Source organism: Lagenorhynchus albirostris, chromosome 18 (genome assembly GCF_949774975.1).
Source record: "Lagenorhynchus albirostris chromosome 18, mLagAlb1.1, whole genome shotgun sequence".
NCBI classification, from domain to species: domain Eukaryota; kingdom Metazoa; phylum Chordata; class Mammalia; order Artiodactyla; family Delphinidae; genus Lagenorhynchus; species Lagenorhynchus albirostris.
In genome coordinates, this window is record NC_083112.1 from 69,037,840 (window position 1) to 69,475,937 (window position 438,098).

The window sequence follows — 438,098 nt, forward strand, 5'->3', positions numbered from 1 at the left end:
AGAAAGAAAGTGAAAAGTAAAGAGTGAAAGTATTTTTCCATGCATCAGTAAGCTCCATTACAGAGCAAATAATATCATTCCGTATGTGGTGTCCTACAGATTTCATGTTATCTTCTTTAAACACTTTATCTTAACATTTAAAGACCTCAAACATTAATCTGTCCCATGGCCAATGTAAAATATCACTTCAGCGATCATTTCCTCTTTTAATTTTCATACTCTTTAAGTTTGTAATATTTGTGTACAAGTGTAGTAATGGAAATTTCAAGCATTTAGCTATGTTTGAAATCTCAAGTAAAGTTTTATATACGTATATATGTCTACTCCAAATTTCAAGCATAAGACTTTTGATAGGGCTTCCCTGGTGGCGCAGCGGTTGAGAGTCTGCCTGCCGATGCAGGGGACACGGGTTCGTGCCCCGGTCTGGGAGGAGCCCACATGCCGCGGAGCGGCTGGGCCCGTGAGCCATGGCCGCTGAGCCTTCGTGTCTGGAGCCTGTGCTCCGCAACAGGAGAGGCCACAGCGGTGAGAGGCCCGTGTACCGCAAAAAAAAAAAAAAGACTTTTGATAGTATTTCTTATTAGTAAGCATTAAATGTGAGAGAAAATTTATTTATTTTTTAATTAGAAAAAGAAGTTTTTAATTATCTGGCCCTATGTTCATCACAGCATTACTTACAATAGCCAAGATATGGAAACAACCTAAGTGCCCATCAAGGGGTAAATGGATAAATAAGATGTGGTATATATATATTTAATGGAATACTACTCAGCCATAAAAAAGATGAAATCTTGCCTTTTTTTTTTTTTTTTTTTGCGGTGTGTGGGCCTCTCACTGTTGTGGCCTCTCCTGTTGCGGGGCAGGCTCAGCAGCCACGGCTCACGGGCCCAGCCGCTCTGAGGCATGTGGGATCTTCCCGGACCGGGGCACGAACCTGTGTCCCCTGCATCAGCAGGCGGACTCTCAACCACTATGCCACCAGGGAAGCCCGAAATCTTGCCATTTGTGACAACATGGATGGACCTTTAGGGTATTATGCTAGGTGACATGAATCAGTTGGAGAAAGAGAAAATTTAAACTTATTATTTACCCCCTGCAGATCTAAGAACAAGCAAAGAAAGAAAACAGGAATGTGTGAGAACCTTAGAAAAATCACACAGGGTTATTTTCCGAATACTGGGAACTGGGTGTACTATATAATAAAGACATTGATTCAACCAAATTCTTTGGGCACTGACTCAGTGATGGCTAATAGGGCTGTAATATAAAGGGAAGATATGGTAGTAACTTGGTTTATGGGCTCTCTGGGTAAAATGCAAGACAATGTGTAATTAGAACTCAGTCAATGTCAAGGGACATCTATCTTGTTGCTCATTTTAACCTGTGCTCTGGCACATAAACCTCAACTAGGCACTTTGATGTGAAGCTCAGGAACAATAAATGAGTCCCGCCTCCCTGGAGTCAACATCCATTTGGTACATGGAAAAGATGAAATACCTGGTGATCACAGTGGAGGATAATGTGCAAGGGAAAGGAAGCAGTGTGAAAGGCTGAAAGGTAGGAACGCAGGGAGGAGGGTCAAGTGACAGTTATAAAGTAAACATATACAGACCATACATTGATGGGAATACTGCAGATTTCCATTTTCCCCCATAGTCATCCTTTGCCAAGACTGCACCATATTGACTTAAACTATATTGGAAGAAGAAACCTCTGAGGTCGTATGAAATGCAACCCATTTGGGAGAGGCTAAGCAACCTGATTATGTCCAGCGAAGAGAGATGGGAAAAGTTGGAGGAGGCATTTAGCAGCCTATATATGCTTAATGAGCTGTTTTAAAGGGTACAGGTGACAATTAACCTGGTACTTATCTTGTGCCAGAAGGAAGGCGCTTCAGCTAACACCACAGTTGGTTTGTGCAGACTGCTATAAATAACACCTTCCTTTGGCTGGAAATGACTCAGCAATGTTCTTCCCCAACCCCACTGTGTCATTAAGAGGTTGTGAAGGAAACTTATTCCACGCTCCCTGGGGACAAGGTGAGCAGGTAATGAGGGAAGAGAATGCCTTTCCTTGGGAGCAGGAGGGGCCCATGAGCAAGGTGGGGGCTGGCAATGTGAAGACAGCCGTGTCCCATGTTTCTGCCTTGGGTGGCTCTGTGTGTTTTCAGGAAAAAACCAGAGATCCTTGTTGGAAGGCCTAGGCCCTGGTCATGTGACCTTGAGGAAGCTATGCAACCTCTTTATGGATCAGTTTCCTCTCATTTCTCTGCCCCACACACTTCACATTCAATAAGAGAAACGATAATAAAGAATGCTTCAGGAGTGTAATTTATAAAAATACTGAATCGCTATGTTGTATACCTGAAACTAACATAATATTGTCAATTGGCTATATTACAATAAAAAAATTAAAAAAGGAATGCTTTGAAAAAAGTAAAAACAACCACCACCACGACAAAAACAACAACAAACCTATACATAGTTAAGAAATAACTATTACCCTAGAAGAGTGAAGTCCAAAGGTGAAGGTCAGATTGATAAGGCCTCAGGGGAAGGGGGGAAGGAGGTGGCACCTAGGACATTCATTTCACATCTGATTTAGATCCTTACTCTGGGAATCACTTTGGGATTAGTATCTGTTCCATGGATCCAGCTGTTGTATTGACCCACACACTGGTAGAGTGTTTAGAAAGTTCTTTGGGAAAAGTCTGGGCTAACTTGAAAAAGTATCATCTTCTTCTTCGTGTATCAGTGTGAAAGTGTGACGTATTTGGCTCTTAGTGATATTCTTTGTTTTTGAAACTATGAAGGGCAAGCTTGGGTTGATAGTTGTGGAAATAAATCAAGACCAAGCCAATGAGAATAGCAAAGGCTATTCAGAGCTTGTTACAGCAAGAGAGTCAGCCACCATCACTTGTGTTTGGCAGAGATTCAAAGGCAGGCAGGGGAGTAGGAGAGCTTCACAGAAGAGAAAAGGGAAGGCTCCAGGTGCGCCCTGATTGGAGGCTGTTGGCCTGGGAAGCAGGAGGTGGGCTAAGGATTGGTTAGGTTGCATATTTGGCTTTCTCTGGTTGGCACTAAGTTGGAAGTGAGGTCGACAATCAGGAAAGCTGTAAATTATTAAGTCCTGGCCATTTGGGGCAGATTGTTGCAGAAGTTATTGTTGAGCTTCCTGGATTGTCACTAGGGATGGCAACCTGGCTCCTGCGAGTCTGACTGACAGCAGGCTGGCTTCCTGGGCTGTTTATTGTAGGTAGGGGGTTGGCTTCCTCACAGGCTGCTGCAGGTTGTGGGTCAGAGTTCATCTGTATAAACGGTCTGCTCATTGTCCATTTTATATTCAGTCTCTCATAGTTGAGACCAAACACTGACATATTTCTTTAAGCTCTTGTTTCGCTACAACTCGTGTGACCTTGAGCAAGTCACTCAATTTCTCAGGTATAAGTAGGATCGTATTACCTGCTCTGTCATAGCTCACAGGGTTGCCAGGGGTCAGATGAGATAAACACAGTATGGTGTTTTGCCAAAAGATTTATGTTCTACTGAAAGACTTTTGGTTACAGGTTCAGAGGATTCACTGGCAAAATAACCACTCCACACTTTAATAAGCAAGAAATAAGGAAATTTATTATCTTAGTAGTAGGTTACAGTATGACAAGCAATAGATATATATGTACATATGTCATCAGTTTGGGAGCATTTACATTGCCAAGTATGTTACTAGTTTGAGAGAACATTTATCACCAAATTGAGAGAACGAGGAACATCATTAACCAGGGAGAATTTGCATCACCAAGTTGGGAGAACGAGCACTATGTATAGAGATAGAAGCGCCTACTTCAGCAATTTGGGAGAACTTCATCCAGATTCAAGCAATGTTGGGAGATCCCTGGAACAGCAGTCTGGAGTCCCAACTGGGAAGGTTCCGGGCAGTGCGTCTACCCAACGGGTGAGACTTCAAAGTGTCTTCCCAAGGAATCCTGCTTTTATCGCCAAGCCGCAAGCTGATAATCACCAGCTTACGTGCAAATGTGCAGCTCTGGCGATTATGTTAAATGTTTGTATTTATAATCGTAAGTCTCAGAATGTTTGCTGATCCCCGGGAACTGGCCAGATTCCCAGGGCCCCGGAAGCTTTGAGACTTATTCCCTTTGCTGGTTCTCAAGACTTGCTGGACTTACTCCCTTCCTTATCTGTTGGTTCTCAAGACCTAATTTTGTGGCTTCTGCTGGTCAGCACTTTGGCATGTAACTCTTTTCAGGGTCTCTGTTCAGTCAAAGACCTATTATTGCCTCTGCAGCCTGAAGAAGACTACTTTTATTAACTTCCCTAACATATGGTAGCCTGTTCTCTAGGATGTTGAATAAATTCTAATGATGACAATGATAGAGACCAGTATGAAGTAATAGCTATCTTCACTTTTCCCTTCCCTGCTCTAAGATATATGAAACCATATTGTTATTGGTTGTAAAAGGTTAATTAACATTAAATTAGCACCTCTGGCACTCATTATATTTTGAACCACTTTCTTCATGAAGTCTCCCCATTACTAAGTAAACAAGAGAAAATGCACTGTCTCTTATTATTCAACACTTTGGATAACAGACCCGTTTGGGGAATTTGATGAAAGTTACGTATGGATCCTCTTCCAGAAAAGTACACATATGCACATATACCCAATTTTACACAAAATTTCAGGGGGTTCATGCATGAGGAGTCCATTTATGTAGACTTTCTGAGGCAGAGGTTCTCAACCTGGGTTGCATGTTAAAAATGTCTGGGTAGTTTTTAAAAATCATGTGAATTTTTAAGCAGGTTGACTCCAAGCCCATTAAATCAGAATCACTGGGGGTGAGACCCAGACCTCAGTCTTTTGAAAGCTCCTCAGATTTAAACTGTTGCTCTAAGGCAGTAGTTCTCAAGCTCTAATGAACAGTGTAATAACCTGGAGAGCTTGTTAAACCCGGATTGCCTGGCCCCATCCCCAGAGTTTCTGATGTGGTGGGTCGGGTGGGAAGTGGACATTTGCAGATTGAAAAATTCCTCAGGTGATTATGATGCTAATCTCTAAGATTCACAGACCTGGAGGAGGGAAACCAGGGTCCAACCTGAGACCTGGTATTTGAGTGGAGGTCAAACAAATGCAGCAACACACCATTCTTATCATCTTGGGTACAGGGAAGCATGTGGCTGCAGACTCTTTGAGTAAGTAATCACCAAATGTTTGTGTTTCTCACCAGCCCAGAGGAGAAATCAGAAGATAGAAAACATCTCCAGAGCTCAGTCCTAACAATGGATTTGCTAGTCCTATACCCTCCCTGGAATCCTTCCATCTTACATGGCCTGTTGTCTTTCAGGCTGCAGAGAGGGTGCCGAGAACTGAACTCTATTGGGGAAATAGAATTAAGAACAGAATCTTCCTCCAGCCCAGAAATTGTCTCCACAAAGGTAGTAGAGAAAGAAACCCGTTTTATTATTGAATAAGCATTAAACCAGCAAGTGATGCACATCACAGGCAACCCGCTTAGAGATTGCAAAGCAGAAAATAATCTCACCTTTTATATAGCCAAGCAGATACAACTCATTAAAGACACGTTCTCAAAATAAACAATAACTAGTTCTCAGGTAAGAGGACTTGACAGCACCATTTGTCACTAACTTTATCCAGTAATTGGGGTGACTATCTGTGTTAGATAATTGGCTTTATATAGAGGGAAAACAAACTTCTCATCTCTTTAGGAGATCCCTCCTACAGCTTGGAACCAGGTGCTCACAGGAAATGGGAGGTCTGGGTGCTATCTGTCTTGACATTTACATTTTAAAGAGATGGGTCGCAGTCTTTGATAAAGGCATTTCTGGGTTGTAAAGCTGACAAAAGACCTACCTAGTTCTCAAAAGGATTTATCTACGTTTCAAAGAGAGAAGAAATTGCAGCTTTAGGGGTTCTAAAGTAAATGAAAATAGAAGGGAGGGGAATCTTTCCCCATACTTTCTACAGGGAGAATTATACCTCTTATTTTAAATAAAATCCTTATGCTCTGTCTTAGGCTGCTTGGGCTACCTTAACAAAATTCCATAGACTGAATGGCTTAAACAGCAAACATTTATTTCTCACAGTCTTGGAAACTAGGAAATCGAAGATCAAGGTGCTGGCAGATTTGGTGTCTGGTGAGGGTTCACTTTCCGGTTTGCAGATGGCCTTCTTCTCTCTGTGTCTTCACATGGCAGGGAGAGGGAGGGAAAGAGCATGAGCTCCTGGTGTTTCTTATAAGGACACTAATCCTATCGATCAGGACCCCACCCTTATGACCTCATTGTACATTAATTACCTGCTTGTAAACCCTATCTCAGTACAGTCACACTGGGGGATAGGGCTTCAACATATGAACTTTGGGGGACACAGTTCAGGCCATAGAACTCACAGTCTGAGAGCTGTGTTCAACACAACTCCCTGTACCACCCCACTGCTAGAAGCTTTTCAACTTAGTCTCTCTGTGGCATCAGCACCACTGTGGGGCTGCCAGGCAAGCAGCTGCCAGGCCAGATCAACGCATTGGAATGGTTCTCTCTTGCCTTTCACATCCCTACCTCCATCTTCTTAGAGGGTAACAGTCTTTGTATCCTTTCTTCTCATCATCATCCAAGGATTGAAAAGGCCTTGAGAGGACCTCAGTCAGACTTTATATAATAACATCCCATGTGAGTTCTGAGAGTTCTTTTTGCTACAGTCTTCCTCCCCAGTTAAAGTTCATTTATTGTGCATTGTGCCATGGATTTACTTCCATTAAGCTTGCTCTTTGACCTGGGACCCAATCTCCTTGGATTAAGAGAGAAGACAGATAGGCAGCATATTGGGTTCTAAAGCCTCACGGGAAAGGTGATAAGATTTAGAAATTGTTCCTTATGAGAACTTCTCCCAGGGAATTTGATACTCTTCTGGAGGTAAGATTGAGACCCTGAAAGGGCATACTTTAGTCATAAAAGTAGGCTATAAACTTGCTTTTTTTTTTTAATTTAAAAATTTTTATTGGAATATAGTTGCTTTACAATGTTGTGTTGGTTTCTGCTGTAGAGCAAAGTGAATCATCCATATGTATACATGTGTCCCCTCCCTTCTGTATTTCCTTCTCATTTAGGGCACCATGGAGCACCGAGTAGAGTTTGCTGTGCTATACAGCAGGTTCTCACTAGTTATCTATTTTATACATAGTGGTGTATATATGTCAATCCCAATCTCCCAATTCATCCCATCCCCCTTTCCCCCCTTGGTGTCCATACATTTGTTTTCTACGTCTGTGTTTCTATTTCTGCTTTGCAAATAGTTTAATCTGTACCATTCTTCTAGATTCCACATATATGTGTTAATACGTGATATTTGTTTTTCTCTTTCTGACTTACTTAACTTTGTATGACAGTCTCTAGTTCCATCCATGTCTCTGCAAATGACACAATTTCATTCCTTCTTATGGCTGAGTAATATTCCATTGTATGTATGTACCACATCTTCTTTATCCATTCCTCTGTTGTGGACATTTAGGTTGCTTCCATGTCCTGGCTATTGTAAATAGTGCTGCAGTGAACACTGGGGTGCATGTATCTTTTCGAATTATGGTTTTCTCTGGGTATATGCCCAGGAGTGGGATTGCTGGTCATATGGCAGTTCTATTTTTAGTTTTTTAAGGAAACTCCATACTGTTCTTCATAGTGGCTGTATCAATATAATCTTTCTTTAAAAGAGATGGCTTAGGTTAGCTGTAAGGGTAACTGTTTTGCTAACTGGAGAGCCACCTACCACAGCCCCTATTCTCCTGCTCTCCCAGTGTTGGTGCCCTTTCTCTCCTCCAGGTAAGTGGTGAACAAATATTTAAAGTATGCTGGCTTGGAAGCTTCCAAATTATATTTATTCCAGCTTACCCATGTGTCTCCATCTTACCCTTATCTTTAATTACAGCCCCACCCCCATGCCAACACATACACTCCCTCCTCCAAGCAGTTGTCTTCTTGGTTGATTGAAATCCTGTGTTTTTCATTCAGACTTTACTAGGCTTATAACAGTATTATCTTTAAGACTACCAAAATTCAAAGCGATTGATTAAAATATGACATATGGCAATGTTCCCCAAATTACTCTTTGTATTCCTTTAGCCAGAATCTCTCTTTCTACACTTTTGTCAACTTCTTGGTCATGTGGCTTGGTCCAAATTCCCATCCCAGTGGGGCAGACTGAAGCTTGCCCCATGTGGTCTTAGCTCTATGCCTCTTGCATACATTTAAAAGTGGGTAGGATAGTTTTCTTGCTACTTGACAGGAGTAAGGGCAGAACCACTAGAACAGTATAAAATGGGAAAAAGGAGAAGAGGGTTTTAGTATTTTGTTTTGTCCAGAGGTAAGAATTGCAACAGGAAAAAATGACTCAGAATTATGAATGCTCACTAGGAGCCCATCATGGTGTTTCATATGCATGAACTCATTTAGTCCTATTGCAGCCCCTTGAAGGGAAAACAGTTAGGATCCAGGTTTTACAGATGAGAAAGCAGAGGATTAGAAGGGTTAAGTACTACTCAAGGCCTGGGGTTTGCAGAGCACCCTGAAAGCAGAGGCAGTGCTATGTTTAAATTTCTCCATCCCCAGAGCTTGGAGTAGAGTCTAGAACAGTGCTGTGTAATAGAAATATAATGAGATCCACATCTGTAATTTAAATTTTTCTAGTGCCACATTAAAAAAGTAAAAATACACATGTGAAATACATTTTAATAATATAGTATATTTAATCCAATATATAAAAATACTACCATTTTAGCATATAATCAATATAAAATTATAAATGAGATGCTTTGTATCTTTTATCGTACTAAGTCTTTGAAATCTAGTCTGTATTTTATACTTAGAGCACATCTCAATTTGAATCAGCCATAGCACAAAGTACCCAGTGGCCATACGTGCCTAGTGGCTACCATATTAGATAGCATACTGGATACCATATTACAATGCAGGTCTAGAATCTAGTAGGAGACTGTAGCAGAGACAATAACGCTCACCAAATATCCATGTGCTCCACTACGTATCCCAGCTCTTCTTGCAGTTGGGAGAGCACATAATTAGTTCTAACCAATGGGCTGCAAGCAGTAGTTACATGTGCCATTTTGGGGTCAAAGCATTGAACTGTCAGTGCGAGCCAGCCCCTGATAGGTTTTTCCTTTGCCATGGGAACTGAGGAAGGCTTGTGTTATGTTGGTAGAGGCAACCTGGATGTCTCAGTTGCCATGTGGTGGGCAGTTGCCCTAGACATATACTTTGACTTTGCAAGGGGGAGAAATAAACTTCAGTTGTGTTAAGACACAAAGATTTTGGAGTTGTTTCTTTTGACAGCAGATCCTAGCCCTCCCTGACTAAAGAAGTAATCACAGATTTTGGTGAATGAATGAGAGAGTGAAGGGACAAAAAGAGAGAAGAAGAACCATCTTCCTCCAGGGACCAGAAGAATGGGGGGGTTTGCACCAACCAGCTAATACAACCTTAACCCAGAAATACTGGGATGATTTCAGACTGTACTAGGCCTGGTCCTGTCCTCTTGCTAGAAGTAATGGAGCAATCCAAGATAAGGGGCTGAACACTAGGACACTGGCCCATTTACCATGGATGATTTCACTTGAAGAAAGTTTGTGTCTTGACATTTCCTTTTCCTTTAACAACATTTACTCCATGTCTTTTGATTATCTTATTTGCTGGACTGCACTGGGTAAAGTGTAAAAAGAAGGCAGCATCAGAAAATCCATAAGGTAAAGAAAAAGTTGTGGGCAAGAACTTATCCTCTAATGGGCAAGAGAATTCTCTATTTTTTGGTAGAGGAAGCTAAAGAGAAATCGTATTTCATCCAGTAAACTGTAAACCACAATCCAATTAAGGCACAATGGCTGGATTAGGTGCTAGGGCTTTAGGACCTAAATAGTTTTGCAATTAAAGGCTGACTGTCTCTCAGTTTTCAACATCTCTTGGAAAAGTTGTAAAAATTTATTGAATCCATTGCATGAATTTATTCCTGAAAGTATTATTTAACTTATGAAGCTGTCAGCAGAACTATTCATAATTCATCCAAGACACCTTCAACTCATGGTGACTCATGTTCCCTTGATGTTGAACTGCTTATAAACTACAAAGACTGACATTTCCAGCATCCAGAGAGATTATTTTCTTAATGTCATTGCTGTTTTTTATATTCATGGTCTGTCAAGGTCAAAGACTCGTGCAGCCATCAATGCTGAGTCACTGTTATTGAGCACTTAGCACATGCTCAGCATTTTGTGTGCATCATCGTCTCTAATCCTCACAACAGCTCAGTGAGCTAGGCATTATTATCCTCATTTCAAAGATGAAGAAACTTGTCTCAAAAAGTGAAGCACCTTGCCCCGGTTCACAAAGTGAGGCAGTGGTGGTGTTGTAACTCCAACCAAGCTTTATCTGATCCCCAAGACATGTTTCTACCCAGGGAACCATGCTGATTCCTAATATGGAAATGGATATTGTGTTTCTTTGCTAGGGCTGCCATTACAGAGTACCACAGACTGGGTGCTTTAAACACATTTATTCTCTCACAGTTTTGGAGGCCAGAAGTCTGAAATCAAGGTGTCGCCAGGGTTGGTTTCTTCTGAGGGCTGTGAGGAAAGGCTCTGTTCCTGGCCTCTCTCCTTGGCTTGTAGGTGTGCCTTCTACCTGTGTCTTTATATCCTCTTCTCTCTGTACAATGCCTGTGTCCAAATTTCCTCTTCTCATAAGGACACCAGTCATATTGATTAGGGCCCACCCTAATGACCTGTACAAAGACCCTATCTCCAAACATAGTCACATGCTGAGGCTTGGGGTTTAGGACTTTTTTTGTTTGTTTGTTTGTTTTTTTGCTGTACGGGCCTCTCACTGTTGTGACCTCTCCCACTGCGGAGCACAGGCTCCAGACGCACAGGCTTAGCGGCCATGGCTCACGGGCCCAGCCGCTCCACGGCATGTGGGATCTTCCCGGACCGGGGCACGAACCCGTGTCCCCTGCATCGGCAGGCGAACTCTCAACCACTGCGCCACCAGGGAAGCCCGGGGTTTAGGACTTTGATGTATGAATTCTAGAAGGGATAAAACCCAGCCCATAAAGATATGTAGCCAATTTGTTTTTCTAAAAGGTTGCAGTACTGTTTATTTTGGGGATGTGGCCTTTGAATATTTCTAACTGGAATTTCAGGAGCTGAGTCAGAGTTTGAGTTGTGCCTGATTTGTATTCATCCTCTTTAAGGCTGAACTTGGAAGTGTCAACTGATAGCAATAGCAGGCTCATGGAGCCACGGCTGCCTTTGGCTTCAGTGTGCAAAGGGCTACATGAAAAAGATAGATTTAAGGTATTTGGTTTATCTGAGTCACTGCTCCTTCCTGTCTCAAAACACTATTTAGAGATTAATTGGATAAAAATTGCAACATAATTGGGTGATTGGGAATTGGAAGTAGTGACTCAGATTCTTCACAGTACCTGGTATAAATGATAAGTGAGGGCTGGTACACTGAAGCTTTTGTGTCATTAGCTATGTGGAGGGCACGTTTTATATTGACTGGGTTTGAATGGAAAGGAAAAAGGATTTGGGACAGGCTTTGGGGTCCTTGTATGTATGGTGTGGGGTGGGGGATGTGTTTGAGCCGGGCAAGTCAAGGACACAGAGGTAAGGAATGACCTACAAGGAACAGCAGTCCTCAGTCAGGGGGAAGAGAGCCCATTAAAGGAAGGCCAGAGGCCATCTGTGCTAGCCCTGCTGACCTTTGCAGACACAGAATTCTAAACCTAAATCTCTGAGACCAGTGATGCGCTCTCAGAGGATGGAGGTCCCAAGTTGGCTTCTTTTCTCATTTTCCTAAGGATGGAACTTTGAAACATTCTGAGGTTCAGATTCTGTCTGCCACTGCCTCTTTCCAGTCTCAGATCTTGCAAAACACTGTGATGAGGGGCTCATCTTATCTATTTTGGAAATGGATGCACATCCTAATGGTGCTGTCTCAGCTTTGCCCTGCCCACTGGACACGAATTCTAGAAGAAGTCAAGCTGGGTGTTATGCAGCTGACCAGGTCACCCTTTCTGTTCTCAAAACACAAGCACATTGTGTCTGATAAAGATCACATGATGACTGCAGTTTTTTTGTTGAGAACAGAGCTTCCTTAGTTATCCCAAGGGGATACAGTGCAAAGGGAGGGGAATTCTGCTTTATACCACTTTTGAGTTTTCCTTCTTTTGTTGGTGGCTCACAGTGGCTCTGTGTCTGGGCCTTGCATGAGATATGCAACCTGCCAGAGTATTTAGAATTGCTTATGACTGTTAGGTAAAAGACATTCATTTCCCCAAAGGAAATCTTATTCTGCCTCTGTGTAATTCTGCTCTTACCTGGGAGTATAAAAGCTGTACTCCTTGCTCTCTCCTGAAGAGAAATCTTTGTTTTCTGATCTTTAACAAGTAGGATGAGTTCAAGGTGAGATGAGATTTCAGCTTTTCCCTCTGTCGTAGTCAGTCTTTTCAGAATGAAGCGTTAATGGATGCAGAAGCACTTTTACATGCTTGGAGAATTGTTCTCGTAGGAGGACAAGATGTAATGTTCCTTGTAGAAGTCAGTCTAGTCTTTCGTGTGAAACCCACCAACACTAAAATTTTGCACACCTACACCTTCTAGCTGTGCTCTTTTGGAGATTCTGTCTCTTTGCTGTTCACTGTTTTCTCCTTGTTATATATGCCTTTGGGCTTATTTACTTATTTTTTAAAAAGAACATTAACTCCTGAATGGAAACAATGGCATCTTTCTAACATGCTTGGTTTTGTATTTACCATAGTACCATAGAAATATACAAATGTCTCGACTGTTTATTCACCTTCATGAAAAAGGATTAAAAACCTGCTGGGAATTGAATTTGAAACTCTGTGAACTGATCTTGCAAGATAATTAGCCATCAGTCTGCCTTTGGAATGCTAAAAAGAACATAGAAGATGAGCTTAACATCTGATTTTTTATAAAAGTAAAACAGGAAAGAGAAGGACCCTAAGAGATGGTCCAGGCATTTGCTACATGGTTCCAGTAGCCCTGGAGGCTGGACTGAGCCCAGAGACTGGCACCAGAATCTTTCTGCAAGAAACAGGGAAAGGCTGTGGTCACTAGTCTGCTGTGCAGTGGAAGTTTCCTTGGTCATCTCCAGTCTTTTTGAAGGACAGAGTAGAACTGGGGCTGCCTGTTTACTAGCCTCTACTAAGAGTGAGAATAAGGTCAGTGCTGGCATAGTGAGAAGCCTAGGTCTTTGGTATAGGATGAGACAGGTCAAGTGTATTAGTTATCTGTTGCTAGGTAAAAAGTTATCCCCAAACTTAATGTCTTAAAACAACGAACATTTACTGTCTCATAATTTCTGTGGGTCAGGAATCTGTGCAGCTTAGCTAGGTGTCTCTGCCTCTAGGTCTCTCCAAAATCTGCAGTCTAAGTGTCAGCTAGATTCTCATGGACTCTTGCACTGAGTAAGGGCTTAGGTTCTTGCTGGCTGTTGGCCAAAGACCTCCCTAAATTTTTTGCCTCATGAGCCTCTCCATAGAGCAGCTGGTTTCCTCAGAATGAGCAAATGAGAGCAAGAGAGGGTGCCCAAGATGGAAGCAGTCTTTTTGCAACCTAATCTCACAGGTGATATCTAGTAACTTCTGCCACATTCTTCTTTTTTTTTTTTAAGACTTTTTAAAGAAAATTTTATTTATTTTTGGCTGCATTGGGTCTTCATTGCTGCATGTGGGCTTTCTCTAGTTGCAGCGAGCGGGGGCTACTCTTCGTTGCGGTGCGTGGGCTTCTCATTGCAGTGGCTTCTCTTGTTGTGGAGCACGGGCTGTAGATACGTGGGCTCAGTAGTTGTGGCTCACGGGCTCTAGAGCGCAGGCTCAGTAGTTGTGACGCACGGGCTTTGTTGCTCCGTGGCATGTGGGATCTTCCTGGACCAGGGCTCCAGCCTGTGTCCCCCGCATTGGCAGGCGGATTTTTAATCACTGCGCCACCAGGGAAGCCCATCTCTTTAGAATTGAGCTGGTAAGTCTACCAGGACTCAAGGGGAGATGATTACACAATGATTTGTCTACCATGAGACAGAATCACTAGGGTCCCTCTTACAGGACTCCCACTATATCAAGGAAGAACAAGATAAGAATAGCAGAGATCAGGTCACATGAGCAGAAATATGGAGAATCCAAACTCTAATAATAAAAAACAAACTCACAGGAGTTTGGGCTTTGGAACCCAGGAAGGACAGACATGAGACAATGAGACCTTACAAGCTAGGATAAATTTTGCTTAACTCATAAAAAGGGCAAGGACCATAGTCTTACACATCTTCATATTCACTATAAGGCTAAGTAAGTACTATGTCTTATACATATTTGTTGAATGCATGAAGCAGAGCATTTCATATTTTTTCTAGTTATAGTGATCGGTTTTTCTGCTTTCTTATAACAGTTTAAAGAATTTGAATCTCTTATAGAGTAAACCCAGATAGAATTAGGGTTTCTGTCATGACTAGGGTGGGTATATACTATATTGTCCAAATATTTTGCCAGTATTCACTTTTGAAAATGAGAGGGAGTACAATTAATGACTATGCAAGTTCAACAGACGTACACTGAGATCTTCCACGAAACTGGGGTATATAGTCATCCTAGCTGTTACCCTGGGACCCTTGCAATAACTTCAGAATCCTCTAGTTCGGGGAAGACCTCGGAGTTCTCCCGGCTAAAGAAGCTGCCGGGAGGACACTCTTCCTCCAGTCTGGGCCACAGCTTCCTTATTTGTGGAGTCAGGAGGGAGTGAGACAATGTCCCATTTTGCACCTAGCAATTGACCCTGTTATGTTTCCACCACTCTGGAGATTGATGTAATTTTGAGGATCTCCTGGGTACAGTGAGTAATGAGAGTATCAGTCGACAAATGATTGTGTGGATAAGCATCTGTTCCTAATACAGGCTCAACTTCTGACTTTGGAAATCACTTCACCTTGCTGACTCTCCTTTTTCCTTTCCCTATGAAATTTAAGGGAAATCTCCTTTTCCTGGAAATGAAAGTAAACAGCTCATGTCCTGTGGTGATGGGAATAAAGGTTCTAATTGGTTTCAAATACTTTGTAAATAAAAGATATGGCAGAAAGGACAACTTACCTTCAGCATTATCACAATATTTACAAAGAGTCTTAGAGTCTCATATCAAAATCAGTAGCTTTTGATCATTGAGCACTGTGAGCTTTCTCTTCAGGCTCAGGGCCATATCTGTGCCAGACCTGCCCCGATAAGGCAAAGCATCATGTGAGTAAATCTTCATAACTAACTGAGATGTAGGTAGTCATAATATTAAGTGTAGCATTGAGGAGAAACCATTCTCAGATGACATAAAGGCTGGTGCCCTGAACCATTTGATTTTCATTTGCTAATGGCTTCTAGAATTTCCTGGAAACATCTGAGGTTGAATCTGAGTGTATATCTTGTAAATCAATGATCTTTTCCCCTCATCCTCAGCCAACCTGCCTTAACTAGAGGGAAAACACCCTCATGTCTCCATTCTAGCTTTTTTCCTTGGCCAAATGTATGCAATTATGAATTGTGCTACTGATCTAACTCCATTGATACTCTGGGAAAAGTCCATCTTATCTATAAAGTCAGAAGGAAAGATGGAAACCATGGAGAAAGACAATAGAATTTTATAGTATGGTCATGGAAAAACGACAGATTTCACAGTTTATCTCATATAATGGAAAGAGACTCTTGAATAGAGAGAGTCTTAGATAGAGTAATTTATTTTACCCCAAATTATGCACAGATAGATAAATGGTGCTTCTTTAACGAATATGAGTAAAAGTAACCATTTAACCCATAATGTTATGTTCAGTGCAGTTGATACAGAGGTGAAAACAGTGGGCTGAAAAATGCAAAGCTTCCCTTGGAAGAAGTTCTGCTGGATTTGACCAGTTTCTTTTGACATGCATCAGGGGTCGTATTTCCATGGCAGGCTCAGAATTTCACAGCTTTTGCGACATGTGACATTCTGAGTTATTTGGAGATTAAAAAGGAACAACACACCAGACTACAAAAGCGTGATCACAGAGTGAATGTGCCACAATTGAAAATCAAGGATGCTCCTTTCTTTCTGAGGCTCCAAAATCCCTATGGCTCACACATCATATTTATGTCTTAACTACATCATAGGGCTTCATCACTGTTCTCCTGATGGACCCCCTCTGAAAAAGGGTCCTACTTGGACCAAGTAGGCTTGCACTGGGTACAGAACCTGGCCTCTGTTTCTTCTTGAAGGGCGGAGGTAGTGCAATGTGGTGGAGAGAAGCAAGGCATAAACTATAGAGTGAGTCAGAGAACTGGGATTTAGACCCAGCCTTGATCTTTCTGGTTGTGTGACCTTGGGCAAGTCAATCAAAATCTCTGGATATGGGTTTCCTTATCTGTAAATGTGAAACAGTAATTAAACCACTCTAGAGATGAGATGGGTAAATGAAAGAGTATTCCTAAAATGTGGTTATTAAATGGAAGAACGTGTAAAAGCACAAGCATGATGCAGTTATCAATAATTGTTATTATCCAAGCATTCAGGGGGCATCCTCCGGATGGTCTTTGGGTTGGCCTTTTGAAGTGTTAATATTTACAACACAATAATAGTTGTATCTTTGTTTCCAGACTTAAAACTTATATCACATTAAAATGAGAAAGTATTTTCATTAATACTTCTGAATTTTTGCGGGGGGCGTGGCAGGTGGAGATGGGTGAAATTGAGGGACTCAGTGGAGACTTTCACTGTTATGGGCATTTCTGTGTATTAAAAATAATTTGGAGAGGGGCTTCCCTGGTGGTGCAGTGGTTGAGAATCTTCCTGCTAATGCAGGGGACACGGGTTCGAGCCCTGGTCTGGGAAAATCCCACATGCCGCGGAGCAGCTGGGCCCGTGTGCCACAACTACTGAGCCTGTGCGTCTGGAGCCTGTGCTCCGCAACAAGAGAGGCCGCGATAGTGAGAGGCCCGCGCATCGTGATGAAGAGTGGCCCCCGCTTGCCACAATTAGAGAAAGCCCTCCCGCAGAAACGAAGACCCAACATAGCAAAAATAAATATTAAAAAAATTTAATTTGGAGAGCTGTTGCTTACTTTGGAATTGATGAAATGTTCTCTCAATCTGTGGGAGGGAGGAGGTTCAAGCCACCTTCACTGACTTCTAAAATGTTTTATTGATGTACTATTTCAAAACCTTCCTCCTCTAGGATGTTAAACAATAAAACAGTCACCCCATCCATCCCTGCAAAGGCCGATTCCTGGTCTTCCTCCACCCTCCCAGCTCAATTCTCAGGTGTCTGTCATCTGTGACATTAGTCCTGCCTGCTTTCTAAGCCAGTTCTGACCAGCGGAAGTGAGCAGAAGTGTCAGCTCACCAGTTGGAGCCAGGTACCCTCTGAGAGCTTCTTGTTGGCTGGATCCTTTCACCACACCAGGATCCTTTACTTTCCCTGCTAGTTCTCCAGTTAATTGTTGGCACTCCTGGGGGCTGGCCTCAGCCTTCCATGGCCCCCAGCCACAGTCCTGGAAACCCGATGCCACCTTCTGACTTAAAGCATTGCGTGGTGCAAGCCTTGTGATGCTAACTACACATAGTGGCCCTTTGGGATTTCACTTGATCTCTGCCGGTTCCAACTTGAGTTTGGACTTTCTTTCATCGTGTGTGTCTGACACTGAGCACTGGACCAGAAGTTAGTCTTTCTTGCACCAGGGCAGCTTGTTCACCTCCGTCCAGCATGGTCCTGGTTTCCTCTCCGTTCTCTCTGACTCATACTTCGGAAGTCCTAGCATGCCTCATGCTTGAGAGTGTCATAACGACTGGCAAAAATGAAAAATAAAAATGGAGTCCTGTTTCTTCATAGCGAGACAAAGGTCTAGCTATCAGCTAATTAGCTGGAGCATCAATACTGGAGCCTGAGTTTAGTGGAAGATATGTAGACTTTGGGGCAGACACACTTGGGTCCATATCCTGACTCAGCTTTGTGCCCTTGAGCAGGTCACCCAGTCTCTTTCAGCCAACATTTCCTCACCCTCAGAAGTCGATAAGGATACTACATTTTCAGGATTGTCGTAAGGATAAAATGAGACCATGCCGGTATGTAAATTAGCTGGCACATAGTAAACACACAGCAAATGTTAGAGATTATTGTTATTACCATGCTACTGCTGAAAAGAACTTAGATATGTGACACCACTTTCTAAATAGTGTTTCCAAATAGGATTTCTAAAGAATCCTAGCCAGGGTACAGGGACCCATGGAAGGTTTTCATAAAGAGTCAAAATGTTAAAACACATAGTAAAATTTATTAATTCTTTCTTGAAAGAGAATAGCTTTTTATTTCATGGGAGAAAAAAAAAACCCTTGGAATTCTCTAGTTGAGATGTGTCAATAAGTTCTAATGAAAACATGAAGAAAGATGACAAACTACACTATGTCATTCAATGATGAATTCTCACTAAAAATCAACAGATGTTCAGCAAATCAGTGATTCATTGAAAAGATTGCCCTACTGTGTTGTCACTATCATTCACAGTGATTCAATAAACTAGTCACATAAAAAAAATCTAATGTGCATAATTTATCTCTGAGACACGTCTGTGTCTAACAAGTATAGAATGTCTTGGCCCCTAGACAGGTTGGTGTAATGACTACTAAAGGAATATGACACATAAAGAGGGATGGGCACCCTATCAGTCTGACAGAACGCCTGGCAAGGATATGGTGGAATAGTAATGCAGTGGTGGGGGCCAATTTTCCAGAGCCTATCACTGGCTCTAGGAGGAGGGAACCCACTCATCTGAGGATGTTGGCTTCCTTGCAGCTGAACTGAATGGTTTGATTCGTCCGCTCATGGTTGGACTGCATCAGCAAAGGAAGAAGCATCACTCTTTGGGAAAGTCAGACATTCCATGAATTGAGAACAAAATATAAATTATTAGAAGTTTTTGATATGTCAAGGTCTATTTGAGGATCTACCTCAGAGACATAATTTTGCTAATCTTGACTTCTCTTAGTAAATGAAGATAACATAATAAGATAACATAATTTATTTAACAGATAAGCCTCAATGTCAGTTATATATATATATATATAATAAATATATATACATATACACATAATACAATGGAATATTACTCAGCCATAAAAAAGAAAGAAATAATGCTATTTGCAGCAACATGAATGGACACAGAGATTGTCATACTGAGTGAAGTAAGTCAGAAAGAGAAAGACAAATATCATATGATATCACTTATATGTGGAATCTAAAAAAATGGTACAAAAGAACTTATTTACAAAACAGAAGTAGAGTCACAGATGTAGAAAACAAACTTATGGTTACCAAGGGGGAAGCGGGGGGAGGGATAAACTGGGAGACTGGGATTGACATATACACAATGATATATATAAAATAGAGAACTAATGAGAACCGACTGTATAGCGCAGGGAACTCTACTCAATACTCTGTAATGACCTATATGGGAATAGAATCTAAAAAAGAGTGGATATATGTATATGTATAACTGATTCACTTTGCTGTACAGCAAAAGCTAACACAACATTGTAAATCAAATATACTCCAATAAAAATTAATTAAAAAAACCCTCAATGTGAGTGCCACAAAATATGTATGTACAAATTAAAAAATAATAAATGAATAGCTGTGTACCAGTACCGTAGAAGCTTCCCTGTGAGACCTATAGTCTGACAGAATCAGATTCATTGACCCACTGCCATGAGGGAACCATACACCAAGAATCATTAGGTGTCAAAACAGACAAAGGAAAAGATGGAGATAGTATAGAATGGGAGAAGGGTAGAATTTAGGCTCAAAGCATTGTCAGATCTTCACTGCAAAGTGAACCCAAGGACCTGTTTCTTTGGACTCTACAAAGTTAAGTTAGACAAAGAATACTGAGTCCAGAAGCCTCTTATCTGAAGCTCTGCATTGATTGTGAATCAAGAATACTTCTTTGTGTCAAAGTGATTTAGATTCTTAGGCAAGAGTGGAATGTTTCATTCTTATTGATATAATGTCACATAGTGAAGTTCCTGATAGTCTATGACTTTAAACTACAAAGTTTCTCTAAATTATGTGTCAAGTTCATTGGTGATGGAGAAAAACTAACCAGGGAAGAGGGATAGCAAATAGTGGTGAGAAGGTTTTGCTTTAAATAGGGTGGTCAGGAAAGACTTCATGTTCGAGTAGAGATGTGGAAGCAGCAAAGGAATGAGCCACACAGAAGTCATGTGGAAGAGCCTTGCAGGCAGACATTCGTCACAAGGAGCCAATATGGATACGTTATTATCAACTAAAGTTCATACTTTATTCAGATTTCCTTAGTATATCCTTAGTGACCTTTCTCTGTTCCAGGATCCCATCCTGGATACCACATGACATCTCTTATGCTCCTCTTGGCTGACAGTTTCTTATAGTTTCCCTCCTTTTTTTTTTTATGACCTTGATGGTTTCCAAGAATTTGGATCAAATGTTTTGTTGAATATCCTTCAACCGGAATTTGTCTGATGTTTTTCTAATGATTAGACTGGGGCTCTGGGGTTCTAGGAGGAAGACCACAGAGGTGAAATGCTGTCCTCATCACATTATATCAGGGGATGTATTATCAACCTGTGTTACCATTGTTGATGTTAACTTTGATCACCTGGCTCAGGTAGTATTTGTAAGGTTTCTCCACTGTAAGTTAATCTTTTTCTCTTCCTTTCCATACCATATTCTTTGGAAGGAAATCACTATGTGCAGCTCACACTTAAGGAATGGGGAGTTATGCTCCACTTCCCATTTATTTATTTATTCATTCATTAATATAAATCTGGACTCATGGGTATTTATTTTATACATTGGGTTTATAATCCAATATTACCTTACTTATATTGTTGCTCAAATTGCTCCAACCTTGGCTATTGGGAATTCTTTCAGGTTGGTTCCTGTGTCCCTTTGATATGACCCTATCATTTGGGGAGTTTTAGCACTTCCTTACCTTCTGGGACTAAAAGGTGATCTGGGCCCATCCTGTGTAACCCCCGCCCCGGCCCTAGAATCAGCCATTTTTCCAAGGAGCCTTGCTTTCTTCAGAGTGGATTTCAATTTATTTCTTGCAAGTATTGACAACCTGGAGCCATCAACCTTGGAAATAAACTAGGACTTCTTTTTGTACTCTCAATTATTATGTATTAGATCATAGACTTACTAAGGGGTATTTTTTGGTTACGAATTCTCAAGGAAATTTTTACCCTCTTCTCTCAAGCACCAATGTCAAGACATGCATATTTCCTTGATGTCTTCTTCTGATCGGCCCGTTTATGTCTCCTCACCTTTACCATCAAGGTGTAGTTCTTTGGTGCCTTAGTTTAGGTGGCGAGCCTCCTCTTGGCCTCCCCCACTTTTTGGTGAGTCCTCGGTTTCCTCTCCTCTTGAATCTTCTAACACCTGAAATCATCAGAGTGCAAACTCAATAAATCAGGGTTCAGCAGAAACTGTTCGAATGAAAGAGCTAGCTTGAGGCTTTGTTGTCTGCCGCAGTTCTCGCTTTTACTTTATTTTTGGCCATTGTGGATTCTTTCACTAGGGCCAACTCATTTAGAAAGATATTTCTCAAATTTTATCCTTTTTTAAAGTGGTTTCACTTGGGAGAGTCGTTCAGTTTACCTGCTTGGCCATTCCACCAGAAATAAAAGTCTAGGTTCATATCTTGACCTTGTTACTGGTTAGAGAAGGATCCCCACCGTTGGTTTCCTGGAAGTCAACAGCTTACATGGGCCGGGAGCACCAGCACATTAGTAAAATTCTCCTCTCTTTGTGGTTCCCCAGTGTGTTATTACTTCAGGCTGAGGGGACAGTGAAGAAGACTGGAAGGTACATGTTTAATAACCCCGGACAAATAGGCTTTTGCGGAACTCTGGTGATGCGAATGTTGTTGAGTTTCGGTGTGTGTGGGGGGGGTCATACAATTAAGATTTTTCAGCTGAAAGCTGGGTAGACTCCTTTTTCTATGTGAAGAAAGGCTGAAATAAGCACTCTGACATGTTCTACTCAAACCATGGTCTCTCTATGCGTGGACTGTACACACCAAGACAGTAGAGCATGGGGATGGGCAGCGGGTAAAGAAGAGACTTTTTCTTCCAGTAACTGTCCTGTCACTCCATTGCCCTTGTCATCTATTCTTTTTGGATGATCAGTCTCTATTTGGTAGTTTCCTCTCCTAATTCATCACTCATTAAATTTTCAACCCAATTCCATCTGACTTCTATTCCATACCACTCCACTAAAACAGCTTTTACCTAGTTCATCAGTGATCTCTTAGTCTATTCAAAATTTATCTCTTTTCAATTCTCACCCTACTTGGCTTCTCATCTTAGACTGTTGTTGAACAACTTCTCCTCCTTGAAACTCTCACATACCTTGGCTTCCTGATTTTCCTCCTGTCTCTATGGCTACTTCATCTCATGGAAATCATTCTTTCCTCTCTGATGGCCTATCTCTATTCTCCACCCATTCTTCTATCTTCATCTTCTTAACAAATATTAATTGAGCTCTATGTCTGAGATAGCACAGACAAGTGAATAAGACAGACATGGTCCTTGCTTTGCATAGTTTGCTATCTAGTAGAGTACAAACTATTATTAAAGTGAGCTATGGGATTACATATCAGGAGACCTCAAAGCTCATACCTCAAAGCTCAGATAATAGCTGTTTGGCCACAGTGAGTAGTTAGGCGTGGAAATCAGCATGTTGGAAGGTCCAAAGACAAGAGACTGTGTTATATTTAAGTAGTTGAGAGATAGCCTGGAATGGCTTCCCCAGCATGGGGAAGAGCAGTGAGAGACGAGACTGGAAAGGTAGGCAGGGGTCATGCTGTGTGGAATCTTGTGAGCAGAGTGTGGGAAATGAAACACATTGGCTGGAAGGGAAGTGGCCAGAGCAGTTTGAAGTCCAATGTAGTATGTCAGGAGAGAGAGAATGATGACTTGGCCAAGGGTGACGCATTGTGCCAAATAAAACAAATTAAGGAAGGAGAGACTCTATTGGAAATTATTATTGCAACAAGGAGAAATGGGAGCTATTGCAATAAAGAGAACTCTGACTCTGAGATCTTAAAGCATCTCCATGGTCGGGCAGGAAAGGTTTCTCTTTTACAGAGATGAGTGAACAAGGCTGGAAAGAACCAGCTGTGGGCAAGTGGGATGAACAAGGAGGGTGGCATGATATAGGACAGTAGATCAGTTTTACCGAGTTCAGCCTATTTTGGGATTAACCTTTAAGGAGGGGGCTGTATGCTGACTCAGGCCGAGGGTGAATCCAAGTTCAGGACTCTAAAGGAAGGAGAGAAGCTGGTCTAAAGTTTGATCAAGTCATGTTAATGGGCATTTTATTCTGGTTGATCAGCGGGGACAAGCAATCCTTTATGAAGCAAAGAATGGGAATTTGGAGGGTCTGTGTGTAGCCTTGTCATAGGTAAACAAGGGGACATCCATGAGTCTTGCCTGTGTCAAGGGAAGGGGTGGGGGTTCTTTGCAATAGGCTGTTGCCCGGAAAACAACAGGGTAGGGCGACTTATTAACCATCCATGATTTACATGAACACGGGTCTCAAGTAAAATTCAGCATTGTCAAGTGGGTTGTAAGAAGTAAACATATTTAAGAAATAATTAGCTGTTGATTCCACAGGATTTGCTGATTGAATGTCAGGATAAAGAGAAGAGAAGAATTAAGAATGTCTCTCCAGGGCTTGCCTGGTGGCACAGTGGTTGAGAGTCTGCCTGCCGATGCAGGGGACATGGGTTCTTGCCCCTGTCCGGGAATATCCCACATGCCGCGGAGCGGCTGGGCCCGTGAGCCATGGCCGCTGAGCCTGCGCGTCCGGAGCAGTGGGAGAGGCCACAGCAGTGAGAGGCCCGCGTACCGCAAAAAAAAAAAAAAGAATGTCTCTCCAGTTTCTGGCTTGGGGACTGGGTGAGGGATAGTGTGCAAATGAAGATAGTGACATAGAGGAAAAAGCAATTTGGTGTGATGGGGAGATGGAGGAGATGCCCATGAGATATTTTCTATTTCTCTTCCATCCATTCCCCCTTGGTCATCAATTTATTTCCATTTTATGACTTAAAGATATGTTAAAGCCACCACCTCTACTACTGCCCTAGACTTCCATCATATATTGCCTATATTATTTTTTTTGTTTTTTTGTTTTTTTTGCGGTATGCGGGCCTCTCACTGCTGTGGCCTGTCCCGTTGTGGAGCACAGGCTCGGGACACGCAGGCTCAGTGGCCATGGCTCAGCGGCCATGGCTCACGGGCCCAGCCGCTCCGCGGCACACGGGATCCTCCCGGACCGGGGCATGAACCCGTGTCCCCTGCATCGGCAGGCGGACTCTCAACCACTGCGCCACCAGGGAAGCCCTTGCCTATATTATTAAATCAGCTTTCTAACCAAGCTCCTTAAACCCAAGTTTGCTTTCATACCCCCAAATACAGGTTTCACATTCCACTGGCGTAATGTATCTAAATAAACTATAGCATGCCACTCATGCTTTCAAATGTTTCCCAGTTACACGTGTCTTGGGTCCTGGAATAAACTTTCTTTCTTAGTTGGTGGTTGAACTTTCATTTATTATTCAAAGTTCTCCTTAAACATTACCCCTTTGTGAAGCCGTATCTCACCCTCCCAACTTCCCAAATGAGTTAGTGTCTTCCTCTCTAAAAATACATCTTCACATTCTTTTCCCTTCAACTATTTGCTTTTTTTCTTTCATTGGATTTTTGAGTTCATTTAAGGAAGGGACCAGTGTCCTTAATCTCTGTCTCCCCAGTGCTGAAAAAGTGCTCTGCATATAGTAGGTGCTCAATAAATGTTTGTTAAACTATTGATTAAACTATAAGTGCATGGAAATCTGCTTGAATGGAGTCTCCTCGAGGCTGTTTCATACCAGCTTCTTAAACTCTACTTTAGTAATTGAAGGAGGTCTCTCCTCTAAGCTGTGACTTGAGGGAACTTGTGGTTGTGAATTTCCTTACCCCCTGTGTTTTCAGTTTTTCTTTAGATGCTTTATTTGCTTGTTTTCAAGTTTGTCCTCTTCTGGTCTCTCTAGAATTGTCATGAATGGGGTGAGCTGTGATTCCCCCATACTTTCGTATAAGCAAGTTCATCTGGTATCTTTTCTCTTCAGTAGGAGAGAGTATTTTGTGTTTGAGAGTAGGCAAGAGGGCAGAAGGAAGAGTGAAGAATGCTAAGGCCAACTTGATTTGAGGCATGATCTCTCTTGGATAGCCCCACTGAGAAGCATTATTTCTTGCTAGTAATTTACTATGCCCATTAGTATTATGGGCATTAGTGTTGAAGGACGGATTTCAAAATGTGTCCTGTGGAGACTTAGTGTTCTGTAGAGGTGCTTCTGAGACTTCCAATTTTTGTTGAGTAGGGATGGGCAGATGACCAGTGAACAAGGTCTCAGGCCTCTTACCCCCACCCCATTCAACCAGGATTCAAAACTGGATTCACACCTGCCCCATCTAAGTCAGTAATCCACCTGTATATATTTTATTTTTATTATTTTTTTTAATGTTCATCTCCTGCCTGGGAGAGATGGGCTCTACTTTTCCCTTCAGCTATTTTAGCACACAGAGTTCACAGTTGATTTCAACTAAGTGGTAATGGGAAATTTTCAGTCTTAATTCTCTTGCCTAGTCTTCCCTACTAGGCTCCTGACTCTGACGTTTGACAGGAAAGGTCTGATTCTATTCCCCAAGATGTGTAAGGAGTCGAAAGAGGCTCAAGAAGTCTCAGAAACAGACTAGAGAAATACTTTGCAAACCAGGCTCTTTTGAGATCTCGGGTATCATGAAGGCACTTAGGGCCTCCCTGGGGGACTGTGAGAATTGTCTGCATCTGTGTTTTAGCCCAGCGGCACTGCTTTCCTCCCTTGTAGTTACTGGGGCTTTGCAGAATATTTCACTTGAAAACAGGGTTCTGCTGCTAAAGGGAGTTTGGACACCACTGGATTAGAAGATTATTAAACCTGTTTCAGCTAAAATGCGTCCATGTTCTTATGAGACAATGACAAAGGGGCAGTTATATTTTTTTCATTGTATGGAACATAAACTATGGCTCACGAAGCACAGAGGGTTCAGCTCTGATGGCTTTGCCTCGGAACAGCAAAGTCTTATGAAGGAGGAAAAAGAACTCAGTTGCTGGGAGTGCATGGTGCATATTAATGCCAGTGTCAGGGCAAACGTCCTCCAGCTGTCTAAACATTTACCGAACCAAATAATAGCATGCAAGACATGTGGGTTTCAGATATATGCCATCTTAAAACAGCACTTAGTCATTAACTTAATCACAGCTGCTATATGCCATCCAGTGTATTCTGTTTGTAAACAATGCATCTGCTCCAGGCAGCCGTCGGGAGCTTGGCTGTGTAGTGTATAGCAGGCTGGTCATGCAGAGATGAGTGTCCTAAGCATTTGAAACAAACACGCCATCTCTCATACTGAGCCTGTTGACTCTAGTGGGGAAACAAAAACTTGGGGTTTAGTCCATCCCAAGTGGTGCTGTTATGGTTTTTCTCTCCAGACGTTCGGTCTGGAGAAATGTCCTGATGTCCATGATCATGTGTTCATTTGAAATGGGACATATCCCCTAAATAGTTAATTGTTCACCCTTTGTTATGGACTGAATGTTTGTGTCCCCTGCCCACATTCATTGGTTGGAGCCCTAACGTCCAATATGACTATAATATTTAGAGATGGGACCTGTGAGGAGGTGATAAAGGTTAAATGAGGTCATAAGGGTGGGGCCTAATCTGATAGGACTGGTACCCTTACAAGAAGAGGAGGAGACACCAGAGTTCTCTCTCTGCCAGGTGAGGATACAGCAAGAAGGCAGCTATCTGCATGCCAGGAAGAGAGTCCTCGCCAAGAACCATACTGGCTGGTACCTTGATCTTAGACTTCCAGCCTCCAGAACTGTGAGAAATAAATTTCTGTTGTTGCAGCTGCCCAATATGTGGCATTTTCTTATGGTAGCCCCAGCTGACTAATACACCCTTGTTTTTCCTTCTTTAAATTCCTTAATCTAACTTGTTTCTTAATGTCAACACATAGCACTGGGACTTCCCACATCTTGGTCCTTGCTTCTCATTACTCAGCAGCTACAGTTTTTCAAAATACCCTGTTTGGGGATGCTACTGTTTCTTCCTTTGTATTGAATGAATTTCTTGGTGTCTGCCTGAGAGGAAGTGCCCTGACTCCTAGAGGGTGCCTCCAATGTGGCTCAGGCCATTCCATCTCCTTATTGTTTCTTCCTAGTCGCAGTCCCAAGGGACTTAGATTGATTTGTGTCGACTTTGAAGTTGTATGGCTGAGACTGCTAGTTGTTGGTGGGAGATCCATTCCTCCTGTCTGTCTTGCTGAAAGAACTCTGATTTTGCTCTGGGTGATAATATGCCCTACCTCTAAGAAGAGAAATCAAAATTGGTGCAAATCAAGATGGCTAATTCTTCTTTCTGGCTTTCATAGGGGTTGCTATGTGATGTAGTTCTGGCAAAACATATGAAAGCCGTAAAAGAGAATTGTTAAGTGAAAGTCTGATAAGAAGTAGACAGATGGAGCTGGTGCTGCCCTTCCCTTCTTCCTCTCCCCTTTGACATGAACGTGATGTCCAGAGCTGTGGCATCTCTCTTATGATCATGAGAATGAAAGTCAGGATGGTAAGGGTGGTGCAGAAATAGAGAAAGAGCCTGGGTCCCTGAGGCATCACTGAACTATTGAGCAATATCATTAACTGCCTACTCTGGACTTCTCAGCATACTGTTTCTGGGATTCATCCATATTGTGCAAGGGTTTGTTCTTATTGCGTATATTCTATTGTGTAGATATATCTGCACTATCCATTCTGTTGATGGAAGTTTGAGTTTTTTTCTAGTTTTTCGTTATTATTAATAAAGTTGCCACAGATGTGTGTGTATATCTTTTTCTGGACATACGTTTTCAGTTTTTTAGGGGTAAATTACCAGGAGTAGAATAGCTGGGTTGCAAGGTACGTGTGTATTTAATTTTATAAGAAACAGCCAAACTGTTTTCCAAACTGGTTTTTCCATTTTCTGTTCCCGTTAGCAATACATGAGGATTCCGGTTGCTCCACAACATTTGTCAATCCTTGGTATTGTCAGTCTTACTCATTTTAGCCATTCTGTGGGTGCCAAGTGGCATTTCATTTTTCTTTTAATTTGCATTTCCCTCATGACTAATGATGTTGATCACTTTTTCATGGGACCATTGACCATTTGTAGATACATTTGTCATTTGATGTACCTGTTCAAGTCTTTTGCTCATCAAAACAAACTGATTGTTTATGTTTTTAGTATTGAGTTGTAGGAGTTCATTGTATATTTCAGATATAAGTCTTTTGTCTGATATATGTTTTGCCAGTCTGTGGGTTGCTTATTCCTTCCATGTCCCAACGTCTGTAGACATTTTATCGCCACTCTCCAACATCTCTTGTTCCCATCAAATTGGTTTCCTCGTCAGCTTCCCAGAGTGCCATGCTCAGCTCTGAGTCCATGGCTCAACTCTGCCACTGGTTGGATGCCTGGCCACTGCCCGTTCCCCATCAGGGTCTCTCTCCCCAGTGAGTAGCTGCTGTATATGGTGTTCACCACACTCATCTTTGCATGCCACCAGACATCTTGTTTACATTAGTGCTCTAAATCTGGAGGTTTTGTCTCACCACCTGGATGGCAGCTCCTTGAGGACAGGGAATGTGTCTTATTTTTTCCTTACTGCATCTATAAGAGCACTATATGTGCAAATAGTTCAGAGTAGAAATCCTCTAAACAGGAGGCTTTGGAGAAGATCCTCTTTCAGCTTCTTAGCTGAACACATTAGGCTGTTTGCAACTGCTTCCTGTTTTAGAAGAGCTATTGAGTCAGTTTTGTACATTCGCACAATTTCTCTACCATTCATAATGTCTTTTATTTTATAATTTCAAATAGTTCATTAAGTATGTGGAGATTTGGAAGTACCAGTTACCTTTTTTGAGACATTATACCATTATTTTCTGGCTTTAGGGAATTGAACAAATTTCACAGTCTCAAAATCAGAATTTCCAGAATGTCACTAAAATAAATTTGGGGGAAATAATGAGAAGAAAAAAACAACTGTTTATTCATCTTTTGGTTATTAATTTAAGGTGTCTAAGGGTCCTAGGTCAGGTTCTTAGAGGCCATTTGACATCTAAATCAATTAACCAGATAGGAACACTTTGAGGAGGAAGTTACTACTTTTTTTGAGAATGGGAAATCTAGGAGTAATTCAAAACTATCCCTTTCTTGGGAAATTTATAATTTACTTACTAGTCCATAATTTCCTCTCTCTCATCCACAGTAATTATAATAATCACAAAAGTATCTTATAAAGTAATACGTTTCTGTGGTTCCTTGGGTTTCTCCTCCTACGTGGCCATGCTGGAAATTCTGGGGCATCAGGGATGATCCACTGGAAGAAAGAGTGAAAAGAATATCAGGAATTTTTAAAATATCCATTAATTTATTCAAAAAAAATTGTTTGAATACATACCGTGACTAGAAGACAAAAGCTGAAGAAAGAGCCTATTCATGCTGTGGATGATTGGGAGAATGGCCCTAAATTTTGGAGATAAGTTCATGGAGAGAAACTATAGTATTCTACAAAAGGTCTACATGTCTCTTGATGCCCTCTCAGAAACAGCTTGCCGCGATCAATAGAGAAGCGAAACAAGCACAGCATTTCCAATGTTTTTTTAAAATGATAAGGTATAAGGGCTTCCCTGGTGGCACCGTGGTTGGGAGTCCGCCTGCCGATGCAGGGGACACGGGTTTGTGCCCCGGTCTGGGAGGATCCCACGTGCTGCAGAGCAGCTGGGCCCGTGAGCCATGGCCGCTGAGCCTGCGCGTCCGGAGCCTGTGCTCCGCAACGGGAGAGGCCATGGCATTGGGAGGCCCGTGTACCGCAAAAAAAAAAAAAGATAAGATATAAATTGGGTTTGTACGTGCTCAGGAATGCAGAAAGAAGATGCACCAATTTGCTTTTAATTTCCATGATTACAGGTTTCAAATATCCTTAGGGAACTTTATCTATTTTAGGAGATACAGTGAATACACTAATGCATATTTTCCACCTGTTTCTCCAGATCTTTTCTCTGCTAGCACATGCTCCCTATCTAGACAGCTGACTTATAGGAACAATGTCCAGGGCTTCCTTGTCCTCTGGCTTCCACTTGGGGTTGACCAACAGAGGTGTCGGTAGGACACTGGAGGGAGCAGAAGAATAAGGTCATTTTTAAAAGGCTTGGCTTCCTCCCTGTGAAGTCATGTCAGGCTGGCTGTGTCCCTGAATCAAAGGTCATTGCTCATATCAAGGTGGCTTCCCTTCCAGTTGCATGTACCTGCTTTCTTCACTCATCCTTTTGACTTAGGTGTGTGAATAGCTCTGGTTATTAACCCCAGGTTACTGTGCTATTCCTGTGGTTCCCTTCCTCATGGCCCAGGCCTTTGTAAACAGACCTTTTCCAAGTAAACCTCCTCAAATTATCTTTTTTAAAAAATTAAATTTTTTTATACAGCAGGTTCTTATTAATTATCTGTTTTATACATATTAGTGTATATATGTCAACCTCAATCTCCCAATTCATCCCACCGCCACCCCGCGGCTTTCCCCCGTTGGTGTCCATGCATTTGTTCTCTACATCTGTGTCTCTATTTCTGCCTTGCAAACCAGTTCATCTGTACCATTTTTCTAGATTCCACATTTATGCATTAATGTATGATATTTGTTTTTGTCTTTCTGACTTCACTCTGTATGACAGTCTCTAGGTCCATCTACATCTCTACAAATGACCCAATTTCATTCCTTTTTATGGCTGAGTAATATTCCATTGTATATATGTACCACATCTTCTTTATCCATTCATCTGTTGATGGGCATTTAGGTTGCTTCCATGACCTGGCTATTGTAAAGAGTGCTGCAGTGAACATTGGGGTGCATGTGTCTTTTTGAATTATTGTTTGCTCTGGGTATATGCCCAGTAGTGGGATTGCTGGGTCATATGGTAATTCTATTTTTAGTTTTTTTATTTTTAATTTTTTTTTATTTTTAGTTTTTTAAGGAACCTCCATACTGTTCCCCATAGTGGCTGTATGAATTTACATTCCCACCAACAGTGCAAGAGGGTTCCCTTTTTCCACACCCTCTCCAGCATTTACTGTTTGTAGATTTTTTGATGATGGTCATTCTGACTGGTGTGAGGTGATACCTCACTGTAGTTTTGATTTGCATTTCTCTAATGATTAGTGATGTTGAGCAGCTTTTCATGTGCCTCTTGGCCATCTGTATGTCTTCTTTGGAGAAATGTCTGTTTATGTCTTCTGCCCATTTTTTGATTAGGTTGTTTGTTTTTTTAATATTGAGCTGTATGAGCTGTTTATATATTTTGGAGATTAATCCTTTGTCTGTTGATTTGTTTGCAAATATTTTCTCCCATTCTGAGGTTTGTCTTTTATCTTGTTTATGGTTTCCTTTGCTGTGCAAAAGCTTTTAAGTTTCATTAGATCCCATTTGTTTATTTTTGTTTTTATTTCCATTATTCTAGGAGGTGGGTCAAAAAGGATCTTGCTGTGATTTATGTCAAAGAGTGTTCCGCCTATATTTTCCTCTAAGAGTTTTATAGTGTCTGGTCTTACATTTAGGTCTTTAATCCATTTTGAGCTTATTTTTGTGTATGGTGTTAGGAAGTGTTCTAACTTCATTCTTTTACATGTATCTGTCCAGTTTTCCCAGCACCACTTATTGAAGAGACTGTCTTTTCTCCATTGTATATCCTTGCCTCCTTTGTCATAGATTAATTGACCACAGTTGTGTGGGTTTATCTCTGGACTTTCTATCCTGTTCCATTGATCTATATTTCTGTTCTTGTGGCAGTACCATATTGTCTTGATTACTGTAGCTTTGTAGTATAGTCTGAAGTCTGGGAATTCTGATTCCTCCAGCTCCGTTTTTCTTTCTCAAGATTGCTCTGGCTATTCAGGGTCTTTTGTGTCTCCACACAAATTTTAAGATTTTTTGTTCTAGTTCTGTAAAAAATGCCATTGGTAATTTGATAGGGATTGCATTGAATCTGTAGATTGCTTTGGGTAGTAGAGTCATTTTCACAATATTGATTCTTCCTATCCAAGAACATGGTATATCTCTCCATCTGTTAGTGACATCTTTGATTTCTTTCATCAGTGTCTTACAGTTTTCTGAGAACAGATCTTTTACCTCCTTAGGTAGGTTTATTCCTAGGTATATTATTCTTTTTGTTGCAATGGTGAATGTGATTGTTTCCTTAATTTCTCTTTCTGATCTTTCATTGTTAGTGTATAGGAATGCAAGAGATTTCTGTGCATTAATTTTGTATCCTGCAACTTTACCAAATTCATTGATTTGCTCTAGTAGTTTTCTGGTGGCATCTTTAGGATTCTCTGTGTATAGTATCATGTCATCTGCAAACAGTGACAGTTCTACTTCTTCTCTTCCAATTTGTATTCCTTTTATTTCTTTTTCTTCTCTGCTTGCCATAGCTTGGACTTCCAAAACTGTGTTGAATAATAGTGGCAAAATTGGACATCCTTGGCTTGTTCCTGATCTTAGAGGAAATGCATTCACCATTGAGAATGATGTTTGCTGTGGTTTTGTCGTATATGGCCTTTATTATGTTGAGGTAGGTTCCCTCTATACCCACTTTCTGGAGAGTTTTTATCATAAATGGGTGTTGAATTTTGTCAAAAGCTCTTTCTGCATCTATTGAGATGATCATATGGTTTTTCTTCACTTTGTTAATATGGTGTATCACATTGATTGATTTGCATATATTGAAGAATCCTTGCATTCCTGGGATAAATCCCACTTGATTATGGTGTATGATCCTTTTAATGTGTTGTTGGATTCTGTTTGCTATTATTTTGTTGAGGATTTTTGCATCTATATTCATCAGTGATATTGATCTGTAATTTTCTATTTTTGTAGTATCTTTGTCTGGTTTTGGTATCAGGGTGATGGTGACCTTGTAGAATGAGGTTGGGAGTGTTCCTTCCTCTGCGATTTTTTGGAAGAGTTTGAGAAGGATGGGTGTTAGCTCTTCTCTAAATGTTTGATAAAATTCACCTGTAAAGCCATCTGGTCCTGAACTTTTGTTTGTTGGAAGATTTTTTTAATCACAGTTCAATTCATTACTTGTGATTGGTCTGTTCATATTTTCTATTTCTTCCTGGTTCAGTCATGGAAGGTTATACCTTTCTAAGAATTTGTCCATTTCTTCCAGGTTGTCCATTTTATTTGCATAGAGTTGCTTGTAGTAGTCTCTTATGATGCTTTGTATCTCTGTGGTGTCCATTGTAACTTCTCCTTTTTCATTTCTAATTTTATTGATTTGAGTCCTCTCCCTCTTTTTTATCGATATGTACGTTCCTATTACCATTTTCTTAATTGTTTTGGGTTTGTTTTTGTAGGTCCTTTTCTTCTCTTGTGTTTCCCACTTAGAGAAGTTCCTTTAGCATTTGTCGTAGAGCTGGTTTAGTAGTGCTGAATTCTCTTAGCTTTTGCTTGTCTGTAAAGCTTTTGATTTCTCCGTTGAATCTAAATGAGATCCTTACCGGGTAGAGTAATCTTGGTTGTAGGTTCTTCCCTTTCATCACTTTAAATATATTGTGCCACTCCCTTCTGGCTTTTAGAGTTTCTGCTGAGAAATCAGCTGTTAACCCTATGGGAGTTCCCTTGTATGTTATTTGTCGTTTTTCCCTTGTTGCTTTTAATAATTTTTTTTGTCTTTAATTTTTGTCAATTTGATTACTTTGTGTCTTGGCATGTTTCTCCTTGGGTTTATCCTGCCTGGGACTCTATTTATAAATTTGTGGGGTGTTTGTATAGATACAAATAAACTCATTGCAGTTAACTTCTGGCATTATTCATTTCTTTTGACCCAAGACACATAGTAATCAAATCAATTACAGGGGAAAAAAATGTAAAAAACAGAAACACGTGTAGGCTAAACAATACATTACTAAATAACGAAGAGATCACTCACTACCCTAAAATGGAAAGGTTGGAGGAGAGACATGATGGTGGAGAATATTCCACATTGAGTTCTCAGATTTAAGGAATACCCAAGTCCTAAAAGAGTAATGAAATAAATCAGCCCAGATGCATCAAAATTAACATGTTAAGAATCAAAGACAAAAAGAACATCATATGCTCTACCTGAGAGGGAAGACTGATGACTTAGAGAGACGTGGCACATGGATTGACAGCTACTTCCCCGCAGCAACAAGAGGTGCCTGAAGACTGTCTTCAAGAGGTCGGGGGGAGAACATGAATCATCCTGACCATCTGAGAGTTAAGGCAAATTGAGACATACTCAGATCTACAAAGGAAGAGAAACTACTGCCTCCAGGCCTCTACTGAAGGAAATAAAAAGGAAGGACTCAGCAACAGGGACATTACAAAGTATTTTAAAATACGACCTGTCAATGCTTGTGGGTGAGCTGAAGCAATTTACCTAGGGAGAAATTTGTAGCCTTAAATGCGCAAATTAGAAAACAAGAAAAACTGGAAAAAATGTGTCCAAATCAAGAAAATGGACAAAGAAAAACAGAGTAAACCAAAGTAGAAGGGAAAATGCAATAACGATAGAATCAGAAATTAATGAACTAGAAAACAAATAACAGGGATGTTTAGCAAAGTTATCTGAAGTTTATACAGCAGTCAAATGATTATTATGCAGAATATCTGTCTATATAATCTAGGTATCTCTGTGTTTGAGTGTATGTATCTATCTTCTCCAGAAATCAATAAAAAAGTAAAAAATAATCTAAAAGAGCACACAGGTTATGAGCAGATATTTCAAATGAAAGGAAACATATGAAATGGTTAATAAACATGAAAAGATGCTCAGCTTCACTACTAATTAGGAAAATGACAATTTAAAAAATGATATACCATTTCACATCCATAATGCTGTCAAAAATTAAATGAAAATCTGTCAGTGCAAGGAAGGACTTGGGGAAGCGGGACCTCGGATCCACTGAGGTAGGATTGTAAGTGAGTTCAATGACAATACAGGGCAGCCTGGCAGCTCTCTGGTAATGCTGAAGTTGCACCCACCTGTGTTTCCACTTGCAGTGAATCATTCCTGTTCACTGCAACTTTGCTTTTGTCACAGCAAAAAAATTTGAAACTTAAATGTCCATCTATAGAGTTACGGATAAGTTATTGTCTCTAATGTAGTGGAATACTATACAATATTTAAGATAAATGACCTTGATCAGTATGAATTAATATGTGTTGACCTCAAAAACATACTGTTGAGATGCTAAGTGAAATAAGCCAGAACTAAAGACAAATATCATATGATTCCACTTATATAAACTACCTAGAGCAGGTAAATTCATGGAGATAGAAAGTAGAATGGTGGTGGCCAGGGTCTGGGGGGAGGGAGAAATGGGGAATTATTATTTAGTTGGTACAGAATTTCTCTTTGGGATGACAAAAATGTTTTGGAAACAGATATTGGTGATGGTCACACAACATTGTGAATGTGGCTAATGTCACTGAATTGTACACTTAAAATTGTTAAAATGGTAAACCGCGTGTATATTTACAACAAAGAATCTAAAAATCCGTAATGTTGAATGAAGAAGACAATTTGTAGACAGATGGGTACATATATTATTTGAAGACTTGTAAAATTGTTTATGATACATGCATATGTGTTAAAAGTATAACAACATGAACAGACAACTTTAAGACAATGCTTTCCCCTGGAGAGGGAGGGTACAAAAGGAGGGACCTCAATGGTATCTGTGATGATTCTTAAAAATGTATAAGTTCTGAAGGGAACATAACAAAATGTTCACCCTTAATTCTTAGTGGTGATACATGTTCATTTGAAATATTTACATTTTAAAAATGCCCCAAATCAGAGTTTTGGGGGAATGCTCTGATCATTTAGTTGATTATTTCCAAAATTTACAAAACAGGATGGTGATGGGGAGGGAAAATGTCAGAGTCCAGGTACTACACGTCTCTCAAACACCTGCTTACATCTTTTTTACTCCAAAGAATTTAATTGCTAGACATTTGCATGTATTGTAGTGGACCAGGTGCGACAAGAATGGTCCCTATGTTTCAATAAATAAAGGTGAGCCAGTCTTTTGTGGAAGTTCTTCCACACAAGGTCCTCGAGTGAGGAAAATCATTTGGCGCCTTCTGGCTGGCTGAATTGTACATGGATTGGAGCTAACTGTAAATAACCATGAACAAAGAATATCTCAGTAGCCAATATTTTTCTCTGCTGGTATCAAATGAACTTCATTTGGTATCAGCTGGAGTTTTTATAGTGCTAATGGAAGTTATTTTCAGTTATCACGTCAGTCCGTAAGTATACAAAGGCAGCAATTGCACTGGTAATCTGGAGATCAGTCTGTATGCAGGGGGTATGCTTTAGACTGTTTCTGCAGTGTAAGCTTCTACCTTAAGAAATGTGGGGGATCATAAATAGGGAATGATGAAACAGAACATCCAACAAGGGCTAACGTTGGGCTTGGCAACATTTCCTAGCGTGAACATCTGAACTCCAAGAGGTGGTGATGTCCAGGAAGTGCTGGGCACGATGGGGAGCTTGTGCATCTGAGAACTCATTCCGCCAAATTTAGCTTCCCTACTCATTCCAATGACAGCACTTTAAATACTGACAGCTCTGGCTTCTGTGCAGCCGCTGTTTGATCTCATTCCATGGGACAGAGGAATGGAGCTGGAACCATCAATTTTTGTTTTTTAATAAACTCATGTAATTTTGTCACACTCCCGCCAGGTACAAGAATGACAATGTAGCCCTGTAAACAAAAATCTTCTCCCTGAAGGATTTTAATTATTTATATTCTTTCAGCAAACAGAAACCCCATCCGTTGTGATGATAGCGCGTGTGGAGATTAGAGGATCAGAATGCAGTGCCGATGTTGTTAGCCCAGTGAAGGGCAATTTAATTTTTCCCCTCTGCACATGGACACGCTGAATGCCTGAGATACTTGTACCAAAAAATCATAACTGGTAGCATGGCAGAAAACTCATTTTGCAGTAAGAATTCCAGAGCCTAAGAGATTTTTTCCCCCAAAGCTCAAAAGGCAGGGTCATCTGACTCCAGTTATTAGCATGGTAAGTGTCCAGCTCTTGGTAGAAGAGAGCACTGCTTTTCGAAGGAGTAAGCAAGAATCGTACACCTAAAAATGGCTAAAGTGGTAAGTTTTAGGCTATATATATTTTACCACAATAAAAAATATGTAGGAAAAAATGAGTAAGCATGTAAACAAGGGTTGATAAATGTTGGTTAGGCATGAACACTGTGCCAGGTAGGGGGATGGTAAAGATTCCTTGAGACAGGGATGCTGCCCTGATTCCTTCTTACACCTGCTTTCCCTTCTAATCTTTTTCCTAGCTCTGAGCAGAGTGCCTGGCTGTTCGTGGGCAGACAAATGTTTATTGAATGAAATAAAAGATACACTCATGTTCTCAAAGAACAGGACAGAAAGGGCACTATTTTACCAAAAAAAAGATCAAAGAGGAATTATTTATCTACATGTATATATCCTGTGTTTGAGTGCATCCGGAAGGCATGGGCTGGGTCTTATGTTTGTATCCTCAGCCCTTAGCCCAGGGCGTGAGTGTGCAGTGGGCGCCATTGGGACCCCACCTAGACCCCTTTATCAAGCCGGTATACCCATCTTCCACCTCCTGGGAGCCTTGGACCTCACAGCTCACGCTGCCCTTGGCCAAATGAAAGCCACCCCCTAACCCCTTCAGATGGCTGCATTCTTGCTAGCTTTATTCTTCTATTCTATCCCACTATTCTCATTCTCCTGTGATTTATCGCCCAATGGTGGAGCTTCTTGGTAGAAGCTCAAGGCGTTTATAGAAGTGGTTTCAACTGGAATATGTTTTTCAAGGGGTATATGGCCATGGAAAATTTTCAGGGAATCAGTGTTTAGATCCTTAAATTCCATAGGTCCTTTCTTCTCTAACTCATTCCTGGAGAACTTGCCTGAGTTCACGGTAGTCCTTCTTCCAGTTGATAAGCCAGAATCAGGCCCCTAACCCTTCCCAAATTTTATCCAAGGATTGAAAATGTGCAAACCTCTTGGGCTTCCAACAAAGGGAGGGAGGCCCTCTTTAAATATTAATGAATGTCAATAAACCTGTAAGGATTCCTGTATTTCTCTATCACTAGGCTATTGAGGGTAAAATTCGGTGTTTTAGGCCAGGGTGGGATGTTCTGGTTCAGATATAGGAATAGTGAGACTTATGACAATTTTTGTTTAATGACTTCATTTCCTACATTCCTTTCCTTCTGCCAAAGAACGCAAGATTCTGTGAGAGCAAAAGCAAAGTGCACTTTAAGACATAATGAATGCTAAAAATGACCTTTTTCATGTATTTTACTGGAAGCATCTCTTTAGCTATTCTTAGGACTCATCCTTAGTCTGTTTTATTAGCTGGAAAGAAGAGAACTTTGAACAGCCTGACAGTAGGTTAGTTCTCCAGAACCTTTTAAATGTAAGTGGAATGCTTCTAGAACTACCGAAAATTTTAGAATACATTATATAAAACCCTTGGGCAAAACTTTTATGCCATTTCTTTTAGATTCAGGATGTGTTTCTCAATTAGATGATTAAAAATTATTTTATCATATCATATTATAAAATATTTATTCTAGGTATAGTCAGTCTTAACTTACTTCATGCTATAAAATGTTTAATATTTTCAACTTATTAACATAAAAATATATATGGTAGCTTCTGAATGGATTGATTTTAGCAGTATTGCATTAATAGATGATTAATTTACAATAAAAGTTTTCTTTTAATTATTATTTATTCAAATTTGAAATACATTTACATTTTTGATCTGTTTACTAATAGTAATTTTAATGATTACATTATATGGAAGAATTTTTAAAACTTAGGACATAATAATCATAGGAAATGAAACAAATTTTAAAAACATAATTTCTATGACATACTTCTGTTGAATAAAGTGTGATGATGTGATCAATAAAAGACTTCCAAGCATTAAACTTTTTTCATTAGGGTTCAAATCTAAAGGAAAAGTAATGGAAATATGAATAAAAGAAAGGAAATATAAACATTTCTGAAAGTTTAGAAAGCTCATTTATATTTTGTTAAATTGATAATAGTAGTGTCAAGAGCTGTGAAGAGTCTGAGATATTACTTTCCCTGCAAGCTAACAAGTTAGCCTGCCACAGTTTCATTCATAGATGCTGGTAGGAGACAAAAGATTCCTGGGTCAGAGACAAAAGATTTCATTATTCCAGGTACAGCGGGCAGCATATGCTTCATGTCTGGGCTGGCTCCTGGTGCCTGGCAAGGGCTATGGTGTGATGACTTTGGAATGTGTCTACTTGCCTACGCTGAACTATGTCTCTCAGGATTCTCTTTCCTGTATGTTTCTAGTTAGGATGGGAAGCGACAGCTATTTTGTGTTTCATGCACATTGTTCCTGATCTACTAATTCATCTTGTTGGTGTGAGGCAGCACCTGGGTCTGCAGGTATTCCACCTCCCCCTAGATCCTCTTTTAGCTTCTCTGACTCTTGGGCCAGGTTTGTTTGTTCTCTTCTGTGATGAAGGGCCCTGCCTTCTGTAGGGTACCTTTGTCACCAGGGTCAGAAGCAACAAGAAGAAGTAACTGCTTCCTGACAGGTGGCTTTCAAACCATTATGCAACTTAGATTTCATTGCATATATTTAAAAGGATACTATAGCTTTAATTTTTAAATTTTAGCATTTACAATCTGCTAGAAGTCACACTCTTTACAACTGTTTAAGCTTATGAAGAAAGAAGTATAAACGTCGATTTGAAAGTGTGCAAAGGGGTACATTATTTTTCCGAATAATTTTATGGGGTATGTGAACAATCACGTTTGAGTCTCTTGGTTTATAGGATGGTCTATAGGACAGTCAAATACAATCATGTAGATCTCTCATGTTTCTGATACCCCAGGTGACATCTGGAATCACGGTAGGACTAGGGCCATCCATAATCCCAGTTCCTCTCTTCAGAAACAGTTCTGTGAGATAATCCCTAGAATTTTACTTTGAGAAGAAAACAATTTAATATAAAACTTTCTCATTTGAGCAAGGAAAGACGCTGTTTGTTGATGATGGTGATGATGAAAACATTTCCCTGCAAAGGACAGTATCAGAAGTAGTGTTACAGAACTTGTTACAGAGTAGTGAAAATGTGGAAATTTGGGGAGACTGGCATGCCTGGAGAGGGCATGGAAGCTCTGCTCCCTTTCCCACATCCCTTGCCCTAAGCATCTCTTCCATCTAGCTGTTCTTGAGTTACATCTTTTTATAATAAACCAGTGACCTAGTAAGTAAAAAAAAAAAAAAAAAAAGTGATGTCACACTAACAGGACCACGTAACAATTTTAAGAAGATCAGGTAAGCCTGTGCCTAGAGAGTCTGCTACAGGCAACTGAATCAGATTGGACACTTTATCAGCTTGGGCAATGAGAATCTCTTTCTTGGGAATTTGTATCGGGAGATGTGGGTTGGAAGACCTGATGTGAGTTACACTTTTTGTGTGCCATGGTCAAGTCATTTAATATTTTTGACTACCTACATCTCTAAAATAGTGGAATTAACAGAGCTGTTATGAGAAGTAAACCAGGAAATAGATGTAAAGATGCTCTGTAAAATAAAAAACGCTATAGAATTTAATCTATGATTCCTACTACCTTCTCCCCAAGGCCTCTGTTTATGTGCATCCTATTTAGGATTGTGTTGGAATGTGGATTTGTGCATTCAGCCCCTCTGTGTATCCACAGAAAAACATCTATGAACATTTATTGGAATGTAAGAGGTGCTGATGCCCAGCTGAGCGATCGGCATGTTGATCTGTGTGTAGTAAGTTCAAGGTATGTGGTTCTTTTGGGTTTGTGTTTCCAAATCACTTTCTTAGTCTAAAATGTTTCTGCATCAGTGTCTGTGAGCAGGTACTCATTTTAAAGATTTTCTTTTCTTTGTTCTCTTTACCAGTTCACAAGAGAGTTTCCCTCAGACTTGACGTGTGAGCCTGAAAGGCAACCAGACACTTAGGTTCATTACTCTGTCGAGTGGCTCTACCTTATGGCCTCCGGTGTGAGGGAGAGTGACACCAGCTACGCTGCCTCAAACGCCAGGTCTCGGCTCCTGGGGTTCAAACCTAGAGACCTTTCAGGCAGGTACCGCGAGTGATTTTAATACTGGAGGATAAACTGTGCAGGGAGAACATTTTCCTCTTGCCTGTTTCCTGGAGAACTAAGGAAAGAAAGGTGGCTTCTAAGGTTTACAGAACCCAAGACTCTTTCTTGAATTTATAAGAAAGCAAAATGTTGGTTAATGCAGCTTGTAGGATGTGGATACAAGTTGAAATTCTGGTAAGACAAGCTTCCAAGTTGTGTAGATATCTGTATTAGTTTCCTAGGGCTGTCCTAACAAAGTACCACAAACTGGGTGGCTTAAAACAACAGAAATCTATTCTCTCACAGTTCTGGAGGCCAGATGTCTGAAATCAAGGTGGCGACAGGCTTGGTTTCTAGTGGCGGCTCTGAGGGAGAATCTGTCTTGTGCTTCTCTCCTAGCTCTGGTGGTGGCTGGCAATCCCTGGCATTCCTCGGTTTACAGATTCCTCATTGAAAGCTCTCCTCCGTCTTCACATGGCCTTCTCCCTGGATGTCTCTTTGTCCAAATTTCCTTCTTCTTATAAAGACACCAGTCATATTGGATTAAGAGCCCAAATTACTCCAGTACGACGTTATCTTAATTTAACTAATTACACTTTAATGATCCTATTTCCAAATAAGGCCACATTCTGAGATTCCAGAGGTTAGGATTCCTACATTCTATATCATTTTGCGGGGACACAGTTCAATCCACAAGAATATCTAAGTGCTGAATGTTTGCCCAGGTGATCTCCCACCTGAAAATCCCCCCAAACAGCCTAAGGTCCAAAGTAAAGTGTTACTATTTCCAACACAAAACCTTTATATTTTGAAGTGCTTTCATTTTTGTGATTCTTTTATTGGAAAAAGTTAGGAAAGGATTTCTCAGTAAAGATTTAATAATAGGCATTCAATTTGGTCATGGTTTTTACATTCAGCACTGATCTTGTAATACAAGAATTTTTTTTAATGGAAAGATTTGGGGATTTAAAGCTCAAAGATTATAGCCTGAGGAGATATGATTGTCTCCTGTTAATTCCTTTAAGTTAGTGAGAAATCTCCTATAAGACCTTAATTAGACCTTCTATGATTCATTTTATTTTTTTCCTCTATAGATTATCTCTTAAAAGCAGTTTGGGTTATGCTTTTGCAAGCACCAGGACTTTTGGATCTCACACTTAAAGCTGTGACTGTTGATCTCAAAGATATTTTATTTTCAAGACACATGGTCATTGAGCTTTTATATCTGGAGATTGAATTTCTGGTAGAAACAGTTTAAAGAAATGTTCTTAGTGGGTTTTTGTTGGTTTTTAGCATGGAATAGATGAACATTAACATAACCATTTGGCTATAATTATAGATACATCAGATGTGATGCAGTTTTAATTATACAAGGCCAACTGAAAATGTAAAACATGAATATGCGATTTTAATTAAGATACATGCGTAATTACAAGGGTGCTTCTCACAGGGAAAAGCATAGGAAAGTTCATCTTCGCTCCTCTTTCCCCCTCTTCCTTTAAATGCTATTCTTGTTCATTAAATCCCCTAATATCCTCGGAAATGTTCTGCTCTAGTTTTCCTTTATTGCTGATAGACATTAGGAGTTAAAACCCAAATCCAACTAAAAGTCGCTGTGAGAGCCTGGCTGCAAGCTTCATTGTGTTTTTAGGAGAATGGCAAAATGGTCCACACTGTTTTCATTTGTATCATCAGCAAGCAAAATCTCAACAAAAGCAGATTTCTGACCCATCAACTGCTTATTGAAGGTATTTAATAAACATATAAGTAGAAGGAACTATATTACACTGTAAATTTGAAAGAGCTTTATACTTGGTTTAAAGATTGAAGGCTGCCCTTAACATTTATCTCCATACTTGTTTACGTGACTCTTCATATTTGCATCCTCAAGTAAATGCATAAACTTTGCAGATAGATAGTGAAGAAAACTAAGACCACAAATACTCACATACTGATAATACTTCAGTTAGAGTCACCTTTATTCCCTTTGAATTCAGTATGATTATATATCTGTTTACTTTGTTTTTATTTATTTTTTTAATAAATTTATTTATTCTTGGCTGTGTTGGGTCTTCGTTGCTGTGCGCGGGCTTTCTCTAGTTGTGGCAAGCAGGGATACTCTGTTGTGGTGCGTGGGCTTCTCATTGCGGTGGCTTCTCTTGTTGCAGAGCATGGGCTCTAGGCATGCAGGCTTCAGTAGTTGCAGCACGCGGGCTCAGTAGTTGCGGCACACGGCTCCAGAGCATGGGCTTCCGTAGCTGTGGCACATGGGCTCAGTAGTTGTGGTGCACGTTCTTAGCTGCTCTGCGGCATGTGGGATCTTCTTGGACCAGGGATTGAACCCATGTCCCCTGCATTGGCAGGCGGATTCTTAACCACTACGCCACCAGGGAAGTCCCTACTTTGTTTTTAAATAACATGAAAGGTGTAAGTTTCTCATTATCAGATGTAACTACCAAATTACCTGATTAACCTTTAACAAATATATTAAAACCTACAAACCAGTGGAAGGATGCCTCCTTCAGCGTTCTCCTTGGAAACAAAGGCCAATAGTGATGCCACTTCTCAAATCAGGGAGACCCATGATTTGGTCCATGAATCTAGTAGGTCTTTCTGGAGCAGTTCAGAGCTTCTTTCTATTCTTTCTTCTCCCAGGCTGATCCCAGAGCTCCTTTTTACCTGCAGTGTTAATATAATGCCAAGTGCAATCATTGCCTAGGCTTTATCTCATTTACATCTGATTTCCATGCATTACAGCAATAATTATGCAGATCATTAAATATTAGTCAGTGTTGGGGTAAGATTTATTTATTGCTACACAAAATTCTATTCCCATATGATCAGTTCATATATTTTGTTGCTCAAGCAAAAACTGTTCTACTGAAAAAAAGAAATTAAGGGGGCGCACTTTCATCAGTCTGGTTAAAACCCGGTTTGGGATTATTCATGGAATTGCCTAGCAACAAACTGCTTTCATTTTATGATACTGGGTGCAATTTGACTACTCAATGCACAATGAGAAGAAAATTTTCATTTGTCTGCTTAAAGATTTTCCATTGTTGCTGCAAATGTTTATGTGTATTTCTCAGAAACACGTTGGAATTAAAAACAACAGCCTCCTTTGAATTAGTGCCTTTTTATCTTTTGAAGCCTTTTAGCTAGTGGGGAGACCTTGTTATTCAACACCATTTTAGCCAATAACACAATGACCATTGTGAAGATTATTTACCAAAACATTTATTAAAAGCTTTTTCCTGGATTGCAGAACTCTGTTGCTGTGGCAAGGAACTGGTTCATTACAGAGTGCCTTAACAATACAAATTTTTTTTGCAACCTTCCTTGTTGCTTTCCCAAGAGTTTTGGGAGTCATTCCGATGAGCAATCAGCAGGAATTGAGGCAAGTGAAAAGTGGTTTGTGGTTTAAGTACTGCCAAACTTGACTTCCAGCATTACCACTCTACTTGTACAAGCCACTAAGTTGATTATCCTTTGTCAGTTTGCCATACAGAAGTTCCCAGCTGTCTGATTGTGGGTGTGCATTGGCTCAGAAAAGGTGAAAGGCAGAACTACGGCAGCACCCACAGAGTGGACCGGCTTCTTAGTTGTATGAGAAACCTGGTTTGCCACTGAATGCTTCGGCTCAGAGATGTCCCTAAACACCTGCTCTGAGAGCTGATGTGAGATCCTGAGAGATACAACTTTTTAACCCACTTGTAACCTGTGCTTGTTTGAGTGGTACAGATGGGGAATGAGAGCTCTGTTTAATCAACTTTTTTCGTTCACCGAATATTACTGAAATGCGAATCTTGTCTTACTACTTCTCAATCACCAATTTTCAAACAACTAGAAAAATACACTTCATATTAAAACAAAGTGAACATAATAAGGATCTGATCTCAAATATCACCTCTGGAAAAAGTCTTTCCTGACTTTCCTATGTAAAGTCACCCCGATTATAATCATGCTCTGTTCCCAGACCAGGCCAATAATATGGTGAAGTGTATGTGGGAAAAAAAGGTGGAATTGTGAGCCTTGGATGTTGTTGAATCCTAACCGTACCACTTTGTTCACTTCTTTAGCTTTATAATTTCCTGAGAACAGCTCAGGACCACGTGACAAGGCACGAAGACACGAAAAGTCAGAGCAACAGTTCTGTTGTCACTTTGTGATTTCTGTGAACTTCATGCATCAGAGGTGTATCCATTCAATAATAAGATGATTTTTTCTTTTTTCTATGACAGCCTCTTCTATTTTGCCTTTCAATCACAAATGCTTTCTATTTAAGAACCACTTTTTGATCTTGAGTATACATTTTTCTCCTGGAATTTTGATAAGTTTTTAAAATATAATCTTTTGACTTCTTATGGGATTTTTGTTATTGTTGTTTACTTTTCTCAACTATGCGCTTGACATTACTTCCTTAACCAATGCTATTATTTTATATTAGTGCCTTTTCACAAAATTGAATAATCAATTGGTTTTTCTCCCTATGGTCATGTCCCTCCAGATATGTTAAATTTGATCCTATTCTGAGAAAATATTACAGATTTATCTCAGATATTCTCTGTGTCATTTTTTATTGCTCAGGACCTAGTCTAATTTATTTCTTTTGCTCTGGTATACTAAAATGACGTATTCTGTGAAATGGTAACTTATCAAAAAACGCCAAACTTTTGTATTTGGTCCTGGTGAATTTTTTTTCACTATGTAGAAATCTAAAATGGTCCTTACCAGTAAATAGTCTAATTCTGCCTCTTCTTCAGTTTAAGTAAACATTTCCTTCTAGTCTCATTGCTGGTTAGGTGGTCTGTGTCTGAGGTTCCTGATTTGTGGACCATGAATTCCACTGGGTCAGTGATTTACTTACTGAGTCCACATACCCACTAAACATTGTCTGTAAGCTGAATAAAAAATGTCTTGGGTATGTATGGATGAGTATTTTTCAAATGAAAGTAGACACTTAAAATTAATAAAATTCAATCTTTTGAAAACATTGACAAATTTATAGAGGTTTTTTTTAAAAAAAGTACTTCCTCAATAAAAAGGTTATAAAAATATAAATACTATTTTACCTAAGAAATGTTTTGCTGTTAAAAGGGTCCTCATTTTCAACCTAAGAAACTCCATGTTACTTCCCTCTTCTAGTAAGATTTTTGCCCTATTATAATATATGTTGTTGTCCCTACATATAATGCTACATACAGTACTGATCCTACACTTTCTCCTGTTCCTCTCTTGCCTTTAGAATTTGTGCTCAGCAGTGTACCAAATGGCTTTAAAAAGTATGGTACCCATTTACTTTAATAATATTTACTCATCCATTTTTCATACATTGAAAGTATGTATAGAGCTCACACTGAGTGGTTCTCATCCCTGACTGTGTAAAGAATCACCTGCAGGGCTTGAAAGACTACAGACCAGTTCCTCCCACCCCCTCATCCACTGGATGAGCATCTCCTGGGAGGAGAGGGTTGTTGGGCACCTCTGTTTTTAAAGAGTTCCCTAGGAGACTCCAAGGCATAGCAAGTGGGAGAAACAAGAGCCAGCTGTAGGCCAGGCATCGTGCTCGGCACCCAGCCTCACAGGAGGGAAAAAATTAGACTTGGGAATCATTGCCTCTACTACTAATCTGGTCTCAGGGGACTCTCATGCCAACTTCTCTGTGAGACCACTCAGCTTGTCACCAGTTGCGTTGTATTTTGAGACCCTGCACGCATTACATAGAAATGGTTTACTTAATTAGAAAATGCCAGACATAAGTGTTTGATTCTTGGCCTTCAAAGCTCAGATACCAGACTGTCTGGCTCTAAACTGCATGCCTGGCAAAGTGAGTGCACAGTGCCTGGCACGTGGACACTAATCGATAAATGCTTGTGTTGAATTAACCAGCAAGGAAAAGAGCAGTACTTGTAAAGGAATTGTTTGCCAACTTCAGAGTTTAGTTATGAGTAGTGGAGAAAAAGTGCCCAGAGGCAAAATTCCTGTTTCACAGAAAACAGTCACTTCCAAGCAAGGCTGTTCCTAATTACATCTCCCAAGTCTATTAAACGTCAAACATATTATAGTCCTTACTGCCAAATATTACAAATCATTCTTAATTCTGAGAAGAATAAATTAAGCTTGGGCTTCTTCCTATGGAAGCACTTAGCAGTTCTTTCTATTTTTGTGGAGGGGGGCATTGTTGTTATTGGTTCTACTTCTGGTTTTTTCTTTCTTTTCTTTTGGCAAGGCGAAGACAACTTTAATTTGGCTGCTCACTTGAGAGATGACTTTGGGAGTTTTGGAAAAGTTTTGTACCCCGTAGTTGCTCGTCTGTAAGATAGAAATAACAACATCCACCACATCCTGTTTTAGGACAATGAATGACATATAAAAAGACATTTAACATGATACGAAGGGACTCCTAAATAAGTGTAGATTGTGTCCTCCAGCATTCTCATTGTAAAGATGAGGAAAATGAGACACAGATTGTCTCACCAACATGCTCAAGGTCTTCAGTTACCTAAGAATGGACACATGGTTGGAACGTGGTGGCCAAGACAGAGTCTGTGGGGAGGGGTGTACCTTGATTATAGAAAACATCTCTATTGATAGGAAGGTAGCACGGGTGGGACTCTGTATCAAGCATGCATAAATCTATAACAAAATTACTAAGGATAGAAGTGAGGGTCCTGATGAAAATAAATTATAAAGAGAGCGTAAGAGGTAAGAGGCACATTGAGACTCTGGCTGCGAGGAAGGCAAGTGGGACCCGGAGGAATGGTGTACCGGTTGTTCCGGAACTGTGCTGCACAACAAACCACTCCCAGACTCCAGGCTTAACATAGTTAGAATTTGCTGCTCGTGCCTCTGGGATGGTTGCCCAGCTGTCAGCTGATCTGGAATGAGTTCAGCTGGGATGACTGGGCTGGCTCCAGTCTGCTCCTACATCTCTTACCTGCCATCAGACTGGCCCAGGCCTCTTCTCATGAGGATGGCAGAGGGCAAGGGTGAGCAAGCACCAAAGCGTGAGTGCTTTTCAGGACTTCACTTGCAATATACCTGCTAATACCCATTGGCCAAAGCAAGTCGCAAGGCCAGATGTGCCTCGGGAATGGGGAGTGTTCCTTGATTAGACCTAGATTCTGCTTTCTCTGGGTGGTTCCCCAATGCATTGTTCTCTACTCCGCTTATCTCTGGCCTCTGAGATGTTCTTAGTTTTACTCCTTGATCACTGCTGGAGAGGGAGTGGAAGATGTACCCTTTTTTTTTTTTTTTTTTTTTGCGGTACACGGGCCTCTCACTGCTGTGGCCTCTCCCGTTGTGGAGCACAGGCTCCGGACGCACAGGCTTAGCGGCTGTGGCTCACGGGCCCAGCCGCTCCGTGGCATGTGGGATCTTCCCAGACCAGAGCACCAACCCGTGTCCCCTGCATCGGCAGGCGGACTCTCAACCACTGCGCCACCAGGGAAGCCCGATGTACCCTTTAAAAAAAAAAAAAATTATTTATTTATTTGGCTGTCTGGGGTCTTAGTTGCAGCATGTGGGATCTTTAGTTGTGGCATGCGAACTCTTAGTTGCAGCATGTGGGATCTAGTTCCCTGACCAGGGATTGAACCCGGGCCCCCTGCATTGGGAGCATGGAGTCTTAGCCACTGGACCACCAGGGAAGTCCCTGGAAGAGGTACCCTTTAAACAATGTTCTCAGCCTGCTTCTTGTAGAAAGTTGGGTATGCTGAAGCCTTTTTAATTTTTTTTATTTTTCATTTTAAACACTTTTGGTTCCTTTTAGTTCAGGTACTCCATGTGTCAAATACCAAAGCCCACAATCTTTAGAAACATGCTTCCCTGTCTTTATTTAATCCCTGATGTTTTCTGCTCTTTATATTGCTGTGGGATAATGTCCTTAAGAATCCTGAAAGCCCTTTTGTTGAACTTAGTGGGTCTACAAGGCATCTCCTTAATGCTCTAAGAAGTCTTAACAAAAGGTCTCATGGGTACACCCATAATTTGGTCTGTACCCATGGCCATGTCTTAACTTGAGAATATTTTATTGGCTTAAAAGGCTGGAGATGAAAAACAGTTTTAGTTTCCAAATTAGCAGAGAATGGCATCTCTACATTCTGAATTCAACTTGCAAGTTGTCCGGTTATTTTCTGAGTTCATCTTTTTCTTGTAATACTTTGTTATACCCAGCTAGCTAGAGCCAACTGACACTTTCAATATTCTGCCTTGAAGTTTCATTGCCAAAGTCCAGCGTTTCATCAGGAACATTTTCTATCTTCCATTTTACAGTTTGCCACTATGATAGCATGAGTCACCAATTTTCCATCCTTTTATAAAGTTTTCTTGCCATTTTTTCCAGGTTCCTACAAGAGTTTCATTTCCATTTTTCTAGGCTAAACCTACCACCTGGTCACAAAGCCAATGCCATATACTGTAGGTTTTTGTTATAGCAACACCTCACTCTGTGTACCGACTTCTGAATCAGTTATTTATTGCCGCAGTAGTGCTACCTATCCAGCAGCTCCAAACTTTATGGCTTAAAATAAAGTGTTTAGTACCTATGCTACTGTTTTTGGGTGAGCTTGTGTATTTGGAGGTTGACTGGCTGTTAGTTGTTCTAGGACAGCCTTGGCTGATCACTGGAGCAACTTAGCCCTGATCCATATGCCTCTCGCCCTCCAGTAGGCTAGGCTGGTTGTGTTCGCACGGTCATGGCTATGTCCAAGAGCAAGCGAACACCAATGTGCAAGTGCTTTTCAGGATTCTGTGTTACACTGGCTAACAACCACTGGCCAAAGTAAGTTACATGGCCAGTCCAGGGGTAAGGAATTATATACCCTGTCCACTAAAAGGTGAGGATAGTGGGACAGGTAAAGAACAAGGCCATTAGAGTAATTGATGCATGGATGGAAAGTGAGAAAGGACATTACCTCTAATGCTGGCCCATGAAGGACAGTTGGGTGCTCCAAGACGCAGTGCTCAACTGGGAGTCAAGTACAACTTTCCAAATCAGAAGCAGTTATCAACTTTTGATATCAGAAGAGATGGTGGGGTTCCAGTTCAGCAGCAGGGCACCCAACCATAAAGGAGATAGGCCAGACAGCAAAATGAAAGGTGGGTGTGTGATATTATGATTTTGGATAATTTTTCATCTCATAGAAAAGAGCACATCCAGTAGGTAGGGGATATTGGGAGCAGAATCCAGTCCTCTAGAGAAAGACTGAAGGAAAACTAGTAGGGTTAGGCCCTAGTCATACTAGTTGAGATTGAAGGTTAGGTTCTATCCTACAGTGGGAAAAAACTAGAGTACAAGGCAGGGAAATAAATGGACTCTTGAAATGGGGATGCAAAAGGGCAGGGTCTGTCAGAGCTGAGAGGCTCACCCTTGGTATGCAGGCCCCGGGTATACCATGATAATCAGGTAGAGACTCCCAATTTATTGCTTAACTAAATCAAGATCTTTTTCAGTAACTGGAGTGAGCTGGGCCCTAGAGCCCTTTACATTTATGAACCATGGGCACAGACTCAATTTCCTTTGATGCTCCCACCCTGTAAGGTGGGCAGAGCAAGTAACATTCTCTCATATTTTCATGTGAGGAAACTGGGGCTCAGAAATGAGTTGCTCAAGGTTCCTGAGCTGACAGGTGATGAAGCTGGATTCAGAATCTGCATTGATGCAGAACACTTAGTGAGGAGTGATGTTACTGAAGAGGAGTCTTCTGGAAGAAGGACACAGAATTCTTTCCTCGTGTGGATTGTAGAAATGACACGGAGGAGGAAGAGTATAACTGATGGAGTCTTCCATTTCCCAGTCACCTCTGAGGGTTCATTCTAGTAGAAGCAGAGAATCTGGCACGTTCTTGTTTTGCCTTGCTTAGGAAATAGAGGAATCAGGGAAGGGGGGATTGCTCTGCCGGTTTGTCTCATTATCAAAGAATGGGTTCAGGATGTGGACATGATGGGGATCCGTGTAAACAGTGTTAGGTGTGAAACTGAGATGCGTGTGAGATTTCACCCTGCTTTACAACTTAATAGGTTAGTCTGAAACAATTATGTATATTCTTACAGGAAGCAAACATGAGGTCTCTGGATCAGACTGTTTATGACTCACGAAGTACTGTAGACAGATTCCCAACCCCAATCCCTACAGAGCTGCACGGTAAGTTATCTAAGATGTAGTTAAACCATTACGGGCCAGAGAAAAGTACTCTTCTTTCTGAGCGTGGCCAAGGTGATGCCACTCATAGGAGGGTAGGTGGGATTAGGGGCTGGGAGGGAGACGGTTGGGAAGTGGGGAAAGAAGGATCAGCTGGGAGCCACGGGTCGTGGCTGGGATCTGTGGCCTCTGACAGCCTTCTAAGCCCCTACTTTGGTGGTGGCGGTGTCTGCCAGGAGCAGCAGTGATCTAGAAACTCTCCTGGCCTCAGAACCACAGAGCAGGTTTAGCAGGAGCTAGAGTTGCTTCAGGCCAACAAGGTAAGCAGGCAGGTCAACAGCCATGTCAGGGGCTGCGACAGAGCCTCCTTCCAGGCCTGCTCAGACCTTCAAATCCTGAACAGTAGCATGGCTGCTACTTCACTTCCATCTTCCTAATCTCCAGCAAAATGTCTCTTTCCCTCCCCCAAGAGTCTCAAACACACACACACACACACACACACACACACACACACACACACACACACACACACACACACACACACACACACACACACACACACACACACACACACACACACACACACACACACACACACACACACACACACACACACACACTAGCAAATGAATTCTGGGAGATGTAGTTTCAGCTTAGTTAAATTGACAGTCCTAACCCTACACCCAAATCTTCAACAGACTTGGGAGATACCTCTGATTACTCCCTTCATGAAGGTCTTTCATATGGGCTTTCAAACTGTTCCTAAATCTTTTAGCCTTCTCTTCTCTGTAATAAGCCACCCTAAGACCTCTGTCTTTTCCTTCTATTTTTGCTAGTCTTGAATCATACTCTTTCCCTTATTTGTATTCCCTGAGACTCCCCATCACTCTGTAGCAGATGTGGTTGACTGCCAGGCAGTACCCTGGCAAAGGTCCAGTCGTTCTCGGCTTTTGGGAATGAGAACCTCATGGTTCCCACACTTCATCCTACTGCCCTATAATTTGTTTTTTTTTTTTTTTTTTGCGGTACGCGGGCCTCTAACCGTTGCGGCCTCTCCCATTGCGGAGCACAGGCTCTGGACGCTCAGGCTCAGCGGCCATGGCTCACGGGCCCAGCCCCTCCGCGGCATGTGGGATCCTTCTAGACCGGGGCACGAACCCGTGTCCCCTGCATCGGCAGGCGGACTCTCAATCACTGCGCCACCAGGGAAGCCCTGCCCTATAATTTTTTAAGCTGTATTTATGCCGAGCTAGGTGCGTGTTGTGTTTCTGCAGTCAATTGCTCCTCATGAGGAAGCCTGTCTTGCATATATATTTACTAAACCAGGTGACTGCGTCCCCTGATTTCGAGTAGGTCAAAGTATTTTTCCTAACAAAGAAGAGCAGTATGCTTTGGCACAGCTGCTTGGTACTTTTCCTAGAATGCTAGAAGGAAGCAGACATTCACTTGGTTTTTGCCCGTCTCTCTTTGTCTAAGTTGTCCTATTTGGCCTGGCCTGTTGGCTTTAGTCTATTAGAATGGCGATGTAGGAGACTGTGCCTCTTGGTTTATGAGCTTGAACCCAAGTTCATCAACGTGTGCCTTAGCAGGACAGAAATTCACGTAAGTATTTCTGGGCCATCAGATCTCTGTGAAGAGCATTTACATGTTCCAGATGTAGGGTATGCATGTGCAAATCTCACGTAGAGATCACAGCTCACTAACTTGTGGATGGCCCCCCAGAGAAAAGAAGTGATTCAGTATAATGGCCCTGTAGACTATAGAAGAGAGACCCAGAAATCACTATTCTGTTGGTGCTGTTTAAAAGTTGGGCAAGGAGCCACGTTTTCGAGGCAAGAAGAACAGCATTTTCCGTTTCATAATAATAATAAAAAAATATTTCACATTTTGGAATACGCAATAGTCATCTCTCAATTAGTATTAACAGCTAATCAGGGTGCAACAGGGTAGTGGAGCTCTCATCAAACAGCAGGTGGCTGGTTTTATTTTTTCAACGCCGCTTAAAGATTATTTGAAAAATCTCCTTCAGAGACCAGTGTGTGGGGAGCCACGTACTCCCAGTCAGAATTTAAAGTGACCCAAAATACAATATTAATGATTGATGCAGAAGCTCACAGTTTGGCGTTGGGGTTTAATTAGATAAGCATTGCAGCTGTTTTCCTGTGGAGGCAACTTGATGGGATGCAAAGCTGTTATGTGACTTCCCATTTACAGGGTATCTATTGAAGCGGAAACAGAAGCAAGCTACTAGGAATTATGATGATGACATTTTTTTTTTTCAGCCCTGAAATGAGTAGAAGTCTGATTGTCGGGAGGGAGAAGCACTTTGTGATTAAAAAGGTGGGCTTGGATCTTGCATTTCATTTATTAATGAACTCAACACTCATGAAAACCAACTAGGGCAGCCCAGCCAGGATCTGGCAAGTCAAGTATGAAGAGCTTGCACGTGAGTCTCCTTTGGTCTATACCCCTTTGCGCATACAAAATCCTCTTGTCTCAAACCCATCCTTCGCCTTCCAAGCATCACAGTAGTGTCAGGCTGTGTAATATCTTACCCATGCAGATAAACTCCTACAGTAGCTGCTTTGGAATCACTCTCTCTCCCTGAAAACTTGAGGATTTAAACCGAGGTCGATAGCTTTTCAGTTCACTGGGTCCAAGAGATTGTCCACGTTTAGTCAGAGTTTGGAATCTTCTGTGTCGAATGCTGGAAAGGACTAGAACGCACGGTATAGTGTCTGTCTACAGCTAAGCTTCAGCGTGTGTGCCGACCTCCGTCACGTGAGACGGCTAAGGAGAACAATTTATGGAAGCTCACTGTAAATTAAATGTGCAAGATTTTAAGAACGCGTTCCACCAGAATAAGGCTCGGAGCACTGCACATTTAAAGTGGTGTTGTTAGACTGATCTTTAAAACATCTCTATACAATAAAAAGGAAGCCTGTCTAGGTGTTTTGTGTTGTGAAATAATTATAATAGCCATCTATTATAATACATTAATACATACAATCTATTATAATACATTCTTAGTTGCTTATTGTCAATATCTACAGAGTATGAAGTTATACCTGAACGCTAACTAAGTCTTATTATTTTTGTTGTGTAAAGAAAGTTTAATGAGCCTTCTTCTGATTGTTATAAAACAATTTGTGAGGATTTTGAATAAACCTGACTCTTCAGTATAAGTAGGAGAGAAATGAATCTTTTTGGAGGTACGTTAACTTTCTCTGGCTATTAAATTGTCATGCCTTGTAAAGAAGGGTGTGCAACTAGGAATTAGAAAATTTGAAAGATTAAGTCCTAGTTTGGCCATGTTCTTACTGTGTGCTCTTGGTCAGTTGGCTAAACCTTGAGCTCCCTTTTTCTCATTTGCAAGATGGGAAAAATAGGCCCTTCCCTCCTTATCTCCCAGGGCAATTCTGAGCATCTAATTTGGTGGAAAGCATCTTCAAGTTTAGACCTGAAACTAGGTGTGTCTAATATTCTGCAAATATACTCGTAATGAATTGATTGTTGTTTGATGAGGCAGTTTCCTGCAGTCCCCTCCATAAAGCTACTGAGAACAGATGAGTCTTAAATTTTCCAGTGAGCAAGCGTAATGCCTGTGTTTGGGTTTCCAAAGCTTTTCCTAATAGTAATACTCTCACCACCTGCCTTTTGGGGGAAGGTGAGGAAGAGGTATAGGATTATTCACACAGATACAGAGATGAGGAAAGTGAGATTTTGTGCATGATTGAATGAATTACAAGTCAAAACTTGGACCTGGGCCTTCTGGTCCCAAAGTGAGTGTTATCACCTTTATACTGGATTGTCACTGCAGACAGTCTGCAAATAAATGGAAATAGAATGGTTATCAAGGAAACATGTGGTTAACTTTGAAGAGTACAGATGTCAACAAAGCAGGTAATTCATTAGAGCAGATCAATAAGCTTAACAGCAGGATTGCCATGAGATACATTGTAGATAACTGCCTTGTTTATACATGAGAGTTGGCTATATTGTGGATTTTTAATAAGTAGAACATACCCTTTTTAGTTTCATGCAGTAATGATTGTTGATCATTTGAAAGTAATGTTACTATACTTGTTCCCTTGATAAAATAATTGATAAACATATGGCTCCTTTGTGTCTTTTCTGATTGATGCTGATGGAAAAGCTGACAACAATAAGTAGTAGGATTATTGCAATACTCCATCAGAATCTCTGAGGATAGAGATCGATTACAGTCCTTTAAACATCACCATACATCCTAAAGGCAGTCAATAAAAATGACTGATGATGGTTTGAATTGATGAACCAAAGCGTGGTGGCATGCTGAATGGAAGGTAGGCATGAGTATTTTGGACAAAGGCAATGGTGGAATTTAGGACATGCTAATAAAAAGTTAATGCATAGGTAATGAATACAGGTCTTGAAATGTATGGACAAGCACTTAACTTATAGAATAATGGTAATTGTGACACATGATAACAGCACTTACTTTTATTTGTTAGTGCTTATTCATCTTCCAACCCAATGAATAGTTTTTCCGAGAGTTCCAGCTGGGATTCTCTTTTCTGCCTCTACATAAACTTTCCTTGGGCTTTGTTATCCACCCAAGGTTACACTTATCATTTGGGTAGCAATGACCCAGGTCAAGCAACCTTGGTTATGCCTTTTGAGTAGCAATGACCCAAGTCAAGCAACCTTGGTTGTGCCTTAGTCATGCACACCTCTGAACACTCCTATAGCATTTTTAACTTGTCTCCATTATATTAGGCAGTTGAAATCATGCATCTGAACAAGGTGGCCTGGAGAGAATAGATAAAGTAAGAAAGGAAGAGGGGCTACATTCAAGGATTAAGGAACCCCAACATTGTAAAGGCTAAGTAAATGAGGGTTTTAGAGACAGAGCAAATGAGTGGTCAGAGGAGTAGGAGTGCAATCACGAGAGGGCGGTGTCACTGTGGAAATCCAAAGGAAGAAGGTGTTTCACAAAGAAGGGTGTGGTCAGTAGGACTGAGATGTCAGGAAGGATGAAGACTGCAAAATGCCCACTGGATCAAGCAACATGGAGGCCACTAGTGAACTTGGCCAGAGCTGTTTTGGTGAAATGAAATGGGTGAAAATCAGATTTCTGTGGATTGAGAAGTGAGTGGGAGTTGAGTCAAGGGAAACAGAAAGTACAATCATCTCACCTAGAGTTATTTTAAAATCCATGACGCCATTTACCACGCATTCCCTTGGAATCACAGTTAAGACAAGCTGTGAAGGATTCCATCCAGAAAGACCTGCCATCCATCTGAAGCTATAGCTATTTCCAGCACTCAGTGAGGCTCCTGGGAACCAAACAATGCTGTTGCCAGCCCACCTGGTCTAGGATTTCCAGGAGCAGCTGGCTTGTTCCAGAGAAGTCCAAGTCCTTCAATCCATCAGAGACCTCAATCTGTCTGAGACTTCCAGGTCCAGTTCTTTGGAAATTTCTAGGCTGGTTATCTTCCGCGTGACTCATCCACATTTTTCATCCAGGCTGAAAAATGCTCCTTCAGTTCCCCACCTCTCCAAAGTCCCAGCCTCCTGTACCTTTGTGCCTCCTTCTCCCTGGACCAGATGTCATTGTTTCCCTCCTAACCTTTCCCACTGTTCTCTTCGGAACCTCTACCTAATGCAAACAACTTCCCACACACCCTTAACCTAGTCACAGATGCGGCATCCATTTCCCGGCTCTCACTGAAACCTTTCCTCTCAAGTAGACACTCTCATTTGGGTTGGGGTCTTCCTGGCTCCCAAAGTCACTTGCAGATCTTTCCTCCTCCGCAGTACCTCCTGGTCATTGTCAGGGAGCCCCTGGGCTCACTGTCAAGCTTTTCATCTCAGGTATGTAGAATCCACCCTTCATCCTAGGCTCTTAATGCCTTTTCTTCCTTAACAGACCAGGAACCTGGTAGGACCTACTATCCAAATATATCCCAAAGCTGACTACTTTCCACCTCTACTGCTTCCACCTAGTCCAGGCTACCACTGTCTTTTACCTGAGGTGCTACAGCCTCATAAGTTGGCTTCCTGTTTCTCCTCTTGCCCCTATAGTCAGTTTCCCACTCAGTCACCAGAGGAGTCTCCCCACGATGTATCCTGCCATGTCATGTTCCTCCTCAGAACCCGCTAGGGGCTTCCATCACACTAGACTGAAATCCAAAGCCCTCTGGGGTAGGCATGCACACATTTCCCTGCCTCATCCCCCACCATGTCCCCCTTGCTGGGCTGCTCCTTTCATACTGGAATCCTCCAACCCTGCGAAGCTCATCTCTCCTCACAGCCTCTGCCTGGAGAACTCCCCGGAGGACATCTCCATGCTCGCTCCTCACTGCGTTCTGCTCCCTGCTTGAGTGTCCTCACCCCAGAGAACCACTGATCGTTGTACAGAATAGTCCCTTCCTCTCCCTGTCCCCAACATTACTCTCGACCTGAAGCCGTGCACACTTTGCAACCCCAGTTATAATGTCCATGTGTGTAGGAAGGCATTCGCCCGTCTTGTTCACCTCTCTCTCCTTGGCACCGAGAGCTGAGTTCAGCACATCATATGTGCTAAATAAATGTGTGTTAATGAATGAATAAACAAGCCCTTCCTCGGTCACCTTGTCTTAAGGCCAGAAAGCAAGTCTCAACTCAGGGTATGGACATAAAATGCAAGTTCTTCTCCCCAAAGTGTTATTACTGAAGAGCAGACTTCCTCAGCATGACCCTCGTAAATGTGTGCTCACTCCCTGCTCTTAGAGTAGGCTTATTCCAGTCCTGTCCTTTCTAATCTTTGTCTATGGTTTAAAGGCCTCCTTCTTACCTAGTGCAGGCCAGCCTGTGACTCTAATCCCAGTGTCTTAGTCCATTCAGGCTGTCCTAACAAAGTACCATAGGTTGGGCTTATAAACAGCAGAAATTTATTTCTCACAGTCTGGAGGCTGGAAGTCTGAGACCAGGGAGTTAGCTGGTCAGGTTCTGGTGAGAACCCTCTTCCGGTTTCCAATTGCAGACATCTAGTTGTATCCTTACATGGTGGAGAGCAGAGGGGAAGCAAACTCTCTCGTGACTCTTATAAGGGCACCAATCCCCTTTATGAGGGCTCCACCCTCATGACCTCATCTAATCCTAATTTTCTCCCAAGTCCCCGTCTCCTAATGCCGTCACAATGGGGGTAGGGTTTCAACATGTGTGTCTTGTGGGAGACGCAAGCATTCAGTCTATAGCACCTGTGTCTTCTCTGCCCTCTACTGGGCAGGGACAAGTGGGGCTTTGGTGTGAGGGTGAAAAGAAGACAGACCTTTCCTATTTGACTGCTGGCTCGTGTCCAGGCTGTCAGCCTCTCTGTGCTTTGTTTCTTCTCTTTGCAGGGATACCTCCCAGCAAGCCTGAAGGGGAGGTAGCTGCCCAATAACTGGAAGTTTCTCTGAACTTAAAAATGTGGGGCTCTTAGTACTTTTGTAGTCAACTTTGGCCCTAAATTGCAATTCTGAGAAGAGTAGAAAAATCTTACTGAGCCCCGATGTCAGCCTTTTAAGCTGTTGGTTAGGAACTGCTCAGTCTCTGAAACCATGTAATACATACCCTGCTCCGACCTCAGCTTTCCAGTCTTCCAGCAGTCCCATCCTCTTTGACCCCTTCAAGACTTTCAGTCTCCTTATCCTCCAGCCTCTGGAGTCTTCCCTTGGTCCCCACCCTGCCTAGACCTCACGGGTCGTCACTTCAACCTCCTTGGAGGTTGAAGCCCTTTCTGGACAACCCACCAGTATGCAGGTGCCTCCTCAGCATGGCATTTCATTCGAGCTCCTTCCACCAACAGCAGTTATGGTTTTCTTGTTTGCCTATTTGTTTCTTGTTTGTCTCCACAGCATAATACCACCAACAACCCTTGTCTGTTTGGTTTGCCACTGTGTCTCTAATGCCTAGAATAATGCTTAGCACCTATTGGTCACTCAGTAAATATCTGTTGAATGAATGAATACATTTCAACAATTCTTTTGCCAATACTCTCAACACCTTTGCTGTCTAACTTCTGCCCCATCCACCCACCAAAATGCCAAGCTTGGTTTATCTGTCCATTTAGTTTCCCCGCTCCTGCCCCAGCCTGCTTAGTATTGTTGCAGAAAATTGTGCAATGCTTGGATTGCAGCTACTACCCATCCTTGATCATGATCCTAACCTGAGCTGAGGGCAACAGCCCTTTGATGGTTCTCAGTTACTTTTCTCCCGGTTTTCACAGTATTTGCCTCAAGGCTTCCTCAGTTTCCCCATGCTCCTGCCGGCACCTGGGGAAACAAAAGATAGATGGAAATTATCTCAACAGTCCCCTCTTTCTAACACTTGCCTTCATTCATCCTAACACCCTTCATTCATTTCAATATGAATTGGACTTCCCTTCCCTTCTCCTAGGTGAGCACATGCCCTCCACTGGGCTCCCCCCCCACCCCAGGGACATCACTCTCTCAATTAGCCTTGCTCCTGTAGCTTCAGCATGTTCTTTCTTGTTGCTTTTGCCATCAGTATTGAAACACGATCACATCTCTCCAGTGTTGAAAAAAATAAACCCCCCAAGCCTACCCTCTCCCTCATGTTTTTTTTTAGATCCTGTCTTATCTCATTCCAGTCAGTTTTCTATATATATTTCATCTAATCCTGTTCTTCCTGTTCACACCATAACTCTACACAATCTTATTCCATTCCTACCACACCAAAAAACCCCTCTTTTCCAGATCACCATTGTATTATGCTGATGGATAATTTAGGCTACAGTAAGTGCGGACCATTGCCTCGATCCATTCTTTGGGAGGTGGGACAGACAAATGGTCTCTTCCATGTACCTGCACACTATGTTTCTCCTAAGGACTAAGTGGTACAAATAATGATGTAGAATTCGCACAGAAACCAGCAAAGTAACTCCTGTTCTTATCTCTTGGGTGGATTTTACAAGTCATCTGGGCTCCATGTATGTCTCATGCAAAGTCACAAAGGTTGCAGTGTCCCATGCTGCTATTCCAGGAGTCTGGAAGTAGCTGCTGTAGCTGGTTAGAGATAAATGTTGTGAGTAGCTTGGAGACAAAAATGCTGTGCAAGCTCAACTGAATTTTTTTGGGAAGACATGATTTTCAAACATTCATTATGTCCACTTGGGATAGGGAGAAAGGACAAGAGGTGAACATTTTGGAAAGAGGAAGGAGGAAACTAGTAGTGTTAAATCTAGAGTGAAGGAGGTATGGAGGATGGACATGCTTTGCCTGGTTGCTGTGTAGAAAATGCCATAGCTGCCACATTGTGCCTTTGCTGGCAGGGTAATTTTGCTCATCCACCCTCCATGTTCCCCGTGTCTCACTCCATCCCTCCAGGTTCCCTTCACTCCAAAGCCACACCACACCAACTGCTAGCTCACAACCTCACACCCCTTCAGTTTCCTTAGTCTGACATTTTCTTCCCCATGAATTCCCTATTGAACTCATACTCCTTCGAGTCTCAGATCAAATGCCACCTCTTCCCTCTCTGATACCTACAGCAGCAACCCCACTGGAATGAGCTTCTTGCTTAGTCACCCCAGCATCTTACTACTTTTATTGAGAAGAAACATGGCTCAGTTAAGAGAAAAAACATGGGCTATGTGGAGTCAGACAGACCTGGGCTTACGGAGAATCAATGATTTACTCTGTGGGAACTTGGGCAAGTCACTTAATCTCGCAGGACCTCGATTTCCCTAATTTGGGAAGGTGATAATATCCACATCTGAGGGCGGTGGCGGGGACTAAGCAAAGTAAGACTGTTAAGCTCTCTGCATATGCTCCGTTCTCTGTAAGTGCATCCCCACCCCTTGTATCCTGCTAGGCATTATAGTTAATTATCTCTCTCATTAGATGGAAAGGTCTGCGAGGGCAAGGATGACACCCTTATCCTCCTAGGAGGCCTCGAACAACATTTAGTAAGTGCTCAATAAACGTCTAACAGATTAAGCCTTATTTTCTTAGCATATTACCTCCCAAAATTGTTCATCTCTTGGTACTCACAGAAAGTGATATTTGTATGGAACACTAGGGTCACCTGAAGGAGATTTGGGGGTATCAACCTCAGTTGGCGAAATTGAGTACATTTCCTTTATCCTATTAACTATCCTATTAACTATCCTATTAACTATAAACTATCCTATTAACTACTAACTATATCCTATTAACCTATTAACTATTTCCTTTATAATAAGGAAAATTAAATGCTGAGAAATATATTAAAAATTTTACTTGTATAAAACTTTAAAATGCTATAGTCTTTCAATTACTGGACTCAGGAAGTTTACAGAGGGTTATCAAAATAGAATTCAAAAATAAGTTTGAGTGATTTTGAAAACGTTCTGTTTTACATTTTTAAAAAATCACTATAAAATGTTTACAAATGTTAATAACTGCCAGGACACTGGTGGTCTGTTTTGGGGAACACCCATCAGGAAGATCAGCTTTAGTCCATGTTTATCCAAAGTTCCAGACTCTTTCCTAAATGAGGAAACTGACCGACCACAGGTGGTACCCTAGTGGTGGGTGGGTAGGAACCAGCACAGAAGCAGGATTTAGGACAGCAGGGCCCGTCTGCACCCAGGCATCCGGCTGGCAACCAGCAAATAACATTGCCTGCGTATCTCTTGATTTTCATCTGAGCCCAACTGCTTTAAAAAAAAAAGGGGCATTGATAACCGATGTGCTTTGTTAAAATGCAGGAATGTCCTGACAAGGTCACTGACATGTTTGGGTTATGACTCATGCTTTTAACTCTGGGTTTCTGATTCTTGGTAGCATGTGGGTTGGCTTCGATTGCATACCATCCTGGAATGACTTTGAACGATACTGTTGATTCCAAAGGACCCACTGCCTGCCAAAACCATGTTCCAGGAAAAGAGACGGAAAGAAAGCAGAGAGGTACAACCTTAGGGATAAGAAAATTAGACAGATGTAGCCATCTGTTACTGCTCCCACCTAGCTCATGGGCGGCTGTTATTACAGGGTTATTTTTACAGATGCACATTTGTGGTGTGTGTGCCCTCCACTTGTCTTTCTGGGTTCATGTTGAAGCACTTGAGGCAATGCAGGAGCCCTTTGGCTCTGTAGAATAGCAGGATGTCTCAGAGCCCTGTCTGGTAGGACATCTGTCCTGACATTCTGGTGCACTTTCACATCCAAGGATGGGAAGAGTGTTTGGTGGCAGAGGTGGGAGAAAGGGCTCAGTGAGGACACCAGTTTGGCCAGATGAAAGATACTGAGCAGACATCTTGGGTTACCTGCAAGATAACTTCAATTCTCCCGTATGTGCCAACTGAAATACTTAGGGGTCATGCTGAGCCCAGTCAGAATAAAACAAACCACATATACCTGGGAGAGTAAGTATTTCCACCTTTATAATCTGACCCTGCAAGTGGTTGCACACAACGGGCCAAGTCACCTGGGCCTCAGTGAAACTTCTCTCCAGGATATGGCTCCATTTTGCTCTTGGAAGTTTCCATTCAGAGGAATGCTTAGGTTGTAACATCTGGAGAGTTCCAAGCTTTCTCTCTGTTTGGCACAGATTTTTATCATGTGTTTATGTTCTTCTTATATTAAATACAATATAATTATTAAACATCTACCACAGTGCTGGGGACTCGGGACTGGATAAAATGGCCCAGAGCAGGGAAACAGACATCTAAGTCCACAGTTCACCCAGTGTGACGTGTGCTGTAATGGAGTAGGATGTACCATGGAGAGAGAGAAGAGGGTTCTAAAATCAGCCTGGGCTGCCAGAAGAGCCTCAGGTAGGAGGAAATGCCTGTGCCTCGATTCCTGCCTCCAGGAATAAGTAACTATTATTGGATGAAGGACATGCAGAGAATAGAATGGGGATCTGAGATATTCAGCAGCACATGCGAAGGCCCTGAGCTGTGAAACAGCCTGGCCTGTTTTAGGGACAAGGAACAGCAGGTAGTTTGATAAGGTGGAGAACAAGTTGTTTAGAAGGGACAATGGTAGGTGAGGCAGGGGATGCAGGTAATAAGTACTCGACCACAAAGGGTCTCATGTGACAAGCCAAGGACTTGCTTATGAAAGCAGCGGGGAGCTGGTAGAATAGCGTGAGTAGGTGATAGCATGGTCGTGTTTGAGTTTGAGAGCAATCAGCTTGGTGGATAAACTGAGGCCCATTAAATTTGAGGCGAGATGACCAAGAGATAATAAGGGTCTGAATTATAGAGGTGGTAGTAGGATGTCAAGGGGAAGAGGATTTTCAGAAATTAATTTAGAGAAGACAGTATAGGTAGACTTAGTGTCTGTATAGATGTTGAGTTCGGGGACAAGGAGAGGTTAAGGATGACTCCCAAGTGTCTTTGTAGGGTAACTGGTGGGTGGTGGTGTTATTAAGGGAGATATGAATTAAGCAGAAGACGGTATGGAAGGGTGGGGCAATAATTTCATTGTTGGAATGGTCCAATGAGTATTCCTCAAATTCTGCTTTCTGCCTGATCATGCTCATCTCAAAAAAGAACCCACCGTCTATAGAGTGAGCCTGGCATTTTGTATCTTTGAGACCTGCCCTGCTCTTCTGTTCTCTCTCCCGCAACTCCTCTGCACGAACCCTCTAGTCTTCCTGTGACCCTCTCCATTCCTCTCATCTATGAGTTCTTTCCTTTGAAGCTCACCATCCTTATATGACTCGCCTTGATAATCCACCTAATGGTAATGTCCCCTGAGCAGCACTGTGTGACATCATATGTCATTCTGTGTGTCTGTGTTCTACTGTCTCTGATGGAGGTGAGGGCATCTGACATGATGGGGGTGGTCATGTGTAGCTGAGGGACATGAACGTGGTTGGCTGAAGGAAAATGGTCCACATCCAGTCCATAGGCCCCGCAGGCTGCTGAATCTCTGTTTGCAACATGAGATCAAACTAGCGATGTGCGCTGGCCTTTGGGGTGGAAACACTCATTCTTCACGTTGATCCTGTTGTTCTGGCCACAGCACCCTCAGTGCTCTGGATCTTAGCTTTTGTGAGGAATCCCTATGGGTTTGGGATATGGCTTGTGTCTGCAAAGGGAGAACCAGCAGATGTCCTTCCTCCCTGGGTCAGCTGGCTATCCCAGTCTCACCTGATGACACACCTCTACACTGTGTTCTTCCTCCCCTTCCCCACTTTCTGAGGTACTGTGGCTGAACTGTCTGGGGGGCACAGCTCTGACTCTGGAGGTCTAAGACCCCTTGGTCACCGAGTCCTCCTTTCAGAAGGGGGCAGTGCTGCACTCTCATAGGCTGACCAGCACCTTGGCTGGGGTGCTGCTCTGGGTGCTTACCAGGGTTCTTCCATCCTCCATCACCTGCGATCTTCAGGCACTTGACCTTCGTGATATCAATATAGGAGGCTCTGCAGATTTAATAAAGGACTATATCAGGTTGCATTTGCTTTGAAGGACAGGGACCTGGCCATATCCCTTTAGTACCTAGCATTTGACATGTAATAAACGCTCAATAAATTTAAAGGCATGTGACTTGGTACATTTCCTGAAACGATCATTAGCAATAATATTTTATGTATATATAAATAATACAATCCTAGTTTCATGATACTGTTATTTTTTTCAGTACCTATTATGTGTCAGGCATTATTACAGGCACCCTACATACTTTTTTTCTAATCCTCTCAACACTTTCATTAAGTGTGTTCATCTTGTTTTAGACACATATTTATTGAGGCGTCATGAGGCTACCTGTCTAAGGCACAAAAAAGTGTCCCAAACTGGGGTTTAAAAGTAGGTTTACTTTCAGCCACATTCATGCTCTTTCATGACCTCATTCTTTTTTTTTTTAATTTTTATTTTATATTGGAGGACAGTTGATTAACAATGTTGTGTTACTTTCAGGTGTATATGTATAACTGAATCATGACCTCATTCTTCCCAGCAAATGTCTTTGACAATAAAGTCTATATGTAAATCAGCACCATCACATTGTCCTTGGGTCCATTTGGCTCTGTCCTGTGTTTCCCACCATGTGCACCCACCAGCCGTGTGTGCTGCATACATGCACACACATGTATGCGTGCACACACTCACCCCTTCTTCTGCCTCTAACTCACTCGTACCCTACACTCCACTGGGAATGGGACCCTTCCTGTTCAATAAAATGTTCAGTGCTTTCTTTCTTCTGTGCTTTTTTGTGTGCATGCTATTCTCTCTCATTAGAGTGTTAGGAGGAAATGCTCATCAAGGTATGAGATGTTAATAAATTACCTTTTTTTTTTTTTTTTTTTTTTTTTGCGGTACACGGGCCTCTCACTGTTGTGGCCTCTCCCGTTGCAGAGCACAGGCTCTGGACGTGCAGGCTCAGCGGCCATGGCTCACAGGCCCAGCGGCTCCACGGCATGTGGGATCTTCCCGGATCGGGGCACGAACCTGTGTCCTTTGCATCGGCAGGCAGACTCTCAACCACTGCGCCACCAGGGAAGCCCTTACCTTTTTTTAGTGTTCAACCGTTCAGTTATTTTTGAAGAAAGAATGCTAGCTCTCTGAAAGTACAAATCACTTGGCTTTGCAATTTCTTTCCCTGACATGTTAGTCTTTATATTTCTCCTTCATTTTTTATTTCTCTTTTGAGTCTCCCTTTCTTCAGTGTTTCCCTTTTGCATCTGTTGGGACTTGAATACTGGAGTTTCCTTGGAGAGTTCTTACTGTAAAATACTGAGCCATTTTATTGTAGGGCTGCATAAATACTGTGACTTATTGTGGTAAGATCAGTTTAATGGCAAGGAAATGCTTATGTTCCAAGACCAATAATTACAACCCATTCCCCACCGGCTTCCCTGTTTCTAGCCTTGGCCCCCAGCAGTCAATCCTTCACGCAGCTGCCAAGTGCGTTTTTCTCACCTGCTACTCTGACAGTGTCACCTCTCTCCCCAGCCCCCATGGTGGCTCACTATTTACCCTTCATGTCCAGTCGTACCCAAAGTCGTCCCCTTGGTTTCAAGACCCTCACTCTCTAGGGTCTCTCACCTTCTAGACCTATTCGGCATTCGGACACAAATGCACTCACATTGGTCCTAGCGCCATTCCTCACTATGTCAGGAATCTGTGGGGAGCGTGCAGTGGACTCCAAATGGATTTCTGAGTGCTGCTGCCTTTGCCTCTAAATCCCTTCCCCGAACTTCCAGCCCTCAATCCCACTCCCATCAAGGATTACCTGCTGAAATTTCACTTCTCCCTCAAAGCTCTTTCATCTAATAGAGTAATACATTGTACTCTGGGGAAATTCCCTGGTGGTCCAGTGGTCAGCACTCCATGCTTTCACTGCCGAGGGCCTGGGTTCGATCCCTGGTTGGGGAACCAAGATCCCACAAGCCACACGGCGTGGCCATAAACAAATAAATAAAAATACTCTGTACATGTTATTTATTTTTTATTTTTAATTGTGGTAAAATACACATAAAAATTATTATCTTAACCATTTTTAAGTGTACAGTTCATTAATGTTAAGTAGATTCACACTGTTGGGCAGTGGATCCCCAGAACTCTTTTCATCTTGCAAAACTGAAACTCCATACCCATTAAACAATAACCCTCCATTCTCCCACCCCACCAGCAGCCCCTGGCAACCACCATTCTACTTTCTGTCTCTGTGAATGTGACTACTCTAGGTGCCTCATGTAAGTGGAATCCTACAGTATTTGTCTTTTTGTGACTGACTTTTCACTTAGTACAATGTCCTCAAGGTTCATCCAGACTGTAGGATGTGTCAGTTTTTCCTTCCTTTTTAAGGCTGAATAATATTCCATTATATGGATATACCACATTTGTTTATCCAGTCATCTGCTGATGGACATTTGGTTTGCTTCTGCCTTTTGGGTATTGTGACTAGTGCTGCTATGAACACGGGTACCCAAATATATCTTTGAGACCCTGCTTTCATTTATTTTGGGCATATACCCATCTGTACATCTTTAAACTCAAACAGTAGTTTTCAATATTTGTTTAAAGAGAAAAAAAACAAAAGCAAATATGTAGTGCTTTCAACTGATTCATAGTAAGAAATGTGCTGATATTCAGATAGGTTGTATCTGCTCCAGCATCCAATGGTAATAAATGGATATTTCACAGTGAACTATGGGTGGCATTTATTTGTTGAATGGGTCAAGCCCCATAAGCACTGGGAGAGATGCTAACCTGAGAAATTATGGAGTGTAGTTAACCAAGTAAATAACCTAAAGTAACTATACTTTAGATTTTACGTGTTTTAGCTCTTAGTCTTCATTTTTATGGCACCTGTTGTAGTTCTGTGATGTCAAAATAATATGTTCGTGGTAGAAAACATGGGAAGCACAGAAATGTGTATGTGTAGCCAGTTTACTAGGTGAAAAGTACACCCTGCCCTTCTTACGAAGAGGGATCCCCCAGCGATTCTGAATGCGTCTCCCACACTGCTCGTGCGCTGTTCCAGGTTGGAGTACATGAGGCTGTAATGGTTACTTTAGTCTAACTGGCTTGGGATCTCTGCTAAATGTGACGCCTTTCCTCTCAGTTCACACCTGGTCTTACCTTTGACTCTTAGTCCTCTTAGGACCAAAGAGACGGGAAAAGAGGACCCCAAGGAAAAGAGATCGAGAGCAAAGATTGTCCTCTAAAACACACAGCAGAGATGGCTGAAGCTCCCTTTGCCTCTTCCAGACCGGAGGATGATTTAGGATATGCTCCAGAGGCAGACGCTTTTCCATGCAGAGACCAGGGTTTGAACATCTTGTCTGGTCACAGTTTAAGCTGCAGTACTAGCACCATAGTTCTTTGTCCTTGACCTTGACCCTACTGCATGATGCCTCTCCCAGGTGTGCCTGCACGTGGCCCTGAGCTCTCATCTACTCTCAGCTTCTGCCACTGCAAGTCCGCCTGTCCCACATGATTTGTCCTACCTTCCCCAGTGAGGTTTGCCTTATGTAGCTCAGATTTTAAAACATGAAAGCACTTCATTGTCAGCAAGTATGTTGCAGTTTTGCACTTCAGTTTTCTTTCTTCAATTCCCCAAATACAGATGCTAATATAAGCCTAGTTCTTGGGATGATTTTGTTATGCAAGAGAAGACTAGTGCAAAACAAAACATTTGAAGAAAAGTCATTCAATTACTCACCCTACCCTCTGACTTGTTATTTTTTATATCTTCATCTGGCTCTGATGGCAAATTCAATTGAAAGGGAGCTGATCTATCCACTTTTACTTCCAACAGCACCATGGAATTTCTCACATTAAAGCCAATCTGAAAACCCAATCCATACTTGTTTAAAGAACAAATTAGAGGCACCATTCTTATTTGAAAGTTAAGGTCCCCATGGGATCAAATAGAAAAGCCAAGCTTCCCTCATTTTTGGCCTACCTCCTTTCTCTCTCTCCAGGGTTTTTATTCTTGTTGCCGTCTTAACTTCCACTTAATCCCCAACCTTCATATGCCATCCATTCTTTTGGACTTTTTATTTGGAATTCAGGATTTGGAATTGGCCCTCATCCTTACTGTTATTCACAGCAGGTGGAAGAAAATGAAAGTAATAAATGGATTCAAATTCCTTACAAGTCAGCAGTTTACAGAACAGACCCCTTGTTTCTCCTTAATATGGGGGCAAGATGTATACTGATAGAAAACTGTTGAAGGATTATTTAACAGGTTATTGATGTCTTCTACTCCCCAAATTATCAAGGTACATTTTTACTACTATATCTTATTTTCTAACAGAGTTTCTTTTGGTGGGTTTTAACCCACAAGGCCACAGCTTTTGATACAAACTCATTAAAATGAATGAGGAGACCACAGGAAAGGTTCCCAATGTGGCTGATGTCATGTAGTGGACAGAAGAGAAGGGACCTATGTTTATCTTTTCAAGTCTCTAAGTTTTTGAATCAGTAAGACCCTGCATGGTGCCTTAGCAGAAATGACCTGTGGGTTTTTGGAGTTTTTTTGGTTGTCTGTACCACCATGGTGTATACGTTACTGAATACCTTCCACATCACATTGAAGCCTCCTTAATACATCATTTGTAATAGAGTGAAACTAGAACTAAACCAGGGTGTGTGTGTGTGTGTGTGTGTGTGTGTGTGTGTGTGTGTGTGTGTACACAAGTAAAATCTAGTTCAATTCTCACAACTACCTAGAAAGTATCTATTGTTATCCTCTTTTTACACATGTAAAAACTGGAGATCAAAGACATGACATAATTTGGTATCTTACTAAAGTAGTGACAAAGCTGAGATTTGCACTACTCTTCAGTTGCAAAGCCAATGTTCTTTCCATCTGTATCATGCTGTTCCTTTGGTTGTAAAAAGCAATGATTATCAGTCAGTCACTTACCCCATCAGTTTCTCCCAAATAATGTCTAGCTTATAATCGTTGTCCAACAGTTGTTAACTCCATTCCTTCTTGTTCCTCCCTCTCCTTTCTGGCCAGTTTTCTTTGCTGAAAGCATTCACAGACTATCAAAATTCCCCAAACAGTTCAAACCAGTTCTGTGTATGAGCAAAATATAGAATCTGTCATATTGTTGGCCACTCTGAAATTATGTTTTTATACACTGTGCTTTTCAAATTGGGGCCAATCAACTTGTCATTCACTGAAATGTTATCAGCAGAGATTATGCTGACACATGGGGATGCATATGTTACTTTTATAGGAAAAGATTTAAAATATGATCATTCCACTGGCATCAATTCGTTGTTAACCAAAGACAAAGTTATTTAGATGCATTGAGCGTGGCTTTTTTGGATCTCTCAGCTACTTGTGATTTTCCCCAGGCTGGAGCCTATTTCCTGAACCCAGGGTTGCTGAAAGTTTTGCTTTACTTTTTATATGAATGCAGAATAGTTTGAGGATGCTTTTTGTGTACAGATAGAGCTTTTACCCATAGTGGTTTTTTTTTTGATGTGGACCATTTTTAAAGTCTTTATTGAACTTGTTACAATATTGCTTCTGTTTTATGTTTTGGTTTTTTGGCCCCAAGGCATGTGGGATCCTAGCTCCCTGACCAGGGATCGAACCCACACCCTCTGCATTAGAAGGCGAAGTCTTAACCACTAGACCGCCAGGGAAGTTCCTGTATTTTTCTACTAGAATGTAAACTTTATGAAAGCAGACATCATTATCTTTAAAACAACTGATATATACTTAGAACAATGCTTGGAAATAGCAGGTATTCATTGCATATTAGTTTAATGAGTGAATAAGCTGAAAAGTCCTAGTTCTAGACTCGGATGTGAAGTTGTGGGACTTTGGACAAGACACTTCAATCTCCTGAAGTCTGTTATTTTCTCATATGGAGAGACTAGGGTCTGTAACTCCTACTTCATGACTTCGGGGTGACTCTCAGATTTTCATGAAAACATTTCAAAAAATCGACCTCACTGTGCAAATGTCATGTGGCTAAGGGGCAGCTGCTGCAGATGTGTGGAAGCCCAGTGGCCTCATGCCCATCTCTGGAGCTGCCTGGCTGTCAGCCCTCTGAAATGGGCTAAATTCTAGCTTAGGGCTAATGTGTAGCTGCAGTCTGACTGAACCAAGAAAAATTTGGACCATGGAAGAACTAGGCAGCAGTAATGTTTACATATTCTTGGTGAAAAGCCATTGCTACGGAAACTTCCCACTTTGCGTTACATGTGTAGCATTCTGAGAGTGACTGGCCAGAATGATATAGCTAAATCCTTGGAATATTGAAAATCACACATCAAATTATTAATGTCGTTGAGAGTCTGCCTGCCGATGGAGGGGACACGGGTTCATGCCCCGGTCCGGGAGGATCCCACATGCCGCAGAGCGGCTGGGCCCGTGAGCCATGGCCGCTGAGCCTGCATGTCCGGAGCCTGTGCTCCACAACGGGAGGGGCCACAACAGTGAGAGGCCCGCGTACCGCAAAAAAAAAAAATAATAATAATATTAATGTCTTTGTGCCTCAGCCTTGTTTTAATGATGTGACTGTGCTCTGAAATTTAAAAATATATTGTTACCTGGGGTAACAAAATTTTTAAAAATAAGTTCTTTGTTAAAGCACTTGCATCAGAATCCCTTGTCATGGCCTCAAACTGACACTTTCTAATTAGAGCAGATTCATTGGTAGATAGAATTTTAAGAATTTTATTTTAAAGGATTTTTCTTCATTTTTAACATTTCCTACCTTTACGCATTGTGTGACATGCCTTCATTTGTCCTTTAAGAAATTAAGATTTCTAAGCAGCTTAAAACTAAAATTTTAAATGTTTACTTGCAAAAGTAGTAGACATTCAGCGATAAATATAAGGCTTTTTCTAGAGAGGATAGAAATAATTTTTAATCATTCATTTATTCATTCAACAACTATCTATATTCTAAACCCTGTGTTAAGGGGTGAAGAAACAATAGCCTGAAAATCCCTCTAGTTCCTATCCTTATTCATGGAGTGTACAGTCTAGTGGGAGAGAGAGAAGTCAAGTAAATAATTAAGCACAATTTAGCCATAATTCTGCTAAATGTTACCAAGAAAAAGCAAGAGACTGGACAGCAGAAGACCTAAGCTGGTGAAGGGAGAGGTAGCAGAACCCTCCCACAGTAGGTGTTCTTTCACCTGAGACCTGAAGGAGTCAGCCAGGTAAGAACACGGCGGGGGCTTGTGGGAAGAATGCACGTTCAGGCACGTGGAGAGTGTGTGTGAAGATCCTGGGGTGAACAGGAATGAAAAGAAGACCAACACACCCAGAACCTCACAGCAGGAAGGAAAAGGGCAACACTCCGCAGGGGGCCAGACCATGCAGAGCCTTGTAAGCCGTGGGAAGAATTGTGGATGATTTCTGGAATAAGAGGAATCTATTGAAAGGAGTCAAGCGGGAGAGTGATGTGATTGGATTTTACTCATTTTAAAAGATCATTTTGGGGACCTCCCTAGTGGCCCAGTGGTTAAGAATCTGCCTGCCAGTTTAGGGGACACGGGTTTGATCCCTGGTCTGGGAAGATCCTACATGCCGCGGAGCAACTAAGCCCATGGGCCACAACTACTGAGCCTGCGCTCTAGAGCCTGCGAGCCACAACTACTGAGCCTGTGTACTACAATTACTGAAGCCTGCACACCTAGAGCCCATGCTCCACAACAAGAGAAGCCACCGCAATGAGAAGCCTGCGCACCACAACGAAGAGTAGCCCCTGCTCGCCGCAACGAGAGAAAGCCCGCGCACAGCAACGAAGACCCAACACAGCAATAAATAAATAAATTTATTTTAAAAAAAAGATCATTTTGGTATATGTCAATCCTCTGTAATGGCCTATATGGGAAAAGAATCAAAAAAAGAATGGATATATGTATATGTATAACAGGTTCACTTTGCTGTGTGACTGAAACTAACACAACATTATAAATCAACTATACTCCAGTAAAAATTAAAAAAAAAAAAAGATCGTTCTGGATGGTGAGTGGAGACGGAGCTGGAGGTGGAGTGGGGATGGGTGGCAGCACTTAACATGCTTCTGCATTAGTCCAGACATGTTTTTGGTGGCAGCAGTGGTGGTGGTGATGGTTGTTGGCAGTGAAGATGGCAAAAAGAAAATCCACTGGACACACTTTGGAAGTAGAACTGACACTTGTCTGCAGGTGGATGAGATGTGTGGTTTATGCTTTCTCAAGAGGGTGTTGAGATATTTCTGGAGCAGGTTCATAGACACTAGATGAGGACACCTGACAGAACGTTAGTAATGGATCCAGACTCAGACCAAGGATGATGGATTCAGCACCTGGAGATGGGTGGTGACAGAGACCTCAGAGAGCTGATTCCATCAACTCCTCGATGTTCAGTTCACAGCGTAGTATTTATGTAGCCCTGCTTCCAACTTCCAACCTCAGATTTTATGTCTGTGCTGGTTTCTGGAGCATGCTTCTTCTCCTATGCGTGTCAATAAGGGCTCATTCTCCTCTGTTCCCAAAGACCAGATCCCTGTATCTGTTAAGATTGTCTATTTCTTTTTGAGCCAGTTTTGGTAATTTGTATGTTTCTAGGAAATTTTTTATAGATTATCTTAATTTGTTGGCATATAATTGTTCATAGTATTCTCTTAAAATCCTTTAAATTTCTGTAAGGATTCTGTAATAATGTTCCCACTTTGATTAATGATTTTAGTTATTTTCATCTTCTCTCTTTTTTTCTTAGACTAGCTAAAGGTTTGTCAATTTTGTTGATCTTTTAAAAAAACCAACATTTTATTTCCTTGATTCTCCCTATTGTTTCTCTATGTTCTATTTCGTTTATCCCTAATCTTTATTATTTCCTTCTTTCTTATGGCTTTAGGTTTATTTTGTTTTTCTTTTCCTGAGTTACTTAAGATGTAAAGTTAGATTGTTGATTTGAGATCTTTCTTCTTGTTTAATGTAGGCATTTACAGCTATAAATTTTCTCTGAGCACTGCTTTCACTGCATCCCATAAGTTTTAGAATGTTGTGTTTTTATTTTCATTTGTCTCAAGGTATTTTCTATTTTTCCTAGTGATTTCTTTTTTAACCTATTGGTTGTTTAAGAGTGTGTTGTTTAATTCCCATACATTTGTGCTTTTCCAGTTTTCCTCCTGTTATTTATTTCTAGCTTTATTCCATGTGGTTAGCGAGGGTACTTTGATGATTTCAATCTTTTTGATTCATTGTTTTAAGATGTAACATGTGGTATATCTTGGGGAGTGTTCCATGTGCACTTGAGAAGATAGTGTGTTCTGCTGCTGTTGATTGGAATGTTCTATATATGTCTGCTGAGTCTAGTTGGCTTATAGTGTTGTTCAAGTCCTCTAATTCCTTATTGATCTTCTGTCTGTATGTTCTATACATTATTTAAAGTGGAAAATATTGAAGTCTCCATGTATTATTTAGAACTATTTCTTCCTTCAATTCAGTCAATATTTGCTTCATATATTTTGGGGCTCTTTTGTTTGGTGCATAGATGTGTATAATTGTTATATATTTTTGTTTAATTGACACTTTTATCAATATATAATGTCCTTTGCCTTTAACTTAAAATCTATTTTATCTGATATTCATATAGCCACCCAGCTCTCTTTATTATATTTCTATTTGCATGAAATATCTTTTCTATTCTTTCATTTTTTTTTCACTTTTTTTTTTAATCTTTGGGTCTGAAGTAAGTCTCTTGTAGCAGCATATAGTTGGATTTTTAAAAATCTATCTTGCCATCTCTGATTTTTAATTGGTGAGTTTAATTTATTTATATTTAAAGTGACTACTGATGATGCAGGACTTACATCTGCATTTTGCTATACATTTTTAAAAATAGATCTCGTGGGCTTCCCTGGTGGCGCAGTGGTTGAGAGTCCGCCTGCCGATGCAGGGGACACGGGTTTATGCCCCGGTCCGGGAGGATCCCACATGCCGCGGAACGGCTGGGCCTGTGAGCCATGGCCACTGAGCCTGCATGTCTGGAGCCTGTGCTCCGCGACGGGAGAGCCCACAACAGTGAGAGGTCCACGTACCGCAAAAAAAAAAAAAAAAAAAAAATCTCGTATCTTTTTTGCTTCTCATTTCCTCCAATACTGCCTTCTTTTTAATTTTTTTTTTGCTTATGAACAATTTTGATTCTTTTTTCATTTTATTTTCTGTATTTTTAAAAATCTATTTTCGTAGTGATTATTGTGGGAATTACAGCTAATATCATAAGTTAATACCAATCTAGTTTGAACTGATACCAATTTAGCTTCATACTTTACTCCTATCCAGCTCTGTACCTCCCTTTATGTTGTCACAAATTCCATATTTGTATATTGTGGGTCCCTCAGCATCCATTTATAAATATGGTTTTATGCATCTGTGTTTTAAGTCATAATGGAAACAAAAGGGGAATTGCAAACTAAAAATATAATAGTACTAGCTTTTATATTCACCAGTGTCATTTTTCTTTTGGTTAATTTTTTTTTTTTTTTTTGATCTGCCATGTTCACGTTTGCCTTAAAATGTTGGCCGCATTTGGGTCACGTCAGCTGTCAGGTTTCAGTTCATGTTGAGCAGACATGGAGTCAGCCAGTAGGTTGGGGCAACATTCATACATTAATACAGGATGTGGAGGGGTTTGATTTCAGGATCCTACTCCCAAAATTTGCCCCAGCTTTACCCAGATTCAATTTTTTAAAAGGAGAAGTCTGTGTTTTTCTCTCTTCTTTCTTTCCATATCCTTCCCTTTTTCTTTCTTTCCCCCCTTCTTTCTTTCTCCATGGAAAGCAGACACCTAGTTCTGCACTTGTGAGTGAAGTAGTTACCTGTGTCTTTCAATTGATTCTCCTGTTTTGAGTTCCATGTCTCCTCCCCCTATTTTGCTGTCTTTAGCATCTCTGAGTGTGGGGAACCTCTAGAGATTTACTGGTTAGTCTGCCAGTCCTCCACTTGTATTCTGAGCTATGGCTTCCTTCACCTTGGTTCATCAGTTACTGAGCCTACCTCTGCTTCCACAGGCCAGGAGTTATTGAACTGTCTTGTCCCATAATCATTTTGTGCCGTGAGTTCTGTTAATCAGTTCTTGCTCTGATAATGCTGCGTAACAAACAACCATAGTATTTCTCAGTGACTTTAAAGCAGCAAACTTTTTTCCCCTCATTCATGGATCTACTGATCAGTAGTGGAAGTCCTAAAGCTATGTTACAATTATTTTATTCTTTTAATATATTCTAATGTTATGTTAATGTTCTCTTTCAAATGTTTTTTTCCCTTTTTTCCTGCAATCATATTTTTCAGGAAATCCATTTAAAACTTATTTTAAACATTTTACTCAAGTCTATTCATGTTGCCATTTAGTGATCTTGTTTTTGAGCCAGGTGTAGCAGAGTAGTTGGATGCAATAACTTCTGTGGCCACCATTGCAGAATTGCCCTTTCTAGTCAGTCTTCAAAACTTCTAACAAAATATCGTGAAAGAAAAAAGGAAAATCAACTCTTTCCATCCTACCTGCATCTAAGGTTATTGGCAGCATTTTTCTGTGTAAATAAGAACACTTAACCCTCTGTCAGCTTATTTTCCTGGAAAGCTTGAAGGCTGCAGAATGTTAGCTCAATCTTATGCCTACTCTAGGCAAAATTGAGAAGTAGTTCTTCCCTATCTGTAGTTATGTGCATTACACAGTTTTGTGCTGTTTTTCTCCCTCTGTTCCGAGGGAGGGAATTTTTTCACCACAGCGTTCTCAGTGATGGATGGAACTTTGTTAGCCCTCCCAGGACTATTTGCATTTTGACGGGAATCAAGGTCTTAAGCTGAAGAAATGAAGTAGCATCGTTTTTGGTATCAGCCAGGGTAGGAGGACAGTTAAAGCGTATGGCCTTTCCAAATACTATCATATTCAGGGCACAGACTCAGATACATTGTTAGTCTTTCTACACTTTGTGTATTGATTTCACTTCTCACGTTTTACCTTTTCTATCGTCTTATTTCTAGATGTCTGATAGGAGCCTTACATGCTGCTTGGGCTAGAAACATAGGTTCTATATTGTTTTCTATAAATAACACAGCTTGTGGTGGTGAACATTAAGTTGGGAATAATATCTATGTGTTTTATTTTCAAACTGGTAGTTTTATTGTCCAGGTCTAGTTCATTGGTTGCCTAGTTTGCTTCTTTTTTTTCTAGCTTTGATTTGTGGGCTTCTGTTGATTTGTCTGTTTTGGGAATATTTATTTATAATTGACACCACTCCCACTTCCCAAAAGAATTTGAGCAGCACACAGTAAAAGATGCAATGATAATAACACTTTAAAAATAGTAGTCAGAAATTAGAAGCTGTATAGTAGAGGCATGATTTTAGGAGGAAAAAAAGAAAGCAGATTGCTGTTCATTTATCCTTGTATTCTCACTCTTTGTGTGTGTGACTGGTGGCTTGATTCCCTCCTGCAATTGTGGCTTTTTTGGTGCTTGTTATTTTTATTTCCCTTCTTTCTGGGAAGAGATGAATTTCTAGTTTATTTCCCTTTTGACACTCTCTCCCTCATAAATCTATCAACATTACAAATGACAGGGGTGTCTTTGAAATAAGACACCCCTAGGAAAATTAACCCCCTCAGACCCAGTCCCTTATATATAAACTGGAAATAATAATCATACCTACACCTTGGGGTTATTGTGACAAAGTATTTAGCTTGATGCTATCACATTAGCACAACTTAAATTTTTTAAAAAAGCTATTGTTACTGTGTTTAGAAGAGCAAATAAATGTACCCAAATCTCAGGCATCTCTAGTTCCATTGATTTTACTTTTTAACTTAGAGTTTCCTGGAAGGCCAGGGAAAAATATGGATACATTAAATTAGATAATTCCTGACGTGTTATGAAATGTGGCTTTTGCTGGCCAATTGCCAGAGTACAACCCCAAGAATTTATGATGTTCAAAAAAGGCATGGAATTCCCAAATAGCATTCTTATTAAGGGTAAGTAGAAGCTGGGTAGGGGTAATGACTAAAATTTAATGAGTGTCTAGTTTGTACTGAGATCCGATGTAGGAAATGAGCATATTTGATTTCATTTAATACTCTCAATGATTCTATCAAATAGATATTATTTATTTCCTGTTTATGGATGAATAAATTAAGTTTAAGGAAATTTAACTAAATTTACAGAGTCATTTAAACATTTAGGTCTAGAATTTGAATCCAGGTCTGTTTGATGCCAAAGCTTGTGGTCTTTCTATGCCAATATTCACACACCTTGCCTAACCCCAGGCATTAAGTGAACACGGATCGGAGAGTCTACAAAATGTCTAGTTATGCCTAAATCATTATTTTTAAAAATGTTTTTGTCTTTGCTGACATTGGCTGCAGACATGGGGAGATTTCCTGGGTTGGTTTCTCACTGATCACTGGTTTTGTGTCATTCATCTTCCCTGAAGTCTTCTTCTTGCACATTTTCTCTGACTTTTTCAGGATTCAGAGGAAGAATGATAGTCAGCTGTGCATTCTATTATCTAGAATATACCGAAATCCACCAGTAGGACATGCATGATTTTAGTAGGAAATAAAGAAAGCAGATTGCTGTTCATTTATCCTTGTATTTGCACTCTTTTTGTGTATGTGTGTGTGTGACTGGTGGCTTGATTCCCACCCACAACTGTGGCTTTTTTGGTGCTTGTTATTTTTATTTCCTTTCTTTCTGGGAAGAGATGAATTTCTAGTTTATTTCCCTTTTGACACTCTCTCCCTCATAAATCTATCAACATATCTTCACCTTCCACCCATCACTGTTACCTCTTCACAGTGTTCCCCCACGGTGACAACAGCTGAGTCAAAACCATCTGCTAGAGCTTTCATGTCTACCCACACATTCAACAGCATAATATTATGCCCATTATTTGATAAAAGGAGATATTATGAATGGAAAATGTTCTTTCCAATAGCACTTCTACTGAAGCTTCAGAAAATAGTCTCCATAATGTTCATCCATAAAAACATGAAAGATGCTGTTTAAACCTGGAGCCACCTGGAGCTCCTTCCAAGTTTGGTAACACTTCCCAGGCTTACTTTGCATTCTTCCAGTGATTACTGTGAGTATCCACCTAGTTGAATGACTTAAGAAAAAAAGGGCAAAGATTTATTGAGCCCACTGGTGATGGTCAAGTTACAGTCTGGGAGAAAATATTTGCAACACATATATCAAACAAAAGGCTTTTATCTAGAATATATAAAAACAAACAAACAAAACCCTGTATAACTATAAAATATAACAGCCCAACAACAAATAAAATAGGTGAGAGATTTGAACAGATACTTGACAAAAGAAGATGTAGGAATGACCAATAAGCACATAAAAAGATATTCAACATTGTTAACCATCAGTGAAATCCATATTAAAACCACACGGGATACCCCTGTATACCCAAGAAAAGGGCTGTAATTAAAAAGACTGACAGCACCCAGTGTTGGTGAGGATAAGGAGCAACTGGAATGCTCCTGCACTGTTGGCAGGAACATAAGATGGCACAGACAAATTGGAAACAGTTTGACAATTTCTTAAAAAGTTAAATACACACTAACATATAACTCAGTCCCATAGTATGTAGTATTTACCCAAGAGAAGTGAAAACTATGTCTACACAAAGACTTTTACATGAATGCTCATAGCAGCTTTATACGTAATAGTTCCAAACTGGAAACAACCTATATGCCCATCAACAAGTGAATGGGTAAACAAAATGTGGTCTGTGTATACAAGGGGATACAACTCAGTGATAAAAATGATCAAACAACCAATACATGCAACAACATGGGTAAATCTTAAAATCATTATCTGAGAACCTAATGAGTATGAGTAAGGTGCTGGATCATCTTTCATGTGAGAGACAGGAAGCAGAAGAGGACATCTTATACACACAAAATTGGTAGACCCAGGGGCAGTAGCTTCTATAGCAATTGAAGACATCACCCTAATAGCCAGATTAAAAGAGGAGGAAAATGGTTGCCGTGGGTACTTGTGAGTGCAACTAAAGTGAGTCTTGGGGACTCCTAGAAGTATTTGGGGATATAGTTTTAGGGTGGCTGGAATTTCTGCAATTATGGGTGGAAATGGACACAAAATATTCTGTTCAAATTGCCTCTCTAACTTCTTCCAGAATGTTATATTTGGGAAACACATATTATAAACACGAACAATAATAACCTTAAAAAGCAGTCAGTCAATGATCATGAACACAGTAATAAAGTGTATTACGAATAAGGAGACTACATCATGTCATAGGTTAAAAACAATTATCATGCAGATATTTTATAGAGTGAGTAATAGTCTTAGTTTCATCAAATTAAGAAGTTTTGTGGTATCAATAGACAGCTCTGTTCATTCCTACCTAAAATTTTTCTGTATGATGAGAATGCTATTAGTAACCTTTCTTCTCTCCTTATGAGCTTAAAAAAATCCTTTTTAAAAATTGTGTACATCATATAAAATTTACCATCTTAACCATTTTAAATGCATAATTCAGCGGCATTAAATACATTCAAAATATTGTGGAATCATCACCTATATCCATGTCCACAGCTTTTTCATCATCCCAAACTGAAAGTCTGTACCCATTGAACAATTTCCTGTACTCCCCTCCCTTCAACCCCTGGCAACCACTATCCTACTTTCCATCTCTATGAATTTGCCTATTCTAACTATCTCATATAAGTGGAATCATATAGTATTTGTCCTTTTGTGTCTGGCTTATTTCACTTAGCATAATGTTTTTAAGATTCATCCAAGTAGTAGTGTGCATCAGAATTGTATTCCTTTTAAAGGCTGAATAATATTCTATTGTATGGATGGACCACATTTTATTAACTATTCATCTGTTGATGGACACTTGGGTTGCTTCTACTTTTTGGCTCTTGTGACTAATGCTGCTATGAACATTGGTGTACAAAGACCTGTTTGAGTCCCTGCTTTCCATTCTTTTGGGTGTATTTACCCAAATATACCTAGAGGTGGAATTGCTAGAACATATGGACATTCTATGTTTAATTTTTTTAAGGAAATTCCATACTCTCACTAGATTTTAAATAAAATTTCATTATTGCTTGCTCACCTTCTCCTCACTCTCTAGGGAGCACTTGACCTCTGCTCTCTCAGGCTGCTTATGAAGTAGATGCAGGAGAATGGGTAGAGAGAAGAATGAAATTGTGGGAAGAAAATGGAACGGGTTCCAACTGGCCTGGTTAAACCCTAGGGGTCCTTTTGTGGAGGAGAGTTGCAGGGGGGTGAGCGAAGACAAGCAGAAATAAAGCCAAGAACTAAGAAAATCTCCATAAGAAAGAGGTAGGGCAGGAGAGAGGAGGTGAATGTTGGCATCTTGGCAAGGGAGAGGCACTGGAGCAGGTGTGGGATGCAAGAAGCTGTGGGGGAGGAAGCTTTTGAGAAATGTTACTGCTATGGGGTGTGACTTGGAACCGCTAATTGCTCTCACATCAGCCTAGAGCTTGGAATTCCTCTTAAATTTTCTCTTGATTATTGGACTGAGTTCTAGCATTTGATTCCTTGCAGAGACTGAGTCATAAGAAGCTCCTGGATACACGGGAATTACACCTGAATTGGCCAACGTAGCTAAAGTTTCTGCTCTCCTAGTCGCGAAATCCCTAATACTTCAGTAAATGGAAAAAGGGGAAAACCTCCCACTCAATTAGAGACAAGGTTATAATAAAACATTAATTCTTTTTTCTTAGGACTTCAGACTGTAACCTGTTAATAAAATAAATGTAACTGTGGGAGGATTATTTTTGTTGCCTGTAGCCCAGGCTTGCTCAGCCTTGGCTTTAATTGGAGTTGTGCACTTGAATATTCATAAGTATGAATTGCAAACTTACAAATTAGGATTATTTTCTGTACAGGATACCAACCAGAAACAATGTCACCATTTATTTGGAAAAAACAATATGGTGTGTGGGATGGAACCAAGGTTATGGTAACAAAATTTTCCTAACCCTAAATTGGGCTGTGTTCTGACAAACGGTCTGATAAGGCAAAATATTTTAAATCAGTAGAGTCTTGTAAAACCCAGGACATATGGCTGCCTTAGTTTTGGTGCTAAAATAGGATTCCTTATGTCGGGGATGGTAGAAATCTCTCCTTCTATCCTTCTTGAGTTCTTGTGGCTGGACTAATAATAAAATTGACACACCAGACAGATTAATAGGAGAAAAACCAATTTAATTTCAAGTCCATGGGAGATCATAAAATAATGCTCAGTGAGTGACCAAAAGCAGGCAACTTTAATATCTTCTTATACAAAGAAAAAATAAATCAGTGAGGATTTGACAGGACAAAGAAACTTAGGTTTGGGTGCTGTAGTTAGTAAGGAATTTAAGCAATGTTTGGGCTTGAGTAGTAAATTAGTATAGAAGTAGCAAGGTTTTTGTTCATAGACTTCTTGGCACTGAATTCCCTTTCTCTGGTGATAAGGATATCTTTCTACCTCCTGTATAGGGAGGGCACCTTTCATATGGGAGATTAATTTCCTCCTTGCAAGGAGACAGAGAAGAGGGTCAAAGTGTTCCTCTTGCACCAGCTGTTTCTTAAATAACTTTGATTGAATTAATATGCCATTGAGGCATAGTTTGGGGTGGACTGCCCTGGGCCCCAACACCTAGTCGTGATCTTTTCAGTAAATTAAACAGCATTACCCCAAAATATTCATGGATTCCTTGATTTATTGATTCATTCACTTCCTAACAAGGTATGGAACCTCTTCAATATGTGTTTCCAGTCTCATCTTTTGAGTCTACCCTCTGTCACCACCTACCCTGAGCCCATTCCGAACTCCTTAGTTTCACTGTATGTGCCGTGCTCTCCATACTTTTGCAGGTGTAGCTTCCTCTCTATGGAATACCCTTCCCTGCCCTCAGATAACTCTGCTAATTTCTCTAGAATGTGGTTAGGCATCCTCTTCCAGGGGAAGACCTCTTCTGTCACTTCTTACCCTTATCCTTTTGTCCTGGTGCGTTCTCTGTACCTCCATGTTATCCCCATACACTTCCATCACAGTGTATTTCACATAGTGCTGTAAATGTTGACTTTCTTCTTGTCTCCCCAGGATAGTAAGCTGTTTGAGGGTGTATTAGTTTGCTAGGGCTGCCATAACAAAATACCACAGACTGGTTGGCTTAAACAACAAATTGATTTTCTCACAGTTCTGGAGGCTGGAAGTCCAAGACCCAGGTGCCAGCGGGGTTGATTTCCTCTGCGGCTTCTCTTTTCCTACTTGTAGGTGGCTGCCTTCTTGCACCGTGCCCTCACATGACCTTTCCTTTATGCACGGAAGCATCCCTGGTGTCTCTTCCTTTTCTTATAAGGACACCAGTCATGTTGGATCAGGATCCACCCTTATGACTTCATTTAACCTTAATTACCTCTTTATAGGTTCTATCTCCAGATACTGTCACATTAGGGGTTATGGCTCTAACATATTAATTTTGAGGGAGACACAGTTCAGTTCGTAACAGAGGGCAAGGACTATTTCTTATTAGAATTCCCAACTCTACCTCCTATCAAAGTGCTTGGTACACAATAAGCAATTAACAAATAATTATTAAAGGATCAAATAATGAACAGGTGAATAAATGAATAAAATGATAGAAAACTGCTCAAATTGTCAAGGTCTGAGGGTATCAGGACTTAAGATATTCAGAGTTGGCAAATGAAACTGTAGTAAAGAGTATGATGAGAGAGAGAGAGGTAGTCTATAGAGAAAAAAAAAAGAAAAATGCTGCAAACTGGGAGAGATAACAGAGGGACAAGACATGGCAGGAAAGACCATGAAGATCAGCATAAAGTGAACCTGAAAGAAGTGAGTTCATGATATAAGGAAGGGCATCGACAGTGTTAACTATTGAAGGAGGATGAGACTGCTGGATTAAATACATTAAAATCATTGATGCACACCCACCAGAATTGCAAAGTGAAAAAGATTTTTTTTTTTTTTTTTTTTTGCGGTACGTGGGCCTCTCACTGTTGTGGCCTCTCCCGTTGCGGAGCACAGGCTCCGGACGTGCAGGCTCAGCGGCCATGACTCACGGGCCCAGCCGCTCTGCGGCATGTGGGATCCTCCCGGACCGGGGCACGAACCCGTGTGCCCTGCATCGGCAGGCGGACTCTCAACCACTGCACCACCAGGGAAGCCCCAACATTTGATATTTTTAAAAATCTTTTTCAGGGCTTCCCTGGTGGCGCAGTGGTTGAGAGTCCGCCTGCCGATGCAGGGCACACGGGTTCGTGCCCCGGTCCGGGAGGATCCCACATGCCTCGGAGCGGCTGGGCCCGTGAGCCATGGCCGCTGAGCCTGCGCGTCCGGAGCCTGTGCTCCGCAACGGGAGAGGCCACAGCAGTGAGAGGCCCATGTACCGCAAAAAAAAAAAAAAAAAAATCAAATGTTGCTGAGGATAAGGAAAAACAAGAACGCTCATGTACTGCTAGTAGGGGTGTAAAATAGTAGTGGTGTGAATTGGTACAACCACTCTGTAAGTGGTTTGGCAATATTTATAACATTAAAACTAAAGGTGTGAATACTCAGTGGCCCCCCAGATGCCATCTTTAGATGTATATTCAACAGAAATTTGTACATATGTTCACTGAAAGATGTCCACAGCAGCCCTATTCATAAAATCCCCTAGGCTTGAAACAACTCAAATGCCCTCAGAAGTGGAATAGATAACACATTGTAGCACATTTGCACAATGGAAATTTACAGGATTGAGGATGGATGAACTACAGCTACACACAAGGGCATGGATAAACATATGACCACAAGGTTTGGTGAAAGAAGACACACTCAAAAGACTACATACTGTATATTTCCATTTATAGAAACCTTGCAAACCAGCAAAACCAATGTGAGGTTTCAGAAGTCAGAAGAGCAGTTAACTTTTGCGGGGAGGGGGCAGTAGGTGATAGAGCACATGGGTAGGAAGTCCAGAGTTTTGGGAATAGTTCTGTTTCTTGGTCTGGGTGCTGGTACATAGTGGCTGTGTGTGCAGTCTGTACACATTCAGTATTCACTGAGCTTTTCAGTTATGACTTATCCATTTTCCTGTATGTATATTCTTCAATAGGCATTTTAAAAGGCAATAAAATTTAGTAGGTAATGAAGTGATACAACATTCTGATGGTGTGACCTAAGAACATTTTAAAAAACTATATATTGGTGTTTGAGAAAGCAATTTTGTAGAGAAGAGAGCTATGAGTTTCTGTTGGTGGAAAGAGGGAGGAGATATGAAGTTTTTTGTCTAGCTCAAGATGTTTGGCAGTAGACAGAATAAAAAAGAGCAACTTCAGCATAACTGGGTCAGAGAAAGATTTTTATTTCATTCACTTTTTTCCTTTTGGTTAAAGGTAAGGAATAACTCAAGAGTAGAAATATATTATACAGGAAGAAAAAAAGCAGTTTTCCTCCTATCCTTCTAAGTTCTCATTGGGGGACCCTGTAATGATAGATTAACAAGAGAAAAACAGAAGATTTTAAACATGTTTATCTCATATATACATGGGAGATACTCAGGGAAATGAGTATGGCTCAAAGGGATGGCTTAGAATTCAGGCTTAACCATCTTCAGCCAAATCAAAGGAAGAAGATCCTGGCGGTCGGTCGCTGGTTAAGGGGAGGTGACAGTAAACAGGATAAGGTTAGTTATGTAGATTTAAGTGAAATTCTTCTCTGTTGATAAGATTTTCTTGTGATTTAGAATCATCCTTTTCTTCCTGGTACAAACAGGGAGACACTTTGCAAATGGAGATATCCTTTATAAATGTAAATTTCTCTTACAAAAGGTACTTATGCTGTTTTCAGAGCTTCTCCTGTGTCTTGTTTCTCAAAATAATCTTTGTGCCAAAGAGGCATATTTGAGGTGGCACATGGTGGTCTACCTACCGTATCAAGGAGGGAGAAATCTGAAGTACAGATGAGGATGGAACCAAGTCCCAGAGACAGTGTGAGGATGGGATCAGGGGCAAAGGTAGAAAGTGTGGGTCTTAACAAGAGAATCAAGTTCTCTTCCTTAGAAATAGGAGGGGCAGGGAAATAGGATATTGAGGCTCTAGGAGGTACCTAAGTTCAGTCTAGAAGGTAAAGTGTGGGAGGTGGGTGTGGACATGGGTCTTGATAAGAGTGAAAAATTAGCAGTAACATCAGCAGGGAATGAATATACTTGTGAGACAAGAGAGGGATAAAAGTTCTGCATCAACTTGTAGGGGACCCCATTGGCATGCTACCGTGGTCTTATGGTGCAGTGCTTTGGAGTTCAGGGTGAATGGAGAGAAAGTGGTCAAAGACCTGCCCAGACAATGTTGGACATAAGTCAAGATCTAAAAGGTGAGCAATTCCAGAGGGTTGTGAATGTCCATTACAAAATAGCTCTGCACGTTCTCCAGAGCTATTTGGCAGGAATTAGTTGAAGTAGCATGGGGCAATGTAAAATTGGAGACTAGAGAGGGTCCAGGGGGCTAGGGGTTGGGGTTAACAGGTGGTGAGTTTGTGGTCCATGCACAGAATGGGGGAGACACAAAACCAAGTTTTCTGTGGCCCCAGCACAGATTTCAGGTCCTTCCTAATTTTCAACTCTCTCATTCTCCTGCTCCAGAGCATTTTATTGTGACTGTAATTACTCTACATAAAGCTCCTTAAGAAATGAAAGCTTCAGTGGTTAAGTGGTTAAGAATGCGCCTGTGGTTAAGTGGTTAAGAATCCGCCTGTCAACTCAGGGCACACGGATTCGAGCCCTGGTCCGGGAAGATCCCACATGCCACAGAGCAACCAAGCCTGTGCGCCACAACTACTGAGCCTGTGCTCTAGAACCTGCGAGCCACAACTACTGAGCCTGCATGCCACAACTACTGAAGCCCACACGTCTAGAGCCTGTGCTCTGCAACAAGAGAAGCCATCCTGATGAGAAGCCCTCGCACCACAATGAAGAGTAGCCCCCACTCACTGCAGCTAGAGAAAGCTCGCACACGGCAACGAAGACCCAACGCAGACAAAAATAAATAAATAAATAAATAAATAAATAAAGCTATTAAAAAAAAACATGAAAACTTGGGGGTAAACTTGTTTTTTTTTTTTTTTTAAAGAAGAGACGAGTCCCTCATGAGGCCGCCATATAGCAGTGGTCCTTATGGTTACATAAATATGGCTTCACATCTAGAGATGCCATCAAGCCCCAGAAGCCCATGACATTTGGTCCAACAATCTAATGCAAAAAAAAAAGGGGGGGGTCTGAAAAAGATTGATGAATCCAGGTGAAAGATCCCTGTGCCCCTGGAGAGCTACAGCCAGAATGGTTTTCTTTACCCAGAAGCCAGGTCCCTCATTTCTAAATATACTGTCAGATATGTTCTTTTCATTTTTTAAAAGTAAACTTGGAAACATCATTTTACTAATGGAACTGTAGAATCAAGGCTCATTTTAGCTCTTAGGTTATTAGCCCTGACCAACATTGCCACAGAGCTAGGTTTTTATCTACACATAACCCTTCTGTCACCATCATCATCATCTGTTGCTTCTACCCCAATTTCTCATATTACACACTTTCAGCATCATTACCACAAAGTGAAGAATTTCAGGCAGAATCATCTGTGAAAATATCAGAGGTAAAAATAAGCCATTATAGGCTGTTGATGTCACCCTGAGGCCTTGTTTGCTACTTTTATGCTCATTTTACTGCACTTAACCCACTAGAAAAGGAACTGGACTGTAATCAACAGCAATTTCTCAGCGCTAAGGGAGGGGAGAAGAGGCACTAGTAATACAGGTGGTGAATAATAAGAGAGAAACAGAGGAAAGAGACAACATAGGCCTACTTGCTTTTTAGGTATTATAAATATTATAAACATCTGCTGTAATAACTTTGCAGTTCAACTGGAGTGGTCTGTGGTCTGGGACCGGGGAGGTAGGGAAGCGAGATTGCCTAGGGACAGTGTGCATTGTGATCACTGGCAGAGGCAGTGGGAGCTGTACAACAAGCAGAAAGTTGATGGCTGATTTGCAGCCAGCGACAATGGGAAACAGGTGGCTGTTTGTGAGCCAGGTTCATACGTCACGTCCCATTTTTTCATTTAAAAAAATTGCCAGACTACTTTTATTCTATAACTGATTTTTCAATGAATCACCTGAAAGTAGACCTTACTTTTTGGTCAACTCCAGGGGAAATTCGAATGCAGTATGGCTCCCAACTTTTACTCCTGTAGAAATGGACATGAAGCTTGGCATGTACCAGTCTGATGAAGGAACCCCATCTTGACTGTCCTTGAAGGTTGCCCATGCGACAGGCTGGGAGACAGGCTGTGGCTGTCTGTGGACAGCACACAGCATTCTTTGCATCTTGACGTCGCATTTCCGTAAGAAGTCATAGATCATTTTGCTAGACTCAGCAGATAAGTCTAATAAATCAAGATCTGCTTTAGAACCAAAATCTCAATTACTTTTTTCATCAGATGTGCTCAGGATGTACATATATAAATGGGAAAAAAGGCAGACACAGAATGTCAAGCCAAAAAAAAAAAAACCTGTTTTTTTGTATTTTAACAGTAGCTCAAAAAAATCAGCTTTATAGAACCTTCTGGTTTTAATGGCTCTGAATGTGAGGCAAATCTAAGCATTGCCACAGTTTTCCCCTTTCTAAAATGTCATTTTCTCCCTCGCCTTTAACTGTCATGTGTGGTGTCATGTTGACCCATGACACACCCTTCACCCATGAAAGCTCATACTCCAGAGTCACAGTTTCTTAATATTTGTTTGGTTAAGTGCCACCTTCCAAGACCCAGTTATTACGGCAGCCAATTAACTAGTTCACTGGCTCATGAAAGCTGTACTGCTTCTAGAAGCAATACAATTAAAGCACATTTTTTAAAAGGCAGAGAGAATTGGCAGGACTTTCTGTTGTTGCTGTCATCATTGCTAGCTGTCCTTCATGTTTGAGAAGCCTGAGCTGCTGAGTTGACTGTATCCTTTGATGTATGAAGAATCCAGTTGAGAGCTTAACCTGTGCACATTTTCCAGAAACTAAGCCAGGTGTTTGGATAAGGGAGTGGTATTTGCAAGGAGGTCTTCACAGAAGTGATGTTTTGCGCTAATAAATGAGGCAGAAACTGGGTAGCTCTTAACCAAACCCACTTCTCTTCCTCCTGAGCGCAGTGTTAGATCACATTTTCCAGCCTTCCTTGCGGTGAGATGTGTCCACATGATTGAGATCAAGCTGATAGAATGTGCTGGAAATCACATTCAGACCTCTATGCCTGGCTCCACAGTCTTCCTCTTCTGGCTTGATGCAGACAGATGTGGTAACACTGAGAACCTGGTGTTGAAAATGATGGAGCCCTAAGGTCCCTGAATCACCTCTTGGTGGGGAAATGCCCACTGGTTGGGAGTAGGCTTTATTGATAAAAATAAACATGTGTTCTCTGAAGCCGTGAGACTTAGGGTTTTATCTGTTACATCCTTAGTTAGTTCTTCCTTAACTAAAACGCTAAACCAGCATATACCTAAGTTTAATGCGTACTGACATCTTGGCTCACCACGGCAAGCAATTATAGATTCACCTTTGTTAAAACAAATAAAGGACTATGCATTTGCAGTAGTTATCTATTCCCAATCCTTGTAAAGACAAGAGTTTCTTTTTTTTTTTTTTTTTTTTTGTGGTACGTGGGCCTCTCACTGTCGTGGCCTCTCCCGTTGCAGAACACAGGCTCCGGACGCGCAGGCTCAGCGGCCATGGCTCACGGGCCCAGCCGCTCCGCGGCATGTGGGATCCTCCCGGACCGGGGCACGAACCCGCGTCCCCTGCATTGGCAGGCGGACTCTCAACCACTGCGCCACCAGGGAAGCCCAAGACAAGAGTTTCTTAAAGGTCAGTTAGTATTAGTGATCAGAAGGCCTCCATGGGCAAAGCATTCTTGAAGGCGTTGTGTAGAGACGATGGTCGTAGACTAAATACGATACTAAAGGAATACAGGAAAACAAGGATAAATGAATAAAGTACGTAGACTGTGGAGGTTAATGTTCAGAACTCAAACAGTTGTTACAAGACGGGGTGGGGAATTTTGAGACTTGCCAAAGACACACTGAGAGCCAGGAGCTAAATTGAGATGAGGAACCAGTACTTGAACTCATGGAGCTGAATTGATTTAGGTTTCCTTCTGAGGCTGCCTCAGGCCCGGGGGACACAGAGACGTGGGTTGTGGTTACAGGCAAAGTGACAGTGCTTTTCACCAAATCCAGGAGGTCCTCTGAGCTCTTGCTAGAGATCTTTTTATTAGGCTTCCTAAATAGACCTTAGTCCTTTCAGGCTATTTTTGTGGAAATAAAAAAAGACCAGCCACATGAGAAAAACAGGCTATTTATTCAGAGCTTGTTATAGCAGGGAGGCAGCCACCATCACTTGCATTTGCAGAGACTTGGCAGGCAGGGGAATGGGAGAGCTTCATAGCGGAGAAAAGGGAAGGCTCCACGTGTGCGCTGATTGTAGGCTGTTGGCTTGGGAAGCTGGAGGTGGGCTAAGTAGGAGGCAGTGCCCCTATGTGATTGGTTAGGGTGCCTATTTCGTTTTCTCTGATTGGTGGGAAGGTGGAAGCAGGGGTGAACATTAGGAAAACTATGATTTATTAATCAAGACCTGGCCATTTGGGGCAGATTGTTGCAGAAGTTATTGTTGAGCTTCCTGGATTGTCACTAGGAATGGCAACCTGGCTTTTGCGAGTCTGACTGACAGCAGGCTGGCTTCCTGGGCTGTTTATTGTAGATAGGGGGTTGGCTTCCTCACAGGCTGCTGCAGGCTGTGGGTCAGAGTTCATTTGTATAAACGGTCTGCTTATTGTCCATTTTATATTCAGTCTCTCATTTGTTTATTTTTATGATTACTTTTTCTAAACAGACTACTTCCTTGAGGTGGTCGTCCTTCCTTCTACCATCATATTTAAAAGCCTCCCTCCTGGGGCTTCCCTGGTGGCGCAGTGGTTGAGAGTCCGCCTGCTAATGCAGGGGACACGGGTTCGAGCCCTGGTCTGGGAAGATCCCACAGGCCGCGGAGCAACTAAACCCGTGAGCCACAACTACTGAGCCTGCACGTCTGGAGCCTGTGCTCCGCAACAAGAGAGGCCGCGATAGTGAGAGGCCCGTGCACCGCGAAGAAGAGTGGCCCCTGCTTGCCACAACTAGAGAAAGCCCTCACACAGAAACGAAGACCCAACACAGCCAAAAATAAAATAAATAAATAAATAAAAAGCCAAGCATTAAAAAAAAAAAGCCTCCCTCCCTCCTGACCATAATTCTGTCCCTGAGAATGGGTACCCTCCCTCAACGTCCTCCCTACCTGGAAGCTAAGACCCTCTGTCCTCCTGGGGCATCTCTCCCATTGAGACTTGGGGGTAAAATTTATCTCTACAGTTTGGTTCCCTCGAAAGTCTTAATATCATCAGTCCTCAAAATCTTTTTCCTGTTTCTGTTTCTCTGGGGGCCATGGCCTCCTCAGGCAAGCTGGTCCATCGGTGGCTGCCCCCCGTGACCTGCTCCTGGGTGGCCAGGAAGGATAGTTCTCTCATACTGTTGCATTTAAAAAAAAAGATGAATTAAGATAAAAAGCCCTGCCAACAGTTGAGAATAACTATTGGGTATGTATACATTTGTGCATATTTTTCTTTTTGAGCCTATTGGTTTATCCTGCTTTTAAATCAGACATGAATCTGGCCAAAAGAAGAAAATGAAATACTTTACATTTCCTCCTTGTGCTCCTCTTTCAGCTGTTCAAGGCTAATGACAGAAACCACCCCCTGCCAACCTCAGTATTCTGTGCGTTTAAAAGACCCTCAAGTATTAGCTCTTTGGAAGCCCAGTGTTTTAAACTTGTAAAATAGGCAGGCAGGGCATAATGCCATGATTCCAACTCCCTGGGACTCATTTCAGGAGTTTGATTAACTCTGGTTTGGCTCAGCAAAGGGAAGCCGAAGTGTCTCCTTAAGTGAAGAGGTAGGGGGCATTCAAATGAGGGCTGTTGTCTGCCAAGATCAGAGCAGCGTTGCACATTTTAAAGAGTCTAATCGCAAGACCTCAGACGGTCGTAGCACCAACCTGAAGCCTGTTTGGTCAGAAGTGGCCACTTGAGCAGTCTTAGGGCTCGGCGAGGGATTCTTTGTTTCAGAAAGTGCTTCCCACAGGGAGGAGGGAATGTGAAGTGAGGGAGCCCTCTCTTGGAGGAGGAAAGCTAAGGAGGAAAGTTTGGAGCCTGGGAAAGACCGAGACTGGGGAAGAAGGGGTAAGCTAAGGACTCTCAGGTCACCTTTATTGGCAGGTAGGTACTCAGGAGAACGCCAGTCTGCATTTCTGAATTCAGCTCATGGGAAAACCAACAACTGTTCTTAAGACAAAAGGTAAAGGGTATACTACCTGCAAGGAAAACTTTCCCCAGAGTATCTGGATTATAGGTGACAGGGTTAGAAATGTTCTCTGCTCATTTGTTTGGCTGAGATAAGAATTCTAAAGGTGGGAGCGGAGTGGGTGGAGGGGGTTATATAGGGTGCTGGGAGCAGGCACGACCTTCTGCTCAGGGATATAGGGAGCACCATTTGAGTGTATTCCATTACGGTCCCGAGTCCATTTTCTTGGCTTTTCACAACAAGACTGACAGCAGAGATGATCCAAGTGAAGATAATCCGTGAATGTTTTGAATACTAATTTTGATGGGTGTGGTAAGCAGTTTGTGACAGGGCTTCCAATGGGCCCCTCTCATACAGGAAATATGAGTAATAAATGTTGTTTCTGCAGCAAGAGATAACACACTGAAGTATTATTATTCCACTGCACCAACCTCCTTCTCCTCGACTGTATACATCCACTTGGCTGCCAAGTTCTGTAGGGATTTATCTTTCTTTAAAGTTTTCACCTCTACCCTCCTCCCTAGTCTTCCAGCCACTGCCTATTCCAAGGAAAGAGTTAAAGTTCTTGGAAAATTTTAGGAAAATAGAGCGCTGACATCTGCAGAATGTCCACCAGCCAAGTGGTGGTGCTTCCAGTATATCAAGTCTCCTTTAGCTGTGTGCCAGTTAGATAGCCTTTGCCTGCAAATGACATAAAAATATGAAAAAATAGTGAATTACATAAGTAAAGGGTTTAGTTTTCTTATACAACAAAAAGTCTGGATTTAGGTGTCCAGGATGTTATCCAAGGAGGGATTGGCAAACTTTGTAAAAGACCAGAGCGTAAGTATTTTAGGCTTTGTGGGTCATACAGACTGTCGCAACCACTCAACTCTGCCCTTGTAATGCAAAAGCAGCCAGAGACAATATACAAATATAGACAAGTGAATAGCAGCCATAGACAATTGTAAACAAATGAGCATGGCAGTTTACCAATAACACTTTATTTATGGACAATGAAATTTTAATTTCATATAATTTTATGTGCTATGACATATTATGCTTCTTTTGATTTCCTCCCAACCATTTAAAAATTATAAAAATAAAAAGTAAAAAAAATAAAATAAAAAATAAAAAAAAATAAAAAGTGGTAAAAACCATTCTTGAAGGCTGAATAAAAACAGGCAGCAAGTTGGATTTGCTGACCTTTATATTAGCCTCCTTCTGCCTTCCTACAGTCACATTGTAGTGTATGGTTTGGTCTTCATGGATGCATCATGACTGCTGCTGTTCCAGTCATTGTGTCTGCATTCCAGGGAAAAAGAAAAAGGAAGAGGAAGGAAGAAGTGTTAGACCTGCGCGGTCTCCTAGGAGTTTCAACTCGCCCAGGAAACAACAAGAGTCGGAAGTCGATGCAAAACGCAAGAGGTTTATTGAAGGCCGGTGCACCGGGGTTCCTTGGTCCTCACGCAGGAGGTCGAAGAAGGAACCCTTTTGGGCGCGAGTATGTCAGTTTTATAGGTTCCCACTTCCCCGTATGTAAATTATAGATTTGGTTGTGTTCTCCTGCTGATTGGTCCCGGCTTAGGCTCGGACCAGAGAGGGAACTTGTCCCCAGCTGCCTGATTGGTCTTTGACAGACACCTTTTTTACATTTTGTTATCTCCCTCCTTCTCGGAAGGGGGCCGGACATCCTGGAAATTCACCCATTGTCTAAGAAGCCCCTATTGTCTGGAGAGTTCTTAATCATTAGCTGGAACAATGTCTCTCGAGTCCCACAGAAGGAGTAGCTTCTAGATGAGGTCATCAAAAATCTTCCACAGCTCCCCCAGCTTATGTCTCAATGGGCAGAACTGTGTCATCTTTTTTAGCTGCAAACACTGCAAAGTTGATAAAATTTGGGGTTCTGTTAGTAAGAAAGAAGAGAAAGAAAGGGTATTAGAATGGAAAATAGTGTCACAGAGCCGAGTTCCTGCTTTACCCTCTTGTATGTGATCAAGAGGCAATATCCAAATGCATATTGTCTACAATAGCGTAGATCTCCTGAAACCTGATTATGCAAAATATTACATAATTTTCCAGTGGTAATTCATGTTATATTGGTGATGTCCAGAAATTTTGGTGAGCAAGCATTTCAGAAATTTGACTAGTGATTTTTATTATTGCCGAGTAAGTTTTCAATGTATGGATCTATCACCAGGATCCAGTTTATGTGGGAACCTTTAAAGTACAAAAGCAGCACTAGCTAGTATGTGCAGAGTGATTCTTACCCTGGACAGCTTGTTTTGGCTAATTTTACCTAGGTAGCAACTAAATTGCTGGCTGCAATAGTTTGTAGTTTCCTATTTTGAGTCCTGAAGTTTAACAGGTTCTGTTGAAGTGAATTGCAAATTGGGAATTGAGATAATTCTTTTTTGTTGTTCATTTTTGTGCAGGTTCCACAGAAGTACCTGCTTTGGAGGTACTGACTTGGGAGATACCGACTAACACCACAGGAGAGGGGGCAGTTAGCCTTGCCCTTGCCCTAGAGAGAAATCACAGGGTCTCTCTGCCCATCGACATTGTCCGTATATGAACAGACCACCACATTCTATGGCCCTACAACCATGACACTTTCTAGAATGGAGAGACCTTAGGTAGCATATTGAAAGAGATGGCCCTGGCACATTTATTAGGATACAGACATTTAAAACCAAAATCTATGAATAAAATAGCATGACAAACGTGGTCAATCACTGCAACGCAATTGTTATATTCTGGGCCTTTGACTAGCTGTGGTACTTCAAACAAGTCACTAATTTCTCTCCATCTCAGTTTCCGCTTCTCAAAACCCAGTCTCATCTTGCTTTAAAATGATATAAAAGAATGTGTAAGAGCATAGGCTTTGGCACTGGACAGACTTGGGTTTAAGTTTTGGCTCTGCTGCTTTTGATCTGGGTGAGGTTGGACAAGTGACTTGATCCCCAGGAGCCTGAAATCCTCCTACTGTAAAATAGGACTGAAATAATCTATTTCCACCTTGTTTTCAGGATAAAATGAGGAAATATATGTAACGCGCTTAGCATAGTACTTGACATCTAGTAAATACTCAAAAATTTATTTATTATGATTCTTTTTGTAGAGTCATTGATTGTTTTACTTACTATGTGTTAAGTTCCTTTGCATAATATACTCTGTACATAAAACCGTATCTAGGGCTTCCCTGGTGGCGCGGTGGTTGAGAGTCCGCCTGCCGATGCAGGGGACACGGGTTCGTGCCCCGGTCTGGGAAGATCCCACATGCTGCGGAGCGGCTGGGCCCGTGAGCCATGGCCGCTGGGCCTGCGCGTCTGGAGCCTGTGCTCCGCAACGGGAGGGGCCACAACAGTGAGAGGCCCGCGTACCGCAAAAAAACAAAACAAAAAACTGTATCTAAGTCTCCACTCTAAGTGAGAGCTCACTTCTTCATGAGACAAGCCCAGTCAGCCTGGTGTTATATTTTGGAATTATCTTTCCAAAGAATAGCTGACACTCATTGAGTGCTTACAATGAACCAGGTGCTGATTTAAGAACTTTGTATGTATTATTTCATTAAATCCTCACAATAATCACACAAAGAAAGGAGTATTATTGTTCCAATGTTAGGAATAAGGAACAGAGGCACAGTGAGTTCATCCTGTCTGAAGTCATTTAACAGGTAAGTGGTGGAATGGGAATTGGAAACTTTTAGGCCAGCGGTTCTCAAGTGGGGGGATGATCCCTAACCCCACCCTCCCCAGGGAACATTGGGTCACATTTTCAGTTGTCACACTGGGGGAGGATGCTACTGGTACCTAGTGGGTGGAGGCCAGGTGTGCTGCTAACAAGAATTTATCCAGCACAAATGTCAATAGTGCCAAGGTTGAGAAACCTTTCCTAAGCTCATGTTCTCAACTATTTCTTTTTCCAGTTTCCAGATATTTTCTACAGTTAAGACAAATATAATTTAAGATAACATGATAACTCTATGGGTTTCCCTCAGGTCTTGCATGCCATTCTGAAAAACGTTAGGAATAATTAAGTAATCTGAGAATTGATTGCTATTTAGTTTTTCAAAGAAGTTAATTGTGCAATGAACGTTTTAAAAAATCCAGACGTAAGATAGTACCAGAAAAAAACAAAAAAGTTTCCTCCTTTGATTCAGAAATAGCAAGTTTCTGGGAGTGCATGGTGAACCTGAAAGGGAATGCTTAAGTGATGCTTCAGTGAAAAGTGCAAAACACTTGTGGAGGTGGCCTCTGCAGGTGATGCCAGTGCCACGAAAGAGCAAAGACACGAAGCAGGTGCTTGCCTGCTTTCTCCCAAAGCCCGAAGAACTAGGTGACATAAAACAGAATTAGCAACAGCCCTGGAAAACAAAACAAAACACCTCTGAGGCAGAGGTAAGACCAGAAGAGCATCCTTAAATTTCCTTGGCTGGGAAGTATGCTTATTCATCCATCCACCATCCATCCGTTTACTTTTCTGGGATCTGGGAGACAGCCATGAAGGAGAGAAATGAGGTCCTGACCTCATGGGGCTTATGCTTTTGGATGAGACAGAAAATAAACAAATGAACAAAAAATATGTAATTTGATATCTGATGGTGGCAGTGCTAGGAAGAGAAATAGAGCAGGGGCAGGTGTCACAGAATGCAAGGCTGCTATGGTTCAGGTAGGGTCTTTGGGAAGACCTTTCTGCGAAGATGGCATTGGAGTAGAAACCCAAATAAAGTGAGGGGATGAGCCACACAAAGGCATAGGGGCAGCTGTTCCAGAAAGCGATGTGGTCTGCAGACGGGAAAGGCTGGCTTTTTTTCCCCTCCCGGCAGAGCAAGAAGCCCGGTGTGGCAAAGCGGGGTGAGCACTGAAGAGGAGGTGACACGAGAGGGGCCTGCAGGCTGTGGGGAGAGCTGTTCCCCCTGCCCCACGTAGAAAGGGTTGGAGGGCAGTGAGCAGGGAAGCAATGTGGATGAACGTGTAATGCTCTAAGGGGTCTTGTTGGCTGCCCCGCGGAGAGCTCGCTGGAGGGGTAGTAGTGGAAGCACCATAAGGGGCCTGTTCAGTTAGAGTTATTATGGTGGATTCTTCTCCTTTTGTCATTAGAGGGAAAAAGCATGAAGAAGATGGATTTCAGAGCCCCTCAACCTTGGATCTGAATCATGGCTTTGTCATTTGCTGGTTGTGCCACCTTTCTGCCATCTCTGAGATGTATTTCCTTCACAAAATGAGGACACGAATAGTTGTCTCACATGACTATTACACGCATTAACTGAGAAATATATGTCGAGCACCTGCCACGGTTCCTAGCATTAAATGTCATAGGCATTAATCAATGTTCATTCCATGGCTGCAAAGGACTGAATGTTTGTGTTCCCTCAAAATTCCTATGTTGATGGAAGCAACCTAAATGTCCATCGACAGAGGAATGGATAAAGATGATATGGTACATGTATACAATGGGATATTACTCAGCCATAAAAGAGAATGAAATAATGACATTTGCAGCAACATGGATGGACCTAGAGATTGTCATACTGAGTGAAGTAAGTCAGAGAAAGTCAAATATCATATGATATTGCTTATATGTGGAATCTAAAAAAATGGTACAGGGACTTCCCTGGTGGTGCAGTGGTTTAGAATCCACCTGCCAATGCAGGGGACAAGGGTTGAATCCCTGGTCCAGGAAGATCTCACGTGCCGTGGAGCAACTAAGTGTATGCGTCACAACTACTGAGCCTGCGCTCTGGAGCCCGTGAGCCACAGCTACTGAGCCCGTGTGTTGCAACTACGGAAGCCCATGTGCCTAGACCCCGTGCTCCACAATAAGAGAAGGCACCTCAATGAGAAACCCGTGCACTGCAATGAAGAGTAGCCCCTGCTCGCCACAACTCGAGAGAGCCCACTCGCAGCAACGAAGACCCAATGCAGCCAAAAAAACAAACAAAAAAAACCCCGGTACAAATGAACTTATTTACAAAACAGAAATAGACTCACAGATGTAGAAAACAAACTTATGGTTACTGGAGGGAAAACGGGGCGCGGGGAGTTAGGGATAAACTGGGAGATCTGGATTGACATATATGTACTACTATATATAAAATAGATTACTAGTAAGGACCTACTGTATAGCACAGGGAACTCTTCTCAGTACTCTGTAATGGCCTAGATGGGAAAAGAATCTAAAAAAAGAGTGGATATATGTATATGTATAACTGATTCACTTTGCTGTACACCTGAAACTAACACAACATTGTAAATCAACTAAACTCCAATCAAAATTTTTTAAAAATTTCTATGTTGAAATCCCAACTCCCAAGATGATGGTGTTCGGAGGTACGGCCTCTGAGGGGTGATGTCATGACGGTGCGGCCCTCAGGATTGGGATTAGTGTCTTGCACGAGAGCTCTCTTGTCTCCCTTCTGCCATGTGAGGACAGAGGGGGAAAACATCTGTCTCTGAACCAGGAAGCAGTTCCTCACCAGACACCGAATCTGCCTTGATCTTGGACTTCCCAGCCTCCAGGAATTGTGGGAAATAAATGTTTGCTGTTTAAGCCACCCACGCTATGGTCTTTTTGTTATAGCAGCCCAAATGGACGAAGGCAGTCATTTTGATCAGAGAGGACATTTCCAACCACCGTGTCCAAAATGGTAATATCCCCCCAACACCAGGCACCCCAAAGCTCCTCACTCTTTTTCTCACTCAGCCCCATCAGGAATGGGGGCGCTATGAAGGCAATGACGTGGTTTCTTGGTCACTGCTAATCCTACCCCCTAGAGTGGTGTTTGACTTAAATACTTACATCTCAACTGGTATCTGATGAACAAACAATTTTGAAAATGAATGCCTTTGTTTGAGGGTTTATTAAAATTAGGGCCTTAGATTTGAGTGCTTGGCAGTACCAAATGTTGACCACAAGGAAAGCTTCAACTACCATCCAGTTAGTGGTCAGGGTTGACTTGGCTTCTGTGCATGATTCAGCAAGCGGCTTTCTTACTTATTCATTACCCTAATGATATCCTTCCCAAAACTGGATGGCCCAGCGGGGTGGATTATCTTGCCTGTAGATGATTCTTCAAACTAGAACAGACAAGAAGATTTGCTCTCTTTTTAGAATCTCTGAAAATGTTTTGGAAAGATATTTGTGGATGAGAAAAAAAATCCCTCCATACTTCACTGTCTGCTATATGAACTTGGGCTCAGAAATTGATAATCAGAAGCAATTCCTGCTAATCATCCTGACAAGAGGAAGTTTAGGAACAGACATATAGGAATATAATGGAAGTGAGATTCTTATAGGACTTTATAATTTAAAGTCTCCCAGGATTCCCCAATTCTCTGATAGTGATAGAAAGTAATATTTTTTGGAGTGAATTGACAAATAAAATGACATTGGCCCGAGTAAAAATAGTATATTAATGACCCTGAAGGACTGAGGTTATTACATGGTTAATGATGCTCTTTTTTCCTCTTATTTTTTTTGATAGGTCAGCTTTGCCATTAGCAACTGGAACAAGAGTTAAAATGCATGTGGCATTTCTAAAATGCCATTTCTTGCTGAAAGGTTAGCACCATAATGAAGTTTCAGGGAAAATACGAGGCCATCTTTTCTGTTTTCTTGTAAGTATGTGTAGTCCATAGGCTGTTGTCAGCCAGGCTGAAGATTATTTGATTGCAAGCTAGTGAAAGCTTGGTTTCTCAACATTCAGTGACCTGATACCATGAATGGTTAGGGTGTTGGAAGGATGAATTATGCATTCTGACTGTAGGGGGCCTCAGACATAAGATATATGTAGAGATGTTTCGTGGTAACTGAAATAATTCCCTTTAAATTTCAAATAATATGTCAAAATATCATGTTATAAAGTCCAACATCCTAGTTATATGATTAAAAGTAAAGTCATTTGCATGAGAATATTTTTTCATGGAATAAGGTAAAGTCCTTTAAAATGTTTCTTTTGACTATGAAGAATTCATTATAGAAACTATGTTTACCTAAAACTGGAAGAGGATGAAACTGGATTTGAAGCATCACAAAGTGATTGATGGGCCCAGCCACCTGTCCTACCTGGATCAAAGTCCAAGGTAATTTCTATTTTACTTTAATAGCACGCCTTCACCAAAGGTTATTATAAAGGATCAAAGAAGAGTAAGATGTATAGAATTTATGAAGCACTGTGCAATGCAGTCATGACGGGTGGCATATGAAACATTAACTAAAGAAGCGTAAATGTTTAGCACTTTTTCTTTGACAAAGTGTTTCACATCTATTAGCATATTGAATGCTCAAATCTGACATTTATTTCCTGCCTGTTTTACAGGTGCTCAGGGAGATTTAGGGAGGTATTCCAAAACACATTGCTCTTAAGTGGCAGAGCCTGGAATCCCTGTGTTTTCTTCCTCCCATGTCATGCTGCTGATTTAAGTCTGACAAGGTCCTTGCTTTGCACCATAACATCAGCTGTTTAATGCTAGGAATTGCAGATGTGCAAATGAAGAGGACAGAAAACACTCACATTACTGCAAAGAGGTTATAAAATCAGTGTTTTAAAATCACCTGGAAAGCCACTCTAGAGAATGAGTCCTGCCCCAAATGCTGAAAAAGCAATTTGGATCTAATCATGTGACATTTACCTGAACTACTTTCTAGAATGAAGTGGGCATATTTGACCTACATTTAAAAAATCCATTATTTATAAAGGCAGCTGAAAAACAGGAGAGTACAAAAGGGCCTGCAGGGAAAAGCGGTGGTCCCTGCTCACAGTTTTCTCTGCATTCTCCTCCCTCCTTCACATCCTGACGTCGTGGGCGCTGCATTTACTTTGATATTGCCATGTTGCTGATAGTTACAATCGGGTTAAGTCTCTGGTGCTTTGGGTATAGATGATTAAAAACAATAAACTGTCATAGCTTCCTTACTGGTTTCTGCTTCCACTTTGCCCCTTTTAGTCTGTTACTGATGTTGCAGCCTGAACGATCTTGTTAAAATCACGTCACTCCTCTGGCCCCATTCCCTGCAGTGGCCGCCATTCCCTCAGGGTAAAAGCCAAAGTCCTTCTAAGGGCTTATAAAGCTCGACACACGGGCCTACCTCCCCCCCTCAGCTCCCTCAACTCTCCTCTTGCACTTAAACCATGAAAATGTAGCTCTAGATGGGAAGATGCTTTGTTCGTTTTGTTTCCTATCTTGTTTACTGATCTAGCCCAGGTGCCTTGACAATGCCTGGCACATAGCAGATACTCAACAAACATATGTTGAATGAATAAGTACAACTTCCATTATTGTGATTATATAAACACTACTTATTGAGAACTGAGAATCAAGTAGCTTCTGATCACATTGCTTCCCTATGGTTCCAATGTCATGACCCCCATGCCACTTAAGAAAAAAGTGTACAAACTGATCCTTTGAATATTTCTTTCTTAGTCTCTTCCAAAGCAAACAAATTAAATAGAAGTAGCCCTAGTCCAAATATGAAGCAACTAAAAAGTGGTATGATTTTTAAGCAATTGTCCTTTTTTTCATAATATCTCCCTTCTTCTTATTTGGATGTAATATATTCTCATATTAATTTTCATATTAATATCAATTTTCATATGCATCAGAAATTTGTGTAAGCTCAACTCCTTTTCCTCTGGGATTATTATTATTTTTTTAATTATGTGATTTTTTTTTAACATCTTTATTGGGGTATAATTGCTTTACAATGGTGTGTTAGTTTCTGCTTTATAACAAAGTGAATCAGTTATACATATACATATGTTCCCATATCTCTTCCCTCTTGCATCTCCCTCCCTCCCACCCTCCCTATCCCACCCCTCCAGGCAGTCACAAAGCACCGAGCCGATATCCCTGTGCCATGCGGCTGCTTCCCACTAGCTATCTACCTTACGTTTGTTAGTGTATATATGTCCATGACTCTCTGTCGCCCTGTCACAGCTCACCCTTCCCCATTTGTCATGGTGGTTTTCTGTCATGCTGCAGGCTTCCTTTAGCTTTCTGGTCATTCTTGCATTCTCAGTCGTATTCATATTGACCTTGTGGAAACACTGACTAGCGCCCTGTTTTCCTGGTGGGGTTTGTCAATTGGCAGGGATGTTTTTTATGGTGGAGACCTAGTGATGAAATGAAGGGTTACCCTAACGCTGGAATGTGGTGGGCTTCGCTCCAGGATGACAAAACCCACATTAACTGTTTTGATTATCCCTTGATAGTTTTCTATTTCTTTAGGTGAAAACACTTGCTATTTTCTTTATGAGTGAATATCTGACTGCCAGACATTCTACATGGGATTGGGGTTTTTGACCATTACAGATACAGAACTTTAATTAATACCCCTGCCCCTTGCTGCTGTCCATCACAGCTGCCACCTGACTAGGGAGCTGCTCTCAGGGCCCCCAGAAAGGTTGGCTCCCTCCTCAGCTGCAGCCTCCTCTGTGCATATTTCTGTTTACTTTCTTCGAGAAATTTGTTCAGTCTCCTATTTTATGCTATCTACCTCTCCCATTGTTATTTATCTTGTGGGCTTATACTTTTAAAAATGGAACAATTGTTTTCTTAACATTTTAATAGAGCCTTGGGAGAAAGAGGACAGATGTCTACACTCAGAATGCCATTTTGAACGGAAGCATATTTAACCATGGAGTGGTTTTAAATCCTGCAGGTTGAGCCTGTTGTAATCAAGTATGGATTATGGCTATTTGATTAAAGAAAATGAAGGTTGATGCCATGGAAGCTTGCTTCTCTTTACTCTATTCCCGTCACATTCCACTTGGTTTGCATGAAGTACGTTCCTCCTGTGTCTAGGTTTCCTACACACCCAGAAAGCCTGCATCTGTCCCCACTTCCTTGTTAGTGTCTGGAGGATGGAGACTATATTTTATTCATTTTTAAGTCCTTATGCTTACCCCAGCTGCAAAGATTTCCAGGAAATAATTGTTGAATGAAACAGAGCAAAGTCTAAGTGACAGTCCAACACTTTTTTTCTTTTTATTCTTAACTTTTACTAATTACTGCTTCCCTAGACTTACTCAGAAGGCCCCATCCCAGATGTTTCAAGTTTTCATGTACATACTTCATGTACAAGTCATAAGCATCACCATTATCTAGCCACACTTACTAGCTTTGTCCTTCCATTGGTTTCCCTGGTAACCTCTCATTGTCTTTGCTGTCTTGTAGACCTCGTCTAAATACAGCTGAGTCAGCCCACCGGAATTGTCCCAAACACACTCCACTCACATTGTGCTTCCTACGTAGAGTTCATCTCTTAAGCACCGGGTGATATATTGTACGTATTCCTGCTCATCCTGCATCCATGGCCTTGTCTTGCTTAATGAATATTTTCCACCCTTTAACGCTGAACAATAAACCATGTGTGGAGGAGGGGATTTTTGAATTTTATACTCCTTGCTGATGTGTCAGATTTCCTTCCTGACGGTTTCACATTGCAAAAGGCATCAGATGTTTCATTTGACACCTGCATCCTCACTATCAGAGAAGAACTGGCAAGAAAAACAAGTCACAGAGCAGTGTCTCTATGTTGACACACAATTTTCCACAGTCCTGACAGTTTGTGGGTAAATCTCCCTCTGAAATTCTTTCCTGTCTCTACCAGCATTTTCCTCATTGACAAACCCTCCACACTTCTCTTGAGAGTCATTGTTCTTGCACTAATGTCTTATTTTTCAAACAGTGCCTTTCTTTAATTATGATATCATGTCTGTATTATAAGATGTCTTTAATTCAAACTATTTTCTTTTCTTTTTTAAAACTTTATTTATTTTTGGCTGCGTTGGGTCTTCACTGCTGTGCGTGGGCTTTCTTTAGTTGCCACAAACAGGGGCTACTCTTCGTTGTGGAGCACGGGCTCTAGGCATGCAGGCTTCAGTAGTTGCAACATGCGAGCTCAGTAGTTGTGGTGCGCAGGCACTAGGGCACACGGACTTCAGTAGCTGTGACTCACGGGCTCAGTAGCTGTGGCTCGAAGGCTCTAGAGAGCAGGCTCAGTAGTTTCGGCACACGGGCTTAGTTGCTCCACAACATGTGGGATCTTCCCGGACCAGGGATCAAACCTGTGTCCCCTGCATTGGCGGGTGGATTCTTAACCACCGCGCCACCAGGGAAGTCCCTCAAGCTGTTTTCTGACACAGTTTGTATAGGTTCCTATAGACCGTTCCATTTTGAACAGTATTGTGAAAGCTGTTGTGACAATCTTGTGGCATTATCTAGATGATCAGAGTAATAGCTACCTGCTTTTGGTACCTACAGTGTGCAAGACTCTTTATACACATCAGCCAGGTGTTCTGACCCCTTCCATCTACCATGTGGCAGTCAAATGTGAGCTCCTGTCCCCCGGGATTGGGAAGTCACCCTCCCTCTGCTCCTCTGAGGATCCGCAGTACTAGTTCCCCTTCTGCTAGCTATCAATGTCCAACTAGTGGAGCTCCTGTCAAACTGTCGTTCCTGGCTGTCTCTAATCACCAGCAGCTTTCTCACGGCTGCATCCCCAGTGGAGGCTTGAGGATAGCGTAAGGAAATTAGAAATGGAAAAGGAAAAAATCTCTCAGCATCTGAAGTCCATACACTCTATTTCTATGTGCACTTTCTTCCATTAGCTTTATTTTCTGCCCTTTTGCTGGGGCCGCTCCCATTAAACAGACCCTTTTTCCTCAGGCTTCTCTCCCAGGAATACCTGAACACCCCAGACATGATCCTCACTGTCTTCTGTGAAGTGCCTATTTAAGACTTTTGCCTAAGTTTTTTATTAGTTCTCTGTCTTTTTCTTAGAAAGAGAGGGGTGGGTTACGGGGTTCCCTTATCTCCAATCTAAGACAATCAATCTTTATCCTGCAACTAATAAAAGAAATGTAGAGAAAATAGGCCAAATATTCAAAGTCTCTGACTTCAGTTTGCAATGAACAGACTTGATGGGCATGAAGTAGCCTGTACCTTCGCTTTCTCCATTCTATACTCACCTCAGGAGGCCTAGGTTACTCCTAATGTCAACTTCTGGGGAGTTAAGATATTATAGGAGTTTAGAGTTAATTGTACTGTGTTGTATAAAGTAAACTAATTTAATTGTTTTTCTTAAAACTGGTTTTTGGTTTCATAATACTGTTCAGGATCGACCTGTCTACAGGAACATATAAAAGGTCTACCAGAAAATAGGTTTGATTAAAGGTGTCTTATAGAAGTGATTTCCACTTCTATTTACTAACCCCCCCATGAAATCAACATGAATATCATTAGTCTGTAGTTGCCACTATCCACCTCCTTCATTTTAAGTATGGAAAGAAAGTTGTCATGCATTCTTTTTTTAAAAAATAGCTTTTTATTGAGGTATAGCATACATTAAGAAAAGTGTCCATGCTATACGGGCACAGTGTGATGAATTTTCATAAAGTGAACACATCTATATATTTACAGCTTATATGAAGAGGTAAAAGATTAGCACCCAGCAGCCCTCCTCGTGCTCTCTTTTACTTATTATTTTCCCAAAAGTAACCACTATCCTGACTTCTAACACCAAAGACAGTTTTGCCCGTTTTTGCATGTGATATAAATGGAATCATACAATATGTAATTTTGTGTGCACGTCTATGTCTGCTTTTGTTTTTGAGATCATGGGTGTAGTTAAATGCAGCATGTTTTCATTGCTGTTTATATTGTATGAATAAACCACAATTTAAAAATTAATTCTAGGGAGATTGAGATTGACATATACATACTACTATATATAAAATAGGTAACTAATAAGAACCTACTGTATAGCACAGGGAACTCTATTCACTACTCTGTAATGAACTCTATGAGAATGAAAATCTGAAGAAGAATGAATACATGTATATGTATAACTGAATCACTTTGCTGTACACCTGAAACTAACACAACATTATAAATCAACTATACTCCAATAAAAAATTAATTAAAAAATAAAAATTCTATTATGTACACTCTCTTAACCTAAGAGTTTTCATAGATCCCACCAGCACGCAGTGTTAGTTCCAATCACTCTATATTCTTCCCAATATTTGCTACTCTTAGTCTTTTAAGATTTTACTCATTCTAACAAGTGTGTAGTGGTACCTTATTGTAGCCTTAATTTTCATTTTCCTGATGACTAGCGAGGTTGAGCGCCTTTTCTTCTTTTTTTTTTGGCTGCACCACATGGCTTGCAGGATCTTAGTTCCCCCACCAGTGATTGAACCTGGGCCCCCTGGCAGTGGAAGCACGGAGTCCTAACCACTGGACCACTACGGAATTCCCATAGCACCTTTTCTCCTTTTTTTTTTTTTTTAACATCTTTATTGGAGTATAATTGCTTTACAATGGTGTGTTAGTTTCTGCTTTACAACAAAATGAATCAGTTATATATACACATATGTTCCCATATCTCTTCCCTCTTGCGTCTCCCTCCCTCCCACCCTCCCTATCCCACCCCTCCAGGCGGTCACAAAGCACGGAGCTGATCTCCCTGTGCTATGCGGCTGCTTCCCACTAGCTATCTACCTTACGTTTGGTAGTGTATATATGTCCATGCCTCTCTCTCGCTTTGTCACACCTTACCCTTCCCCGTCCCCATATCCTCAAGTCCATTCTCTAGTAGGTCTGTGTCTTTATTCCTGTCTTACCCCTAGGTTCTTCATGACATTTTTTTCCCCTTAAATTCCATATATATATGTTAGCATACGGTATTTGTCTTTCTCTTTCTGACTTACTTCACCCTGTATGACAGACTCTAGGTCTATCCACCTCATTACAAATAGCTCAATTTCATTTCTTTTTATGGCTGAGTGATATTCCATTGTATATATGTGCCACATCTTCTTTATCCATTCATCCGAAGATGGGCACTTAGGTTGTTTCCATCTCCGGGCTATTGTAAATAGAGCTGCAATGAACATTTTGGTACATGACTTTTTTTTTTCTTTTTTTTTTTTAACATCTTTATTGGAGTATAATTGCTTTACAATGGTATGTTAGTTTCAGCTTCACAACAAAATGAATCAGTTATATATATACATATGTTCCCATATCTCTTCCCGCTTGCGTCTCCCTCCCTCCCACCCTCCCTATCCCACCCCTCCAGGCGGTCACAAAGCACTGAGCTGATCTCCCTGTGCTATGCGGCTGCTTCCCACTAGCTATCTACCTTACGTTTGGTAGTGTATATATGTCCATGCCTCTTTATCGCTTTGTCACCGTTTACCCTTCCCCCTCCCCATAGCCTCAAGTCCATTCTCTAGTAAGTCTGTGTCTTTATTCCTGTTTCACCCCTAGGTTTTTCATGACATTTTTTTTTCTTAAATTCCATATATATGTGTTAGCATACGGTATTTGTCTCTCTCTTTCTGACTTACTTCACTCTGTATGACAGACTCTAGGTCTATCCACCTCATTACAAATAGCTCAATTTCGTCTCTTTTTATGGCTGAGTAATATTCCATTGTATATATGTGCCACATCTTCTTTATCCATTCATCCGATGATGGACACTTAGGTTGTTTCCATCTCTGGGCTATTGTAAATAGAGCTGCAATGAACATTTTGGTACATGACTCTTTTTGAATTATGGTTTTCTCAGGGTATATGCCCAGTAGTGGGATTGCTGGGTCATATGGTAGTTCTATTTGTAGCTTTTTAAGGAACCTCCATACTGTTCTCCACAGTGGCTGTATCAATTTACATTCCCACCAACAGTGTAAGAGGGTTCCCTTTTCTCCACACCCTCTCCAGCATTTATTGTTTCTAGATTTTTTGATGATGGCCATTCTGACTGGTGTGAGATGATATCTCATTGTGGTTTTGATTTGCATTTCTCTAATGATTAATGATGTTGAGCATTCTTTCATGTGTTTGTTGGCAGTCTGTATATCTTCTTTGGAGAAATGTCTATTTAGGTCTTCTGACCATTTTTGGATTGGGTTGTTTGTTTTTTTGTTATTGAGCTGCACGAGCTGCTTGTAAATTTTGGAAATTAATTCTTTGTCAGTTGCTTCATTTGCAAATATTTTCTCCCATTCTGAGGGTTGTCTTTTTGTCTTGTTTATGGTTTCCTTTGCTATGCAAAAGCTTTTAAGTTTCATTAGGTCCCATTTGTTTATTTTTGTTTTTATTTCCATTTCTCTAGGAGGTGGGTCAAAAAGGATCTTGCTGTGATTTATGTCATAGAGTGTCCTGCCTATGTTTTCCTCTAAGAGTTTGATAGTTTCTGGCCTTACATTTAGGTCTTTAATCCATTTTGAGCTTATTTTTGTGTATGGTGTTAGGGAGTGATCTAAGCTCATACTTTTACATGTACCTGTCCAGTTTTCCCAGCACCACTTATTGAAGAGGCTGTCCTTTCTCCACTGTACATTCCTGCCTCCTTTATCAAAGATAAGGTGACCATATGTGCGTGGGTTTATCTCTGGGCTTTCTATCCTGTTCCATTGATCTATCTTTCTGTTTTTGTGCCAGTACCATACTGTCTTGATGACTGTAGCTTTATAGTATAGTCTGAAGTCAGGGAGCCTGATTCCTCCAGCTCCGTTTTTCGTTCTCAAGATTGCTTTGGCTATTCGGGATCTTTAGTGTTTCCATACAAATTGTGAAATTTTTTGTTCTAGTTCTGTGAAAAATGCCAGTGGTAGTTTGATAGAGATTGCATTGAATCTGTAGATTGCTTTGGGTAGTAGAGTCATTTTCACGAGTAGAGTCACTTCCAATCCAAGAACATGGTATATTTCTCCATCTATTTGTATCATCTTTAATTTCTTTCATCAGTGTCTTATAATTTTTGTCATACAGGTGTTTTGTCTCCTTAGGTAGGTTTATTCCTAGATATTTTATTCTTTTTGTTGCAGTGGTAAATGGGAGTGTTTTCTTGATTTCACTTTCAGATTTTCATCATTAGTGTATAGGAATGCAAGAGATTTCTGTGCATTAATTTTGTATCCTGCAACTTTACTCAATTCATTGATTAGCTCTAGTAGTTTTCTGGTAGCATCTTTAGGATTCTCTATGTATAGTATCATGTCATCTGCAAACAGTGACAGCTTTACTTCTTCTTTTCTGATTTGGATTCCTTTTATTTCCTTTGCTTCTCTGATTGCTGTGGCTAAAACTTCCAAAACTATGTTGAAAATAGTGGTGAGAGTGGGCAATCTTGTCTTGTTCCTGATCTTAGTGGAAATGCTTTCAGTTTTTCACCACTGAGGACGATGTTGGCTGTGGGTTTGTCATATATGGCCTTTATTATGTTGAGGAAAGTTCCCTCTATGCCTACTTTCTGCAGGGTTTTTATCATAAATGGGTGTTGAATTTTGTCGAAAGCTTTCTCTGCATCTATTGAGATGATCATATGGTTTTTCTCCTTCAATTCGTTAATATGGTGTATCACGTTGATTGATTTGCATATATTGAAGAATCCTTGCATTCCTGGAATAAACCCCACTTGATCATGCTGTATGATCCGTTTAATGTACTGTTGGATTCTGTTTGCTAGTATTTTGTTGAGGATTTTTGCATCTATGTCCATCAGTGATATTGGCCTGTAGTTTTCTTTCTTTGTGACATCCTTGTCTGGTTTTGGTATCAAGGTGATGGTGGCCTCAAAGAATGAGTTTGGGAGTGTTCCTCCCTCTGCTATATTTTGGAAGAGTTTGAGAAGGATAGGTGTTAGCTCTTCTGTAAATGTTTGACAGAATTCGCCTGTGAAGCCATCTGGTCCTGGGCTTTTGTTTGTTGGAAGATTTTTAATCACAGTTTCAATTTCAGTGCTTGTGATTGGTCTGTTCATATTTTCTATTTCTTCCTGATTCAGTCTTGGCAGGTTGTGCATTTCTAAGAATTTGTCCATTTCTTTGATGTTGTCCATTTTATTGGCATAGAGTTGCTTGTAGTAATCTCTCATGATCTTTTATATTTCTGCAGTGTCAGTTGTTACTTCTCCTTTTTCATTTCTAATTCTATTGATTTGAGTCTTCTCCCTTTTTTTCTTGATGAGTCTGGCTAATGGTTTATCAATTTGTTTATCCTTTCAAGGAACCAGCTTTTAGTTTTATTGATCTTTGCTATCGTTTCTTTCATTTCTTTTTCATTTATTTCTGATCTGATTTTTATGATTTCTTTCCTTTTGCTAACTTTGGGGTTTTTTTCTTCTTCTTTCTCTAATTGCTTTAGGTGCAAGGTTAGGTTGTTTATTCGAGATGTTTCCTGTTTCTTAAGGTAGGATTGTATTGCTGTAAACTTCCCTCTTAGAACTGCTTTTGCTGCATCCCATAGATTTTGGGTTGTTGTGTCTCCATTGTCATTTGTTTCTAGGTATTTTTTGATGTCCTCTTTGATTTCTTCAGTGATCACTTCGTTATTAAGTAGTGTATTGTTTAGCCTCCATGTGTTTGTATTTTTTACAGATCTTTTCCTGTAATTGATATCTAGTCTCATAGCGTTGTGGTCAGAAAAGATACTTGATACAATTTCAATTTTCTTAAATTTACCAAGGCTTGATTTGTGACCCAAGATATGATCTATCCTGGAGAATGTTCCATGAGCACTTGAGAAAAATGTGTATTCTGTTGTTTTTGGATGGAATGTCCTATAAATATCAGTTAAGTCCATCTTGTTTAATGTATCATTTAAAGCTTGTGTTTCCTTATTTATTTTCATTTTGGATGATGTGTCCATTGGTGAAAATGGGGTGTTAAAGTCCCCTACTATGAATGCGTTACTGTCGGTTTCCCCTTTTATGGCTGTTAGTATTTGCCTTATATATTGAGGTGCTCCTATGTTGGGTGCATAAATATTTACAATTGTTCTATCTTCTTCTTGGATTGATCCCTTGATCATTATGTAGTGTCCTTCTTTGTCTCTTCTAATAGTCTTTATTTTAAAGTCTATTTTGTCTGATATGAGAATTGCTAGTCCAGCTTTCTTTTGGTTTCCATTTGCATGAAATATCTTTTTCCATCCCCTCACTTTCAGTCTGTATGTGTCTCTAGGTCTGAAGTGGGTCTCTTGTAGACAGCAAATATATGGGTCTTGTTTTTGTATCCATTCAGCCAATCTGTGTCTTTTGGTGGGAGCATTTAATCTATTTACATTTAAGGTAATTATCGATATGTATGTTCCTATTCCCGTTTTCTAAATTGTTTTGGGTTCGTTATTATAGGTGTTTTCCTTCTCTTGTGTTTCTTGCCTAGAGAAGTTCCTTTAGCAGTTGTTGTAGAGCTGGTTTGGTGGTGCTGAACTCTCAGCTTTTCCTTGTCTGTAAAGGTTTTAATTTCTCCATCAAATCTGAATGAGATCCTTGCTGGGTAGAGTAATCTTGGTTGCAGGTTTTTCTCCTTCATCACTTTCAATATGTCCTGCCACTCCCTTCTGGCTTGCAGAGTTTCTGCTGAAAGATCAGCTGTTAACCTTATGGGGATTCCCTTGTGTATTATTTGTTGTTTTTCCCTTGCTGCTTTTAACATGTTTTCTTTGTATTTAATTTTTGACAGTTTGATTAATATGTGTCTTGGCATATTTCTCCTTGGATTTATCCTGTATGGGACTCTCTGTGCTTCCTGGACTTGATTAACTATTTCCTTTCCCATATTAGGGAAGTTTTCAACTATCATCTCTTCAAATATTTTCTCAGTCCCTTTCTTTTTCTCTTCTTCTTCTGGAACCCCTATAATTCGAATGTTAGTGCATTTAAGGTTGTCCCAGAGGTCTCTGAGACTGTCCTAAGTTCTTTTCATTGTTTTTTTCTTTATTCTGCTCTGCAGTAGTTATTTCCACTATTTTATCTTCCAGGTCACTTATCCGTTCTTCTGCCTCAGTTATTCTGCTATTGATTCCATATAGAGTATTTTTCATTTCATTTATTGTGTTGTTCACCATTGCTTGTTTCATCTTTAGTTCTTCTAGGTCCTTGTTAAATGTTTCTTGCATTTTCTCTATTCTATTTCCAAGATTTTGGATCATCTTTACTACCATTATTCTGAAATCTTTTTCAGGTAGACTGCCTATTTCCTCTTCATTTGTTAGGTCTGATGGGTGTTTATCTTGCTCTTTCATCTGCTGTGTGTTTTTCTGTCTTCTCATTTTGCTTATCTTACTGTGTTTAGGGTCTCCTTTTTGCAGGCTGCAGGTTCGTAGTTCCCGTTGTTTTTGGTGTCTGTCCCCAGTGGCTAAGGTTGGTTCAGTGGGTTGTGTAGGCTTCCTGGTGGAGGGGACTAGTGCCTGTGTTCTGATGGATGAGGCTGGATCTTGTCTTTCTGGTGGGCAGGTCCACGTCTGGTGGTGTGTTTTGGGGTGTCTGTGGACTTATTATGATCTTAGGCAGCCTCCCTGCTAATGGGTGGGGTTGTGTTCCTGTCTTGCTAGTTGTTTGGCATAAGATGTCCAGCACTGTAGCTTGCTGATTGTTGAGTGAAGCTGGGTGCTGGTGTTGAGATGGAGATCTCTGGGAGATTTTTGCCGTTTGATATTATGTGGAGCTGGGATGTCTCTTGTGGACCAGTGTCCTGAAGTTGGCTCTCCCACGTCAGAGGCACAGCACTGACTCCTGGCTGGAGCACCAAGAGCCTTTCATCCACACGGCTCAGAATAAAAGGGAGATAAAGAATTAGTAGAAGTAGAAAGAAAGAAAGAAAGGAGGGAGGGAGGGAGGGGGGTAGAAAGGAAGGAAAGAAGGAGGGAAGGAAGAAAAAAAAGATAAAGTAAAATATAATAAAGTAAGATAAAATATAATAACGTTATTAAAATAAAAAAATTATTAAGAGAAAAAAAAAACGGACGGATAGAACCCTAGGACAAATGGTGGAAGCAAAGCGATACAGACAAAATCTCACACAGAAGCATACACATACACACTCACAAAAAGAGGAAAAGGGGAAAAAATCATAAATCTTGCTCTCAAAGTTCACCTCCTTAATTTGGGGTGATTCGTTGTCTGTTCAGGTATTCCACAGATGCAGGTACATCAAGTTGATTGTGGAGCTTTAATCCGCTGCTTCTGAGGCTGCTGGGAGAGATTTCCCTTTCTCTTCTTTGTTCGCACAGCTCCCGGGTCTCAGCTTTGGATTTGGCCCCGCCTCTGCGTGTAGGTCGCTGGAGGGCGTCTGTTCTTCGCTCAGACAGGAAAGGGTTAAAGGAGCAGCTGCTTCGGGGACTCTGCCTCACTCAGGCCGCGGGGGAGGGAGGGGCACGGAGTGCGGGGGCGGGCCTGCGGCGTCAGAGGCCGGCGCCACGTCGCGCTGGCGTGACGTTGCACCAGCCTGAGGAGCGATGTGCGTTCTCCCGGGGAAGTTTTCCCTTTATCCTGGGACACTGCCAGTGGAGGGCTGCACAGGCTCCCCGGAAGGGAGGTGTGGAGAGTGACCTGTGCTCGCACACAGGCTTCTTGGTGGCGGCAGCAGCCACTTTCGCGTCTCATGCCTGTCTCTGGGGTCCGCGCTTTTAGCTGCAGCTCGCGCACGTCTCTGGAGCTCCATTAAGCAGCGTTCTTAATCACCTCCAGGTACGTGGGGGGTTTCTTGCCTTTTGGGAGGTCTGAGGTCTTCTGCCAGCGTTCAGTAGGTGTTCTGTAGGAGCTGTTCCACGTGTAGATGTATTTCTGGTGTATCTGTGGGGAGGAAGGTGATCTCCGCGTCTTACTTTTCCGCCATTTTCCCGGAAGCCCACGTTTTCTTTATTGCCAATTTGGATACCATCTTTTGTGAAGCACCTATTTAAGTCTTTTGCGAAGCACCTATTTAAGTCTTCTGCGCAATTTTCTGTTATTTATATTTCTTTGTAAGAATACCTTAAACAGTCAGGATTTAAATCTTATTTATTTATTTATTTTTAATTTATAATTTTTGGCTGTGTTGAGTCTTTGTTGCTGCGCGCTGGCTTTCTCTAGTTGCGGCGAGCGGGGGCTACTCTTCGTTGCAGTGCGAGGGCTTCTCATTGTGGTGGCTTCTCTTGTTGTGGAGCAAGGGCTCTAGGCGTGCAGACTTAAGTAGTTGTGGCTCTCGGGCTCTAGAGCCCAGGCTCAGTAGTTGTGGCATGTATGCTTAGTTGCTCAATGTCATGTGAGATCTTCCCGGACCAGGGCTTGAACCTGTGTCACCTGCATTGGCAGGTGCATTCTTAACCACTGTGCCACCAGGGGAGTTCGGATTTAAATCTTTTGACAATTATGTTTTGCAGATATATTCTCCCACTTGTATTTTGGCATTTTATTTACTTAATGTCAATTTTTGCTATACAGAATTTCCTAATTTTAATATAGTCAAAATTTATAAATATTCTTCTTTAGGGTTAGTGGTTTAAGCACCTATTCAAGAAATCCTGGCTATCCCACAAGAGAATAAATATGTTCTCCTATGATAGCTTCTAGAACTTTGAAATTTTACTTTTCACATTTGGATCTATAATCTAATAGGAATTGATTTTTGCTTATGGTGTGACGTAGGGGTCAAGATTAATGTTTTCTTCCATGTGGATATCCAGTTGATCCTATACTTAACCTACTTTGCTTGCTAATAGCAGTGGATTGATAACAGTGGTGATAATGAGAATTTTCAGGATAATACTCAGGAAACCATATCACAATAAAATAAAACTAAAATAAAATCTAGCAAACAGTAAAGACTGGGTGGTTGGCTATGAATGGAGGATATTTGGGGACATATATTAACATACCTTCAAAATTATTCCCCATGTGGCTGGGAAAGGACATAGGACCTCTTTCTGAAGAATAACCTGACTTTAATTCATTATACTTGGTATCCCTGTGAGCATAACATTACACAGGTATTCAGAATTTATAACCATACATAGTCTCATTCCTTCCCTGCAATTTGCTCTTTTACACTATAGGATATCCTTTACTTCAGTCTAAGGTTAATACTCTATTTCCAAGCTTTATGCAGAATCAAACAATTTATCATTCTTTGTACCCTATTGTGAGAGATGAAGGAAAAAAAACTCTTCTACAAAAATGCACAAAGAAAAGAATTTTAAATTCTATTTTGCTTATTAGTTCAAGAGAGTGTATCCACTATTCTTATTGAATTTGGAATTGCTATGGTGTAATACATTAAAATTCCCCAGTGTATTATTAGAACAGTCTATTAAATTATGTTTCTAAGAGATGTATCCATGTCTATTCATATGAATATTATGTAAAACTATGGTTACATATTTAATTTGCTCACTATAGTGTGACTTGCAGGGGTATAGTTTGTCTCTGAGCATTTAAAAACTAGTTACAGGCTAGTGGATCAGATCAGAGAACAAAAGAGTTGAGAGTTGATAAATTGTTGCTTTTTATTGAGGATAATAAATGTGAATGCATGTTTTGAATATCTTCATGACTCTTGCATATCAAGGGGCTAGAGGAAGCTTACATAGAATTTATTTATTTTTGGCTGTGTTGGGTCTTCGTTGCTGCGTGCGGACTTTCTCTAGTTGCAGCGAGCGGGGGCTACTCTTCGTTGCGGTGTGTGGGCCTCTCACTGCGGTGGCTTCTCTTGTTGTGGAGCATGGGCTCAGTAGTTGTGGCGCATAGGCTTAGTTGCTCCGTGGCATGTGGGATCTTCCCGGACCAGGGCTTGAACCCGTGTCCCCTGCGTTGGCAGGCAGATTCTTAACCACTGTGCCACAGGGAAGCCCAGCTTACATAGAACTTAAAGTGAGAACTTTTGACTGTCCATGGTAGGGGATCCCTTCCTGAAGGGGGGATCCTTCAGGAAGGAGTTGACATGTGGGTGTGTGGTGCTTTGTCACAGAGTGAGAGGGGTTGGGAAGCCCCAGTGCAGGGGCATGGAATTTTAGCCCTACTTTAAGTTAAGTTGAGCTACATGTGATAAGAAAAAGTGATCTGTAGCTTTTCCCATCAAAAAGAATCTTTGGTGACTTTAAGAAATCCACTCACCTGGTCAGAATTCGGGCATTAATTCCCAGAAAGACTAAAAAGGAGCTTGCAAAGGAAGTGGGAGAATTAAAAAGGAGGGAGGTTCTTCTTTCTCAAGAGGTCTGAGGAACCATGTCTCTGTTGAATGGCATGTGTTGAATTTGATTCAGTGTTTTTGCTGTCTTTCCTGGAGCAGACATCAACATGGAGTGTAAAATTAGGGATAACATTGATCTTGGACTTGGTTCATGTATGTATCAACCACAAACTCCATGCCCCACCACATCTCCCAAATGAAAAATCAAAAATTAACTCTGTTCAGCAAGTCTTCTCTAAAATCTGTGATCTGTAATTTTATCTGGGCAATGAAAAATTCAACTGTTTGCTTCTTTTAAAGTCATATTCTATTAGAGCTTTCTTTTACCTTCCAAAATTCTTACCTTGATCACATTTCTTCTCATATCTGTGGCTCTTTCCCCAGCTGACTTTCCAATTCATTAAAAACAAAAGCCCCAAGAGTCCTGTATATCTCCCAAATGTGCCTTTGCGCCCCCTCCCCCTTTATTTGCTTAATTTAAATTTATCTTACTTTTCAACATGACATACAACTCTAGGTACATCTGTTTTCATACAGAATTGTGATCTGACAGATATTTACCATAGGATTAAGTTTTGCAATTGTTCTTTCGACTGTGTCTTTGCTTCATTGTACCTTGACATGCAGCCTTGAATTCTTCTGCTAGCATTTCACATGTAATTATTTTAGTTGTCTCTGAAATATTATGCCTGGAGTGAACATACCTTAGCCTCGTGGAATAATATACAAATATGTTTTTTGAGGTCCATGCCTAATAAAACTGCAGCTGTCTATTTATTGGGGGAAGAAAGGAGCTACAGCTCTTGAATAAGAGCAAAGTGATAGAATTATTATTATTTAGGGATGAAATGAGCTACAGGTGCAGAATATACTAAAATAATTTTTGTTACCTGCATTCAAAATGCAGTTCTGCTGACAGAGTCTTTAGACAATGTTTGCAGGGCAGCGAACTTCTGTTCTCTCCGAGAATCGGAGAGAAAAAAATCAGGAACCTTGGACCTTTCTACTGCTGTCTCCCTAAATGAGTCCTCTGTATACATAAAGACATTTTAGGAGGACACTGAGTGTGAGTTTCACTGGAGAACCACCGAATCAATTACCAATGGAATATATTTAGTTGTAGTCATATGTCTAAGAAGGAGCAGTCATGTAATTGAGTAATAATAACAATATCTTTCCCAGGGAATATTCAAATCAAACAATAAACAGAGCTTCTGTAGGTTTCTCTATGCTTTTCTTTTGGCTGTTAGATTTAGGAAGTTTTTGCTGTGTGCGGACATAGGGCTGATGCACGTTTCAAAGCTTCCAAAGGATTAAAAAACATAATTCCCAAGCAGTTATGAGGAAGCCTGTTGTCTCCACTGCTCAACTTTGAAGGACAAAAGTTACTTCTTAGAGAGAGACGGGGACACCCACCTGCTCAGCGTCCTTTTGCCTCAGAGCACAGCTCATGAAGATGTGCTTTGGGGCCTGTCCCGCTGGGGTCTGTCCTGCTGGGTAATCTAGACTCACTGGGTGGTATCTGGGGGCACCATATTAGAGGTTTGACTGACCACAGGAGCTGGAACTGTTCTCTCAGCCAAGCTTGCCAGTGAGCACAAATATCTGTTTCTGGAAGGAACACCAGGGAGAATTGCTTGCTTGATTTGAAGGTACCACTTCCCAGTGAACAATTGAGCATTTCTCTGAAATTTTTTGCTCACTTCTTAGCTTTTGCTTCCCCTTTACCTCATTTGCCACCTCTTAAAATAGGCTAGATGAAAATTTTAACTTCTCTGTAAAGATATCTTCTCCAAGCCCTTCAGCTAGAAATATTTTCTCTCATTTCTAAACTCATATAACATTAAAAAAATACTTTTCCTAGTGGCCCTTATGATGTTCTGTCTACTTGAGGACTCCTGGGTATCCTTCAAAACCCATATCAAATATCCCCTCACAATTAGGCCATTACTTACCCTCCTGTGTTTCCATTTCATTTCCATATGTCCTGTTGTAGATCTTAAGATGCTAAACAGTGAAATGTATTTCCTTTTGTATTCCAGGCCCCAGCTCATTGCCCAGAGAGCAAACATTTTTGAGGTCATCGTTGTCTCTTCCCCTTATTAGAAAATAAACCCCTTAAACTTAAGCTTGTGGAATGAACTTCCATTTGGTTATTAGCAAAACTGACCATTTATACTACGTGTGCTCAGATCCATTCTACTCTGCCTCTACTTTGGTCTTCATCCTCTCACAGATGGAAGATCCTGCAGGGTGTGTTTCCCAAGCTCCCACATAAACTGGCTTCCATTTGGTTTGGCCAATGGGAGATACTGATGGGAGGTATAAGGTGGGAGAGAAGGAGAAATCAAGGGAATTTCCCCTCCACTCTCTACCTTGGGGGACCTCTTCACCAGAAACTGTGTCTTGTCTGTGGCTCTAGCTCCTGGTGGAGTCCAGCTTCTGCTATGAGACTGAAAGGTCCTCGTAGACCCAGCATCTACCAGATGAGCCCAGTTCCTGGGATACAGTAGCACTGCTTCTGTTCCAGAAGCTGAAGAATAGCAGAGGATTCCTGCTGTAGATAATTTCTGGGTTCCCTCACTATCCCCTTTTGGCTTCTTATTTTCTCCTTTACCTGTGGGACAGTTCTCCATTTTAGAATTACCTAGAGTGGTTATTCTTTTTCTGACTATACCCTGACTAAATCACCAATCCTTGTTTTTCTCAGGCTTATCTTGGCCTTCCACTAAAATTTATTGGGTTTTTTTGTTTGTTTCTTTTCTTTTTTTTTTTTTTAATTTTGGCCATGCCACGTGGCTTGTGGAATCTCAGTTCCCCAGCCCGGGATTGAACCCAGGCCACGGCAGTGAAAGTGCTGAATCCTAACCACTAGACCACCAGGGAACTCCTTTTTTAAAAATATATATATTGTTTATCTGCTCTCTTTTGAGCATTGTGATAGGAGGCGGAAAGATAAATAAGCATCTTCAAGGGACAGATATTTCAATGAGGGAAACAGATATTTTTTTTGGTGTGTGTATTAAGAAAAAATCTGAAAGCAATGAATTCTGAATAGTGGAATCTGCTAAGACTTCATAGAGATGAGCCTTGAAAGATGAGTAGAATTTTGACAAGTTAAGACTCAAGGAGGGGAGGAAATGGTAACGGTGGCTCTTTGTAGAAGAACTGTACAGGTAAAGGAAGAGCTACATGGAGGTGCCTGGTGTGTTTGGGGGCAATGTGAGTGGTCTGGTGTAGCTGGAGGGTAGGGTATTAGGAAGTTATATTAGGAGACAAGGATAATGGGTGTGGCTATACACAGATGACTCTTCAAGTTACATCTGCAGCTCACATCTTCCCCTTAAGTTCCAGATCCACATCTCCGCCTGCATACTGGACATTTCCATCTCACACTCAACATGTCCAATACTGAAATCATCTGCCCACATGATCATCCCACATGCCCTCCAGTCTTGTCCTCTTCCAGTCCCTGCATCACTCTGAGGCAGCACGATCCTTCCAGAATGCAGGTCTGACCATGTCCCTTCTGTGGCCCATCAGTGGTTTCCACTGCTCTCAGGTGAGTCCAGATCCCTTAGCATGAGTCACAAGACCCTTCAGGAATTGGCTCCTGCTTGCCTTTCCAGTTTTAGGTCTTACCACTCTTTCCCTTGAAATCTCCCGTACAACCTTAGTAAATCCTTTGCAGTTACCAAAAATGATAATGCTCTTGACTTTTGTTCAAAACTGTGCGCTCTGTCTTGAATTCTCAACTGCCTTCCCTCTGGTCAAGTGATCAGCTTTTCTGATGCATTGGGAACAAGCTCAGGTGTCATCAGTGAGTTGATCTGGATGCTCCTCCTATGTGTTTCGGAGCACACGGCTTATGCCACTCATAGCACTTCTCACACTGTATTATAATTTCCTGTCTACTCTGTTAGCGTGTAAGAAACTCAAAGACAGAGGCTACATCTCATTCATGATTGGATTTCCAGTGCCTAGTCCAGGACATGTCACTCAGTAGAGTTGAATACGTATTTATAGAATGAACGAATGAATTGAATGAAAGGTGGGCTGGGCTCAGGTTGTGGATAATCCTGAAAAAATCAATCAGCATATTTTCACTTTCCTTGGTGTACAACAGGGAACTATTTATTGTTTTTTTGTTTGTTTTTGTTTTTTTGAGGAGGGAGGTAATTCCATCAGAACCATTCTTTGGCAGATTAGCTCTAGAATGAGTGCCAAGATTGGATGGGGTGGAAGAGGGTAAAGTCAGAAGAACTAGGTATAAGCCATTGTGTGGTACAGGTGAGAGATAGTGCACTGAAGTTCAGCGGGGCTGATGGGAACATTCAGAAATACAATCAGTGAGAAAGGGTCACAAATGATATAAAGAAGTGGGAAGAATCAAGGTGATGTGGAGATTTCTAGGCTGCTTGAGTGCGTAAATGATGGTGCTTCTTTCCCATGACAGAGGAAGACAGAGTATGAGGAAGCTCTAGCTGCTCAGCTGTAAGGATCAAGCAGGCTGATGCTCAGCTGGGATGGCTCTAGGGTTATGGATACATTGAAATACTGAAATATTTCCATGGCAAATAGCTTCCATCACAAGTCCCATGCCATTGAAACCCCCCAACCATCATCACCTCCTCTGGGTCCCTTGATCCACTCATAATTTATTAATAGGTGGAAGTGGTGGCTCCGTTGCTGTAGCAGCAATCAGTTCTGGTTGGGAAGTGCCCATGCTATAACAGTTTTTAAATATTTTGAATATCACCCTTGCAACCATGATTGAAGTAAGAGAAGAAAAAAAAGAAAACATAGAAATATATGTCTTAGAAGGATATTGAGGTGTCTTAGTCAGCTTGGTCTGCCATAAAAAGGCCCACGGACTGGGTGGCTTAAGCAACAGAATTTTACTTTCTCACTATTCTGGAGGCCAGAAGTCCAAGCTCAAGATATTGGCAGGGTTGGTTTCTTCTGAGGCCTCTCTCATTGACTTATAGATGGTCACCTTCTCCCTGTATCCTCACATGGTCGTCCCTCTGTGTGTGTCTGTGTCCTAATCTCCTCTTCTCGTAAGGACATGTCATGATGGATTAGGGCCCACCTCAGTGACCTCATTTAATCTTAATTAACTCTGTAAACACCTCATTTCCAAATAAAGTCACATTCTGAGTTACTGGGGGGTTAGGAGTTCAACATATAGTTTTGGGGAGGGGCACAATTTAGCCCATAACAGGATGCAAAAGACTAGAACATAAATTCAAACCACATGGGCAAAAACAGGTTCAGAAACAAAATGCAGCATCAGAAAAGTTGAGAAGCTGGGTATGAGGAAGGTGGCCAGGAGGAGTTTAGGACCTAGAGTGCCACGTGGAGGGGTTCGATAGACCCCCCAATGTTTTCCTTGACTGTAGGGGGTCAAGAACTATTTGAATACAGAGCAGTGGAGATGCTGGTCTAGTGGCTCTGGATTCTACCAAGAGGAAGGTGCCTTCAGGACTTGCACTTTATTTCCAGGAAGCTGTTGGGGGTCAGGGTTTGAGCTGAGAAGGGAGGTCTTCTCTCGAGCACAGAGGTACAAGTTAGCCACATTCAGATGCTGCTGGATCCTGCCTCCACCCCCAACAGTCTGGGGGTCCGTCTTGGGAAATTGGACCACTTCTAGCTTGCTCCAGGGGCTCTCATCAGCTGCCATAAACATTATGCTTAGTGGGGACCTACTGTCTGTCAATTAACGTCATCCTGAAATAACAAGCTAGGGCTTCCTGTGAGTCAGCCATCTCCCTCCACTTAGAGATGCTGCCTGAAGGGTCTAAATTCAGAACCGTTATTCCTTCCTGGTGTCCGGGGCACGAGAAACTCAAGCCCTCCCATTTCCCCTCATTGTTGCTGGCAGGGTAATGCCATGAAGATTTCCCTTTTAACTTAGCAATGTCTTATTTGACAAGCATCTAGATCACCCTCACTCACCCTTGTTTTCTTGAGCAGAAGAGAGAAAACAGATCAAGCATTGATGCTTCAGCCCTGTGGAAAAGTGGCAAAGATTTCACTATGTTATATTTAGATCCACAATTTGCCTGAGGAAGATAATTGGGAAATTACATTGCCTGGTTGGACAGTCAGCAGTCCTCCTGTTTCTGTCTGGTCATGCAGTCTCGTAAATGTTCAGGGCTTCTATACCTTCAGGCACTTATGATTAATTTAAAAAATTGGAAGATTCTGTGCATAAACTGCCTGAAATTTTGAGATAAGTCAAAAGGGGAAGGGAAAGGGGAGTTTCTTGAAGTAACTGGTTGTTACGTTTTCCACATTGCCTTTCTGTTCTTTTTAAAACATCTTTATTGGAGTATGATTGCTTTACAGTGGTGTGTTAGTTTCTGCTGTATAACGAAGTGAATCAGCTATATGTATACATTTATCGCCATATCCCCTCCCTCCTGCATCTCCCACATTGCCTTTCTAACCTACTCTGTTGAAAGAGTTAAGTTTTCGGATCGTAGAAGTCCACGGCTATGAACGTTATTTCAGATAAAGAGACATGGTAAGTCTCCATTGCACCCAGGGGGATTCGTGGGAGGTCAGCAGCCTCCATCCCGCCCCACTGTGGCTGCGGGGGAAGCGGGCAGAGAAGACAGGACTTGCCCACAGCACACCTGAAGTTGTACAGGGAAGTGTTAGTTGGAATTTTTCAGTATTAGATTTTCTGGGGACTCCATTCAGCCAACCCTTTAAAAAAGGGAATAAATCATTTCTGTATAGGAGCAAACTGGAAAAGAAATGTCTTCTCAAGTAAGGTCATTTCTCAAATTGAGGAACATGAATATAAAGTGTTATATTAGTCTGCTCAGGCTGCCGTAACAAGGTACCACAGATTAGGTGGCTTAACCCACAGAAATTCATTTCCTTGTGATTCTGGAGGTTGGAAGTGTAAGATCAAGGTGTCCGTAGGGTTGATTTCTTCGGAGTCCTCTCTTCTTGGCATGAGGATGGCCGTCTTCTCCCTGTGTCTTCACATGGTCCTGCCTCTGCACTTGTCTGGGTCCTAATCTCTTCTTATAAGGATGCCAGTCCTGTTGGGTTAGGGCCCACCTTCATGACCTCATTTGACCCTAATTACCTCTTTAAAGACCCTGTCTCCAAATTCAGTCACATTCTGAAGTCCTTGGGGTTAGGCCTTTAAGATGTGAATTTTGGGGACACAATTCAGCTCATAAGAGATGTGTATCTTATTTTCCAAAATAAAATTACAGATGCTTTTACTCTTATTCCTTCTTCCTTTTTCACATCTCTGAATTTCCTGTGTCAGCTTAGATGATAGTAATTCAAATTGTCAGCTCTCTTTGTCTCTCTCTCTCTCTCTCTCTGTCTCTGTCTCTCTCTCTCTCTCTCTCTCTCTGTCTCTGTCTCTCTCTCTCTCTCTCACACACACACACACACACACATTCTTTCCTTCTTCCAAACCATTTTCTTGTTAAGAAGCAAAAATGCATTCTTCTTTCATATACAACTTCCTACCCATTTCTCAATGGGTGCTGGCACCAAAGGCAGCCATCTATTCGCTCAAGGCTGACTAAAGCTAAATCTCAATAAGTTCCATGAAAGATCTCTTTTACTATCTCCCTTAAGACATCTCACAGCAGACCCAGAGGGAAGCTGTGGCCCGCCATCAGAGATAGAGACGGCCAGGTTACAGGTTGCTGAAAGAGCCAAGGGTCTGTTCCGTACAAGATGCTTCTGTTCCTCCTTCCTCTGGAGCTGTATTAATTAGAGGAAAACATTTACTGGCTGTTCAGGTTTTCTTGCTGTCATTTCATGCCTATTCTTGCAGATACATAGAGTCATGCCTTCACTCGGCTGCTGATGTGGAAGCTGAGCTGATGATCAGGGACCTAGTGCTCCATTTGACAAATGGTGACATATATTTTAGAGTTGTCTGTCCATAGGTGGTAGTTGAAGCATGAACATCTATATAAGGTCCCCCCAGGAGAACATTTGGAAAGAGAACCTAGGAAAGATACCTGGGGAACATCCACATTTCAGATTCAGAGAAGGAGCCTACAAAGAGAGAGGAAAGCATAAGTCAGAGAGGTGAGAGGAAAACCAGGAGTGAGAGGCACCACGGAATCCCGGGTAAGGACGAGTTTCAAGCAGCAGTGGCCGGGGCTGCTGAGAAGTCTATGATTCTTGAGTAGCTAGGACCAGGTGCGGACTTCTGGAGTGCTCTAACTTCCTCTGGATTCATTGCCAAGGGCTTTCCTGGGGGTCCCACCTGGGGGCGGAGCTTTCCCTCTCTGCTTTCATCCAGTGGTTGGCTTGGAGGAAGGGTAGAGTTTGCAGGCATGCTGGTCATCTCTTGAACACCATTCCAACTCCTCTAGGTCTCATCTTTTATTGTGGCGACTGTGGGGCAAGCTGTTGTGCACAGTTCCAGCCACCTTCCAGCAGGTGAGCCTGACAGCACTTACCATGCGACTAAGCAACCTGACTCTCGCTTTGCACCTTGGACTTCGCCATTGTCCTGGCACGTGGTGGGGCCACTAGGACCTGCTCCGTGTGCGCTGAGTTAACTCAGTGCAGCGGGGGGATGTCCGGGTGCGGTAGCCGTTGTGTGAGCGGTGGGGTGGGGGGAAGAGCAGCCGATGGATAAACACATCCTCTTTTGTTCCCCTGGGACAAGGGTTGTGCAGAATGGAACAGCTCGTTGCCTACAGTGGCAGCTGACTCCAACTCTATAAAGACGTCTCCCTGTGGACTCGGCCCTTCTCTGCTTTGCTTGGTCTCCTCTGACTGCTTGGATCACTTCCCCAGTACAGTCCTTGCGCTCAGCTCTGGGGGAAACTGAGGCTAAGAGAGTCAGCCTGGGAAGAGCCGGGTGACTCAAGTCAGGCAGCAGTAAAGATAAGAGGTGGGGTGATGAGAGGGGTGCTGATAATCCTTGGTACCCAATGGCTTCCTGCTACTACCGTTCTCACCTGTGTTGAGCGAGGTGTGCTGCTGGTGGAAGATGACTTAGGTGAGGGGTCGGCAAACTATGACCTGTGGCCTGTTTTTGTATGTAAGAATGGATTTCTTTCACACTTTTAAAGGGTAATGAAAAATAAAGAATATGCTACAGAGAGTGTATGTGGCCCATGAAACCTAAAATATTTACTATCTTGCCTTTACAGCCAGAGCTTGCTGACCTCTGGCTTAGGTGACTGAGAGCCACTTGAACAATGAGAAGGTGAGAAATGGCCACGAAAGCTAAGATGCTGTGATATTACCAATGAACATGAACAGCACTCACAGGGTATAAACAATAATGAGACAAGGCCACTCCATGGCTGTAGTAGAACAAGACAGAGAGAAGACCATTCTAGAATGGTACGGGGACAAGACGGAGACAAGGACACTAGCAATTCTCCCCAAATAACTAAACATTCCACTCTTCCAACTAACATGAAAGACTATCACTTCTTACTGACTTACTCTATCCCACCTTCAAACCTCCTGCCTCCTAGTTAAAATTACCAAGGTGACCAGTACCCATTCTGATGGGTGAACTGTGTACCCATCCTGATTTACTTTGCCCATTTAGTCTTGAACTGCCCTTGCTTCCTTAAACTCTCTGTAGAATCACCCAGCACAGGGGCAAATACTGTAAGAAGCCGCTCTCATTTCCCTATGACTAAGATATCCCATGGGTCTGCGGAAATAAGCAAGACCATCCAATTGAGAACAAGAAAAGACTGTCTACCCAGAACTTGCTCTGGGAAGGGAGTCAGCCACCATCACTGGTGTTTGGCAGACCCAGTGGGAAGTAGGGAATGGGAGGCTTTATTGAGAATAACAAGAGAAAGCTTCGAGAATGCCCAGACGGGCGCCTGGGGAAGCTGTAGGCGGGATAAGTAGAAGTGGGCATGCATGTGATTGGTTAGGGGAGCATATTTGGCTTTCTCTGCTTGGTCCTGACTTGGAAGTGTGGGCAAAAGTTAAGGAAGCTGCTAGCTATTAATCAAGTCCTTGTCGTTCCGCTTCAGGGGCTGCGGTTTGTCTTCCTGGGCTGGTTGCCGGAGGGTGTGGGTCAGTTCTACTGCAGTATGTGGTCTGGCCGTCATCTGTCCATGTATTCAGCTCAGTTCTCTGCTGTGCGTCCCCCTTGCTGCCATGAGCTAAATGAACTTGGAGGTGGGTTTTCCCTGGATCCTCCAGATGGGACTCCAGCTCTGCCAGCACCTTGGTTTGGACCTGTGAGACCCAGCAGAGAACCCGGTTGAGACCACCCAGACTTGTGACCCACAGAGCTAGAAGATGATCAGTGGGTGATGTTTTAAGCTGCTAAGTTTCAGCTAATTCATTGACTGCAGGTGATCCCTGGTGGTTATTGGTGACCAGGCTTTGACAGCTGTATGAGGGCAATGACAGCTGTAAGAATCACAGAGTCAGCTGGGTTTAACTTCACTGAAGCCTTAATAAAAGAAAATGATACCCTTGGATCAGCCAGCTGTCAACTCCAGGCTTGCTGTGAAAGCCAGAGGCCTCCAGGGAGGGCTTAAGGAACCCATGATCTCCCACAGCCAAGGGCAGACTGGAGATCTGTGAAGACCTGGCCTGAGGCCAGTGCTCCTCAGGATGATGCCCGTTCTCCTGGGGGCCTGCCCTGCCACCCCTGATCATCTCCACACCAGTGACCAGCATCAGAACCCAGAGCCCTGCCTGCCCTGCAGACACAGGGATGGAGCAGATCCCGGTCACCGTTCATCCGGGAGTTCTGTTCCTTTTAAGTCTGCATCAGCTACTGTTGCAAAACAGCTGAATTCTGCCTTTTCTTTCACTAACTTAAAATGTATTATTAGAGCAGGGATCTGCAAGTTTTTTTCTGTAAAGGGCCAGATAGTAAATATTTTCATCTTGGTGGCCTCGCCTCAACTCTGCCACTGCAGCAGCCCCAGGCAACACGTACATGAATGGGCGTGGCTGTGTTCCAATAAAACTGTATTTACAAAAGCAGACAGTGGCCAGATTTGGCCCACTGGCTGTCGTGTGCCAACCTCTGTCTTAGATAATCATTCAGTCTCTCTGGATTTCATTTCCACACCTATAGCATGAGAGTATTGATCTGAGGCAATGTTTTTTATTTTTGTTTTTTTTTAAATTTTATTTATTTATGGCTGTGTTGGGTCTTCATTTCTGTGCGAGGGCTTTCTCTAGTTGCGGCAAGTGGGGGCCACTCTTCATTGTGGTGCGTGGGCCTCTCACTATCGCGGTCTCTCTTGTTGCAGAGCACAGGCTCCAGACGCGCAGGCTCAGTAATGGTGGCTCACGGGCCCAGTTGCTCCGTGGCATGTGGGATCTTCCCAGACCAGGGCTCGAACCCGTGTCCCCTGCATTGGCAGGCAGATTCTCAACCACTGCGCCACCAGGGAAGCCCTGAGGCAATGTGTTTTACACTTAAGCAAGCGTTAGAACCGTCTGGAAAGCTAGTGAAAGTACAGATTCCTGTGCTTACACGTAGAGATTCTGACTTATTGAGTCTGGAGGGACCTGGGGATTTGCATCTCTAACATGCTGCCACAAGAAGCTGCTGCTGGTCCAGGAACCATGCCTTCGAGAGCGCAGGTCTGAGGCAACACTTCTCATCTGTGGCTGCACAGAGGAGATTCATTGTAAGAACTGAGGCCTCTGTTCCAACTGAGACCAGTTAAATTAAAAGTGGACCCCAGCTTCTGGGCATTTTAGGAGTCTCCCAGGAGATTCTACTGTGTAATCAGGGTTGAGATCCACTGGCTGAAGTGAGCTCCAAAGCTTTGCACTCCACGTGTGGGCTGCAGAGCTGTGACATCCGCATCACCTGGGAGCTTGTTAGAAATGTAGAATCTCAGGCCCCACCTTGAGCTACTGAATCCGAATCTGCGTTTTAACAAGATCCCCAGGAAATAGAGGCATAAATTAAAATGTGAGAAATGCGGCTCTAAAGGAAGGAATGAGTTTCATATTTACAGGTTGTTCTTTTGTACTGTACACCAGGCAGGCTGCTTAACTCACTTTATCTTCAACTTGCCTGTGTTAGTTTTCTACCACTGCCCTAGCAAATTAACATGAACTTAGTAGCTTGAAACAACACCCTCTATTATCTCAGTCTCTGGACAGACTCAATTGGGTTCTCTGCTTAGGGTGTCACAGGCCCAAATCAAGGTGTTGGTGTGGCTGGGCTCTTTCCTGGAGGCCCTGGGGAAGGAGCCACTTCCCAGCTGATTCCAGCTGTTGGCAGAATCAGTTCCTTGTGGTTGTAGGACTGAAGTCCCCATTTCATTGTGGGTTGTTGGCTAGGGGTTGCTCTCAACTTTTAGAGACCACTCTAAGTTTCTCCCTCTTCCATGATAGCAACTGTGTATCAAATTCTTCTCTTGTTTCTAATTTCTCTGATTTCCCCTTCTGCTATCAGTTAGAGAAAACTCCCCACTTTTACAGAGCTTACATGGGGCTCTCCTGGTGGTACAGTGGTTGAGAATCCACCTGCCAATGCAGGGGACACGGTTTGAGCCCTGGTCCAAGAAGATCCCACATGCCACGGAGCAGCTAAGCCCATGCACCACAACTACTGAGCCTGTGCTCTAGAGACTGCGAGCCACAACTACTGAGCCCATGTGCCACAACTACTGAAGCCCACGTGCCTAGAGCCCGTGCTCTGCAGTGAGAGAAGCCTCCGCAGTGAGAGAAGCCGCCGCAATGAGAAGCCCGCACACCGCAACAAAGAGTAGCCTCCGCTTGCTGCCACTAGAGAAAGCCTGCGAGCAGCAACGAAGACCCGATGCAGCCAAAAATAAATAAATAAATAAATTTATTTAAAAAAAAATAAAGAGGGCTTCCCTGGTGGTGCAGTGGTTGAGAGTCCGCCTGCCGATGCAGGGGACACGGGTTCGTGCCCCGGTTCAGAAGGATCCCACATGCTGTGGGGCGGCTGGGCCCGTGAGCCATGGCCACTGAGCCTGCACGTCCGGAGCCTGTGCTCTGCAATGGGAGAGGCCACAACAGTGAGAGGCCTGTGTACCACAAAAAAAATTAAAAAAAATAAAGAGCTTACACGATTAGATCAAGCTCACCTGTGTAATCTCCATTTTTACTAACTCAAAGCCAACTGATTAGTAACCTTAATAACATCTCCCAAATCCCTTTTGCCATGGGTGTAATATCTTAGCACAGTCATAGTCCTGGTGATTAGGGCTGAAGATCTGGGGCCATGTAAGACTTCGCCTATCACGTGGCCCAGATCACATAGTTTAAACAGTAAGGCTTAGAGTGAGATTTTGAATCCAGGTTTGTCTGAACTCAAAGCTCATAGTAACTATTTTATTAACTTGTCTCTCAGTGGTAAAAATAAATGTGTTATAAAGAACTTTATAGTTATTCATGAGCTTTCACATGTGTTGTGTTGTTTGGCCTCATTAGAATCTCATTATGAGGTACCACTATTCCCTTTTATGGATGAGACTGGGGATTGCGAATGTTTAATTATTTGTTCAAGATGTTCTAGATAGAAAATAGCAAATTAAGAACTGAAGAATAGCTCTCCTGAGTTCAAATCCCATGCTTTTCCCTTTACATCATCATAATTCCCTAATTTCTTGTTTAGATCATTCTTGTTATCTATTTGGGAAACAAATTTACTGGGATAGAATAAAGAAACTAGCAGAGTAATTGCAGATTGGATGCAAATGTTTGAGTACTACAGTGGGCATGCGCAGAAAAATGGGCCCACCTGTTATGCTAATTGAGAGATGAATTCTGCCCAAATGCAGAGAAATACTCTATTTGAGTTTTAAAAATTAATGTCCATACAGCAGATAGTCAGTGAATTTTAAAATGTAATCTAGAAAACAACAAATTTGTGAAGTGAAACTTTTTGTAGAAATTGCAAGTCAATCACCTAATTGTTTTTGAGAGATGACAGGATTTTGGCAAACGGTGGATTCGTCTCAGCCTTGTGATTAGGGAGTTAGCCCCTCTGCAGAGAAAGCGTAAGGAGAGGGCATAGAAACACCCTCCCACCAGTGACTATCTTTTCATTCATTTCCTTGTTTCTAATGCCAAAAACCCCAAAACCCAAAAACAATGTGGCCTGAAAGAATGTACCTACAAGTAAAAAGTTTTATGATCCTTTCAGAAGTCAGAATGATGGCTACTGGTTAGGGTTTTCCTGGTCTGACCAACTAGGATGCTGGCATATGGAACATCTCTCACCTGATTCCCCAAATAATTTAATAATTTTTCCCTCTCCTCTTGGGGCAGAAGTTGTATCTAATGAGACACTATCCTTACATCGGCAGTTCAGAAGTTATGTTTAAAGAATGGCCAATCATTCAAATAAAAAAGGCTAGAAATTCAATAGTATCTTGGGCCTGTTTCCTTGTCATCATTTATAGATGCAAGGAAATCTGTTACAATCTGGGATGCAGGCTAGGATTTAACCAAATTATAAAAAGAATTAGGCCTTGGTCAGGTCAATTTTACTAAAAGCCTTTAGATCTTGGAGGATCAATGAAGGCAAGAGAAAGGTTAATCCCAAGGGCTTCTGTTCGTTGAGCAAACATGTCAAAGAGAAATTACATTATTCCCTTGGCCAACTTCTGACATTGATATATTCAGATGATTTGAAGAGATGTGGAATGATAAACGCACACTGGTTATAAACAAGGAACTCTTTCATTACCTCTGTTTAGTCGGGGGGGGTGGTTATCCCTTTGTTTTTCATGAGGTGGGGTTATTTTAATAGTAAATGCTGGTAACAGTCAACATGCAATCTTTCATTTTCAGTACAGTCTTTCCTAAGGCAATGTTTCTAGCATAGTTGACAGAAAGCACTATCTGTCTATCATTTCCGTGGTCCAGTGTGGTCTCAGAAGCAGAAAAACAAGGAGAATGTAAAGAAGAGCTGGAGGAATAAGTCAGTCATTTTGTGCTCTTTATATTTGTTTGAGAGGATCTGTTTTTTTCCAGCCATATATTTGAGGGAGAATCAGTTGTAAGAAGAATGCAGATGTTGACGGAGAAACAGAAGGTGGGCCAGAGTGGTCAGTAGCCCGTGTGACAAATGATGCTGATGTCATTATCTGAAAGTGCATGTGTCCATGCCTGGTAATTAAGACATGCAAAGATAATTACAACATGGTCCCCTCTGTCAATAATATAATAATGATGGATGAATATCTTAGATGTAATATTCTAGATTTGATCATTTAGGGAAGGTGTATCATGCTTCCAGCACAATCATTTAAACAAGTGCATAAAATGGATATTCGCTCTAGAATATTTCTGATGAAACTGCTTCTGAAGCTTACAAGTAGGTGCTCAAAAACCTGTTGAAAAACAGTTTGGGGTGATCAGTCATGAAATCAAATGCAAACACTGTCATATTTATTTGGGCTTTCTTCATAGCAGGGAGAAGAACTAATAAACCGACGTAGCGGTCGTTTCAGCTCTGAACTTGATGTCCCATTTTTGGGAGATCCAGCTCTAATAAATCAGAAAAAAACAGAAGCAAACAAAAAGCAGGCCCGGATAGCAGCAGGGGCCTGTGAGTCCGTGGCCAGTCGATACGAGAACCAGCTCTTTCCCTTCTTCAGTCTTGACCTTCCCAACCAGAGGTTGTTAGGTTTCACTCTCTATTGAGTCAGTTGCCTGAGGGGGAAAAATCTTCACATTGCATTACATATCACTCATTTCTCTTTCCTATAGATTGCCGCCCGCCCCCCTTCCTGGGACATTGATTTTCTTCCTTGGGTTTTGGAGAAAGCTTTGCTCCCTGGGCATCTCTGTCTGGCTTGCTGTCCGAAGCATTAGTCACACTTTGCCAGCAGCCGTGCAGATTGTGACACCTGCTGCTTGGCTAGGCTCCTACCTCTGGAGGACAGTGGTGGGGATTTCTGATGGGAGCCGCCGAAAACCTTTGAAGGAAACCTTTGAAGGAGAACTCTGATCTCCAAGGATAGCTCACGAGCGCTTGCTTTACCTATCGCTGCGTGGTAGACGGTGCCTTCTGTGAGATTAGACGGTTTACAGACTGGGAATGGGCTCAGAGGGAAAACCATGCCTGTCTTGAGGTTTACTGAAGGGCTCGGGATGTCCCAGCCCTGCTTCCCACACGGCCGTCTTGTCACCTCTGGCTTGAAGAACGGAGATTTTGTGAAGAATGGAGATTTAATGACAGCGAGGGTGATCTCTGAAACCCGTTGTGAACACAGAGCTGATAATCGCCCGCGTTATTCACATGTGCCTTTTTACGGGCTATAGAAGATGCTCACCAACACCTCATGTGACCCTCACAGTCTTAGTGAGAGGCGGGTAAAGCAGGTATCATTCGAATCTCATTTTACAGCAGAAAAAGGAGAAGGCGTGCGAGGTGAGGTGACTTGTGGGAAACCTGCCCGGTGTTCCAGGGAAACAGTGGTGCTCAAGACATCCTCCATCCCGCCCCTGTGCTCTGAAAAACTGCTTACTACAAAGAACCACCCTTCACCACAACTTAGATAGGACTCTCTGCTGTCCCTTGTTTCCCTGTGACAAGGCCAGACACAGATCCTCCAGTTCCCATTCTTTGCCTCATAAGTGATTAGCTCACTATTTGACTGGTTAAGACAAACTATCTGCTAACTTGACCAGGTCAAACTTCCGCCAGACTTCTCTCCTTCCCCCAGACCCCTGAACTTTGACCCACCCTAAGCCTGAGCCAAACGGGAGTGTGGAGACCACTCCTTAAGGCTGACCTCAGGGAAAGACTTTCCTGCTCCAATCTCTAATCACGCCCTCCATTCATCCCCCACCCCCCAGCCATACCTGGTTCTTCCTAGCTTTGCTTACCCCTCCCTGTTGCCTGACTTTTGAGAAGATTAGAGCGTTCTTCCTATTGCAATAGTCTTTTTGAATACAGTCCCTCCCTACCTAAGTCAGGATTTGGTTTTTATCTGATGGGTCACAGGCTAAGGATCAAAGGTGGCCTCCTGTCACCTAGCCTTCGTCAACCACGTGATGTGACTTTTGCACCTGCCAGGGGTGGGTGGTTGAATCGTGGCCCCGACCCCAGGCCCTGCTTATTCCAGGCTTGGTTCCCATGGGTCACTCTGTGTTCCTGCAACACTGTGCCCTGTAGGATTCTCTGGAATAAAGCTTTTACAGGAAAGGAAGACTCATCTCATACATCTGGGGCTCCAAGGGCAGATTTGTATTGCTTTGTCTCCACTGATGTTTTACCTTAGTCTGAGAACAAGCTGTCTCTGTCCCACAAAGGAGTGAGTTAAAGAGAGGAATGGAACAAGAATTCAGGATGAAAAAAATGAGAAATCTTCCCAGTGGTTGATGTTTTGGGATAAATGCCAGGGATATCAGACATTCTTATTTGGAGGTGAGTTAAAAAAAAAAACCAAAGCAATTCCATTCTGTTAAGCTTTAGAGAGCAGAGCCGAGAACCGCACATGTGCCTACATGCTCTTTAGAGATGCCTGAGCTGCAGAGTTGGACAGGTCAGCCAGCCTTGCCCACAAAGGCTTTTTGGTTTCATGGAGGATTCAGATACATGATCAGGATTGGAGAAGCCAGTTCAAGGTTACCTGCAAAGTGGTCAATGGGCTCATTAGTACTTGGGTAGTGGTCTCAGTAGCTGTGTAGCTTGTTGGCCCACTTCATAGATTTTTCTTTTCTGCAATACCAAGAACATAGCAAAAGGATTTCATGTAGAAATTCTGAATTTCATTATTATATTGCTTTGTAATAATGATAATCTATGAACTTTGCAGTCAGTATTTCTGTAGCTTGCTGGTCACCACACACTGTATACGCTCAAGTTTGCTCTGGAGAAACCTCAATGAGCCGCCTGCAACATTATCAGCTTTTGTGACTGGATTCCTTCATATCCAATATATTCTGAAGGGTGTGATCAATAAGCAGATGGCTCAGACCTGTATACACGCCAAGAAACGAGGCACCTAATTAACAGTTCGCCCAGGGTGTGAGGCAATTGGAGAAGGGAGTGGAGACCCTGCCTGGGCTGGGGGACCCCTGCATAAGACGATCAGGGCTGGTGGTGTGACGTGTCGGCACGAGGTGGCTGTCGGAAGTGAGAATGCAGCCAGGACCTTCAGGCTGTGCTCATTAGGGCTTTGCAGAATTCCCAATTATCTCTTGACCTGGCCCTGAGCAAGGCCCCTTTTCATTGCCCTGAAAAAGGAGTCAGTGGATCGAAAAGAACACCCGATTCGAAGTTCTCCGTGGGTTTGGCTCTGAAGTTCAGTTGGTAGAACACAGAAATGTGGTGTTTGCTGGGATGAGAGCTTGGGGGAGGCAAAAGCAGGCTTCTGGAGTGGGGCAGTTTGGGGCCCTGCACAGAGGTCAGGAAGAGGTTATGTGAGAAGAGCCTGATGAACCCCTGAGGGGTGTTTCATTGAGTCTGTGAGTCCCACCAAAGGTCCAGAGAGCCTTCCTGCCCTCTTGACTCTTGGCTCAAACAGGACTAGAAGGAGGCCTTTCTCTGCTTTGGACCTGGGCGAGCCAGCTTTTGAGTGTCCCCAGCACCAGAGGAGAGAGCTGAGTTCACTGTGACAGCTCTCCCTGGGGCCTATGGAATACACGCTCAACCTGTCGCCAGCCTGATGTTCCCTAGCTGACTGTTTTGTTGTGCTTTCAGTGTTTCCCTGGGTAGGGCCCTACATGCTGTTTCCAACGTGAAATGCAGACTCTGAAAGAGAAGACAGTGCCTGGGGTCTGACATATCCCAAGACAACTGTCCTAATGCTCCTGGGACCGATTAAGACAGAGGAGGTCAAGCCTGTACCTGTGGGGAATGACGTGTGTCTCAAGTCCTTTGACGTAGCCTTGTGAATCAGGATGAGCACGCTGACAACAAATGAACTCATTAATTCAGTGGGTGGTGATGCCAGCCCTCTAAACATCCAAATGGGACTTGAATATTTACTGGGCATACTACAGGAAGATTTTAATTTTGAATGAGTGACATACAGCATTGGGGAAAATAATAAACTGTCAATATTAAATTTAAACAGGGTATACTGGTCAAATACAGAAAGCAAGGGGATGTGGAAGCGTAATTTAAGTGTGGCTTTGGAATTGTTTTGCTATTTTAATTTGGCCCCTAGCTTTTCGGATCAGATGACAGAGTATATTAAAAATTAATTTTGATAAAATGCATGTAATATAAAATTTACTATGTTAAAGTGTACAGTTCAGTAGGGTTAAATACATTCACATTGTTGTGCAACCAATCTCCAGAACCCTTTCATCTTGCAAAACTGAAACTCTATACCCATTGAGTGACAAGTTCCCCCCTCTCCCAGACGCTGGCAACCACCATTCTACTTTCTGTCTCTATGAGTATGACTTCTAGGTGCCTCATATAAGTGGGATCATACAGTATTTGTCTTTTTGTGGCTGGCTTATTTCACTAAGCATAATGTCTTCAAGGTTCATCCATATTGTTACATGGATCAAAATTTCCTTACTTTTTAAGACAGTAATATTTGATCATATGCATGGACATTTTGTTTATCTGTCCATCCATCAATGGACATTTGGGTTGCTTCCACCTTTGGCTATTGTGAACAATGCTGCTATAAACAGGGCTGTACAAAAATACCTCTTTGAGACCCTGCTTTTGATTCTTTTGGATACATACTCAGAAATGGTAATGCTGGAATCATATGGTAATTCGAGTTTTAGTTTTCGGAGGAACTATTTTACTGATCTCCACAGCGGCTGCACCACTTTGCACTCCCACCAGCAGTGCGCCAGGGTTCCAGTTTCTCCATATCCTCATCGACATTTGTTATTTTCAGTTTTAAAAAAAATGTTGATAGCAGCCATCTTAATGAGTGTGAGGTCTAGATGTAATTTTTGAAGGTAGTAGTGTGGCAATGATACTACATGAAAGTAAGTTGCTGAACTGAGCTGACTGGGGAAGAAAGTCTTTAGCCGTGAGTTTCCAGGCTGCACACAGGGATTTAAGGTATCAGTGTTTGGTGGCTGTCTCTTTCCACATACTGATTGAGTAAAGTGGACCTCTCTATTAATTCTGGAAACATGGATTTTGTGTTTTTAGGCTTCTGGGAAGCAAGAAAACTCAGAGTTGAGTGTACTGGTTAGGGTTCAGGCAGGCTTGGGGCTCACCCTTTTGTCCCCTGACAGGCTATTCTAATGTGCACCACTGACAGGGAGACAGACCCTGTTATGGGCTGGATCGCGTCCCCCTAAAATTCATATGTTGAAGTCTTAACACCCAGTACCCCAGAATGTGACTGTATTTCATATCTCCTCACCCTTAGATATTAGAAACGTTCAGTGGTCCCTGTAGGTAGCAAACACAGTTTCAATTCGGAAACTGGAATGGTTCAACTTGAACTTGATTTAATATCTGATCTTTTCCCTTCCACTGACTCAGGCCTGCTTTAAGCTGGAAACCTGCTATGGTGGATAGAAAAGTGGCCTAATTGACAACTGGTCAATGGGGGATTTTGGTTGGGAGGTTAGATAGCTGGTGCAATGGTTTGGGGTATGTTGCACATCAGCTCAGACTAAGCCCATCTGGCAGATTTTGTGAGGCACTCAGGTAAACGGAGTGAGTGAATTCACCTGTCCTGCCTTTCTTAAAGCAAGAAGCTGAATTTTGTCTCAGAGGTATAACACTCAACCCAGATTACACCAGGAGTAACTATAATAAATCCAGGACTTGAAAAATCTGTGGAACTCCAAAGCTCATGATCTTTGAGTTATACAAGTATTTTTCAAACTAGTTTCCTTGGAACACTAGGATGGTTCACGCCGTCTTTGGGAGATGGACTGGGCTTGTGAGTTGTTATAACAAAATACTACAAATTTTGTAGCATTTGGGTGGTTTAAAACAAATTTATTGTCTCACAGTTCTAGTTCTGGAGGCCAGACCTCTGAAATCAAGGTGATGGTAGGGCCATGTTTCCTCCAATGCCCCTGGGGGAGGATCCTTCCTTGTTTCTTGCAATGACTTGTCACCCTAGGCATTCCTTGCTTGTGGTGGCATCATTCCAATCTCTGCCTCTGTCTTCACATGGCTGTCTTCCCTCGGAGTCTGTGTCTTCATGTGGCTTTCTCCTCCCTCAGTGTCTCTTTCATCTTCTTATGACGCCGGTCATATTGAATTCAGGGCCCGCCCTACTCTGGTATGACCTCACCATAACTTAACTCATCACATCTGCAAAGACCCTATTCCCAAATAAGGTCACATCCACAGGGGCTACGAGTTAGGATTCCAACACATCTTTTTTTTTGGGGGGGGGACACAATTCAGTCCATAAGAGGCGGGAGACAGGCCATGTGGGTGGGGTTCTCATCTTCACCCAAATTTCAACTAGGGCTGCCTTGCTTTTGCCTGCTTAATATTTTGGGATCCTCCGAAGGACTTTGAGAAAGAGTGCCACTGGAAACCACCTGTCTGTGGTATATGCCACTTTCTACAAAGAAACAGGCAAACACATCATTCAGCTGGCCCAGAAACTGCTTTTGCTGAAGGTTTACAAGCCCAGTATCTCTTCTATGTGCTTGATCTGATTCAGCGCAGGCAGGGCACAAACGGCCAGTCCCCGCTGATGGCTGTGGCTCTTGAACCGCCACTGAGAATAGAGTGAATAGCCTCAGTCTGGCCATTCTCTCCATCCCTGTTCCCTTTGAGTCCCCTTGAATCGCCTTACGTGCAATGCGTGTGTGGTCTGTTCCCCGGGGGTCTCTGCGTCAAGTATTCTATCCCTTACGCTTTCTGATGCCTTCGGAACCCAAAGCATCCCTTAATTAAAGGCAGTGGGTGGCATGATGACAGGATTAGTATCAGTGTCTGGCCTCCCTAAGGACCAGGGGACATTGTGGCTGACGTTTTCCCATCTGTATAACCAGCCTGTTTATAAGTTGATGCAAAATCTAAAAGGGGGTGATGGCATGTATCTTCTGGGCTTGCCGTCTGCTCTACTGGCTTCAGGAAAAGAGTGGCGTTAAGTCCCACAGGAGTCGTCTGGTTGTTTCCCTTCACTGCAAATGTAGGGTGCTGTGGCTTTAAGTGCATTGCTATTCTGCCCCTTGCTTCACTGCAGAATGAACAACAATGATGTTCTGCTGAACATCAATTACAGACGTTTTAGAAAGGGCTCAGCCGTTTTGTGAGAATGAAGCTGTATTACTCAAGTGTAATGAGCCAAGAGGAAAAACGTCTCGTTTTCATGCAGCACTAGTACAGACCCATGCCCTGGCTGCCAAAGATCCTTTTGTGAGTTTGGAAGGTACAGAGTATTCACTCAGCCTTATGAGCACTAACGTGAAAGGAACCTTCTGGCTTAGGAACTGAGCTGAAATGAATAGCAGGGACAGAGCTTTTGCCAACTAATTATCGACGGAATATTCAAATACAGAGTTTGCAAAATGCCAGCTCCTTAGTGGCCCCTCCACCAAGCCGTCTCCTACCCCCAAAACACATACATGTGAAAAGGGTTTAGAAATGATCATCAACTCGAAGTAAATTCTTTTACAAATCCAATATTTATTTTATTTTCTTATGTACAAAAAGTAAACTCTAAATGAACATAAAACGAAATAAAATCCTTTCGGCTGTACTGACTTTAATTGCCCATTATCTTACTGTCACAATTAATCATATAAACACTATATGGACTGTTACCACAATGTCACATTTATTATACAGAAGGAATGTGATATTTGCCTAGTTAAGAATGTTAAATAGACAGAAATAGATCATAAAGCAACTGGGGGAGTAGGGTGGTGGTCAAAGGATTCTGAGATCAACACTGTATTAAAAGAAGTAATCTAGGAACTTCCCTGGTGGCGCAGTGGTTAAGAATCCGCCTGCCAATGCAGGGGACACGGGTTCGAGCCCTGGCCCAGGAAGATCCCACATGCTGAAGAGCAGCTAAGCCCGTGCGGCACAACTACTGAGCCTGTGCTCTAGAGCCCATGAGCCACAATTACTGACCCCGCGTGCCACAACTACTGAAGCCTGCACGCCTAGAGCCTGTGCTCCACAACAAGAGAAGCCACCACAATGAGAAGCCCGAGCACCGCAACCAAGAGTAGCCCACGCTCGCCGCAACTAGAGAAAGCCCACACGCAGCAACAAAGACCCAAGGTAGCCAAAAATAAATAAATGAATAAATAAATAAATAAAGAAGTAATCTAAACAGCAAATCTCCAATCAAGAATTGTGTAGTTAAAGGCCCAAATGCACTTCTACATGGTTGACCCAGCATAAAAGAACCACTGTTGCATCCAGAGGACATGGACAGCTGATGTGTGAAACATATACAATTGAGCTGTGAGATAAAGAAATTGTGAGCTGGGAGTGAGATTTTGGAGAGTACCATTATTTCTATAGGAGAGTCTGGTAGCAAGGGCATCATTTTGAATTGAACACTGCAATAGTGTGTTGGGGGCGACTCAATTTCTTTGCTGATTTATGGCAAAACAGACCTACCTTGGGTAAGAGATGAAGCCAAGGGTAACATCACACATGCAAAGATTTTTAAAATGAGCTGAATCATGTAGTTTTACTTTTTTTTTGCTAAACTCTATTATTAAAAGGCTTTTTAAGAAACTCAACATCTTTAAGTAACTGTGTACCCCCAAGTGATCCATGTACAGGTTTGTTTTAAACCAGTCAGCTCTTTGGGCCCATTTCTTTGCTTGGTAGCTGCACACGCAGTTCTCTTGGGAACAGGCCAAGGGGACAGACATTGACTTGTTCTGATGTCTAATAGCTTGTACATGTTTTTTAAAGTAACATGAGAAAAAGAGTATACTTTTTAAAATTCAGAATCTAACTTGTAAAACTACTCATTTTAGCATGAGCTCAGTGTTGACATTTTCAGATCAATCATAAATAATAAATTCTCCCAAGAGAGGTATTTCTAGAGGAAGTGGGAAAAACGTGAACTAAAGATACAGCTCCTGCACCATAAATATCAGCCACTTTGGGCTAAGCACTCTCTCAGGGGGTGAAAATAATGCGTCAGAGCATACATGAATATACCTTAGTTTACAGAGGTGGAATACAGGAAATTTTGAGTGATCTGCATCTGGTATAGTTGGTATAGTTGCTAATATTACGAAACTGCCATTTTGCAGATTCTCTTGAACGCGTGATAATAACCCGTCACACACACAGCTTTGACAGACCCAGTTTTATGCCTTCCTATGGCAGGACAGAAATCAGTTGAAAAAATCTTGTTACAAGTTGGACTTAAATTATACATCAATTATGGATTGCTCACTGGACAATGAAAGAACATATCAGAAGTCAGTTTTCACCAGTGGACTTTCATCTTCACTGGCTTCCATCTAAATGTCCAGAAGGTCATCTCCGCTTTCGTCGCTCTCCACTGTCAGCTGCCGAGTCCACCACTTCTTAACCTCGGAACCACAGGAAGCTGTGTCTGTCATGGGGTTCATCTTGCACACGACAGATTTCATTGTGGTCCGCCCTCCAAACCGTAAGTTGACCGAAGACACCGAGTGGCTTATTGGTTTTGGTGCTGTGGAATCAACAAGAGTCCCGTGAGCAGCCTGGTGTGGCTTCCCCCCGTTGCTAGCCATTCCTGAAACCCCCGATGGTCCTGTCAGTCATACTTTCCAGGAGCAAGTCCTACCCATAGATGTCACGTATGAAACCTTTCAAATACTTGGTTCTTTATATTCATAGTGGACTATGAATAGTGTTATGTGTTCATGGACTAGTAACACCATTTGAAAAAAATATGTTGCTTGCAATTTTGGGGGGTTTTTTGTTGTTTTTTTGCGGTACGCGGGCCTCTCACTGTTGTGGCCTCTCCCGTTGTGGAGCACAGGCTCCGGACGCGCAGGCTCAGTGGCCATGGCTCACGGGCCCAGCCACTCCGCGGCATGTGGGATCTTCCCGGACCGGGGCACGCACCCGTGTCCCCTGCGTTGGCAGGCGGACTCCCAACCACTGCGCCACCAGGGAAGCCCTGTTGCTTGCAATTTGAGATAACTACAAAAACTAAAAAAAAATCACTAAAAGTTCCAGTTTGGGCAAATAAAGTGTCATGGAAATGTGTCAGTGTTCATTACTATATACATATTAATATAAAGAAACAACAAAGGAAAAGAAGGGATAGATAGTGTAATAGACAGGGGAGAGGAAGAGGTTTGGAGAAGATAAGGGAGGAAAGATGTGGGTAAATAACATTTTTTTTTTTTGTAAAAACAAGTGTAGCATCAGAGAAAAAGGCATGATTCCTGGACAGATTTAAAATACGCTAAGGGCAGCATTCATCTTTCCAATCCATGTGCCTGGATAAAGCAGCTTGTATGAAGACTTTGTTGACACACTCATGGCTTTGGGATTCTATCAGTCATGGTTTGGGGTCCCACTTCTGTGACCTGTAGATGTAACCAACATCAAGTTCATGCCTCTGAACCCAAGTTTCCTCAAGTGCAAAATGAAGAGATTACCAGTTTCCTCACTGGACTGTTGTGAGAATTAAAATAGATTAAATGAGATGACCTAAGAAAATGCAGAGCAGAACCGCCATGTAGTCCAGCACTCCACTTGAGGGTGCACATGTGAAGGAGACAAGATCACTATCTTGAAGAGATACGTGTGCCCCTATGTTCATGGCAGTATTATTCACCATAGCCAAGATACGGAAACAACCTGTGTCCATCGACAGATGAATGGATAAGGAAACCGTGGTGTGTATCCAATGGAATATTAGCCTTAAAACAGAAGGAAATCCTGCCATTTGCAACAACATGGATGGACCTGGACGGCATTATGCTAGGTGAAATCAGACAGAGGAAGGCAAATCCTGTATGCTCTCAGTTACATGTAGAATCTAAAAAAGTCAAATTCATAGAAGTAGAGAGTAGAATGATGGCTACTGTGGGTGGGCAGGTGGGGGAAATGGGGAGGTGTTGGTCGAGGGGTACGGAGTTTGAGTTGTGTAGGATGAATGAGTTCTGCCAATCTAATGTCCAGCATGATGAATATAGTTAATAATTCTGTATTGTATACTTGAAATTTGCTGGAAGACTAGATTTTAAGTGTACTCACCACACACACACAAATGGTAGCTTTGTGAGGTGACACATATGTTAATTAGCTCTACTGTAATAATCATTTCAGTGTGAACGTTTATCAAAACATCACATTGTACACCTTAAATGCATACAACTTTTACACAAAAACGAAAGGGAAAAAAGAAAAAAAAGAAAATGCATAGCATGACACTGGGGGGTACATCATTGGTACCCCATCTTCAAATGCTCTTTTTCCTGCCCAGTGCCTCTTCAAACTCAGGGCGTCCCCAATACCATGTCCCCTTAATTATCACCGTTGCTGGCACTGGGGCCACCTATGGGCCTTGGAAGCCACTTTTGACAGCATCCTTTCTTTCATCCTTTTAAGTGAATACCAAGGACTGTGCATCTCCCCTAGGTCGTCTCTCCTGTCCGTCCCTCCATGGTGTGGACCACCGCCTTCACCCGTGTCCTCATTGCCTCTCGCCCACACTATTGCACCATCCTCTGGCTCGTAACCCTGCCTCGGGGCTCTGCCACAGACAGCCCACTCTTTACACTGCTGCCATGTGAGTCTTCCTCAGCAGGATTCCAAATGTCAGGTCTTGCTCAGAAATCTCTCCTGGTTCCTGACTGCTTACAGGATGAAGTTGAAACCACTCAGCCTGTAATTTGGGGTTGTTCATGGCCTGGCCCCAGCACTTATTCAATCTTGTTTCCTCTCACTCCCAGCTTTCCTTTACCAGGTGGAAGGAAGTCCGGTTCTCTCTGATCCCTGCATAATAGCCTCCGGGGTAGGAAAAAAGAGATTTCCCTCCCTGGTGTTAAGTGGCACTGGACAAGGGTAAGGCGAACTGTCTTCTGCTTTGCGGGACAGATGTGCTACGGAAGACTTTGCAACAGTCTCTGTCTCCTCACTTGAATCGGGCTGAGGAAGGGACACAATTCTAGAGCCTAGGAAGCCCCCCGCTTTCCCGCGGGCTCACTTCTCTACAGAGAAAACCCTGGGCCGGGCAGATCATTGCTCTCCTGCCACCTCTGCATGGCCTGAATGGGATTATCCTGGCTTTCCAGACCCCCATGTCCCTCTAGAAGAAAACGCTCTCACTGAATCAATAAAATGTGGAAAATAATAGGACCGTGAGGCTTAAAGGAGGGAACGTGTGTAAGGCCCTCACAACAGTGATTGGCGTACAGTAGGTACTATAACAGATGAGATTGCACTAAATAAGTTTTGTTGTTCCTTCTTTGAGAAACCTGTGTCATTTCTGAGTGACATGTATCCACCTACTCCCTCTTAGATTAAATGAGTGTTGCCTACGTTTGGGAATGCCTGGAATGTGCACCAGAAGTCCCTGGTGGTAATCACCACCACTTTCTAGATCGTGGTTATAATATCTTTGTTAATAGGTGCTGCCTTCTCTATTAGCTGACTGTTCTGTTCAGAGAAGTTATTTTGAGGGAACTGTTTTTGATGAGGGAAATACCTTTTTCATTTACTGTCTATAAATACATCTTTAGAGGCAGACCTGAATTTTGAAGTTCAAGACCCCAAACACACAAAGAGCACGGATGCCCTGAAAATGCCCCACTTGCTCGAGAAAGGACTTGCCATACATACCCGAGGGCAGGCGCCACTGGCCGAACTTCCTCTGGGGCTTCCCGGCCTCGGCTGCGTCCTGCCGACTGGCTCCCCGGTCCGACAGCGTGGGGCTCAGAAGCCGCTGCCTGCTGCTTGTCTGCAGGGGTGCGGGCGGGAGAATCAGGCGGTTATTCCTCGTGCTGTGCTCTCCTCCTCTGTGCACTGGCCTGGACCCTCATTTCATTTTAAGGAAGGAAGAAAGCCCCGCAGGAAAGTAAGTGGCGAAGACAGCACAGACCCATGGTGTCAACAGTGGGGACAGGAAGAATGAAAATGGGTAAAAAGAGTCAGGGAAAGTGAAAGAGTCACCACTGCACAGGGTGAGGAAAGCAGGCCCGACCCTGCAGGTAGTGCTTTTTCTTGGGTATCCCTCCCAGACTCCTCCACTCCCAAGGCCACACACCTGCCACCCCTGGGGGCACCGCCACATACCAGGGCGGGGGAAACAGTGGGACTGCCTGGTTTGGGGACAGTACACGCTTGCCAACCCAGAGCCTCCAGAAGAGTTCTCAGCGGACAAAGCTCTAGGATGGGCCCCGGAAGAGAACAAAACTTAAACCAATTAAGACTGAAGCCAAAGAGAAATGCTCAGATCTCCGTGCATTTCACCCCGTCTCCGGTTCACCATCCGCATCCCTTTCCTTATCAGCACCGTAGTTCTCACCTCTCTTCAGTGGCCCCTCGGGCTTTTTGACCTAAAACCGGAGAGCTCTGTTGCCATCACCTCCCCTGTCTCGCTGGCTGTGAGGCAGGAGATAGATGGGCCCCAGGCTGAACAGCTGGAGTGCATCCCCCGTGGACAGAGTCCAAGATGAAGAGGAGAAGCTGAGCCCTGCTCAGATAAGAGACACATATTCCTCATCCTCGAGGTCAAGGAGACCTTCCCGACTACACACACGCAGAAAGGTTCCTCGGAGGTCAAAAAGGGAGGGGGGCGCCACCCCATGGTAGGTGATGTCAACCTACCCATGGGCCTCTTCGCTAGAATCCATCTTGGCTAAGAGATGCGTGCGCACACAGGGGAGGACCCTGAGATATGCCAAATACAGGCTCAGAACCAGGCAAAGTAAGATGATTGGCCAAAGGAAGCTGGACGAAATGCCGCATATAAGTGATTCAAACTACCAGGAGGGTGCGACTCTCCCTCTGAGCCCGCCCGTGTGTCTAGCCACGCGTATTCTTTTTCCTCCTAAGAAACACTTTACTTGTTTCACTACTTTTTTTCTCTTTGTGGCCATTCATTTCGACACAACTGACGGGCCAGGGCCTTGTCACTGGTGTGGTCTAGTGGCTGGGATTCAGCGCTCACACCGCCACAGCCTGACTTCAGTCTCCGGGGAACCGAAATCCTGCTTCAAGCCGCTGCAGGCCAAGGTCACCCGAGATCAGCTGTCTTGCTCTTACCCCGGCACCACACGCGACCACTGCCAGCCATCCTCAGGGCAGACAGGCAGCAGGGCCATTGTAGAAGCCCCACGTCCCTGCTGTGTTGACCGTCCCTGCACAAGTAGTCAGTGGCACGTGATTCCTACTGGCTGGGGAGCCAACGACATGAATCCACCCAAAACTAGGCTGTAGAACAAGAGGGCCCCTTGGAGCGTCCTGCTGGGCCACGGAGCCCCTGGCTTCAGTGTCTGTCACCTGCCCCGATTGTGTCACCACACACCCAGATCCGAGACCAGCTCCAGCCGATTCATAACTAAGCCTCACAAAGGCTGGGCCTCCTGCCAGTTGCTTCTCACACACAAGGTCTCCAGGACGCTGGTGACTCTGTGCTTTTTTTTTATGGACGTGCAGATACAGTCTAGAAATGAAGCTATGCCGGGCCCTAGTACACAGAAGGTCCTCAAGCTAAGACTCCCCAAATTCCATATGCTCTTCTGATGCCCAGCTAAAGAAGGACAAATCCTCAGTGAGCCTATTTAAGGAGGTGGAAGGCCAACTGCAAGCATTTTTGCTCATTTTACTGCAAGTTTCTGTGACTTGGTGAGGAGGAGAAAACACTTAGGACAGAGCTTCAGGCAAGCCATATTCTCGTAAGTCATGTGATGTTAACTCTTCAGACAAAAATCCAACAGGATTATTAAGTTCAGAGCATTCCCACTGTTTTTTGTATCTATACAAATCAGAATCTTTTGAGATAACCTGCACTGATTCAGGGATGACAAAGACACAAACATCAACTGGATCGTGTTCCAGTTTTTTTTTTCCAACTTCCTATTAGAGATAGTGTCACTTGTTTAAAATGACCACGTGAACGGGCATCGATTCATGTTTGCGAACACCCTCAGGTGACGGACGCCTCCCCCCCGGACTGTACCTCGGGCTGCATGTTGTTATCTTGACTGTTGGCATTCAGGTCCTCGCTGGGCTGCGTGGTCTCAATACTGGGTGGGTTCAGAAACCGGCTCAGCTCCTGCTGTTGGCTCTCTCTCAGGCTGTGGATGATGCTGCAGGACTGCTGCTGTTTCTATGGAAATAGGATTGTTCTTTCAGGGACCAGAATTTCAGCCCAGCATCCCCCTGCCCGTACCGCTCAAATCTTATTTTCTTCTCTCTTCTTCAAAGGACCTGAATGCCTGGTGACCTCTTAAGAGCTTCCAGGTAAAGGTTCTTAACTGGTTTCCCTGAGGAGTATCAGATTGCTTTAAGGGATGACTTGGAGACTTAGGAATTGCCTTCCCATCCTGTTTTCATTTGCATAACAATTGGACTAGTTACGCTCACTGATGCTACCTTGTGTTTTACTTTAAATGGAGTTTTTTTCCTTCTCTGAAAACATTTTTTTTTAATCGAAGTATAGTTGATTTGCAATGCTAAGTTTCAGGTGTACAGCACAGCGATTCAGTTATAGATATATTCGTTTTCAGATTCTTTTCCTTTATAGGTTATTACATAATACTGAGTACAGTTCCCCATGCTATACAATATAACAGAAGTTTTAGATCATTAATGTGAATTTCTATTTTTTTCCCTTCTTATCTTACACTGTGCCAAGCCAATGTGGATCGCTCCTTTCCTCTAAATTGGAAGAGGTAGGAGACTTGGGTGGATGAGTGAAACCCTTGCTTCACTCGTCTTGGCTCTGGTTGGAGCAGGCTAATCCGGCAGCGGGCCAACCTGTCTTGGCGCACACTGAGGCCTGGACGGTCTGGGGTGAGTGGGCACTGCCCGTGCCCTGTTAGGGCCTGTGGGGGGCAGACGTGATCCCTGACCTAGCAGGGCTATGGTGGCCCAGCTGCCGCAGCTGCCTTGCTATTAGAGGTTGGACGGGCTCCTTGCTCTGGGGACCTTTTCTCCTCCGATAGATATGTTTCGAAGTTGGTGGTGTTCTGAGAAACAGGATTAAAAAAGAAATCTGTTATGGATAAATGTTTAGTGGTTAGTTTGATTTTCTTCCCCTGTGTGTGAAGCATAGGTCAAAACCACTCATAAAAGTAATAACCTAATAGAAGTGCCCACTGTAAACACAGTCTGTATCAACACAGTGTATATTCATGGATTTATGAGTTAGAGAGTCTTAAAGCTTATAGTTCAGGAAGCAGATCATAAACTCTGGGGAGAGGCGGTCATTAATTAAAGATCAAACAACATTGTCAACAATATGTTGGTATTTTTAGGAGTAATTTAAAAGTAGTTTTGTAAATTCAGTTGCCGTTCAGTATGTAGAGATTTCTGGCATTGTGAACACTCATATTTCATAAACGGAGATCATAAATATTTTAATATCCATAAACTGCTTTTTCAACATTCATGCTAAGTTATAAAAATGTGATTCAATGGAAATTTCTTATGGACTCTGCTCAAGAGGGTATGGCTGAAGGTGGACCAGAATTCAGGTTTGAATCATCGTTAAGTGGATAAAGGTGACGTGGCTATGGGCTCATAAGGTGATCACAGAAGGCTCCAGCGTAGGTGCTGAAGGAGCTCTTTCCGTTTGACCCTCCTTTGGGAGGAGGGAGTAAAGCCTGACGGGTCCGGCTCACTCACGGCTCTGATGCGCTTTAAGCACTTCTTCAGCCACATGCGGATGGTCTGCTTGGCCACCTCCTCCTCGATGGTGTACTCCAGCTGCTCCCTTGCGAGCAGCTCCTCCAGCTGCAAACTCTTCCGGATGTCAACCGACCGGTAGGAAAGCATGCTGGTGGGGGGGGAACATGCAGTGATGAGCTCTGAGGTACCTGGGGTCTAGACTCTCAGAATCCAGAGAGAACATCACTCCATCCAACCAACGTAACATCTGGACACCAGCCCTGACCAGCTGGAGGGCTTGGGCTGGTTATGTCACCTCTCTGTCTCTCTACCCTCATCTGTCACATGGGGAGAGTCATGAGACCTACCTTACTATGTGACGAAGTTTGCTAGTATTCGCAAGGTACTTGCAACACGGTAAGCGTTTGTGAAACAAAATGTCCAGGCTAGGCCCTGACCTACATTATCAGCTGCTTAAGACTCTGGAACTTTCCCTGTAGAAGGAAGGCTGCTCTTTCTATACTGTCTTCACATTCAGATCCAATTGGTGATGGTCAGGAGGCTTGGCTGTGGGTCATGCATCCAATCCCCCCTGCCATTTCCCTCTCAATTTACCTCATTTGCCCCCTACATCTTCCTCATTCATGTTAGATGGGTGCAAAGCCAGGGTGGAACGTTCACTCCCATTTGGCCCTCGATACAATAGGCCCAGGCAGTGGCAAATGAAAGCAACACAGCTGACGTGCTGCACTGGGGCCCCTGGGCAATAAGGCACCTCATTGCGTCCAGGCTGAGGGGCTCAGAGCCAAAGGCACAGCGCCTTCTGGTGCTACCTGGTGCAGCCGCGGTACCCAGGTTATTGTTCAGCCTCTGCCTACCCCGAGCTTCGAGCTCAGAACCCTCTCCATAGTCCAGATCACAGCCTGGAGGCGCCGGAGGGGCCCTCCCCGTGCAGGTGCAGCCCTGGTACAATGACCTACTCTTGTTTGCTAAGGTTCTTCCCACCATGGGCGAAGAAAGCACGTTTGCTCTTCCTCTCTTCTCTGCCTCATCAAGAATCTCATCGTTGAACAGTTGTCATCATATCCAGGGCTAGAGGAATAGGGAGGGGCAAAGGATGCCACCATCAACTTCGCCTGGGTCCATGTCATCAGACACACCAATGTGATCCAAAGAGGCTGTGTGTTAATTATTAGGGACAGTGATATGTCTATGCACCTGACTTTCAGCCTAAAACTATTTGTCACTAGGAGGGAAGATGGAGTGACATTCTGAGAGAGATGGCATCCTTTGCTGTTCATTGGTGTTCTCTGCCTCATCTTTTCCTGCCTTTTAGCTTTCCCCTAGGAAGAAGTGAAGAGAGGGAGGTAAAATCGATAACTTGAGAGAACTTCTCCCAGATCTTTCCTCTGTTCTGGTCTTTTTTCAAATTCCAGTCACAACGTATTTCTGTACGCCTGAACGCTCCTGAAATTTGTGACACAGTACCCAACATTTTAACTTGCCAGGTATATGCAACATGATGAAAATAGTTACTGGTGGCAGAGGAGGGTTCTTGACTTTTTCTGGGGCATGGATCCTTTGGCAGTGCAGCTGATGGGACATTTCTTAGAACAAGGTTTTAAATGCATTAAAAAATCTGCATTACAAAGGAAACCGGTTATATCGAAATACAGTTCTCAAATTATTTTCTTTGAAAAGGTGATGACGTAGTAACATAAGTGCTTCTGTATTATTACATTAAATAATAACATCTAGCTGAGGTCAAATGACTACCGTAACTCAGAACTGGTGAGCATAACGGATATTTTAAGATATCAGACACACAGTAATGCATGTGAAAATGTCTGTGATTTCTACTGGTGACAAAGATACATGTATATCATTGAAGAAAATGCTGCATTTCAGTGAGTGATTAGTGAAAATAAAGATGTAATTGTTTCCCTTTCCAAGACCACGGACCTCTGAATTCTAACCATGGACTCCCGTTTAAGAAGCTCTTATGGGTTGCACTGTTTTCCCCTCAACAAAAGCTATGTTGGAGTCCTAACCTCCAGTACTTTGAAGTGTGATCTTATTTGGAAATAGGTCATTGCAGATGTAGTTAGTTAGGATGAGGTCATGCTGGAGTAGGGTGGGTCCTTAATCCAGTATGACTGGAGTCCTTATAAAAGGGGCATCTGAACACGGACGCAGACACACACACAGAGGGAGCACGCCTTGTGAAGATGAAGCAGAGATGAGGGTGATGCTTCCACAAGCCAAGAAACACCAACAATGGCCAGCGAGCCACCAGCAGCTGGGTGAGACCTGGATCAGATCCCCCCTCACAGCCTCATAGGGAACCCAGCCTGCTGACACCTTGAATTCACTTCCAGCCTCCAGAGCCGGGAGACTAAACTTGCTGTTTAAACCGCTCAGTGTATGGTATTTTGCTAGAGCAATCCTAGTGAATAATACAGAAGCCTCTGTGTCCCCCTTTGTCCCGTCTGGGTTCTCATGAAATGGCTGGAAAATGGGGTTTGCCAACCAACCAGGGGCAACCGTCCCCGGGTGGGCCAGGCCGACTGTGGCCGGACCTGTGAGTGAGAAGGTCGGGGGCTGTAGCTCGCACTTGACCACAGGGGCCTGAGGAACAGAGCAGGTGCCCAGCTCTCCTGGACCACTTCCTTCCTGCGGAATGAGGGGCGGCCCGGCTTCTCTCCCTGTGCAGCAGAGACGCAGGGCTGTGAACCGCGTTACCTGAGCACATCATGGAAGGTGACATCACCGCCGTTGTGCAGCCTCTCCATCTCGTAGCACATGTGCTTGAACAGAAGCTTGTCCTTGTCCAGGTCCACCTCCAGCCTCCCCCGCAGAAGCCGCAGCAGGAACTTCACGCGGAAAGTCGGGATCACCCCCTGGTGACAGAGCACAGTCACTCGGAAACAGACCACAATGATTCGCTTGGGGTTCTGTTTGCACAGCAAAGAAGCCCACAGCTAGCTCTCAAAAGCTAACATAATCGGCACCGGCACAAGGAAGCCTCTGGCCTCCCCGAGGCCGGGGGGCTCTGTGCACCCAGGGGAGCCAGGGATTAGGAGCCCAGCCCGTGGAGTTGCTGCTGGAGCATCTCTGGTTCTAGAGGGCGTCCCGCCGCCACGCGGGGGCAAGGAAGAGGCAGAGGGGAGCCTCGGCCTACCCCGGGCCCAGCTTCTACGCTCCCTCTTCTTCCTGTTGCCCCCTGCACTGCCTCAGCCGTGTTCACCTGTTTCTCTAACACACGTGCCAAGTGGGCCAGTAACGCACGGAGCGGAAAAAATGGGGCCGACACGTGTGTATGATCCTTCACTTAGTCCGGATGCTGGGGACTTCTAACCATGGGCTCAGAGCTACCCTTCTAGGGAAAGACTACTCCTTTCCGGGGCTTCTCTGTTGGTAGGACAATTACATCCAGCAGGACGGGGCTCCCAGATCTGCCCTCTGCTGGTCGGAGCAGATGCAGATTCCGAGGACCTAACACATGTCACTCCGTTCAGGGCAACAAAACCTACGGTGCCAGCCTGGCTGTGACTTTGAGTTAAGGAGTTGGGTGAAAGGCAGGGACGTTGGTAGCCCGTGAATTCCTGTCCGTTACGAATGTCTACACGTGTGAGCGGTGGTGTCGCCTTCCGTGTGTGTCAATGGAAAGCAGGTTCCTTGCGGTGGCAGTTACGGAGACCTAAGTGGATGCAGGTGAGACAGAGACAGGGCCAGACACCTGCACACGCAGGTCACTGTCTCGGAAGAACCCCCCCCACCCACCCAGGCCAGTGCCTGGAGGCTGTTAAGGAGAGAGGGAGCAAGCCCAGGGGCTGGAGAAAGTCCTGCATGGCAGTGCAGACCCCAGCTCTGGTCCAGGACCCCGTTTGCTCTGCCCCTGGCTCCCTGGTCTCTGTGTCTACAGTCGTATCTTCCAGAAACTCTTTTCAGATCTTCCCCCAGGTCTGCCCATGGCTGAACTTTCCTCATTTGTCAGGTGTTACGTCAAATAACACGTCCTCAGCCAGGCCTTCAAGATCACCCCGCTAAAGCATCTGCCCCCCATCTCCAACCACTCTGTCCCGTGCCACCACCTTCTTCAAAGTGCTTATAACTTCTTGAAATGGTAATAATTATTACAATCATTATTGTTTGCCCACAATGGAACACAGGCTCTGTGAGCACGGGGACCTTGCCACCTCGTTCACTGTCACATCCCTGGTGCCTGGAACTGCGCCTGAAGCTTTGCTAGGAGAAGGGGGAAGCATCTGCTGCTCTGCCTAACTCTAGGCAATCTTGGGTAAGATGTATGATGAAAACATTCAAATAATAAGTCCAAAATGATAACTTTCAGAAACCACTTAAATAACTCCTTTGCACTTCTAATCAGAATTGCTGTGTGAGAGCTGAGGTGATCATGAATCTGTATTATACTGTCACTTTGGTGATCTGAACTTCACCCCCCTCCCTGCCCTGAGCCCCAGCTGGTCTCTTCAGAGCTCCCTTGGTTTCCTTTCCTTGCCAACCTCCTGAATATCTGAAGGAGAGGACGTTTGTGGTTGGAAAGGACACGATGGGAACTATTCTGTCCCTCTCCCTTCCTTGTACATTCTTCTAAATTGTCAATGACAGCTTTCTGCAATTCAGCAATGGCCTTTCCAAATTCAATACATGTCCACTGAAAACAACAAAACCACTGAAATGTCTGCAGTACGGCAGTTGGGGTAGGGGTGAGTTATGAGACAATACCTCTCTTTTGTCATCCACCATGTTCCATATGATTTGAAAGTGGCGAAGATCGTTGTAACTTAAAAGCTGGTCCTCCTCAGTGGAATAAAACAAGGAGAAATTCTCCACAATTATGGCTAAAAAAAAAAAGAAAAATGGGGATGTTAGACAATTATGCTAATCTGTCGTTTTTCAGAAAAAGTACATCTATTATAAATAATGAATTTTATCACCTACATTATAAGCCAGATTATTAAAGGGCTTTTAGTATGGTTTCCAAGTTGGCATGTTTTACACTTGGACTGAGCTATTTATCCAGCGTCCACCTTTGCAAAACACGCATTCTGTGTCTAAGATGCTCGTGCCAGCTGGCTTCAATTCTTAGTTGAGTTCCAGGGCAGCTTTTAAAGGTCAAGTTGAGTTCTGGATGGTCCCAAATCTGGGGGGACAGTGTATATCTTTTGAAAAAATAAATGTGATATTTCAAGGCTGGAAAGGTAGCGTTCCCTGGTATTTGTCCAACTGAATCCATGAGAAGAGCTTTTGAAATTAATGATCATAATAAATAGAACAACTCTTGAAATTGCAATCAACTGTCATTTACATGCCTTTCAAAGGTCTTTTCAGCTTCTGGACCGAGGGGCAACAATTTATAATTAATGCCATAAAACACCCACCCCAAGCAATCCAGGGTAATTACTTGGAAATTGTACATAATTACCTAATAACCTGAGTTTAAAGAGATTGAAAAATAATTCAATGAACATCACTTACCTACAAGCAGATTTAGCATGATGTAGGCAATGATGACATAAAATGAACAGAAATACATAAGTGCCCCAGCGTAATTCCCACAGTCTGTTGCCCAGTATGTAAATTCATCTGGAGTACAAAAGGGGGGCTGGACCTGTGGGCCCGTGGCGGGGAAGGGGGGACAGAGTGAGAGAAGAGAAGATTACAAATTTCTGTTAACTGACTGTAGTTGTGAACATATTCCTAACGATATAAAATATAAGTAACTTCAAAGTGATCTTTCAAAGGCCCATACATTGGGTACCTCATCTGTGGCAAAAATCAAAAAGAATATTTCACTTATACTATGCTTTTGGTCTTGTAGGATCCCAAGTTCATTGCCATTTTAGAAGCACAATGAACACGAACTCCCTTCCTTCAAGAGATACTCTTTGTGCCACCTCCACTAGCCCCAAAGAGTAAGTAGTCACTGTGATGCAAAACGCAGAAAGTCAGAGAAAAAGGTGTTTAAAAAAAACCTCTGACTTAAGTAATGGGTTAAGATTTAGGAAGATTTGCATACACAGCAAATTCACATTCAAGTTGTGTAAGGAAAAGCCAGTAATTCTCATTCCTGGAGCATCGTTATGGAATATCATTAAATGGCACAAGATTCAGGTTATCAAAAGCCTCCCCATTCTTCACTGGCCCAGTAAAACTCCAACACCTCTGAGAAGCCTCCTGGTTTCTTTCAGTCAGAGAGACTAGCTCTTTCTTCTGCATTTCCATGGCATTCTGCTTGTTTTTATCTAGAATTTATTTAATTCTGCCTTGTATTATTTTTGATTTGGTGAATTCTGTCCCCACTCATTCATGCATAAATTTCCTGAGCTCTTCCTATGTGCTAGGTTTATGCCCAGTGTTGGGGACAGGCTGGTGAGCAGGACCCAGACCCCTTCCCTCTGCCATGAAGCTGACAGTCTAGAACCCTGCAGTCCAACATGGACTAACTCCACGTGGCTATCTAAATCCAAATGTATGTTCATTAACATTCAATACAATTAAATACAGTTGAAAATTTGGTTCCTCAGTTGCACTAGTCACATTTCAGGTGCTCAATAACCACGCATAGGTGGTGGCCACTGAATTGCCATCTTTGCAGAAATTTCTTTTAACAGTTGGTCCAGAGGGTGAGAGGGAGCTGAAATAAACCAATCAAACCGATAACTCACTGCAGTTGTGCTACACACTACAAAGGAGAAATACAGAACACTGGGAGGACCCAGAACCAGCAGCCTTAGCGCTGGGCAGGATTCCTGAGGGAACTGAGCTTAAACTGAGACCTGAAGGATGATGAAGAATTAGGCTCTAGAAGTGAGGACAGCTGAGGGAGAGTATTGCTCAGAGCCCCTGACATAAACTCCTTGAGAATGCCTTGGAATCGCTGAAGACCGGGCACGTAGTACAGGGGCCAGTACAAACCAGGGACTCAGTGAATATCTGTTGAATTAAGTCAAAGAAGTGGAACTCTCCTGTTTGTACTTGACTGCCAAAATGTCAAAGATGGGAGGGAAAGAACAATGCTCACATAATGCAAATTTGTTGAATGGAACTACAATAGCTCGACTTGGGTTCACTGGAAATTTTTCCTGTATGTCCATGTATTGTAATGTAAAAGAATGCAATTTTACGGACTAAAGGGCCAGGATATGTGTTTTGTACACAGTCTAGATGCTACAAGGATGGTGCTGCCTATATTGTATCACCAAAGAGTTTTATCTGCTTCTAAGTGAAGGCATCGCGAGCGATGAGGGGACGTTTACCATGCAGTCATGCATAATCTTGTTCCAATCTTCTCCTGTGACAATTCGGAACAGTACGGTAATAGCTTTGCCAGCTGAAGAAAAGTTTGCATGCCTAATTTAAGGAAAAAAAACCAGAATGTGAGTAATATGGTTTGTCATGTAAGGGCTGTCACCACCAAAACACGTGGATTTTAGAGCAAATGTGATTGCTAAATTATCATTTCCAGAGGTTACACCCTTTTGTTTCTTATTTATACTTGCCTCCAAGTATAGCTATCTCAGTAGTCCAACCCTAGCATGGTGCCAGCAGTTTATTGCCATTCATCTTGAATGACTGAGAAAGCAAGCGTTGACAATTGGAAGTGATTCCTTCTTTTATGTGGATTATGCTATAAAAGATGGGGCCACCATATATCAAATAAGTGATCTCTGCAACAAGACACGTTTGTATTTAATTTTCTGTGTAAGGACTTAAAAAAAAAAACACTCAGAAACGGTTCCACAAAATTTAAGACAATCTTTGAAAAATGCTTTCCACATATAACAATTTGGGGGTCCTAACTTCCCATGTTTTGCTTAAAAAAAACAAAGCCATCTCAAAATTGTTTAATTAAAAAAATAATGTATCATTTCTGGCAGTATGTGGATAAAAGAATTGCTGGAATTCACCAGGATATTAGAAGTGGTTATTCCTGCATGGTGGTGGAATTATGGATTCTTTTTGTTTCCCTTTTTTTTTTTTTTTTTTTTTTTGCGGTACGTGGGTCTCTCACTGCTGTGGCCTCTCCCGTTGCGGAGCACAGGCTCCGGACGCGCAGGCTCAGCGGCCATGGCTCACGGGCCCAGCCGCTCCGCGGCATGTGGGATCTTCCCGGACCGGGGCACGAACCCGTGTCCCCTGCATCGGCAGGCGGACTCTCAACCACTGCGCCACCAGGGGAGCCCCTGTTTTCTTTTATTTCTGAATTTTCTAATTTTCTAACAGTAAGCATGCATAGTTTCAATGAGAAAAATGTCATTTAAAACTTGGCCATTTTATTTTGTTTTAATTTCCAAATGATTGCTTCCCCCTCCCCATCTTTGTCTAAAACACATGCAGATATGTATCCATGATTTCATTACTAAAAACGTTTGCTTAATATTTGAATAGAAAGATAAATAGGGCTTCCCTGGTGGCGCAGTGGTTGACAGTCCGCCTGCCGATGCAGGGGACGCGGGTTTGTGCCCCGGTCCGGGAAGATCCCACATGCCGCGGAGCGGCTGGGCCCGTGAGCCATGGCCGCTGAGCCTGTGCGTCCGGAGCCTGTGCTCCGCAACGGGAGAGGCCACAACAGTGAGAGGCCGCGTACCGCAAAAAAAAAAGAAAAGAAAGAAAGATAAATATATACCAACCTGTTAATGTTCTCCCCATATTTCACAGTACCAAATAAGACGACTCCAGCAAAAGCATAGCACAGCAGCAGCAGGAACATCCCCACTATGATAAAGAAGCTCTTATACATGCTGACGACCACTGTCAGCAGGAGCATCTTTAGTGTCACCTGTATGGAGGTGAGGGTGGGGGCGGGGATGCGGAAAGAGAAGGAGGGAGGGGACATTCATCTCATCAAGCCATGGTGAACCCGGGAAGTAAGTAACAGTTAAGCAGTCTGGCACAAAAGTGATTCTCAAGGATATCACTTGAAAGTTGCTTCCTATCTGGTATTAAATTTGAATTTTATTAAATACCATTAGACCTGAAGAAATTCTGCTCATATTTTAAACTTCAGCCTCTTTAGCCAAATTAATAAAAGTTCCACCACAATATTTTAAGCCTTCTATTTTTCTCTTCTCTTCCTCCCTAACTCTTTATTATACAGGCTGTGCATTTTTGGCCAATAGCAAGCAGACCCAGGATTCTTCCACAGACGATCATAAAAACAAAACTAAATGATGGTAAAATACCAAATAACCATCAAATATTTACCATACTGATTATGTGGATATATGGACCCTACATGAAATAAAGTTAGTAACAAAAAAGAAAACAGTGCTGTAAAAAATGAAAAATATATGTGGAATGTATTGAACATTAACAAAGAACATCAATAAATCTGGAATCATAGGATCATGAATATTTGTTAAAGATTATTCTTCTTTGCAGTAAAATTATTTAACTTTATTAAAAATAAAAACAATAAAAATAAAGAAGCATTAAGAAAGACCATTAGTCTTTGCTTTTGTGCCTGACATTTTATCTCTAGTTGATGATTGAGTTCACTCAGAAAATTAGAATAACTAAAATAACACAAATGTCAGGAAACGAATCACAAGACAATTAAGCTACCGATTCATTTGATAATTTGCTCATTTTGACTTATGATGTCTAGGAATTTGTTAACTCCAGCCCTGGAGACCCAGAAGGGCAGCTAAAGTCAGTTAGTCATCACTCCTTTCTTCAGTGTACACATGACCTATGACAGCATCTTCACAATGTACTTACATGCTTCCCGCAGATAGAGAAAAACCGGAAGACAATCACACACGCGCCCATCATGTAGGTGTACGCGTTCTGAAATTTAAACAGAGGAGAGCCTCTTGCAATTTGCACGAAAAATCTTGTTACAGTTCCATTTTTCATTTTAAGTCTTCTGTGAAGGCTACTGAATAATGAGTTTAATAAAATGTGAAAATTCCTCTAAGAAATGTATCTTAAAAAGGTGCTGAAAAGGTCACTGCCAAAACTCATGAATAAATATTAGCTATAAAATCAAATCTTAAATGAAACTTTCGTCTCTGTTTTGCTCAGCTGAATTCTGTATTTTAAAACTTATTTCACACAAAATAGTGACCAGGTCCTTTGAGGAGCGAGAAAACCCTAGGATAACAATGCAAGTGAAGAAGTCAAGGGAGACAGGAGATAAAAGAATCCTGGCTTCCTTCTACAACCAGAGGGGGTGCTGGTGTTGGAAAAGATTGCCAGGGGTCAGTTTCAGCTTCCTTCTCTCTGAAGGAAGCTGAAGCCAGCCACATGCACATTCGTCTGAGCTGATTTCAGAGAAGTCCTCCCTCTTGAAAACACATCCAGCTCTTCCTTCAAGTGTGTGATTGGCAGCAAGAGATGACTCGGTAATATCTCTTGCATGGATACCAAGGGGGAAAGGGGGGTGGTAGGAGGAATTGGGAGATTGGGATTGATACATATACCCTATTGATACTATATGTAAAATAGATATCTAATGAGAATCTACTGTAGAGCACAGGGAACTCTACTTAATGCACTGTGGTAACCTAAATGGGAAGGAAATCCAAAAAAGAGGGGATATATGTATATGTATAGCTGATCCATTTTGCTGTGCAGTAGAAACTAACACAGTATTGTAAAGCAACTATACTCCAATAAAAATTAATTTTTTAAAAAAAGAGAAGACTCAGTGTGCTCTATGACTAAGAAAGCTTCATCTGAGAACAAAGACCCCACCGGCTACAAGTGCAGTAACGACAGTGGCATTAAGCTGATGCCAAGGCGTGATTATTCCCCGGGAGCCTTGCTTAGTCAAATGACAACAGTCACAGATGGCCCCCAGGAAGGGAAGATCCTTGGTGAGATGCAAAGAAATGAATGTGTCTGCACAGAAGCATCTTTGGATGGGAACAAGGACTGTGTCTTCTTTCACAACAGTCCACTGCAAAATAGAATGGAGAAGGAAGGACCTTCCAGGACCACAGGTTCTTGGTGAAAAGCAGAAGCAGTCAGGCAGAGGCAAGCTGGCCTTTCGGGTATGTGATATCCTCTTTGGGGACACCCAGAATTAGAAAGTTTACTCATTCCCCTGTTTGGGCCGAATAGCTTTTGGCTACAATTTGTCTAGAAAAAGATACAAACACGGGCTTTGCTGCTCCTCTTTTCCATGTTAGCTCAGAGCCTATTGTAGATACCGTCTCTCTTTGCATTCTGGAAGGGATGACATCCCACAGCTTCTGAGATGATGACTTAATCCTTTACCTGGACTACAAGCTCCTGAGAGGTCTGACACCTCTTACCCAGCCAGATCTTGTACCACGTTCCCCTCGCTCCTCCTACTCCAGTCATACTGTCTATCCTCCCGAACCCTCCCATCATAGGGACAGCTGCCTGGAATGTTCTCCCCTCACCCTACAGACTGATCTCAATCATCACTCCCTCAGGGATGCCTTCCAGGATCTCTCTGATGAAGCCATCATGCACTCTCCTGTGTCATCACAGGGACACACGTGTTTCTCCGTCTCCCTCACCATAGCTGTAATTCTCACTGACCTGGGGGCATTTGATGAATACCGATCTAACATTCCAGGCTGTGAGGTTCATGAGAGCAGTGACTGTCTTTGTTTTTACCCATTACATTCTTCTCAATTGCTGGCACGGTGACGTGCAGCTTTTTAGTGCTCTGGATCCTTTGTCGTTTAAGGAAATGAACTGGGGTGACAACTGTTTTAAGGACACTCAGTATCTTCCTGAGCACAGCAATTTCATCCTAAAGCAAAGCCTTTGTGGTGTGTAAAGGGGTTCTCTGTGTTAGTGTAACTGAGCAGGACCCTATGGGGCCTTCCCGTAACAGAACCTCCTGCCCCCCCAGCCCATGTCCTCTGCCTGACTCCTGTCTGTAGAAAAACTTTAGCCAAAGAATAAATTTAATTGGAGAAGTGAGAAAATGCAGAAGCAAAGGAAAGCAGTCAAATAAGACAAAGTAATAATAGTTTAGCCATTAAACAAAGTCAAGGACCTTTAGTTCCTCCTCAAGGGCTATAAATAATATTCAGGTCACTGTATGACCAATTTCAAGATGATTGTCAGAGCTGACAGTGCTGTTCTGCACATAGCCCCCTCCCTCAACCTAGACAACCCTGAAACTCCCCTTTAAAAGCTCTCGTCCCCTGGCTGGCAGTGGGGAGTTGGTTCTTTGGGACATGAGTCCACCTTCTCCCCAGATTGCTGGCCTCCTGACTAAAGCAACCTTTCCTTTCCTACCGACACTTGTATCTCGAGTATTGGCTTTTATTTGGCACCTATGTGGCAGCCAACATGGGGCTGGAACCCATGAACCCATGACCTTGAGATTAAGAGTCTCATGCTTTACTGATTGAGCTAGCTGGGGTCAGTAACATTAGGGATTATTTTCCTGCATGACTCTAACACTGGAGAGGATGGGATACTGGACAGAAGAGCAGGGCAAAATAAGCCCACCCAATTACTTTTGGGTGGGATCAAGGAAGACTAAAGAAGAAAGAAAAAGTATTTATAATAATGTGTTATGGGGATGGTGGTGGGATGAACTGGGAGACTGGGATTGATATATATACACTAATATGTATAAAATAGATAACTAATAAGAACCTGCTGTATATAAAAAAAATAATGTTATGGGCTTGTATAATCTTTACAGTTAGAAGTAGTTCACATACTTGACCTTCGTAATGCGCATATGGACTAGGTAAATTATGAAAATATATTCCCAGTTCATAGCAGGGAACAAAAGATCACTGAAGACAAATAACTTGATTGAAGTGCTGGATTAGGAACCAGGTCTTCTGGACCTGTGCTGACCACCATGGCAGCCACACGTGGTCAGTGAGCATTTGAAATGTGGCCAGTCTAAATTAAGATGTGCTGTCAATGTGAAATAGGCACTCAAAGATTGAATACCAAAGAAAGGGTGTAGCCTCACTCCTTTATAATTTTTACATTTCTGACATATTGAAATGATAATGTTTTGGAAATGGTAGGTTAAAAATGTATTATTAAATTAATGTCATCTCTTTCTTTTTTTATCTTTTTTATATGTGGCTCCCAGAAAATTTAAAATAACATCCAGGCCACATTTTATTTCTATTGGACAACACAGCTCATGATCACAATCAAGTACACCTATGGTGTAGAGTCTGAGCTGAATGGAGGGTGGGGAGGCTGCATGCATTTTAGGCAGAACAATGAGAACTCAGGTGTTGAGATGGGGAATGATGGCTTTCGAGAAATGGCAGCCGGGTGTCTGGGAGAAAATAAGGCAGCAAAGTATCAGAGAATCATACTGTGAAGCCCTAATTATAATGTAGTGGCACGGAAGCTACACTTCCACTCAGAGAACTGGGTTCAGGTCCTCTGATTCTGGCTTGTGTGTGAATTTAGGCAGGTCTCTTCATCTCTCGGTTTCCATTTCTCTCTGTCTCTCTCTCTGTCTCTCGTTTTTTATCCTTTGAGAAAATGAGGGTTAAACCAGAGGATCTTGAAGGACCTTCTCTTTCTGGCTTGCAGGCTCTAGGACTCTGAGGGGTCAGCTTTTGTCTGTGTGAAGAGTGCGAGTGTGTGCACACGTACACATGTGTGTGTGTGTGTGTGCAAGCATGTCCGAGGGTCCGTCATGGTCAAGGCTGAATTTTAGGGAGGTTAACCTGACCCTTGAGAGTAGGCTAACCTGGAGTGAGATGAGGCTGGAAACAGGATTACCTGAACTGAAATTACCAACTAAAATAAACTTTAGTGATGCGCTTACCAGGAGGGCAAAGTGAAGTACCACCCAGACAACGCCGAGTGACGTCACCAGAAGATCGTACCTATTTCTTCTGCTTTGCCAGAAACCGGCAGGTGACATCGCTATGATCTTCATTGTAACCTGGGGAAAAACAATGAAGACAATGAACTGAGGCTGAGTGTTCAGCATATATTTAAATGTACTAACCTGAGGCACATTATTTTTTTAAAGGATGTAGAAACCAAAGAGAAGAATTTATTACTGATGTGTCTGTGTATATACGTAAATCTATATTCTCCACACTCTTTTCTCCTTTTTCTACGACTAGTTCTGATAGCAAGACGTTTTTCTTCCTCAAGTAAAAGACCATAGATTTTGGGAAACATCAACTGGTACAGGGTAAAATAAAAATCTGCTTGCATTTCCAAGAAGATTGCACTGGAAAGCAATGTGACGTGGACCACATATTAAAATAATCTTGTCTGGGCCAACTCCCTCTGCCACCACATTGTAATTTGAGTCCCTGAATTACAGTGGTTTGTGCCGTTTGCTGTAAATATTTGAACTCAGATAACTAGACAGGCCAACATTCAAATACAACGTCAACGGCAGTTAGTAATTCTCGCCGTTGGAAAAATGGAAATATAAAGTGAAGTCTTTGTTCAAGCGAAGCAGAACAGCCTGAAAAGGAAGTATACTAAGAGCATTCTGTTCCCCAAAGAGGACTTCAAAAGCAGCGGGACGCGGAGGTGCAAGGAAGTGCCATGGAAGGAGGACGCTGTTTTGCTTTAAAATGTGCACTGCAGCCCCCAGCAACAGCTGGCTCATTACTGTACCTCTAGAACAAAGATGAACGTGAAAACGACCGACATGGTTGCCAAAGGAACAGTCACTGGGTCCTCGACGTCCCACTGTAAGAGAGACAGCACACACGTCTGTGCCTGCATTCCATCAACACGGAAAGACTTTCCCCTCTTCCACCCATCTGAACATGACTGTGAATTTAAATTTTTTATAAATGTAGACTGTGAGTGGACATGGCTGCCTGCAATGTTCTTGGACCCACGAATGAATAAAAAATTCATTCCCAGAGTGTTAGGGTGAAATAGAGTACCTTGACGGACAGCAACACCGACTGGGCCAGGACGAGTAATGCAATTGTCCTCTTAAAAAATGGATGCTGGGTTATGTCATACATCTTAGCTCTAAAACCATCATTATCTGAAAAGAAAGGTTTAGGCAAGGGCATTTTAGACATCGGTCACATTTACGTTCTTGCCTTTCATTTTCTTTAATGCTCGTCTTAAAACCCATTACATTTTTTTTTCTCCTACAGTTCAATCTACTGTGAAGTGTCTTGCAGGAATGGCTGGGTCTGAATATTTAAAACGACGGTGCATGACACCGTCTGCACTGGAAGGAGATTCGCATCATTCAGTTTCTGTCAGTTTAATACATTTCACTCATATGTTTAAAAGGCAAGCACAAATATATTTATTTAACAATTCATTTTTTCATTAAGGCTTATCCTGAGAGCACAGAAGCACGGCCTTTGGGTGGTTGATTTTAATAGCCTATGGAGAGATCTGTAGTTTGGAGCCTGTTTTTATATTAACTTCTGCACAATCGCCTAGTGGCCTCATGATGATTATTTTAATTGAAATCTTAGGCTCCTGGGGAATCATGAACACTAGTGCCCAACATGAATAAAATCAGAGCATCTTTGATACCCGGGCGAGGTGGCAGATGAAGAGGCTGTGCTATCTTCAGGCGGCTCTTCAAATCTTCCCATCTTCTCTGATCTACAGTCAGCAGAGCCGTCCCCTTAATAAACAAAGGAAAACAGAGAAAGACCTTTTGTCATGTGCTCCACACCAAGGACATCGCAAATGCGCTGCTGACACAAACAAGATTAATGTGGGTTTAAAACAAAGATATTCTTCCTATGCCATGGTGGTTCGATAAACAGGGTCAGAATTCTCAAACGTGGTCTTGAGAGAAGTTCCAGAAAAGAGGGCCGGGGGTTCAGAGAAGATTCAGCAGCCTTCAGTTGGCATCTTTGAACATGTATAATATTCAGGTTTGGGAAAATCTAAAGAAGGTTTTCTATATGATTAGATTTTCTAAAAGAGATACTCTCTAACAGTGGTTAGTTTCCTTTCATAGTAGAAAAAGCTGCAGCAAAATGATAGCTTATCAATGCTGCTGCTTCTGGTTAAGGCTGTTGTGTCTTTTTAGAAATCATTCTGTTACATGCAATCGTGAAACTGTTTTTAAGTGGTATGAGGTCAGAGAATTGCATATTTAAGAAATTTGTGCTGTGACAATCGGTTAAATGAGATCAGATATTCTTTGTTATATAATAGAGCACATCATTGTGGTTAATGTCAAGAACTCTACAACTACTCCAGGGTTAAAAGCACATTCTCCATGGTTTAAAAATGGTTTAAAATTTGCTTTTCATAGCTGGGTCTTTCATTCATCTGGAATTTATTCTTGAGTATGGTGTAAGGTAGAAATGTCAGTTTAATTTCTGAGACCTAGACAATCAATTAATTATCCCAGCACCACTATGGATGGTCTCAGCTTCTCCACTGACTTGTTGTGCTACTTCTGCTTCAAATACACATGGGTCCCTCCTAGGGCTTTCTGTTCTATTCTGTAAGCCTAACTTTCTATCCCTGTAACAATTATGGCACTATTATACTTACCATAGCTTGTTTTTCCACATTTTTGTTCATGCTCACCCCCGTAAGAGTCTTATGAATCTAATTTATTTCAACAAACCAGTTTTTCTCACTCTTGAGCTTTTCTATAAGTTACTTTGTTTTCTATATCACTAATTTTCTGTTCTTTTATCTTTGTTATTTTCTTCCTCCCATTTTCTTCTATTTCACTTTGTTGCTCTGATTATAATTTATTGATTTGTGTATTTGGCATGTTAATCATCACTATTTGATTATTCTCTAACATATACAATTAAAAGCTATAAATTTCCATCTAATTACTGATTTATCTATACCTTGTGAGTTTTAATGTGATTTTTATAAATGATTTATCTAAATGCTTTGTGATTTTCTATTCTGATTTCTTCTGTAACTCAAAAATTACTTAGAATGCAGTCTTAATATTTCCAAATTATGGGGAATTTTTTGCTATGTTTTAAAATTGTGATAGATAACATGTTGTGTACATTATCAATTCTTTGGTAATTATTGTTTTATGACTTTGTAGATGATACATTTTGTACTTGATACATTTTGTACTTGAAAGTAATACACAGTCTCAAATTGTCAGAGACCTTTATATGTCCATTGGACCAAACGTCTTCATTGTGTCAAATCTAACATGTTCTTTTTGTTCTGATTTATGAGTTTCTTAGAGAAATACATTACTATCTATCTTTCATCGGATTTTGGATTTGCTAGCTTTTTAAAATAATTTGGTTAAATATTGCTTTGTGGGCTTCCCTGGTGGCACAGTGGTTGAGAGTCTGCCTGCCGATGGAGGGGACACGGGTTCGTGCCCCAGTCCGGGAAGATCCCACATGCCGCGGAGCGGCTAGGCCCGTGAGCCATGGCCGCTGAGCCTGCGTGTCCGGAGCCTGTGCTCCGCAACAGGAGAGGCCACAGCAGGGAGAGGCCCGCATACCGCAAAAAAAAAAGAAAAAAAAAAATTCTGAGTTCACCTACTGAGTTACACAGAAGCAACCAATTTACACTTAGTGAAAGGCATATTACCTGCAATCAGTGCATCGGTTTCAGCTACTGTATTTTAATAACTTGCTGCACATCCTTTCAATTTGAACAATAGGAGATGCGTTTTTCAGTCCTCGGCAAATTAATGACACCATTACCAAAAGAGGAAATTTAGCAAGAGAATTGTGCTCTGAAATAATGTGCCTGAAAGGCAGCAATGAGGTAGCTTGTAAAATAGTTATAGAGATTATTTACACCAGTCACTTTACAGTTTGATGCCACTGCACGCCGCCGTGTGTGGAAAAGGGAACTCAAAATGAGTGGCTAGGAAAGAATAAACGCTGCGGAATTCAAACCAAGAATTCTTACCTTGTTTTCATTGAAATTAGCAATAACTACTCCAACAAAAAGGGTCAGTCCAATCATGCAACCCAGGAATACGAAAACATGAATATAGATTCCATGCATCTGTATAAATGAAAAATACGGTTATTCATCAAAGCCAATGAAAGCAGCTGTGGTAACATTCAAAGGATTCCAGTGCGTGCTTACCGGACCCACACGATGAATAATAACATCCCTCACTTCCACCCAGCCTTTCAAGGAGAGAACTTCAAACAATGCCAGCATAGCATTGCCCACATTGTCAAAATTAAAGTTCCGAGGATTCGCCCTGCAAGTCAGAAAGAGGAATGTTCCGTGGAATTCCAGTGAGAAGCACCCTAAGGCAGTATCTATAACTCTTTCCAATCTTGGTTGCAAAGTATAGGCACTTGGAAGGTAGGTTCGATGGCATTTGTTTGCGAACTCGTAAGAATGCATCAATGTGTTAGAATTTATTAATTATGCAGTTAATTATTAGGCAATGATGGGGTGTTCTCAATCGAAAACAATAAAATGCTATGTCCCTCGACTTCTAGCTCCAGAGGTTCTGCAATGTTTCTGGCTGGTCCTGATTAGTATACTGAGGACTTTCTGGTTAGAACTTGTGCAGGAGATTCTTACAAAGGGGACTTGGAGTTTGGATGTGAATTTTGAAATGGTTTTACATTAGAAAACCTTCCTAAAGGCATGAATTACAAATCCTGGTGTTAGTACAGAAAGTGTAAAATGAGTAGAATTTGGCCACTTAATTCTGTGTCATCACGTGAGCAGCATGCTGTGACCTAGTGATGACTTAGGGGCTCCTGAGGTGACACATACCCTATGTGTCTCCAGATCACCCCCTCCCAGGTGGGTGTTTTTCTCTCATTAACTCCAAATGTTCTCAACAGATACTTCTTGTAGACCCCAGTGTATAGTGTGCTGTCTACCGCACAGTTAACTCCTGAGTTCTAAAACATTTTGGACCCTCTATTTTTGGGGGGTCAGGGGATGTCTCATTTCTTATTTTTCTGACATGTGTATACTTTTTTCTTTCCACTAACATCTTTCTACTACACTGCATCTCCCCTAGTCATTACAGGTCTTAGCTAACATATTTGTTAACAGAAGAAGATTTCAGTGTTTTTTTTTTAATCCCCCTTTTCTGAGGCTATTTTAAATAATTAAGAGATTTAGACAACCACATGCTGGAAAAATCATGACTATCAACACATTTCCTGAATTTGATGACCTGAGCTCAGGATTATTGACTAGAGTAGGCCTACTGAAGCCTAGCTGAATTATATGTTGATAATTTTTTTTCTTGCTAGCACATTTATCAAAAGTTAACCTTCACAGGAGGCAACATTCTAGGGGGAATCCAGTTTAGTATTCTTCTACCACCTTTTATGGTTTTCAAAACTAGAGACTATCATGAGATATACTTTTATAAGTTTTCTTTTTTTAACACTAAATATGTGGGAATCTAATAAGAAAACATAAAACTGAGACTGACTTATTTTTAAAGGTTTAAAGCTGATTGGTAGAAATGTTTTCTATATAAAAAAGCCCCACTCAGAAATTAATATTTAGGGATTCTGATTTATATTTTTTAAGTATGAAAAACAAGCATATTCTCTTGTATTTTTCCAACAATCTTTCCTTTTGGGGGTTTCAATTAAATTTAATATATTTTACAGCAGACAGACTCTGTAAGGATTCTACAGATGCCACAATTTTCTTGAATAAGGATTTTTTTTTTTAAACCAAGTGAGTCAGCTCTCAGATCTGATGTTGAACTTTCTTACCCATCCATTTTCTTTATGTAAAAGTGCTTTTTTTAGCTGAATTTGCAGCAACCCAAACTATTCTCATGTTCCACATCCTTTAGAAGTTAGAATATGTTAAAATACACTTTCAGGCTAAAGCAAGAAAAGTAAAATGGAGAATCATAGACTTAAATTGCTGGAAGAATATACCACATTAAAAGTCTCAGTTTTAATCATATTGGATATGTTTATGCTTTGTTCATGATACTAAAATTGGAAGGTTTGAAACTTTACCAATAACTACAGAGGACTTCAACAAATCCCAAACACAGTCCATTACTGTCATTTTTCCTGTTGTCCTCCCTTGATCTGGAAGGCTATTTAAATATTATCTTTTCTGGTTAATTTTTAAAAGATTACAACATTGTCTATCCAATTCAGAAAAATGAAGAATCAGTTCTGACCTCACAATCTGAGTTTTCTGCCTCCCAGTGACAAGTGCTCCAGGGACCCCAGGTCATGATAAGGAGAGCTGCTTCTCCTCTGGGAAGATGGGGGTGCCATGGAGGAGAGGAATCTAGCCTCTGCCCTGGGATGTGGAAATGCAGGGGATAACATGGGCCACAATGGTACCCTGTATCTTACACAGCTCTGCCATCTAAAGAAATCAGATACTAGTACTTCCTGGAATGCAGACTGCTTTTTGCCTCGCTCTTTGGTAATAGCAATTTGAGTTTCCACAGCCTGCAACAATCTTACCTCTGCCTCGCCCCTCACTCTCACCTGCCCATGGCTCCTCCCCCTTTCACCTGCCTAATTCCTATTCACCCTTCAAGAGTTAACTGGGTGTCTTCTCCTCTAGGTCCTTCTCCCTGATCCAGTCATTGTTTGGATTAGCAGCCTCTGTCCTGCGTGTACCACTGAACCCTTTGCCTCTCCGTACCCTAGAATCAGAGGCTGATACATCATGGAGCAAAAGAAACTTAAAGGTAAGCCTCAGGGCCCCTCCCTGACACAGGTCCCTTCCAAGACTCAGGAAGGGGCCCAGGAGTGAGTTCACATAGTCATATGTTTCTGTTAAACTTAGAAAAGCAAAGTAGCTTTATATTCTTTTTCTTAGAGAGTGTACCCAAATTGTTTGAGCCTTAGACTCGACAAAAAAAATCTGATCTCTTTCTGCCTAGAATGTATCGCAGTGTAATTTGAAATTACCTACAGGTAAGTTTCTGGTGAACTTCAAGTGAGTTTAGGGGCTTATTTATGTAGCATTAAAACTTCAGCATATTGTATTAAATTATTTAAAATTTTATTTTCTGTTCTCCATTGGACTTCTAGCTCTTAGGGGTCAGAGGCCATAGCTTGTTCCCAGTGACAGCATTACTCCTGGTGAAGAGTAAACACTTAGTAAATATATTTATTGTAAAACTGAATGCTTTGTTGATTTCTCTCCCATGCATTTCCTTTTCCTAAATCCCAGACCTCTGCTTAAGACAAAACACACAATACTTATAATATATGATATGTTTAATCCTTTTTACCAAGGTTATTTTATCTCATCAAGTCTGCGTGATTTGGAGGAGAATGAATGTATTCATCTGAAGAGAGAATGCAGAAGCCAGACTGTCTCCTGAATTAGCTAGTGCATATTTATGTCCTAATTATAATTATCATAGCATTCCTCTAGGCTAATTCCCAGATATAAGTTATTTTCTTAATCATAAATTAGCCAATATAAAATTACAAAAATTTCAGCTGCTAACTCTTGACGAGATTATTAGAGAAACAAAACGTGAAAATTATCATGGTTACAGTTGACATTTATTTGATGAAAGATTTATATTTCACTAAAACTAACCCAAGTCACAATATTCTGAACAAATGGGAAAAGCTATTGTGATAATGTTCAAGTGATGTCCCTCTGTTTGCTTGTGCTTTTAAAATGTCATTGAACTTGAAGTCCTTAATAATAGCTTACATAAAACATTACATTTCAGTTAGCTGATTTTACAATCTTAGAGAGCTGGTTTTATGGAACAGGTTGAACGCTGTAGGGTCCAACCGGAAACAGCTTACTCTCCTCCTAATGCTACCTTCCAGTGCATCCTACTTGCTTCCTGACACCTTGGGGAAAGCCCAGAGCTTTTCGGTATATAGTCAGCCTCATTCTAAAATGCCCACTGCATTCAAACCTGTACCAGGATCTCACCCTCCGCAGCTCAAGCCTGACCCGTGGTCTGAGGAGGGAAAAAGAGTGTCAGCCACTCTGGCCCACTCCTCCTCTTGGTGACTGCCTGGGTCTTACAAGAAGGGGTGGGATGCAGCTGGGGTCAGAGACGTCACATCTTGTGTGTCTGACTCCGCTGGACTGTGGCCATTGGCGCTCTCCTCACAGCAGCCGTTGTTCCTTCACGGAGCTCATTTAGGTGTTCCCAAGAAGCACTCCATGTTTGAACAGTGTTTCTAGCTTCTGTGAACTTGGCACTTGAGCATTTTTCCCACATACAGACGCTGGACGCACTTTGTTCCAGACACCCGGTAAGATGCCTGAGTCACTCTTCCTGGCCTCGTGCCTCCCTCGTCCTCCCCCGCACCTTGAGATGAGCCCTTTTCAGGGTGTGCTTTTCAAATACAAACCAACTAACTCAGAGTCCACCCCCTCCCCCACCACCAATCACCTCCTCTATCAGGCTGTCACACTCTGGGCCACCATCCACCTGCCCGAGTCACCCCAGTGCCAGGTACCAGACCACAATCGATGGCCTCTATGCTCTAGAGCCCATTACAATTATTCAAACTAGCCATCCCTAGGCCTGCTTGCCCTTTCTCACCCGTTCCTTCCCAGGGAAACCACAGTAAAGGCTCTTGGCCCCAGCTCTCCCCACCTCTCTGCCTGCTGACCCACACTGGTGCTTCCCCAGGTGGCCCCCCGGGGAGTGGCATGCCCCCTCCTCTTGGGAACGATGAGTAGCAAACTGTCTTTTCAGTGGTAGTGCTCTCGATCTGTCGGCTTTACTGTACCTCACATTTTCTATGACTACACTCCCCAGCATGAGGATGCCCCAGTGTGTTCTTCCTGCTATGAGTGTAGCCTCTGGGTGATTCTCAGCTCCAACTCCTGGAAACGTTCCCACAGCTTCTTCCCATAGGGGCACCCTGTCCACAGCACACAGCCCTTTGCAGCAGGGTTCCAACAAGAAGGCTCAGGTCAGGTGGCCCTTGGCAGATATGACGTGGCCCTCCAGAAGCAGCAGATCACCCCGTCTTCCCAGATGGTGACGAGCAGCTTGCCCACAAGAGCCTCTCTTCTTGCCTTGTCAAACTCTGATATCAACTGGTCCTTCCAGGGGTCCTCGTAGGAGCAGGAGAAGCGCCGTCCACCTTTCCCCACAGGGAAGGCGGCGTGATGCCACAGCTCTCTCTGCTCTTGACTTCATTCACTACCATGATGTTATCTTTGAATGCAGTGCTTTCTTTTACAGGAGCTGGGTGATGGATGATGTTTTAGTAAGTTCTGATGGGATTGGTTTAGTTGGCCTCTTTAGAATGTCAAGATACTTTAATCTCCCCTTGGCCTCAACTTTGAGACTTTAGACAAAATCCCAGAAAATTCTGGAATAAAAAACCTGATGTCCTGATATAAGTAAAGTATTTACAGTATAATAATGAGTTTTACTCTCACAACAAAATAAACATTTTATGCTTCTTTAATTTTTTATTGTAATATAAATTAGACTGCTTTTCTAGTTAACACTGGGATAAAGATATTCCCATGTGTTATATACTTCTCTACCCATGCTCAAGCCTCACATCCAAAATTAATCTTTTTTCCACAGTTCTTTGGTATTAAATGAAAACCAATATAAATTGTATTGAATTGTTTATGAAAGTGAATTTCATATTAGAGAAATGCCAAAGCAGGTGAGAATGAGTCCTAAGGGTACAACTGGGTGAAATGCTATTCCTTTTAAAGAGTTTTGACATTTAGTAGAGAACATCAATTGTGACAAAAGCAGAGCAGTTTCTGTGGTTCACTCATTATTCTAAGAGGTAAAAATGAAATAAAAAGAAAACAGATAATGATTTAAAAGGACAAATGAAGTTGATGGAACACTGTGCATCAGTGAAGCAGATTGAGAGATTTCATTCATAGTCATTAGGGAAATGGTTGAGAAAGAAGGTACCAGATACTTCTGGCTTTGATGTAAAATGCTTTGAAAACTTATTTAAAAAAATTTTTTTAAAGAGGCAGTTAGATAAAATCAATTGTGTTACTGATTATTCCCTTCCAGGAGTTCAACAACAAAATCCTTCAATGTAAATGGGTTTTAAAATTGAAATAGTTTTATGATTTAGGCTTCTCTACAACTGTTATGAGGACATCAGATCTTCCTTAAAGATATAAAGCCAGTATGAGTTTAGTTTTAATTTGATTAAAATTGTTAAACTTTTTAAATATTGGTTTAAAAGCTGAATTGAGATTTGATTTAAAATTGATAGAAAATCTTTTTTCTTTTAAGCCTCACTAATTTTTATTCTAAAAAATTTTTATTTTTATTGAAGTATAATTGAGTTACAATGTTGTGTTAGTTTCAGGAATATATATATATATATATACACACACACACACATATACATGCTTCAGCTATAATATACATATATATACACACACATATATGTATACATATATAAATTTATATATATATTTATATTTATATATATAAATTCATATATATATATAAATTATATATAAATTCTTTTTCAGATTCTTTTCCATTATGGTTTATTACAGGATATTGAATGTAGTTATCTGTGCTATACAGTAGGATTTTATTTTTTATCTATTTTATATGTAGTAGTTTGTATCTGCTAATCCCATACTCCTAATTTATCCCCCCCATCCCCTTTCCCCTTTGGTAACCATAAGTTTTCTATATCTGGGAGCCTTTTTCTGATTTTTAAGTAAGCTCATTTGTATCAATTTTTTTTTAGATTCCACATATAAGCAATATATGATATTTGTCTTTGACTTACTTCACTTAGTATGATTATCTCTAGGTCCATTCATATTAATATATAATAATACATAATAATATATAATATTAATATATAATAATATATATAATATATTATTATATATTAATATATAATATTAATGTATAACATATATTATATATAATATTGTATATATATTATATAATATATTATATATACTATATAATATATTATATAATATATATTATACATATAATATGTAATATATTATATATAATATATTATATTATATATTATATAATGTATAATATATATACTATATAATATAATATATATTATATAATAATATAATTACATATAATTATATATATAATATATAATTATAATATATTATATAATATAATATAATATATATTATATATAATTATAATATATAATATAATATATTTATATATATTATAATATATCATACATATATTAATTAATATTATATATCAATATATATTATATATTACTATATAATATATATTATATATAATATATTATATATAATATATTATATAATATACAATATATTATATATTATATATTACATATTATATATTATAATATATATTATATAATACATAATATATACAATAGTATATAATATAATAATATATATAATATATAATATATAATATATATTACATATTACATATTATATTAATATATATTTATATGTTCTATATTATATATTATACATATAATATATATTATATATGATATATTATATATGTATAATATATAATATATATAATTATATATATTAAATATATATTAAAAATTATATTTATATTTTATATTATTATAAAGCTATGTGAGTCCAGATACATACTTTATACTATATACTATATATTATATATTATATATCATATATTATATATGATATATAATATATATCATATATATGATATATAATATTATAATATGTCAATATAATATGTATTATTATATATCAATAAATAATATATTATATATAATATATAACATATAACATATATAATATAATATATTATATATAACATATTATATATACCATATAATATATAATATATATTACTATATTATATTATAGATAATATATACTATCCACATTATATATTATAGTTAATATTATATATCAATATATATTATTATATATTATTATATAATATATTATATATTATTATATATAATATATACAATATATATAATATATATAATATATAATGACATATATATTATATATTAATATATATTATGTTTCTATATAATATATATTTTTAATATATATTATATATTATATATATCATTATATATAATATATATATTAAATATATATTATAAATTATATTTATATTTTAATTTTTAAAGCTATGTGAGTCCAGATACATACTTTAAAGTATTAGAAAAATACTGCAGTGATATTTCATTAGTTTCATGAAGCAACCCTGGGACTCAGTGTACCGCTTCCTCTCTTATTTATCTTATTTCTTTTATTTCTTTATTTTGTTTTTGTTTTTGCGGTACGTGGGCCTCTCACTGTTGTGGCCTCTCCCGTGGCGGAACATAGGCTCCGGATGTGCAGGCTCAGTGGCCATGGCTCACGGGCCCAGCCGCTCCATGGCATGTGGGATCTTCCTGGAGCGGGGCACGAACCCGTGTCCCCTGCATCGGCAGGCAGACTCTCAACCACTGCGCCACCAGGGAAGCCCTATTTCTTTTATTTTTGCATTCTATTGTAATTCAGTGCTTTGCCTTGCATTACTTAAAATTATTTTAAGTAATTCTAGCAGAACTACTTTTACTTTCATGCCATATTATACTGCTTTAAAACCTTATACTATATATACTTACATAGAACATGGATGGACCACGAAGGCGCATTATGCAAGTGAATAAGTCAGACAGAGAAAGACGAATACTGTATAATCTCACTTGTGTAATCTAAAAAAACAAAACAAAACAAAAACAAAAGCAAAACCCCTCCGACTAAACTCATAGAAAAAGAGATCAGATTTGTGTTTACCAGAGGTGGGGGGAGGAGAGGAAGTGGAGAAAGGTGGTCAAAGGTACAAACTTCCAGTTATAAGACAAATAAATACTAGGGATGTAATGTACAACGTAGGGACTATAGTTAACACTGCTGTGTGATACACAGGAAAGCTGTTAAGAGAACAGTAAGAGTTCTCATCATGAGGAGAATTTCTTTTCTTTCAGCTGGATCTATATGAGGTGATGGATGTTAACTAAACCTATTGTGATAATCATTTTACAATATATGTAAATTGAACCATCATGCTGTTTGCCTTAAATTTATACAGTGATGTATGGCAACTATTTCTCAATAAAACTGGGGAAAAGCCCCTTATACTGACAAATATAGCATTTTTCATGATATTTTTCTGATATGCTTACCAAACACGTGGCACCCAAAATCCAGGTTTTTTCTCTCCAGGTCTTAATTTTAAATTTAAGTTCTTGGACACACTTACATTAATTCTGAATATTCCATTACAGTCTTCCTAAAACAGGAAAAAAAATAAAAGGAGGAGGAAAAGAACCTGGTCAGAAAATGATGTCAGAAAAGATAAACGATAAGAAACATTTTTTACATAGAATGACAGAGGTCTTTTATATAACAGCAGACATGTGCATAGCTACTCAGCAAATAGTAAAAAAGACTTCAGAGATAAGCAGGTGAAAGTTGATGTTGAAAGTGTTAGTGAGTGGGCAAAGGATATGAACTGACATGCCTCCAAGGGAGAGATACAAATAGCCAATGAGCACGTGAAAAGGTGCTCAGAATCATTAGTCATCAGGGAAATGCAAGTCAAAACCACAATGGGATACCATTTCCCACTCACTAAGAAGGCTTTAATCAAGAAGTCAAATAGCAAACTCTGACGAGGATGTGCACAAATCTTAATCCTCATACTAGAATCCTCATACACTGCTGGTGGGAATGGAAAATGGTGCAGCCACTTTGGAAAATAGGGTGGCAGGTCCTTAAATAATTAAAGAGTTACCACAGGACACAGCAATTCTTCTCCTAGGTATCTACCCAAGAGAAATGAAACATATATTCACATGGAAATTTGTACATGAATGTTTATATCATTATTATTATAAATAGCATTATTTACAATAGCTCAAAGGTGGAAACAATTCAAATGCCCATCAATCAACAAATACACAAACAAAATGTGGTCTATCCATACTGTGGAATATTATTCAGCCATAAAAATAATGAAGTACTGACACATGCTACAACATGGATGAACCTTGAAGATATGCTAAGTGAAAAAGCCAGCCATCCAACACCACCTATTATACGATTCCATCTGGAGACATGGCACCAACAACTCAAGCTTCATGGCCTTTAAATGTGAGCTGTGCCAAATGCTGGGGTATCTAGTTTCCCCTTTTCCTTGGGTTTGTCTCTTCTTTTATAAAGGTAAACTGAAGTATCCCCTTCATCCACATGACACACTTGGCTTTGGCCTCTTATGTTAGGACTAGAAAAGAATTCGTCCAAATACAAAGACACGGGCCACTTCTCACTATGCCAATTTGTTTTGCAATTATTCTGCTTGTTCCTGATGCTCTTTTGATGGCTAAGTTTTCTTAGACTTTCCTTATGAGCTTCCCACACAGACCTCATTGTTCTGTGGAAGAGAATAAATGCCTCATGGTATCTGTCTGTCTGTCCGTCCACCGTGTGCCCTCCGTCCCCTATACAAGTCATTACGCTTTAGCTTGGGCTGGGTATGAGCAGATAGTGCAAAATCTCAAGGCTCTTAGGCCATTATTACTCCCCCGAGTCATCCACTACTCCTACGAGGCTTCATCTTGAAACGTTGTTATTATCTCTCTGGCCTCTGTTCAGGGTGGACCTAAAATAACCCTTCTTTCCTTACATAAGCCTGTGGACTAATGCATCAGCTCATTATTACTGCCTTCATTTAGCTCATTTGGTACACCATGACCTTTATACCATGTTCCCTGCATGTCTTGTCAGGTTTATCAAAATTCCTGGAACCTCTGGGAAGGGGAGTTAAAGGAAGCAGCGACCCGAGCGATACCTTGTGAAATAGCGTAAGGTCTGCCCATCCTAAGTTTGTCTCTTCTGCTCTGCCTCTTCCTGAAAAATCTCATTAACATGACTGATAATGTATTTTGACTGGACAAAGATGTTACCTGTATTTTCTAAAAATTCGAGAGCTACTAAGCTTTATAATTAGAAGCCTCAAAATGTAGAAATGTCATAGTAGTATAAAATTTATATTAGACAGCCATGTTTGCTGGAAATATGGGAATAAGTGTTTTAGTTCCGCTCTGGTAGCCCTTTTGGAAACATGCATTTTAATGAGACTTAAGCATTATTTTACCTGGGTGGAAGAGGAAATACTCTTGCTAGTTTATACATCAGCAGAACTGGGTTCACTCCATTAACCTACTTGTAACATCGGGCAGGATTCTAAGAGAATGGGACAGTGGGCAATGCAGCAGAGATTGGCTAATTATTAAACAAACCCCGCCCCCTTTTCTACAAAATACACCACGAAACTACACATCACGGTCTCACATCAGTCTGGTGAGGCCACGCTCTTGCCAGTGGAATGTGGGATGAAGACAGATGTGTTGCTTCTAGGCTCTGCCTGTAGTCCTCTGAGAGAGAGATGGTTTTCTGTTCCTAACTGCCAGCTAAACAGAGAAGACTCTGAAGACAGCAAAGGCTAGGGACACAGGACAGAGGAGGCATGAGCCACTGGGTGGTCATTTGGAGGAGAGCTGCCTGAATTATTCAACATGCAATAAAAATATTCATTTCATTACATTCAGCTACTGACATATTGGGGCTGTTCCAGAAGCTAGCCTCCTCTTATAACACCGGCCAAAGAAAGAGAAAGAAAAGAGTAGAGGGACTTCCCTGACGGTCCAGTGGTTAGGACTTGGCACTTTCACTTCCGGGGCCTGGGTTCAATCCCCGGTCTGGGAACTAAGATCCCACAAGCCATGCAGTGCGGCCAAAAAAAAAAAAAAAAAAAAGTAGAATCTAAAGTATTCAAGCTTGGTTCAAGCTTGAATCTTAGTTGTCTTCATGGGGGAGATTCTGGGCAGCTAAGAGCTAATGCAAGGCCCTGACTTCCTAACAGGAATGTGGAGTGGATAAGTCATACGAAGGGGTGTGGAAGTCAAACTCTGCCCTTTGTATTTTTGGGGAGCTGTTTGCTGATATGAGTCTCAGGTCACAGCAGAGGCAGGATTACGTTAGGGAAGACCTAAAGGGAAAATTTGCACATGGAATCTTGGGTGACTATATGGAAGATGTCAACAGTGGCTTGACCTTGGAATAGGAGGGAGGAACAGGACTGTCTGAGATGTGTTTTAATCTTATAAACCTTTACCAGCCAGAAGAGACACACTGCCTGCTTTAAGCAGAGGGAGTCCATGGGAAGAGTATTCTTAGAGTTCTGTTCTCAAAGCAGCCTCAGCACATGGCTACCCAGGGATGGTAAATGTTCTTGATTTTCATCCCAAAAGACAGAAAGAATATCTTACCCTTCTAATAATGTTGGGATCATTGCACTTGGCCAGTTTTCCAGCAAAGAGCTGAACTCCAAAGCTTGCAAAAACAAGCATTAATGTCAGCAAAAGAATGGAGACCTGAAAGAAATGGGTGAGACAGCAAACCTCTTGGTAAAAAATTATAAACAGTAGGTTTGGTTTGAGCAGTGATTATGAACAGGACTTTTAAGATAACATCGTATGAAATTCACAGTCTTTGGATGCTACTACCTTTTAACTTCTCCCCCGCAGGTCATTCAGTTAGTCTAGCTGGAATGTTAAAAGAAGGAAATTAACAACAGGTTTTGAATTTTTTTTTTTTTTTTTTGCGGTACGCGGGCCTCTCACTGTTGTGGCCTCTCCTGTTGCGGAGCACAGGCTCCGGACGCGCAGGCAGCCGCTCCACGACATGTGGGATCCTCCCGGACCGGGGCACGAACCCGTGTCCCCTGCATCGGCAGGCAGATTCTCATCCACTGCACCACCAGGGAAGCCCGGGCTAAGGTGTTTTTGACATGACTTGGACTTTTCTGATTTTGAAATCAACACTTTGCTTTATTTTATTTAATGGAACAAAAGAAAAATGTTGAAATAATTCTCTTTCCCAAATTTTCTCAAAATGGATTCATGTGTCTGTTAGCAGAGCCTACGTAAGGGGGATAGTGGCTTTGCTTTCTTGCAAGCATGAGGGCTCAGGGCGTATCAAAGTGCCACACACAGAGGGTGTGAGATCAGAGTCTTGAGAAGCAAATCTGGTAATTGCCTTGTACTCCCTCTGCTGGATGACTGTTTTGGTCTCAGCAGAGAAAAGTGGCCAAAATACTGAACAAACGATTGATCTCTACTGGTTGAATAATCTAAACATATCCCTTAAAGATACTAAAATTACATAGAAACATCCTCTGAAGCAAGGCTCAAATAAATCATCTTCTGAATTCTATCAGGGCTCAAAGATGCATACACATTCATTGTCAGGTGCTATTCTGTTTTCCCTCAATTCCAGCTGTGGGAAAAGCCACAGTGTTATGGCTTCAGTGCAAAAAAAATATGGAATTTTATAAATTTATTTATTTTTGGCTGCATTGGGTCTTTGCTGCTGTGCATGGGCTTTCTCTAGTTGCGGCGAGCAGGGGCTACTCTTCATTGTGGTGTGCAGGCTTCTCATTGCGGTGGCTTCTCTTGTTGCGGAGCATGGGCTCTAGGCACGTGGGCTTCATTAGTTGTGGCACACGGGCTCAGTAGTTGTGGCTTGCGGGCTCTAGAGCGCAGGCTCAGTAGTTGTGGCACATGGGCTTAGTTGCTCCGTGGCATGTGGGATCTTCCTGGACCAGGGCTCAAACCCGTGTCCCCTGTGTTGGCAGGCGGATTCTTAACCACTGTGCCACCCGGGAAGTCCCCAAAATATGGAATTTTAAACAGAGCTTTAACAAAGTATTAGCAGGATACTAACACAACATTGTAAATCAACTATACTTCAATAAAATAAAAATTTTAAAAAGTATTAGCAGCTATATGCCTATAGTAACATAACAGCCTGTCTTTAAAACACCTTAGAATCAACTGCAACTATAGCTGTCTTTTCACTATAGGTGTGTTTCTAGACAGCAAGATATAAAACTAGCTTAGTAAGTTATTTCATGTTTTCCATGCACAAGCAGAACTCATTAATAATAAAAAGAATCCTGTGATCACTCCTTTGTTATAAGGCAAAGATTCTTCTTTAACAGACTGTGAGCAAAGAGCCTCTTACTCATTGTTTTATCTGCAGCCCTGCTCTTAGAAGACCCTAAATCAATATTTGCCCAACTAAAAAGTATATTTTCTCCTCAATCATATTTCTAAATGTTCATTACTGTATATTGAGGTAGGGTATACCTGTATGTTACAGTTTTGAAGAGTTGTTTTATGTTAACACTCCAAAGATCAAAGCCAAATTTTGTTCTATATGAATTTGGGAACATAGAAAATGAGATTACAAGCCTAAATGGGTTAATTCCTAATATTGTTTGTGAATTCGATGGTGTTGAAACTTCTTCTTAATTTCCAGATGGGGCAACTAAAACCCAGAGTATAAATTAGGGTCAAGAGTTAGGAATGGAAGTGTCAGAAAATTCTCTCTCTTTGGATTCTCCTTCCACTGTACTTCCCAGAAGGCTTCCCTTTAATTTACTAAAAATATTTGTTGAATTAAATATACCAATAAGCCAGAAGCATCCATGGGTGAAGTCTTTGAATCTGTGTTGTGTTTTGCTAGTACCTTTACAATCTTCTGGCAATAAACAAAATGGTACACTTAACCTTGACAAGCAAGACTCACTTTATCCCCTCATTTGCTACATTAAGAGCTGTACTCCGTGAACCAGGAGTAAAGGGTGACTGTAACGTACCAGAAAAATTTCCTTGAAGCCGCTGAAAAGTTCCCGAACGACTTTCCTCATCTGAGGCACCAGCTTGAATATCCGCAGAGGTCGCAGGCAGCGGAGAACAAGTAAGAGCTGAGCTCCCGACTCCGCAGGCACGTTTTGAGGCATCCAACAAAGAAATATCAAGCTCACCTAGAGGGAAAAAATAATCTCTAGAGTTTATGCATTTATCCTCTACTATCTACATTGTCTGCGAGCCAGCTGGCCACAAGTTTCCTTTAGCAGAGACCCACGTGTTATGTGGGGCAAGCATTCGCTGGGTGTACATGCAACTCATCTCTATGGACTCGATCCAGACCTGTGAGCAGCCCCAAAGGAAGTCATCAGGTGTTTGCAGGGGGTGTGAAATGGGGGTGCCCACACCGTGGGTGTGGGTACTCCAGTGCCTCCTGCCCCTTCTTTTAACATATATACTGGAGGCGCCGCAGAAGTCAGCAGGATTGAGATCAAGGATACTAAACCTCACACTGGACTGAATACTCGCTATTTTGTTAATGATCTAAACATGTTACATGTTAATGGTCACAATTCTCCTTGTTGTGTTGGAAAAGACACTGATTTTATGCCTTCTTGGACATATAGAAAGAAATTTCTTTGAGTCCCTTCCTATGGTTTCCCCGTTTAGTTTAAATAGATAGTTGAATGGTTGCCTTCTCTGGCCTGGTATTTTGTGTGTTGGAATTGGCATACTCTCTAGTTTGCTTTCAGTGATAAGCGGCTCATTGATCACTTATATAGTTTTTTTGTTTTGTTTTGTTTGTTTTTAGTATAGGTGCCACAAGAATTGTGGTGTGCAAACTAGATTTGCTACCTTAGACCTCATTAATGTATGTCTTATGCATACAGGAATGTGGTTGATGTATTTGAACCATATCCACGAATATTTTTAATGCTTTTGATTTAGATTTTACATGTATGCCCTTTACTTGCCTATACTAAACTACTGCTCTACTTAGGAACTCAGTTAATGGCACCTAAACCTCTGTGACTCACGTATCTCACTCTTGTACCAAGAAATGCAGGAGATTTTACAAAACCATTATATTTTATATTCAGGAAAATAACCGAAGACTTACAAGATATATAAATATGTCCATGACTCCACCGAAGTCCCTGATGACAGCAGTTGGAGTGAAAAATAAGCCATCTGCCATAATCTTCAGATTAAGCTCAATGCTCATGAATATCACAAACACATACTCGGCGATCTGAAATGGGCAGAAGGCAGGTTGGTCACAATGAATGCAAAAATTGCAGGTCAGCGTTTCTCCGCTTAGCTGTGAGTTGAGATTCGGCAGAGTACCTGCAAAGTGGGTGCGTGCATGACTCTCCGGAAGGGGGATTCGAACATCATGGAAATGCAGGAGCAAATGGTTACGATAATCATGACCCAGTCCAGGTAAGTCACCAATCCCAGCAAATCACTGCCAAAGACCAGACAAAACTGAGAAACGCAAACACTCTAGGAAAGGTTGCTGAAAGTCAGAGACGATGCATCTGTGATTCTATAAACGTGACTGGCATTGTTTAAATGAATCGCCAATCGTCTATTTCACAGCACAATATAACAAGAAAATAAAGGGAATTTTTATATTTTTATGCGGCATAAAATAGTACATGGAAAATTCAAATGTGCATGGAAACAGAGTTTGTAATGCTTACTAAAGTTGATGGTACTTTGTATTTTTCACAGCTCCTGTGACAGGATCTGTTTTAGATCTGTAAGAGAGAACAAACATATAAACTCTGTGACACAGTATGCGTGTTATAACTCGGCAGCATAGTACGTATAAACATCTCATCTACCTAAAATTTCTCTCACATTCTCTACAAAATGTCTGTTATGATATATGTTAACTGTATGTGACTTTGGAAGGCAGAGAACATTAGATCGAAGAAAAATCAGAAGAGTTTGCAATTGATGCTTAGGAAAGCAGTTTACATTTTTCAAAATGCCTGATTTTAGAATTCATGACGCCATTCAACAATTTCTGACAAAGATATTACAAAATTAAATTTTGACTTCCATTTAAAAACATTCAAAGTCTTTGCCTTAGCAGTTTGGCGCTTTTCCTCATAATTATTTAATTAAATATCCATAAATTAAATAGAATTCTTTGCTCTGTATTTAATTGTGATCGTGTGGAGTAATTTATATAGAATTTCTTGGGGTGGGGATTTATAACTTTTACTTTCAGGAAGCCCATGACCAGTCTTCAAGAATTAACAATTAGATGTAAACATGGAGACAGCCAATGGGATAATTTCAGATGAAAAACCCAATCTGGGAACTGATCAAATCAACTCTACACTGCCAGCTTCTTCCTATTGATGCTTTGTGAAAACTCAGGGTTTTAAATCATTATCACTCAGGTGCTTTAAACTGCGAAGGTCTTTCTAGAATAGCAGAAAGAACAGTAGACTGGCAGTCAGAGAGGGCCCTAGCTGGCATCCTTGAGCAAAGCCCTTACCCTCGGCTGACCTAAATGCCCTCCTCTGTTGGAGAAGAGGGAACACAAATGACCCCAAATGGCTCCTGAGGTCTCCTCCAGCCCTGAGGGGTTAGGAGAATGTATTAGTTTCCTAGGGCTGCTGTAACAAAGGACTGCAGGCTGAGGGGCTTAAATAACAGAAACTTATTTTCTCCCAGTTCTGGAGGTGGACGTCTGAGTTGAAGGTGGCAGTAGGGTTGGCACCTCCCGAGGCTGTGGGAAGGATCTGCTCCAGGCCTCTCTCCTTGGTTTGTAGACGGCCGTCTTCACGTTGTCCCTCCTTATAGCAGTCTGTGTCCAAGTTTCCTCATCTTACAAGGACACCAGTCATATAGGATTAGGGTGCACCTGAATGACCTCATTTTAATTTAATTACCTCTTTAAAGTCCTTATCTCCAAGTAAGGTCACATTCTAAGGGGCTGGGATTAGGGCTTCAACATCTGAATTTCTCTGGACGAGGGGGGCACAATTCAGCCCATAACATACAGTAATGCTCATACATGTGCTACTAATGATGGTATCAGGGAAGGTACAACTACCGAATGGAACGTTTTCACACTTTCTCCAGACTCGTAACGTCTTCTGGGTATTTACTCAGAGTTGTGCATGACAAGAATCCCACCTCCTCCACTGGCTGCCTGCTAAACGTGGCTTGGCTTGTCCCAAATGCAGCATCCCCTGGGCTGGTCACCCTGACACCCTCTCGCACATTTCTTCCACGTGGGGAGGGACAGGGACACTGGCCAGTGGGTTTTCTTCTCATAAGAGTTGGTAATAGAAGCACTAGTTGACTTGATTTCTAGAATTATGGTATTTTGACCACAAAGAAACAGCGAGTCTAAAAGAAGATGTGGGCAGTGACCTCAGCTCTGTCATTCCATCTCCCCTTGGTTAACTGTCTCCAAAATAAAATATGGAGTTAACAACTCTGCTATCAACATCTTGGGCGCCTGTGGAACTGAACAAATAAGAATGGCTGTGAAGTACTTCATAAACGTGTGTTTTCTATAAATGTTACCTACTTGCAACCTTTGTTTGTTTCCCCCCGGTCGGCGGCTCAGCCACGAGAAGCAGCATGGTCATTTAGCCCACGGTTTATTGGTGACCCCATCAGGACGACACGATCCTTCTTCCTCGTATGACAACTCCCCCTGCTGTTTGCACGACTCAGGGCCAAACCCCTGGCTGCAGTGGAGTCACTTACGCGTTGAATCGAGCTCGGACCACCACTCGGCAGAAGTTTCTGAACCTGTGCTCCCGACCCACGATGAACAGGGGCTTATCGAAGTACGGGTGGTTCTCCCTCAGCTCCTCTTCCTGCACTTTCCTGGACCAGGAAAATCGTGCGAGAGTTAGGCTAAGGGCACGTCTGCCTTCCCCAAACGAGAGCCTCAAAACACCGCCCTGCCTGTACCTTTTCATTTCTGCTTGCTCCTTTTTCTCCTGGATCATCTTTATTTCACTGTCTTCTCTTTGTGCATTTCTATATCTCACTGTATTGGAATGCTAGAAGTAAAATGAAAGGGGACACATCAACGTGGGTGATTTTTCTGACAGTCCTCCTCCAAGATGACCATTAAAAAAAAAGGAAATAAATACTTTCTAAATATTTGAATGGCCACAGTCATCTTAGCAAGGATATTTTTTTTTCCTCAAAAGTGTATTTTTTTTTCCAGTGAAAACATTTATTGAGAACCTATTATGTGCTATGCACTGTTGTAGTGCTGTGGATACGGCAAAAGGGGAAAAAGTGACAAAATCCCTGCTCTTGTGTGGCTAATGTTCTCATCAGGGGAGACAGATTAAAAATGAAATCAAAATAAATAAGAAGGTTAGAAGAGGTTTAGTGCTCTGGTTAAAAACAGAGGGGGATAGAGCAGCGGTCCTCAAACTTTTTGGCACCAGGGACCGGTTTTGTGGAAGACAATTTTTCCACAGACCCAGGGGATGCTTCAGGCAGTTATGCAAGCGATGGGGAGAGATGGGGAGCCATGGGGAGCGGCAGATGAAGCTTTGCTCGCTAGCCCGCCGCTCACCTCTTGCTGTGCGACAGGCTGAGGACGGGTGTTGCGGACCCCTGGGACACAGGACAGAGAGCACGAAGTCATAGCAGGTCTCATTAAGGAGCTGTTCTTTGAGCAAAGACTAGGAGGATGCAGGTCACTGGACATTTGGAGAAATGTGTGCTTCTGGGGAGGGGTGGGTCTGTGTGTTCATAGGTTGAACACCCAGGACGCAGGGTGGGTGGAGGACAGGACAGAGAATAGGAAGAGCTGAGGCCAGCAGGATAGCGGAAGGTGGATCATTAGGATCTTGACTCTGGTTTTTACTCCATAGAACAGGAGTCCCCAACCCCCAGGCCACAGAACTGGTACCGGTCCGGGGCCTGTTAGGAACCAGGTTGCACAGCAGGAGGTGAGCGACGGGCAAGCGAGCGAAGCTTCATCTGCCGCTCCCCATGGCTCCCCATCCCTCCCCTTGGCTCCCCATGGCTCCCCATCCCTCCCCTTGGCTCCCCATCCCTCCCCATCCCTCCCCTTGGCTCCCCATCCCTCCCCTTGGCTCCCCATCCCTCCCCATCCCTCCCCTTGTCTCCCCATCCCTCCCCATGGCTCCCCATCCCTCCCCATCACTCCCCTTGGCTCCCCATCCCTCCCCATCCCTCCCCTTGGCTCCCCATCCCTCCCCATGGCTCCCCATCCCTCCCCTTGGCTCCCCATCCCTCCCCTTGGTTCCCCATCCCTCCCCTTGGCTCCCCATCCCTCCCCATCGCTCCCCATCCCTCCCCTTGGCTCCCCATCCCTCCCCATGGCTCCCCTTGGCTCCCCATCCCTCCCCTTGGCTCCCCATCCCTCCCCATGGCTCCCCATGGCTCCCCATCCCTCCCCTTGGCTCCCCATCCCTCCCCATGGCTCCCCATCGCTCCCCATCCCTCCCCTTGGCTCCCCATCCCTCCCCTTGGTTCCCCATCCCTCCCCATCCCTCCCCTTGGCTCCCCATCCCTCCCCATCCCTCCCCTTGGCTCCCCATCCCTCCCCTTGGCTCCCCATCCCTCCCCTTGGCTCCCCATCCCTCCCCTTGGCTCCCCATCCCTCCCCATCGCTCCCCATCCCTCCTCTTGGCTCCCCATCCCTCCCCTTGGCTCCCCATCCCTCCCCATCGCTCCACTTGGCTCCCCATCCCTCCCCATGGCTCCCCATCGCCTGCATCACTGCCTGAAGCATCCCCCACCACACCCCACACCACCACCCCCGTCTGTGGAAAAACTGTCTTCCATGAAACCCATCCCTGGTGCCAAAAAGGTTGGGGACCGCTGCCGTAGAAGATGGAGAACCATTGTTCAGCTAACTGGATTGATTTTACAGAAAAGCATTCCTTGGATGTAATGATCTGTATCTTCTATCATTTGGAATAAGTGACAAAGATAAAGCTCCCTATTTTATTTTTTGTTTGTTTGGTTTTTTGCGGTACGCGGGCCTCACTGTTGTGGCCTCTCCCGCCGCAGAGCACAGGCTCCGGACGCGCAGGCTCAGCGGCCATGGCTCACGGGCCCAGCTGCTCCACGGCATGTGGGATCCTCCCGGAACCGGGGCACGAACCCGTGTCCCCGGCATCGGCAGGCAGACTCCCAACCACTGCGCCACCAGGGAAGCCCTAAAGCTCCCTATTTTAAATGGCTTCTATTCTGGAGGAAAAGACACTAGGAGAGATCTCTTATGAAATTAGCAGAACCCCGTGACCTTTTGCTATGGAGAAGACGAGGTATGGATTTTCGTTATATGTCTACGTAGAAAATACAATAAAAAGTCTTTAAAGAAGAATTAAGCCTCTGGAATGGAGACTATTCAAATTGGGCCTTTTGTTGTGTGTTTTTAAACACACATTTTCAAAGCCATTTTCTAATTTGATGCTTAAGTAGACCATACACTTCTATGGAATCTCACTGAAGGAAAGCGCTTTGAACTAGTGATTTTTCTTTGTAGTACAGAGCAAACCTGCCACAGCAATGAAGAGATAATGGAAACGAAATCATACCCAGAAAGGGTTGTACTGACGGTATTTGTCTGCTTGCTTACTGTTCGTATCTTTCACTAGAAGGTAAGCTCCTACAGGGCAGGGATTCTGTCTTGTTTCCCTGCTACTTTTCATCCCTTAGAACAGGACCTGGCACATCATAAGTAGTTGATAAATATTTTACTGTGTCAGTTAATGAATAGATGAATGACCTAGAGTTGAAAAGCAAAGAAATTCTTGGGAAATCTTGTGCAGTCTTTGACAGAAAAATTCCTCTAGAAATAAAATTTTATTTCCTAGTATGTTAACTCTGAAATGATAGACACTGGACCTGTATTTGGAAATTAGTAAATATTTAAAGTTACGGATGTGATTCATTGCCATAAAATGCTTTAAATGTCTTTAATTTCAGTCAAATGCGTCTGATATTTCACTTTTGTGTTACTATCTAAATGAAGACATGTGCTTTGCAGGATGTCCAGATCTTTCTACAGTTTATGGTCACTCTTCCGTATTTCAACCATTTAAATACGTTTTCACAATCACACTTCCAAAATCCAAAGCATTGCTTAGAACTTACATCTTGAGTCAGAGTTTCAAGAGACTTCCCCCTGCTGATCCTCTGGCTGTTTGATCCGTGTCTTAGTGACCTAAAACAATCACAACCAACTGATCAATACATCTCGAGACCAAATTTGGACTTTTAAGCAATGACCATCATAAAAATGAAATAAAATAACTCCTGACAGCATCACAAATGCTTAATATTTCTTTTTATAGCAAAAGTTATAGTCTATCCACCTGCCTTTGATCTCATCTAACAAAATTCAGAATTTTTCCTTCTGATCTTAAAAGTGAGAATTTGGCTATCATCACCAAGGGAAGGGTTTTTGAAAGATGTTTTGATGCTTTGAATCTCATTGTGAGTTTTATTACTGTTGCCATTAGCAAACAGAACTCAGCTCTTCACCCGGGCCTGCCTCCTGACCAGGGGTCGGTGGTGCTTCCTGTAAAGCTCCTTTCCTTCGTTTCCCTGCAGCCTTGTCTTCCGGTGTATTTACCTGCGCTCTTGGCGGATATGGTGCTGCACGCTGAGAATTGACCTTTCCTTCGCTGGCTGCCCCTCAAATGATCCGCTCAGCATGCGCTGTCGAGTGCAAGCTCTAGAAAAAAAAGGAGCCGCAGATAAATGTCTGATTTGTACACTTGGGATGAATAATGCATAACTGCTCATTATTCTTCTTATTCTTAAGGAAACACCAATGATAAGACAAAGTACAGCAAATGACACATTGCCAATAATGTAAATGAGCTTTAGGTTCTGTGTCAAGAACACTTTCAAAACAGAACGATCATAGCCACGAAAAGGTGCCGGAAAATAAATAGAAAACAATCCCCTCCCCATGTGTCCCCATTCCATCCCCACCCCAAACAGAAGAGCCTCTACCGGGATTCTGTAAGCCGAAGGGCCTGCCTAACCACAGGTACCCATGATGCTGGTTTTCAATTTAGACAGGGAGGTTTCTAATAAAAGCCCTTAGGGAAGGATTTGTCCACCTAGGCTCCCGGGCTGATGGAATATATGTTCCAAGGAGATTTTGCAGAACTCTAGGAAAGGGTAAAGTTAGAGGCAAAAAACTAATAGAAAAGACAAGTAATTAAAGCTGGAATGAATACCTAGAGAAACGTCAGCTGAAAGCCTGTGGCTTACAGGTAACCAGTTGCCACTTTCTTTGTAGTCACAAAGCTCTGAAGACTTTTTAAAACATGTTCACTTTAAACGGTAACCAGGCTTGTGTTAATTTCAGATTTGCTAATGAGTGAAGACAATTGGGTGACTCAACACCTGTGGTGTGAATGATTTGGAGAGAAAACATTTCTTCTCCAGGAAGCGCTCTCCAACTGGAAATGACAGGAATTCCCTTGATGTAGTAGTCAAATGGAAAGAAAAGAAATCCACGGTTAAGAGACCTGTGTTCCAAGGCGACACTGTCACGAACCAGTTGAGGGATCTTTGGGCTCAGTTTCATTCTCCATAAAGCGAGGAAAAGGCCTTGATCTTGAAGAAAACTCATAGACCTAAAATGCAATGATTTTGTGATATGCAAATTTTATGACACCATATGTGTTCAAACTGGAACCCATGTACTTCTGTCACTGCATTCGTAACACTTTTGTATTTATGGCTCCTAAATTGCATTTCTAGATTGGCTTTGAGTTATATTATTACTGTCTGTCTCAGAGTTAAGATCTTTGAGAAAAAGATCTATGTCTGTTCAGCATACTTAAAACAGCATCTCTTATAATATCATGTGTATTTTCAAGTACTTAAAAACGGTTTTGATGCCAGTGAAGATAATTACGATGAATACCTATGAGAAATCATACACATGCAACAAATGTAAATGCATGACAGGAAATATTGCCCCCAAATCACTCTTCTTAGTTTAATGAGCAACATGGACCATTTTGAGATAAAATCCAAGTCAAAATTTTATTGAACAACAAGGGTTTATGGCAGTGATATATAGAGACTGTGCTATTTCCAGGACTGCAATGGGGTCGAAGAGGAAGATGCATTTGTAAGTTCAGCTGAGTTGACAAAGGTATAGGATGATCTCATATTATGTACATTATGAATTATTTTTTGGACAAAGGTCTGAAAATCATGAAGGCATTCTGAAAAAAATCTATTTGGAGAACAGTGTTATTCCGGCATAGATATACAGAGCCTTGCCATTTGTGTAAACAGTCAAGACTTAACCTTCAATTTTATATATAGTAGTTTGTATCTTCTAATCCCAAACTCCTAATTTATCCCTGTATAGCAGGTACAAAATACTATATATAAAATAGATAAACAACAAGGTCCTACTGTATAGCACAGGGCACTATATTCATTATCTTGTAATAAACTATTGTATAATGGAAAAGAATCTGAAAAAGATTCAGATATGTATGTATATATGTAATATGAATCACTTTGCTGTACACCAGAAACTAACACATTTTGAATCAACTGTACTTCAATATTTAAAAAAAGACTTGAATTTTAACCACTTAGTAACTTTTACTTTTTGTCACAAGACTCTTCCCTAAAAGTACATAAGACCTATAGGTCTTAAATACAAAACACATACAACTTGATTATAAAATACCCATTTGAGTTGGGCATCCCTGCTATGCTTGAAGTATATAGAATGTAACTGGCTTTAAGCTGCCTGTGATTAAAAAAAAACAAAACAAACTGCTGGTGTCTGCCCGAAAGCCCAGTCTGAGGATGCCTGGGCATCCTTGCTGGAGAAGAGTCAGGACCACACCTGAGACGCCCTCCGCTGACTGAACAAGACAAGCAGGTCTCCATGGAGACAAACCCATATTGAAGTCCCCCTACCCCCACCCTATGACACCTCCTCTTCCATCTCCTCCACCAATAGCGTGGCTGAAGTTGGGGTGAGAAAGCAACCCCTCTTTTCCTCTTTGCTTCAAGATCAGCTCCCTCTTTTCTTTTTATTTTTATTCAGAAAATAATACTCAAATGGGCTGGAGTTTCAGCCATACACGTGACACGGATGTTTGCAGTCCATTGGTGAGCCTTCAGGTTCCCTGTGATTCGCACTCATCTGGGGAGGGGTTGATGGGGGCTGGCTTTTTAGCTCTATCCTACAATCAGAAAACCCGTGCTTAATCAGACTAAGACATCCACTTAAATGTAACGTACAGAACCATTTGCCTTACTATCCTTTTCCTACCACTTCCTTCTACGTTATAAGCGCTGTTTGCTGGAACAATTTCAAACTACATACTGATGGGAAAAAAAGAAGAAAATGTTCACTAACTCTGGGCCAGTTGAAATACTAACAGGTGACTTCAGAGCATCAGCCTCGGTGGTTCCCGCTTCCTGGGTGAGAGGCCCCTGCCAGGATCTTCTTGTTCTCTGAGCAGAGGCTGCCGACGCACCTCCTCCTTTCCTGCGGTAACAAGGTGCCCTGTGATCTGAGCAGGGTGAAATCAGGCAGGTGGGGCCCTCTTGCCGGGGTGTTAACGGTCCCCTTTGGAGCCTCAGGCTCAATGTGACTCTCTGACCCCCTGTGCCAGACCCACATCCCAGCACCTCACCCCCAGATCTGGTACCAAAACCAAGGCCAACAGTTTGTCTTCATTTAGCCGTCAGTCCCCTTGCCGAGTCTCTCCTCGGACCAAATGCTCTGACATCTCGTTCTTTCCTTTGAGGATGTCCAGTGTTTTTCAAACTAGGAAACTCTAAAGGTAAATGCTAGGGTTTCTTTGCTGAAAACTGAGGGTCATATTCGTAGCAAATTGGGCAAAGGCAATCTTTTTTTGAGGGGGGCACATGAAAGGCAGTTCATGAAAGGCTCTTAAAGGTTTATGCTTCCTCCCTTTTAAGTATGGTGGTAGAACCTTACTAAAATTAAAAGGCAAAGTTTTCTTCTAGGCAAGGTATCCATTATAGTTAATAACTAGCTATTTGTCCATAATAATCACCCTCCCCCCAAAAAAACAGCTAATGGTACAGAAAAAACTTTTCTACAGATACATAAATCCATCTGAAATAAAACATATGGGGGCTTCCCTGGTGGCGCAGTGGTTGGGAGTCCACCTGCCGATGCAGGGGACACGGGTTCGTGCCCCGGTCTGGGAGGATCCCACATGCCGCGGAGCGGCTGGGCCCGTGAGCCATGGCCGCCGGGCCTGCGCGTCCGGAGCCTGTGCTCCGCAACGGGAGAGGCCACAGCGGTGAGAGGCCCGCGTACCGCAAAAAAAAAAAAAAAAGGGGAAAAATCTAATTATATTATACAAGGAGGCTAGTTGTCAAAAACGAGTTCCCTATGGATGAAGGAAGAAACTCAGATAAAAGGAGATGGATCTGGGGTAGGAGGGGCCTGGCGGGGGCAAGGGTGTGGGAAAGCAGGTGCACTGTACTTCCACCCTGAGGACACCTGGGCTTTGAAGCAGGTGTAGGAAGGATGCAACGTTAGGTTTCTGCATAGATAAGACAGCCTCATACATAAGCCATTGTCACATTCTCTGATAAATGTAAAATATTTTGTTATTTAAGGAAATAATAAATTTGGGAGAAAAGTCACTTCAATCTGGCACAGTCAGAGGCTACTAAGACGCTACATACTCCCGAATGCAAGGTGCCAAGGTTCCCACGCAAGTACGGTAAAAGCTTGCTCTAGTGTTTTTAAAAGGAAATACACTTTCATTATACATACAAGCATCAACTGGAATCCAAACTAGGAAGTACCACATCACGTTCTGACGTGCGTCATATAATTACAAACTTTGATATAAATGGGTTCTGATAAGTAACATCAAGTGAGAAATAAATATTTCACCGATGTGAAAGCGCAGGATTATGTCTGATGTTCCGTGTTCCTGCAGCATGTTATTGACTGAGCTTGTTTAATGCTTGTGGCATTTGGCCATCATTAGTTACCTCCCTTATTAGACTGTACATTTCTCAGGGACCATTTCATCACTCAAACCCATATTCCTAGAAGCGCAGTTCCCGGCACACGAACGGGCTGACGGATGGACAGGACGGATACGTGAAGGGGGAGATGGGGGTGTACAGAGAGTGAAGTGAGGGGAGCATGGGGGCAGGATTTAGAACTCGCTAGTCTCGGGTTCAAACTAGCAAAGCCGCAGAGGTTTGCAGGTCTCCACCCAGCAGCACAGAAGCGAACAGAAAGTTCTGCCTCTGTCTGGAGGCCAAACGGAGAAGATGATTTGAGAAAACACATGGTTTGGAACCACGCACTTCTGACCTCAGCTTTTCCCATCTGTGGGACCTCAGGCAAGTGACATGCCTTCTCCGAGCCTCCGTGCCCCACGTGTAAGATGTGGTGACAATGATACCTTTGCTACTGACTTCATAGGGAGTGGGAGGAATCAAGTAGGATTATGAATGTGCAAGCGCTTTGGAAACATAAATGCTCGATTTGAACTTTAGTTGCTATTATTGACTTTCTTTTCTTGTCCTATGTCACGGTTGGTGTTAAAACATTCCATAGAGGGTGGAGGACAGAAGAGCAAGTTGGACACAGATCTGTGTTGGAAAGGAAGTCTTCTCTGTTCTGACCGATCAGCAGTGATGTACACTCTGGACCAGAGCCACAGCCTCTTAAGCAGTCTCCACAAACGTATTATTATCCCAAGCAAAGTGATTTCTGAAGTGACCATCCATGGTGTGATTGCGGCGGGTGATTCTCAGATGGCCCCCGATGACCCCACCTCCTGGTTTCCATGCCCGTGTGCAGCCCCTTAGTGTGGGTGGGACTTGGAGACTTGCTTTAAACAAACATAAGGCAGAAGAGATGGAAGAGGTCACCAGACACTGTGCTTTCATCTTCCGCAGTCTCTGGCTTGCTCTGGGGACGAAGGCTGACTTGTTGGGAGCTGTGCTATGGAGGGACCCCCTTCCTAAAGGGGTGAGGCTGCCCTCCCGTGAACAGCCCTTGAGGAAGTGAAGCTTCATCCGACAGCCCAGGAGGCTCACCAGCTCATCCGTAACCGTGCAAGCGAGCTGGGCAGGGCGTTCTGCCCATTCCCGTCAAAATGCCTGCAGCTTTGGGAAGGACCCAGAGCCAGAGACCCCACTAAGCCAGGCCCAGCTTCCTGGCTGAAACTGTGAGGTTATCCACGTGCTGTGTAAATCACTGAGTTGTGGAGTATTTGCAACATAGCAATAGATAACGAATACAGCTACCATCACTGCCTTAAAATCTTCAACATCCTACTGCTTTTCAGAGAAAGATGAAGACCGAAAGCTCAGCTTGACTTGCAAAGTCCTGTAGGGTCTGCTTCCAACCTGCCCTTCCAGCCTCACCCCCACATCGCTGTCACTGGTCCTGCAGTTCCTCACCCATGCCGCGCTCCAAACAGCTCCAAGACACTCTGCTTGGTCACTGATTACTTCACCTTGTACACAGTAGGCGCTCAAGAAACATCTGTTCCACGAAGGAACCTTGACATCTTCTGTGAAGATCAAGTGTCTTCATTTCTTTTTTGATCCCTTCACGCTCAGGAAGCACGGAAATAATCACAAAGCAGAAACATGCCTTTGAAATAGGCTTTCGTGTCTGAAATACGCTTTCAAAGGGGGAAGTTAAATAATCTTAATTTGATCTCAAGTTAGAATACTACACCACTCAAGAAGCGGGCTGCACACCTATAATAGATGAGACCCTGAAACGGTAACAAAAAACCAGACATTGCTTCTTGCAAGTAGGAAGTTTATAAATCTTTAGCTATATTCTATGAGAGAGCTACTAAGGGAGACTTGCAAGCCAGCATGAAGCTGAGCTGAAATCAATTTCTTCAACAGGAGATTGGATCTGCCACTGGGAACAGGGTCACTGTGCACCTTGTCTGACAGGAATCTACTGCCAAGCTGAAATAGTACATATTTAATAGTTATACAACTATTAAATAGTTATTTACTATTTCAGTAAATAACTGAGGAATTTGGCACTTTTCATACTGCACCAATAAGAAATGAGATGCACACATGGTTAAGGCTACTCAGGAACAGACCTAGTCAGAAGGAAAATTACTCGAATGTTCAATTAAGTTCTATTTTGCCACTTTAAATTTTTCATGAGGATTTAGATGCCTTTTGGTCTTACATAAGGATCAAAGAAATATGTTTTCAGGAAGAAAGTGTTCATTTCTTTGCTGCCTAGAGAAAAAGCAAAGCTCAGGTATCGAAGACACACTCTGTGATCTTCAGGGAAGGTCTCGCTCCTCTTAGGGGAAAGACCCTAAGAGTCGTGGCATGAAGGTCTTCAATATCTTCTCTTTATCTCTTCATAATGGCCAGTCCTGGAAGGCTGGTTTCTTAGAAACTCCATCTAGTGGTTTAAAATTAAACAAACTTGGTCGGCCTTCTTGGCTTCTGGAACCGGGAGACACAGGCTTCAAGTGTCTGGTGAAAAATAATGAAGTCTTTTGTCTTGTCTGAGTGAGGAAATTCTCCATTATGCAGGCATATGTAATCCCTTTATCCCTGCTCCCTGGAGGAGAATTACAGTGGGGCATTTTCCTTTTCCCAGTTGGGGTTAATGTGATGCCCTCTCTACCTTTGAAAGTAAAACAAGCCTAGGACCCCTGAGGATGATTCAAATGTGGGAATATTCTTCAGCAAACACACATTCCCAGTTGCAAAAATATTACCCCTGGTTTCTTGCCAAGGCTTTGAAAAAAACATATGAAAGATTGACTCTTTTTTTTTCTTCTTCTCTGCATTGCCTTTGTGCTGTGGAATTTCAATTGCCCCTTATATGACAGCCATATATTTATATAAAATCTTTTATGGAGGTTGAGGGGAGAGAATCATGTCTTAAGAAACTGTCTCTATTTTTCTTGACATTTCTCCATCTAAAATATTTTAAAATTGGCCCAAAGGTGATGGTTCTAAGAGAGATCTTGGAGCTTTATTAGCCTTTAAACACCACTAGTTGTTTATAGAAACAGCAGCAGGGGGTCCTCGGTTTCTTTCTTCTCCGTCTCCACATTTTCTTTCTTAATGTTCCAGAACGAGGGTGTGGGAAAAGTCTGTACCTTCTGTAAGGAAAGAGAGAGGCCTGTGAGTCTTCAAATTATTTTCATCCGTTATAGAAAACTTAGATTACACGACATACCATCTGGTATTAAACGTAATTACCATCTAAAGGAACAGCGGTGTAGCTTTGCAGGACACTAAATTTGAAGGATTTTACTCAAATCTTGAGCTGCACCTTGTCAAGTATTATCAGATGTGGTTAAGATAATGTAATCACATCAACAGACAATAGGAAGATAGTCCTTTAGTGGCAATTATGTAAAACTATGGCTGTAGAACTGGGTAAGAGAAGAGATAATGAGTGTTTCCTGGAAGGGGCTCTTACCTGCCTCCATGTAAGTGACAACGTGATCCTCGAAAGCAGGGACCCAGTGATGCTAATAGGTGAGCGCCTCTGTACCGGCGTTTTGCTGCGATGAGGGAATAGCTGCGTTTTTACCCCAGTTAAGTATCCCGCTCCTTTGTGAGTCAGCCCAGTCCTGAGTACGGCTCTTCAATAGCAACAGTGAATTAGTTCCTTCCAATCTTGTGTTTTTCATGAAAATGTTTTCATATGTAGACATGTAAATACACCAACAACCAGAACCTCTTGTAGACTGAAAAATGAAAGAAGCCTTACGTCTTACCATACGTAGATACCATACGTGAAAAAGAAAATGACCTCATGGGAAATCCATGCCTTTAGTGCACCTATCCAAATTCAGCAAATGTCTGAAACCCCACATCATTCACTGGGGTTCGAATTTAGTAACCCTGCTATGGACTCAGAAAAATGTCAATTACAATGCAAAGGTTGAACTTTTTATTATAACAAAAGTGAAATTTTCCAAATGTTGCATAAACCGTATGAACCGATTTTTCTAGAGATATGTATTCTCCTATATTATTTACTACTTTACCCTTCAATGATAAAATAGTAAAAGAAAAAGCTGTTCAAAATATCTCCTTGAATTTGTTAGGTAAAACTTAATAGCAGCTCTCCTAATCCATAGTACTATTACAATCACTTTGGGGGCTTACCTAAAAGTAACCTACAAATCATATACTATGTCAATGAAATATATTTTGATAACCACAAATCAGGTACTACCTAGGAAAACATCTTTAGAATGTATTATTTTACTACGTAAGGTCACAGAGGTTGACTAGACTTCTTTGTGGTGTCATTTCATAATATATACAAATCCCCGGGAATCATTATGCTGCACACCTGAAACTAATATATGTTATATGTTAATTGTAGCTCAATAAATTTTTTTCTAGAGTTCAAGGAAAGGAAGTTTGGTTGTTGAAAGCAAAAAAAAAAAGAATATAATTATTTTGTTTCAATTAAGTTACATTTCGCCTCCTTGAAACTTTCACCGTTTTATGTTTTATTCAGATGCATGTATCCACAGATCTTATTGCCTCAGTTTATTGTTCTCTGAAAACACTTAATTTCCATCTATCTACTTAGTCTCTGTATCTCCAAATGGTCTTCCAAACAATCTACAAGAGTTTTTAAGTATCGGAAAAATCTTAATAAGGAAAATCAACAATTAGGCAGCCTTAATAGAGTCACAGATAAATATTAACAGTAATATTTAAACTAAATATTTGATTAATATTTAATGATTTACTAGTAATATATTCATACTAATAACCTATGTATTTATATCTATAAATACAGTAAATATATTAATAAACATTTAATAAATCAGATAGTAGTAATAGTTAATTAATAATGGCCTATTAATGCCCAATACTCTCTTTTCTTAAAACTTCAGGTTATTCTTGCCAATGGTCATAAAAATTTGACCCAGTCTCAGCCTCCTTCTCGTCCTCAGGGTCTTCCCGTGCATCCCCTCCCACGGCTGGAGCACATCTCACTGAGCAGTTGGCAAGTCTGGCCCCGGGCTCTGGGGATGCTGCGCATGCCTTGCTAGCCGTGCCCAGAATGCAGAGCTGCAGAGAACTCCCACGACCTTATCAAAAATTGCTGAATTGCTGCGCTAATGGACAAAACAATCATTTGAAAAGGAGAACTTGCCCCATGGGAAAAAGCAGAGCGGGTAAGAGGCCCGTGCTCTGCATTGTGAAACGCTCTTAGACTCCCTGGTAATTTGCCCACTTCAGAGAACTGGCAGCTTGGGTCTAGACAAGAGAGGACAGAATAAGAATGAACAGGCTCTTTCCCCTTTCCTCAAATTCCTCTGCTCACACAGCTAACGAAGTGCGCAGGAACAGGTGGCCTTCGGAGGGAATCTTTGGGATTTAACTCGAATTCCTTCCTCTAGAAAACTCCTATGATCTCCTCGGTCTCTTCAACATCAGGTTCACTGTATCTTCCAGGGGAATATGACTTAGATGCTCACATCCCAGAGAAGAGCCCAGATGTCAGTTCATCTGTCCTAGACCCTGGGGAGAGAGAGCTTGGAGAACTGGGCCCTCGAAGAGGCCAGTGGACCAAGAGAAACACCTTCATTGAGCCTACAGCCCATGAAGGACCACCCCCAGCTAAGCCCTCATCCACCCCAAAGTTACGGAGTGCCAAAGGGATGTGCACACCGAAGGTTCCAGGCAGGTATCACAACCCACGCAGAAGATGATGCCATGCTTGTCTCAGCCCCAGCAGTCACTGATCTACCCATGGTGCCCACAACGGCAGTTACAGCTTCTGTTCAGCTGCTCCCCTGCCCTGATCACCAGCTGTTCTTAGCCAATGATCTTGATTTAAATCCCACTCACCATCACTCTTCCAACCGCCAAGTCCATCAGGCTTGACTTGACCAACACCTGTGACCCCCCCACCTCTCCCTTTGCTGGTTGTCCCTGCGAGATGCTGATCTCTACCTGTCTGACTAGGCTTCCTGCCAAAGCCTATGTAGGCTTCCCGCTTCTGAGATAGGACTGTTTGATTTCCTGGTGCAGCCAAGCGGAATGGAGAACTTGACAGCTGCCCTTAGGGCCCTATGACGATCCCAGTTCCCCAGGCCCGGGACTTCCCGCCAGCCATCGGGGATGCCAGCCTTGGCTGAGGAATCTGTGCTGTTAGTTCGGGACTATATCCACCAATAACCATCCAGCAAATGATTTAAACAAATGATCTGATGATGCCTCGGAGATGTTAGCCAGCCTAGCAAGGCTTAGCTGAGTGTGAAGCTGCAGCAGATAGACTGCTTCCAGCTGGGTAAGCAAGAACCTTGGAATCAACCTGGAAAAAGAGTACACTGACGCATCAAAAGCATTTCATGCCCCTCAGATCTAGTCTCTGCTGGGCAGCAGTGGAGATTCTGCACCACGCCCTTGAGGATCAGCTTTGAAAGGTAACTGTCAATTGCCTGCCTCTCAGGGACAACTGTGGGTCTCCCCTAACTTACTGCCAATAATGAAAAATCACCTACAGATACCAACTCGTTTAATCCTCTCCTGTAAGGCAGGGGTTATAAATTTATAGATCCCATTTAACAGATGAGAAAACGGAGGTGCAGAGACATTAAGTAACTTGCCCAATGCCAAACATCCACGAAGTGATGGAGCCAGAATTATAACTCAGTTTGGCCCCTGAGTTGCCAAGTGAGTACTTGATACACATGCTCACTTAACTCCTATGAGGTCACCTATAGCCCTACTTGGCAGATGGAGAAGCTGAGCCTTCCCAAGAGTCACTGCTACTCAGGGCACTTAAAGCCAAGTGTGGCTGGCTGCAAATCCTGTCCTCTTTCCATTTCTACTACACTGACACAGCATATTCTATGTGACTGGACCTGGGACAGGAATGAGGCGCCCTTTGTAGGTCAGGGTCAAGAAGGGTACAAAATTCCAGTCCAGAAATACATGTATTTGTAATCAATAAAAATGACTGTCTTAAAATGATGGGAAAAACTCACCAAACATATGTCATTATATATATATTTAATTTTTTAATAGTAAGTAGCATTCAACTAAATTCAAAAAATTATTAAGTGTGTGGCAAGGAAAATTATGTCATCGATCCAAATATCAGAATACAAATATCACAGTAGACTGAGCATTCAGAAAGGTTATAAAGGTCCATCCTAGCTAATGAGACGCTGGTGGCAAACGACAGAAGGATGGCACTTTCTAAAATAATGTAAAAGGTTTAATTATTTTATTCTGACATTTCTCTACGTATTCAGCCTAGCAGGAATGATAATGTATTTCTGTTCAATTTCAGGGCTCAAATTAGAGAAATTCAGTAGAGGGAGTGATGCTTTTGAAACGCACCGCTTTTTGTTTTGATTTCATCTGATGTGATGTAAAGGTCACTGCCTTTTGAAGGAAGCTTTCTTTAGTGGAGCTGAATGGTGTAGACGAAGTCAAAATAAGAGTGAATTTAATAGCAACCCTGGATTTTATCATTTAGGTGGTGGGCCATCCTCTCTCACAACGCTCTCCAGATAAGTCTGGCCCATTAGTGCCAAATGAGTCGCCTGCGTTTAAGCTTGCGACACTATTCTCAAGTTCTGTAAAAATGCCCTACTTGTGTTTCTCATCAAAAGTGTTCCCATATAGACCCAGAAGTTCATTTCAATTTTCAAAGCAGACAAGTCATTTCAAAAAATAAGTAGAAGAATACAAATTAAACATGATTATGTGTAGAAATCATTTGTGGACTTGAACTTCCTGTTCATAGGGAGGTATATAGCACACTCTTCGCTGGAATAATGCCGACCCTGTTTCAAATGAAAGATGGATATTTGGAAATGTGGGTCCCCTGAGAATTGAGACCCTTGGTAACCCCACAGCTTAATTATCAATACTAAGCATCAAGACCTCTCCATCAACATGACTTGAATATTCATTCCAGGAAATGAATGTCCAGGAATTTAAGGCCTTAACCATAAGTACTTTCATTGTTAGCTTCAGGAACTTTCCAAAAATCCACTCATCCGAGCTACAGAGTAACGGGCCATTTCCTTTCTCTAGACGACAACAGGTCATCAACTGGACAAACCAATTACGTCAGATTAACTGGTTCTCATCAAAACTTGGGCCAAGACACTGCCCAGGTAGGCATCAATCCTAAATATTTTAAGAATGCTGTTTCTAAAAATTAGTTGTATTTATTTTTTAAAGGTAATACATATATATCGTTAAAAATTCAAAAGGCATAGAATAGAACAGATTTCTGGAGTAGAGACGGCAGCCCAGAGTCACCATTTATTTTCCCTCTTCTCAGAATCACCCCAAATCAAGAAGGTAAGTGAAAATCAGAAGTGCAAACTCCATCTCAATAGCTGATGACTGAACTGTCATGCTGTAAAGGGTGGAAAGAGCATTGAAGGCAGTGGAGAGATGAAGGTGTGTCACCTCTTCCTGTCCCCCACCCTGGGTGCTGCCCTCCCCCGAATAGTAATGGTTACCTGTTGATAATAACAAGTACTTGTTACTTGTTATTGTTACTTGTTACCTGAAGAGTCCTAAACTCTTTTTTTTTTAAATTGAGGTGTAACTGACATATGACATTAGTTTCAGGTATACAACATAATGATTCAGTATCCCTACATGTTGCAAAATGACCTAAACTCTTATTTGAAGAATTCTGCCCAATCTCAACCAGACCTCCCCACTAAAAACAATTAAACTCAAACCCCCAACCTTGTGAATATCCACCCCTGACCTAGCCCTTCTGAGACATTATTAAGACTGCTGAACTGGTGGCTTCCCTCACATCATAAGTATCAACATTTCACTTTGCTTCATCAACAGATCATTCAGATGACCTTTTGGGGTAGTCTACACCACAAAGGCAGATGAGAAAACGGAGGCTCGGATAAGTGAGTAGCTTAAGGTTATAGAAGAGCAGAGCCAGACGCTGGTCCAGGCCTCCTAACACTAAGTCCAGTATCCTGTGTTACACCTGGGGGACCCTGAAGATCATCTCCTCCAAACTTTAAACTTAAATAATTTCCCTGTTTATACAACAGTCCTCCAGATACCTTACATCTGGGATGTGTTTTGTATTATTTTCCCCAAATATTTGTTATTTTTTAAAAAGTTATTTCTAAGACACTAATATGTGACTAATGCCCGCCAGTGATGGACTTGCCCAAATGTTCCAGCTCAGGTCTTCTTTCCATGCCTCCCTGGGGAGGAACCTCTTGGATGAAACTAAAGACTATAAGTCTATGAAAACAAAACACTTAGGAAGATCAAGAGTGACAGAAACAAGTCTCCAGCGGACCTCCCTTTTGTATCAAGGCAGCCCTATCTATTAAGATATCGAGTCTGCACCTCCTCGTCTTAAAGTTCTTTCCTTCCTTCAAAGCCTCCTTTCAAAATGCAGATGGTCAAGGGAGAGGTGACTTCTCCCCAAGCTTTATTGAGGTATAACTGACAAATAACATTGTGTACATTTAAGGGGTACAACACGATTTGATATTCATATATATTGTGAAATGAGTACCACAGTAAAGTTAATTAACACGTCCATCTCCTCAGCTACTGTTTTTTGTACTGTTTTTGTGTGTGTGTGTGTGTGTGTTTGTGTGTGTGTGTATGTGGTGAGCACACAAGATCTACTCTCTTAGCAAATTTTAAGTATACAATCCAATATTATTAACTTCAGTCACCATGCTGGACATTAGATCTCCAGAACTTAAAACTGGAAACGTGTATCCTTTGACCAACATCCCCTCATCTCTCCTACCTCCCAGCCTCTGGCAATCCCCAATCTCCTCTCTGTTTCTTGCAGTTTGACTTTGTTTTTAGATTCCACGTGTAAGTGACATCATATAGTATTTGTCTTTCCGCTTCTAAGTCACCTGGCAGAACTTCCTTAACAGAGAGAAGGGGGAGGCCTGGGGGAGGAGAGGGTCGGTGGGAGCACGGAGACCCTGGGAGAGTGCTGGAAACCTTCCTTCCTCTCCAATTTGTGTAGGGCTATTTGAACCATTGGCCCCAGGTGACTGTAAATATTTTCCTTTTCTTTTTAATTTCTCTTCTCTTTTCTTTTTTAGTTGTTGTTGTTGTTTCTGCTCAGGTACTCATAAATTTTCTCTTTTTAAAACCACTTCTGTACTTTTAAAAATCAACAACTAAATGTTCCACGCATAATGTCAATTAGCAGTAAAGGATGTATTTTCTAGCATTATTGTATATGTGCTTTAATATAACTTTGAGAAAATACTGGGGAGTCTCATCCATCCAGTCCATTCAATGTTATGACCCTGTGCACCCACAGAGGGAGTTTTTATTGCCAAACCAATCAGCGAATCTGTCAGAAGTCTGATCGTTATTTTTCAATTCAAATAACATGTTAACACAGGTCCCTGTGACATCCATGTATTGCTAAGGCCTAACTCTAAGGCAGATGAAGTCTTGGAAGGAAGTTTTCCAAAAATCTGTCGCTTGGATGGACAATAACGTGCTGCCGATGGGGCCCTCGTTCTGGGAAAGCCATGTGGGAACAGCCCCTGTGTTCGGTCACCCAGAGGACTGAACATCTCAGACCAGTGCACCCTAGAGCTTCACCTTTCTTTTGGGTGGATGGGAGCACCACCTTTCTTTTGTAAACTGGGAGAAGGTGGGTAAGAAAGGTGGTGGAAAAGGGAAAGTGGAAGGGCAAGTTTAAGAAAGAGTTCACAGGAACGGGGGTGTATGGGGTCACCTCCTTCCAAGGGTCCCTGTCTGCCTCTGCTCTGAAGGTCTCTGGGAACCTCTAGGACACCTTCTGGAAACGTATTCTGGGCAGGTCAGTAAGGTCACTTGATTCCTAATCTGGCAGGTAGACTCTGGATATTAGGATCTCCTCATGGGTGGTTTCTGGGTCCTGGGGGTGAACCAGAAATCCAGCACCCAGCTCATGACCTGTTTTGTGTGAGCAAGGAGAGTCTTCAAGACCCTAGGGACTGACTGTGCCATTACCGTGTCTAGTACAATTCCAGCTGGATAAAGAACCTGGAGGACCACGTAGTGTTTGAGGCCAGACTCGTGGTGTTATCTGATGGTAACGCCAGGATTGAGCCAGTTGGAAGCAAACTGAAGTTGGTTCACAGGTGGTTATATTTGCTCAGAAGCTCTCCTTTCTCTATTTCAATGAGACCTTTCAGTTTCATCTCATCATATTCTTCGGTGATAATATCTAAGCCCCAGAAATATTTATTCTCGTCTCATAGAAGGGACTCCAACACACACTCAACTGTATGCATGAATCGTCAGCCAACATAAAGAATAAATACACAGAATCCTGTCTCGATGAGTCAGGATTGTGTCTAGCATACAAATTTCAGGTAGTGTTACAAAGTCAAAATAGTTTCTCAAATCATATCTATTAGCCTTATTTCCTCATTCCAGTTATCCAAGTTATAGTGATAGAGATTCTGGCAAAACGCTTCCATGACTACTCTTAATAACTCAGGTGGAGTAGAAGAGGATCAAACTCCTTCCCTTTAGCACAGTTTGGACAGGGCTTCCTACTACGAATTTATCTATTAACCTTGTCAGCCATTCCACCTCCAGCTCCAATATTTAGGTGTATTTCTTATACATGTCTATGTAATACAGGAACGAATAAATTATATTCCAAATACTTATGCATTTTTATAATGGTCATGTTACTTTATATTAAAACATAGTCTTATAAAACATAAAACACAGTCTTATAAAACATAGTCTTATAAAATACCCTTAAGTAGCTAGCTTAATTTTCCTTTCTGATACTTCAAGGCAGATGTTAGAAAGTAGCATTAAAATTATGTGCTTATGCTTATTTTATAAGCATTCTAAAAGGGATATGCTTTTGATTCTTATAGATTTTAAATACATTTATTTTTAATAATTAAAACGCTTTCCCTTTTACCATATTTCCCTTAGATTGTGATTTGTCCTTCAGAGATCACAAAAGACAAAATCTGTAAAAATAAAAGTTATTTTCGTCTTTCTGTAAATGTTTATACTTATAATTTATTTAAAGTGCATGAAAGAGAAAAAATGGCTGATTGCATTAATAAAACATTACTTTTTCAGGAGAGACATTAATGATGTGTTTGACATTATTTTTAAGTACAAAGTTACCCAAACCTACTCTGTAGCAGAAAGTATATATTGATACTCAGAAAATTACTTCATTATTTTAAAAAAAGCTCCTTTTTACTTAACTTAATCCTATTTGTATTTAAATATGTATCAGTGTTAAACGATGTTACCTTAAAATTTTAGTGACTGCGGTCTCCTTTTCTAGAAGGTTCCTCGCCCTGATGCTGAAGACAGACTTGCGAAGCTGTAAAATCATGAGTGTGACTTTAGTTTCAGAATGTAAAGGGGAGAGGGAGGAGATATGGGGATATACGTATATGTATAGCTGATTCACTTTGTTATAAAGCAGAAACTAACACACCACTGTAAAGCAATTATACGCCAATAAAAATGTTAAAAATAAAAAAAAGAGTGTAAAGGTGAAATATACTGACAAATCATTACACACACAAAACATAACACTGAAAACAATACACATGAATTTTTTTCATCATGACTGATTCTATCGTTTAATTTTAATTTCTATCTTTACTTTTATTTGAATAGAACTGTAAACAAGCTTGTGAGGCCACGTGTCACAGCTTTGGGGGCGACACACTGGCTATGCTCGTTGGTAGTAATGTCTCCTTACATCCGAATAGGGTTTTCAGTTTCCAAAGAATTTAATGTTGCAATGACTACTGGACCCTTACTGCCGTCGTTTAGTAAAATATTGTCTAATCCACATTACATCTGATTCTGGGACCCAATACTAATCTGAATGATGAGTTTAAGAACTGTTTTGCCTATAGACATAGAGACAAATGAGACAAACTTTCAAGGTTTCTTCCTCCTTGGCGACGATGAAATTAACCCAGGAAAAAGGACTAAGAAATAAAAATCCTGGAGGCTGGCTACAAACCAGAAGATACACTCCACAGACTCAGCTCTGCACTGCTTGATAGTTACAGAAGATTGGTGACAGGTGTACAGGGATCCAGGGTGGGCAGGAAAAGGGCAGAGAAAGAAGAGAGAGAACACCAGCCTGGGAAGATTCAATAACTAGGAAGTGTAGCTGCAGACCTCAGGTACTTAGACAATGTCCCATTCATTTTGATCAATAGACTAGACTAGATTTCCTGAGCACTTAGTATGATTTTAGTGACTATTAGAGAGTCATGAGATTATCAGTAAAAAGCAGGGTACAGTAGCGAGTAAAATGCTAGGTGCTATGCACCATAGAAAAGATAAGGGGGGCTGCAGGGCTCTGGGTCGGGGAGAGCTAGGTGTGTCTCAAATAGTTAGCAAAGACTTGATTGAAGAAGTCGTATTGGGCCTTGAAGGATAGTTAAGATTTCTACAAGCGAAGGAAGCAGTGGGTGAAGGACTAAAGCTGGAAATGTGCACAGGGCAGATTAACTTGGTGCAAACTACCTGTGCAAGTGCTGAGCTAGGCGGTCCTTTAAGCAAGGAGAATGGAGGAAACACTTTCAAACAAATTTGAGGGAGGAAAATCAAGCAGGAGACAGAATAACTCCGTATTCAGAAAAAATAGAACATCCAGTTTCTCTTGAACAAGAGATGGGTAACTTGAGGTACAAAGTCACAGAGCTCCAGTCTGCAAACAAACCTATAAACGAATGCTATAGTGTCAACCCATGTGGCCATACTGCCAGAGCTGGGAAAGTGCTGGTCATCACACCACAGCTGACAACCTACATAGCATCATCACTAGCAAGAGAACTTTCCTATTTCACAGCAAATCTGTAATGAAGGGAAGGATCACTGCACACACTGGCAATTTCCCTCACGTGAGGAGAGGTGGTACACTCTTTTGTTTCCAATAATGAAAAACTGAGCTGGTTTCATTACTCACTAGAACTCTTGGGAGAATAAATTAATGTGTAGATAAGGAAACTAGAATGGAAGTCATTTTTTTCTTTTTGAAATTATATTTTCAGGGTAACACACAAAAGGCTGTTTACCATGATCGAATCATGAAACTTTCTTACATCTTCTCTCCTCTGCTGACGAGTGACTTTGTGCGTTGATTGAACCTCCCCGAGGTGACAGCACATCTCCTGAGGAACATTGTTTAGAATCACTTTGGAGATAGAAGACTCAGCTGAAAGTGCTCACCAGTTATGAAAGGGCCCAGGCTACAGAGGCCCCGGGAAGGCAAGTTTCAGGAGAGAACTGTGGATCCTACTCTTGCTTCATCTTCAAAGGACAAAGACAGGCCTTAGCCGTCTTTCCCCTAGTGTAAGGAGATGGTCTGAACTCAATCACCCGGCTTCTGCCCCTGTAATTGGGCAGCTGACACTTAAAACAGTGTTCTTCACGTTGGGAAAAACCTTTGTGGACACTGGGGACAACATGTGTTGTATTGTTTCCAAATTACTTCTTGCACTGCACATGGTTTCTAAAGGGCTTCCAAATCTCCTTTGTCCTAAACTTGAACCAGGCAAAACAGAATATGCTATTAATCTGTACCAAGGAGTCCTTGAAAATTGCTTTTGTAACTAACAACAGAGTAAGTAGAAGAATAAACACCGTAACAGAATAACTTCAATTCAGGTTTGGGATATTCTTGAAAGAAGAAAGGAGATATCTATAGCTATCTATCTACCTAATCTATCTACCTACCTACCTGTATTTGATAGCCTTGATATGTATTTAGAAACTGTTCTTTCTGCTGGTAAATAAAGAAGGCCTGTAGTGACTATCTAGTTCTCCTATTTCTTTAGTAAAGCTTCGCGCAGTTCTTTCAGCCGACAGCACCAGCTACACTGCTCTGCAGTGCCCTCTTCTGGCTCCAGAAGATACTGACAGGACCTGAAATAATGATCAAAGCACTTAAGGAATTACAGCTTATAAAAGGTGTAACTGTTCATTCTGGATATAAACCTATCAGAATTGCAGGACTTAAAAAGAAGGGTACGGGTGACATATTTACATAGCATTTGAATTGAAAAAAATAAAAGATTAGTTGAAAAGCCTCTTTCTTTGGGTGATTTTATATTTGCAAACCTGATACATTCAGCTCCACAAGATAACTGTTCTGTGACTGAATTAATAATCAAAAACAAATACATTAAATTTAAATGTTCAAACAAAACATAAGTGATTTTTTTAAGTCTTAAAATTTTAATTTACAAGATTGTCCCAGAATTGTGCACTTGAACATGGAATTCAAGACCCTGGAACTTCAAATCATTTTGCATAGAGTTATCTGTGGTTGAATACATTGGAGCTGAAGGGCATAGCAATGGACGGGTCGAGCCAATTTTCTGGCACTGCCTTTAGGTGTTTTAATCTACAGGTTCCTCTTTTTTTCCCCTTTACAGTTGAAGATCCTGGGCCATTTGACCTATAGCTTCCTGGAGCCTGGTTTTGCTAAGTGTACATTCATGGTATAGTTCACCATGTTCTTCTGTCCTCTGTACTTTCTGCAAATTGGCAACTGGATTCTGAGTTTCATCACACTCAGGTTTGATCTGAATGCGCATCATGTCTGGTTGTCCCTCTTTTTGTGATGTTAACAGTACTGATATTCGTTGCTTAGATGATTGATTCACCCAGTTTGTAAAATTGTCATTTCTTTTTCATTTATTAGTTGGATTACTTTTATAATGAGGCACCTCCTCACATGTATTATTTGGTTACTCAGCAGTTCAATTCATAAGGAGAAGGCAAGATACATGCTTGATTCTTTACCTGTCTATAGGATAGCATTCCCTCCCTGATTCTCTTTTTCTTGTAACTTTTGTAGGGAACTTGACTTTGATGATTTTCAGTTGCTCATTTTCATGCAAAATTTGTTTTCCTGCATTTCCAATATTTCTCTCCTAACTTCAGAGCTTCCTCTTCTGTTAGAATACAGGGATCAAGTGTGGGAGCTTTCTTTCTGGGATTTCCTGGCTCTGCTTTCACTCCCCCCTGACACAACCAATTTTATCTGGATCTGCTCTTTCCTTTATCACTCTTGTTATTTTTGATTCCACTCCTGGATGTTTTTCTGTTTCTTTAATTAATTTATTTATTTTTGGCTGCGGGCTTCTCTAGTTGTGGCACACGGCTTAGATGCGGTATGTGGGATCTTAGTTCCCTGACCAGGGATCGAACCTGGGCCCCCTGCATTGGGAGCGTGGAGTCTTAACCAGTGGACCGCCAGGGAAGTCCCCTGGATATTTTTCTTTAGTGTAGAGGGAAGAGGGTGTTTGCCTGTTCCCAGAAACATGTGATGCCCTGCAACTAACCTTGGCTTCTTCCCTACAGTGCTGTGTGTTATTGACTGAATGTTTGTGTCCCCCCAAAATTCATACGTTGAAGCCCTAACCCCAGTGTGATGATATTAGGAGAGGAGCCTTTGGAAGGCAATTAGGTTCAGATGAGGTCATGAGGATAGAGCCCCTATGATGGGCTTCCTAAGAGGCAGCAAGTGTCCTGTTGCTGGCGATCAATAAACTGCTTCATAAAACCTTCCCTTTGCAAAAGAAGTACACATATGTTAAGCATTATTAATGAAATGGAGCAAGGGATGGCATTTTGCAGTGATGCATTTGCCCGAGCTAAGATAAAGCAGTGACAAAAGTTCACAGAAAATAAGACATGTCACACCAAAAGGTATTTAGATTTAATTACAAATGTAATTTGCAAAATGTTTAATTCAGAGAAAAAATCTGCTTTTATCTTTATTATCTCTTTCTTCCTGATGTTTTAGTGTTTTGTTGGTTGATATTTTTCTAATTACCTGAGTTGAATACTTGGAAGATTAATGTCAACATTTATTAAATATGCATTCAAGGCTATGATTTTTCCTCTAAAAATGCCTTTAGCTACTTCTCATAAGTTTGATATATATTATGTTCATTATTTTTCAGTTCTAGATACTTTTTATTTCCATTGTGGTGTCTTCTATACTCCTTCAGTTATTTGGAAGTGGTTTTAAAATTTTTAAATGTGTAGGTGATTTTTGTGGTTGTTATTTGGTTTCTAATTTTATGTTGGTCAAATAACTCCTTCTCTAAGATACTGATTTGGTTTATATTCAGAATTCCTTTGTGGTGTAGTAAGTGGTCATGTTCTATAAATCATTCATGTGTTCTTGAATCAGAATGTATATTCTTTAGTCATTGAATGAAGAATTGTATAAATGGCCATAACATGAAACTGGTAAACTGTATATTTCAAATCCTCTAAATCCTTATTCATTTCCTCGGCTGTTTGATCATGTGTTGAGGTACTCTATTACATATTACATATCTTCAAATTAATCTTCATAGGTAGTATTATTATCTCTTTTTTACAGATGGGAAATCTGAGGTTCATAGAAATTAGGCTGTCTAAGGTTACCCAGATAATAAATTGCAGAATTATGATTAGAGTTCTGGATTGTACAGCCTTTCACTACATCATGATGTCTATGTAAAATGTCACAGTATTTTAAAAGTATTTTAAAAAGCAGTATTAAAAAAAAGAAGTATAAAGAAAAGAATTTTCCAAGCTATACTGTAATAAAACATTGTCTGCTTGACTTGGAAGATTTGGTTTGCACATATAACATGCTCTTACTTCTCTCAACTCCTAATACAAAATCTAAACTAGCCAATTTTTTTCTTTGTTCTATATATCCATAACTGATTTTCAGAATAACAATGCTGAAGCATGAAAAAAGATCAATGACCTTTCTAACCCATTAGAGCCAGGATGGTTTATAGGATTTATATTTTACATTTATTGAATCCTTAAAATCAGGGATCCATCATAACTTTTAGTTAACCAGAACATTAATTCAATTTATTCAATCACCTGGGAGTAACCACAAACCTATCAGGGAATATTAGATTCTTTTGGGATGCTCCATGCTTAGATCTAAAGAACCATCTTTCACTCTAGTGATCTTCAAAATGAAGCCATTAATATTTATTTGAGAAAGAAAACCACAAACGTTATAAATATTCAACTAACTTTTCTGATTTGGAGTTGTTAACAGTACATTTCTGTTGCTAAGTGGGAAAAAGTTTGAGAGGCCTTATTTTTCTTTTCTCACTTTAAAAATATTAATAGATTGATATTAAGTGGGAGAGAATTTATAAAAACATATGACCATTAAGCCTCAAATCATGGTCCAGTGAACAAGGCTTGATGAATGTCATTTCTGCTGGAAAGGTATAGTGTAATTATTATAACGAGCCACTTTATTGAATAAGTCTCCCACATAAAACACGGTAATTGGAACTGAGCAATTACTTAAAATTACACACGTTGAAGGTGGTACCTCATTCATCTGTATTTGAATTTTTCATGCACCTGTGAACTGAAAATTAATCCCAAAGTGCATACGACAGATCCTGTGCATGGCAAGATGTTTCCATAAAATAAACTTTTTGCAGAACTGACATTATGCTTAGAAAGAAAGAATTTTAAAAACGTGATTAGTGTTGGTGGCAGCAAGATTAAAATAGTCCTATTACAATGTATATAAAGGTGAATACCATTGTATTAGGAAGGTGTGTTAGGAAGGTTTGAAATATGTCTTAGAATGTGACTTTTGTAAAAAGGGAGTTTTAGATGATGGATCAAGATTTCTGATCTTAAGTTATTTCAACATCATAAATTCTGAATCCTGAGAAAATACCAGGCAGGAAAGTTAAAAATATATATAAAGATGTACGTGTACAAGCACATATGCAGACATGTGCACACACACACACAAACCTCCCAAATCTTTACTCTTCCTTTGGGGTCCAGGGCACCCCATACATGTCAGTCCCTGCTCTGTGTGTGAAACATCTTTTTGTCTTTCTGTGAATTCCACTAGATCATAAACTCCATATGATAAGGATGATGTATTCCTTGTCCACTACATTTTCCTCCAGTCTAGCACTGTGCATAGTTCAATTCTGAAATATATTGAAAGAATGAATAAATTTCTTAATATTAAAAGATAGCTCTGTGTTCTACCTTTTTTTTTTTCTTATGAAGTGAATCCTTAAAATAACAGATGTGAAGCAGGTAAAACTTACAAAGGAGGACTGCTTATTCTGAAATGCCTCTATTCACTTGAGATATAGGACAGTCTTGTAAAACTAGAAACTAAACAATTGGAAACTTCATTGGCTTGGCTTTTTGGCACTTGAATTTTATGACTGTGCTTTAGTCACTAATGCTTGTCATTGCAGAGTTGGTCAAATCTCCAACAACTTATATCTCAGCTAAACAAGTATAATAACTGATGAGGCAAAGCATGAGGGGAAAACATTATCTTCAATTATAAAAAAAAATTAGATATGTTTATATATAGTGCTAACTGGTAATAAAATATAATACATGCTAGGGAGATTTAGATTATATAAGTAAAAAACAAAATGACTTCGTGGTTATAGTTCATATAAACAGAAAGACAAAGACTGAAAATCTGCAGAGATTAAAAAAAGATGAGTGGATTTATGATTCTGGGAGAAAATGCCAGATGCTTTTAACCAAGCAGTTGTTTGTGAATTTAAAATCCATGGCACTCTGATAGTACAAGGAGCAGCTACTGGTCTCCAATTACAATTCAACTGTATTTGAACTTCAGATCCAAAGAACAAGAATGTCAGCAGAAGCATCAACTATAACACATTGAGACTTAATGGAAAATACAATTTATAAGTACGACTATACTCAAAGGGGAAGCATGTTTAAAAAGTAGAGCAAAATGTATATTTCAAAGATAGGTTTAGCTGCAACCTCAGCTCTCCCAGACCTGTTTTGGAGACTGTACCAAAAACACTTGATCAAAACCCTTCTATATTATGTATAAAAGATGCTTAATCCTAGACTGATTTACTTTTGACTCCCAATAAATGTGCACCTAAGGAATGCAAACAAATTACATATAATTCCAAACTAAAAATGATCACACAATTAAATATTCTGAAAAAACAATCATTGAGAGGGAATTCCTATCCTCGTGTTAGTTGAAAGCAGCAAAATGTGTTTTTAACCCATAACCCAGCACACTGCATATAAAAGTCCTCTAGAAATGATTGTCAAATGAAGACTGTGCACATAAATGCAGCCATATTTTAATTTGAGCTCACAAACGTACTGCAAAGATCAATACAAATGAAAAAAAAGTTGTCATTTAAATGAGGCACCTCCATTATTACTGTGAATAAGTGGGCAATCAATTATCTACTAAAGCATTTGTATACTAAAGAGAGAAGTGGTAGGGTTTTCATACTGGGTTTGATGGACACACTTCTTCCCTCCCTGGGACCACACTACTTTGTATCTTTGCGATACAGCTTCTGGTTAGTGGTAGTAACATGTAATCTGCCACTCTTCTCCTAGAGACGTGTCTTGAATGGCACTGCAGAGATGCTAAGCTATTATTTTAGAAATTTCTTTCAGAAGAGTAAAAGCCCAAAAGATGAAAACAGGCTATTCTCTTTTTTTTAAAGTGAGTTAACGTTCATCCTGGAAATTATAGATCAAGCTGAGCAACTTGCTACATGTGGAGTTACTGGAACAAACCATCAAATACTCTATGATTACGCAGAAAATTATAAAATGCTGTACGGCAATCAACAAGGTTTTGTGAACAGTAAACCTTTCCAGAACAATTTAATTTACTTCTTTACTCTTTTTTTTTTTTTTTTTTGCGGTACGCGGGCCTCTCACTGTTGTGGCCTCTGCCGTTGCGGAGCACAGGCTCTGGACGCGCAGGCTCAGCGGCCATGGCTCACGGGCCCAGCCGCTCCGCGGTATGTGGGCTCTTCCCGGTCCGGGGCACGAACCCGTGTCCCCTGCATCGGCAGGCGGACTCAACCACTGCGCCACCAGGGAAGCCCTAATTTACTTCTTGAGGCTAAGACACTAGGTAGATATGGGGGTTGCAACTGAAATATCATCAAAAATCAGACTAAAAAAAAATCAGGCTCATGGACAGTAAGGAAAATAAATCAGTAACTAACATATTGTGCTCAACTAGACTGTCACATCTGAAGGTTAATTTAAGTAAAAGTAATTTTTCTTGATTGATGAATATGTCTATTTGCTGAATCTGACTTCATGGCATGGTTTAATTAAAGTAACTTTTTTTTTCTTTTTTTTATTGGCTGTGCCATGTAGCTTGCAGGATCTTCGTTTCCAAACCAGTGATTGACCCCGGGCCCAGGCAGTGAAAGCATCGAATCGTAACCACTGGACAGTCAGGTAAGTTCCTAAAGTAACTTTTCTTATCTGGTTTGATAGGCACATATCATATGCTATGCCAGGTGCGATGCTAAGCATTTAACATATATTATTTAATTCTCACAACAAACCTTAAAAATAAGAATTATCTCTGTTTATAAATGAGGATTGGAACCTACATCATGTAATCAGTATTACTGGTCTTAATGACTATTCTATTCTGCTTCTCACAATCAGTTACATTAAGGAGATCATGCTGTCCATATTTTCCACATGCTTCCCTCCCTGCTTGGAGCAATTTGTCCTCTATGGCTCAGTCTTCCTTCTCCTGCAGGAAGGACTTAGGGGGTTCTGTCTCATGCTCCTCTAATAGTTTTTACTTTCATCCATTCACACGTGTTTCTCCCCATTAGACTAAAAGATTCAAAAGGGCATAGTTCACATCTCACTCGTTGAATTCCCATAGCCCAGAAGAGTGCCAGATGAATAACAGGTGTTCCATAAATGTTTGTTGAATGACTGAGTGACTGTTGAAGACTTATGGAAGTGTAAAGGGTAAACAAAACACAGTAATTACTTTTTTGTTTTCCTCCTCATTTTGTACACGTGTTAGCTATTAATTATGAAGGCTTACTATGGAACTTTCTATGTGTTTAGCAGAAAAGAGACAGGTAAGAGAGAGAGCAGACATTGCTCTATTGTTGGAGAAATAAATCCTCACTGTTCTTTATCATATGGGTTCTGATTACGGTTCTGAGAAGTGCAGGGATACAAGGGGGTGACTGGGACAGCCCTCATCTCTCCATCTGTCTCATGCTGATGTGACTCTGTGATGGGCCCTCATGTTCCCCAGACACGGCAGATTCTGACCCCAGAAGTGGCTCCCCAGCCAAGACAGCAGGGCAGAAAGACCAGGGAGGTCCGTCAGAGACAGAGAGTCCTTAGATCCAACCACAGTGGAAACCTTGACGTTGATGAGATGATTCACTTGAGGACAGAGTGAGCTGCTTTTATTAACAGGGTTACTGGAAAGCCAAGTTCACATCTCAGTTTATGCAAGCACTCTACTTAAGGAATTGAGGGTTTAATTCCAATAATACAGAGGGAAAAAATGAGTAGAAAACCACTGCCTGATTCCCTTCTGCTTGGAAACTAGTAAGACTCCTCTGAAGATCTGCAGGTTTATCCTTTAATCAGGATGACTTGAAGATGCCCTTGAAGATGCCCACGGGGGTGTAGGGGAGTGGAAAGGGAAAGAGATGTGGGAACTGGGACTTGGGAATGCCTTTTCTGTGGGGTTTGGAAGGACACCCCAAGGGAAAAGAGGGACCACACTGTTTGCTGTCTTTTTCCTTTAGGATCTGAGCAAACCACACAACGCTTAAAAGATGTTACAGTTTTGTTTGCTCATTGCTTACAGAGAAGGACAGGTATTTTAAACTACGTGATAAAGGTAATCAGACAGGGCTATTTTTAAAAACATGGTCTTTGCAAAGTGAGGTTGCCATGGGAATTCCTTACAGTTGTTCAAAGCCAGGGTAATTACTTGAGAAAATCTTGCCTAACATGTGCTTTTGTGTTTCCACATTTTGTGTTGCTTAATCAAACAACTCCACCTCCACCCCTCCTGGCTTTTGTTGTCAGGTTTTCCCCTTAACTTGTGATGTCCAAGTTCCTGGGGACTCAGTGTTTTCCTTGGCAAGAGAAAAGTGAGTCCCTCTAGTATAGAGGGTGTCAGAAGTTTCTTCCTGACAGGTAGTCGTTAAGAGAAAACTTTTATTTTATTGCTCCTTTGTTCACATTATGAGAATCACCAAAAGCCAGCCTCTCTTTTTCTTTTGATTTCTTACTACTCTTTGGGGAAAACAGCCTCTGTTTGCAGGGGGCCAGGAGAGTTTCTTCACGCAGAGTGAAGGACCTTGCTGTCCACTTGATAATGACTCGTATTTCCAAAGGCAACTGGAATGTAATAAATTTGCAAGTGCTTCCCGAAAAATACTTTATCAGGGGAGCTAACGGTGGTGTGGTCTCTGTTCAGGATTTTTCTCGTGTGTTTGTGTATTTTTGTTTTTAAGTGGCTTTGGGGTTTCTTAGGAAAAACGAAAAAGGCTTGCCATATTTAAAAATACAGATACCAGACTGCTTTCTCCTCGATTCCTACTTCCCTTAAATCCTTACCACTGAAATTCATTGAGTGGAATTCTCTGTTTTGGGTTTCCCTGGCCCAAAGCCCTCAAGGATGACAGATCATTAGTATTTATAAAGAACACCAGGAGCTCAAGCTGGAAACGGGATGGTGAAAGGAACTGTTAAGTCTACTTTCCTAGCAGCCTGAGGAAAGTCAAAGCTTTAAGAATGGGTGGCGGCATGGTAAGTCTTTTTTGCTGCTGCCCCAACAGGGTAGCTACTGCTGAGATGAAGAGAAACTATGTTCCCTATGTGCCCCTTTCCAGATGCTGAAGGCTGTAGAAAGATAAACAATATTGTTCTAATTGTAGTTTATCTACATATGGCCAATGAGCCTGACAGGGGATGAAGGGCAACTTAACCATGGCCGATCACCGTCCTTGTATAAGACCATGTATTGTGTGTTTGAATCAACTGACTTTATAGATGGGGGACGGCCCGCAGTCTCCAAGAAGTTCTAGTCTCTTTAGAGCTGAGGGACTTGGATCCCGCCCCCAGGATCAATGTCTTTGCTAGTTCATTATATTTTAGGGGATTATGAGAGAGACAAGTGTAAGATTACAGAATAAAGCTATAATTGTTATCTTACTTTCAGTTAGTTAAAAATAACTGTTAAATGAGAATATAAAAAGAAGCCACAAACATAGAAGGATGAAAAGTCCCCTTAGACACCCCCCCCATCCCACTCACCTGCTAAGAACCTTTTTATTTATTTTTTCTCACCAATTTCAAAATATTTTGTTCAGGAAATGTAAGAGACATTATCTTTTCCCCTTTAGAGAGAAAATTAAATTTCACAGACTAAGATTTTAATTTTGTATTTCCAGTGGGATATCGTTACTCGGGATTTAAAAAAGCAAGTTGTGGATTTGCCGTGTTGGGCATCCATGATATCGACTCTTGGCACTCTTCCTGGAGAGGGCTGGGTGCAACCTGAGCCCAGACTGGGGCTTCACTGCACACCCTCTGGCTTAAAGTTTTGCCTTTGAAATAAATTTAGAAAATAAGCCATCTGTGTTCTCATGTGTAAAATGCAATTTCAGAATGATTGTCTGAAACCAGGCCATTATCCTCCCACTTGCTTATCCACTAACATAGAAACTTTTTTTTTTTTTTTTTTTTTTTTTTTTTTTTTTTCCGGAAACGCGGGCCTCTCACTGTTGTGGCCTCTCCCGTTGCGGAGCACAGGCTCCAGACGCACAGGCTCAGCGGCCATGGCTCAGGGGCACAGTCGCTCCGCGGCATGTGGGATCTTCCCGGACCGGAGCACGAACCCGTGTCCCCTGCATCGGCAGGCAGACTCTCAACCACTGCGTCACCAGGGAAGCCCAACATAGAAACTTTTTGCTTCTATGCCTTGTGCACAGTATTGCACAAACATAACTACGGGGAAGGGACATGACAAGTTTAGTGACAATTCTTTTAGAAGAGTACAGTCTTCTGAAAGTCTTTAAGGAGAGGTAACAGTATTGCGTGCGTGTGCCCCTCTCCACACACATTTCATGATTTTTTCACTCAAACTTTAAAAGCAAAGGATGATCTCAGTTGAAATCAAATTAGTGGCCTGAAAGATTAAGCAGAACAAATATTTCAAAACACAGAAGAAAAAGAGAGATAACAATCATAAGAGAAAAGTAGGGGGAAAAAAGGAGCAGATGGAAAAGTAATAATTGAACAAATAATAAATGAAAATTTCTTATATTCTTAGTTGGCAAACTGAAAAGACTCCCCAGTTTGGGCAGTTTTGATGATAAAAGACATACAAAGTATATCCTGGTAAAGTTTTTGCACTCCAAGGAGATGTAGAAAGTCTTACAAGCTTCCCAAGAGAAACCAGAAAACCAACCAACTACCAAAGAAAAACCGAATTACTTTCACATGGGAAAAAAAAATGACATTGGCATCAGACTTGTCATCTACAATCTTGGAATCTCTAAAACAGAGGAATAACACCTGTAGATAACTGAAAGAAAAGAAATAAATGAAAATTCTTGAGTGAGAAGAGACACACTACAAAGGAAATCATTATCATCATAATTGAGAAGAAAATCAGTCAACTACAGCAAAGAAACAAGGAATCGGGGAGTGATAAAGGGCAGAAGTTCATTTCATTTGGGGAGGAGATGAGAGAAAAGGAGGAGGAGAGGAATAAGTAAAGGTCCTTTGCAAGGGTAATCTTTGGAGAATGGGGAGAAACAGAATCTTGGAGAATGAAGGAGCTGCTATTTTATTTTCACATAATAGAGAAATATGTATTTGATGATATGCCATAGAAAAAAGGTGGCAACAATTTAAAGGATTAAAATAGAAACTAGGACTTTCAAAGAGAAATACTCGCAAGTGAATTAGATGCTTTTGCAAACAAACTCTAATGTGTAATCTCTTTCACAAACTCTGCTATTGATCTTTCATTTTCTAACTGTAGAATCTGGGGGAAAAAAAAATTCCCTATCTACTTTTCAAATGATAAAGACATAGGTAAATCAGAACATGAATAAGATAATGTGCCTAGAGATAATTCCTGCCACAGGCCTTAGTAAACTCAATAAATGACAGTTATTTGGACTAATTTTAGAGAAACTTGGCTCTGGTTAGTCTCCCTGGCATAATAACTGGAATAAGTAAGGTCTCCTGCAGAAAGTAATGTACAGGCCACCATTAAACCTGGGCTGAACTTGAGAGCTCAGAGCCCTTCCTTCTGCACTTGAGAAAATGCAGGTTTGGGGAGGCTTTTGATCTATTGGAAGTCACCCGGCTGCCACATGGCAGGGCTCAAAAGCTAACCTGTAGAAATGCAAATTTTAAATTAACAAATTTACAAATGTTAGGTTTAGTAATTTCTCCAACCACTAAAATTATTTTTTTCATTATTCTCCTGAGACATTAGATTTCAGGACCCCACCCAGTTACGTGGTTCTTTTCTCTAACACACAGGCTTAAGAAAAATCTGGTTATTTGAGACAGTGATTCTTACTTTTTGGTCAATGTACTTGTCCTCAATCGCAGACCGTTTGGAGTGATCACAGGATGAGGAAGAGGTAGATGGAAGGCTTCGTAAGAGGCAGCAGGTGTCCTGTTGCTGGCGATCAATAAACTGCTTCATGAAACTTTCCCTTTGCAAAAGAAGTACACATTATGTCAAGCATTATTAATGAAATGGAGCAAGGGATGGCATTTTGCAATGATGCATTTGCCCGAGCTAAGATAAAGCAGTGACAAAAGTTCACAGAAAATAGGACATGTCACACCAAGAGGTGTTTAGATTTAACTACACATATAATTTGCAAAATGGTGAATTCAGAGAAAAATTCCTGAATCTTCAGTTATTCCTGTTTTAAAAAACTCACGTCCCTGAAATTACTTTTAAGCAACAATATTCAGTAATTAATGGTATCTTTTGACTCCTATTGTGGTAATAAGATACTTTTTTTCCCCTCTAAGACTTGGAGGAATTAGTTCATCTCTCTGAACTTTCATTTATCATAAGAATCTTTTTAGAGATAATTTTACATTTAAAGACTCAAAATAACTCAAAAGAAACTTACTTCATCTGATCTTTAAAGCATGGGGAGAATTCAGATAACATCTTTCCAATAATCACTAATCTTGAATCTAATTTACGGCTCTTTTATATATGTCATATTTTTCACATTAAAAAATTTTTTAATCAGAATTGCAAATGTATTTTGATTTGAATTTTAAATATTATGGCACCACATCCAGTCTCATGCTTTTATAACCTCCCCATAGAATTGTTTTAAAACTAGTTACATAAAAAATGTCATTTTTGATATTATTCTGGTTCTACTTGTAATTTTTGAGCTATAACTGGAAGAATTTCCTTTAATTATTAAAAATAAGCGTTTTGAAGCATCTTCAATGCAATTGTTTAACTTGAGGGCAAAGTGGTAGAAAATCATATTAGTATGAGTGCAAAATGCCATGGTTCTTCTTTTAAAAAATGGAAGACAAATTATATTGCACCCAGACGTGGCATTCGAAACAAACGCTGTCACAGTGGTCTGGAAACCTGGCCAGTGGCAGTTTCTCCATTTCCTTGAAAATAAAAGGGCCTCAGAGGCAATTTTATCCTTACATGGTTGAGGGTCAGAGGCCAATGTCTACGTGCATCTTTGTAAGCTGGACCACCTGTGCCAGTTACCTGTGAAGTCAAATCCCCGAGGGGCCATCTCAGGGCGAAGCAGCGGTCAGCAGCCTTCTTGCCCAGGCTAACACACTTGACTCTGCTCTGGATGTATTGCTTAAAGGGGTCAACGGTTTTAAAACAGAGGAAGACAGAGTAGCAGTATGGATAATAACTTCAAAATAGAAAGACACCACACCCACATGAGTTTGAAAGGGCTGAATCAGATTTAAGATGAATGTTTTACGGTGTATTTGAGATATACAATTAAAGAAATACTTTAATACCTGATTTTAGGAACTGTAAAATCTGAAGGAAGCTTTGAGATTTTCACCATTTGCGGTCTGTTTGGAAATTTTTCAAAGATTCGAAGTCGCAAAGGGAGCTTTTCTTTGGTGTCTGCGTTTGCTTCACTTTGCTTTAACTAAAGAAAAGAATAGAAAGAAGGGGGGAATCTTTAGTAATATAAGTCACAGTCTATCAGAATTTTTGAATCAAAGGAACAATGAGTTATTACATGAAGAAACGGTAGATGGCAGTAAAGCCCTACCAAGTATATCTTGGTCTCCTGCCTTACTCTGAGTGTTCAAAGTCTGAGCACAGGGAAAACAAAAAGAAAACTAAACAAAAAACTAAACCAGAAAAAAAAAATGAGAAGAAAAATGTATGTTATTTTATTCCCAAACATAATCCCCTTTCCATAGGAAACATAATTTTTTTATCGTTGACTGACTTATTATCACTAACATATTTAAACACCAAAGTGTTTTATAAATATGTGTGTTAGAATTAGAAATCAAAAGAATGAAAAAAGAAATGAAAATCCTAAGTGGTGATATTTGAAAGGGGGAAAATGTCAAAGAAATTGATCATTTAGCCTAGCAGATTCATGAAAGAATAGCTCAAATAGAAACACCACATTTGGTAAAGCAAAAGTTCTCTATGTAGTTGTAAAGATGCTTGGGAATTATTCAATTACGTGCCATGAAATATCTGGGAATTGACAAGCAAATGGTTTTATTATTTATTTGTTTGTTTATTTATTTCTATAAGTTTGTTTTTATATTTTTACAGTTTAGGTTTCACAGAAGCTGAGGCTTTACATCACAAATGCTGAGCTAAGAGGTCAAAGAGTACTTTAGTTCAGGCAGTCTTTCTTTGTGGGGTTATGGAAGCACGTTTCAAAAGGTACCAGCTTCTTACCCCCTATGGGGTATACGTTTTTTTTTTTTTGAAAAATATTGGATATATATTTCTTGATTTATAAAAAGTGTTCACAAACTAATTTTGGAAAAGACAAATTCACAAAATTATACAACTGCTTCAAAATTAATGAAAAGATGCTCAAATACTTATAGGTACTATAAACACACAAATAAAATTATTACTTTTGCATATCAGACTATCAAAAGTTAAAAAATGTGAGGTTATGGGGAAATGGGAATTTTTGTTAATATAAAATGGTACAACTTTTTCAGAAGGCAATGTGATAATATGCTTTAAAATGTTAAAGATGTGTCTACTTTGATCCAGCACTATCATTTTTGAGACTTTATCTTAAGGAAATATTTGAACAAACGGGCAAAGACATAAATACATGGCAGGGATTTCACTGGCAGTCCAGTGGTTAAGACTTTGCCTTCCAAAGCAGGCGGTATGGGTTCGATCCTTGGTCAGGGAGCTAAGATCCCACATGTCTCGTGGCCAAAAAACCAAAACATAAAAACAAAAGCAATATTGTAACAAATTCAATAAAGACTTTAAAAATGGTCCACATAAAAAAAATCTTAAAAAAAAAAAGTACATGGCAGTTCAATGCTACTCTGTCAGTAATATTGAAAAAATGAGAAATAAACTAATAAACTAAACACTTATCCCCAGTAAGGACTGGCAAAATAAATTATGGTACATTCATGCAAAAAGACTCTATGAAGCTCTTATAATGGATGACATAGATCTATAAATCTTAAATCTTATAAATCTTATAATCTGTGTGTGTGTATATGTGTCCTTAAAAAGTAGATAATATAAAAGAGTACATATTATGAGACCTCATCATTTATATATAACAAATCTGGAAGGATATATTCCAACTGGTAATAGTGGTTATTTCTAGGGGTAAAGAAGCAGAATTATGAAATTAGTTTTCTCTGGTTTGCTCAAATTACTTAAAATTAACATATATTAGCATATATTATGAGAAAACATATTAAAGATATTTCCACAGCATTAGTTCCATGATTACCTCGTTAGTTATCGGAAAGTTGCAATTTACAGAGATGATACATATCTTTAAAGACTTACTTGAGGCATAAAGTACATTAGCTTATTTTATTAAAATAATATTTTAAAATATTAAAATAAACAATGTTATTTTAGTTAAAAACAAAACTTTAAATATTTATTATTCTTGGGACTGGTCAACGCATTTCTATTACAGTATGACAAAATATCCCCTAAATATCATGACAAGGGGGTAGATGCTTTTACTTTATTTTGTTAAATTAATTTTTATTGGAGTAGAGCTGTTTTACAACACTGTGTTAGTTTCTGCTGTACAGCAGAGTGAATCAGTTATACGTAAACAATCTCCTCTTTTTCGGATTTCCTTCCCATTTAGATCACCATAGAGCACTGAGTAGAGTTCCCTGTGCTATACAGTCTGTTCTCATTAGTTATCTATTTTATACATTGTAGTGTATACATGTCAACCCCAATCTCCCAATTCATCCCCCCTCTTCCCTCCCGCCCGGTATCCATACATTTGTTCTCTACATCTGTGTCTCTATTTCTTATGCTTTTACTTTATAATGACAATCTGTCCTGGATTTGTGGAAAGGTGAGCATGAGAGGCCAAGGAAGCTTTTATAATGAGAAGAGAGGTGGCAGCTCTTCCCTCCTACCATGTGGGGATATTCAAAATGGCCAAAGAGAACACGAGCATTTTGGGGGAACATCCCAAGTTCAATACAATATATGGCTCAGTTGTCCAACTGGTTGTGAGCCCACAGTGAGATTCTACGTCCTGATTCCTAGTTCAGGAAACTTGCCTTTTTTTCTTACTCCACTACAGAAACTGTTCTTCCATTTTGGTTTTATATAATACGAACATTTACCTTAGCCATTTGTATATCTTATATAGCTTTGTGAGTCATCTTTGACTTTCTGTCTTTGGTGGTATCTCATTTAGGGAAGCGGCCACCATTGTTCACCACCTTCCTCCCTCCCCTCTCCCCCTGAGAGGAACACTGACCACGGTGCATTCTCAATAATTTGATGGTTATGATGACAACAGTGCTAAAGAATTAGCTCCCAAAGGCACAGAACAAAAACTGTGAGCATTTCCAGGAGATGCAGGCAATTAGAAAAATGGCTCCACATATAAAGAGATTCATGAGGAAGAGACTTCTTTTCCAAAAGTTTATTGCCACAACTAGTAGAAAAATATTTGTAGTGGTAAGTAGAGCACACAGGGGGAGAAAAAAGCACTTAATATGTTGTCAGACCAAAGAGAAAGGCAATTATAAAGGGCCAAAGACAGGCTGAGAAGACAGAGCATAAACGAAGTATTTAAATTCATGTGTCTGCTGACTCATTTATTGATACACCGATGCAGTCACTTATAAATCAAATCCCACAGGCCAGGACTTAGCAGGTTCTGTGCTAGGTTCTGGGGATATAAAAATAACTGAGGCACAGTATTTGCCCTCACGGAACCCACATTATAATGGATAGTTATATAAACAGATAATGACAATAAAATGTAATAGCTATTCTAGCTGAGATATAAACAAAGTGATGTGAACACAAGGTGAGTAGCAAAGAGAGAAATTAGAAAAAAAGAAGAAGGAGGTGCCGCTTCTCCTTCCAGAGACTTCTTGGGCAGTGGAATTGCTACACATGATTAGTGAGTCAACACTGGGGCTGTAGGCCTGCCGGGACTGGTATGTATATTTTATGAGAATTAAATGTCTTCAAAGAGACACAAGGGCAGATGGTATATTGATCAGGACAATGCCATCAAAACAAAAACACAGAGCTCTTTCCTAAAAACTGCTCAGGTGGCCCATTCTCTGGATCCCCACCGTGCTTCCCTGGTCAGAGACATCCCCTGGCTCATGCCCTCCCTCCCACAGTCTCGTCATCTGGTTTGGCTCCTTCAAATCTATCCCGCATCTGGGTCAGAGTAATCTTCTCACTTTTTGGCTTAAACCCTTCAGTGGGGGTCCACTGCTCCTGAACAAAACCATCAACCTTTAGGTTTTAACACCCAATTCTGTGTTACCTGTTCCTACCTGTCCAGCCTCACCTGGCCCTGTGCCCACACCATGTTCCAGTCATGCCCGCCTTTTCAGCTCTTCGCAAGTGTCCAGGCCTCTGCCCCAGAGCCTTTGTTGCCCTGGTCCCTCTGCTGGGAGTTCCTCTCCTCCCCTTTCTCTCTTGTTCTTCATGAACTTCCACTTGCTTTTCTGATTTCAGTTCCACCAGAAATCCCTCTGAGAAGCTTCCTCTAATCAACAAGGTCTTCCTCTCACAAGCTCACAGCATATTGGGTTGAACCAAATGAAGTCGCCATGTTCGTGTAGGTCAAAGCAGTCAATACGGGCAATTTCTTATGGTTCAACCTAACACTCACTGTACTAGGTTCCTAGGACTGTTGTTAACAAATCATTATAAGATCAGTGGCTTAAAACACAAAAATTGATTCTCTTGGTGTTCTAGAGGCCAGAAGTGCTAAATCAGGGTACCAGCAACGCCACGTTCTCTCTGAAAGCGCTAGGGAAAAAATCCTTCCTTCACTCTTCCCAGCTTCTCAGCAGTCTTTGTTGTTCCTTGGTCTCTGTCATTGCTTATCCCTCTTCCCTGTGTGTTTCTCTGTCTCTCTATCTGAATCTCCCTCTCCTTTCTCTTACAAAGACACCAATCATTGAAATTAGGGCTTGCCCTAAAGCAATATGATCTTAACTGATGACATTTGCGAAAATCTAATTTCCAAATAAGGTCCCATTCTGAGGTTTCTGGTAGACATCGATTTTGGGGGGACACTGTGAAACCCACTACATAGAGCATTATTTTAACTTATAGTGTATGACCTGAAACTCTGTATCTGTTCTTCCTGAGACTGTAAACTCTTGGAGCACAGGGATCGTGTGAGAATTTTTCACTATTCCGTATCCGGGGCCTGTCACAATATTTGACACAAAGTAAGTTAAACAAGTATTTGTGGAATAAGTAATTAGACAGATCAGATGGCAGAACTAAACTCTCCAGCAGATAACTGGGAAATAAAAGAAAGGATTTTAGGTATATTCTAAAGGATGGAGAGACAAGCAGAAAATATCTTTCCCAGTTGAATAAATTTGTTGGTGTGAAATATCGGTGTCCCTAGATTCACAGAATAGAATAAAATTATACTCTGTGACATTTAACCTGAATGTACGTCTGCCACTGATGAACAGATAAATGTTTAGAATAAGTTTACACGTAATATTTTGTAACATTTAATCAACTATCCTAGAACATAATGTTTAACAGGTGTAGGTTACCAGTATTAAAAAATAATCCCCATGCCTATATGTTTTTAAAATGGAACTCATCTCATTCTAACTTGTATTAGAGTTATACTCCCCAAAGCTTGTAAGCTCCTTAAGGGCAAGATTCCACTTTTAATTTACTTTTATCGCACCTTTTAGAGAGTAGAAATATAATAACTGTTTGTGACTAAATGGATCTGAACTCAGCATGCGTTGATCATTGCACCTTAAAACTGCAAAGAGCAGGTGAGAAGCTCAGAAGGTTCTTCAGGATCCTGCAAGCCATCCTCTTGACTATCAGGCATTGCTGCCCCGTAAATGTGCCAAATGGGGTAATTAAAATAGAGAAAGGTGAGTGGCTGCTGGAATGACAGACACGTCCACTTTCACTGCTGAGGCACTGACGCGAATCTTCTACCTGAGGGAAGGGGCCTCTTTCCGAACACCAGTGCTCTTTCGGTTGTTCCCAGATAAGCAGCATCAATGAGGGATGAACATACACACACTCATCTGCCGGGCAAATCCTCTCCCGGGTGTATATCTCCTGGACACGTGTGCACGCCCAGCACAACTACACCCTCCCAAGCCCACAGCAGTGCCACCTGTAAGAGTCCCAAACTTAAACTCTTCAAGTGCCCATCAGCCCCTGACTGGAAGAGCAAATTGTGGTCCATTGAAACATCTGAGTCAACGAACAACATCCAAGCACAAAACTTGGGTGAATTTCCCAATAGAACAGTGAGTAAAGGAAGCCAGACAAGACAAAAGAGTACGGACTGAATGATTCCATTTATATCAAGTTAAAACACAGGCAGCACTAGCCTATCTGCTTGGTCCCAGGAGAGCGTTTACCCTGGGGTGAGGGGGAAGCATGATGACTGGACAGGTGTACGGGGAGGGGCTTCTAAGGTACAGTCAATATTTCTTGAGCTGGGCACGGGGGGGGGGTTCAGTTTGTAAAAATTCAGCAAAATGCCTCTTTCTATAAGTATATTATAGTTTAGTAAAAAGTTTTCTTCTTTTTTTAAGGGCAGATGATGCATTTGAGCACAATCATTTAATTCTTACTTCACTGCTATTAACCTCCATAACCTTCACCATTGCTTCTTCCCCAGACCATGATCATGACTGAGCTACAAAAAGAGAAGAGAAGAAGCAAGTGCAAGATAGGATTAGAAAGTGTGTGTGTGTCGAGGGGCTGAGCGGTGGAAGGGGATCAGGAAGCCAGGATAAACGGAAGTACTTCATGGTATTTTGAAGCCACTATAAAGTTTCTTTAATATGTGATAAAATGGTATTCTAGCTTTTATCCAAATTCTTTCCCCTTCTGCATGTAAGCACAGATTTTCCAAGATTAAATTTACTTTGATGCAAGTGAGGGAATAGCATGGATTATACTGGATATACTGGATAATAATTTAAGATCATTATACTGTATCACAAAAGCTGACCTACTAATATATAGTAATTGTAATCGTAAATTTCCACTTAAAAATTATTTCAAAGGTTATGATTCTTGAATGGAAGAAAAGTAGCACAGAGAATCCCAAGATTTTATTCTGTTTATTGAAAAGCCTAATGTAAAGAACAGTCCGAAGGAAGGAGGAGGCTTCAACTGAGCATGAAGTCTGGCTGTAGCATATAGATCAGATGATAGCTTTGCAACTGACTCACATGGTTTAAAAAAAAAAATTTGCAAAAAGGAAATTAGAATCAAAGGAAAAAATTTCAAACCTTGAGCTTTAAAAAATATAAATCATCTCAGCTCAGTGCTATTCTATGGCTCAGCATCTGTCTTGCTGAGATATCATTACACATTGGGTGGCTGAAAGGCTTTTCCTTTACTTGTGCTTCTCAAGAGAGTTGGGAGTAATTGGTCTGCACGACACACACCCCGTTCTGCCTCATTGCTTAAATCTGCCATATTTCAGCCTGGGCTTTCTGCTGTTAAAATATTCAAGCATTATTCAGTTTCAGTTCCGTTCTGAATGCTGCAACAAATAACTGAATTGAAGGATTACCTTAAATAAATTTTTTGGGTAATTTTTGGTGTGATTTTCTAAAAGAAAACAATTTAAAAAGCATTCAGACTTGGGAAAGATTCTCATTTTAAAATCTAGTCCATTCTGGCTTGGAAAATGTGCAGAGATCTGTGGGTTAATGTAACTGAAGAGTGGTTTTTGACTCTTCCACATATGAAAAAGGACCACATTCCGTTTAACCCGGAGAAGGGAGTTCCTCAGTGTTATCTGAGTCAATTAAGGCTGAATTCTCTTTGCTTCTTTTGGTTTTTTATTTTTTTTTGTCTGCGTTTGGTCTTTGTTGCTGCTTGCAGGGGCTACTCTTCGTTGCCGTGTGCGGGCTTCTCACTGCAGTGGCTTCTCTAGTTGCGGCACAGGCTCTAGGCGCGTGGGCTTCAGTAGTTGTGGTACGCAGGCTCAGTAGTTGTGGCGCACGGGCTTAGTTGCTCCGTGGCATGTGGGATCTTCCTGGACCAGGGATCTAACCCGTGTCCCCTGCATTGGCAGGCAGATCCTTAACCACTGTGCCACCAGGGAAGTCCCATGCCTTTGCTTCTTTACATAATGGCTTTTGCTGGTTTTTCTAGATCTGTACATGACTCAGTAATTCAGAACGGAGACTCTTGCTAAAGCATAAACTACTATTTTTCAAGGAAGTTTCTCTTGCTATTCTGCACCTGTGATTCTACAACCCGAGCTGCAGATGACCTATCTGGAGTAATGATCAAACATGCTGGTTTTTATTAATATCTCTATGTTACTATAAAACCTTGACATACAAATATATATAAGGGATACTTCTCACTAGCCTATTGAATCCAATAAAGAGTTTCTTGGAGGGGAGAACCTTTCCTTTTTCCTCTGTGCAAATGTCCCTTAGCTACATAATTGCATGTGAGACAGCAATACTGTGCACTTTAAAAATGTTTCCTTTAAAAAGTGTTGAAGTCGTCAGGTCATTAGTTAAGGTCAGTGTCAGGCTGTGAGTTAGGGTCAGGGTCAGGGCAGTAGGGCCAAAAAGGAGAAAAAAAGGGTTTAAGTCACTGTTTTTTCCTTCTTTTACAAAAATCTTCAATAAACCCTGTACCTTCCCACTTCAAATTGGAGTTTTCTGGATGTAAATTGGAGGGCTCATTTCTTGGTCTGCATCTGGGCCATAAAAGCTACATTTATTTGTGACAGCTGGCACCCCAAAACGTTCAAGGTAATTTCATAACTTCAGCTGATCAGTGGCATTTCCTCTTCCACCTCTCTCAAGAAATCAGAGCTGTTACTCATTCCCCCTTACAGCCTGACCCCAAAGAAAGTGGGGAGAGGAGGTGTTCTTGGAGGAGCTGGGAATTAAGTGGCTGTTCTTTGCCTCCTGGTTTGGGAGGCCAGAAGCACAGATGCATTTACACCATCTTATGACATCCCTAAGCTGTACAGGCAATGTTCACTTTCATGCTCTTGTTACAACACTGAACCTAAGACCTTACAGGCTTTCAATGTCCTGCAGAAGGTTCTTTGGGCGGTAATGTAGGTACTACCTGCAACAAACCTAAGCTAGCAGAAAATGTTAACAAGACAGTAAAAGAAAGAAAACTATTAAAAAACCAGAATACCAAATGATGTTGAACGGTTGTTTTTCTTTACATTATTGTCCCTTAAAATCCCACTAATGGAATGAACGGTTTCCTTGAGATAGTAGTAACGAATAGAGTTTGCTTTTGCATGTTTTTTCCTCTAGGTCCAAACACCTCTATTTTACATCGTATCTGTCTTGCGTTATTCAACCGAGACACAGTTGTTTCCATTAGGGAATTTACTGAGTCATAGAAACATTTTTTTTTTTTTTGCGGTACGCAGGCCTCTCACTGTTGTGGCCTCTCCTGTTGCGGAGCACAGGCTCTGGATGCGCAGGCTCAGCGGCCATGGCTCACGAGCCCAGCTGCGCCGCGGCATGTGGGATCTTCCCAGACCAGGGCACGAACCCACGCCCCCTGCATTGGCAGGCGGACTCTCAACCACTGCGCCACCAGGGAAGCCCGAAACATTTTTATTATGATAAAAAAATGCATTCTTTGCTCCACTTCAAATGAAATTATATTAGAGTTCCATGTAAACTAGATGTTTGGTTCTTGTTATGAGATGAATATTCAGTAAGTAATAGGAAAAAAAAAAAGCCCAGACCAAAGGGAATTCAGAATATACATTTTTGTGCACTCACATAATTGTCCTCCCTGTTTTGCATTAGAAAACACAGGAGATAGCATAGTGCATCAGTAAAAAAGTAAGATGTAGATTTAAATTTTTGTTCCATTTTATAATCCCTTAACTGCTTTGGATTTCAATGTTCTCAAATGAAAAATGAGGATCTTCACTCTTTTATATAAATGCCAGATATTTAACAGAGATGGTGTATTGCCTGTAATTTGAATTACTCAAGGGAAATGTGCTATAAAAACCAAAGGTATCACTGAGCCACAGCAACTGCGGGCTCGACGTGACAATGGTCTCATCTCAGTGAGGGGGCTAAACGGAGAGGATGCCGCATGCGCGCTGTCGACCCCTCCTCCCTCTAGCCTGGGCCTGCCTCACCCTTTCCCACTCGCTCCAATTTCTTCCCCTTCGCTACGTTGATTGATTTATTTTCTCAAGATTCTTGGTTTAAAAAATGAAAATGAAAATAGAGAAAGGCAAACATTTCTCCTCACCTTGTGTCCTATCCTATTCTCCCTCCCTTTTCAAACTTGCTTCTTGAAGCTTGCTTACCATCTACGCGACTCCTCGGCACTAACTTCCCCTCGTCCACTCCCTCTCGGGCCCCAGGTCTCTCCCACCACCTCACTGATCCCAGGCTGCTGAGTCCAGTGGCACTTGGACTCACTATCACTCCTTAAACCCTCCCAACTGGGTTTCCATCGTAGTCCTGTCCCTTTACATCTACCTTAAAGACCATCTAAGAAAGAAACACCACCTTGTTCCTGGGCCTTAAAGTAATTCAAGGATGGTCAATTACGTGTAGAATAAATTCTGCTCAGCGTGGCTTAAAGTATCCCCTCATGCCTTGCCCTTTATACTCTAACAATATTGGTTTGTGTGTCCCTTCCACAGAGTACCATTTGTGCCTTTGAACATACCGTCCCCCTGCCTGCAACACACTTTCCTTCCACACTTGGTTAATTACAATACTTCCTTCAAAAACCATCTCTTCTAGGATGATTTCTCAGAATAACAATTGGTACTTGCAGTAGTAAACGTGTGCAGATACTCTGCTGAACGCTTTGTTCATTGCCTCATTTTCTAACACTATTTAATCCTCAAAATAGCCCCCTGATGTAGGTACCATAATTAGCTCCATTGTTATAGATGAGGAAACTGAGGTCCAAGGAGCTCAAATCTGCTGCTCGGGGTCGCGCAGCTAGAAGTGGTAAGCGCTGGGATTTGACCACCATCTTTCAGATTCCAGAACTTCAGCTTCTCAACACTGCTGTATACTATTTCACCAAAACAGCGTTTTTAAGCAATAGATGGGTTTTTACTTCTGCAATTTTTTTTTTTTTTTTTTTTGGCGGTACGCGGGCCTCTCACTGTTGTGGCCTCTCCTGTTGCGGAGCACAGGCTCCGGACGCGCAGGCTCAGCGGCCATGGCTCACGGGCCCAGCCGCTCCGCGGCATGAGGGATCTTCCCAGATCGGGGCACAAACCCGTGTCCCCTGCATTGGCAGGCGGACTCTCAACCACTGCGCCACTAGGGAAGCCCCTACTTCTGCAATTTTGCACCTGCTATTTCTTTTATATGGAATACATTTTCCCACTTTCCTAATAAAATTTGATTCATTATTTTTAGACATACCTTCTCGACCTGGCTCCAACCTGAGTTAAGCACATCTTCCCCCAGGCTCCCTGGGTCTTCGACCCTAGTGCTCAGGGCTTTGCACTATAACTCCTTAATTCTGTGTATCTCTCCCCTACTAAGCTGACAATTTTTAATTAAGGGCGGGGCTCTCTGTGGCCCCATGCCTCACTGTATATTTTTACACAAGAGACAAGGATAACACAATGGTGACGAGATGAACAACAAAAAAAGGCAGCATCAATGTGTCCCACAAACAGGCTGAAGTGACCTATTTGTGGTATTTCTCATCACTTGGTTACCCTTTCCTTAGGCTCTTTACAACGTGCAATCAGCCGTATGAACCAGCACAAATGATTCTTCCAATTTCAGATGAATTATATTACTAAGATGAAGAGAAATGACAAGCCACATCAGATTTTCTATCAGAAACAAAACCATAAAACACCACTTTGTTCCTGATGAAGTCTATGCTTCCAACTTTATAAGATTAAAAGAAAAATCGTAACTGACTATAAATTCTATACAATGTATCTATGGTATAAAGCTTCACAAACATATAAGTCTTTGAACAGGGCAACAGAGCAGCCAATTTATGTCTCTATATAGTGTTATTAGAGTTTACCATAGAAAATTCTTAGTCTGTTTTTTAAAAAAAAACAACCTCTTTATTTTGAAATAATTTTAAATGTACATAATAGTTGCAAAGATAGTACAGAGAGTTCCTGTACACCCTTGACCCAGCTTTTTCTTATGTTAGTATCTTACATAACCATAGGACATTGATCAAAACCAAAAAATTAACCTTGGTCAAATACTTTGAACCAAAATGCAGAACTGCTTAGGAATTCCCCAGATTTTGCAGGAATGTCTTTTTTTCTGTTTCAGAATCCCATCCAGGATTATACTTAAGTCTCATCTTGTGTTTTACCTGCCTCAACTCTAGAATCAGTCATTTCTCCAAAGAATATTGATTTGTTTTATTGGAGAATGGTTTTTAGAAACGAAAATTTTAGGACTGGGTTTTCTTGATGTTACTGGCATGTCACTGCTTCTAGCCTCGCCCAGAGGAAAGACCTAGGAAATATATGTATGTATATGAGCCCTTGTATACACACATATCTATATTTAGTATCTACTTACTATGTTGTATCTTATGTAACCATAGAGCTGTATATATGTATCCACCCTTGTATCCATGTATCTATGTATCTATGTCTATATATCTACTGATGTATCTATGTATCTATATATCTATTTATGCATCTATGTATCTATCTGTCTTACAATAACTGAGTTCATACTGATACTCCTATTCCAATTGCCAGAGGGTTCATTTTGGCATCTTCCCTTTGCTTATCTGTAACTTATTTCTCTGTGTGAAATCTGGCTCTCATTATCTCCGTAAGTTTCTTTATTTGTACCACCTTAGTTTACAGATAACTAGTGTCAGTGATGGTATTTACTATAAAATAAATCCCACACTTTAAATCGGAGGTTTGGAAGACACATATTTTGTACTGGAGTCTTCACATTGGGGTCTTGAACTCCCACCCATGCTCTGTCCTCTTAAGTAATTCCTTCTCAGGCAACCATCATGCACTTTCCAAGTATCATTCCTGAGTATGCCTGTGGTAGATTGTACAGTTGTTCAATTTTGCATACTTTGAGGGCAAAGGGCTTATTAGATGCACTATGAAAATTCACATTAACATATTTTATGCAAAACAACATGGAAATAGGGATAACATCAAATAAAATAACATACATATACATTTCTCATTTCTTAGTAACAATCTAAGTCATTCTTTTAATATCAGAGTAAAAAATATTCAATAGTCATATGGCTGTGAGTGATACCCTGTCTCCCACTGTGACTCTTACTGAGCAACGGTAGTGGGTAGAATGTAAGGAAAGGCCGACAATGAAACCATCAACCTTCAGTTATGAATAAAGAAAAAGACTGGTTGCCCTTCTTAGATAAGTTCCATAGCTTTCTGGCCACCTTTGGTTATAAAAACATCAGTCCAGGGCAATCCAGTCTCATCTGTGATTCAAGCCTTGCTCCCCTACCCCACCCCAGCCCCACAAGTATGACTTCCTTTCTAGAACTGGGAAGGGGACCTGGTCTCTTCTTTCACATCTCCTTCTTTGGGGTCTAGCTCCTCCAGAGCAAAGGCCAGAGTGGAGAGTTAGGAGAAGAAAGGACTGTCTTAGGAAACCAGCCACATTTCAGGGGAGCCCACTTTGTGGTTTGGTCTGGATCTACCCATCAGTTCAAAGCTGATGGCTTTCTGTATGGCTGACCAGCATTGAGAGGCAGAGATACAAAATTCCAGCCTAAAAGGAATGATGTTGACTAGCTGGACCAATCAGATTCTTCTCCCACTGGGAGGCTGAACTTGAGACAGAAAAAGTGTTATTTGTAACAGAACAAACATTTACATGGGACAAAAACAAAGATGGATTATGTGTGTTTCCCTAAGGCAAAGCGCCAGCATCATTAAGCACCAGCATCATTATTTTCCCTTAAGGCTGCGGTATCTCCTTTCCCCCCACCCTATACAACCTCATCCAGATTTACAACTTCCACTAGTACAGAGCGCGTCACTAGGACTGAAGAATCAAAGAGGGCGGACACTTCTGTCTGTTGTTTTTGCTGACTTACCCCTTGGGCCTAGAACAGTGCCTGGCACATGGCAGGCACTGGATAAACAACTGAGAATGATATGGAACGTCCATATTTGTATCTCTAGCCAGCCAGCCCTTGCTCCTAGACTCCAGACCTACACATGCAACCAAGTATTAGGTGTCTCTGCTGAGTCTCAAACCCATCACAAACTCAACATATCCAAGACTGAGTGATTGATCTTTTCCCACAAATAAAGTTCTGTGCTAATGTTTCCTGGTTCTGTGAATGGTATCATCATCCATCCAAGGAGATGAACCTGAAACCAGGAGTCATCCTTGAGACTCTCATTTATGTCCTTAAATCTAAACATTCACCAAGTCCCTGCTGATTTTGCTTCCCAAACAGCTCTCCGATTCACACTGCCTCCCATCGTAAAAGCCTGCAGTGGCTTCCTATTGTTCTGGGGGCAAAGGGAAAAGTTCTTTTTTTCTTGGCCATGCCACGTGGCATGTGGGACCTTAGTTCCTTGACCAGGGATTGAACCCGCACCCCTGCATTGGAAGTGTAGACTCTTAACCACTGGACCGCCAGGGAAGTCCCCAAGGGAAAAGTTCTTGGCATGTTTCTCAAGGTGCTGCATGGTCTATGCCCCACTTACTTTTCTATACTCACTTTACACCACTTTTTTCTGGGGTCATGCTGAACATGTTTCTTTCTCTCTGGAATGCTCTCCCCTCCCTTTCCCTATCAACACCCCCCATGAAGTTCACGGCTGCCCCTCCTTCAAAACTCAGCCCAAGTGTCTCTTTCTCCTTCGCCACTTCCCTGACCCCCATCTGGGTCAAGGTCTTCTAACTCCTCACTCAAATGCCGTTCTTTTCTGCAGAAAGTTCATCTCACATTATAAATATTTATTCACTGCTCTGATTATTTGACTGATGTCCAACTCCTCCATTAGACCCTAAGCTCCATGAGAGCAGAAAATTTAACTGTTTATTCTTATCTCTTTAATGCCTGGCCCAGTGTTTTGCACACAGTAGGGACTCAAAGATTGAAGGAATTGAATGAACAAGCAGATAGCAGAAACGTTTTGGGTGGAATAGACAAGTACGTGGGCTTCTCAGAACAAAGAACAGATGGGCTGCTGAAACCTGAGTCCCAAAGGAATCAAAGCAATGGCAACACCTCATGTTGAGTGTATGGGCACACAGAGGACAAAATTCACTACCTCACTCCTGAAACATGTCTAAACGCAGCTACCAAAGAGCCTGTTTGCAATTCAATGACTGCAAGACACTGCAGAAAACTGAAAACCAATTGTCACGTTTTTTTCTTAGAACCATAACCATCTAGTTTCCCATTGCCTGTGAAAGGATCTGAGAAAAAATAGCGCTGTTGGTGTTTCAAATTTTTGTTCTCGTGATTAAAGAAAGCAAAGTGAGATAGTGTCTCCATGGCTGGGCAGGGGTCTGAGGACCGGGTATGCTGAAGAGTAACCCTCTTGCCTGGTTTGTACACATTTTCCCTCCAAACTTCACTTAAAAAAAAAAAAATCGTAATAATGTCAAGAGCCATCTGATTTTGTAAGAATGCCTTTCTCATTAAAGATACTTCAGAATTTAAGAGAAAAAAAAATTGAGAGGTTATCTTGTAGAGTGCTGTGATAAACTGTAATAAAAGTAATTCTGAATTAGCACAATTGACACAGCCGACAACTCATCAATGTAAACTTGAACAGTCTTAGGCCCGTCATTTTATGTTTGTTCAATGTCAAGAGAGACTTGAGCTGCCTTATTAACCGTCCTGAGTACCAGGGGATGAGGCAAAGAGCAAGGTTTCTGAAAACAACAGCCTCTAAAAGTGATCTGGTTTGGGTCAATCACACATAGAATGAAATTTTGGAAGAACTTAGAGAAACCCTTCTTCCAAGAAAGTCTCAAATTTATAACATTTATTATTATGGGACTTGTTTGATTAAGGGCAAAAGAAACTAAGTCCATCTGTTGAGAAAGCTGTTCTTGGTTGGTGAAAGCTGCCCGCCATCCTGAGAGCACCCACTATCTTTCAGCTCTGTTACTTCCTGGCGGCCAAGAGCAGTCCTTTGTTTTTGAGGCCAGGGGGTGTATTCGTTTCCAAGGGCTGCTGTAACATAGTACCCAAAACTGGTGGCTTGAAACGGCAGAAATTTACTATCTCAGTTTTGGAGGCTGAAAATCCCAAATCAAAGTGTCTATGGGCTTGGTTCCTTCTGGAGGTTCTGAGGGAGGGTCTTTCTCCTAGTTTCTGGTGACGGTCCACACCCCAGGTGTTCCTTAGCTTGTACATGCATCGCTCTAGTCTCTGTCTCTGTGTGTCTCTCTTCTCCTTTTTGTATAAGGACACCAGTCATATTGGATTAGGGACCACCCTAATGACCTCACCTTAACTTGATTTCAACTGCAAATACCCTATTTTTAAATAAGGTCACATTCACAGGTACTGGGAGTTAGGGCTTCAGTATCTCTTTTTGAGGGACACAATTCAACCCGTAATAGGAAGACATCAATTCTAACAGGTACCTGGTCTGTTTTGTTTTGACTTCCCGGATCCTTGACTAGTACCTGTTTAACTCCAAAATTCCAGTTGGCTGCTCACCATTTTTGCATTGACTTCTAGATTTCTAGGCTGCTGTCTTTTTTTTTTTCTTTTTCTTTTTAAAACTGAGGTATAGGTGATTTATAATATTATGTAAGTTTCCGTATATAACACAGTGATTCACAAGTTTTAAAGGTTATACTCCATTTTTATAGGTATTATAAAATATTGGCCATATTCCCTGTGCTGTACAACGTATCCCTGTAGCTTACTTATTTTATACACGGTAGTCTGTACCCCCATCTTATCTGTCCCTCCCCACTCTATGCTGTTTTCTTATGCTGATAATTGATATCCTCAAATTTTTAGCTTCTGTTGTGACCTATTAGCTTGAACCCTGATCTGAATAGTTCTCAGTCTTAGCTACTTCATCTCTTTAAACAGATCTTATTGTTGTTTATGTCTTAATGTGGCATAAGAATTTATTTTTTAAAAGAAGCCTAACAATGAAGCTCTATCAGAAATAGCAGATCAAGTGCTATATAAGATGAGTTTTGAGATTTCAGTTATGTTAAATTATGGGTAATAATATGTAAACTGACAACTAAAGAGTCATCTCTGACCAAAAGATTGAGAGAGTGGCTTCAAGTGCAGTTGGGTTACATCAAAGGCTTTGAGTAAAATGCTGCGCATTCCAACTCAGCCACTGATGATTTATAGCTTCTTTGGGGTATCTATCCTTGGCCCCTGGGCAGCTGAGTTTTTCCCGCAGCAGCAGAAATCCTAGTGTTGGATGCCTCCAGCTGCATGTGATTCCCAGCTGTTGTACAAATGTCACTCTCTGTGCAAACCGCAATGGGAAAAAAAACGGTTGGGTAGCACTGTAGTAAATGATGTTACTACATAACTATAAAAATTAAGAATCAGTCCGTAACCAGGTGGTCTGTCTGGAAACTTAGAGCATGAGAAGTCTGAGAGGAAAAGGTTAACAGTTCGTCTTTACTTTCTTAGCTGTCATCACTCCTCACCTTCTGCAACCCAGCTTCTGCACCATCAGAATCCCTAAGCCTGCTCTCACCACCTTACCAATATGGTGACCAATTTTTTATCAAAATTAAAAAAAAAAAACTGTGGTCAGAAACGCATAATATCACATCTATCATCTTAGTCATTTTTAAGGGTACAGTTCAGTAGCGTTAAGTACATCCATATTGTTGTGCAAAAGGTCTCAAACCTTTTCATCTTTTGAAACTAAAACTCTATAGCCATTGAACAACAACTCCTCTTTGCCCCTTTCAACCCTCACTCTATTTTCTGTTTCTATGAATTTGATTACGTTAGATACCTCATATAAATGGAATCATACAGCATTTATCATTTTGTCACTGGCTTATTTCACTGAGCATAATGTCCTCAAGGTTCATCCATGTTGTTGCATGTCAGAATGAATAATATTCTACTTTATGTATATACCACATTCTCTTTAGTCATTCATCTGTCAATGGACGTTTTGGTCGCTTCCACCTCTTGGCTATTGTGAGTAACGCTGCAATGAGATCCTACTTTCAATTCTTTTGGATATATACCCAGAAGTGGTATTGCTGGATCATTTCTATTTTTAATTTTTTGAGGAACCTCATGCTGTTTTCCATAGCGGCTGCACCATTTTACACCACCAACAAGTGCACAAGTCTTCCAATTTCTCCATATCTTCTCCAAGCCATGAACACAGAATGTCTTTTCATTTATTTGTGTCTTCTGTAATTTCTTTCAGCAATGTTTTGTAGTTTTCAGGGCAGAAATCTTACACTTCCTTGGTTATGTTTTTTCCTAAGTATTTTATTTTTTCTGATTAGGATTAGGATTGTTTGCTATGGTGACCACCTTTGACCTCTCTGAAGTCTCTGAGATTGTGAACCACAGCCTTGTTCTTGATGACACACACGTTCTACTCTTTCCTCCTACCTCTTGGGCTTCTCATTCCCATTTCGGGCTCTTTCTCATTGGCTCACTGGATTCATTTGCTGTTCCTCAGGGAACCATTCTTCCCTTGGTAAACTCATGATTCTAAAGGTTTAACTTACCACCTGCATGTTAATTTTTGCTTCTCTCCAATATCTGTCTCAGCCTCGATATTCTAAGTTTTAACCCTTACATCTATCCACAGACATTGTCTCATAGATATTTCCCAGGCATCTCATGGAAAATATGACCCCCCCACTCCCCAAAATAAAACAAACAAACCAACCCCAAAATTCTTCCTTCTTCTGCATCCTCTGCCTTGGCACATCTGGGGCAATCTAGAAACCTGGGTGATGCTCTCGTCTCCAACCTTTGCTCATCTTACATCCGACGGGTCACCAGATCCTACCCTCTGCATTCCCTCTTCTGTACGTCACCACTCCTTCACGTTCCCTCATCTCTATTTCCTTTAGTTGAGACTGCAATCACCATCTGCTTCAGGGATTGGCTCTCCTATCTTCAGTCTAGGTGCCCTTCAATTCATTCTCTGAACTGAAGAATGTAGGGGAAAAAAGAATGAAATTTTGCCATCTGCAGCAACAAGGATGGACTTGGAGGATATTATGCTAAGTGAAATAAGTCAGACAAAGAAAGACAAATAATGTATGGTATCACTTATATGTGGAATCTAAAAACTACAGCAAACTAGTGAATATAACAAAAAAGAAGCAGACTCACAGACATAGAGAACAAACCAGTGGTTACCAATGAGGGGCGGGAAGGGGGAAGGGCAATTTAGGGGTAGAGGATTAAGAGGTACAAACTATTATCTAAAAAATGAATAAGATACAAGGATATATTGTACAACATGGGGAATATAGCCAATATTTTATAATAACTATAAATGGAGTATAACCTTTAAAAACTGTGAATCACTATATTGTACACCTATAACTTATAATATTGTACAGTAACTAAACTTTGATTAAAAAAAAAAATAGAAACTAGGGGAGATTATGTCGCTCTTGGCTTAAATGCCCACAGGGTCATATCTAGTGGCTTAGCACTGCTCATGGCATTTCCTCTGCTGGTCCCTGCTTGTTTGTCCAGCTCACCATTTTCTCCCTTGCTCTATACTTGAGTCACAGTGAACTCCTAGTGGCCTCCAAAAAGCCACTATGCTTTTTCTTGCCTAAAGAAAAAGTTTGCTGTTCTCTTGGTCTCAAGCATGCTTCTTTACACTGCCTTCTTCTAACTTCCTTCACCTAGATGGGAATTACAGATTTTAGTCTGTGCCACACTTGGGAGAAAACATATCTAATTTCATCATCTGTTATGTGTGTATCCTTTGTGCTCCACAGTTTGTAGTACCTGTTTAGTTGTCACTTTCTGCCACCAGTTCATAAGCTATTTGAAGGCAGGAACAATATCTTGCTCATCATTATGTCTGGTGCCCCTAACACAACATCTGAAGTACAGTAGATGGGCATTCAGACCCCAGGATTACAAAAATGGGGAGATCTAGTAAAAGGAATACCTCAAGTGACATTAGCCTGATGCCATTACGTATTTGAATCACACAACCCTCCTTCTCCACACCCCACACTGATTCCCAGCTCACTGAGCTACATTCTGATTACAATTTGACCTCCAATCTACACATCCACAGCGAGAGAGTCTGCTGATCCAAAAATGCAAGCATCTCAACCAACCCATTTTCCAGACACTCGCCTTAGAATGAATGAATGAACTGATTCTCTGAGCAGGTTGTGTGTCACCTGCATTGGGGTGAGAAAGCCCTTATTATCCCAACTTAAGCACTTTACAAATTATATGAAATTGGGCAAGAAATTTATCTCCCTGAATGTTAGTTTCTGTGTCTTTAACATTTAGAATTAAATTCAGTAATTGCATATGAGGTGCCTGGCACCAGGGAGTTTTCAATAGGGAATATTTATTATTGTAACAGTTGCATCCTTCTTTCATGTTACATTCGTTTGAGTTCACTCCTGTGAGATGGAAAAAGTACTAAGAAGACTGAAGGCTCGACTCAGATCAGGAGATGGCAAACAGTGCCTAGCTGAGTGGCTAGTCTGTCCCCTTGCTGTTGCCCTAAATCCAGAATGACTTCAATACAGGAGACAAGACAGAGATGAAAATGAAAGCCCCCAGGTAAGGCTACGGAGAAACATTAACCCAGAGCTCATATATTTTTTTTTTTTTTTGGAGCTCATATTTTTAAAAGGACTAAGAGTTTTGTTGTTTTGTTAAAATCATAATCAACAAGAGAGAGAAGTCTCTTTACGTGTCCATCCCTCACTATGCATTGGACATCATAGAAGACCAAACATTATCAAATTTGAACCAGGCAAGACTCAAATGGGACTTAATACAGAGCTGGGGAAACAGTTTTAATTGCAGAGCTTTGAACTTAATCTACACAGACTATCTCTACTTCCCTTTTCAATGATTCTTTTCCCTGAGGCTTCTCTATGGGTCTTTTTTTTCCCTCATAGTTTAATGAATCTTCTACTGCTTAAAAGAAAACGCTTTATATCTGTCTTGCACTGAATTTGCAAAAATCATTAAAGCTGCAAGAATTCTCTTCCTTTTCTAAGTTTGCAAAACTCCACCTACATTCTCCAGTGTCTTTGCTGCATCACAGAGCATGAAGGTCATTGTCTCCTACTGCTGTTTAGAGGACAGCAGTAGGTCAAGGGGGTTTTTAGCCTCTATATGAACTGACCTGGCTTCTCGGCAGCCAAATTATACATTTACAGACAATCTCATTTCTAGTCAATTTTCTGATCTTATGTAAAAACCCATTATATATCTCTGTTTCTATCTCTATCTATCTCCAGTTCCTCTGTTGGGTTTTGGTGATGCTGAAAGAGAATCACAGTCTCTATTTAATTAGATACGGGGTCACATAAATTATGGCAGCTAGGAAATGATTGCTACTGCTATATTGCTGCTAGGAAAGCAACAGATGAATTTTATGTGAAGGCATAACTGGCATGTTTTTTCAGAGCATTATTTATTTTGGAGAGTGACAAAGGAAAAGCTACATTAGTGGCTCTAAAGGCAAAACATTGGTGATGGCATGGAGACAGGTGGCCTGGGAATGAGCATTTACATCAGAACCTACCCAAAGTCATCCCCAAGGAGCCCTTTAATTATTGCCCTGAGTCCTCTCTTTAAAAAAGTTTCTGTCTATCAAAATGCCTTTATTAAGCAATAAATTATTCAACGCTTCTTTTTCCTTAAAGAAAAGCATATATGAAGAGCCTTCAGAGCATTAGCATTAGGGAAGCAGTGCTGCTGCCCAGAATTCACAAATTTCCAGCTAAAAGTACTGAAGTAGGCATTTTAGTCGGGTAAATGCACAATTCCCTTTAGGTTTCCTGAAGTGTTAAAGAAGGCTGCTGGTCCCATAGTTTCTCCTGAAGAGCCCCACGGGTTAGCATCCCTGGCTGGAAACCACTGTCTTAAAGAGCAAGGAGGCAACTTCAGAAAATAATGGGGAAACAATAAGTAGCATGTTCCTACTTAAGAAGGATACAGTTCCAGCACCATTGATCCTGCAGACTGTGCTTGCCTCAGGGAGCTTCTTCACAAAAGCTCTGGTGCATGGAGCAATCTGATGTAGCATTCGGTCACATTTCTCCCCCTTTATCATTGGCTTAGATTAATAATCTGTGCTCTTTCCTTTAATTTCATCTCTTGGATGTTTTCCTCGTTCACTTCTTCACTTCTTTCTCTTCTCCCATTCTAGTTTCTTCACTGTACCATTCAGCTTTCTACCATTGTCTCCTATCCCATCCACCTCCAGGGACATAATCCCTCTCCCAAGCATGAGAACCGACTTTTTCTAATAGCCCCCGTTCAGTGTTTCATATTTAATGTCTCCATTTTAGAGATGGCTCACACGGTTTCTATTACTCTTGAAAAATGTCTATGCGCCAACATGTATATTTTAACACAATTGTTTTTACCACAATCATAATAAAGTACATTAAGTCTCTAGAGACCTCTCTAAAATGTCAATATGCTGCAAGCACCTTATGTCTGTGTCTAAGGAGGGTCATTGCTCCAGAAGGTCCCTGAGGGAAAAGGTGCTTTGGCCAGTGTCTGCCATCATGTGGAGTGAATGGTAAGCATCTCAGCTCTTAGCTTCTGCCAAAGTCCTAACTCCAGTGCCTCTAATTAGATCATCTGCCTTTTGGATAGTTTTAATGATCGGGTAGCTTAATTCACCTCCATTCCTCAAGAAACTGCCTGTCACATCAATGGTTATTTCATGAATATAATGACGTCTCTGTCACCTAAGATATCATTATTTATCAACAAGTAACTAACAGTCTTATGAATGAGCCTCCACAATGGCATGACTCATGTCTGGCATTTATATAGCTTTAATGTGACTCAATATAGCATAGAGGCTGAGTCTGGGCTTTTGGTCCAAATTGCCTGGGTTCAAATCCTAACTCTGCCACTTATTAGTAACTTAGGCAAGTTACTTCTCCGTGCCTTAGTTTCCTCACCTGTAAGATGAAGCTATTAACAATACTTGCATCACATGGTTGCTGTGAAATTTAAATAAATGAAAATACAAAGTAGCTGGCACTGGGCCAGTGCTCACACAAACGTGACTGTAGCTCTAAGAACCTACAGACTAGTTAGTGGAAAGGGTCAAAGACTGAAAAACAAGTTTAAACTGAATAAAGACAGACTTTGGAATACAGAGTGCTTTCTGGAACTTGAAACATTAAGAAAATCAACCATTTTTTCACATTTTCCCCATCCTCTTCTCTGGGAATAATAAAAATAGAGTAAAATCATTTAAATCCTGAAATAAATACCAGATTTGTAAAGCAAGGACTAAGGTGGTTATACAGCAAGAGATATTTATTGGTTGTGTCTAATTATATGGTTGGTCAATTTCAATTTTGAACTCACTAATTACATATTTCTTCTACAACTAGAAACCATGGGAAGTATTTGCATCAATGGCATAAAGAACTTCCCAACCCTCATTTGAAGAACCTACCACTGTTGCCACAAATTGAAAAGATCTGGAAGAAATCATGCCCACCACACTCAGATAACTATTTGCCTGTGTAGCCCCAGGACAGGGGAGAATTTAAATCCTTCCTTGATATGCTTGCAGTGGGCATCTTTATATCAAATATGTTTGTTTCTTTTTTCCTTATTGACTGCCCTTGGTTAAAAGCATAGGCTTTGGAAATAAACAAGAGTAAAACAATGAAATGCTTAAAGGGATTTTCAGATATATAAATAACAACAAAAATTTAAATAGGTTATGTCTTTGTTTTTTTAAAAATAGACAACTCTATCCAACTTGAAAATTCTGAATGTGTAGGGCCTTCCTAAAATTCCAGATAGGATCTTCACTGGGATATTAATAATTCCAACTATTGCAGTGCTGGGGAGGGTAAGCCAAGAATATTTATCCAGGCTCCCCCCTTTTATAAATTCTGCTTCTCAAAGGGTCTCTTTTCTTTGACAGAGTCAAATATTCAAGCCAAGTATCTTCCATGGAACAAAAACTATGAGAATAGCTAATCACACCTGTAATCTTTCTGCCAACATCAATAACATAATCTTCACACATTTACATTTACATTTTTGGAACATGATTATCAATGCCATAACACCCAATCTATTTTCATACACAACTGGGCACACAGTTGATCAATTATTCTATCCCATTTCTTATAACCACTTTGGGCACCCAGACTAAATTCTCTTTTAATGTCTAGTCATCAGGCAAGTTTATGCTTAATATTTTTATGATGATGATCAAGAGTATTACATGTAATTATGCCAAATGGCAATCTGGCCCTGAGGCATTTCATTTCCAAACTATCTTCATTTAATGGCAGAAGGAGAATCTAAATTCAGTTTACTGTACTATGTCCATCTTAATTTTACTCAAAATAATGATATAAAAATATTCCTAGGATAATCATAGGGCAATAAAAATTTCCTTTGTTGATATTAGAGAAGGTTAAACTTAGAAGAAAATTATTTGCCAACTCAGATTGTCTTAATTTATTAAAATCTATCTTTTTTTACTTTGAACCTTGAACTGCTTTAATACTACCTGTGAGCACATGTTTTGCCCTTATTTTTTTAATGCCGATTTAAAGAATCCCCCATACATTACTTACTTGTTTAAGCTTCTTTAGATCTTCATCAAGTTCTAAGTTGTCCAAAATAACAGCGACAAACAAACTCAGGAGGATCTATAAAATGGTTAAATAGCAATGAAAAAACCCACACGCCATAAGTATCAAAATATCATATATATGATATAGAATATCTACCTAAAATATACACTTATATAGAATGCATTAAACATGAGTTGTGAATCACTGCATAGGTATTTTAAGATACTTATAGCAAAGACATTAAAGGAACTGCATCTGTTAACTGAAATAAACAATATAAAATATTAATTTGCTTTATAAAACTGATTTAAAGTGAAAATTAAGAAACCTTTAAAAAAATAACTCAACAATCTTACTTCTAAGACTGTATTCAAAGAAAATAACCTGAAGTACTAATGAAAACCTTTATGTACAAAAGTGCTTGAGAGATTATTTGTAATAATGAAATACTGGAAATAACATCTAACCTTATTTAAATAGCTAATACAGTTATAGAGATCTCTATTGTAAAATTCATGCAGCCATTACAAATCCATTGTGGTAGCTAGTCTCCAACATTGTGAGTCACTGGTGTTCACAGTCTTGTGTATCCCCTTACACATTGAATATGGCTGGTCTGTATAACCAATAGGTTACGGAAAGGATTGTGTGTGACTTATGAGGCTAGGTAGTAAAAGTCATTGTGGCTTTCACCTCGCTCCCCCTTGGATCACACACTCTGCTGGAAGCCAGGTGCCGTGTCCCTATGGAGAGGCCCATGTGGCAATGAGCTGAGGCCTCCTGCCACAGCCATGTGACTGACCCATCTCAGAAGTGGATCCTTCAGCCCTAGTAAAGCCTTCAGGTGACTGAAGCCCCAGCTAACATCTTGACTGCAAACTCATGGGACACTCTGAACTACAGAAACACCCAGCTAAGCCCGTCTCAGATTCCAGACCTGCAGAATCCACGTGAGATAATAGATGTTTATTGTTGTAAGCTCTTAAGTTGTTCATAATTTGTTCTATAGCAATAGATAACTAATACACTCATGAATTTTAACAGTAGAAAAAATGCTTACAATATTAAATGAGAGTATATATGGTAGAAGTGCAAGTATGTACAAAAAGAAATAATAGAGAAAATGCTAGGAGGAGGTACTTTAGAAATGTTAACGGTGCCTGTCTTTGTGAAAAAAATGGACTCCCCCTCCCTTTTTTTTGTATTTCACTATATTTTCCCAAATTAAAAAAAGGCATATACTTCATTTGGAATGGGTAAATACGGTAAAAGAAAGAAAACGAAAAAGTAGAATTTTAAAAATATTTTAATTTCTAGTCCCTTTTCAACTTTGAATTCTCTAAAGTACCACATTCATTTGATAATCTTTTTCATTCTTAATATATATTCTTCCTTTTAATTTCCCTCTTGGCAAATTATTCCCATTTGTTACTATTAGACTGTTAAGCACAAAGGTAAGAAAATCGAGGCAATTTAGTCATGACTCTTAAGCACCAGAGAGATTATTATACAGAAGTTAACGGCTAGCTGTTTTCCAAGTTTAATGAGCATATAACAAGGGGAAAAAAAAGCCTCAACTACTATGGAGTTTTGACAACGTTTGGCTCAGGACAATTGCCAGCACTCTTCCTGTGAATGGCCACAGCCTTTGGGATCCTGCCAGAACTTAAAGAGGATACAGAATGGTCTAGAACATAGATTTTTTTTCTTTTGTTTAATTCTTTTTATATTGAAGCATAGTTGATTTACAGTGTTGTGTTAATTTCTGCTGTACAGCAAAGTAATACACACACACATATATATATATACTTTTTTATATACTTTCCCATTATGGTTTATTACAGGATATTGAATATAGTTCCCTGTATTATAGGAACAACAGAAGGACCTTGTTGTTTATGAATTCTGTATATAATAGTCTGCATCTGCTGACCCCAAACTCCCAATCCATCCCTCCCGCATACCTCCTCCCCCTTGGCAACCACATGTCTATTCTCTATTAGACCACAGATTTTTTACTGATGTCACCACGTCCACCATACTGTGCACATCTGGGCACAGATATATTCAGGCTTACTCTAAACCAGACATTATTCTATACAGGACATTTCATAGTTCACTCCAAGTCTAGCCCTTGTCCTGTGACCTTGAGGTTGACCTTGACGTTATCATCAAAAGTACTCTCAGTACTCCCTTCTCCTGCTTCCTCTCCCAGACTCAGAGTGGCCACCTGAAGGGCTCCGCTGTGAATCTGAGCTGTCTCACACCACTTCTGTCTCTCCTGGGCACTGGAAGCAGCCCTGGCTCTGTGTCCTAACCTAACAGCCTTTCCTATCTCCCCAGGGAAAGGGCCAACACAAATCTAAAAAGAAAAAAATAATTTCCCTGATTAAAAAAGGGAAAGCCACAGTTCCCCTCCCTTTGCTTAGTGCATTTCCTTGAAAACGTATGCTTATAAATTCTGTCCCTTTGAGATGTATACAGATCTTTTTAAAAGCTAAATAAGTCTCATCATTTTACAACCCAGGAAGAGTGCCCTGTCTCCCCTTCTCCATGGGAAGTTGGGACTATAACTTAGCCACCTGGACCCATGTTGCAAAACTACCTATTTATCATGGAGATATGAAAAGTTTTATTTTCCTTTGGGTAAAGGCAATTAGCTATCACAGAGGGCCGTCTCAGTTACCAGGTGAATTTAGGGGGAACTGTATTTAACTAATGATGCCGTCGAGTCTTCTTGCCTAAGGACTACTTGTTTTCATCCTGAGAGAATGGATGTGTTGTGGGGATGTGTATCAAAGGGTGACACGGCTTTCTGTCTCTGCGATCACTTTGCTGGGCTGTCCGCGATGCCCATCACAGTCTGGTTTAGTGCTATTCAATAATAAAACTGTTTTCTTTCTTGTCTACCTTGGTGGAGGTTTTCTGGATTGTCAGGAGATTTTATTTTTAATTATTTTCCCAACACCAGACAGATGGCAGGCTACTTAACCACAGCAAGGTTATGCTATTCGATTAAATTGGACTCTGTCGCTGTGTCAGATACTGCCTGGTCAGGAACTTAAATGAGATACTGTGCTCACCGCTACGAAGTTCACAATCGAATTAAGCAGACGTGGGTTGGCAGCCTGGTGCAAAAGAGCAATGGGGTTGGAGACCTTGGCCGGCAAATAGGCTCTGACAGTCACCAGCCGCGTGGCAACCACTAGCCCACTGTGAATTTCAGTGCTCTCATTTGTAAAATACAATGGCTATAATAATAATAGCTTGACAAATTGCAGCTATAGTATTTTTTCATTTAATCCTCCCGCAAGAACCCTGGGGTGTGGTATAGCCTATATGAAAATACACAGACGTAAACTTAGATATGCGACACTAAAACAGTTTTCTTCATATTTTTACATATCAGTTGAATGTAGTCCATAAGCCCTCCATTTGTGTTGATGGCTGAAAACCGAATCTTGCTACATGAATCCAATTTTGTCCTTTAAAACTTAAGTTACATTTGAATAAATGCTCCTTTTCTTTGTAGGTCTGGTTTAAAGTCAAAGATGTGATGGTCATTGGCCTCTGGTCCACTGTGGCCATGTGACTGGTCCTCTGTCCCCCATCAGGGGCAGTGATGGCGCTTATTTAGGGGACGCTGGGCTTTCTCTCTGCTGAATTGGTCACCACCTCAGTTCCTGCAGCTCCTGCTAAGATCTCTGGTTCTCAGTGACACCCCTTGTTTTAGTTTCCTAGGGCTGCTGCAACAAATTGCACTAGCTTTGTGACTTAAAACAACAGAGGGGCATTCTATGACAGTTCTGGAGGCCAGAAGTCCAAACTCGAGCTGTCGGCAGGATCACACTCCCTCCAGAGGCTCTAGGGGAGGATCCTTTCTTGCCTCTTCCAGCATCTCGTGGCCCCAGACATTGCCTGGCTTGCAGCAGCCTCACTCCACAATCTCTGTCTCTGTCTTTTCCTCATACTCCCTGCATCTTGTCCTCACCCTTCTCTTATAAGGACACTTGTTATTGGACTTGAGACTTAACTGGATAATCCAGATTAATCTCATCTCAAGATCCTTAATTTAATTGCATCTGAAATGACCATTTTCCCAAATAAGGTCACATTCACAAGCCTGGGAGTTAGGACATGGATATACTTTTGTGGAGCACCATTCAATCTCCTCTACTCTCTACCTGGTCTCTAACTTGGGCCCTTGTTCTAGCAGTAGTGTTCGTCCTACTCAGTGGCTTTCAACTCTCAAGGAAGTTTGGAAGTTCTGCCATTCCAGGTGGAGGCTAAGGGAGACTGGTTCTTGCTGGGGGGGCGGGAATCTTTCAGACTCTCTCTACCTAGACCTCTCAGGCAGCTACACAGCTCTCTGCGGGCTGCCCCTTGTCTGTGTCGGCCCCTAGCAAGGCTCTCTCCCCATCAAGTTCAGACAAGAAGTGGTTGCAGGTCTTGGTTGTCAACACACCAACGATGGTGTGACGTGCCACCATTGTCGAAATGCACCGCCTCCCTGTCTCTCTCTGGGCCCTTCTGCCTCCCTCATGCTTCATCCCCAGAAAACGTTATTTCCCCTCAGAAAGCAGGGATGTGAAGGAACATGGGAGCAGGGGCTTGGAGCGGGGGCACACGTGTGTGAAGACTGACAACCAGAAACTAAACTCAACCAGGGTATCCCAGGTTCGGTCCTGTGCCACCTGAGCACTCCGACTTCTCAGAGCTGAGCTGGGCCGATGTGTCTGGGTGCCTCTTCTGAACGCTGCTCATCTAAGATCATGAGGGGCTGGTCATGAGTCCAGCCAGGTGCTACCAGGATAGCAAGATACCAAGGAGAAGGAGGTTTCTGGCAGGAAGGGAATTGTGAGAAAGTCTTTCCAGGTGGCATGAGGGAAGACAGGGCCTTGGGAGTATGGGGCTAACTAGGGACCTGGTGAGCAGGTGAGTATGGCCAGAGCATGGATGCCTGGCAGGAGGCTGGGGGAGCCTGAGAGGTAGGCCTGGGGGCTGGCAGTTTGCCCAAATGCCACCAAGGGAGGTCGGGAGGTGTGAGAGGGAGGTTGCAATAATCACAGAATGATGGCGTTCTTTTCTTCTCTGGTAAAATTTTCCTTTCAGATGTTCTGGTTTTTTATGCAGGTAATGCAGTTATTTTAAGCTGGCTCATTGAAATAGTAACGGGATCCTGTTAAGTGCAGTTTGACAAAAGTTATTAAATATGTAATGTTTTGTTACCTTAATTTAAAAAACAGTACATTTTATACCTCCTTTTTGGAGGAAAGAGGAAAAAGCTACCCTCAGGGCAGAAGGACAGAGAAATAGATGGGGGATTCTAGCTGCACATTCTCTTTTTCATGGAGATAAGAGTTTGATTTTCATGGTAGAGAGAAGGCAAGACTCAAAAAGGAAACACTTTGGCTTTGCTGAAGGGGCTTTGCAGGTAGAAAGCCCCTCGCTAACAGCGTTGAGACAAGCTCTTGGGGAGGGTTTTGGTAACAAATTTAAGCACAATATATGGGAAAGTTTAAAGTTTGCTTTAAACTTCATTAAACCTAGGTTCATTCACTATCTGAATGTTCAGCCTTTCCTGCTTAGTTAACATGAAGACGTGATGGCAAAAACAGAAACCGTATTTAAAAATGTGTGTGGAGTTCGAGTTTCCTTGAAACTCTGTGTGGACACGGACGTTTATGGATCCTTGTCACCGTGTTCCTGACGAGTAGGGCCCTGTGCTAAAGTGAGGACTTGGCACTTGGGGTCTGGCTTTGATGTTTCTCTGGAGTGGAAATAGAAGATGCCGGGGAGGCTAGGTCTGCAGCTGATTGCCAGGAGGTGAGAATTACTTTGTAGTTTTTTTCTCAGACTCTAATAAGTTGGCAATAACCACCGTGACAAAGAAACAGAAGTGAAGGGAGGGTGGCAGCTTGGTTTCCATCATATTTAATTTACACTGTCAGTGAGACATTATTTTCCTACAAACCAGTGCTGTGCGGACTTGGACTTGAGCTCGCAGGCTGACTTGGGTGTCAGCCATTTCTCCCCCCATCCCCCATATTAATGGGAGTGGGGGACAGATCCTAATTCTGAAAGCAAGAACTATTCCTCAATCCTCTCAGTGTTGCTTTTTGTTGTTGCTGTTGTTTGTTCTGTTTTTATAGAAAGCTGAGGTAATGCTCGTTAACCTGAACCCATTACGTTGACGTCTGAGTCTTATTTTCAGCCAATGTCTGCCTACTACCAGTACCATCCGTACTGTGCCAAAAGGCTTTTCATAGCCATTAAATGAGGTTCACAGTTTTATATTAAATGCTACTGATATAACAAGAGGATTTTTACAGGGATTTGTCACATTGAATCACAAGAGCTTCATCATTTGCATGAAACCCTTTTACCTTTATGCTTTGCTGGTTCTAAATTACACAGTCAACCCGTTGTGTGCATTGTTTATCTTTCATAATTTATATAATATTTAAATTTATAATGGGGCATGGAATTCTAAATCACTATTTTTTCGTAAAGATGTAATTTCAGGGGAAAAATGGCTAATGATATATCCTTTCATTTCCTCTTGAGCTTTGTTAAATAAAGCACACATATACTCTCAACACAGCGGTATTTAGTATGTGCAATGCTTTAAAACAAGAAATTCATATTTATATTTTCATGCACTGGCTACTTGCCACTTTTAACAGATCTATAACACTGCATTATATTAATATGCAACACACGTATTTGCTCTATCATGCAATATACAATGGATGTAATACATCCACTTCCTTATTTTGTGATCAATATTGATACATCATGAACCATTGATTTCAATGTAAAAGTCGAGAATAGCTATTAAGATAGTCCAGGTATCTAATTCTTTATTTTTCTCAGATTACAACACCCATTCTCAAGATATTTTTGGCATTGACAATGCATTTGGTGTGGAAAATCAGATCTCTGCAAGCCTGGCAAGTCTCCTTCCTAGAATTTTTATGAATGGGGTAGCTACTGCTTGGTGGGGTGCTGACCTTCCAGCTTAGTGGGTTTCAAAACCAATGTCTCCAGGTTCAATATGGCTCCCGCCGCATGTGGTAGGAGGCGTTCAGCCATTGTGATTCCTCACGACCTCTCTTCTCCTCTAACTTCTCCTCTCACTCCTGAAAAAGCCAGATTCACCTGAGCTAACGTATTTGCTATGTTTAAGTTTGATACCTTTAACCACAGATAATTAACTTGGTTTTCTTCCATTTAACCATAATGCATTTCAATGAAATTCAATAAATGACTGAAGCAGTGTGTTCCCCAGCATCATTATTTCCTCCAATTTTGTTGTGACACAACCCCTCTGTGCAACACACAAGGGTTCTCACTCTGTCTACTGAAGGGAGAGGCTAGGTTAGCATGATTCAGGCTGCTGAAAGTTATGGTGTATTTTCTCAAGAGGGTGGCTTTACCATCTTAGAATGGGTCTTCTTGATTGAGAATTTCTATCTCTGTAGCTTCCAATCCTGTTGTGCATTCTTTCCAACTCTGCATATAGTCCTGCACCCACCCTATCCACCTTTCCTTTTTCATTTCCATTTCTCTTCTAAAGTTTCCTCTTATTATTTTCTTTTCCTTTTTATATAGCTTAAAGATAGCCCTTTAACTGAAATGTCACCTTTAATCTTATTTCTTTCTCTACTGTGAACTTTATTAATAATTTCTATTTTTAACATTATTTTCAAGGATACAGTAGAAGCACAGCAGGAATCTGGTCAACACCTCATCATCTTGTGGTTTTCTTTTCCTTTTTACCATTTATAATCACACTCTCCTAAGCTGTCTTGCAGGCTGTAGTTAGAAACAATTTCATTTTTCATATAGGTCAACAAAAAGTCAAGTGTAATCAGAGCAATGTAAAATGGGAAATGCTCACCACAGATGCACTTTTAAATGAATTCTATATAATCAAGTTATTTAATTTACACTCTGGAATGCCCATTTTTGTCAGCAAAATACGACTATTTTCTGAAAGCTGCTGCTACAGAAGCAAAATCAAGAGATTGCTGTGTTAATGTAAGCACTTCAAAGGTAACAAAAAGACTATACACAATGAATGCTTAATTACATTTTCTCTCAGTATTCCCATCACAGGGCTTTCCTTTGAAACAATAATAAAGGGGAAAACACTGAAAGAAAAAAAAGAGTCTTTCAACTGCTTGTCTTTATCGTTCTTATCCCCAAATCATTGGCAAAAGTGGGGGAAAAGATAGATTTCATAAGCATTTGGCAAAACTGCAATCAGTCAGGACAGAAATACAGAACATACACCTGGCGAATGAGAGAGACATTTTACAGGAACAGTAGATAATGGCTATAAATATGCATTTGCTATACACTTAAGCCTGATTTTCATTGTGGGCTGACAAACTGGTGGCCCCAGGGGGCGATGGAATGGCCTGCTGTTTCTTATTCCAGAACAAACTGCAGCAGAGCATTTCTTGTTTTTTTCTGCTTGGCACATGCCTGTTTGTCCCTGAGAAGACTAAATCAGGAGCTCCCCAGGCTGTGTGGCTCCACCGGCCTGCGTGGGTAAAAATCAAATCAGAGCTTGTATATTTAAGTGGACTTTTAAAAATTTTTTCCAATTTGGGTTAAAATCTTTTGTAGTATTTTACAAAAAAATTAAAAACTCATACATTTAACAAAAATGCTCTTTTAAAGCTAAATCCAAGCCTAAAGACAGACTTATGGAATAGAGATTTTAACTTCTAAATGTTCAGTTTTGAAGGTTATGCGATTCATATGTAACACAGGCTTATCACCTTCACACACATTTGTATGTTGGTCCACAAACCATCTCCAGCTGTTTTCCTGCCAATATTTTAAGAATTTCAGATCAGGTTGACCTGGAATGATTGGGAAGCAAATGTTTATCATGTGCATCGATCACACTGCAAGCAACAGCATGCCCTCGTGCCTCTTATCACTTGTATCATTAGGTCTTGAATCACAGCTTTTATCTGTGTGTTTGTGTTTACCAGTCCAACTTCTGGACTAGTTTAGGCTCAGAGAGGACAGAGATTAAGCCCTTTCCCACTACGGCCTTATACATAGGTTAGTACTTATACAGAGTAGCTGAGACTCAGTAAAACTGTGCTGAATCGAATTAGGCTAACTTGATAGAGCTCATGATAGTGACTGACAGTCTGAGGACATACAGGATAATAAAGCAATTGTCGATAATGTTTAAGCAAAATCTCCAGTGACCTGGGGAAGTGACTTCAGTCCCTAGACTTTTGGGGTAGTACAGAAGTAACACTTGCAGTTTTGAAAATTTAATTATAGTGTTTTCTTTCACTGAATTAATTACTTCTCATTTAAAAAAATTATTTATAAATTAGGAAATCTGAATTGACCTCTTTGCTTTGTAGATGAAACCAACTACACATCTCAAAGTTTTAAAAATGTCACATAAATCTGGATGAGAAAAATTGATTTGTTTTGTTTAAATAATGCATTTCATCCAACTTATACTATATATAAACAGTAAGTTGAGATGGGTTAAAGGTCTAAAGATGAAAGGCAAAAATTTTAAATAATTATAAGAAGATAGGGGAGAATATTTTTATTACTTCAGGGTGGGAAAGAATTTCTTAAACATGAGTCCAAATTAAATGTTGACCTTAAGTGAAAAACTGATAGTTCTGGCCACATCAAAATATAACGTCAAAAGCCATCACAGACCAATTGGAATAATAAAATATTACCTGAGAGAGGATATTTGCGACATATATAGTAGTTAATGGATAATATCCAGAATCTATGTAGCACTACAACAACGATTTAAGAAAGACAAACTTGCTTTTAGGAAGAGAGAGAAAGCACACCATTGGGTGAGTCACAAAGAAGACAGCCAATAAACATACTAAGAGGTGCTCCCTTATTAATAACCATGGAAACCCCCAAAACGCAAGTTAAGGCAAAGAGATATCACCATTCAACTCACAAGACTATCAAAATCTTAAAAGTCTAACAATATCCAGTATACATGAGAATGTAAGAACACAGGAATTCTCAACCACTGCATGTGGGACTGTAAATTAGTGCAGTTTGCCTGTAGAACGGGGGTCTGCAAATTAAAGTTCCAGATAGCAAATACGTTAGGCTTTCAGGGCCAAGAGGCAACACTGAGGATATTGCGTATGGACCTACACACCATTTAAAATGCACAAACTGGGCTTCCCTGGTGGCGCAGCGGTTAAGAATCTGCCTGCCACTGCAGGGGACACGGGTTCGAGCCCTGGTCTGGGAAGATCCCACATGCCGCGGAGCAACTAAGCCCATGTGCCACAACTACTGAGCCTGTGCTCCAGAGCCTCCAAACCACCACTGCTGAGCCCATGTGCCACAACTGCTGAGCCCGCGCTCTGCAGTTACTGAAGCCCCCGTGCCTAGAGCCCGTGCTCTGCAACGAGAAGCCACTGCAATGAAGACCCAACACAGCCAAAAATAAATAAAAGTAAATTAAAAAAAATAAAATGCACAAACCATTCTTAGCTCACAAGCTGTAGAAATAAAGCCTGTGGACCAGGTTTGGTGTGTGGGTTTGCAGACCTGTGCAATGGAGCCATTTGGGCAGCATCCAGGACCCTGGATTCTATTGATACTTTCTGGCATATACCCTAAAGAAACTCACACAACTGGACACAAAGTACGAGCATATTAGTTGCAACAGTGTAAGAGCAAAACATTGGAAAACAACCTAAATATCTACCAGGAAGGGAACTGAGAAGCAAACATGGCATATTCAGTCCATGGACTACTATATGACTCTATATACTAATGACTGAATTAGCTCTATGTGTATTAAGATGAAAAGATTTCAAAAACAATACTTGATCAAAAACTCAACTGAGAACACATGTAGAGTTTGATACTATTTATTCTAAAAATTGCTACTCCTAATGATTTGTAAGGAGGGAAACACATGATGAAAGGTAAGTTGGCCTCAGCATGGAGTAGGGTCATAACAGCAAGAGAAGTGTGCGCACCAGGCATCTCCCATCTCCCCCAAGGATGGCCATCAGTGCACTGGAGCAGTACCCTCAAGCTGAAAAATAATACTGATCTTAAAAGCTAAGGGTATAAAATGTCTGTAGATGATAACCTTAAATTAAAAACATTCTATATTTTTAATGGATACATATATGTGTGGGAAACTACTGTAATCCATTGATTTTAAGGTGCACATTTATCTTCACACTTTAACAATCTGAAATTGGGATGCACCTTACAATCTATGTGTATACTTTAACTGTTGTTTTTTTTGTTAATGTTACACAAAATACGAGTCTTTTCAGAGTTGATAGTATGCTAAATTTAGTAAAATATGATTTAAAAACTGGAAGACAGATTCATATCCAATTCATCATAGTCATTGTCTGGGAGAAGGGGCGTGGGGAAAGATGAAAAGAGAGACGGACTTGGACATAAATGATACTTTAAACTGATCAATAATACTTTACTTGTATAAATTAAAAACATCTGAAATAACAATAACATTTTAGCATTTATTAATATATAGCTTGAAATGCTCATACTATCTTATTTAAACTTGAAGGAACTCAGTGTTGGTGAGAGTTACGACCATCCTCTTACACCATGGCTAAAACATCCTCAAAAATACAAGTTCACCTCATATGTACATGGCAACCTTGGAAACTAGGTGTGTTGGGCCTTATTATTCTCACTTTCAGATATAACACAACACAGAGATCAGAGAAGTTGTCTGATTCTCCCAAAGTCACATCTAGTGACCAGCAGAGAGAGATCCTGAATCCAGGTTTTTGGACTTCAAGTCTGTAGTCTGGTACTCCACCATATTTACCAGACTGCCCTCATTGACATGTAGACTTTTCAATTCTCAATTGCTTTACAGATTTGAAAAAATTATGATCAAAAGAACGATTTCAATTTTCAGTTTTAGAACTACTTTTTGAAAATCACAATGAAAAAAATTACTGTACAATGAGTGTTTCGGGCAGACACTTAAATCAGTAGAATGAAGGTGTGTAATTAGATATGGGTTTTCAAGCTGTGCTCTGTAGATTCCTAAAGGCTCAAGTGAATCTCAGCAGTCCTTGCAAGTGCTTCAGTGTTCCAAAATCAATGCCATGTTTTTGGCCCAATAAGGAAAATTTAGAATGCCCAAGAAGTCTATTACCAGATTTAATATTTTATTTCATTATATTAGTGATCCCTGTAGAAATCCACTTGAAAAAAAATTACTTTGCTAAATAATTTACTAGGCTAGATCATTTTTCTTCCTGCTTACATATTGTGTTAGTCTCTGACTTAAGAATCAAATCTTTAAGTGTGAAAAATCTGCAGTGGGGAGAGCAGAAGATTATATTGTTTTAACAGAACAACAATCAGACAGATTATTCCCATACGTAGATGATTTCAACCGTCTATCCTGCATTTAACCCATGATCAACAGTCTCCAACTTAAACACATAGTAGGTGCTTAATAAACATTAGTTGAGTTCATGAATGAATGAATGAATGAATGAATGACACAGATTAGAGGTCCTGTCAGGGAGGATGCAAAGACCTTAGGGCCAAGTGCCTGCCAACACCAGTGCAGCCAGATTCATCTTTAGAAGCCAGACCTCCATTCCCACTGCTCAGTGTTCTTTCCTTTTGTGAATATTTTAAAAGTCACCCCATGTAAAAAATGCCAAAACTATTTCTACGTGATTCCACTATTTGAGCCCAGGACCTTCCGCCACATAACAATGTATCCTCATACACCTTTTGATGGACGTGTTATCGTTTTGAAGGTCTCTGTCTATAGCAAATGCGACCTCTAGTTTAATGCATGTAGTTTCTCCAGCATTTATTTGATTCATAGACATTTAGATTTGGAAGGGACCTTAGAGGCTGTATGTAATTTGTTTTATCTTAGTGACTTGGGCAGAGGTTTGATTTGCTGCAGACATTTTCAGTGACAATGACAAGCTTCAGAATCTAGGGAAGCAGCAACAAATAGTTGCAAGACCCCGGGCTTTGAGACCAGGCAGACTTGGGAAAGTTCTGGCTCTAACATTTACACTCTTTGTGACACTGGGCAAATTAACTCCTCAGTTTCATCATCTGTAATGTGGGAATGTGACCTAACTTTGTTGTTCCAGATATTAGGAATAAAATTATAAAGAATTTTGCCACCCAATAAAGAGTAGCAGTTGTTTTTATTTCCTGTGTTCCTGATGAAGGGTAACATTCTCGGTCCTTACCTTGGAACTCTTAGCATAATATTAGAGATTAAATTTGGTTCTTAAATATGTACAAATTTATTATATGGAGATGTACATTTGTCATTAGAAAGACCTAAGGATTACATCCCTTAGTATGTCATAGGCCATATTTCATAACTTTTTCCTTTCTTTTTAATAGAAATACATCAAAGAGAAAAGTCTGTGTGACAGAGGAAAATTTTTCCTGGATTTTGGTATTCAGTTTTTATCACGCTTTTTACAATATTTGCAGCCATGTGTTTTATTTTTTCCCCATGTGTTTCTTTTAGTCATACAAAGTGTAGTAACACTGAGCTAGTTTCTAATTAACTGACTGCACCCTGAGGTCTCCAGCTTCTGTTTTCAGTTTCATTACATCTGTGAAGAGGATGCAGTGAAACTGAAGAGAGTGTCTCTCTATGATAAAAAAAAATAATAATGTAGTTCTGGTTTGATCCTTAGATCGCTGAGGGTGTGAATGCTTAGAGATGGATAAGTCAGTACATGGATGTGGGATTTCCATTTTGTTTTATCTTGTTTTCCCTCATGTAAACCACTTGACCTTGATGGAGACAACTTCTTACTTAGATCTGAAATCTAGTTCCTCAAGTAGTTCTTTGGCTCATATACATTTAGAATGGAAGGGATCTCATCCAACGGGACTACTCTACCTTGGTTCTTTGGTTCTGATTCTGAAATTGACAACAGGCCAAAAATCTGTTGATGTTCATCCCATTATGAATTGTAAGACATAATTGAAAAGAAATGCTAAACTCACCAGAGTGGCGAAGAGGTGATACAGAATGAAATAGATGGCGACCACTGGTGCCCACATGTGTCCCACAGCATTTAGCGTTTGGTCCATGACGTCAACCCATCCTTCCTGGGTAAGGATCTGGAACATGGACATAAATGCCTACAGAGGAAAAGAATGGAAGTATTAAACAGTAGCCTTGGGCTTACATGCAACTTAGAATTAGTATATGGTGTTGAGGACTTTGATTTCAATATTATTGATTCAGCAGGGAAAAAACAGCCTTCATTCGACAGATAGGAAAGGGCTAAGAACAAAGATTCTAAAAGCCTGATATCTAGCTATTCAATGTGGAAAACTAAAATAATTACTCTGAATTAAAATTAGCTTTGTTGGTGGTAAATACTGCTGATCAAATCAGAACAAAATTCAGGAACCTTTGCTTATTGCCTTTCTTGTTTTTCCCTTTTAGCAAGCTAACTATTTAACATTTCCAACGGATTGCTGTATTTTTTTTTTTTTTGCTGTTAAGCACAACTTATTTTTATAGTGAATTACAGTTGATTGTCTAAAGGCAAATGAGAATAATAACATTAATTTTACTTTTATAGTATCCATCTATCAAATTATTTCAGTTATATTAAAAACATGAGACTCTTTAAAAAAGAAATTTTTCTAAATGATATGCCCATGCTAAGCAACTTAATAAAGATGATCGCATTTTTCATGATTTTTAAAAAAAATTTTCAAGACAGAGTCAAGACCATGGAAGAAACCCCAAGATCAAAAATAAAATAATATAAATAATTAAAACTAGAGCATTCCAACAAAAGCCAGCCTAGCTAAAAGACTCATTCTCTCTCTGCAAAGATCTTTGGTTAGTTTCATTCCTACATGTTTTTCTCATTAAATATATATCTCCATCATTGACTCATGTATCTTGTACATGTCAGTGGTCAATAAATGTTTCTTAATGAGAACCTATGATGATGTTGGGGAAAGTTGACAATTGGAATCTATTGACTCTAAAAAAATCTTTACAGACTTTAGTAAAATGGAAGACATAAATTGAATTCTCAGGTATTGGGATTCCAAGAAATAAGGTCCAGGCTAATACAAAGATGGACTAGGCCAAGATAAAAGCTCTGTTACACTGATAGTATCTTAGAGGCAAAATGGATCCTAAAGATAACCTACCCTGACTCATTCTTTTTGAAGATAAGGAAAAAGAGGCTTAAAGATGGATGATTATCCCAAAGTCACTCTATTAATTTGTGGCACTAACAGAAGTAGCACCAGGCATTATGATTCCAAAGCAAGTACTTTTCCAAGTATTGCTTCCTGTGTTCAGTGAAGTCTGGAATCTACTACTTCCCAGGCCTCATTGCGCAGTAAGCTCTCTTAGCAGTTTTCTTTACTAGGGATAAGTAAATTAACTTTTTTTTACAAGTGCGATGTTCAATGCTCAGCACATAATAGGCCTGTTTGAACAAAGGAACAATGCATTGATAAATGAATCTTGAGCTAGGAGATAAGTTTTTTCTCTTACCCTTTGTCCATGTGTGAAACACTTAACCTCTCCTTGAGTTAATTTTTCTATAATATCATCATCCTACAAAGTGTTTCATTAATGAAAGTATGAAGTATGTTGTTACTGATACTTGAACACGGCATCAACAAGGACAGTATAATACTTTCCTCAACAGGGTGCCAAAGAGAACACTAGCTTTAACTCATCCTAAAAATGCTTCAGAGAATTTTTCAACACATCGTTTAACCTCATAAGTATGCCAGAACCTATCATTGAGGGCAATTATTTTTTCCCTGTGTTTTTTTTCTATTGAATATTTATTATATCTGAATGCAAGCAACACAAGTTCCAAAGATGATTCACATAAAAATATCAGATCTTCTTCAACAGAGCTGTCACCGGCGTGAAAGTGTGTGGACATCCAAGAGACTCTACAGTAAAAGGGGGAAGAGTCAAAACACCTACCAGGATGTTCTGAAAAACATCCTGTTTTGAAAAAAAAAGGAATTTTTCTGGACATGGATTTCTTTCCCCAAAAGTGACAGGAAAGCTTGTGATTAAGTCCAACAGATTTATTCTTGGTTACCTAGAGGCCAAAAATTCAGAGGTACCTTTCCGCTGCCTTGGGCAGAAACCAACTTAATGTGTTTTCATCTACGGCATTAGCTTTCACGAATACTCAGCTATTACGCATCCAGTAAATGCTCGGGAACAGGAAGCTAGGGGTTTATAACCTGTTGCTGTGAGATAAGCAATGTGACCAAGAACATCGGGTTATCCTCTACTCTTTGCAGAGTTTCAAAAGAAAAAACGTCTCACTTCTGCCCAGCTCAGCCCCCTGAAAGTGCATACATACTATGAGATGCTGTGAATTATATTTGAGAGCAAAGCTTTCTGTTACAACGTGATTGGTGTTTATAGTCACTTACATGAATAAACCAGTGAAAGGTAGGGCCATGAAATACTTCTTCTATTACAGGCTGAAAAATAAGTTGTGTCCTGCACGAGGGGTACTTTATCAGTTTTGCTGAGATTTTATCTGGAAATTTAAATCCCAGTGACAGTCTGTTTGAGATGTGAATCAAATACACTTACTGACTTATATTGTCTTCAGGATCCGCGTTCCTTGAAGAACCTGTTTACATTATTTATTTGGACATGGATTATCAGTGGTTCCTGAAGACCTGATGTGTTGGGGACTGAGATGAGGAAGACACGGCTTCTTAAGAAATTTATAATAGGAGTGGAAGAAAAAGATGAATATGGCCAACTCTAAGAAATGGAAGAACGAAAAATACGGCGCATTAAGAGAAATATGGCAAAGCTATAAGAAGCAAGTTGGAAGGACAGATATATTCCTCTTGGGTGAGTCAAGATAGTTTGTAGAAAATGATAGCAACTGACTTTCATGAGGAAGACGAGTAGAATTTAAATGGTGGAGAAGGGGGTCATGAACAAAGGCCTGGAGAAGCTGTTTCTTTTCTCCAAGCTCCCTGTTCATGTGTTATGCCATTTCCTATCCTGTTGACCTTTACTTTCCCCATATTGACTTCAACCAACTCTTTATAAATTAAGAAAATTAATCTTATATCTGCCATATATTTTTCCCTATCTTTTAACAGTATTTTTTTACAAAAATAAATTTTAAATTTCTATGTGGTTTAATTTGCCATTCCTTTTATTTAAGGTGTTTATATTTTGCTTAAAAAGACTTCTCTCACTGCAAGATTAGATATGAATGTACCCATAAGTTTCCTTATTTTATTATGCTTAACATTTGCACCAGAAATCACTGTTTAAATCAGTTTAAATATGGAATTTATTTTGGTATAAGAAATAAGACAGAAATCAATCTTATTTTTCTTTTCAATAGGTGATCAGTTGATTAAGCACAATATAATTTTAAAAATCTGTCTTTTCTTCACTAATTTGAAAAATCCCTGGCATCATACATTGAATACTCATATACATTCAATTCTATTTCTAAACTTTCTGTTCTTTTCCATCTATTTATTTCATCTCCAAACTGCCTAATCTTTGTACATTTTAATAAGTGGTAGAGTTACTAGCCCCTCCTCCTAAGCTTTTGTTTTCAAAATTCTTTTATTTTTATATGTTAATTGCCCCAAAATATCCTCTTGTTTTATTCACTGGAATCACACGAATCTAAGAAAAATTGATATTATCTTCCAGTCTCAAAGAAAGGCATATCTTTCCATTTATCCATTTATCAAGTCTTTACTCAAGATTCTGGACAAAGATTTCAGTTTATATAGTTTCTGTCCATTTCTTGTTAAGCTCATTCTTAATATTACTTTTCAAAAATTTAATCAAAGTGATACCATATGATTAAAAATGTTACATAGGGCTTCCCTGGTGGCACAGTGGTTGAGAGTCCGCCTGCCGATGCAGGGGATACGGGTTCGTGCCCCGGTCCGGGAAGATCCCACATGCCGCGGAGTGGCCGAGCCCGTGAGCCATGGCCGCTGAGCCTGCACGTCCGGAGCCTGTGCTCCACAACGGGAGAGGCCACAGCAGTGAGGGGCCCGTGTACCGCAAAAAAAAAAAAAAAAGTTACATAGTAAAGAAGCCTGATGATGGGTTTCTTAACAGATAATAAGCAATGGCCATATGCTTCAGTATCTCAGTCCCACTTCCCAGAAGCCACTGCCTTTAACCACTTTTGTTTCTACTTCTGGTGGTGCTACCCACATCCCCATTCAGTATTTCTTGATTTATCTACCTTAGACAGTGACTTCTGTTCAACAATATTTACATTTTGTTTTTTAGTCATGATTGGGTCTTCCATGGTTGTCAGTACATTGATAATCAATAGATTGATAGTTGATATGTTGACTATGAAAATATTGCTATGTAATACTGTTATCCTGGTAATGTTCTAGGATAATACTTCCTCCTTCAGGCCTCAGTATTATGATATGTTTGGTACTAGAAGGTAAATGTTCAAGGTTAAGTGGAGGCCGTTTTCTTACTTTCCCCTTATTTCTCAGAATCTGGCCCAGTTTAACTTACTTTATTTGAATCACAGTGTTCTTACAAAATTTTTAGTTTAGTTTTGTTTTGGTTGAGAGTTTCTGATTGTTTTTTTCCCTGTTTCCTTGGGAAAAGAAATATATGCTTTCCTCCTTCTACCTTAAATAGCTTCCAGATTATCACACATTTTACTTACTGTTTAGAATAAATTCCACTTTTCCTCTCCTACACATGTTCTTCTTGGAGCATTCAATTACCCAGAAACCATCTGATTCTTACTCTCAGACATTTTCCTTGGAGTCCTCTTACTGCTGTTTCAATTTGGACTAATTACCTTCTAGACCTGCTCCACAATTGTCAAAGTCTTTTTTTTTTTAAATTTTATTGAAGTATGGTTGATTTACAATGTTGCGTTTAATTTCTGCTGCATGTGAATATAGTTTCCTGTGCTATACAGTAGGACCTTGTTGTTTATCCATTCTATATATAATAGTTTACATCTGCTAATCCTGAACTCCCAATCCATTCTTCCCTTACCCTTCTCCCTCTTGGCAACCACAAGTTTGTTCTCTATATTTGTGAGTCTGTTTGTGTTTCATAGATTATATTCATTTGTGTTGTATTTTAATTAATTAATTAATCTTTAATTGGCGTATAATTGCTTTACAATGTTGTGTTAGTTTCTGTCGCCCAGCAAAGTGAATCAGCCATACCCGTACACACATCCCCTCCCTCTTGGACCTCCCTCCCCTCCGCCACCATCCCACCCAACTAGGCCATCACAGACCACCAGGCTGAGCTCCCTGCGCTATACAGCAGGTTTCCACTAGCTATCTATTTTACACATGGTAGTGTATTTCTGTCAAGCCTAATCTCCCAATTCATCCCACCCTCCCTTTCCCCCACTGTGTCCACACATCTGTTCTCTATGTCTGCCTTAGATTCCACATATAAATGATATATGGTATTTGTTTTTCGCTTATTTACTTTGCTTAGTATGATAATCTCTAGGTCCATCCATGTTGCTGCAAATGCAAAGCCTTCATTTTTAACTTTCTCATCTAGATCTTTTATTCCCTCTAATATAGTGTCAGAAAGTGATCCCAGAATCTCATGCCCATTATCAGAGTCCTGTTTCAATTTGTCAGCTAGATTTTCTTCTCTATGTTTTGCTGTCTCAGTATGAGGAGAGGGGTTTGCAGGGAGACAAGTATTAGCTGAGGCCATGGGCAGCTATGCTTGAAATATCGGGCTCCAGATATTTCCCCACTGTGGGTAGATTCTGGAAATCTTTAGTGCTGCCAGCCCATCAGTAACAGGTGTTCACTTCCTCTAATTCACCGGCTTCCTTCCAGCATCACTAGCCCTCCGTTGACTCCAGGTGAGGGCAAAGACGGGTTGATTCTGTTGGTCTTGGTCCTCTGGGTACCAGGAGAGGACAGCTGGGTCTCTCCCATCACGCTCTCCTTGGGGCTCCTGTTCCCTCCTGGTTTCTGTTTTCTTCTTTTCTCTTCATCCTTTCACTATGCTGAATTTTTGTTTATTATGGGACATTCCTAGTTTTCAGAAATTATGATCATTTTGCTTTCACTCTCAAGCCTTCTTCCCAGCTGGGAAAATAAAAATGGTGCAACCTACAAGTTTATGTTGCCTCTGGTAAAATGGGGTGTATCAATCACATCTACACCTGTGGGAGATTCTTGATGTCTTTTCCAGGGCTCTGAACATCCCCACGGCCTGAGGCTTTCAAATTGAGGGAGATGAGAACATATTTTACGATTTGCTTTTCCAATTTCTTCTCAACTTCTGGAAAACAGGCTTCAGGCATGAGCCTAGAGTGTTCATCCTCTCCCTCTGATTCTCTCTCTCTCTCTTCCTCCCTCCATCTTTCCTACTAGCTGCTATTCAAAGATAATGGTATGAAATTGTGGCCTTTTCTTTGTGTGGTTACTGCTGGTATAATGTTTTCCAGGCTGATAATTAATTGTTTTATTTGTTTCTGTAGGTTTTCGGGACAGAAGGTCTGTGATTTTTGCTATTTTACCCCCAAAGCCCAATCCTACAGATGTAAATAGGGGTAAAGACTGCATTTACAAGTGCTTTTACTTTTCTGTGTCTAATGACATAATCACATATTAAACACCCTATGCAGGTCAGGCTCTGTTCACGCTGCAGGTGCCTGGCTGCAGCTAATTGAATCGGGGATGAGCAGTTAACCTGAGAATGGCCCAGCTGCACAGGACGTGATCTGGAACAAACAACTCTGCCCCATCAGGGTAGAACAAAATCAATCAAAAGCATCTCTAATGGACTGTCAGACAGAGTGAAGGAAGTCAGAAAGAGAAAAACAAATGACATATGCTAACACACATATATGGAATCTAAAAAAAAAAAAAAAAGGTTCTAAACAACATAGGGGCAGGATAGGAATAAAGACGCAGACATAGAGAATGGACTTGAGGACACAGGGAGGGGGAAGGGTAAGCTGGGACGAAGTGAGAGAGTGGCATGGACTTATATACACTACCAAATGTAAAACAGATAGCTAATGGGAAGCAGTCACATAGCACAGGGAGATCAGCTCGGTGCTTTGTGTCCACCTAGAGGGGTGGGATAGGGAGGATGGGAGGGAGGGAGACACAAGAGGGATGAGATATGGGGATATATGTATACATATAGCTGATTCACTTTGTTATAAAGCAGAAACTAACACACCATTGTAAAGCAATTATACTCCAATAAAGATGTTAAAAAAAATCTCTAATGAATTTCAAGTGGAAGCTACAGTGAAAAATCACACTGTTAGCAGTAGGACCTGGAGGTGAACGAATAAATGGAGACTGGCTATGCGTCTGGTAGGCGCAAGAAGGGGTCATGACAAAGTCAGAGTTGTAATTATAAGCACATTGATATTCCAAGGAAGGAACATCTCTGAACGAACAGAAGTAAAGTGGGAAAGAAATGCACTGACTAAAGAGACTGCAGTGATGCTCCCTGAATGGAGAAGGAAGGTATTGAAAATCATTAGCCTGAAGAGTACCTCTTTCTAATCATAGTGTGATGTATTCCTTGGGTATGTGGGAGCAAAGGGAAGGGCGCGAACCAGGGTAGAAGGTGAAAGCCATAAGACCAGAGTGTGAGGAAGTGAGCTGTTCCAGGGATGATGCAGGAGAAAACACACCTAAGAGCAGAGAACAACGTCTTGGATCACTGAAGGGTCTAAGCACCTCACTGTAGGGCCACTCAATTCCACACCAGCCCTTCTCAGGATCTTTTGCTGGTTTCTCCTCAATTTCCGAATCTCTAAATGTTGCAGAGCCTCGGGGCTTGGTCCTCAGATCTCTTTCTTGTCTCTTAACACTCACTAACTGGTTGATCTCATCCATTATAATCCCTTTAAATACGGTCTACGTAGTGATGACACCCACATCTGTATATCCAGCCCTACATCCAGAATCAACTCCATATCTCCCCTTGGGTGTCTATCTAACAGGGATCTCAAACATTAGATGTCCCAAATCAAAGTCTTCATGCCCTGCTCCCTAAACCTGTTCCTCCTACACTTCTTCCCAACTTGGAAAATGACAAATCCATTCTTCAAGTTACTCAGGCCAAGGACCTCATAGACATCTCTCTGGTCCTTCTCATTTCCTCACATCCTACGTCCAATCTGCCAGGAAACCCTGTTAAAGCCACCCTTGGCTCAGGTCTCAGTTCCACATTTATCCGCAATATTCCTTAATATTCCTACCAAAGCATCTAATATTGTAGTTTCCCTCTTAGTGGCCTTACATTTTGGTGCTGTACTTTCCTGCCATAAACTGAGATTGGGAGACTTGAATAAAAATAAGATCATCAAAATGGGGAGGAAGGGCAATAAACAAGTATTTTTGCAGCTTCTCTTTTGTTCCAGTTAGCACCCCTTAACCATTGATCCCAGGTGGGGTGAACAGCATCCTTGGGACCACGCTTCCACCAGGGCCGCCGAGGGCCCACACCATAGAGTTGGCTGGTTCCTCAATGACAGGACATCCTTCTCTCTCTCTCAAGGCCCCACTTCGGATGCCAAATCTCTTTCTGATAGATCTTCTTAGAGTTAGGTGAAAGCAAAGCAAGGGTATTCTCCTATGTTGAAATAACAGGCTGAAAGTTCTTGTCTAGACCTTGTAAAGTAGTTCTTAGCCTTTAAAAAATATGTATCATGGATGCTCTTTGATAACTTGATGACCCAAAGCATGTTTTGGTTTTTAGTATGTGTGGATATCAATTTAGGTTAAGGAAATTACATATTTAAAAAAGTAGGTGAGTAAACATCTAGGTTTTCATTAACAGAGAGAGAGCAGAATATGCAGTATGATTCTACTTGTAATATACATATCTAGATATGTTTTGTGTGCGTAAAAATGCTTGAAAGCCTATACAATAAAGTTGGAACTCTGAGGACTGGAATGGGAAGGACTGAGGAACTAGGGAAGGGGGTAAATATTCTTTTTTTTGAACTTTTTAAAGTACAGCTTTGTTGAGATATGGTTTATATACCATAAAATTCACCTTTTGAAGTAGACAATTTAGTGGTTTTGTTTTTTCACAGTTGTGCAACATCACTACTACCTACGAACTTTTTCATCATCCCCCAAAACTATGTACCCATAGCAGTCACTCCCCATCCTTCCGTCCTCCAGCCTTCAGCAACCAAATACGCTTTCTGTCCCCATGGGTCTGTCTACTGTGAACATGTTCTATAAATGGAATCATATAACATGAGGTCAGGGTTCATCCATGCTGTAGTCTGTATCAGCACTTCGTTCCGTTTTATTGCCAAATTATGTTTCATCAGATGGATATACCACATTTTATCTACTCATCAGTTGAGGGATATTTGGGTTGTTTCCACTTTTTGGCTATTATAAAGAATGCTCCTACGAACATTCGTGTATGGGTTTTTGGTGGACATAAAAATTACCTTATACTTAATGTATGTTTTTTACTGTGTATTAAAACACATGTAAAACATGTATTTACTTTAAAAATATAGACACTAAAATTTTTAAAATGTGGTGAAGACTACAACTCAGGTCATTGACATACGACTTACATTTTACAATATAATTTGCATCTATCTTACCTATCTTTAGCTGGTTTCCAGAACTCTTTCACTACAAAAGATTTGCCTTCAAAATGAAATGCATTTGATAACTTATATAGTAGCTCAACCTTTTTACTGAGGGTGTCCCTGCTGTGTCTTACTACCAGTCAGCTGTAAAACAGAAGATTTGCCTTGATGGTATTCACTGAGTACAAAAGTGACACCTCCTTCAGTTTTAATTGCCTTAATTATTCACCTACTCAATCTCCTTGCTTCTTTTTTTCCCATTCAAATAGGAATAAAATATAGAGGAGTTTTATCTTCTGAAAAACCCACTGATCTCACAATCCTTTAGTATTTCGCTGTATAGTTTCATTTAAAACTTATTCAACTATTCAAAGTTCTAACAATATTTAAAATGACATCAATACATAGCAAATTTTGGACCTACCTAATGTTGGAGTTAAATTTCTAAAAAGTACACTGGTTGGCAAAATCATGACCAACGAGATCAAGGTCTTATGGAGAATTAGGGGTTGGGAAAAACCAATAAAAATGACATTACATGCATTTAAAAACCTACAGCAAATAAAAGCTCTAAGAGTCACCACTTACCGTGGCTAAACTAAGGTGTCCATAAATACAAATACTGTGGATTTGAAATCTGGAGTAAAACCATAGTGCTGTAATGTTAAATCCATTGGCAATAGCCATTTCTTTACTTCAAATTTCTCCCTGTCTGGTTTAGATGGAATTTCATGGCCTATCAATTCAAATACACTCTTCTCAGTTCTCCAAACTCCATCTTCCTTTTTTGCCAAACTCTCAGGAAACATGCCAACTCCTAGGTGAATCTGACTCTTCATGTCTGCACCTCTCCAGCCCCTCCACTGGTTCCATATGGAGACGGGCTCCCTTCCACCCTGGCCTCCAAAGACACCTCAACACTGCCCAGCAAACCTCAGCCATGAGCTTTTCAAAACTTCTCATCTGATCTAACCTCACCCACTGCATCTCTGCCTTCACTCTCAAGAGATGCCCTTCTCAGAAAGCAGAGCCAAAGGAGAGCAGTTTAAGATAGAGGTTGAATGAGCTGACGATAAAGACCCTGGCCCTCTGTGAGCTGTAGGGCAGGGACGTAAAGAACCAAGTGTTCATCTCTGCTGTCACAGGGCCTGAGTTTGGGGTTAAATCGCTGACTGGCTTAGCGGCTCTGGGTAAAGCATGCGGCCAGCCTGACACCAATCCTCCTCAAATGTGCCATCACGTTATCACTCTCTGAAGACTGCTTTAAGAATCAAAATAAAGCGTGTGTGAATACTTTATTAAAAACATTAAAGGGCTATACAGATAATAGTTGGTTTTTTGCTCGGTTTTTTGGCTGCACTGTGTGGCTTGTGGGATCTAGTTCCCTGACCAGGAATAGAACCCGTGCCCCCTGTAGTGGAAGCGTGGAGCCCTAACCACTGGACTACCAGGGAATTCCCAAATAATATTTTAAATAGTGATTTAAAAATCTGTCCCAAGGAAAAACAACTTCAATTACACTAGTTAAAATTTCAGAATTCTTGTATAGTTCTTATGACTTGAACTTTTTACATCATATACAGTGTGATTTCATTTTTGTAAAGCTCAAAATAATATATGATAAATTATATTTTAAAGAAGATATTTCCTTTAGATACATGAAAGTGTGACAGTGCTTTTTATGGCATCATTTTATTTCATCTTTGAACCAAGTGATTCCTAAGATATCATCTAGCTGTAGGTGTTTACTGTTCTATGCTCTCAATTGGTACTGGCAGTCAATTGGAAAACTTAGTTTTTAAACAATATACTATCTGGTCTATTTTCCTCGACTATACTTTCACTATAAAAACTATAGAATAAGGTTACACTAAATGTTTTGATACTAATAGATACTATAAATTGACTTTTAGTGAGTGCTGTCAAGGATAAGAGAATTTATTGAATAAACAGTAAAAATCGTGTGTTAGCAAGTGGACTGAAAGTAGGGGCTAAATAAAACACGAGCTGTATGTGCTCTAAGCCATCACATATACTGGAATCTTAAAACGCAATGGAAGACTGACTGAAACTTGTTGTAGGGCCTGGAGAGTTCTGAAGAGTTTAGTCACTAGTGACTTCTGTGTGACAAAGTTTTTGGAGCTATCTCTCTCCATATACGAGCTCTCTTGAAATTTGAGATCTGTTGAAATCAACTACCCTTGTTGTTAACAGAAGTGAAACATTAAAATATTAATTTCTCTGAAAAATGATTGTGCCTTATTCCTTGTGATTTAGAAAGAAATAAAGTTGAAACTGGTGGTTTCGATTAATTCTGTGACTGCCTTTTATGTTGGCAAGAAAGAACGAGCAGTTCTTTGCTTTTATTTTTTTTTCAAAATGAACCCACATTGGGCTTCCCTGGTGGCGCAGTGGTTGAGAGTCCGCCTGCCGATGCAGGGGACACGGGTTCGTGCCCCGGTCCGGGAAGATCCCACATGCCGCGGAGCGGCTGCGCCCGTGAGCCATGGCCGCTGAGCCTGCGCGTCCGGAGCCATTGCTCCGCAATGGGAGAGGCCACAACAGTGAGAGGCCCGCGTACCGCAAAAAAAAAAAAAAAAAAAAAAAAAAAATGAACCCACATTATTTATTTTGCTTTTTTAATTCCTAAAATATGCTTGTTGCCAAGCATTCCATTTAAATGAGTAAAAAGAGAGAGAGGGGAGAAAAGCTTGTTTACTGGTCAAATTTTAGACTACTATGGAAAAGTCTTGCTGAATCTAGACTAATGTAATTGGCCTTAAATGTCAAAATGAGCTTGAATGTAATTAGAAGCAAAGCAGAAATCAAAATGTTATGCCTATTCCAGCAGCAAATTCCTTTAAGTAGAGTCTACACTTAAATATAATTTCAAGAGTAAAAGGAAAGATGGCAGAAGCTCATTTGCAAAACCTAGTGAATTTTTTCTAGTTATGAAAGTGAATGTAGGTATATCTGATCATCTCTTTTCTCACACACGGCCGTGCTTGGGTTAACTTCTACATATAACACCATAAATGACCATGTAGACCAAACCATAGATTTGTACAGTCTCCTAGGATTCTTTCAGGGTAAGATTTAAGAACATGAGAAGAGACACTGAGCCATGACTAGCATTTATACAGTGCTTTGCAGCCCCCAAAGCAGTTCATGTCCATTATTTAGAGTAATTTCAGCAATAATCTTGTGTTAGTTACTGTACATTTTGCAGATGGGTAACTGAAATACAGAAGCCTTAAAATGACTGATCCAGGTTGGCAGGTAGCAAGCGATGTTTCTGGGTCTCTAGGCTGGAATCTGTTGATTTCAAATTCCTGCTGTCCTTTTGGATATTACAGGTAACAAGACGTCTTAATATCTAGCAATTGCTGATTTCCTTTCCTTATCTAAATTACTAAAACAAACAATGCTCTAGTCTAAATCATATTTTAAATTGTTACCTCCTTTGTCTAGCACGGTACTGAGTACATATCTGAAACTCTGTTATTATGCTCAACTGGTTAATAAAAATTACATATCTCCAGTATTTTTTATGCTTTGCTAAAATAAGCTTCACTTGTTACCATTTTTCCAAATGAAAAAGACACAACCTTTTCAATTTCATGAGAATCTAAAATTACAAACTGTCTTTTAATCATAAAAATATTTTAACAATTTAAGACTTAAACGTTAAAGTTCCTATATTAGAAACACTTATCTTAAGGAAAAAAGATCGAGATAAACTGAATGAACTTATATTTTCCCCCTAACAATCTTTCTTGCAGAGCATGATATTTTTAGTTGAAAGGTATACTTCCCACCGATTATGTTAAAATAATTTTGAAATGCAACCATCTAGCTGACGGAACAAACAGCTGTGAAAATGAGACCTGGAGATTTATGCAAATAGGAGACTTCTGAATTAATTTTCCTCATAGAACAGACTGTCAAGTTTCTTGAAGTATTTATGCCCTAATCTCTTAATTAGCGATTTTGCTAATGTCAGTCATATTAAATTTTCATAATGTAAATGATGCATTTCACTGGCAAATATGTGCTATAAAATTACAGATGGGGCTTCCCTGGTGGCGCAGTGGTTGAGAGTCCGCCTGCCGATGCAGGGGACATGGGTTCGCGCCCCGGTCTGGGAGGATCCCACATGCCACGGAGCGGCTGGGCCCATGAGCCATGGCCGCTGAGCCTGCGCGTCCGGAGCCTGTGCTCCGCAATGGGAGAGGCCACAGCAGTGAGAGGCCCGCGTACCGCAAAAAAAAAAAAAAAAAAAAAAAAAATTACAGATGAAAGTTAATATTTTACTTTGGGTGCAACAGAGATTTAGTAACATATACAAAAGAGACAGTGCTCCTAAGAACACAGATGTACGTCCTACTGTGAAATAAAACTGAGGATTTATTCAGAAAACTTTTGTAACTAAAATACCACCGAGTCTACACAGGAAATTTCCCAGTGTTTTTTTACTATCCACTTGTAGAACTATGCCCAAGAACAAGGTTTTCCTATTTGGCTTCAAACAGAAAGCAGCATCAGTCAGGAAATGCTTATATTTTTGCATACTAAAAAACCCCACACTTTGGAAATGGTTTGCCTATTTTTTGCTCTCTTTTAATGGGCTTTGATTTCTCATTTCTCTTCAATCTAAGTTCACAAATAAGAAGCTTCACTGCCAATTATATTGTCTGCTCTTTTCTATTGCAAACATACATTTCAAAACCTTGCTTCTATCTTGATAGTGCTTATTTAGTACTCTAACGCCTTGAAAATAAAGTTGATAGTTGTTTACCAATAAATATTTAATTGATATGACTTGAATTTAATAAAGTTGATTTTATAAGTCATAAACTAAAATTTGTCTTATTATACATCTGAAATTAGTCTTATACAATTTGCATATCCCTGTTATATCTATACTTTCCTTCATTTAAAATTTTACCAGCTAATGTTCTTGTTATTTTAAAAAATGAGATAATTATTTTTCTTACTGATGTATAATTATAAATTAAGCTTTTATATCTATCTATCTGTCTACCAACTTACCTATCTCCATTTTTCTAAACCAAGAAGCCATTCATTGTACAAAATTTGGAAGTACAAAAAGGCATAAAGAATAAAATAAGTTACTTATAATTCAAACGAGGTTGTATATATTTTTTAGAATTTGTTGTAGAATTTGAAAATTCTACCAGTTTGTTTTTCCCTAGGGATATACATGTACTGGAAACAAAATTGAATCCAGCTGCAAATACAGTGTTGTTTTAGGGTTCTTTGCTTGATTTTTGGTCATCACCACTTATGTCACTCATGACTAACCTCATTAAACATTCTGTAAAAATACAGTTTTGATAACTGTATAATATGTCACCATATTCAAAGTTTACTTAGACATTCTATTATGATTGGACATTCAAGTTGTTTTAAAATTTTCACACTGATAAATAATGGTACAAAGAGCAATTTCTTTGAAGATCGATCTTTGTGTGCACTGTGGATATTTTCTTGGGGAAGACTTATAGAAATGCAGTTACTAGATCAAAGAGTAAAAATGCTTTTTAGTGTCTTGATACATAATGAAAAACTGATTCTCAGAAAAGTTACACAAATTTCAATGTGTGAGAGGCTCTTCCGTTGGCAATGAGCATTATCATTAACCAAAAACCAAAATAACGAACAAACCTTGTCCATTTGACATGTTCTTACTAATATGTATTACAAATTATGGTTGTACCGTCACATTTTCCTTTGTTTTTAAAAACTACCTATGGTGATTATTTTTGACTTGTTTGAAAATTCAAATGTATCCTTCTTCTAGGCCTAAAAAGTCCCTGACGATCTAAGATGAAAGATGGTATTTTCTTTGCTTTCTACATTTTTACACTTTAAATATCCTTGCTCTAATTTACCAGGGAGTTATTTTGGTACATAGTATGAGAGGGCTTTGGTATCCCCAACATTACTACTAATAATTAGTCTTTTAATCATTCATTGTGATCCTTTCTTTGTCATATGTTTTTTCAATGGATATATATGTTTGCCCATTCATCTGTATGTTAACCCTAAATCATACTCTTTTAATTATTGTAGCCGTATACAGTTTCTTGTTGGTTCTCACTGCTTTTTTTTAATAGCATCTATAATGTGGGGAAAATACTTCCTTAACAGGGTAGTTTTGGGGATTCCATTACATATATGTAGATATCTATGTATGTATGTGTATCTCTTTCTTTCTATAAATGTCTACCTATGAAAAGTTCTTGCTATAGGGACCTCACAGGTAAAAAATACTTAAATCCAGTAATTATTACTATTAATAATAATGACCTCTGGGGAAACGTTTCTCTAGACTTAATCAGAGATAATTACGCTTCTCTAGAAACTAGTTTGTTTTTACCTCATAATCATTGTTTAATCTATTTTGGTGTATATTTGCTCTAGGAAACATGGACGTCCTCATGATGAACTTTAGGGTTTGTTTTTGCTTCCACTGTAATTTTGATTTTGTTTTCCCTTTAGATTAATTCTTTTAAATTCTGCTTAAATTTATTGGACCTAGGTATAATTCTTGTTGGATACATTATAGCCTATTTGGATTAAGGCAAAATAGAATAAACATTTCTTTCCGTGTATTGCTCAATTGCCTGCAATTTAAGTCTATTATTATTTATTTAGTTGAATAATGCAGAAATTTGCATTCTTCCTCATGCTCCAAGATAGTATTCCCTTTCCTTTATTTTGCTGTACTTTCCATAATCCTCCAATTGGTTTTACTTCCTTTTTTCAATCAACCTGAAACGACATGGCTTATCCAAAGAGACACGAAGTGTGACATTTGCCTACATTGTTAGTGGAATTCTCTTTCTGGTCATTCATATAACTATGCATGCTTTATTGTCAAATTTCTGGAGTTTTTCTTTCAGAAATGTATCCAGTACATTTCTGTTGGATTGAGGTGAGATTTTTGACCTTTGCTCACTGCCTTATTCCTGAGATTCTGAATTGAATTAACGGCACATGGAAAACTAAAATAACAACAAAAACAATACTACAGACTTAAGTCTGAACTAGTTACCAGGGTTCTTTCTATATCTAGTCCCTGCCTATACTGTTTTTCCCCTTTTGTATTGCACAATGTAAGATTACAGGATGCAACCCATCCACTGCCACTTGCCTAGTACAGCTCCCTTCGCCCCGACACCCCACCCCGCCCCCATCTGCACACACATGTACTCAGCTACATGCATGCTCACTCGTATGCACACATATATTTTTATCCTGTCTTGTTTCCTAGACATTAAGGTTTTAACATTGATTCATAGAGAAGATGTTTGAGAAGGCTGGAGAGAATCCTCTGTAGAGGTAGGCAGTTGTACCCAAGGGGTGGGCAGTGGGGAAAGAATGAACCTATACATCAGTCATTAAATGGTTCTGCATTTAGTCCCAGATGTGAAATAGTGAATGATAAGCTATTTCAGATTCCAGCAGTACTCTTATTTATAATTTTTTACTTTTTGCATTTTTGTTGAAAGTTGCAAAGGGTGAGTAAAAAGAATAGTCAAAACCAGAATGGGGGTGGATTTTTAAACTTTCAGTGCAACACAGAAAACTGAATGCTTTCTGTACAGTTAATGCCCAATGATTTACTGAGGGATACTTTTATGTTGGGCTATATGATTATTGCTAGGAATTTAGTGTTTCATGCTAAGAAGCTGGATTTCCACATTATTTAAGAAAAACACTAGTTGCTACTGCTTATTGATTCCCTGTTACATTGTCAGCACAATGTTAACTAGTCTGAATATATTATATCCTTTAAACTTTCTAATAATCCTCTAAGATATTTACTGTTGTTCTGTTTTTATTATATGTAACCACGAGAGACTAGTCGAAATGTCTGACTATAGATTGTATTTTTTTGTAAGCAAGTCTCAACAAAGTATTTAAAATATAGTTAGCTTTTCATCAGTGAAAATATGCTCACAGAAACTCATCTTAACTGAAGGAGACACACACATATTCCTCATTAATAACTCTTACTGGTTTTTGAAGTTGGTGCAATGGAGTAGACTGATTATTAAAATAATATTTATGTAATATGGTAACTACTAGTTGGAAAACTACAAATAAGATTGAAACGGAGCAGGACCCTATTGTCCTTGCCCCCCATGTCCTCAGCCTGCCTTTTGTTTGTGGAAAAACTTTAGCCAAAGAATAAGTTTAATCAGAGAAGTGAGAAAATGCAGAAACAAAGGAAAACAGCCCAAGGAGACCAAATAATGATAGTTTAGTCATCAAGCATAGTCAAGGACATTTAGTTCCTCCTTAAGGGCTACAGATAATATTCTGAGCCATATCCTGTGAGCTGTCTTATAGAGACTGAAACCACCACCAGGTGGAAGAAGTTAACTACACGATGATCAGGCTGTAGCCATGACATAAGCTGCCACAATTCCGAGAACAGGCCTCAAAGAAATGGGGACAAACCGACCCTGGAACTGAAGATTAACTGTACCTAAAACAATCAAGATGACACTGGTCAGACCACCGATGACCAATGTCAAGATGACGGTCAGAGCTGACTGTGCTGTTTCTGCATGTAGCCCCTCCCTCCGCCTATAAAAATTCTTGCCCCCTGATTGTCAGTGGGGGGAGTCGGCCTTTGCACAGGAGTCTGCCTTCACCCCCCGTTGCCAGCATCCAAAATAAAGCGAACTTTCCTTTCCACCAACCTGGCCTCTTTAATGGCTTCTGAGCTGCAAACAGCCGGACCCCACTTTCAGTTGCAAGATGACTGGTAGAAAACTACCAAAATATGACAAGGTGCAAAAAAAGGTTCTCCCCCAAAGAATATGCTTCTGGGATCAGGGGTGGGACTAGAAGGATGCTTTATTCAAGAAATGTCATAATTCCTGGAATACTGAAGTTCAGTGGTAAATGATATCAACACACAGCCACAGGAAAAGATATGGCCATTTCTGTGTGATTCATGCTGCGTTCAAATCGTCCTCCAAGAGGAAGAGCACAGGATAGTATTTTATCACTATGCCACTGATGAATCACCACAAATATAAATTCAAATAGAAGCCAAAGAACCTCAGATGCTATAGCAGAAAGGAAATAGAGTTAATTTTTCAGGTTTTATGAGGGAAGTGGTTACATTAAGCTATATATTGCATTACTTTAAAACTTAAACCAAATTGCTAGTTTCTATTGCAGGGCCATGTCCAGGCACGGATGACAATTTGGCTTAAAGCCTCAGATGGGACTGACTTTATGAGACTGTGGAAGATTTGACACAATAGTGGTCACATAGACAAAATAAAAAATTACCTCCCCTACTGCCCTGAGGATGCCAGAAGTTCTGCAACTGATCGTAAATTTTTGTCTTTGGTCAATAAAGGTGAGTCTTGTGCAATGAAAAACCTCCTCAGAGAAATAACATTTTTTTCAGTGTAAACTTCGTCAAAATAGCTCTTCCACTATTCTCCAGGAAAAATAACAAAGAAAGTAAAAATCTTCAATGGCTCCCCCGTGTCACAATCCCAACCTCGGAAGACACCCAATGGTCAGGCTCCAGCCCGACACTGCAGTTCCTTTCACACTGTGATTCTCCATGTCTCTCATTTACTCACTCGGTTTTCCTTACATAGAATACTCTCATTTACTGCCATTACCCAAATCCTCCTGGGGAATCATATTTACCCCTGATGACAACTCTTCATAAAGCTCTGCAGACTTCCTTCCCTGGAAGCAATCTCCTCCTCTCTTATTAAAATGAAACGATAGTTGGAAGCACAATACATAGCATATAATAGGTTCCCGGAAATTTTTAAATACCCTCCAGGATATCTTTGATATTACTTTACAACTGACTACATCTATTGGAGCACATTTCACTTTCTGGCTTGAGCTCCTTCTTATGTTTCTACTAGAGGATAAGTTGAGTTCGTCCTTATGTGCTCAACTCTGCTGTAAGTGAAAGTACGTTGGTTCATGTGTGGCCATCGCATAGCTCCATCACATGGAGAATGCTGTCTGAATTATAAACAACAACAAAATAGGCACACAATCTATTTAGTCTTCACTGTGAATGGAAATATGCAGTATTTGTGGAAAACTTCCGGGGGTGTAGCAGATGAGGGGAGTATAAACATTAGGATATAAGAAACAAAGTGGAGATAATATCTGTAATGCAAGCAAATACAAAGAGATGCATACACATGAGGATATAAGAATAAAAGTGGAGGGACTTCCCTGGCGGTCCAGTGGTTAAGACTCTGCGCTTCCAATGCAGGGGGCGCGGGTTCGATCCTTGGTCAGGGATCTAAGATCTCACGTGCTGTGCAGCGTGGCCAAAAAATAAAATTTAAATAAATAAAAATAAAATCTCAATTAAAAAAAAGAATCAAAGTGGAGATAATATCTGTAATGCAAACAAATGCAGAGAGATGTGAGGCTGCAGATGGGGAAAGCAGACACTAGGATGCCTGGCCTTGGGTTGTGCCTATAGAAAAAAAAATAAAGCTATCTATCTGAAAGACAGTCAACAGAGTGGTTTTCTTTTTTCCTTTTTTGCCTCAAAAATTTATAACAGAACCTCAGTGTCTGATCGTACATGAGAAAAAATGATTTTAAAACCATAGGAGGGGCTTCCCTGGTTGAGAGTCCTCCTGCCGATGCAGGGGACATGGGTTCGAGCCCCGGTCCAGGAGGATCCCACGTGCCGCGGAGTGGCTGGGCCCGTGAGCCATGGCCGCTGAGCCTGCGCGTCTGGAGCCTGTGCTCCGCAACGGGAGAGGCCGCAACAGTGAGAGGCCCGCGTACCGCAAAAAAAAAAAAAAAAAAAAAAAAAAAAAAACCATAGGAAATTCTGGACAACATGAAACAGACATCCTTTAAAAGGCCTAGTTAAGATCCAGGAATATAATGGAAACTCCAGGACCAAAAACTAACAGGCAGCTTGAGTCAAGAAAAGGCACCTTCCCTAGGGGATTTATGAGCTCTGCTAGACTTTGGTTTTTAATGTCACGTCACACAAGGGGCAAAGTCATGGACCCCTGAAAGGTGGAGATTGCTAAGCTGGGTATTTACTGGGCTTCACTGGAGGCTGACCAGAAAAAAACTCAATGGCAAAAGGAGATGAAAAGGGAGCATGTGTGCCTTGACTCGGGCACACATGTGGAATCGTACGATGACACAGCTGGCACCACAGAACTGTGGGGAATGGATAGACCAGTCAATAAATGGTACTGTGACAATAGGTTAGACAAACAGAAATAAGATTGTTCCCTACCTCATTACAGCAGCCACAAAAATCAATTCAGGTTAAACAAAGAACTAAATGTTTAAAAGCCGAACAAAGCCTGACAAGACCAAATATTGCTGAGTTGAAGCTGAGAACATTCTCATATATTACAGATGCCAGATAAATTGGTAAAAGTACTTTGGAATGTAAGTTTATCACTATCTATTAAAGTTGAAGATATCTTTATTCTAAGACCAGCAATTCCAGTCTTAGCTGCACACGCTAACAGTATTTTCACATCTGCAGAATTTCACAAGTGCAGAATTCAGATGTGTGCAAGTTAACATGCAATGTTCAGAGCAGCACTGTTTCGAGTCACAAAATATTAGAAACACACCTCTCAAACCTGCATGCATTAGCTTTCTATTTCTGTGTAACAAGCCACAAATTTAATGGCTTAAAACACTCACTGATTATCTCTCAGTTTCTGTAGGTCAGAGGTGTGGGTGGGGTGTAATTGGGTTCCCTGCTCAGGGTCTCAGATGCTGAAATCATGGTGTAGGTTGGGCTGCGGTCTCATCTGGAACTTGGGGTCTTCTACCCTCATTTGGGTTGTTATCAGAATTCTCTTCCTGTGGTTGTAGGCCTGAGGGTGCTGGTTTCTTGCTCACAGCCCCCAGAAGCCACCCTCAGGTCCTAGCCACATGGCCCTTCACAACATGGCAGCTTACTTGTCCAAGGCCAACTGGAGACCCTCTCTTGTTTTGAATCTCTCTCTTCAGAAAGGGCCCAGTTCCTCTGATTAGGTCAGGCCCACCCAAGATAACCTCCTTTTTGCTTCACTCCAATTCCATCATTAGCAACCTATTCCCAGGAGTGAAATCCCATCATATTCACAAGTCCTGCCCAAACCCAAAGGGAAAAGATTATGTAGAGGGTCAGATGTCCTGGAAACCCATTTTAGAATTCACCTACCACACGGGAGAATGGGAAAATAAATTGTGCAATGTTTCTCTGAATAGTGTTCTCTCTCTCTATATATATATAATATGGTGCAATGTATAGCTGTACATTATACCCCAAGGGAAATAAATAAAATATAGCTACAAGTACTCATATTGGTAAATCTCACAAACAGTGCTGAGCAAAAAAAGCAATTAGCAGAAGAAACAGTGCAGTATGAGACCACATAAGGCGGGTTTAAATTACGCAAAAAGATATGTGATTCTCAGCTGATGCCTATATATGCACTCAAGGCATAAAGGGATGTACTAAGGACAAACATCCAATTCAGAAAAGTGGTTCTCTATGGGAAAGGGAGGAGAGGGATAAGGGGCATGTGCTCAAGGACTTCAGATCCATTGCTAATCTGCTTTTTGAACTGCATGTGGCCACAGAAGAATACATTTTATTATTCTTTATACACCCTTGCATGCCTGAAATATATCATGAAAAATTAAAAATACATGGAAGACCAAACAATAAAAAACAAAAATTAATACAGATTTCGGCAATATAAATTGAACTAATTATCCTTTTGAAGATAAGGTAAACCCTGAATTGATTAAAAATGTAGCAAATGGCAAACGCTGAAAAAGATTAAGGGGCAAGTTGTTTCTTCAAATTTCTCAGTAATTCTTTCAATGCAACTAAAAGCATCATTAGCCATTCTGGTGGTGAGAGGAAACAGGGAAATTAATTTGTAATTAAGTGTTTTATAGTATTTACTGCTTAAATTGTTTAACTGCTTTGGACATGGTTTTATAACTGAAAATTCAATAGAGCAAGTAATTAGTATTTAGAGAATGCAAATTAAGAAAACATATCAAATAAACAGTATTAAAATTCAAGTACCCTGTATTATGGAGGGTAGTGTATTCTTTATGAATAAAAACTATCCCCATTTGTAGGAATGCAAAACAACTGAGGCCTGCTTATTGTTATTTTAGTAGGAAATTAAAAGGAATAAAGATACTGAGCTATTTAAAGATCTACAGGGGATGTTTATTGCAAGTGTTTTAGCAACATAGAAGAAAGTTTCTTCATATACCAAGTAGGGGGATAAACAGAACAAAAACAGTGGTGAAATTATGCACATGAGCTTTTGTCGGGCAACCAGGAGAAAACGCAAACTTTCTGTCTTTGTTACAGAGAGATGTGGCTCTTGCCTATAGCAACCTGTCTCATGACCTGTATGGGCTTTTCCTTCATGAAAAGCTAATCTAATTGTTCTCCTTATAATACAACCTACTAGTCCCAACAAAACAGGAACGGCGGGATACTGCCTCCCAGCAGGACTTGATCTTGTTATTTCTACTTAGCAGTGTGTCTGTTTTGTTCAAATTAGAAGAGAAAGTTATTGGCTTGAGATGACAAAGTTGTTTTATTAAATTGTGTCAATATGTCATTCTTTTTTTTCCCACTGAAAACATTCAGGCTCCTTTCCTCCATCTCACGGGGTTTTTGCTGAGGCTCCTCTGGCTGTTTCCTCTCTGTCTCTGCGTCCTGATGCTGCAGATCCCATGACACAGTGCTAATAAGTGCTCTGAGAGGTGTCAGGAGAAAAGAGCACAGTGCTGCCAACTTCAAGCTACTTGCAGTCTAGTAAAGATGAGACCTTGCATACGTGTCGATGGTGTGTGACAGAAGTAACCATAAAGATGGGAAGCAGGAACCCAGTATGTGCCAGGCCCTATGCTGGCTGCTTGGCAGGTCCTATGTGGGCATCTTGGAAAGGAGCTGGGACCCAGATGCTTCCGGGAGAGAAATTAAACACCAGCCCTCCTCCTACTCTGTGTCTATCTACACAGCCTGTTTGCACAGGGCATATGGGAGCTTCAGAGGCAGAAATGAGTGAGAGAAATCTCGTCCAGGTTTTGGGTCTGACCATTGTAGTGGCTTCTGTGGCTGTCTCCCCGGTATCCATTTCTTCCCCTATGGTGAATCCAAGCCAACCACCTTGACTCTAGCCATCTTGCCAGCGATTCATTTAGTAGTGACCAAGTGACCCAATCCTGCCGGATGAGAGAAGAGAGCTGGTTTGCTGTGGGGCAGAGCGGGGCGGAAGGCACTGGGAAAGGTGTCCTTGATTCTAAGGAGATCTGGGCGGAGGTGACCCTCCTTCTTCTAGATTTTATCACGAAGCCTGAAAATGTTGCATCCATTTTGTTAACACATGAAGACAACACATGGAAAATGAAACTGCTTTGCTTTGCTAGGGCTGCTGGTACCCAAAACTGGGTGGCTTCAAACAGTGGGAATGTATTATCTCACAGTTCTGGAGGCCAGCCATCAGAAATCAAGGTGTCGGCAGGACCACGCTCCCTCTGAAGGATTCTCCTTGCCTCTTCTGCCTTGGGTGCTTGCTGACAATCCTTGGAGGTCCTTGGCTTGTAGATGTCATGACAATCACATGGCCGTCTTCCCCATGTGTGTCACATTGTCTTCTCTCTGTGTATGTCTGTCTCGGTGTTAAAATCTCCCCTTTTTATAGAATATCAGTCATATTGGATTAGGGTTCACCCTAGTGACCTCATTTTAACTTGATTATCTCTATTTCCAGATAAGGTCACATTTTGGGAGTACTGAGGGTTAGTATTTCAACACATCTTTTGGGGGCACATAAGTTAACCCATGACAACAACTGAGAGAATTTCAGTGAAAGACCCAGAGTCCTGGCTTCCCCAAGTCTACCTAATCCCTTGAATTTTGTGAGATAAATCCTTTTTGTTTAAGTTAGTTGGAGTCTAATTGTTTAAGTTAGTTGGAGTCAATTTTCTGCTACTTGCAGCCAAAGCATTCAGACAGAATTATGCAGACATTGCTGATGGGATGAGGTTAAGGGCAGTGATGGAGGCTGACAGGGGTCTCGGAGCTGTAGACAACAGCAGAAGAAGGCATCTGTCCTGTTGAGCCTGATACAGTGTGGAAGGATCGGAGAGGTTTGTTTTGGTCCAGGACTATTATTCATTCTTCATCCAAACACCTATTCACCAGCTACCCTGTGGCAAGGATTGTGCTAAAATGGAGGATTTAAATGAGCAAGATAGACGTTGTTAGGACTTCCCTGGTGGTCCAGTGGTTAAGACTCTGAGCTTCCACTGCAGGGGGTACAGATTCGATCCCTGGTCTGGGAACTGAGATCCCACATGCTGCGTGGCTAAAAAAAAAAAAAAAAAAAAAAAAAAAAGGTAGACACCATCTCTGCCTTTGAAAGGTGTGTTGGGGGAAATCCTGAAATATGAGCCCAAAGAGGTAAATGGGGCCAGAGCGGAAAAGATACTGAAAACCCTATTAAAATGTTTGTTATCTTGAGGGAAAGGAGAATCTTGAAGTATTTTAAATAGGAGAGTGTCATGAGGCAATTTACATTGAAGAAGGATCAGTTTTACTGCAAATGGAGCACAGGCTGCAGTGTGGTCGAATGAGGCACAGAGACCCACTGGGGAACCGGTGGAATAATCCTAATCCCTTTAGTATCCTTTCACCTTTGAGTATCTCCAGAAGCACCTGGGGTCTTCCAGCGTAGGTGGAGCTGCATCAGAGGGTCAACGCGCTGGGCGGTTACTTAGTGTGCCCGGGTGCTGTTGTCTCCTATGTCGCTCTGCCCCTTCAGGGTTTTCTCTTCTTGGGATGTGGAAGGGACACCAGCTTCCCAGGTCCATGTCAGCTCCTCTTAGAGGGGTCTCACAGCAGGTTGCTGGAGCCCAGGATACAATCAGGTCCAATCAAACCAGTGTTGGGTTTTACATCTAGTCCTGTTTCCCTAGAGAGACTATACCCCCCCCCGGATGGCTGGGTCAAGGTCAGGTTCCAGAAACAGCCAGAGTAATGATCTCCCGGGCACAGATGCTGGGTCCCCTTCACCAAGAACGCTCCTCTCTTCATGACCGGTCCTCTCTTGAGCCTCTCACACCTTCCTGCAGTTGCTTCCTGCATCCCATGGTCCTGTGTGTGATGGGGGTTGCTAGCCTCCAAGATGGAGTGGATCCAAGTAAAGATAATACAAACAATTGCTGATTTTAAAAGTTCCGATTTTGCACTGGGATGGATCACGTGATTTTTCTTACAGAAAATCTGTTCTCCTAATGCGCTGTGCTTTGGCTAATAATATAATTAACCAACCTACCTCAACACCCAGCCACTGAGTAATGAGGGAGCTGTCCCATGAGGATGGAAGAGGACAAAGCCCGCAAAAATCTAGCATCGTCTGCCCTGTGTTTATAATCATCTTTCCTGATCATTTCATATCAGGCAAGTGCCACCAACAGATGATGCTTTATTTGGCTGGGAATGATAATGATGGCTTTTTGTAATTGTAATATTTTTAACATTTCTTGCAAGATTTGATTATGTTTCAGGAATTTAACTCTTAATTGCATTCATATGTAAGGAGAAATCTAGTCACTTCCCGTGTCAACGCTGTCAGCTGCTGTATAACTGATTAGAGGCCCCATAGTTGCTGGCTGCTTTCATTAAGATGGTCACAGTAATCAGGCGGAAAAGCACAACTGAGTAATTGGAGATCTGAAAATACAATGCTACTTGATTACAATTATGGCTGGGAAATTAGAGCAAATCCCAAGGGGCTAAGGCAGGACTGGATCTAAAGCAGCCTTGTCTTTAATACAGAGTAGCCTCTGTATTATGCCAATTTCAAATATATTATATAGGATATCACTTTTTTTTTCTTTTTTCTTTTTTTTTTTTTTTTTTGCGGTACGCAGGCCTCTCACTGCCGTGGCCTCTCCTGCGGAGCACAGGCTCCGGACACGCAGGCTCAGTGGCCATGGCTCACGGGCCCAGCCACTCCGCAGCATATGGGATCCTCCCGGACCGGGACAAGAACCCGTGTCCCCTGCATCGGCAGGCAGACCCCTAACCACTGCGCCACCAGGGAAGCAGGGATATCACTTTTTTAATGCTTTCTAAACCCAGAGTTGGGTTGTTTTTGTATATCATTCAACACACACAATGCTATGAGGGAAATACCATTTTTGCCTGTATTTTAGATGTGAAAAAATAAAAGCTTAAAGAATAATTCATTTGGTGTCACATAACTAAGAAGTGATGGAGCAGTAAGTATAGACTCTTATCCATGATGCTTTCATATGCAGGCCCACAGCCCTTATTCACAGCTTCAATATTCAGAACATTTTGAAAATACCCAAAGGTATTTTGTTTGGTTTTGTTGGTAGCTCATTTAGTGGCAAAAGTCTGATCTGACCTAGGTCTTATTTATTGTATTTATTTACCCTTCTTTGTCTGAAGGTTGATGTTTCGCTAGAGAAATATTAATGTGTTTGTTACAGGGTGCTGATTCAGACAGCTGTGGAGGGTGATATCACCCTTACAATATCTAGAATATTCTGCACTCCAAAAATCATCTGGTTCAAAGAGGTTTTGGGTAAAGGATATAAAGTTGGTGGGGTGAAATGAGAGGAAAGGGCAAAAAATGAAGATAAGGTATGAAATTAAGATAGGTCTGTGTAATAAATAAAGGCTTGTTACCGTTTAGTACCCATTCCCCACCCCGGGCCTAGAACAATGGCTGACCCTTAGGGGGAGCTGAATTAAACTGGCCTGAGGGGCGGACGGTGATCATGATGGGGATGGCAGCCTGCTCTTTGTATTTACCCAGCGAGGGGGCAGTGAAGGGGCAGCCTAAGAGAAGGTGGCCTTGACGACAACACTGTCATCTTTGCTTACATCTCTCTATCCCTGGAGGAAGAGCTGGTCCCACTGTAGAGGAGTCTGGCTCCAGGCCAATCCTAAGTGACCCGACCACGGCCAGGGACCAGGCTTTGCCCGGCAGGCTCATGGGGAGGGGAGGGAAGCTGCCCTCCCCACATGGTCTTGGGGCACAGCTGTGCACTGCAGTGCCTGCAGGGAGTTTCAGGCAAGGACTCGGCCCCCAGGCTGCCCCGCTCCTGTGCACAGCGGCATTCCCAGCCCGCGTGCCTCTGCTCGGAGGTCTCCCCCACGCGGGGGCCTCAGCTGAGGCACTTTTCTCCATCCTGACTCAGTACATTTTCACTTCTAGCCCTTCCTCTAGTCATACCCCTACGCCCTCCCCGGTTCATAAAAGGGCAGGAGCTTTGCCCAGAGCTCCTGGGCAAAGATCCCTCCCTCGTCACCGTGCCAGGGCTTGCGCACCTGCCCCTCACCCAGTGCTGTCCAGTGGGCAGAACAGGGCCTGGGCAGCGGTGCCGGTTCCTGCCTGCTGCCTGCACTGCGGCTGAAAGTGAACCAAGGCTCGCTGTGACTTTCGCCTCGGCTTGCTGTCCTACGAGACCACCTCGACACCTGCCCTGCCCCAGTGCCCTGCAGGCTGCCTTCAGAAGCCTTCTGCCAGCATCCTCTTTAGCTCACACATCTTTACTGCCCTCTCCTTGCGCTCTCTCACTGGCATTTAATCGTGATCACGCTTTCACCAACTTAAAAGTTCCTTGGCTTTATATCCTCCTCCTGTCAGCGACTGCCCTTTCTTATTTAAGTGCTGGAACAAGACACAGCTCAGTTCAACCTTCAGCACATGCTGTCCCCATGACCCAGAACACTGTTCTCTGTGCACCTCCTCTGGCTCCATCCAGCTGTTCCTCACTAACTTCCTGTTCCAGGGAGTCTTCCTGGATTCTTCCATTCCTGGTTATGGACCTCACCTTGGGGTTCCCAGAGCACCTTGTGTTTGCCTTTATCAAAGCCTGTCATGTTTTATGTCTACTTACTGGTTACCCACCCTCCACTGAGAATACCTGAAGACTAGGAACTTAATTGTTTATGTCTCAGGATGGCCAACACGGCCTGGCTCTTGATAGGCACTCAACAAATGCTTGGCAATGAGTAACACATTTAGTACAAGATTAAAACAAGTAATAACCCAGAGTATTTTAGTCTATCTGTTAAAATTTAAAAAAATAACCCAGGCTATGTTAGTCTATCTGTTACGTTACAGACACGTTTGCCCTCAAAGCTTATTTTTTTAAAAAATATATGTTGTTATTACCCCAAGGCTATAAAAATATCTATATATATTCTTTGCCTTGGTCATTATATTTTTTCATATTTCTAAATCCACATGGAGTTAAATTTCAGGATCCTTCTGATTAGGCGCTGTATCTTCTACACAAGTTCTTTATGGATTGACTGGTTTTTAACTTTCTTTTTAGCCTAAGTGAATTCTAACAAGAATACAGAGTTATGAACTAGATGATCTTTTAAAGACACTTCAAATCTGAAGAGTTTATGAAATTCATATATTGAAAATCAAAATTTCCTTCTAGATCATGCCTGACATAAAAATATATATGAACTGTAAAACAGATTTAAAATGTTAACTCTCACAAACACATAAAAGCAAACTTTAAACATTTTTAAATTAATAATTTTAAAGTTCTGCTATATTTTCATTTATAGGTACTAAGAACCCTATCTTCCATCTTTACTGGTTTCTGCATCTCATTCTATTAAGATTATTTCCAGAATTTTAGAATTGACACATAATCTGAACATGCTGAAAATGTTCTCAAACACCTGTATTCTGCAGAAAAGACCACTCTGAATATTAAAACTGAACTACTCCAAGTTACAGAAAAAGACAATATTTTAAAACCACTGTTAAAGTGAAATTACTTTGATATTGATTCAGAATAACTGAATTAAACTGACTGCATCTTTTGTTCTTACCCTTGGAAACGTCGTAAATCTATCCAGCTCTTCGACGAAGCAGAACATCTGCAGACTAATTGCCGACATAACAATCAAGAGGCTGGCAGTAAATACAACCAAACTTCCCAGCTTTTTTCCAGGACCAAATATCTTGTACACGAAGTCTTCTAATGCAGGTGAAATTTTAATAAGCCGAACTACCCGGAGAACCTATTGTGGGAGAGAAAAACACACACACTTGATCGTTTATTTATACTGAATCTTAAATAAGTTCATACTAAAATCTCATTTTTCATAGCACTCTATAAAATCACATTTAGCAATTAAATTAAACAATTTAATAACTAAGATATCAGTAGCTCAGTGACTGCCATATAGCAAGAACTCAATAAATCCCAAAGGAATGAAGGAAGGAAAATGGTGACAACTCAGTGTTTTAATGTATGATGTGATAATTCAAAGTGGCATTAATTAACACATATTGTTGAAATAAAATTGACATTTGTTCTAATGTTCAAATATCAAAGAAAACATTAGTTCAATATTAGGCATATTCACTGTCTCATAAAACAAACTTTCCTAGGGATTACTGTACATTCAAAAGGAAATTTTAAAAATCCATCTATCAAGGAGTCTTTACTCATGGCTGAGACTGCTACGCTAAGATCTATTCTATCCTTCCTTTAACTAATAGAACTTGCTGAATTTTAGCCTAGCAAGGCTACAGACTGCATTTTCCAGCCCCACTTGTATCTAGTTGTGGCCGGTGGACTAGGTTCAGACCTATGGAATGTGAAAAGAAGTGATTTTTGCACTTTAAGTTAAATAATTTGCCCTGGACACTCTTTTCATACCTTCCTCTGGCTGGGAAATTAAAACAACTGTAATTGTCCCTTTGGAACAAAAATAGAAGCCTCGTATAGAAGATGATAGATTCAGTCTAACCCAACAGGCCTGCTTTCTGGATGGCCCTGGGGAGCAGAGCCACCTACTTGCCCTGGACTCCCACCAACTGGAGAGAAACACACTTCTATCTTACGCAAGCCCTGTATTTTTTAGAACTTTGTTATACGTGCTCAGCTGGTTATCTAAACACACACATGTTTAAATGTTTTGCATATATATATATGCAAAAACTACCACCCATAACTAATTAATTTTCTCATTCACTTAACAAATATTATTATGTGCCAAACACTGTGTTGGACAAATAAGATTCAATGGCTATTACTGTTACAAAAGGAGTATAATACAAAGGCACAGCTCTTAAGGGCATATCTATAAGATTAAAAATATAAAGTAGAATATCATTAAAAGTTGAAGTATAAAATATGGAAAAGTAGCATTTTTCAACAAGTCTAAGATGCCATCGATTTTTTTATGTACCACTGAGAAACTGAAAAATGCCGCCAATTAAAGTATAACACACCACTGATTATAAGACACATCCCAGTTTAGAGATATTAAAATAGGAAAATTGTGGTCTTGGTACAAATGAAAGATGATAAGTAGAATGGTAGTCCAAGATGGTTCGCTATCAATAAGAGCTTAAGGTGTCTGTAAAGGCTTCTCAGGAGAAGAAAGAATACAGTAAGGAACAGGAAATGCTTTAAAAACCTAGATTTATGGCTTCCCTGGTGGCGCAGTGGTTGAGGGTCCGCCTGCCGATGCAGGGGACACGGGTTCATGCCCCGGTCTGGGAAGATCCCACATGCCGCGGAGCGGCTGGGCCCGTGAGCCATGGCCGCTGAGCCTGCGCGTCCGGAGCCTGTGCTCCGCAATGGGAGAGGCCACAACAGTGAGAGGTCCACGTACCGCAAAAAACAAAACAAACAAACAAACCCCCTAGATTTAAATTTTTACACAAAATAACATGCGTTTGGATTTTTCCAGCAACCCTAGCTTCCTAATCCTCTTAGTCTATGAGGTCCAGAAGGGACTTCCTGACCCCCATGATCCAGGCCTGGCCAGGGTATTCACAATGACCTCAGTCATCAGAACTTCTGTGGGACCTATGAGAGGTGTCCTATTTTTTAGCCCCAGCTGGAATTACTGTAAGAGCCACATAAGCCCTGAGCTTCTGGGAGCCATCTTAGCCACCACATGGACAAAGAGAGCTTAGAAATGATACCAACACAGAAGAAAGGTGAGTGGAGAAATGGACGGGGTCCCAATAATACCATGTTAGTCTCTGAATTTGGCCATCCCTGAAGCCACATTTACCCGCTACCCCCAGACTCTGAATTAACAGGAACTACTAATGGTGAACCGTATTCTCATTGTCTGCAGAACACAAATACCAATAGTGTGGGTTGTAGCTGCACGTCTAATAAACTAATGGACAAATGTTTAAAGAAGTTGAGAAAAATGTAGATTTCCTTCATGCTCATTTAAACTACTTAATACTTTAAGAAGAAAATTTATGTGAGAAATTATATTGTTCAAATTAAACATTATACCACAGGCATGGTTAAGCTACTAGTTTTTCCCGCTATAATTCTTAACATACATTTCCAAATCAGAACATATTACACTTGGGTCATCTTCCCAAATAACAAGCAAACAGCTTTATCATAAGAACTATTAAAATAGTAACATCCAGAATAATAATATGAAAAGATTTTACACTTTTATTTATTCTTAGACATAAATGATTCAGTATCTAATAGTTAAACAGCTGAGTCCAGGAAAGTTTACAGGAACAATTCAACTGGTTTATTGCTCAAATTTCAGTACCTTGTGTTTTCTCCACTTGCATTAAAATCATATTTAAAAGATTGCCTAAGTAATCTTGAATCCTGTCCCAAATTCTAATAAAAACAGTCTATGCACATCTGTGCAATTTTGATAAATTAATATTTCATTAGCTGGAAGAAACATAACTTAACACAATTCCCACATTGGTGATTTGATAAGCATTTTCAAAGGGGCAGGCCTGCATCTGTGGAAAGGCAAAATCCTTATCGGTAATTCTAATTATGCCTTTTCATTTATTTGGGGATAAGTGTGCTTTTCACTCTGTCTACCCAATAAAGCCTTTTGATTCTGTGTTCCTACAGATACGAAATAAAGTAAACCATACATTCAAAGATAAGCACTGTAGGACATTTTGTGGTTGCTTCCAAAGCACATTTTCCTGGTCACATTTCTAAGTCTGTTGTTAAAGGTCACTCTGCTGATTAATAGTGAGATACTGTAGCAATTGAGTGGTTAAGAATATGAATATAAGATTAAACTTCTTGGGAATGAGTTTCCACCATTTGCTAGTTATGTGGTCTTGGGCAAGTTATTCAGTCTCTAGGGATTGCAGTTTACACTCCATCAAAACAGTTTATTCTCTAACGAGAAACAAATGAAGCGATGCACTCGGCAGAGTGCCTGGCACACAGTAGGTGCACAATAAATACCAGCTGGTGTCATCACCCTGCTATGTCAGAACCAGAGCATTTTGCGAAGACTTTATTACTCCCTGTAATATGCCCTATGTTCACTCCATCAAGCATGTATTCTCCTTAGGACAGGTGCCATGTAGTTCTCTCTACCTGGAATGCATCCACCCAGACCTTCTCAAGGTTCGCTCCTTCTCTGCCCAAATGTCCCCTCTTCAAAGAGGGCTTCCCTGAGCAAACTTATCTAAAATAGCACCCTCACCCCACAACTTCTATCCTTTTCACTCAGCTTGTCTCTCCTGGATGGCATTTCCTGTACTCGCATTCCTTTCGTGCACTCGTACTTGTGTACTTGTGTGTACTTGTGTATAAACTGTTTGCCCTCTAGAATGCAAGCTTCCCGAGGTGGGCATCTTCTCTGCCTTGTTCACTTCTCTGCCCTCAGGATCTGGAACAGTGCCTGGCACATAGTAGGTGCTCAGGAACTCTCATCTGAATAAAGAGATGGATAACACCCAACTCTCAGAGATAACTGATATAAAGGGAGACATTTTGTACTAAATTGTTGACTTCATTTAGATATAAAAATTGTGACATTCACTACGGGAAGAACTGCTGCCAGCACGATGAAGAAAGGTCAAGTGAGATGAGAAGCAAGCATGAGGACCAACAGGGGAGATCAAAGTCAGCCCATAAAGAGCCAATCTGTTCAGTACAGTGGGTTCTCCAGATGTGAATTTGCAAAAATCCTTGTGACATCTAAGTTTCTTGAGAGATTTAGCTTCTAGGCACAAAATAACTGAGACAGTGTTTATCTCATTAGACAAATATAAACTTGGCCATGTATAGAGAGATACAAATGAAAATCACTCTACTATTAACATAAACTATTACAAGTTTTACAGACATTAAAATTGCAAACTTCACTGACCCTGTATTGTGACTGTATCTATAGCTATATGTCTATATATAAAACGATTGGAGCCATGCACACTGATTTTAGATATTTTGTGAAAAACAGAGTAGAAGAAAAAACCTAGTGGTTAGGACTACGTGCTCTCACTGCTGAGGGTCCCAGTTCGATCCCTAGTTGGGGAACTAAAAACCCCATAAGTCACGCAGCCGAAAAGAAAAACAACCCAGAGGTGGTGACTTTTAATCATCTGTAATGATTTGGTTTATTTCTTTCCGGTCATTTTTTCATTTATAGGTATTTTACATACATATATAGAGCTATATATGTTATATATAGCATGGATATGTAGCTATACATGTTATATAATTTTATACTGTTTTGCATTTAAATAGAACAATCATATCTCTAAGTTACTACAAATTCATCATAATTATTTTTATGGCCAAATTTGCATATGAGTTACTAAGCTATTCCTCATATGCTTACCACTTAAACAGTTCCCATTTTTTTCTCTCATAAACAATTCTAGAATGAATATCTTTGTGTGCAAAATTCTGACCTATTTGTAACTTTTCACTGAAAAATTATCTATGAGAAATGATAAGAATTTTAAAGCCCTGAATATATTTTATATGGCACCCTTGCTGTAATAGGCTTTGATGTCTTTCTTAATTTAATAGGTTTGGAAAAAAGATATGTTGTAGTTTTGACTATGAGGCATATTTTCTGTAATTATGTACAATGATTCTCTAATGTAGGTCCTAAATGCTCATGTTGATTTTGTGAATCTAGACAGCAGTGCCCAAGAGCATATAATGACACAAATGTTTGGAAAGCATATTTTGTATCAAGAGTTTCAAACATGTGTATGTCTCTTGCCCCAGGCATCTCACCTATGATAACCAAGGCTGAGGATATAACCCAACCAGTGGCAAGGGATTTCTGTTCAAAGATGTTGACAGTACTGAAAGCTTGAACCATGATACCCTCTGTGAGTTCACTGGGTGCTTGGCTGTGACTACGAGAGGCTCAGCTTTTCATGTGTGTTTGTGGGGTATGTTTTTCATTTTTGCGAATTGTATTTTCACGTCCTTTCTCCCAGGTATCAGGAGTGCTGAGTTTCAGGTCACGATCGGGCACCTGAAGTTAATACTTCTCTGAAAATGATGGCTTTGGTATCATCAATAAGTAAGTTCAGTGAAGTTGGAATGTATTTTCTTTCATCTAAGGAGTTAGAATCTTGTTTCTCTGAATTGTTTCTTTGAAAATTGTACTGCCATTTTATTCTCCAACTATTTTAAAATATCTATGAAGAAAACAATGCAACTTCTGATATTTACATGATAAATTATACAAATGACCAATTCTGAGTCAGAAAAATGACTATACTTGAGATTTTAAAAATTAAGCTATCCCATATACATATATTATATTTTGACCAAGGAGTTAAAAAGAACGCTCAGCATATTGCTATTATTCAACAATTACAAAGAGCGTAAGTAATAATTACTTTTGTTTACTGAATAATTATAAAGTAATGTGATTGAATATATCACATTTGAAAAAATAGATATCCAGTTATTATAAAAAAAGTAAAAAATTATAGGTATTGTTATTTAATCATCACAAAGAAACTAATAGGAATTCATAAATAATGAAGTATGACTAATTACAATCTGTAAAGGTAAGTTTTATTTCTTATTATTTCAACTGTAAGTTAGTGTTGAGCAAACATATTTAGACTTATTGAGAAGGGAGAACTACACTTGGAATTAAATTCATATTTCCTGCTCTTTAAAGTGTGTGTCAACATCTGATGTAGTTTAAAATTTTACATGTATGCACAGATGCATAATATCCATGTACATATAAAATACGTACCTCTACACACTGTGTTGATCTATGAACTGTACGTAAAACATCTCCATTTATTACTCTGAATTTTCAGAGTTTTTAAAACAATGAAATGAATGCACTATTTTTGGTATTTAAAATGTCACAGGGCCTATCTGAAGTTTGTATTTACTACAGTTGTTGGTATTTTCCCTGGAAAGAAAATAATTCTAAAGATAAATAGGCATTATTTGTATTACCTGAAAGTATGTGAATTGAGAATGATAAAGATCTGGATATACATGAAGAGTGGTTCCAATTACGAGCAGCAGCTCGAATTTGTGGAGAGATGAGCTAATATATCCAGTAAATCCCAAACACCATATCTTCAGAAGTGCTTCCAAATCAAAAAGTACCGTAAAAGCCACCTAGAGGAACAAAGGGACAGTGAAATTGTAATGTAAAACTATAATTTATTTCAAAATATTTCATATGGTTGTTAGTGCATGAATTTTAGCCACTATCATATAAAATGAGGAGCCATATCATATAAAAATCTAGAACAATATTGTTAAAAATACGGTTTTGAAACACACCAACTAGAACCTCACAGACCAAATATATCTTAAGCAATCAGAGAAAAATACGTTAAAATATTAAATGTTTGTGAGTGGTATTATTTCCTCACTATTCATCATTTGATATTAATTAAAAGTCATAGCCATTTATAGAATTACAGTACTATATACAGAAAGGCTGCATTTTTCTATAATTTTTATTTTCTAAAAAAAGTTTCTACAATGCACATGATATAGTATAATTACACTTACATATTACTAAGTGTAATTAAACTACAATTTAAAAATTTATATATCATTTATATCTTGGGCCACATAAACAGCAGAGAATTTTGGATTTTATTGGGTTGGCCAAAAAGTTCGTTCGTGTTTTTCCATCACATCTTAGGGAAAAACCCAAATGAACTTTTTGGCCAGCGCAATATAACAAGGAGTTTATGTGTGTGTGCATATGCACACATAAATTAATATGTCTACATTATTAATTTTATAAATTAACAATCGACATTACTGTGTTAATAAATTCGTTCCATCTCTTAATCTATCACATTAATTCTAGGAATTTGCTATTGCAAATAACAATATTATAAAGTACATATACAAACATAGCATAGTATTTTTCGTTTGCTTGTCCTATGGATAAAAGCACTCAATTTATAAAGAAGTTTACAACTGGAATTAAAATGGCAATATAATATTAACTTTAAAAAAATTTTATTGGATAGTTGATTTACAATATTGTGTTAGTTTCAGGTGTACAGCAAAGTGAATCAGTTATACATACATCCACTCTTTTTTAGATTCTTTTCCCTATTCTTTTGAGTAGAGTTCCCTGTGCTATACAGTAGGTCCTTATTAGTAATCTATTTTATATACAGTAGTGTGTACATGTCAGTGACATAAGATTAACTTCTAATTAAAGAGTAGTGTGTACATGTCAGTGACATAAGATTAACTTCTAATTAAAGAGCGCAACTAGTCATAACACATCCCTGTCAGAAGATACCAAATGATTTGTTGGAAGACAGGAATAAAGGATAGCTTGCTTCTCTTTTTCTAGGCCAACATGGAAGGGATTTTCTTCCACACACATTTGGAAAATGTGAGGAAAGTGGAGTTTTAATAACATTTTTAGGACTGGAACATTAAAGGGATTGCAGATGGTTAATTTAGGTGTGAGGAGGAACTTAACATTACTTCTCTAGACCCACCTTGCCTCATAATTTAAATTGACATGTCCCTTTTCAAAAATGTAACAGACACACAGAAAAGAAACTTATGGTTACCAAAGGGGATAGTGAGAGTGGGACAGATAAATTAAGAGTTTGGGAGTAACATATATACACCACTATATATAAAATAGTTAAACAACAAGGACCTACTCTATAGCACAGGGAACTCGACTCAAAATCTTGTAATAGCCTATAACGGAAAAGAATCTGAAAAAGAATACATATATATATATACACACACACACATATATATGTGTATATATATGTATTTGACTGAATCACTTTGTTGTATACCTGAGACTAACACACTGTAAATTAACTATACTTCAATAAAAAAAGTGTAACAGAGTAATACATTTTAACTGTGAAATAATCCTAAATACACAAAGTATTAATAAAATTCCTGCCCACCTTTCCCAGGTGATTCATGGTAACCATGTTTTATATTCCCTCCTCATCCAAACATACATAATCACACAATGGGCTTACATTTTATGTCATTCTTCAGCTTCTCACTAACAATCATGGACGTGCCTTCAGGTTAAGAGATATAAGTTCTACTTATTCTTTTTATCAGCTGCATAATTTTGCATGGTATTCAATGTTTATTTAATTCAACATTTTCTCTACTGATTCATTAAAGGGCGGTACTTCTTGGATAAGGAATCATCAGGAAAAATGGTTAAGCGTTTTGCTACTTCAAAAACAGACTGTACTGACCATCCTTATGCAATATCAGTTTTTATTGGGCTTCCCTATCAATAAGTAGAATCTCCAACCTGGCACCTCTGGGGCAAAGGACATGTTTGCCCACTTTAAATTTTAGAAAGCATTAAGAGATTACTTTCAAAATGTTACGTTGTCATTTGCCTTTCAGCAAGGTAGGAAAGTGTTTCTTTTCCTAAATCTGTACCATCACCTGATGTAATCAAACTTAATAAAACTTTTGCTTAGTTGTCCAGATATGTATTGATGACTTAGATTATTTTTTTAAAACAAGTTTCTGTTCATAACCTTGCCAATTTTCTATGGTGGTGTTGTTTCTTTCTTATCAGTTTTTGGAGTTGTTGATGTTAAGGACATTCATCTTTGTCTGCTATATAAACTGAAATATTTTTTCCCTAGTCAATAGTTAGATTTTTAACTCTAGTGGAATTAGTTCTATAAGCACTTTAATTTTTATATGGTCACATGTGTCCATCTTTATAACTTTTTTCTTTACCTTGTACATGCCTTAGAAGGATTAATAGATAGTCTTCATATCTAGAAACACACTATGTTTTTCTATTTATTTGGCCCATATTCTTTAATAAAATTTTCCCCATAAAGATATATTATTGTTTGATTTTGAAATTTATTTCTATTCATTTAATATTCCAGTCACTAATGAAAATGAATTTTTTTTACCTTTTTTATTTTTTTTAACCATTTCTACCTAGTTATTTCCAGTGGAAAGAAAAGCTACTGATTTATTTATACTGATTTTTCTCAACTTGCCTTACTAAATTCTTCTATTAATTCTAAAATTTTAAAAATCTCTTGGGCTTTAAAAACATATATATATATTTCATGTGCCAATGAAGATACGATGTTTTTCAAGATTTATTTTGGAGTTAATTGTATTAATTCATTAGCTATAATGGTATAGCCAAATAGTAATATATACTAAGTAATGTGGTGGTAATAACAGGAGTCCATAATATGCCCCTTATTTTCAATGAAAGTTTCTCAGTATTCATATATAATGGTTGCACTGAGCTTAGGGTAATAATTTCTACCATGTTTAAGTACTTTCTTTCTCTTTTATTTTACTTAGAGGGCTTTAGCCTTTAATTCATTGAGGCAATGAAATATATCACAGGAGTCCTTGATTTGTATATTCCTAGAATAAACCCTAGATGCTTATGCTGATTTTATTGGATAATATTTTGTTTATAATTTTTGCAGCTACTGTCATAAATACAATTGGTCTGTAATGTTACTTATACTATAATTATAAGGTTTGGGTTAAGCCTATGGTAGCCTTATCAAACTTATTACGGAGTTTCCCATCTTTTGTACAATCTGTAATTTCTTAAATAAAATAAGAGTTATCTCATCTTTGAAAGTAGATAAAAATCCAGCAGAAAAACCACATGGGCCCAATCTTTTTTGTAACGGTAGATCAAAGCTTTCCAATGTTCTTCTGATCAGCTTTCTCACCTCGTCCATCAACTTGGTAGTTTGTACTTTGCCAGGAAATCATTAATTTCCTCTAGATTCTCAAGACCTGTGTTTAGAGTACTTTTTTTTTTTCAGAAAGAACTGGTTCAGCAGAGGGCATGAGATATCTTACAAATTTGCTGCCCCTTTAAATCAACTTCTTGGCTGACATTTCTCAGACCTGAAACTAATGTGATTTTGAACTCCAATCCCACACAGGCAGGCTTGTGCTGACACATTTTCACAAAGCGTACTCTTTCCCTACTCTTTTGGAGTCAAGGTCAAGACTTAAGTTTTCCCCACTGTTTCCTTCTGAGGGATGGCCATTTTCCTTCTCTCACTGAGGTACAGACCTCATGTGTCCTGATGTTACATGGGGGTGTCTCTGTTTTGACGCTTCACCTTGAACAGCCCCTCTGTCTGTCCAGGATACAGCTCCTAAAATGGCAAGTCCTAGGTGACAAGCATATGCAAATACCCTCAGGGCAGCCACTGGCCTTAGAGCCCACTAGCTGTTCTTCATTCACATCAACACAATTTTTGGCCTTGAGAATATTCCTTAATTTTTTTTGCATGGTCTGCTAAGCATTTAAAATGTTTTAATATTTTAGATGTCACTTTTAGTTTTTTCATAGATGATTTTCAGCCCCTTTCTGGGGCCACTTTGTATGCGTCTCCTAGAATCAAGATACTATTTGATTTTGTGTTTAAACATAATCATATTTTCTATGATTTTTTAAAAATCTTGGACCTTCTCTGCCCCAACCTTTAATCAGCCATTTCTCCTTTAAAGGCATATTTTCTATGATTTTTGATAGGAAAATTCAACCCTCTCACATATAGCGTGCCAAAGTTATACCTGGTCTTATGTTTCTAGTTTATTGTATATGTCATTGATATTCATCTTTTAACCTTTTCTTGTCTTTTCTGGCTTGGTCAAATTGTTGTTAATGTCTTTTCTCCCCCTTGTTTATTTGGACTCTGCTTTTCTAATCTCCCAGTTTAATTCCCAACTGTCCTACATCAACCTATACTTTTTTATTATTGCATCCAAATTGAATAATTGTAAACTCCTCTCCCGCACAAATGTACTTGCTCACTCTTCCCTCATACCCCTGCCAACCTACAAACTTCATAGTATCCTTCTCTCACCCACACTCCCAGTGATATCACCCCTCTTCCTAAATTCTGCTTTTTCTGAGATCAACCATCAATTTTTTTTTTTTTTTTTTGGCCGTGCCGCACAGCATACAGGATCTTAGTTCAGTGACCAGGGATTGAACCCGTGCCCCCTGCAGTGGAATCGCAGAGTCTTAACCATTGGACAGCCAGGGAAGTCCCAATTCTAGTTTTTTGAATTGTAATTATTTCTTTTTTTTTCAAGGACCCTTACTTGACATTTTAATTACCATCTTCCATTTAGATTCAACACCCACTACTTTTATTTCCTTTTCATCTTATCTATCTAGTCCTCTGGACTGTGAAGAATTTGTCTTAGGCTTAGGATACTTTGGGGTAGTTTCCTCAAATAAACATCCAGGGTTGTATACTGGCTCAATCCTTTTCTATCAAAAGTGCATTTTTAACACTGACATGAATATTTTGGCTGCATACAGTCTTGAGTTGCAGTTCTCTTCTCTCAGTGGTCAATATATATGTTGGTTCACTGCCTTTACTTTCCAATACTAAGGATGAGTCATCCAAAGCACAATATATTTATCTTGATTTTGCAGGTTATTTAAGCCCATTCGGAGGTTTAAAAAAGTTTTTTCTTTATGCTTGCAACCAAGGAAGGTCACCAGGATATGCCTAGGAATGTACCTTTTTTTCATTTATCCTGAGACTTAGTGAGCTCTTTCAATCTACAGATTTATGCTTTACCTCAGTTTAGGAAAATTTTCTTCTCTCATTTATTATTACTCTTCTTTCTGTTCCCTTTGTCCTTCAGGGGCTCCTATTATTCACATCCAAGTGGCGAGTCTCTTGCTTTTTCCCTCATGTTTTCCACCGTTTTTTAATTTTTTCCACTTGCTCTCCTATATTAATAATTAGCTCTCATCAATGACCATGCCCTTTTCAGCTCACTTTTTGAAAATGTTAGTCAAAGTTCAGAAGGTTTGTTTTTTGTCCTAATTATCTACCTTTGAGACACTGGGGGGAAAAAACCCTACTCTCTCTCCCGTCAGTTCTACTCTACTGGGAAACTCCTGTACTAGATGTTCATCTTGGATTTCCCAGTTCCATCCTCAGTTTCTGAATCCCTTTGTGTAAGAATATTTTTCTTTGCTTGCTCATGGCTATATGCTTTTTGTTTGTCTGTCTTTAACGGTCTCTTGAGTCAGACAGAGAAAGACAAATATACAATACCACTTATACGTGGAATCTAAAAAAAGGCTACAAACGAACTAATCTATAAAATCGAAACAGAGTTACAGATGTAGAAAATAAACTTATGGTTACCGGGGGGTAAGGAGGGGTAGAGGGATAAACTGGAACATGGGACTGACACATACACAGTACTATATATAAAATAGGTAACTAATAGGGACCTACTGTATAGCACAGGGAACTCTACTCAATACTCTGTAATGGCCTATGTGGGAAAAGAATCTAAAAAAGAGTGGATATATGTATATGCATAACTGATTCACTTTGCTGTACAGCAGAAACTAACACAACATTGTAAATCAACTATACCCCAATAAAAATTTTTTTTAAAAATGCTCTCTTGAGCGGTGGTAAACAAGGGATGGTATGAGGCATCATGTTTTTTGTGGTAAAAGACCTAAAACCCCGCAGCCGCTTTGCTGGGTAGCAGGAGGAAGCCGCTTCGTGTCAGGATTCTTCCCAGGCTGGTGGAATCCATTCCTAACTTCCCTCCTGGGAGAAATTCAGCTTCTGGGGAGATTCCCTTCCTGGATCACTGAGATCAACAGGATTCTGTTAGACCTCCCGGGACCACAAGGAACCAGTGGGCAGATGCAACTCCTTTGCAGGGTCAGCCTGAGGCGACCAGAGGACCCAGATCCCTGCAAGTCATAACAAGAGGCAATTCCTCTCTAGCCCTGACTTCTCACTCCAGGGCCCGCAGCACGATGAGGAAGTCCAGCACCTGTCCCCTCCCCCAGGCATCCTGGCAGAGTTCAGGAAAAGCTGAAACTCAGATGCATCCGTCCTGAAGGTTCCCCTGCAGCCTGGCCTGGCTGCTGTATCAGCAGAGGGAGCACTGGCCACTGCCCACGTCTCCACTTCTCCCTCACCTGTATTTTTAGACTTTCACTCCAAAGGAAGGAATGTAATCCATATCAAAGTAGGCTTTTTTTTTTTTTAAAGCAGGGAACTACCAATAAATGCCTGAAATATATCCAAATAGATTGTCTAATTACATATAAATACAATTAATCACTTTACTAACTTTGCATTTGCTATCAAAAGACAGATGGAATGACCTGTTTAAATGATCATAATTTATAATGAAATAGGCAGCTGGATCCATCTGCATTATTATTTGCCTGGTGGGAAAACTTATATGCTTTTCAAAGACACTAAAAGGCACTAAAAGTGATTTAGCAAACTATTATGTGATTATGTATAAATACCCATATTCCCACTGATTTTCCTACTAGAATTCCTGATTCCAATTCTCCTGGGAGCAAATACCTTTTTTTCTAACATAGTTTGTTAATTGTTAACAAGCTAATGTTCCCATTCTCTGAAAACCAGTATCAATCCCAAAGTGCTGAAATTTCATGGAAAAATATTATGCATAAAAATATGTCTAACTTACTTGTAATTATGGGTTATTCTGGAGTGGGGGAGAACTATGTCAGGAATTACAAAAAGGATTTAGGAAAATTAAGTTGTCAGTTATTTTAGTGTAGGTTAGAGGGTTTAGCAAAGGATTTCAATTCAGCAGAAGACAACAGTTGGGAAGAATCAGGGTAGAAGCAGTGAGGTTTTTTTAGTAACCTCTTTTCAATGGGTGACTCCAGCCTGCCTCAAGGAACTCAACCTTGACAGTTGCTGGACAGGGTGGAACTTGCAACCGTCATGCTGTTGGCCGTATAAAAAGGAGGCTAGCAGGCTGTCTGCAGAACCCAGTTACCTGGAAGGGTTCCCCAGAAGCATCACCTAAGAATGTGTCCAATCTAGAGGTTATCTTCAAATCCTTTTTTTTTTTAAATTTTTATTGGAGTAGAGTTGATTTACATTGTTGTGTTAGTTTCTGCTGTATGACAAAGTGAATCTGCTATACATAGACATATATCCACTCTTTTTCCGATTCTTTTCCCATATAGGTCATTACAGAGTATTGAGTAGAGTTCCCTGTGCTATACAGTAGGTCCTTATTAGTTACCCATTTTATATATAGTAGTGTGTATATATCAATCCCAATCTTCCAATTTATCCCTCCCCCGCCTCCCCCTTGGCAACCATAAGTTTGTTTTCTATATCTGTGACTCTATTTCTATTTTGTAAGTAAGTTCATTTGTACCACTTTTTTAGATTCCACATATAAGTGATGTCATATATTTCTCTTTCTCTGTCTGACTTATTTCACTCAGTATGACAATCTCTAGGTCCTCTGCAAATCCTTAGCAGTCAGCAGTGTAGCCTCGTCATTCCTAGCCTGGGAGCACCCATGACCTTGGCCCCTAACTCTTCAGTCCCCACATCGAAAAGGTCACAGTGGGACCTTCCCTCTGCCTCGAGCCCTCAGAGTATATTACACCATCGGTGGGTGCTTAAAGTTGAAACTTGTCTTTTTAAGAGTGAAGGCAAGATTTGTAAGAGGATAATAAACTTTTCATAAAGATTTTTGTCACATTACTTGAAAAAAATTGAAAACAATACATGAAAAAAACAAAATATTTCTTTCTTCTTACAATTTTCCTAAGTCAGTGTTTTGCAATCTTTTTTTTTTTTTTAACCACCTCCCCGGCCAAGGAGTCTTTTTAGATATTTAGTTTCTAATCACTACACCATATGGAATTTTATTAGCACAGTTATGTTATAAATATAAACATATTAATCTCTTCTTTATATATGGCAAGAATAAGATTTTTTTGCCTCCCCAAGAATAATTTTTAACCCCTTAGAGGTGTTTTCACCTCCTGTTGAGAATTCATGCTGTACAGATAAGTCAGGTTTGATGTCACGACAGCAAAGTTTAACTAATATTTTCAGGAATGCAGGTTGTATGAGTTCTTTAAACACATTTTATTATTTTCCAAATTTTCATCTTATAATAATACATATGTCATTTCTACTATAACAAGCCCTCTTGTCCTCAAGGAAATTATCAACAAGGAAATGCAGATTTAATTAAAATTAAATAAATTAAGTTAAATTAATAAATTTAAAGGAGTTACTGTCCTAAGAAACATTATTATATCTGTTCTTAGGATAAAAGCACACAACTTGTGAAAAGATTTTTTTTTTTTTTAGAATGAAAATTGCAAGAAATTAGTTTAAAATGCTTGTTTTCCAAAAGAACTTGTAATTGGATTTGTGAGGCTAGCAGGTAAGACAACAAGAGATTGCCAAATTTCTGAAGCTCAGGAGAAGAATAACTGAACAGAAAATGACATGCTTAATATAAATGGAACAATGGAAATTGTTCTGCCCTTTTAATTCAATGAATAATGTATGAACATTTATAGGTGACAAATTATAAATGAGCTGATTGTACTATGCAGGTCTGAGAAGATAAAATAGTAGAGATACTGCCCATATGTGCAAAGATATTTGAAATATATTATCCAAGATTTGTGTTGCAGACTCTATTTCATAATTTCAGAGAAACATAATGGATATTCATGAGAAAATAAATGCATATTTATCACAGAAGATAACAGGACAAATGCAATTCAGGCAACACTATTCTCCTAAATGAAATTCAGGTTAAATAACACCCAAATAAATGATGACCTGCATCATTCCAGAGGTGTCTGTAAATCACCTACTCTTAGTCTATAGTGTAACTTCAATATTCTAGACAGTTAAAGAGCAAACTTTGGAGATGGATCATTGAATAATCAAGAATGTCATTACTGTGTTATTTTTTCACCCAGCAAGATACTGCCCAAATGCTATAGGAACTCATGAAAAAGCTACAGCCAAAAGATACTTATTTAATTAAAGTTTCCCAGAAGATGAAATTAAACTTAATGACAATATGAAAGACTGCTGGTAGAACAGGATAAGTTACTTTCATAATTCAGTCATTTCTTGTGATTGAGATGAAATACGGTTGTCAGATTTTGTTGGAACTAAAATAAATGGCTCTTTCACTTAATTTCATTTTAACAAATATCATAAAGCCAAATGTCTTCAGAGGAACACAGAAATCACTTTGCTAGAAAAGATAACTTCCTGTAGGATGGCAAAATGATTCTATGCTTATGAAAGCCCTTCTGTTTCAAAACACAGAACAATCATAGAAAAAGAGGAAACCAAAGAGACACCCTGGAGTTTCTAAATGAGGTAAACCTCTCTCTCGACCAGAAATGCAACAGGGATATGCTGTTATAACTTCATTGTTCTCCTCTCTCTCCCACCAATTTATGAGTTTCTTAAAAGAGGAATTTTGCTAAAATTGTGAATCTTCTGTGCATAGGCTGTGCTGATAAACTTCTGTTAAACATACAATCTAGTGGATATACAGATATATTTATATTTTTTATATAATAGGACAGTATTGTTCAAGTTTTATTCTTTATTAAGAAAATGAGACTATACATTGTAAAATATAATTATGTTCATTATAACATGTGATTTTATGTATATTAATGACAATGACTTATCTTAGATCAAAATGAAACTCTTACAAAAGAAAGTAACTATTTACCTCTTTATGTTTATGTAGAGCCTAGAAAACAAATAGTTTTCCCTGTTTCTCAACTAATTCTAAATTTACGTTAGTTGATCCAAAGTAACTAAACAAGTCCCCAGCTTCACAGTAGAAGCTAAGCAGGTTAATTTATGCTTAAAGGATGTTTTTTAGACTGCACGTTGACTCCTATTGGGTAGAGTGGTTTATTTTGGATTTTCAAAATAATTTATTCTGGAATATGTGGGAACTTAAGAAATTACTTCTCTGAAAGCTCATGGCCTCTTGTGATCTATTTTAAAGGTAAACATTTCAAAATATTACATAATGCTATTACCTTAAACACTATGTCATTATAGTCCATAAACTTGAACTGCTGTTACTATAGCCATTTTGAGGATTAAATGAGATAATGAATTCCTTTAAAGCACTTGGCAACATAATGGAACCTCTAAAAAAACGGTAGCTATTATGTTGTTAGTCTTACTATATTTGAATTTAACCCATGGGGATGTTAGTTGGCATGCTCTGTGTTTCTACAGCTTAAACCAAGATCAAGCTCAATGCTTATTTTCATAAATAAAATTTCACTGGGACACAACCCTTCTGAGGCCACATTCACTTTCTGCACAACAGCAGTAGAGTTGAGTAGTTGAAACAGAGGGCACATGGCCTGAAAAGCCTGAAATGTTTACTATCTGGCTCTTCAAGAAAAAGTCTGTTGACTCCTGGCTTAAGCCCAAACCATCTTTACCAATTTTTTTAAAAGAGAGTATTTCATAAAAAATTAAGTGTGATTAAAATGACTTATCCACACTCATTTAAAACAAACCATGTGCAAGTTTCTGATACAAAGAAAAGAGATAATGTGATTTGAATAAAGACCAAACATGCTTTGGGAAACTCAGACACCCCAAATCGATAAATAGATGTGAACAAATTCTGAATGTTTCAGTAGTTCAAGAATAAAGTGATGTCTATACATTTTGTAAGTGAACTAAACCTCTACTACGTTGTTTATGAAAATCAAATTTTCTTTCAGTGGCTTGGGAAGTGGGCAACGATTAACAGAAACACGTGCCAGATTTTACTATACAATCCTCTCTTTCTGATTTTTTTTTAAATAATCTTTTTTTAAAAGAATTTTTGTGTGTGTGGACCATTTTTAAAGTCTTTATTGAGTTTCTTACAGTATTGTTTTTGTTTTATGTTTTGGTTTTTTTGCTGTAAGGCATATGGGACCTTAGCTCCCCGACCAGGGATCAAACTCGCACCCCCTACATTGGAAGGCGAAGTCTTAACCACTGGACAGCCAGCGAAGTCCCTCTTTCTGATTTTTTAAATTAAAAAATAGTACTATATACAAAAAATAACAATGACAAGGATTTTTCAACTACCATTGGACGCTACCTATACACTTAAATAGTATCAATGAACTCTACAATATTAAAATATTTGAAATTTTGTTGGAATTTCTTACAGCGTGATCATAAATCAGCTAACACACATAAACACATTAGGAAACAGATCAATTTTGTTTATGAAAAAATTAGGTAAAATTTACTGGAGGATTCTGTTCTGTTCTTCTGTTCCCAGAATGGCTTATATATTTACTGTATAGGATTGTTTAGTACGACTGAGTATGCACACTGGGCTACAAAGGAAATGTTAATGGAATCTCTAAATATCCAGGGCTCCCTCAGAAGCAAATATAATTTGCTCCTTCCAGTGAGACAGGCATAAGGTCAATCACGTGTAGCCATTTCTGTTTTTATTCTAGGCATTTCTGTCATCAGCCTTTTTGCCTCTGGTTCTAATACTACTGTGTAATTCTTCCACCTCACCTCTCTTCCCTCCTCATTCCACCCAGAGCCTTTAACTAACCTTTGGGTTTCTCGTTCCCTGTTAAACAATTTCTTCTTCACTCTGGATCTCTGAGTACAGAGTCCGCTTCTTCTATCCTTGTCTCTACCGGTCCTGTTCCAAATGCATGACTCCCCCCACTGCCCTGTCCAGAAAAGGATACTCATGCTCCAATGCCCCGTGTGGCCCATGGAGGACAACGTGTGGATGAGGAAGAGATGCCCCACCCATTACTGCTCCACACCCCTTTGAGATGTACTCCGTCAGGTGAAAACCCCCTCTCCCACACTCTCCCCACGCCCTCGATAGAAGGCCCTCTATTGATCTCTATTCATTTCTCTGTCAGTCACTCCCACATGCCACTTATACTCCCTTCCAGAAGAACTGGCCTCACTGCTCAATGATGTGTGTCACTGTGAAGATTTAGCCAACATCATACCCCGATAGTTCCCTGCCATCTTTGCCTTGACTCCATCATTACGTCTGAGACACCCACATCCATAGAACACCCTAGATTTTGTATTTAGTTACCCAGAATTATTCTGAAATATAAATCCTGCACCCCGCTCTCTGATCACAACCTTACCTTCTAGCTCTCTTACTCCATCCCTTTAACTATACCTGTTCTTTGACCATTGGAGACCCTTGATCCTTCATTTTTACTCTTTCATTCTCCTCTTATTTTCCCTCTTTTCATATCCAACCTAGACCACAGGGTCATCATTTCAACTCCTTTGCCAACCACCCATGTTCCCTGATCCCTTGTCTCTCAGCTCCACTAGACTGAAAAAGCTCTAGAGTTGGATCAATCCGAATGTTGCCTTTCTCCCTTTTATGAAAGGCCGAAAAAAGTCCCAGGCCTGTCTCAATTGGCATCACTATAAATTTGTAGTCTCAATCTTCAGTGCTGCATTCGATGTATCAGTCATTAGCTTTTTGCATTCTCCACATGACCCGTGTCCTATCTCTCTTCTCCACAAGCTTCCCACTTCACCGTCTCATCATCAGGCTGGATGAGACCTTGCTTCCTACTTCACAGGACAGACAGAAATTACTTGATTGGGATTCCTTCAAGTCCCATCCCTGTGTTAGAAATTCACCTGCAAGGATGACTCTTGGTCCATGTTCCCCTCTGCTTTCAATGACAAGCCATGCTTTCTGTGCTGGATTTGCAGCAAAATTATACCCATTTTTCAGGTGTTGGGCTGGACATAATTTCTTCATGAGCCTCTGTCATTTGTTCTCCACAGCATAAAAAGTTGTTATTGTTCACTGTCTATATTTTTGCTAAACTGTAAGCTCCATATACGACACAGCTATCAGGCAGTGTCACATCACAGAGACTCTACTACAGTGAAAGTCTAATACTAATGATATTTTCTTACAGGAAACAAACCTCCACAAGAGGGGAATTCATAAGTGACTCCTTTAAAGGTTCTTGACACCCACATAGATGTTTATATTCAATAGCTGTATACTATCAATTCTTTTTCTGAAAAGTTGATGTGTTGGTGGACTGACTTTTTATTAACCAAATTCATTTTTAAATGCACTGGGAGAATTCTGCATATATAAGGAACTCAACTATAAGGCAAATTGATTTTGTACATGAAAAGTGGTTTTGTAATAAAAATAATCACATTGCGGGCTTCCCTGGTGGCGCAGTGGTTGAGAATCTGCCTGCCAATGCAGGGGACACGGGTTCGAGCCCTGGTCTGGGAAGATCCCACATACCGCGGAGCAACTAGGCCCGTGAGCCACAACTACTGAGCCTGCGTGTCTGGAGCCTGTGCTCTGCAACAAGAGAGGCCGCGATAGTGAGAGGCCCGCGCACCACGACGAAGAGTGGCCCCCGCTTGCCGCAACTAGAGAAAGCCCTTGCACAGAAACGAAGACCCAACACAGCCAAAAATAAATAAACAAATATTAAAAAAAAAAATCACATTGCGATGTTTCTGCTTTTTAAGCTGTCTTTTTCATATATTGGATTTCTTGAAGGGTAGCACAGCTGGATATGCATTCCTCACTTATATGATGAATGGGTTTTGAAAGAGCTGTCTGTCAATTTTTACATAAGTACGTAACCACTGAATTCTAAGATATATTTTAGAAATAATTTTTTACAATGAAAAAAAGTAGTGGTCTCTGGAAATCATTAAAAAATATTTAAGAATCAAATATTAACAAAGTTACCCCAGCAGTAAGAAGTCTATTACAAAACTCTGGTATGGGATGCGGAGTGCTGGATGATGCTAATTTAATCACTAAACCTACCTGTTCCTGACTGGACATCTTTAGTGCAGGTTGCAACACTTCAGATTTTTAGAACAGAAATCCTTCAGTTTCTCCCCAGCCCCCTCCCTGGTACTGTTGAGCTGACTTGCTCATTTATAATATTCTGAATCTGTGCTTTGCTTACACTTAGGAGAAAACAGACTAACACAACATGACAAAGGAGAGAAAATGAGAGGTTGATAGGAAAACAGCAAGATGACCAGAGTAACCGTAGGGCAAGGTTACCGTGGCAATGTGACACACTGTGGGAAAGATCACTCAGGCCCAGGGCGACAGGAAACAAATCAGGCAACACGGTGACCAAGGGAAACACCTCTGAAGCAGACAATGAATCAGCTTTGGTCAGAGTCAAGTAATTAACAAACTGCAATTTTCACATTGAAAAAAGGTGCTATGACTAGCCGAGGTTTTCGTCTACCTTGAAGAGTGATCTGCACCCCGTGAGCTGCTTACCTCTGCAAGATAGAACTCGTCGTATTGCCTTCTGAAGGTTTCTCCTTTGTGATAGTTGCTGGCAGCCACTATCACGTCCACAGTCACCATGCTCAGGATGAACATGTGGAAGACGGATGACCGCATCATTTGCTGAGGAGGCAAAACAGATGGACTCTTAACAAAGAAACAAACCCGTGATTCAACAGAACTATGTGCTTAGGCCTTGGTCTGCAACATCTTTGTGATATGCTGCTGTGCAGAACAGTCTTTTTAAAAAAAAATTTATTTTATTGAAGTATAGTTGATTTACAATGTTGTGTTAATTTCTGCTGTACAGCAAACTGATTCAGTTATACAAACATACATTGACACATTCCTTTTCAGATTCTTTTCCATTATGGCTTATCACAGGATATTGAATATAGTTCCCTGTGCTCTACAGTAGGGCCCGTTGTTTATCCATTCTATATAATAGTTTGCATCTACTAATCCCAAACTACCAATCCTTCCCTCCCCCACTCCCCTGCCCCTTGGCAACCACATGTCCAGAACAGTCCTTCTAAGATAACTTGATGAATGTCACTAAATAGTGAGCAAAGGAATCATTTTTCTGCAGGCAGCTAAAAAATAACTGGGGAGAGAGTTTCAGAGACTTTCGGTTAAAAGTTGAAAATACATTTCATTGAACTTGTATACAGCCTGTATCTTAATTTTCACTGATTAGTTAGGAAGCTTTTATCCTTACTACTGACTCTATGCAGAAATTATTTTTGGAAAGCTGATACCACATAACAAGTATTGCTTTATTCTGTTAAGAGAAAGAGCTACTGCTGAGGAAAGCATTTTAGAGATAATCATAAAAGCAGAAAAGTGGGAGAAACCTAAGATCTATTTATTTTTAAATTTATTGCCTCTATAAATTATTTATTTCTTTAAATTACTATTTTTAATAATTTACTCTCTATGTTTTAAACCACTTTATTGAGGTACGGTTGACTTTAAAAAAGTGGTACATATTGAATGTATACAACTCAATGAGCTTGGGGGTAAAAATATACCCATGAAAGCATCACCATCATCAAGGCCATATACATATCCGTCACCTCCCAAAGCTTCCTTTCAACTCCATTATTATTAGTAGTAGTGGTAAGAACACAACGGTAAGATCTATCCTCTTAGCAAATTTTAAATATATTTAAATATTGGAACTTTGTACCCTTTGCATAAATATGTTATTGAAAATTATACTACAACTAATAATAGCTAATGTCTATATTTATAATTATTATGTGCCTGGAGCTGTTGTAGGTGCTTTACATAAATTAACTCATTTAATGTCATAACGGCCCTAGGAAGTTACTCTAACTTTATAGAGAAGGAAACTGAGGCTCAGAGAAGTTAAATAACTTCCTGTCTCACATACACGTGTTGAAGATGGAACCACAATTTGGACCCAAGTCTGGTCCAAGTCTGCTGCCTACACTGAGGTGAAATAATTAGGCATTCCAAAAAAATGACTATTATTATAATAACTACCATGTATTGAATACTATAAGTATGTTATTTATTTCATTTCTTTTCATCTCCACCATATAAACAGTGGGATATATTACTCACTTCTTCCAGTGAGTTCAGAAAGATTAAGTCATTTGTCCAAGGTCACACAGCAAGTATACAGCAGAGCCAGGCTCCGTACCCATGTCTGTTTAAGTCCATTCTGGTAGCCCCTGCCCACTGTGGGGTAGGAAGTATATAAAAGGACAGAGTAGAAGCTGAAGGCCCTGGGCAGAAGAAGGAGGAGAGAGTGGCTGACCACATAACAAACCACTGAATCACATCCCTTGGCACCAACTGCCCAGGGACTGGTGCCACCATGTAGCAGGGTCTCGCCTGTTCTTAGTACTTACAGACACATAAGGACACCATTTGATCTCGACCTGAGACTCCTTCAGTCTTTGCAACTGAAAGAACATAACTAAAGCAGAACCTAAGAACAGAAAAAGAGGCAAAGGATGCCTCTGAGCCCACCACTGGCTCTCTGCATCCACATATGCACATTCATATGGCTTCATGACCCTGCAGTCAGCAACAGCACGGGCTCTGAGCCAAAGTGCGTGGAGCTGAAACTCTACCACATACGAACTCTGGCCCTGAGCAAGATACTTAAACCTCTCTGTGCCTCAGTTTTCCCATCAGTAAAATGGAGACAAAACTGGCTACTCTAAAAGTTGTTATCATAAACAAGTAAATATCTGTAAGCTCTTACATCAGCACTTGCATATTATAAATGTTCTATTAAGATTTGCAGTAAAAAAAATGCAGTTCTGTGAATGAGGTATTTTTCTGTTCAGGAATGAGAAATAAATTGTACTAGGTCAAAGAATTAATTATGTTGTATATTTGAGTCCAGAGCCAAGTGAGATAAATAAAGGTAATAAAGTCTAATGATGTGAGAGATGTCAGAGCCATTGGAAAAGCAGATATCTAGTAAGGTTCTGTGTCACCATGGCTACTGATGCATTCTTACATCCATTTATTTGCCCTTGACTTTATTTTATAGGTAATACAAAATCAAGTTCCAGAACTGTCAATCAACATATTTAAATGCACATCAATTTGCTTGCAGGAACTACTGACCTTCATAAAGTAGATAAGCAAATCAGTGGCCAAGTTTCTATCCTCATTAGAATTTTTATTTAGTCTTTCTTGCATTGTGAGAGTTAAATTCCACAACTATTATTCCTTTTCTATACTCTTTTCAATATAATGTTCTATTAAAAACATTTCAACTGATTTCCACTTCATCTGCATGACAGAAAAGCCACAACTTTCTATTTTCCTTAGCTGTGGATTTATGTCTTAAGTAAACTGTTATTACTGAAAGGTCCAAACAAAGCTTTTAGCCATGGCTGTCAAAAAACTTTTAAATTGGTTTTGTAACTGTCACAGCTTCACTTTGGTGCTGTCATTATAATTAGATTATTTTTTGTCTGAATGTCTACGTATCCCTGTTGGTACAGAGTCATTAAAGTAATCACTTACAATGGATTTTGATATGCTATAATCACCATTGCTCGGCTGACTTTCTCCGAAGTAATAACTTTCAAATATTAAATAAGAATTAAGGTAATCAGTATGTGCAGTAGCCAAATTTAAATAATAAAACCAGTAACTTTAGCTTTAAAGATAGAGCTACCTACATAGACCACTTCAACTCAATCCAATGCAACCAACGTTTGAACTTGGCTACAGGCTTCCTTAGTGCAGAACGGCTGGCAACATTACACTTAGAGTCACGCTTACATCCATAGGACAGTCCAAATTTATACCCCGCGATTTTTCATTTTGTTATAAAAATTAATGTAAAGGAAAATGTTAAAGTTGTAAGTGCCACAAAATATTATATAACTTGAGATTTTCACAATTGTATGATTTAATATGGATGTAGGCTATATAAACTTACACATACATATATGTATGTATATATGTATGTGTGTATATATATTTATATGTGTATACATATCTATATATTTATAGATATACTTAATATAAAACTCTTCAGATCCTGCCTACACATTAGCTTCTTAAAAATTCCCTTCAATTGCAATGTCTTTTTTTTTTTTTTTTTTGCGTATGCGGCTCTCTCACTGTTGTGGCCTCTCCCGTTGCGGAGCACAGGCTCCGGACACGCAGGCTCAGCGGCCACGGCTCAAGGGCATAGCCGCACCGCGGCATGTGGGATCTTTCCGGACTGGGGCACGAACCCGTGTCCGCTGCATCGTCAGGCGGACTCTCAACCACTGTGCCACCAGAGAAGCCCTGCAATGTCATTTTGATTTATATTTTTAAACCATCAGAAAAATTTTGCACATGTTTTGAGTTTGGCTTTGATCCAAGACCTACTGATTTCTGTATGTGACAGTTGGAATTATCAAAATATGAAGAAGAGACTATAGCAGAATCATCCCCAAGGCAGCAATGTCAGGAATGCTCAGAAGCCTTGTTACACAAAGTGTGGTCCCTGGACCAGCAGCTTCCTGGGAGTGTGTTAGAAATGCAGAGACCTACTGAATCAGAATCTGCATCTTTAGCTGTGATTAATGTGGATAGTAAAGTTTGAGAAGCTCTGTTGTAGAGGAAACTCCTAAGTAGCAGGTTAAACTGGGTGACCTATAAAATGTTTTACGCATTCACAATTTTATGATTCTAAAAGCTTGTAATCACTGACTAAAACATATAACAAATACTGGCTGGCATATTATGTCTCTATATTAAGAAACATCATCACAAAAATGGACGCCCACCTCCCCGTGCCTCAACTCCAAGATCAAAAATCAATTAAACCGGGGAGCTTCCGGGAAGATGGCGGAAAAGTAAGACGCGGAGATCACCTTCCTCCCCACAGATACACCAGAAATACAACTACACGTGGAACAACTCCTAGAAAACACCTACTGAATGCTGGCAGAAGACCTCAGACCTCCCAAAAGGCAAGCAACCCCCCACGTACCTGGGTAGGGCAAAAGAAAAAAGAATAAACAGAGACAAAGGATAGGGACGGTACCTGCACCAGTGGGAGGGAGCCGTGAAGGAGGAAAGATTTCCACACACTAGGAAGCCCCTTCACGGGCGGAGACTGCGGGTGGCGGAGCGGGGGAGCTTCGGAGCCGCGGAGGAGAGCACAGCAACAGGGGTGCGGAGGACAAAGCGGAGAGATTCCCGCACATAGGATCGGTGCCGACCAGCACTCACCAGCCCGAGAGGCTTGTCTGCTCACCCGCCGGGGCGGGCGGGGCTGGGAGTTGAGGCTCGGGCTTCGGTCGGAGCGCAGGGAGGGGACTGGGGTTGGCGGCGTGAACACAGCTTGCAGGGGGTTAGTGCGCCACGGCTAGGGGGGAGGGAGTCCGGGGAAAAGTCTGGACCTGCCAAAGAGGCAAGAGACTTTTTCTTACCTCTTTGTTTCCTGGTGCGCGAGGAGAGGGGATTGAGAGCGCTGCTTTAAGGAGCTCCAGAGACGGGCGCGAGCCGCAGCTAAAAGCGCGGACCCCAGAGACGGGCAGGAGACGCTAAGGCTGCTGCTGCCGCCACCAAGAAGCCTGTGTGCGAGCACAGGTCACTCTCCACACCCCCCTTCTGGGGAGCCTCTGCAGCCCGCCACTGCCAGGGTCCCGGGATCCAGGGAAAACTCCCCCAAGGAAACGCACGGCACGCCTCATGCTGCTGCAACGTCACGCCGCCGCTACGTCACGCCGGCCTCTGCCGCAGCAGGCCCGCCCCGCCCTCCGTGCCCCTCCCTCCCCCCCCCCTCCTGCCCTGTGTGAGCCAGAGCTCCCGAATCAGCGGCTCCTTTAACCCCGTCCTGTCTGAGCGAACGAAGAACAGACGCCCTCCGGCGACCAACACACACAGGTGGGGCCAAATCCAAAGCTGAGCCCCTGGGAGCTGTGAGAACAAAGAAGAGAAAGGGAAATCTCTCCCAGCAGCCTCAGAAGCAGTGGATTTAAGCTCCACAATCAACTTGATGTACCTGCATCTGTGGAATACCTGAATAGGCAACGAATTATCCCAAATTGAGGGAGTGGACTTTGAGAGCAAGATTTATGATTTTTTTCCCCTTTTCCTCTTTTTGTGAGTGTGTATGTGTATGCTTCTGTGTGAGATTTTGTCTGTATAGCTTTGCTTCCACCATTTGTCCTAGGGTTCTATCTGTCCGTTTGTTTTATTTTTTAAATTTTTTTCTTAATAATTATTTTTTATTTTAATAATTTTATTATATTTTCTTACTTTATTTTATTTTACTTTATCTTCTTTCTTTCTTTTTTTCCATCCTTCCCTCCTTCCTTCCTTCCTCCCTCCCTTCTTTCTTTCTTTCTTTCTACTTCTACTAATTCTTTCTTTCTAATTTTTCTCCCTCTTATTCTGAGCCATGTGGATGAAAGTCTCTTGGTGTTGCAGCCAGGAGTCAGTGCTGTGCCTCTGAGCTGGGAGAGCCAACTTCAGGACACTGGTCCACAAGAGACCTCCCAGCTCCACATAATATCAAACGGCGAAAATCTCCCAGAGATTTCCATCTCAACACCAGCAAGCTACAGTGCTGGACACCCTATGCCAAACAACTAGCAAAACAGGAACACAACCCCACCCATTGGCAGAGAGGCTGCCTAACATCATAATAAGTCCACAGACACCCTAAAACACACCACCAGACGTGGACCTGCCCACCAGAGAGACAACATCCAGCCTCATCCACCAGAACACAGGCACTAGTACCCTCCACCAGGAAGCCTACACAACCCACTGAACCAACTTTAGCCACTGGGGACAGACACCAAAAACAATGGGAACTACGAACCTGCAGCCTGCAAAAAGGAGACCCCAAACACAGTAAGATAAGCAAAATGAGAAGACAGAAAAACACACAGCAGATGAAGGAGCAAGATAAAAACCCACCAGACCTAACAAATGAAGAGGAAATAGGCAGTCTACCTAAAAAAGAATTCAGAATAATGATAGTAAAGATGATCCAAAATTTTGGAAATAGAAGAGAGAAAATGCAAGAAACATTTAACAAGGACCTAGAAGAACTAAAGATGAAACAAGCAATGGTGAACAACACAATAAATGACATTAAAAATACTCTAGATGGGATCAGTAGCAGAATAACTGAGGCAGAAGAACGGATAAGTGACCTGGAAGATAAAATAGTGGAAATAACTACTGCAGAGCAGAATAAAGAAAAAAGAATGAAAAGAACTGAGGACAGTCTCAGAGACCTCTGGGACAACATTAAATGCACCAACATTTGAATTATAGGGGTTCCAGAAGAAGAAGAGAAAAAGAAAGGGACTGAGAAAATATTTGAAGAGATTATAGTTGAAAACTTCCCTAATATGGGAAAGGAAATAGTTAATCAAGTCCAGGAAGCACAGAGAGTCCCATACAGGATAAATCCAAGGAGAAATACGCCAAGACACATATTAATCAAACTGTCAAAAATTAAATACAAAGAAAACATATTAAAAGCAGCAAGGGAAAAACAAGGAATAACACACAAGGGAATCCCCATAAGGTTAACAGCTGATCTTTCAGCAGAAACTCTGCAAGCCAGAAGGGACTGGCAGGACATATTTAAAGTGATGAAGGAGAAAAACCTGCAACCAAGATTACTCTACCCAGCAAGGATCTCATTCAGATTTGATGGAGAAATTAAAACCTTTACAGACAAGCAAAAGTTGAGAGAGTTCAGCACCACCAAACCAGCTCTACAACAACTGCTAAAGGAACTTCTCTAGGCAAGAAACACAAGAGAAGGAAAAGACCTACAATAACGAACCCAAAACAATTAAGAAAATGGGAATAGGAACATACATATCAATAATTACCTTAAATGTAAATGGACTAAATGCTCCCACCAAAAAACACAGTTTGGCTGAATGTATACAAAAACAAGACCCATATATTTGCTGTCTACAAGATACCCACTTCAGACCTAGAGACACATACAGACTGAAAGTAAGGGGATGGAAAAAGATATTTCATGTAAATGGAAACCAAAAGAAAGCTGAGGTAGCAATTCTCATATAAGACAAAATAGACTTTAAAGAATATTAGAAGAGACAAAGAAGGACACTACATAATGATCAAGGGATCGATCCAAGAAGAAGATATAACAATTGTAAATATTTATGCACCCAACATAGGAGCACCTCAATACATAAGGCAATTACTAACAGCCATAAAAGGGGAAATCGACAGTAACACATTCATAGTAGGGGACTTTAACACCCCACTTTCACCAATGGACAAATCATCCAAAATGAAAATAAATAAGGAAACACAAGCTTTAAATGATACATTAAACAAGATGGACTTAATTGATATTTATAGGACATTTCATCCAAAAACAACAGAACACACATTTTTCTCAAATGCTCATGGAACATTCTCCAGGATAGATCATATCTTGGGTCACAAGTAAAGCCTTGGTAAATTTAAGAAAATTGAAATTGTTTCAAGTATCTTTTCCGACCACAACACTATGAGACTAGATACCAATTACCAGAAAAGATCTGTAAAAATACAAACACATGGAGGCTACACAATACACTACTTAATAATGAAGTGATCACTAAAGAAATCAAAGAGGAAATCAAAAAATACCTAGAAACAAATGACAATGGAGACACGACGACCCAAAATCTCTGGGATGCAGCAAAAGCAGTTCTAAGAGGGAAGTTTACAGCAATACAATCCTACCTTAAGAAATAGGAAACATCTTAAATAAACAACCTAACCTTGCACCTAAAGCAATTAGAGAAAGAAGAACGAAACAACACCAAAGTTAGCAGAAGAAAAGAAATCATAAAAATCAGATCAGAAATAAATGAAAAAGAAATGAAGGAAACGATAGCAAAGATCAATAAAACTAAAAGCTGGTTCTTTGAGAAGACAAACAATATTGATAAACCATTAGCCAGACTCATCAAGAAAAAAAGGGAGAAGACTCACATCAATAGAATTAGAAATGAAAAAGGAGAAGTAACAACTGACACTGCAGAAATACAAAAGATCATGAGAGATTACTACAAGCAACTCTATGCCAATAATATGGACAACCTGGAAGAAATGGACAAATTCTTAGAAATGCACAACCTGCCAAGACTGAATCAGGAAGAAACAGAAAATATGAACACACCAATCACAAGCACTGAAATTGAAACGGTGGTTAAAAATCTTCCAACAAACAAAAGCCCAGGACCAGATGGCTTCACAGGCCAATTCTATCAAACATTTAGAGAAGAGCTAGCACCTATCCTTCTCAAACTCTTCCAAAATATAGCAGAGTGAGGAACACTCCCAAACTCATTCTAAGAGGCCACCATCACCTTGATACCAAAACCAGACAAGGATGTCACAAAGAAAGAAAACTACAGGCCAATATCACTGATGAACATAGATGCAAAAATCCCCAACAAAATACTAGCAAACAGAATCCAAAAGCACATTAAAAGGATCATACACCATGATCAAGTGGGGTTTATTCCAGGAATGCAAGGATTCTTCAACATACGCAAATCAATCAATGTGATAAGCCATATTAACAAATTCAAGGAGAAAAACCGTATGATCATCTGAATAGATGCAGACAAAGCTTTCGACAAAATTCAACACCCATTTATGATAAAAACCCTGCAGAAAGGAGGCATAGAGGGAACTTTCCTCAACATAATAAAGGCCATATATGACAAACCCACAGCCAACATCGTCCTCAATGGTGAAAAACTGAAAGCATTTCCACTAAGATCAGGAACAAGACAAGGTTGCCCACTCTCACCACTCTTATTCAACATAGTTTTGGAAGTTTTAGCCACAGCAATCAGAGAAGAAAAGGAAATAAAAGGAATCCAAATCAGAAAAGAAGAAGTAAAGCTGTCACTGTTTGCAGATGACATGATACTATACATAGAGAATCCTAAAGATGCTACCAGAAAACTACTAGAGCTAATTAATGAATTTGGTAAAGTAGCAGGATACAAAATTAATGCACAGAAATCTGTGGCATTCCTATATACTAATGATGAAAAATCTGAAAGTGAAATCAAGAAAACACTCCCATTTACCATTGCAACAAAAAGAATAAAATATCTAGGAATAAACCTACCTAAGGAGACAAAAGACCTGTATGCAGAAAATTATAAGACACTGATGAAAGAAATTAAAGATGATACAAATAGATGGAGAGATATACCATGTTCTTGGATTAGAAGAATCAACATTGTGAAAATGACTCTACTACCCAAAGCAATCTACAGATTCAATGCAATCCCTATCAAACTACCACTGGCATTTTTCACAGAACTAGAACAAAAAATTTTACAATTTGTATGGAAACACAAAAGACCCCGAATAGCCAAAGCAATCTTGAGAAAGAAAAACGGAGCTGGAGGAATCAGGCTCCCTGACTTCAGACTATACTACAAAGCTACAGTAATCAAGACAGTATGGTACTGGCACAAAAACAGAAAGATCAATGGAACAGGATAGAAAGCCCAGAGATAAACCCACGCACATATGGTCACCTCATCTTTGATAAAGGAGGCAGGAATGTACAGTGGAGAAAGGACAGCCTCTTCAATAAGTAGTGCTGGGAAAACTGGACAGGTACATGTAAAAGTATGAGATTAGATCACTCCCTAACACCATGCACAAAAATAAGCTCAAAATGGATTAAAGACCTAAATGTAAGGCCAGAAACTATCAAACTTTTAGAGGAAAACATAGGCAGAACACTCTATGACATAAATCACAGCAAGGTACTTTTTGACCCACCTCCTAGAAAAATGGAAATAAAAACAAAAATAAACAAATTTGACCTAATGAAACTTCAAAGCTTTTGCACAGCAAAGGAAACCATAAACCAGATGAAAAGACAACCCTCAGAATGGGAGAAAATATTTGCAAATGAAGCAACTGACAAAGGATTAATCTCCGAAATTTATAAGCAGCTCATGCAGGCTTAATAAGAAAAAAACAACCCACCCAATCCAAAAATGGGCAGAAGACCTAAATAGACATTTCTCCAAAGAAGATATACAGACTGCCAACAAACACATGAGAGAATGCTCAACATCATTAATCATTAGAGAAATGCAAATCAAAACTACAATGAGATATCATCTCACACCAGTCAGAATGGCCATCATCAAAAAATCTAGAAACAATAAATGCTGGAGAGGGTGTGGAGAAAAGGGAACACTCTTGCACTGTTGGTGGGAATGTAAATTGATACAGCCACTGTGGAGAATAGTATGGAGGTTCCTTAAAAAACTACAAATAGAACTACCATATGACCCAGCAATCCCACTACTTGGCATATACCCTGAGAAAACCATAATTCAAAAAGAGTCATGTACCAAAATGTTCATTGCAGCTCTATTTACAATAGCCCGGAGATGGAAACAACCTAAGTGTCCATCATTGGATGAATGAATAAAGAAGATGTGGCACATATAAACAATGGAATATTACTCAGCCATAAAAAGAAACGAAATTGAGCTATTTGTAATGAGGTGGATAGACCTAGAGTCTGTCATACAGACTGAAGTCAGAAAGAGAAAGACAAATACCGTATGCTAACACATATATATGGAATTTAAGGGGAAAAAAATGTCATGAAGAACCTAGGGGTAAGACAGGAATAAAGACACAGACCTACTAGAGAATGGACTTGAGGATATGGGGAGGGGGAAGGGTAAGCTGTGACAAAGTGAGAGAGAGGCATGGACATATATACACTACCAAACATAAGGTAGATAGCTAGTGGGAAGCAGCCGCATAGCACAGGGAGATCAGCTCGGTGCTTTGTGACCCTAGAGGGGTGGCATAGGGAGGGTGGGAGGGAGGGAGACGCAAGAGGGAAGAGATATGGTAACATATGTATAACTGATTCACTTTGTTATAAAACAGAAACTAACACACCATTGTAAAGCAATTATACTCCAATAAAGATGTAAAAAAAAATAATAATAAAAAAATCAATTAAACCAGTTTGGCTTCATGAGACAAAAGTATGTGTTGGTTTTTCAACCATTTGGAGAGGATTATGAAGATACCAGCACAAACTCTTCATAAAGACTCTTCATAAAGTCTAGGAATGTGGGTAGCCTCTAGAATCTGGAAAAGGCAAAGCAACAGTTTCTTCCCTAAAATCTTCAGAAGTAATACAGCCTTACTAATACATTGATCTTAGCCCAGCAAAACCCATTTTGGACTTCTGACCTGTAGAACCATGAATAATGAATTTGTGTTGTTTGAAATCACTGAGTTTGTGGAAATCTGTCACAGTAGCAATAGGCAACTAAAGCAAGCACTGTTGGTGATTTTGACATACACCCGCTCAAATCATCTCCTATGAAACAGGACCGCAGATATCTGCCCAGTGCTACAAAATTCTACCCGATCAAAGGGTTCCACCGAAAAAACAAAAAAAAGAACACGAAAGGTCGCCTTTCTTCATATTCGTTCTGAGTTCTACCGTGAAAGGAATGCTCTCAAAGACAGAAGTCTATGCCAAACCTGGATAGGGATCCTCCCTCAATTCAAATCGACGTCGACAAAATGTATTATCAAAATAAGAGCTCATATATGAGGGCTGGGTTTGTGCCAAGCCTCATTCCAAGCATATCACATGCTGGTGTAAAAATTTCATTTAATCCTCAACAACCGTGTGAAAAAGGTGCATTTGTTATCCCCTCATCTATGGAGAAGCAGGGAAGGATGAATCGATTTCCAAGTTCACAGACTTAGAAAGTAGTCTCATTTGTTTTGAGTCCAAAGCAAATGCTCTCCTGCCTCCTATCAGGCAGTCAAAATGCAGCTGACTCTGTGATTTAACAGAGGGTGTAAGTTTGGGAACCCTATATTTGAAAGCTGAAGATGACCTGTTCCTCACCGAAGGGTCTAAGATCGCCGTGGTGTAAAAGAATGTCAATTTTGAAGGCAGCCTGAGCTGGGTTCAAATCTTGACTCTGTACCCGATTTAACTTCTCTGTGACTTAGTTTTCTTATATGGGAAATGGGTGTAATAACATCTACATCTCTAGGCTGGAACATGAATATAAATGAGACTATTTAGTACAGAGTCTAAACAGGATACAGTCTAAATAGTATAGATGCCATAGCAGGCATCTTACACTCCAAAACTCTTATTATTATTGCTGTATTTGAAAAGGTATTTAAAGGTAGAGACACAGTCAGTTGTTTATGGGGAAGGTACGAATGTATAAGAGGAGAAATCAAGTGGAAGATACAAGTGATCTTGAGAGGGACCAGGAAAATTTATAGATTTTCAAAAAGGTCTTAAGGTGTCTCATTTTTAGTGGTATGAATGCTTATGTACTTCACAGGAGTTCTTCCTATTAATTTGTTCAGTAATTTTTCCTATAAAATAGTGCCTTATAGATTCTGAAGACTCTGCATGCAAACATCTAACAAATCAAAATTGTGGCTTAAGAGGCCACAATAAGGATAAATTTGGATAATAAACAGTACAGCTCAGAACTCAAATCTTTCTTTAAATCGCTGCTTGAGTGAATAAAATACCCTCCCGTGGTAAACAAATTTCATGCACTGAACACTGTATCAGCCATGTACAGGAAGTTGTGCTTTTTTTTTTTTTAACATCTTTATTGGGGTATAATTGCTTTACAATGGTGTGTTAGTTTCTGCTTTATAACAAAGTGAATCAGTTATACATATACATATGTTCCCATATCTCTTCCCTCTTGCATCTCCCTCCCTCCCACCCTCCCTATGCCACCCCTCTAGGGTCACAAAGCACCGAGCTGATCTCCCTGTGCTATGCGGCTGCTTCCCACTAGCTATCTATTTTACGTTTGGTAGTGTATATATGTCCATGCCACTCTCTCGCTTTGTCACAGCTTACCCTTCCCCCTCCCCATATCCTCAAGTCCATTCTCTAGTAGGTCTGTGTCTTTATTCCTGTCTTACTCTTAGGTTCTTCATGACATTTTTTTCCTTAAATTCCATATATATATGTTAGCATAGGGTATTTGTCTTTCTCTTTCTGACTTACTTCACTCTGTATGACAGACTCTAGGTCCATCCACCTCATTACAAATAGCTCAATTTCGTTTCTTTTTATGGCTGAGTAATATTCCATTGTTTATATGTGCCACATCTTCTTTATTCATTCATCCAATGATGGACACTTAGGTTGTTTCCATCTCTAAGCTATTGTAAATAGAGCTGCAATGAACATTTTGGTACATGACTCTTTTTGAATTATGGTTTTCTCAGGGTATATGCCCAGTAGTGGGATTGCTGGGTCATATGGTAGTTCTATTTGTAGTTTTTTAAGGAACCTCCATACTGTTCTCCATAGTGGCTATACCAATTCACATTTCCACCAGCAGTGCAAGAGTGTTCCCTTTTCTCCACACCCTCTTCGGCATTTATTGTTTCTAGATTTTTTGATGATGGCCATTCTGACTGGTGTGAGATGATATCTCATTGTAGTTTTGATTTGCATTTCTCTAATGATTAATGATGTTGAGCATTCAGAAAGTTTTGTTTTAATTAGATTTCAAAATAAACAGATTTGGAGAACAATGCAATTACAAGATGAAATTCTCAGAAACCGTCTTGCATATGAGCCATGAGCATAGGAACAAGAACATAATGTAAAAGACCAAGGGCACAAAACCTAAAATAAATCTCCTATTTCCGTTCCCTTATTTAGAAGACATCGGATATTTGTTACTCCTACTATCAATACACAAAATACTTCTGTCTGATATAAAAGATTTCTGTGAAACAGGAAATATCTTTATAGCAATACTGAAAACAGAACCATTAGATATCCTTAAAAACTCTGCTTTTTCTTTCTGCCTGCTGCATGTCCTTGGAGAACCATAGGGCAGAAGGAAATCCACAAGTGACTCCCCACAAAAGTACTGACCATCTATGGTACCAGTGAAAACCACGCCCACTGTCATGCCCTGACTGGTTTGCTTCTTTCCTGGACAGTAAGTTGGGGAAGAGAATCCCACACACACGCAGAAGTCAAATTGTAGGAAGAAGGAAGAGGGGATTGGAAGACACTTTCGTCTCTTGGTGCCGTGAGTATATCACTCTGTCAGAGTAAGCCTAGATGTTAAATCATAAATTGCACACAAATATCTATGACTGCTGTTAATATTTTTCAAAACTCCTGACTCTACTATGTGAACTAGGTTTTAACAAGAAGAAACACATGCCTGGTGGAAGAGAAATGTGGCTAAGGACTGATGGTAATACTAAGCCAGTGATGTTTGGATTCCCTTTAGCCTATGCGGCAGAGCCTGAAATTGCCTGAAATTGAACCCACCTCTGCATCCACAGCCCTGGCAGTGCTCTCCCATCCCACTCTCATTCTGAACTTAGCCATGTGATTTGTTTCAGTCAGTGAGACGATCGCAAAAGCGATATACGCAGAGACTTGGAAAATACTTGTGAGTTGTGACTTCCTGTTGCAGCTCTTGGAGCCCTGAGCCACCTCGTTAACACTACAGGTTGGTCTGTTTCATGGTGGCCCCCGGCCCCGTCATCCCCTCTATCCCAATAGTCAGCCGTGTCTGGAAGCAGAGATGAGGGCTGGTGAGCTAGCTGATGATGCTGGCTGACTTCAGATCAAAAGTGAGCCCAGCCGTGATCAGCTGAGACGGTCTCAGACTAGCGTGTTTTGGGAAGGGATCGTTGGCATCCGCTTAAGGGGAGAGTAAGAATTTGTGTCTGCTATGTGGGAGGTTGTGTAGTTCTGTACATGAAAGCACACACATGTGCACATTCACATACAACCCCCAAAATATTTGCTAAGCGCTGATCACGTGAAAGCTATAGTGGAAGCAGCTGGAAGCAGAGAGAAACTGACCAAATACAATCAAGGGGTCAGCGATCACTGCACTGTGGAAGCTTTGATCTGATTTTTTTTTTTTTTTTTTCTGGTATGCGAGCCTCTCACTGCTGTGGCCTCTCCCGTTGCAGAGCACAGGCTCCGGACGCGCAGGCTCAGCGGCCATGGCTCACGGGCCCAGCCGCCCCGCGGCATGTGGGATCCTCCTGGACCGGGGCACAAACCCGTGTCCCCTGCATCAGCAGGCGGACTCTCAACCACTGCACCACCAGGGAAGCCCGTTTTGATCTGATTTTGAGGGCAGGGATCTTAGCATGGGGTGGAGCGGATGATTCAGAGAAATTCAAAAGACTGAATTAATGACAGAATTGAAGACAGATCAGATTTGGGGAGGACCAAGAGGGGTGCATTATAGGTTGGTGTTCAGGTTTCTGGAGGTGCAGGAAAAGCCTGATGTCTATGTGGGGATGGCTGGGGGAGGGGTGATGTTTCCATGAGAACACCTGGGAACGTGTTAGAAATGCGCTGCAAAGATTCAGAAAGCAGAGTGAGAAGGGAAGGCTGTGACACCACTGGACCATGAGTGTGCATGACAGCTGACTTTCTGGAAGTGAGTAGGACACTCAGAGTGAACAGCGCTAGGAGAGGACCATATGCTAATAGTAACGACAGTCACCTCTGCGGACTGGGTGACCTGCTGCATCCCACACAGAGCACTAGGTAGTTTATGTGCCTCACTTCTAATTCTTACCAACCCCTGAGAGATGTTTCTTTCCCCATTTCTCAGGTCAGGAAACTGAGTCTCTGGGAGATTTAGCCAATTGTCCGAGGTTCTCCTGGGCCATACTGTCTTAGCTGGGCCACACATGGGTCTTTAAGGATGGAAGAGGTTTGCTTGTACATGGAACCTATGTTCCCCTAGGCTCAATCAATTCTTGAAATTATCTGCCAGTTTGTGGGAAGGTTTATTAAGAAGACAGACATTTAAGAAGTGCCTAGAATGTCACCTTGTCACTCGAAATACACATTTCACACAATCTACTCCTCCTCCCATCTTCGCCTTCAATGGAAATTTTCTCAAAAAGCATTAAAACACTATAGTAGTAATTCTGCCACAATTTGACCTACTCATGGTAAAAGCCTATTATTTCTGTTCTTTATAGAAGGAGGCACACGATGGGATGTTACCAGAGAGAAAATGAGCTTAAGGAGGCCGGGTCTCAGGCATACTTTCATTTTCTTGTCACTGACTTTCTTCAAGATAATAGATCACTGGGTGTGTGTTGGAAGATGGCTCAAAGCCGTGCAGCAACATCTGTCAAACTGTCAAGAGATGAAATCTCCTACCTGAGAGGCAGGAGAAAAACAGCTCATCACAGCAGCAGCCCAGGAATGAGGTTCCAATTTAGCCGTGTTCTGTTTATTGTGCATTAGGGTGACCTCTTCAGCGCTGCTGTTGCTTACGCTAAAACGAGTTTAAACAGATAACTAACCGGTTGATGCTAAAGAGTTGATTGTAACTTTTCCCTTTGCTGAAACTCACAAATTAAAGAAAATTTCTAAATGGTTTTGGTAACACCACATAAAAGGATTACGTTATTGCCTGAAGATGGTAGAGTGTAAAATGTGCATACGTAGGTCAAGTATTAATATTTTGGATTTACTTTTCTAATATTTTAATGTTAGGTAGAAGTGATATGCCCTTTAGAATCTCACAGAATTTCTGAAAATCATTTGGAAAAATCAACAGGTAAATGGGCAACAAACAGGAATAAGCAATCTATAGAAAATATAAGTGGTCTATGTATATATGAAAAAATGCTCAACAACCATAGGCTTTAATCAGGGAGATTAAAATTTAACATCATGATATATCATGTCATGCCATCAGGTGTAAAAGTCTGATAACATCAAGTGTGGCCGAGGATGTGAAAGAATGAGAACTCTTACTCTTGCTGGTAAGAGTAAAAAGTGGCACTTTCATCTGGGGAGCCATCAGGCAACATCTCATAAAGCCTAAGTTCATATCCTTGAACCGAGCAATTGTTCTCCTAACTATATATACTCAGATAATTCTTACACGTGTGCACAAGAATGCGAGGGCAAGAAGGATCTTAGAATGTCTGCAAGAGCAAAACAATAAAAAACAAACTCAATGGCCATCAACAGAACGAGGAAGTGAATAAATGGACAAACTGTGAAATATTTCTGTAGTAGGATAACATACAGTGATGAAGATGAAGTGGTTAAAAACAAGAGGTCGACTGCCTGCGAGGAAATTCCCACTGAATAACTAGCTATGTGACCATCATCAGGTTACTTAGGCTCTCTGTGCCTCAAACTTCTCATTTGTTAAACAGAGATCATAACAGTACCTACATTTATGATGTTATGATCATTAAGTAATTTAACACCTCTGTGATATTTTGATTTATAACAAGACATACATATTTGGTCTTTGTCCTGGTCCCTGACACAGATCTTTTAAAACCCTTGATATTTCCCATGACGAGGGGGATAAAGGTGTCTTTTCTCATGTTAATGAGGTGACTTTGGAAGCACCTAAGGATAAGGGCCGGTCACTAAAGGAGCCAACAACCAAAGGATTAGAGGGTTGGGACCAAAAGTCCTGGGAGAGGAGAGGGACTGGAGATTGAAGCAATCACCACTGGCAATGATTTAATCAACCCTGTCCATGCAATGAAGCCTCCATAAAACCCCAAAAGGACGGAGCTCAGAGAGCTTCCAGGTTGGTGAACATGCTGAGGTGTTGGCAGACTGTCTCTCAGAGAGCATGGAAGCTCCATGCCCCTTCCCCATACCTTGTCCTGTGCCATCTGTTCTACCTGGCTGTCCCTCATTGCATTGTTTTATAATAAGCTGGTAATCTAGTAAGTAAAATATTTTTCTGAGTTCTGTGAGCAGCTCTAGCAAATTATTCAAACCTGAGGAGGTCATTGGAACCTCCAACTAGAGCTGGTTGGTCAGAAGCCCAGGTGACATCTGAAAAGGAGGTGGCAGGGGTAGTCTTGCAGGACTGAGCTCTGAACCTTTGGGCTGAATTCAGGGTACTCAGCTGGTGTCAGAAAATTGCTTGGTGGTGTGAGAAAACTCTCCCCTCACCCACTCCATTGGAATTGGTGATCAGAACCCTCAACTTCTAAGATGCTGTGTGCCGGACACATAGCGAGTGGTCCGTAAATGTAGCTATCATTATTTCTAAGAGTGGATACCGAGGTATTCTTCCTAACTGTGTTTCTATCAGTACATTATTTCATAATGTTTTTAATGCGAGGAAATGATTGAACATTATATTGTCAAATGGCTCCAATTTACAAATTATTCATTTGTAAGTAGTTCATGGAAACTATGTGGCATTTCTCCAAAGAAATTATTTTACAGGTGATTTGAACTTCAGGTCAGACCATAATAACCTATTTAGCCTTTAACAGACTTCTCAAGTCCTGTATGACTTGACAGTTTCCTGGGGAAAGCGATCCCTGAGTTATAACCCCGAGGTCAAGTCCCCCCGCTCCATGGGACAAAGTTACGTGTCCCTTCTCACTCACCCCATGGAGCTCATGAAGAAGAGTGCTGAGTAGGTGGCTCCTATAGACAGAAATGGGAGCAGGGTTTTCAGAGGGGATTAAGAAGGAAAATTACCTTGAGTTCGTGCTGGAGGAAAGCCCAGTGCTTGGCTTAAGTGGACCTACTGCTTCCATTCACTTCCCATGACCTCCTGCCTCTGGCCAATGTCCCATTTTGGTGAAACTTCTCCCAGCTCTACACTCGCCTCTGGATGTCTTCTGATGAATCTCTTTAGAACCCTTAAATGGGAGGTCACCAAACTCAGTCACAATCTGCCATATTTGGGTAAAATGTAAGAAAAAGAAGGAAGCTAGTTTGCATGGTGAGAAAACAGAGGCAAATGCACAGACAGAAACAAAGATGAGAAATCCTGTGGCCCAAACAGACAGTAGAGAAGGGCAAAGAAAGCGCAGTCCCCCGGCAGCTCTGATTATACTCGCAATAAACACTCCCTGTGAGCATATGGTCTGATCCTCGCAACCAAATAATTCCTGACTAGGACATAAATACTCACTTAATTCTCACGAGCCAAGGAAGGATATACTATCCCCAATTTATAGAAATATGTCCAAGGTCATAGTATAAGTAGCATAGCTGAAATACGGCTGTCTCCAAAGCCTGTTCTCTAAGAGGCTACAATTGGGTGACTTATTCTCCCTCAGGAAAGATGCTGTCCCGGGAATTACTTCGCAGAATGAAGCAAGGACGTCTGCAGCTGCAGAGGCAGGCATGAGAGGTAGGGGAGTCATGTCAGCACAGCCCAGCAGTCTGTGCTGGAGGCAGTTGTAGCACAAAAAGAAAAGGAAACCAGGTGCGGTGTTTGGCTTATTCACGTTCTCCATCACTTCCAGCCAGGAAGTGATGTTCCCATAGCCAGGACTGAAGGCAGGAAGGGGAGGGACCCCAGACAACGAGCAACTCAGCAGAGCACAGGGAAGTGAGGATAGACAGATGCAGAAAGACGTTCCAGGCAAGATGACTGGGAAGTGGAGGGGGGCATGTTTCAGGGGCAACAGGACATTCGCTTACTTGTCCTTAACTTAGGAATGAATTTGTTAGGAATTGCATAGATTTAGATCATGACTAATTTCCTTATTAAACGTGGTATGAAGTTCATTAATAAACCTGAAAAATGTCCTAGCAAAATTAACTCTGTTAACATTAAGTGAATTAACTAAAAATTTCAACAAGTGGCATCAGAGAGCTCACCACACAGAACCTACGAGGTCAGTAAGACGGCTCTTCTTGTCCACCTGCTCCAAACTCGTGGTTGTGAAGTTCAATGTGCACACATATGTATTCTCACTCATTATAAAAACAGAAAAGACCACCCTAAGGGCCCCAGATTGAATCCTTTCCTGTACGCCTGCATATGACTCCCATTATGATTATAATTATAGCTATAATTATATTTATAATTTGTCTCAGAACACAGAATGGAATTTGTAGGGTTTCAAACTGCAGACCAAAGGTGCCTATTTTTTCCTAGATAAATGGCTCTATACAGCCTATTATTCTGTAAAAACGTGAGAAGATCTCTAAGGTCCCTAATTCAATTGATACCTCCATAATCAACATATGTAAAGAGGAGGTAGAAATACCACAAGTATTGCAACATTTGAAATAAGGTAAAATGTGTGTAGGGATGTGGGGAAAAATATTTTTTTAAATAAAAAACAATCAAAAAAATTGTTCCTATTGCTTAGATCCTAATCACTGCTTACTGGAATATATAAAATCCTGATAGAGCTATTCATACAATGTAAAAAATTGTGTATATACATATACAGATGTACACATATGTCTTTTAAATAGATAGGTAGATAGATACACACATACAGAGAGAGAGAGCGGAAAAAAATAAAGTATTATACATCAAACACCCAGAATCACAGAAGCACCAGTCACATCATGTATTTAGTTTAACAGTAGTGGGGAAAGTTAAGCCACATCAGTCAATCATATTTCATTAAATTACCTCATTACTTATAGCTGGTGGGGAAGACAGATAGACGCATACCAATAAACTAGACAAGGGTACAGAAAGCAGAAAAGAAAGTAAAAATACAAGACACGATACCAGTGAAGAAAGTTAGCCAATGTGAAGCAATTTCACCTGAAACAAGGACAGAGATGATTTTTAAATGTCCTTCACTTATAAGAGAATTTGAGCCAGTCTCCATTTATGCTGAGTTAAGATTTCAACAGTTTGAAATTATGAAGACATAAAACTTATGGGAAGACTTTTTGGGAATAATGGAAATTCACGCACTACTTACCCTTATGCCATCTTTGTAAACTAAAGTCACACTTCTGTACCTTATATCATGGGTCACCCAAACAAAGGCCTCCTGACACCCAGCAGGTAAAATGAATGAGAAAAGCAGACCCAGAGTCATGTACTAAACACACAGGGACCACCCTCACTTCTACAATCATGTTCATTTTTCCTTTCTTTTTGAAAACAATGTTTTCCTTCATGCATGCATTTACGTGTGTATTTATATATGTGTGCACTTATGAATTTATTATTTATTTAATTTCTGTCCATAGAGTGATGGGCAAAGAGAAATACTTTGCTACTCTGAGAAAAGTGACTATATGAATCTGTGGATAAATAAAACACACATTCCCAGTGCTGTCGGGACAACAATATGGACCATTGGGAGACTCCCGGAAACTGGAGAGACGGTGCCCAATGCGGCGGCCACTGCCCAGCTCCAGCCAATTACACCACATGGGTGTGAGGGTCCTGTGTTGCCAGATCTTTCTATTTTACAAAAGCAGTAGGATATATGGGTTTTCATATGAAATTTCTGCTTTTTAAACTTGGGGTCAAATTTGGAAACAAAGTTCCACTTTCAAGACAAAATCAATAATTCCTAATACCCAAATGGTATTAGGTCACTCATTTACCATCTCAGATACTGCTTCTACCTCATTCTTCCAATCTTTTCCAACAAATGGCCAAATCACTAACTCAGTTTAATTACAGCTGTTCAAATGCTTCATTCCTATAAATTCTACTTTTTTAGTAGGTAGGAATTGGTTTTGATTCTTTTCAACTGTTATTCCTAAGATTACATTTCTAAACACAGATGTTATTTATTTCACATGCTGACCATGACTGTTATGATTCTTATTGTCATGGAGTTTCCTCTGGTTGGAAAAGCAGACATTAAATAACAAATTATACCATTAAAATTTTTTTAATTAAAATTATGATAAACACAAAAGAAAAGCATAGGAGGATATGGGCACATGTAACTGGGCTACCTGATCTGTTTCTTTGAGGACGAAGAAGGCTTCCTTAAGAAAGTGACATCTGAGCTGAATTCTGAACTCTGAGTGGGAGAGAAGAGTGTTCTAGAAAGAGGAAACACTATGTGAAAATGACAGGGCCTCTGGGAGGCAGAAATGCTGCTTTATAGAAGAGATATAATGTTTAAATTCAGGGGTAAAGGGTCTTAGGAGACTGGCTTCTAACGCTGACCGCTAGGTTACCTCTGGGAAGTGGAATGAGGGAGGATAGTTGGAAGAAGTTAAAGCAAACTCTTACTTTTTATTTTATTTCTACAGTTTAAAAGTCATTTTAGAAGAACACACTCACATTTTGCTCGTTTTAAAAATAAAAAGAGTGACCAACAAGGGCTTAATTTCCAAAATATACAAACAGCTCATGCAGCTCAATATCAAAAAACCAAACACCCCAATCCAAAAATGAGCAGAAAGACCTAAATAGACATTTCTCCAAAGAAGACACACAGATGGCCAACAAGCACATGAAAAGATGCTCAATAGCTCTAATTACTAGAGAAATGCAAATGAAAACTACAATGAGGTACCACTTAACACCAGTCAGTATGGCCATCATCAAAATAGCTACAAACAATAAATGCTGGAGAGGGTGTGGAGAAAAGGGAACCCTCCTACAATGTTGGTGGGAATATAAACTAGTGCAACTACTATGGAGAACACTATGAAGGTTCCTTAAAAAACTAAAAATAGAGCTACCATATAATCCAGCAATCCTACTCCTGGGCATATATCCAGAGAAAACTCTAATTCACAAAGATACATGCACCCCAATGTTCATTGCAGCACTATTTACAACAGCCAAGACATGGAAGCAACCTAAGTGTCCATCAACAGTGGAATGGATAAAGAAGATGTGGTACATATATACAATACAAGATGTGGTACATATATACAATACAAGATGTGGTGCATATATACAATACATTGTACATATATACAATGGAATATTACTCAGCCATAAAAAAGAATGAAACAATGCCATTTACAGCAACGTGGATGGACCTAGAGATTATCATACCAAGTGAAGTAAGTCAGACAGAGAGAGACAAATATCATATGATATCACTTATATGTGGAATCTAAAAAAATGATACAAATGAACTTACCGACATAACAGAAAAGACTCACCAACACAGAAAACAAACTTATGGTTACCAAAGGGGGCGCAGGTGAGGAATAAATTAGGAATTTGGGATTAACAGATACATACTACTACATATTAAATAGATATACAGCTACTGTATAGCACAGGGAACTATATTCAATATCTTGTAATAACCTATAATGGAAAAGAATGTGAAAAAGAATATATATGTATATATATGTTTATATATATATATAAAACTGAATCACCTTGCTGTACACCAGAAACTAACACAACATTGTAAATCAACTATATTTCAATAAAAAAGAAAACAAACAGAAAGAATAAAAATAAAAGGAGTAATATATGCTACAGTTTGTCTTTGAGTGAGATATTATAATCCAAGGCAGTGAGTGAGGTATGGTTCAGACGAAAATTTTCCTGTTAACTAGTTTTAGACGGCATTAATCATTAGTAAGAACCAAGTGAGTATTTCACGACCATTGTATCTTCAGTACTTTTTCTTTACTTTTTTTCTCTTTAATAAGGTAATAATTAATTCATTTTTCACCCAGACGTGGAAATGTACTCTCTCTCTTTAGTCACAGCTCACGTCATGCCCAATACAAAGAGGTGACCCCTTGGCCATCCCACTTTTCATCCGTACTCTTACAGATCAGCTCTTTCTGGAAAGCATCAGAACCAAAGATGGGATGCTAAGCTGCATGGAGCCTCATCCTGAATTGTCTGCATTCCTTCTCCCATTGTCTCAAACCACATGTACCACAACCATACAACTTACCAAGCATGCTGCCACACCCACCATACATGCCTAATACTCACGTCTCCCAGATGCCACATCCACACAGGGCTAGCCTAACATCCACCCCCCTCTGCTGACCTTTATTTCCCTATGTCCCTGCTCCGTGCTGCCCCTCCATCACACCTTCATTGCCATCTAGCTCTTGCCATCTCAAATCTTTTTTTTTAAATAAGTTTATTTCTTTCATTTATTTATTATTTTTGGCTGTGTTGGGTCTTTGTTGCTGTGCGCGGGCTTTCTCTAGTTGCAGTGAGTGGGGGCTACTCTTTGCAGTGCGCAGGCTTCTCACTACAGTGGCTTCTCTTGCTGCGGAGCACGGGCTCTAGGCACACGGGCTTCTGTAGTTGTGGCGCACAGGTTTCAGTAGTTATGGCTCGCGGGCTCTAGAGTGCAGGCTCAGTAGTTGTGGCACACGGGCTTAGTTACTCCGTGGCATGTGGGATCTTCCTGGACTAGGGCTCGAACCCATGTCCCCTGCATTGGCAGGTGGGTTCTTAACCACTGCACCATCAGGGAAGCCCCTCAAATCTTTTTGATATAGAGGCTCGCTTCCTAATTCCAGACTGCAACCTTGAGGCATCTATTAACAAGCATTTACTAAAGTTTTAAGCAATGCATTTGGGGCATAGGAAGACCCTGATTTGGTACCCCTAACAGGCCTGATCCTTGATTTCTATTACAAATGAATGTTTCCTTGGCATATTTTTTCAGCTAGATAGAGCATGGGACCAGGAACCAGAAGACCACGTAAAAGTCCTGGCTTCTCCGTTTGTTTGAGGTCAGGAGACTCAGGCGGCCCCGGGTCTCCACTTCACCTCTACAAAGGCCCATAGAGGACGCCAATCTTTCCGCAGCACAGGGCTGTACTGAGTCTCACCCTTCCTCACTCCCTGCCTCATGCTTTCGGTCTCGGTTAAAGTACCACTACCTCACGAGGACCTCCCCTGACTCTCAGACAAGGAGAGCGGACTCCAAATTACATACTCCCATAGCATCCTGCATTACTCCTTCCAAACGCCCATCACTCCTGTGATTGCTAGTTCAAAGCTGGGTTTTCTCCTCACTGCCTGAAGTACGCTGTAAGCACCACGAGGGGAGGGGCTGGGCTTCTCTTGCTCAGGACCATCTTTGTGTCAGTAAATATCGGTTGGTGGATTAATGAATAATGTAAGTAAAAGTACTTTTTAGGCAAGAAGCTGCTGCTACTACAATGGTTATCATTGTTATTGCTATGACAGTAATAGCAGTAGTAGTGGTAGCTACAGAAGTTGAATTATTAGCAGCATTGTCACCATCCAATATATGACAGAAAGAGAAGCAGAGAATAGTACTTAACATTATCAGTATTCATTGTAAACTCTTCCTCTTTTTCTGCTCTATCCTTTTTTTTTTTTTTTTTTTTGCGGTACGCGGGCCTCTCACTGTTGTGGAGCACAGGCTCCGGACGCGCAGGCTCAGCGGCCATGGCTCACGGGCCCAGCCGCTCCGCGGCATGTGGGATCTTCCCGGACCGGGGCACGAACCCGTGTCCCCTGCATCGGCAGGCAGACTCTCAACCACTGCGCCACCAGGGAAGCCCCTGCTCTATCCTTTTAATGGATACAAACAAATAACTATATGATTAAACAGCCATATAGATGTAGCCCACACAAGAGGTTCAGAGGACAGTATTTTGCTACTTATGTACCAATCCTTAAAATGCACCAGTCCCCACCTGGAGAAAGATCCAAAAGAAAGACAGAAGATGTGTTCTCATCCTGAAGCAGGTGATAAACCCTTCCCCAAATTATAGGGGGGGATGTGAAAAACTATAAGAAGCAGTCCCCTTGTAGGAAGAGGATTTACAACTGAAAACAGAAAGAGGGTGAAGAAAATAAAATTCTCCAGGAGGAAGAATCAGTTTTCTGCTCCCAACATGGGACAGCTTGAGTTTTCACCCTTAAAGAGGAGGGAAATGGAAATATAAAAAGCCCAGGAACGGCAGGGATGCCGCTCTTGTTAAGGTGATGTTGTTTTGAATGAGTTACTGCTATTGGTGGGCAGGGAGGGGGTACATGAAAGAGAAGAGGCCTCTGTGGTCCACTGAAGAAAAGGATTTTATTAGGCTTTCTGGGGAGCTCAGAGCAGAAGGTCAGTACAGAAGGTTCACAGGCCAGAGACCTCATGGCCCATCCTCCGGTCACTTGCCAGGACTTTGGGCTCCCCTGCAATCCCATCGCCTTGTGTCTGCTGCAGGTGCACTTTGTTAAGGAAGTGCCTTTATTATACCACGCTGCTCGGAGAGCTTGCAGACGCAGAACAACAGACTACATATTCAACACATTTCCTTCCTGCGTACATGGTGAGGTACTCAAGTAAGTGAATTGTGATCTCGACTGCCCCCGGCCCCAAACAATTCAGGCCTTTGCAGAAGAATACCTTTACAAGGTTTAATGAGACAACAAAATTCTTCATCAATTCATTACCACTGGCCTGCTTTTACCTGTGTGCGTTCATTTACCAGAAATTTACCAGATCCCTAGTGTGTATCTAAAAAGGATGCCAGGTCCCGGGAATACAGGATGGAGTGTAATATTGCCCACAAATTTGGGTGGATCTAGAGCTTGGAGAGCTGTAGATTTCCTCGTATAAAATCAAATCAAAGACCTTTGGGGGTGACTTTTAGAAATGGCATCATACCGCACCTGGAGGCAAGCTGGGGCACGTCCCTGGGGTTTGTTGACGTCTACAGCTACCAGCTGCCACCCGCCAGCGGAGTCTTCGTGAAACATCTTCAAGACAAAGGGGAAATGAGTCAGAGACACTTACATAGAACATCAAGAACTCTAACTTTGTCTGCGGCTTTTTACGTTTTCTTTGTTATCAAAGATTTGTCTTCTTATGGCTTTATATTTAGAACATGAGTCATTCCATTTTAACACTGCAAACTTAAGTGATAATCATAATAAAGATTATAGCTTGCATTAATTGAGCACTTGCTATGCATCAGGCCGTTTCTGCCTTACATATGCTTTGCGTATATCTGCCCAAATATTCTTCTCCACAAGACTTTAAAAGTAGGTATTTTATCCCCATTATGTTGATTATTATATATATATAACATCTCAGAGAAAATGAAAATTAGAATTCCAAAGCGTGGTGTGTTTTTACAAAAAAGTGGTAAACTTTTATCTTTATTTAGTAGACAGTTCTCACTGAACCAATAGAAAAATATTCTCAGGATAAATAATATAATGTGCACAGGGAAATAGGGGAATGTTGTTTTATTTTATTTTTTAATTAATTAATTAATTTTTGGCTGCAGTGGGTCTTTGTTGCTGTTGCAGCAAGCAGGGGCTACTCTTTGTTGCAGTGCGTGGACTTCTCATTGTGGTGGCTTCTCTTGTTGCGGAGCACGGGCTCCAGGCGTGCAGGCTTCAGTAGTTGTGGCTTGCAGGCTCAGTAGTTGTGGCGCATGGGCTTAGTTGCTCCGTCGCATATGGGATCCTCCCGGACCAGGGCTTTAACCTGTGTCCCCTGCATTGGCAGGTGGATTCTTAACCACTGCGCCACCAGGGAAGTCCGGGAATGTTATTTTAATGGTAGGAGAATTACAAATCACTTAAAAGACTTCGTGAAATTAGCTTGTATAAGCCACAATTAATCTGCTCAGCAGAAATTTTATGTATACATATTTATGAAGGGAAAAAGTAGTTTCTTTTGGCTTAAAAGACATAAATGATGAAATTCAGGATAGTACAGGATGCTAAAATCTGACAGTCATTGAATTAGACATCCAGGTTGCTGGATGTGTAGGTTATCTTACTCATATTCTACCACCTTAAAAATTAGTTATCTAGGGGCTTCCCTGGTGGCTCTGTGGTTAAGAATCCGCCTGCCAATGCAGAGGACATGGGTTCGAGCCCTGGTTTGGGAAGATCCCACATGCTGCGGAGCAACTAAGCCCGTGTGCCACGACTACTGAGCCTGCGCTCTAGAGCCCATGAGACACAACTACTGAGCCCATGTGCCGCAACTACTAAGCCTGAGCTCTAGAGCCCACAAGTCACAGCTACTGAGCCTGCAAGCCACAACTACTGAAGCCCGCGCATCTAGAGCCCATGCTCCACAACTAGAGAAGCCACTGCAATGAGGCCCGTGCACCACAACGAAGAGTAGCCCCCGCTCGCCGCAACTAGAGAAAGCCCAAGTGCAGCAACGAAGACCGAAGGCAGCCAAAAATAAATAAATCAATAAATAGATTTATTTAAAAAATTAGTTATCTATCAATAATATACTACACTGGAAAGCATGTACCACTTATAAATATTTTCCCACTAATATATATTTTCTTTTCCTTACATGTGCAGGGGTGTGGTGGAATAGGGTAGAATTAAGGATTTTTATTTTTCTAAGAAAAGACACCAACTACAAGCACTCACTGTTTTATTCCAGCCTGAGCTCACTATCTCACAGACATAAACATTTTCTTTGTCATATTTATGTCTTCGTGTTCGTCTGACCCTGTCTGTGTTCAAAAGGGTAACTGTTGATGGAAACATGAGATGATGCAGAGATCCCATTACCTAGGATTTATCATTATAATTTCAAACTCCTGGTAACAGAGGTAGTAGATCATTTGCAGAAAGAAAACTTGCCCTCTATAAAATAAGGGAGGCGGAGAGTGACAAATGCCAAAATTCATAGGCCATACATGTATTTTTAAAATGACAAAATGGCGGTGCACATTTACACAAAGATTCTCTGATCCAAGGTGCCAATTACAAATGGTTCTTCTCAGCTGCCCATTTACAGGATTCTGATTCCCTTTAGAATGAATTTTAAAAGGTAAGTTTAGTGGTAGAATCAAGCACATCCATGATAAATAGGCTCATTCTGAGAATACATACATTGGTTGAGATGCAAACATGCATAAGTGCCTTTTAAAGTATCTGTCAAATGTCTGGGAGTCTCTTTTTAAGGAGAAAAGACAAACGCAATCCCGCCAGTCACAAGGTAGGAACCCTCTGTACAAGCAACCTCTACTCTCTTACCATGGAGCAAAGGATCCCTGGGGCACATATTTGCTTTCATCAGGAGCAGACTAATTTTCTCTGTTAAATGATTTTTTTTCCAATAGACTAAAATCAAATGAATCAATTTAATTGTTAGGAAAAGTGCTCTCTCAAGGTCAGTTCTTTGTGTGAAATAAAGTGAAGGAAATGCAAACATGGTCCATTTCTCTTTAGTTCCCTGAATTATACAACAACATTTGGATTGGTTAATGTAACAGTAGCTACGTGAGGCACATGGTGGGATATCCAGAGCCATGAATCCTAGGGTGAAGTCCTTAGGGGAGTGTGGCAGGGGCAGGGGTCTCCACATATCTGTTCCTCTTGTCTTACAAACTAAGAAAAATTTTATGGCCACCAAAAACAAATAAAAGGACATTCTTTCCCTTTCTTGAAGCTCATCTTGACCATGTAATTACATATATACACTGGTCTATGAAATGAAAGCAGAAACTTTCTATTTTTTTCTTTCCTGCTCTTTGGAATATGGATGTAAGAGTTAGAGCTACAGCAGCCATTTTAGTCCAGGAGGCAATTTGGGGAATGGAAGTGATGCAAGGTGGAGCAAAAAGGTAGAAGGATTCTGGATCTATAGCAACACAGACCACTGTAACAACCTTGAATGACATCCTCCAACTTTATATGAGAGAGAAAGGAACTCTATCTTATAGAAGCCACTTATTTGGGGCTTTTTGTCCCTTGCAGCTGAACCTAAGTTAACACAAGTGGCTTCATTTTGAATGTCCAATGATTTATTTCAGTTTTAAAGATACTAACTGTTCTCCTCTCATTATATTATTAATACAGGTTTACTATTAAATACTTAGAAAATGTGTACGAGCTGTAAAAAAAAATCTTAAGCCCACTCCCCAGAGACAAGCACCCCTAATATTTCAGAGTTAACCTTTCAGGTATATTATGCCCACACACACATATACATATAAACATCAGACCCTTTTACTGCATTAATATGTTATTTGCATATTTTCATATCAATAAAGTTCAATCATGATTTAATGGCTTGCATTTATTCTAATTTCATAATTTATAATCAATAATTTATGACTAGAGTTAATTTTCTTTCTCTCTCTCTTTCTCTGTCTTTCTTTTTTACTGAAACGCCTCCATAAACATTCTCAAATGTACATCTTTGAGCATTGACCAGAATTTTTCTTAGGATAAATTCCTAGAAGTACAATCTCTTTGTCAAATAGTTTACATGTTTTTAAGGCTTTTGACACATATTGCCAAACTATTTTCTAGAAAGGATGCTCTAATTCACACTTAGTAATTATGTATGAAAGTACCCCTTTCTCCACCTTTCAGTCAACAAGAAAACCTTTTTTTGTTTGTTTTAATAGAAAAGAGAAGCCAGAAAAAAGATAGCACATTGACAGCAGGGCCTGTAATGACCAGATTAAAAGGAGGTAGGATCTCAGGGAGCAAAACTGAAGACTCTTATGGCTGCGGAGGCTGGTTTTTTTTTTTGCGGTACGCAGGCCTCTCACCGTTGTGGCCTCTCCCGTTGCGGAGCACAGGCTCCGGACGCGCAGGCTCAGCGGCCACGGGCCCAGCCGCTCCGCGGCATGTGGGATCTTCCCAGACCGGGACACGAACCCATGTGCCCTGCATCGGCAGTCGGACTCTCAACCACTGCGCCACCAGGGAAGCCCAGGAAGCTGGTTTTGAGCCCCCATTCTAGCACGTACCAGTTATGTAATATTGGATAAAATAATTAACTTTCCAATCCTTGTCCTTTTTTAATCTGCAAAGCAGAGACAATAATAATACCAACTTCACAATGTTATTGTGAAGATTAAATAACATTGCTTGTAAAGTCAATAGCGTAGTGCTTAGTGCAGCTCTCAAGATATGTGATTTATTGTAATAAAGTGTTATGAATTAGTGGAGTATTACCAGTAACCACACGAGCACTTTCCTCTTAGTACAATCACTTGGGAATCCATGGAGGTTTCAGTCTCGAGAATCATCTCATGCTTGCCTGTTTGCAACTGCCAGCGTTTTATAAAGGGTCACTTGATTTTGCTAAGAATGCTTTGTGGATTGCTCTATTGTACTTTAGGCAGAATATCATCATCAATGACAACAATAACAGATTATCTAATGGGAGGTGGTAGAGAATGGATCTTGGTAATACGGGTGACCACTAGCAACTGAATTAAAATTCCAAACCCAAGACACACATACACATTTGGTAATGAAAATAAAATCCAAAATTTATTTTGAAATTCCCATGCTCTTTGGGTTCTTTCAAAATCAATCATCTTAAAAAACAGGTAATAGGGCTTCCCTGGTGGCGCAGTGGTTGAGAGTCCGACTGCTGATGCAGAGGACACGGGTTCGTGCCCCGGTCTGGGAAGATCCCACATGCCGCGGAGCGGCTGGGCCCGTGAGCCATGGCCGCTGAGCCTGAGCGTCCGGAGCCTGTGCTCCGCAACGGGAGAGGCCACAACAGTGAGAGGCCCGCGTAACGCAAACAAAACAAAACAAAAAAACAGGTAATAGTCATTATCACACAAAATAATGAGGGTGGGCACTTGACTTGATTTCTTAATTAAATAATATACTCAATGACTTAGACTCACAAGATATAATTCTCATGTATGGCTTCCTATGATGAATGTATTATTCCATTACTATAGTTTCTTATTAGAAGGAGCTCACTATTGTACCTTCTACCAAAGTCTTCCCAGAAATTGCTTTCACTAAATTGCTTTCTCACATATTTTAATGATGTATATTCATGTGGAAACCAATAGTCTTGGAACGCAGTAAACAAATTTTTACTAAAGTTTTGTTTTGGAGCATTACATTGTACACATCTTTTCATGGAGGAGAAATTCTTTTTATTTTCCATCATGTGCCTTTTCATCTATGCCTTTCTGCCTTTAAGCCGGTATTGCACATTGACACAGAAGTTGTTCCAGTATTGTAGGAACCCGTATTCTGAGAAGGTTCATGGAACTACAGAGGAGAAAGAATTCCTGTGTCCTTTTATCAACTCCACCCTTATCCGTCTTGTATCTTATTAATTCAGAAAACATGGGCCAGCAAGTGTGCTCAGTCAGAGACAATGACAGACCCAGAAATTATTGCTCTCTTTAGACAATCAGAATATTTACTTACCCATCCCTCAATATGACCCTACTGGGCCATGATTTGTATATAAAAGTTAGGTACGGATTGATTGCCAGATGCTGCCTTGTGTCTCTTGTCACTATATATACAAAACTTAGCCTTGCAGGGCCCTAAAGTTTAGTTCTTTCGGTTCTCTTCCAGGGAAAGTGAGACAAGCTCATTCCTACTGTGAATCAGCCTAGATCAGAAGACCACACGACTGGCAACAGGTATCTGAGGTGAAGTGTCTATTAGAGAATGGGAGTGCAAGTCTGGACCGGACATGCACAATGCCCAGGACGTGTTCCGCTAGCACATTAGCCCATCTCAACATCTTTCTCTGGGGCAACACCCCTACAAATGTGTAGCATGTGAAGTCCTATTGTGGGTTGACACAGGGGGCTATTATATCCTGGATGTACAAATCTCTTGCACTTTAATCCAACATATAACTGAGCATGTGGCAACAGTGACCTGTGTCAAATGATTATGCAGGTACAAGAGTCACCTTCCCCATCAGAGTTCAGGCAAACTACTGACTACTAATCTGCAAATTTCCACGTCGTTTTCCTTTTGTTTCCCTGCTACCTGCTCTATTATGGTCTCCATAAGACCTTTGGCATTAGTTTTTCTGTAATTTGTTTCTATGCTGTGACTCTGAGGCAGGTTGCTTTGTTATTTTAAAGAAAGAGTTCTCATCACTGATTCTCTTTTGCCTCTTAACATATCAGAGCCATTCCTGTTGAACCTCTTAAGATGTCGGAAAGCCCCTACTTTATCCTGTTAATGTGTATAATTTTTCTTTCTACTCACGCAGCCCTCCTGGAAAGTCCAGGGACTTAGAAATATCAACAGGTCCACCATCCCCAGGACCCTCTTTGCCCTCCTATGAGGATAACTTACAGAGAACAACTGCAGACGTCCCACATACTAGAGGAAGACAAGAACTGACTTCATTTCTGAAAAGCTGTGTGCTTCACAATACACAACCATCTTTATTTTATTTCCCTAAAGCCCATCTGTTTTGTTAGAATTAGAAACTTGTGATTTAGTGTTTTAAACCATCGAACGAGAGGGCCTTTGTGCAGAGTTGTCTCTGATTTTACAAACGTAACAGAATCACGGCAAATGATGCCTCTCCCTTCCACACACACAAAAGCATCTGGAACACTTGCTCAGTGGCTGGCGAGGGGATGGGCGGGGCCTGCGGCCTGTTGCCAGGCAGCCCAAGTGGTGTTTTACCAGAGAGGCTGCTGCTGGAGCTTCGGTTGCTTAGCAACCAGGTCCTCAGCCATAGCATTTTTCTTAATGAAGGTTTTTCACAATTCTCTGTGTGATTACCTCTGCTGAATACCTAGACGCATTACGTCTGAATTACCACCTTATTCCTCCTGATTAAGGACAATTTTGCAACAAAGCAATTTTGTACAACTGTGTTCACAGTCTCTCCACATTTGACTTTCTATTGTAACTGCTGGCTGACTCGGTGGCACTTCCAAACACCACTTTTCCAGCTGTGGTTTTACAACTAACAGTTACTTAATAAGCACTATATGGTTTCAAAGACATTTTAGGTCATCTCTCAGGAATATCAAATGTGAATTCTGTGTGGAGTTCATAGTTCTATGTCCCACTTTGTTCTCAATATCTATACTGGAAAACACACCTCCACGAGGCCGTCACTCTATTTAAAAGACATGTCAGAATGGACTTGGAACTTTACGATTTCTCATAGTTCACTAAAAAGATGAGAGAAGAAATGAGTACTAGATGTGGCAGGCTCACTGAAGGTTTTCCTACATGCCATCTGTGACATAACCTAGATAACACTTAAAAAAATCTTTCATGGAAGTTTGAATAGCTGTTTGACAAAACTGAATAATATAAATCCTATTTCATCTATAATGAACTAGACCATTCGAACTTTCACAACATCATAAAAATACTGCACAAGGCTCTTCCAAATATTAGCATGTTTAACAGCATTTTCACTATTAGCTATTAAATATAAATATTTTAATTTTTTTTACCTTTGCACTTCTTCTTAATTTTATTCCTCTGCTTCCTCATCCCCACTCCCAGTGAGCCACTATCCTGAATCCTTTTCTTTATAATTTTAATACATAGGCATAAATACAATTATTTTTAAAAATAATATATTATTTTAAAAGTAATAATTATATAATTATTAAAAGTTCAATTTGGAGATTTTCAAAGTCAAATTTGTACCTCGGATCTTTCACAGATACCTTTGTCCTAACAGACCCGTGTAAGTATTTACAAACTTATGTTAAATTTCTCTTAAAATTTAACATTAAAGCAATAGTTGCAAGGCATAACATAATTTCATTCTCAATTCTGGAATTTTTATTTTCTCTCTCTTTTATTAAGATTTATACCAGAAGAAGATATATAAACCTATTCTTCCTCTTTCTAACCACCAAGAAACAAACACACAAAACAAAACCAAAAATAAAAACAAAAGACATTGGATCTGAATTGCCCTCTTATATAATAAATGCCATGCCACTTCTAGTCAAATTCTAGGATACTTCCAATTTCTCGGAAGCATAGTGGAAACCTTCTGAATAGGCAGTAATTCCTCAAAATTCACAGGCATGCATTTGGGATGGAGGGGTCTTCTTCATAATTTATTATATCGTGATTGGTTCATTCTGAATGAAATAAATTTTCCTTCCGAAAAATTCTAATCCTATACATAAGGGCCATTATATTGGTTTCAATTACGTGAATATTTTAAAATGGGGAATTCCACAGTTGCTATATTTTATCAGCAAGTCCTTGGAGGACATGTGACGGTAGAATCAAATCGAAGGTACATAATAAATATGATAAGCCTGGTTTTCTGTCAAACCCACCCATGGGGCTGTTAAAAATATAGGTGCCCTTGCCCCATCACCCAGAAAATCTGATTTAGTCGCTCTGGGTTTGGGGCTTTGCACCTGTATTTTTAAGCAGCTCCCTCAGTGAATCCGATTGCTGAAGTTGGTGATAACAGGGTTTCTCAAGTCCCATCAAGTCCCATCAATTTCCAGGGTGGTGCAGAGGGACACGCCCAGTTCGAGTGGGTTACATCATCATCTCCGGATACTGTACCTGCGTCGTGGCTGTCGAAGTAGTGCTGCTTCTAGATCCCCACATCTGTTGAAACTGTACCCTGATTTCTGCAAATGTTTCAATGATGACAGCAATAAACACATTCTGAAAGAAAATGACAAACCACATTTACCAAGACTGGGCGTGAGGGAGTGAGGGCAACTGAAAACAAACAAAAGATCTGCAGAAACTGTCAGAAAGCATAGCCTGGATGAGTACTAATTTTTAGAGTACCTTAACAAGCCAGGCAAGGAAGAAAATAAGGGTAATGAAGTAGAAATAGGAACGCCAGCGGGGAAAGCTGTCGATGGCTCTGTACATGAGGAATACCCATCCTTCCTGGGATGCAGCCTCGTACACGGTGAAGATGCTGGTGCCTGTTAAGAGAGAGGGGAGCTGGCTAAACTGGGGTGGACTTTTGAAATGAGAAAACATTTTTCAGAAACGCAATCAATATTTATCCATGCTCATTTTCTCAATGACAAAAGCTCTTCTAAAGGGACTCAAATCACATGCAACATTTTATTGCTCTTAGTCTTAGGATTTTGATAAAGTTGCTTCTGACTTCAAGCCAGGGCAGTTTTAATATCTCTAGCAATGAAACAATTTTAGGTTACAGATTTCGCTGTTAAATGCATTTAACAATGAGGAAAAGAACACTAACAATCAAGCCAAGTAAAGATATAATAATAAAGGATGGGTACCATGTACGTTTGCCACTTGGGGCTTAACACTTTCAGCGTGCTGAAAAGCACTTGAAATAAGTCCGAGAACTGGGTTTCATTTGAAATCACGTTCTCATGGGGAGAACTAAAGTATCTTAGGCTCCAAAAATTCATGTGATGGAGCCTGTCTTTGGATTCCATGGTGTTTACACTGAACACCAAAACGTAAGTTAGTAAATCATTAAAGAGTACTTTGTATCGTCTACGAGAATTGCCTCATTGAAAATACTACTGATAATGAAATAAGGAAAAGGGAACAATATGTGGGCAGATTTTTGAACATATGGTTAAGAGAATCTAAAATGTCATTCAGAGGAAAGCCAGTGTTTAAGCCTCATGGCATTATGAGTATGTGTCATTATTTCCCTATTTTACAGATGGGAAAACTAACGCACATAAAGTGTAGGGAATTTGTCTAAGGATGCACACATAATAATTAGGGGAACTAGAATTAACCCAGGCACTCAGGAACGAGGACCTGCATATTTAACTGTGATAATATCCTGTCTCCTGACATCTTTTCTGTGGCTTAGCTTCCCCATCTGTAAAATGGGGAAATAATAATTAAGACATACCGCAAAGTATTGTGAGGATTAAATGATTTCGTTTCTGTCAAGCACTGACATTTGATGAGCACTTAATAAGTTTTAGGCATTATTATAAACAATGAAAATAACTGCTCATTATTTTGTGAAAAACCATACAAATAAACAATATAGTACTCAGTTGAAGTTGTTTACAAAACAAATATGATATGGGTTTTTATTCATAAAACTGGTAAACATTTGTACCTCAACAAATTCCACTGCTATAAATGAATTAAATTATTATAGAATATAAAGCCAATAGCCACCCATATATGTGCTAATTTAAAATTAGAATGTGCATACAATCAAATGTCCAAACTAAGAAGGAGGTTACTAAATTTGCCTGACGTCTGACTGCCTCTCTGGGCCTGTGCATGCAGAAGAAGAACCAGAGCATCAGTGAATTCGAAAGCACCCAGAACAGCAGAAAAGTGTAGCAGCAAATGGGGACAAATGAGAAATAACAAGGCTTGAAAGAAAAGCTGAGACAAAGAGGGAAAGCGGATCCCTGTTTGGTGAATGCCTATTAGGCACTAATCTGTGCTATGTAGTTTATGTAAAATATAACTTCATACATGTACTGCCTCTCATTTTAAGAATCATATTTGGTACATTGGTAAGTCGTTGCCATAGCAACTAGTATTTGTAGCACACGTTTAGTTTCAAGGCTCTTTCACATACTTAAATGCTAAGGAAATCCCTGTCTAATTAGGCAGGTAGATGGGTAGGTGGGTATAAGCACAGATAATATCCATCACATTTTACAGAAAAGCAAAGTGAAGGTCACTAGATAATGAAGTTGTCCGAGTTAAAAAGAAACAAACCCAGAATCTAAACGCACATCATCAGGCTCCAGGTCTTAAACTCTTTTTTTCTTTACCATTTACTTATATATATTCTTGCTTGGCACCGGGGCTTTAGAGAGACCTTATTTTCTCTTATCCTCAATTCAAATGAAGTTATCGATAATTATTTTCTGAGGGACTATGTTTATAGTTTATAGTCTATTGAGGAACTCATACAAGAATATAACTTTTAAGAGAAAGATTCACAGAGGAACAGCACACACCAAATATAAAATGGCAACAGAAAACAGAAGTGACTGTTTCCATTAATGATCCCTACATACTAAAAATATACAACGTTTTTGCTTTTATGGTCTGAATACGAAGGACAATTTTAACATGATGTAATTTAAGTCCCTTATTTTTTTCTAGATATGTGAACTAAAAAAGAAAAGTGGCTGCAGAAATCCATTATGAATTACCATTAAAATTTAACTGCTTTACCAATTGAGCATTTACAGGTAACATACGAGGATCATCAATGTAAGATTAAATGTGAAAGGAACACTGAAAATTATCCTTCCTCTAACTTGCGCAGATCTTTATTACACCTACAGGGAAGATGCTATTTGAAATTAAGTAAAAAATAGTACGTTCAATGAGTAATCTTGAAGCTTTTACTCCATTTTTCCTAATTCGACACCGAAGAAAGAAAAGTAGGAACCTTCAGTACAGCTCAGAGAGCAAGGTTTGTTGCTACAAAGAGGTGAGACACTTGTGAAAGTGGAACCAAAAAACTCCCTGAGAAAATGCTTATTATTGAAAAAAGTGTTTCCCGTGTACATGAACGATGCGGGGTCAAAGGCTTCGGGGATGTCACTGAGTTGCAAGAGCAAAGGCAGTGGAATAAGACAGCCCTTCCTCACCCCTTTCCTGCTCCTGACTTCAACAAATGTACGAAAAGAAGATCACTTTTGAAGAGGCTGTCCACTGTTTAAACTGACGAAATAAGATGTATGATCTTCTTACTTTCTGTGAGAAGCCGGCAACCCTGAGCATGAACTGTTGCCACTCACACTTATTTTGCACATCCTGCCCCCTCTGGCTGCCCCGGTGCTGCCAACTCCCCTGTGGTCCTCCAGCTCAGCTCACCTCCTCTGCCCTCAGGCCACTCGCGACGCTGCTCCTCCCAGAGAGGCCTGAGCTCACCTGTATCCTGTCACTTGTCACACTGACTTCTGTTACCTTGTTTGTCTCCCTAGCCAGGTGTCAGCACTCTAAGTTAAAACTGTATCTTTCACTTCTGGACTTGGCATTGAGAAACACTCCAGAACTGGTGATAAATAAAACAATGATCATATATTATAGAGACACAGGAAGGCCTTCCTCATATACTTGGTTTTTTTAATCGATTCATCCTTGGTGTAAATATTACACAGATAATTTGGAAACAAAGGGGACTTCCATAACTGACTTTATATTGGGCTGATTTTCACAATTCACTTAAAACACATACACATATATCAATTTAAAAGCTCACGCTACAGAGAAACAGGAAAGTTTTCCTCTATGTTTAATCCAGAATGGGACATTGCTAGAAAACAACATATTGATACATACAAAACACTTTTTCTAGCTATACTCCAGAATATTTTTAGTCCATTTGAATTATGGAACTAAAATTTCTAGCTGAAAAGACCACACTTTTGTTAAATGAATAATGATTCTACAATAGCACCTGGAAATAGAATGCATTCTCTTTCCGGAGCCCGTGTGGCCTGCTCCAAAAATACTTCTGGGAAGCTCCTGGAACAGCATGGCTTTCTTAGATCCCAAAAATCTCAAAGCACAAATGCAAGCCATATAAGAAACAAAATCCCAACAGTGATACTCAGCTCGTCAATTCTCTTAACTTCATTCATTCTTCTTGACCTCTTCCTTTGGTGGTTTGAATTCGCTAGCTAAAAAGACCCACAAGTCTACATTTAGAAGATAAATCCTCACCTGGGAACTTTCTACAGGCTACCTATATTGAGACATAGTAGAGGATTTTTTGAATAGCTCTGAACAAAATTATATTCCAATCTGTTTTGACTATCTTTAGGATATTTACTGCTTGGTTGTCTTCCGTGAACTCTTTTTCCACGAAAAAAAGGGAGACATTGACTGTGTCCTGGGAATATTCCTTATTGTGTCTTCTAGTCATACATTACGTGACACCATTGAGTCATCTGACTTTCAAATGACAGGGTCATGAAATTGTGGTGATAACTAAGCAAGCTACAAACTTGGGGTTCCTATTCCACCAAACTTCCCCTCACCATCTCCCCATTTACCTCTTCACATGAGTTGTACCCTCAAATCTGATGGATGGAACTCAGGTGATAATAAATTTTATCCAACAGTGGTGATTAAAAAGTAAATCTATTTGTCATGAGACAGTTAAAAACATATACTATGTTAAGTTAAAAAAAAAAAAACAATGAGAGAGATGTGTATTCTTAAGGTGGACATCTGGATTCAGCATAATCAACTTTTGTCACTAAGGCTGGATGCATCCAGATATATGCAATGTGAAGAAGGTCAGGAGACCCACACAGCAAGGAAGGCCCACCCTGACTTACAGAGGTTTGTTAAATAAATCAACAATAATTAAATTACTTGGGATGATGTCACCTTTCTAATGAAGAAAACCTTCATGAAAATGTTTTCTCTTCCTTGAAATTATGTTTAATTTTACTAAACTATATTTCCAAACTAATTATCACAAGTATTTCCCGACAGACTGTGGTATAACTTTATGATTATAATAATCTATATACAACTCATCCACATGCTTAGCTGATGATCGATCCACGGGCATTCAGCCTGAGGATTGCCGAGTGGCCACTGAGTTAACAAAACAAAGTAACATTTTTTATTTGCTCTTCCAGAACATGGAGCAAACACAAAAGGACTTCTTTTCTTCTAAATGCTTCAAAATGTATTTAGAAATCTTATGGGTTTTGAGGTGAATTTTTGCTTAGAATTTTTTTTTTTAAACAATTAAGCCCTCTTTTGACACAACTTTGCCTCACTGGTGAGACCACTTTGTCGGTTACCTTAAATCTCACTGTTCACAGCACTAAAGCTTTGCGACAAGATCAAAGGCCATATGGAAAAAAAAAAACACACACATGTTTATATATATTTTCTAAGTGAAACTTCTTTTATAAGTCGTAAAGGTTCTTAGTTGAAATGTATTTCTTCAGAGAGAGAATTTCTAAACACCCAAGTGCTAAATATGAAATACTTCTAGAGAAGGAGAGGTGAAAGCTTTAACTACAGTATTCACAAATGGAAAAGAAGTGTTGACAAGGCTGATGCTGACATTGGCAGGAAAGTTTAGGCATAAAGTAGAGCAGTTCCAAGGATGCCGAGCCCATATGCCAACTAAAACAGTCCCTGCCTCTGGAGTTGGGCAATGTCCACGGAGGCTGGAAATAAGAGCAGCAAAGCAGAGGTCATGACAGGTAACTGTCACGCCCCTGCCTTTGAAGAGCAGTGGTTTTAGATCAAAAGAGCTTCTTGGAAATTTATTTTCCATTAGTTGATTAAAACACAAAACAAAACTATGCTTAGCCGCAGTTAGCTTTCAGCGACCTTCCCTAGCATTCAAACTGTCCACTGCTTCTAACCTATATGACCTTCCTGGGCCTCAGACTCTGGCCATAATGGTACTTGCTGGTCACCACTAACACATTAAATAAATGTTCTTTAGTAGCTTTTAAAATTTTCTCAAAAAGCAAGCAAACCATACCACGTAGGAAATGTGGTTTCTTTTAGAGTGTTTTAGCTTTGTCACTCACTTGTGAAAGATCTATTGGAAAGTACGCTCAAAAGAAATCAAGGCAAAAAGGCCAGAACGTCATGTAATTCTTAGGGAGTTACCAGTTATGACATTAGAATTTCATAATAGTCCAAAATTAGAACCAAGCATTTGGAAAAAGTACTAAGACTTTCTTGTCTTCATATCTGGGGACACACATGGTTCATATCTCTGCATTACCAGGCACAAGCAAGGAAAATACAAATTAACTTTAAGGTAAAGTTGGTCAGTCTACCTCAGAATAGCCACAATAGTGAGAATTGGTTTTATTTTTAAATAAAACTGAACTAGTAAATAAGCACAGGATAGAAAGATCAACCAAGATTGGAATTAAATAATTTTACTTTTTTGTTCAGAGGCATTTTAAAATCTGATCCAGGTCTAAGTGGGATAGAAGAAAGACACCTGAGTGATATTGACCAAATGTAATTAACAATAAATGAGATAAGAAATACAAATAACATATGGCTTTAACTAAAAATAAAGTTCTTGTGTTATGATAAACATACAATTTCCATAATTTACAATGAAAGATTTAATTATATTGATTTAACCACTGATATAATATAAAACCGAAAACAAGAACAAGTTCTAATATAATTCATATTAACACTATAATCGAACAGTTAAAACTGAATAGGAAATAATTACTTATTGTTAAAAATTTTAAACTATACATAGGCAAATATTTGGTCATATATCTTCACATTGATATTATGTGTACAAAAATATTCACAGAATTTTTCCTGTATTTGCTGTCTATTTTCTTCCATAGACTCCTAAGGCTAAAACAGGTTTTAAAATTCAGTTTTTCAACTGGTTTAGATTTATTTTTTAGATGTGTCACAGATATAATTTTAGATTTCTTAAGGTTATATACTAAGATTGAAAAACAGTTTGCATGTATTAAAAGCTGTGTTAACAAGGAAGCAAGATACTATGTTTTCCTACCAGGCCAGCATTTCCAATGTAAACCAGAATTCTACATAGGTGAGATAAGAATGTGAGCAAATAGTAAGAACTTTCCAGAGAATTAATAGACTTTTTTTTTTTTTTTTGCGGTACACGGGCCTCTCACTGTTGTGGCCTCTCCCGTTGTGGAGTACAGGCTCCGGACGCACAGGCTCAGCGGCCATGGCCCACGCGCCCAGCCGCTCCATGGCATGTGGGATCCTCCCAGACTGGGGCACGAACCTGTGTCCCCTGCATCGGCAGGCGGACTCTCAACCACTGCGCCACCAGGGAAGCCCTAGACTTCATTTTTTAAGAGTAGTTCTGGCTTGTAGGAAAACTGAGTAGACAGCACCAAGAATTCCCATTTATCCCCTCTCTCTGCACCCTATTAAGCTCTTGCATTAGTGTGGTACGTTTGCTATAATTCGTGAACCCATATTGAGCCATTATTATTAACTCAAGTCCATAGTTTACATTATAGTTCCCTCTTTGTGTTGTACAGTTAGATGGGTCTTGACAAATACATAATATTATGTATCCACTATTACAGTATCATACAGGATAGTTTCCCCATCCTAAAAGTCCACTGTGCTACACCTATTTAACCCCTACCCTTCTCTGAAACCCTGGCAACCACTGACTTTTTCACTATCTCTACAGTTTTGCATTTTCCAAACTGTCATATAGTTGGAATCACAGAGTAACAGCTTTTCAGACTAGTTTCTTTCACTTAGCAATATGCAGTTATCATTCCTCTGTGTCTCTTGGTGGCATGACAACTCACTTCTTTTTACTGCTGAACAATATTCCTTGTATGGATGTACCACAGTTTGTTTATCTCAAGTTATACCCAATGAGGGGGCATCTTGGTTGCTTCCAGTTTTTGTCAATTAGGAATAAAGCTGTTATAAACAATCACATGCAGGTTTTTGTGTGGATATGTTTTCAATTCATTTGGGTAAATACCTAGGAGCATAATTGCTCAATCATATAGTGAGACTATATTTAGCTAAAAAAAAAAAAAAAAAAAAAAAAACCTGACCAAGTGTCTTCTAAAGTGGCTGTACCATTTTGCATTGTCACCAGCAATGAATGAAAGTTCCTACTGTTCCACATTCCCATTCGTATTTGGTATTGTCAGTGTTTTGGATTTGTGTCACTCTGAGAGATATGTCGTAGAATCTCGTTGTTTTAATTTGGAATTCTTTAATCACATATGATGTTGAGCATTTTTTATATGCTTATTTGCCATGTGCTTATCTTCTTTGGTGAGATGTCTGTTTTTTGCCCATTTTTAAATTCATTTGTTTTCTTATTGTTGAGCTTTAAGAGTTCTTTGTATATTTTGAATACAAGTCTTTCATCAGATATGTGTTCTTCAAGTTTTTTCTCTAGTCTATGGCTTGTCTTTTTATTCTCTTAAGAGTGTTTTTTGCATAACAGAAGTTATTGATTTAAAGAAGTCCAACTTAGTTATTTTTTCTCTTATGTATCATGCTTCTGGTGTTGCCAAACCCCAAATCACTGCCAAACCCAAGGTCACCTAGATATTTCTCCTACGTGATCTTCTACTGTTTTATCGTTTTACGTTTTACACTTAGGTCTATGACCCATTTTGAGCTAATTTTTGTGAAAGCTGTACTGGATGTATCTAGATTCATCTTTTCTTTGTGTGAATCTCCAGTACTTACAGCACCATTAGTTGACAAGGCCATCCTTTTTCCATAGAATTGCTTTTGCTTCTTTGTTGAAGACCAATTGACTATATTTTTGTGGGTATATTTGGGGGCTGGCTATTCTGTTCCATTGACCTAGTTTCTATTTTACTGCCAATACCACACTATCTTGATACTGCTTTAGATTAAATCTTGAATTTGAGTAGTGTCAGTCCTCTGACTTTGTTCTTTCTCAGTGTTATGTTGACTATTCTGGGTCTTTTGACCATTCCATATACACTGTAGAATTGGTTTGCTGACATCCACAAGACCACATGTTGGGGTTTTGATTGGGATTGCATTGAACCTTTTTTTTTTTTTTTTTTTTTTGCGGTACGCGGGCCTCTCACTGCTGTGGCCTCCCCCGTCACGGAGCACAGGCTCCAGACACGCAGGCCCAGCAGCCATGGCTCACGGGACCAGCCACTCCACGGCATGCGGGATCCTCCCGGACTGGGGCACGAACCCGTGTCCCCTGCATCGGCAGGCGGACTCTCAACCACTGCGCCACCAGGGAAGCCCTGCATTGAATCTTTACCTCGCATTGGGAAGGACTGATATCTTTGATGCTCTGTTGTTAGGTGCATATACATTAAGGACTGTTGTGTTTTCTCGGAGAACTGACCCTATATTATTATGCAATACCCATCTTTCTCTCTGATAACTTCTCTTGCTCCGAAGTCAGCTTTGTCTGAAATTAACACAGCTACTCCTGTTTCCTTTTCATTAGTGTTAGCATGGTACATCTTTCTCCATCTCTTTACTTTTAATCTATCTGTGTCTTCATAGGTAAAGTGGGGTTCTTGCAGACAACATATGGCTGGGTATTGGTTTTTAATCCACTCTCTCAGTCTCAGATAATTGGTATATTTATACCATCCCCATTTAAAGTAATTATTGATACAGACAAATTAAATGTACCATATTTGTAACTGTTTTCTTTTCATTGCAATTGTTCCTTGTTTCTTTTTTGCCTTCTGTCTGCCTCTCTCTTTATATGATTCCATTTTTACTCCTCTCAGCATATTAATTATACTTCCTTTAAAAAATTTAGTGGTTGCCTTAGGGTTTACAATATACATTTACAACAAATCTAAGTCCACTTTCTAATAATACTCTACCTCTTCATAGACGGTGCAGGAACCTTATAACAGAGTATTCCCACTTCCTTCCTCCTGTCCCTTATAACACTGCTGTTATTCATCTCACTTATCCATAAGCTCTAATCACCTAATATACTGTTTCTATTATTATTTTGAACAAACAGATACCTATTAGGTCAGTTAAGAATAATGAAATATTTTATTTACCTTCATGTATCACTTTTCCAACACTCTTCTTCTTTATGTAGATCTGAGTTTCTGATCTACATCATTTCCCTTCTCTAAAGAACTTCTTTTATCATTTCTTGTAAAGCAGTTCTGCTGGCAACAAATTCTCTTAGATTTTGTTTGTCTGGGAATGCCTTTATATGTCCTCACTTCTGAAAGATACTCTCGCTGGATACAAAATTCTAGGTTATTTGGATTTTTTTTACACTTTAAATATTTCATTTTACTCCTTTTTGCTTGCATATCTTCTGAGGAGAAGTCCAATATAATAATTATCCTTGCTCCTCAATAGGTAAGGTGTTTTGGGTTTTATCCCCCTCTGGCTTCTTTCAAAATTTTCTCTTTGTCTTTAGTTTTCCGAAGTTTGAACAGAATATACCCAGGTGTAGATATTTTGGTACTTACCCTACTTGGTGTTCTTTGAGCTCCCTTTACCTGTGGTTTTGCATCCAAAGTGAATTTTGGGAAATTCTCAGCCATTATTACCTCACATATTTCTTCTGTTCCTTCCTCTCTTCTCTTTTTGGTATTTTCATTACATGTATGTTAGCCTTTTTGTAGTGGTTCATAGTTATTTGTCATTCTGTTCCACCTTTTTCTCATTCTTCTTTCTCTTTGCATTTCAGTTTGTGAAGTTTCTACTGACATATCTTCAGTCTCAGAGTTTCTTGCCTTGGCTGTGTCTAGTCTCCTGATGAGCCCACCAAAGGCATTTTTCATTTCAGTTAGAATGTTTTTGATCTCTAGTACTTCCTCTTGATTCTTAGAGTTTCTATTTCTCTGCTTACATTACCCATCCGTTCTTGCATGTTGTCCACTTTTTTCATTAGAACCCTTAGCCTATTAATTAAAGTATTTTCAATTCCAAATTACTTGATAATTACAAAATTCCTGTCATATCTGAGTCTGGTTCTGATGCTTGCTTTGTATCTTCAGACTGTGTTTTATTTGCCTTCTACCAGGCCTTGTAATGTTTTGTTGAAAACTGGACATGATATATAGGTAACAGTAACTGAGGTAGGTAGGCCTTTAGTGTAAGGTTTTATGATAATCTGGCGAGAGGTTAGGCTGTGCTTAATGTATGCCATATCTGTAGGTGTCAAAGGCTTCAGTGTCCTTTAGCGTCCTGGTTTCTGTGTCTCCTGCTGTCTTTACACTTCCCCCAAAATTCCTTCTAAACAGACTCTGTGTCTTGCAGCTAGGTTGTAACCTGGTTATCATTTTGGAGCCCTGTTAATGTGATGATAAAGTGTTGGAGAGGAGAAACATTCTATAATCTTATGATTAAATCTCAATTTTTTTAGTCAGTCTTGAGTCCTGGCTGTGACCTTCAGAAGAGTTTCTTAGGCTCTTTTTCTCAGTTTATGTGATGCAGAGAGGCCAGAGGGGCTCTGCTCATCTACCAGCCCTCCTCCGAGGTCAGACGAGGCTCTGGGAAAGCAGATGTCCTCCAGGGCATGCCTGTGTCATGAACAGAGGGCTCTGGGCTTATTTCAGAATAGTCACTGTTGCTCTCCCCCTGCAGGAAGCATGAAGGAATTTTTCTCTGATCATCATCCTAAGAACTGGGTAAGGCTCCTGGAGGTAAAACTCATGAAAGCATTGGGTCCCCCTAAGACTAGAGGGATTGTCAACTCTTAGGCTAGTCCATGCTCTGCCTGCAGGAATTACCCAACTTTAAGTGTCTCTGGCACCAGTGGCTTCTGCCCCTGGGGAGCAATGATTCTCTGCATTTGCTGTCTCTCCAAATTTCAAAGAGCACTTTGCCCTGCAACCTCAACTCTCTGTCAGATCTAAGAGCATTGCTGACTCTCAGAATTGTTGGTTTTCAGTTTGTTTAGCTTTTTTTCTTGTTGTGAGAACAGGACTGACAACTTCCAAGCTCTTTACATGTTGGAGCAGAAACCAGAAGCCGTTAAATAACTTCTTTTTGATTTAAGGTACGGATCAGAAATAGCATGGGCCAATGAGCCTCCTGTCTGAATAAAATGAGAGTTCTAAATTAACAGGCAAAGGCACAACTCACTGCTCACCTGCAGTCTAGTCTGCTTGGTCACAATTTGGCTTGTGCACTAGTAACAGCATAGGGGTGAAGAGACCATCATGAGCACAAAGTAAGGTTAGAGCACGATTGTAAAGCCTCTTGGGGCCGGCCCCACGCCATGGTGTCAGAATCTTACTGTGCCATATGTGGATTTCCCCGTTACTAATGTTTTTCTCCTTACACCTTAACAGCTGCCTGTTTTTCTGCTTGATTTTAACAACAAACTCTAACACAACATTCGACACAGACAACAGCACGATAATAGGACAGTGGAGAAGGAGGAAGAATAAATCATTCATTCATGAGATATGGTCAAAGTACCCATTATATAACAGCACAACAAACTTAACCAAAGCCAAAGAGCTCTGAGTAGCTGTGATCTGGGCGGCCCATGCCTGGAATGAAGTGGCTCTCCACACTCTCATGAGGCACACTGGCCAGACTGCTACACAGGTCAGAGCTCCTCTGACCAGCGACTGGACCTTTCTAGCAAATACTGGGCTCATGACATTAAGAGAGCCATCAGGCACTTGCACTGTGTCAGATGGTATGATATTCACTTTTTCACCCCTGGGCAGGAGAACGACAGAAAAATCATCCTTGGGAATACTACCTAACATCCAACGTGCAGAGAAATATGTCTGGAATATGGAGTAATTATTTAAAGCTTTAATAATCTTTTATTTAACTATTATTCAGCAGGGATATAATCATACTCATTCTTCTTCATCAATAATAATAATAATTGTTATTTAATAATATACTTATTATAGTTATAACATAATAATTATTATTTGCTGATGTAACTCAGCATTATACAGTTAAAAGAGGGTTTTCACGAACCTCCATAACAGATTCACCCAACAACCCTGCAGATTAGGAATGAGACGACAGGGCAGGTGTTGCCTCTTTTTTGAAAGATGAGGAAATAGAGTTGAATGTTTTACCCAAATCTCTTACTTGATTAACACCACCATTCTTTGCCTTCTCATCAATGGTATTGACTTAAGAATTGGGAATAAGTACCCACTATGTTAGCAGTGTTTTATTATTCTCTTAAACTTGAATAAATTTGCTATTACTTTGATAGACTTATATCACACTGTCAGCACAAACTGCTGAAGTTTAAAGGGGGCACAAGGACTTTTACCATCTACATAGCTACTTGAGTGAAAAGTCTCTTTCCTTTGGCCCATTTAGTTTTTCCAGCCTTTTAAACCCTCTGTTTTGACCTAGGATTCTTGAATACTTCTTGCTTTAAAAAGAGCGAACAGAGAACAGACTGATCTTATCTGCATGACAAATTCTCACCCAACCATATCTCTTGCCTCGTTTTCCCCCAAAGCTTTGATTTTAAGGGATGAGCTAATCCTCTGCAACATAGGACATACCATTATTTATCTTATTTTATCGGCAGGATGTAGTAGTTTAAAAAGTTTGTCCAGATTTTTTTTTTTTAATTTATTTTTGGCTGTGTTGGGTCTTCGTTGCTGCATGCGGGCTTTCTCTAGTTGCGGCGAGCAGGGGCTACCCTTCTTTGTAGTGCATGGGCTTCTCATTGCGGTGGCTCCTTTTGTTGTGGAGCACGGGCTCTAGGCGCGCAGACTTCAGTAGTTGCAGCACGCGGGCTCAGTAGTTGTGGCTCACAGGCGTAGGTGATCCGCGGCACGTGGGATCTTCCCGGACCAGGGCTCGAACCCGTGTCCCCTGTGTTGGCAGGTGGACTCTCAACCACTGCGCCACCAGGGAAGCCCTGTCCAGATCTTAAAGTGTACATTTCTTTATTTTCCTCCCCCTGGAGACCGTAAACACCACAAGAGCAGCCTGGCCTATGACATAACGATAGGCTCATCTGGACAAAACGTAAACAAGTAGGTTAAGTGAGCCAATGAAAGTAAAAAAGCAGAGAGCAGGTCAGGGAGAGGGGCTGATGGAAATTTTCAGAGAGAAAAAAAAAACGCATGTAAAAGGGAAGGAAGGATGTCTTGGATAATGAGAAGAGAAGGCTGCTCAGCTGCCTTCTTGAACGGGCTCCAAACCTGGACTGTCTGCCTTGATTTCTACAAAGAGATCGTGCCTGGGGCCAACTGGTGACCCACAGCAGTTGCCAGGGCTCCCAGCACCGGGACAGCAGACTCGCTTTGCCTCCTAAGGATGCTCTGTGCTCCTAAGGTCACCGGTGGTCACAGAGAGGCTGCCCGTTCCCAGCTCCCTCCCCAGGGCCTCATTCTAGCTTAATGGCTCTACTTTCTCCCCACCCACCCCCTTTACCTTCATTCTGCTGCCTCAGGGGACCCTTCTCCCATATGGGTCCTCAGCTAGGCAGATAAAACCTTGGTTTTATTCTCGAGGTCTGAAAGCACTGGACGCTCACAGATCTGCTCCAATGTACACACCCCAGCCTCAGAAGTCCAGGCATTATAATATCACTCTGTTCACTGAAGTGGCTGCCGTAGTATTTTAACCCCATTTACAGAGGAAGAAACCGGGGTGGAGGCAAGTTGAGTCATCTGTGCAAAGCGGGATTTGAACACATGTTCCTTGGACCTCTTCCTCCTCAGTACTGTGCCACTGTCTGGCTTCTGCCTTGATGGGCCCGAGTCCCCTGCAGGGCACGTGCTGCCACTGCTTCCTCCTCCCGCCAGCAGGCTCACTCCAGCCTCCAGGGATGCTTCCTTCTCCTTCTGTTCCCTCCACAGCCCGTGCTGCCACGGAGCAGGGGGCTTCCGGCTGTGGCAGTCACAATTCTGACGTCTCCTTCTGAGACTGCGTAACCCTCAAGCTGAGGGGAAGCAGAGGCTCATCTCCTGCCCCTGAGGGTCATCCCTGCTCAGGGGAGAGGAGGGGAGAGCCCCTGGGGCTTCCCTCCTGATAGAACGAGGCCTTGTTCCTGCAGAGGGGTGCCTCTCTCCCCAGCCCTTCCCCACTGTTCGCATCAGACTTCCCTTGCTGGGCGGAAGTTCAGGTGCTGTTGTCGGACGCATCTTCCTGGCCTTTAAGAACCCAGGCTCCTGCCTGTCGTTTCTGAGGTGGAAGTGGGGGCTTCTGAAGAGATGTCTCCAGTTGCTGCAAGAGCCACTTGTGGGGCAGGCTTGGAGCGCATGCTGTTCTGGAAATATCCATGGCAATGGGCAGGCATGAGCAGCTCCTTCTGGGCCACAAAGATGAAGGCAACAGAAGAGGCTCAAAGAATGTTCTTTAAAAAACCACATACATTTGGCTACTGTGGGTAGATGCTGTACAGTCAAGTAAGGCACATTCCTCAGTGATCAGTATTTTCTTTGCTCAGTGGGGCATCTAGAAATCAAGAGATGAAAATACTGGGGAAAAAGATCAGTTCTGTTTTATGAAAAACTGAAAAAGCACTGGAAAACAATACAGAAACTAGACAATCGTGATTGTTTTATATAAAGAGCACTGTGTGAAAATCCTAAACACTGGTACTGCTTTACATCGTATTTGGATATAAATATTTTCTGACGTTGGAAACGAGTGGAAAAGCAAGTCCTTGGTTTGACTTTTCAGGTCTCGCCGTTACTTCCTGGTGCTTAAAGACAAATGCTGATCCTGGTGTCGACTGGCAATTAGTATCTTGAATTCAACCCTCAGATCAATGTGGACTCAGCCAGAACAGGGGCGCGGCTGCATTCTCCTGCACGCATTACAGAGGTCACTGGGTGCCTTTGTGACCAAAGCTCCCCTTTGTCTCAGGGGGAAAAAGCCAGGCCTCAGGCCGGTTAGGTTCTAAGCAGCGCAGTGACACCCTGGGCTGCATTAGGCAGCTCCTGCCCGAAGAAACCACAGACCCCTGGCCACGGAGCCAGAGGGACAATGACCCTGGCTCCCTGGGACCGTCATAGATCACGCAGATGGAGAGAACCATCCTGGTACATGCGGGGCCCTTTACACGTTTTAATTCTGTATCGACACCCTGGCAAGTTCATTCTTACCTCTCCTCATTTATAAATGAGGAGACTGTGGCCCAATGAGGCTAAGAAGTGTCAACCACAAACCGGCACTTACCTTTAGCACTTGCCATCTACCTCTACAAGGATTAAATCATGTGCTGCTGCAGCTACTGACTTTCAACACCCCCTGAAAGGACTTCAGGGTGGAGATCAGAAATGAGGCCCTCTGTGCTCCGGGGAAAACTGGCAGAACAGGTCTTCAGATGGATATTTTCAGGAGCCATTTTTAAGAGCCCAATTCTTGTATCTCCTCGTATCTAGAAAAGCACCAAAATCCTTCATGGTGATGTCTGCTCCTCGTGACTTGCAGTAACCTTCACGAGACTAGCAGAAATCTTCGGCAAAAAAATACGTGCTTGATTGGTCCCCCTCGCCAATATCACATAGATACTGACCTTCCCCCCCTTCCTCTTTGGAGCAGTTTCTCAGAGCCATCTGAAGTGCTGTCTCCCAGGCTGTAGTCCTCATTTGGCCCCAAATAAAACTTGACTCGCAACTCTCACATTGTGCATTTTTTTTTAAGTCGACAGAAGCTTGCCAAAGGTCAGCCAGAAGTGGCCGTCTGGAGCAGCGTTCCCATGCATCTGTGCCTGCCTCTAAAAACTCTGTTCTTTCCACTCGGCCACACATGTCTGAACTTTCTGAAACTTTTCTTGGCTTGGTTTTGAGGAATCTGAACAAATTCCTGGCTGGTATACTTTGTGAAAGCAAAATTCTGCTTTTAAAATTAAACAGACTAGCCCCAAGGAAAGGGAGGGGAGGGGCGGTGAAAATTCCTCCAGTGTTTCTGGATTTGCAATGGTTCTTTGGTGTTTCTGTTTGGGGTGGGGAAAGAACACTGATGCGCCTCCTCTGCACGCCCTAGAAGTTCCTCAGATTGTTGTCTCACTTTAAAGTATGGCAAAAATTTTATTCACTTTCACTTATGGGGAGAGTCTATGAGGTAAAACAGAACCACATAAAATTCAAAAGTGCCACTTTAGTTTGGGTGCGTACCTTCTGGGCATTCAGTGATACTATCTGAAATTCTATGACTTTGTTCTGTGATACAAATATTTGAGAAGCAGAACATAAAATTGAGAAGTTCATTATATAAAATGCATTTGTTTTCACTTGAATCTAAATGGCTGGTTTTTAGAAGATATTTTTAATGGACTGGGCATTTTGTCCTTTGCTGGTCGCTCTTCCAGACTCTTCCTCCCCTTGTTGTGGGCATATGGCTGCTCAGCTGGAGAATATACTTCCTGGAATTTCCTGCAAGGAGGTGTGGCCTCGTGACAAAGTTCTCCCTGATATGGGCAACTTCCACACCACCTACGAAAACCCTTTCACTGGACTCATTTTTCCCTTCCCCTTCACCGGATATAAATAGAGAGGCCGGGCTTCCCTGGTGGTGCAGTGGTTGAGAGTCTGCCTGCCAATGCAGGGGAAGATTCCACATGCCGCAGAGCGGCTGGGACCGTGAGCCATGGCTGCTGAGCCTGCGCTTCCGGAGCCTGTGCTCCGCAACGGGAGAGGTCACGACCGTGAGAGGCCTGCGTACTGCAAAAACAAAACAAAAACAAAAACAGAGAGGCCAAGGGCAAACTAGGAAAATACGTGTTGAGGATGGCAGGGCTGCCATACACGCTTCCCACCCAGACCCACAGGACAATGACTTCAGAGAAAAATAAACCAACTTGTATTTTGCTTGCACCGTCCCATTTGGGGGTTCCCTCTTATGAGCTTACTTTACCCCAACTATTACATAGACTAATAGTAGCTTATATTCCATGAGCACTGTTCACAGAGATGGCTGGTGTCCAGGGAAATGTCAGTCTGGAAAAATATGCTATCTCAAAATTAATATATAAACATGTTAGGACCTCATACAAATACTTGAAGCAGATTTGGTAGTTCAGGAAAACAAAACAAGGCAAAGTTCCAAAAGGCTTTCTATAAAACAGCTCTTTTTTCTAAAAAAACCACTCTATTAACCTTGCCCGGAATTACTGGCATGCTGAACCACAGGAATTCTTATTCTACACAGACTCTCAGCCCAAAGAATGAATTCTAATCACAGATCTGAAATAACAAGGTAAAATTAACAATTTAATGTCATATAAAGACTTCCTTAAGATTCTTGGAAATGTTCAAAGGAAATACTTTAAACAAGAGATTGTTACTTTTTAAATACAAGGTTTGGGTTTCATGACTAAATGGTTATGACTTAACAATATGAAGTGATGAATTACTTCTCAATAATAAGAGCTATACTTTATCTCATTTCAATGCTCCAAAAAATTTGCCAAAGGAGTGTTATTTCTTGCTGAAAAATATTAACACATAGGCAAAGTCCTAAGAATAATAGACACACACTTACACACACACACACTTCAATATTTCTAAACTCAGACACACCCACAGAAAGTCACATACTGGAAAGGACTATCAGTCTGAACCTTGTTTTTCTAGTCAAAGAAATATGAGAAATCTTTAGTACTGGAACAGGAAGTATTCTGGCAAACCATCAAAACTACTTGAACTCATAATTTATGATCATAACAATGGCCATCTCAATGGGATATAAATCTAACACTGCAGAATCTGATGAAATGTAGGATGTATATGCTTAACTGTCAGTCAAAACATACTCATTGGCTACTTCAGCACATCAACCAAGCTATTTTATCTATTAGCAGAGAATTCCTAAAGCAGGATGTTTGATGATTATAAAATAATGCCACATGGTTTAAGTGAAATTCACATTGTGTAGCCAAGCTTTTGCAAATCTGATCATTTTATTTTATAGAGAATATGCTCATCTCAGCCATTGTTGACTTTGTATTTTTGACCAAAATTAAGCAAGTCTCACTGATTCATTGTAGAGTCAAGGATGTAAGCTTTCTTAATTTAATCATGTGCACTTTTCATTAGTCAATCAAGTTTCCTGTTTTAAAAGAAAAAGTTACATGAAGAGGTTCCAACAGCTGTAGCATTTTCAGTCTAATCAAATCCCTCAAATTTAATCTGTGATGAAGGTGAGATCCTCATCTTCCCATCCTTCCCCAAATGTGCTCTTCCATTAGTTAACAATGACTCTTTCTAATCATCATTCAGGTCAAAAACCTTGGAGTGATCTTTCTCTTTTAATACTCAGCCAATCTATCAGTAAAACCCATTAACTCAACAAGCACTGTATATCCAGAATCTTCCCCCCGGCCTCCACGGCTACCATTCTGGTCCAAGCCACCACCACCTCTCACATGGGTTATTACAACCGTCTCCTAAGGGGTCCCCCTTCTCTTAAGTCTATTCCTAACCCAGCAAGCATGTTGTTTCTGATCAGTCTTGTTTTTCTACTCCGAATGACCCCCTGGCTTTCCATCTCACTTAAGAGTAAGAGCCAAAGTCATTACATTGACACAGAAGGCTCTAAATGATCTGCCCCTTGTTGCCTTTCTGACTCCCCTTCTACTCTCAAGATAAGCGCTTCTTCGTATCAAACGAGAGTATTGAGCATGCTCTCTCCTAGGGCCTTTGCACTGGATGGTCCCTCTGCTTTGCACAGTCTTACCCCCCGAGAGCCACAGGGCTTGCTCCATCACATTGATCACATTTTTATTTAAAGGAAGCCTTTACAGCTAGTCTACCCCAAATCGCAATCCCTGCTCACAGCATCCCCATTCCCCCTTGCCTGCTTTCCTTTTCTCCTTAACACTTATCACCGCGTTACACACTGCTTATTTTACTTGTTGATCCTGATTATTTCCTGTCTCCTCTGATAGAATGTGTAAGCCCCACAAAGGCAAGGACGTTTTGTCAGTTTTGCTCACTATATCCTAGCAGGTCCTCAACAAACAATTGTTGAACGAATAAAGATATTTTCTCAAATAACTGGCCAGGAAAGGAACTGAGAGAAAAACAGTAAAGAAACACATACATATACACTAGAAAGAAAATAAAATCAAACCTGAATCAGATAATAGGATATTCATAGTTGGAATGTGTAAAAATCTCATTAGTCATTCGCTAGCTGCATGAGTCAGAGCAACTGCAAACAAAACATAAGAGTACATGTGAAATCCTGAGGCCAGGGCCAGACTAATGTAGGAACAGGTGGCATTTTCCTAATGTGTTCCTAATGTGTTCCCTCTACGGCAGATGGTGTCTATAGTTTACAGCCTACATAGTTCCATCACTGTGATTTCTCTAGTTTCTAGTAAAATACAACATACCCAGGGGGCACCTACCCTATGGCACATCCCACAAATACCCAGGAATCACTTAGTTCTCTATTTTCTCTATTTGGACAAATGCACAGAAGAATTTTTCAGCTTAATACAAATCACGAATTACACTGAACAAGGTGAATTTCAGAAGTCACAGATCCAGTAACGTGCATGGACCCATAGTTTAAGTCCCATTAACACCCAGGAGCAGCAGCGTCTGAACAATGGCAGGTGAGCAAACTTTGCCTTTAACATGTCATCTGGAAGCCGGTAAGATCTGTCGGATTGTCTGTACTTAAGTTCTCACCCGAGGGTATACCTACTAGTCACTCACACTTCCTGCGGGTGGGTGGAGGACATCGCTGGGAGACGCAGAAGTAATGCTTCCTAGAAACTGCCTCCAATGAAAACCTAAGGAAGAGTTTTCCAAATGGAAAGAAATGCTTTTCGAATGAAAAGGGCACTGGGTGGAAGCTAGGAGGGGTCTCACGGAGTAACACTTAGTCAACACAAAAACAAATACTCCTATAAAGACGATAAAGAAATTCCTAAAGAAACCAAGCTGACTCCCTAGAGACTCTCTGAGGAGCTCATATTTCATAAAATAACACGTGAAAAAGGCGCGTGGCTTTTTCACATGTTATAACCAAAAACAAATACATTAGGTTGGCAGGTCTTCGTACATAATGTGTCAAGAAGGGCAGGGTTAAAATGAGGCTGAAATTTGCAAATTAATGATGATTCCTGGCAATGTGGAACATGAGGAAAAACAAGGGAGTGACTGATCTAATACCTTGAGGAAGTTAATCATTAAACTGGATAGAACACAACCAAGATGGTAGTAGGGAATGGCAGGCTAAGGGATGTAAGGGAAAGAAAATGTGGGTACGGTATCCTAATCACACTACCTGACAGACTATTTACTAGTAAATAAAATAAGCTGTAATCCTTGAGAAAAACTGGTAAAAATGAGGACAATTATCAAACCAGAAAAAAGCCAAAGTAGCCTTGACTTTGAGAAAGAAAAATTATCAATCATATAAAATAACCACTAATCTTAGAAAGTCTAGATACTCTGCAGACCTTTAGAAAAGAAAGTGAAAACTACCAAGAGCCAACAAAGCTCACTAGGAAGGCATCGGTTCCAATCTGGTTTCCTTTCCTTTTTAAAATTTTTATTTAGGGATTGATTGATTGATTGATTGATTGATAGGATTACTAGAAAAGGAGATACGGTAGCATTTAATTTCAACAAGACATTTCACATTTTATCCTTCAGAAAACATGGAGCAATCTTCCTAAATGATAGTAGGGCTAGATGAATCCACAGCTGACTGAACAATATTTTCTCTACTAAGTGTCTATGTAGAAATTGAAGGAGAAATTCTATGTTAATTTAAGATATAACAGAAGAAATCTGTTCTGCGTATCACTCCATAAACATATAATCTCTCAAAAACAGCCATTAAGAGAATTAATTCACTGATTTATAGCAATAATGGTGAATCAATGATAATGATTAAGATCAAGTAATCACCTCTATTAATTAATGATAATGTTTCTTAAATGTAATTAACACAAAGACTAGAAAGCATATACTTAGAAATTTCAGATGCAGATTCTTTCTAAGAGGGGAAAAATTAACAATCATGGCAGAGGTAGGTACTCAGAGTTGGTAAGACTTGATTCCTCCTTTGAAAGCTGCCTGTCCTGTTTTTCCTTCTTAGTTAATATGCTCTTGATTTATCCTGAGTCCTGGCATCTCCCCTGAAATAACTGATGGATAGGACAGGGTTTATTACCTTCTTCTTTGTCTTCTTTCCAAGTCTTTCAGTGTGTTCAAATTGGAAGATAACCTAAGCCATCTAATACTCAAGTTGCAGCTGGAGCTCTGACACTAATTAAAAGAATGAATTAAACTTTGTTTATTCTGTACTGTGAAGATACTTAGATTATATATAGGAAGGCACTCAATAAAGTGTAAAATGCTACCCAACCGTGTTCCTCTCATCAGAACTGGTATGTCCCATCTTCTTCCTCTCCTACACAGCAACAGATGATAGTGGTCTAATTTATCACACTTTTGAGTCAATAGATCAAATTACACACTATCCCTCTAAATTCAAAAGACCCTTAATCTCACTGAACTACATACACTGTCTCCAAGAGCTCTTAAGAAAGTATCCAGGCATTTCATGTGAACCACTGAGAGAGACACTTGGGTTAGAGAGACTTCCAAGGATTCTAGATTTATTCTCCATCTACACAAATTCTGGCACTGCCTACCATCTAATTGAACCAATACATCTTAGGGATTTCTCAAAATTACCTATTTATGCCATGTTTTCAAGAAACATCTTATTTCCACATTCATCTTTCCTGACTTTCAATAGGCACTGAAAATATTATGAGGTCCAGCAAAGAAATTTTCCATTTCCTTAAGTTCAAACGCTAAATTTTTCTTGGATGGAAATTTTAGCCATCCTTCAGCACTATGCTTTCTTGTAAAGAATACACCCTTTTATACCTGTACCGTGGAAAATTCTTGTTTTAATTTCTTGCATATATTGCAAGAGAAAAACAAACAGCATTCAGTTTATACGTTCCCTTTCTAAAGACCTCACAGGTTGGGACTACTATAGTCCTTTTTAATTTAAAAATTATGTCATTCTGTAGAGTACCACAGAATAGATTTATGATAAAAATTGCTTCACTGATGCAAATAAGAAATTTTATGATGCTAAATGTAATGAGGCAAATAAGTAATTTTATGATGTTAAATATGAAGTATTTGATGTAATTTTAGATTGCTTAATGCCTTTTCATTTTAAAAATAAATTGCTATAACTACCAAGCATAATTAACCTACATGTTTCTAGTTTTTCTTAAACATTTCATTGACTTGCACAATATTCAATGTATTTTCCTCTTTTTCTCCTCACTTTAGGGCTTTCTATAAATTAACCAAAGTCAAATGTAATTTAGGGGAACAATTCAGTCAAATATTTTGAAAGGTTGTTCGGGTCTTTTAACTTTGTTTCCACTTTTTTTATTTTACAAAACCTCTCTTTAAGAACATGTAATTATTGATATAAGCAATATGCTTAATATGGAACATCTTTATAATAAGGATAAGTATAATTTTACGAGATGATGGCAAGAAATTTTAGTCATGAACTAGATATGCTCTGGAGATGCTGCATAATCAATGACATTAAGAATTTTGATCTGATTTACCTTTGTTAGGCATTGGTTCTCCAATATCTACAGGTGAAAATTGAGCACCAGGGCCATTGTCCAGAAAATCTAACTTCTCCCTTGTGAGTGTCATCAAATCAAACCCACACGACATGGTGTGGTAGCTCTGATAATCAGCGACTGCTCCCTGATTGCTTTACGATGTCACTATTCAGCCTGACACTCCACATCTGTCTCATCTGTTACATCCTCCTGTATCACTCAGGATTCCCTATGATACAACCGATCAAACGAATCAACTAGAGAGTCCTGTATTCTATTTTCTCTGGTCGTGTGATCTCTAAAACAAAGTTGGATTTCTTGCCTGTCTTTAACACCCTTCCCTGGAGTGGTTACCTCTAGAGGGGCCAGGGGCCACCCTTGGAGCCTCGGGTTTTAGGAAGGTTATATTTTAAGTCGGTTGGCGGGCTAAACAGTGTTCATTTTATTATTGTTATGCTTACGTAACTCACAGAAATGTTACTTATGTTTATTCTTTTATATATATATATGTGAATTATTCCATTATTTTTTTAAAAAGCTAAAAAATTCCTTACTCCCTTTTTTGGCATTCACCGAAATGCCAATTCTTCTGGGATGACCCAATGATAATTTAGAAAAAAATACGTTCCTTTTTTTGTACAGAAGTACATTATTTACAAATCTATATCCCCAACTAGATTATAAATTCCTTAATCTGTTCTATCCCATCCCCACCCCTCTTCCCATCCCTAGACTTGCATTCAGTGCTCAGTCTATGTCTGATAAATGTAAAAGATGAAACACTGTGTCCCCAGACAGCTTCCTACATGAAGAGCAAGACGAGGTTATGCTGGCATCAACAATAGAAAGTGATCATCCTACTGTTCCATATACTCTTTCTGAAAAAGTTCAGGATCCCTAAGCATGGACATTGTTGGAAGAGTGAAGCTAGTACATTTGACCAGGAAATAACGCTTACATCTTCAAAGAGCTTTGTGGGGACTTCCCTGGTGGTACAGTGGTAAAGAATCTGCCTGCTAACACAGGGGACGTGGGTTCAATCCCTGGTTGGGGAACTAAGATCCCACATGCCGCGTGGCAACTAAACCCGCGTGCCACAACTACTGAGCTCGCATGCCTCAATGAGAGAGCCCGTGTGCCACAAACTACAGAGCCCATGCGCCCTGGAGGCTGTGCCACAACTAGAGAAGAGAAAACCCACACGTCACAACTAGAGAGAAGCCCACGCGCCGCAATGAAAGATCCTGCATGCTACAACTAAGACCCAAAGCAGCCAAAAATAAAATAAAATAAAATAAAAATAAAAAAGCTTTGTGGATACAACTAAACATAATGCATTTGGAAAGTGGCTATGGCACCGGGCAAGATTTTTTTCACACATAAAGGATTTCATCAAAGCTGACAAATGACCCACAAAGACAGAAGTCCCCAACTACCCTACAAACTCAATAAACCTGGACCAAAGGAAAGGGAAATACAATCCCATAAGTATCTAATTAACACCCAAACCTGGGTAAAGTGTTGCTGGATGTTGCTATGAGTTGTACAGGCTGGGGATCATGAGCTGGGTACAATTAAAGGGGCAGCACCTGCAGACAGAATGCACCCCACGCTGAACACGTATAGGAAATACAGAGCTGTCAGAGGCATCTCTTAGCAGACGCATGGAGGGAACTCCCAAGGGTGTAGCCAGATATATGAAAGCTCAGGAACTCTTTTCTCTGTTGGCATTTGGGCTTTTTCAGTCCTAATCTGCTCTATTTGGTGAAGAACCTCATCATCAAGACCTCTCAGTTCCTCCAGCCTCTCCTGCCTGTCCTTCTTAGACCCTCGAGTTTGAGCCTTGCTCTATCCTGCGCCAGACCAGCCATTGTATTCGGGGGTTGCGACTCAATCATATAGACCCTCCAAAGGAGAAATAGCTATACTTCTGGAGGATGAAACATTTTGCTTTAACAAATGAAATGCTCAGTAAGTATATACCCTCTGAATCAAAGAGATTTAATCATTTTCAAAATATTGGCCTGAAATAGATTTTATTGTATTTCATTTCACTTTTGGAAAATATGTAAACCATGTTTTCAAGGTGACTTTTTTGTTACATACCTTTACCTTTTGAAACATTCCTAGAGTGCTTGTGTTTTACTTTTATAATGAAACAAAACATTTTAACTCAAGCAACCTTGTTTATTCTACACACACACTAGTATTCATGTAGTTTGAAAATACCCATTTGTTGTATAGGAAAAGGATTTCCTTGTATATAGTAAACAAAGAAGGCTGAATTTGGATGCCTTTTTAAACGGTGGACTCTACTATAATCAGAAAACATACCTATTATAATTTTACTTTAAATGAAGTCCATAGTCCAGGGCTGTAAAAATATACTAATAGAAAGTTACTTTATTAAAAATAATAATTATTCCCTAAGCCTCTGTGGATTTGTAAATAGGTGTTTTTCTTTCGAAATTGATCTCAAGTACATAATCCCTAAAATCAAATTCTTCTTACGTTTCTCATGATAGACATGGCTCCTGTTCTCTCTGCCCATCTCATTTCTCACTCCTGTGTGATGAGAACATTTCTTGGCATCCTGATAATTTTATCTTCCATCTTTTTCTGCCTGTTCGTACTGAGTGTACCCTAAGCTATTCAGTACTCTAAATCTACCTGCAGGTATTCAACTTATAAAAACAACAACAACAAAGCAAGTCTTACATATATGTGTGACAGCTTCTCAGCTATGAAGAATTTTACAAGACTTGCCTAGTTTCCTCAGATTACAACTCACTAATATTAATAAAAAGTGAGGACTTTATGAATTTGCAACATCCTTAAATAAAATACTTGTTAGAAAACCTCTCGTTGCCATTTGAGGTTTGATTTTAGATTAAGGTTGTTTTTCACCCCCTTATTTTCTGTTTTAAAAGTAAAATCGCAACTTCTGGGACATTTTCCATGCTGAAGTCATTTGGTTTTTAGCTTTATACCTTTAGACACTTGAGATGCTCAGTAATGCCACAAAGTATGATTCTTGCTGTGTACTATTATTTCCAGTGCCATATAAAGTTGTTTTTCTACAGGAGAACTTTAGGATGGGGAAGGAAAAAGTCTCCATTTTTGTATCCTATTAGACAGTTTACTGCCGTTTAAGACACTGATTGTAAGGAATGACTCATTATTAGTCTTTCAGGTTCTTAGAATCTGTCTCAAAGGCTTTTTGTTACCAACTGCAGTCAGGCGTCAGAGCTGTATCCTTGTTCCTGACCGATGCCCTCAATTAACTTATCCACTATTATTTTTGTTTTTTGTTCTCAGAATAGAGGCAGCTATCAACTGTGCCTCTCTTGCTACATCTATTCCTCCTTTTATTTGATTTTAATACCCTCTTAATACACTCCCTTGTCATACATCGTTTTCCACTCTAGAAATACTTTCCCAGGCTTAGAAGAAAGGGTAATGGGATTTGTCAGTCTACAGAGCAGCCCCGTTAATTCTTCATCATGATATAGGTGACAATATCGTTCTATGGTGCCCATGTTGTGACCAAGACATTCCTGATTCTGCATTGACCATTGGTGGTAAGTCCTTCATCCATGACACCTCACTCTTTTCTTTCTTTCCACAAGCCAAATCCTTACTTAGAACATGGCTTCTGCTTAGAATGTTCCCTTGTACCTTTCTGAGTTCTAGATGTTCAGCATCTATATTTTCATTAACTCTGAAATACTACAGCCAAATATCAGACAAAAGTCAAGTATCCAGAACATATATAAGAATAAGGCAAACAACCCAAGAGAAAAATGGGCAAAGCATATATAGACCGGCAATTTACAGAAGAAAAGAAATCTGATTGGCCAATAAACATATGAAAAGACGCCTAATTGACTAAAACCTCGCTAGTTACTAGAAAGATACATAAATACATTTTCACACCCATTTGATTGGCTAAAATTGAAATGTTTGACAATATTAAATACTGACATGCTGAATGGAAAACATATAGTACTCATAGTGCTAGTGGGAGTTTATAGGAGCAATTTGGAAGTACCTATTAAACAAAAAATGTGCATACATAGCACTTCTGTTTACAGGTATCTATTACAGAGAACTATTCACACCGTGCACAAAGATACTCATGCAAGAATATTTAATACTCCACTGTGAGTAATCACACACAAAAAGGAGAAAATGTCTATCAACTGTAAAATGAACAAATAAAATGTTTGACAATTGTAGAATTAAAAATTACCTAGCTGCTAAACTAACTGAAGTAAATGCACATTTATTCATGTGAATAATAAGGAAGCAGCACTATGCATGTTTTATATAAACATATATATGCATACTCATATGCAGGTGAGTTTAAAGTCTGAAAGGGTACAGGGACTTCCCTGGTGGCACAGTGGTTAAGAATCTGCCTGCCAATGCAGGGGACACGGGTTCGAGTCCTGGTCTGGGAAGATCCCACATGCCACGGAGCAACTAAGCCCGTGTGCCACAACTACTGAGCCTGTGTTCTAGAACCCACGAGCCACGACTGAGCCTGCGAACCACAACTACTGAAGCCCATGCACCTAGAGCCCGTGCTCTGCAACAAAAGAAGCCACTGCAGTGAGAAGCCCGTGCACTACAACTTAGAGTAGCCCCTGCTCGCAGCAACTAGAAAAGGCCCACATGCAGCAACGAAGACCCAACACAGCCGTAAATAAATAAATAAATAAATTTATTTTTTTAAAAAGTGTGAAAGGGTACAGATTGAACTCAGAATAATGTTATCTTGGAGATACAAGAGAGGGGGCAAAACTGGACAGAGTCATCAAAAAAGACTCTAACATTTTTTAAAAGAATAAAACTATTTCTTATGTAATTGAATTTTTTTAAATTCAAGAAGCATATGGATTGCAAGGCAGATGCTCTGTACTACTAAAGTTTTTTTTTTTCTTTTTTTTTTTTTTTTTTTTTTTTTCTGTACGTAGGCCTCTCACTGTCGTGGCCTCTCCCGTTGCGGAGCACAGGCTCCGGACGCGCAGGCCCAGCGGCCATGGCTCACGGGCCCAGCCACTCCGCGGCACGCGGGATCCTCCCGGACCGGGGCACGAACCCGTGTCCCCTGCATCGGCAGGCGGACTCTCAACCACCGCGCCACCAGGGAAGCCCTGTACTACTAAAGTTTTATAGAAGCCCCTCGCTTTAAGAGTGAAACACATAGAAAAAATACAATATTTATTCATAGATTATAATTCACTATCAGGGCAAATTATACGCCTATAGGATTTTTCCCAACAATTTATCTTTTACATGATGCTACCTTTGTATCCATTAACTGGTTCTAGTTTCATGGAGTATGTCTGTGGATGTATATGAGTGCACGCTTGCGTGTGGAATATAGGGAATCCACACAAATGGATTTATAAGTATATACTTTGAATCTCTCTAGTCTGCAAAGCAATTGACAATTCACAAATATAGTGATACAAAGTAAAATGGGGCAAATGATAAAAATGTATGAATTGCAGAGTATAAGTTATTTGACAATGTACAACACACACTTTACAGTACGTAATATACTTACAAAGCCTCGGCTAGATAGTACATGATTTCATGAGTATCAGTATGAAATTCCTCACTTTGAAGTATGGTTTTATACCATCCCAAAAGAACAGTAATTTAAAAAATATTTTCAGTCCATTAATTCAGTATCTTTAAATAGACTGTCAAAGAAATCATCTGTTTAATGTTTGATGTGCCTTTTATTTGAAGTCTAATATGTCTTGGCAGAAGGAAGGAATGGATGATATATTTTGTTTCATCCCTAATTTCTATCATTTATGATTTATGTAGGAACCATTTGTTTAAACTGCTATGTGCTTATTGAAAATAATTTAGTTAAGCATCTCTAAGTGTACATATTTTAAGAGAAGTCTGTTTTGTAAATAAATCTTTAAAAATTCTAAAAATGTACTCCTACAAAATAACAATCATGATTCGCCATCTTTATTATAACAGTTTCTGATAACTCAATAATATTGTGATTTCATTTCACATGTTTACTTAACATAAAACAGCCTAAGACTAATTGTATCAGTATACCAAACATCAGTCAACTAATAATTAATTTGGGATTGTAGGCAGTACATCGAGAATCATAAATAATGAACTTGCCAAATTCCTTAGCAGATGACAAGGCTTAAACAACTCATAATTACAGCCCTCAACCATTTGTTTTAACTAGAATAAATGTCTTTGCGTTGTCAAGATTTGCCAAACAAATTACAAATTGACATCACCACCAATCTGTCCTCAACACTTCTCAATGTGAACAATGCAATGCAACTTTACTAATTCAGCAAAAGTACAGTATGTTCTTGGATGCTGTTTCTATAGGTCCCCATTATTATTCCATCTTTTAAAAAATTTATTTTTAAGATTGTGTTTCCTTAATGCATGATGATTTTTTAAAGTCAATAATTAAAAAATAAATAATACCCATAACTAACCTTACGTGGTAATCCTTCACGATATATACGTGTAACAAATCATCGTGTTGTAAACCTTAGACTTATACAATGTTCTATGTCAATTATCTCTCTATAAAGCTGGGGGAAACACTAAAAATTAAAAAACAGCGCCTAAAAATATTGGCCTAATTCAAAGGGTAGAACATGAAGTCTCACATGTAAATCTTACCCTCTGTCCACAGCCTCAACAGACTTGGTTCAATTATTAGAATTCACAATCTATAAAAACAGAGCATTTATAATGGAATTTAGCTGTGAACTCATGATTTTCCATGAGTTCAGGAAGCATAAAAAAGGGTAATAGTCACATGTACTAATGTGCAAATAATATGTCTGTGTATTCTCATAAATCCTTTACCTAGGATGCTGACTTTGTGGAGGTCTATCTATATATTGTCTGAAGACTTGTGTTTGGTAAAATACAGTATTTTCCCAAATCCCTAACTTTATGCTCTGCCATTTTGCTGTAGGTGGTAAGGGAATTGCTGAGACAGGCTCCCCTGTCATATAGAGGCACGTGTCTGCACTGAATAAACAGTGCAAGGCTGAGTTCATCAAAACGCCCATCACCCAGCAAACCGAAGGAAGTGAAACTCAACCTGTTCATAATTTCATATGATATTAACATTCAGGAAATATACATTATCAATATACCTGTATTTAATCACGCAACCAGAGGGTAAAAATTTTATGAGGGATAAAATGGCTTATGTACATCATAATTCTACAACTTTTGGTCACCATCAATTTAAATAATTTTAGTACTCATAACATATTTCAACCAGCTCGCAGAGGAGTAGACAATACATACAAAACTCACATGCCCTGTGATGAAATATTCAACTCTGATGAAAGTAAATAAAAATAATATGAAGGAGTAACATTTTAGTGGGCTTCGCTTTTGTAAAAAGAGGAAAAGAACCATTGAAACTTACCAACACCAGACTTGAAAATATTTTACCAGGTTATGTAGTAAATACATTTTAAATACATTTTGTTCTCTAGCAGCACTTTTTTTTTTTTTGGACAATTACCATTGGGCTTGCTATCCTTTTCCTCAAAGGATTAAACTTCTGCACAAGCTGGCCCCTGGCAATATCACCACCTCACCTGTCTGCCCACAGCTTCATGGAGGCTGAAGTCTGTATAGTACTGATCAATTTGGAATACGATTGAAAGGCATGAATCTTCCACACAAAACAGTACAGACTACAGACAAGAAATGAGCAAGTAGGTTGATTTTAGGAAATCTCTCAAAGATATGTATAAACAGAGATGACCACAGGCGCTTACACTTGCCAAGAAGCTACACTTGACCTACAGGATAACTGTTACCCTGAAGGGCTGCCCTGGATGTTAGAGTAGCTGACATGGGTGAAAGTATCTCTCACAGTGCTTGGCACAATGAAAGCACTGCGTCTCTTCCCTCACTAACAAGCTTAATGGTCACCGTACAACACAACAATTCATAAGTCCTCTTGAATCATGCCACTCGCCCTGTTTTGAGCTGTTCTGCCAGCTGCTGCCCTTGATTCCAGGCTGTCTGCCTTCAAGACTTTCCTCCCAGCTTCCATTTCCAGTGGCCCAGGGCCCTCTCCATCCCTCTGTAAAGGTCTCAGTCAAATATGCTTTTCCCTACCAGCTGCCCCTTTCCTTTGTGCATCTTCCAGGCCACTGCCACCTGCTTTCTGGTGGCTGACTTTCTTTTTAGCTTTTGCAGACTAGTCTCAGACAGCTGCAAGCTAATGAACCCCTCAGCCTCCAGGAGACTCCCCTTAGGTTCAAATGGGGTGTGGTCAGGACACAAGAGCCTAAGAAGATGTTAAGATGTGCCATCCATTATTTTGACTCAATTTCTGTTCACTCTGGCCTCATTTTACAGAGCTTATAAAATTCAGTTCACCTCCACCAACAAAAATGAGCACAAGGCCCTCCTTTTAAACTGATTAAGAGAAGAAAACAGTTTTGTTTTAGAAACTTGCTTGAAATTTGAGCAACTGATCAAATTCTGCTGATGCCTAAATGGTCTTTTCTTATTAATTGTATTTTGGCCTACATGTTTCCTTTTTAAAAAAACTCAATGGAAAATCCTGTTTGGCAATTGATTTCTTGAAATCTAGCACTATGCTTAGGCTAACCAAAAAAATTTAAGTACAGAACTGGGAGTTCCAGAGCCTAAAACAAGTCAGCCCTTAACAAGGAAATCAACATATAAGCAAGTGTGAATTTTTTTAAAAAAAAGAAAATATAATGTCATCATCTCTGGTTCTGCGTTAGCATACTCCTTGTGCCTGCCAGTGTTAAAAAGAGCACCTAATGTATAGTAGGTTCTCAATAAATACCTGCTGAATGAATGAATGAGTGAATGAATGAACATCAGAGGACTATCTACAGTCCTTGCTTGAGCATTGCTCAGAGATGGAGACTGCATATCTCAGGTCTTCCAGAACATTCCTGATTTCAAAAGTCCCAATAAAAACACAACAGAGTGGTGAGCAAATTACATCTCCCAAACTACCTCAGTCTTCAGAAATGCTGCTTATACAATCCGTTTAATTTTTGGACGATACAGCATATAGTAGAGAGGAGTGCTTTAGAGTATGATTTAGTTGGGTTGACTTGAGTCTGAATCCCCGACTTGCCAAATGCTACATGAGCTTAGGCATGTTGCTTATATCAGGACCCCCAGTTTCCTCTTTGGTAAATTGAGAGTTTTTCAATTATATGCGGCTGCATAACAAACCACCACAAAACATACCGGATTCAAACAACCACCACTGATTTTCTCTGGAAGCAACTGGTCTAGGGTCAAATAGGTGATTATTTGCTGGTCTCACCTGGGTCACTCATACGGCTGTCGTCCAGAAGGTCATCTGGGGTCACAGAGTCTGAGAAGGCTTCACTCACATATTGGGGCAAGGGCTTGCTGTCAAGTGGGGGGCCTCAGCTCCTGTCCACACAGCCTCTCATCCTTCTCTAGGCTACTTGCCCTGAGCATCTCAGAGCAGCACTCCAACGGGCAAGACAGGAAGCTGCTGGGCATCTGGAGGCCTTGCCTCCAAAGCTTATACAATGTCACTGCATCACATTTTCTTGGGCAAAGAAATCACAGGCACCAGATTCAAGGGGAGGAGAAAGACTCCACCTCTTGATGGGAGGGGCAGCAAAGTCCCAGGGCAAATGGGGCGTGTGTCCAGGGATAGGTGGATGTCACTCTGCCCTTGCAGATAATTTACTAGAAGAAGTAATCGGTGAGTTATCTGAATATTTTAAAAGGCAATACTTTCAAGGGGCTATAAATGCTATTTTATTTTGTTTTTATTAGTCTTTTGTAAGCATAATGATCTTTTCCCCTTCTTTCACTCATTTTCAGTAATGTTTTCTGGCTAAAACAAGGCATTGGAGAATAACTGTTAGTATTTTGATTCTGATTTTCTAAGCAGTGTCTTTAACCACTGAGGCTCTTACCCCCATTTAATTAAGGAATACCCATTTAATTAAAACAATCAAGGTTCATTAGGTTCTATGTCTAGCCTATCACTCATTCTTCAAAAATGTCTTACTTAACGTCAATGACAGATTCAAGGAACATAGTCTGTGTACTTGAGAGACCACAGAAAGGAGATGACTTTCAGGGGTGTATACAACCAGGGTAACTTTTCTTTGAAAATTTCATGTTTAGAGTTTAAGGGGCTTTGAATCAGGGAAGGAGAGTCTAGATTTTATCACAAATCTACATAAAAATAAGAGATGTGTTGCACCTCTGAGCTTCCCAAGTCTAAGGGATGTAAGAAGAGGTGAATATAAGGATTGCCAAGGATTCTAGGCATCTGTGGGAAGATATAATTAAAAAAAAGAAGCACAGGCTGAGTAGTTTTTCCTACCGTTAGTCTAGTCTAGGGGTTGGCAAACTTTTTCTGTAAAGGATCAGATGGTAAACATTTTGTCTATATGGACCACAGCATTTCTGCTGGAACTCTAGAAATTCTGCTGTATTGTCAGAAAGCAGCCATGGACCATAGGGAAACAAACGGACATGGAATTGCAATAAAACTTTATTTACAAAAACAGGCGGTAAGCAGGATTTGGCTCACAGGCCGGTGGTTTGCAGATCCTAGTCAGTTGTAAACATACAACTTCAGCACTGCTCTAACTCTTTAGAAGACCTGTGAGGACAAAGCATCTCAGCTTAGAGATGGCTTTACCGGCAGCATCTTTAAGCAGTGCAGGAAATAGGAAAACATTTTTCAAAATTTTATTTCCAATGAAGATGTACACGGAGGAGACAAAACACCAGTAAACAGAACATATACCAGCACAGTAAAATGTGAGTATATGTTAAATTGTGTTGTATGATCATGAATGCTTTGCCAGGACCAAAAGGAGGTAAGCTGATGCCATGGAAATAATATAGATAATAAGACAGATACGAATGAGTTTTGGTCCTATTCCTCCCACTTTCTAACTGTGTGACTTTAGAATAGTTTGCTCTATAATTCATTCATTCATTTAGCTGATAACTATATATTTAATAAAAGTGATCATTATAATCATAGCTAAATTTTACTGAGGACTCATTAGGCATGAGGATGAGAATAATCTAATCTTCCTGCTACCCTCTGAGATATGTATGATATTTATCCCGATTTTAAAGCACAGAGAGGTAAGTAACTGTCCTATGTCACCCACGAATGAGATGCAGACTCCAACCTGAAACTGAGTCTTTCCCTTCCTCAAGTTAGAAACACATCTTCAAGGGCAGAGAGCTTTCTCCCTCGGGGGGCGGGGGGGGAGTCACCTCCCTCTTCCCAGCACAGTTTTGATAAGCAGGGCTCCTATATTAGAACTTGCAGCCCCAGGAGAGGTGGGAGTCGCCTTTCCTCTGGCCCTACTGGCCTCGAGGGAAGAGCTGTGTTAGGGCTTTCCTAAATGACATCATTCCTTTTTGCTCCAACTGATTAGATGGTGGAATTAATTTAATTTCATAGAGAGTCCAGGGAATTATGCTCCACTGACTGCCATCACCAGCAGGGAACGTTTCCATGACTGTCAACACAAGGCTTCTCTGCTGGTCTGCTCACTTTTGTTTCACAGGAGTATGTGGCTTAACGTGGAAGCCGCTTAATTTCAGTGAACAATGTACTTAAAGGCTAGAGTCATATTTGCATTAACTTTACATTTTCAATCAAAAGGTTTCCACAGAATGTTGATTGAAAAAGGCAATGTGTCTAATACAAAATTTTCCTAAACGTGATCAACCTGTCCTCAAAGATAATAATGAGCTCACAGAGAGTTAGAAAGGAAGAACAGGAAGCTTTGCTTCTCCTGGAGGATTGAATGAGCTAATTGGGAAGACGGGTAAACACACACACACACACACACACACACACACACACACACACACACACACACACACACACACACACACACACACACACACACACACACACACACACACACGCACTCACCCTAGTGGGAAAGAAATCGAAGTAAGCACTGACTTTATGCACAAACCTTGGTGTCATGGTTCAGACAGAGGGAGATAAATGCTGCTAGTGCAATGGGGAAGCTACTGGAAAGGAGGCCTGGAAGGTGAGTCCTAGACTGACAGGGCCAGTAGGAGGGAGGCATTCCAGGGAGAATGGAATGAAGAATTCAAAGAAAAGAGAATGAACTGCTGGTGTTCAGAAGAGGACAGAATACAACACGGTCTATGTTATTTTTTTTACTTCCGTATCTATGCATATTGGAAAGGAATACCTTATACTTTGTGAAACTCACTCTCACACAATAAGGGCTGGACTGTGAATTTATTTTGAGAAATAAACCATGAGTTATCTATTATGTTAAAACTGTGCATACCCTTTGACCCAGAAATTGCTCTAGGAATCTGTTTCTAGGAATACTCACACAGGGCTGGTGGCACAGTGGTTAAGAATCTGCCTGCCAATGCAGGGGACACAGGTTCGAGCCCTGATCCGGGAAGATCCCACATGCCGTGGAGCAACTAAGTGTATGCATCACAACTACTGAGCCCACGTGCCACAGCTACTGAAGTGTGTGCGGCTAGAGCCCGTGCTCCATAACAAGAGAAGCCACCACAATGAGAAGCCCGCACACCGCAACTAAGAGTAGCCCCCGCTCGCTGCGACTAGAGAAAGCCCGCGAGCAGTAATAAAGACCCAGTGCAGTCAAAAATAAAAATTAATTAATTTAAAAAAAACCATTCACTTTATAAAAAAAAGAATACTCACAGACATGCACAGGACATGTGTGTGTGTGTGTGTATATTCAACACAGAATTACTTGTAGTAACATACTGAAAATCACTTAGGTGTCTATTGGTAGGGAAATGGTTACAGGTGTTTTATTAAATATCATGAAACATGAAGATGAAAGAAGGAAGGAAGAAAGGAAAGAGAGAAAGGGAGGGGATTATATATGGCAGAATTTATTACTTTCATTAAATCTCATGTTATTTGAGATTCTTTAATTTCTCAAATTATTTTTTAATTTCTTATTTTTAAATTTCTCTTGTGTTTATTTTTTTCACATCTTTATTGGAATATAATTGCTTTACAATGTTGTGTTAGTTTCTGCTGTATAACAAAGTGAATCAGCTATATGTATACATATATCCCCATATCCCCTCCCTTTTGTGTCTCCCTCCCACCCTCCCTATCCCACCCCTCTAGGTGGTCACAAATTGAAGCATTATTTTTATAATCTACAAATACTTAACATATAACTATAAGCATGCTAATTTCTTGGAAACCACTAGATATTTCCAATGAGTACTGTCTTCTATGTATCATGTGAAAAAAATCATCACTTCATGCCCTCAGAAATCCACTTTCAAAATTCCTTCTTTCACTGTCCAATGAAAAGTCACTCTAGCAGCTGCCTTTTCTAATCCATTCAGCAAGAACTTCTGAACACCTATCTGCTACATACTAGACAGTGTATATCTTTTTTTAAAATCATGTCTGCAATTTCTATCTTTACACCCCCTTTTTTCCTAATATTCTGAATATTTATCTGCATATCTAATCTTAGTTTAAATTAGTCTGTGACACTGTCAGAATCTAATGAAACCCTAAGACTTAGTTCCTTTAGAAAACCTCGAGCACACACTTTTGCATGTAACCTGAGGGCATTTATGATGACTGAACCCAGGGATAAAACATTGGTATTTGACCAAACACTCTCACAGCTATTTCTCTTATTGAAGCTTCTGGATTTTATCCTCTATTTAACAAAAATACATTGTTTTCCCTGTCTCATGATAAAGGAATTCCTTCAGAGATCAAGTAGAGAATTATCACAGATTAAAGTAAGCACTTTTGGTTGAATTCTAGTACCCTAGTTTTATCTTCTACATGTGTTTTCATAAAAATCAGTAAATAATTCCAGTAGCAATGCAAAACATAAAGATTAATGCAGAGAAAATGACCCTTTGGTGCTTTTTCATGAAGTATTATAAATCTCAATTACATAATTTATAGATGAGTCTTTACTGTGTCTTTTTTGCAACTGCAATAAAAATGTACATTCTGTAATAAATCATAGTTATAGACACAGAATAATTTTCTATTTTCTATTCATTTGTAATGTTTTCATCTGATATCACATACAGCCACATGAAATATGGTTTAACATCATTTAAATCTGAGGAATCAATTTTTAGCAGCAGCATCAAGGCAGTTCAATTTACATTCTATTATGATCTGAATAAAAGTAATTTCCTTTCACCACATTTTATGTCATTTAATATCAGATGTAATAAGAGACAAATTATGAAAATAATAGCATGCCAGTAGACAAAAACATAGGAAGGAATTTTAAAGTAAAACAAATCCTAAAACTGAAACATTAGACTGTGTAGGTGGATTCACTGTCAATCCTCCTGCAGGAAAATACAGGGGTAATTCCAAGCACCGAACACCACCAGGGATGAAAATAACCACTGATGTTATTTCTCATCAATATTTAATAAACCCGATTTATGACTCACACAAGGAGCTGAGTTTATATCTTGTAGCCAATACTACCCAAAGTTAAATGAGGAAAATACCACAAAAGTAAGTAACAGCTAAAATATATTACCCCTTGGAGAAAAATGCTAGTCCCAAATTTCAGTTTCCATAGTAGCCTTCTTCAGAAGTGACTTGGGAGTATCTGTATAAGAATCTAGCAGGCTGCAGTCTACTCTAATTTTTTCATTTTCTTGAAAGGCCCAATTAATTTATTGTTGCCAGAAAAAAAATTACAAAAATTATAAGTCATCCCTTAAGTTTGTATTTGCATTCAAGACTCACATTTGGACTTCTGTGACGCTGATTATCTGTGGTTTTTCTACCTCATATTTTTAGGAGGGCTTTTAAAATTTTGTTTTTTGTTTTTTGGTTTTTTTTTTTTTGCGGTACGCGGGCCTCTCACCGTTGTGGCCTCTCCCGTTGCGGAGCACAGGCTCCGGACGTGCAGGCCCAGCGGCCATGGCTCACGGGCCCAGCCGCTCCGCGGCATGTGGGATCTTCCCGGACCGGGGCACGAACCCGTGTCCCCTGCATCGGCAGGCGGACTCTCAACCACCGTGCCACCAGGGAAGCCCTAGGAGGGCTTTTTTATTTTAAGAAGAGCTTTATGGTTTTTATTATTTTTTTATAAAGAGGACAAATAAGTTAAATATTCTTTACTAATATGTCTAATAAAGAAATTAACTAATATGCATTTTCAAAATCAACTTAAATAAAACTGTTGGTTAATTTGCAGTATTTAGAAGGCAAACTTAACAGCTGCTAAATAGTGAGTCATGGGTATGAAATGTACAGGGTGGGGAACATAGTCAATAACTATGTAATATCTTTGTCTGGTGACAGATGGTAACTCGATTTATCGCGGTGATTATTTTGAAACATATAGAAATATTGCATCACTATGTTGTATAACAGGAACTAACATAGTGTTGTAGGGCAATTATACTTCAAAAACCAACCAACCAACCAACAAACAAACTCATAGCAGAAGAGACCAGATTTGTGGTTACCAAAGGCAGGGGTAGAGGGAGAGAGAATTGGATGAAGGTGGTCAAAAGGTATAAATTTCTACTTATAAGGTAAATAAGTACTACGGGTAAATATAATGAACACTACTGTATGTTATATATGAAAGTTGTTAAGAGGGTAAATCCTAAGAGCTCTCATCACGAGAAAAAAAAGCAAACTTAAATACTCATATCTCAGAAAGAGAAAGTTAAGTTCAAATACACAGGAGAAGTTGACGCATGTAGGTGTAGATTACAAATAGTAAATAGATGTATCACAGTAGAATTTTGAATTTAGTTCAAATAAGTATGAACCTGACTGCAATGTACCAGATAACATATTTTGTTACTTTCAAAGTTTTCTCCCACATCTCTAGTCAATGTGCCTACAATCTCACTTTGTATCAAAAGCATATTTATTCATTTTTGCTGCTATTGCCTCTAATCCTTGACCAAAGGTCCATAGCTCGATAAGTATCTCGTAAAACTGCATTGCTGCCCAGGTATATTCTTTTTGTTTGTTTTTTGTTTTGTTTTTAAATTTTTTATCTTATATTGGAGTATAGTTGATTAACAATGTTGTGTTAGTTTCAGGTATACAACAAAGTGATTCAGTTATACATACACGTGTATAGATATCTGTTCTTTTTCAAATTCTTTCCCCATTTAGGTTATTACAGAGAATTGAGCAGAGTTCCCTGTGCTATACAGTAGGTCCTTGTGGGTTATCCATTTTAAATATAGCAGTGTGTACATGTCAATCCCAAACTCCCAATCCATCTCTCCCCCCATTCTTATCGATTGTTTATTATGTATCTGGCATCAGGCAAAAGGTTTTCCATCCCTTGTGTTTTTTAATTCTCAAAATAAATCCGTAAGGTATCATTATTCCCAATTGGTAAGTGACAAGAAAGAGATGAGAAAGAATTGATTCGTCCACAGTCACACACACAGGCCACAGTTGGGAGCCAAGGCCTACTGCATTCTTTCCATCTGGTAACCATAAGTTCATTCTCTAAATCTGTGAGTCTGTTTCTGTTTTGTAAATAAGTTCCTTTTGTTTTTTGTAGATTCCACATATGATATTTGTCTTTCTCTTCTGCCTTACTTCACTTAGTATGATAATCTCCGGGTATATTCTTTTTACGTTGAAATTCGTCCACATAATGAACACAGGTCACACACCAACTCCCTTGCAAGGGGCTAGATTCAAAGGCAGAGACCAGCCCCGAGTGGCCCTCGGTTTGCAGTGGACATGACCCTTCTTCACACTCACCCCTGTGTCCTCAAGACTTCAGGATGAGAAGGCAGGATGTCTGGTGGATTATTACATTGGAGAACATGTCTCCTCTCCCACCATCGTAAGACTCTACAATGGACCAGCCATCCTGACAAGCCACAGGGAATGGCGGTCACTCTTGGCTGACCTCACAGATAAGGCAGAGTTTGCAGACAGAAAACACAGGCTTTGACCTTGGCACACGGGGCAGTAGGCCTTGGCTCCCAACTGTGGCCTGTGTGTGACTGTGGGCAAATCAATTCTTTCTTATCTCTTTCTTGTCACTTACCAGTTGGGAATAATGATACCTTACGGATTTATTTTGAGAATTAAAAAACACAAGGGACGGAAAACCTTTTGCCTGATGCCAGATACATAATAAACAATCGATAAATGATAGCAGTAGTTGTCATAAGTAATGACAGTAATTATAATAATAAAGACTGTCTGCTGGACAATGAGTCACCATAAGAACATGGTGTTTGTTATTTCCTGGCTTTATCTTTGATTATGGTGTAGATAGAATAAGGAAAATAGTCCACTATATACGGTCCATGTAGCATTAAAAGCATGTATAATTTTTTTTTTTTTTTTTTGCGGTACGCAGGCCTCTCACTGCCGTGGTCTCTCCCGTTGCGGAGCACAGGCTCCGGACGTGCAGGCTCAGCGGCCATGGCTCACGGGCCCAGCCGCTCCGTGGCATGTGGGATCTTCCCGAACTGGGGCACGAACCCGTGTCCCCTGCATCGGCAGGCGGACTCTCAACTACTGCGCCACCAGGGAAGCCCGCATGTATAATTTAAATGTCTTTTTGATTAGCTATCTTCCAAATGCCCTGTTTATAGGTTGATCTTACTTATGGGCTTCCTTTTTCTGATATAAATTGTTTCAATCAGGTTTAGTTCATTCTGACATTTTAAAAATTGAGCTTTTCTTTTTTGTTCTTATGATTCTGAAGGCAAACAACCAAAAAATGCCTGATAGCTATTTATTTCCTAAGCGACCTCCCAGGGTGAATTTTATCATTAAATGACATTCATTGGATTGTTCTATCGAAAGGAAACATGTTTTGTTTTTTACCTGACTGTACAATGAATGGAGAGTTAAAAACCACCACCTGAATAGCTTTGTATTCATCTTCTGTACCCAATTTCTTACCCTCTTTTGAAATATCGTGACAAGAAAATTGCCAGTTTCTTGGGCTGTGATTTCCTTCCCACACGTGATGGATCTTGTTGTTGCTTTTTGTTCTAACTGGCACATCACATCTGTTTGCATAGCTGTCCTCTCCACCAGCATTTTACCAAAGGTGAGTGACGCTAACCTCCTACTACAAAATTAAGAATACAGCTAAGCTTTGCAAGGTATTTTTTGAGTTTCCTTCTGAATTAAACACTGATCTGAAATGTAAAAACGTCTGAGGGAGACAGTAAGTTATAGGCTGAGTCTGCGAATCATGAGGAGGGAGTTTAGCCCTGACTGGTGTGGAGTTCTCTGGAATTCTGACCAGTCTGGCTCTGATGCTCAGTTTCTCCACCTGGAAAACTGGGTCCGTGAGCCACGGGACTGCCTCATCTTTTCCAGCTCAAAGCTCCTCTAATTCCACGTTTAGTGCCGTCACAGAAAACTGCAGTGTCTCGGGTTGTACGTCCTGCATGTTGATGAGCGTGTGGTAAGACACAGGAAGAGACAGGATGCAAGGGGGGTAAAGACTCAGAAAGCGGAAGTAGACACATTTTCTAAATAGACTAAGTGGATACGATTTGTTTGGTTTTACCTCTACAGCATGGGTTTTTTGGGTGTCCTCTGTCCCCAGACCTTTACACTGCATGCTTACTACCTATATCCACACACACTCGCTTCAATCACAGAATCTGAGTGTCTGCTAAACAGATTCTGTGATCTTCAAATATGTCCTTTCAATAACGTCTATTCCTCAGTAGGCCTGGACCGTGGGGGTGAGGGGTGTCTCAGGTGCACAGGCTAACGTCTTAGAGCAGATGTGTGCGTTGAGGTCCTGAAGAATGAGCCACAGGAAAGGTTCCCCTGAAACGATGATGCAGAGGTCTGTAAATGGAAGAGAGGGACAGAGAAGCAGCCAGCATCTCAGTCACCCTTTGACCCAGGGATTTAGGGGAGGACAGAAGACTGAGCTTCCACTGAGTGCTGGAAGCAGTCCAGGAAGCGGCGCAGCCGTGGCTTCTTCTCAGTGCCCTGCCAGATGCCCTGCTTAGGGCTGTGGAAGGAGCATCTGTAGAAAGGCTGCTAAAGACACATGTGGCTGGAATCTGGGGCCCACAAGTTCAAATGCATAGGGATAAATAAAATTACATATCTGAGCCTTAATGAAACTGTAAAAATTCCATGGTGCAGGCTAAATAGGGATAAGAGACAGGTAAAACACCGGAGTGAGGATAATTTTCAGAGTGGCAAGAGAGGAATAATTGATTAACAAAGACTAAACACCACCAGAATGTAAAGTGGTGCAGCCACTATGGAAAACACTTATGGTTCCTCAAAAAACTAAAAATAGAGTTGCCATATGATCCAGCAATCCCACTCCAGGGCATATATCTGGACAAAACTCTAATTCAAAAAGATACATGCACCCCGATGCTCATAGGAGCACTATTCACAATATCCAGGACATGGAAGCAACCTAAGTGTCCATCGACAGAGGAATGGATACAGAGATGTGGTATATATATACAATGGAATATTACTCAGCCATAAAAAAGAATGAAATAATGCCGTTTGCAGCAACATGGATGGACCTAGAGACTATCATATTAAGTGAAGTCAGTCAGAAAGACAAATACCATATGATATCATTTATATGTGGAATCTAAAATATGACACAAATGAACTTATCCACAATGCAGAAACAGATTCACAGACAGAGAAAACAGACTTGTGGCTGCCAAGTGGGAGGGATGGATTGGGAGTTTGGGATTAGCAGATACAAACTATTATATATAGAATGGATAAACAACAAGGGCCTACTGTAGAGCACAGGGAACTATATCCAATATCCTGTGATAAACCATAATGGAAAAAACCTGACAAAGAATGTATATATATGTATAACTGAATCACTTTGCTATACAGCAGAAATTACCACAACATTGTAAATCAACTACACTTCAATAAAATAAATTTTTAAAAAAGACTAAACAACCCCAAATATTGGCCCTCTATACACTGATTAGAATGAAGTAAAATTTGAGATATTAGTTAATGGCAGAATAATGCAAAGTTAAGAACACCTTGTTCCCATCCCCTCCACTCTTCTCCTTTGCTGTAAGATCCTGAACAACCTGAGGGACAAACTGGCTCAAAGAAAAGGGAATAATATCAGACATCGAGGTGCTAATCTGAAAGCATCTATATCCTACCCTTCTTTGTTAAAGTGGTCACTTATTCTCAGATAACAGTGATGTATTCCTATTTTGCCACCGTATCTCTAATTTCTAGCTCATCGTGTGTCTGTGCTGTGCCAGACACTATTCTATGTGTAGTTTCTCAGTTGCTTCTGACAACCCTGTAAGGTAGGTCTATCACTCACCCATTTCACAGATGAGGAAATCGAGGCAAGAGAAGTTCATTACTTTCCCAAGGTCACCACGCTAGTACACAGTACAGCCATGATCCAAACCCCAAGGCCATTATTTGAAGTTTGAATTTTTTCTAAAGTCGTTTTTGACTTTGTAATGCATTTTCATGGCAGGTATCCTTATGCCTCCATTGCTGGATTCATATATTGTATAAAATGATACTTGTTTTTTACTGCTAAGTAGAAACATCCACATCATCACCCTACCTCCCCTGTTGATCTTGTCCTCTGTTCCACACAATCACAGTTTGTAATATTTACACCATAGTCTGTAAATCCTACAGTTGTATTAGCTTTGCTCTTACAGTGAATACATACTAGAGACCAGGCCCATGACCAGTTATTCTTGATTGGCTGAATGGCTTCAAGAAGGCTTCATGTAAAATGAAGTCTCGGAATTCTTGCCTCTTCAAAAATAATCAAAAAGGGTTTGACACATTCTTTCCCTAAGGACCCTGTAAGCATTGTGCCATTATATCTGAGAGCTGAATATTGACATGAAGTTTCAGGCCCCTCTGACGGTCTGCCTTAGAACTGACTTGATCTTTTCTTTTTTTTCAAGATACCCAATGGATGCTTTCTTTAGCTTTGAATTCTAGCATCTTTACTAAGATAGGCCTAAGCGTTGACTGTTCTCTGTCAATTTACTGAGTCAATTTGTACCCTTTCAATGTGTATATTTAAGTCTTCTTTTTCTGCAATTCTTTTGAGTTATATATATCTTGAGTATTTTTTTTTCAATTTTAAATACACTGAAAGGCACATTTTTATAGAAATGGTCCTGATTCTTTTTTATTATCCTTCACCTTTGACACTGATTTTGACAGCACCAGATATTTGTCCTGTTTCACGTAGGGAAGGGTGAAGTTATGCTGTGGGGTAGAAGTGAAGATTTTCACAAGTTGGGTGTGTATCGGTGTTGCTTCAGTGGTTCACACTCTGCATGCACGCTAGAATCACCCGGAGAACTTTTTAGAGCCATCTGTGCCTTCAATCACTGTAAGGTTTCGATTTAATTGGCCTGAGAATGATGCTTGAGAATCGGTGAGGTCATCGTAAGGTAGAGCCAGATTTGCAAAGCTGGAGTCTTTCCCTCATCCCAGTCTATGCTGATCAGCCGTCTCGGGGTGCCCACAGCTCTCTCTCTCCCAGCTGCCTGCAGAATAAGGGCCTCTCCTCTGTGATGCCACATGGAATTCCAGAAAACTCCTACCGTCAGCTACACAGTGATGCCCTGACTCGAAGAGAGGACTATTCTGCTTCTGTGGGAACACTGGTCATTTTATTTCATTTTATTTTTATTTTCTATAATTTAATTTTTATTGTTGAATTTTTAAACTGAATGAACGATGAACACTGGTTGTTGTAGAACACCAGTCTTCTTTCGGCTCTGAGGTCCTCAGTAGCCAGAGTCTTTTCGGGAAGTTTTCTGTTAGACACCTGGCCCTCTGATATTGGGGTCTACAGTTATAAGCTTTTCAGAGTCCTTAAATATGGACACTGCATTTCTGTTTCTCAGTATCCTTGACGTTTGGATGATTTTAGAGACGAAAAGGTCTCTTTACTCCGCAATCTTACAATAGGGGCTCTTTGTAATTTTTTCTACCTAATGACTCTGGCTCTTAATATAGTTTTTAAAATTGAGTTTTTCAACATCATCAATATTAAATTTTAATGAGACATGAAGCTACTTATAAATAAAATTTTATAAATGCTTGAAATTCAATGTATTGCATGATAATTTGGACTAGTAAGAAAAGGAAACATGCTCCTTTTAAATTAACCATGATTACTTATATAGAGAGTACACTGGCCAAATTTAAATACACAATTAGGTACCTAATTATGTTCTAAATTTAGCTGCATGCAGAAAGAGATGATCACATGTGCCTAATAAAATTAATTTCCTCATTTTGGTGAAACATTATCTTTTGTTTCCATAAGAACTTTCAAAATAATCTAAAACACTAGTTTGTGTATCTACATAGATACATAATATCAGGAAATAGTTACCAATTTCAATCTAAACTATAGGGACCATGTTAACATTTTTTGATTATAGTTCAAAGGCAACATTTTCATTATCTAACCATTAGTGCTACAATGATGCTGAATTCAATCATCGTTTGAGAAAAAGAAGAAAATAGACCAAATTAAGCTTGTATAGAAAGGGAAGTCATGAGGAAGAATGAACACTGCCGACAAAAGCAGACGAAATCAGGGAAAAGAACAATGAGAAAACAGCTTAATTCTCTATTATGGCTCTACATCCTAATACAAATATGACGTGTCACCTATGAATTCAAAAGGGCACATACTTTGGTCCATTAGTAAATATTTATAAAGGGTTTCCTACCAAGCAGGCATTGCTCCAGGCCCTGGAGACATGAAGATAAAAAGATGTGCTTCCTGTTTTCCAGGAGCTTAAATCCTTGGGAGATCAATGTGCAAATAAACAGTAGAGCTACAGTAAGATTACTGCCTTTGTGGGAGCTTACCACCCTCCAGGGCAATTCCCTCCTACAACTGGGCTTCTGAAGCCCACATGCTTTAGAAGGAGACTTCCTTGCTCAAAGAGATATTGTCCCCTACATTAGGTGAAGCTACTGTAAGTCACAGTGAAAAAAAGATAAATCCACTTTAATATAATGCAGCAGTTGGAGTTTAGGCACAACTGCTGCATTTAAAATGGTCAGGGGGCGATTTGATTTAGCAACATGATTTTAAAGGCTTGGAGATTTCCAGTGCAAGGACAGCCTAACTCTTGAATGTTGGCCACTCTCCATCCAAGACATGGGCACACTCAGCCCCTAAAAGAAAGAGCAACAGGCTCTAACCAGCCATGCATTCCAGTCCTGCCCCAGCTGGGAGCTTGCTCCGAGCGGGTTACTAAATCTATAACGTATCTCATCTCCCACACCACACCTGTGATTTCCTGCTCATGTCTGAAAGTCACTGGCATAATCTTTGCACTTTTGAGACGGGGGGAAGGATGTAAGATTGGTTCCAAAGCCAGGGAAGTATAAGAGAGACAGCAAATTAAAATGTTTTACCTCTGTTGGCTTCTAAATTTTTATGAACCAGAAAACTGTATCATTGGCCAAAAGAAGAATGCCCATCTAACTATCAGTACAATGCTGGAGATTACTATGAGGGCATACTAAATATATAAGAATAAAATTTAGGGATTTATTTGCAAAATGCACTCTTTAAAAATACCAACAATTTATGCTTCTTTCAGCCCAATTTCAGTATTATATTCAGTCCAAAGGCTGTAGCCTTGTGGTTTAGTTCATATATCTAGAACATATTCCTCACTCAGTGCAAGATCTTCACATGTTCTTTCTGAAATTCAAACACTTATCCCAGAGTTCATTATGCCATCCTGCATAACACTATCCAGGAGCTGCTAGGACCGAAGGCCAGGGTGGGAATAGGATTTATCAGCCACTCTGTCTGATGTGTGAAGGTGGATGGGCTGGGTTTGAACCAGTTTCCCTCCTGGGTAGACAGGGGTGATGCACTCTTTCCTGGCTATGAGATCCCCATTGTACAGCTGGCCCATTAAAAAGTGAAACCACACCAAAAGACAGATTAAAAATAAGTAGATTTGGCTTCCAAAAGAGCACAACCACCATCCCATTACACACTGAAAGACTTTCCTCTTAGGACCTGGGTAAAAGTGTCTAGAACTCTCTTAAATGTACCTGGGCCTTAAAACTTTAAGAAAAAATTAAATTTTTTCAAATGACTCCAACAACTCTGCTATGGATTGAATGTTTATGTCCACTCCCTCAGCCCCTGCCATTCATATATTGAAGCTCTAATCCCCCAATGTGATGGCATTAGGAGGTGGGGCCTTTAAAAGTTGATTTGGTTTAGACCAGGTTTTGAGGCGTGGGGTTCTCATGATGGGATTAGTGTCCTTATAAGAAGAGACCAGAGAGCTTTCTCTCCCTCTCTCCCCACTCTCTCTCTCTCTCTTCTCCCCAACCCATCCCATAAGCACACAGAGAGAAGACAGCCATCTGCAAGCCAGGGAGAGGGGTAACCAGACCTAACCATGGTGCATCCTGGTCTCAGACTTCCAGCCTTCAGACTGGTAAGAAGTAAATTTCTGTTGTTTATGCCACCCAGTCTACGATATTTTGTTATGGCTGCCTGAGCTGACTGAGACAAATTCTCAGAGCATAAAATAATTGTTTAGAATCCCATGTTTTTTTGCTTCAATCGTGAAAGATGTGCAACTTGCATGGAATTGTAACAAATGCAATGATACCAACTAAACGGCAGATGCCAAGTTCTTTCTTTACTGTGCGTGACGGCACGTTTCAGGACTTAATAGGACAAGCCACAAATCAATGTACCCGTTTGGCACGTCATATTCACATACAAGCATTTCCCATACCTCTGTTATATAGTTGATGCACATTCATTAAGTATCTCATTAGCTGTATCCTGTTCCAAAATTACTTTTCGGCTCTCACACACTCCTCAATGTCTAGTATTCCAGTTACTTAAGACTTACCTTGCCTACTAGTTAAATGTGGAAGGAAACCAAGTCTTGTTGACTCAGAGGGTTCTTTGAGTCCACAACCCTGAACCTTACTCAACAGACAAATAGTTTTAAATGCTATAATTAAGAATTGAGAGATATTTAAGTCTATGCAGACACTGCTGAATGTACATAGACACAGACTGTATGTTATAGACTGTAAGGGAGAATATATTAAAACTTACAGTTGTGTTTCTTAAAAACTACAGCCAGTCTGAACATAAAATATCAATTATACAACTATTTTCTCCATTTCATAAACATTGTAAAATAGAAACTGAAAAGGTGTTTTATCAGTAAGACAGACCTATCTCATTAAAGCCACTGTAGCCCAGCTCTTGCCTGCTAAGTCCCAGATCTTCAAGGTCCATGCATTTAAATCCTGGGGGGCACTGGTAGCCTTCTTCCAGCTCTGGTGAGCAGTGTGTATCTGGGATAGCTAAACTATTCCAGGTTACATTTCTGCAAACAACACAGAAAAGGATCAGACAATTTCAACAAGTGTAAGTGTTGCTTAAAATGCATAATGTAATCATTCTTCATTAGTAACTGCTGTATATGGACACAGATTTAAGATTCCTGATTCATGAATGGTATTCATAACATTAATGCCATGAACATTCTCAAACGATACCTGATTCATCCACACAGAAGCTCTTTATAAGAACATTATCGCCATGACGGTTTTTGTCATTGAAGACCAAGACTCAGAAAAAGCGAAGGAAGGAATTTTTCTGTAGATTTGCAAGGAATGTTAACTTGTCTGGGGACTCCTTGTTACCCACAAATCCTTCTCCTACTATGGGCACAAATGTTACTTCACTTCTAAGCAACAGTAAATGATGACAATCACTCTCCACATGGTACAAAAGTACTGTAAGTCTCATAAGTGATACTTGGCCTTCTTCTGGGTTGTCAGATGTTCAGTTTAGGAAAAAAACCAGATAAATAAAGTGAGACTGAAGGAATTAAAGATATCACATTGGAAAGAGAGAGATTATGAGCTGATTTAGTGATAGCTCCAGGAGTATTACAGGGTTTTATTTATTTATTTTTTAGGTAGTTGGTGATATAATTACTTTTCATCTTTCTGGAGAACACACTGGACATTAAGTTGATGTAGAAGGATTTAGACGAGTAATGGATTTCTTGGTAGTGAGTACAGGTAACCACTGGAAAGGTGATTGTGGAATCTCATTCTGGGACCTTAAAATGGGCCCCAAATAGCTGCTATCTGAGATGACTGACATGGCTTGTGTAGGGGCCAAAGTTTAAGCTAGATGATTCCACAAACCTTACAAACCCATGACTTTATTATAGTCATTTCCCACTGCATCAATGTTTCCAGGCATTTCCTAAATGGGGACCAACCTTAGGACTGTCTCAGTCTCCTCTGCTTATGGCCAAATTGAGGCAGATGTGTTGGGTCACATTGCTTTTTTTAATATCCTCTTACATTCAGTTGGCCACTTCCCCTTATATAACATGTTTTCTCTAGAGTATGATGCCTAACTCTCCACGATCCCTTAGCTGCTGGAGGCCACCATGCCCATGTGCACACACACAAAATCTCCTGCAAAGACATACACAATTTTACACAGTCTTACGCACACACATGCACACAATCCCTGGTAATACACTGCCCAGTTCCATCTCAGTCAAAACAAACTTCTATGTTTACTCCTTCAGGGTTCTGCTCTTTGTTAGCAGCAAGTGAGCTCATTTGTCAATACATCTCAGGGAATGTTTAAATAATTGTCGTATTTTAAGCTGGTCCTTTGGACCCCACATGCAAAAGGAAAGGCTCTGCTTGTGGAAATCACCACTTGGTTGTGTCAGAAAGATATGATTTTAGGCACACACGTCACTTATTTCCCCTCCTTCTACATTCTTATACGCAGGCCAAATGATGCATCTTCGCTTAAGTCTAGCCTGACTCTATGTTTTTGAGTTTGTACCCACACATCAGAACAAAGTGGTAAGGGGACTGGGCTTCAGAGTTTCAGAGGAAGGCTTTCTGGGTTGGTTCCAAGCTCTGCCACTGACTGGCTGTGTGACTTGAATAATTTTAAATGTTTCTAAGCTCGGTTTCCTCATCTGTGAAACAGGGAGAGAAGCTTGTGTGAGCTTTAAGTAAAATAAACCAAGTAATGCATTCATCACAGCACCTAGCGTGTTTCAAGCACTCAATAAATGCTTACTATAAATGATTATTAGTCATTACAATAATAAAATGTAACATAAATCCTGGCATGTGAAAGCACAACAATAAAGGATTCTCAAAAGAACAGAAGGAATTTTGGTACGTGATCCTGAAAGCATTTTGTTCACAGAATTGTGCAGCTGAAAGAAACCTTATAGATGACCTAGTTCTTAATTCGTAAGTGAGGAAGGTAAGGTGAACTGCTGGAAGGGGAAAGTGTACTAGCCCATCAAAATCAGTAATTTTTTTTCACTTCCAATACTTTAAAAAGACAACAGCAGCAAATATCTGACAAAAACACTCTGTCTACACAAAACGGTTTCAAAAAACATCATCTTTCAGTTATTTGGATAACTGGACTCTGGCGCCAGTCTGTTGGGTGTGAATTCCGGCTCAGCCCTTACTACATGTGTGACTTCGCCAATCTGTGCCTCAGTTTCCTCATCTCTATGATGGCGGGAAAATACTTCCTTCAAGGAGCTGTGGGGAAAATGTTACATCTGTAAAATACTTAAAACAGGCACTTGGTAGACAATAAGTGCTAGGTGTGACCTATTGTAATTTATAGTTTGAAGTTTGTACATTCCCTAGATTGAACCCCTAGCCCTGGCATGGACAGCCTCAGTTTCCACATTTCAAAAATGGGGACGGCAATTATACCTACCTTGTGTGGGGGGGTCTTAATGATTAAATGTGGTAATGTACCACTCTCAGAATAGCACTGGAAATAAGTTAATCAGTCAATAATTGTTAACTATTTTGATCATTTTCATTAACTTATAAATATTAGGGTATTTTTTCCTCTTCGATTCCACTTGTTTTTTCTTTCATATTAGTACTGATTCCCATTTGAAGCACAACCCTCACCAGCACAGATAGTATTTTGAAATCTTTTGGCTTCGGAGGCAGCAGATTTGAAACATGTTATTTTTGCCAACATCAAGCTCTTAGAGGATGCTTATTAGAGACATATTTATTAGATGATTAATTGCTCTGGAACTTACGTATCTAAAACCACATGATAAATATCCTTTCTAAAAACTGAGATGAACATCATGAGTTTCAGAATATCTACTGGTTATTTATCTTAGTTTCATCTTCTCAGTTAACAAGAATTTTATAGATTTTATTTTTATTTGTTACTGTTAATTACTTCCTTGTTCATTTTCCCTCAGATAGTCAGGATAGAACAAGAGGCTCTCTGGAATTAGGGGGGGTGAAATTCTTTTTTCTTTTTTCTTTTTTTTTTTTGAATTTTTGAATTTTATTTTTTTGTACAGCAGGTTCTTATTAGTTATCTATTTTATACATATTAGTGTATATATATATCAATCCCAATCTCCCAATTCATCCCACCACCACCTCCCTCCACCCCCGCCACTTTCAGGGGGGTGAAATTCTCACTCCAACCAGCCATATCCTAAATAAAGACAATGATTCTCCCAGTCATAATAAATATCCATTCATGCTTAAGTGGGAATCAATACTTTCTTACTCACAGCCCCCTAAAGACGTCCACGTTCTCACCTCCAGAACCTGTGAATATATTATCTTACCTGGCAAAAAGGAATTAAGGTACAGATGTGAACAAGGCTAAAACTCTTGAGTTGGGGAGATCATCCTGGATTACCTAAGTGGGCCCCACCTAATCGCACAAGTTCTTCAATGTGGAAAGCCTTTTCCGGTTGTGGTTAGAGAACTGTGCCTGTGTGGAAAGGAAGGCTCAGAGAGACGCAACGCGGCTGGCTTTGAAGATGCTAGTTCTGTCCATATGTCTCAGGTCATTCTCCTTTTCCATCTCCTCCTCCTGTAATTCACCTTCAGTACTGAGTTGCTCTGAGCTTGGTCCTTGGCTTTCATGATGCTCTCTCCCTATGCAATTAAGTCCACTTTCATAGTTTCAATTCTCTACCATCTTAGATGCCATTTTAGAGTCCCAGAGCTACATGTCCAACTGCCTGTTAGATCTCTCCACTTTGCTACACCACAAGCACCTCCAACTCTATGGACCCCATACTAAACTCAGACCCTTTGCCAACGTTCCCTCTCATCACAAGCAGCACCAGAGCACCACCATCCAAAGTGTTGAGCGATCCAGATATCTTGGAATCACCTTGATACCTTATTCTCCTGTCACCCTTATAACTAATCATCATGTTCCCTAAATATCCTCCAAAATATCTTTTGGGTTCATTCAACTCTCCATGTCCACCTCTACCTGCACCAGAATCCGGCCTCCTAACTGGTCATTCTGCAGCCTCTTTCAGCCCTTCTTATCCATTTGTCACAGAGCACGTAGAGAGGCTTTTCATAATCACTGTCCTACATTGTGTCGGTCAGTGACAAATCTTTAATATGATCTACAAGACCGTGAAGGACCTGGCTCCTGCCCCTCCAAGTGTCCTAGCATCCAACCACGTTTGTCTTCCCCCAGCTCTCCATGAGCTCCATCTACTGCAGAACCTTCTCCCCTGCTTGGAAATCTCTCCTCCCATCTTTGCTTCGTTAGTCCCATTTTTTAAGCCTTCAGGGCCCAGCCTGAATGTCACCTTCTCAGGGGAGCCACCCTAAGTCACTCAGACTGGGTTAGGTTTCCCTATTAGAAATTCTCAAAGCACCCATGCTTTTCACTTCTGGCACTTGGGACCCGTGTCACTCATGTTTGTGTGGTCAACTCTTCATTGGATTCTTCCCAACTCGACTGTTGCCCAGTGTAACTTTCAATTTCATACAGCTCCGGACACAGTCTAAATTTATAGGCTGAATTTATTTGTGACCTTGGGTAGACTGTGTTGTCCAGATCTTTGGTCCACATCAGTCTAGATGTTGCCATGAAAGTGTTTTTTAGATGTGATTAACATTTAAATCTGTAGACTTTAAGTAAAGCAGAAGACCCTCTATAATGTGGGTGGGCCTCATCCTATTAGTGGAAGGCCTTAAGAGAGAAGTCTCCAAAGAGGAAAGAATTTTATCTCCAGACTGCCTTTGGACTCAGGACTTCAATATCAACTCCAGCTGGAATTTCCAGCTCGCTGGCCTGCTCTGAAGATTTTGGTCTTGCTGGTCCCCACAATCACATGAGCCAACTGCTTAAATAAATCTCTTTTTCTCTCTATACGTATACACCCTACTGACTCTATTTCTCTCTGCTTAAGAGAGCTAACCCTAGAAATGAATTCCCGAAACGGACTGCTTGTTCTGCTATAGTCATGGCATGCTGGTGTGGCTTCTATCCCGGGGAAAAGCAGGCTGGTCTGGCTGAACTTGAGACATCACAATGATACTACATATGATGTCTACGAAGGCAGCTACAGTCAACACTCTTTGCCAGGGGCTGGATCGGCAGGCTCTTCATTTCACATTCACGCAGTATGTTCCGAAGTGGCAGTGCATCATCTGAGAACTCAGCCCTCAAACAGGCAGCCTTAACCACTTACTCATACAGCCCATTTAGAACTTGTCTCCTAAGCATGCGCTTCTTGGAACCAAAGAAGAATTAAAGGTTTTACTCAAATACTCTGGAGGGACACATGCTGAAGATCACCTCACATACTGACAGAATTACAGTAAATATTTAAAAGCACAGAAATCAGTGTCAAGGAGATCTGGTTTTAAACCTTGCTTCTGGTACTTCCAAGCTGTTTCATCTTAGACATCTTCTTTAAGGAAACTGAGCTTCAATTTCCTTCTCTGTAATAAGGAGTGTAAAAGTAGAACACAACTTACCAGATTGTTACGAGTATTAAATGAGAAAATAACAGATATCAGTTGTTCAATGAAGGTTATTTCCACTAACAATAATCGGAGTCATATATTAATAATTATATTAACTAGTTACTATAATTATTAACATTAATTACAATATAATAATTATAAATTAGCATTGCATATGATTATAATATATAATAAATATATTATTAATCATATTAATAATAAAATCTATATTATTACATTATCCTCTTTTGGGGAAGTAAACATAAAATCAAAAGAAGTGCTATAGTATAATTGACCAAAATAAATTACTCGATTTCTTTTCGACCCTTTTCAAACTGTAGGATTTTCTTTTTTTATCCTGAAGACTCTCACGAATGCTTTTGCTCTTTTGGTGAAAATCACACAGGTATTAATTTTTCATATGGGAGTTTAGTTGATTCTCAAATATTTTCTTTTTTTTTTTGGCCATGCCACACAGCTTGTGGGATCTCAGTTCCCTGACCAGGGATTGAACCTGGGCCATGGCAGTGAAAGCCCAGAATCCTAACCAGTAGGCCACCAAGGAACTCCCTCAGATATTTTCTTACATTTAATTTTAAACCATTATCATCATATGAAAGGTTAATCTAACTGGTGGCTCAAGTGGTCTGCATCTTTGAGATGCATGTGCACAACAAATTTATAAGAGATATATGGAGTAATACAAATATATTGCATATCATTATTTTATAGATTCAGATGAGACTGAACCCCCTGGAATATAACATCAACATAGAGATAGAAACCAGGTGTAATATGGTTTTAATTTTCTCTACGACATACATTATGAAGAGTTTATGGTTACGGATGTGGGTCTGTATGTGAAATAGGTTTATGAATGTGGGATTATAACATTGCAGAGGTTGGTTAAATGGCGGCACAAGCATGGGCTGGGAGTTCAAATCCCAGCTCCCTCGTTTACCATGTGGACACATTATTTAACCTCTTTGAGGCTGTGTCTTCATCTGCAAAATGGGGGAAATAATCCTTTCAGATTGTTCTAAAAAGTAGTTACAAGCAAAATATCTGAGACATAATAGGTGCTCCACAATCATTGCTATTAATTTATTTAGAAATCTACATATATCATCAGAGTACTTTCATTTCTTAAATATTAAAGAAAATGTTTCCAATATCCAAACTTGTTCTTATATCTCCCACTTGGCAGATATCTCAGCCTGAGCCCTGTAAGTTAAATAGAGCAGTCTTTTTTCATCTTTTCAAAAGAAGTTTAAATATTAATCAAGAAGACTTCACAGACCTTTGCATGAATTTGAGGCACTTATGATTTTACATATTCTACAAAATCCTCTCTTGATAAATCCATGGAAATTAAAAATTAATATTCTAAGTCCCATGTTTCTATTTTTAATTCTTCTGACCTCTCCATTTTTAAAAAACCTCGTTATGTTGTGAACGGAATTTATAAGACAATCATTCATTTATTTTATAAGTACCCTAAAGGGAAAACTTAAAAATTTTTTATTTGGACCAGCAATAGAAAACTGCCCCAAATCTGGCTTTATATTGTCTCTGGTCTAAGTCTTAGTGATATTTTATAAAATACCACCAAGTCCTAAAAACTGCCATTGGGTGGGGTAACCATAAAATGTATTGTCCATACTGAGGCTCTCCTGAGATCACAAAGGAAGTTATTAGTAATTACTCTGCAGCAACAGGGATACACCAGGATTGTCCTGGGTGCCTGTGACGTGTGGTCCCCTACCTCTGGGTCTTAAAGCTGATGGTCCAGTCATTACAAATATTCACCCAGACTCGTGGTTGAATCCTCTCTCCACATAGTAAACTTTTATGAACTTAACATTTACATTTCCTTACCTTAAAGCTTTTCTAATTATCTCAGTCTTGGGGATGAGATGTCATTATTTGATACTAAGCTATGAATAAATTTCTCTCCTTTCTCAGGAATGATAATCAGGTGTCAGGTAAATCTTCACCTTTTCTATTTCACCTACCAGCTCCTTTTTACACGTTCCTCTTTTAGCTTCAGGGAGATTTCTGCCAGCACGTTTGGCATTTTGCAACACCTGTTTCTGCCACAGGCCACTGCCCTCCTCAGCTCTCTTTAGGATATGAACTGCCTTGCTTAGTCAAATCCCATTACTTCTTCCATAATTGCCTTAGGTCACAAGTCATTACCAGAGAAGAAGCTAAAGCTTTACTAGTAATGCTACAGAGGACACAGCTGAGATGCCCTTCTATCTGCTTTATAAGAAATCAGCTCCATTCAAAAGCAAAATTCCATGTATTGAATTCCTTCCTTATTTATCCTGTTTGCTTCACAGATTAAACATAATCAGTTCTGGAGGTCAGCCGTGAAACCTAGGACATACAGGTTTCTGAACAGGCGCATCTCTGCCTGAAAGCTCTCCCGTTATTAGGCTACAGTGCATGCAAATTAAGCAGAGGTTGGAACAATTGTTAAAGGATGATGATGAAGAGAAATGAGGTCATGACAGCAACTGGCAACACTTATCTCTGGAAACACAACCATCATACCAAAGCTTAATATCTGACTCAGAGATGTTTATGAGAAATTCTAGTTAAGAAGCAACAAAAGGAAAGAAAAAAGTTGGGAAATTCTTTTAAATGGGGATTTTTATATGTTTCATTCTGACTTTGGACACTGTTTGAGTCTCTAAAAAGAAAGCAAAATAATGTCTGGGCTGGAACTAACGGTAAAACTGTATTGACGGTTTTTCTGCTAATGAGCGAGACTTTAAAACTCAGTTAACACTGAACTGAAAATATAAAAGAAAAATGGTGGAAATGATTGGTCCTTGAAATAAGTCATCAAACTTATGAAAATTGTTTTCATCAGTAACACTGCTCATAAAACCATGTGGCCAATTATGTATTTTCTTCTCAAATAGTAAATTAAGAATCACATAAAGGGAAGGCAAAATCCATGTGTGTGTACATAGCCATTGGGCAGATTTTACAAATATAAGAAAGAGAAAACGCAGACGTCTCCCTATAACTGCTATGTCTCTAGTAACTGAAAAGTCTGCCAACACGTATGAAATTCTTCCCAGTGCATTCCTTTTTTTTAGGATAACGTAATGAGTTGGAGCTAATAGAATATGAGAGGTCTCTTAACATTTTTTTCAGACACTCATTTTTGAGAACAGAGTACATCATGGAGCCGGGTAAGAGGACTTACTGGATGATTCAAAGGCCATGAGTTCAGATGACACTCATACCTGTCTGCCCTATTTGTATTATATTTTCTGTGTCAAAGTTAAGTTTGCAGCATGATGCCTGATCCCCTAGCTGGGTTAACAAGTTTGAGAATTCTTGCCTTTCAACTTGGTTTTTAATAAAATGGGAACTCTAAACCAGCCTCTCAAACTCACTGCGGTTAGAACACAGCTGCTTCCTTACCCAGAAGCTTTCTCTTTTCTTCACTTCTACGTCTATTGTCTCTGCCCACATGATATTTTTCCACCCTCATATTCATTCATGGAACAATCTAGACATATTCTACAGCCCACATACATTTAAAAAAAAAAAAAAACTACCTACAGGTTTCCTGCCACGCATTTCTTCCCTCACCCACACAAGTCAACTCCCTTACTCACCACTTCCTTCAACTTTCCTATCCTGTGTTTGTACTAATTCACTGCTATCCTCTGCTTTTAAAGTTGCTTTTCTATTTTTTAACAATTTCTCCTTTGTCACTTTTAGCAACTTGCTTTTCTTCCTGTTCTTTTTTTATTTCCTCTTCTTTATCAATTTGTCATAAAGTTGTCATTATCTGTCCAAATATAACACATTATTAACCATGCCGTCAATCAATAGTTACTAAGTACTTTCTCTGTGCTAGGATACTAGGTACTGACCACAGGGAAATGAATCTTATCGACCCTTTCCCAAATGTATCCTTAAGGACCTCACAGTGTAATGAGGAAAATAGGGAAAAAAATAGCTGTGAGTGCCAGAGTGCTGATTCTAGCAAGACGGACTACATTAAATTTAGCTCCTTCCACTACAAACAGCTAGATCTGTTGGATGAACACTAACATTTAAAAATGCATATCTGGGCTTAGAAGAAAGAAAAATACATTCCAAAATCGCAACATATAAGAGGAAACTAAAAACTAGAGGAAGGGAAATACATGAGTTGACTAAATGGTGGTCTCAATGGGGACTAAGTACCCAGTAGCCATGAGCTTGGGTTTCAATGCCTACAAGAAGCAGAAGACAGGGTCCTAAGCCCATGTGAGTCTGGGAGCGGGAAATGGGACTCCCAGGCATACAGACATATTATGATTTAAACGAGCTCCAGGGCGTGATATTGGTGAAGGGATCGTCAAACAGGTCAATCAGGCACAATAGAGATTATAGTTACAGACCCAAATATAGACAGGGAATTAGTAAATGAGAAACGTAGCGTTAAATTCTGTGAGTAATGACACACAATAAATAGTGCGGGGAAAACTGCCTTACCATATGATGAAAATCAGTTGTAGTAAGGTATACGTGACATACAATATATTGCACATATTAAAAAGAACAGCTTGATAAATTCTGACATATGCACAGAACCGCACTCAAGAAAATGAACATACTGACTAATCCCAAAGGTTTCCTAGTGCCCCTTGGTCATCTCTTTCTCCTACCCTAACCCTTATTCCCAGGCAACCAATGATTTCCTTTATATCATCATAGACAAGCTTGCATTTTCTAGAATTTTATATACATAGAACCACAGAATATGTACTCTTTTTCATCTAGCTTCATTTACTCAATGTAATTATCTTGAGACTCAAGATGTTATGTATATCAATATCTCATACTTCTTTTATTGCTAAATAGTAGTCATTACATGGATATACCACAATCTGTTAATCCATTTACCTGTTGATGGAAATTTGGGGTGTTACCAAAGTGGGCTATTACAAATAAAGCCTTTGTATGTATAAGCATACATAAGTCTATGTATAAGTCTTTGTATGGACATAAGTTTTCATTTCTCTTGGTTAAGCCCCAGGAATAATGAATGGGATATATGGTAGATGTCTGTTTAATTTTTAAGAAACTGCCCGACTGTTTTTCAAAGTAGTTATACCATTTTCCATTCCCATCTTGTTTAAATAAGATATGAAAATATCCTGACGGTATTATGTTCCCACGCTGAGGAAACTTTCTAAATGTACACTTTGAATTCGCTGAATCTACTTTCCCACAGGGTTACATTTTTCAGTCTGGCTTGTCTTGAGTATTTGTCTTAAACATTTGCACAAAACAATTTTGAAGCAGAGAATACAGAACATAGAGGGCACATAAATATTTTTTAAAAAATTGAGACAGAGGTTTTTCTCATGAGAACTGCAGAAAAGTCCTTATGAATCACCTAGATAAAAGTGGGAAGCAGCAGCACAGCACAGGGAGATCAACTCGGTGCTTTGTGATGACCTAGAGGGGTGGGATAGGGAGGGTGGGAGGGAGGCTCAAGAGGGAGGGAATATGGGGACACGTGTGTGCATATGGCTGATTCACTTTGGTGTACAACAGAAACTAACACAGTATTGTGAAGCAATTATACTCCAATAAAGATCTATTTTTTAAAAAAGGCAGTTAGTAGATAAACTTACCCTGGTTTTGTGTCATTTACTACACAGTGATAGGTAAATGTCCCAAACATCTGAACTCCTAAAATTCCATAAAGAAGTAGAAAGAAAAGGAGGAAAATGGAAACACTCCATATTTGTTCTCCTGATCGCCTAGGGGGAAAAAATAGGTAAAGTAGGTAAAACTTACCCCCAAAAATCATAAACCTATCCCCTTAACTTACGTAAAAGCGGTGCTTACTTCAAAATATTTGTAATTCTGGTCCTTGGTAGTTCAAATCGGAAATAAATCCGGAATGCCCGGATCATAATTAGTGGCCGTGGGATCCGTAACATGCCCCAAGGGGACATCTGATCAACTATATCAGCGATTTCAAATACCTGCAAATTCAGACGTGAACAAACAATTCAGACTTTCGCTTAGCAATGCTTGTAGTCAGGACTATACAGACAGCATCAGAGGTTCATCCTGTGCCCTGCATTATCTTCCACCGAAATCAACTTTCTTTGGAGTACATTTTGAAGCTATAGCTTTCTTAAGAGCAACAAATACATAAACTAATGAAAGTGTCGTTAATCTTGTTCATTTTCTGTATAATCCATCAAGGCACAGTTTTTATTACAAAGTGCCAACGTAGAATACAGAATAAGCATGCTAAGCCTTCCTCACTAATAATGGTCTTTGGTGGAACTTTTTGAGTATCTAGAACACAAAGTAATGGCGAAAGGGTTAAAAATACTATGAAAAAGATGAAAAAGAATTCCATTTACCAGTAGAGGCAAGATGATAATTAGGAAATGTTTGTCAATCATACAATAGTTATTAAATGGAAAAGAACATATTTAAAATGTAGGATGAAATTAATTATTGGAGAGGTGAGCTTTATTAAAAATAAGGACAGCTTATCAATAAGCACCACGATGAGTTTGCAGGATGCACTATGAATTTATTTTATTCTGATTTTTTTTAAATGAAGAATACAGTAACTTCAGTTGAATTAAAGGCAAAATCAAGCCTGAATGAATGCATGGGAATGAATTCTACTGGTTTTCAATAAAATCCGTCCTTCAGGCCTTTTTAATCTATGTTCCCCATTTCTCATAGTAAGGCATTTTCTATTAGCAATACAGCATTTTATGTTAAGCAATATTTATCCCAATGTATTTATATTATTTTAGCTATTTTTAGTGAGAATTCAGTCACATAAAGGACTGGAATTTTAATTTTTAAATTCAAATTTTTATTCTACAAATACAGAAACCTCACTCCATGTTCTTTCCTTTATTTCAATGAATATATTTCTAACATCTGCTTAATAAGAAATAATCTCATATGGTACTAATTTTTATTTCTGATTGAGAAATAATTCAAAAATGTGACTGACAATGATTAAAATGTTAGGCTTTTTAAAACCAATAAACATTAAAAAAAATAATGTTTTGGGAAATTACACAATCACATGGTCTTTGGTGGAACTATTTGAGTATCTAGAACACAAAGTAATGGCGAAAGGGTTAAAAATACTATGAAAAAGATGAAAAAGAATTCCATTTACCAGCAGAGGCAAGATGATAATTAGGAAATGTTTGTCAATCATACAATAGTTATTACATGGAAAAGAACACATTTAATATGCAGGATGAAATATATATATACTCTTTAATATATCTATTTAGATTTTCAATGTAAAATCATGTCCATTTTGGAAAATACCCCCTTGTAATTTAAAAGTGTTTAATTACCTGTAACACCAATGAAACCCAAAGGCAAAAGACCATAAATCCATCAAAAACACACCAGCGATCTTTCACATAGGAACTATCCCCCTAAAAATAAATTTCACATGGCGTTATCAGACGAAATGAATAATTTCAAAAAACATCTGTGGAGGGAATAATCAAGTGTTAATTCAGTATAAGCTATGTACAATTTTTGTATCATAATTGAGCAGACTTTCCAAAAGAACACTTTTAGCATTTTAAGTGGTATTATATATGAGGAAAATAATTTATAAAACACAAGTAACTGCAGAACTTTGCATGTAAAATTTTAAATTCATGCAAAGGTAAAAACATCACTGTTTTTTCTCTTAGCCACACAGAGTCCACCACATAAGGAACCAGAGGCCATCCTACTTAATAGGCTGCTTAGGTCCTAAAACCACCTCTTCCTATAAGAACCAAGGTTAGTCCTTCACTGGCCATTGAGCACACAGTGGTCAGTGAAGGACTTTAAATCTCTGGGAACAACCATCATTAGTGGAAAATTAGCCAGGAATTCATGTTGAACTGAATTAGAAGTGAAGATGAAGAAACTTGCCTTCATTTTCAAAATAAACATATATCGACTTAACTTTAATTGGGATTTTAAATGTAAAAGAAAGATAAGGAAGACATACTACTTTCATTTTTTACTTGTGAGTCTACTCTGACATTAGAATGCATTATTTTATAAAATGTTTTTAAATGTTAACTTTTTAAAAATGTAAATATACAGTATATGATGTTGATAAGTGTTACACAGAAAAATTAAAGTATATATTTTCAAATTGACTTTTAGTAAACAAATGTGTTCTTTACTTGTTGTTGAGCAAAAAGTGAGAGAAAAATATTACTTGATCTTTATTTGAAGAACTAGGCATAATTGTGATTGCTTAAAAAATGTAAAAAATTCCAAAAATGAAAACTGAAATTTTATGGGGCTCAGCAGAGAACTATTTTAAAATAGTAACAATTAAAAGTAAATATTAGGCAAGAAAGAGAATAATTACAGATCACTGGGTACACAGGCACCCAAATAGAATGAGCTTATACAATATTTTTCCCCGAACACTATTACTATTTTATTCCTATTTTGCATTAAAAAATGTTGCATGTAGTATTACTAAAATTAACCTCTATTGTTGCTCATAATTTGCTTTAGTAACAAATTATGTTCAATTAGATACAGGGTAAGAGCTTCTCATTATATTGAGGTTTATTTAAAATATAAAAAGTGAGGATAAATAGTGGTATTTCCCTGGGAGGGGAAGAGAATGGCAAGAACCAAGGGCGGAAGAGAGACATAATTTTCACAGAATATCCATACATGTGTCTTTTGACTAATGGTCATGTGTTATATTTTTTTAAATAGATTTTCAATATTAAATTTTTTTTAAGTTGAAAATTTTAGCTTTAACAAAAATCACTTTGTCAGTTGGTGCAAATAAAGTCAAATTTGAAAAACTTGGGCCTCACAAATTCACAACCTAAAGTTATCAGTAACAGAGTTGGCTGAATTTTTGTTTTTTATTTACTACACAAATTTGTCTGCTAAAGAAATTGATGTTGCAAAGCTGCCCTGGAGTATAATTTGAACTACATAAAAGCATTATTTTAAATCATTTAGGGTCCCAAATAAAACAAAAGCATAAAAACACATTCAAATTTCAAATGACCTCATATTATGAAAACTGGCTTAGCAAAAACTACTACTGTATAACGTAGAAAACTATTTCTGAATTACGAAGTCATTTGAGTTGCATTATCTGCAATGTTTTCTGCTTTAGACGTTCCAGAAATTCACAGTGGCATCTGGCTGTCCCCAGTAAGAACCACCACATACTAGATGGCACATAATGGTCAACTAAAACTGGCTTCTTCTTACTTGTCTGGTATAATACGTGAAATAATCCGCTGAGCAGAAGTTTTATACATTATGTTTTGGTTCCTGTTTCCAGGGGTCGTCCATTATTTATAAAAACCCTTAACAAGCTGTGTTATAGTGACCTGGGATAGAAAGGCCAATAACACCCAGATTTTTCCCATCTTTTCTTTTAACCTTTTGCCCTTTAGCATCCATTGTTCTTCATGCTGTTCCGTCTTCCTGAAAAATTCCCCACAGTCTGTGCCAACTTTTCCCTCCATACTTTGGTCTGACCACAGCCTACTCTGATCAGCACTTTTGCTCACACATCATGCTACCACCAGCAACTCAGCTCGTGTAAATAAATAAGGTTCATACTGTGTAACCTACAGAAGAGTCCTTTGTAATCCCCATCCAGTCGTTTAATGAGTTTATATTTTCGTCCCTGCAGTTTGGGCTTCCTACTTAAATCTTCTCTAAACGTATTCTCTGGTGTTGCATTTAAGAAAAGGTCTATTCCCCACTGTAAATGTTTGAGTTTGTTCTGAAGATTAGTAGCATCTTGAAACTTACTAGACTACTTCGGATGGCACTCCCACCACCTCGCACCATGTACGACATACAGCAGATATTAAATGATTGATGAGATAAGCACAGGAACCATGTCTTAGAGCCTCTGTAGATTACAACGCAGACAGTAAGAAGTCAATGCATATGCTTCACGAATGCATCCATGCATCTATCCATTCACTGAAGCTACTAAAATTGTTCCTTTAAAGAAATGATTCTTTGAGGCAAAAAGAGAAAGATGGAGTACCTTTCAATGCAATACCTTAGAGTTAAGACTCTTTTCCTTCATAATCATGAAAGATCACAGTTGAAATGATGAGATAACGTTTGGATATTTCTTGGATTAGTGTAGTTTGAATCAGCAAAGACTATGTGGCATGCAAATAGGAACCAGGTCAGGGTTTATATAATTTTTGCATTTTAATGAAATTGTAGATATGATTGAATTGTAAATATGAATTGAAATTGATATCATATCAATCATTATTGATAATCACCAAGGCTCCATAAGTGTAAAATACCTTTTAATAAACAGAATAGGGACTTTGAAACCTGGCACTTTTAAATATAATTGAAGCCAAGTGGGACTCTGCCCTGTCCCCCACCTCTTGTTTGTAGAAAATCTCTAGCCTCCTAGGCCTTCCCAGAGTTCCAAAGAGCAAGTTTAACCACAGAAGTGAGAAAATACAGAAACAAAGGAAAACAAGGCAAAATAACAGTTTAGCCATAAAACAAAGTCAAAGACTTTTAATTCCTCTTCAAGGCCTATAGATACTATTCTGAGCCCATATCCTTGAGGTACTAAAGGATACTAAAACCTCCATCAGGCGGAAGAAGTTAACTGCATGCTGACCACCAGCACCTAGACCCCAGACTGGTTGGAACCAGAAGGCAGTCACCTCACCACCAGCTCCATGAGCTGATCATGCACTACTTGACCCTCACCCTCACCTTGCCTTTAAAACTCCTTCCCTGAAAGCCTTCAGGGAAGTTGGGTCCTTGAGCATTAGCCACCCACTCCCCTTGCTTGGTCTTGCAATAAACACTGCACTTTCCTTCAGCACAACACAGTGTCAGTAGATTGGCTTTACTGCGGGAGGGTGAGCAGGCCCAAGTTTGGTTCGGTAACATAATCTCATATTGCATTTTGTGTCTGACGTATTCATCAAGTTGCCTCTTTTTCAATTTGTATTTTCAAAGACTCTTCACCATAACGGGTTAAATGGTGCTATGATTCAATTTGTCAGTACGTCCAGATCCTTTTAAAATCCTACTGTATTAATGTTCAAGTTACCATATTTGTAAATAATAAATTGTCCCTTTCCCCTGCTTCCAAAATGTGTAACCAGAACCTAACACACACGAAGGCCCAGTGGTATCTGAGAAGTTTTAATGCCTCCAATATGAAAGAAAGGTTTTAACTTGTTTGTTGCATCAACAAGAAAGGGAGAGCAGAGAGTATTTGAGTTATCGGCAGAAATCAGCAGGCTGGTGTCTGAGGAGATGAGTTATTCAAGAGCTGTCCGTCAATTTTTATAAAGATAAACACTTGGAGGCTGCCAATCAATTATACAGTATAAGAGAGGAACTTAAATTGCCACGCAAGGACTTAACAAGCAGAGAAACCAAACACATTTACCTGAAGACAGTTATAGGGATATAGGTTGGAGTTACAAAACAATATGCATGGGTGTAGTTTCATAAGCACATGATTTATTGTTCCGAGTTCCCAGGGCCCATCTGTCACTGCGTCTTAGCATTATTTTTTATTACTTCAACAGTGCTCAGAGGATGCATGCTACTTTTAGCCAGGTCTATTGCCAGATGAAAAATAGACAACTGAGAATTGCCTGAAGAATTCACAGTCTGCACTACATGGAACGCTTTGCAGCAACACAAACATGTATCACCCAAATGCTTTATTTTTGCCTGTAGGGATTTGGTGAGCTAGAATGCTTCTTGGAACAAGAGGTAGTGGGGGAGGCAATTAGAAACAAATTATTGGGCAGTAGGAATTAATTGGCAGATGTAGTCAAGTTTGTGGGATGTTATAAAAGATGTGAAATCCTTTAAACACATAAATTCCTCTAATGAAAATTTTGAAGGACATTTTCTGCCGGAAGGACTTTGTGCTCCAATTTCTCTCTCCTGTCGTGCGTGGGGCGTGTGACCTCCACAGTGAGCTTCTCAAATACAAATCAGAGGGTGTCACTCTCAGATTCGTATGCCCCACGCATCTTAACTGACCACAGAAGGAAGCCTGAGCTCCTCGCAGGGCTGCAAGGCCCTCCACGGTGCAGCAGGGCTGCCTTCACAGGGTCCCTTCCAGCTGCTCCCTGAGCATCCCATCTGCTACTTCTGACTACGCAGAGTGCCCCAAGGCTCCAGGGTGTTCCAAGCCTGTGTGTCTCAAAGCGTTGCTTTTCTCTCTCTGCGAAACCCTTTACTTCCCTCTGCAAATACCCCCACCATAGACTACACCTCCTCACTTCAAGACATCACTTCACATTGCTCTTTCTTCAAGACTTCACTGACATTTTCAAACAGATTTTTTTCACTATTTTTTGTGCCCCCTTCCCCTGTACCTGTTTCAGACCATTATTACAGCACTTTCACAAAACAGTGAAGGTCTATCTCTCACTATCTGAATTCTCACTACACAAATCTTTGCTATTTACATTTGCTAAAATACTTGCTCCCAAATCACTATGTAACTAGAAGAACCACTATAGCGAATCTGTACAGGTGCCAGTGGAAACATTGAAGTTGTCCGTGAATCCTGCAAGGAGGTAAGATGTGCATGCAGCTCTGCTGTTCTTGGGGGCTAAATCTTGTGCTGGCAATGTTTATCTAAATACTTAACAATTGATAAGCGTTAAGTGTATCACTACCTCCTCTTCCCTCTCTTCCCATTAGCCTTTCCGGGGACGTGGACTTGAGTCTACCAACCCAAATAAAGTATATATGTGCATCGTGTTCTATTTTAAGCATCAGGTTACACTTTTCTTAGTAAGTTTTCACGTTGTTTGGCAAAGAGTTGTACAGATATTTTAGCTGGAAATCAGTGCATAATAAACATACAGTTAGTAAATTAAACAAACTAAATAGTTGATAATTTCATAAGAAAATTTACTTCATCAAACAGACCCCCAACAGACCAAGCAAGTCTAAACAGACCAATTTCCCTAGGAGAAACAGAAAGAAGAGGGAGTCCTACCAAAAAGGCACTAGAATCAGATGGTTTCACAGGGGATTTCTAACAAACTTTCCAAGTTAAAATAATTTCAAGATTACTCAGATTATTTTAGAGCATATAAGTGCACACACACACATACACAGAGAAAATCTAACATCAAAACCTGACAAAGATTAGACAAAATTTACACAAGGAAAATAATAACAAATATAATGAAATAACCGATTAAAACAGAACAAAACTGTGTCACGACCCAGCTGAGTTTTTTCTGGGAATGTAAGGATAGTTCAATTATTAGGAAATCCACACTATTACAAGAGCTAAGGAGAAACATCATCATTCAACAAAATTTAAAAGCTATTCAAGATGCAACTCTTGAAAGTTGGAATTAATGTTTATTCCCTTAACTTGATAAAATATGCATACTTAAAACAAATCCTTCAGATTACTTAATTAGGAAACATTAGAGGTGTTCTAAATAAAGCCAGGAGCTAAGCAGAGATGCGCACTGTCTCTAAAACTATTTAAAATTTTGTAGGTATTATTAGCTGGCCCAATTAAATAAGTGGCAGCAATTAGAGGCATAAGAACTGGAAAGAAAAAGGCAAACCTGTCTTTATTTGTATACAATATGATGATATGGAAATAACAAAAGAATGAATGGAAAAACTACTATAAACAATACACGAATTTAGTAAATTTAGTAAAGTGGCAGGATATAATATTAACAAACAGAAATCAACAGCCTTCATTTAAAAGAACAACAGTAAGTAAGAATACATAATAAAAGACAAGACCCCACACCAAGAGCAAAAAAATATATATATATCAGAGCATAAATATAACAAAAAACATGCAAAATCTACATGAGGAAAACTATAAAACAGTCCTTTAAGGTGCGGGAGCAGACTTGATAGAATGGAAAGATTGCCCATGATCTGGGACAGGAAGAAGTGTGTGTGGTACCAATAACCACAGGCAGAGACAAAGACAATGACAAATGGGGAAAAATAACTGCAACTTACATCATAAAGGGCTAATATTCCTAACACACAAAAAGTGCCGAAAATTTGAGTGAAAAATAATGACAACTTGAAAATGGTCTTTATATACATAGAATCAGGTTCAACCTCACTCGTCAAATGGAAATGCAAATTAAAACCACACCGAGTTACCATCTGCCACCCAACAGATTGGCAAATATCCAAAAGTTTGACAATCTGTTTTGTGGTGACCACGTGGTGAAAGAGACACCTGTGTACATCACTGGTCAACAGTCAAAAGGGTTCAGGGAATATGGAGTAAACAGAAACTATTAAATAGAGCCACCAGGAAGCAATTATCCAAACCTAGACTGTAGAACATTCTGCAAGACAAAAGACTCACTTTCCCAATGGATCAATGACATGGAAAATTTTTTTGCAGGGCATGTGGGGCTGAGACCTAAAGGATTTAAAGAGACTTAAATGAGATTTTAAAATATAACAAATACACTTTGTACAGCTCCTTTGAGTTCTGATTCAAAGAAGCTAACTGTAAAAGAAAATATTTTAGACACCTGGGGAATTATGAATACGGATGGGGTATTAGCCTACATTAAGGAATTATTGTTAATTGTGCTAGATGCAATATGTAAAAAAAAAGATTTTGTCAGTCAGCGATGCATAAGAAGTTGTTTCTGAAATAATCTGATTTCTCAGATTTGCTTTAAAATGAAATAGAACTGGGAAAATACTGATAACTGTTGATGCTGAGTTACAGGATTCATTACAACTATAATCTCTACTTTCCTGTAAATTTTTAAAGTTCCATAATAAAAAGTTTTTAAAAAGTTAAAAGTGAAAAAAATAGTGCATTGACTGTGAACTCCCTTTTAAAGATAGCACGCAATGAATTATTGTAAAGAGAAGCAAAAAAATTGACCCAATAACTATATCTTAAGCATCATCTTGTTAAAGTCTTGAAACCCTTATACAAAATAAGGCCCTTCTTCATCAGAATTACCTCACTTGAGATGCTGATACAGCCAGTAAAAGAAAAGGCTAGGATTTGAGTCAAATCTGTCATTTGTCAGACCCTAACACCCAATCTGCTGTTTCATTATACCATTGTCTCTCTAAATAGTACAATTTGAAATACTTCAGAGACAGCATCATCTACATATTTTTAATGAAGGTTAAAATATAAATAAATAAAAACCCTCTGCGAAGGTTAGGGTTACAGAAGAAAGAGATATCCCGGGACAGAAATTTTCTTCCTTTCCTTTTTCTTTCTTTTCCTTTTTCTTTTCTTTATTTATTTATTGTCTCCCAATGGTGCCAATTTCATGTTACACATTCCTTGTGTTACAGTCCTGGAATTCCTTTCCATTTCAAGTCCTTTCTTTTTCCCTCTTAATATGTTCAGAATGTCTCAGGTGAATGACATCCTGCTGATTACCATCGCACTGCAAATTTATCACATGACGTTTATTCTGCGTTCCATGAACCAACAGGTGCCTCCTTGCCCTAGGCGGCATGCTCACCCCATAGGTGGCATGAAAGACCCTCCTCCGGCCTTCACGAAGTCAGCAGTGGGGTCATCTAGCTCCTTCTCAGATATTCCAAGACTTTGTGCCTTACACAATTGACTTCACTTTTTAATTATTCTTAATGTATTATATTTTCACCAACATCTGGAGTTATACCCTTTTTAAAAAGACTTCAATATCGATAAAATAAAGAGACGTTTTATTTGACTGAAATTAATGTGAAAGCATTAAACTGATTTAGATTCTCAATGCATTTTGGTTTTCAGCTTAAATAACACGGAAACACTCACCTTGACAATCCCCCGGATGTGCATTTTTGCTATCATCTCTGCCGTGTAGAGAAACATCAACAGAGTGTCCAGGGTGAACGTCACGTACTGCAGAGGAGGGTAGTGTTCGAAGGTCATGGGCGTGTTCATGCAGACAGAAATGACGCTGATGATGGCACAGATGCGCAGCAGAGAATGAACCCACTGCAGAGATGGTCCGGAGTTACTATCTTGATGCCACGAAATATCCTAAACTTGTGTTATGAACCATGCTATTTGGAAAACGTAATAACGAGATGGAAATATTTCACCAGTAGGGAGAAAAGGAAGAAGGAAACTAACACGTTAAATACTTGTAACGTGCTAAATATTTTCACGTATTTTACATCGTTTAATTCTCAAAGCAGCCTAATTTTCACATGAAAACACTAAGACTCAGGAAGGTTAAGGGGCTTGTCTGTGGTCCTGCATTAATAAAAGCCAAAGCTTCGATGTTAACCAGGTCAGGCTACCCCAATGGCTCTGATACTTACCAGGGCATAAGGCCATAATATAGGGAGATTCTGATTCAATCAATATATGTATTGATAGGAAAGTGATATGCTATTACTTTCATAGTTTTTTTTTTTTTTGCGGTACGCGGGCCTCTCACTGTTGTGGCCTCTCCCGTTGCGGAGCACAGGCTCCGGACGCGCAGGCTCAGCGGCCATGGCTCACGGGCCCAGCCGCTCCGCGGCATGTGGGATCTTCCCAGACCGGAGCACGAACCCGTGTCCCCTGAATCGGCAGGTGGACTCTCAACCACTGCACCACCCGGGAAGCCCCTACTTTCATAGTTTTTTATGTACTATGAGCACCTAGAAACGGGGACCATATTTATTGTAACTTCCCTGGAATCTAGCACCGTGGCCTATCCTAGTAGACCTCAAATGCTTCTTAAAATAAATCGATACATATTCCATAAGAATGGTTTTCTTTCTATTTTATCTTATATGTAACACCCTTGTATAAAAATATATTTTAAGATCTGCTCTCATCCTATATTTTCAAAGCTTAATAATAAATGTACTTTCCTCTTTACTTTGGAGAACATGTTTTATAAAAATTTAGCCCAGATATCTCTCCTAAAATGCCAAAAAATAAGTTTGTGTGCAATTCTGGCAGTGCATGTGCTGTTTGAAGACTTTCCTTAACCCCAACCTAAAGAAGTAGGAATTAAAAAGATAAATGTGTGTGTATACATCTGTATATGTGTGAGACATAAAATTACTCATGTATAACATCTTATTACGAAAACTAATACCTAGGATAAAAAAATATTAACGCATCTGCATGCTAAACCTACACAATTTATATTACTAGCTAATCAGTTAGTACACAATTCCTAAACGTAATCTCAATGTGTTATTTATTGACTGTCCTGTATATATATGCAGTCACATTAATCCTTTAATATACTCCCCCTGAAAGAAGATGTTTTAGTTTCATAGTAGACGGTTCTGCAGCTACACAAGCTAGCAAGCACCCACAATGAGAAACAGAAAACCTGTCAGAACTTTGAGGAGACTCAGACACTTGTAGGCTGGTGAGTGGGTTATAATATTAATGACAGTTGTAATATTTTCATGAAGACATAATGCTGCTAATTCCATACCATATAAGTCACTGATGATTAACTTTAAAAGTTGATGTACTTTTCATGGCAATTAGGAAGCGCTTCAATAAACATCAGTGTGTAAATTTAGCCCCATCTGGGCCTCCAACACAAAGGATCTAATTACCCAAGAGTTTCAAAAGATGGGTTCTCCCACAACAAAACTGTAGTGAATTTAAAGAATGAATTCTCATTAAGCATTAATCATTCTAGTGTTTACACGCCTACATCTATAAAACTACCTTCTTCAGAAGTTCTCAGAAAGCTCTGTATGTGGTGGATACTAAGAAAAAGTTAGCGACTGCTTTATTGTCTATTCTGTTCAAAGTCTCTAAACGTGAATGGAAGACCTACTATGTGTCAGAAATTATGCTGGGCTCTGAGGACACACAAATGGAAACAACACAGTTTTGACTCATCACTACTTTCAGTCTGATGTGCGTAACATAGATATTTATATACAATATCATTTCTACTTACATATAAAGTAGGATAAGTGGAAAGAGAAGAGGTTCATTCCATCTATGGTGGGGAAGGGTCAAAGGAGGAAACTCAGAGTGGATGGGGGCAGGGGTCACATCTGAGCCTTCATGGGTGAGGGTGATGTGACTCATCTGAGCTGCTGGGAAAGGGTCTCGGGGCAAAGGAAACAATGTGAACTGGCTGAACATCTCGGAAGAGCAGGAAGCCACCGACAAGTGAACAGAGTGTACGTAGATGCAGGAAAGGGCAGTTGCTGAACAAGTTAGAACCACAATATAAAGGGCTTTGCATGTGATACTAACGCATTTTGATTTGCACTGTAGGTAAAAGGGATGTTTCAATGATCGTAAAGCAGAAGGGTGATGGAAACAGACACGGAAATGTGGAAAGAAATGTGAGCAGGCGAGAAGCAGTCTTGAGGACAGATTAGACGGGAAAGGACAGGGGGACCAAGGCCGATCATCTTTATCATGGTCAAGGTCAAGGGAAAGGCAAGCACTGCTAGAGTAGCGGTTCATTTCCTGAATTCAGCCCCTGTTGCTGGTTTGAGAAAGGAGTTTATACCACTCAGGATCCTAGAGCTGAACTTTCCAGCCCTGTGGCTATGCCTTCCGCCCCAGCTCTGGCTGCTAAACTGTCTCGTGTACAATGACACTTGGTGTAGCCAGGCTTCCCCTCAAGTTCCCATCAGCTTAATTAGGCAGAGAAGGTGACAAAATTCTTCAGAGACACTATCCACTATCTCATTAACCTTTCCGTGCAACTCAGAAGGAGACCTTTAATTCCAAACATCTGATTGTCTCCTCAGGTCCCTGCATCATGAGAAGGTAAGTAAAGGAAGTCTGGTCGAACAGGTTCCTCATCTCGGTCTCCAGCTTTGGGTCAATCTGAGAAGTGGTATTAACTCTACATTTCGTGGCTCTGAAGGGAGAAGGGGGAGCCAGACCACCTCTCATGCCTTCCTCTGTGAATAACTCACAGCGGCACCTCATTATTTCATCGGGATTGTTCTCAACCTCCAGACTCCGAGACTCATCCACGTTCTACTGCAGTTCAGACATTTCAAAGCCAAAGCTACATGAGTTTTGAATGACATGAATCAAATTTCCTTTATATCAGCGTGGGCCTCTCCACACTTCCAAAAAGAAACTTACTGGCTTGTTAATCCAGAGTATGTCTGCATTGTCCGACAGAGATTCATCAGGACCAAAGTCAGTGACCGGCTGGGCCTCCACCCTGGAGCTCTGCTTCCTTTTGAGCATGCTGAAGTTAGCTCTGGGGAGCAAGTTCAAAACCACAGTCTGGAAGAGGAAATGGAGAGTGTGTTAGTGCCCTAACCCATCCTTATGCTAATCACAAAAACAGAGTCCCCCATGCGTGCCTAGGCATTTGTTAATTACACCCCTGTTCTGTTGTACTGTATATAATCAATACATGCAGCTAGAAATTTTTAAAGGATGAGATAAAAGTTAGTAAAAAAACTTGAATTTTTTTTCCCTCAACCCAACAGATCGTCTTGTGCACGTCATAAAGCATTCTGTGTGCTACTTTAGAGACCACTGGGGTCTAGATTAACTGGGGTAAAACAGCTTTGCCTCTTAGGGTTCACATGTTAATAGGGAATTTTTGGAGGCCTATGTTCATATACCTAGAGCTGCCTCCACTTCAAGGTGGTCTGTGCCCGAGCACAGCTGACCAATCCAGATAAACTACTCAGATCATTCTCAGGGGAACCTGGGGTTAATTTAACGTGACACCCACAGACATTTATTGCCAACAACAGGATAGACCCGGGCTGACCTCCCAATTTTGTCCTTGCCATGGTGGATGGGAGCCAGAGAGAATAGGGCAGAATCTACTCTAAATAAAGCGTTTTTTTCTTTTATGAATTTTGTAACTATATCAATTCTTCTACCAACCCTGAAGTAAACCCAAAGCATACTGAAGAGGGGTATGATGAAATGCCTGCTTTCCACTTCACAATTCTGAGTCATCCCCATCTTGCTATACATGTCACCTCCCTTTAGCCATCGCTACCACCAGCCACAATCCAGCAGCTACACGTTGGGCCCTCAGGACACAAGTAGCAAATATAAGTGCAAAAATGTGGGAGGAGATACTGTAAAGGCAGGCAGTGCCTGATCACCCCTGCACCCACAGAGACTTCTCCTTTGACTAACACCTGCATTGAATCTTTTTGTTTTTTTAAATATTTATTTATTTATTTGGTCGTGCCAGATCTTAGTTGCGGCTCACAGTCTCCTTCGTTGCAGCATGCATGTGGATCTAGTTACCTGACCAGGGATCAAACCCAGGCCCCCTGCATTGGGAGCTCGGGGTCTTAATCACTGCGCCACCAGGGAAGTCCCTGGCTTGAGTCTTAAAGGAAGGAGAGGAGCTAACATTTTTTGGATATGAACTATGTTTTGGGCACTTAGCAATGATATTTCATTTTTACAACTGGTGGAAGAAAGGAAACATCTTGTCTTTTTATGCAAGCATGAGGAAGTCCAGTCTCGAGGCAGCAAACAAGGTCACCAAAGCAAACTTGAGGTTTTAAAAGAAGCTCTGACTACAAAGTCTAAGGTGTTCGTAGTAGACCAAACTGGTGCTGAGGAATGATTAGGAGAATTTCTAAAGGCAGGTGAGGGAGGGTAAAGGTCCTCCAGGCAGCACACAGCCATGGCGACGCCGAGTCAGGAAAATGCAGTAGTTCTATCACCAGGAAGGTGCGCTGGCTCTGCTCTCTGCTGCTCCTTGGGGCTGGGGAAAGAAACCTAATCAAGGTCAGCGAGTGCCACTCAATCCTCGCGGGAACAGGAGAAGAACAAGAATGTGTTTGCAGATTGTGTACGTGTGTGCAACGTTCACTGGGAAAGAGAACACAGCAGCTCAGGACCAATCGCCTTTGATCCGATTCCCTGTGTTCGAGCGCCTACCTCTGTGTCTGTTCTCCTTGATGCACCAAGGTAGGTGCATCTGCCTGGCCCTTTTATTCCCAGAAGAAATCAAGCTAATTGCCTTTAAGATGTGCTAGGTATTTCCAGGCTGCCTTGCCCTGAATATTGGATTTGAATATGGGTTTTGCAGCAGGCTGCACTAATTAATTTTATTTTACATAATTGGAGTTAGGGACTCTTGACATTGATATGTAAATATATGCAGAATATTCAAATTATGCTTGTTCTCAGATTTACTGTGGAGCGGGGGGGGGGGGGGGGGGGGGACATCTGGTGGCCTCAATTTGGGATGCTTCTTGAATGACAGTCTCCTATGTACCCCAAAACTGGATTCAGAATCTTTTAGAAATCCTTCAAGATTACACAAGGCAAAGGAGGAAATAAAGAGAGGTTTTACAATGTAGTTCAAAGATGATACAAGAAAAATGTATAGGCCTAGCTACTAGCCATAACACCTTTCCACTGAGCCAGTGGAAGCTTATGAATGGCCATTTAACTGCTCTGTGATCTGGCCATAAGTTAAGGTCTCAAAAAATTTTGATGTATAAATGTGAAATCTTCACATATGAATTCCATGCACCTTGTATTACTAATATTCCATCTGGAGCAAAGCCGATTTTTGATTATGGATTTGTTATCTTAGAGAAGTAGACACCCAGAATTTATTTTTTTAAAAAACCTCCACGATGGCTATATTTGAGCCACCAAAACAGTGCAACTACAATGAATGACATTAGTTATCATCCACTTTCAAAATTTACCTAATACAAAACTGTCACCAAATCAAACAGTGCCCAGGAAAACCTGGTTAATCCACATATATATTAAAACTCAACAAATATGTATTTATCAACAACTAGCTCCTGAATCACTGAACCTATAACTGATTTAATAATATTAAATAAGTTCAAGTTACAAATATATGAAGAATCCAAAATTAATTTGAGGCAATTAATTGTAATAATTTTCCTTTATATACAGAAATATTGTCATACACATTCATTCAGGTTGAATCAATATAACTGAGTACAGCAAACCTATTATTCCCCTGATAAAGACCAGGAGGAATATTTAAGTATCCTGGGTACGCTTATTATTTTGATGGGAAATTGCTCCTGTGTATCTTAGCCTTATCATTATCATGTACTTATAACACGATTTTTTTTTCTCTGTTTACAGAAGTGTCCTTCATAAGGCAGTGCGCTAAGTTTGACAAGCGGGGTCTCCAGTTGCTTTTTCATACTTATTAAAAGCAGCTGGTATTTAAATAGTTCAACAGTGGGTGGAGGCTGCACAGTTATAATATGTTCATTGGTGAATCTTTTACTTGGAAACAGCTAGTGGCAACTCAGGGAGAAAAGACACTTTGATTCATGGCTCTCTTTTAAATGGTTAAAATCCAGTTTTGTAGTCACCCCAGCTCTCTCTGGACCAAAAGAAAATATATTCATTTTTCTTTAGCTGTGAGGTACTTGCAACCCTGTTGGTCTTTTCTTCTCCTTGGAACTCTCTTGGGTTTGCATTCGTCTTTTGAATCTTCCATCTTCTACATTATGGTTTCTAGCATGTCCTTTACCTGCTGTCCTGTGTGCCTGTCCTCTGTACTTAACCGCTCAAATGAGCATCTGTTCCCACAGTTTCCATCACTGTCTGTCGATGGCCAGCAGCTTCTATTACTGAGTCATGTACCTACGTGGCTTCTCCCTCAACTGTAGCCATGCCAATACCATCATCACTTGAAAATCAACAGGACAGGTGCTACCGGTCTGACATACTTCTACTTCACCCCTTCCTCTCAGATCCTACTGCCCTGAACTTTCCTAGTCCCCGCAGGCAGGTCTCCACACGTGCACAGATTCCCTCGTCACAGATCCTCACTGGTGACTTCTTTCCTCCCTTCTCACTCCACGTATGTCCAAGGCCCCTTTCCCTTTACCCCGTTACTAGAGCCCTTTCCAGGCCATGGGACCTCAGGTCTGGATGGTCACAAACATCACCCCTTTTTTTTTTCCGGCCACGCTGTGCAGCTTGCAATATCTTAGTCCCCCAACCAGGGATCGAACCTGGTCCTGGCAGTGAAAGCACAGATTGTAACCACTGAACCACCAGGGAATTGCTGACATCACCCTTTCTAATATGTCCTGTCTTTTGTATTAGAATCAGCTTCCCAACACACTGAGATGGTCTTTCCTGTAACCCAGGCAACCTCCCCTTATCCTGTTTCCCATTCATTCATTCACACAGAAAATACTACGAATCCACTGTGACTTCCACCAGTTGATTTCCTCCCAAATTAAGCTGACCACCATGTAAAAGACTCCTTCCCACACGGATGTTTACTGCGGGCTTATCCCGTGCCAGGCCTGATTCTAAGCATGTCATACATCATGTCATTCGATTCTTACAAGAACCACTTCACAGATCAAGAAATTTAGGTACAGAGATGAGCCAGGATATAAACCAAGACAAAGTGATTCACGGAACTATTAAATTAAAAATTAAGTACAGTATAAAATAGATAATAAAAAGAAAACTACTTTTCAACATTTTTTCTTTTTTCTTCTTTTAAAGCATGAATCTTTTAAAAAATATTTATTTATTTATTTGGTTGCGCTGGGTCTTAGTTGTGGCTCGCAAACTCTGAGTTGCGAGATCTAGTTCCCTGACCAGGGATCGAACCCAGGCCCCCTGCATTGGGAGCGCGGAGGCTTAACCACTGCACCACTAGGGAAGTCCCTCAACACTTTCTCATCATACAACCTTGTAATTCTAAACCCTCTTAGCATTGATTATTGTTTGCGAAAACACTACAGACATTCTCCTTTCTTAAAATTGAATCCGTTTGTATTATATGAGTCATATTATAGTTATTCCAGCCACACATTGATAAAAATGTGTCGATTTTTTTTTTCTGGTAAGAAATCATCAAACGCCTTATCAAATCTATCTAAATGTCACTTTCAGATAGCGGAAGTTAGTATGCATATATCCAGCCTTTTTCCTTGAGGATGAATCCTAGAAATAGTCTATTATGCTTTTATCATCTTTTGTCTAAATTGTGGGAAAAAAAAACACATAAAGAAGCATTTACTAACTCCCATCTGATAATCTTACATCATGTAGTAAAGAGACAGCTGTAGTAAAGAGACAGTAAAAGAGACAGCTTCCTAAGGATGACAGATTTCTTCATTTCTTAGAGTTAGTTTTAGTCTCATAAATTCTTGACCAAATGTGCTGAGAACATGAAAAATAGAAAACAGATCTGACTTATGATACATGGGTAAAAGAGTGTATGTTTTTCTGCAGAGATTATATTAGGGCAGAAAGAAGAGCTTTATTGAGAGAAGTCCTTCTGTCATAGTCAAAATGCAAAGCTCAGGGCACTCTCAGGGTTGTGATTCTATTTTGTAGTGTTCTTTGTTCTTCTAGCAAAGAAAATCCAGACTAAATAGAAGCTACCAATCAGAAGTTAGCAAGTGGCAGCTGTTTATTCAACAAAAGAACCGTTTAATCTAAAAGTTTCTAATAATAATGTGTTTGGCCATCCCAAGAAATGGTACACTTCTTTCCAGATATTCTCAGAGAGAATGACTACACACACATCGTGCAGTTTGCAGAAAGGACTTCTATTCCACCTGGGAGTTTGCAAAAGATCACCTCCCAAGAGACTTCCAATGACAAAATTTCTTAACACACTCTTGAAGCTGCTCATAATTTTATGCATTTTATCAACTCAGGGTAGCATGGTGGTCTGTAAATTACTGTACCTAATTTTAGAAGAGAATCAAGCTTAAGCATTATGCATTCTTTTTTTTTCCACTTGAAAGATGAGAGCAAACATTTATCAAAAGCTGGCTCTGTGCCAGGCACTATTCCAAGGTTGTAATACCTCTTTGATGTAGTTTTTAGTATTATCCCCATTGTACAGATTAAAAGTCTGAGGCAAGCTTGCCCAGATCCACATGAACTGGAAGCAAGTTTAGAACCCAGGGAGTCCATTTTGTTGGGAGAACAGAGGTAGGGGAGGGAGGGAGAGAATGGGCAGAGAATTTGACTTACTTTTTAACTTCAAGAACTTTTGTACAATTCAAATGTTTTGCAACAGTGATGAATTTCATTGTAATTTCTTTAAGACAAGTAAAATATGAAAATCATCAGTTTTTAAGCATAAACAAATGACACCTGACATTTGCTGAGGATTTATCATGTGTGAGGCTAAGAGCTTTGAGTGGATTATCTCATCAACTGCTCGCCACACCCCAATAAAGCAGGTGTCTCTGCTATTCCTCTTTCACAGATGACAATGAAGTTTAGAGAAGGTGAGTGCCTTACCCAAGGTCACTTTCTGACCTTTACCCCCATGATATTCAGTTGTCCTTGTCTTTCAATCTGACCTTTCCAGGGCTTTGTGAATAGAACTTTCTCTTTCCCCAGCGAACAGAGATGGGGAGTCTCCAAGTTCTGGCCTCTCCCAAGTCTGAGTAGTGAAACTAAATTAGAGCAAGGCAGCACCTAGACTGCAATGCCCCGGGGCAAGTGCATCCTGTTCCCAAAGTACCCTTTGCTCTTGAAACTTAATTGGCCCAATGCGATGCATCTTTTCTTCTAATTGGTTCCTAGTGGTTGGAGGAAAGGCAGGCAGCTGCCTGAGTCCTAGGTCTGCCTTAGCAACAGCAGAGCACATCACTTAGCAGGCAAACTAAAACATCGTTAAAACTGGACCCCAGATCACAGCAGCAATCTCTCTTTCTGTATCTCTCTGCCTCTCTCTCTCCAAATGCACTTTCCGTTTGGGTGCTTTCTCATCTACGTCTTGGCCCTAGCTAAATCGGGATGCAGCCCTGCAAAAACAGTGTTACATGCGTGGTCCAGTCTCAGCAGGATAGCAAGAGCCACCCAAGATGGGCCACCAAACAGAGGAAGCTAAACATTTCAAAGGGCCATCTCCAACCGCCGGCTCTTCTTTTCTCGTTTCCTTTTGTCAACACACTGATTAAAAACAGAAAATGGTTCCCCACTTTTTATACTGACTCTACTTCCTACATCCCAAAGAAAAGCAGCATATTTTTTTCTAGTTCTTTCTACAAATACTTCAAAACAGTCTCATTACTTCCTCAAAGATTCAGTTCTGTTTCATTTTTAATTGTGAAAATTGAATTTTCTTTGACCTTTAAAAATCACTAGATTTGGTAAAGGAATTCAGGATAGACTATGATGTCCCAACACCACTGCACCCTGCAGGCCAAACTAAAACAGCCCATCAGTAGGAGAGGGTTAGAAGTTGTATTTGTCTCCTAAATCACTGTATTGGTTACAAAATGAGGCAATCAGCTCACACATGTAGGCTGACCATCCTCTTTCCAACCTCTCTACTCAGAAAATTCAGTCAATCCTTTTCACAAGCCCTAGCCTTTCACTCCAAGTTTAGAAAGGATATGTATTTTTAATTTTGTGAGTTATTTTGGGTACAAGGTAGGTGTAAGAAATTTTTAAGAAAAGAGTATCAGAGTTAAAAATCACCACAGGCTGATGGTATAATTTTTTTAGAAAGGTCCAGTTTCCTCCAGGTCGTGGCAGAAGTTTCATGGGTTTTCATCATCCAATAGTCCAATGACAGGCATATTATTTTAAGAAACTGCTACTATCATTAAATATTATGAAAGATCAGAAAAGGAGATTACCTCTTTTTATTGTAGTCAATTAACCTCATCATGAATTTGCAATGGTTGGACAAAGAAGATGGATGCTTAAAACGGTGGTTTTCAAAACTTTTCCATACAGTAGTTAAATAGTATGGAAAATGAAAATGAGCTATCTATTTATGTATGTGTGTGGTTGTTTAATTTTGTAACATGAATTCACAAAATTTGGACAATGGTGAATGTTTTAAAATAGTAGTTTCCAAAGATGATTAACATCTGAATCATTAGGGAGGTTTGTAAACACCCTCAACCATGGGCATCTTTCACCTCAGACATACTAAAACAGAACCTTGCAGGGTAAAGTATGGGAAATGGTGTTTTTAAAAAACACTCCCCAGGTGATTCTTAACACACTCTCCCAGTGCTGGTCCCAATAGTGATGGAACCACTGGTCTAGATGCTCAGAAGAGCATTTTGACACTACAGAAATTATAGGTGAGAGTCAAGACTGGTTATTGGGGAAAAAAATAAGAGAGACTGGTATAAACAATAAAGGTAAAATAGAAATCTGAGACAAAAATTTTGATCTATAACTGAATGTATATAAAGTATATTCTAAGTTTTCCTCAGAGAACTTCAGAATTTTCCACAAAAATATATTTGATATATTTAAATATATTTGAAATATATTTGAATATATTTGATATACAAGAATACATTTTTGTCTTATGAGAAGACAACTAAGAAATTTGGTTTTTCCTTGACTTTTCTACTATAATTTTCTAGTCTAGAATATGGCTATTCATTTCTTGAAAGGAACAAAGCAAAAACAATTTGTCTAGTTGAACTAACTAGCTTTTAACATTGCTTTCAATTTTTACTTAACAAAAAGTAGAAAATTGTTTTGAGGCTCCCCAGAGTTTAAAATTTCTTTTCTCCACAAAGTATTGACATATGGAATTGAGAGAAATAGAAAGACTAGTCCAACAAGCTCTAGTTCTGAAAATTTAAATTCCTTATTTACAATATTTATCTTATTCTCTGAGCTTCAGCTCCTGGGAGGAATAGCCAAGGAAGTTTCCATACTTGAATTAGCTTTTTTTTTACCCCAGGCAAATTTTATAACATATACTCAATAGTATTTTAAGCCATCACTGACATATCTTGTCTGATACAAATTTGTATCTTGTCTGACACAGGCCTCCATAATTTGTACTTTTCAGAAATAATAAGTAATTTAAAAAAATCCTTCCTCTACTCCAAACATGATACGTGAAGCTGATCTCCTGTGGATTTCATAATAACAATAAAGAACTAATAAAGAAATAAAGAAGCAAAGGATTTAACCTGCAGATACAGTTAACTGAAAGATAAAGAAGTGATTAGCTGTTCTACCTAGGCGTTACAAATAGGTGCAAAAATGCCCACGATCACCCAAGCTTGAGGTCCTGGATTCATTCCTCACCCACCCCTCCCTTTCATTCTGTTGGTTCAGCCACCAAGTTCTGTTAGCATTTGTTCTATTGATAAATCACCATCCACCTCTCCTTTTCCATTCTTGTAGTCTGAGGTCAGTTACCCATCCTTAGAATTTCATGCCGTTTCTTCAACACCTTCCTTCATTGGCCCCCATTCTTTTTTTTTTTTTTTTTTTGCTGTACACGCGCCTCTCACTTTTGTGGCCTCTCCCGTTGCAGAGCACAGGCTCCGGACGTGCAGGCGCAGCGGCCATGGCTCACGGGCCCAGCCGCTCCGCGGCATGTGGGACCCTCCCGGACCGGGCCACGAACCCGCGTCTCCTGCATCGGCAGGCGGACTCTCAACCACTGCGCCACCAGGGAAGCCCGATCTCATTCTTAGTTCTTGACACACTGATGCCTCCTATAGATAGCTATACATTAATAGGCCTTAAAGACTGGAATGCTGGGCTTTACTTTTTTTCTATCAGATCTAAAGCTTTTCTATTTCATCATGAATTCATTCATGTTTTTAAACATTCTCCTCTTTCTTCACCTCTCTAGTTCTTTTCTGTTGTTTTCTTTACTTCCTAAGCTGAAATGCTGCTTCCTTATCCCATCGTAGGTCATAGACCTTTTGAGGAAATACTACATCTAAGGACCATGTTGCCCAAAATGAATACACACAAGAATACTTTTGCCTATCTACACTATAATGCTATGATAATTAGTATATGTATTATATATAGAAAGCCTGTAATCATAACTTTATTAAAGATAGCAACTTTTATTATTATAAGGTGATTTTTTCTCATTTAATTCTTTTTTGAACTATTCTGTTTTTACATACTTCTACCTCACCTTTTATTTCTTTTGGTAGCAGGCGCCTAATATGTATTTCTTCATCTTTTTTATATTTCATTTTGAGCCATACTAGTATCGTAAGAGAACAGTCTTCTGCTATTTTTCAGAATTACACATTTTCAGTATATTATTTTACTGATCCTTTAATTTTGGAGGAGGAGAATGAAGCTAGTCTAAATTTTCCCTTGTGAATAGTTTCTTTCAACTTGATAAAAATACTGATGGAATATTTTCCTTTTTTTATTTTTCAAATTCAAAGTGTTCACCAGGCTAGATCTACATGTGGGCTACTTTTAATTAATTTTTCCTGGTCCATGATAACCCATCTTCATCTGAATATTTTTCCATCTAAAACAAAATAATTATTATATTTCCCTTAGAACAAGGCCTGTATTCCATTTGCTCTGTTCTCCCCATCAGGAAGAGCACTGATTTGTGTGTCTGTGTTGGCTGTCTTCCACATATAGCATCCTTGCCCCAAACAAAGTCCTCTTTTCATCTCCTTCCTTTGCATAACTGGAGATAAGTCTCACTCTTGATCTCTGCATAAATGATTCCCTTGGCTGCAGTGTTCTGACTTCTCATACTTCTAATTCTCCCGGACTCCCTCCCCGGAACCCCATCTCCTGCCCCAACCTCTGGACTCACAGGGTCAGTCCCTGTCATCTGAACACATTCTGTTTGGTGTGGCTGTCCTTGCCCTGGGGTCTCATGAAGAAACTGCCTCAGAAGTCAATGAATTCCATCTTACCAACAGAAAGCTCCACCTTTAACCTTCACCCCTTCACATTAAGGGCTTCTGCAGAAGCTCTGTTACTTTTTTTTTGTACAAATCTCTGAGAAAGGGAATTGTGACCTGAACCTTAGTTTTACCCATCAGTTTCATGAGCCCAGTTCCATCAGTACTGAATCTACAAGAAATGCCTTAGGGTTGACAGCCTAGGAACAAACGGTCTTCTTCTCTCTGTACCTTTAGGGCACAGATTTCTCACTATATAAATTCCTTTGATCATTTATTTGAAGTCTGAGTAGGAAAGCAAAAAGCAGAATTAGACACCTGAGCTCAAAAATCACTTTTTCCTAAAAGACCTTTTTATTCAGCTTTACAACTTTTATAGCATTCCTACTTTGATTTTACTCTAAGAGGTATATTTTATCAGCTGGATTTCAGATGAATTTGTTAAAGGTCAAGTCTTTATACAGTGCAAAGGTCATAAATCCAAGATATTTTATGTTCTATTATTCCTGTAAAAGAGGGAAGATGATCCACAAATACTAAAAAGGCAGATTTACCTCAGAAAGCATATAAATCATCTTATTCAGAATTATAACCTTTAGAAAGCCAACTTGGAGCTATGTACATATCCGTAACCTATAATATATATTACATATATTTCCATAAATGTATATATAATATATATCTACTTAAAAATTTAGATAATCCATTTTTTCCAGGAATATCACTGTTTGGAATTTATCATGAAAAATAATAACTTCCAATAGAAATAAATCCCTATACTCTAACTATCTATCAGGACATTATTTATGATGATGAAAAGCTGGAAACAGCAAATATCCCATGATAGAGTTATAGCCATGTTAAGTGAGCCTATATTCACAGGGCATAGTCTTATATTTATAATTTTTTAAGGAAGAAAACTGTATAGAAACATGAAAAATACTTATGACAAATAATAAATGGAAAAAACAGCATAAAAAAATGTACAACACATGACCACAGCTACACAAAAGTCATATAGTCTTAAAAATACACAGATAGTACAATCTTTTGTATTAGGTTATCGGGACTATGGTTGTTTATTCTCTTTTCACAATCATTTCTGCCATTTCTTTCATATCTAATTATTTTTTAATTGAAAGGATTAATTTTAAAATGTTAAAAGTTTGTGCACAACGAGTTTTGAAGGTGTAAAAACTTCTTGCACAAGTCCTTGAGACAGGTAAGAATCATATAACATGACAACCTCCAAAATGTTGATACTGGGGGGGGCAATTTATAATTTCTTTAGACTGAAGGTCATAGTTTCCAAATCAAAACTAGAAAATAGGCTATCTCATTGTCTCTCCACTTGATTGCATATTTGTCTTTCCTGACAGATTCATAAGTCCTGGTCTATCTCTTTTCCTCATTGAACCTCCAGCTCCTAGCCCAGCGCCTGGTTTACATTGGGATACAATGTTATGGGGAGATGTGGTTTTTTTTTTCTTCACAAACCTGTCACTCTTCCCCTGGGATATATTCACATAGTTATGAAAATTCTACAATTATCACAGCATCATTGATAAAGGATGAAACAAATATGTACATGCCTGCCCAAGTGTACACACACATATACACACTCACAGTGGATGCAGGAAAGAGAAGAGAAGCAAATGGAACTCATTTCAAAGAAATGCCATACCCAAAGAAGAAGAAAAAAATGGTACCCAAAACCTCAATTCTCTAAACCGCAAGCAAATGCTACTATTTCAAGTTGATATTTTTTCTTTTACAAGTGTAATATTTTTCCTCTTTTGACTATGTCATAGCTAAAGTTTACCACCATTTCACATGGCTTGTCTTCAACTTTTGCAGAGCTCCTAGTATGCTTACCATCTACTCTGCCAAAATGTCACATCTTCTATGAACACCAAGTGGGTCCAACCAGCCTGTTCACTTTTTCATTTTTCTCTTAAACTTGACTTTTCCTTCACTCTAGTTTTAGCAACAGCCAGATCAAATATACTAGAGATGAATGGAAAATCCAACATCAAAGGCCCACAGAACAAAAGCCCACCGATTAGGAAATACATTTTTGCTGTTGTTGTAGAGGATTGAGAAGCCATGATTTTTATTTAGAACTGTTGAAACTTAATCTTTGAATGTTAAAAAAAACACACCATTCCTGCTCTATATCTGCCTTGCGGATAACTGCCATAGGCCAACCTCTCCTCTCCTATTTAATTTCAAGTCACAGTTGTAGCTATGAAAATATGAATCATAATTTTTTTTTAAAAATAGCCACCTGTTACTTTCTGATCCCTATTAAAGGTCTTCGCCAACCCGGACCTCCTCGTACACAAACTCTCACCGCGAGGGCAATCCAGGCCTAGCTGATGACTGTACAAACATGAGATTAAAAACACATCCTTCCGAGGCCTGAACCTGAGTGTGTCTGAACACGCATCCTTGATCGGATATTCCCTGAACAATTATGCCTAAAATTGAAAGATTTACCCTATGATATTTCAAGCATTTATCAGGACCTGCATTTAGAGTTATCACGCTGCCCTGAAAGAAGAAAATCTGAGTCCGAGAGATACAGCCCTGCTCAGGGTTCTGGGCCTGCCTTGAGTTTCCATCCAGGAGACCCACACCGGTCTCTTAAGGGCTCAATGACAAAACGGTGTGGCTCTGGCAGGACCCTGCTTTGCTCGCCGTGTGGCCACCCTAATGACAGCCACTCAAACAGGCCAATTCATAAAAGGACGGATGTGAAGCGCAGAGCGACGCCCAGGAGCCTGGCGGCGGGGTGGACAAGGCCGGCCCGGAAACCTGCCGAGGCAGGCGGCCTTCACACCTGCGCGATGGCCCCGGGGAGCGCTGCGCGTCCGCCTCACCCCCAGGCACCTGGCCCCCGGGTGCTGGCGGGGCAGGCCGAGGTCTGGCGGCCCGGGGCATCCAGCGCGCATCCGAGGCCGGGGAAGGCGCACCCCGCGGCGGGGCAGGGGAGCGCTTCCTGGCCGCCCGCGCCCGTTCCCCGCGCAGCCTGGGGGGCGCTCGCTCCGCTCCCCGCGCCCGGCCCTCGCCTCCCGCGCCCGGCCCTCGCCTCCCGCCCCCGGCCCGCCTGGGCCCGGCCGGGACCAGAGCGACCGGCGCGCCCCCCCGGGCCTCCGGCGGCCGTGACCAACCTGTAACCCCGGCGCTCAGAGCAGTCATGGTGCCGCGGCGGCGGCGGCGGCGGCGGCGGCGGCGGCGGCGGCGGCGGCGGCGGGCGGCGGCGGGCGGCGGCGGCGGGCGGCGGCGGGCGGCGGCGGCGGGCGGCGGCGGGCGGCGGCAGCGGGCGGGGCGCGCACCCACCGCGGGGACGCGGCCCCTCACCTCCCGCGGCTCCGGCGGCGCGCTCCACCCGGGCTGCTGGGCCTGCGAGGGCGAGGGTGAGGGCGAGGGCGAGGGCTAGGGCGGGGGTGGGGGGGAGGGCTTTTTTCTTTCTGCCTTTTTTTTTTTTAAATCAGAGTTGGCTTTGCCGCAGGGGTTGGGATGCTGGAGGCACCCTGGGCTGAAGGGAGGAGACGGCAGAGGGGAGCGGGAAGGTCGGTGGCATCAGGTTCCTTGTCTCCGGCCGCCGCCACCGGCCCAGCCTCCCAGCAGCAGCAGCTGGGCTCTCCCCTACCAGCTAGCTCCTCCTGTGCTCCCTGGTGTGCTCACCGAGGGCTCCTCGCGCACTCGGGACGGGCACACGTACAGCCACCGCGGACAGGCGAGCGGGGCCCGTGTACGTGTGGTCTTGTCTTACTGGACACAGTATCTGAGGATGAGGACTAGTTTCACCCTTGAGTATGAAACTGCTAAATCATGAGGGCATCGGTGACGTTGATCTCTTCTAAGCATGTTAACATTTTCTCTTAACATTAAAATATTTCGTTATGTGCATGAGGCTGGATGCCCATTCAAAAAGTGGTCACCTCCAGGCGCTGTAAGGATACCCGGACAGGAAGCTGCACCTTATGTTTCCTGGGACTCCCAGCGGAGCAGGTTTGGGGAAATCTTGGAAATTTGAGCACCCTGCTCAGACCCAGGGGACATTATCCTCTCAGCTGCATTTGTTGAAAAGTTTACTCAGGCGCCGGCATCTTGCTTTGTAGTCAGATATTAAACCCACCAAGAATCCTTGACAGTGATTTAGTGCTTGTGTGTGGTCCTGTCTACACACACAAGCACATAAATACAGGGAGAGAGAAAACTGAATGAAACTTCCTCTAGAAGAGAAATCAGAACCCCAAACCGAAGAACAATTCCCTATTACAAAATTATAGTCCAAGAGATGGGAGTAAAATCACATACACACATTTTTAAAATAAAATCTCTAGTTCTGCATATTTAATTAACTTATCATTTAAAAAAAAAACCCTTGCACAATCTATTCACATTGGGCCAGTGTTAGCACTTTTTATTATTTAGAGGAAATTTTAAAATAATTAGCATTTCATGAAATACAGAACCATGTGGAATATATTTTTCTGAAGATTTTAGAAAGACCAACTATATAAAAAGCTAAGTTTTAAACAAATGAAACCATATGGAAATATTCTTCACAACACAAAATGGACACACAATCGACACACAATCATTTCGAGGCCAAGGAGATGAGAATGCAGAAGTTATATATAGACAATTCCTTCAAAGAGTTATGCTGTAAACATTTGGAGAGAAATGGTGTGGGAGCTGAAAGAGGAAGCGGAGAAAAGACAATCATTATTCTTTTAAAGATGGGAGACATAACAATACATTTTTGCTAATGCAGTGGATAGGGGAAACTTGGTGATGCATGAAGATGATAAGTAAAGCATGTCCCTGAGTAGAAGAGAGGGTTGAACTTCACTAGACAAAGGATGGCTGGCCTGACCAAGAAGCACAGATGATTCATACATTCATTCATATTAACAGGAGAGAACGTAGAGTGTCAGGTCCTAAATGCAGGGAGGTGGGGAATTGGATGGCATGAGCTTGTGGAAATTATCTTCTAATTGATTTTATTTTTTATTTCAGTGAAAGAGGAAGAAACTCATCAAGTGAGGGCAAGGATTGAGGAAGGATGTGTTGGCGGTTTGAGGGAAAAATAAGTTGGGAAATTGTCAACTAGGACAGTGGGGGAGTGGCTACACTAGGGAACATGATTACTGGTAATCTTAAGGACCCATTTGAAATTATTGATTATGAATTTATTATAAGAAATGCATATTTTTTCCTAGCCTTGTTTAGTTGCATGAGTGAAGGTAATGCCTATGAAATCTGGTTTTCTCTGGGTTGTAGTTTATCCTGGCAAATAATACAATATCTTCAAGCCCAGTATCATAGTAGCAAGGCTTCTTGTGGAAGTTCATTGGTTTCACATCACATTATTCCTGCAGGTATTGCACCTGTTTGGGCCCAAAATTTTTAAAAAAATAGAATTTAAGAAGATAACGTCAAGAGCACAAGTAATCAAGGGAAATTTCTAAAATGTATGAGAAATATATTCACCTGATGTATTATTCTACATTAATACTTTCCAGTGGATACGTTGGTCTTGTTTCCATACTGTCTTTTATGGTAATTATTTATAAACACGTCTACTTATTTAAAGGCCCTTAAACTTAACCTTATAAGCCTTTGCCTCCCTATTTTGCTTTGTCTAATACTTTTTTTACCCAGTAAGGTTCTCAATCAATATTTGTTTAACGAATTAACTAAATACCAATTAGTTCACAAATTTAATTGTCCAAGATTAAACACTTTGTATGAATAATTTTCCCTTTGATGCAAAAGGTATTTTTAGTGAGGCTGTCAAATATTTTTATATTAGGAACAGAAAATTTTCCATTCCCTTACCAGAAAGCAATCTCAAAACACAGCTGTAATAATGTCTAATTACTAAACTGCCAGGGAACTGAAGCTTCCTACTTTAGTGTGAAAATAAAATAGAGGATGATGTTGAATAAGTATGCCCTCATTAATTTTTGAAACATCCTCACATTGTAAGACTGGAAAAAACCTGCAGAGGCCATTAGATTCAGTATCTACATCTAGGCAGGATGATAACTAAATTATACAAAAAATATTGTTGCCTCTCTTTTATCAGAACCTTCAGTGAAAAAACTTATAAAATTGTTTTAGCTATAAATTTTCACAACACTATATAACAAAATAAAAAGTATAGATATGATCTGGCTGTTGTGTTTATATAACATTAAGCCATTGAAGTAATGGATCTTTTTAACTAAAATTGCAGACTCCAGCAACGATTTTCTTGTTATTAAAATCCTTCCAGTGATCCAAGAGTATATTTGTTTTTCCAAATAGTCACCAGAAATCTTCTTGATTTAAGCCTATTTCCTGCCTTTGTCCCATTATAAGTGGATATAAAATGGTGTCTTATCATGAATTTTATTTTGTATTTGTGTATATGCCTATATGTTATTATTATTATTGTATGAATTTTTTAATTCACAAAGACAATTGCTAAATCTAGCCTAATCTTTTTCTCCAAGTTAAGTAATTAATTACCTCTTGATCAATCATTCTATATTGAACAACAATTATTAGATCACAACTATTAGATCACTACCATCTCCACTGGTCATAAACAGTTGAATAGCAGCAATTGCTTGTGGTTTAAACTAAGATAACCCACATAACATTAGGCGCTACATGTAGTACACGGAAAATATATGATATGGTATCTTAGTTTGAATTTCCCAGAAGCAGACACTGGGATGAATATGTGTGTACAATTAATTTTAAAAGAAGTGCTCCCAGGGTAGATCAAAGTGGAAGCAGGAGAGAAGGAGGAAAAAGAAGCGATTTGAGGCATAAGACTCACAGAGAGTAGGATTTAACATGATTATGTAAAGGAATGCTGAATTATAACTTATGCCTCAGAGATGTCTAAACCTAGGAAATTTGCTGGGCTTTCACCCAACAGTCATTGGGTGACTAATGACTGTTAGTTAATGGCTTCAGGAGGGTAAGTGGGGAAGGGAAGAGGAGAAGGTAAGGCAATAAAAATGAACATCCAGGCACTTCTGACTCTCTGCACTTATCGACAAAGTGGTCCCAACAGTCTGAGAGCAGTGCCCTGAAGATCTGTGGGTGCCGGTCTTTGAAAGTGTACCAAAGGGGCACCACTTACACCAACAGAATCTGAGAAACTGAGGGGAACTGGGCAGGGCACCAACAACGTCTGCCACCTATGGTAGATGCCTTCAAGGCGCTGAGAAACTACAACCAACATATATAAGGCAGTTATAGTACAATGCAAGAATTAGTTAAATAGCTGTCACTTATAAGTCCAACGTTAGCTGAGACTGTCAAGATTATCCACATGGGCTGCAGAAGACTGAATAGACTTGTGAAAGGCATTGAATTAAAGTCAGCCTGGAAGATTTAATTGCATGGAGGGAAAGAGAGGACATTTTAAGTGGATGAAAAAGCAAAATTTTGCAGATTGGGAAGCAAATGTTGAGAAGGAATTAGGAATACAGAAGGTCTGGGGGGAGTAACACCTGGGGAAGGGAAATAGAGGAAGCAAGATTGGGGAGGGGGAACCATCAGAATGCTATGCCAACCTGACATTGCCCCATGCCAGCCCCATGGGCAGCTCTTGCACAGTGATTGTTCCATAGTGACACCACATTGAGCGGAAATGGCTGGACTCTCACACCACTGCCTTATCTAGCCAGTGATGGGTCATCCTGAGAAGAGTCATGACCTTGACTGGAAAGCTGATGTAGTCTCTAGAAGGACAATTTATTTCACTTGTGCTTTCCCTTTGATTTATAGAATAGAGAGATATGATAAAATATATAGGGCTTCCCTGGTGGCGCAGTGGTTGAGAGTCCACCTGCCGATGCAGGGCACACGGGTTCGTGCCCCGGTCCGGGAAGATCCCACATGCCGCGGAGTGGCTGGGCCGGTGAGCCATGGCCGCTGGGCCTGTGCGTCCGGAACAAAAATTCACATTAAAAAAAAAAAAAAATATATATATATATATATATATATATATATGTCTAAAAGATCTCTTTCAATCAGTATAAAATAAAACATCTAACTGATAAGAACACATCACAGTTTAGCTGGCCACATTTTCTCTTTCTCAGTGGTGCATAAAATAATAATGAATCTTATATTTGATGAAATATAGCATGGAAAATGGTTGACACATCATAGGTTCTCAATGAAAGTGAATGGACTTGATTTTTCAGTTATTTGTAAAGTCACCAATCTTAAAGAACTTAGATATTTAAGGGACTTCCCTGGTGGTCCAGTGGTTAAGACTCCGCACTCCCAAGGCACAGGGCGCAGGTTCAGTCCCTGGTCAGGGAACTAAGATCCTGCATGCTGCATGGTGGAGTCAAAAAAGAAAAAAAAAAAAAAGAACTTAGGTATTTAAGTCATTGCAATAATGTTTTGGAAGAATGAACACAATGAGAAGTAAAAACTAATCATGTAATTAATATCTTTTAAATATATTTGTAGTTTTATCATTAACTGAAAGACATAGATGCCATC

General features: G+C 40.4%; 1 protein-coding gene and 1 long non-coding RNA gene across 2 annotated transcripts; one reads left to right on the forward strand and one right to left on the reverse strand.

Moving 5' to 3' along the window:
* Positions 1–138,933: 138,933 nt before the first annotated feature.
* Positions 138,934–432,795, reverse strand: NALCN (sodium leak channel, non-selective). Its single transcript, XM_060129171.1, has 44 exons — positions 432,740–432,795; positions 419,059–419,205; positions 415,789–415,971; positions 407,321–407,404; positions 405,819–405,958; positions 405,602–405,730; positions 394,335–394,489; positions 345,823–345,965; positions 345,589–345,693; positions 336,967–337,053; positions 310,076–310,207; positions 294,881–295,048; positions 288,501–288,692; positions 258,948–259,085; positions 244,905–244,979; positions 220,437–220,573; positions 218,980–219,118; positions 204,827–204,900; positions 188,149–188,250; positions 187,668–187,737; positions 184,488–184,579; positions 184,278–184,400; positions 182,243–182,299; positions 181,884–182,004; positions 181,657–181,788; positions 180,545–180,712; positions 178,152–178,256; positions 175,005–175,111; positions 165,994–166,114; positions 165,811–165,909; positions 163,474–163,567; positions 162,858–162,964; positions 162,580–162,654; positions 161,765–161,884; positions 157,741–157,809; positions 156,651–156,799; positions 155,277–155,370; positions 153,496–153,628; positions 152,743–152,858; positions 150,736–150,893; positions 148,012–148,162; positions 146,342–146,491; positions 144,001–144,118; positions 138,934–140,872 (listed from the first exon to the last, which is right to left on the reverse strand). Exons 2-44 carry the CDS (start codon positions 419,164–419,166, stop codon positions 140,679–140,681), a joined length of 5,214 nt encoding a protein of 1,737 aa, XP_059985154.1. The 5' UTR covers positions 419,167–419,205; positions 432,740–432,795; the 3' UTR covers positions 138,934–140,678.
* LOC132508797 (uncharacterized) lies at positions 180,518–184,704 on the forward strand. Its single transcript, XR_009536773.1, has 3 exons — positions 180,518–180,645; positions 181,637–181,979; positions 184,135–184,704. It is a non-coding gene; the product is annotated as an uncharacterized LOC132508797 (long non-coding RNA).
* Positions 432,796–438,098: the final 5,303 nt, after the last annotated feature.

Bases quoted from the DNA above. Each gene is read 5' to 3' on its own strand.
- NALCN (XM_060129171.1), bottom strand. From the start codon at position 419,166: ATGCTCAAAAGGAAGCAGAGCTCCAGGGTGGAGGCCCAGCCGGTCACT. The intron at 187,738-188,148 runs GTAAATACACCG...TGATTGTTTTAG, and splicing joins CATATCCGCCAAGAGCGCAG to GTCACTAAGACACGGATCAA. The intron at 165,910-165,993 runs GTAAGCACGCAC...TCATTTATACAG, and splicing joins TTATTCATCGTGTGGGTCCG to ATGCATGGAATCTATATTCA.